Source organism: Metarhizium brunneum, chromosome 3, assembly GCF_013426205.1.
Source record: "Metarhizium brunneum chromosome 3, complete sequence".
In the NCBI taxonomy this organism is placed as follows: Eukaryota; Fungi; Ascomycota; class Sordariomycetes; order Hypocreales; family Clavicipitaceae; genus Metarhizium; species Metarhizium brunneum.
The window spans coordinates 1,825,109-2,247,924 of record NC_089424.1 but is presented as its reverse complement, the minus strand read 5'-3'; the positions used below and the strand labels follow the sequence as shown (position 1 = coordinate 2,247,924).

The window sequence follows — 422,816 nt, the reverse complement described above, 5'->3', positions numbered from 1 at the left end:
CCAGAGTTCCAGCTACCGCGCCAATCACAGCTCAATGACAGCTCCGATGCAAACCAAAGGGAAAAGATCATTCGTCACGTCTTGACCGGTTGCAGGACACGGGCGCGACCCGGCCGTCACGAGACCCCTTTTCCTGCTTCTCGAGGAAACCGTGCCGCATATCGCAGTCGGAGAGGAAGCTGTCGTGGAAACAACGGCAGTTCAGCCATGTTGTGCAACAAGCCACGACAGGTCGACAGGTTTGGAACAACATCCGGCGAGACCCCATCCATCCCGTCGTTCGAATTGGGCCTATCTGCAGGACCGGTCGACAGGGAACGCATGGGGAAATGGGGTAGTGTCCGCTTGAGCACAAATTCTGCGTCTTTTGCAATGGAACCTCTGGCACTTTTTCGGAACAGGCAGCATGATTCGCATTCATCTATATTGATAAATTCCCAGCTCTTGGGATATGGACCTCTTTATATCGTTATAGCCGCTCCAATGGGATATTCTACCGCCGCGCCTCCAGGCGTTGCATAGTAGGACTGCGGGGATAGATGCACCCGATCGAAGGGTCCAACAGCCTGTCCATTGGACCAAAACTAGCCGGGATCGGAAGAGTCGTAAGGGTCCATCATACATGTGACGAGAAAGGTTGAACCAGCGTGCAGATGCAGTCAGATGACACGAAGAGTTGTGTCCAATCTTGCAAGCCCATAGGCGCGGTTATATACCTCTTCTACGCTCAATGCCTGCCAGCAAATCATACAGGACACATCTTCCGGCAAAATACGCTTGCCGTTGCTAAATATATGCAAGCACGGTCCTTTGTTTTGGAATACTGCGCACGATATACTATTGCTTTGTTGCGTAGTCTTGGACCTCCTGATCAATGCATCCGGAGTAGATGGCAAAACCCAAGTACTTAACCATGACCGAAGTGGTGCCTGACACATCAAAGAGTTTGTGGTGAGTCTTCCTAGATTACAATGTATCATCAGCTAATGTGTCAAGGTGTAAAAGTAGGAGTAGGGTGCATAGACTATACTTGGCATCGATGCGGTCTTGCCAGCCTGGTGTACATAGACATAAACGCATGTGGGACGGACTCTGCAGGCTAGGCAGCACTCCATACTGCGGTGCGGTACTCTGTATAAATGATATGGAATGACTCACAGATCTTCATTGAACTTGGGAGCGATGCTTTTGTCGAGTATAACATCTGATAGGCCGCGTTGCATATAGCAGCCACGAATGGGGATGTCGATATAGTCACATCCTTAGGTGGCCATGGATAATCGTCATTTTACACCTATATAGGCCACAACCCCTAGTGGCCGAGACGATACAGCACATTTTTGCTGGAAAAGGTGTATACCCTCGATTCCGAGTTCCACGACCTCCGCAACCGCTGTCTCTGGTCAGCTAGCAATATTCGACACGACAAAGTAAGGAATTTTCTATTCTTGCACAGGATGAAAGAGGAGAGACTGTACTGTCCATGGATGTGCTGAAGTGCCGCGCTCATCGAGCCGTATATCTTTTTTTCGTAAAGCGTTAACTCAAGCCTTATGAACTGGAACATAGTAGCTGCTCTTGTTGGCGTTGAGCAAGACTACCGTGGTGATGCGACGGATGCCTTTGGTCATTGCTGCCGAGATTTGAAGATAACCCAGATGCTCGACTGCTCTTTACAGATCAAGTTCCTCGCGGTTCCTTTAGTCCAGAAAAAAGAAGGCTTCTGATACAGGCAATTTCCCAGCTACGCTACAAATCTGGGCAAATACTGGTCCTGCTCTGCGCATCGCATACAGGAACACTTTCTTGCCCGGGTAACAAGCGAATAATCTCTTCTTGCACTCGCAGGGAGATCTGGTATTGATTGTGAGTCACGAGAACCAGAGGGAGGAGATGCTAGGCCTACTGACGCGAGTACCCTAAGGCTTGATAAATTTGTGAAGGCCTGTAAGAGAACCCTGGTCTTGAGACAAGCAAATGTAACCATTCATTTGCAGCCCTCGAGAGCTGGACAGTTGCGAGGATAGCACAAGACGCCTTCTACTTGACCTGGATATATGCCGACTGCACACTGATACAGTGTCTTGTTGACGATTGGATGGCCCATCATGCCTATTGTGAAAAGAGCCAAGCAGTCAAGTTGCCAGTGAGACTCATCGGCGAAGAGCCCAGCTTGTCCATCGCAACGGCTAGCTTGAACAGTATGTGACGCTGAGCTGGAGTTGGGGAGATTCTATCCGTCGATGACGCGGATGTGCAAGGTGGACTACTTACTCAATATTACGAGTAGGAGTATTTAAGGCTGCAAACTATTATACCGAGAGGGGAATCCTTAAGTGCCTGGTTTGACAGAGCTGGGATCGAAATCGTGTTTCGATGTCCAGTTTGGGCCGCTTTGGTCACATTTACAAGAAGCCTGTATCGGCCAAGTACCTACTTACCTGAGGCACACAATCATGTAAAAGGCGTACGTACATGTAGGGAATACGAGCGGCTCACCCAACGAAACGGCAGGACTTGGTCTCGTCGTGGCCATTGCCGTTTAGCTACGGGTGACTAGTACGTTGGTTATTCTAACCTAGAGAGAGATCCATCACACCAGTACCTATTTCGCCTTCGAGGGCACTTACTACTCACATACAGTACTCCGTACATGTCGCAATTCGCAAAGCGGGCAGCACACGGGATGGAAACAGATATCAACCACTTGCTTATTAATTCCGAGTTCGGGCAAATTCACCTCACCTACAAAGCCAGTCAGTCCATGGGCACCTTGTTCCCTTGAGTCCCCTCCCCTCCCTTCTGCCTTGGCACCAGCCCAGCCGCCCAGCCAACACCACCCACCACACTCGGCAACGCCCGAACCAAGCCAAGCCAACTCGCACCCAGCCATCATCCGTATAACACCCCCGGCCAACCGAGATCAATAATCGCATTCCTATCCGCACAATCCCATCCTCTGGGAAACCTCCAAGCCCGTCAGCCGTGGGCCGGGCGCCTCCCGAAGCTGACCGTTGAGGGAAAACGAGGCCGTATTTCAACCCACACGGTGATGTCCACTCTCCCGCCGTGTCATCCAGCTGAGCATGGCAGAGAATGAATGCCTCCACATCCAGGGGAACGCTTCTCCCACCGGCTACAAAGCAAAAGGCATGGGTCCCATTACGTGTCGGCACAGTCCACAATCCATCTTCCTGCTCGGTGCTCTCGATGCATTCAATAATTCCAACTCAGAATATACCCTTTTCCGCATTCTCGACCAGGGGGCAGGCCTCGGATACGCTTTGCCATTGCTACTGTCTGTTTGTGTGCCGTTCCTGTCAGATCGTATTCGGTGCCGCCAACGCGCATCACCGACGGACGGGAGTCCGCCAAGACCAATGACCTCATTCTTGTACAATCTCCATCGCTGGATAAAAAGCCGCTAATATAGTGCTACTATTCCTCCTGATACAACCTGATAGCACTAGTACATATTACGAACGAGTCGTCTTGTGCAGGGATCTCTAACCCGTTTGCGAAATGGCCCCGATGCTGGGCCAGAGGTGGAGAGACTAGAGACTACTGGGCTAAACAGGCATGTTCCGAATTTTGGATGGGTACCAACCAATGTGCAAAGCTTAGCTGGAGTCACGGAGAGGGCCCAAGATATGCCAGAGTTTCGTGTTGACAGTTCGTATTCAACGAGTCCGTTCGATTCATAGAACGACCGCCCTTTGATTCTACCTAATGACCAGGTCAACTCGCTGCGAGTTGATCTCAGTCCTGAAACTATTGCCTCTTGTAGGTGATGCTTATAGAGCTCATTGAAGAGCAGCCCAGTGTAGCCTGTGACCTTTATTCATAACATTCGTAAAATTGCAGATATTCTGCACCAATGCATACCCCAGGTTTCCGTACAGTGAAAGAAACTAAAACACAAAAAAATAGACGGGTCCTCTGTCAGTCCTGTTCCGTAGCCGGTGGCTGAGTCCAACCGAGTCGTCCAGTTGCTCCAATTCCAGAAAAAAAAGTCAAGGTTTTTTGTATCAAACGCCGGTGAATGCTAAAAACGATAAAGAGAATTCGAGTGTCTGCTCGGTGCCGTCGACGGTTTTGACTGATTTTGGTTTGTAGTACCTACTCCCCGACGGAGATGACCACATCGCCCTTGCATATTCCATATGAACAACATTCCTCAGGTTTCATTCGGCCGTTGAGAATAGCATCAATCTTTGACTGGAGAACGCATTAGGAAACTAAGTTCAACCGGAGGAAAGTATTGACCTAGGTACTTACGTCTGGGCATGGACCCAAAGGACCAACGGGGGCTGCAATGGCAATCATAACAGGCGAGGACATAATGGTAGCTGCTAGAAGAGATTGAAACCTCATGGTTGCTGATATGTAGAGAAGAATGATTTGTCGATGAAATGTGAAATGCGTCAAAAGATGCAGTGTCTGATATGCAAAAAGTTTTTTTTTTGGCGGCGCGCTTTTTTGCTAGAGGGAACCGAGTTTCGAAGTGAGGGCTCAAAGGAACCGGATATAAAGATGGGCAGGCAGAGTTGCCAGACAAACAATGGAAAATGTACCCAAAGTCGGGGGAACGACTGTGCAACCGAGGAGGTCAAAGCGAGGAAGGAGTGAGTGTCGATCTTTCTGAACAAGCTTGCGGGGTGAGAGCCGCGAGCCTGGGAGGATCCGATCGTACATACTTATGTGCAGACACTTGGACAACTTGGAGCAGCGGACGGGAGGCCGAGCGGCCAAGGCAAAACCCAGCTGGTGGTGCAGATAGTACTATTTGGACCGGGGTCGCTGCGTCCTTCGCATGCAGCGCCGGCAGGCGAGGATCCACGATGTGCTCTCTCGCGATGGAGGCTGTCGAGTGAAAAGCTCGGACAAGGACGGGGATTGCGGGGCTTTGCGTTCCACGCAGACGACTAGACGGCAGGGTTGCGCACTTCGCAAGGCACAATGAAGCACAGAAAATACAAGTGCTTCGTGAGTCGTGAGAGGGCAGTGCTGCCGGGGCGCCAACCTGGAGATGATGTGACGACTGAATCTCGCGCAAACGGACGTGCGAAGTACTTACAGTAGGTTGTACACACATGCTAGCCTGGGCTGCAAATGGATTGGCGCGCGGGGGAGGATTGGAATGTTGGTCCGCTGAGATCGGGTGGTTGGCCGCCAGGCACACTCAGCATGGCAAGCAGGGCGCGCAGGGCAGGCAGGGGTCGATGGTGCCGGGGCCCGCTCCTTCCAGAGATGTGGCTTGGCCTCTGTGCATGTGCTGTGAATTGTGCTGTGCTGGGCTAGCGCGGAAATTTGCCCACCAATGACGGCGTCTTGTCCGAAACCGCATTGTTTTCTGCGCCTTGGCAGGAACCGTGACTGACTCCTTCATCAGACAAACCATCTTCCCGTTATGTACTCCGTATCCCTTTGACTATTAAGGTGCCGTTGCTGCAGCGGCCCTACTCTTTTATAATACTACTTAGGTAAGCACTTTTTCATCATATGAAATTTAATTAAAAGAAATACAATGCCCTTTTTAAATTTACAAGTTATTTTTATTCCCACAACATTTTTTTATAAAAGGGTTTTTATTAAGGGATGAGAGTCGTGGCTTCCCGTTTCCGCCACCTCCAGTCCTGTCATTGATGCGCTGCAGATCCGCAGATCCCTCTGGCATAGAGTCATGCATGGAAGGCTTTGCCGATACCAGGAACCTCAGGGTGTCATGTTTCATGTTAAGACGTACCGAATATCCAAATTCCAATGACTCAAGCCGTCAGCAGAGTCTGCTTCCGTTGCTCCCAAGCCAGCCATTTCGGCTACCAGCTCGTATAGCCACAACAAAGCCTCTTTGATAGTGGTACTTGTACTCTGTGACGTGTATCCTTGTCCACATCGACTACCTGCCTACTGCCTTACTGTCTAGGTACGGAGTACTTGAGTAGGTATCTGGTAGCTTGTAGGCACGCAAGTATCTGCTTTCAACCGACAGAGCCAACTTGGCCATTGGAGCTTCTACTCGAGCATGGCGAGCCCCCGAAATCACGCAACCACGGGCTGGTACATTGTCCTTGCAAACTCTTTTTTGAATCTGGTACAACTTGGGTCGTGTGTAGTGTCTGGGACATGTGATGTGACTTCACTCTCGCTTACGTTCTTGTTGCCGTCATACAAGGCGGTTGCCTCTCGAACTGTCCAAGACATTTATCTCTAATCCGTATGGGAGCTTTGTATTCGGGTTTGCCGCCATTCGCTTTAGAACCCTCATGTACTCCGTGTATCGCCGAGACTTACGGCCTGCTCCTCCCGTTACGCACGGAGGATGGATGGCCATCAACGGCAACAACGTCAAGTCGGCCAATCACCACGGCATAACTCATCACTTTAATGGCTGCCACTTAATCTTCACCCTGTCTCAGATGTCGTTCACTGCACAACACTCCATGCCTCGACTCCAATCCCGCCCAGGATCACCTGCCGTGAGCTCCCTTGATCGACAACCGCAACATCACCGGGATCTGCCACGCCGCTGCTGATGCAACTCGCCAGTGTAACCATTTGCGGATTGCTCTTCGCGATGCGCCAAATCTTGATACGCTGGTCGTTGCTGACGCTTACGGCGAGGCCGTCTCTGCCGTCATCTTGACCCTGTGCCAGCAGTGCAACACCGTTGACTGATGCCGCGTGAGCGCCGCGAACGATTCCACGACCAGCAAACCGGTACTCCGTATGACCAGCATCGTCCCGGACCTCGGCAACTTCTGTGAATCCAAGGCCGTTATCATCACCTCCCGTTAGTATATGAAAGATGCCGTTCTGTCTGACCATATCAAGGCTTTTGATGCTACTCTGGTGTACTTGAGCAGCAGCCTGCAGCGTGAGGCTGCCCAAGGCAGACGATGCTGCTCTGGTCTTCCACAAGGCCATGTGCCCATCCGTAGACGCCGTCAACACCCAAAGTTGTTCATCCATCTGGCCAAGATGCCTCAATTGCGTGATACATGCGCCGGTATAGAGCCCAGTCGCGAACAACTTGAAGCTACCATCTGCGCCATACTCATACGTCTTGAGCGTTGAATTAGAAAAGGCCAGCGTAATGGCCATCCTCTGTCCATCCACCGCCCTCGAAACATCGAAACCCATGATGCGCAAATCCCTGGTCGGACTCTTGTCCGCAAAACTCCCCTCGCAGACAACAGCAAGGCCCGCATACGCAGAATCCAGGGTCCGAACGCGCCACACGAAAAACTCCTCATTCCCAGCACTACTAAGAAGATAGTCGTCTTCAAACCAGTGCAGTTTCTGGATCCCCGTGATATGGGCCTTTAAACATGCCAAATACCGCATCGCTGCGCCTCTTTCTTTCTTCTCATCCGCAGCAACGTACTCCCATATCCTGATCGAGGTATCTTCTGCCCCAGATGCAATATACCGCTTGTTCGAGCTCAGCGCGCGAATCTCACGGCCGTGCGTGCCGGACTTTACCGTACGATGCGGCACGCGAGTCTGTGAGTAGATGGATAGCTTGGATGTCCGGGTATACGCGAATCTGTATAGTTCCGGTTGCTCCGCGCTGTAGTCGAGACGAAATGTGCGGTGGGCGCCGCCGCAGTTGATCGAGGCGACTTCTTCCCTCGTAGATTCGTTCCATATTACAAAGTCTCTACTTCTGAATCCGTAGAGAAGAAGTTCCGGGGTGGGTGTGTTTGAGAACCACGCCCCTTCTATCATGGGCCCAAAGGGGGGGCTCGTCTCGTGTACAAGGGCAAGGGCAGCATTGGCGGCGTCGGTCCGTCGGATTTGGTATATTCTGTATTTGCCGTCGCGGCTGGTGACGAGGATGTGTCGTGAGTCTGACGAGGGGTTCCGGCTAGGCGGGAGGGGAACGATGGATGTGATTGCGTCGCGGCTGCGTGTTGCTAGATCCAGAATCGGGTGCCATGTGTCGTCTCTTTGAACGAGGATAGACATCCATCCGTGGCGGGAGCCGACTAGGAGCAGATCATCCAATCTCGTGGCGGAGATGGCGACGAACCGGGCGTCTAAACCTGCGATTTGGTGCTCTGAAAGAAGGTCTCCTGCGGGCGAGAGGGTCAAGTACCGCGATGCCGGGGACCCGTGGAGGTGAACCAGCAGCTCGATGGTGTCGGCAGTGCTTGCGAGGTGGTTGATTTCCACGATTCGCCCCGGAACGCTCCCCACCGGCCTGACTTGGCGAGTCTGGAAGAAGAAAATCCTGCCACTGGTGGTTCCTATTACCGCTGCGCCGTGGCCGATTTTCCGCAGGACATAGCACGACTTCAGGTCTGGCGCGACATCTTGACCGACACTGACCTCTTCCCACGTTTGGGTTCCAGACAATGAACCCAAAAACAATCTACCGGCATTGGTGATGGCGAGCATGGTGTCGTCGAGAATAAAGTCGTACCGACTTATCATTTCACGAGCACTAGCCGAATCCGACGGCGACTGTAACAGATGCGGTACATCTATCGTAGTCAGCTGGGCGCCGGCCTCTTCAACAGCGGCCGCATCCTCAATGAAGCTGATTCTGCCATCTGCACCGCCGGTAACAATGCGAATCCATCCATTCCGGATATCCAGCGCCCGCGCCCAGAGATGTTTGCCGTCGTGAAGCGAATGCGTCTGCCGGTGGGAAATCGTGCCCGACAGTGACGGGCCGAGAGACAATTCCCACCGCTGGGCGGTAGAGTCCTCCCCAAAGGAATACATGGGCAGCCGACCATCCCGGACGACGTGTCCCTCGTCGACGCCGAACTTGACGCCCCAGATGCGCGAGGCGTGGCCCATTGCCACCGCAACAGGGACGACTTGTCCGTCTACACAGGCGGCCTGCACCTCGTCGTAGCGCTCGGCAGCTTTGAAGCCGGTTTCCGTAACACAGTCCAGCGTAGATTCATGCGGTCCCTCATGGTTGCTTATATCCCACACTCTGATTGTCCTGTCATCGCTGCAGCTGGCGAGGAGACGAGCCGTCGATCCATTCGGCAGCGCCAGCTCTGGCGAAATGTCTACCCCGTAGATGGATCCCTCGTGGCCACGGAGCACAAAGAGCATGGTGTGAGAGGCAGTTTCCGCGTGGTACTTCCACACGATGACGTTGCCGAATACCGTTCCAGCTGCCACCAGGACGCCCGTGGGCGATATCCATCGTAGATGGGAGGCGTAGAGCATCGGTCTCGAGGGGGAGGTTACGTCGCCCGTGGTGAGGGCGCGGGCGTCAGGGTGGTACGTCATTGGAACGACTTCATTGTGAGCGGTCGCCAGAGCCGCAATGGACGAGTCCCACGGGGATATGGCTGCGTCGTAGATCCAGTCTGGTGCAGAGGTGGTTGCCAGAAGAAGAGGCTGGTTCCCGTCGTCGAGGGGCGTCCCGTCGAGGAGACCGACGTATGAAGCTCCCCAGAGGAGAATTGCGACAGCGGAGGACGTTTCATCCTTGTGAACGCGGATACCGTGAATGGGCTGGTCTTCAAACACACATATCCGATGGATGGGTTCCTCTGTGTCGGTGGGAGGGCCATCATACACAGTCAAATCACCATCCTCGCCAGCTATTATGTATACTTTGCCCGATAGTGTGGTGTATAAACCAACGGAAGTGATGGGCACTTGAGAGACCTCCCGCTTGAGCTTGATAGATCTATTGGACTGTATCCCGGTCAGTATCAAGTGGTAAGAAACCTAGGCAATGGCGGGGGGGCGGAGGCAGGTACGGTAGATGACGCTTGAGCCATTGCGATCAATTGCGTGAATTAGGAAGCCATAGGAAGTAAATGCAAGTCTAAATCAAGATATTTCCTCATGAGTGCATCAAAGTAGTTGGTTGCCGGATTGAAGAATACGGTGATATGCTACGGCGAATGAAGGCGGTGGGCCAAAAATTTTGAGGGTTTGGTTGGTGCGCGATACCATTGTGTGGGCTTAGCATTCGTCACGAACAAAAACATTGTGTAAATGAGTACAACAGAAAAAACACTCGGCGCCAGGCATATTTAGACATGTAACTTAAACTGAAGCGTTTATTCATAATCTTATCCCTTACTATTCTATACCATATGTCCTAGGGACTAATTCGGGGGCGCCTCTGATCAGACTACAGCCAAAAGCCCCCATCGTAGACAATCCAAACGCCGGGAACAATGCCTAACCTCAGAATATGACCACACAAATAATTCTTCGCTCCAGCTCGTTTCAAAACAAAAGGAAAAGACAAATTTCTCATATCTATTGTAACTTAGGCCCGATGAGAGTATGGTTCATAGGCGAGATCAGTTCGGCCGTGGCCAGAAGGATGCCGGGGACCAGATGAGTATCCACCTTGGTTCTGGTTGGGGTTGTAGTAGCCGCCATTGTTGTGACCGCTGGTCATCTCGTAGTTGTGGGAAAGAGGGCGATAGGCACCACCATTGGGAATGAGCTTCTCGTCATCAGAATCCAGATTTCGCTTGCCACCACTGCGACGGCGCTCGGGTTTGCAGCAGCAGATGGTGAAAATCCAGAAGAAGCCGGCGCCGAGGGCGAAAGCCGTGGCGATCCAAACGGTGGCGAGGAATCGGGTGCCAATGTCGGCTTTGATGCCGTAGAGTTTGTTGGAGCCCTTGATAGCGCCGACAACGATGGAAGCCGTGGCAGTGGAAAGACCGGCAGCAACGCCAACCAGGATGGAGGTGAGGCCGGAAACAAGCCAGGTCAGGCATGACGCAACGCGGGAACACATGGCGAAGATGCCAACCGCCAACTGGATACCGAGTGCGAGGAGTGCAACGATGAAAGCAACCTCGGTCCATTTGGCGACAGTGCGGAAAGTTTTCAAAGCGCCCTTGACCTCGTCTGGAAGTTTGAAACCCTGGACGCCCGCAGACTTGCCTAGGTTCTCGATATATGTAGTGTTGAGAGCACTGTTGGCCCAGTCAAACTGGGCTTTTGTGCACTGGCGCTTGTTGTCGTTGTCGGTATAGCAGTAGCCCCAGAGATCGATTTCGTATACGTTGGCCAGGCCAAGGTCAGCAGCGGTAATGTTGCCAGTCTTGTCGGCGCGAGGGTTGATGCCAAGTGAGTTTGTAATGCTGACAAGGTCGGCTGGGCTGATGCTCATATCTTTAACATCCACGCGGAACATCCATAATTGATTGTGAGCGACACCGGAGAGGGTGGCAATGAGAAGAGCGACAATAGAGGCGATTGTCAGAGCCAGCGGCAAGCCGACGCAAATGAATCGACCAACGCCCATAGTTGTTGTGGTGTTGGGCGTGCGTGTGTGCGGGTATTTCTGACGGTCCTGTGGAATACTCGATCGACGCCCGTGATGTCACACCTGGCAGGCGGGCGGATGATGAATGTTGAGAGCCGTCGACGTGTAAAATATGCTTGAGCGACGCTAGCGAAGGGTTGGAAATACCAGACGTAACGGACGCAAAATACGGCAAGATGATGAAAAGTACAAGGTGGGCAGTCTGTTGCCGGACCAGTGGTGTTTATATAAACGAGTCGTGGCTATCCGAGCTGCCTGGCGCCGGTGCTGACATGGCGGCGCAAGGTTGGGCCCGTCGACCCTACGAAACGTGGAGTGGCGCAGACTGACAAGCAACAAAAAAAGAACAGCAGGACGGAGTATGCCAGAGTCCATACAGAGCGAAAAGAGCGGAGCAGCGGGTGGCCTCGAATTAATGCTGTGCTGCCCACCACATTCGGGCGCAGCAACCACACAGCATCACGCCAGCATGGTTCCAAGCCCGATATGCGGGTCGGTGAGGTTTTCGCCATTCATGGCTGATGCCAAAGACCAGGGAGGCCCTGGAGCTGTGTTCAAACTTGTTGCACTCTGCGCCTTGAGGCAGGGCCGAGGAGTGGCGCCATGATGAGTCGCTCATAACACGGAGAGACGCTACTCCTCACCTACCCATGTTAACGAGGGAAATTCCGAACCAGTGTCCCACCGCAGAGCTGTCCTCACGGACCAGGTAAGGCAGCTTTTCACTCGGCGTGCTGCTGCGTTTCGCGAGGAGAGCAGTATGTATGTAGTTGACTTCAGCCTCCTCCAATTATCGATGATTCCGAATCGGGGTAAATTTGATCATGGAGATGCTGCGGCATGTTCCTCCGAGATGGTTCTTGAGTTTGTTACGCATGACTCCCCGCGACGTGAATCTACAACTACCAGGCGTCAGCAGAAAAGTCCAGCAAGAGGGACGATCGCCGAACGAGTTTCTTCTCCCTTTCCACAAAAACAGAATAAAACACGAGGGCGCAACGTTGTTTGCCCAGCCACGCATGGTGGAATCCTTGCTGTGTGGATGACGACGCGCAACACGTCTGTGGCCATCCAGGAGCAGGGTGGACGAACATTGGACCATATGCACTGATCAGCCTCGATCAGCAGCACTCCATCTCTGTGTCAGTGTTTCGAAGTGCTTGGCAGATGTGTAGTCGGAGCACAGTCGCTGTGACAACGGACGAATGCTGCATTACAAGAACTCCGACTTCATGTTTATCAGTCGCAGTAAGAAGAAATCCAGCCATTCAGAATTGGCCATATCAGCTGCATGCTGTGTTGCTCGAGCAGTCACTCACCGTGATCAAAGAGGGTTCATTGCTCATGCCGCTTCTGTCCTCCGGATATGTAGATGGCATTGCCGGTGTCGCACGGAGCAAAGCAGTGCTTGCGAGACCATGGCAAACGGCCCAAGAGCGAATCAGTGTGTGCCTGGTGCGTCTCTTGCCAGTAAATCCCGCTTTTTGCCAAAACAATTCATTGGGATTGCTAATAAGAAGGCTGGCTGCTGGCTGCTGGCTGCATGTGTTGCGAAGGTTCGGGCACAGCCTCCACTAGTTTGGGCAGAATCCCAAATTTAGAAGTCGTTGCCACCATGAGGCTCTGAGACAAATCCTGTGGCTGCCACCACAGCAGGCCAGGCGTGCGACACAAGTCTGGTGGCAGACGGTACGGTACGGGTGCCCCAGGCCACAACTTCGTGCACGTACAGTGTATGTGCACATGAGGTCACTTGGCAGGTGCGAAATCGACGGAGGCTGCTGACTGATCAAGTAGCCCTCCTCCCACCGACCAGTCCAGTCCAGTCGGCTTTGAGGACACCATCGCGGGGCCAGATGACACAACGTGCAACACCAGGACCGTTGCGAGCTAATAGCGCCAAGCTTCCCCAGACAGGAACCGCCTGATGACGCTTGTCGCTGCCAAGAAAGAGTCAATACTTTTCAAGCTCCAAACTAGCTTTGTCAGATCATGATGCATAAAGACTTGCGACGCAAATTGCGGAGTGCTCTACGCGTTCACCGAAACACCATCTGGTGTCCGGTACTCGGCCACAATCCAGAGTCTTGGCGACAGCGAGAGCCTCGTCATGGCCCTTCGATCTAGGGAGTACAGATTTACAAAGCATAGTCACGAAGGGCCAGCTAGGCCAAGTAACTCAAAGGCGTGTGACCCTTCACCATCAACATGATGGCGCTGTATGCGCCATGAATTTGCCTCTGGATATCCAGGACTCGCCAGTGTTTTTCTTCCAGGCTCGCGAGATGTTTCGATTGCTGCGCCACTGATGAGAGTTCTTGGCATCGCAAAATTGCCTAGGTTACCTGGGTGCAGCGATTACTTCTGAGAGAATCAGACCGCCTCCGTCTAGGGACATGAAGAGACCCTTGCTTGAACTGTGCGACATGCACATACGATGCCTCACCAAGCATGCTCTTGTCGCCAAAATACCCGGTGTCGTGGACAGACAGTTGCACGAGAAGTTTCAACGAATGCAAGGCCTGGTCTAGTTGGGGTGAAATCCGTTACGAAAAAAAAAAGGCGTTCGGCATCCCTCTGGTGAGCACGTCCCTTGATGACCCCGGCATTTTTCTTTCAACAATCCTTAAACCAACAACCCTCCCGTGTGTGATTCTGTATCGACTCGTCCTTTACTACATAATGAGGAATCTGAATTTCTTCAGGGGATCTTGTGTCTTAGACCGGAAAAGCTTGGCACCAAGAAAAAAACGGTGTCGCAGTCCGTCATTGAGCCTGCGGGGGGTGTGAGCACATATCGAATACTTTGTCGCAGATTCGATTGCCGTATTCTGGTGTTTCTCAAACATGTTTATGAAAATAAGGTCGTGCGGCACGGGACGCGAATCTTGGGTCTTTGCTGGGCATCATCTCCCATTTTGCGCGACCTGGTCCTTCACCGTCATTTTGCTACGACTGCCGAGTGCACCGTGTCCTTCGTTTGACTCGACCGATTCAAGCTTGTCCGAATAGCTGTTTACATCTTCTTCCTACGGTTCTTGACAGAGTACGCACAGTGAGTGCCTTGGTCCGTGATCGCACGACAGATGTTGTTGCCAACTATTCCGACTATCCCAGCTTTAGACATGAGCCGCTTTGGAGATATCACCTGGCTTCTCAACGAATTCCGGACACATCAGGATCACAATGACAGAATTTATCGTTGCATTGGATGTGACCGTGTTATTGTTTGTGTGGGACATGGCGATATCAGTGCCCTGTAGCAATTAGTACAAGGGACCAGGAGCATCCAAGACATTTAGAAACAAAAAGCTTCCCAACCTAGGCTATCGGAGGCGACGGCAAACACGGCATGCTATGGTGCTGCCGGGCACTATCATAACATGTCAGAGAACGCTGTCAGAAAAGAAAGATTCAGACTATGAATTCGGGATAGTTTTTTCGGCTGACATTGTATTCCGTTCTTCGGTGTTTGTCGTACGAAAAGCAAGGTGTCTCCCTAGGATTTGTATTTGGCGTCGCTTGGACGTATAGACCGGCTCGATAGCATCGTGCACGATGCTACGGTGGTCTTATTCAGTGCAGGTAACACAAGCACTTAAAGTTGAAGTGTCTGCATCCTCAGGCTTGTGAGTGGACAGCAGGGGGGGCCTTGCCGGCGAAGCAATCCAGCCAACAACGGAAGTTGGAAAAAAGCCACCGTCAGATACAACCCTCATCGGGGCCGGTGTGGGGGCCGTGATGGCTCATACCCGGAGGTGCGAAAACACAACGTGGGAAAAGAGCTCAGGAAGAGATAACAATGTTGTCCTCACTCCGTTTGTTTCCCGTTGAGCCCCGAGGGCAAGGTCGGTGTCGATTCTCCTAAACCAGTCAGATGTGATGATGGGCTAAGTAGCGATGATGGAGAGGTTGACGCGGGATCCAAACCCTGGTTTTCGAGTCTATACATATGCGTGGCACACCAATCTACAGGGTTGCTACAATCATAATATGAATAACTCCGTATTGGGGGGCAGGTGATGAAAAGAAGCGTCAACCCAACAACCCCACCGACCTTGGGTGTTCATATTGGAGCCCAACAGGTATCTAATCTTAATACCTGAGTAACCGCCGAACAAACTGGATTTTTATATTTCGGCTGGCTCATTTCGGACCAAAAACGGAAGGAGACGGGTAAGAAAGAAGCAGAAATAGACCAGTCGCTTTATTTCAACGAGAACCGGAAATGGCATGTGACTATTGTGTGCTCAAGTCTGCAAGTGTCTGTTTGTGGCGTTGATGTCGGCTTCAACCTCGAGCAGAAACAGGCGTTTAAATGCGACTAGTTTGAATCAATGCTTGTCCCGTTGGCCATTTTCCTGCCAACAGGATGAGGTTTGGATGACTGGACCACGGGAGCAACGGAAAGTATCGGTGACAGGGACGGCGAGACTGCAGGCGGACAAGGTGCACATTGTACTCGGCACGCATTGTGTGTTCGGTGTGGCGGGTGGAGGCGGCGAGAGCTGCCGTGAGATGCTGTGCGGGCGGAGGCGCAGGTCATGGTGCAGGGAACATGGAATATTGAAACGATGCCGAAGCTGGGGAGAGGCTGCGCTGCATGCTTAGCATTCGAGGGTTGTCGATGGACTGCTACGCACGGAGCAGATCTGGTAAGGGGTGGTAAGATGTTGGTGATGGTTCCATTGCCGACGTAGGATGTTGGACCTGGGATGAAGAATTATTGGTACTTAGTATATACTCCGTACCGTTAAGGTGCTTAGAATTACTAGTAGTACTTGATGTCAACTGGTCCCTAAAGTACTAAAAGTAGTATAGGTACGGAGTACTTTGGTTGATTCAATGTTCAAAGCACTGGGAAGGAGCACTCAGTGCTGAAAACCTTAATTTCAAGAACCAGACCAGCCAACCAACCAATACTCTGTAGACTGGCCTGCAGCCAACACCCAGTTAGTTATGAGGTACATACATGTCTGGTACTCAAATCAGCCTGGGTCTGCAGAGATCAATGATGGCTTCAGATGCTCAAGCATGGCAGGCAAAGCGCCAGGTTGTATTTACATGGGGCTTTATTACAGTGCTTCGCGAGACGATCCTTCAATGTCCCGGATGCCAGGCCGCCGCCAGACATACCCATACCCGGCTTCCCGTTCGGGTCCAACTTGGGTCCAATTTGGGTCCCTGTTGGAGGGTCCACGAGTTCAGCTTGAGATGTCGGCCCAGAATCTACATTTTAGTCTACAATCTGGCGGGGAAGTCTTGTTCTCTTCATTCTGCGTCTCCCCTCCTCCCTATATTTAACATCTTGTCGGAGTATCTGTCCAAAAAAAAAAAAAAAGACTCTTCAAAAAGAGGTTCCCCCTCTTAAGGGTTCAAAATCCCAATTCATCTCCGCTAGCCATTTTGTGTAATTTGGCCTCTCATCTTATCCGCGCCACTAGCTTCCTCTCTGGGTCGTCCTTGATCAGCTGAGCACCTCAATCCGCAGACCGGCGTGGTTGGAGTTGTGCAGTCGGTCCAACGAGCTTCACGCAGGCCAGGCCAATCCCGGCCAAGAGATTTCCTCCAGAGCATATCCCTACCCTTTTTGCTGCAGGTAAGCAACTCTATCGCGTTGGGGAGTTGAGGCGCCGGGTCGCAACAGCCAACACCTTTTCCCGCAAAGCCTCGAGCGTCGAGATTGGCAGATAGTATATATCGCCGGCGTGTCGGCGCACCCACCCACCAAACGGCTACGCATTGTGCTCGTCATTGACTCTTGCTTTTCTGTGTCCTGCTCTCATCCGTCGGCTGTAGCTGTCTTGAAATACAAGGGGCCGTCTTTCGCTCTTGAGTACTAGTAGTAGCTCCATTCCGGCTCCGGCCAGAAGAAGCACGCCAGCACGCAACCACCACCCACCTCCCTGGTCACCTCGGCTCACCTTGGCTCACCTTGGCTCCATCAAGAGTCAAGACCAATCAATAGCACACTAACATCCGCAACCGCAGCCGCAAGCAACTCTGAAACTCGCTGGTGCACACTGCGCGCCAATACGCAACGAGCCAAGCCTAGCGCCAATTCTGATCGGGCTGGGGTAACGAGGCGCCAAGATAGATAACTCTGAAAAAGCTCCAGCGGAAAGCTTGGCTCGAGTCGCCGCCAACGGACTTGCCCGGCCACTCGAGAGCATCGACATCTCGAAGCAGCGCTCCCACCACTGAACTCGCCACGCTCTTGGGGGCTTGTAAGATCCTCGCATCCATCTGGTCTTGGCGACCCCGTTCGAGGTCCAGACACACACACCAGACTCGGAGCCTGGGGCGACATTCTCTCGCTCGCAATTGTATCAAGTCGGGGAAAAGAAGAACAGGAAAAGGCCAGCCATCGCCCTCCACCGCTGCCCGTCATTGTCATCACCGTTGGACACACCAGCGCAAGCAGACCTTTTTTTTTTTTTTTTGACTTGTCCGAGACACTCTCATCCGTTTCTGGATCTGCGGGTAAGGCCCTTTTTCCTCATCTCGTCATGCTGTCCCCTCGGTGCTCGTTGCATTTCTAGCCTGTCTCTGCCGCTCGTCTCCTCGGGCGACTTTGTCGCGACTTGGACTCGGACGCCTTGGACGCTCGAGCAGGTAACATTGAAGATTGAATCAATCCGATGTCATCTGTGCCCTGCATTTGCGCCTGCAGCCTCCATAGCTTGCTGCCCTGGCTCTGGCATGCGCCTGCGGTGCCAGTCGCTCTCGGCCTTGTCTCGCCCAGCGCACCTCCATACACATATGTTCTGCATCTTGATTCACCCTGTCTCTCCTTGCCATCGTCGTCGCTCTGCCAGTTCATGCAAAGCACTGGAACTGGCGCAGTCGGCAAGGACCACTCTGCATGCGATATCCGAGTGTCCGCCGCCTCCGCCCTGGCCGTTGAATGTTGGCTCTGGAGCTCCCTGCTCTGTGTGGCCTGGCGCGTCTGGTTCGATTTTAAGGCGATTTTAAGGCCGTATCGCCGACACCGTCTGGAGGGCGAGGGCAAAGGCGCAGCCGGCTGCGGCTCCAGTTCTGCATCAGCATCAGCATCAGCATCAGCATCAGCATTGGCACCAGCATCGGCACCAGCACCAGCATCTGCATCTGCATCTCCATCTTCTCCTCCCGCCGCGTCCAACATTGCCGATTTGGAACCCGTTGCTAATAATACTATCGTGGCCAGGCCTCGAAGCTGTGTTCCCTCCCACCGGCGCCGTCCACTGCATCTGTAGACCCGTTCGTTGGCCCTGGCAGGGAATTGACGCCTCAATCCTCGCCAAACACCACTGACCGACGTCATCACGCCCGACACTCCGCGCCCGGGTTTTTCGGTCACTCGTCTCGCCATTCATCATAACCGCCGAGGCCTTCGCCTGGAAACTGCTTCAAGACGGAGGCATTCACCATTCCTCCATCTGCCGTCTTCTCTGTTCTTGGACGACTGTTCCACCCCCCCTAGGCTCAGTCACCCAACCCCAGAGAAGTTGGGGGCAAAAAAAAAATTTCATACAGACATTCATACGCCATTGCTTCCCTAGCATCCATTCTTCCAAACCTATCCCGCACCAACTCTCCCCGTGCACGAGCGACATACCGTGCGCCTCAATACAACCTTTCAAGCATTCAGAACCCGCATCGGTTCCAGACTCAAAACGGTCGGCAACTGAGACTAGGCGCACCAGCCTGACCCCACGCTGCCACGCGACACTTGAGACACCAGACTCGTCACCGCAACCGTAGCTGCGACCGGCTCATCCCAGCTGGAGACCCTCTCGACATCTCGACATCTCGACATCTCGAGCAATCGCCGCCTCAGCATCCTCAACGACTCCGTCGCCAAACCACCCCCCGCGCGATGGGTAACCAGGCCTCCAAAGAAGGCAACGGTTCCTCCACGGGCAAGGGCTCCGGCTCTGATGGCCCTCTACAGTCTTATCCCTCCATGAGCAGGTCCGATACCAAGGAATCGTCTCGATCCTTCCGCTCGCTCCGATCCAAGATTCCGGGCAGCAGCAGCAGCAAGTCGGTAAACAACACCGACAGCCCCAGGAATTCCGCTTTGCTTCCCAACGGCGAGTCCAATAGCGAAAAGGCGCTTGATGCTGCGTCAGTTCGGTCCGGCCGCAGCGGTCGTTCCAGCGCTTCTAGAAACAGCCGCGGCGACCTGCCCAGCTTGAAGCACAACTCTACAGATTTGTCGTCGGCTGACCCGGCCATCTTTGAGCATCAGCCGCCCCCGTCTCCCGTATTGTCGAGCGCAAAGGGCGCTGCTCACGACGTCGCTGCCGCTCAGGCCTCGGGCGAAGTCGACCATGTATCCGACCAGCCTCCCACTGCAAGCAACGCCAGTGCCACTGCGCACATGCTATCACCGGGGCAGCCGATTCTAGTGAAGCGAGACAGCACGGTCAACAACATTCAGAACTCACCTTCCATGGACTCTACGACCAAGGTTGAATCTAACGGCAACATGGCCATGTCGGAGATTAAGGATATGGACCTTGACGACTACATTAAGCGGCTTCTGGACGCAGGCTACGCCGGCAAGGTGACCAAGAGCGCGTGTCTGAAGAATGCAGAAATTGTGGCCATTTGCCAGCGGGCTCGGGAAGTTTTTCTTTCGCAACCAGCATTACTGGAACTCGATGCGCCGGTCAAGATTGTTGGAGATGTCCACGGCCAATATACGGATCTCATCCGCATGTTTGAAATGTGTGGCTTTCCGCCCATGGCAAACTACCTCTTCCTGGGAGACTACGTCGACCGCGGCAAGATGTCACTAGAGACCATCCTGCTGCTGCTCTGCTACAAGCTCAAGTTCCCCGAAAACTTCTTTTTGCTCCGCGGAAACCACGAGTGCGCCAATGTGACACGAGTGTATGGGTTCTATGATGAGTGTAAACGGCGGTGCAATGTCAAGATTTGGAAGACCTTTATCGACTGCTTCAACACGCTGCCCATCGCGGCCATTGTAGCGGGCAAAATTTTCTGCGTGCATGGTGGGCTTTCACCCGCTCTCAGTCACATGGACGACATTCGAAATATTGCTCGGCCGACCGATGTTCCCGACTACGGCTTGCTCAACGATTTGCTGTGGTCTGACCCCGCAGACATGGAACAGGATTGGGAAGCAAATGAGAGAGGCGTGAGTTATTGTTTCGGCAAACGAGTCATTACTGAGTTTTTGGCCGTACACGATTTTGACCTCATATGCCGAGCACACATGGTTGTTGAAGACGGCTATGAATTTTTCAATGACAGGGTCTTGGTTACCGTGTTTAGCGCGCCAAATGTGAGTTGGCACTTTTGGCTTTGCATGTGTATCGTTGGCGATGTACTAACTAGATTCTGCAGTACTGTGGTGAATTTGATAATTGGGGAGCAGTCATGTCTGTATCTTCTGAGCTACTTTGCAGTTTTGAGCTCCTGAAACCGCTGGATTCAAGCGCTCTCAAGAGCCACATCAAAAAGGGACGTAACAAGCGACAGCAGATGCTCAACAGTCCTGTAAGTTTTTGTTTATCCCTCTCCCTCCTTTTTTTCAACGAGAAAAGCATTCGGCTAATTCTTCAACAGCCCGCCAGCGTACAGCCTCAAAGTGTGTAGTCGTCCCTTGACCATGGACGTAAAATCAATGTGTGCCATTGTGCCTTGCATATTTCAACAAAGGGGATGGGCTGCTTCACAGACATTGGCGCATTAGTTGGGTGTCCAGTATCCTGCTGTGTTCTGAGATTGACACACAGTTACCAACGGCCCGACAACCGCATGAGAAACGGTCGTAAAATTGAGTCGACAAGAGAAGCGGGCTATCCTTATATGTGGGAGTAATATCCATACAGTGGGCGGCGTCCACTTGCCTCTATTCTGGCGTTTGATAATAAGGCTTTGGGCCTCGGATCTGGAACGGTCCGGGATTTTTTTGCCTTGATTTTGTCAGCCTCCGTGTTTATTTTCGACAACGATCCTGAGGGAGCACGAGCTGGGTCCCCCGGCTTTTGAAGTGTGCGATTGATACGAGAACCGAATGAATGGAGATGGGGTCCAGACTTTGACCATGACAATTAGACCACTGTTTATATTTTTTTCCGGGATGGTGGAAGAACAGGAGGCCCTGCAATCCGGCCCTTTGTTGTACGATTTTTATCCATTTGGTATTTGCCTGACGATGGGACAGGCAATGGTCGCATTTATACGAAAGAGGTGGAGTCCACGGTGGTTGGCCTTTGCAAGAAGCGCTGCTCGCAGTGAGGAGTTTGGAGTTGGACGTTGCTCAAGTCTCACATGATGTTTGTAATTAGATGATCCAACAGCAGCCTCATAATATACATGGATATGAATTCACATAAATTTGCCTGCTTCGCCCGCGTTGATGAAAACAAAGATTCACTCATGAACAGCTACCCTATTGCGTCTAGAGGTATGAGCACACTTGACCGCTTACCTAATCGGGCAACCTCGCAGAAAATTGTCCCTGAGCATCAAGCTCCCTCTCTCCATGACCACCTCCAAGACAGCACCCTCCTCATAACGCAAACACACCCAAGCAACCATGAACCCCGTAGCCCTCCGCTCGGTGTGCGCCCGAGCAAGGCCAGAGGTCCAGCGAACCGGGTACGCACTGAAAAACTACTTTCGCGACTTTTCCACATCCCAATCGCTCGCGGCAGACGAAGCCTCCCCGCCGACTCCCCCATCACAGCCGTCGGTCCGCCAACGAACGAGAGACGCCACCAGCGAAATCAGTTCCCTCGTGAAAAGGGGCCGCGGAGGATCAAGGGGTAGCTCCAGAGGCGGCAGCCTTTCTGGCCAGCGACAGTCTGCTCAACCGCCGGCCGGATCTGCCCCCAAGGTCATTGACGTCAAGAGCCTGCCCAAGGGCCTGTCGCGAGGACGCGGCGGCTTCCGCGGGAGAGGAGGAGGAGGAAGGGGGGGGCAGGTCGGCGCCGTGCCGTCGCAGGGGCAGCCGCATCGCGCGCAGCCGCCCGCCGGGAACAGGTTCTCCCGGCCCTCTGGCGGGAGGGGATCTGCCCTCCGCGGCGGGCGAGGCGGGCGCGAGCGAGGAGCGGCCAGGGGCGCGGCCAGGGGCCGGGACGACGACAAGGACAAGCAGAAGAGGCTCGGCAGGCGCCAGGACCCGTTTGAGACCATGGACCCGTACGAGGAGCAGTTCGACAGGGACATGCGGTTCGGGGCGGCAACGGCGTACGCGCCGCGCCTGACGATGGGGTCGCTGGCGCCCTTTGCGCCGGCCACGCCCTCGAGCGCCGCGGGGAGGCGGGCCACCGTGCTGGGGAACCTGAGCGCGCTGGGGACGGCGGACCCCGTGGGCGTGCCGCAGGACCTGCAGGCCCGTAGCTACGCGGAGGACTTGGAGAGCGAGGGGCTGCGGTTCTTTGCCGACGCCAAGGCGAGGGAGGCTGCGGAGCGCTATCTCCAGGAGAAGAGGGCCGAGGGCGAGGGCGAGGGCGAGGGCGAGATTATCCGCGATGCGGGGGAGAGTGTGCGGAGCGTCGTCTTGGACAAGGCTGTGCGCGGCGAGCATGAGAAGATGGTGTTTAGGGAAGGGCCCGTGGGCGTCGCGAGGAATTGGCATTTGAGGGCCGAGACGTACACGGGCAAGGATGTGGAGAGCTTTGAGAACAAGTTGAACTCGCTGGTGGGCAAGGGCGCTGGCAAGAAGGGGGAGAAGAAGGCCGCGACCACGGCGTGAGCTGAATTCCCATCTCGACTGTACATCAGTGTATTATAAATCATTGGGCTGGAAGGATTTTTACCAGCTGCCCCGCGTAGATTAATACGGCTTCTCATCACAAAACTGCAAGGTTTCCACAATCGTCCACATCTATATGTATACAGTAGGAGTACATACAATCGTACACGTCCCGCCCGTCGGGCTCCTAGTTCCGGTCCAGCCCCTTGATGGCAGCATTCTCCTCGCCGTCAATCTCCTTCATCTTGCCGTCCTGCAGCTTCTGCAGCTCCCTCTCGGCCCTCCGCACGACGTCCTTGAGCACGGTCCCGTCCTTCTGCCACCCCTTGAGCACCTTGTCGTGCCTGGTCCTCGCCTGGCGCACCTTGTCCCTCCACGCGTGCGTCGTCTCCTTGACGCGCCGCACCAGCTCCTCCCTCCTCTCCAGCTCCACCCTGAGCAGCAGCTCGAGGTCGTTATCGTCGGACCGCTGCGGCTGCTGGTTGAACTCGCGGCTGGACTGGACCGCGCTCATGATGGGCTTGATGTACTCCCTGTCGTTGACGAGGAGCGAGATGGTGCGGTTGGTCCGCGGCACCACCTGCGCCAGCTCGCGGAGCGGGAACGTCGACGCCTCGCCCGAGGCGGACTTGATTGTGATGGGGAGCGCGCCCAGCGCCGACGGGTTGAACCGTCCGCCGTGGAGGATCGTCTGGAGCGCCGACTTGTAGTGCGTGTCTTGGGGGGCGAGCGAGGCCACGAGCGAGGAGAAGTCGAGCGGGTCTTCGGAGTTCGGAGACGTCGACGAAGGGGAGGGTGAAGGCGGAGCTTGCGCGCGTGGGGGCGAGTTGCTTGCTGCTGCGATTTTGCGCTTCTTCAGCACCGGCACCGAGGCGTGGAATGGGCGTCTCGTCAGGATGGGTTTTCTGGCGGCGTTGTATGTTAGGGGCGTTGTCGTTTGGGAAGGAGGGAGGCTTACGCTTCAATTGAGACTGTGAGGCGGACTGCTCGTCGGAGGAGCAGCTGAGCCGAGCTTGGGAGCGCCATCATGAGTTATAGTGAGGTTGTGGTTGCTTGTGGTGTTGACGAGGGATGGAGCTGGGGTTGGTGTTTTGCGATAAGATAAGCGGAGTTGCCAGCGGAGCTCTGGTAACTTCCGGTTTATGTACATGTTCCGGGGCGCAATGCTTTTGCATGTGCCAGACGGTATGACGCTGGAATGACCGGTTCTTGTGACATGTAATCATGTTGGGAAGGTGCGTTGCACTTCGATCCTCCCGAATGCGCACAAACTGTTGTGCAGTTGCTGGGTGCAGTCGCCAGACAGACTTGTTTAGCCGCCAATTCGCAAACCGGCGCAACCTCCCCTTCTCCTTCCACCCCTCCTCCTTGTATTTATACCTAAATATGCAGAAGGTATAAAATCAAATAGGATGCTTCCCATTCATTTTTATTAAACGTCTTTTAAAACTGAATTACAAGTCGAGGCTTGTTGAAGCACTATAAAAGTTGTGCTAACCCGATTAGTATAATTAAAACCAGGCCTCGCTATACTTGCCTACATACCAGGTAGGCCGTTGCTTTCCTATGGACATACGCATGCCGACTTGACTTGTCAACACTGAAAACCAGTCTAAACACGCAGCAAAAAGAAAGATAGAGCGCTCAAGGCTTGATAGCAAAAATGAAAAACAATGTCCACACCAGGGATCGAACCTGGGACCTCTTGTGTCCTATAATATCGAAATATTTGTAAGACAAGCGTGATAAACCACTACACTATACGGACGAAAGGATGGCAGAGGGAATTTTATTTACTATTATATACGTGTAGTTCTTGGCAGCCAGGAGAGGTAAAGGAACTTTGAGACAATAGCCTAGGTCTTTTAGCGGCTTTATATACTAATAAGTTACAGATTATTATTATCGAATACTTGGTCAAATAACCCACTTTTTCTAGCATATTAGCCCCTTTTTTATATCCAGAAACAGAGGTGTAGGAAGAGGCAGGCCTCAATAAGGATAAAGGAGTCGCTGAGCCCATGGGTACGACTTGAGACTGTTTTGTTTCAAGGATGTTGAATTTGACGTGAATTTTGGCATTTCAGTCCGCTGACATTCCCAGCCTCTTTATGGCTGATACCCGGTTGTCCCTTCTTAGCCCCCTTCAGCAACGTCTGGTTCAACCCGCCCGCCGTGATACCAGGCTACCTTGATATTTACTCGATTCGGGCTATTTGCAAACTCTTCTATATCCTAGGTACCTAGAGGTAGGCATCAATCAGCTTGCCATTCTTCATTTCCCCTTTCACCAGTTATATCTTATTCTTGGCGATGCATTTGTTCATTGCAACCCGAGTTCTTGTGTTGTCTCAGCTCTCGCCTTCTCGATCACGGCCTCTCACATTTTGGTCCCCACTGTACATCTTATACAAGGCCTGCATTGACGTATGGCAATTCATAAATCTCAATGACGTGGATCTTTTGGTTAGGCTAACTTTTTCACCGACAGCATCGTGTTGAGTTACCATAGAATGCTACACATTCATCAACTACCACGTAATTCACAGCTCCATATTTTCTCGTGCTTAGCGATTCTTTGGCCGTCGGAGGCATTTTACATTTTGGCCAATCTTTTCCGCGCTTCACTCACTCCATCTAACTCTGTAACGGCGATCCCATTCCTCCAAAGGTAATCATCTTGGTAACCTGGTACTCAGCAATACCATACTTGGAGCCCTCACGACCGAAACCACTCTCCTTGACACCGCCAAATGGAGACGCAGGATCGGAGATGATGCCCGTGTTGACGCCAACCATGCCGACTTCCAGCGCCTCGGCTATCCGGTAGACGCGGTGAAGGTCCCGTGAGAAGAAATATCCAGCAAGACCAACCTCGACCTTGTTCGCCATCTCGACAACCTCGGCTTCCGTCTTGAATGGGAACAGTCCAGCGACGGGGCCAAAAGTCTCCTCTGTAGCCATGGCCATGTCGGGTGTCATGTCACGGATAACAGTTGGCTGGAAGAAGTTGGCCCCCAGATCGGGCATTTTTTGACCGCCAGCGACAACCTTGCCACCTTTGGACTGGGCGTCCTTGATGTGAGCCTCGACCTTGCTGACGGCGCGGTCGTGGATGAGGGGTCCGTGGGTTGTGCCGGCTTCGAAACCATTTCCGACCTTGAAAGCATTCACCTTTTCCGTAAACTTCTTGACGAATTCGTCGTAGACGCCCTCCTGGACGTAGATTCGGTTGGCGCAAACACAGGTTTGGCCGCTGCCGCGGAACTTGGAAGCAATGGCGCCGGCGACGGCGGTGTCGAGGTCAGCGTCGTCAAAAACGATGAAGGGGGCGTTGCCACCGAGCTCCATAGATAGCTTCTTGAGGGTGCCAGACGACTGCTTCATGAGGAGCTTGCCCACACCTGTAGAGCCGGTGAATGACACCTTCTTGACGGCGGGGTCAGTGGTGAGAACCTCGCCGATTTCTGGGGTGTTGGAGAGGGTGGTGACGACGTTGACGACGCCCTTGGGGATACCTGCCCGGTGACCAAGTTCAGCGACAGCCAGTGCAGTGTAGGGAGTCTCGCCGGGAGCTTTGCAAACGACTGTGCAGCCAGCAGCCAGTGCAGGGGCGACCTTTCGAGTGATCATGGCAGCAGGAAAATTCCATCTATTCCACTCGTCATTACAGAGCAGCAAAAACCAGCACGCAGGGGGTTCTTACGGAGTAATCAGCCCACACACGCCAACAGGTTCCTTAACCGTCCATACCCTGTTGCCAGGTACAGTGGCAGGAATAGTATCGCCATAGGTCCGGGGAGCTTCCTCGCTGAACCACTCGAAAAAGTTGGCAGCATAGGCAGCCTCGCCTTTGGCCTCGGCAACGGGCTTTCCGTTCTCCCAGGTGATGAGCTTGGCGATATCATCAGCATTCTCCACCATCAAGTCGTACCACTTGCGAAGCATCTTGGCACGCTCACGGCCCGTCAGGCTGCGAAAGGCAGGGAAAGCGTCGGCAGCAGCCTTGATGGCCAGCTTGGTGTCTTGCGCGTCGCACTCGGCGCAGGTACCAATCAAGGTGCCCGTGGACGGATCTACATACATGGGCATCATCAGAAACTCGGTTACTCGCACAACAGCGCAAAAAGGGGCATGAAGAAATGCATACCATTGACCTTGAATGTCTCGCCAGACGTGGCAGCCCTCCATTCGCCATTGATATAAGCAACATTCTGCTTCAGCAACGACGGATCTCTCAACTGCACGGCACGGTTACTATACAGGGTTTCCGTTACGTCATAGCCGCCAACAATGTATTCGTACCTGAGGAGGCATCGTAGACGCCCGCCTAGCAAGAATCAATGAAATACTCGGGGAAAAGCGCAACTTGGAGGTCGGAGCCGCGATTCTCTGCAGCAACGCCATTGGGGGGGACCGGCCACGAATGAGCTCCGTCTGTCTGTCAGGAACTCACAAGCTTCCAACAGCAGCAGCAGAGAAGAAAGTCCACGAGGCCCGGTATAGCTTTTGGTCGCCGAGTCTGTGTCCTGCCCAAGCCGTAGGCCCTTGAAGCGCTTAGTATTTTGATCAAGCGTAATTGTAAGTGTAAGTGTAAGTGTAAGTGTAGAAGAAAGAAAAGCCAATGACGGTGGGAAACCAGTTGGGGACGCGATGTGAGCAGGGGCGTGGAAATTACTGGTTCTGTCGGGCCGGGGTCGACACACTGTGAATATGCGGGGAAAGCTGGGGGAATATCAATCAGGTACTTGAGTACCTAGGTACCTTACTTACTACTTAAGTACTTAAAGTAGGTAAGTACCTGCAGTACTAGTAATTGCATGTCAAGACTCAACAGGCGCTACTGGGCCAACATTGAATGCACAAAAATGACCAAGCGGCGTCAATCCAGCCAGCATTCCGCAGTACCCAAGTAGATGGTCTTTGTCTCACGGCACAGTGCACAGTGCCGTGCTGGCCCTTCAACGTTCGGACCGGCTCACCCGAAGTCGGAGCCGCCATGGCTCGCGGTCCACGGACGCCGGTGGAGTCGGTGCCGCGGAGGTGCGGTCACGATGCCGTTGGTGGCGCTGGGGGAAGCTGTTACGTACATACATGTACGTACATACTTTTTGGTGGTGGGTTGATTGATCCGGGGGAGCATCGGAGACTGGTGGTTGGTGATGCAAGTTGGGTTAAGCCTCGAGTCCCATTTTGCGCAGTCAAGTTACCACACCACTTACCACATGGTTTAGCCCTGTCGAGATAGGCAGGGCCAACACGGCCTTTCTGCCGCCGCCATGCGTCACGAATTGGCGATGGCGAGGAGAAACAATACTCCGTACTGCCTGTTAACTCGCAGCTTGAGGCAAGAGTAACAACGAATGCAATCCTTGATTGGCAACTAATCATCCAACAGCTCCGTGTCCTACGGGCCTACACAATGATTCACGAACAAAAGATATGCCCCTGCATCCAGTGGATTTAAAAAGACTGCGTGCTGTCGTCACTTAAAGACGAAAAGTGTCCACGACTCGAAAAAATTGCCATGGTAGAAAAACACATCCAAGCTGTCCGAATATTATGTCCTTTGCGCCAATTATCCCAAACACATCCCTATCAATTAGCTACGTTTTCATGCCTCGCTCAGTCTTTATCTCCCCGAGACTTCCTCTCTCGCTAGTCTTTAAGCATATTGTTGACCTTGCTTCTGCTGTCGCAGTGGAAGCTGCCTGTCCAGAGTATGGAAGGCCTGTGTCCTTGGAGTAAATGGCGACTCGCGCATAGACACCGGCGATTTCATGCTCTGCATCTCCCAGGTACTGCGTTCCTTGGGATCAGAACTAGTCGACTCTCGATCTTCGTCGTCCTCGTCCACGTCATTCATTGGATTAGGCCACATGGCATACAAGGCGAAGCCCAAGTTTAAGACATAAACGACACTGCAAAATATGGTTAGGTTTCTGTCTGTTATCGAAGAACCTGCAACTGTAACTGCGGCACACACACTTACAGTATGAAGAGTGTGATGAACAACGACCCCTGAGCAACCTGGCAAGCTCTGTACTTGCCATACCTCTGGGCGAGTCCGCATCCCTGCCGAAAATACCACGCTGCCGGCGAAGGATATCGCGCATCGGCGTAATCTGGTCCAATCTGACCGTATGTGCTGACAGTATAAAGTGCAACAAGAGCCAAGTTAATAAAAACGGCCACAATGGGGTACCACAACTTCATTATGTGCGAAATGAGCTTAGAAAGGAGGAAGAAGAGTGAGATGACGGAAATCGCGACATTGAAGTCGGTAAGTCTGATAGAAAGATTTGACTTGTTAGCGTTTTTTTTAAACCTTGGTTCACCTACTGGCCACCACGAGGGAATCTCGACATGTTACGTACGTTTGTGACCAAATGAGCGGAACGGTAGGTAATGGTCTGTAGTTGGCATATGCATACAGAATCATATTGGGGTTGGAGTTGAGCTTATTCTCGAATCCAATCCGCCACATGTCTGTTCTGTACATGTCTGGCTGCGCAATGCCAAAAATGACGAGTATCGGTACCAGGCCGATGAGCTCAATAGGCATGAGCCATGATGTAGCTTTTCTAGCCACTGGGGGCCATACTCGGCGTAAAATTTGATATGAGTGCGGCTTTCGCGACGTGAACGCCGTTAGCTTCATTCTGGATCATGCAGTATGTCGACGTCTTTCGTGTCCAAGAGTTTGATCTTTGGAGTTTTTTTCAGCGCGAGAATTGAAATTGGAGGGGTCTCGGGGACGCTTCCTCAGCGGGTTATCTCGATGTTGGCGCGACACAGTCCGGCGGGATTGAGCAACTGCGAGCCGGCCGCATCCGCAAGACGAGATGGTCAACGGTTTGTTTCGATTTATTTCGTCCCTTCCCTTTGTCTTGTTTGCCGTCGTCAAGAAGGCATTGAACAGGTCGGAGCCCCTCTACGCCAAAGACCGAGCATTCAGACTGGGGGCCAACCCGTTTAAAGGCCTCAGGCCTTCTCACTGACCACCATCAAGCGACCCTCTAGCGACCTGTCAGGGACCCGGCGAGAGATGTTGGTGATTCGATGGTGAGCTTCTGTGCGAGGAGCCATGCACCCAGCATCACATCTATCGTGGCCAATGAAGTGGCGCAAGCCCAGGGCCCAGGGGTCTCTAAGCGCCCGCAACTGCATGTCGTTGACGATTGGCTCTGTGGGCTGTTGGTGATGTGTGCGTCAGCCAATGGGGTGTCGGGAGATGCCGCCGACACAGATCCGGGTGTGCTGGCGCGTGAGGGGCTCCAATGTTTGTGGGAGACGGCACATGTCGAGGGTTTTGGGCCATCTTAGCGGCAGAATGCTCTTTATCGTTGGACGAGTCGAGTGCCTTGCTCGCCACCTCGTCTGATGAATGCGGTGACGTGCAGAACAAAATTGTGATGTGGCATCTGTCTGGTGTCTTCCAGTCTCGTATGGATGGAAAGGGCAATCTGTTCGGTTGGTCCTGCCGACAGCTAAAAAAGCGGGGGCGAAAGAAGAATGGCTGGTTTGACAACCTGACGACATGTCGAGAGCCAAAAACTCGTAGCTATCGCTGCGCTGGATAAGCTCAACTATCCATGGGTTTCCAGGTAGCGGGTCGCCAAGATGTTGCTTGAAAGGCAACCGTGGTCATGATTTACCAATAGATTAATATATATATTAGCCCTTTGACCGGACCCTATAAAACAATCAACAACTATGACCTGCTGGTGGAGGCTGGTTTTCAGATTTTTAAACCTACTCGGAGAACTCCTCGTTTCGCGTATCAGACAAGTCGCAATATAACTGCTCTGAACCAAGGTGTAGCCATCGGCATTGCTGAGAAACTGGAGTGGAATAATGAGTTACAGGACTGGCCACTTTGTGAGGAATGACGTAGTGGCATAAGTGAGTGACTCGATTCAGTCTCGACTGTAATGACAAACGCGGGCTGGAACTACGGAGTACATACTACGTACTCCGTACATTTTGTGGTTTTCTGCCTACCCAGGTATTATACTCCGTATGACTACAGAGGAACCGGTCAGTGGTCGCAATTTTGCAAATGCTGCGACATGATCGGGCTGCATCACATCATGTTGATCTACTGGTTGGCATTGTCGGTCTGACATCGACAGTTCCGTCACTATCATTCCGCCATCAACAAACGCAAAACATGAACTTCTTGCGGGACACTGCAGATGCCCCATGTCGCAGCGGTCAATCTGCAAAGGGTCTGGACTGTTCTACGGACAGCAGCAGTGGAGACAACATCCTAACACGTTTCGGTGGGATGTGTGTGCCGTGGCCATGACGCCGGCAGCAGGGTTGACGGCCAGGGGATCTTGGCGTCACAAGAGCCAGACAGTGTCGACAGGTGACACACTGCGAATCACTGCGAATGCGTGGACGTTGTGAACACGACCCGCTATAGCGTAACTTGTGTAGCTCTTCCATTATTCGTGCATAACCGTCAAGATTAAATACAGAGTGGCTGAAGGTGTCATTGAAACTCCATGCCCTGGACTTTGTGATACCGTGAATCAATTGTCCGGACGAGGCTCAAATTGCGTTGTACTAGTTGCAGGTGAAAGCAGACGCGGCTTGTGTCACCACCCTGAAACCCGCAACTCGATACCTTGGCGATATGTAAAGCTCAGACGAGAACGCTCAGAATGAAAGCGACACTCCGTACGGCGAGCGCAATATCAATCGCCATGTGCTTTGATGCGGCTGCCGTGCCAAGCCTACTTGGGTAAGGTTCGCGGACGGCAAAGGTCAAGGGCAGGAATTTAGAAGAGTCGGGTGAATCGCGCGTTACTGTGCAGGATCGTACTTTTCCCAGGCGGTGCCGTTGGCGGGGCACGGCGAAGTAGCCAGCGTTGCTCTTGCAAAGTTGGAGTCCTCGTGTCGACGGGTTGATGTGCATGTAATGACTTGGATGTTTTGTCGTGCCGACGGAGCAAAGATCTGAGATACGAAACACCAAAGCCGCAAACCCACGTACACCACCTACCCAAGTGGGTAATTCGGTCGGCAGTGCCTTCCATAGGAGTGCCTTCGTTTTATGTCCCGTCCCGATGCGCCGTACCTGTCTCAAGGATGGCAATACTAGTACTATGCTCAAGCATAAGTGTCCCGAGGCCGCGTTGCCCTGGAACATCGAGATCAATCTTGATCTAGTACTCGGTGCGGAGTGACTGAACATCGGCTCTTTCTGTCATCAACATCCGCCGTCCCATTTGCAGGCGCCATCTTTCGACTCTAAATTACGCCGTTTGGCACACACGGTCACTGGGTAAAAGGTACCTAGGTCTAGGTAGTCTCCCGTCCCACCTCAGGTCGGACTTGTAACAGATGCATGTGGCCACCTGGCACACAGGGTCCGGAATTGAGGGTGTTGCTGTCTTTACCCATGATGCTCTTTGCTCCTTCCTGCCTTCTAACTTGCACCACATTTCCCTCCCTCTGCTATATCCTTCTCATTGATTCCAACAAAATACAATTTCACCGATTATCAGGTTCAGAAGGAGTCGCAAGGCCATTATCAAGCACACGGCGCCATCCGCAGCTGGCTATTGACACACTGCCCATGCTCGGCAATCGTTGAATCTCATAATCTCGTCCATGCTTTGTGTTGGTGTTGGTGGTTAGTACTTGCCAGTCGTCCACCTCACACTAGTCTTCTTCTCGGTCCATGTCTCGTGCCTAATCAACCCGTCACATCGATTCTCCGGTTCCATGTGAAAGCTGTTTACTTATATTTCCTCGACGGTGCGTCAGCTTGGGTTGTAGCGGCATCACATTTGCTTGCTGTCAAGTTCCAAGCTACGCCAACCCGTTGCGGTTCCCTGGTCATTATCCACCTCTCTGATCCGAATCCACTCTTCTCGAATCTCGATCTTCACCAAGCTACGAAGCAGCCCAGGTTTTGCATCTTGTCCAAAGTCGAGCAAAGGCCCAGGCCTTGGCCCAGGCCCAGGCCCTACAGGCCACACCAGCGAAGCAAGGTGCTGGTCTTCGATATCCACTGTCCTCGCAGCCGAGACGGTGGTCCCTGGGTCGTCGTCGGCCAACCCATCAACGCCGGATCTACATATACCTTGCCAGTTACGTCTTGTCTTGTATTTCTGCTCGCACATTCTGGCTCTCTTACCGAGTGCCTACTGAATTCCCACCCGGTTGCCCGTGTCGGAAGTACCTCCGGCGCCTTGATGCAGGAGAGAGAAGACGCTTCCGTGTCCTGCCCAGGCGCAGTTTCTCCATCTTCACTTGACTCTACCTCTGACACTTATCCATCGTCTCCATGCGACACTTCAGTGAGAGACTCGCGCCTCACTGACAATCCGCCCGTTCTGGGAGCCTCTCACTTCGCTTCATCTTCTCCCGAGGCTCGTTACGGCCACCTAGATCATCCAAGGCGGCACTCATCAAGAATCTCCAGATCATGGGGACGGCCTGCTGAGCGTCACGGCCGCTCTGCGCCACCGGCCAACCTCCATAGATCCAATACAACAACAGGTTCATGGCTAGCCAAGGCTTCACTTGCCTTAAGCTACCAATATCAAAGCTCCGTCAATCCAGCGTCTGGTGCTGAGTATTTACGCTCAGACCCTGCTGGAAAGCGTCACTCTTTTGATTCCCAAGAGCAAGACGCCGCAATGGAACCCGCATCTTTCAAAAAGCCTCGGACTGGCGCCTCACCTCCTAGGCGGTTTGAAATACCTCCCGCCGCGTCTCGTCCTGCTGTGCCTATGACAAATCGTGACGGCCCATTTTCTCCCCTCTTCTTCTCACATACCCCGTCAAGACGACTGGGACGGCCGACGGGCTCATCACCTGATGTTAGTGCCAGTATGCTTTCGAGAACTAGGGAAGAGCCATCGAGCGCCGTCACAACCGTGAAGCTACCTCATGCGAATGTTAAACCGGTGACATCGGCCATGCCTGGCAGTACGCCGCCTAGTCTGGGCTCGTCAGTCGACATGTCGGCCCCGGCTTTGAGCCCAGAGCTTCGAATTGCATCACCAAACTTGCAGCTTATCCAAAGCATCGGGGCCATGGAACTAGTAGAACAGGATAGCAGGCCAACATTTCTCATCGACACGCTAACCCCAGCCAACACCCCTCCTAACCAACCCTCTCTACATATTTTATACGGCAACGCCTCGTTACGTTCATCTCGAGATATAGCTGAACTTGTCGGTATGGAACCTGCTGAAACCGTGGACGTGGCCAACTTTGAGCGGTTTGCATCCTGGGCGACATCGTCACCCAGCAGCCGAGCCAGTCAGGAACCAACGTCGATATTTCACGTGTATGGCGGTATTAATTGGACTTATGTTACCGTTCGCCAACGATTTCGCTTCGTCAGCGGCAATGTCACTCGTGCTGGCCACTCAACTACTAGGCCGAGTTCTGCCGCACCGATTTCAAACGATTCCATCCCCATTCCGACGAACACTTCTATTGTCTCCCAACCTATGCCGGTCACGCCTGTGGTTGGCTCTGTTGGCTCTGTTGGCCCTCCAGACTACTTCGGTGATGCTGTTCCTGGTGCTCAAGGAGATGAACAACTCATGGATGCTATCCAGACAAAACTAGATGACGCCGCAGCACCCTTGAATCATCCGGATGAATTCACTAATCAGGTTCTGCAACAAGTGCAACCAACCAAGCCGTCCTTTGACTGGACTGTGATACCACTGCATGACAATCTTCCCGATCATATCAAATTTGCGAAAACACGAGATTGGACTTCCACCGCCCTCGGGTCCATGACTTACTGGTCACCTGATCTTAGAACGATGTCTAGTCTGGTCATGGCCAGCCCACACCCTGCAGCCATGTACTGGGGCTCGGATATGGTGATAATATACAATGAAGCCTACATTTCCTTGGCCGGGAAGAAGCATCCGGATTTGATGGGAATGAATTTTGCCGATGGATGGCCTGAAATTTGGGGGGAAATGGAGCCCATCTTTGATAATGCCTGGAAGTCAGGACAGTCGACAATGAAACACGATAATCGGTTATTCATTAAACGTAATAGGTTCCTCGAGGAAACGTTCTTTTCCTGGGCACTTATCCCGCTAATTGGCAATGATGGCGAAGTGGTTGGGTTGTATAGCCCTTGTTTCGAAAACACCCGTCGAACAATCAACGAGAGACGCATGCTCACGCTCCGTGAGATGGGTGAAAGGGTAGCCACAGCCACGACTGTGACAGGGTTTTGGCCCCAGGTGCAGCTCGGCTTAGAGTATAATGAGTTCGACATACCGTTTAGCATCATCTACTCGGTACGAGAGGAATATGAGGGTGAAGTATCCTCGCTTCACTCGGGCAGTCTGTTACCGCCGTCGCAACTCGCATTAGAAGGGTCTCCCGGTGTCCCCGATGGACACGTGGCTGCACCGCCATCCTTGGATCTCAAGTCATCTGATGAAGGCTTTGCCCCCTATATGCGTCAATGTATGGCGATGGGCGGGGCGCCGGTCGTTCTTTCCGAGGAAGCTGGAAATCTGCCGAAACGTCTGCTCGATGGGCTTCAATGCCGAGGTTTTCCTGATCCATGCTCAACGGTTGTTGTCTTACCTGTTGTGCCTACCACTACAAAAGCCATCGCCGGGTTCATTGTTATGGGAACAAATCCCAGGCGGCCATACGACGAAGACTACAAACTTTTTGTGGACCTTCTCTCCAGACAGCTCGCAACATCCATGGCGTCAGTGGTATTGTTCGAGGAAGAAATTAAACGAGGTCAACGCGCAGCACGCCTTGCAGCTCTCGACAGGCAAGAACTTTCAAAACAGCTGATTCAAAGAACGCAGGAGGCAAACGAAAGCGAGTATCGATTCACTCGCATGGCTGAGTTCGCCCCAGTCGGTATGTTTATTGCTGATGCCGTTGGGTCCATCAACTATTGCAACGACATGTGGTGGCAGATTTCTCGACACACCCGCTTGCAAGACGCCGAGAGCGGTTGGATGGATAGTGTTCGAGACGAAGACAGACCTGCTCTGGAAGCTGCATGGTCTCAACTGGTTAAGGAGAAAGTGACCATTTCCCTCGAGTTTCGATTTAAGTGCTCACAGCAAAGTGGCTGCAACACAATCGACACATGGGTATTGATGAGTGCATTTCCGGAGAAGACACTAGATGGAGCATTGAAGTCTATTTTCGGCTGTATTACGGATATCTCGTCACAGAAATGGGCAGAAAAGGTTCAGAACGAGCGGAGAGAAGAGGCCGTGGAGCTAAAGAGACAACAAGAAAACTTCATCGATATTACGAGTCACGAAATGCGGAATCCATTGTCAGCTATTCTCCAATGCGCCGATCAAATTGCAAATAATATTTCTGCTTTTACAGTACATAAAGACAAGAATGAGCTTGAGAATTTGCTAGAGGGCTGCTTAGATGCGGCCAACACCATCAATCTCTGTGCTAGTCACCAGAAGCGCATCGTGGATGACGTCTTGACCCTTTCGAAGCTGGATTCCAAATTGCTGGCCGTTGCTCCTGCGGACGTGCAACCCATCAAACTCGTACAATCAACACTGAAAATGTTTGAGCCTGAATTGGTCGCTCATGATATCGAGTTTGAATTCAATGTTGATGACAACTTCGAACGCCATAATGTTGCGTGGGCAAAGTTGGATCCTTCCAGGTTAAACCAGGTTTTGATTAATCTCATGACTAATGCAATCAAATTTACACAAGGCCGTGAGCGCCGCTGTATAATTGTAAAGGTTAGCGCATCCAGAGACATATCAGAGGTCACCAGTACTGGGGTATCGTACTTCAGCCGAATTAACAATCAACGAGCTCCAAGTATGGATATCACCAACGAAGCAGAATGGGGCACAGGCGACGTGATCCATATACACTGCTCTGTGGAAGATACTGGGCCAGGCTTGGCGGAAGAGGAAATGAAGCTCTTGTTCCAGCGGTTCCAGCAGGCGACACCACGAACTCACGTTCAATATGGCGGATCTGGACTTGGACTCTTCATTTCCAGGATACTGACTGAGATGCAAGGGGGCCAGATCGGTGTCTCGTCAAAGGCAGGCGTGGGCAGCAAGTTCAACTTCTACGTTCAATGTCGAAAATGTGTTCATCCTCCCGCTAAGCACGATCGCATCTCGCCATTCAAAATTGGACGCAAGGTTATTGTTCCTCCTCCTGCTTCGCCTCTACCAGTTCCAGAGACTGCACCAAAGCTCAACGATCGCTCTCTCCTCCGAAGCAGTTCCGCTTCGGGGAACCGATCTCCTTTTGATGTTCTTATTGTCGAAGACAATATCGTAAATCAAAAAGTCTTGCAAAGACAACTGCGACATTGTGGAAATAATACGTTTGTCGCAAATCATGGCTTTGAAGCTCTGCAGACTCTCCAGAAATCCAGGTTCTGGGCAGGACAGGAACAAGATGGAGTCGACATTTCTGTAATTCTTATGGATTTGGAAATGCCGGTAATGGATGGAATGACGTGTGCAAGGAAGATTCGTGAACTAGAGAGAGAGGGCACTATCGTTGCACATATTCCAATCATAGCAGTTACGGCTTATGCACGACCTGAGCAAATTGAGAGCGCTAAAGCCGCTGGCATTGTGAGTTACGATCAAAACTCAAGATTGACCTTATTTTTTATGCTAATCAAATAAAAGGATGACGTTATATCTAAGCCTTTCCGCATCCCGGAGCTTCTTCCAAAGATTGAGGAGCTCGTCAGCAAGTACAAGAATCTTTCGTTCAGCAGCGATGCATAATTGGAGCCAGAATATGCGAGTCAGCAGCCTATGGACGTGGCTCATCCTATTCCATACATGGTCCAACCAGCGATCAAACACGGCATATCAAAACTTTGTCACTCTGCTATTGTTGCGGGCATGTTACGAGGCAACATTTAGACCTGGTGTCTATTTTCTTGACTGATTTCCGGCCTATTTCTAGTAAAATGTTGGATAATATTTGCTTTCCTTCTACTTTCGAAAATAGCATTGAGATGTTCAGCGACCAGTTAACAACGGGAATAAGAGCGACGGACACGATCTAGACCAGGTGGGTTTGGAGAAGCATCGATGGGCCAAGGCAAACAAAGCAGCCAACATTTCTGTTAGTATCTTGTTCATCTTTACAAGTCCCACCATACCTTACGTACGGGGATACATGGGTTTCTTTGTGGGGTTTCCTTTCGATTCAGGGACTTGGCAACATTCGGCACGACGGCAAGTAGAATAAAGGACATGGATGAGAGATTGGGTCATTGCATATACACGGGCAGGCTTGCATTGTTGGCGAACATGGTTGTAGCGTTGATTTTGTTGATAGTTTTGGAAAATGATGGTTGATAAGCACACATTTGCACAGACGACAACATGCGTATGCATGCATCGTTTGACGAACTGAATATACCCCATTTGACCCTAAGCACCTAGCCACATGCGTGATACTCATGTACGTAGCCATCAAAGTTGAAGGCGTTGATCGCATCGATACAGGTATGGCAAGTGTGGTTGCGAATCGTGTAATTTACCAGCTACCAGTAGACACGGTCCTAGGAAGTGCTCCTGTACTGAATATCTGACATGAATCTACAAAATGCAACACGACCATATTGCACGGCTAGGACATAAACCTAAAAGAGGTTGTCATGATAATGTTTAGACACCGACTCTTCGTGGATGCCTGTAACAATTGTGATTAAGACAATGGACAGTAGCCAAAAATCAACTTAATCTCAGTATTTCAAGATATGAGACCATTTCACACGTGGGCATCAGGAAGACTAAGATATACACAAATCAACATACAACCGTTGTATTATTAGTATTACTATCTCTCCTCCCCGGGTATCGAACGAAACAGCGAATGCAGTATACTAAGTAAGTTAGAGCCTTGATGTCATGTTTTTCTTCTTTTTTTCTGACGAACATCGTCGGATTTGCCCATAGACAATAAAACAAACAATATGGAAAGTGGTATCAACGAAAGCAGTCTTGACAGGGTATCTTTGGTATCTTGTGAAGAAATGCGGAAACCTTCCATTCCCACCCTTTCATAAGAGAAAAGTTGTTTTTTTGCTCATTTCCTTCAAGGTTTCTTCAAGTCGTAACCATCACGTCCGCATGCCCTCTAGGCAGCAGCAGTGACAGCGGGGGTGGCAGTGGCGACATTCTCAGGTTTACTCTCAGCTTCGGGCTCACCAGCCTTGGCGGGCTCAGCAGCGGAGGTGGCGACGGGCTCTTCAGTGGTAGCCGCAGCCTCAGCAGTAGTGGCCTCTTCCTTGACCGCCTCCTCAGCAGGCTTCTCCTCAGTCTTTGCACCAGACTTGCCCTTGATGGTGGCGCGGAGCTTGGAGAAAGCACTGATGCCGCTCTTTTCGGCCTTTTCCTCACCCTCGGCAGGCGAAGGAGACTTTTCACGCTTGCCAAAGTTGAAAGGAAGAGAAGACTTTCGCTTCTCCTTGAAATCCTTCTTGGCAGTTTCGGCACCGTTGGTAGCGGCAGCCTCTGTGTTTTCGACTGCGGCGTTAGACTCTTGGAAAAGAGGAGCATTAGATGCCACAGGAGGAATCACTGGAGCGGCAGTATCAGCGGCAGGCTCGTTGTCTTGTTGAACAGCACTCTCAGCAGGCTTATCGGCGACCTTCTTTTCTTTCTTTCCGAAGACGTTGCCAAAGATACTGTTGCGTTTAGAAATAGCTGGCTTTTCTTCTGTAGCACCGGCGGCCTCGCCCTCAACAGCTGGGGTTTCTTCTGTCTTGGGAGCATCGGCCTCAACGGCGGCCCCAGCGGCCTCAGGGGTAACGACCTCTTCAGCCTTTGACTCTTCCTTCTTCTCCTTTGTAGATTCCTTCTTCCCGAATCCAAAGATGGAAGCGCGCTTGCGGCTAGCAGAGCGACGCTTGGGCTCTTCGGCAGGCTTGTCCTCGGTGGCGGCGACAGCTTCACCCTCAGCGGGGGAAGCTTCTTCGGGCTTTGCGGCTTCCTCGGCCTTGGCTCCCTCCTCGGGCTTCTCCTCCTTGGGAGCAGCGGCCTTTGGCTTGAAGCTCTCAAGCGCATTCTTGTAAACCTCAGATTCGGTTACAGAAGCAACCAGCTCCTTGGCCTCGGCGATCTTGGCTTTGAGTTGGGCAACCCAATTGTCACGCTCGGCTGTAGTGACAGCCTTGAAGCTGTGCTTATTGCCCTTGTGGGTGAAGTGGAATTTGTTGGAGCCATCAGTTTCAGGTTCAGTGGTGTCAGCCTGGTCTCCGGGTTAGCATTCTGGGGGGCGCTTCGTCCATTCTCATCAAATCACATACCAAATTGATGATATTAGATGGCGCCTTCTTATCACCAATGAACAAGAGACCTTTACCAGTGTGGGAAGCCCAAGAAATGTTGTGGTGAGCGTGCTCGATGTTCTTCTCGCCCTTCAAATAGGAAGACAGGGCCTTGGGCTCGAAAGAGTCAGACCCGAAAAAGAAAAACTCCTTGGTCGGAATAAGGTTTCTAAACAATGTTAGAACGGGTTTTCTCCCTAGGCTCACTCAAACAGAGCTTCACACGGGCTCTGCAACTTACTTCGGGAAGCTGGCACCCTGAGCCTTGTGTCCCAGGTGTCCTTCCTCAACAGGCTTCACCTCCTCGGCAGGCTTGTCGTCCGTCTTGACCCCCGTCTCTTCGGCGGGCTTAGTTTCTTCGGCGGGCTTATCCTCGACAACAGCAGCGGGAGCAGCCTCGGCGGTTTCAATAGCAGGGGCGGGAGCGGTCTCCTCCTTGGGGAGCTCGACAACGGGCTTCTGTTCCTCGGCCATTCTGGATGATTAAAAAAAAAAGGGGGTATCTCAAGTGGATGGGTATCACAACAAACAAAGACGAGATGGTATAAAAGGAAAATGGATCCAGAAAGCGGCTTTTGGGGTACAGCAGTTGATGGAGCACAAGCTGAGATGTGGCAGAAGAAAGAGAAGAAGAGAGGGCAAATTTGGACGAGGGACAGGTTGGGGTACTTATTTGGTCGAGAAAGTCAGGTCAAAGAAGGTCGAGGAGTCAACCGTGAAGGGAAGGGGGCGTGCGCAAAAGAGGGCCGAGAGGGCTGAGGTACGTGAGGGACGCGAAAAGGTGGGTTGAAGGGGTCCCGGTTTTGCTCAGTTCACGGCGAGGGTGAGAACAATAAGAAACAAGTGGAACCGATGCTTCCCGGGCGAGCTTGAAGGAGGCGTCCAACATCTCAAGAGCTCCAGAACGCTGGCACAAACGAGACATTGATACTTGCAGAGGTTTCCCAGCGGTCATTCGAGGCACCGGTACGCCGTACACACTCTACCAATCCAGTCCTATTTATTGTCAGTGCTTCATTGTTCAAGTATTTGCCGCCTTGGGTGCCTGCCTGCCCGTTGATGCACATACAGTGGCATCGACTCTCGACTTGAGGATTTGATAACGAGGCGAAATGACAAGAGGCCCCGGCCAAGCCTCTGTTGGCGCAGTTCGGGGGGCGATGATCGAGGGGCGAACCACGCTGATATTGGCGTGATGCTACGGAGTACGTACTCCATACTTGGTGCTTGATTTTGATCATGGTGGCCCATGATGGCCCATGGCTGATCAGCTTCATTCAACCACCCTTCCGTCATTCGTCGCCATCCGCCACTCACCACCCGCTCAGACAGCCAGTCCAATGCACATCCAATCCACTCGAGCAGGGCAAAACCATGGGCGATATGTATTTCCATTTACAAGGAGCCCAGAATAGGAGTGCTATCTAGTGAGTACCAAACACTGATGAGGCGGTCAGACATGGGCCATGGGCGTTGCTTCACCCCAGAGCCGCTGGCTGATCATCAAGGGATTCGCGCTTCATTACCGACTCCCAGCCAAAGCAATTCACTGTGACTACTTGCGACTTACGACCTATTGGATGTCCAGCAAACCCTTTTTACCACCTCTAGCACTTGCAGCCTTTTGTCGCCCCAGCATGGCGTTGCGGCCGACGATGCAAATTGTACGTTTGAGTCACTATGTACATGATTTCGGCTCCTCCCCACTCGCAATATAATTGTTGCATACAGTACAATACGGAGCACGGAGTAGGAAGGCCTTGCTTCTTTACAACAGCGGACGTGGCAATGAACCCGGCAGTCCCTGGTAATTGGCTACGTGCCTAATGGGCTTAATACTACCATTCTCACGAAGCGAATCGACGAGCATGCCATGCTATAATTATTACAAGCGTTGGAGTGTGCACCAAATTTCTGTTGCAACTCCATGGGCAGCTCATCTCGGTCAGCCTTTGGCTATGGATCAAGCAAATTTCGCCCACTAAACCAGGGCGTGTATCAGGCAAGGCAAGCCATGCCAATTGAGCAAACACCAGGCGGCTTCCCGGAGAACGGAGTACTACTAATAATACTGGCTGCACAAAGGGCTTCCGTATCAGAACCGGTGCACGCATGCTCTGCAAGGACACCGACATTGTCTGCAGAGTGCCTGTCGTGGACGCACGGCGCACGTTTTTGAACTGCAGGCTCTCAAACGCCCTCCCTTTTTTCCATTCCAGCTACGGAGTAGTACTCCGTACGAAGCACAGCGTACATGCGGAGAGCAGAATAATGGCACGGGAGTACTCCGTACGGAGGAACCCTTGCCGTATCGCAGTTTATGGCTTCTCGTCTAGTTCCTGGCGTACGGAGTACATACAGTACGAAATAGCTTGCGTCGCGTCGACGTGCGGATGCTCTTGCCTGCCCTTGAATTGGGCCTGGGAACCCCCACCCGTTTGAGCATGCGCAATGTTGTTTTTGGTGCTAAATTTCCCTTTTACATGGTCATCTCAAGGTTTCCCGTCCAACTGCTCGCCCATCAGTCCATTTGCTCTCTCTCGTTCGACGTGCCAGGTGCATCGGCCCCGTCAGGCCCATCCGGTCCATCCCTTCCAACAAAGCTCAGTGCCAAGCTTCAGTAGCCCAGAGTCTTGAGCTTGACTTTGGCCCGAACGGAGTGTACCGGCGGCCGGTGTGCAAGTGCCTATGTACAATGTACACATGTACACATTACTTAAGTACTTAGTAATTGATCGTGCATGGCCAAGTGCTCCGTACCTTGCCATCGTGTTATTACTTAGGCTGTCAGGGTGTTAGGGTATCGGGGTGTCAGGTCCCTGTGCCCGCCCCGTGCTTTAAGCGAAGTGGGACGAAATTGCGGGTCCATCGACACACCTGCGCTAGACCACCAGTTCAGGTGGCCAAAAATGCTGCACCACCAGTCGACAACCGGGCAGTTGGCGTTTGTGAGAAAGCGATGGAACAGTCACCAGCCAAAAATGGATGCCATCTCGTAAGTGATTACATTTTCTCTTCACCATGTTGAACCTGAGCGAATGCGCTGACTTACCGTGCGGACAACACGCAACATCGCAACCCGGCGTAGCGGCCGGACTTTCCTCTAGGCTGACGAAGCAAAAAAATCAAAAATGTCCGCCACCATCATGAATAGTCTCGGATATCATTCACCGATACCAGGAGCCTCTGAGCCGAGCCGCTCCTGTGGCCCAGCGCAGAGCAGAGCAGAGCAGAGCTTTCAATCTACTACTCCGTATTACAACGCCATTCCAACAGCGCCTGTGGCCTGTCAATACGCCGTACAACAGGCCTAAGAGTCAGCTGCCGGTTCCAGACACCGACTTGACCCTTCTCACCAGCGTTGCAACATTCACACACAACCCCCCTTGCCATGAAACACCAAGCCAGGTCAAGGGCGAACGGCTTCGAGATGGCTTTTGCCCAACTGAACCACACCGTCCGGAGATTTGGCTCTGACCGCCATGCTGTCTGTACCTGATTTAATGAATTGGTGCCGCTCGTCACGTCTACATAACTTGATTACACTCCTTTGCCATGGCACAAATCCTTCGTCGCTGCCGGGGCATTAGCAACACGTCTTTTGAATACAGAGTAGCGCTCCTCCGTTCTCAGCCAGGCTCACAACAGCCAACGGCACCTTGTGTTTCATACAATATACTATGCACGTACATAGATACGAAACACAGTCTTGCCGGTATTTTTTTGTCAAGGCATCAAGGCCATCTGCACATTGTACTCCGTACAATCTAGCGTGCAGGGGCCCCTGACTCCACGTCCTGGCAACCAAGCCGCAGAAATGGCCCATCGAATTTCAACCTGGATCTCCTTGTGGATCATCCATTTAAGTTGTATTAGGACCGTCAAAGAAGGAAAGAAATTTTTGCGATTACGCGATCCAGGGGAAATGCCAGCGAGGCCGACATTCGGTACTACTAGTAGTATTACTTGGCTTCCCCTCGTGTTGAAACGGTGGTCAGGGGGGAACCGTATGCATTCATGAATCCTCCCGTCTTGCCGCCTTATTTGTGGTAGGACAGGACCTCAGTTGGACGGCCGAAGACGTGCGTTGCCCTGACGTTGACGCTCATCAAACTTGTCACGGGTCATGCTGCAGCGGGAACGTCATATCCACACCTGCAAACACGAGATGGTGGTCGTACCCACTCAAACCACTCCCACTGCTGCATTACCAGGTCTCTTCATACTTTCTCATGCAGCAGTGTAGGTTACCGCGGCGGCCAATTATGGAATCCCACAGCACTGGCGCTTCAGTCAACCACCTTGGCATCCACTCAAGTACCGACCTTCTTTGATGCCGACCAAGCCGTTCTCGGCCTGCAGAGCTCCCTGGCATCGACAAGGCGCCATCACACTTGCCGGCATGTTACAGAGGTATAATGCGTTGGCGACAAGTCGCCCACCAGTCTGTCAAGTGCCATGTTGCGCAATGCTCTGCTCCACCCTTTGTAACAACATGATGGTGGTTCCTGGTGACGGTGGGCTCATATCTGCATGGAATGACGTTCCTCTGTCTGTTATATGTCTATGATGGCTCGACCCGAATAGTAGAACCCATATCCATAGGCTTCGATTCGAGGATTGGATAACACCTGAGAGACGGTGCTTCTGTTCAGCGGATAGTTGAGGCGCTTTCTTTGGCTACAAGTAATGAGCCAGCGACGCCATGATCTGCCTGCTCACACCACCAGTTGCAGACATGAAGCCCAGATTGCAGGAGAACAACTAGGCGGCCAAGCCCACTCGCATTGTCGGTCACCAGAGCCCATGTGACTCAACCCGTTTAGTACTTCATTTACGTGCGACCTGGCGGAACCCAAATACCAAAAAGACGGGCGACAACTACTATCGGCCGGCGCTCAGACACAGCGTGTCAAGGGGAGACGCATCCTAATGCTTCTCTCCCCGAGACAGTTGGCGCGAATGCCGCTGCCATTTATTACGTCGACCCCTTCGGGCTTCCACTTATCACGTATCTGGTGCCTTGGTTTGCGGGCATACGGAGCGTCTCATGCGACATGCATCCCTTGATCCAGGTTACCGCCAAAGCACAAAAATTAGAAGATCCAGCTCCGCTACTTTCCTCTTCCTGCTTGTTTGTATTCCTTGCATGATTTCGACGCCACGAGATAGAGGTCGGCTGGATAATGTACCCATATCCTCGCATAAATTCTTGGTTAAAGATCTCATGATGACCTCTCAGACAGTGCTAGAGCAACGCATGCTTCACCAATGAGGATAGACCGCCCCAAAGTCCAGACACAGCGTCCCCCGAACAGCCCAAAAGGTAATTCAGGCTGTGCCTTGCTCAATGTGGAGTGGGGAGCATCAGTTATGTATGTCGGGGCTGTGAGCGTGGCTACCCGCCACCTTTCGAGTCAACATCGAACATGGAATTTTTATTGTGAAGATAGGCCATCGACCTGGATGAGCAGGGCTGTTGCTGTTCCCTTTTCTGGCTTCAATTTGGCTTCTGAAGCATGGTGTATCCCTTTCTTAGGGGTCTGTACTGAGACATTATAACTCATGTTAAAGAATCATGGATTATTCGCAGTATTCCAGCGGCCGAAATTCCGCCAGACGCTTAAAGGAATCCAATACCGGAATATAACGTTTCGTGCTTGCTTCAACACGTGTGCGGCTACGGATCGTTTGGAAAGTGGGAATGATACCAGCATACGCCTTCATGACAAGTTCGACCTTTGGCACCACCAGACTTGATCTCATCCTGCCAAAGCACGCCGCTCAGTTACAGGCAATGAACGATCATCGTTGATACACCGGACTGCATTTGTGTATTGGCAGCGCGGGCAGTCCCTGATGATGCCGCCCCCAAACCGCGACACCATACACGATTATATAAGGCACCAGAACGCGCTTGTATAGGACGCCTTCCATGGCAAGATGTGCGCTATCGGCCAAGTACAGCGGGCGAAGCTTATCAATGGGAATAGGCAAGGATACAAAAGACATGGCCTTCAGGGTATGCGATATTGGCAATATTATGACCTTTTTGGGCTTGGTGTCGAGGTGTTGCGACAGAGTTGCTGGGGATCGAGCGATGATGCACAGTTTGTCATGTCACAGGAACACTTGAACCTTGTCAAACACACCACCAAGAGCATCCAAATTGGCGCGCCACACACACACACAGCCTTACCCACCACTACCGATGCTTCAGAGTGGAGGGCCAGACGAGAATAATACCAAAAAGCGACAAAACGACTATTACTCGGACTGGTTTGCGTGATTCGTTGCTCCGTACCCGTAATGGTAAGGCGACCGCCGTTTGGGCGATTGGTTGCTAGGAAAACGACGTCATACTAGGCCAGCAAGGATATCACCTGCATGTATGCATGTGTACATACAAGCATCTCAGGTCACAACACTCCAATCACTCCAATCATGACTCTTGACCCTAGCCTCCCTATCGGTCTTCGTTTGACGGCGGCGGGGAAAACGTGGCAGAGACGTCTTGATTTTTCCAAGTCGGTGCCAGAGGAAGGAATGCTTACTGTGTTTTAGGGTGCTTCTACGACACGTGGCTAGCCTCGAATTGCATGACTAAGTCACGGAAAGGCGCAAGACCCGAAAGCAAAGAACAAAGGGCCGTCCTCTGTGTCATTGGGAAGATTAGCACAAAGTCGCCATCGATTAGTAGTTGGTTACGCCGAAAACTGTCCGGCCTCTTGTGTTGATGTCATGGCTGAACTCGGGCAATCCGCACGGGCTTGTGGAGGCGGTCACACCTCGTGGATGAGATCTTTTCATCTGAGACAAATGTGCTATTCCAAAGTGAGAAGGTTTTCATTGGGTACCGAATTGCCGAGAGGAACGACATTACACCATGACCTTTTCCTCATGGCCATTCATCTATGGTTAGGGTATCGACGGTGCAGTGGCGGGAATAGTATAGGGTAGCTTCCGTGTAAAGGAAGTTGAATTGTACTGAATGCAAAAGTTTTTTTTTAGTTTTTTTTTTTAAACAAAAATGAAAAGGAAATAGCGTGGTCTTGTGTTGCTGAATAGATCAATCTCATTATTTCATGCTCTTCGGATGGCTATACATATTCCATCCGCAGTACCAATGACTTCCCGCAGCTATCAGAGGGGTTGCTAACAAGATGTATATGCCCGACCTTGCCACGTGCCTTCGACACGAGCTCACATAACAGAGCCATTCTAAATGAATATGACTTCATTGTTCTCAAAGTGGGCAGGTGCGAACATGAGACGAACCCATGCCAGCTGGCAATCTCTTAGCTTCTCGGCTCTGTCGACTACCGATGCTTTTGAACACGCTTCGGCACCTGTAGTGCTCGCAACCAATGCACCACTGCCTCCAGGAAGTTTTTTAAATCTATATTGGAAGACGAATTTGAATGCAGTTGTACTTTTCAGTCCTCATCTAGCCACGGGCATAAATGCAACATGCATATTCTTCTAATAGGGATGGTTGCTGGCCAAAACATAGACACGACGTGAGGCGTCGCAGTCAACCCATCGTCTACACACTATCACGACGAATTAAAATAGCTTGCACCCGTATTGTGGATATGACCGTCAAGGCTGGCAGTGACGGTCCTCTTTACAGTGGTTTGGGACGCCGTCTTGGGAATCCTGCACAAGTGACTGGAGTAGAAGCACCGAATACATGCGTGACCTTTTCTCACATCAAGTCGGACTATCTATGTACTCGGCTCCTTATTCAAGGTGAGAGACCAAGTTGATGGTTATGTTTCTCAGAAGCCACGAAACCGTCCTCCTCCTAGCCTCCTCCTAGATGCAAACTAGACCTGGCAAGACTTGCTCGAGCAGAACCACTGCTGGCTAATTAGTATCTAGTCTCCGTACGGCCTCGTGGCAGCCTGGCATCTAAAAAAAACCTTCCAACTTCCTTTGTAGGCATCCGTAGTCGTGAGTGACTCACAGCCGGCCTAATCTTTAATTTTGGACGGAGGGTTAAGCACTCTGCTTGCAAGCGCATTTAATAGTCCCTTCCTCCACGACACAACCTCACCCTTTTGTCTTCTTTAACATTCTACATTCCTAAATCCATCTTTAATCATTCCGCCCTTTCTCTTCAACATTTTACATTCCAAATACATCTTTAAGCATCCGAGTTGATCTTGTCGGTTCTTTGTGTTGCGGTTAGCTTCCAGAAAACCCCCGAAGCGAGTCTAGCTTTCTTAAGGAGCAACACCTCGACATAATTCAGGGAAGGCAAGACCCTCGACAGTACAAGACGCAGCTGTAACAACAGGTAGGTGTTTTTCTGTTCTTTCTGCCCAAAAGTTCTCTTCCTCTTTGCCTCTATTTGGGTCTTGGCATACTACTGCCATCGAATCTCATCTCACACATCAACTTTCTCGGCGTCTTTACCTCTCGTCTGTGAGACACAGAGGCGGCAACTCGTTGAACGTTTTGAATTCCCCCCTGGCCTTTATTTCGTGTCATCATGGCGAAGAGACCAAAGAAAATAAAAATAGCCGAGTCGCTCACCAACATGCACAGTACTGGCTCGGCTCCTCAGAGTACAAAAGATCCCTCCGACTTGCCCACCCGTATCTCTTGAAACCTTGGACCAGGTTGTAACAGAAAACACCAGTTAAGATACAACAAAGGCGAAAAAGCACCATGGGGAGAAATAAGAACAAAAACAAAAACAAAAACAAAAACAAGAGGGTGGATCCTTTTCCAGACATTAATGACGGTATGTTCCCCGAGTTGAGAGTGAAATAACACAGGGAACACTAACATAAGATAGTCCCGGAAGACTACGACATGGAGAAATCTCAACAGAGACTTCTGAAAGAAGGTTTGCACCCCTCAGTGACGTCTAAAACACCAGAGGAGGTTGAAAAGGCATGGATTGCTAGAGCTCAGCAACTCATCAAAAGGCCGACCCGCGAGGAATTCATGGGGAAAATGGGAGACTTCTACAACAGCTCTTTTACCACTCCTCGATACTTAACTACGGTGAGATGGCACAGCCCGAATCTTTGTATCGTGCTAACATTGTCTTAGGCGATGCTTTTATTGCGCTACGAGTCCAAATATGTTCGTGCAGCAAAGAAGCCCGCCGACACGGGCGATAATCTGCTAGCTACTATGCTGAACACCATTGATGTTGGTGGAGAAATCGCAAACATTCTATTTCAGCAGGGGTGGAAGTCGGTATTGGATACCGCCATCACTTCGTCGACCACGTGGAAGGCAGTTGCAAATAGTGCCGTAAGTAGTTCTCGCTGGTAGGTCACGAAGCTTATTAACCATTCCGACAGAAAATTTGGGACTTCAATGCAGCCTCCTTGAGAACAGATGGCAGCTCTGGAGTATTGCTTGTTGTCACCCCAGAGTGTACAATCGGAGAATTAAACATGTCCAATGACCTTGATCCCTACGGCATTGATACGTCAAACAGCCTCTCTAGCTGGTGTAGAGAAGCTATGAAGTACGAAAGACAGATTTACTTCTCAACCTATTTGATTCACGGCCACATTAAAGGCACAATCTACCGCAGCAAGGCAGACAAGCAGAAGCGAGAAGGCCGCAAGATTATACCGGATTTTATGGCTGACGACATCGTGTCCGCCGTTGAACGTATCCGAGAAACCAGAGATGTATGGGGCAGTAGCCAGTTCGTCTCGAACCCCCAAAACCAGTTATTTCAACCACCAGTAATATTCTCTGCAAGCCGATTGAGAAAAATGCGTAAGGATTATCCTCCCCACTGTTAACTTTGCTATTCTCACTTCTTACATGCGTACAGTGATGCATATATCCGAGCAAAAGACTGCACTGCAAGTCTTGTACTTCGAAAAGATCCCTCTCTTGGACCGACGTATGATTGCTGTCATTCTACGAGAATGTCCAAATGTACGCATGGTCGGTATCTATGACTGCCCACTTATTCACTTCGGTGATGTTTTGTGCCTCATAGACCTAATCTACGAGATCAATTATAAACGCCGAGAAGCTGGATTGCCCGAGATTGCGGCCCTTGACTTTTATCCTCGATACAACCACGGCACACCCTTCCAGTCTGCCAATTCGGCCACTTATGGCTTGACCTGGGGTCCGCATAAACTGGACGTCGTACAGCGAGGCTTCTTTAACATTATCCTCAAGGCTTTCATGAAAGCAAAGAGGATGAAGCTTGGCCTTTTGTTTGACGACGATAAGGCATTTTGCGAGTATCTTCGCCGTGTTCCGGGCCCTCCCCTCGCAGTTCCCACATTCCTGGACGCTCTTCACCGGTATATGGAGGTGAAGGACGAACGATCAAAGAAAAGGGTGATTTATGATCTTCTGAAGCCGGTGCGACTTGGCTTATGCCGTCGCATGGAGTCCGACCGGCAGGAAGGTTACATGTCCATCATGGCAAAGAATCTAGTGTTCTGCTCATCGTGTGGCTATGAAACTTTGGAGGAGTTCTACTCGACTACGGCTAGACAAATGCTGCCTCATTCACGAGTCTGCGCCGGCTGCAATTTGCAGAGATGGCTTGACGAGGAGGAGGACCACCTCAGGGGCCATAAAAAACAAGCTTTGAATACGCTGTATCCCAATTGGAATGGTTTGAACTTCAACCACGATGCGCCCATGCCACAAACTGCAAAGGGTATTATAAAGCTACAATCAACTATATCGGTACGACCCGACACCAATCATACGACGGTGGACAGGGAAGGCGTCATGTACACGCGCCAGGTGATGTTGGACCTGATACGAGACAACAAAATACACTGGGACTCGCTGGCAAACTTGCCCACCCTAGCCGATCTCCTGAATAATAGACAGGCTTGGAGACGCTTTTCCACTAATTGCAACAACCTCGATGTTTATTGCAGGGCCGTTCGATGCGTTGCGGAACAAGATGAAGAAGGCAAGGGGAAGAATTCCTTTTTGAGGTCAAGGTTTGATGGCGGCATGCCAGACACCGCTGAGGAGCTACAGCCATCTGGTGATACGGTGGCAGGCATACCGAGCTATGACATTAAGTCTGCGATAATGTTTCATGTGGGCCTGACAATGAAAGGCTGGGGAGCCGTGGAGAAGCCAGCCGGGAAACAATGCAACCTCACTGAGCGTGATGATGCGTTTTGGTAAGGCCTTTTTATCAAGCTTGGGATGGTCACACAGCATTGAAGGATCAGGGACTATTAGAGTCTGTGTGCGTTGAGATGGATCATAAAACATGGTGTTAGCTGGCAGAGACGATGACCTATTACGAGAACAGGCTATGGAGGGAGACAATTGCGACAGACCTGGAAAGAGCAAGTGGCATGAACAAAGACTATTTAATACAATGGATAGCTGAGCGGGAAGCTCATTCAACTGGCTCCTAGATAGGTACACATTAAGACGAAATACACGATGTTGCTTTGCAAGCATGTTTTGCCCTGGTTCCCAGTCACGTGACACCTGACTTTTGGAAGAGCTGCGGAACGTCGTCCCGGTTGCAACTCTCAAACTGCAATTCAGCATTCAAACAGCCACAATGGCCTTCTTACTGCGCACCTTTGCGCTTTCGGCACGAACGATTACCTCGAGGCCGTCTGTGCCGGCTGTTATCGGCAATCTCTGCAGCGCGACGACATGGGCGCCAGCGTTCGGGGCAAGTTTGGGCAGGATAGGTGGTGGAAGGGCGTTGCAGCAAGTACAACAGACGAGGGGGATGAAGGTTCACAGCTCGGTGAAGAAGCGCTGCGAGCATTGCAAGGTCAGAATTCTCGTGTGGCTCGTCTGGTCTTTTTGAGGGACGGGATCGAGACCAAGATACTGACGGGTTACAACACGCAGGTTGTTCGACGCAAGGCCGGCAAGAGACATAACGGGTACTTGTACATAATCTGCAAGGCGAACCCGCGACACAAGCAGCGGCAGAGTTGAGCTTGACCGAGAGAGGGAGCGAGCGAGCGTTGGGCCTACGTGAAGAATTGAGAATTGGGGCGACGAAGGGGCCTGGGTACTTGGCTACCTACCCTCCTCTGTGTGTATATTGCTTTAATGAGACGTGGGGAAGGGGGGAGACGGCAGAAGGTGAGGATTTTGTACATTACTGGCGGGGGGGAATGGGTTCGGAATAGAATACACCGGCGGCATGGCAGCTCTTGGACTTGTACTTTACACTTTACACTGTACGCTTTACACTTGACACCTCTACATACCCCCTATATATCTCTCCATACTCTCCCACTCTGTCTTGCCTGTTGATAGGAGATATCGTATATGCGACTGCATGGTTAGTACTCGCCCGCATTGGGGGAGGAACAAGAGGAATACGCGGGAACTTACAATGTCTGTGACGCCGCGGTGTCTTTCGAATTCGTCGCGCACGAATTTCCTTGTCTCGCTTTTGGTGCGCGGGTCCTGGATCTGGCGTGTGCCGCGGAGGATCGTCCTGTAGAAGGAGAGGACTCTTGCTCTTTGGAGGAACTTTGCGGTGCGTGTCAGCGCTGTTCTTTTTCGTGGAGCTTGTGTTTTGGGAGAGTGAGTAGACGTCATGGGGGGGATCATACGTGATCGAGGCTCAGGGCGTTGAGCTTGCCCCGGCGGCGGGTGGCATAGCCGCGGATGCGTAGGAACGCGGGGTATTTCATTGGCTATCTCATGGGGATGAAATCGCGGATTGTGTTTGCGCTTTGGGGGATTGGGGGAGGTTGTGTAGGTCTGATGCTGCGCTTGGTGTGGTTTTGCAGGCAACGGGAGAACCTCGGCTGGCGCGTAGCTTGACATGGGCGGGATTACGCTGCCCAATTCGAGCATTCTCGCAACCGCATGCGAGTTTCTGATGAACGGGAAATAGCTGCCCGGGGGAACCGTCCTCGGTTTCTTGTTGAAGGAAACATGCCCCGACTCGAGGCAAACGGCGATACACCGGCACGGAATGCTGGCGAATCCGCCGACCCTGTGGAGGCGGCCAACGCGAAGCCGGACGACGTCTTTGTCAAGGATTATGTGCCATTACTGTATTTTACATCCAGCCGAATGCACCACGATGAGAATTTACGAAGCTAAGATTTTTCTGCTTTTTCGTCTTTGCCTACCAGACCTTGTGAATGGACGCACCCCGTGTCCAAAACCAGATATGCCATATCCCTCTTTCAGGCGGCGCGGCTGACAGAGGCCCAAGTCGACAGGTGCTTTGGCATCGTGGACCAAACGAGCGGCCGGGACTATCGCCTGTCGCTGCAGGGCTGGCACCCGTCTGCCAAAAAGGAGGAGATGAGGTCCCCTGATCTGCGGTACATTCTGGTCCGGCGCGGGGAGGAGATTTGCGGATTCACGTCGCTCATGCCGACATGGGAGAATGGCGAGCCGGTGGTGTATTGCTATGAGATTCATCTGATGGATGAAGTAAAAGGGTGCGTATGCTACAATGAGTGCAATATGTGGTGGCGACAAGTGAGCTAATTTGTTTGACCTTGAACAATATAGGACGGGTTTGGGCAGCCAGTTGATGGGATACTTGACAGAGGTGGCTGAGCGGGCAGAAGGCATTGACAAGGTCATGCTGACGTGCTTTGTGAGGAACGAGCGTGCCAGGCGGTTCTACGAACGGCTTGGGTTCGACGTGGATGAGAATTCGCCGAGGGAGAGGAGGTTGAGGGGGAAGCTGATCGCGGCGGATTACGTGATTATGAGTCGGAGGGTGAAGAGGGGGAGGAGGAAGAAGCCTGTGGCAGGTGGTGATGGATGAGATATGATTGTGGTGTTGTTGCACTGAGTCTGCTCAGTGACATCTTTTGGTCACGCAGGGCCCCGATGGTGTTTGTCGACAAGAGGAGACGGACCGTGTATGAATGAACTTGTTCCAGACTTGGGCCATGCTACACGAGCACCCGGCTTTTTGCTGGCGATTGATTGCATCTTGTCAATGTATCAGCCGCGAGGCCCACGACTCGACGACGGACGCGGCAGCTCCATGGCCTCCTCATGAACGACCGGCAAAGTCTGACTGTCATTTGGCAACTGCTGCTAATTGAGGTACCGAGGACAAGAAAGTAAACTTCCACATGAACTATTGCATAAACTCGGTCTGCCGCAACAAACAAAAGAGGCAGCCACGTTCGCAGGGCCGCATTCCAACACCTGCCGTCTCCGCGGCTTCCCATCAAATGCAGGAAACTCGAACCAGCTGCTCACCTTCAATATATACCTGGTTGGGCTGGTTCGGGCGTGCTCTACATTCTATGACTGAAAGAACAACCGGCTAGACGAGATGCGTTTGAATAACCGTAATGCAATAATATTATAAAAGAGGTAGAAGAAGAAAAAACCCGTTCTTCTCGCTGCGACATGTATACATACGTACATACTTTTACACACGACAATCGCAGTTGCAAATTACACCCATCAACATCATTATTTAGTACCGTTTGAGCATCAACATGGAGCCAAAGCAGCATCACACCCAACAGCAGCAACAATCTGCACCGCAACACCCTCACCAACACCAGAATAATGCACACCTCGACCCCCACAGCTCACAGTGGCAGTTCGACCTGTTCGACTGCTGCGGCGACATGAAAGCGTGCCTGCTAGGCTGCTGCTTGCCATGCGTGCGTACGTGAGAACCTCACCGGCCCGCGGAATAAAACCAAGAAAAGAACTAACGGCGCAGTGAACTAGTCCACGGGAAGACGATGCAACGTATGCAGGACCCGTCGCTGCAGTCTCACAAGCTTCTGAACCACGAGTGCATGGTCTGGTGCTGCATCCCGTGCGAATGGCTGTAAGTCCCATCACCATCCATGGTCACTGCCGCACTGCCCTTTTCACCATGACCCAAGGGGGAGAAGGGGGCAAATACTGACGTGCGTAATTAAGCTACAACACGGCCACGCGTACCCGGATTCGTGAGAAATACGGCATCGAGGGCGATGCCTCGTCTGACTTCAAGACGTCCTACTTCTGCACGTGCTGCGCGCTCATCCAGCAAGACCGCGAAGTCGCCCTGCGAGCTGGCCACTACCCCCCCGACCCCCAGGGATACCAGGGTCAGAAGCAGGGCATGCAGATGCCTAAGCATAGCGGTGTCCAGGACGCCCAAGAGCATAAGGGGCATCGGCATCATAGGCAGGAACGGTAAGGGGGAAGGAGACGGCGAGACAAATGGATTGGAATGAAGCATGAAAGCTCGGTCGAAGTAGCTTTGGGTTGGCTCATACTGACTTATAGTCGTTCTTTCGTATTGCTTGGAGTGCGTTCGTCTGGTTTCTTTTACACATGTATTCAATACCCTGCGCTCTTTGTTAGCTGCGCCCAGTTTCCCTAATCTAAGCATAATTTTCTGCATCGCTCGTCTAGAACCATCTGGCATGACTCGTCACCGTAGTGCAGCATCAGATTTAGGGGGAATCAAAAAATTATTGACATTTATGCTGGTTCCGAGAAATCATATCCGACAGGACAACTACTCAATTAGCCGCCTGTCAGGTTCTACCAATGCTACTCCGTATCCAAAAAAAGCTCAAACTCCTATAAATCATTTGAAGCGGAATTCGACACCCAATTGACTTCTTTTGTTTGCCCGTCCCATCACTATTCAATAATCATGTCTCTTTAAACTCATATCCGTTTAAGCATAAAGCTTCTTTTCATACGCCTCCATGTTCACATTACCCTCCAACTGCGCACTGGAAGTGCGGAGCTCGAAGCGAACAGTGCCGTTGGCAGCACCTTGGTGGAGCTCTGCCAGGCTCTTCATGCCGCAATCCTGCATGGAGTGCTTGAGACCGGCGGCCAGGTAGGGAACAAATTTGTTGATAGAACTATTGGAGACGTCAGTTAGCATGTTCTAATAGGGACAACGGGGTGAGTATGGCAACGAACCCTCTGTGAGCAACGGATCCCGAAACGCCCTGGGCAACCAGCACGCTGTCACCCTCGGAGAAATATCGCGCAGTACCAGCGTTGCTCTTCTGGCTGTCCTTACCGCCGCCGCCAGCCTTCTTGTCCTGCATAGCATCGATGCTGCCCATGCCGCGGTAAGCCTTGACAAGCTTACCCTCGCGAGAGACAAACGAGGTACCGGGAGACTCAGTGGTACCAGCCAAGAGACCTCCCATCATGACAGTTGAAGCACCGAGGGCAAGGCCCTTGACGATGTGTCCAACGTTCTGAACCCCACCATCAGCAATGCAAGGCACGCCGAAGCGGGCAGCAAAGCTGCTGACAGAGTAGACGGCCGCGGCCTGAGGTCGACCGACAGCCATGACCTCCTGGGTAATGCAGGCAGAGCCACTGCCCATACCAATTCGGAGGCCATCAGCACCAGCAGCAATGAGAGAGGCAGCCTGCTCGCGAGTAACAACGTTGCCACCAATGACATCGAGGCCAGGGAACTCCTTCTTGCACCACTTGATCATTTCAATTTGGTACATGCTGTTGCCCTGAGAGCTGTCCAGAATGACAACGTCAAGACCAGCTTCGACAAGCTTCTGCAAGCGGATCTTGTCTTCAGGACGAGTACCAATAGCAGCGGCGCAAAGAAGCTGCTTGCTGTCGGGCAGCTTAGATGCCAAAGGGAAGTGCTGATTCTTGGTCAAATCGGATCGGGAAATCATAGAGACAAAATTGAAGTCCTTGTCAACGATGGGCAGCTTGCCCTTCTTTGACTTGGCCAGAATCTTGTTGGCCTCGACCAGAGTGACGCCGTTGGGGGCAGTCACCAGGTCAGTCACCATGACATTAGCGACGGTAGCATCGGTTTCGTCCTCGAACTGAAGGTCTCGGTTGGTAACAATACCGAGGAGCTTGGAGCCAAGCTTGCCGTCCTCTGTGCCCAATGATGTTAGCCACTGGTCCTAAGCACATGGTTCATCATAACGGGCAATAAAATGTGTGCAGTCATAGTATTCTTCTCCCCATGACGTGAAGTCTTTGCGGTGGAACGAAAGTTATAAATTGATTGGGTAATAATCATGTTGCAGTGTAATGGCGTATTGGGTGACAAGCAAGCGGTGGAATGTAGATTATCAACTTACCAGTGACAGGGAAGCCGCCGAATCCCCACTTCTCTTTGAGGGCCTTTGCTTCGCCAACAGTCGTGTTGCGGCCGATGACTACAGGGTCCAGGATGAAGCCATTTTCATATCGCTTCACCTTACGGACCATGTCGGCCTGAGCATCGGGAGAGCAGTTGTGGTGAATGACACCCAGACCTCCCTGGAGAGCCATGTGGATAGCCATCTCGTGCTCCGTGACAGTGTCCATGGGGGAAGACACGAAGGGAGTTTTGAGAGTGATGCGCTTGGTGACGGCGGAGTCGAGTGTTACCTCGGAGGCAGGGAAGCCAATGTAGCCAGGCATCAGCAGGAAGTCATTGTACGTAAGACCGCCGTGCTTGGTAGTATCCATGAGCTCGTGGATATCGAGACCATCGGCAGTCTTGTATTCCTTGAGCACATCGAGGGCGGTGGTGTGGTCAAGCACCTTGCCGGTGCCGAAGGCGTCGAGGGCAGCCATTGCGAATGCAACACACAAATGGCTGGGGGCAAGAAAAGAACGAGGTCGAAGACGTAAGAGTCGAAGTAGAAGAACTGGCGAGGATCTACTGAATCGACTGGTTGAGGTTGATACGGCGCTTCTTCCCGTAGGAAAGAAGAAGGCCAAAGAGAGAGAAATGAGGTAGGCCGAAATTTTTTTTCTTATACTTTTTGGTGTAGGGACCCTGCAGGAGCGGAGCTTTCCCAGGTGGCTAAGCACACTGGACCGCACATTTGGTGCGTGGATGGATGCGCCAGAACCTTTTTTTTTCCTGAAGCGGGGCAGTTGCTGGCAGGTGGGGTGCCCCTTCCTGATGTCACTCCCGACTTTGACGCGACCTTGACACACAAACACACACCGTGTTTCTTGGCGGCGACCAGCTCTATTACGCCTGGTTTATTACATGAAGTTGGACGAGGAACGACCGGTTCACGTCTGCTTTTGCGCAGAATCCTCCGTGACACTCCAGTATTCATTTATATGATTGCCACTTAGTGCCCCATTTCCAATTCTCGCCCTTCTTGACATCAACACCTCGAAACAAGCCGCCACCAAATCAAGGCTGGAAGCTCACTTTAATCTGCACTTCACCTCGTTGCATAGTGCTCACCGCGACCTCTTCCCAAGCTCTTTCAACATCGATTTCAAAAATTCGCTCATCATCTTCACTTCTACTTACCGTCTCGAACCGAACAGGCTGGTCCTCGATTGCTACCATGAAGTCGTCTTCAATGTTCAAGTGCGGAAGCGTAGAAATGTACACACCTACTCAGCCATATCAGCATATGCGATTTACTCCGAAATGGAGGGCTATAACTCACCTAGGGTACCCAACGCTTTCAAGTTGCAGGTCACGATGACTGTGCCAGAATCCCGTTGAACTACACCGCTGTATGTCATTGCAGCACATCCAGTCATCTTGCCAACCAAGCCAACGGCACCAGCGTATCCATTGCCATATCGACCACTCTTAAATTGTGCCAGCGGGAAAGCGCATAAAATCTCATATCCTGCCTCATTTATCGATGCAGCAATTACTGAGTCTGGGGCGCCCGTTGTCATCGGCGCCGAAGTCTGTCCTGTTGTATGTGATCGAACGGCGTATTTTCCTCCTTGAAACACCCCAGGAAAAAGCCCCAGAGGAATAATTTCGGTGAGATGCCTTGTTGAAACATTGAAAATGCCAAGAATGCCAGTGCCCGTCTGGGATGCCCCTGTTCATCATCAGCGCATAGTGGACAGTTTGTACAGATCTGGAGACTTACCATTGTAGCTGCCAATTTTCAGAAGCAAACCGTCCTCATATCCGGCATAGGCACACATTGATTTGCCCAGGACACTCGGTCTAAGAACCACCGTCTGACCAAGTGGCGTAGTAGCAGTCATTTGCTTGATCAGATGCATGTTGTGCATGCCTGGGATATCTGTGATGTAAATTGGGCTGCCACTTACACATCGTGCTGCGGCATGAAACTCTGCGTAGCTGTGCACAGTTTGGAACATGTCCCAATCCGGAACCGCGTTCAGAAACTGAGTGACGATGGCATTGTGTGCGTTGGCCCAGATATGCCACGGATGTGACCGTGGAACATCTGGGAAGAAATCATCCGAGTTTCTGACAGAAAACTCTCCTCTACTTCGGGGTAATTGAGAGCGGAAGATAGAGTATGGAAATTGGGACATACATGATATGGTTTTGCCACCAAAATACTCTTCCGAGGTCTTGGACCAGACGTCGAGGTAGGTAGATATCAGATCTCGACGATCTGGTGCATCTTTCAACATGTCGATCATGACTTGCGCATCAGCTTTGACGCCATCAATTCCCGACTCAGCCAAGAATCTGTAAAAGTCGTTGTATAACCGCGATACATCCGGTTTGCCAACAATGGTCAGCGGATGGCTGTTTTCACCCTCTTGGGCTACCTTGATTGTGCTGTAAGTCTTCGCAATAAGCCCATTGGGTGAGATGCCGCCCCAGTATCCCAGCATGGCATGCCATACGATGATATTCTGAAGAGCTGGGTGCAAGTTTCGAATTTGTGCTACCACGCTTCTCAGGCCGCTGGGGAAAGCGTTGCGGTCTGCTTCAAACTCAGACCATCCATACTGTGATTGATCACTTCCAGTGCGATCCAGAGACTGCCAGTTGTCATCGATAATGAGATTCGTTATTTGAATCTTGTTCCTGGCAAGCTCTTCTATCGCATTGAGAACTTTTGTCTCAGAAAGCTGCTGTCCCAAAGAATTCCAAGTGCCGGTTTGTGGGTTAGCGTGGGAGGACGCATTCTATACGACGGGGACAACATACAGAATCCTAAACCATCTTGCCATTCCGGCTTCCACCCAGTTATAGCTTTTGAATCCCATTTTGCTCGACTATTGTTATGGTTTTGTGACACGCCATGTGTCTCTGATACCATCGTTCTTGCATGGTACATGACGGAGGCAACCGCGTGGTCGAAATCGATCCCTTCCGAGATCAGAACCACAGTTGTTTCCGACGACGCAGAATCGTTTCTGGCCTGCAACCATTAATCATAATACCAAAGATAACGAAAGCGGGCCCCTGCATACGTGAACAGCGACCACACCGTGGCCATTATCCCGAATAGTGGCTGTTACACTGCCTACGCCACTCACGGCGAGTATTGCCATGGTCTTGCCATGATGGCTTAAAAAACAACCCAAGATTGAGTCCTGATCTGGAGAGAAACGAGATCTGCCATGTCGAGGGCCCAGCCAGGCTGCCTTGTGACGTACGAGAGAAAACCATCTACATCTTATTAGCAACATCGACACCATCAATGTACAGTTGTGATTCTACAAGTGCTAAAACCTTCCCAGTATACGGCTCGACTTCATACTGCCTCGCAAATGGAAATTGCCTACCTTATAAATGAGCCCCACGGCGTACCGATGGTAATATCTCTAAATGTCGAGTTCTTCCCTACAGAGGCAGGCAAGGAACAACTAAGTGACCATAGTTGCGTGCCAGGGGACTGACTAACGCGAGATGAGATGTTCCATTCCGTGTCCAAGTCCGGGATACATGGCCTTAAATCGTCGGGAGGCGAGGTGGGAGATGTCGATAGAATGATGATACCATCATTCGACCCCTCCTCTTCACGAACCCATTTCCACGATTCGTCACTTGCTCGTCGGAACTTAATGGTGAAATTTGCAAATTCGTGAAGCGAAAATGAACAACGGAAAAATAGGAACGAGGACGACTGTGGCTTTTTGCTGAGCACAGGTGGTTCAGCACCATGCCCCAGCCTGGTCAGACGTATCTCACTCCAGCGCCCGCCGTCTACAGAAATCCAAAGCGCGACATCCCACTCTTCTTCTGCTCGGCTGTTGGATATTTCCAATACCGATGTTAGCACGACTGTGCAGTCCTGGACGACGGTGACTTGGCCGAGGGGGGGATAACTTTGAACCAGGGCCTTCATAATTGTTGCTGGGCTAAAAAAAAATTGACAAGTTCCTAACAGCTTGCATGTATGTTTTTATACAACATATAATGACCTATCGTTTTCTGTACGGTACGACGCAATCAATGTGTGGGTAGAGTCCTTCTGGTGGTCACTGGTGACGACTAATAATTGATGGATATCCCCGCTAGCAAATGCTCCAGGGCCAATGTTGCGGTGGGGGTGCAGAAAGAGTCAACCAGAGAAGGTACCTGAGTATCGCACGATGTACTAAGATATACTACGGCATGTTAGCGTACTTACTTAAGTAGATATACACCCACTGTATGTCCTTCGATTGCCATCGTCAGGCGTTGGGCCGGTTTTGCCGCAATTTGGGCAACACATATGACAATCTCATTGTTCCTGTTCAGTGACTTCGGAAACAGTGAAGGAAGTAAAGGCCGGTTCTGCCGCAATTAAATTTTTGGATTGGAAATATAATCTAGAGGCTGGAATATGTTGTGGGAATGATGTTACAAGTTCCCTCCCACCTGGCACACATTTGACATTTGACGGAAGTAGTGCACGCCTGGGAAGGGGACTCGAAGGTAAGGATGAGAGATCAAGGGTATAAAAGCAGGGGGGAGGGGCGCGGCATAATGTATTGAAGCTATGATCAAGATGCAATGCAATCATAAGCATAGCTGGCTAAGGATGCCTTGTATTGATGATCTTCAACACATGCTTGACGCAACTGTTGGAGGAACATGGCCCTGGTCGAAAAGGGATGGGGACTAGGTTACTAATGCGGCGGTTTGATTGGCCCCGTGTCCTCTCCTTGACCATGGGGCTAAGCCTCGGAGCTGGTCGGAATGCAAATGGACGCCTGGTGCTTCAGGCCACAAATTATCTCAGGAAAGCTTCTAGCCGAGCGAGATCGAAAGATTTCATCAAACCACTCAAACCACCTCCGAGCCACCCAATCCTCCCCCATGGCGTCTCGCAGACTAGCTTTGAACCTCTCGCAGGGCCTGCGAAGCCGTGCTGGTCTGTCGGCCGCCGGTTCTCTTCGTCGCGGCTTCGCGACTCCTTCCAGCGTCGGCAAAACTCAAACGACAACACTCAAGAACGGCCTGACCGTGCGTACCATTCACCCGGGCTCAATTGGCCGCGATTTGCCTTGCATGGCCTTACTACTGACACGGGAACACTAGGTCGCTACTGAGCACTCGCCATGGGCCCAGACCTCGACTGTTGGTGTCTGGATTGACGCCGGTTCCCGCGCCGAGACTGACGAGAACAACGGCACCGCACACTTCCTCGAACATCTGGCTTTCAAGGTACACCAGCAACAATCACCGTCGAGGCGCAATTGGCCGTCAAAAATATTAACTACGTGTCTAGGGCACTGCCAAGCGATCGCAGCAGCAATTGGAGCTCGAGATTGAGAATATGGGCGGCCACCTCAACGCCTACACCTCTGTACGTGGATGCAACCTCTACAAGGAGACGCCGGAATGCCGGACAACTAACACGACCAATAGCGTGAGAACACCGTCTACTTTGCCAAGGCCTTCAACTCCGATGTTCCTCAGTGCGTCGACATCCTGTCCGATATTCTGCAGAACTCGAAGCTCGAGGAGTCTGCCATCGAGCGCGAGCGTGATGTCATCCTTCGTGAGTCCGAGGAAGTTGAGAAGCAGGTTGAAGAGGTCGTCTTCGACCACTTGCATGCCACTGCTTTCCAGCACCAGCCACTGGGCCGCACCATCCTTGGCCCTCGCCAGAACATCCGCGACATCACCCGAACCGAGCTCACCAGCTACATCAAGAACAACTACACCGCCGACCGTATGGTCCTCGTCGGTGCTGGTGGCATTCCCCACGAGCAGCTCGTTGAGTTGGCCGAGAAGCACTTCGCCGGCCTCCCCGCCAAGAGCCCTGAGAACCAGGCCTACCTTCTTTCTAAGCAGAAGGCCGACTTCATTGGCTCAGATGTTCGTGTCCGTGATGATACCATGGGCACTGCCAACGTTGCCTTGGCTGTTGAAGGTGTTAGCTGGAGCTCTGACGACTACTTCACTGCTCTGGTCACCCAGGCTATTGTCGGCAATTATGACAAGGCCATGGGTAACGCTCCCAACCAGGGTAGCAAGCTCAGTGGTCTCGTCCACCGACACGAGCTGGCTAACAACTTCATGAGCTTCTCCACCAGCTACAGTGATACTGGGTAAGATTGAGTGCCCCTTCAAGCAGGGTTGGGCAGAATTGTAGCTAACAAGAATGGTTTAGTCTGTGGGGTATCTATCTGACCACCGACAACATCACCCGCCTCGACGATCTCGTCCACTTCACCATGCGTGAGTGGATGCGCCTGTGCACCAACGTCGGCGAGGCTGAGGTTGAGCGCGCCAAGGCTCAGCTTAAGGCCTCCATACTCCTATCACTCGACGGCACCACGGCCGTTGCCGAGGACATTGGCCGCCAGCTCATCACCACTGGCCGCCGCATGATGCCCGGGGAGATTGAGCGCAGAATCGATGCCATCACGGAGAAAGAGGTCATGGACTTTGCCAACCGCAAGTTGTGGGACAAGGACATTGCCATCAGCGCCGTTGGAAACATTGAAGCATTGTTTGACTACCAGAGACTACGGAACACTATGAAGCCAAAGTTTTAAGGTAGTGTCGGGCCGGCAGGGTTGGCAAAAGCGAGACTCGGGTATAGAGTGTAAGAGATACCGTTTTCACCAAAGGCCTAGTGTACCATAAAGTTATCTACTTGTTCACATATCGTAGTTGTCAGAATCGGGGGTACTAAAATCCGGTGTTTTATTTGTCTTGTAAACATGTTCCAGTACTGCAACTATTTTCACCTTACTTCGCTCTCAGGTGCTCCCTCCTCTTCAGGAAGCTACGCAAACGCTGCTGTCGGAGTAATTTTCATTGCTTGGAATGTATTTGTAAATTTCTGTGTGTAGGTGATATGTATTGACTTGCATCACAATCATGTTTATGTGTGACAAGGTCAATCCTGCACCACACCCTGCTATTTCGCCCCATGGACTGTGAATACACAAGGAAGAACGTGAAATCAATACTTCACGTATCGAGATGAACAAAGTCTGTGCAGACGAGACTTTCTATTCCAAAACTCCTCGAGAGTGTTGCTTCTGTACAAGTACCCCAGTCACATACCGAACTCCAACCTCACATTGTACTCTGGAGTTACTTGAGTCCAACCCAAGAGACAAGCAGGTATCCACTTCGTCTACAGTAGAATTGGGAATAATCAGGGAGTTGAGATGCTGAAGAGTAGGGAACTGTTGTATCCGCTCCTAGCGATTGTTCTTAAACAAGGCTGTTTGGCGGGGACAGAAATAGTGCTATATCGACGATATCGACCTCCCAGTGGTATTGTTGTAGTTTGAATGCTCGCTTAGAAGACATAACTGTCATGTTTAGTGAAAGTCAGTGAACAATGCCAGGCGCTGCATTATGTCAGTAACAGGTTCCCTGCTGGTGTTTCGATAGCAAGCAGAGAAAAAAAATTCACGCATTGGACCAGGATATATGGAACGGAACCACAGCGCCGAATATCATACACCATGGGCGAGTATTGGTATTCCGCGGCCAAGGTCCATGATGCCCCTTCGCTTTCCGATAAATATCCGACTCAGCATCGATTATTACGCATAAGAGTTGATTTCCCCATGTCAAGGTCATCAAATTTGCCCATAGACAAGGAATAGGTAGAAGTAAGTTTCATTCGGCCCATATTGGTTCCCTAGCAGTCTACGAAACAGAAATAGTCAAGATGCACCAACGATATTTCGGGTTAAAGAAGTTGTATTTCCCACTCGACAGACTTATGCTAGCCGGTGAGCTCTAATCCATCGCCAAACGCCGCAAACGCCACCAACCACAGCCCAGCTACCAATGCAAATAGGTATAGACCACTAAACAGGGCCAAAACATCAATGGATATGGCACCAGAAACGGTGTTTACTCGGCCATCTCTTGATCGACATCATCTCCAAAGACATCATCAACAGTACCGCCCTCGACTCCATCGCCACCAACATCTTCCGGCTCCGGTGCCTCAATCCCTTCCATGGCGTCGCCGCCCTGTTCCTCTTCCTCGTCATCATCCCCGGCCTCATCCCACATGTCTTTGAGGCCCCAGCTCGTCCCACTAAGAACAAACCGCTCGCTCGGTAGTCGAACACCCCATTCGTTGGGGACTATTCTTGGCAAGGCAACTTTGTTCCGTTCTCTGGCCAGTTCCTGCATGTAATCTTTGCTGATGCCGCCTCCGCTGCTTCCTCCGCGGAATTGGTACCCTAGGCGGGCACCGATAGCGAGCTTAACGCCATTTGCTGTGATGGGCGCATCCCCTGCAGCAAGCGCTGATGCGCCCGAGGCCGCGGAAGGTTTCGACCCAGCTTGGGTGACGTACGGGTCGCCAGAGAGGTGCAACGCGTCGCTAAGAATGGAGGATGTGTGGCGATATGCAAAGTCGAGGAGGAGTAGCGGAACGCGTTGTTCGTATGCGGTTACTCCTTGCGAGGTGAGGAGGAGTTCGATCAATCGCGCATCGCGAGGTCGGGGGTCCGAGGCACCAGGAGGTTGAGCTGGAGTTTGCGGAGCGCCAGCAGGCGCAGCTGTGGTGGATTGTGTGTTTGGCGCGGTTTGTGATGATGTATTGGCCGGGGCCGTGACTCCGTTGGTCTGAGGTTGGCTGGAAGCCATGGCGAGGTATTCGGACGTCCGGTTGACGTAGAAGTAGAAGGTGGTGCGCTTCGGCTTGCAACGCTGAGTTGCGCAGCAAGTGCCGCAGGGTGAGGACACGGCGATGCTATGGATGGCGCATACAAGAGGATATACCAAATTGTGGCCTGCGGTGCGCGAGATGCGTTCAGTCTTGGGCCACAGCGACTGAATGCAGAAGCTGCAACTAATGATGCAACTCGTGAGAGTTTCGAATTGGAGAGCGCGAGGCACGCCAGAGACGGTGGTTGCTGTTGAGAGCTGCCAGTCGGTTACTTGTTAATCCGGGGTGGCACGAGGGCCAATGACGCCGAGGTCAATGGCGTGGTCAGCGGGTAGCCATTGGTGACCTCAGCAGCTTAGAGTGTTGTGCGCCAGCGTCTTCAGGGGCGGGAGGAACGGCCTGGCCATTTGTCAAACTGCAGGTGCACCCAGCGTCTCACAACGATGCTGCTGCCACTTTTTTTTCGTCAATCCAATTCCGTCGCCAACTAATGGAGGGGCAAAAAGTCGCAGTGTAGCCCAGCCCCACCATGATCTTTTTGGGGATCCTCCATGTTGAGTCACTTGCGCTTGCGATCTTTCATTCTCCCAATTGAATTCTATATTTCTTGGCGACCTGTTTGGAACTACATTCCACCAGTTCCCCATTGATCCAGGAATCGCATTTCGCAATGGAGACGGAGCTGCCCTTGCCGTTCCTCGTCAGCGTTGCCGTCCCGCCGGGCCTGGCCAACCTCGACGGGTTGACCCGCGAGGAAGTGTCGCTCTTGGGCAATCCCTTCCTGCAGGCAACGCCAAAGATTCAAGATAAGCTCTTACGCTTCTTCAATCGTCACAGTTACGAATTCCATGCTCATCTGGACGCTACTTCTCTGGAATCACAAGACGATGTCATCGCCCTACTGGATCGCGGGGCGCGCAAAGTATTCGTCGCTCCAGATGCCTTGTCTCATTACACCGAGTTCGGAGACAGAGTGCTTCCGGTCGTTAGCAAGCCGGACATCTCTTCAGCTTCAGAACACGGATTACTGGTCAGGAACTTTGATCTCTCAACTCCCGAGTCGGAGAAATTCCTCGAGGCAGCTCAATCTGCCAAGGTCAAGAACCTCTACCTGCTTCCCACCGATGGAGCACCTCTCGAGAAGTTCATCGAGGCCGCACAGAAGGCCAATGCCATTCCTATTCTCCCTTCTACCGGTCTGACGACGGATAAGTCTGCCGCAGGAAAGCTCTTAGTCTCCAAGGTTATCGCGAAATACTGGAAATCTGACCGCCAGGATGGCCTCATTCCTACTGTCGTCACCGATGAGGCTGGTGTAGCTCTTGGTCTTGCTTATACCAGCGAAGAGAGCATTCTTGAAGCACTGAAAACGCAGACCGGCGTTTACCAAAGCCGCAAGAGAGGGCTCTGGGTCAAGGGTGCCACTTCAGGAGACACTCAGGATCTCGTCCGAGTAGGGTTGGACTGCGACAATGACACCTTGAAGTTTGTTGTCAAGCAGACTGGCCGATTCTGCCACCTCCAGCAGTTTGGGTGTTTTGGAAACCTGAATGGCATCCCTGCCCTGGAGCAGACGCTCATTTCAAGAAAGAAGTCTGCCCCCGAAGGGTCCTACACCGCCCGTCTCTTCTCTGATGAGAAGCTGCTTCGGGCCAAGATCATGGAAGAGGCTGAGGAGCTATGTGATGCCAAGACTCCACAAGATGTTGCTTTCGAGGCTGCTGATCTTATATACTTTGCTTTGACCAAGGCCATTGGCGCCGGTGCCACCTTGGCTGACATTGAGGCCAACTTGGACGCGAAGAGTCTCAAGGTTACCAGACGACCGGGCAATGCCAAAGGCAAATGGGCAGAGAAGGAGGGCATCAAGACCGAAGCTGCTGTGCCCAAGGCTGCCCTGGCTGAGAAGTCTGCCGACGGTAGAATCACCATGCAGCGAATCAACTCTGCCACGGTTTCAGAGGCCGAGCTGCTCAAGGCGCTCCAGCGTCCATCTCAGAAATCCCCCGAGGCTATCCTCAAAATTGTCACTCCCATCATCGACGATGTTCGCAAGAATGGTGACAAGGCCTTGCTATCGTACACTCACAGGTTTGAGAAGGCCACTTCTCTCACCTCGCCAGTTATCAAAGCTCCATTCCCCCCGGAACTCATGAAGCTCGATCCGGAGACCATCAAGGCCATCGACACCTCTTACGAGAACATCAAGAAGTTTCACGCTGCTCAAAAGGAAGATAAGCCTCTCCAAGTCGAGACCATGCCCGGCGTCGTCTGTGGTCGCTTCTCTCGCCCCATCGAACGGGTCGGCCTCTACATCCCCGGCGGCACGGCCGTCCTCCCCAGCACCGCTCTTATGCTCGGCGTTCCCGCTAAGGTCGCCGGTTGCAAGAAGCTCGTCTTGGCCTCACCGCCACGCGCAGACGGCAGCATCACCCCTGAGATTGTCTACGTCGCGCACAAAGTCGGCGCCGAGAGCATCGTCCTCGCTGGCGGAGCTCAAGCCGTGGCCGCCATGGCCTACGGCACCGAGAGCGTCAGCAAAGTCGACAAGATCCTTGGCCCTGGTAACCAGTTCGTCACAGCTGCCAAGATGCACGTCAGCAATGACACAAACGCCGGCGTGAGCATCGACATGCCTGCTGGTCCGTCTGAAGTTCTCGTCATTGCTGACAAGGACGCCAATCCCGCGTTTGTCGCGTCTGACCTGCTCTCCCAAGCGGAACATGGCGTCGACAGCCAGGTCATTCTCATTGCCGTTGACCTGAACGAGCAGCAGCTCAAGGCCATTGACGACGAGGTCCACAATCAGGCCACTGCCCTCCCTCGCGTCGACATTGTCCGTGGCTCCATTGCCCACTCTGTCACAGTGCAAGTCAACACCATCCAGGAAGCCATGCGCATCAGCAACGAATACGCCCCCGAACATCTAATTCTACAGATCAACGATGCTGCAAAGTCCGTAGACCAGGTCATGAATGCCGGCAGTGTCTTTATCGGCGAATGGACCCCTGAAAGCGTCGGCGACTACTCAGCCGGTGTGAACCACTCTCTGCGTAAGTTTCCCTCTTCCCTTGGACATACAAGGCTTTAAAATCCCACTGACATGAATTAGCCACCTATGGCTTCGCCAAGCAATACTCCGGCGTAAACCTCGCCTCCTTCATGAAACACATCACTTGCTCTAACCTCACCGCCGAGGGTCTCAAGAACGTCGGCTCAGCCGTCATGCAGCTAGCCAAGGTGGAAGAGTTGGAAGCTCACAGGAGGGCAGTCGAGATTCGCATCAAGCACATGAATGGACAGTGAATCATGAAACATTAAGCGTTGAAAAAAGTATGCTATATAGGATGTGGTTTCTTTGTGTACACGGGCAGGTATTAGATAAGCTAAATGGACAATGAGGATCAGGGTGAAGGGGGTGAATTTATCAGGGCAACCTGCAAACTACAAATGACGTTCATGCGATAAGTGAAAATGATGCTTTGCTATTCATGCTACAATTCAAACTTTCTATTCGCAACACCAAACAATGTCATCCTCAACGCCCGCGCTATGCCATGCGTCCACTCCAATGCCATCAATGAATATTCAGCGTACCTCCTAACAGAATGCGCCTTATGATCGCCCCTTCTCCCCCCTTACCCGCCGCAGGTACTTTCGGAGATACAAAAGACTCGTTATGCTAGAGTATACTTCACCGCGGAAAAAAAATGCTTCCTCCTAATATGCTCGCTCAGGTGTGGGTGTAGGTGTGGGCCGAATCTCGACGGGCTCTTCAACGTATACTTCCTGTGATTCGATCGCAACGCCGTTGCCGCTCAACTACTCCCATTTTTAGCCTCAAGTTTTATCCTGTTATGTCTTTTTCTCTTGAGATAAGTGACCAACCCCCGTGATTAGTTCCGCGCCGATGTCCTCTTCGACGCCCTTGCTGGAAATCATGGACCTGGCCATGTGATCAACAAGCTGGGCTTCATCGTCAGACCCAGCGTCGTCTTCTTCGTATTCGCCCTCTTCATCGTCCTCATCGTACTCCTCGTCATTTTCGACATTATCGTCATCCACGCTTTCGTCTATCGACTCGCGTGAGATGTAGCTGTCGACAAGGCCGTCGCCAATCTCTTCGTCGTCGTCGACGGTGTATGTGCTTTCATTGTCTCCAGGCACATCTAGTTCTTCGCTGTCGCTAGCCGAGAATTCGTCAAGCTCAAGGGGCTCGTCGCGCCAATATTTAAAGTCGGTGTAGTCTTCTCCGCCACCCTTCACTAGTGTAGCGACGGGAGGGAAGTAGTGGTCGACAACCTCGTTAATGTTGACATAGCTCATCTTCAGCTTATTGAGGCTTAAAAGATCCAGAGACACCTCAGAGTTGGAATTGATAGTAAAAATTCTGGTTCTGGGTACATTTACAGTTCGGTAAGAAATCTGATCCGTCAGACGGTTGCCGAACCCAGCGTAAAACGGATTATGATCTGGTCCGTATAGGCTGCTGATGTCTCGAAGAGTAGCCATTTTGAATACGTGCGGCTGGCGCAAATAAACTTCTCGCCGCAGAGCTGCCATAGTGCGATCCGGCGACAAGATTGTAGGGCCATGGGGCATCCTGCATCCGTCTTGAACGATGCCATTGACATACGCTCTAGTTGTATCAGACTGTCCAACGGACCGACTTGTCAAATACATGATATTGTATCCGTTTTGAGCAATATCGCTATACAGCTTGGCAATACCCGTGTGTGTCCAGTCGCGGCCAATCATGTTTAGCACATGACCGAGGGCATCTGACTTGGTGATGGTTCCATCAATGTCGGAGATGACGACTGGAGTTTCATGATTCCACAAGTACATGCTTGCGGCGCAAGTTGCGCGATTGACAGTGAAGCTCATAGAGTTCTCCCCTGGCTTCAGGTCCAGTGCCTTCAGTTGATCGCTAGTCAAGCGCAGAGTCTTGGCGTAGTTGACATTTGGGTTTGAAGCATATCCAGGAGGGGTCCGAGGAGGGGTCTGCAATCCTGATGGACCAGCGTCGGACTCTGATCGTCGGTGTGATGGGACATGGGGGCTCGTCGTAACATCGCTGCCGTCGCTGTGATATCCTGGATCAGAGACGGCATCGGCGGCCGTGTTATGGCGATGGGCCTTGAGCGACGACTCAATCGTTTTATTCATGGCCGCCTGCTTCGCCTCTTCACTGCTGTAGATCCACAAATTGCCTTCCTCGTCAAAGCCGAAAAGAGAGCCAATATCGTAGTTGCCCTCAAGCTCCTCAGAAAGAATCTTCCTAGCGAGGATCTCTGCCTGGAGCATGTCCTCTTCGCTGCTCTTGAAACCAGTCATATCGAGCATGAGGTCTCCGGTTTCGGTGACGCGGCTAGGTATGTTTACAGCAGACAGCTCCTTGGCTAGAGTTCTAGCCCGCTCCATTCCCATAGGTGGAGGGCTGTGTGATCTTTCGGATTCGTTGGGATCTCTAGACTCGTCTTCATCATCACGATTGACAGCTCTTGCAGACTGCCTGAGAACGTCGTCACTGTGCGGCCGGGTCAAGGACGAGGTCCAATCACCAGACATCGGACGCGGCTTTGACATATTTGGTGAGGCCGATAGCGGAGTCATCATGCCTAATTTCACACTTAGCAACTTGCAAACACTACAGGGGAATGTCATATTGAGAGCAAAACAGGAAAGCTAACCATTTTCGTCAGGCTGAGTTTGCAGTACAGCGGCTGGTGGCCGAGTTGAGTTGCTCAGTTCTTGATCAAGTTCAAGAATATCGGGATCATTGAGTCCGGCAGGCGCTTCCTCAGGACCCAGTCCGGGACTGCTGACCGGAGAAACGAGCGGAGACGTTTGGAGCGATGCAGGGACGTTTTCAGTAGTCTCAAAGACAAAAAAGGCCTCGCCGCCTTCCCCGAGCTTCATGGAGTACTCCTGTTTGATGCCATTGACCTTGAACTCGACTTTCTTCTCAGACGGTCGCAGTAGCGAAAACTTGCCGAATCGCACGTGAAAGGGCGAGCAGGTGAGAGAGCCATCTTCATGCTGGACAACGATGACATCAATAGCACCGCTAAGCGTGGCAGGGTTGATGGAGTTCCATGCTGTCGAGACTGAGTCGCTGAGATTTCGAACGTATTGCATGGTTCCCGGCTGCGGCCTGGTCACGCCTTGAATACCTAGCGGCGTGTTGTGCGTCGATGCCAACCGCTGGCCTGGGAAGAAGTCGGGTCAAGTTTGGTGAGAGAGGGGCCCAACGTTGGTGGGAAAGGTGATCTCAGGAGCGGGCGCAACGACAGAACCAAGGCGCGCGAATGGACTTTCCGCAATTATGATGCGTTTTTTGGCCACGACCACTGCGGTTTGGGTTGGGAAGCTGTTGACAACGGTGTTTTGGTATTTGTGTTGGGCCGGCCGGGTTCGAGCTTGGGGAGAGCAGGCGATGACGCTAACGAGCGAGTGACATTGGGTGGCGGGAGCAGCTGATAGGGAAGGCTTATCGTCGAGCCAGAGATGCAGGGGAGCAAATACGATGCGAATCAGAGAGGACTATGCGCTGACGGGATAGAGAAGTTGAAGCAATAGACGACCAGGGAACAGGTAGACGAGCAGATTGTAAAACGAAGGATTGGATGGCGAGTCGGTGGTTGTTGGGCAGTTTGGCCGAATCTGTTCAACAAAGAAAGACAGACCCGTTGGCTTTCCCATCAACGCCAAGCCAGAGCCGGGTCGCGGCGGCCGGAGGTGGATAGTGGATGTCAACTGGTTAGTCGGAGTAATGACTTGGTTGGTACGTTCAACGGATTGTGCTCGTGCGGGCTCCTCCGTCATTGTATCATGTGCTTGCCACCCTGGTACCAAGGTACCTCCCAAGTATTCCGTCCGGAGCGCCAGTGCTGGATTATAGTCACTCCGTTGTGCTGCAGGACTCTGCTTCGGCGCTGGAATCAGTTCGCGCTGCCGCCAAACTCTTCCCAGCACCATCAATTGAGGCCTATGCCATGCGTCATGGCTCCCATCGTGAACCAGTCAGGCCGACAACCACTACTACGAGTTTTCAATGCGACCAGGTTGTCCTTGCCGAGTCCAGAAGGCTGCTCCGGCCGCTATAGCCCCGTAAAGCAATTTGCCCCAGCTCTTTTTTTTTCCTGTCCTCGGGACGGCCTTTTTGCTAAGCTACTCCGTAAATGGTCATTAATACGTGGACATGGCGCGGGATGGCCACAATCCCCATCAAGTGACAACGACTTGGCATTGCGCACGACGCCGAGCCGCGGCATGCAGTACACCGTCATGTGCTCCCGTTGTCGACCTGGGCCCAAGGCAGGGACATTGAAAATCCCCAATGCCTCGGTGGCGCCTGAGTCGGTTGCATGGATTCCATCCTCCAGGGTGGCTGGCAACAGGGCTGTCTTTCTGATTGATCTCGACAAGGGAGCGGAAAGCCAAGGCGACGCTAATGTGAGGTCGATCTGCAGCAGAGATCAGGCCATCGGCCAACAACGTTGGCTCAATGTTTAGCGTCGTTGCTGTTGTTTATTCACTGCAACCGAGGGACAGTATTGACATTCTCGACAATTAGCTGCGGCCATGCCCATGTCTTGGTCTGAGGTTGCGACGGAGTGCCTGCCGTGGCAAACCCTGCGGCCATGTCAATTGATGCCAGAATAGCTGCAAGCCAGCCACATGGCCCTGTTGCCCGAGTTCGTCTGGGCAAGCTGGATAGTAGTAACTTGCCTGCGAAAACCTCGTGCACACACAGATGCACCAGGCATTTTTTAGTCGAGCCACTGCCGAGCATGGCTGCTAGCCAATCACTTCCGCCGATTAGTACGTGAAGGGCCTACCTAAAATACTTAAGGTACCTAGTACTTATCCTACTTAGCAGCAAGTATTGACTTCAATGTTATTAGGTACTTAAGTACTGAAGTACTTAGGTACCAGGCATTGCTGCGAGGGCACCTGGTTGCCCGCTGCCGTTACATGTAAAACGGTCCAGTAAGGAGTACTTGACCGTTCCCAGCGCGCATGCATGTTTGGCAAGGTGCAGGGCAGTCTTGGGTCAAGTGCCACAGTGGCCGGCTCAACGTCCTCACATATGCCCCCCCGGCTTCAATGCTCAATGTGCCCCAATCATTTGGCCTGCCCGCCAAACCCGCTTACCAGACTTTACTACAGGTAAGAGCACTTGTACGTACTTTCGCAACAGGCTGCACCTCGCTGTCCAGTCATAGTCAATTGCCACTCTCTAGCTCCTTCCGCCACAGGTCAACTGCTGCTCCAAACACTGCATCGCTCTCCACATCATGGGCCTTGTCTTGTCCAAGTCATACGTCCTTTACCGACGACGATTTTCCTTTTTTGCCCTCCACCTTTATTCCCCAACTGCCGGCCGCCTCACCACCACACCCTCGGCCAGGTATTAATTCTTAGTCTTTGCGATCTGGATTTTCTCGCCTCCTCTCAGCAGAGCTAGGAGGGCTGAGAATATGACATGGGAGCCCTTGTCCTTGATCACGCTCTTGGTCACCTTCCTCACACTTGGCTTGTGTCGTAGATACCTGTCCGGCTCCAGAACCCTTCTCTACGCAATCGTCACCGCTCTCCTTCTACGCCTCGATGGCCGCGCCGTAATGTATCGCATTTATTTTTTTGCTCACGATGCTGTCATCAATGCCTCGCCGGCTGCGCGCTTCAAGATGGGGCTGACTCTAGGGGCTGTCATCTGGTGAGTTGAAAAAGCCCTTCCCCCGGCCTTGTTTGCTATGCCGATTCGCGACCACCTGGCCAGACCAGGTCCGCCACCGACAGCCAAATCGCTTTGTGTCGTAGCTGTACCCTTCTCGTGTTCAAAAGGGCTAACGGCTTTTCCTCTCCCATCTGCTAGGCTGGTTCATCGCGCTTTTCAGACACTTTGGAAACCCATTCCCGAGCTCGTCAATATTCTCGGCCTTGACATCCCGCCACCCCCAGATGTCTGCCTTGCTGGAATTCGATCCGACTCGGCATATTTGACGTGGGATGCACGAACTGCCTCCCAGCGCCCGGTTCAGAAACTCTTAATACAGGTCAATGGCGTTGATGGTGGGAAAACCTCATTCACCCCCAACACTGCTTGGTGGAACACGCCGTGTCCATCCATTCAAAGATGCTAACCGAGACTTGAGTAGTGGATGAAGTAGCCGGTAATGAGAAGGCAATAACAATTACCGGCCTGAGACCCAATCATTTTTACAACATCAGGGTTATAGCGGTTAGTCCAAACAACTTTCGATCCAACAGTACTATCATCAGGCTACGAACTTTTGGTAAAGATGGTCGACCTCAATTGGGAAACTCTCGATTGCCTACCAGTTTCGTGGATCCTGGCCTCTCACGTGCGAACACCGACGATACCGATGATTCCGATGGGCCTGGATTCCCCTATCCGACCGTCGAGGCTACACCCGTGAATGACGGGGTCACGGGCTCCTCCAGAGATCTTGCGGCAGGGGTTTCTGGCCAGCGGCGAAACACCCTTAATAGACGACATTCTCCGTCGGTAGCAAGCACAGACCAGGCACAAGCCAAGCCTACAGCATCGAACGAGCCAGAAATGTCACTGGCCGAGCTAAATGAGAAGTTCGAAGCCATTCGAAAGGAAATAGACGATATTGTCCAATTAGCCGCCAAGGAACAGGCCGAGGCTTTGCAACAAGAAGATGAACTGAAAAGGGAGAGGGACAGGAAGAGACAAGCCCTCAGGGAGAAGGAGGAGTGCACCACGCAGCTTAAAGCCATGATGCGGACAACCATGGAGCAAATGAGAGCCGCAGAAAAGGAGCGAGCGAAGATGGAGCAGCAGTTGAAAGAAAAAGAAACGAAAAAATCAAAAGTTAAGGACAGCATTTCCAAGTTCGAGAAAGAAGTGGAGAGAATGAGGAAGGAGCGCGAAGGGTTTAAAACGCAGAAAATGGAATTAGAACAAAAACGGGATCATGATGTCAAAGGTCTCGATGCCCAAGTGGCGTCACTACAAGAAAAGTGCGCCGGTCTTGAGGCCGAGCTCGCTCAAAAGGGCAAACAGCTACAGGATCTCAAAGCAACCCGAGAGCAGCTTCCAGACGCCAACGACGAACAATGGAAGGAGGAGGATGAGCGGATCAAGACAGAGTGGGAGATGAAGAGGCAAGATCTACATAACCGTCTTGTTGCTGGGACTAAGCTCGGGCACACTCTAGACCAGCAAATTCGGGCTCTCGCCGACCAGCTGGCTTTTCAGCAACAACAGGCTGGTCTGAATTTCTATACTCAATCACCGCCCACGGCGATGGATTACGACCCAGCTATGGCATCTCAAGGTGCCAAGCGCCTGAGCTTTCCGGGACCTGGCTTGGGTGGTACCCCGGTATCATCACCTCCTTTGGCCCACGCTGAACCACATCTTCAAGGCAATGCATCGTTTGGTGCTCCCACATTTGGACCTGGCCTTTTCATGGACATGTCGGGGAACAATCAGATCGAGGTGCAATCAGAAGCCGAGCTCAAGGCTGCTACTGGTCCGCTGAGTCCGTCGGCCCAGACTCTTCTGCCGTCAAACATCTTTGACGACGCTGAGGAGTCTGAGGATGTCAAGGAATCTCATAATCGTCTTCTGCCTCAATCTATTGTGGTCGAAGAGGAGGGCCCGCAATCACCAGTCTCTTCGGCACCGTCTTTTCATGTCTTCTCAAGTCCCCATGGATCTGCGAATAATTTGCCTTACCCTCATTATGTGGACTCGGGTGATCGAATTTCATTAAACATGCCTCAATCACCTCCAGCGCCAGCACCCGCCAGCAGTCACCGACTCTCAGCCTTCTTTTCGCCTTTTGCTCTAAGAAGTAAGGCCCCAAAGACGTCTGACGAAGAAGGGCCCCCAATTGGCAGTCTCAAGATAGGCCAGAGTCAATCATTTCCTCGCGGCACGGAGGATGGCGAGACCTTGGACTTTCGCCGGAGGTTGTGGCCCTGGAGTGTTAACAACAACAACAACAGAAATTCTGCTGGCCAAGACAATGCATCGGGAAGCTTAAACTACTTCTCTGCCCGCCGGGTCAATTCCTTGAAGGGGTCTCGAATTTCCGCCATCTCGGACCGAGAGCAAGACCTTTCTAGGCCACCTTCTATTACTTCCGTCGATCATCCTCGCCCTTCTACTGACAGCGCATCCATTTGGGGAGCCCCTGGAGACGCAGCCACCAGCTTGAAGAACAGTAGGTTTTGGTCGCCGAGTCGAGGCGGGTCAAGAAGGCCTTCTTTGCACGGTTCAACTACTGCTCTCACGACTACGTTGGCGTCTGCAGACGACGAGATCTTGGAGGAGAGTGACCTGCGAGATCCCCACACATCACCCAGCCAAGTTGGTGTAATCGGATCCCGTCCACCTGCAGCATCGTCCAAGTCTCTCATGAGCCAGCGTTTGAACCCCACAGCTCCCACATTCATGGGCAACATCTTCCGTAAGGATAAGGACAAGGACGGAGGCAAAGACAAGTCCAGGGAAGACAAGGGCAAAGGCAAAGAGCTCACAACACTATTCACTGACTTCCCCGAGAGTCACGATGACTCGCCCTCTGATTCTCGGATTTCCAGGGACACATACTCTTTTCACACGGGCACGTCGGTCTCGGAGTCTCACGAATCGTTGCAACTAGACCTGACGCAGTCCAACACACCGTCAGATATGAACTCTGTGTCAACATCAAATGCGAAAGATTCAGATAATGTAGTTCGGAAATTATTCCGCAAAGGTAGCTCTAGCAAGTTCAGTCTTTCCTCTAGGCTTGGCAAAGAGTCTGGGCTTTTTAAGAAAGGCCCGGGAAGCACGTCCAACTCGGACAGGAATGCATCCGCCGAACAACGGATGAGCATCGGCAACGTAGATGACCTTGGCGAAGACGGCACGCCCTTGGGGCGCAGTTTTGACAGTATGACCAGCAGCCCATCTCTTGGTCCATCAAAGTCGAAAGACAGCAAGGAGGGACGAATGAGCTCCTGGCGCTTCTCTATGCGTAAGAAGGGTAAGGACGCCCCGGCTAAGGACAAGGAGAGCTTGGAAATAGAACGGGCCCCCGAAGAGGACTGGCGATAGTCAAAAGCGGATTATGATTATACTCTGGATTAGCGGGTTACATTGAATACAAAGTAGCATTGGCATGATGAGATGAATGCTGGTTTCAATCTTCTTTCGTGATGTGCCTAGTGCCAGCCATGCCTAGGTTCGGACAATAGCACAAGAGGCGCACTACTCAAGTGCGAGGGAGTAAGTATAGTACAGCCCAGGCCAGAAAGAACGAAACCCAAGACGCATATTACGAGAGGACGGGACTGAATGTTGACGAGTCTGGTGCGATGTGAATAGTAGTACTACCAAGAACTCCGTAGTAGTTACTTGGTACGGCGCACAGAAAAGCCCCTGGCTGTGCCGGCGGTCAGACCCGCTTTTCGATGTCGCTGACACGGACACGGACATGCGATGAGGTTGCAACATCTCCAAGCTGCCCGAGTGACGACTTGACCTGTGGAGAATGCCAGCTTGCAGAACGCGGGATAGGTCTTGACCTCCAGTCTGTATTTCCGAATTGCTACACCTGCTCATCTGACCAAGCAAGCACTATGCCAGTCCCGTTGAATAAAAGCACATCTGGAGCTCCGGCTCTGGGTGCGGGTAAGGAGCTCCCCATTTCTATCGCAAACAATGCTCAGTCAATTCCACCAAGCTAACCACGGCCACGATTTTTCTTTGTTTAAAAAAAGCAGTGGACTACGATCCAATGGAACATCTGAATATGCTGTTCTCACACCCGTCTACCGTATCATCAATAAGTCAAGTTTCACAAACTCTCAAAGCCCACCAAAACGCATTGTCCAGCGAAATCAACAGCCTCGAACTCGAACAAGCGTACAAGCCGGACTCAAGTCTGGAGCGGATGCAGTCGGCGCAGACAGAGCTGGCGGAGCTTTTCCGGAAAATAGAAACGGTGCGATCACGAGCGATTGAGACGGAGCAGAACATTACGTCCATGACGGCGGAAATCAAGCGTCTTGACGGCACGAAGCGTAACCTGACGCTTAGTATGACAGCACTCAAACGCTTGCAGATGCTCACGACGGCGTACGAACAACTTCGCGGGCTTGCTAAAACGCGGCAATATCGAGAGTGCGCTGGTCTTTTGCAGGCCGTGATTCAGTTGATGAAGCACTTTAACAGTTACAGAAGCATAGAGCAAATTGCCACGTTGAGCCGCGAAGTATCCGAGCTCCAGAGGGAACTGCTCGAGCAGGTGTGCGAGGACTTTGAAATGACTTTTGTCAAGGGAGAAGTGGCAACGAAGAGGAGCATGCTTGTCGAAGCCTGCTTGGTCATAGATGCGTTGGGAGACTCGGCCAAGTCGAGAATCATCACCTGGTACGTGAACACGGAGCTGAGAGAGTATCGGCAGGTTTTCCGTGGGAACGACGAGGCCGGGAATCTGGATAACATTGGGCGGAGATATGCGTGGTTTAAGCGCATGGTGAAGACGTACGAGGATGAGCACGCTGCTATTTTCCCGTCACACTGGCATGTGGGGGAGTTGCTAACAACGGCCTTTTGCGACGGTACACGGGATGACTTCAAGGGCATTTTGGAGAGAAGCATGCGACGTGGGGACGGGGGCAAGGTTGACGTCAACTTGCTGCTGAGATGCCTGCAGGAAACTCTAGACTTCGAGCAGAGTCTTGAGAAGAAGTTCTCGGATGGGCCGAGGGCGAGCATTGACACTCTGAGCTCGACCGAGGAAAAGACGCACAACTTCAACGGGCTCGTCTCTGTCGCTTTCGAACCGTACCTGAGCTTGTGGGTTGACTCGCAGGATAAGCAGCTGGCGTCCTTGATGCCAAAGTACCGCAACCAACCGCTTATTCCTGCCGATGAGGAGTTTTCTCCTCAGGGGATTATCCCGTCCGCCATTGAGCTTTTCCACTTCTACAAGCTGACTCTGTCGCAATGTGCCAAGTTGTCGACTAGTGATAGACTACTAGACCTGTCCAAAGTCTTGTCCAAGTACTTGGATGAATACGCGCAGCAAGTCCTGCTGCATATCCTTCAAGCCGGGGGATCTCACGGTCCGTCACTCCACAATGCTATTCTGGTGCTCAACACTGCCGACTTTTGGTACATCAACACGGGCCAGCTGGAGGAGAATATAAAGAAGCGCATCGATAACGACCTCGTGCCAAAGGTGGATCTTTCGTCGCAAGCTGATGCTTTCCTGGGAGTTGCTAGCGCGGCTGTGTTGGCATTGGTACATCTTGTTGAGTTGGAATGCGAGGGGACGTGGCGTGAGATGAAGAATACAAACTGGAGTACAATGGACACGGCAGGCGATCAGAGCACGTATGTGGGCGAGTTGGTGAAGCACGTCAACACAAAGACGGAAGAGATACTGGGCCTGGTGGGCAAGCAGCAGTACGCAAGGGCGTTTTGCGATAACCTGGTCGAGCACATGGCCTCGGCTTACATCAACAACATTGTGGTATGCCGGCCTATTTCAGAGGTTGGCGCGCAACAGGTAGGCTTCGCGGACGGCAGCAAGGGAACAAGCACACAGTCACTAACGTCCGCCAGATGCTCGTAGACAAGTACGCACTCACCAAATCCTTCGGCAGCCTCCTCTCCCACCACAACCCCTCGTCACCAACGCAGCAAGCACCCCCCTCGAGCTTCGTCCGGCGCGTCGAACACTCCATGAACCGCATGGACCCTCTCCTCAAAACCCTCCAAGTCCGCCCTTCGCCCCCCGAGGGCCTTGTCCAAGCCTACCTCATCCACATCGGCGACCGCTCCGACACAAACTTTAAAAAGATACTCGACCTCAAGGGCATCCGGAAGCAAGACCAGTCCCACCTCATCGAGCTATTTGGCATCCACCGCGACGGCAGTTCCAATGAGAAGCTCGTCCAGAGCTCCCCTCTGCTAACACCCCTCATGACGACGGCAGGCATGGGAAGTGGCGCTGGCATTGCCGGGATGAATCCCGGGGCGGCACTGACCGCTGCCTCTGGGGCAAGGTTCGACGCGGGCTTTTTAGGGGAAAGGCTTCTGAGTGCGGCCAGGGATATCGGAAACACTACGCAGAGTACGGAGAAGGCCACTATTAATGAGAACCTGAGGAATTTTGGAAAGTTCTTCAAGAGGGATATTGGAGGATTGGGGGCGAGGTTTGGGAAGGGGAGTGCTGACGATGGGGGAAGGTAGTTTCCGGTCTAGACGGGAGGCGTGTAGATAAAGACGAGCACCGTTGTCTTTTCCTGGGTCAGATGCGGGAGTCGGATGGGGCACGGAGCAGTTTTCTCGGCATTGAAGGACGTGGTGAGCTGTGTCGTCACCGCGGCCTGGATAGGAAAGGAGATACGAATTCGTTATTCGGAGCATCGGTGTTAATGAACAGTGGGAACAAAAGCCTGGATACAAGCACCCATATACGTAAAGTGCGGAACGGTGTACGTGGTTGCCGGGCTTGTTGTGACTGTGGACTTGTATTGTCACCTGGTACCACCTCGGATTGCCATCGCCTTGAATAATCCTGCCGTTAGTGAATACTTAGGCCGATGTAGGTGGTGATGCAGGAAACATGGCAGAAGCAATGTCCTTGCCGTGTGGCCGAAAGGAGTATTCCAGGCTCCAAGAATGGCGAAATGAATAAAAGCACAACCATGTACTCGTCGTCTTCGAGATGACTGGTATTTTCTTTAATGTCAAGTGTGTCCTATCCGGGTTCACAGCGGCTTATCTAATCGTCACGCCACTTGACTCCAGCTGGCGACTTCCGATGACGCCAGGGGCCGAAGAAGCATTTGGAATTTCGCCCAGCGCCCGCCGCCCACAAGGTCCCCTGATTCCACCACCACGCGCCACCTCGTCCCGCAAAAAGTCAGTCACTTATTGGAATCAACACCTGCCAAACGCCGAAGGACAGAAATACCCACTCAACCACTCTGTAAGTCTCTGCGCGATGCTCCAAACCAAACGCCGATTCACATCATTGATGCCTAATCCCAGCTGGTCCTTCCTAGCCAACGCCGGAGCCCCTCTCGTGCTTGATTCTCGCAACCATCGACACCCCACCACGAATCGCGACATTTCCGACAACTAGGAGCATAGCGTGCAGGCTTCGGGTGTTGTTGCACTTATAAAACGCTCAATCTCCCCATCAATACCGCCAAACTGTTCGCCTCAACTTTCCGGCGGACTTTGCGCTCCAGTGCTGGGCTATCGATTGCGGCAGCCGCAGCGTTTCAACAAACTCGTTCTGGGGCCCAGGAAGTAGGCGTTCGCAAGATGCACAGCAAGGTTGTCAGTACGTGTGATTTCCTACCATAAAGTTGCGAGATTATACTTGATTCACGACGAGTGCTGACGAGAGAATAAAAAAATAGTTATTGGCTCGGGGCCAGCGGCCCATACTGCCGCCGTCTATCTGGGCAGAGCAGAGCTAAAGCGTGAGTTGGACCGTCTCTCTGTCCCGACACGGGAAAACCACAGACTAAATTGGCTGCAGCCGTTCTCTACGAGGGCTTCATGGCCAACGGCATCGCGGCAGGCGGCCAATTGACGACCACGACCGAGATTGAAAACTTCCCCGGCTTCCCCAAGGGCATCATGGGCCAGGAGCTAATGGTACGTCCAAACGTCCCCAATCTTGTGTTGCATGTGAAAACACTGTCACAGCAGAAGACAAAAGACGCCTAACCTTCGGTCCCAGGACAACATGCGCGCGCAATCCGAACGCTTCGGCACCGAAATCGTCACCGACACCGTCACAAAGCTAGACCTCAGCAGCCGCCCGTTCAAGTACAGCACCGAGTTCTCGCCCGACGAGACGCACACGGCCGACGCCGTCATCATCGCCACCGGCGCCTCGGCGCGCCGCATGAACCTCCCCGGCGAGCAGACATACTGGCAAAACGGCATCTCGGCGTGTGCCGTGTGCGACGGCGCCCTCCCGCTCTTCCGCAACAAGCAGCTGTACGTGATCGGCGGAGGTGACTCGGCCGCCGAGGAGGCCACCTTCCTCACAAAGTACGGCAGCCACGTCACCGTCCTCGTGCGCCGCGACGTCCTGCGCGCCAGCAAGGCCATGGCCACGCGCCTGCTCAAGAACGAAAAGGTCACGGTGCGCTTCAACACGGTGGCCACCGAGGTCCGCGGCGGCGCCGACAAGCTCATGAGCCACCTCGTCGTCCGGGACACCGTCACCGGCAAGGAGGAGGTCGTCGAGGCCAACGGTCTGTTCTACGCCATTGGCCACGATCCCGCCACCGCCCTGGTCAAGGGCCAGGTGGACATGGACACCGACGGCTACATCATCACCAAGCCCGGGACCACCATGACCAGCATCGAGGGCGTCTATGCTGCCGGCGATGTGCAGGACAAGAGATATAGACAGGCTATTACTAGCGCAGGTGAGCTTTCCCTCTTTCCTTCATTTCTTGGCCCTTTTGGTGTCACGGGCGGGCGGCTAAATTTGGTTCTAGGTACCGGGTGCATGGCTGCCCTCGAGGCCGAAAAGTTTATTAGCGAGCAGGACTAGATTTCGGGCATAGAGTATAGAGTACATGTTAGAAAACCCGTTAGAAGTGTGCATAATATCAAATATATAAAACCTCTGCCTCTCCCAATATCAAGAGCCCTGTTGCAACTGTAAGTTGACGTCGACGAACCAACGACACTACTCGCAATTCATTTTGCAGTGGCGACGACCTGCGAGTGGTTGCGTTGGTTCGCTAATGTTAACGTGCAGTTGTAACAGGGCTCTTGATATCACAAGAGATAGAGGTGATGGAGAGAGACAAATAAATAGAGGTGTCACTGGCGTGCCGCGATAAGTCACTAATCTTATTAGTGCTTAACACATCGTGATATCGTTTATGGTGTATTAGTACGTGGTTTATTGCGGGTCCCTGGCCCAGGTACGGCTAATACATCGTTACCTGATGTGCTGCTTGCGTGATTATTTATATTCATTAAAAGATTGAAAAAAAAAATACTAAAAACTTGATAAACTAGGCATGTAGAACCTTGCGCTTAGCTGGCAAGTCAAAAACTGGGAGACATTGCAGAGCCATCCCTGCAACTTTGATCATGGCACACATGGAGAATAATGCATATAGCAACGGCATTCACGTTGTGTACATGAATTGTATTGCGCAACAAGCACAGTAGCCATTACGACGCGCCAAGAGGTAATTACTTCGCTTCCAACATATTATATCCTTGTATGCATACACTAATGCGTCCCTGCATGGAACTATGCAACCCTGTGTAAATCCCTGTTTCAATATCCGTTTCTCATCTACTACTAGTGTGACCCTCACAATAAACGCCCTCGCAATCCACGCCAAACCCATTTCCTTGTCTTGTCCCAAACAAAAACACTTTTATTCTCGCTCCAGCACGGCAGGAGCAGTAATAGTGGTGCCGCTGAGCTTCTCGAGACCTTCGCCACCCTGCCAAGGTGTTGTTAGCATATGCATTCACACGGCCCGGGGACGAGACAACGTGGTTGACTTACGTAGCTGATTAAAGGCGAGATCTCAACGCCGCCGTCGGCCACAACAGTAGCTCCAGCAGCAGCCACCCACCGCTGACCTTGGCCCATAATATCGGCCTTGCTGGTGTCGGGGTCGTCTTGACCCGTTCCGCGGGCATTCTTCAACGGCGAGAATTCGTCCTCACGGCGGACCTCCATGCACGCAAACTTATTCAGAGGCAGCATAGGGAAGACATCAAAAACAAACTGCTCAAGCTTGATGCCGTTGGGGGTCTCAGGCTTGACGGTCTCGCCCGACTTGGTGTCTGCGTGAGGAATCTTCTTTCGAGCAATGTGGTGAGGCAGCTTGTGAGCCCACTGGGGAATGGATTCGAGGAAGCGGAAAGAATAGTAGTGATTAACAATGTTGGCAGCTCGGAACTTGAGGACGCCAGGGTGCTTGGGATCCTCTGCTGCAGCGGTAGCCTTGTCAATCTCGGAATACTCAACAACGTCGGGCTTGCCATTCTTGGAGAGAATGAGACCGACAGACTCGGTAGCGTCGCGCTTACGAACGACCTTGGTGGCGATGTCGACGTTCAGGGAGGATGAGAAGCCGATGAAGACGGGATCAGCCACTTTGACAAGACAGTTGTCGACGCAATAAGCATGAATGTGCTCAATGCCGCGCTTTCGCATGTCGTCAAGAACGCCAGAGACAATCAAGGCCTGGTAGATACCGCCGTTGCCATCGGGGGCTACAGCAACCTTGCCCTTGCTCTCAAGAAGAATCTTGCCCTCGTTGGAAATGCAGGGCAGGACTCCTTGGTCAAAGATCTTGACGTTGGCGGCATCTAGGCCAAAGTACTTGTTCTCCTCGAAGAAGGCCTCGGTTGGCTTGTGGGTTGGGCCGCTGGTCATGACGTACCAGGGAACAACGACGGACCCAGTGCCGGCATTCTTGGCAGCAAGCTCCTGAATCTTGCGGATTCTCTCAGCCTGGATCTGGAACAAGCTCTTGTGCGAGGGTAGCCCAATGTCGTAGCAACCCTTGGGCGCTGAGCTGCCCAATCGAGTTCCCTGGCCACCAGCCATGAGAACCACAGCCACCTTGTTCTTGCCAATGAGGCCCAAGCCGGAGCTGTACCACTTGTTGATGTCATCGGCACTCGAATCGAGGATACTGGCTTGAGCGGATTCGGGGAGGGGCTCGAGGGTATCGGGGGTGTCTGATTTGGTCTCACCAAGGGCTCGTTTGGTGATTTCGTTGATGTAGGCAGGGTTGAAGCCCGATAGCTGGTTGTACAAAGCAGCCTTGTCTTCGGTGCTCAGAGAGTCGTAGAAGGTGAAAACATGGTCCTGACCGGCTTTGGTGTACTCGGCCTTGAGCTGGGCATAGGCCTCTGAGGAGGGTTCTGCTGGCTTGGCGGCATCGGCCTCGAAGCCAACGTTGAGCATTTTCTTGACCTTGTCCATGGTGGAGGATGTGGATGGAGGAATTGAGTTCTAACGGTGCGTCGTTGGGTCAATGTTTTGAAGAAACAAGACAAGAATGGCTCCAGCAAAAGATGAGAGTGGTGGGTGAGATTAAAGGGAGCGAGGGAGGGAGGGAGGTAGGAGGGGTCTCGTATCTCAATGGCGTTGAGTCCGGGGGGCAAGGAGAAGAAAAGGCAGGGACAACACACGTCAAGGAGGGCGGAGAGAGGGCGGTGATTATAAGTAAATATTTTTGAAACTCAACAATAGAGAGGTTTTGAAAAGGGTAGGACACAGCTTTGGTCGGTAAACACTCCAGAGGCATGTGTGTTGATCCAGTCTGGACAGTCAACGGGCAACGGGCGACGGACAGCGGTTAAGCGGGCTGACGTCGACTACAAGGGCTCCTCCGCTGATACGTCCGGAGTGGGTCTAGGTTGTGCATGTGCAGTAGTGCGCAACGTCCCAGCCAAGGCATTTGGGAGCTTGCACCAGCTGGCCCTTGGCAAGGGTTTTCAGGCCAGTGGCGGGGCAGCAACTGTCCGGCCTGGTCCAATTTGTTGCAGGTGCAGGCTGCAGATCCAGATGCCGCCATTGGTGCCTGCCGTGGTGCCCAAACTATTTGTACCGAGTATTACGGAGCACAAGAGCAGTTGACGATTGAGAGGCTTTGGAATTCCAAACAACGGCCACGAGCCCGTGTCTGTCTTCGGATTCATTCAAACGTGTTGTACAGCATTGACCACCAGACTGTTTGATGGCCCGGCAGCAACAATCGAAGCACCCCGTTGCCCAGTGCTTCTCGTATCCAGCAGTCCCTACTGACGTCGTGCAGTACTAGTCCGAGCTGCGAATTGCGTACGGGGCGACGGGGTGATCGGCTCCAGGGGAGTTCAGGGACCTGAGAGCTCGGTGGAGCCACAACCAACCAGACTTTACTTTGGATTACTGTGCTGTCAAGGTCTGTGCAGCCATCAGGAGGCTGTGAGGCTCGTTGTTTTCAAGGAGGCGCAGCTGCCCCCGTCAGGAACGATGCTGAAAATAGCTTTGTATGCTCAAGCCCATCGGCCGTCATACCTTGACATTTTCTCATCGGCCCGCACCACCCTTCCACAGATGCGCAGCCTGGTCCCATCTTCGTATTGGTTCTTGGGGCATACCAAGGGGCGGCATCTTTCATGCACACTCTCATAAAGGCCCAGTGACGTCTCAAGTGTGGGAAGAGCTGAAAGAGCTCCTCCGCTAGCCGACTGACGATATCATTTAGTCTGGTCAGGGTGCTCAAGTGGATTAGGGACCGGTCTAGTAAATGTAAATCATGTAAACATGAATTAAGGTACACTTATCCCCTTATTATTTGTTGAATTCAAAAAAAATTGTACGTAATTTATAATAAACCATACTTTTATCTATTCAAGCATTCTTATAAAACATAAACCCACCTTTTACGTGTATTGGTTAACTCCTTAGATGACTAAGAAATATGTAAACCGTAAATAAGGCTGAATTCTGAACGACGGGATTTGTAAGTTGATAGATTCTCAGATTACCGGCCTCAATCTGCCACTTGGCACTCACTCACTATTACTCATCTAAACAGCTAGCTACCCACGTCCCCTGTACACTCCCCTCCTTTCAAGACTCCAGCTTAAAAAGTAGAGCCTACAAGCAGCAGAAAATGCTTGATGCAAAATCTGGCAGTCTCGAGGATAACAAGGGCCATTGAGTTTGAGGCAGATATATTGTCGTGTCGGGAACATCTACTTCAGCCGCACGGCCAGGCATCCATGGCGTCTCACTCAGCCATGGGTGATGAAACATGGCGAAAGCTGTAGAAATGCACCAGAGATTTCTTGAATGCGTAAAATTGATTTAATATATTCAAAGATGAATACATAATCAAATAGTAGCAATTAATACGATAAAGGAACTACGCACAAAATTAACACGGAGACATGGTTGTAAAACTTCATCGAGAGCCACACACTCTATCCGCCACCTTATCACGGATTCACTGCGTCTCACCTCCCCTCCCCTCGAAAACGCAACACCAGCAAACATTTATATACTCGCCCAACACCAGCCATGACGGACGATCAAGGCCGCAAGCCAGCGACCTTCCAAGGTCGCCTCCAACTAGACGCCTTCAAATACACCGCCGCCGAACCAACGCGCCGCAACCCTCCTCGCGCGGCCTCAACCCCCCTCCAAACCAAAGCCCAAGATGAATCCCAAACCCCGTCCCCATCCCCACGGAAGCGCACGTCATCATCGCCGCCAAAATCATCGCCAGCGAAGAAGAAACGCGCCCGGCAAGCAACAGGCTACGCACCGCCCTCAACATACGCCCACCTCCCGCTGCTCCCAGACGCCATCGCCCACAACCTCCTCGTGCTCTTCGTCGGCCTCAACCCGGGCATACGGACCGCCATGACCGGCCACGCATATAACCACCCATCCAACCTCTTCTGGAAGCTCATGTACTCCAGCGGCGTCACGCCGCGGCGGTGCTACGCCGAGGAGGACCGGGACATGCCGGCCCTGTACTCGCTTGGGCTGACCAACATCGTGGCTCGACCTACGCGCAACGGCTCGGAGCTCAGCAAGGCCGAGATGGACGACGGGGTGGCCCTGCTGGAGGAGAAGGCGAGGACGTACCGGCCCGAGAGCATGTGCGTCGTGGGGAAGAGCATATGGGAGAGCATATGGCGGGTGCGGCACGGGTCGAACGTAGGCAAGCAGTTCAGGTACGGGTGGCAGGATGAGGGGGAGAACATGGGCGCCGTGGAGGGGTCATGGGCCGGCGCGAGGATGTTTGTTGCGTCGAGCACGAGCGGTTTGGCGGCGACCTTGGCGCCGGCCGAGAAGGAGAGGATATGGGGTGAGCTGGGGGCGTGGGTGAGGATGAGGAGGGCTGAGAGGGAGGCTGCCGAGAGCAAGGAGGAAGAGGAGGAGGAAGAGGAGGAGCCCGAGCCATGTGGTGACTTGGTATAAAGTAGGGTGACTGGTGAGAGGGGATACAAGTTATACAGTAGAGTGTTTATGATGCTGAGCGTAGACGGGAGAAGTTGGATTCACGACCATCATGGACAGGATGAGTGGCATATTCAAATCATTGCGACTCGCCTACATACTACACTTGAGTCAAATCCTCGAAGGTCAGGGACCTTCCCAATCGTCCCGTTACAAAAAAAAAGCGCACCTTCCTCTTGACTCCGTACGCCAAATTGAATACTCTATCGCCAACGCCGCCGTTGGTTCTTCACCTTTCCAAGCCTCTTTTTTTTTGTCTACTTGCACCGTTTCTCAACGACACCAGCACCGTTCTCCTCATACTCCTTTCTCGAGATCCACATTTGGTGGAAAGTTCCCAAACTGGCCAAAATACTGCCGCCAATCCAGGCACCGAATCGTCGCTCGCTCGAAAGACCGGCGGCGTGGATCTTCACCTTCAGTCCGGGGTACATGGCTGTTAGTTCGTTGCTCAGGCGATCGTTGAAGCCGTTGATTAAGCTGGTGCTGCCGGTGACGACAACGTTGGCGAGTAGATTGCCGCGCAGGTCGACATCCACAGCACCCAGGGAGGCGCGGATGAGTTCGGGGATCGTTTGGGCCTTGGTGAGCCGTTCTGCCTCCGGAACAGGGTATCCGGCATTCTCATCCCAAAGGCCTTCGGTGACCTTGAAGCGCTGCTCGCGCCACATTTGATTGTAGCCGTCGGGCATTTCGAAGACACGACCTGGCTGTGTCTTGATGTAGTCCTCGTTATTTGGGGCGCTGTATCGGCCTGGCCCCCGCCAGACCTCAACAACAGACTCCTTGAACTCGGTAAGGACCCGTTCTTCTTCGTAGGCGCGGAAAGAATCGGTAATCTGAAAGGGAAATTCCCGTAATCGAGCTTGGGCAGGTGCTAAGGCGTCGACGGGGGACTTGTTCTCGACCATGTATGTCGGTGTCAGTTGGACCTTGGGCTCAGAGGTTTCCCACATGTTGCGAATCTGAGATGACAGCCAAAGGCCACCCGCTGGAGAACGCTGGATGGATCGCTTCAGAACCATGCCATCGTGAATCGCGGTGACGGAGGTGTTGGCACCACCCACATCGATGACCAGGGCAGTAGCCTTGCCAGCCGCGAAGGCAGACAGCACCGGGGTGCGGCTCAGCCAGAAGGCAGGGCACCCCCAGTTCTCCATGATGATCTCGATGGCCTTTTCCCGCGATTTGGGCGTGTTCCATGGTGCCTCAGTCATCAAAATGGGATTCTCCTGAAGAGGCTTTTCTTGGTTTTCAGCTTCATCCATGGCTATATCTCCCTCGCCATCCTGCTCCTTGACGTCGTCGTTCAATCCGTTTTTCGAGGGCAGCGTTTGGTGCTCCGGTTGCAAGCGCTTGATGAGCATGTTCTCCCAGATCTTAGGCGCAACATCCCAGTCTTCTACGACGCTGTCTCGGTTCATGTAATTGCGGATCTCAAAATCGGCGCGGGGGATGATGCATTCGTCACCAAAGAGGTCGCGTTGAGGTTCGCCAGTGACGTGACCGTAGAACGAGGGCAGGACGGATTTGGGCACATCTTCGCCGGCGAAGCCTGCGCGAGTGTTGCAGTAGCCGGGGTCGAGAACGAGGGCAGATACCTCATCTGCACGATTTCTATGTTAGCATTTGCATTCGCAGGATGGTTCGCGACGCACTATCGCGAGGAAGACGGTTGAACGGTTTTCTGCGTACCTCCACCGTAAATGTCGGTGGGGACTGCCGACGTGGACAAGGGCTGCTGGGCCATGATTCTATCTTTGTGCTTGTCGCGAAAATGCAGCAGGATGGCCAATGGGTTGGGATGGTGCGCGTGGCCTGGGAGAGGATGCGAGATGGAGGATGTACGCGGAGGATGGTTAAAAGTTGCAGGCTCTGGACTCAATTGGCTTGAGCTCGGTGGTGCCAAACGCAAGGCTCTGCGCTGCGGTGCCTGGTCCGTCTTCTAGCTTGCTCCAGCAAGCTAGCCTCTGACTGGCGGGGCTGTTGCTTACTTAAGTAAACGCCAACAGGGGAGAGTCCGACATCCAAAATAAAAATTGGACAGCAACCGCAATCCATTTTCCCAATTTTCTCTTCGTGCAGTTTTACGAGCTCCCACTACTGGGGCAATTGTTCCAAGCGATCGCTATGACTGTAAGTATGCACTCCGGTCTCTGCACTCTGGAATCCAATCCCTTTTTTCTTCATGATGAATTCGCAATTTCGCTTCAGAACCGCTGCGATTGACATGGCTTCGGCCGTGCGTGATTATACAATGCCATCACCTGACAAGACAAACTTCTCGTGGCCTGCTCTATTTTTGACCAATTGACGCGACTATTGGAAGCTAACATCTTAATCAACAGGCACGATGAGACCATCTGCGTGCCTCCGACTGGCTCGCCGGTCGTCTGCCATCTCGCAGCGATGTTCTGCAACGAGCACCAGTCCGTCGATTCGGATAAGTTGCTCTTTATCTTTGGAGACGACACACTTCCGAGCAGGAGCCCGCAGGCTCTTCTCAGAGTCGGTTAAGAAGGCATCAAGGTTTACGGGTGCTCAGGATAGTAGCGAAAGCTTGTCGCCATTCAAGCAGCACCGGCGAGATGGGCTTCGCGAAGACCAACAGAGTGAGGATCCACTGTACCCTGATCCGTATCCTCGACTAGAATCTTCCACAACTCGGAAGAGTGTGCCAGAGTTTCTTGAGGACTTCGATGAGCAAGCGCCCAGTGAAGAAGTGACGTTATCAGGTCGTGTCCGTTCAAAGCGTGTAGTCGGCAAATCCCTCATCTTCCTCGACATCGTGAACGAATTCCAGAAAGTGCAAATCATGATCAACAAGAATAAATGTGTGTCAGAGAAGCATGGCCGCATACAAAAGTTTTCCCTGTTTAAAAACTTGATCCAAGTTGGCGATCACATCTGTAGGAGTCCCATTGTACCAATCCTTGACCTCCCACTTTTGGCTGACAAGGTCTGTAGCGGTAACTGGTAATGCAACTCGTACAAAGGCTGGAGAGCCGACCCTCCAAGCTATCCAGCTCCCAGAGCTTCTGTCTCCGTCGATGGAGCAGATACCTGAAAAGCTCACCGACCCCAAGGCGAGAATGGCAGACCGTCACGTCGACATGCTCGTGAACAGAGAAGTGGTTGACGTGCTGAGGTTGCGAGCCGAAATCACAAAGTTCATGAGAGACCACTTCCATTCAAAACGCTTCTTGGAATTCCAAACCCCAATTTTGGCTGAAAATGCTGGGGGGGCGGTTGCTCGGCCTTTCGTCACCCAGGCCACTGAATTTCGGAAAAAGGATCTGGCTTTACGTATTGCACCAGAACTTTGGCTGAAGCGTCTTGTTGTCGGGGGTGTTGACAAGGTGTTTGAGATTGGTCCCGCCTTTCGCAACGAAGGCGTCGATGCCACGCACAACCCAGAGTTTACGATGTGCGAGTTCTACAGCGCCTACACAAACTTGGCGGACCTCATAAAAGAGACAGAAGAACTCTTGTACGGACTCGCCAAACATACGCAGGAACTCATTTCGACCCAGCTAACCACACTCCCACCAACCGACTTGAGCCGATTCGTCCGACCCTTTAGGCAGATTGAATTCATCCCCGGCCTCGAGGAAGCTATGGGAATCCGCTTCCCTAAGCTGTCCAGTGACGATGCGCTACCAGAGCTTCTCGCTGTCCTGAAACTTGCTGGAATTACCGTCCCCGGCGAAGTACCCAACTCCCTCCCCAAACTCCTCGACCGCCTCGCAGCCGTATATTTAGAACCCATGTCATTCCACGAACCCATCTTCATAACCAACCACCCGGCCTGCATGTCACCACTGGCCAAAGGCTTTCTATGCCCAAAAACGTACCAACTGGTGTCTGCCCGCGCAGAGCTTTTCGTCGGCGGCCGTGAGCTGGCAAACATGTACGAAGAAGAAAATGATCCCGAAGAGCAGAAGCGCAAACTTGCCTTTCACCGTACCCTCGTGAATAAGCCCAATGGCGAAGTCGGATTCGAAGAAGCAGCTGGGGAGCAGGAACCTACACCCGCAGAAGAAGCGGAGGTGGATGAATGGGAAGGGTCCCCGCTAGATCAGAGTTACGTGAAGGCCTTGGACTTTGGTTTGCCGCCCACGGGGGGATGGGGATGTGGTGTTGAGCGGTTGGTGATGTTGTTTTCAGGAGCAAATCGGATTAGCGATTGTCTGAGTTTTGGGACGTTGCGAAATGTAGTTGGCTTGTCGACAGATGAGAAGGCTACTGATAGGAGTGTATAGGACTTGTACCACGTATGAAAAACCTGGGTCCTATTTGTATTACTATTTCTGTACAATATTTGATAGAAAAGCAAGGCCGCGTTGTGCCGATCCGCATTTCATATAGACCCCCTGTGTTGAGCGGTTTTGCAAGGGTCACGTCGGTGTGTGCAATGCCTAGATTCAGCAAGCCAAATTGACAGATTGAATGATGTACAAGAACAGAAAGATTACGCTGGCCTTTCCCACCTCCTGAGCGCTACCCGAGAACGGATGTTTCCAAAAAAAAAAAAAGAAAAGAAAAAAGGTCACATCTAGCTATATTCAAAAAAGAAACTGCTCTTCTGTCCTACAAGAATTTCCCGCATATCCGCCACCATTTCACTCAGCTCGACAGCTGGAACAAGCTGCTCAGCTTGAGCGCCTTGTCATCCGTCGGCCTGTTCAACCACGACAGCACAGTCTCGTCATCCAGGCCCTTTGCAAAGTCCACATCGTCCGACAGCTTCTTGATCGATACACTGGCCGTCTCTTCGTGGAAAACGGTAGCCACCTTGATGTACTCGTCCGTCGGCCTCTTGAAGTAATCCGAGCTGCCCGCGCCGTTGGCCATGTGGAAGGTGCTCTTGCACTTGGAGTCCCCGGGGGCCAGGACCTCGTAGATGTCGAGCTCGCCGCAGCCGGTGCCCCAGCACGAGCACCCCTTGTACTGGGCGGCGCGGGGGATGGCGGCGTTGAGGGCCCAGACGGCGGGCATGTCGGGGTTCGCGCAGCCGGGGGACCCGGGCCGCGTGCCGGCCGGGCAGCGCGTCCCGTCCGAGGGCATCTTAAACTCGAAGAGGAAGACCTTGTTGGCGCCGCCGAAGCCCTTGTAGGCAATCGAGGGGACGCGCGAGAAGCCGCAGCTGCCGTTGCACTCTTCCTTCGAGAAGATGGAGAATTCCGTGTTGGAGGGGATCCGGATGTTTTCGAGGATTTCGGGCGACGAGGCGCCGCCGGTGCCGGTGGAGTTGAGGTACGAGAGGGAAAGGCCCCAGACACTAGAAGTTTATAATTAGTAGGTTTTCCGGGACGGTTATCAAAAGGGGAAGTCGTGTATGGGGTGGATGAGAGGCTTGGTGTCAAGAGTGGTCAACGTACGTGTCGAAAACCCCGGAACCCTGGCCGCCGTGGTTGCCCATGAAGACGATGTTCTCGGAAACTTGCTTCACAGCGTTGTAATAAGCCACACGATCCCAGTCAGATCCCGAGGGGGCAGGCTTGCCACTGGGCTTCTTGTCGGTGGGCTTCTTGTCAGCAGGCTTCTTGCTCGTAGTAGCAGTGGTATCGGCATCAGCATCCTTATCCTTCACAGCAGCAGCGCCTGCGCCGGCCTGGACCTTGGGAGCCGGGGCCGGGACAGGGTTGGGTGTGGCAGTAGGTAAGTAGTCGTTCTCCCATGTCACAACCTTGCCGTCGATGGTAGCAGTTACGATGTCACCTCGCTTGTCCCGCTGAGCACGGTGTAGAAACCGGTGGCCGTGTCTATGTCGTGCCGAGATCTTGGATGTCTCAGGGCCAGCCTCGATCTCGCCTCCTTGCACCCGGGCATCGGTGCCAGATTTGCCAGCGCCGACTTCAAGATCGATCTGGTTGCGCTTCTGGTTTGAAGCGAGGTTGTAGACGGCGAATTGCCTGAGTTCAAGAGGTCCTCGGAAATGGACAGAGAGCTTTGAAGTGTTAGAATGTTCCTGTTGAATGCAACTTGTGTGCCGGGTCTTGAAGAGAAGTCGACAATGAGGTGATGGGACTTACATCTTGGTCCAATGGAGCCAATGGTCCGCGGTAGGACTGATCTTTTTGAAGGCATTCTCCGGCATCGCTCATTTTGGTTACTGCCTTGAAACTGCCATTGCCTTGGATCCCTTCGTAGAGGATCTGGTCCACGGCACCACAGAACCAGTTGCCGCCCTCATCGACGGCCTCGCGACTGCTGCATTGCTGAATGAGGGCAGTGGCTAAGCCTGCAGAGGCCAGCAGCACAGAAGCAGTGTACTTCATTTTACCTGGAAGCTATCAGTGTTTATGAGCGTGCCATCCAATTTGAGACGAACAATACCTTTGATGTCTTATATGTAATGGGAAATTCAAAGGGTCTCACTAGCTGAATTCCAGAACAATCATTCTAGAACACGTCTGAATAAATGGACTCAGTCTAGTATGAAGAGAATTGAGGGGATTCGCCAAGGGATAATAAAAAAAAAAAAAAAAAAAGGAGTGGCAGGTGAAGATTGTGAATGTGCCCTCTCACCAAAAGGGCAAAACTGAATGGATTGACAAGAATTCCAGAAAAGACGAAAATATCACCAGGAACATACGGGAGGAGAAGACGAGGGCAAGGGATCTTGTGAGTTTTACATGCTACACTCCAGCCCCTGTTTTATCAACCACCAGGCCGTGACCTGACGAGGAAGCCGTGAACAGGGGTTCAACTCCAATTTGCGGTATTCGTTATGCAACCCTGTGGAAGAATTGCCAAAAAAAGAGGGAATTTCATGCCCCCATCGTTCTACTACCATCCTTTCAGTTTATTGGTTGTATGCACCCCTGCTTTATACCGGGCGGCTCATAAAACAGTGGTTGGGATATAACTGCCCCTTGTCACCTGAGGGTCTACAGTGGGAGGCAAAAATTCTGGTATTGAACCAGGTCAGGTAACTGGCTAACACGCTCTATATCACAATATACTGTAGTATATTAGTGCACTTGGGATCCCGCCACAGACGGCAGGGCCATTGATGACCATCCACCGGGAGGAATGTATGCTTGATAAACGCTCCACAGCCGCCAAGAAGAAGGCCGGTTTGCACAGGCCCGACCCAAGCCCCTAAGTGCTAGTACTAGTACGTACTATTACTACCTAGGTAGTTCGTCTGGGCGAGGGAAAGGGGGCTGACAGCTCGTGCCTGCTTCCAATTCCCGAGGCGAGAGGCCAGAGTCTTGAGGACGTTGGCGAGTTGGTTGGTTGGCAAGCAACTTGGCAGATATTTCCCGTTGGGGTTGAAATCCGAGTTTCTGATTAGCAGAAAACTTGTGCTAGCACCAGTTCCCTCTCGCTAAGCGAACCCGCTTGGGGTAAGTCTAGTGAGGTGAGGAGACGATCAGGTCAGCCTCTTATCAATTTAGTCGCCTGGTTGTTGGACACAACATTGTTGCGCCCGTGGTTGAAGCCCAGCGATTCGATCGTCTTGAGAACCAAATTCGACAGCCTGCTACCAGTGTCAATGACGGTTTTGGCCAGCCAAGAGCCCAGCCCACCACACTTTAAGAGCAGTATCAACAGGACCAGGTTATTCAACGTGCTCGCCATCACAAGCCTGCTGTTCAAATCCAAACCCGAAATGAAAAATGCCCAAATTCAGCCGCGGCAGACTCCCGGTGCTGATGGAGTGCGTTAAAATTGAGTTGCTCGTTTGCCATTACAGTAAAGTAGAAAGGATGCGATCAAGGCGGTGATGGTGATGTGATGATGCTGAAGGGGTGCGGTTATCGCGTGCAGCGTGCAGCGTGCAGCTTTCAAAGAGCACGTGTTGGTGTGGTTTCGGGTTTCTGTGTTCAAGTCAAGACAAGGCAGGTTATGTCATGTCATGTCATGTCATGTGGGCAGGAGCGAACGAAAGAGCCAAAGGCCCCCAACCAAAGGAATGCATCCCGTGGGAGGCAAAAAGTAAACCAGATCAAGTGCCTGTCTATCGTGCTTTATATTATGGTATACCACACACAGTATGCTAGCGTATACCTCTCAGCGGGCAGATATATTCTACCATAGACCGTACTTCAGGTGGCTGGGAGTGCGGCCAGGTATGTGTTGTTTTCTCTCGACCGTCCCGTGGAGTCTAACATGAATTCAGCCCTCATCACGTTGCCAACGCCGTCTATCCTTTACTAAGTTGGGTTCGAGCCGAGCCGACACATGTATGTACAGCCGTTGGTCCGCCACATGGAGATTGGCTATGTGGCTGTGGGCAGAGCCGCCCTCAATGCTTAAGCGCTCAGACCTGTCACCATCAAACTGGAAGACTTCCCGTTTTACCCTTGTGGAAGGTGTGGATCGTTGTTCTTCAACCACATGCAGGCCAGCATGCGTTGTCTAGGGCTGAGCGGCACAAGCCCAACCAGCAGCCAATGTTTCAATTTTCCATCTTGTGTTGCCTTACGGCCATCGCACTCGGCCATCAGTCATTACCTAAATGCCTGGGGGGAGGAGGCGCTATGCGCGGGTGTTTGACCGCGCCGAACTAGACCCTGGGGTTCGTCCGACCAGGCATGTCAGCACATCAACGGTGATGTATATTCAAACCTCCCAGTTAATTTTCCCGCTTGCTACCGCTACGTCTATGAGGTCACGGAAACACCGAACTGTAGGCGCATCTTGTTCTCAACATGACGGCCTCCATGTCTAGGCCACACTGGCTGGTGCCAAGCCTGATGATCGGGAGTCTCATATGTGGCATAGCCTTTGCCCTCGGCCATCACTTTTTCTACGCCTCCTTGGATTCCCGGATTGTTCAAAGCAGCACCCAACAGGAATGGAACATTCGCATTGGAACTGGCATGGCATTTCTAGTGAAAGCGTTCCTGACGGCAGCTGTGGGATTTGCGTACACGCAATTTCTTTGGACAACGTTGGCATCACGCAATTCCACGTTAGAAGGGATAGATGCCATGTTTGGCGTTGCCACCAATGCTTGGGACTTTCTCAGTTTGGAGCTGTGGCGAAAGGGACTTGGATTGGTTGCGGTTGCTAGTGTCTTATGGTAGGTTCTACGACGAGATATATCTCTTTCAACTCGTCTCTAGCTACCCTTGATACATGGCGCGCTCGTTAGCCGTTGAGACATTCTTCGATTTACTAATAATGGACTCGAATGCTCCAGGGCTTTACCCATTGTTGCCGTATTCACCCCAGCAGCACTTACGGTTCAACCGTCCTCAGAGTCCAACAAAACAATACATCGCCTTCATCTACCCACCTTGAACTTTAGCGACCCGCAGACCTTTTCTATATGGGGAGGGGACGGCATGGCTGGATACGAAGCCCCTTCGATCGCTGTCTCCCGATTGGTGTCATCAGTCGCTTCCCAGGGCTCAATTATTCCCATGAAAGCACCCTATCCAAATAGCTCATTTTCTACCAGTTTTCACGCTCCTTCGTTATCTTGCCGGCCAATGGGGGGAGGCCCCGAGTTTCACGCTGCATTTGACAAACTCTTCCTGAATCTTACCGAGCCAAATTTTGGAGCGGGTAGCACGGAGAAATCTTTCTTTAGCTTCGTCCCTCAGCATCCGCTGGTTTTAAGAAAAAACGAAACAGACGACTGGAAACTCAGAACTCTTCTCGGTTTGCAAGCAATCCTCGATAAGGCTGGGTCTGCCATGTTGGCCACTGTTGACAGTCTTGAAGACCCTAGATCTCCTTGCTGGTTTTATGTCGGGTTTCCGATAATCCAGGGATACGCGAATCGGACGATTCAATGTGGACTATATAACTCATCCTACGATGTGGAGTGGAAATTCAGTAACGGTCAACAAACCGCCACAGTTCGCAACATGACGAGACTTAATCCTGTCAGCACAGCCAATGCAGACAACAAGCTAATGTATTACGCCAACGGAACGCCTGATGTTCCCTACGTAGCTGTTATGGATGCGTTGGATGCCTTACTGATGGGATGGATACAATCATCACGTTTCGGCGTTATGTGGCCGTCACGAACGCAAATTCTGTCCACCGTCCTTACCCAGACTTACGAAATGCAACACTTGCGACACTCGGCTCTGAAACTTGTCCCAATAGAACCACAATCGCCACACAAGACAAATCTTACTATGGTGGAGGCCATGGAACAACTTGTAACCAACATCAGCTTGAGCCTTTTCAGTGTTGGAGACTTCCTGTAAGTTCTTAGTAGAATGAACTCCCCGCCTCGAGACGACATTGTGCTAAGCATCAGCGGCGAAATGCAGAAATGATGAAACGGGTAGCCCAATCGGGAACATTACCTCCGAGTCTCCCCTAAATGAGTACTCATACAATCCCCGCAATCTTTACGCCGCATACGGGACCGGTATTTTTGTAACATTAGTCGTTGTGATAATCGGTCTTGTTTGTATCGCGGCGGCGTCCAGATCGTACAAGTCGAATTTCTCCACAATTCTGCGCACCACACGAAATGAGGAACTAGACGCTGTGGTAACTAGGGGAGAGACAACAGGGGCGGAGCCGCTTTCAACACACCTTGGCAAAACGAAGCTCAGATTTCGGTACAACCCAGCTGAAGACAGTCCATCCAGAGGCTCAGCGTTTTCTGTCGTTTCGGGCGGGAAAGCTAGTAGTTATGAGCCTGTGAGCGCAATGCCGCGTGACTCCTCACCCTCCCAATCAGAGCGCGATAGCACCTGATGGTAGTAAGTGCCAGTAACAGAGGCAAGCCTGAGTATATGAAGGCCGTCTGATGCCGAGATCCTAGCCAACGGGTCTGCTCGGCTCCCTGAGAACAATATCCAAGACCGCAAAGGAGAACCTCATGAACGAGGCCACCGATGAGACCAATGGAGAAACTAAAGTAGTCTGCTTCTTGGCGGCGGATACAATGGCAGATAGCCTAGAGGGAAATCAGTACGAACATCTCGCCTGGGGCCAACAGTAGGAGAAGACATGGACAAGGCATGGGCAAACCTTGGCAAAAAGTTAGAGGGCCAGTGTATCGAGACCAAGAATATCACTTTAAGTGCATATACTGACTGAAAACGAAAAGTCAGCATGACTCTTATGAACAGTCTCTGTCACTGACAAAAAGTTGAGACTTACGACAGGCTGTTTAGGAAGCACAATGCCAAGTTGACAAATGCTAATGCGCTGTCATAAAATAGATTTGTGCCATGGCTCCATTGGACAGGAGACTATTAGACACGGCATTCAGCGGACATGCAGATCAGTGAAAGGTTATTGATAGCCGACAGTATAATGGCCCGAGACAGTGGATTCAACGGCGTAGACGGAGCATATGAGGCAGTGGTGAATGAAACATCAAGACTCCTAGCGTGGATATTCATGGACGTATACTGCGGCCAAAGCGCTTGGTGAACTACGAAGGGGTGAAACTTGTGCGAATTTGAAGTCTAGTAGATAACGCAAGGAGAATTCCACTTTAGCATCGACGCAAGCCAAATCACTCAGGGCCGATGCCCAACTTGGCTTTCCCCCGACGAATTCTAGTTATATTGGCTCGTTATTAAATGCCATGGCGTTTCTGACCCTCCGCCTCTTTCACGGCCAAGAGCTCTGCCAAGTCTCGTCACTTTTAAAACCCCCAATCTCATCTCCCTCGGAAAGAGATCGTCAAGCTCAAGGTGGACCTGCCAAGAGCATCGGGGTAATGAATGCCTCCTCCTGTTAATATTGCGCGGCGCAGCGTAATTACGTGCCAGCCACACCGGTCCGCTATTGTGCTCATAACGGGCCTGTTTTATTTTACAAGGAATGCACAGGGCAGCACTGTAAGAGGTATCAAATATGGGTATATTACTATCGTACCAGACCAGGGCCAATAGTTTGCAGGCCGATATGAAATGGACCGGAACATAGCCGTACGTAGGACTGACTAGGTGACATGTGGTGGGCGATTAGTGCTTGGTACGGAGAAAACATGATATTATCACGGCTGCTATTCGGAGCTTGTTGCTTGTCGGTGCGAGTTGAACACATGCCTCTTGATAGACTTGCAGATGCAACACACGCTCATCCCGCAACGGTCGTGTCGCGAAGCACAATCTAATCCCCGAGCCCGTCCCATTCAGCGTCGTCTCGAGCACCGCCGTCCACGCGCCGCCTCTTATTCGCATCCATCGCCCCCCGTCTGTTATGCTCTTTCCTCCGCTCATAGCCGCTTTTCGAGGTAATCTTGGCCTTGCTCCCGCTCCCACTCCTCCGCGACTCGACGCCCCTCTGCTTGAGCTTCTTTCTGTCGTCCTTGCCCACATTCGGCAGCGCGTCCAGCAGCCATTTCTGCACGCCTGCCTGGTCGCCCGTCCTGCCAGCCTGCTTGTCGCTCACGGCGATGACGTTGGCCACCGTCTTGACGAACGGGATGTCTTCCTTCGTGTAGAGCGTTACGGCGATGCCGCCCGCGCGACCAGCCCGTCCGGTTCGTCCGGCACGGTGGACGTAGGCGGCTGCCGAGCCGGGGACGTCGTAGTTGACCACGCCGTTGACGCCGGCAAAGTCCACACCGCGGGCCAGGACGTCGGTGGTGATGAGGACCCAGATTTCCCCCGCGCGGAACTTGCGCATGATGGATGACCGGGCCGAGTCGGCGAGGGCGCTGTGTAGGGCTGCGATTCTGGACGGGCCGCCGGCTTCCAGGGGGATGTCGTACTTGAGTTCTTCGTGGAGGGCCATGGCTCTGTCGATTGTTTGCGTGAAGACCAGGAATGGAGGCCGTAGTGGCTGGTCGGAGCCGTCGCTGCCCGCTGGGTGTAGAAGTTGCCGCAGGGCAAGGAGCTTGCCCTGCTCACTGGCCGCGTACGTGAGCTTGTGCACGACATTTGGCACAGCGGTGTCCTTCAAGCCCACTACGAGACGGATAAAGGGCTTTGGTGAAATACCCAGGGCTTCTGTCCTGTCCTTCAACTTTTCGGTGACTAGAGCTTCAATGTTTGAGCCCATCGTCGCAGACCAGAATGACAGTCGAAGTCCGGAGTTGGTGCAAGCCGTCCACAGACTCAGCGTTTTCTCTCTGAACAACGGGTCCAGGAGAACGTCTGCCTCGTCAAGAACAAGCTCCCTGACTGTCGGCAAAACCTTTTGCGCGCCGCTAGGTCCAGCCGTCAAAAAGTTTAGTAGCAATGCTGGCGTTGTAACCAAGATGTCAGTCTTTGTAAGAGGATGGGGTTTGGATCTTCCCGTCCTGTGCTTCTTATCATCGTCGGACTCTGACTCCTCGTCGTCTTCCCCATCGAGCTCGTCATCCGAGCTATCGTCTGCCAGGACCTGCTCCTCTGCAGAGAGTTGTGTAGTCTTCCTCATAGCCACAATCTTAACACGGGTTCCTTGCACAAGCTTTCTTCCCTCATTGACAATCTGATGAACCAACTCTCTTGTCGGTGCGACAATTACAGCCTCGAGCTCATGGACACCCTGTATGTCTGCTTGCGCTCGTCTCCGTATGATGCTGTTGATTGTGGGGATGAGAAAGCTGACTGTCTTGCCGCTACCCGTGGGCGCAACGGCCAGGAAATCAACACCATGATCCAAGTTCTCCTCGTTGCCGAGGGCAACTTCGGGGCGAAGGAGTAATGGGAGACTACCCATTTGCACTTCTGTAGGAAGACGATAGCTCTGCTGAACAAGATTCTCCGCAATTTGACGGGATATCCCATATGTAGTGCGAAGGTGGCCAAAGGACTCCAGGGGCTGAGGAAATAACTGCTTCTTGTCGTCCTTTTTTCCCTCGATGACCGTCTTCTTCTTCTTCTTCTTCTTTGACTTCTTCACCTTGTTCTGCTCTTCGTGCTTTGAGAGCAGTGTAATCTTGAGGCGATGCGATCGCAAAAGTTGTCGGCATTCGTCCTCGGTCAATGTTTTGGCAGCCACAGGCGGCGGACTAGGTTCTCGCCGGCTCTTTTTGGTTTCAGCCTTTTGATTCTCTGTGGCTTCTGGCTTGGGCGCGAAGAAGTCGACAACAGGAAGTTCTGCAGGCACCGGGTTCTCGGCCTGCACGACGCCACGTTTCCTTTTTTTCATGCCACGGATTTCATCGTGGTATAGCTGAGGGTTGGTCTTGGTGCCCGCAGAGGGGAGCTGAGCGTTGCCGGCATTGAGCCCGGAGCCCTTGGAAGTCTTTTTAGTCCCGCGGGACGAGGTTTTGAGGATATCCATGGCGGCTGTGCACCCGAGCGAGAAATATGGCTCAATGAGCGGTGGTGGTGCGACAAAATGCGTGGATGGCCTTTTGAGGTCAAGTGTACGAACTTTTTTGGAGTTGAGCACGAAATTTTGTGACTGCATATTTATAGCCTTGCTGCAAGGCTGTGGTGGGGTGTGGGTCCAGACTCCAGAGGTCACCACTTGGCTGGCAATTGAGGCCATGAGCACTCCGTGTAAGAACTATTCGTCAGCGACTACATAGTTGCCAACGAGTAGACATTTTGGTAATTTCCCTCGGCCCCAGAGTTTGTGTCTGCACGAGTATTATCACGACGCCTATGCTATCATTGCGCCTCAAGCCATATGATTCGTAGAGTAGTGTGCAGTCCGCTATTCTCCAGAGCCGCAGCCATTCTCAAAACACCCAAACGCCAGAGCAAACGTCACCGGTGGCCTCATATCCGCTCCCAATGCAAAACCAATCAATCAATGCTCTTGATCAAAATCCTCCCTCCCCTCGCCGTATAAAATCTCGCACACACCCGCCAGCGGGATATCCATCACCGCATCCGTCCCCTCATTCCAAATCTCCCTCCACCTCAACCTCCCGCTGGCATCACACTTCCTCTCCCTCTTGCCGCTCCCCCTGATCCTGCCCTTGGAATCAATCACCGCCGGCTTGCCCGCGCCGTCGACAATCGTCTCCACGCTGCTCATGGGCACCGTCAGAATCTCCGTATTGTACGCCGCCAGCGCCACGTATATGTATCCCAGCGTCATGACCAGGAAGGCCGGCACCGCCAGCGCCCACCACCGGTCGGGGTAGTACTTGATCCCCAGGGCGTGCAGGAACGGCGCGGGAACGTACGCCCAGAGCAGGTACATGAGGAACGTGAGGCTGCTGAAGAGGTACAGGACGAAGCCGTAGTATTCGTACGTGGGGACCTTGGGCGCCGCCCGGGGCACGGGCGCAATGTTTTCATCGTCGGACGGGTCCGGAGTCGTTGGCCGGGACGGCCTGAGGAGGGACGTGAGTGATGGCGAGGGAGGCAGAGGCGTTGGCGGCCGGCCGTAGAAGGGGGGAGCAAAGTAGATTTGGGAGAGAGGCCGGGGGGGAGAGTCGCGGTCGGAGCTGGAGCCGGATGAGAGGCCGTCGGAAAGGTAATCTTCGTCTTCGCCGGATGAGATGGACATGGCCATGGCGGGCCTAGTTGGCGCAACTGGCGCAACTGCGCCGTGCTGCGTGTGTTTTGTTTCTGTCGAGGAGGGTGCCGTGGTCGAGGCGCTGCATCGATGTTTGCAAGTCGAAGAATGTGGGGAATGAATCTTGGATTCGTCCGTCGAGTTGGCCAAGTCACTCGGTTGCCCAAGAGCAACTCGCTCACATACACAGAGGCATTCATAATCAGTGAGAAAACAAACATTATTGATAAAATATAATTGTGCCGCAAAGTTTCATCCAAAATGGTCAGCAAATGCATCGCTACGTCGCCGTCATGCATCTATGTTACATTCATGATTCTTCACCCGTCAATGGGACACTTGTACTCGCGCTCCCGTCCACCAACTCCATTCTCCTGCTTCTCCTGCAATGCTTCCAGACAGCTCTGGTGATAGATGTGCCGGCAGGCTAGAACAACAAGCCGTCCAAGGGGAGCCTCTTTGCCTGCCACCGCTGTGTCCGACTCGATGAGCATGCTGGATGGCCGGACTGCCAGACTCTTTCCCTTGTCCTTGCCATCCGACTCGCCCACTTTGCCTTTGGCCTTCTCTGCAATACGTATCTTTCTCTGCTTTCGTAAATCATCTTCCACTGCCTGATTGTCCTCCCAAGCCTCGAAAACAGAGCCGCCGGCCACCCCAGGACCCCAAACTCGGCGGCCGCAAGCTTCGCACGTTGAGCCTCGAGGTCGCCACCCGCGCTGTCTCAACTGTACCGACTGGTTCACGTTTACAAACAGGTTTCGCTCCAGGAGCCTGTTCGACAGCCGTAAAATTGACTCTTCATATGCATACGCTGCAAAAATTGATGACAACACACTCCGAAGATCCGCTAGGTTTGGTGATGATGCTGCTGCATTAGCAAGGAACGCCCTCAGTATTTTTAAAAAAGAGAGATTATTGCCTGCATTCGACAACAAATTCGACCCGGTTTGAACGCGGATTGGACTAGAGGTCGCTGTGAGCAGTGACGTGAACGTGTGTTGAACCAGCGAACGAAGAAGCGCCAACGCCTTGTCATCCTTCAAAACTGAGCTCTGAGCCTGCTCAAGAATAATCGGAGACAGTCGTTTCGTGATTTGTACACATGCGTCAATCAAACCAAGCCACAATGCTTCATCTTCAGATAAGCTGTCTTTGGCAAGAGTCTTTCCCTTTTTGACGGCATTCACTTTCTTTGATGTCTTTGTCTGGCCTTGACAGAGCCAAATACCAACATGGACATACTTTTGCAAACTTCCAAGCATCTCCACTGTTGACGTGTCAACATCCACATCATCCGCGGAGTCATTGGCTTCGGTCAGAAGGCCCTGTAGTGCTGATTCCAACGTGAATAAGTGCTTGATCAGCCGATCCATTGCTTGATTAACTTGGCCATCGCGAGCCATCAGAACGACTGCTGCGTCAACAACACCGTTTTCCTCCATAGTTGGAAGCAGTTTCTCGAGACGCAGATCGGTTGGACGCATGGCTTCAACAAAATCAGAAACGTGCGATGGGTTGAATTTACACATGAGCTGTACATAACGCTCGGTAAGCTCCTGGTCCTTGATGTCGCCTTCATCATCGCCTGATTTTCTTGGCTCTATGAGTGCTCTCAAATATGCATGCTGCAATGCTGCATCGTCTGCGACAGAATCAATTATATGCCTGTGGACCGCGGTTGGTTGTCTCGCAAGCGTCTGGGCGGTTTGCTCGGGACTAATTTCAAGCAAGTCTCTCGCGTGCTGCTCGATAACTTGCTGTACCTCCTCTGCCTGTCGAACGTCGAGTCCCTTCTGCGGGCGAAGACATTGTGCAATGCATTCAAATACAGACTCTCGGTCGTCGTGGTCCTCAAAATAGGTGGCAATCAACTTCCCATACTGTTTCTCCGTACGAAACACGCGCTTGAGAATTCGGTAAAAGCCGGCCTTCTTGAACTGGAGCATGAACGATGGCATATCTGGCGGTTGATAAACAGAAAGCAGATATTCGGCGCTCAGCTGTGCATCCTCTGCAAGATCGTCGCCGGGATAAGCACAAAGCCCTGTGAGGACTTTTGAAAGGGTAGAGCCAGAGAACAGTAGATACTGTTGAAATTTTGGCAGATTTCGAGCGATGAACATGTCGAGATAGATGGTATCTTCCGGAGCGAACTCATCTGGGTTCATCACATCAAGCAGAATCGACACCACGTACTGACGATTGATTGTCGTACCGAAAATCTGCTCCTCAGGCATATCCATGCGTGATCCACCGTTAACTTGATTCTCTGGAGAATCGTTCAAGAAGGAGTCCTCAAAGGCTTCATTGAGGGCGCTAAGAAAGCTTGGCGCGTCAAATTTGAGAATCATTCTCAGGTAAGGGAAAGCAGGCTCCGACTCGTCACCAGGTCGTGTGATGAATTCTTTCTTACTTCCTCTGGGCCATTCGATTGTTGTGCCAGAAAAGAAAAACCAATAAATTTCTGCCTTGGCTTTGTCCGCCGTTTCCTCATCCATCAATTCCCCATTAGGATACACTCTGCCCGTGAGTGTATATGAGAGATATGGAAATATTTTCAGAGCATTGACGCTGAAATAATCGTCTTCGATTATGCCATTGTTTGTTCCATTCGTCACTAGCGGCACTAAGAGGCCCAGTAGGTCGATCATTGGCGTGATGTAATCATTGAGCGCTTGGTTCCAAACATAAGTCAAGGCATCATACAGACCGTGCTGCTTACACAGCACTGTGATCTGATCAAGGTCCAAAGTTGCCGTTTGCATATGGCATATCATTTCTTCGAGTCGGCCTTCCCACCCCTTGGTAACGTAATGACTAACCATATCTTTAACAACCGTCGGCGGAACGACCGTGATTGTTCCCTCCAAGATGTAGGGTTCAAGTGTCTCCAGGAAGATTCCGCCAACATCCCCGTCGCTGTACCATTCGTACATGTCTTCAAATAAGAAATCTGAAGCCTCAATAGCTTGAGACGCTGCGAAACACGTCTCTGCCAGCTCTCTCAAATGATCTGCATCGTCATCTTGCTTACCCTGTGTTTGCCGTTGGGCGAAGACGTATTTCAGGGAAGCTGACATTATCTCCATTATCTTGTCTTGGACCATCACATGTCGCAGTGCTGCGTCCTCTGGAAGGCCAACCGTAAGTTTATCGGCGTCACCAGTATAATAAGAAGTCGCCAACTTGATTGCGCCGATGTAGTCTCCATTCTCCATCATGGCAATGAGACGGTCGGCCCAGTTCGACAGAGCCCCTATAGAAACTTCGTTGAAGCCAAGCACAAACATCCGCCCCTTGTAGGCTTTGAAGCTCATATAAAAGGCATCAGCCACCACTCCATGCATAGTTGTATCCTCCTCATCCAGTTGTTCCACAAGAGTGTGAAGTTGTTTCGAAAAAAGATCCTTATGATATATGTGTTTCTGTAACAAGTCAAACGCCTCGGTCATGCGCATGCTCCTGTCCTCCAGTATGATGAGACGTTGGGAGATGGTCAGCACAGCCAAAACAGATCGACCTAGCCACTGCACCGCGGCGATGGCCTCTTCACACTTCCATCTGCTTCGTGCCTTGAACTTTAGCGAAGGAGGCTGATCTGCATCCTCTCCGTACATCTCTTCAACATCAAGAATAGTCAATACGTTTGACCAACAGTAGACAAGTTTTACCCTGGAAATATCGCTCCGAGTGTGGGTATCGGGAGTTTTTAGCTTTACAGCAGGGAACCATGCAAGGCAGCCGGCCATGGCGCTATGTGCTGGAACATCCTTTGGTCGAGCTGACTTGTGTTGCGTCTGGGCAACAGGGGTAGTCGAAACAACCACGAGAAGGTATGGCGTAAGTATAGCCGTAAGTCCCATGCTATCTGTCGCTTGCTCGACGTTTCCAAGAGGCAAGGGAGCAAAACCGAGCACGGTACTGGGCTTGATCGATTTCCCGGCAGGTGCAGGGGCATTCGGATAGCGGCCCAAGATTCGGGTAGTTTTCACTGTTCGGCCGAGCGCGCCGGTGCCTCGGGTTGCGAGATGCGAGAAGGCCATTCCACGGTCATCCGCTGACACGAGAGCTGTGTGCCTTGTACCAAGAAAGCCAAGGTGTACCACGGCTGCATTGGGAACGTGTCCGTCAGTTGTCCTGTTTTCCGCTTGTGTCTCATCCAAGTGTGGGATGGAGAGAAACGGCCGTGATGCTCTTCCGGTATCCCAGGTAAAGATATTTCCATTAGCATGCCCTCCAGCAACAGTGGTGTGATCCGCTGATATCGCGATAGCCGTGATTGCCCCAGACTCGACAGCTAGTTGTTATCAGAGATGTGACGTCAATATTGAGCAACGCAAAGAAGAGCGTACCTTTGGTTCCCGGCCCTATTATCATTTTAAGATTTTGATTAAAATCAAATATTAGTATTATACCCTTAGAGGTGCCCAAAACTATGGACGCGGATACCGCCAGTGAAGTCGGGGATCCAAAGTTCCGACGACCAGCCTCTGAGAATGCTTGGGCATTCATTTTCCGTAATCTGGTCCATCGTACAACTTCCCACGGCGGCGACGGCGTATCGGTTTCGTTTTGATCTAGGAAAAAGTTGGAGCTAAGAGAGGCGTTTCGACTGTGCGGTGATAGGAAGGCAGGCGACAATGGGCGTGGTGTGTTGGACGAGGACGAGGATATGCGGGATTGAAATCGACGATCGAACGGCCTGAATGATGGCGATGGGCTACTCAGGCCGGCTCTTGAAGCTACTGAAGGTAGAACACTACTGCCTGGTGACGACATAAACGAGCCCTTTTACAATGTTAGCCAAGTGCTAAATGAAGGATCAAAACTATGCAGCTTCGCGTACCTGGATGGAACCTCTCCGACCGGAGGTAACAGAGTCGACGGGACTGCCAGCTCGCCGTGGCAGCGAGTCTACCAAACTCGCATCAATCGAGCTCACCTCGGAAGCATTTGCCTCACTCTCCAGCAGGTCTCGGCGGTGGTCGACATGGTGCAACTCGGTGCCATTGCCCATCTCCTGCTCCTCGAGGTGGGGGGTATCAGAGTCTACATCGTGCCCAGGCGCTGTTTCCTGCTCGCCACTGGAGTTGCTGTCTCCAAGGGGAGATGTGACTTCTGGATCGGACATTGTAGTGTGGTTTCCATCACATGGTTTGGGTTTGCGACAGGCTGGAGCTTTACTCTTAGGATCGGAGATCGGTGCGGACTGCTTCGCGGGGCAGTAATTTGGTTCGCAGAGCACGGGTGAAGCTGCAATAGAGAATTCCAGAGTGGCAGGTCAGGGTGTCAGGTCGTGCCGTGTCTGCTTTGCAACTGAATGTGTATGTACGAGAGGCATGGCGTTGTGTTGCTGATGGCAGCTCCAGTCTCCAGCCTCCAGCCTTGGAGACATGTGGGCGGGACGTAACTGGCGGGCGGTTGGGTCACTTGGGAGCTTCAGGGGGCCCCCAGCGGGCCGGGGATTTCCCGGCGCAAGCGTGCAGCCAACGGCCGCCTGGACCTTGCATCGAATAACGTTTCAAATGTTCCGTTGGTGGTTCCTGCCGCTGTGTCATGTCAACGTTATGCACGGCCAACACCCCCCGCATGCGTTCACAAGTGCAGCGGTGGTCGCAAACGACAAGATTCCATTTTCCACTCTTTGGCCTCTTGTTTCTTTGTCCTGTTTCCCAACGCTCATCAGAGTCTGACTACTTCCTTAGTAGGTCCGCCAATGTCATCATGGCTGCTTTGATGGTAGACGGGCTGAATTCTCGTGATATTGCGTCATACACCATGAACGCATCACGATGCGTCAGAAGCTAGCAAGATTGGTGGTTCGAAAAAAAGAGCAGCAAAAAGAATGAACACGGTCTGCTAGCTTTTCGTCATTGTGGAGTGATATACTGATCTATAAGTAGTATTTTGCTTAGCATATATTATACAATAATCGGCGCATTTCGCTTGCAGGTTCAAAGTCAGGATAACAGCATGACCCTAAGCTGCGGCATTACATGCATAAATTTTCCAACGCCAAAACTAATTCCCGCCATTGATGTTTGGTTCTGCAACATCGGGACCATAAGGGCATACTTGGAAGCTGGGTATCGGGGCATTCGTCAAGGGCGGCTATTGCTGCGTCTATTTGCTCCGTGGCTCAACGGTTCAATCCAATACCCGTCGTGACATGGGGCTGTAGGTATTTATCCGTCAGGGCTAGCCATGTCCATGAAGAAGCACTCCCTACCCAACTTTCTCTGCGGTTTTGACCTCTGCGCTTGTACCCGGCTCGAGCAACTTGATAGCGAACTGGGAATAGCTGCACGGTTCTGGCTTCAGGCTAGGGATAATGATGAAGCCCACGGGGGGTCGATCGTTGATTTATCAGGCATCGATTGCATGAATGCAACTCAGTACCCCTCCCCGAAGTTTGAACAAAATGGCAGCTTTTTCTCAAGTAGGACTCAATTCTTCGCCAGCTACGGGGTACTCCGTAAACGGTCAGCATAGTGAGTTATATTACTCCGTACAAATGGACGAACACGTCTCTATTCATATTAGGCCATATGCCTTCAAACTTTCTATAAATGACAGGCACCACTGTCTTGGGGTTGTACTGAAGTTTCGGTCCTGGCCTATCCAGCCAGAGTGGTATTGACTCATCGGTCCCATCTCCTCTTCACATACCGAGACAGACAACTAAAAGCCGGCACAATGTGATGGAAATTGTGTCGAAGAATGGTATCAAGGTATTCAGGGGATTAAACCGACAGAAGGCGAATAAGATTGGTCTCAATTGAAACAAGATGTTACAATAAGCGGCAGGAGGCCCGCCAACTCCCCCGAATTTCAGAGACATGGACCGGCATACAGCCAATACTCTGAGATAGTGGCTTTTCATTCTGCTAGTCACGGCTACAAGGACACTCGGCAGAGACAGTGTCTCATAAACTTCTCCATAAGCCGTGTACCCGTTGGCAACCAAGTGGATTTCTTTTCCACTTGATGTTTTTTAACTTAAGGATGAGGGCCGGATAGCCGTTGAAGGCGGCGGGCTAGGGTGCTTAGAGTGCCTTTGCTAGACGGGTATTTTGCTGGGAATTACGGAGTGAGGAATCAATTATGGATTGATAGTTCACTCGCATGTGGAAACGCTCATCCCCCAAAGCCTATAGTGAGTTTTTCAAGGGGTTGTATTGTAAATTTGTAAGGATAAGACGTCAGTTTGACCTGGAACCTGGATGCCAACGGCTAACGCAATATTATAGACTGTACATAGTATACTAGAATCCTAGCTCTCGGTGCTCCGTGGAGACGTTGTTATATCCTTATCGAGCCTTCCATAGCTGGAGTGAAACATGCATGTGTCTTGGAGCAATGCAACCTAGACGGTGATTCGCGAGCCCATGATTTCTCTCGTTAATAATACGCATGTTCTATGCCGAGCTTCCTACTAGTATGCATTTCCAAGTCCCGACGGCAAGAGTGCTGCCTACTCCGTATTGTAATGCGGTATCGGCTGGACGACATCGCCCAATTGGCCGCACTTATCTGACCGGCGAGAATCCAGCCCGAGACAAGGGTAGTATCTAGGCAAAAACAAAACCTCATGTGATACTCCTCAAATTATGTCGTCTTGGCTCAATGTGGATAAGCCAAACCGCCCCGTGGCGTGATTATCCCGCGGCTCATTGTCAAGTAATAGATGAAGATAGGGAATATAGACTACAGAATATACTTGACGTATTTGGATACGCTAAACTGTTAGTTCAAGGAAAGTCCACAGCTTTTTACTATAAAGTTTGCGTAACTAATACTAACTAGCAAGTCTATGTCTGATACTGCTAGGTATCAATATTTCAACTTGATAACATGGTTGAATCAAGACAAATTATTTGCCAGAGGGCCGAGACTCTGAGACAAAATTGAGCGTCTCAGCCTTTTCTGCAACGAACAGGCCATGTGAGAGTGGCTTGGGAAGCGGCAAACAAAGAAATGGACTGCTGTGATGGCAGCGGTTCATTTGACTCACTCTCTTGCATGGCTTTGACCGGCTTTCTCATCTGGCAAAGCACTCCAAGTCAGAGAACAAATACTCTGGGTAACAACGGCTAAACCAACGTAAAGTGAGGAGCAGTAGCTAGTCCGTCATTGAGACAAAACAACGAGCAGTGCCTTCCTTAGAGGTTCAAGCTGGCTGTACGCATCGTATTTTACGTATATCTAACTGTGCGACTAGTGGTTCTAACTAATACGTTAAAGCTCAATCAACGGAGGAGTCCAAATAAGCATCACGATTTCGTCCCCTCCATCATGTGTCACTTCATGTGTTGTACGACTCGCGTTACCAGCACCTCTTGTACCGAACGGCCTAGAACAAAATATGCCGACACATTTATAGGCTAACAGAGCCTATTGCCAACTACGTACGTCCTGTGGTGGCTTGTTTTCCCGCCCAGCATGCGGTGTCTGAAACAAACAGCAAGTAAGACAGTCATGCGACGACGTCTATGCGAGGCACTATGGGCACATATGACAAGGAGATCATCAAGTCATCAAGTTCAGCTCTGTGTACTCAACCAGAACTTGGGGTAATTTCAGAAATATAAAAGAGCTCAAACTTCCCGTACGTATGAGTCTTTATCCAATCTTTCTATAACACAACTATACACTCGTACCAAAACACATACAACACGCACCAACTCCATTTCCGCAATATGCAGCTCAAGCTACTATGCCTCGTCACTCTTGCGGCTTCCGTCTTCGCGGCTGACCGATTGGCAGCTTCTCTGAATATCATTGCGCACGACTACGACAAGCTCAATCAAGGCATTACAGCTTGGCCAGGTGATTATGAGAGCTGCGTACCCCTCGTCTCCGAGGCGGATGCCATTACCAAAGCACTTACTACTGTTAAACCCCCCGTCACGATCAGCCCCCCCGACGCCGCTACAGTCAAAGAGAGACAGCAAGCAGCTCAAGCTCTTTGTAAGATCATAGATGCATATCTCAAAATCGCTATTGAAGTCAAGCACAAAGTTTACATGTCTCAACCATCTGTCAAGCCAATGGTCGTTGCTGCGATAGAGGAGCTTAAGGCCGCCTTTTTGGCATTAAGCACGGCATGTCTCCCTGTGATGACGGATACCCAGAGTCGAGATGCTTTTGACAGTATCAACAAGGACATGCTCTTGGTCGAAAAGCTTTATAAGGAGGCTTGCTAGAGATGGCTGGAATTTTGGCTCTGATCAGGCATCCGAATGGATAGCTACAGCCAACACGAGTTGAGGAATCACGAGGGTAGCTAGTTGTGAGCCGAATTTAACAATGGAGGACGGTACTTGATTGAGGATATGTTCACATGGTTATGAAGCTGTGGGCTCGTTGAATTGGAATGGAGGCTGTTGAAACATTGATGTTGACACTCGTGCAGCTTAGATTGAAACTAGAGATGCCAGCTGTTATAAAACCGGAATCACGATGCTTTGCACCGCCGCTCAGTGAGCTCACTTGCGGCTCCAACTAAGTTGCCCTGAGTTCTCTATTCGTGTACGGCCCGAATTTGGACCATGCCTTCAGGTTTGTTTGTTGGGCGTATGTATTGGCAGGCCTTGGCCTTCCAACCACAATAAGATTGATCATATATATGCAAGTCAATATTTCACTTGGTCACTTACATTCACAGCTGTCAACCGCACATGACCATTTTCCTGCTTATTCACGGATCCCATACTGTGTTCACGCTCGACTGCGCTCATGTCATTTAAAACCTCACTTGAAGAGGCATATTGCGGAGTCCAGCATTTTTTGGGAATGCTTGAACAAGCAGGCTGGTCGTTCGGGAAACAGCGGCTCAATAACCGAGACCGTACCTTGTCATCCCATCCGGCCTCTCCGGCTTTGATATTTTAAAACACTTCATGGCCAGGAATAATAAAGTATAATAGGTGGTGAAGAAATGAAGTGAATGAATGCTCCCTCGAGGGGCACTAGTCCGCCCACACGTTCAAGATCCAGTCCCCAGCCCTGGTCCGCACTTGACTGATTGGCCCACTGTGCTGGGGCTACGCGACGAAAGCAACATTGAAAGCTCGCCATTGTATGGAGTACTCCGTAGGCGTTGTTAATTGGTCGCTCGGTGCGACTATGCTTCTCGGCGTGGGATTTGGACACCTTCCTCTTAATTAACCACCACAGGGTTCATGACAAAATATAAAGTCAGGTCTGGTAGCTCATTCATGTTACTCACTTAAAGTTTATAGTTCTCCTTCATACGGAGTACTCGCGGCTTATAATAGGTCCTGGGGATCCACAGACCCACAACTCTATTCAGCAACCTCAACCTCATACAACCTCTACTTACAACTTACAACTCCATCACCACCGAACCTACATCTCCCCCAACTCAAACCTCCCGCCCATAAAAATGCCCTCCATAGGCCCCCAACTACCTACCTCACCACCCAAGCGCAAACGGTCCTCCTCACCGCCCAAGCACACCTCATTGCCACCCGCAAAACAAGCCCGCGCCAGCAACAACGCCGACGAGATCGACCTCTCCGACTCCGACTCCGACTTGTCCTTCGGCCCCCCCGCGCCGCCATCAACAACCACAGCCCCAACCAAGCCCTGCCCTCCCGCAAAACCAGACTCGACCTCCCTCCCCGCAGACTCAGACTCCTCCGACTCAGACTCCTACGGCCCAAGCCTCCCAACAGCAACCTCCAAACGGCCAACCATCGGCCCCAGCCTGCCGGCAACAGACCCAGCCCCCCAAAGAGACTCATGGATGCTCGCGCCCCCCTCCTCAAGTGGCTACACGGAGCGCGACCCGACGCGCATGCGCAACCGCAAATTCACATCCAAGCCAGCAACCACATCCTCGGGCCCGTCATCAATATGGACAGAGACGCCAGAGGAGAAGCTCAAGCGCCAAAGAGACGCGCTGCTAGGCCGCACAGCGGAAGCAAGCGCCGACGGAGGCAGTGCCTCCCAGCGCACCAAGCACCAGGAGGAGCGTGACCGCAAAATCGCCGCGACGATAGATGCCCACCGCGGCAAGAGCCTGTACGACGAGCACTCGCGCAAAAGAAGGGATGACGGCGCTAAGAACGGCCGAGCGGCGCACGACAACGACGACGACGACGACCCCAGCAAGAGGGCGTTTGATCGGGAAAAGGACATGGCTGTCGGGGGCAAGATAGGCGAGAAGGCGAGGAGGGAGTTGATAAACAAGAGTGCCAATTTCGGGGGCAGGTTTCAAAAGGGTTCCTTTTTATAATATTCAGCTGTATTTATACAAATGGGTTACGGGACCGACGACACGACGTGCTGGATACTATTTGACGAGTTACATGAGCCGGGAACAATGTACACTGACTGGGTCAGTGGCGGAAACCGCCAGAATAGCCAATCCTGAGGGATTGATGAGTACTTCACCCAAGATACATTACAGACCCAAAAAAAAAAGTATACTCTAACATTTACTGCTATTGACCATGTACAGCCACCAAATATGCCATATATAACCGACCAACTCCGCCGCTCCAATAAACAATTAAATAAAGAGTCCATGTGATCCCAGCGCCGTCATGCAACAAGATACGGCCATCTCTCTCAACCAGTCGAGACATTCCACCATCGTTCATCTCAACGAAAAATACTGCGTCACATCATTGGAGGCTCGTCCATGAAATTCTTCCCAAACTCCCCCTCGCGTAGCTAACAAAGCTAGTAGTCAGTTTCCCGGAAGAGGCTACAAAAGAAAACCGTATACACAGTTAGGAACAGGTCGCCGCGGCTTGCGTAGTATGGTACGCAGTATTGTGGAACCATACGAAATACCAAACAACATTGCTTTGAAAGCCGTAATTATCAATTTGTCCCAAGGGCGCCAAATGTGATATATGTGTAATCGGGGTGGCCAATTTTTCCTAATCGTGTGGGCACGAAATGCTCCATGTTAGTAAACCCAGTATGACACCCAGTAAGACACCCAGTCCGCATCACTAGCTAGCAGCTTGACGAGTGCCAGATTCTAGTTGCGCCGGTGTTACATTTGTGGTGGTTGCGGGAGATGTCGCAGACTGCTGATTCCTTTGCCGACCAAATGGCAAGGCCGAGCGGATGGATGATAATATGCCGCCACGGTTAGATTCGGCGGGCGTTGTGGTGGTTGTGCCGCGCTCCTGCGGGCTCGATTGTGTCCGGGATGATCTGCCCCGTGATCTGCCGTCACGGCCGCCACGCATAAAAGAAGTGTCTCGAGATGATCCAGTACTGCTGCGGAACCAAGCCGACCGCAGACCGCTTGGCAGGTTGAGGCGGGTGTTGTTTCGAGGATCTAGGCCATTGCCATTGTTGGCACTGGCATCGCCTTCCTGATTGGGGCGAGGCTTCGGCGTGTAATAATCAGCCTTGCAAAGAGGGCAGCAGGCTCGCCTGCTGGTCAGCCAAGGATCGACACAAACAGCATGGAAAGCGTGGCCACAAGTAAGCCCTCTGACGTCGTCATCGTCTTCCAGAGTATCAATACAAATAGCACATGAATCACCAGGCGCCGTCAGACATTCAGGCGGTAAGGCAGCGTCAATGTGCTCGTCATCGTCTTCTTCAGTAGACATTCTACGAAGCGGAACAGGCCCGTCTTCTTGTGCGCTGGAGGTCTGTGCCGTCTCGCCAGCCTGTTCTGACTCGGGTTTGGCCTTCTTCTCGTCGTCTCGCTTGTTCACGTCGGCGGCTGTAGCAAATTCAGACTCATCAATAGTATGAGCTTCGGTCGAGACGTGGCTTTTAACAATTGCGACATCGGGGAGAACACCGTCGGCATCACGGATACTATTTGCTCGGCTTGGCGGGACAGAGACACCTCCGGCAGTCGGCAAACCCTCCCTGGCCCGTTCTGATACCCAGGTTTTGTACTTCATCATGGGGAATTTCTCGTTTACTTCGTCCATAGTCATCAGTTTCTTCTCGCGACGTCTGCGCGGCCGGTGGACGGTCTCGAGAGTGATGGGTTCTCCCTCTTCGTTGGTCACTCTGGCTCGGTTGCGAGCGTTGTATCGGAAGCAATACTTGACACCAACGATGATCCTGAGGTAATGTAAGCACAGGCCATCTTGTAAGACGCTCCAGCGTTACCCAGACAGAGTGTGAATTGGTAGCAAGGAAACAAAAAAAAACGACAGATATTGTACGCCATTTCGCCAGCTCCGGAAACTTCTTACCAAAGATTTGTAAAGACCACACCAAAGCCAAGGGCAACGAAGAAGAGGAGGGGCGAACTAGATCCTCCATTACCTGAATTGTCGTTCTTGGCAGGCGAAGTGGTAGCTGGAGGGGTAACGCTGGACGTTGGTGATTCGGTCGGTGACGGTGTTGCGGTTGGAACATCCGACACTTGTCTTGCAACGAGGAGCGCAGCCTCGCCCAGTATCTGGTCGATGACAGCCATGGTGACGATTGAGCGAAGAGTCGGCCGAGGGCAATCTCGAACGTCTGCGCAAAGGGACGGGATTCTAGTGCGGCATGGAGTATATAAGCCGACAAACAAGGCCAACCGAGGGGTTTCCTTCAAGGCACCCCAGGTCCTATTTCCGGCGGTTGCAAGAAGCGGGCGAATCCCAAGGTTTAGTCCGGCGTCTGCGGCGTACACCAGACGAGAGGAGAAACGGCACCTGGTAGTGCGGCCAGGAGAGACGGGGTCCAGTCGCCCGCTCTACGAGTGAGGGAAAACGAGGGGATCAATCAATCGCACGGCAGGCGAGGTGAGGGACGGCAAGCATCCAACGGTTTAACGTCGCGACGTTGCGGATGCAGACGTGCAACGGCGATGGTTGATGGGGCGTATGAGAGAGTGAAAAGAGAGGCTTTGGAGTTTCAATGTCGGGACTGAGCCGGGAGTGCAAGTGGGTATATGGGCAAAGACAGGAGGAGAGGCGAAGCGGAGGCAAAAGCCAAGGGCTGGCACACCCTGCGTCCAGGCAGTTGGCAGGCTGGGGGAGGCCCCAATGTCAACTGGTGCAGCGCGGTAGCGCGGGTACTCGGACCAGTAGACCAGTAGGCCGTAGTCGCCTGTTGCAAAAACGGCTTCGGGCGAGTCAGCCGGTGTGTGTCTCTGCGACGGAACATCGATTGAGCCGCGCCAGCCAGTCCGGTCTCTTCCAACCAGACACGTTCACTTTGCGTATCCAACTAATATACATATGGCCTGCGGGTATACGACAGTGTGCGGGTCGGGCGTGAGGGATATGAGGGATCAATGACGGCCTCGGATGGGGTTCACCGGCCAGCACTGAACCCAGCTGGCCCAGTCTCAACGTCTCAAAATTAAACCAGACCGGACTTGCAAGTGATGTTGCAGGGGGCCGCCGGCCGGCTGGACTGGGCTCAAGTGCATGTGCACTGCGGCGCTGCACATGTGTTGCGTCTGGGGCACCATCTGGGCACAGAGAGTGGACGGGTCGACACACTGTGATGGCACTGTGGCCCCGGGGGTACCGCACCTCCAAGATGAGGCACGCCAGTCCACGGCAGGTACATTCGCACGCTGGGCCGGGTACATGACTGAAACAACCCCTCACGCCTGGGCCGTCGGCTGCCGCCCTCTCCTCTGTGAAAGAAGGCAAGTACCGCCCGTTCCAAAGACATGTATCACCCTCGTGGGTCCTGGGAGAAGGTCAAGTACGTACATACAAGTAGTACTCCGCACTCGAGTTGTGAGTACGGGGTGATTGGCATGCACCTCCGGTCCGGTTGGGTACAGCCAGTGACAGGGAGCGTCCTGGCAGCCGGCACGTTTGATTGGCCGCTGCGACTCGCGCACCTCAGGTGCACCCTGGAGCGCTCGTCTATCACCTCATCCCTTGTCTTGGAGGGGGGCAAAGGCAAGCTGCATGCATGAGCCCAGCTGTGCTGGTATTTGGCGTATTACGAAAATATCAATGTTTCAACTGTCAAGTCTCGAGGTGGTGCGTTATTCAGTAAGCCGGACTGCATCTGACCGGCTTATAAGGACGGACGTGAATCACCGTTCCAAGACGGGGAATAACGAATGTCACTGGTATTCTAGAATCATCCCGGTCGGTCGGCGAGGCCTTCGAGACGGCTTGGCACTAGCCTCACGATATACTAATAGAGGCGAGGTGTTGGTGTTCTGCACGAACGTTGAAGGCGCCGACGGGGTTTCACATAGTACTATGCGAGCAGCTGGCAAGCAATTTACCTCATGATGTAATGACTGCACGCGGAGATCCCCTGCGTCTATCGAAACATACTTGAGGCGGCTATCTTCACACGAGGACACAGTGATGAAACGAAGCCGCGTTCCGCTCCAAGGCCAGCGAGTTGCCTCCATCCTCAGATCCATCACAGCCTGACGTAACATCTGGGGTATCAATCCAAGTACCCACGTACCTGCTCAAGCGTGTGGAGGCACTCTACGGAGTAGCATCGTCAGATTTCGTCAGCGTCCGAGAGCAGACCCATGACTCGGACTGGCCACCAGATTGCCCTCCTCCGACGGCTATTACCAACGATACGTCAATGCATCAATTCTGCCATCGTCCATGCACATCGTGAAAGGCAGACCTTCTCTCAACTTGCTTGGCCACTTAGGTACACCAAGTCAATCCACCTACAATCTCTAACCCCCAAGTTACTCTTTCCCAAACGAGTACCGAGTAAGTGGCTAATCCACTTAGTTGCCAACGGGCAACTACTAGTAGTTCGTTCTTGCCAAAATGATAGTCGCCGCCTGCACCGTCTTGCCCCCATCGCACCACGGCAAATGGGCGCCAGAGTCAATTGACGCATCCGCCTTTCCGAAGTAGCCGTGATCTTTGCCTTGTCCTTATCTTAAGCACTTGAGTTTGTATCGTCATAGACTCCAAGGGAGCCATTTTCGTCAATTGCCCCGTCCTTTTTATTGTCTATTTTTTTTTTCTAATTCAACCTTGTCGTCAAATTCTAATCAACTCCTGTTACATCGCAATCGGCCACGGCAAACTCAAATTTTCTGCCCCAACCGTCTGATCTTCCCGAGGTCCCTGTTTTCCCCCTTCAAGCTTCGCAATGCCTAACACCTCAGTTCCGGGCAGGCCGGATTCTGGAAAAAGTGGCTGGATCTCACGCCAGGGCGGCTCAAAACGCTAGGGCTTTTCTCACTGGCTATGGCCCTGTGGTTGACGAGCCTGTTGTGTTTTCCCGCGGTCCCTGCTTTTAGGACAAAACTTTGATCTACTTGCCGTTTAGGTGAGACATGGTCTACAACACAGCTTGTCCTCTCACGAGCGGAACGGCTGAGGTGAAGCTGAGAGCAGTGCGCGTTCCAGTGCAATGGGCTGGGGGTTCGGTTGTTTCCAGATGCTGTCATGTCCGCCACAATATCGAATGGGCACAGGCTCCTGATTCCGGGAACCCACAAGACGCACTGCATCGCATCGCATCGCATCGCAATCTGCATCCTGTCTTTGAGGCCGGACCGCCCGCCCGCGAGCCATGGATCAAATGCCCCAACTGTTTGCCTGTTCCGCTGTCCGCGTTGTACATACTAGAACGATGAGCTTGAACCACATCGCTATCCGCCACTACTGCAGCTGGGCTTTGACCTGTCTCAGAATCTCACGAGTGTCACAGCTCGGCCCTCGACCCTTGTCACTTGAGAGGGAAGCGAACAGCTGGAGCAAGGTTTCGGACGCAAGCGCACAAACAGGAACACGGTTGTGTGCTGGTTGTCGTGGCTTCAAATTTGTGGACCTCGCTCATCAGGGACACTCTATTACAACGTTTTGGCTGCATCGTGGCCCTGACGCTTGCATAATAGTGGATGCCAACTCGCCTTGTGAGCGTGGCTTAGCCAACATTCGTTCACTCCAGGCTCTCGACTTCAGCAAACAAGTCAAGTTGAAGACTGCTTCTACGGAGTACACACCCCACAGTGTCTTTCCTCAAGCCGCCTACTGTCCCGAGCATCGATATCGAAGTGGCCATTTATCATGTCCCCGTCGCCCCGTTCGAGTTCGGCGGTTGGCCATGCGGCTGAGCACATCTGACAATCAAATGACGACGACGGGCTATGCACAGGCTAGTTGGCTCAATAGCCTGATGTGGCATTAAATATTCCAAATGTCCATTCGAAACGGCAAGCGCTGTTCCAAATGTCCCGCGACAGTGTAATTCAACGCGCTCCGACCGACGACTTCCCAGTCCAAAGTCTCAGACTCAATGCCAGTTTGTTTGTGGCGCTGCCGCTGCCGCCGGAGTTGCCCCGATGAAAGCTTCCATGGGCATTGTACGAGCAGGAAAGGCAGAGAAGTTAATTAAACATTTCGACTATTTGCCGTTGTGCAGACTGACTGGCTCGACAACTGTTGTGTGACGACGTTTTTTTGCATGCCGGGATACCGATTGACACGGACACATGTTCCGTACAGATTACTACCTTTTGGCACCGGGTTCGGAACCGGGTGTGGGATGTCTGGTTCATCTTTTGAGGACGACAAACGTGGCAGTCGTATACAAGGCCCAGCTGACTGTGTATCAAGCGAATGCGGATTGTGCCCAGCCGCATGTATAAGCCGCGAGACCAAAGGTTGTGCTGTGGTACAAAGGTAAGATCAAGACATAAAGTCGACAAGTCAAGGCGTACAATTGCGAAACGCCTTAGAATTGAGCCGCAGAGGCGTCAACGAATACACACCGATGCCCGAATTCCAGTCATCAGAGCCTTGTATCGAGCGCATCGGACATTGGACATTTGCGTATTCAGCCTTTGACACACAACCTCAAGCATAGCCTCCCCGAGCACGGCATGAGTGCACACCAAGTTCTCAACCCTCTCAAGCTTCGTTATCAATTCATCACCATTTGTGATATGGCACATCAAAGCCCGCCTTACCCAACCAGTCGCTTCGTCCCCGCTTCTTCCCATCACATCCCCTCATGGCTGTGTAGAAACCTTGATTCTACCTACACGACTCCTCACCATCTGACCGTTTCCAATCTTGGCATTTGCGCCAGCTACTTGGCATCTATCTACCAAGGTAGATGTCTATTCAAGTCGCAAAACTATCCACTGCACAGCCCTGTTCAACAAAAGCCCTCACTGTACGGAGTAGAAAACAGTCGTATCATTGTCATCAGGAACCTGCGCCTCAGCCACACTTGTTCCAAGCTTTGCCGTGTAAGCCGTGGAAACAGCAGACAATGAGTAACAACCTTGTTTCTTTTCGCAAACCACCAAGGGCATGGAATATGAAGAATCTTTCTCTGAACCCCTAAAGGGATAGACTTTAGCCGAGACGCGTCATGACGTTTCAAGCAAACGCACCTCTTATCAGTTTTACTACGCCGTGCGACTTACACCATTGCTAAACCCATCTGTTTGATGTGCCGCCAAGTGCGGAGGGTCATCATCGCCCTCGCGTCCTGCTCGAATAGACTTCTATCTGTAATTTGTCCTCGGCAGAATCGGCAGTGCACTCTGAGGGCTCGCTCACAAAATGTATAACGCCACCCTTGCCATCTCACGACACCACATGCATCCATACCAAAGCCATACTCCACGTGACTGGCGCTGCGGAACACCAGGAAGGAAGGTAGCACAGTCGTTTTGGATAGTGGCCGGGGTGATGAACGGTGATTGAACCTGTTGTTCATGTTGATTGAGTTTGCGGCATGGCCAATCCGGGTAGCGAGGTGGGAGTTGCTCTTTATGCTGGTGTACCAGTGCAACATGGATTTTGTAAACATGACTTCTCCACTACATTTGAAACAATAGAATGGATGAAATTCGTTATCGAGTGCTTTGGGGGGCAAGTTCAACTGTAAACGTGGGCATAGTCTTGGGGGCATGAGTTGCTGTTAATTTGGGAATGGGTTATATGTGTAGGGTGATCCAGATGCCTCGCTACTTGTAGGTCCAATTGAACCTCTTAAGACTCATGCTTGTCTTGGATGGAATGTAGCAACTAAGCTTCTAGCACTCATTTGCAATCATCTCTCGTTCGTAGAAATGGTGGGTGGTGAAGCTTAGCTATATGTGTCGATTGAGTCTGCTTACAGATCCCTTCGTCGAAGACTCAACCCCCCCTAGAGAGTATACAGCAACTCAGCATCTGATTTGGTTTCCATAACCTCTTCACAGAGATGGCAATGCAGCTTTCAAGTCTTGCTACTTGCCAGATTCAGTCAGCCTCGCTGCCTGCTCGGGTCGGTGCCGAGCATGGGACTAATCAGGGCTGCGATATGAATGTAGTGGACAACATTCTGTACAATAAGCTGATGACTCGGGATGTTGGGATGGATGCCTTGTTGCTGATATGATCAAGTTGAACCCGCTCAACACTCAATCCCGACCCCATCAATCGAGAGACTGCCATGCCAAGGACAATGATGTTACTATTCCATCATGGTCATTGTACGTAGGCATTGTCAATCAGTGCAGTGTCAGTTGTCCAAGAGAGTCGTATGATGTATACTCCCCCAGCGTCAAGTTTGAACAAGAAAATCACGGCATACAGCTATGCCTCGGCTCTAGCTTGGAACTTTGACCCTTTGTTAGTTTAAGGTATCTAATGCACAAATATTCGTATCTGCTAGCCAACAGCTTCGTTTACTAGTACTTCTACTCCAGGACATGACTGCAAACTAACAATCTCTGGCAGGATAAGTCGGAAAACTGTCTCGCGGGGCCTCATAAATCCTCTTCTAGCCGCAGCAGCATCACCTAGATGAGCAATTTATTGGGTTCAAAATGCACACACAACCAATCAGGGGTCACTTGATCTTCTTCAACATCCAATTTGACCTATTTGTCAAGTCATAGTTGAGCCAGCAAGAGATATAAGCTGGATAGACCCCTATCTGTCTAGTCCGTCTACGAAGGATTACTGTCTTCACAACTCTGGTTGAGTCGGAATCAACGAGGCAGTCATTTTAGAAGTTGGAAGAGAGTTGACTCACCGCCTGCCGGTACTCTTGGTCCCCATGATGGGAGTTCGGTTCCTGCAGAAATAGCCGGCTCGCTGGCCAAATTAATCCTCTGATCTGAACCAGGTTAGGCATAAGCAAGGCTTCTCCTGTACCTACAAGTTCTCGTGATGCCAGAAATAAAAGACTCAGGCGGTGGGTTGAACGACATGACCACCCGGCGGTTCAACGCCTCGTTTTCCAAGGTTTAGCTGATAGGTATTGGCTTCAACTGTCTCCGAGCCTGCAAGGCCTTGGGGTAGCTCAGGGGTTTGCTCACACCAGCGGGTGACTTGGTCTAGTATTCAACCGGGCATATCTCCTGCAAGTCTAAGGCGACATATCGATGTCCCTGCAGAGTGGAACTGCATCGAGTGAGCGAGCGTTATTGCCTTTCTGGTGCAAAGGAAGCAATGTGACACCGATAAGACGGGAGAGTTTTGTTCTTGGTGCTGCATCAGATGGCTCTTCTTCCCGTCTCGGGATCAAGGAGGATTCCCTCTTGCGACTCGGGCAGACAGAAACACTGCTTTGCAGACAAAATGGCCTGCTTTTGTGTGCAATAGTTTACCGGGAAAATACGAAACCATTCAATTACCTCGGTCTCAGACAGTTGAGACGGCGATGGCGCCACTCCGTCAGAATCACTTGAGCTTCAGGACTACCCGGGACCTTGGGAGAGGCGGAACTATTGGAGATATAGGGAGGTATTTGGCATACAGCTTATAGGGAACGTGCAACGATATGGTAGATTTGGTGGGCGAGTTGAAAGATGTCTTGAGCAAGGGACTTGGGTCAGGTTCAGATGCAGGAAACAACAAGAAGCCATCCCTCGATCGCGGTTGGATTCTTCTGGATAGACGAGTGTCCAAACGAGACTCAAGAAAACCAACTTGGATAAGAATCTGGACAGAATTGTGAAAGGCAAAGGCTTTATCCAGGCCTTGATCCCTTTATTGACAAACCTCTTCCGGCAAGTGTCTGACAGGTCCCTCGATTGCAACTCCAGGTCCTGCTAACGTGGCACATAATTCGGATATTTGATCTTGCCACTGTTTTGAATTATCCTTTATGAAACAAATTTGTCTCCAGTTCAATGTTCCACATGGTTGTGAGCTTTGGAAAAGCACTCGTCGCTGCCACCCTGTCTCGGGATGTAAGTCGCAGTTTGCTATACAGAGGCAGCATCCTGTTCTTCTAGAAACCAATTACATTCTTGATGGAACTCATGGAGCTATTTGAGAGTCTTTCAGGAGCGTGCAAGCTACGATTCTCAGAAGATTCAAATATTTTAGCATCTCCATCCGACTCTTCAAGAAGACCTGTGACGCTGACACGGGTAGACTCATGACGGGTTCCGTTCCCAACATGGTTGTCACTATTTACTCTCACAGGCTTCAACGTCCTGACTGGCCACAACGTGTAACAGGCCATTGTCGCTGCTTCGATTCTCCGGAGACGCAGCCAACTTTGGCTTATGAGAGCAACTTCACCCGCACATGGTCTCTAGCCAGATGTGTTCTCTCCATGTCAGAGTATACGCCCTACATGGACCCTCATTTTACCTCGCAGGGCGCACGACATGTAGTCATGACCGTCGAGTTGGAATCCCTCTTCGCCTCCACCCGTACAATCCATACGGAGTAGCCAGAGCCGACTAAGAAATGCAAGACGCCACGCGAGCCTCACACACTACCACTTCAAGAAACAATCCCTAGCTCCGATCGGGGCCAGAAGTAGCAAGGCCATTCTGACATGCTGTCATGGTATTGTCGAAAATGGCTTAGAGTTACTTTGCCCCGCCGCCTCAGCGCTGCGAATGCGTACCGTTGCCGACAGATGTGCCCATCACTTGGGGCTAGACTGCTCCTGGACCTGGCTGTATCTTGTTCGGACGACATGGCTGACGAGCTGGAAACCACCACGTCCCATTCAGGCTGCCCCCGATCCGGGCTATCATTTCTGACGATGTGCTCGATGGATGCATCGATCGTGGGAGGCACCCTTTGAGAAGGGGGGGTGTGGCCTTGTCATGAGCTCAACGCCACGCAGGCGTAAGCAGACAACGCACGTCTCAACACATCATTTTGCCAAGAACCTCGGAGATGTACAGTTGCAAAAAGTCCAGAGTGATTTGTAAACACTATTACTATACAAGATTGGTGGACCAACTATCAAGTTGGCAGACAAAGTTGATCCCAGTGTGGGTTCTAGAAGATTATCTCCATGTCCGCAAAAGAACGGCCGGCGCTTCGACGCTAGTCCGCTTTAGTCCAACCTCAGAAACCCCAGCGCCGCTTCACAAACGACATGGAGCCTCACCAGCGGTACTCCGTACTCACGCCTCACCAGTCACAGCATCTACTGACAGGCAAAGCGGCCGACAGCCATGCCGCCGACACAGCTACCCGCCTCAGGGAACCCCCTGTAAGTACCTGGGAAGCCCTTCAGTCGCAGCGCGTAAAAGCCTCCTGAATCTGAACTGACCGCAGCAAGGGTCTTCTTTGACATGACGCTGGGAGGTGAGTATCCCGGAATAAAGGGCCATCATTCTCCAAGATGAAATCCGAGAGCCGTCCTGTCATCTAGCGACACGCAAGTGAAGGCGCGGCACCTCACGCATATCCATCCTCCAACGCTGTTTGCCCACCAGACAGCCCATCATACTAAAGCACCCGGCAGGCGAGCCCCTCGGCCGCATCACATTCGAGCTCTTCAAAGACGTGGTGCCCAAAACGGCCGAGAACTTTCGCCAGTTCTGCACCGGCGAGTCCAAAGACGCCCAGGGCAAACCCCAGGGCTACAAGGGCTCCAAGTTCCACCGCATCGTACGTCTCTCCCCTTCCCGCAGTATTTTTTTAGCTCCTCCACACGAGCGTACTGGCTAACTCGCCAGATCCCCAACTTCATGTGCCAAGGCGGCGATTTCCTCAAAGGCGACGGCACGGGATCAACATGTATATGGGGCCTAAAGGCATTCGAGGACGAGAACTTCAAGCTGCGCCATGACCAGCCTGGCCTCTTGTCCATGGCTGTACGTACACTTCCCCCTTTTCTTTTGTCCCCAAATACGTCTTGAAAAGAACATCCCCGTGTGATATACGTGCTTGTTTTGTTTTGATGTCGTCGGTTCTATCTTCTCGCACAAGCATCCGTCTGACTCGCGCTGTGCCGCAGAATGCCGGCCCCAACTCCAACGGGTCCCAGTTCTTCATCACCACGGTGCCCACGCCGTTTCTCGACGGCAAACACGTCGTGTTTGGCAAGGTCGTCGATGGCATCGAGGTCGTCCGGAAGATGGAGCACACCAAGACGGGGTACAAGGGCAAGGACGTGCCGAACATGGACGTGGTGATTGCCCAGTGTGGAGAGATGTAAGAGTTGCTGGACTTGGGACTGTGTAGGCGCTGTATATCATCCATTGCAATGTGTGTGTTTTTTTAAGGCAAAAGGTACTAGTTGAACAAAGTGTACGTTTGGGCTTCGTTGCTGGGAAATAGGCATCTGGGATTCGTTTTACCATCATCTACATTGGATGTACAACGTCAAGATGACGAGCAGGACACACATTTCTCAACCGACTGTATTTCAGATCGCATCCCTATCTATCGCTGACTGGGCCCAGCCCCGACACGTCTCCTCCATCTCCCTAACTTCGTGTTGTCAACGATATGTAAAAAAAAAAAAAAAGGTACCAATATATACAAGCGAACTTGCAATGTACCACCCAGTCAATGTAATCTACCCATAGCCTTGTATCCTTACCCAAGCCAAGATTTGTAGGGACCCCTTTAGGCTTAGAACCATCTGGCTCGGCGCCGGTCATACGGCGCTGCCGAGGACACTTGCTTAGCGGCAGAATGCTGGTCTGGAGTGTCTGTCGGAGAGGCAGTGGTGAAAGGGGCTTCATCGGTTCCGTGATTCGTAAGCCTGAGCATCGATTGCTCCGGGGCCGGCTCAGATCGGCGGACCTTTTTGTAGCCACCACCGACAGTCTTGAAGACGGTGGTGATGAGCGTGGTAGGAGGCACAGTGACATATTGCGTGACGGTAGCAACGCCGCCAGCGTCGGAACTCGCAGCAGGTGAACTACCGGTCGGGGCGGGAGCAGAGGCGGGAGCAGAAGCAGGCGCAGAAGCAGGCGCAGAAGTGGGTGCAGAGCCCGTGCCGCTATTCTCAAGACCATCAACATTGACCTGGAAGTTGTTGGCCATCTGATCCTGGACACCCATGGAGTAAACATTCTGCTTAGACACCCACGCCTCCTTTCCGGCATCCTTGCCCGCAAACCCCTTTGGTTTCTCGACAATCTTGATATCAATCACACTACTGTAGCTCTCATTGCGGGCAATGGTATCCATGGTCCACCCATTGGGAACCTTGTCGCCGCGCATAAACGACCCGGCCCATGGAAAACGTCCATCCGCAGTCTTGTCCATGTTAATCTTGGCTGGGTTCAGGGCCGGCCAGTCCCAGTACCAGTAGATGGTGTAAAAGCTGCCGGGCTTCAAGTTGTCGGGAAGCTTCAAATCAGAGTGGCACAACAACTCCTGTGAGTTCTGGGCCCCGTCGTCTTTCCACTCGGCGACGCGCTGGTTCGTAATGTCCGCAGTGTTAGGCTGGAAGCACCGACCATCGTCGTAGTTTCTAGTTGCAAGAAGGACTCCTTTCTGATTACCACCAGTGCCATCCTTGTTCCAGAGGAGATGGACGTCAAACAGTTTCTCGTTTTCACTGGGCTCGCTGGTGCCGTAAAGGTAGATGGTGCCTCGGTTCTTAGGCTTGTTGGCCTGAGTCTGGGGCAAGGTAACATGCCCGTTTTCGAGGTGCAGGAGGGCGATATGGTCTCCGGGGGCGGCTTCAAGCACAGGCTGCTTGGGATTCTGTTCAAAGGGGTACTTGTTCAAGATTTCTTCCCCGGTGTAAAATGCCGTTCCATTTTCAGGGAGTATCCACTGGGGGATTTTGTCGGTCCAGCCAGACGTACTACGAGGCTGGTATCCTCGGGGGTAGCCAATGTTTCCGACCATTGTACCATTGGGGGCAAGTACGTAGGCGTACTCGATCCATGAATGGGCAGATGTCAAGCAGGCGAGGGCCAGCAAGGAACCGAGACGGAACGGGTTGCCGCGAAGAGACTTGAGGCTTCTCATCGTGGTTGACGCGGCGGGACGTGGCGGGACGTAACGAGACGTAACGGGGTATATCCTGAATTTGGTGTCTTTCTATAAGTCTGGCGTGAGCCAAGATGTGTTTTCTTTCCAAGTAGATGCAACTCTAGATACAAATGAGAGTCTGCCTGTCTGGGGCTAAACTGTTGAAATGCTCGCAAAGGTATATTTTCTCGCCGGGAGAAAATCGAGAATCGAAAATTTTCAAGAAACAGAGGCAGAATAGTCGACCAAAAAAACAAAATGTTATTTTCCTGGCGGTAAGAATCGAAAATGGTGTGGTATAAATCGATCAAAATGATGGGAGGTTGTCGAAAGTAATCAAGAGGTCCCGCGGCCGGCAAGAAGTACTTGAGCGCTCACGGTCATGGGCGGCTTTGTTGATTGTGCGCTCTGAACACAGGATGAAGAAGAGTTGAAGAAAAAAAGCAAGTGGCCAGACAAACAAGAAGAAGAATAAAGAACAAGACTCAGAGCTGGGTGTTTTTGTCAAAACATTGAAGTGAACAGCAGGCCGTTGACAGTTGGCAGATCCACCAGCCAGCTGGTGTGCCCGGTGTGTGCAAGGCCCAAGCAGCAATGTGAATAAACGGGAGACTTGGTCGTGGTATGGTCTATTGGGACTGACGAATGGTGCAGGTTTGTTTGTTGAATCAATGGTCGAGGAGAATGAGTAATTGCAATCGCTGTGCCTGAACTGGGCGGGAACACTGAATGAGAAGCCAAAGACCAAACAAAGAGTCAAAGTGCAAAGCCGCAAGAAAATCCTCAGCCACCGGACCAGAACACAAGGAGACTAGGAGAAAGAAGAAGAAGAGCTCGGTGAGTTGGCCATTCACCATTGATGCGTACGGCTTGGGCTTTTTACCGAGCCATGGCGACTATTGTATACCAAGTCAAGCGGTGTTGGTTCACGACAGACAATGACCGGGGGAGCCATGGCCTGACGGGAGAGTCGGCAGGTCGGACAGCATCTTGGCACAGAACAAGAGAAAATAGACACAGGTTTCATGGGAAGAGAGGCTGTTTTCTGCATGCAGGTTCGGCCGTTAGATGCGAACAGGCCGAGCCATCGCCATTGCGCCAGAGTCTGCCGGGCGGATGGTGGTTCTAAACAGTCGAGGCAGCACGGTGGCCTATCGTTGCCTGGGAGGACAGCAAATACCGCACGCCGCAGACCGTCCAGGCCGCGGCCAGGTCGCGGTCAAAGGTCAAAGGTCAAAGGGGGCATGAAGAGCAAGGCTAGAGTTCTGCAATCTGCAAGACGCACGCACCCGAAGGCTGCACATGTTTCAAGGCGATGCCTGCACCACCAGCTGCCTCGCTCCTGCCCAAACAACCCGCTGGCCAATCCAATGGTGCCGCCCAACCCCAACACCGCCCCACCACGCGCCTAACGCTGCACTCGTGGGCCGTTCACCGTTGCGAACCGGCGCCTCTGCCGGCCCACGACTGGCTGTCATTCGTCCATCGTCCGAGGCCTTGCGCTTGATCGTGAAACTGGCCCTCATGGAGTCATGCCTGCCATGCCGTTTCTCTCTCCCATCTTCGTCCCCTGCTCCCGGTATTCATCAAACATCCCATATCCCAGGCCGTGCTGTCAAAGGGTCGCATGCCTGCGACCTTCTCTTTCGCCCATTGTTTCCCTTTCACAAAACATGCGCCCTTGTCACAACATGCACGACACAAACCGCTTGCTCTCGCTCACACACAATTCTTTGTGCAAATCCTTGTGTAAGAGCAAGCGCCGGCCGTACCTTTGACCAACGTCACTTTGTGTTTTCTTTTCCCTCTTCATGCGACATGCTGCAGGAGAGTCATCTGAAACGGCAGCATCCGTGTTCCTGAAGACGATATCTTGTGCGGTGCGGATAGATGTGCAACGCAACAATGGTGACCTTTGTCATTACGGAGCAACAATCAAGCACCGCCTTTTGAAATATCCGGTCCTTTTCTCCCTCTGGTAGTCACAGGTCAAACACACTTCTTTCACAAAGACGAAGCTCCTTCGATAGGCTAACTGGACAATATGCGAGAACACAATGACAGCTAACCCAGACGCGACGCCGACAAAACCCGCAGCTCTGTGCCTAACCAGCATACTTATAAGGGAGGTCATGGCTATGCATGAAGCTGCAGATGACTGGAATTCGCCAGAGGAGCCATGATGAATAAGGGTTCTTCCTCGAGTGTAGCCATGTCACCCGACTGCTCGCCACCAGTCCGTCAACACAGGATTCAAACAAACTGCGTTCAAGCCCTGCCTTTATTAGAGGTGGGAATAATCCATATATCCAACCCGCCCAATTTCCGCGCATACCTGCTCCGAAGCGACAACCCCAGTGCCACGCTGGAAATCAACACAACAAGCAGCCAAACAAGGCCGTAATAACTAAACACGAAGGATGATGAACCCGTTTGTCGTCTTCATATCGGACCTCCATACGATAACCACACATCGCCTTCTCTCACCAAACACCCCGTCCCCTCGCAGCGTCGAGGTTGTATCGGCAGGGCCACTTACATACCTCGAATTAGCAGAACATGCCATGTACCCGTTCGACCCGGCCCGTAAACACCAAGCATTGCCACCAACGAAAAAATAAACAACAAACAAACAATTCCATTTTTCCAATATACTCCTTCTCGAGGAAACATGCGCCCTGAAATGCAAGCAACTGCAGCTCACAGCCCTTTGCCCGCCCTGAAGTCCAATAGTCGGCTGCACTCGCAGCCCCCTTTTCGCCGCCCTCGCGCGCGCCCACGACGTCGGCAGCCCAGCATTCCTCAGCGTCGCCCCCATCAACACAATGCCCATCTACGCACAAAGAATGCAAAATTTCCAACGGGCCGTATTTCTGCCCGAACCCAGAATTCCAGTCGTCATTGTTGCTTCCTGCCGCATTCCCCTTGCCTTTTGGCCACAAACCCACCAACGGTCCGTTGTTTGCTGCTAGTACTAGCGCCATTGTCCACTGCATCATGTTGTTGTATTTTCCTGAAATCCATGTACTACAAAAATATTGGCAGACCTCACCAATCGTTTTACATGGGCAGAGCCGCTCGTGTTAGTTAGTCAAAGTGCTTAATTAAAGTGCTTGCATGTGGCGGCGCGTTTCGCGTCACGCCTACTGCACGACATGTCTCGCCCTCTCTCTCCGCACTGCGGCTCATCAGCCCTCTCCATCCCTCCCTTGACGGGCCCCAGGGGCTTCCTTTGTCTGTGCGGGTTCCTGGTTCCTGCGTCCGCTCCACCTGTTGAAGAATACAAAAGTAAACCAAAATAGTCTCTCCTCGAGGGTGCCCTTGTCTAGGAGGGCGTGGAGATAAGGCAGGGGTTCCGAATATTGGATTGAACTTGTCCTATGCTCCCCCGCCAAGCTGGCTAGTTGGCAACTCCCGAGTTTCGTAATACGTCACAGGCCCGGCGGGGGTTTGGTTGTCTTGATGACCGCGAAACAAACACTCGCATCAAGCAGCATATGGGTGGGCAAGTACTATCATGAAAAAAAATGATGAAAAAAAAACAGACTTGTTTCAAAATTGTTCATAGCTCAAAGGTCTAAGTATGTGGTATTATTATCATCATCCCATCAAAATAATTAGTAGAGAAACAAGACCATATCCTATCGTAAGAATACGCCTCCAGCGCCCATGACGAAATTGTTCCACCCAACACCAGAATTAATACACATTTCCATACAAATTTCACCACGTCTTGTGACACATGCGTCCCTATGCCAGATAGGGCGCCTACATTAGTTTCACATCAATCGTCGTCACCATCCAGCAGTGACGGGCACATGAACGTCCATAGTCTCTCTCCGTCTCTTGAGGGGTCGAGGGCTCGCACCTCGCTCGTGGGAGCTGGGCGCTGCTCCTGCAGATAGGGGCCAATGGGGAGGAGCCCACATGGCACCGTGATGATCTCCCGCATGGGATTCAACCTTGGTATTTGGTCCCCATTCTGCCGTGGCGCTGCCTGGTGCCGAAGCTGCTGCAGACCAGCCGTCTAGGGCAGACATGTCCCATCCTTGCATGTTGCTGGCATCCACGCCAGAGTTGTCGTAGACGAGCTGGTTGGGGAGTTCGAGCGAGGTGCTGGCCGTCATGTAAGAGTTGACCGCTGTGTTGATTGGCTTCACCTCGGAGAAGGACTGCTGTCCGTCGAAGAAAGGCTGGTTGTTGTTGCCAAGGGCTGTTGGCTGGCGCTCGTGTTGCGGTGGCGGACCGGTCGTTGGGAGGAATGCTACTCCATTGTTCGGCCCCAGGTTGCCATCAAACGAACCACTTCTGGTATCAAAGCTGGCACTACGAGCATCAAAACTCCCGCTTCGGCTGTCAAAATTTCCCGTGGGATATGCCGGGGGCAGAGTTGCCGTTGGTGGTGGCGTGGCTAGTCCGTTGGAGAATGAATCAAAAAGCCCGATGCTGTTGTTGGGGGTTTGCAGAGGCGGAACATGTGGCACGTGAGGCGCGCTGCTGCCTTGGTCCCAAGAGTTGAAAGTCTCATTCATTGCTGCTGTCAAGTGTTGGTGGATGGTGGGAGTTGGCGACATGAGAGCATCTCTAGAGACGTTTGCCGTTGGATAGACCAGCGCCTTTTGCTGATGGTACCGGGACATTGGGTCATTGATAGTCAGCCATCGCCAGGTAGTCCCAGCAGGCTTGAAGACCGGGTTGTACTTGTGCCACTGATTGGTCGTGTTGAATCTCCAAAAGATGATTGCCTGGCGAGTCCACTGCGTAGAATCGGGCGCGCAAGACCAGAGCTCCTGGTACATGGCCACCTTGCAAATCAAGTCGCTGCCAGTCAGTTCTCGGCGAGTCCACGAGGCAGCGTCGCCTTCATCCTCGGAGCGCTTGCGCTTGCTGCCAGCTCTCTCGAGTTCCTTCTTGCCGTCGCCATCGGCATACTTGCGTCGCTTCTCCTTCAGGCGCTGGTGCTCAACGTCGGGATATTGCACCGCCATGCTAAGAATGCTGGCCCACTCCACTGCAGGGAAAGGAACGTGAATATCCTGACGAGGGCGGGTGTGGCACTCGCACTCCGCCTTGGAATCGCTGCATCCACGGCGGTGGATTCCGCTGTCATTTGTGTAAACACCATGCTTGCCCTCATCGCTGTGGAGCTCTGCGGGTCTCGTAAGGCGTGTGATGCACTTCCACCGATGGTTCTGCAGAGCAGGCTGCGTAATAGCAACCTCGACAAACCCCGTGAGCTCCGATCCAGACGGGAACTTGGCATGTTCGTGCAATTCCAGAGTGGCGCACATCTCTAGCAGCAAGCACTCCTCGTCTCTAGAGGGAAGCTCGAGAGTCTCAAACATGGCAGGGGCATCATTCTGCCATCGCCGGGTCACAGACTTGGCGCAGGCGGACGTGGTTCGGTCAAGAGATCGAGTGTACTCGTGCAAAAGGACATCCTTGCCAAGGACGTTGGGACTGTCGTCACAGTTGGTGTACTTATTCAAGTGAGGGAAGGACGCTTGGTCCAGGGGGGTATCATGAGCATCGTAGGCAACATCATCCCGAATCTTGATATCAGAAGACGAGACAAAAATCTCACACGTCTTCGGTCGTGTGCAGATGGATGACTGCAAGGCCAGAAGCTGGGAGAAGTACTCATAGTTGGGTTTGACGTCGGGAACTCGGCCCTCTGCCAGAGCTGTAAGAACAGGGTTCGACTTGAATGACTCCTGCTCTTCTTCGTCATAGCCGTCATCCGAGTTTGTCGAGCCGGGCTCCTTCTTTTCCTCTGACGGGAACAAAAAGTGGACTGCGACGACTGGGTTAGTATCCCTCATCTCCCATAGGCAGGCACAGTTTGCAAAGAATGTATGCCAAGACGCTCAACTTACAGCAACGAAGATCTTCGAAAAACTTCTTCACCACTTGCATATGGCTGGAGACTTGTTTGCGTCCCATCTGTTCGATGCTTTCATTACTATTGTCGATTCGGAAAATCTCCTTGCTCCCCAAGAGAGCAATGCAAATCACAAAGATGTACTCGCTGATCAGCATGTTGCGGCCGTGGAGTTTGCCTCCCATGGAGAACTTGCGGCGGCCCATGTGAGGCATGAGCAGTACAGCTGACGACGGCTATTAGCGGACTGAATTAAAAAGTCTGCATCAAGCAGCAGGGCAACCACTTACAGTCGACGAAGGCATCTTCAAGCTCCGGTCGACGCCAGACGCCACCCTTGTCCTTTTGGGTATCTTTGTGAGCCTGCCTGTTACGATACTGGCGGAAAGCTGGCCAGAAGTAGAGGGGATTGACGGAAGTCTTGGGCCTCCTCTGAAAACGAGCCTGTTGACGAGGAGTCGGAACTCTGTAAAGGCAATCGAGGGATTGTGAAGGAACCATGGGAGCAGGAATAGTGGTTTGCATAGATGGTGCTAAGGCCACCTGATTCTGATAACAAGAGACTAAGCCATTAAAGCTGTGGGATTGAGCATTGCCAGTGGACTCTCGAAGAGGTAGTCTGCCATTATGGATACTACGTCTGGTATCAACATAGTCTGGTGACTGTGAGTAACGCTGTGATGACAGCACTGGTCTTGGCTGAAAGAGTGAAGACATTGTAACTGCAAAGGCAAAAGAGAGTGAGTGGCACAAGGAATGTCGATGAGACGCAACGAACGAGAACCAAGCCCGCTGAAGCTGCAAAAATGCCTCGCACAATGGCAACCAAAGTTGGAGTGGGAAGAGGAAGAGCGAGTTGGAGAGGACAAGATATGTAGAGAGGAATTTTGGGATGTGGAATGGTGGTCTAAATGTATGATCTGAGGAGAGTGATGGGTTCGACTGGAACGAAGCTCTATTTCCCGGGAGGATCTAAGACTGTATAAATCCAAGACCTATAGGTGGAGGACAACAAGCTCCAGCGGATCATATTGACAAAGGGTTGACAGAGCTACCCATCCTTTTCTCGCCCCTCAACCTAAATATCAAGATCTATCTACACAGCGCCCAGCAAGGCAGGGGGGGGATGGGATGGAGGAGGCGCCTGGGGTGTCCAGGCAGTGGGGGATGGGTCCTGGACAGTTCGTCACTAGTCGGCACCCATGTCTGCGACCGAAAGAGACGAGAGCTCCGGCCAATGAAGGTCTCGTCGTAAAACCCAACGGGCACATGGTAGCTAAAGTGTCTGCAGCGGCCTGCATCGAGGGCGTTGGGACGCAAGGGAGGGTTGAGCGGGTCCAGCACACCAAGGCCCGTCATGGCCTCTTGGAGAGACACACCTTCAGAGAGGTGTTGTCCAGGCGGCCGCAGGTATGCGAAAGAGATTGCCATCAGACAAACAGACAATTTCACAGCCGTCCGCTCCGAAAATCGAATTCTTGGTTTCTCCGAGTCGGCTCATCACAACACGCCATGTTTGTTGTCGGCCAGGCTCGCGACTTCGGGCGTCTAGGCGGCTCGTCGAAGCGCACACTGCCCCTTCCCAAGGGAGACCACCCAGAAAGCCTGGGCTAGTGACGATAGGGCAGAAAATTGATCAACTATAGGCGCTGTACTGTCCGGTGCTGCATCCGCAGGCGGCAGCCAAATAGTTATTGCTCTGCCTCCTTGTTACACTAAGTGTCGAATTCCTCTTCGTCGTTGCCAATAGTGACCCTTTTCCTCCCTCCGCCTGTAAGTCGCTGAAGGGCTACTTTATTGACTTGGCCCCCTACTTTGCGCTGCATCTTCTCGATTTCTTCCTCAGCATCAACCGCCTCGGCCTCTGCAAAATCTAGTACTAGGCGGCGCCCGAGAAGATGAGTATCCTTGAGCGCATTTAGCGCGTTCTCCGCTTCTCGAGGAGTAACAAAGTCGGCAAATGCAAAGCCTCTTGCGGTAAAGTCAGCCTTTTTCGGAACGCGGACAGATCTAAGCTGGCCGTACGTCCCGAACAGTGACCGGACATCTTTTTTTGTGGCTTGGAAAGGCAAGTTCTTAATGACGATCTTGGTCCTCTGGGCCGCCGCCTTCTTCGCTCGATCTTCTCGCCGTCGTTCTTCGGCCGCATCTTGGCCCTTATGTGACGCTTTCACGCCCAGAGTGTGACCATCCAGTACGTGCCCATCCATTGCCTTGAGAGCTGCCTGAGCCTGGGTCTTAGATCGAAACTCAGCAAAACCAAACCCCATGCTAAGCGTTTGGCCTGGTTTCTTGGGATCCATTTTCGTCTTGACTCTTGCTGACACGAATCCGTCGAGAGACTCGAAAGCCTCAGCCAGCCTGCTAGTGGTTGTGGCAAAGTTTAAATTGCGGATAAACAGAGACGTCGTTTCCACCTCTTCCGCCTTATCACCGCTTGACAGCAAGTCACTGACGGTAAACTTTTGCACCCCTGTTGCCTGCTGCCGGCTAGTCTGCTCCGAGATATCTCCTCTGAGCAAATGCTTGGGCGCCTTCTCCAGGAAAAGTACACTATCCTTGATTCGTCTGTATGCAAGCTTACCGAAAGCGGCCTTTGCATGGTTTGCTTGTGCGAACTGGACAATAGCAATAGTGCCCGTTGGGGGCATGAGAACTCTAAGGACTTGGCCATGCTCCTCAAACATTTTGCGAAGCTCCTCCATCGTAGTCCCGAATGGAAAGTTCTTTACCAAGATGGTGCTATCACCCCGCCTCTGCGACTTGAAGGCGTCCAGATCGACCCCATTGGCCGCAAAATAAGCCTTTGTCTCTTGGATGACTGTAGTCTCTGCAATGGCCTGCTTGATGGCGGCATCAGCCGATGTAGGATCAAGCAGCTCGGATTTTGAGACACCCAGTCGGCTGGCAATAGAGGCGTTGACAGCATCCTGGCTCATGTAAAGGGAGTTCCAGTTGAAGCTGCTGGAAGCTGCCTCTGCTTTCTTACGTATCATGTTTTGTTTCTTCAGAGGCATCTTAGATATGCCAAACTCATCCAACCCCTGCTCCCGCTTTGCATCGGCTGGAATGATGTGGAGGATACGCCCTTGAAAGGTCACCCCATCCAGTGCCTGGAATGCCCGGACCGCGTCAGATGAATTTGTAAAAAGCACCATAGCAAAGCCCTTTGTTGCCCCGGCAGCAGTCAATGGCAAATGAACCTGGACCAAGAATAAGATTAGTTTTCATGTGTGTCGTGGGGACAAAAATAACCAAAGGCTCCATCCAACATGGCTGTGTGTAATCAAAATATAGGCTCAGAAATCGAAGCATCTACTAAAATATTCGCCCAGGTTCACATCATATACCGAGGTATAAGCTGTCCCTATCATGGGGTTCATCATTGCGCCTTTTCGGGGAGGAAGTCATGGCGGGTGGAGTGGATCGGATTTGATTTACCCACGTACCTCTTGGAGTGTCCCGAACTTATCAAATGTCTCCCGTATATCATCTTCAGTGGCGCTGTAAGGAAGGTTCCGGACGAAAAGCCGAGACGTGCGAGAGATGGCGCTAACAGCATCTTCCGTCGCAGTCTCCTTGCTCGTCGCCACCTCAGTTGCTGTGCCAGGTGTCACCTCATCGGAGGAATGCGACGATAATCTGTCATTCTCCATGTCTTGCTCTGTGGTAGCATCCACCGGGCTTAGCACTGCTCCAGAGGCAAGGTCATCAGGATCAACTAGATCCAGCAGTCTATTAGTCCGAGATCGCAACCAATCGTCGTCAGTTGCGCCAGTTGCCGATGGACCTTGATCAGTCATCTCTGAATCAATTCCTTCAGCCTTGTTCTCACCAGCCTCCTCGATATCATCTTTGGGAGTCTTCTCAACCCTTGGTGGCGGTTGTCGAGCAACGTTGTCTGACTTGTCCTGGCGTGGCTCTATCCTTCTTGATTTCTCTCCTCTCGACGGGATTTGCTCATACTCGTCATCACTTTCCCCCTCTGGAACAGTGACGTCTCCGTGACTGAACGCATGATCTGCTCCAACGGCAGCATTCGAGTCATCGGCAACGGCGCCTTCTCGACCAGACTTCATGACCTGGAGAAACTCCCGCAGCCTTGGATCAGAAGTTTCCTGTTCCTCTCGCTTCCGCTTCTTCGTGTTTACATCATGATCAGAAGCTGACCTCGGAGCAGTATGACCTTCGGGAGCACCGAGGTTACGGGAACCACTGTGTCCTTTTCTCGAGGCTGGGTCTGAGATCTAACATTCCATCAGCGACCATCGTAATGGATGGTAGGCAGCACGAGACATAGGGGGACTTACGGGTCGTGCAGTCTCGACTGTTATCTTAGACATGCGAATGTAGGATCGGTTGAAGTATTTGACAGCGCCAGCCGCGTCATGCACACTCTTGTAGCCCACATATCCTATCCGACGCTGGGGGATTAATTTGACGTCTGTGATCTCTCGATTTCCGGTGGAGAAATGTTTACGGAACTCGGCCTCCGTGATGTTGGGGGGCAGGCCCTTGATAAAAATTCGGGAAGTAGACATGATTGTGATTATGAGGAGGAGAATGTCGTTAGGTAGGCTGAGTATCAAGTCATGTTGTTGGTGTCCGCCCGCAGACAGCCTGATGATGGTGAGGAGGAATAGACGAAGCAGCGGGTCAAAAAAAAAAAAGTTTCCTTCTTATCGTGGTCGGGTATCGGTGCTGCCCCTTGGTCCGTGCATGCTGATGTCCTACATACATGTGCACTCTACTCTAACCTACCCTAGGACCTGCTTTTTTCGAAAATTTAAAGGATGGGCATCGCTTCGTGACAAAGAGCGTGTCTACGCGTGTTCGTGGGTAGTCAAATTGTAGTATAAAGCGGCTTTATTGTCTCTCTCTCGGATTTAATATCCTTAAATAGCCTTGTGGATGTTCTGGAACAGCGGATAGATTTGTCTGTAAAACGCATATTCCATTGAGATTTTATCCCTTTGATATACTACCATCCAGATGAATTGCTACACCCAAACGCTGACTAAAACGAGAAAAATATAGAGCAAAAAGCTATTTCTCTATTAATATCCTAAGGAGGAAATAATCCAGAATATAATACTTTTTAGTGCACAATTACCGGATTCTATAATATTGTTCGACAAACAAGTCGGCTAATTTACCATGGGCAGGGATGGCTCATAATATTGAATAACGTTAGAGAAGTCATCAATCGCATGCGGTGAGATGGCCGAGTTGGTTATGGCGTCAGGTTAAGGTTACCTTAACACCAGCTTCCTGATGGAGCAATCCTCCTGGGTTCGAGTCCCAGTCTCATCATTTATTTTTCCACTCGGATGGTTTTTTTTTATACCGTTTTGCTACTTGCCCTATCAGTAGGTATATACCAGCAATATTTATTTTTGACAGTGTATGTTATTTAGGACGTGAAAATACCTATTGGCCATATATTTCAAGTGTCGCTATACATGAAGCTATTTGTAAATCACCATCACAGTCGTAACTTGCTACTTCTGAGCGATTTTTGCCATAAATTACTAAACATGCCGGCAGAAAGTCTAGTCACATATTTTGACCACTATGATAATAAAATACATAACTTCTGGTGAATTAATACAGCATTACACCTTGTACTCACTAGGCAGGCATTCATCCACTTGCAGATTATTCTTTGGTGCTGGCTGGAAGCGTGGTTTTTTTTTCTGGCTCCGATATCACGACCCAGTCAATATCGACTATGGAATGGGTAGCAATAGGGCAGCGACCCCACAAATGGCCGGCGCCTCCTTCCAATGTGGCGCCCTGCGCTTTTTTTTTGCTGGTTGTGCGCTTGGGCTCTGTATGAGAATGGATAAGAAGCCCCGTCGCCAACAACAACATCGGGTGAGATGGCCGAGTTGGTTATGGCGTCAGGTTAAGGTCACCTTAATAACTACCAGTTTCCTGATGGAGCAATCCTCCTGGGTTCGAGTCCCAGTCTCATCAAGGAGTTTCTTTTTGTCCCTTGAAGTTCCTTCATATTTTTTTTGTGCGGCAATTACCTCAACCGTGAGGCGGTTTATGAATGACCATCGTGCTTTCCCCCTTCTTTATGCGACCTTGATTTTTTTACACTGCATACTTAATGAATACTTGCCAATATCGTCCCGTCAATCCCGTTGACACTTCGGCAGCAGTTGCTTACCTTGTGCTTTTCGACATTACACGGACAGTGTTGGAGTATACAGAGACTGATAGATTTTTATGAGTGCTGTCGTGTTTCTTCCGGCTGTTCGTGGTTTGACCTTGGGTATTCCTAGTCCAAGGTTGACACTTGCAGTGATATGGTGGTCCTGACGCAAGTTCAAAGGACAGTTGACCGTTTGACCGAATACCCAACGCTGCGGCTTTGGTATACTAATTTCATGAAACGCGTTCCATATGCTGCTGCAGACACAAGGCTGTGTCTCTCGCTGCGGGAGGCTATCCCACTCGTCATGCCGGATCGTAGATGACAACGGCCGCCATACTCACCTTCAATACGGCTGGATCAAAGTGCGAAATTTCCTTCTAACCTGAATGTATTATGTGGAACACCTAGTCGCTGATGGGTAGTTATACATGAACTTGATTATCGGCGTTGGGATGCGCCCAACGTCCAACGTCGGCCTCGACATGGGCTTTTGCCATATATATGTATATGTGAATATATATCACATCACCCCGTAGGATTAAAGTAAGCAACCAAGAGAGCCTCGGGAAGTCCTGGTTTTCAACGCCTACAGCGCTCTTCCAATCGTATTGTCCTGTACCTGAGCGGTGGCAGCAAGTGGTGAGAACACCGAGTCAACCCTGGCAATCATGGAGTCAAAGATCCGCAGTGACGGTTCGTAATATCTGAGGTTGTACAGGCAATATTAACGGTGCTTGGACTCGGCGTTGGCGACATTAAGAGCGCTACAGAAGATGGCAGTTTTGTCTAGCTGGACAGCAACTATCTGGCCGCGATCCTCGTTGCTGCGGAGTGCCAGAGGGGTGACATCTCTATCTTGGCGACTGTTTCTATGACCGCCGTCGCTGAACGACGCTGTCGTTAATTCTTAGAGTTCTGCCCTGTTTCTCTCTATGAAGAGGGAGAACAGTCTCTGTCAGTGGATAACAGCCGCACCGACTTGCAATCCAGAGTTCCCCTGAACATGATCGTTTGAGACCAGTGCCGACTACAAGTCTTCTCTCTACTGCCCATTTTCCCGAAGAGGATAAATGCAATGTTTGGTCTATTGTTGATATCGGAGTGAACTGCCTTCTGCAAGGTGATGAGGAGAGGCTATTGGTACCTATTATCGTACGCGTCCTTATGCCACAAGAGATGGAGCAGACTATCCGACAATATCGTTCGCCCATATGATCTCTCCCACATATGCATCATGTCGAGGTCCACTGGCTAGCCCAAGGCCGAGGAGCAATGTACTCGCAAGGGCCTGGTCTCCTTTCAGAAGAACCTGATGTGTGGGGAAAAAGAACTCTTTTCTCTTCAACATGGATGGCCCGACGGAAGCGACATTCGGCGCAGCAATCAAACAACTGGCAGTGAACGAGGATGTCAGACTTGGCCAGGCAAACCCGCCTAGCAGGTTATATACACTCGATCGCAGTCATTGTCTGCTATCGCCAGGCGCAGTGGGGGAACTCTGTCTGGCCGGTATCCGAGTATCAAATGGATAGATCGATCAGCCCATGGAGAACACAAACCGATGACTCGCCGACTCCGTCTTGCGTATTCCGACCAGGAGAATGTACAAGACGGGCGACTATGCTAACTGGGATAGCGCCTTTAGAGAGACCAGCATTAACCGCAAAGATCAGCAAATCAAGCTGCACAGCTTCCGGTTTAACCTCGACGACTTGGAAGCGCGAAGTCTCAAAGCCATCCCTGAATGTGGAGGTGCTGCTATGCTCTTTCGTGACGACCATCTACTGGCAGAGTACCATATACCCAGCACGTCAAGAAGTGCATTAGACGAGTTAGATATCAAGACATTCGTTGGCGATGCTCTTATCCCCTCACGCAAGGCCCCGGAGAATCCTTGTGCTGCCGGAAATCTCTCTTACGGCGGCAGACAAACTGGATTATAAAAAGCTTGAGCGGATGGAATATGCCAGGGCTGAGAGGTGGTAGCCTCAACGGAAGAGCATGACGGTGACTGAGATTAAAATTGAGTGCTGTCCGCGATCTGATGGCTTGACTCGAGAATACCCATAGACCGAGCTCCAGGCTTTATGGTGCTGGGCGGACATTCTATCATGCAGTTACGGCTTGCGAGGTGAATCTCTTCCCTCATCCAAGCGATATTTTTGCGTCAGAAGGGTCATCAACAACCCCGTCACCTCGGACTTGGCGTCCTCGGTGGACGAGTTAACGGAGGAAGAGACGGCTAGGGATCAAGTAGTCGGTGTGGCCATCGCGTCCTGACCACAAGGGAATAGGAGTTGCTTTGGAAGGGGTTATCACTCCTATATTGCCACGCTCAAAGAATCAAAGCATCACCACCGGCTCCTCCTGAGTCGACGCCGACCAAATCACAGCCGGGTTCTGGCAGTCTTGCCTCCCAGGTATCGGTGTGAAGAATATATATTATATGTCTCCTTACATGAAGAAAGGTCGAGCTTCGCACCATACAATGCATCAAATCGCGCTGGGCATCGTTTCTATGGTTTTACAGGCCGAGGGCCCGACCGAGCAAGATTTGATCCCGGGAAGCCCCTACCTCGGAAGACAAGAGGAGGATATGAGCACCGTCAAGGCTCTGTTCCCGTAACCTTTGTCAATGCACGTTCCGAGGCGGTCGACAATGGATGACGAAAGAGTAGCCAAGGGCACCAAACCACTCGCTGGGCAGTTTACAGACATCAAGTTGAACCAAACACGATTTGTTTAAATATGAAACCGGGTTAGCGTAGGAGATAGATAACTCTGCCTTATTTCCACCAACCATGTTCAACTCCGTCTTCAACTCGAGTCTCTAACGTTGATATACTGACAACCCTCGGCCGATGAAACGATCGGCATGGACCATGTCATGGTAGTTCCGGTAATTTTGGTGTGTTTGCATATGGACGAGGCTGACAAGCTTCACTGCATTGTTGCCGCGTACACCACTCCGTGCAAAGGTTTTTGGCGTTCTTTAGCTCAAGGTCTATTCTTAGATGACCGGAGTAACTGGCTGCAAATGTTTCCCTAATTCCGTGACGGCACTCGCGCCCTTGGAAAAGGCCGCTGCTATGGCTGCTGAACTCTATTCCTGCAAAAGTCAAGATGGGTATTTAACCTGGCAACCGCCACTGCTCCAACGCTGATGCAACGTTTATACCTACCCAAAGGACAGACACAAGATTCCAGCAAAATCATCATCAACTTCGCTTGGCATTAGGCCCTCCCTCAATCATCAATATACACACAATGAGCAAGCTCCTCGTGGTATTCGGGGCCACAGGTAACCAGGGCGGATCGGTCATCAACTCGGTCCTCGACGATGCGACTCTTCGCCAGGAATACAAGATCCGAGCAGTAACCCGCGACGCATCCACGGCGGCAGCACAGCATCTGCTGCAAAAGGACATCGAGGTCGTCACAGGCAACGCCGACGACACACCATCGGTCGAGAAAGCCCTCCAAGGCGCACACACAGTATACTTTCTCACCGCCACCATCTACGACAGCATGCTGCAAGAGCGAGAGATTTCACAGGGTCGGCGTATCGCCGATGCCGCCGTGGCCGTGGGCGCAGAGTATCTCATCTTCAGCACGCTGCCCTCCATCAAGGAGAACTCGGGCGGCAGGTATAGCAAGGGAGGGCATTTCGACTGCAAAACCCAGGTCGAGAAGTACATACGGACACTGCCGGTCAAGAGCGCCTTCTTCGCGCCGGGCTCCTTCATGCAGAATTTCGCAACAAACCTGCGGCCCAACGCCACCGACGATGGCACCTACGTACTCGCCACCGTTGCTTCTCCCGCCACAAAGCTGCCGCTCATAGACATCACCGAGACGGGCAAGTACGTCTCTGCCATCTTGGCGAACCCGGACGCGTATCAAGGCAAAACTCTCTGTGCGGCCACGGGGCTGTACACAATGGAGGAAATCGTGGGCATTATCAGCAGGAGTACCGGCAAGACTGTTGCTTACAGGCAGCTGCCGGAAGACGCGTTTCGGAAGTTCTTGCCTCCAGCGATGGGGGATTACATTGTGCATATGCTGTTGAATATACAGGACTTTGGATACTATGGCAAGAATACGGAGGAGCTGGTGGCTTGGGCGGCGGGCCAGGCTCGGGGGAAGCTGCACAGTTTGGAGGACTACCTCGCAGAAAACCCGTTGGAGCTGAACTAGGGGGCGTTGTGTACGGAGTACTCTGTAATGAGAAGGAGTTGCTGAGAATTGAAGGGGAGAAGAAAATAGAAAAAAGAAAAAAAATCAATAGCGGTGATGCCCATACAAGCCATCAGTGATCAGACTCCATCCCAGTTCCCGTGTGGAGACGCCGGGCGGGAGTTGCCAGGATTAATGTTCCATGTCCTCAATGTTCGGCTGTTCGTCCCACATGGCTCAAGCCAACTTGGAGCTTTGTTTACTCGCGCCGTCCAGCTCGAGACCTTGCCATCTCCAACCAGACACAACAGCGTTGAATACAACAACCGACATCCCGCCTGTGACTGAACGATCCAGCATCCAACGCCATCCCGCCCCGACCATCGCCGCCGCCGACCAGTGCGTGTGTCCCCTTTATTGCAGCTCCGTAACGCATCTGCCTATTGCACAAATAGGGGTCAGTCCTTGGTCCAATGTCCCCAAACCTCAAACCTGGCCTATGCATCACGCCTCCCTGATGGCAAGACTTCAACCGCCCGAATCAGGGGGCACGCACACTTTCCGAAGGGCCATTTAGTGCTGAGACTCTAGCACAGGAACACGACGCGCAAGAAGAAGAAACACGCGACGCGACATATCCCCCCACCTTGCGGCGAAATGGCGGACAAGCAGGCAGAAACTCCCGCTCCCCGGGAGAAGCTTGAAGGTGCGACGAGCCCGTCCCCCGTCATGGCACCCTTGGATTCCCCGTGACGCCGGGCGCTGGAAACCCTTGCTAACACTCGATGTCAGCCCAGATCAAGTCGGCCGACATGGTGAGGAGCGGGCGAGCGACGACAAGAGGCCGAACGGCGAGCTGACGGGTGCCAAACAGACCGAGGACATGCAGCAAGAGTCGATCGAAGTCGGTACGTCGGGCACGTCGCAACAAGGCACTCTGGCACGGGATACTGACGACGCGTAGCCCAGGAGGCCATGTCCAAGTTCACCATTGAAAAAGTATAGGCAACCGAGCAAGGTCCATCACCCCCGGGGCGCATCTTTGTTAATACGTACAAACACCACAGGACATTGCCCAACACATCAAGCGCACAGTTGGTCCAACCCCCCTGAATCCCGCATCGCCGCGCTACCTACCTACCCGGCCGTTGCTAACGATGCACAGTTTGACGAGCGAAAGGGCCCGACTTGGCACTGCATTGTTGGCCGCAATTTTGGCAGCTTCGTGACCCACGGTTCGTCATGACGGCCCCCCTGAAGCGAAATCAACTGACGTGTGGCAGAAACCAAACACTTCATCTACTTCTACCTCGGCCACTGTGCCATCCTCCTCTTCAAGACGCAATAATGACGACAGTGAACGCGACGACGACGACGACGACGACGACGACGATTACTACTAGCCAGACGGACGTCTTTAGTACCACCACCTCCGCCGAGCGTCTACGATGAATAGGGAACCATGGGGTTTTCGGGAAATTTGCCAAGCGACCACGGTGGGAAATCTTGTGTGTTTGTGTCGGGAGCGGGACTTGTCGAACCGGTGCGGGCAGTGATTAATTCGCCAGGATAGTACTATGAAGAGGGGGTAAAAAAAAATCCATTTGCCTTGTCCCTATTCATCGGCCATCATGTTGCTTTTTTGTCGGGGCTGTGTTTTTATTTTGAGGGAAATGGTGAATCAGCCGTGCGCGGTTCTGCTGATTCTGCCAGGTGCCTGATTTCCAGACACGGTTCGATGCCAGATCCAAAGCTATGACGATGCTGCTACGCAGAGAAACAAACATGTCCAAAGATGAGCCACGGAGATGGATTGTACAAGAGGGCCGTGAATCGAAGCTGTGGATTTGTTGCTAGTCTGGCTAATTTTTGCCATGCTCTTGCAAAATACACCCGTCTTGGTAGTATACACTGCGGGCTTGTTTTGCAAATGGCCCTGTGGTTGTCTGGTGTTGATGCCCGACGTACTACGCAACACGATACGCCCATCTGTCCTGTCCGTCTTGTCGTGCTCGCTCTGTTCCTTGTGTACGAGTCGGCATCTTTCTTTGTGGTCTGCATCGTGTCTTGTCTCAATTACAAGACGGGATAACGGGCTGCGACGCCCACGTGAATATGAATGTCAAGCCGAGTTCCACCGGTTCCCCCCAACACCACGTACAGGAACAACAGCGTGTATCCGTTCGCCAACTCTGAATGAATTGTACGTGTCCGGCATCTTTCATCTCGCTTTACACTTGGATGCCCGGCAGCGCCGTCCTTCCTTCACCACAGTATTGCCTGTCCCCAACGCAACACCACGCCGTTGATGGCAAACATGAGCATGAGCATGACCATGCGCGCGTGGGAATGTGCTCGACAGATTCATACATGGTATTTTATGTAACTCCATGGATCCGCACTGCAACCCGCTCCACCAGCGCCGCACACACCTCGGCGTACATACAGATCTCAGATGCACCCCTAGCTAACCGCACATGCACAACATTTTCAACCGCAACCTCCGTGGCAGCCATCTCGTCCTCGACAATCGCGTGACTTTTTGCTTGGCGGCCTTCTCGTACCGACCGATGCTGCTGTTTTTGCATTTTGCATCACCGCGCCGTGCCACGCCGTATATCCGCGCGAATACGGAGTACGCCCGTCATGCGAGTATTAGCGGGCCGGGACGTCGACGAAATATCGATACGTAAAGTCTGGTAGTATCCGCAACCGGGAAACACCGCTCCCGCGACACAACGCCAGAATCTGAATACTGCCTGTATGTACCTAGGTATGTATTTCGCCACCGGCGGAGAAATACCCTCATGGCTGTACATATACGGAGTACACAATGGATATACTCTGTATGCATGTCGGGCGGACCCGGTACGGAATGGGTTGACGCAGGTGGATATCGATACAACGCCTTTGTCCATTATCCAGGTGTAAGACAAGGAAACGTGATGAATCACTTTTTTTTTGAAAAGAAAAAAAAAAGAACAGCCATGGAAACCGAAACCTGTTATCCCCGCTTCCACCCCACGTCTTGCCCAGGTGTAGCCGTGGAACAAGTAAACTGTCCCCGGGCGATATAACATGTTCACAATGTTGCTCCTAGCGTGGGTGAGCCTCTTCAACGAGCAAGGTCGATCTTTTATTTTATTTTATCAATCTTTGCTCCACCGGGAACGACAGGCATGGGAATGGTTCAAGGTTCACGTACATACATACATGTTCATTGGGAGGCCATCAGCCTTCCAGATTGCATCGACAATTAACGTCTTTCCATGGCACGCTCCAAGAAGACTACATAACTCTCTGCATGGCCAACTTTGTGCAGCCCCCCGCCCTTGAAGCTTCTGGGGTGGTGGTACAGGGAGAAACCAGACCTCAACACCAATAGCCGAATGCGGCATGGCGCCATCAAATCTTGCCAACTACCTAAGTACCTAGGGTACCCAACTGCATACATGTACATATGTACCCATCTGGCGATGAAGGCCTGCGGCGGGATAGGCTGGTCGACCACCTTCCTGTCGGGAGAAAGTGGCCGACAATTGATGGGTGCGAGAAAGCAACCAAGGCCATCTGAGGAGGCCTTTATCTGTTGACAAGCGTGTGGCTTGCCATGATGATATTGGTGGCGGACTAGAACATGCCACTCCTCTGCATTCGAAACACCCTGGTCAGTATTGAATTGGTGGCCAAAGTGACCCACGAGAATGGGCAAATGGTTGCGTGGTACTCGGTATTATGAGTGGTTTTGTGTGGGTTATATATTCCCCCGGTTTAGAGACACAATGAAGCGGTTCATTCCATGTTGCCTTTTCACCACCAGCTTCACCCGGGCAGGCGTTCAGAGTACTCGTCTGTCAGAGAGTGTTCCCTGTGATGAATACATGGGGATATAAGAGTATTCACGGTGAGCCGCAAGCAAGCACAGCGGTACGTGTTCCGCACTGTTGGAACCAAGGAACGCGCCCCAAGCGACGAAAAAGGAATTCCGAAAAAGCAATATATGCGGAGGCGAGGTAACCTTTGGCTTCCAGCCATCCACAGTTGTATGTACAATGTACATACAGTCAGTGTCCTAACATGCACCCGACTCCGACACCTGCATGCAGTCAACAAAAGACGTCAGATTTGTTTCTGTTGCAGACATGGACAACTTCCTGTCCGTACTTACGTCAGACACTGACATGGACTGGACAGTTGCTAATGCCCAGCCACAGCGGAGCCACCAGACGCTTGTTACATGGGAGGATTGAACGGTTATCAGTCAGGGTGATAGTAGTAGATCATGCTCCGTACTCGGTAGGTTGGCAGGGAAAATGGGATTGGATGCGATGCTCCTGGTGTGCGGCGTGGTGCGGAATGTGACCAAATGAAAGGCAACAATCGTCCCTCCAACCCAGCTGAAACACCTCTTGTTCTCTGCTTCTTGTTTCAGGCACGCAGGGCAATGGAAGATTGTAGGACCCTTGATTTCTTGGCGGGCAGCACCCCCTTCACTGTCACTAGTTTTCGTGGGCAAGACTCTGTTATAAAAAGGTAATGGGGAATAACTTCACCTTGTTCAAAATGAGCTCAAATGACCTGCTAATGAGGTTTCCACGGGATATAGGACGGCGGTGTCGTCCCATCATTGTATCGTATGTACGGAGTATGTATGTATGCTGACCGAGAAGATACCCGGCTCCAACTAGAGGTGTGGCTGGCCAGACTCCAGAGTAATTGGTTGGTACTCCGTACTCCGCAGTTAGGTAGGCTTACCATGCGAACCAAGAGCCAGGTTGCCAGGAAATCGTCTTGGTGTTGCGGGCACACCATGCCCCACGCGGACACCATCAATTGAAGATGCAAAAGGTACCCCAGTGGTACATACTTTATGTGAGGTGTGGTCCCAAGGCATTGTAAGTCGTCACGTTGTAGCACAAGCGGTCATGGAGCGTGTCGCAAAGTGGTTCAGTTACCAGCAACGCGTGCGGCGCACAAAGTAAAAATGACAAGTAATAAACTGGTCGAGTTCCGACTTGTTCGGCTGGTCAAGATGGGCCGTCGGGCAGGCGGGCTATCGGGAGACTTGTCGACCATGTAGAAGACCATTGCACCTGGTAGATGAGTTTGCCTTGGCGCCAACTTGAACGAAGTGAGTCCGAAACAGCGCTGCTTTTACCCTGAGCAGGATTACCGATGGGGCGTTGTGCTTCCTGAGCGGTGTACATTTTCAGCCACCCTGCATAGCATAACTTTTAGCTTTTTATACTATCTACCGTCTTGTGGTGCAATCGACCTCCTTGAGGCTCGGAAATACTCTCTCAATAATATCTACCGTGTTGGCCTTTGTGGTTGACCTGTGCATTTAAACTTTACGATTGACCTTTGTGATGAAAGTGATGGTCTACCTATTTTAGCTAGACCTGACCTAGAACGTCTATTGTTGCCGGATTCTCTGCTGGGTAAAGCTGTTGTGATGCGAATTTCTACGTTCGAGGTTCGGTTTCTCTCTCTCAATGATATCTACCGTTTCGTATTTACAGAAAACGGAGCAGCTACCGTTCTACGTCTTGACTTTATTTGAAGGTTTGCATGTCTCTTGATGGTCGCCTATTATTCGCAGCGCGCTACCAATGCTTGATAGCACTTTAGCTACCCTCGCTGCATTCTAATTGCTTATCTGCTGAAGTCTTGACCTCAAGTTGCTAGGACAGCTGCGCAAGGCCAACGCGTATTGAACGAGTTCCTACGTCTCGTAGCACCATGGCGGGTTGCGGCCAGAGAAGCTGTAGCACTACGATCAATTGATATCTCGTAGTGCTACAGTGGGGTATCCACGGGTGCTTCACCTACTTACCCTTTAGCGTGCATTGGGTCTGGTGCACTCGACCGCCCCCCGCCCCTCATTGAGGGATGTGTACGGGGTACCTAGTATCTCTTCAGCTGCCAAATGGCTCGTGGGGCCTCCTCTGCCATGCAATTTTCCTAGGTAAGTGAGTCTCCACGAGCCAGTTGGTAGCTAAAGAGCTATATAGGTACTAAGGTGGGGTAGGGGAATTGAGTCACTCTACTGGCAAGAAAAGCAAGAAAATTTAAAGCGCCTATCTTCCCCCTTCAACTCTCTCCTACTGCCACATTCTCCTGCTGCTATCGTCTCTCTGCGCTTCTAATCCACGCCGTGCAAGATGTCTGACAATAAACGAGTCTGCCTGTAAGAGATATAATGTTTGATTTTATGGCGCAACTTGAGCTGAGCTGACCTGTTCCAGTGCCTACTCTGGAGGTGCGCGCTACCCTCGCTGATCTCCACCCACCACACTCTCCGAAGTCTGCTCTCCGACCTCGAATCTTTTGACGAATTTTAATACATCACAGGCCTAGACACATCCGTCATACTCCGGTATCTTCGCCTTGAGGTCGGTTTGTTTCGAGACTTGTTAACTTGACGATAGCCTCACTTTTTGTCTTCTTCAACTCTGCTTCATATGGCTATTTTCCCTCTCTCCATCATCACCCTATACTACATCGTTCTTCCTATCATTATACTGCTTTTTACAAGTGTTTTTGGCTGCGAAGCATAGCAACGCTCTTGTCGGCTGTTTTTTCTCTCTGTCTTATCACCCTGTACTGCACCAGTCTTTCCATTATTACAACTTGACGAAGGATACAGGAAAACTCTGGAAACCATGTCGCTAATGTATTCTGTTTATAGGGCTACACCGTGGTTGCTTATCTCGGCAACGTCGGCCAGGATGAGGACTGGGCCGCCGTCGAGGAGAAGGCTCTGGCTCTCGGTGCCGAGCGCATGGTGATCGAAGACCTTCAGCAGGAGTTCCTTGAGGAACTTGTTTTCCGTGGCATCCAATGCAATGCCATTTACGAGGACCGATATCTTCTCGGAACTAGTCTTGCCCGGCCAGTATTGGCACGCGCCCTCGTCCGCACCGCCCAGAAGTACAACTGCCAGATTCTCAGCCACGGTTGCACTGGCAAGGGGGTGAGTCGAATCTACCTCCCAAATCTTTACCGGATCTCTACTAATTGCGAGTAGAATGAGTATGTTCTTGCAAAAACCATGGCCCTAGGTAGATGGCCACCCCATTTTTATATTTGGTCCCCTTGATGGTATGGCTGTACTAGGCTAGGGGCAGAGCTGCTGGTCGGGAGCAGTACTGGCATTTGGTCAAGGTCCACAGCTAGCAGGTCAGCCTGACCTCTGCCAGCGGCCTTGGCAATCTTTCATCGGCAGCTGCGATCCTGACCTTCGTATTCAGCAATGATGAACCTTCCCGGGCCAGCGATCCTGATTCGCAGCCAGCAATGATGGAGTTTCGGCCTTTGCCGTTGCTGCGGTCGGTCTGACCTTCGCAGCTAACAATGATGACCTTCCGGGATCGGCTTCACTCCCGTCTCTGAAGGTTTCCGGGACCCACACGGCGCCCGGGTTTCTCAACTCCATCAAGTGGTCAAAATACACAAATGGGATGACCATCTACTCAAGGTCAAACATCACTATTGTACGGAAGCTAATGTTCATCAAGCCAGGTTCGGTTCGAATTAGCTTGGCGAGCACTCGATCCTACTATGTCTATCATCGCCCCGTGGCGCATGCCGAAGTTCTTCAACCGCTTCCAGGGCCGACAAGACCTCCTGAAGTTTGCGGCCGAGAACAACATCCCAGTTTCGTCCTCTCCCAAGTCTCCCTGGAGTCTCGATGCCAACCTGGCGTAAGTAGTCTTTCAAACTAGAAAGGGAGTTCTCGAGGCTTGTCAACTTGACGATAGCCTCCCTTTTTGTCTTCCTCAACTATACTGCCTTTTACGGCTATCTCTTCTCTCCTTCATTATCCTCTACTTCACCTTTCTTCCCTTTCGCCATGAGGGAGTTCAAGTAAAACTAACAAGTATACAAGACATACCTCAGCCGAATCGGGCATCCTCGAAAAGCCCGAGGTGGTTGCACCCAAGGATGTCTGGACCAAATCTGTTGGTATGTAATATACTGCACTGGCTCCGGTTCACCGCGGTAGACTCCCGAGCTGATTCTTGCGCTACCCAGATCCGCTCGATGCGCCCGATGTCCCGACTAAGTTCTCTGTCACCTTCAAGGCCGGCATCCCTGTCAAGCTTGATGTGGAAGGCGGTGAAACCTACACCAACTCAGTCGCACTCTTCAAGAAGCTCAATGAGATTGCAGGCGCCAACGGCGTCGGTCGAACCGATCTCGTCGAATCTCGGTATTTTACCATCCCCGCCGCTACCATCAGCCCCCCTCCCCCCAAGACCCGAACTTGTACTGACAATATCGCAAGCTTCATCGGATTGAAGAGCCGAGGTTGCTACGATGCCCCAGCCCATACGGTGCTGCGTCTAGGTAAGTGAGAATTCTACCCCTCAATCGATGATGCTAATAATCCAAAGCCCACGTTGATCTCGAAGGTATGACCGTGGACTCCAAGGTTCGCGGAATTATGGCCTGGATCGGAAACGAGTGGTCCCAGTGCCTCTACAATGGTATATCTTCCTTGGCTGATCTTGACGGTCCTGTCTTACAAATGTCTTAGGCATGTACTTCTCCCCCGAGCGTGAGCTCCTCGAAAACTCCATCATCTACAGCCAGAAGCATGTGAATGGCACAGTCAACATGATGGTATACAAGGGAGCAGCTCATGTCCTTTCCCGCTCTGCGCCGGACAGCAACCTATACAGTGAGGAACAGGCTAGTATGGATACTCTCGAGGGATTCAGCCCAGAGGATACCAGTGGCTTCATTGCCATCCAGGCGATTCGCCTGGAGAAGTATGGCGCGGCCAAGATCCAACATGGCGAACCCCTCGTTTAGGGCGCACAGAGGAGCTGCTGCCTTGGCCTCTCTCTACCTTGATGAACGGGGAGGAGGTTTATAGAGTGCAAAAAGGAGTGCTATGACTTGGGTGCAATTATCCTAATTCAGGGATACAGATGCAGTCAGAATTTATATAGCGGGAACTTCAAATTGGTGTATGCAGTCATGAATTACTGAATACATGCGCGCACGCACTCGCTACATCGTAGTCGGGGGATCATATACTACATGTGTAGGTAAGAATCCATCCATCTATGTTGCCGACAATCTGTGTGGATGGCTCGGAGAAGAGGCCTGTCTCCGGAGCCGCTGTCGCCGGCTTGGGCAGGCTACTGCTCAGGGGATCGGACTCAGTGATGCGTCCTTGTTACTTGTGAGCTTTGCCATGCCGTTGCAGGAGCAAGTGGCAATTCATGACCCTACTAGGTAGTCAGAATATAAACTCCCCGGGGAGCTATTCTGAAGAGAGGGTTGGACCTGAATGATGGTGACGCAAGCCTCGTAAGAACGTTCGAGTGGCGATAGCTTCAACTACACTCATTTCTATTTTTCGCAAGGGAAAAGATTGACTCCACAACACAGAAAGACCACCACAAACGAACACCCACTCCGCACAATTGCTCCCTAGCAGAAAACTAACCTAAGCCACTAAGATCTTCCTCCTAAGACTACCTGAACAAGGAAACGAGAAATCAACCGTGAATGGTCCTGTGCTGCTTGGTGCCTTTGCAAGTGGTGTATACCTGTGACCTATTCCTCAGCAGCATCCTCCGCCTTCACCAACCTGCCCCGCGCAGCACAGATTGACCAGTCAGATCGACCATCTCCAAACTTCCGTCTAAAATGGGGTATGATTTCGGCTTGCCGCATACCGCTATCCAGACATTCCTGCACAAAACTGGCTTCTTCCGGAGTCCATCGGCTGTTTGATACTCGCAATGAGGGGTCTGCTTCTTTTTTTTTTTTCATCCTTGCTGAAAGTCTTCGTGCAAGCGAAACCCCAGTTATGCGCTTGCCAAACCTTTCCCAGAACCTTTCGTACATCTTCTTCCCTTTGAAACCGGACTCTGCCAGTTCATCGAAGTAGTCTTTTTCAGCCTTGGTGAATAATTGATGAGTTCTGAGATGATCAATGTTGAGACCGAGTTTTTTGACTCTAGACCTTGTCGCCGGGGCAGACTTATTGGCTTGGAACTTCTCTGCGAACCGTGCTAGGACTTCGTCCCAAGTCTTTGATCTAGAGACCACCTCTGTCAGATAGGCGGTCCGGGTGTCTGTCCAGAAGGGCTCTGTCCAAGCAGGTTTCCAACCTTTGACTTGTGCGCGGTGCCTGAGTGGCCATTCAGTGACCGCCAATCCGAACTTTTGGTTGAAATTCGACAGCCCCTGACCAGCTCGTTCCTATATCGAGAAGATGTCTGAAATAGGCGAGTTGCTCGTTAGTCCAGTCATGGGGTTCTGTTAACCCAGCACGAGCATCACCTTCCTCTTCCCCGTCCACAGGCGCACAAACGAGCGACTGGCCATCATTCGCGGGTTCCTCTGTGTGAGGCTTTGAAGACATCTTATTTGTGGATGGTGAAAATGCGTTGAGCACGGGCTGGCTGTCATGCATAACAGCTTCATGCGAAAGAGGAGTGGGATTCGGCATGCCCTGTGAGGACATTGCGTCTTCCTAAATATCCGCAATAAGTATACCACCAAAGGAGTAACAGAACCCTTTGATGGCAAACCCATCCATATGTTCCCGGATGCTTGCTTCGATGGTGGTGGGCACAGCATCGTTTGCTGTTAGAAATGGGCTTGCACAAACTTGCATAAAGCAGCGCGCCAAGTCAGCAATAGCGGCGAAAACACTAAGCCGAATATGGTCGGCTCCCACACCTCCGAGTAACCTGTCACCTGACGCAACAAGAGCCGACGAAGAGAGTACAGATGCTGGAGGGTGGTGATGAGAGCGGGGCAGGCACTGAATCTATCGCAGGATAGGATTAATAACAGACAGGCATGCCAAGGTGGCCAATGGGTGCTTGCTTTCTCAATGTGTTTCAAACCCCGAGGCGCGTTGCTCGACATCTCCCTCAGGCAATCAGGCTAACTACTACTAGCTCCAATTGGCGTGCCAAGGAGGTTTCCTCCAAGAGTTGGTGCAGAGTCGGGTGAAGGGATCATTACTCGGATTTGTAAAGTATGTTTCGCACGTGTGGAAAGACGTGGTGGCTGTGACGGAAAAAAGAACTAAAAAGGCGATTGGATGAATAAATACTCCGTACATTTTAGAATACAGAACAATACGGCCAGTGATGGCTACGACCAAGGGCACAAAGGTTGGCCCTGGCTCGAAGCTCCTGCAAGGGGTCAGATGGCCAGTCGGCAACGACTTCAGGATCTGAGTGGAGATTGGCCCTGTATGTACATTGTATTCGATGGTCAATACAACTGTATGGGTAGCGTGCATTCTGGGCAACTACGCAGCAATCGTTCCTGCTTTTCCTTTGTCAGACCAGCAGCAATTTCTGGCCTTCTATGCACACATACCGCTGTATCGACATTGTTTGCTTGTGCATGTGCAATTGGATCGTCTCCAACATGAACGTGGCCGGCCAGTGCTAGTGCCCGGCGACACCGCCAATTAGCCGCAACCACGTTCGGATGCGAGGCCCGGCCAGGGACGTCCTTGTAGTACTCCGTACGGAGTACATTCATGTAGTAGGTACTAATCTGTATGACACCAGTTCTATGGCGAGGCCGTCCCACTCGACTGATGGGCTCTCCCCACGGCCTGGCTGCAGCGTAGCCACCTGGCTCATGTTGAAGACGAAGAGCACCCCGCCAGTTGTGCCGCAATTCAGACCATCCGCAATAGTTTCAACCGCTGCATTTACAACAAAGTATCGAGCTGGGGCATCGACCGGGTGGATGAAGTACTATTGCACCGGGCATGGGCTAGTGGTGAGATATGGCCTCTAGTCATTACTGCGGTCGTCTGCTCGGACTGTCCTGCCCTCTGTCCGGCCATGAACAGTACAAGGCTTGTACTCCGCACTTGTTGACATATATTAGGTACCTACCTGGGTATATCGTACTCCGTACAATATTAGATCAGCCGAAGCGAGTCCTTGATAATAAATTTGACCTCAGTGCCTTGTGGATCCACGGCTTGAGCCCAAAATAGGCCCAAGCCTGGCCGTATCGCCGGTCTGGGTGGCCAAGGCTTATTCACGCCGAGGACAAACTCGGGCTTGTGCCAGGCTTTGTGTTTGTCTTTCCGAGCAAGAAAGGAAGCAAAGTTCGTCCTTTATCCTATTATATGCATCGTGGCATAATCATAATCGCCCATGATTGCATCCGGGTTGCCGCAGCGAAAAACATGTATCCACCCTCGTCAAGCATAGTCCATGAGAACATGCTGGCGAAGCGATTAAGCATCTGGCAATAGAAAACAAGCTCTGGCTGAACGTGCAGCCAGGCACCCCCCCAGCTGGTTAGCATAAGGTACAATACCATCATCTCAACTCGGCATATCTCTTTTTGTTTCATCTAGCGGCGGCATTGTCGGGTTATTAGTGACATACGTCAATTGGTGTGATGCTTGGGCCCAACCCGACACACTCGCATCGCAAACATATCCCTGCTCAGACGTGGTCTCCAAAGACTTGCGGAAAAGACATAAGCTTCTGTTGACTTTCTTTTTGCACCTGCCTGGGTTGTTAGCATGACTGGGCTCGACGGCATCATCATGATCTATTCAGGTCTGGCACTTCAAGATTGACTATTCTTGTCCCTTGAGTCATTGTTCTATGGCCCGTCAGTACCCCTGTTCACCTCACCACTGCCTGGGACTCAGCCTGCCCTGAACTCTGACGAATGTTGAAGGTGCTGCGGGATGTACCGCGGATGTACATCCATCCATTCCTGCTCCTCTCACCCACACCCGAACCCACATGCGCCTTGGGGTGATGAACTAACTTAATAATACAATAATAGTCGGCTCGGCCTCCCTTGTTGTGGACTGACTGGCAACGGCGGGCAATGGCGGGTGGTTCGGCCACCCTCCACTCATCATCAGGACTTGGCGGCCATTGAACTCGGAGGACGGACAGTGTTTCTCTTGTTGCTGGGCCATGGGCCAATGGTGGTGACGGGGAACTGAGGTTTCCGGTTTTGAGTTTGTCAGCCCAGGCGAACACGGACTAGACAATTGCGAACCTGGCACTTTCATGGCGAAGGCAATCCGTACAAAGGCCTCATTCGCAGCATTGTACACACATTCACTCCAGCCGGTGACGCCACAGCAGCACCCAAAAAGCGTAGTGGTGTGTCTTCTGGACTCGGAAGGCTGGCTGGACGGCCTATTTGGGATGGTAGTCTCGCTTTGTCGTGTTGATGACTGGACCGGAAAGGATGACTTGTCTCACGGTGTGGATGACGGATGACGGATGATAAGTCCTGGGTGACGGGGAGCGGGCTCCATTGCTGGTACAACCTCGTGCCAGGTTGGGATGGTGATGCAACATTGGATATCGGCGTGCGCATTTGTGTGCGCTGCACGACCCAGGCAGGCAAGCCAGTCTTTCTTACACCGTGAATCTGCAGCGAGCTGTTGAGTATAGGCTGACTGAGGAGGTTATTTGGAGCATTTGAAGTGGTTTCAGGGTTGGCACGCACACGGACGAGTATGTGACTCGGGGCTAATTGGGCCGACCATGCAAACAACATAGTATGGCTTGGATGGTGTTGATACGAACTGCCTTGTCAGCAGCTCCAACATGAATGAATGGGTGGGTACTTTTTTTTGGACCAGAGATCAGTTCTACTCCGTACTGAGTACTCGGTGCTGGATTGAAGAGTTGCACAGGATCAAGAGAGTACGAGGCGTCTTTTCCCAATACCAAGCACGCAGGCCGGAGGTGTGTCGTTTGACGATGTTGTGCTGCCTTGTGCCTTGTGCCTTACGAAAGGGGGGGCTTCGGCCTCGCCTTGCCATGCGATGCCAGGGTAATGACATTCGACATGCCCTTGTATGGCATCGCTTCACGTTATAATGGCATAATGAGCATGAGTTCGTTGTGAAGCCGTCCAGCCCGGTGCAAGGAGCCCGACTCGACGTCTTCCTTGTACCTTGCTTCCCTTCGGCGAGATGATGCGACGCCACGCCATGTCAGACTGGGTTGCCCTGGAGGGCTCTCTTGCGTGGGCTTGCCGTACTCCGTATGCCGTCCTCCGTGCCCCGAGCGTGCAAAGCATGCTGGGCGCCGTTCCATGTCTGCATCTGCGTATCTGCGTCTGCGTGTCTGCGTGAGGGCTGCGTATTCTGGTCTGCGTGTGGCCTTGGTGTGGCCTTGGTGTGGCCTGCGGCGGCTTCGTCTTGGGCTTGGTCTGCATCCGCGTCCCACCAGACAGAGATGTCTCGCTCACGCCTTTTGTCGACGGCCACGCCCATGCCCACCTGGCCAGCCCACATGTCGTCGACCGGCATGTACCTCGAGACTTCAGTACAACACCCATTACGCATGTGTCCGCGTGTACTCCGTACCCAGGTCACTATGTCCCTTGCCACACGCCGTGGGTCGCCCTCGCCCTCTGCGGCTCCTCCGCCCCCAGCAGTGTTCAAGCCTGGTGCTTCAATGTTCAGTTCTGCCATCGGCCACCCGAAGGGCACCAGTTGACGGCACCATGCTTCAATGGTGAGTCGCTGACCTCCAGGTACTGACACAGGTACCTCCAAGTCGGCACCGGGTCACTCATGTTGCATGTATCAGGTACCTTTGTTGCCCGCTCAGGTGGTTATGCCCGTCTGGTACTCCGTCCTTCTGATAGGGACATAGCATGGCAGGAGTGCCCCCCCTCGCTCGCCTTCTGCCGGATGGCTCAACATCGATCCATCCAGGTGGTTCAAGCTCTCGCCAGCCCAGGCCACCAGCTCAAGTTGCTCTCCCCAGTCCAGTCCACTGTCCAGAGATCCCCAGTCCACGATCCACAGTCCCCCGTCCCCGTCAGCCCGTCCCCCCGTCCCTAGCTTCAAATGTTCAATGATGGTGCTGCTAGCCAACTAGCCCACCTGAGGGACCACCTGAGCACCAGCTGTTCCTGTCCTCCCCAACTTCCAGCCCTAACCCAATCCAGCTGCCCGTGCCCGCCCGTCACCTAAAGCCCGTGCCAGTGTCAGTGTCAGCGCCGCCCAGTGCCAGCGTCCACCCAGCCTTCGCCTCATCCTTCCTCTTCTTCCCGCCTCGAACCGCCATCTGGATAACCTCTCTTCTTCTCCTCACTTCCCTCTGTTGGTGTTGCCTCATGAGCCCTGCGCGGTTGTTGGATACATCACTTTTGTTTTGGCTTTTGTCGTTCCGAACCACTCGCATTGTGTCCATCCCACTCATTGCTGTCCCTTTGGGGACGCCGGCAGTGAATTGCCTCTGTCAGCCGCCTGATTCCGTCTCGGCTGCCCGAACGTCTGATATTCACGACCATTTACGATCACGAGAGAAACAGAACGTGCCGAGTGAATCATATCATGTAACTGACTATTACGCCGCCAACAATCATACTTTCAAGCTTCATTGCAGGAAGCTTTACGCCAAACCTGCCTAACCTCTTTATACTTTGCTTCGGCATCAATCGACTTGGAACCCTCGAACCTGCGCCTCACATCCCACCACGACTAGCAGCCTAGCGCCGCTTGACCAGGGCACAGTCTGTCCGACGTCTTACGAAATCAACATAAAAATCAAAAACCCTTCCCTTCGGATTTGGTTGTTGATCTACCACATTCGACAACAATGAATTCTCTCAAGGTTCCCGACGGCGGGTGGATGCTGGCAGGCTCCGCCGACCAGGACTCTTCGCTGCTACCACAAGCATTCGTCGTCAACTTGTCTGATCATGTTGTGGAGCAGATGATCAGGAGTGCACGCACGGGGGATGACCTTGAATTGGAGTTGGGAAAACGACCGGTATGTTTTCTTCCTCTCAAAGCTCATCTTGTGTGTGCCTTGGAGCATCGTCCAATGTCCGTTCTTGGCAAGTGCCAGGAAGGACTATTGTATGACAAGGTCATCTTTGAGACTTCGTACTCAAAGTTTGCCACTGGATTATATTCATATTTGATGCTAATAGACTTGATGTAGATGTTACACTACGGACCTAATACGCACCGAATACCGGCCCCCGAGGAGGAAGTTCCCTTTGACCTCTACCTGACCAAGCCTTTTGAGTCCACTCGTCGTGCTGAGCGATTGCCACATGCGGGATCCGTCTTTAGGAAGCCAAAGTCACCTCGTGTCTCTGAAAAGCAGGCTGTGTCGAGCACGAAAGAAACGGACGTCGGCAAGAAACCTTTGTCTAGTAAAGGCTCAGCGTCTTCCGGGCTTGATTCAGATATTGAAGCCCTGCAAAACAGGCTGGCAGCCCATGATGCCGCCCGCGACCGGTAAGTTACATGGCTCTAATGCCTTCTCAATGATGCCTTGGTGACCAGGCGCTGACGGGGATTGAAGCGCTCGCGTTGTCGAAAAGCTGCCTACGGGCAAGGGTGCTGCCAAGGCCAAGTCCAAGGTCAAGCCCTTGGCCAATTATACATCTACCCCGAAATCAATAACAACTTCACCAGCGCTAAATGCCACCCGCTCGCCGAACCTCACTCCGCAAGTGTCAGCCTCCCAGCAAGTCATGGAACGAAAAAGAGAGCAAAGAGTCACACTGGTTCACGAATTGGCGGTAATGGATCGAACGACCGACTATTTAAAGAATAAGTGGACTGGCAAGGAAGAAGATTTCCGGCCAACGTTGGAAAAGATGGCTGATTTGAACGACTCTAAAAAATGGACTATGAAAAAGTCATGCTGGAAGGAGCTCGATGTTTGGAAGTACGATTACGATTCCCAAGACGACCGTCAAACAGCAATTGACAACGCCGTTCGACAATATGACAAGCAGCGACTATCATCTTCTGAAGTAGAGTGGCAACGATTATTGCCCAAGGAAGAACGAGGGAAGGGGAAGTGCTTGAGTCGCTTGCAAGCCAACCTTGCAAAGGGCCCCGCTCAAGCAGCACCAAAGATTAAAGTTGACGGTTCTGGCCCAAAGGATGACACGGACGGTGCTGAGAATGATAAGCCCAAGAATGGGGGCGAAAGCATGTCTCGTTCAAACTCGACTTCGTCGCGAACCAAGTCAAACAAGCCCTCGGCCCAGGAGGCCCAGACTAAGAGGCTATTGGGAAATTCGAAATCTACGGCAGCCGCACCAAAGCCATCTCCTACCAAGGCCAAACCAGCACGCAAGACTGAGAAGCGTGAGCTTTCCGCAGCCATCATTGAGAACTCCGACTCGTCTGGGGATGAGCCACCAATAATGAAGCCAAAGCCTGTCCCAGCTAAAGCAAATAAAGCCAAGGACACAGTCATTGTGAACACCAGACCATCGGCACCGGCAAGGGAACCTGTCAAGAAGCCACCTGTGAAGCGACCGAGGGAAGAATCCGACTCGAGCTCCAGCTCCGGCACGCCACTGTCAAAGCGGATTAAGCCAAAGCAACCGTTGCCTGCCCCCGGCTCTAGGCCGCTTGCCACAAAGAGCAGCCAGCAATCGCAAGCCCGTGCTGCATCGACCTCGTTCCGAAGCAAAAACACGAACAATACGTCTCCAACAAAGTCGTCACCGCTTGCTTCGTCTCCACCCACCAACGCATCAGACTTGGATGAGGAGCCACCGATGCCCAAGAAGCGAAAGGCAGATAAAGAGGACAAGCCCATGTCGGTGAAGCGCCGGGCTGTGCCTTCGGATGTCTTGAACAAAGCACACAAGTTCAAGACATACTATCAGCAATATGAGACGTTGCACTACGAGATTACGGCGCTGGACAACCCACCCCACGAGAAACTTGCTAGCCTGCTAGATTTGCGAGACCGACTGCAAAACATGAAGCGGGAGATCTACAAGCAGTACTCTCCAGATCGAGAGTGAGGAAGATTTGCTGCTATTGTATTAGTGTTTTTGAATGCCTCTTAGGTTTCGACTTGTTTTTTTCTTCTTTTTATCATGACATTGCATGTTGGGCCTGGGAAGGGAGCGATATCTTTTTATTCTCTTTTGACATATTTGCTTTTATTATTTGGACCGACAAAAACGGCGTACACAGGATAGCGGAACTAGCATTTGCATCAAGGACCAAGGACCAGGGACCAGGACCTTTTGCACGTATACACAGAGGACAGTGGCGGAAGCAGTGATGGAGACAGGAATGTGGAAGTCTACCAAAGATGACGAGAGAGGAGTGAACAAGACCTCGTATGGGCCATGCCTATCTAGGCAGAGGGTTTTAGTTTTTTGATACCACAGCCTGACACAGGCATGATGAATACAAAAAGTATACTCAAATTGACTATGAGTCTGTGACCACCTCTAGGTGCTGTGAGCGGCTGGATGGCGGTTGGACCCATATACCGCAATGAGCCAAGTGCTCACACGACTGTTTCACGAGTTTATTGAGGCTGTTGGGGTTCTGCGGCCTGGATTCGACACTGAGGCCAACTGCGTGGTGTCGACTGCAATTGTTTCGGAAGCTCGGTTCCGCGCCGATACGGAGTCGCAGGACCTGGGTGGGCCAACACTCGTCCTTTTAAAAGGTTCTACATAGTATATGTACACGTCCTCCGTACTCGGAAATGCCATACATATGAGCATAATAGTAGCCCCCCCCCCCGGAAAAAAAAATAATAAATAAAGAAAAGAAACAAAGGTCATTTCGCTTGTATTGCCAGTTTATGCCATGAATGTTGCCCGACGGGCCATTCATTGTTGTACGATTATTTTTAAACTACGGGGTACGTACCTCGGCGCATGGGTGGCTGGCCCCCGGTCCTCGGTACCCGAGACAGCAGAGACAAAAAGAGACGACAAGACGGCCAGCATGGTTCTAGAGTCTTCAGAGCGCGGAACTCTCCAGAGAACAAACCACCGCCACAATTGCACCACCGCAGGGCGGCGAGCTTCCTGGGCGGCCGGGCTCGCGGGCTCTGCTGCGTCAGTGCAAGGCCAGGCTGCCAGCCTGAGCGCCAAAAGCCGCCACGCCAGGGTCCCCAGTGGGACGTTGGGGCGGCTGGGCCGTTTGGGAGCCGCACACGCCCGTTGGCTGGCGGGGTGGGGGGTGAGAGAGGGGGAGGGGGAGGGGGCGTGGGAACATCCGCTTTTATGAGAATCCAGGGTCCTGGGCGAAGCAAAGAACCTACCTTTCTCTGCTGCCGCTTCTTTTCTTTGCGGGCGAGTTTATGTTTTTTTTAAACACGCTCGCTGGCGTGTAAAGTTTCTGGGTATACATATTTGAATCGAACTCTGCGGCAACAATGGCTGTGTTCTGAGCGTCCTCGCCTCGCGAGAGACGAGCACAGACGGACCAGAAAAAAACCAAGAAAAAACCGAAAATGGCCTCATATGACCTGCCCCAGGTCTATGAGAAGCCCGCCTACGAAACACTCCTCGCTGTCCTCGAAGGGCTTCGTCTCCAACCGCCTGTATGGAACCGCCGGGCGGGACGCGCCGCCGCCGTCCAGGAGCACGAGTCGGCTGGTGCGCTGCGCAAGGCCGACGTGACGCGGTACATATCGACGATTGTGTCGTCGCCGCTGGGCTGGATCGCCGACGAGCAGCAGAGGGAGACGCTGTGGGATCTGGCGGCCCGGCGCATGTCAGAGCGGTGCGGCCGCGCAGCCATGGGCGACATTGTGCGCAGGTGGCCGTTTGAGGCGGCCGACGGCAGCGTGGGCGCGTACGAGCCCTTTGAGCTGGTGATCCGGGAGCCTGCGCTGACGGGGGACTCGCTGGGCCTCAAGACGTGGGGGGCGTCGTATCTTCTCGCGCAGCAGCTGCCCGGGCTGGCTGCCACGTCGCTGTTCAGGCTGTTTGACGAGTCGTTGGGCCACGAGGCGCCGGCCGTGCTGGAGTTGGGATCCGGCACAGGGCTGTTGGGCCTGGCGGCCGCCGTGCTGTGGAAGGCCCACGTCTGCGTGAGCGATTTGCCGGCCATCACGGGGAACCTGAAGGGCAATGTCGATGGGAATAGGGCCGTCGTGGAGGCGAGGGGGGGAGCGGTGAAGGTCGGCACGCTGACCTGGGGTGGTGGCGAGGACGAGGTTGATCAGGAGCTGTTTGGGAGGGAGAACCAGTTCAAGGTATGGTTTGACGCTGGGTGTGACGACGTTGGGGAACCGTGAGGAAGAAGAATGTAACTGACGGACTTTGTAGATTGTCCTGGCCGCAGACCCCATGTATGACGACAATCACCCGGCGCTGCTGGCATCTGCCATCGGCCAACATCTGGCGCTGGGCACGGAATCGCGAGCCGTCGTCATGGTCCCCAAGCGCGACAGCACGACGGTCAGGCTTCTGGAGGCGTTCAGACAGGCCATGCTCGATCTTGATGTTCCCCTGTTTTGCGTCGAGGAAGACGAGTTGGCCGGCCAGGATGATTGGGTCGGCGACGATGAAGGGGGCCATGTCCGATGTTGGTTGGGTGTGTTTTCACGCGGCGGCTCACCCGTGTCTGTTTAATGCCTGCGCTGGTGTGAAGTTGGACCTTTGTGAATAGACGGCATATACACTACACAAGCGCCCAATACACCGGCCTCATAGCCGTGCGTTTCCCAAGAAACTCCCTGAGTAATTATGGGGTGATGACGACGGGCCTCAGTAACAAGTGAGCCGTGTGCAGAGTATAGCTTCACATCAAAGGAATGATTCAATGGGATGCAAGCCCAACTGAGCAAATTTGTTAGTGAGCATCAAGCAATCATAAAGGCCTGGCCTTGGGCTCACTGGGCCACCTCATAGCCTGAATCAAGTGCAACATTGTGCGGATGAAGCAACTATGCGAAAAACAGCGCGCTCATAAAGACAACGAATACTTCCATAGACTGAACAACAGACTGACCGTGCGCGTGAGCGGACGTATCGTCTTTTGTGAATCAAGGGGCAAAGGCCACAACCCGGCCGCAATCTTCTTACAATGCTTGTTCTTGGTTCCTCTCACGTCCTCCCTTTGACCTCATGATTTTGCCACGGTACCTGTGATAGGCATCTTGCGGGCATATTCACATGTATGTGAAGCACGGAAATGGAACTGCGTGCCATGTGCAACGGCTGAAACAACTGCGATGAATACCGTCCTCCGAGTTCCCGCATGTCGTAATTTCGCCGCCATCAAGTCCCTAAGCTCCATCCATTTATTTTTGCCCCCTGAATGTGACGTTTGCATGGAAACAGCATGATGCGTCATGAGCCAGTTCTGGGCAATGGCTCTAGGCATGAAAGCCAGTAGCATACTTTGGTCCGACCGATCATTATCATGATGAGCCAAGAGCTGCCGCTATGATATCTGCCTCCATTGAGATTTTGTCATTGCAGACTACTAGGAATACACCTAAATCGCTCTGGCTTGCTCGTCGGGTATCCACAAAGTCACAAATCGTTGTCTACAAAATCTTGGTGGACTAGGCAATTTGGCTCGCTAGACTGCATAGCCTAGGTGCCCACGATTTCCTGAGGGCCAAGGCTTGTATTATCTTCAGTGACGTCTGTCAACTGCTGTCAGTCGAATTTATAACGTTGTCGTATTATAGGAATTTGAGCAAGTAAGCAAATACTTTATCCCCTAGCACGCAAATGTTTCTCCATCTTCCCTCGCTCACGGGGCAAGCCTGGTTGTACAGAATTGCCCTTCATATATCTCTTTATTTTTCTTACTCATCGAGAGGATTCTAAGCATTGACTTTTCGTCTTTGACACTATTTATACTAAAGTGAGCATGATTGCCCCGCCGGCTTGGTGTTTAGCCAAGAATACACTAGATCAAGAGAACATACTTTTTCATCCCTTGAAGACCTACACATTGACTGTTCTGTCTGTACTATTGATCGGTGTTTTCGGGCTGTCCAGCGAGGACGTGGACTACTGCTGGTGATGATTGGAAATGTGAGATCGTCAAGGCCATTTCCATGCAAATCGTCATAACAATTGTATCTATCTCACCTGTCTTCATGAAAAGACCTCAGGGAGAAAGAGGGCCAGACCTAGGGCTTTCAAGCGTCTTTTTGGTAGCGATACCCAGCTCGATGATAGCCGCGGTCCTATTCTAGCTCATGTCAAAGTGAGCCTTCTCGACTTTGTTGGATTTACTCTGCCGACGCGGCTTGGGTAACACAGTCATTTCGAGACTTTAATATGTTTGCTCGCTTATTTTTGGTTGAGTTATTGACCTGGAAATTATATCGACAAGATTTATCTCACCTTCCGTCAGTACAAGGGCTATTTTCCTTGTCGAATATGGCTGCGACACCGTTAGACCTGTTGACAAGAGTTCTGTATTTCGGACAGTGCCGCCTTAGAGACGCCAAATACTTACCTTCTTAACGTCACAGGTATCTAGATAGCCGGGAATCAAAGGAAGGTGTGTTGGCTACTTTGTCCAAACCCAATAGGACGTTCTGCAAGGACAGAGCCAGAACAGAGAGTGTCCCGATATCCACGACAATGCCGGGCTAGTGAATGGAAAGGCCGCTGATGTCTTTCTCAACGTTTCTTCTCACTTTTGCATGGATTTTGACTGCGGTAAGTGCATCCATGCTCTGTTGAAGATGTAGTCAAATTTGGTAAGTACCGCAAGTTCTAGGACTCGTCGCTTCGAAGTGGAGAGAAACGAGAATACGTCGTGCTCGTGTTCGGACGATTCACTCATCTAGTCCAATTAACATCATCATAAGTATCGTGCTTTGGAATCACTGCTTGATCCTTTGTGTCGAACATTTTGGTGACTCTGGGAACACATTGAAGCCTAGGTAGGCTAAGCCATGATGCGTCTTCGTTGAAAGGATCGAAATTCACAAGACAACCCTGCCACTGGAACAAAGATATGAAGCATGAAAATCTTCAAGAAAATCAAAGAGGAGCATGGATTAATCTACCTCTTGTTGCATTTGTGATGAAATAGTGGGCGCATCGTTGCTAGACGTTCAAGTTTGCGGTACGGTGTAGTGCAGAGGAGAAGAAGTTGTCTGTGGTGGCCGGCTCTGCCTTGTACAATGAAACGAGATGCTTGGCGGTTCAGGGAGGGAAGGAGCAATCGAGCTATTCAGTGCTATCTATAGAAGGCCACGGATGCAACAACTTCCTCTCCACGGCCTACATTTGGCTGCGCATACAAGAGGAGGGCTCTGAGTGTCAGGCGAGCAGGGCATTTGGAGGACTTGTACAAAGCTAAGAGCTCGAATACGTGCACAGTAAGCACTAGCTGCTTCTTATTATGCTTTACTAGGCTTCACTTCCTGTGAAGGCCCCCTACAGAATCGAGAGCACATGGCAATGGCATCAGGTGCTGATACATGAAGCCGGCGGAGGACACGGGCAACATTGGACGAAAAATGGCCAAACACAAAATATAAAGACACTGAACGACGATTGTAGTCCCGTATGACTCGTCCAAGTCACTGGATTACGCAGCAGTGACAAAGGGGAGCCGTCCAAGCTTTGCCAGCCGGTGTCATCTGCCGTACGCCTGGCTCTATGCTGCGCTTGTCTCGTCCAGGAACTGTCTGGTTCTCTGGATTGGGCAATATACTAAGTAAGCTTGAGTCGTATGGTGTTAGGCTTGTCATATTGACTGTTTGTCTCTTCAATGTTTCTCCTCCTCGCCCCGGCGCCTTTTCACCGTCCCCACCTGATCTTTACCTTTCTCTCTCCCAACTTCTCTCGTCTTCCTTCCACGCCCCTTTGCTTTCTTCTCCCCTGAATTCTGCCGTCTCTCATCTGCAGCTCATCCGACTTTCCGCCATTAAACCACCAAGCAACGGCGCCGTTCTGCTCTAAAATACCTCGACTTGGTTGGGTCTCGTGCCACATGTCGGATCATCGTCGACCTGTCGCCCGCTTTACCATACACTGATTATTCGCGCCGAACCAAACCAAAGAGATATGCTCATCTTCTCATCTGCTCGACCTGCTCTCCCTCTTCACTCACTTTTGGTCGTTCTTGCAAGAGCCTTCCCGAACCAGCAACGCCCGGCACAACCAGCGTCTATCCCTTTCAACGACAGCAGCAGTACCCAGGCTCATCCTTATCATCGTCTGGGGTTGGCTTCAAGTGGTCTCTGATGGCATCCGATCCCAAGTGAGTCTGCGTGTTTCCATAGGGCATGCATGCAAACAAGTCATCTTTCCATGACGCCACCTGGCCGACCTATATAATTTCTCCATCCCTCTCCCTTCCAGAGGCGCTTGTGTCTCTAACGATTCCGCAAGAAATCATCCTATGAAATAGCCTTGCTATTCCCTATTATATACTATACCCCGTATTCTTTCTCCGTTGTGCTTTCAAAAGGCTTGCGTTTGCTTTATTTTTTCCTCTGTGCCAGATCGCTTGTGCGCCTCGCCGCATCAACATCTCGATCTCTTGTTTCCCCCTTTGCGTCAACCGTGATCCATCTACCTGATATCGAGATGGTGGGCTCTCAACAATACAAAGACCTCGAGATACTCTACGTTCTCAAGGCTATTCACATGGGAATGCCACCCCCCTGGGTTCGCATGAGGTTCGAGCAGCGCTTCAAGCGCAAGCTGAGTGCGAATCAACTTCGTTATTTGAAGAATAAATATGGCAGAGATCCCCGGTTCGGGTAAGCTCTATTTCACTTGGCAGTATTGTGTCCATTGCAATTTCTGGTGCAGTTATTGTTGCAGAGCGATGGATCACGTATTCAACAGCTGCACTCGTTGGTCTCATTCTTGAACTCCCCCTTGAAGCTAACTATTCCCTTGCATAGCACTCCTGTTGCCAACAGCACCTCCACCTTTGGAACACCGAACCCGCGGATTGGATCAGATAACTGGCCACTTGATGACGTCCTGGCTATCGACTACCAAGCTTTTGTAGACGTCGCCGATCCAAACCTCCTTGTTGCTGCCGCTACTAACAGCATCATGACCCCAACACCTCCAATCGTGGCTCCTCATCTCCCCGTTGTTCGGTCTGGAGGCCCTGGTGGCAGTGACCTAGCTGGAGCCCCCAGCCCCCGTACTACCTCCGTGGCCGGCCAGAAGCGTGCGCGTGGCAAGGACGAAGAGGAAGAGGTTGAAGGCTTGACCGAAAAGTGTGTTGGTCTGCCCTAATGCCTTGGAGCACCGAGACTAACCTTGAGCCTTCCCCCAGTCGTCCTTCAAACCTCTACAAGACATCCCGCGTCGATTCCTCTGCAAGCTATACCGATCATTTTTCTCGACCGGAATACTCTGCGGCCTTTCCAAGCCCACTTCCTATATATGGAAATGGTACAATGCTCTCGAGCGACGGGGCTTTCACTCCTACTCCTGTTGGACCAGTTCTTCCAGCATGCCCTCCGGTTGCGCGAACTCCCACATTCTGCTCGAGTGGTCCAGTTCATACCTATGCACTTGGACAGGTAAACCAGTTACCGGTGAACTCCTTCCACTTCACACAGCTAAGCCCCATGGCACAGGGCGTAGCCAGTAACATGTACACTGACACCCTCACTTTCCAAGACGATCCATACGCTGATGGGTCGGGTGTCACAAGACGCGGCGTCCCAGGCAATATAAACACGGTTCCATTTTATCACCCGAGTACTAACTTTTCCTTCAATGGTGGTTTTGGGCACCATGCTGCTAGCGAGCTGGACATCCCCAGCCTCAGTTACCAGCATGGCCCAACAGGTTGTTTCGATGGCTATGGCCAGAGCTCCGCATTGCCAAATCCATGGGACGTCAGCAGCACCTTGGTTCATCCGTCCATGGACCTTTTGAACTCGACACCCGGTTTCCTTGGACTTAATAACACCTCAGCTACAGGCACACAAAATTACACACCGCACCAAATGCCTGCGAACCACTCGCCCTTTACGCCCGCCTCGAATATGATACAGCTGGCGGTATCGCTCCAACCAGTCAACAATCAAGTTGCCCGGCAGATATCGCTTGGCTGTGCAGCCGTCCCAGAGACGAATGCTTGCGGCAGGCTAAAGACGGAACTCAGCAACGACGTACTCGATAATGCGACATCCAAAGAATGCAGAGAAAGATTGAACAGAGAGTTAATAGAGAGTTTATCTGTCCATGGCTCTGATACTAATAACCTGCATCTTTTTTCTCACTTCCCTCCCCCACCTAGGGGCGGCTTTCACCAGGCTCTCGAAATCGCACACCCGGCTACAAATATGAATGCCCCTACAGCCAAAACTGCCTCTTCAGATGAAGTATATGAGACTGATATTTGTGATCATGATCGCCCTACGACGGCCTCAACCGTCTGTACTCGTGCAACTTCGGTTTCTCAGCTCAGCGAGCCTGTCCATAAAGGGAAAGCACGCAACGAGAACAGGCTCGAGATTGAACGCCCCGAGGATGGTTTCATCACGACCAGCGCAGCCCGGGCTGTTCCTGGCGTTTCTCGACGAACAGAAGAGAAGTAAACGGGCTTGAACGGGTTCGAATTGGTGCATTTCGGTATGCGGCGGGGATTATGAAGCGTGCCGCACTTGGTAAAAAATGGGGTTTGGCGCGTGCGACTTTCACCCTTTGAGATATTCGTTGACCTTTGTTTCTTGATTCATTTTTGTTGTCTCAACTTTGGACCATGGCCGCTGGAGGATCACAATACTTTGGCAACGACTGAAGAATGGATACTCTGTGTTTTAAAGAAGCGATTTTTTCTTTCGTTTTTCCTCTTTATGATATCTTTGCGAAACAGTGAAATGGAGTTTCTTAGATAATGTTTGGTGAGAATTTTGATGAATTGGGCGAGATGCGCGAGAACGGATATGGCCCCAGCATGATCGGAGGAACTCTGCTACAAGTAAAGGGAACTTGAATAAGTTCCGAATTCGGACGCGGTTAGATATTGAACTTGAGACCAATACAGAACACTGTATGTCCGAAAATGATGATAAAGAGGTTGATTGAAGTAAAGTAAATTGATCGTCATAAGCCTATACAGCGATAACTCCCATACCCATCCGGCGTGACAGAGTCAAAAGAGTTGAAAGCAAAGGAGTTAAAATAAAAAAAGGGTAGAAGTAAGGGGGTATCTAGTGCGATGTGACAAGTTCAGCTGAGCGCCACATCTCGCTCTTTTGTAGCGCTATTCCGCTTGGACAAAGATTCAGTGCCAATGAGAAAAGAAATAACACAAGGATGTAATCTCCAATGAAATATAGTCATAAAAAGTTTAAAGTTCCTAACTCGTAGCCCAAATTCTAGATGGCGATGCTGACGTTTCTTCGTGATTCAGCTTCATCGACGCCAAATTGAAAGACAAACTTGAAAAGGTCGCGGAGGTAGGCATATCGTGGAGAACTATTGCTCATGGCCAGGACACTCTTCGCCATGTCCTGAGCTATCACCCTTTTTCCACGAACGGGCAAGGCGTGGTTCCGTGGAAGGAATTTGTCTGATAGAACAGAGCTTTTATATTGCTGCAGGAGCGTGGCATGACTAGATAGGGAGCCGAAGGAGCCTGCAGGTAAACCTTGAACAAACTTGTGCAGCACTGTGGACTCGGACATAGGATCTTGGATAGCGTCCCGATTAAATCCTATGTTCATGGCCGCTCGGAGAACAAGCAGCTTTGATCTTGAAATATTAGGATCTTCTGTTGCAGTAGTTGTGGTTGCTGTGCTCGAAGTTCGATTACTACCCCGCGAATAGCTGGATATGTTGGATGTGTTGCTCGACCATCTCCCCCCAAGACCCGTATCGCTGGGGGTACCGAGCACCATAATGTTGGGCATCTGGGGAGATCGACTTTCTGGAGAGATAGGAGTGTCTTCAAACTCGGTCACAGGAGTTTCTGGAACTGGTGGCGGTTCGCGTGGCCGCTCCTCCTGATGGCTGCTTTTAACACTTTCCCTTTTTGAGTGCAACGATGAGCGATTTGACTGTCGGCTTTCTCTGCCTGATTGCTCTATAGGTTGTTGAGGGAAAAAGCTTGTCTGACTTGGCCTTGGGGTATTTCTGTCAGGGCGAATCTGGGTCCAACCATCTCTGAAAATGTCGCAAAGATCCCAGCATGCCTGGACAGCGGACCCAAGTAATTCCTCATCTACCGGATTTCCATCTCGCTTATTTTGGCGAAGACTAAACAGCATTTCAGCCAGGGTCCAGCACGCGCTTAGGAGATGATCTGTCTCTTCTGCTAATTCACTACGCTGTTTCATCAGGCGATGGCAAAGTGTGATGTAAAAGTCGAGAGTTCTCTCCCTGAACGGTTCTGGTAGCTTCCTACTATCCTGAGCGCTGTAAAGGCTGCATTTCTCTTGTCAGCTATAGCATTTGTTGTGGTCTGTCACAAGGTCCTTACTGATTGTTAAGCTCAAAGCTCACGCGAAGCACCGAGTCCGAAGTCTCATCTTTCTTTTGGCGGACATCAAAAAGAGCTTGACAAAAGTCTCGACATAGTTCCAAGTTCATTCTCACATTGTGAGAAGCCAGGTCTTCATCTTGGTTGTCGTAAAGACGCTGGCAAAGCTTCCAGCAAGTTTTCCAAGCCTTCTCGTGAGCGTCGGGTGTCCCAGAACTGTAGAACACTCGTGCTCTGTGGATTGCACTAAGGCTAGCCAGTGTGTTGCAGAGTGTCCAACACTCCTTGAGCGCTGCCCTAAGAGCTGTAATTTCATCGTCAGCAGGCCGCAAGAATGGAGTAGCGGAATAGTCATCGTTGCCGTCGTCGTCCTCTTCGGCCTCAGTTTGTTCATCGATCTCTACCAGTCTGTCAGCCACAGAATCTCAACGGAAAGAGCCTGAGTACATACTTTCGAGGCTACTAGTACTACTGGATCTCAACCGGCTCCCATCACCTAACATATCTTGAAGGTCCTGAGCTCGGGGAGTTGCGCTTTCAATACTGTATCGAACTGGCTTTACATCCGTCGAGATAGGGGGCCGAGGGGGCTGTGATATGGGCTACAGAAAGCAAAGAGTTAGCTGTCCGTCTAACAACATATATTGCACACGTCGACTTGCCTTTTGCATAGGACTACTAAGTGCAGCCGAGTTTTCCTCCTCTCTCCCGGAGAAGGACCGATCGCTAGGCTGGCTTTGTTGAGCCGTGGACTCTGTGGAGGTCTGGTAGATGTTAAAAAAACCAAGATATTAACAATGGAAACATCTCAACCGTGGAAAATGAAACACCCACCCAACTAGCAAAGCTCTCAGGTGCATGAATGACTGAGACAGCCTCATCACCACTTGCCTGCCGAAAATTCTCCGGCAAATTTGTGGAGAGCATGAGAAGCTATCCAGAAGTTAAAAAGGGCTTCGATGCTCGATTTGCAGGGTGACATACTTCGGAGCTCTGCGACATATCTCCATAGTGTGTTTGTTCGACATCTTCTAAAGCGTCGTCTTCAATCTCAGTGGTTTCTGTCCCATTAGAAGTCACAGGGGACGGTCCTACAATGTCGCTTGGGCTTAGAATGTTCATCGAGTTTGAAGATACGCGATTAACGGAATTTGGCCGCAACATAGCCGAGTCTGTTACAGGCGGAGGAGAAGAGCTAATATAGTAAGTCAAAAGTCGTCATCCACAACTGTTCGGGAAGTAACTCACACGGTTCTGTATGATGACCGCAGCCCATCAGCTTCTGCTGAGATAGACATGTTGCCCTCTTTATTAAAAGGAAATTGCAAGTTTCCAGCTGATGATCTGAGAGGTACCTCAAGAGCCATGATCGGATGGCAATAAATGCGCGATGGTTGGCAGGAAACTCAAAAGTGGTGTAGGCTATCAAATATAAATATAATTAAGTGGTGCAGTGATAGTTACGCAGGCCTGCGGTGCACCTTTAACATGCCCGGGCAAGCTACGAGTCCAGCCAGTTCCAAGCAGACACTGTGATCACCACAGCGGAGCTATAATCGAAGCGAGGTATGCCTGGCCGAATTGTGTTAGACCGGTGCATCAATGGTGGTTGAGACGAGGTGATCCACGAGGTCGCAATAGTTGGCCTACCTCATTAGCAGACTTCCAGAATCGAAGCGACGACAGGACGTTCGAAACAATATTCCTCCAGATGGAGGGCTGGGAGGATCAGGGTCGGGAGTAACGGGCGGGCGGCTGTGGTTTAAAGAGGCTCCGCGCAATGAGTGGTTACGGTCAGGTTGGTTGATAGACAAGGGTGATTGGACCCCATATGTATGCGTCCAACTAGGCTGCAGTAGGCTGAAATGCACCCCTGTGAGATTCTGTGTTATAGCAACTCACAGCAGCAGATGGCCGTTGCTTTTTGGAAGCGCCAGGCTGTCTGTTCAGTCCGTGCAATGGGCAGGTAAACCAGGTGTGAGGTGGAAGCAAGTGTCAGCAGCCTCAAAGTTGTGGGAGATCCTGAGCAATCTCCAAGGACCGCCGGAATTAATAAAGTGGCCAGCGAAAGAGTAGGTTGAAAAGGGTGTCTTGGTGATGCTCAGGTGCAGCCATCCAACCAGACTCAGACATGAGGGGTTTGGGGCCTTGTGTTGGAAGCTGTTATCCTGGTGATAATGTTGGCTTATTTGATGACGAACTGAGCTGCCTCGGGCCGGACGATCTGGCCGGCGGGTTTCCGTCTCTCAATGAGCCACGTCGTAGGCTCTGTTCGGTAAATCAAAGCTGTCAGCACCAGGAAGGCATTGCAAACTTTTGCTCCGGGGCGTTATGGGGAGAGAAATACGAAGCAAGAGTCGTAGCTAGTGGCAGACAATCCAGCTTGGCCGAACAACCAACAACTCGAAAAAGCTGTTGGTTCATGTGAATCGCAACACCAGGAAGGGCGAAAGGCGTACTCAAGTTGCATGCGCTATCCCCTAAATGGGTGTGAGCTTCTTGTTTCCACAACCAACGCGTGACGAAAACCAAAGTTTCCCAACCGGCAGGAAAGCAATCGGGTTGTCCCATCAAGAACAGAGAGAGCAGCTGGGCCCTTCTCGATCCAATCTAGCGCACCATCCTCGTCAGCCAGGTCCGCGCTCTCATCGCCATTGTCCCCTCTTGCCGCAACGGCCCAGAGCTCTTTGTTCCAGCCAGTCACATATCGCGTTACTCGTCGTGGTGGAGGGGGAGGACGAGCCCCGATGCGGCCAACGCGCGGGGCTGCATGAAGGGCAGCAGGCCTCGGCGCTTAACTCTGGCGAGTGGGTTGGCGGCTCGCTTCCGGCGACAGGTCGCAATTCGTTGATACGTAGATACTCTTCCATCCTCCCAGAAAGGGTGTGCGTGGCAACTGACTCCATCGTCTCGCATGTTTTTGCCCGCCTTTGGCCAGCTGATGGGAAAGACATTCAGGAACAGCGCGCGCATGCCTCAGGTATCCCCAGGTATCCCCAGGTATCCCTGCTATACCGTGAAGGATTCGAGACGCAAATCCTCTGGTAGTGTGTACTGGCAGGCGGTTTGGGAGGCGTGTTTGAGCTGAAATCGATCAACTTGATTCGTAACTAGTGAGCACGCTCTTGCTTACCTACATGGCTGTTTTGCAGAGTGCACGCCAAGACCCTGGTCAGGATTGTATGATATCTTCACCAGTGAAGACCTTCCTTCAAGCTTCCAGCATCAGGTAGCAGCTCTCACAAGGCTTGTGCAACCAACCCAACACCACCGTCGCTTGGTCTGAACGCGCATTTTGATCGGTAGTTTTGACCTTGGCCGCTCCGCTTGAACCATGTCTTAGCATCGGCCTTTAAAAAGCACATAAATAGTAGTCAAAGGCGCAATGGTAGATAAGTTACTGCATACCGTCGTGGACGAATCCCAATGGCGGTTTGGTCCCGAAGATCTGGTCACGGCGGCTTCAACATCAAATCAGGCCTGGCAGGTGGAGCCCGACACCTGCACGACTGGGGGGCTGCCTAGACTTTGGCAGCAATATCTTCTCAGCAAACGACAAAGTCAAAGGGCGTTGGCTTGAAATTTGTGTGCAGGTGAGTGAATTGAAAAGAGGCTTTTCACACTCAGAATTTAGACTGTGGAGCGCAGCAGGGGGGGATATTTGAAATTGCTCTAGGGAAGGAGCAGCCTCCGTGGAATCGCTTTCGGCTTGGTACGTACGTCTCTCCCAGGTAGGATCTTTTGTCTACGACGTTTTCTGTTGATATAGAAGTATTGTTTTCTCCAAAATGACGAGATGCTTGTGTAACGGCTACTTGGGGCCTCAAGGTCTTCGCCCAGATTTCCCACCAACGCTTGCTTGAAGAGCTCGCTTGGATGCCACATCCTGGCAAGCCATGTGCTGTGCATCCAGCTCCAATTCTTCGCAGCTGACTGGAGTGAATGCAGTTCTTGACAACACCTACAGGCGGCCAGCGCACCGTAATCCGTGGCGGTATGCATTGGTTGCACGACAGCCAGCTCTAGAGACCCAAGCCTGCCCGAGTGGGGAGCTATTGGCCAACATAGCCGCGATATGGCCGCCCATGGTAGAATTTGAACTCTCAAATCCTGCCCGACACTACTGGCGACCTGATAACCGGTTTCAGGTATATCGGCAAGCCACTTCGAAAGCATTGACGCTTTGTTTAGCGCCAGAAGCCTACCTTTATACAGCTCCGATTTAAATTTAGCATCTTCTAAGCAGCTACGCGAGGCACCCTGGATCTGAGATTGAAAGAGGGCATAAGCATGTTTTGGAACGGTTATTGAGGTTCGGAAACACGGCGTTTTCGTCGTACACCGTCTTCGACGGGCTATGGATGCTCTAGATTCCCGGAGTTGGCTAGGTAGACAAAGATTTGGTGTGCTACCGGAAGCTGAGGAGCTGATACCAGGTTACATTAGCTGCAATAGACAGCCGCTTTGCTCAGCGCATGCCATCAGTGTACAGGAGTGAGATCTGTTGGTGGATTATGCTATTTCAAATACTTTGGGCCATAGGACGGTATCAATTCATGTCTTGACTTTGCCCGACCTAGGGTACTCTGCTACAACTCGTGTCTAGAGCTAACATGAAACGAGAACGTGCAAAACAGGCAGTCGCATGGCTCCCTTCATTTAGGTGTAGATAACATCCCTAGGCGGGGAACGAGCCATCTTAGGCCACAGGTCACATCTATGCCATCATTCGACAACGTTGTTAGGTAGAATCAGTTTTTGAATAAACTTGTGAACTTGATTCTCTCGAAGAGGAAAGGGGCTGAGATCAGACCACTAGCATTTAATCTCCTAAACAGAATGTCTAAAGAGGCAAAGTTCTTTTGGGTATGCCATAACCTGGCCTCCTCCAGCGCCAAATCTGTTATCAAACCAACATAGAAAAAGAAACGACCCAAGAAACGCCGACCCATGCACTCATTGACAGCGAATGATCCAGCCTCATGCCAGTTCATTGAGCCGTTGCTTCTTCTCGTTTCGACCGTCTGGTGTATATCTAGGGCAATTCAGTTAGCAACTGCGATGTTGAAGGAGCCCAGCTAGTTTGGCTTACTTGAGCAGTTTCTCGATGAGGTCGACGTGGGTCATGATCATGCGACGACAGCAATAACGCTTCAACCCAAGTTCGTCCATGGCATCACTGTTAAGTAGCGTCAGAGAATTCCTGTTTTCAGCAGTGATTTGCCCGGTATGTGCTTACCCATCAGTTTTTCTCGGATCCGCGATGAGTTGGAGATACCGCTCCCAAAGGTCCCCCGTGACCTGCAAACATTAGTGGTGGACTGCAATATCGAGTTTGCGCATGCGCGTACCTTTCCGCAGGAGAAGCAACGTATAGGAATAATCATGATGAATTTTTTCTTTGAGAGCTGATGACAGATCAAAGTGTGTCTGGAGATAGATGGATAGAAAGGTGCGATCGTGACGAGATTGGCTTTGTGAGGCGACTAGAAAATAGAGCCTGGGCCGGGGTTTTGCCGGAAGCCTTATCTTATCAGCAAAAAGTTCAATGGCGGGACCAAAATTTCTGAGCCAGCGCAGGCCTGAAGCCGACCTTGTCGACGGCCAAAAATTGCCCATTGCGACAAAGCTTTTTTTTCTTCGTCTGCGATTTGCACGCACGTTCCATATCTGTCGGATAGAGAACATCTGTGACAATGACTGGAACTAAGGGCCCTCGGCCTAAAGATGACAAAACAAAAAAAAGAAAGAGGGGCATAACTGAAAGCGAGACGACGTCGAAGAGACACAGACAGCAGAATCGAGAAAGCAAAGCTAATGGCAACAACACGCCAACGCCTCAAAAGTCAAAGCAGGGAGAATCAAACCATGAGGTCCTGGCAGGAGAACTGAGCTCTTTTCGTCCTCAACATGTCATTCGGCAGTCTGACGACGGAGAGGCTGGCTGGCGAGTTTCAAAGCCAATGGGCGGCCGGATGCTAGACATTGATCCCATTCTTACAAAAGACGAACAGTGAGATGCCTTTCAAATCACACCCCAACCTGCTCTAACACTTTGACAGATATCTCATCCTAACGTACAACACCTCAATTCAAATATATAACGCCAACGACTCCCTGCTTATTCGACGTATTCCAATTAGCACTCTCGATACATCAGCCTCGAAGGGTTCAATTCCTGCTCACATTGTTGGAACCCGTTTGTCAAAAAACAACCCTCAGTTAGTGTGGGTGGCATGCTCTGATGGACACATTTATTGTGTTAATTGGTCTCAAGGAGACGCCCCGTCCCCTGCGTTTCAAACGTCTTCCAAAACTGCGAAAGCCTTGGCAGTTGTGCCAGTTGCTTTTGCTGAGGACAAAGAGATCCTCTTGGTTGCGGAGTCAGAAAAATCGAACCGTATGGAAGTCATTGCATACCAACTAGTCAACGGTGGCAAGCGCAAGTCGAACAGCGTCTTGTCTCTCCAGAAGCCCGGATATGGCCTTCAAATCCTCGAGACCAGTGAAGACGGTCAGGTCATCGTGGGAGCATTCCAGGATAGCTTATTCCTAGGCACTGCCTCTGCAACCGCTGAGAGCCTTGACCAATTGCAGTACGAAATTTTCTCCTTCGACTCTCCTGACCTCATCACATCCATCGACCTGAGACTACATGCACGATTTTCGGGGAGCAGAAAAAGCCAAGCGGGGGCGGATACAGCTGTCGATGTCATTATTGGAGGCGCTAGAGGAGGCATTTATGTTTATCATGATGCTTTGACCCATGTCAGGGCTGTTGGGAAAGCCCAGCTTGTGAAAGATGGCATTCAAGTACAGAAGTATCACTGGCACCGTAAAGCTGTCCATGCAGTCAAGTGGTCAACAGACGGTACATAAATCCTTCCCTGATCGCAATTTGGGTTCGATTGCTAACTCGTTTCAGGAAACTATTTTATATCTGGAGGTTCCGAGAATGTTCTTGTTGTGTGGCAGGTTGACACGTCTAGAAAGGACTTCCTACCACACCTGTCTGGGAGCATTGAGAACATTGTGGTCTCGCAAACTGGCTCTTCCTACGTTCTCCATCTAGATGATAACTCAGCCATGATTTTATCTACTGCTGAAATGAAACCCACTGCTTACATTGCCGGAATCCAATCAGCAGCAATCGATGTGTCAGAACCGAAGGATTTACTTGTCCGACGCGTGTGGAACGTATCGGAACACGTACGACAACCGATCCCGGCTTCTATCAGACCTTCGGATCCCTCAAAACTCTACGTTTGTGTCAGCAATGGCCGCCAGGAGACTTTGTCAGGAAATCTCTCTATGCCGTTGTTGCAGTCTTTTGATTTGGAATCATTTACTAGTGTCTCGAAGCAAGCGCTGGCGCGAACACAACCCACAGATGTTAACCTCAGCAGCAAAGGACACCCAATTGATGAACCTGTCGTCACAAACATCAACTTCTCTGGAGATGGCAAGTGGCTCGCTAGCGTTGATGAGTGGAAACCTGCACCCAGAGATGTGGAAAACATCTCCCAAGACCTGAGGCATCAGTTTATGCGCGAGAGGCATGAGGTTTACCTAAAATTCTGGGAAGTTAGGGAAGGGGCCGAGTCATTAGAATTGGTGTCAAGAATCAACGCGCCTCATTCCACCACTTGCCCAGAATCAGTTCTAGACTTGGCGTCTGATCCTACATCAAGCTGCTTTGCAAGCATTGGATCTGATGGAGTCGTACGACTGTGGAGACCGAGGCATCGCCAGCAAAATGGGGTTTCGGTCAAGGACGCAAACGGCCGGGATGCTGTGTCTTGGGGCTGCACTCAAGCTATCGGTGTTGGTGACGGCACTGGAATCGAAAATGGCACGGACCTTATCAACCCGACGCGGCATATCGAGGTTCAGGGCAGAGTTGTCTTTTCAGAAGATGGCTCTACATTGTTTGCCGCTTTTGGGGCTGTTGATCCCGGGGTTGTATACGTTATTGACGTGGCCTCTGGGCAAATCGTCAAGACTCTTGAGGGGCTGTGGGATGGCAAGCTTCAATCTATCCAGGCCCTGGGCTCTTTCATTATCGTCTTATCCAGCGACTTGAGAGTGTATAACGTGGTTGCCGACGAGCTAGAATATGGCATCGTTGTCCCCAAACTTTACGGGGTTACCGAGCTGCATCAACTTGCCGTTGACCATACTTCGGGCCACTTCGCTGTCACTCTCCCTATCGGCGGTGTATCGAGCATTGGTATCTTCGACCCGGAAGACCCAGAGCCTTTACTAGTTAGGAGCACGCCGCATAGGATTGTGAGCCTTGTGTCAGCACCGGGGGCAAGTGGTTTCATTGCTCTCGATGACGCAGCCCAGGTCTGGGTGATTGCCGAAGGCTCTGACCCGTCGTCTATTGCAACTCTTCAGCCGCTACATGATCTCCAACTAGATGGCCTCTCCGGAGCCGTCGATGCGGGCCCGACCACTGGGGAGGTACTGGCCACGGACGAAATGGACGTTGCCAGCGAGGATGATATGGCCGATGCAAAGGAAGTGGATGAGGATGTTGACATGGGTGACGACGACGACGACGACGACGATGCTTACGGCAGTGTGATACCTCAGCAGTTCTTGACGGAAATCTTCGATGCAACGCCCGCGTTTGCCGCGCCGTCTATCGAGGACATGTTCTACAAGGTGACAGGACTTTTGGCCACAAAGCCCCATGCCGAGCAGTGAAGGGGGGGATCACTGGCTGCAAGTTTCAAGATGTATATACAACGGCGGTAGATGTACACGGCGCATTTTTGGAAGAGCCAGCTTTGGGTATTACTACAGCAATACAACATTGTAATTTTAACCGGGGGTCAATGCAAAGTGAGTTTTAAGGTTGCGTGAAGTGATACAATTTAGCCTGCGAGAAACCGAACCGAACTCGGCATCGGCAGTCCATGCTTGCATGTGGCCCCAATCCGACAGCGGCGCCCAAAAAGTGGCACCTGGGGGACGCGGAACTCCACGGACCACGGACGACTTGGCGGGTCTCCCGGCCGTCTCTCAGAGGGGTCTGGTCGTCTGGTGCGATTACGCCATTCTTGGAGGGGCTTGGGGGACGTCAAGAGAGGGCGATCGAGTGTTGTACATGCATGTGTTGAACTTGCTGCTCCATTGCTCTCGATCTACCTGTCTGGGTATAAAAAGGAGCCGGGAGGAATACAGGAACGTCAGAGTTGGACGATACCCATCTGTCGGGACCACGTCCAAAGCAGCATAGGCCACAATGTCATTTACTTCGATTCCCATTCTGGACCTGCAACTCGCCCGGGACCCGGCCACCAAGCCCGAGTTCCTGGAACAGCTGCGCTACGCTCTCCTAGAAGTGGGATTCTTGTATCTCAAGAACGTAGGCATCCCAGAGGACCTCTTCCAAGATGTCATCAAGAAGGGCAAGGGGTTCTTTGACCTGCCTCTAGAAGAGAAGTACGTGCTCACCAATCGCCCCCAGCCTCCATATACAGAAACCCGGCTCAACAAAGCATACCCCATTTGCTTCCCGTTCAAAAGCGCAGCCGCCGTGGCCCCGGGCTAACAAACTTGCCAGGCTCAAAATCGAGATGAAGAACGCAAACTCCTTCCTCGGGTACTCTCAGCTCTCTGCGGAAATCACCGCCGGCGAAATCGACCGCCGCGAGCAGATCGACTTGTCCACCGAGCACCCTGTCCCATCTCCAGGCGCTCCTCTGTACCACAACCTCCTGGCGCCGAACCAGTGGCCGGCTGAAGACTACGCGCCCGGCTTCCGGGCCACGTACACGGACTACATGAAGCGCATGGGCGACGTCTCCCTCTACTTTACGTCTCTCATCGCCGAGGCCATCAAGCTCCCCGGCGACGCCTTCAACAAGTACTTTGACGAGGACCAGCAGCACAAGCTCAAGATCGTAAAGTACCCCGACATGGCGGAGCTGGGGCAAGAGGGCGGCCAAGGCCAGGGAGTCGGGCCACACAAGGACAGCATGCTGACGAGCTACCTGCTCCAGGCCACGTCCCACCGGGGCCTGCAGGTGCAAAACGTCCAGGGGGAGTGGATCGACTGCCCGCCGATTGACGGCACGCTGGTCGTGGCGATAGGGCAGGGGATGGAGGCCTTGACACAGGGCGTCTGCGTGAGCACCACGCATCGCGTGCTGTCGCCGGCTGCGGGGTCCGGGGCCAGGTACTCCATTCCCTTCTTCCAGGGGGTGAAGCTGGATGCCGAGTTTGACGACCTGGAGACGGTGGGTGTCGGGAGGGTGCCCGACGATGTGAGGGCGCAGAGGAGCAAGGTGATGGAGCGGACGGGCGGGAGGATTGACGACGTCGAGTTTACGTTTAGGGCGGGGGCCGTGGCCAAGACGTTGGGCGAGGCCGCGCTGAGGAACAGGGTCAAGAGCCATCCGGACGTTGGGGAGCGGTGGTATCCCGATATTCTGAGGGCCATCAGGGAGGAGCAGGCTGCGGCGGCGGCGGCGGCGGCGGCCAAGAAGAGTGCTGCCGGACCGGGGCCCGCTGCTGGTGTTGCTCCAAAGGCGGTTGAGGCTCATTGATCGCATGTGTAGAAGATGCAGAATGTCAATATCGTATAACAAATTCATCACGAATCGTCACAGTGTCTACAACTCAGCGCTACGTCCTCTCCATCTCCCCTAATGCTGACGCCGGTGCTAAATGAATACTGTCAAGTCTAACTTTTCGCTCATGCCCTCTGGCCCCCCCTACTCCTACCCAACTTGTACAACGTTGACGCAAAAACTTGGGCTCAAGACCGCCCAACATGGGCGACTATAGGGTCTTTCCGGGGAAGCAGTCGCCAATCTCCTTACTATGCTTGTTGGTAGCATGTTCCTGCAGTCTGTGCATGAAGAAAATGGAAAGATTAGTCCAACGCTACTTGAAGGGTATAGGAATCAACACAGCGTCGAAGGCAAGAGAGAGTGTCGGTACGTACGCAGGGCCCTTGGTGGTGGAGAGAAACGTGGCCTTGCAGATCTGGCATTGAATGTTCATGGCCTGCTGGTTCTAGAGGGAGGGAACACGGGCGTTAGCAAAGAGGCATGTTTACACTGCCAAGGCAACGAAAAGGCGCAATACAATGACATACAACTTTGAGCTGCGACTTGGCGACTTTGCCGTCCTTGGCGTTGCGCTCGCGCTTCTGTTGTGCCTTGGCTCCCTATGCGTCATGTGTTAGTACGCCTGCTGTTGGGGGCCCGAAGCACTTGGGTATTTGTCATACGTTGCCCATTTTTGCGAGGATACCTTGGTAGGTCGAGGCGGAAGGAGTGTAGGAGTGCGAATCGGGTCTGGGACCGAGTATGCCACGACCACGCGGAGTATCGGGATTCGATGAGGAATTGAACAGGTACGAGGCTTTACGTCTAGTGTGGCGAGTGCCAGCGAGGTCGGTGATAGGGTGGGAGATGGCGGGCTGGTGTGGAATTCTGGATTGCGTGCTTGATGAGATGGGCCAGCAGAATATAGTCGGATCGAGAAGTTGTCGACGAAATACGAAATAGAAATGCGCAGGAGGAGAAGGGCCTGGGTGGGCGCAAGTGGGATGGAGATGGCTGCTAGCTGATAGGCGATAAGGCCAACATTGAAGGGATGTGGGAAAATTTGCTCCGCCCTTCCATGTCCGCCCTTTTCGGCCACCCATTGAGCTGCTGGTTTCTCAAGTGCCACCTCCACACATCTGCATCACAGATTGACGGTCAGAGTCGACAGCCAGTACGGAGTACTACTACAACAGCTGGAGACTCCACGAATCCACTCGTGCCGTCGTCGGGTCTTCTCGTGAACCAGCAGTACCGACACTTATTATTTTAACCCCGGCAGAGGGTTGCAGTGCATTACGCTCTACCGGGCATCGTCATCCTCCGTCGCCCTGCGGATATATTTTGCGAGACCCAACATTGAGGCTCCCTTTCTAGCGCCCCGTCAACGCAACTGGTTTCATCTCCAGCATATTAGTCAACATGTATCTCCCTGGATGGCTTGTCAGTCACGAACATTATTTTTCCGTCTTGTCAGTTGCAGCCGGTGGAGCGCGGAGATCCGGGAGGAAGATCTACGGTTTGCAGAAATGAAGTCTTGGACCACTTCGAAGGGGTCGAGTGCTCATGGCTCCCCCTGCAAGGTATAAATCTGGGAGAATAAATTAACATTCTCATATTCTCTCGCCAAGTCTATTTCGCAATTATTGCTTCGCCACGAAGCTGGCCCAGCGAGATATGCTAATCACGGCAAGACTAAACCTTAAAGTATTGCCACACAGCATCGGGTTGATCCATCGTCTTGAGCCATCTCTACAAACATCTACTACAGAGCGGATCCGATTCGGAGGGTGAGCCGTCTGCAATCTCACCGTTCTGTCACGAGGTCAAATCAGCCTGGCCGACTAGACAGAGCTAGACAACTTGACAACCATGCCGTACCGAAATAGTAACTAGTTGTTCGTGAAACATGTCTCATGTCGCAGATCGATCAGGGGCATCAAGGCTGAACTAACTGGTTATGGGGCACGACATGGCGTTACATCGATGTAAAGACATACCCGATCAAACGAATCTGTCTGCGCCTCTCTTTCCTTGCGTTCTCTTGATTACGCGGATTCTTGAGAATCGAGAACAAACCGCGATGTTTCAGAGACTTGTGGTGATACCTTAGATACGAATGACATGCCTAGAAATGGACAAGAACCCAACGCCGGGACAGACTTCATTATCAGCTCCCCAGGGAGGGGAACATTGTGGAATGCCTTTACTTCGAGTTTGATCTGGAGACTATCATGTATTACGAAAAAAAGCCTTTGTACTCATGATTTTCCGTTAAAGACGTGAGGAGTTTGAGGTTCTGGCTAGCCCAACTGTTCCAGCACACCGTAACAAATATGAGAATGACCCGAATACAGAATAAGTACACAAAGAATCACGATCCCAACATCTTGTATTATATCCTCGTCGTTGCTTTTCCCCAGAGATTTTTTCACGTCAGTATATTCTGACCACGACAGACGACATGATTTTCTTGAAGGCCGCCGTCCCCAGCAATATCTAGTCAATCTGGAAGAGGCATGCAAAACGCTACCTCCAAAGTTGCTGGTGCCGGTTTTAATTTCTGGCATGGCAACTTGGACCACTCTGGGAACGCCCGCGGTTACGCCCCGGATCTCGGGAATGATTACTCTTACGATATCTTCAAATCTGTGAATGCTGGCGATGGAGGAGCAATCTTATATGCTATTAACAGCAACAATGGCAAACAGCGACGGTTTAATTAGTTGGTGGGCTTCTCAGCCAAGAATGCGTACTTGGGAGTAGGGGAAGTACTCCTTACTAGTTTTGGATTCATGAGACTGATACAGTATACGACTCGGGCCGTATACCCCCCCCCCGGGGACACATGAGACTGGCTCGCAAATTCAGCTTCACGTTGGAGCTATTGTAATGGGAGATGCCACCAATTCAAGGTAATATTGTCATTGTGGTAGAAACGATCTTTTCCGGCGGACTTCCCTTGACTTCTATCAGCTCCCTACTATCAAGGCGTCTAAAAGGTTGGCGAGGGGAGCAAATGCTCGTTAATAGTGCGTCTGTCTAAATCACCCAGCCGGGGAAATAGTCGACTGACACATTGATACTTGTTCTTACTAGTCTTAGATCCGCGCACTGAGGTGCCTGACGATGGCAAGCTGCATGGCGGGCTTTCATTTACAGTTGGCTTGAAGAAGGTGATTTTTGACACTACAACATTGATGGAAGTCAGTCTACTTAAATCTGGCAGCAGGCGCACCAGGAAATGGCCTATAAGAACTTTGATTTTTTCTAAAACACCCGTGGCATGCGCATTAGGGGAGGAAACGTCGTCACCATTACCGGCTCGACCTTTGAAACCGTGTGTGAGGCTGAATTGAGTCTGGTGTACGGAAAATTGTAAAACGGCCTAATCCAGATTATGGCCGTTTCCTTCTATCCAACGAGCACATAGTTTTTCTCAAAGGCTTTTTGTTCCCAGGAAGTGCTCAGTGATCACAGGCAGACAGGAGCATTCGCCAACATGGAACATGACCCTATACGCATGATGATGCCATGCATGCAAGCTGACCGTTGGCCTCACTCGTTGGCTTATATATACGATTAAATTTCTGTCTGCCGCGGCCATTAGAGCAGCATCACGTTGCGTACAGTACTACAGACCTCCTACGTCGCATTAAGTCGCAAATTGTACGACATGATGTCTACGCAACAGACGTCTACCGATCCGTTCAGCCCCCTGTGTCTTTCTACGGGCACTTCCACCTGTTCTATATATATGGCACGGCGTTTAAAGAAGACTAAACTGGCGAGTTGAAGGCCTTGGCTCTCAAAAAGGGCTTCAGGGGTGTCGACTCAGCCAACTATCTTTCTGCATATGAAGAGCCCTCCGCCGGGATTGCCATCGAAGGGGCGTTAAAGTCGGGCGTCAAGAGGGAAGGCCCATTTATACTATAACACCAAGAAAAACCTGTTACATCTCGTGGAAGCAACATTGACAAATGGGGAAAATTACAGCATCCAGGTACAAACCAAGTTTGCTCCCATGTGGGCGCACGCCGAGTCAAAGCTTCACTACAATGCCGACCAGCCTTTGGAGGATCAGGTGCGCGAGTCGATCGAGCAATCCTTCCAGAACCTTAAAATCGACTACATCGACGCACTTCTTCTACATGTGCCGTTCGAGGATGAACAGGATGACACGGTCGCCTGGCATGTCATGGAGAGCTTCGTCCCGTTGCGGGTTGGCGTGTTGGGCGTATCCAACTCTAGTCGTGCTGCTCTCGAGAAGCTTTACGCAGCTGCCACCGTCAAGCCAGAAATTGTACAGAGCTGATTCCAGGAGGAGAACGAATACGATGCCAATATTCGCGAGTACCTGGACAAGACGGGCATCGTCTACCAAGCATTCAGTCTGCTGCAGGCCAACCAAGAGATTCGCAGCTCGGAGCTGGTGGCTCGTGTCGCTGAGCGCTTCTACACCAAGAGGGAGATTGCTTTCTGCATGCTAGTCCTGGGCTTAGGCAAGGTGTCTATTGTGAATGGAACCACGAGCGAGGCGCGGGAGATGGACCTGGCCAGGATTGCAGAGCTTCTGGGAGGCCAACAGGCCATGGCCGACCTCACAGAGCACTTGGCAGAAATTAAGCAGCTTCTACGCACCAAGTAATCTGTTATCAGACGGGGTAGAAGAGGGGGTAGTTGTCGAGGAGTAGGGCTATTTCCAGATAACAATGCCACCTCTTGCCGCTGTGCAAGCTTACATGATTCTGTCATGCCTCGTGACAGAGTGTGTGTCTCATGAGATGAATGAGATAAATCTACAGCAATATCATGTGGCTGTGTATTTAAGTCCCTTCAGCCTCTTGTCCGCCAAGTTCAGACTTGGTGAATCTTCACTGTACAACCACTTGATTCCTTTGTTCTGTTACTGGCCATTTTGCTTGTTTTAATTTATTAATGAGTATACGCCCTGGGGTGGAGAGAGTGTGAGAGGAGGAATAAGAAGAAGGGGGGAAAAGAGAGAGAGAGAGAGCACACGGTTAAAAGACTAGGCTGGTAAAACTTTGTTTTATTTATTACTAAAATCTTCAATTACTTATTAGCCTCGCTTATCCCCTTTACTTTTCATATTTTTTTACTTTATTTTTACGCTTACCCTTTATAAATGCACGTATCTGGGCAATGTTTAAACTCTGCTCCAAGAACCATGACACGCTCGATTTCCATTGACAAAAAATGGCGGCCCTCGGCGAGCAACCGCCGTACCAGCTGGAGCGCGTGCTCGCAGTCTGAGACTGGAAAGGGACTTTATTCTCAAGGGGTGGTCGAGGGACCGGCAATGGTTCAAGACCAGCTTGTTGGCGCCGTTGTTTGCCGATGAGGCGGGCAACGTCGCGGCTTAGGCTTCTTTGGTTGTCGGAGCTTGGAGACCGGTCTCATCATCTCATGTCTCTCCCCGGCCCCGGCCCCCGGGAATAGCAGCCGCAATCTGCGAACCACGGGTCCACGGGCGTCCGCGCCAAGACGGCCTGGGCCGGGCATTGTCGAATCGGAAGCTGCACCGGTCGGCAGACGGGGTGGAGGGCTCGTACACGGAACGGGTAAAACGCCACTGGGCGAATCCACAATGACGGCACTCGCCACTGATCTTGTGAGATCTCGGAGGTTTCTTGTGATGCGAAGAAGAAAAGGAAAGGGGGAGCATGGGTGATGGAAAAGACGCTGCACAAGAAGCTTGGAAAGCAAAGACAAGGCCCTCGATGAAAAATCAATACCCGCGACACTTCCCCAGCCCCAGCATGACAAGCTTATTCCCATGCCCACGAATCCCAATATTTCCTCTGGACGTGGGGGATATTCTAGAAATGCATCACCATATCGCGTTGCGCCGAGGCAGATTTTGCTTGGTTCACTTGACTTGAGTATACTTGGCTACAACTGGTCATACTTCTTTTGGTATTGCAACTACAGTCATCCACTGCTAATATCTGCGGTAAAAGCAATGAAGAAGATCTACTATAACAAGACCTCTTCTTGTAGGAGGCCTTCACTTTTGGTAGAGTCCTTGAAACAATATCCCCCTCGGACCATCTATTCCTTCTTGACTTGTAAAAATGTAGGTTGCCTGATTTCTATAGTACTACTCGGAACAAGAAGTTGTTATATAGTACCTTGCATGAAGTGAAGAGTCCTGCCCAATACTTCCAACGGGTCATGTGTTCAGTCTATATAACCCCGAGGTCCTTTGTCGGCTATGCCTCTTTGTTAGGCTTTGTTGCTGGGTCCTAACCGTGTAACAGCCGCAAAGACTGCCGAAAAACATCTCTTCTTCAACACTCAAAGCGACACCCGGGCCACGCCCTCATTGACCCGCTTGAGGACGGTGACTCTGCTTAGGGCCATTGACATGTCCTGGTTGGAAATATGTGGTTGAGGTTCGGTTTTTTGTATACAGCGGCCAGCGCCGAGGCGGTCTCGAGGGTTTTGGTGAGTCGAATATCAGGTATCAGGTATCAGGTATCCAAGATTGAAGGTGTAGAATTCAGTCGTACGCCGTTATCGAGACATGGAGCACAGCCGCGGTGAGGGCGGCCAGACTCTTGAATGCCTCCAGAGCTCATCTTTGCGCCAGTGGAAGATGTTTCATCGAGGCGCAAGTGGTGGCTACGCGTCGTCCATCTTCAGTCTCTTCGGGGTGCCCCTGCAGTAGGGATGCCTTAATTGGTGATTAATCGTGTGAATTTTGGTTTGTGGACAGTGCCCAAAAGCCAAGAACGTGCGGCACATCTGCTTGTGGGGAGACACATCTATTAGCATCCTGTGACCGCATTTGTCGCAATAGCTATCGTTGTAGGTTATTTCTCACATGTTGATTGTCGCGGCGGCTGCTGGGATTCGAACCGTAGTATATTCTCTTGATCGGAAATGCCGTCGTGGGAGTGAGTCGCCGGTGTGCTCGACGGTCGAGGTGAGGGCTTGACGAACCGCCGGGGACTTGTGCAAAAAGGGCGGCAAGTGGGCTATTTATATTTGAAAAGCTATGAGTAAACCAGACTGGTCACCGAATCGTGGGCTGTTCAGCTGGTGATCTCTTTGTGAACAAAGGACATGTCGCAGTCTTCACACGTGTCCTCGAAGAGATGAGCGGAACTTGGTTGGTCCGACTGTGAGTACAAAGCGGGCATGTTTTCAGGATGAGCAGTGATTGCAGCGGTTTAAAGAATTATCACAAGTCAGGTGTTGGATACAACGTCGATTTTACAACATGCATACTCGATCCGTCACAATCAGGGACGCTAGACACAACAAGAAGAACCAGCATCTCTGTAAACGAATGACAGTACTAAAACCCAAGGGGGAAAACGAAACAATCCAACTAAAAAAACAAGACACACTCGTTCTGGACTGACAACATGGCCCAAAATCAACAAATAACATCCCTCAACAAAACAGTAACACACTCAAGTCCAAAAAGTCCAAATCATAAACCATGTGCCAGCACGCCCGTTCACCCATCCGAGTATCCATCACCATATTTCCCTTCTGTCCGTCATTCCTCACCGAACCGTCTGGCTCCTCAAGAGTTTGCGTACAGAGTCGTGCCCCAACCATGATTTCCTTTGTCTGTCGCATAGCCCTTGCGCGTTTTTGCCGCTTCGTGGCAGTTGAAGCAAAATGTCATGGTGTGTTGTCGTTTGAGTCGTGGGTCTGTATATATGACGTTTGCTCAACAGCAAGACGTCCAACAGCTTGAGTAGGGCTGTGGGTGTCTGTATATGGTTGGGAAATGGAGGATAGAATTAGTCCACCACATTGTAGGTGCCATCGTCCACGATCATATTCGCCTCGCAACCCGCACAAGTCATCCAGTTGAATGTTATGTACGATGTGAAAGTTGCGCAACTTCGACGCCGGCCTTTTTTTCTGCGGGCTACCCTGCAAAACTCAGTCCTGGTAGACACCGGCGGTTGGAAAACTGTTCTGCACCATGTGCACTGATCCGAGAGGGTGAAGACCTCGCACATGGTTGTTTCTTGTTCGTAGTGGTTGTAGTGGGAGAAATAGAATCGGGCTTTAGTGGAGTATGATATCGGGCCGTAGTAGTGTATGATGTTGGGTTGTAAATGTGACTTTGGTCGATAGCAGGGCTTTCCCGAGAGGTCGGGTAGGGGGGAAGGGTGTCTTTATATAGCCAGGAGATGAAGAGAAGAAGGGGAGAAGAAGGGGCCGCCTGTCGAGATGCACACTAGAGGCCATTGAAGCTGCTACTGTTCCTATTACACCGCCAGCTGACGACGCGTCCCTGGAATAAAGACCCGATTATCTCAGTACACCAGCTGTTCGGTTGCCTATCTGTAGCAGTTTTTGTGCTGTTTCAGGGGCAGAGCTGGGGTTGAAGTGAGGAGGATGCATTGCGCTGTCCAGCCACAATGACTGCCTGGATACAGACGCAAGGACACCTTGGCCGTTCTCCCATTGCGGGAACAAAGATGGTCATAGCCAGGGACCTCTGAAGCACCTTTGTTGGTCTGTGACGCTGTGATTCCATTCAACATTGCGAGTCCATGATGTGTGAAGACGAGGTGTCGTCGATGCATTGTGGATACAAAGTAGCCGCCACACTTTTTTCGTGCGCCAGTGACTTGTTCATGCAGCTCATCGAGGCGCGCAGCACCATTGGTCATCCCAGTCCGGCGCATGAGCGAACATACATACTCCGTACGTAAGTACATATCCGCGACATGAGCAACTTCAAAATAGAAATAATAATCCAGCTGACCTATTCTCTCGTCCCCGTTACGCACGGATGCAGCGCCGTCAGCAATCGGCAAAACACAATCCAAGCGCTGACAGCTCACTTTCCCCAAGCCGCCTGAAGACTGAACAGTGGACACACAGCTTCACCATCTCGAGATTCACCACCCACAGCAGCCCATCGCAGCAATGTCGCCCTCTGCAGAAACGATATCCAGGCCCGAATTTGACGCCCTCCTAGCCGAATACCCGGCCTTGATAGATGCCATGTCCACAGCCAAAAGCAGCACGTACCTGCCCAGCCCGCACGCCCGCCCAGCCAGCTAACCAACACCTCATTACCAGCTCAAAAACCTGGCCAAAAGACCCTCAAAGACCTAGACGCCTACCGCTACGACAAGGCGCCCCTCCTGTTCGGCAAGCAGGGCCAGGAAATGACGCTCCCAGACGTCCAAAGCCTCGTTGAGTGGAAACTGTCTGTCGTCCCGCGCCTTGTCCTGTCCACGTCTTGCTTCACATCTTGCGCACATCATCCATCGTCACATCCCAACTGCCTGCGTCTTCACATCTTGTTCACACCATCCATCTTCACATCCCAACTGCCTGCGTCTTCACATCTTGCGCACATCATCCATCTTCACATCCCAACTGCCTACGTCTTCACATCTTGTTCACATCATCCATCTTCACACCTCGCCGTTCCTCCAAACCAACTAACCACCTCCCCCCCCCAGACGCCACGGCAAATTCCGCCCAACCCTCATGTCCCTCGTCTCCTCCAACCCGGCCCCCCTCGCCCAGCAGACCATATCATCCGCCGTCGCGCAGTACAGGACCAGCCCGTCGACGCACGCCCAAGCGGCCCTCGACGCGCTCACCAAGCTCAGGGGCGTGGGCCCCGCCACCGCGTCCCTCCTGCTCAACGTCCACGACCCCGGAAACGTAGTCTTCTTCTCCGACGAGGCGTACTACTGGCTCTGCCGCGGCGGGAACAAGGACGCGCCCATCAGGTACACGCCCAGCGAGTACGCGCAGCTGCGGCAGCGCGCGGGCGAGCTAGCGCGCAGGCTGGGCGTCGGCATGGTCGACGTGGAAAAGGTCGCGTACGTGGTGGTAAAGGGCAAGTCGGGGACAAACATCCAGGGGCTCGCCGCCGCCGGCAAAGCTGGGAAGAGGGCCGCCGCCGCCGCAGGCAAGGACAAGAAGAAAGCCGTCGGCAGGGACGCCGCGGAAACGAAGCAGAGCGCGCCGAAACGACGGACGGACGGCGGCGGCGATGAGACGGGGTTGCGGCGATCAAAGAGGCACAGGGCCTGAGGCCTGAGTGACGGTGATTATATTGCCATGGTCGGCGTGTGCTGGGTTTGGCAACGGGAGCGTACGTGTGCATGTAGCTTGTCAATTTCGGTTAGTTGCGAAGCGTGAAATGAGCCTTTCTGTATAACTCGTAAACAAATCACATCCATGCGCCGCTTCTGCATCACACAACGTGTGCGAAACTCGAGTAGGTTGGACTTGGACAGCACTTCGGGACAGGCTTGTTACGAGACGGTAAACAACAAGCAAAGTAGCAGTTAAATTATCAATAAATTGACGCCGCATCTTTTTTTTCATCTGCATCACACCAGCCTCGTATCCCTCCACCCCGGCACAACTTCACCATTCACACTGGGCCCAAACATGATAACCACCCCCTCCCTCCCCTTTTCTCCTCCCTCTTTGCAGTTGACAACCTCGTCACTCGTCCTTTATTTCCCCTTCTTCCCCTCGTCAACCTGCGTAGCCGCGTACTTGTCGCTCAGCTCGTCATAGCTCCTGTGCAGCCCCTCACTCTGCTTCTTGAGCGTCTGCAAATCCTGCTCCTTCATGGCCAGCCGCTTCTGCAGCTCGGCAACCTCACTCGACTTGTTCTCCTTGTAGTTCTTGTTGCTCTCAAACGCCTGGACCTTGTCCTCCAGCTTGATGTTGTCAATGATCATGACGTAGGTGCGGTTCAAGATGAGCGACAGGAACAGGGTAAAGCCGCAGAGGTACATGTTTCGCTGGGAGTAGAATTTACGCGCCTGGACTTCGAGGCGTTCGTGGCCCAGAATAGCACTGTTTGTGGAGTCACGTTAGCCTGTTTGTTTGTTTGGTTTGCAAAGCGGTTATGCGCTCATTAGCTGAAAGCCCCTCTCGAGGTGTGTCAAAAAGTCAAGCAACGTGGTATACGTACGCTCCCTTGGACGCCTGTTCTCCCGCGGCGACCACTTCCAGTTGCACGCGGTACACGCGGTTCACGCTGTCGATGAACAGGATGAGGATGAAGACAAAGGTGATTTTGAGCCAGTACATGACCTTGGAGATGATGGGGTTTTCGGAGATGAAGCTGCGGGCGAGGTCAGCGGATGCTCTGCAATTTCAAGTGGAACAAACGTACGTAAAGACCTTGCGCTTGGCCGTGTGCGGGAGAGGGATTAGGAGGAGCATAAAGAGCACCATCTCCAGGACGAGGAGGAAGAAGACCTATCCGCGTGTCAGCTGGAGCCAAGAATGCGTGCGCGGCAACGTCGGACGTACGAGAGAGTAGTAGAGCGTCATGATGGGCGTGTTATCTGCTGCGATTCTGGGGCGTAATGGGGGCACTCAGGTGCGTGCAGGCAGGCAGGCAAGAGACGGGATTGAAGAAGAATTGCAATAGAGGTGGTGGTGTCTGCAGTTCGCGGGTATTTATGGCGTCGGAATGACGGTAAGGCTGTAAAGTGGCCAGTTTGCCGCCGGATGGAGGAGCAAGGTCAAGCAGGCGCTTGCCGTGGGTGATGGTGGAGGTGCGGCCTGGAGTCCTGGACATGGAACTAGCTAGACATGTGCCAGGGACAACGTCATCGCCTCGTTGCTGGGGCCAATGGATGGCCGGGGGAATCGGACAGAAGCCACAGAACCTGGCAGCCTGCATGTGCATGTGGGTTCAATGTTCAATCAATTGATGTTTTGCTGGCCCGAGGACCCACCGGAGCTTCAGCTCGGTCCGCCCCAATTGCCCAGGTTACACCTTCAATGTTCATGTTGAAACATGGTGACAAGGCAAAGTTTTGCTTCCATGATCACGGTGGCTGAGGCTATCGCGAGATGGCCTTGGCTAGCGGGCCGCGGCGCGGCACCAATTACGCTGGTACATTTAACCCTTCACGATGCTTAAACAGTCTACTTTTCTGGGCTCTTACTATTCTTGGCCTGGTACAGCCTACTACTGTGTTATTAGATGTTACGCTGACACGATACTCGCATCATGCTTGTAATATGTATCACTTTGACTACAGAGCGAAACAATTCACACTTTAATAACAACACACTCCCGCCATTGCATCAACCGCCACATCAAGTCTTGTAGACTTGTTTTTTTTATTTTCACATCGACTCCTCCCACAATCACCTAGCTTTCAGATAAAATGTCTTCATCATGGTACAAATGCGCCACGTCGCCTCCCAGCCACCAACTGCCAATGTACAAAACGCCGCCCGTCCTTCCATGAACCCGGTTCCGTAGCTCAGTTCCAAATATCATCATCTCTAAACTTGGCTGGCGGCCGTCTGGTCCTCGACGCTCTATCGCTTCGCTGCCGAATCACCACGTCTTGATCGTCGTCGTCTTCCCGCGCCGCACTCACATCCGTCGTCTTCGCTCCACTGCTCCTCAACGCCGCGGTTGACATGTTATCCTCGCTATCCGCAATCTCCATGTCCATCTTTTCTGAATGCCTGGTGATCCGCTTTGGTTCCGGTGTATTCGCATGCCTCAACGATACCGGAGCTGATACGGACACGGATGCGGATGCCGGTGTTGCATCATCCTCTGCGCCTGGACTGGGAGCAGCATCGCCAGCTACAGTCGATCCATCGTCACCCCTGGACTGCGAGGCCGCTGCTGGCTTAGGCACTGGTCGTGGGTGTTTTCTGGGCCTTCCACTACCTGGCCGTGCTCCGCCTCTCTTGCCTCGTGTCTTTTTCGGCGGCTCAGTCCGCTTTGTTGGTGTTTCCGTGCTCGTCCGGGCCCTTCTGCGTAATCTTGATGCCGAACCTGGCTCCTCCGACTCGCGTCCGCCTCTGCCTCCGTCCCCATTCGCTGTTTTCACGGAGACTACCCCGTCATAGTCGTCCTCATCGCTATCATCTTGCAGTCGCCGCTTGCGTTTGCGTGATTGAGGCCCCGGCGCCGTGTCCGTATCCACTGCCTCGAGCGCGAAGCCAGGAGGTAAGTCTCGCTTCACTCGCGGTCGGCCCGGCCGTCGCTTGGTGTCATCAGCCTTTGTGGCCTTGCGGGCAATCGTCTCAGGATTCTCGGGTCGGCGCGACTTTGCCGCTTTGCTTTTCGTTTCTGGCTTGCCTGCCGCCTTGTGGTCTAGCAGCTTCTTCGTCAGATTGGGGAAGTTCTCGCCGTAGTTGAAGAACAGCTCCTCTCCTGCCTCGATGTCTCTCATGGCGGTAAACTTGATCCGATACTCCCCGTTCACGTAAAGAATCCGCGGCGTAATATTGCACCCCCGGTTGTCATGTTCTGACGCGTGGTTAATGTAGCGACTCAAGTTGCCGTATATCGCGGCGTCAACCCAGATGCCTTCGTTTTCTAGAAGCGTAAAGACATACGACACATTGGACTCCTCGTCAAACACATCGCCTCGGCGGGCCTCACGTCGTACGCCTTCGTCATGTGTAATCAGCTCGCCAACGTACTCAATGATGAACTCATCCTGAGCAATGTCCTCCGCCGTAAACAGACCATACCCAACGCCATCAAGCTGGCTCCGGCCCAACAGCAGCGATTTTCCAACCCCCCTCTGCAAATCGCAGTTTTGGCAACCAGTTGCATGAAGTTCCGCGTCATCCGCGTTGAGAGGGTCAGCACGCTCCAGGGCACCACAGGAGCCACACAGTTGAGGATCGCATTCACGATTCAACTGCACACATATGCAGGGCTTGTCCTTCTTGCTATCTAAACAGGTCTTGCCTTGGGAATGGCAAGCACACCCAGTAAATTTGTATGCGCAATTTTCCACCGTGCACCCGCAAAACTTTTCGCAAAGGACATTGGCATCTACACAGGTACACACTCCTGGCACACATGGGCCTTCGTGAGAACAGGGTTCCAGATTTTCCCGACGTTGGTGGGCATGGCTAGTTGTGTGATCTTGCCAGTCTCCCAACAGGGCCTTTCGTCGTCGGTCGTACCATGACAGATTCTTTATCCTCGGTGCTTCGGGAGGTTCCGGTTGAGGCAGCGAGATGCCCATTGATTTGAACTCGGTGTACACTTCATCGCAATGCCGGTTCAAAAATTCAGCCGCCAGACAGATAGGGTCCCCCATGTAGGTGCTGTGGCTGGCGGTTGTAAAAATTGATCGTAGAACGATTCTCTCATCTTCTAGCCACGGGCGAGGATGTAAATGCATGCGTACATGGTCACCAGCTCTCTGGTAACACTGTCGCCGACACGGTTTGATGGGCGACGGACGGTCACGTTCCATGCCGTTGCGTCTCCGCTTCAGGGCGTCAGAGAGGTGTGAGCATGATGATATGGAAAATGTGCGCTTCATATTTTTGTTGTCGTACTCGCCATGGTCACATGAATGACTGAAACATATTAGGCAGCCCAAAATGCAATACGTAGCCAAGTTAGACTCGGCCAACTCGTCTTCATCCTCGTCGTGAAGCTGTGGGCTGGTGGCGTCCTTTGCAATCGGCTTCGAATCCATGATGTTGTCCACAGCCTCATCCATCATTAACACTCTTCGGAGCTCTATTTGTTTTGATGCCGGCTGTGTGTTTTTGAATACCTGATGAAAGGCATCGGTGAACATTTGCGCTGCCTTGTTGGCACCCGGAACGACATTTTCAATTTTGCGGTGAGAATTCAAAATGTCAGACTTTTGTTGAGGTGTGATGGCGTAATCCGGTTCTCGGGCGGCCATATAGCTGATCAATGCCGACTTGTCGCAGCCAGGGATGGCCATGTTTTCTAGCCAAGTATCCAAATACAGCGACACAGTTGCGGCCCTCTCGCCCTGGATAGTCAGCTGCTGCTTGTCTTCACGGTTCATAGGTTTGAACCCAGACTTGAGGTCAATGTCCTCCAGCTCCTTGAGCCAAAGATTATACTTGGTTTCTTCAGAACTTTCCAAGTCTCGCAGATGTGGCACAAATGTCAGCATCGTGTTGGGAGTGAGGACGTTCTTTTTGATTTCGACGTGGTGGAATCGGTAAGGCGGGACACGGTCCTTGTTCGTTTTGGTGCATGTCGGGGTATAGTGTCCTTCTCGCTGGTCTCGCTTTCCCTTGAGATGTTGCTATGACGGGTTAGGTCAGTACACGTCCGTCCGAGGATGGCAGGCAAAAAAAAATACGAGGCCTGTTACCTTGGATTTGATTCGCATGGTGGTGCTTTTCTTCTCCGTAAGCACAGGAGTGCGAACATTTGCAAAAAGGTCGCGCCCATGGCGAATCCTGCGTTCAGTAACCTTGGTAGACTCCAAGATGTACCCGGTGAGCTTCGCATGGCCTTCTTTAACATCTTGTCGGCAGGTGTTGAGCTGGCTTATGATTTTTGGTGTCGTCCAATCTGCAATGGAGTCTGTTTGGGCCTTTGGGGTCGTGCCATTGATGGCAGGCGCTTCTGATGAGAGATGCGACGACGGCGGCGGCGGCAGAGGGGGTGTGGTATGTCGCGCCATGCTCAAGGCAGTCTCTAAGAAATCATCACCCAAAGGGTTGTCACACACGCCGTTCAAGGCCGAAGACGCTGAGTCACGTCCAAACGACGTCGGAAGAGGTTGTGTGCGATGAGAATGGCCTGGGGCCGCGTCGGGCAGTCGTCGTAGTGGCGGCGGGCTGATCGCGGCTCTGCCGAAGTTCGATTGGCGGTGACTCGGTCTTCGATTGCCAAAGGCTTCGAGACGGGACGACAGGGCTGCGGCTCCCACAAATTCGGGACGATCCGACTCGAGTGGCAGTTGTCCATTGATGTCGCGAAGAATGTGCATGTCCGACCAGCCCGTGGGTGACATGTCGGCCAGCGTAGGATTTGGCGCCCGGCGATGACTAAAGATGTCGCGGCAACTGCTGGTGTGTGCCTGCCCGTTTAGACCAGCGCTTTGTTTCAAGCACCAGAAGACGGAATTCCTGCCAAGAGGAAGCACACCGTTTGTTCAGCACGTCCAAGTACGGCGCCGACGACCCCATGCCATCAACGACAGAGCCGGCCAACCCTGACGCGCCGCGACTCGCAAGACCCTCGGCAAGTCCCTCGCAGAGATAACGGCATGCGAGGTTGCTCGTGCCAGGTCTGCAGCAACAGGCCAATTGCCAACCAAAGACAAAGGGCTGGTCTCCTGGTTGAGATCCGTACGACGTGTGGCTACAGTGATGGTGACGGACACGCGAATCGTGACGAAGATCGCGTCAACTTTTTCTCCAGGAGCTCCGTAGGCAATGCGCTGAGACGGGGATTGAACCAAAGAGGCTTGACCAGGCTGGAGCACGCCGGACAGGGGCCCAAAATTGACGCGCGCGCGGTTTTGGCACGGAGGAAAGTACGTACGGAGTACTGTAATAAAGAATGCCGGTAACGTGGCCTATCAGAGCAGCCGCTATCGTAAAGCCTAGCCTGGGCAGTTGGGCAGTTCTTACTGTCTGGCCCGGTGAAGACCCCTAGGCCATTGGCCGGCACAAGCTTCTGGCAGTCAACTGGTGGGGGCATCTAACGCAACGCCTGACTCCATTCACCTACCTAGGTACTTACTTAAGTACGGAGTTGATCTGTTGTGACAATGACAAGGCCACGAAAAGTCGAGCCTGGGACAAGCGGGCTGGAATAAACTACTTAGTACTTAAGTATGTACGCAACCAAGCTACGAGAAAACAGCCGTTTACAACATGCGCAATCCAACCTGCACTGCTTAGACGCAGGCGGCGCATTACTTACCTTTGGTTGATAATACTTGTGTATTTTGATACTCAAGCTGGGATTTCTGCCTTGATCCAAACTTCCTGGCTGTCGTGTGATTATACATAAGGTACCTAGCACAGACTCTGGGAGTTGTGATGACGTATGATGCTTGAAAAATGATTTATGCCTGCTGTCGATGGTGGGGCTGCTGCTCATCAGCTCAAAGTCAGGTCGATAATTCTGCATCACCTTACGGAGTACTTCTTACTCAAGTACTTAAGTACCTGGGTACTTTACCTACAGACTACTAAGTTTAAGTACCTAGGTTAAGTACTTAAGTACAGTACATAGATGCCTGGCCAGGCGGTGCCCTGGTCTACGCAGGCTGTTCTCTTTAACCCTAGAATCTACTTAAGTAGGCTATCCACGGACGGTAGCGGCAGGACCGGAAGTTTATTTGAGTCTTTCAGCCCCGTTGGACAGAACCCATGTACATAGCCAGGCGAGCTAGAACGCCTAAAACGGGCTGCCAGGGCCAAGGGCGGTTTGCAAGCCAAAGGCACGAGGAAATTGAAACAGACAGGACGGGAGATTTGCTTCGCGCATCATGTCGAAAGCTCCGTCATGGAACCACGACGCGCAGACTGAAGCGTGGAGATCCAAGCGTTTGGAGGGTGGTTAGTTTTACTCTTCCGCATCCGGAATGGGACGACGACGATGATGATGATGATGATGCTGATGGGGCCGGTCGCCATGTCTCGGGTCTTTCAGCCACAGAGGCATTGAAAGTTGGAGATCCCAAAACTGGGTTCTTGGCAGCCAACAGCTGGTTCAATGCCGAGCCCAACGAGGGATCCAAGGCCTGAGACATGCCTGCACCGCCCAATGTAGCGAAATGCGACATGGAGGCTTTGCGTCCGGGAACCCCTGGCTCAGCGTTTCCCTTTGGTTTCGGGGGCTCCCTTGGTGTCTGGTGCGATGGATGCTACTCACTAATCCTGGTGCAGCGCAAGACAATTGACCTGCTCGACTAAAGTAGTTACAGGCAGCCGGCAACTAACCGAGGGCACCTGGGTCACTCCGTACGGTAGTCGATAGTTGGGTACTAGTAGTTGGAGCAGCAGCCAGCCGTCTGATCCAGGACAAATCAATTAATGCCAAAACGGGGCCAATCGTGACACTAGTAGCACCCAGAGTTCGCAGACCGTCGACACCAGTTGGCCTTGATACCCGCCCTGCCGCCTCAGTCCGCTCCAGTCTGCTGGTGCCCCACTTGACCGCCGAGCCCATCCAGGCGATGACGTCGCCAACGAAACCACAGCTCCCTGCTTCCACCCTGCCTGCTTCGGTCTCCCCCCCAATGACGATCTCTCTCTCGTGCTCTCCGCAAAAAAACACCACATGCATTTGGCCACCACCTCAGGCTCCATATAACCCATCGCCATCTCGCCCTCCACATCTTGGCTCCCATTTGATACCTTTCCATCTCTTGACTTATATCGTCCTCTGATTTTGCTTGTATTCGCTTAGCTGCAGCACTCCGAACCGCATCTGAGCCCGACTAATTCACTCTTGGTCACCCGAAACGCCCTTCCGCCTCGCCCGCCGAAATGCATCGCACCTATTCTATGCGCACCACCCGTGCGCCCACTGCATCCCAGCTGCAGGTACGCTGATCTGTCCATGACAATCGCCCCCCCCAATGTGCCTCGATACTTACATCTAGAATCAATTGCTAACTTCTTGCTCTGTAGAGTCCGCCTCCGCCTCCCTCATCCACCAAATCCGGTCGCTTCTTTGGAAAGGGTAATCTGGGTACGTGCAATACGACAGAAGCCGTGGTAGTTTCACGCATTCCTTCGACGAGACCAACCATACTGATCGCTCGAATGCAGGTCATGCCCTGCGCCGCAATGCAGGTGGCGCCTTTGGCCCCGATCTGGCCAAGAAGCTGGCGCAGCTCGTCAAGATGGAGAAGAATGTGATGCGAAGCTTGGAGACTGTCGCCAAGGAGCGCATGGAGGTTGCTGTAAGTCCTTATCCACTCCTATTCTCAACTCTGAGCAGCGTTGACAAGCTGCGTCCAGCAACAACTGTCCATCTGGGGAGAGGGCGGCGATGAAGACGTTTCCGACGTTACCGACAAGCTTGGAGTATTGCTATACGAGATTGGCGAGCTGGAGGATCAGTACGTCGACCGCTATGACCAGTATCGTATTACCATGAAGAGCATCCGCAACATTGAGGCTTCCGTTCAGCCTAGTCGAGACCGTAAGCAGGACCGCGTTCCTTGACTTTTCTGCCAAAAACAAAATGCCCGTCGCTAACCCCTCCCAGGCAAGCAGAAGATCACCGACCAGATTGCTCAGCTGAAGTACAAGGAGCCCAATTCACCCAAGATTGTCGTCTTGGAGCAGGAGCTTGTCCGTGCCGAGGCCGAGTCGCTCGTCGCCGAGGCTCAGCTCTCCAACATTACTCGCGAGAAGGTCAAGGCTGCCTATACGTACCAGTTCGATGCTCTCCGTGAGCATTGCGAAAAAGTTGCCATCATTGCCGGCTACGGCAAGCACCTCCTTGAGCTCATTGACGACACCCCGGTCACTCCCGGCGAGACCAGGCAGGCATACGACGGATATGAAGCTAGTAGGGCCATCATTCAGGACTGTGAGGATGCCCTCACTAATTGGGTTACGGCCAACGCCGCCATCTCCTCCAAGCTCTCCACCCGCTCCCGCACTCTGTCCCAGCGCCGCCGCAACAACATTCGGACCAGAAATGAGGGCGGCCACGATCTGTCTGCACAGGACGCTCCTCTGAATGATGGTGGCTCTTGGGTGGGACGCCACGGCGAGGAAAGCGAGGAGGAAGAGGAGGAGGAGGAGGTTGGCAGCGATATCAACGCTGAGGCTCGCGGCCGTACCAAGGAAGCTCTCGCCGCTTAAGCAGCACCGCCATGTCAACAAAATCAACACGAAACGCAAAATAGGAACTCAATCAATTACGGAACAATTCTTTGGGAGTCACCACAATTCGGTAATAGCTGGAAAAGACGCCAAGATTGTAGTGATAATGACGGTAATAATTTTAGGGTAGGCTGTGGCTCCAAGGACGGAGTTTGTGGCAAGTTTGGATGACGGAGTGACTGCTTGTTAGATGGCTTGGATATCCTACGGGAAAGTTTCTATTATTAGTGTACTCTTAATACCATGTGTTTGTCATTATCAAATGTCCCAGTGTTGAGTTTATGCGCACGTTGTCATGTGAACAGACTCTGATTGTCTTTGCTGCGATGGGATGTATATTGGGGGACATGCGTGTGCAGCACGGGGTATCATTCTATACATTGAGCTCAAATAACCTGGCGCCCGCTGACCTGGCTCGCAAACTCCTCCAGCTCCATCCTGACTATGTGGTGCCCCGGGACGACGACGAGTCCCAGATAGCGCGACGTCCTGTCCTCCGTGGTGGTGCCGTCCGGACCTTCCACCAGCCGGGGGCGGCTGGGCTGGCGGTACTCGTACGTGTTTGCTAGCACGATGTTTTTGTCCTGGCGTAGATTTGGTCAGTTTTGCTCTTGAGCGAAGAAGACATTGCAGCTGCGGTGCGCAAACGGCGCTCCCTGGATGGATGCCGTGGGCACGGGTTCGTGGTGTGGCGGCAGACGTACCGGGTCGGTGCATTTGAAGGCGCCCCAGAAGAGGCGGCCGTCTGTGGTGTGCACGCGGAGGTTTTGGTTGAGGAGCGAGGAGAGGTATTCCTGCGCTTGGGACTTATCCATTGTGGTTTTATCTATATTTTGTTGCTTTCTTAGGCCGGTGTTGAGGGAGTTGGTGGGGAAGGGCGTCTGGTGTTGAGGTGGGCACTGTGCTTTCCGGCTGAATAAGCTGTTTGGTGTTGGGCTGATGGGCTTTAGGGTATTGTGTGGTGATTGATGATTGTGTAGACTAGGTGTTTCTGAGACGTGCGATTGGCGGCGATATTTATATTGGGTGAATGCGCTTGGTGGGTGATGGTGTCGGGGATGGATCTCTTGGAAGCGTACGGTGTTGTGCATGTGGCTGGCAGATGGTGTGGCGAGCATCTATAAACCTCCGGCCTAGGGCTGCGGCATCTCCAAAACGAATATCATTCTCGATAATAAAATTTGTAATATTTTATTCAATTTTGCTTTAATTTTTTTTGGCCGATGCTTTTCTGAGCCTTCGAATGGTCATGAGGCATCGTGGAAGGCGGTTGACGTCGACATCTGGACTCTGGAAGAGGCTAAAGAGCCGTAGAGCCGCAAGGAGTCGAGGACCCACAAGTCGACTCAAGTGCGTCACAGTCTCAAGAATCACACCCAGGGCCGAGTCATCGTGAATTCCGTTAACCCTTCATTTCAACAACGCAGACATGCCTCTCGTGCCCACGTTTCCCTCGTAGCCATGGAAGCTGGCTGTTTCAAAATCAAAAATCATGCAATCAATACGCCGAGGTTAGTCGAGACAACCATTGCTAGCAGAGGCCTGCCGCCATGGGTGTGAACGGTCTCTGGACCGTTGTGCAGCCATGTGCGCGTCCAACCAATCTCGCAACACTCAATCGCAAGCGCCTCGCTGTCGATGCCTCCATCTGGATCTACCAGTTCCTCAAAGCTGTCCGAGACAAAGAAGGCAATGCCCTGCGCAACTCCCACGTAGTCGGCTTCTTCCGCCGCATTTGCAAGCTGCTGTGGTTTGGCATCCAGCCTGTGTTCGTCTTTGACGGCGGCGCACCAGCGCTCAAGAGAGCAACCATCCAAAGGAGACAAAGAAGGCGTGAGGGCCGAAGGGAAGATGCCGTTAGAACTGCCGGAAAGCTTCTCGCTGTGCAGATGCAGCGCATCGCCGTCGAGGAAGAGGAGAGGCGAAAGAGAGTCGACGACGGCGACTTTGCAGCCAGAGAGGAGGAAGCACTACGCGAAGAAGTCCCCGATGCCAGTAACATCGCGTACGTTGATGAGATTGGTATGACGCACAAGGAAAAGATTCAATCTCGACGATTTCATAAACAGGATGCCTATCATCTTCCCGAGCTTGAAGGTGGCATCACACCCATGGGCAAATCAGATGACCCGCGAATCATGAGCATTGAGGAGTTGGAAGAGTATGCGCGGCAATTTCACAATGGCGAAGACATCAACCTCTATGACTTCAGCAAGATTGACTTTAATGGCGATTTTTTCAAGAGCCTGCCGCCTCCTGATCGTTACAATATCTTGAATGCAGCGAGATTGAGAAGCAGGCTGAGAATGGGCCTTAGCAAGGACCAGTTGGATGACATGTTCCCAGATCGCATGGCATTCTCGAGGTTTCAGATTGAACGTGTCAAGGAGAGAAATCATCTTACCCAAAGGCTGATGTATGAGGTTGGCATGGTTGGCACAGATTTGACACTAGGCGTCAACGCTCGTGTTGCTGGAGAAAAGGACCGCGAGTACATTCTGGTCAAGAATGAGGGTGTCGAGGGCGGATGGGCACTCGGCGTCGTCAGCAAGGAGAAGGACATTGGCGAGGCGCATAAGCCAATCGATGTGGATGCTATTCAGGTTCATTACCAAACAAAAAACGAGCAAGATGCAGAGGAGGAGGATGACGCCGATTTCGAGGACGTCCCCATCGAGGGATTAAATCGACTACCAAAGCCAAGGCCGGATTTCACAGCTGCAGGCCTACAAACTGCGCAAGAGATTGCTGAACGGCGGCAGCAATATTATGGTAACCGAAATGGCAAGCTTGCAGAAGACCAGGAGACGGAAGGCTCGCTATTTGTTGGAGAGAATAACGACCAAAACATCCCCATTCTCGAGGCGACCGCACAAGACCGGCTGCATCCTGAGGAAGAAGATGATTTGAATCGTGCAATTGCCATGTCCCTCAAAAACCAGCATGAGCTGGATAATGAGTCTGGGAATGATGACCTTTTCGAAGATGTGCCCATAGATCAACCTGAATGGACACAAAAAGCCGTCGACGCACCAAGGCCCATTATCGGCAAGGGAGGCTCCATGATTGCCCACATTGTGAACAATAGAGCAAATGCCTCTGTTCCCAAGCGCAATGAGGCAAAGAATACTACCGACAGTGATAGCGAGGATGATATGGAGGCTTTGCTGGTCAAGTCACGAATGGCCAAACGGGCTCAACCGAAACCAGTCATTGAGAATAAGAAGAACCCATTTGACGGACCACTTCCATTCCCAAAGCTAGATTGGGGCTCATCGCTGTTTTCAAAGCCGCCCGCTCAGAAGGACACAAACAAAGTTGTTGAAGCTAGCGTTGCACATGAGAACAATGCTGAAGATGACATGGCTGGCGGGTTTGAAGTAGAGAAACAAGTCGGAGATGAGCCGGCACCATTGCCACCATGGCTAGTTGACGACACAGATATTAGAGATTCGTTGAAGAAGCAGCAGGATGCAGAGCGGGAGATAAATGCCGAGGATAAATTAGAGGCAGAAGAGGAAGAGCGCCTTCGACGGAAGGAGATACAGGACCGCATGATTGAGATTGATTCATCGTCAGATGACGGGAGCGATATTCAGATTGTAGAGATTCCTCCTTCGCCGACACCAGTAGCGGATGAGGCAGATGGAAAACAGGTGCCAGCCGAAGAATCACAGGCGCAAACGTCCCCAAGCAAGCGGAATAGCCCAGCAGAATCCCCAGATTCAACCTTTGAGGATGTAAAATCTCCTCCGGCCGCCGAAACTTCCGTTTCAACGGAACTTGGAAACAAATCCGAGTCCCCAGAACCAATGTTTGAGGATGTGCTCCCCGCAGAGCCAACCATCACTACTCCCGGCAAACCAACAGAGAACGACTCGTCATCTCCCCTGTTTGAAGACGTCCCGCCAGTACGTCCCCCAGCCTCAAGCACTGCCAATCCCGCCACAGAGGCAGACGACCCCTTTGCCGACGTTGAATACGAAGAATTCAGCGACCCCGAAGATGAAGAGCTCATGGCCCAAATGGCCGAAGAAGCCGAGGAACACGCTCGCTTCGCCAGCGAGCTCAACAACAAATCGGCCCAACAAAATCGTGAAGACTACGAAAAAGAGCTCCGGCAGCTCCGTAACCAACAAAAGAAGGACCGCCGCGACGCAGACGAAGTCACACAGGTCATGGTTACGGAATGCCAAGCCCTCCTCCGACTCTTTGGTATCCCCTACATCACGGCTCCCATGGAGGCAGAGGCCCAGTGCGCAGAGCTCGTCAAGCTAGGCATTGTGGATGGCATCGTGACGGATGACTCCGACACGTTCCTGTTTGGGGGCACGAGAGTGTACAAGAACATGTTCAACAGTAACAAGTTTGTAGAGTGCTACATCGGCAAGGATCTGGAAAAGGAACTGTCTCTTTCCCGAGACCAACTCATTTCACTCGCGCAGCTCCTCGGATCCGATTACACGGAGGGTCTGCCGGGCGTGGGACCCGTCACGGCCGTCGAGATCCTGTCGGAATTTCCTGGAAAGTCGGGCCTGGAGAACTTCCGCGAGTGGTGGACTTCTGTGCAGTCGCAGTCTCGCCCAAAGGAGGCAGACGCCGCATCGCCGTTCCGCAAGAAGTTCCGCAAGACGCAGGCCACGAAGCTGTTCCTGCCGCCGGGCTTCCCCAACCCAGCCGTGCACGAGGCGTATCTGCACCCCGAGGTGGACGACTCTGCTGAATCGTTCCAGTGGGGCGTGCCTGATCTAGAGGGACTGCGAAGGTTTCTCATGGCGACCATCGGGTGGAGCAAGGAGCGGACGGATGAGGTGCTGGTCCCCGTGATAAGGGACATGAACAAGCGCGATGTGGAGGGGACGCAGAGCAACATCACGAGGTTCTTTGGCGGTGGCGTGGGTGCTGGCGCGAGGGAGGCGTTTGCGCCGAGGGCGAACAAGGTCAAGGGGAGCAAGAGGATGGCGGCGGCGGTCGAGAAGCTGAGGGCGAATATGGGAGATGCAGCGGGTGAGGGGACGAGTAAGAGGAGGAGAAGGGACGTTGTTGACGACGATGAATGATGTCTGGCTTGTTATGTCGTATAGGCACCTGGTACGCACCCAACGGCGTGAAGTAGGAGTCCAAGAGTACTTTGCTGGGTGATGTACGTGCGTATGCCGTGCTGTGCAGGGGGAGATCATGAGCGGATACTTGGCTATAGAGGAACACATAGATGGAGGAGCTATCTTGATCAGCCGGATTCAACAACGCGGCATGTTGAGGCCGAGATGAGGTGAGTCCTGTTAATAGTTATACGTACGTATCAATCCCGTAGTATCCTGTTCCGCGCTTGAGGTACTTGAAAACCCAAGAGGGTATTACTAATTGATTAGATATTGGTGTATTAACCAACACTCTTTAGATTTCATACTTTATATTTCTGTAAAGACTGTTTCGGGGAACTGTGCGAAGACGTTGTCTACTCAAATGTCTCCCAACTCCCACCTCCCACCTCCGCCGCCCATCGTCCAGCTAGTAGTCAACTTTCAAGGCGCTAAATGGATTCCAGTTGGGATTGAGTTTGCGTGCCAGTTTTTTAACATGCAAACACTTCGAAGGCGGCGGCGACTGCTTCGATTCCTTGGCGAGACTCCTAAAAAGCGACTCCAATCCGTCTGCTTGAGCTTCCCAAACCGGGGCAGCCAATTCGATCAGCAATTTGCCCCGGTCTTCAAGCAACTCGGACACAGCTTGAACCTCCTCGTCGACAGGTTCCGCGCTCCCGTCTGCTGCCGCAGCTTCTTCCAACGTATTCTTCCACTTCTGTCTCCATGTCTCAATCGCCACAGCAGCGTTTTCGCTCCGAGTCTGAACCTTCTTGGCAACCAAGTAGAATGATGAAGCTGTCTGATACCAAAGGCGATGTTTATATAAGCTGACTTCCGAAAACCTCCAAATCGAATCCAGCAGCAAAAATGTGTGTGCATCGTCTGCCTTGCGCATCAACACAACAATAGTTCCATTCTCCCGCAGATGCTTCATGGCGATGACGAGCTGGGCCATCAGGATGCGAATATACTTGGGGGAGTTGCTCCAGATTTGTCTTTCACCGGGCATCTTTCTATTCTTCCTGGGTCGATTTTTGCCCTTCTTGCGCGTTTCTTTGGTTCTCGGCTCTCCCACCGGTTGTTCCTGGCAGAATATGAGGTCGTATTCTTCGCCGGCCGGGAGAACTCTCTCCATGGTCAAGGATGTTTCCATCTGGTGCGTGTCGGGGATGTCGGACACTCCCACGTCCCCGGCTAGTGTGCCGACATTCTTGAGCACCGAGTGCACGTTGTCGCTTTCAAAGCCAACCGGGCACCCTCCCTCCTCGCCTGGGATCGAGATGCCTGTGATCCTGGCGTGGGGGTAGCGGTCGAGGACGTGCTGTGAGAAACCGCCGACTGCCATGCCCGTTTCCAACACGGAGGGCTGGGGAGTTTCTTCGAGGATTGATAAGATTTTTCGTTCTTGATCTAGTTCCTCGGACATCTCGCACCGCATTTTGAGGTAAGGGTCCTGCCCTTGTTTGCATGAGTTGTCGTCTGGCATGTCCCATAGCTTGTGCTTGGTCAGAGCACATTTCAGTTTGTAGTATTCGTCTACATCTGGATTATTCCATCCCTATCTGCGGTTAGCCGGGGAAAAGGGGGTTGTATACGACATGAGGATAAATTTGTATCTTACTTGTTGACGAATCTTGTGGAGCCTTGTATACTGGGGACTATACTTAAGAAAAAAGTCTGTGTACATCGCTTGGGCTGGATGCTCCAATTTCAACGTTGAAAATGATGAGGCAGTCATTTCGGTTGCTGTTGGAGTATGCTGGAGCTCTTGATAGAGTAGAGGTGCTTAACTTGTGTCTGCTTGTATGCTGATAGCTTGTAAACTGGTATGAGCGTCTTGTGTCTGTGGATGGTTGAAGAGTAAACATGGTTGAAAGGAGACAGGCTTGGATCTATATATGGTACTGATACGGCTTGACCGTCGAGGTTGGCCGGTTGAGAACACTTTCTGAACATGTCTGATATTCCCAGGCGATGGGGAAAATGGAGGGATTGCTGCAGCAGACGTAACCACGGGACAACACAGGCTTGTGTGTGAGCGAGGAGAAGGCAGCCTGTTCATTCAACCTTGGTATGCGAGCCTCAAACTGCACGTTTCAGGAGTTTTGTTTAAGCTGTATCCCGTGACTCTCGGAGGCTTCTTTGTGTGTGTGTGTGTGTGTTTGTGCGTGCGCTTGCTCTTTCACTTACACGCGTTGCTCATGAGCTGAACTAGGAAGGTACATGCTCCCGGGTAGCCCCACAGCCCGCGAACAACATCGGTAGCGACCGGCTAAACGTCGGCCGCGTCAACGGCGTAACGGATTGACGCAACTGGCCGGGCAAGGGAAGGGGGTGGCACCGGGGCGAAGGAGGGCGAAGAGGGCGAAGGAGGGTCAAGACATCACACACAGTCCCTGAATCTCACGCGATCAAACGCCGAAGACATTTGTTCCCACCCCACGGCACCATCTGCCAAACTCCGGTCGCGAGCAAAGCCACCTTTGAGCCTAAGAAACCTAACGACCACGTTGCGACCACACACAGCTCCCCGCCGCGCATTGCCATTGCCCATCGTCGTAGTCGCCATGGATCAACGAGAGCTCGAGTCGCGTGTAAAAGCGCTGACCAAGTCGGTTGCTGCCAACGAACCGCCCGAGAACGCCATCAAGTTGCTGGAATCGCTTAAGAAGGATGCCAAGCCTACCGAGGAGATGCTGAGGGTACGTTTTCAGCGCTTTCTTGCTTTGCGAGTTGGAGACCGTGGAGGATGCACATGTCGTGGGATGACTTTTCAAGACGTCATGCCTTGTTGACATCACACCTCATACACCACGGGAGCTTCGTGCGCGCGCATCACATCATCTTGTCCAACATTGTCCCGCCGCCCTGTGGCCGTCCTCAAAACCCCTTTTCTATCTAGATCTCTAACGTCGCTTTCAACAGGCTACAAAGGCCGGTGTTTTCGTCGCAAAGCTTCGAGCAAACCCCAACAAGGAAATCGCACGATCAGCCGCCGAACTCGTCATCAAGTGGAAGAAGCTCGTCGAACAAGAGAAGGCCTCAAGGGCGCAGCGGCCAAAGATGGGCTCACCCGCCGCGGCGCCGGCCTCATCCCCAGTCCCCCAGGCAGGCTCTGCCACCGGTGCCAAGAAGGCCTTCACGGGCGACCCCGAGAAGCGTAGCTTTACTGCTGACGGCGTTGAGCTTAAGCGAACCAGCTCGGGCGTCCGAGACAGGTGCATTGGCCTCATCTACAATGGTCTCGCGTATAGGTCGACCGAGTCTCCAGACGATGTCATCGCCAGGGCTGTTGCTGTGGAACACGCCGTCTTTATCGAATTCAAGGAAGACGAAGGTGAGGGATACAAGAAGAAGATACGGTCTCTCTTTGCGAATCTCAAGACAAAGTCCAACAAGGACCTCGGCAAACGTGTCATGGCGGGAGACATATCGCCCGAAAAATTCGCCAAGATGACCGACGAAGAACTCAAGAGCGAAGACCAGCGCAAGAAGGAGATTGAGCTGGAGAAGGAGAACATGAAGAGGGCCCAGGTCCCCATGGCCGAGAAGAGCATCAGCGATAGTTTGGAATGTGGCCGTTGCAAGATGAAGAAGGTCAGCTACACGCAGGCTCAGACCAGAAGCGCGGATGAACCGATGACGACGTTTTGCGAGTGCATGAATTGCGGCCACAGGTGGAAGGTATGTCGAGCTGCAGATCAAGCTCCCAGTCAGGTTCGTCTGTGTGCTGACATTTTGCGACTAGTTCTCTTAAATACAAACCATGGAAAAAGAAAACCGTACTTTGGCTGTACAACATTTACTATTCTACCAGGGGACGCAAAGCACGTGAGGCGACAACGGGTTAGGAGAGGCCAGCGTTTATATCGTTCTACAGTTTTCCGGGTGTTGGTTTGCATTTAGGAGTGCGGGTTGGGCTGTCTGCAAGACGACGATATAATTAGGACGGGAGTTACAGGTTTGCTATACACCAGTTCAGACGTAATTTTTTTCCTTCTCCCTCTTTAACATTTTTCTTTGTACATGGCGGAGCGGGCGGGCCTAGATTCAACAGTCTGGTGAGGATAGTCCAGAGAAGTCGGAGAAACAGCCCGGACCAGGCACCTGTGAGCATGGAGAGTTGCTCTTGCTAAGAGGATACAATCAGTGCGTAGATTATACAACTGCCTAGCTGTGCTACAAGGCGGCCGTTGCCGAATCTACCGTGACACCGACGGCATTATTCAAGTCGGGTTCCTGGTATCATGTTATGAATAAAGATGTCGTCTTCTCACTCCTCCTGCCTTGCTATACCCAGCTCGCCAAACAGATCCGAAGCCTCCTCATCCTCCAGCCCCATTTCCTTGATCCTCTTCCAAAACTTACTTAAATGCCTCGTGCCCGAATCGCAAAGCACCGTAACAACCTTACTGCCCTCCGGTAGCCCCATGGCCGTAACAACCGCCGCCACACAGTTCACGCTGCTGCTGCTCCCGACAAATATGCCGTCGTTCTCAACCAGCCACCTCGCCATACGGCAGGCCTGCTCGTCCGTCACCTTGACCGCGTCGTCGATCAGATCCCTCCCCGCTTCAAAGTTCTCCGTCACGCGGTTGATGCCGATCCCCTCCACCATGGAGTCGACCTGTTGCCGCCGGCGGGTGCCCTCCTTCTCCGTGTTGGAGTACATGACGCCGTGCTTGACCTTGTTGAACAGGCCGCTGCCCTGGGGGTCCGCCAGCACGATTTTCACGGCGCTCGCCTTGGCACCGAGCCTCAAGTAGCGAGCCACGCCGGTTATGGTGCCTCCCGTGCCGGCGCCGGCAACAAACGCGTCGAGGTCGCCGCCCGTCTGGCTCCAGATCTCGGGCCCCGTCGTGTTGAGGTGTGCGTGCCAGTTGGCCTCGCTCTCAAACTGGTTCGCGAAGAAGCCCCTGCTCCCGTCGGCGGAGCTGGCCGTGTGAGCGTCCGCCCGCCGGCGAGCAAGGTTGACAAAGTGGTCTGGGCTGGTGATGGGCGCGACGGCGACGCGCTCGACGGCGGCGCCGAGGTGGTGAAGCAGGTCCGACTTCTCGAGCGCCTGGTCATCGGGCATGCAGATGTGTGCCTTGTAGCCCCTCGCGCGGGCCAGCGTGGCCAGCGAGATGCCCGTGCTGCCGACTGTGCCCTCGTAGATGGTGTCGCCGCGGTGAGGCACGAGCAGGCCGGCCTTCTCGGCCTCCTGGATCATGTTCAGCGCCACGCGGTCCTTGGGGCTGTTCCCGGCCCCGTTGAGGAACTCGGCCTTGGCGAGGATGACGCGCCCGGTCGCTCTCGACAGCGACTCGATTTCAATGAGCGGCGTGTTGCCGATACATGATGCGATGCCGGTCCCGGCGCCGGGATCCCCGCGGCTCGGTGACGGTGGTTGCGACTCGTGGTCTTCTAGTTTGAGGGGCTGGCCCCAAAACAGGCTGCTTCGTCGGCGGTCGCCGGGACGGGCTTGTGAGCGGCGGCGCGTGTGCTGGTAGCGGTATTCGAGATCGGGGTATAAGTCTTTGAAGCCGAGTGTGACGAGGATGCCTGCCCCGAAGGCTAATGCAACGGCTGCGGAGCCGTAGGCCTTGGGGTGATCACTTAATGACATGGCTGGAAGGTCATGAAGTCATTTCAAATATATGGGAATGCGCCCTGGACTTGACTTAAGTCGAGAGGTTGCTTTTCTATGAATTTTTTCTGTGTGTGCTTGAACAAATCTGATGTCATGAGAATTGGCATGAGAAGGTTTGTGAGTTCCGTGGGAAGGCAACAGTGCAGCCACTCAGATGCTGGAACACGGCGCTCAGCCCCACTTAATCTTGGAGCTCTCCTCGCGGCCAGAGACGAACGAATATTGACAAACCCTGGAAAACCTCACGAGAGCATCACGAGAGCTCAACCTGCATCTCGCCAGCCATGGACTCCCCCATCGTGGCCCAGCTCTTCCGGCAGCTGTTTCGCAATCGTTCTGCAGGATGCCAAGCGCGGGTGCAGCAATTGCGCCGTGGATTCCCTGCGGCCACCACAAGCAGCTACCGGCATCAACATCACCACCAGCAGGCGAGTTCGTACGCTACGCGAGCCTCCCGAGACCGTGGCATGAAGTCAAATGAAAGTCGCTGGCAGCAGAGAACAAACCTTTTACCCGAAGACAGACGGGAGGAGTTTGCGCAGTACCCGTACATTTCCATGTCGGAGCTGAAGAAGCGCAAGGAGCGGCCGAGAAAAGTCAAGATGCTTCTCCGTGACTTTATCGACGGTAAGCACGCGTTGTATTTTCCCGTCGCAACTTGACATATACGTACGTTGCTAACAGCTCTGAATCAGACAGCTTATACAACCCTTCATACGGGTACTTTTCCAAACAAGCCGTCATCTTCTCCCCGGGTGAACCTTTCGACTTTACCACTCTCCGCGACGACCTTGCCTTCCAGTCCGAGCTCGGCCGCCGCTACACCTCCTTCGAAGACCATCTCGACGACGTCGAAGGCGAGAACCCAACCCGCCAGCTGTGGCACACGCCCACGGAGCTCTTCCGCCCATACTACGGCGAGGCCATTGCCCGCTACCTCGTCACCAACTACCGCCTAACAACCTATCCCTACGACGACCTGCTCATCTACGAAATGGGCGCCGGCAGAGGCACCCTCATGCTCAACATCCTCGACTACATCCGCGAAGTAGACCCCCAAGTGTACGCCCGCACGCGGTACAACATCATTGAGATTTCCACCAACCTCGCCTCCCTCCAGAACAAGCACCTCCTCTCGACGGCCGAGTCGCGCGGCCACAGGGACAAGGTGGACATTGTGAACCGCTCCATCTTCGAATGGGACCAGTACGTCCCTTCGCCGTGCTTCTTCCTCGCCATGGAAGTCTTTGACAACTTCTCCCACGACTGCATCCGGTACGACGTCGCCACGGAGGAGCCGCTCCAGGGACACGTGCTCATCGACGGCGACGGCGACTTCTACGAGTTCTACGTCCACGACCTGGACCCCGTGGCCGCGCGCTTCTTCCGCGTCCGCCACGCCGCCACGGGAGGCAACTATCCGCGTCCGTACCCCACGAACCCTGCGCTCAAGTGGCTGTCCACCAAGATGCCCTTTGCCGCGAACCTCTCCGAGGCCGAGTACATTCCCACCCGCCTGATGCAGTTCTTCGACGTGCTGGAAAAGCACTTTCCGGCCCACAAGCTGCTCACCTCTGACTTTGACTGGCTGCCCCAGGCCGTGAAGGGGTTGAACGCCCCCGTTGTGCAGACGAGGTACCATCGGAAAATGGTGCCCGTCACAACGCCGCTGGTACGTACAACCGCCCAGTGCCATCATTCCAAAGCAGGACCCATCCCGTGCCGTGTGCTGACAATGTCGTAGGTTCACCAAGGCTACTTTGACATCTTGTTCCCCACCGACTTTCGCATCACCGAGGCCATGTACCGCGCCGTCACGGGCAAGCTCACGCGCGTCATGACCCACGGCGATTTCATGCGTCGCTGGGCATACGTGGAGGACACGGAGACGAGGAGCGGCGAGAATCCCCTGTTGACCTATTACAAGAATGCTAGTGTTCTTGTTACTGTCTAGTTTGAATAGACTGCTGTATATATGTATCATAGACCGAGACGTATACCCGACACGTACGCAAGGCAAATATAACCTATTCTATCGTTTCGAATGGTGCCCATTGAAACATGATAAAAAAAAAATTCACATAAATCTTGATTGGTATTTACCATGTCCCTGTACCAAGTCACCCATCCATCCATGCCGTTGTTAAATACATAGGCTCCCATGGTTCCCATAAACAACTACACCAACAACACCTACATACAATGCTTTAAAGTTTTTCCTCGAGCCATTTCCTCGCGACTTCGACCGCATCATCAATGTTTTCGGGTTTCGTGCCCTGGCCCTGGCGCGTGGGCTCCTTACCGCCTGACCGGCCGCCTACGACGTCTGATACCACCGACGCCCATTGCTCGGCGGTGACACCCTTGGATGCAAGGCCCTGTGGGAAAGAAAAAAGTCAATCATGAAATTCATCTGGTGAATGAGTAAGAGAACTTACGGATCCGACGTAGACACCGTGCACGACGGCACCTTCTTCCTGACTACCTCCGAATATATACACGGACTTGGTCTTGTCCTTGGCCTGGAAGTGCTTGAACACTTCTGTCAGAGCCTTGGCGTTGGCACTAATGGGGAGACGGCCGACGAAATAGTCGACGTCCTTCTTCTCCTCAAAGTGCTTGACGACGCAGCCTACAGCCGCGCCGGCCTCGGCCTTCTGGCGCTTCTTCTGCTCGGCGATGACAGACGTCGCAATCTTCTGGAAGCGCGTGTTGAGCTCGTCCTTGGTGAGGGTGGAAATGACGAGCTGGCTGAGCTCCTGCGAAACAACCTTGGTTTGGGCATCCTTTGCGGGTCCAAAGGGCATGGCTTCAAGGATATCTAGCTTCTTGGAGAACTCGGCCGCCTCGCGCTGTACTTGATGTGCCGCCTCGCCAGTGTACGCAATAATACGGCGGATTCCCTTGGCAATGCCACTCTCTTCAACCAGAATAAGGTCCTTAATCAGGCCGGTTTGCTCAACGTGGGTACCGCCGCAGAATTCAACACTGTATGAACGCCACTCCTGCTTCTTGGGGTCCTTGAGCATGGTGTCAACGTCCATGCCAATGGAGACGACTCTCACAGGGTTGGGGTACGTTTCGCCAAAGACGGCACGGACTCCCTCGATCTGGCGCGCGAGATCTAGATCCACGTCTTTAGAAAAGATCTTTGAGTTGCGGCGGATGTATTCGTTACTGAGGGTTTCAATCTTGCGAAGCTCCTCAATCTTGACCTGGCTCTTGTGTGAGAAGTCGAAACGAAGCTTCTCATTGTCCACCAAGGAACCTTTCTGGTTGATGTCGTCGCCGAGAACCTCTCGCAGGGAGTGATTCAGCACGTGCGTTCCAGTGTGGTTGTTGCGGATGGGAGAACGGCGAAGTTCGTCATACTCGCAAATAACCTCATCCCCTGACGACAACGCACCGTACTCGATGTAACCGCTGTGTAGAATGAAGCCACCATAGTTTTGGACATCCATGACCTTGAATTCAACAACGTCGTCAATCACAATTCGGCCCGTGTCGGCGACTTGACCACCAGATTCAGCATAGAAATTGGTCTTGTCCAGCAGGATACCGATGGCGGTCTTTTCTGGCAACTCTTTGGTAGAGTTGTGGAAGGTCTTTCCATCAAAGATAAGTTGAACCTTGCCCTTGCTGTCACCCTTCACGAACTTTGCATCGTCGTCTGTTCGAGCAACTTTTTGCTGGTCAAGCTGGGCGATCTGGTGAACATCAAGTTTGGCAAAGGTGTCAACGGACGCCTTGACAGCCTTGCTCGCTTCGCGGGCCTTCTCCTTGGCAACGCTGACTTCACTCTCATCAATCTCAAGGCCACGCTCCTCAGCCATAATCTGGGTCAAATCAACGGGGAAACCAAAGGTATCGTACAAGCGCCAGACAACATCACCATCAAGCTTCTTAACACCGGCCTTGGCCGCCTTTGCTGCATACTTTTCAAACTGGGCCTCGCCACGGTCCAGTGTCCGTGCGAAAGCCTCCTCTTCCTCATCAAGAATTTCCTTAATATCCAGCTGCTTCTTAACGAGCTCGGGGAACTGATCTCCCATGTGAGAAACGAGAGCAGGAAGGATTTTGGAAAAGAAGCTGCCAATTTCGGCATTAAGGTACTTGCGCGCATATCGCACACCTCTTCTGAGAATTCGTCGGATAACGTAGCCGCGGCCGTCGCTGTTGGGAACGGCACCGTCCGTAATCGCAAAGGAAAGAGTTCGGATGTGATCCGCAATCACTCGGTAGGCGGTGTCAATACCATCAGCATCGTCCTTGCCGTACTTATCTGAGTACGGTCTTACGCCAGTGACTTCTTGAATCTGTTTGAATAGAGGGGTGAAACAGTCGGTGGCATAGTTAGAGTCGGTCTCCTGGAGCGCGGAAACCACTCGCTCAAAACCCATACCCGTGTCAATGTGCTTCGCGGGTAGAGGCTTCAGGCTGCCATCCTTCTGGCGATCAAACTGCATGAAAACGAGGTTCCAAATCTCCACGACCATGGGGTCATCCTGGTTGACAAGATGCGCCGCATTTCGCCCGCCGATTTTGTCGTAATGAATCTCACTGGAAGGACCGCAAGGACCCTGGTCACCCATTTCCCAAAAGTTGTCCTTCATATCTCCAGGAACGATCTGATCCTCGGGCATGCCGATATCCAACCATAACTGCTTCGCCTCGTCGTCCGGGGGCAGGCCAAGCTCCTTATCACCCTCGAAGTAGGTCGCATATAGTCGTTTGGGGTCGAGTCCATAGACCTTTGTAAGAATCTCCCAGGCCATCTCAATAGCCTCCTTCTTGAAGTAGTCGCCAAAGGACCAGTTGCCCAACATCTCGAAGAAGGTGTGGTGGTAGCTGTCCTTGCCGACATCGTCGAGATCGTTGTGCTTACCGCCCGCACGAATGACTTTTTGAGTATCGGCAGCACGCTTGAGGTTGGCCATGGGATCGGACTGGTTAATGGTGCCGAGGAAGATGGGCTTGAACTGGTTCATGCCCGCGTTGGTGAAGAGCAAGGTGGGGTCATCGTAGGGAACGACAGAACCAGAAGGCACTGCATGGCGTTGGTTAGCATGGGGCTTTTTCGAGTGACATCGTCATATGAGTGAAGTGTTCAAAGGTAGTCAAAAAATGCCTCGACACGATTCCTTGTTCGCCTTGGCTGGCACTTGACCGTGTGGCAAACCCTCGTCGACGATGGCCGTCTGGGCCAGGTTCATCATGAAGGAGGGGCAATTTTGCATACCTATTGTATGACCCCGCTGCTGCATATAGTCAAAAAAGGCCTTGCGCACCAGCGCAGACGGCCATTTGAGCTCGCTCATGTTGGACGAAGATGATAATCGGCGCTGGTCCTGGTCAGAAATTGCAACGGCGGGAGGTTGCAGTGATGCCGAGCGTGTCGCGCGTAACGTGTGGAATCTCAAAGTGCGGACTCGGCAGAGCGGCGGGTGGGTTTTGTAGAAACTTCTACAAGAATGAGTCAAGGCGGATGCGGAAGGAGCGAAGGGTACAAAGGGACCAGCAGCGCCTGCACCCGCCGCCGTCGCAGTCGCTGTCACAGTCACCATCCGTCCAACAGCTCGAGTCCCGCAGCCACCACCAAGGCCGAAGCCGCAGCTCCCACGCGCGCGCATCTGCCCGATCAGTCAATCAATCAATCAACCAGTCAGTCAGTCAGTCAGTTATCGAGGCGATCCAAAGACGCAGGCAGCGCGACGCTGGTCCGCTCACGACAAGCCCAATTCCTCAGACCCGACGCTCCCCAGCCCCCGTCACCCTCGGTATCGTCCCAATCCAGACGACTTTCCCGCAACCCATCCAGCAACGTCGTAAACGTACCGAGTAAAACTCGCCCAGTTCACCAAGGCGCAACCTGCCACAGCACCCTGCCTGTTGCTGCTTGCACGTCCCCGAGAACCAGATTCCACATCGGCTGGCCGACCGAGAGCGTGCGCGTGGTTTAGATGCAAATCTGACTCTGCGACGCGGCGCCGCGCTTGCGTAGGAGGAGGTGAAGAAATCGCAAAGTCGTTTTCGAGCTCCAACAGTCGAGGCAGCACTTGAGATCAGGATGATGGTTCAGGGGGGCCCAGCATCTCACCTGCTCCCAGGCCCGCCCCAGTTCGCCGTGTCCACCGAAGCCCACCTGGCCCCAGGCGCCAACCGCACTGCAGGCTCGCTGCCTCAGGGCGACGGCGTCGGCACTCCAGCGCCCGCCAGCGACACCACCATGCATGTGCAACCCCCCTCGGCCCTAGGCAAGAGGAAAGCAGAGACGCAGGACAATGAACGGCTTTCGAAGCGCTTAAGTCTACTTAATTTAGGTATGCGCGCAATGTCAACTCCCTCTATTCTTCGTTCCTGCTCTATCTGACATGGGCCATCTCACAGAACAATCCGGCAACAAGCTCTATGTTCCCGTCGAAACACCCCATCCACCCAGCGCAACATGCGCGACACAAGCTACCTCCCAGCCCTGCGAACACATGGAACTAGACGATTCTAAACATAAAGTATACATCTACAACTTAGACGACGAGCTCTCTTCCGAAAGCGAGGACGAGGAAGGAAAACTCGTCTTCCTTCCCGACATCGAGAAACACCTTCGCGAGACTCGTATACCCAAACACGTCCTGGCAAATAACGACGGAGAGCTCGCGGGCATGCAGCTAGTCCTGTACAAGGATCCTACGTCGTTGTCGGTGCCGCAAGAGGAAGATAGCGTACGCCGGGCTGTTCTAGAGGCGAGGCAGCGAATGAGAGAGAAGCAGAAACTCGAGCAGATGGGTGTCGCAAGCACTACTGCCACCGATGCCGGCGACGGTGAAGACGATGAAGCCATGGACATGGATTGATACCGGCCTATCTTTTTCCCTTTTTTTGTTAATATCGGATACCACGTGTTTTGGTGCTCATACTATTTGTGTACAATATATTCTTAGTAACGATTAATGTTAGCGTGCAGTTCAGAAATTCAACCCAAAGTCTAGCCAATATCAATGCCGAGTATGCCAATCCGCTGATGCCAAAAGCATAGAAATCAAACGCTACACCCAGCATATTCAATCTACCAGCATTCCTCTTTCCAAGTCTGCCATAGAGCTGGCATTATGAAGGGGTGAATTGTTTCGCTCATTAGTCAAGTGAAATTACAAGCATAATACAAGTATCGTGCAAGCGTAAAATCTGATAACACGGTATTGGGCTGTACCAGACCAAGGACAGTAAGAGACCGTCTACGCATCGTGACGCGTCAGACATACCAACAGCTGGCATTATTACCCAGCAGTAGCCACAATAAAAACAACAAGTCGTATGTCAAGTCCGGCGAAAAGCCAAACTACCGAGCAGGAGGCGCCCCAGTAGGAGGCGCATACTCGGGCGCAGGGTTATCCTCCGTCATCCTATGCGTCGACGCCCTATTCTGCGAGGGATCGACCTTGGAACCTCCCGGCGGACCAGAGTACATGGGCGGACGGTTGGGATCATACGCCGGCAGAGGCATGTCGTTCATGGGGTAGACGTTTTGCTGGCCGTTTTGCTGGGGCGGGTAGTGGCTGTATTGATACTGCGGCCACTGCTCCTGGTAGGTCGGTTGGTAGGAACGACGACTAACAAGACACTGCGACCGGGTCAGTACTACTGTCCTTTTCGTCTTCTGCGCATGTCATGTTACGGCGAGGGGTGCGTACTCTGTGATAAGCCAGTGGCTGGAGACCCTTTCGAATGCGCGCCTTGGCGTGGTAATATCCTCCTATGAGGTAGCCCATGACGAGCGCGAAGAAGACTAGGAAAATCACCCATCGCACAATGACGCCGGTCTGTACATATAGGGAATCAGCATGATGCGACAAGTCGCTGGGCTCTGGTGACGGGAAGTCTTACCTTGGTATGCCACCACGGGACGTAGAAATAGTCCCCATTTGCGTAAACCACATCTCTCGCAGCCACCGCCATGGTCGTCGCTTCGTCCATGTGTCCAACTACGGATGCTGCGTCCCGCGCGAGAAGAAGAGAATATAGTCGTTGAATCAAGGGAGCCGGGGTTTTCGTCAGTGGAGGTGCGGCGTAGATAAACGGTTTCGACGCAAGGGGCCAGACGAAATGGCAAAAGGGGAAAGAAAAGTGATGGACAGGTTCCGTTTAAGACAGAGCGGAGGGATTGTAATGGCCACCGGGAGCACAACAACGCCGTGGTGGCTGTGTGGGCTCTTGTCCGTCTCTTGCGTCCTGCGGCACTCCAAGTCACAGAGGTGTGAGGTGTCGTGTTTCACCCTTGGCAACAGCAGAATTGGGGCGGGCCGCAATTCAGGTCGTGGCTGCCGTGCCAAATGCAGAGACATCCGGGGGGCATCGGGCCACTTGGGGGTCCCAGATTTTGACGCATCATCAGCGGGCGGCCGCCCATTGGCCCCTTGGAACACGGAAGCGTGGAGTGCTGACGTACACGTGCCTGTGTGGTCAACGTGGTACTTGGCAGGTACCAGTCGTATTACTGCAGGGTGACCGCGGACGACGGGGAGCTTTGGAATCAGTTGATGACACGTCGAGGTTCAATCCGAGCTTCAGCACATTACATCTTGTTTTGCATTATAATTACAGACTGTCACGGATTGCAGCAAATGGAAGCAGCCTATCCAAGGCGCCTCGCATAACGCGAGTCCATAATTGCCAACACCATGGCCTATTCGCGTGGCTTGTCACTCCCCTGACGCCATCAATTTAATGTCATCACCATCTCGGCCAGCCCTGACTGTCGCCGTCCATCGATTTGGGAAGAATGAATGCGCTTCACTCAACATGTCCCGTTACACGCATACCCAGAATGTTTGGTGTCTTACGGGGTAGTGACGATCAATTGATCTATCCGCCACTCGACTTGGCATCCGTCCGCCAAGGTGAAACGAAGATTGAACCTTCGGCAAAGTCGGCAGCTACTGTCATTATCATCCGTCATCACAGGACCTACCAATGCTGAGCTGCGAGACCAAGTATGTTCCTATTTCAGCATGCTTATACGTTTCACTCCCAAAATGGCAAAAGTCTGTACGACGGCTCGTGGCCATCCAATGAATTCTCTACGAATGTCATCGAATCATCGCTGAAATGCTGCCCAAACGCCCGCCCCAGTCATAATCTATATACACGTGTCCAAAGTATTTATAAGCCCATGCCCCCAGCAGCCCACCCGCCAAACCCATCAAACCGGTTCGCGGGATTCCCAGCAGGCCCTGGAATCGGTTGTTGCGCTTGCGCTTGCTGGCCCTGGCCCTGGCCTTGGCCTTGACCCTGTCGCCTCGCTTCCTCCGCCTGTGCGTAAGCTTGCTGCATCCTCTGTCGATACCATAGAAGCAATACCAGAGAAAAGGTGATGCCAACAACGAGGATGCTTTCTACAACACCGCCCGCGTCAAGATAGTCATCATCCCCGACATCCAGAGTATCATCATCCATGTAATCCCCATACAGTGCTTCGTCGTCATAGTATTGGTCGTCTTTCATAAAGTTGGCAATCCACTCTGCTAGTGACCAGTCTTTGCTTTTGCCTGCAGACACATGTTAGCCCCAACAGAAGACGGAGATTGCGGGACAATATTTATACTTACTGGGTTCGTCCTGGATGGAATGAACCTCGCCATGTGTAATCGTGTTCCAGGCACTTCGAATTCGAAGCTTCAAGAGGCTCAGCGTTACAGGGAGGTATGCCTCCTCATTCACCTCCAGTGCCTGGTCATAGAATCTCTTGGCCAAGTGGAAGTCTTGCTCAAGGCCAACACCGTTTTCGTGCATCCATCCGAGATTGAACAGGGCTTGGGCACTTTGCGAGTACTCCGACGCTCCGGTATAGCACTGCACGGCCTTGCCGACATCAGCTTTGGTGCCGATACCATAGAAGTAATAGTCACCCATCTTGACCAACGAGTCGATGTTGGCCTGCTTCGACGATCGTGTCCAGTGGATAAGAGCCAGACTTGGGTTATTGAGGAGAGTTCCTTCGGTCTGTGACTTGCCCAGCCACAACGATTTTTTCTCCGACTCGGTCATGTCCAACATGTAAGCCACATTGTTTTGTGCTCTCTCATAGCCCTGTTCAGCTGCCATTAGATATTCAAGGAAGGCAACTTCATAGTCCCCAGCATCATAGGCATCATTCGCATCTGCCCACGACGAGACCAGGGGCTCTGCCTTCTCTGCAACATTTTTGTAGTAGCCCAAGGCCATATTGCAAGCCTTTTCGCGCCCTACGCCATTATATATCATCTCCGCCAGATAGTAATGGGCTTCGATGTTTCCATATCTAGCCGCAAGTTCGAAGAAGTTGCTTGCCACTCGCAGGTCCTCAGCTTCGCCCTGATCAAGGTACAGTCGCCCAATCTCAACCTGGGCTGGGGCATAGTCTGCCGCTGCTGCAAGTTGGAAAAGCTCCGAGGCCCGCTTAACGTTCTCCTTGACACCTAGGCCGTTTAGTAATATCAAACCCATTCCATACTGCGACTGGGCGTCGTTGAGCTTCGTCCCTCGCTCAAACCATACTTTAGCTCTCTCAAAGTTTTGTGGCAGGCCCTCTCCTCGTAGGTACATGCGACCGATGAAGCCCGCAGCTTTGGCAGCGATTTTATCGGTGCCCGGCTTTGCGTTATCCACAAGCGTACCGTCTCTTTTCCAGTATCTAGAGGCAACCAAAAAGAAATATTTCTTTGCAAGGCCATAGTCGTGATCGAGACCCCTCTGTCCGTCATAAAATATTCTCCCCAAATTCAGAGAGGCTTTGACGTCGCCTTTCTGCGACATGAGGTCCAGGTATTCGATGACATCGCTAATGGCAGCGTTCGCATCAGAGTGTACGCTCACTTTGCGTGCGTTCAGTCCAGAGCTTGCCGCACTAGCGCCCTCACCATAAACACCACCGTCGTCGTCCGCAATTCGCCATCCCTGGTAAATCCAGGTCACGCCGCCGGGAGGGCCAGATCGATGCCATTGAATTGCCTTGTCGGCTACGCGCTTGTAATATTTAACCGCTACTTCACAGCTCTTTGAAGCCCCAATACCAATGTGATGCCTGAAAGCGGTAGCCATGGCGGCGCGAGTATCGCCGCGGAGAGCTGCAAATGTGTAGTAAAGCAAGGCCTTGGCCTGATCTCGCGGGACTACGTCACCAAGACCCGTTGAATGAAAGAGCCCCAACATGTATTGCGCAGTCGTGTTGCCATAAGAGCTGGCCAGGTGGTTGTAGTAATTATACGCGGCGTGAAGATCTCTGGCATGGCTGTGGTTCCCAAAGAAATTCAATTCTGCTAGTAGATATAGGGCATCGGAATTATTCTGGTTCGCGGCTTTTTCTAACAAATCAACAGCATTTGCGAGAGGACCAGTTGCGGCGGACTTTGATTGCTGTTGCTGCTCCTGTGAGGGGGCCGTCGCAGGTCCTGTAGGTAGGGTGTTTAGGATGTATCGGACAACGGTTCCGACTATGCCGGATGACTGCTGTCTTCGGTGTTGCGATGATCGCGACGCTTTATTCAGTTGCGATAGCGCAGCGTCGACGAATTCGGCTCCTACGCTGAGTCAATTACTGGAACAGTCGTCGGCATAAGTGTGTCAGGGATTCATGGACCAACCTGGTTGCCGAACCGGCGGCTGGACATGCTCCGTCTCAACATCTGTATTGGGACCAAGTCCATGGTTCTTCGGTTCCTTCCAGAGCGTATTTTCCGCATGATTATCTTTATAATATTGCGCGTTCGTACCCAGAACAAAAGCGGCCTGCGGAAGCACTGCCAATGAGACATGTGAGCAAACTGGTGGCAAGTGCAGTACCGGACACAATGGCAGAGCGACTTACGGAGAAGCCATATGGCTGAACTCCTCATGTTGGGCAAATGCTATGGGCCAGAAATCGATGATCGGGTGCAAAGCATAGCGAGTCCAACACGGGCTTGGGGAAGGTGGCGATGTGATGATGGTTGACGTTGGCAAAAGGTGGCCTTGAAGCTGTCGGCCCAGAGCTAATACAAGCTGTCCACTTCTCTCGTAGTACACCAGTCTCCGTCCTCGAATCAGATCGAAGGGTGACGGGGGGTCTTGCCGGCTCGCAGCGGAGGCGGGGTGTTGTTTTAAAGGCTGACTAACACGGTTTGGTCGATCGCGTGCCTCAACTTTGTGGCTAGATTCTAGGCTGACTGTTCCATGCTGGCCAAGTGCTGCCAAGGTGTAAGCTCTGCATATTGAATAGAAGATTTATTAGTTAGTTTGCTGGCAAATGTTTTAGCGATTTGCGGGGCAGAGTACGGATTAGTTGGTTATTATTTTGACCGGCAACAGATGGTGCTTGTGTTTCGCGCAACACCGGGGTGTAACTTACATAATACATAGTCTGACCTGCCACCAGAATGGGACACGATCGCGGACACTGAGCGATGAGCAAATGCACCTAACCCGAATACCCAGGCATTTAAGAATGATTAAGCCTTCTTGTTTAATTCAAAGAATGGGAAACGATACGCATGCACAACTGGACGTCGCAATCTCAACAGGTTTATGTGCAACCATGCTGTCGCCTCTAGTCCCGCCAGTCACAAACCCCATCAACTGCGAGACAGTAAGCTACATGTACATCTCTTTTCCATATGTACGGAGTACCCTCATTCAAAGATAGTACTACTCCATACTAATATTATCGAAAACCCGCCAGTTATTTCAACGTCACATGTGAGAAAGTGCCGCCGTTCAACAAAAGCTCAAGTCCACGCCCCCACAAAGCCATTCACAACTTCACAATCCAAGCCAGTGATGCCCCGTTACGTTAGCGCCACATCAATTCTCCTACGGAACAAAACGCGGGAAGAAGCATGGCACGCAATTAAACTCATCACTCGACCTAAAACCTAGGCAACAAGACAGGCGTATTAAAATCTTCACACAGCACGGCGAGGCCCTTGGGCCCCAGGCACATCATTGATCCCGGCGTCACCCATTGGCCAACTCCCATCTCCACACTCTCAGCACCTCAACCCCCCTGTGGCGGTGGCTGCAACCGCCTGCCTTAAAATGGTCCCAACGGTCTCAGTCGCGTAAACCGGCACTTCGAGCCCTGAAAATCCGCGTCTCCCACGCGCCTGGCAGCAAGAAACTCCGTCCCGATATGTCAAATGCAGCATCCATCCATCCAACTCCTCCAAAGCTACAAATATAACGCGGGGCTGCGTCTCTGCTACTCCAAGCCGTATTGTATTTTACTTGTACCCCAAAACTAAGCCGAAAACGACTCTCATAATCGCCCTGCGTCGTCACCTCCAAGCCCGAGCCCTTCCAGCTCGCCGGCTCCTCACACATCTTCAGACCATGTCCACGCTCAAGCGCAAAGGCGAGTCCCTGACAAATGGAGGCGACGGCAAGAAACCCAAGGCCAACGGCTCCATCGCCTCCTTCTTCAGCGCACCAAAGCCCGCCAGGGGGGCTGCCTCTGCTCCCGCCTCCCCAGCCGTCAAGTTCGACAAGCAAAAATGGCTGGCTGGCCTGACGGCTGAGCAGAAGCAGCTTCTAAAGCTGGAGATTGACACGCTACACGACAGCTGGCTGGCGCTTCTCAAGGATGACATTACGAGCAAGGAGTTTCTGGAGCTGAAGAAGTTTTTGGATCGGGAGACGAATGCTGGGAGGAAGTGGTTCCCCCCAAAGGAGGACGTATATTCCTGGTATGTGTGTGTGTGTGCTTGGCTTCCATCTTTGCAACTATGAGCTAAACGTCTTGTACAAAGGTCGAGACACACACCCTTTCACAACGTCAAGGTCGTCATCGTCGGCCAAGATCCTTACCACAACGATAGGCAGGCACACGGCTTGGCCTTCTCCGTGCGACCTCCCACACCTGCACCGCCCTCCCTCAAGAACATGTATATTGCGCTAAAGAAGGACTACCCTACGTTTGTTCCGCCTCCCAATCGGGGCGGTCTGCTTACACCGTGGGCTGACCGTGGCGTACTGATGCTGAATACCTGCTTGACGGTGCGAGCTCACGAGGCGAACTCGCATTCGAACCGTGGCTGGGAGCGCTTCACACAAAAGATCATTGATCTCGTGGCTCAAAAACGTACCCGGGGAGTCGTGTTCATGGCATGGGGCACGCCGGCTGGCAAGAGGGTACAGAAAATCGACAGGCAGCGACATTTGATTCTACAGAGCGTCCACCCGAGTCCACTGAGCGCATCTAGGGGGTTCTTTGACTGTGGTCACTTCAAGATGGCGAATGAGTGGCTTATCAAGCGGTATGGCGATGAGGGCGAAATCGACTGGGCGTTGACGCCAGGCGTCACGACCAAGGCTGTTGCAGCCACGGTCGCTGGTGCATCTGTCAACGGGACCAAGTCGGTCAAGGTGGAAGTCAAGGAGGAAATCAAATCCGAGGTGAAGGAAATGAATGGATCTACTGCAGTTAAGGTTACCAAGAAAACAGAAGAGGATGTGGATTCGGAGGACGAGGCCGCGCTAGAGGAAGCTCTTCGATTAGCGGAGGAAGAGGTAAAGAAGGCAGAGTAGACAAGACAACGCTGATGAGATGGGGGGCATGGACAGCTGAGTGGCCTGGCTGGTTGCTGGGGATGTGTCTTCCATGGCCGATTCTGTTCAAACTCGTTCCCAGGCATTTCCAACTCTTTGTAGGATATTATGTATTAAGTACCCATAGCTTTAACTTTTCGAGCGGATGGAAATCAAATAATTGTTCCACACATGCCTAACGGTCCATCAAGACCGTCAGAGATGATCCTTTCAGATGCCCATTGGACTCTACAAGAGGCAGATGGGCCAGGCTTTTCCACAGTGCAACAGACAAGCATTCGCTCGTTAAAAACACCAAACCACGATGCGTATCATTATGATGCCATTTTTTTAAAAAATTCAACGTATCCGAGGGCGGCATCGCGTCACTTGAATGTCACTCCGTCTTTCTCATCATTTACACACAGACTTACAACCAAAAGTGTCCAAGCAATAGATTATCACCAGCCAAGAAGTCACTTTATGCACACCTGCAGCCGAAACCGTAGCCTAATGCGCGGCAGTGCCTAGTCCGCATGGCTTGGCCAATCAAACGCAGATCAAGAGGGCTGCATGAAGTGCGTTGGCATCTTCAACGTCTTGCGAGCAACACGAGAGCGACTAGTCTCATGACAGGACGCGCTGTTGCAAACGGCTCGATGTCGGGTTGGGCATCGTCGATGCCGAAATGCGCCGTAGCTTCGTCCAGAGATGTTGACTTATGCTATTCCGGTGTCTGGTCGTCCTGGCGTCACATGCGTGTAGCTGCACGTCATCAGTCAAGTCAACTGCGTCCGGACGCGATGAGATGCGCAGTTCCAAACTGATGGCTCGCTTCTATTGCAATGAACAGTCTGGTCGCAAATACATTCGGCTACTTGAGCACCTGGCAGGCCGTCAAGCGCATGAAGCGGCACACAGGGCAAGACGGAGCTGACACGTTCAAGGCGTTATCGACCCTGTTCGACATTTGAATGTTTGGCCGTCAAAGATGATCTCCGGTTTAGCCTGCAGTCAGGGGTCAAAGACGCCAAACTGGCTAGACCTGAATTGGACAAGCTCCGTCTCCACCAATGCCATGCCGGCACGCTGGAGCGAAAGTAGTTTTTGCCAAATTTTGAGACATTGGACGGCTCACACCGCCATCGCCCTGGGCGCCCGCCTATCATTGGTAAAACTTGCTACTCAGGCGGCAGACATCATCTAAGGAAATGCCACGGAATAATGAAATATTACTGAGTACACCGGGCACATGGCGGCGAGGCGGCAGAAACGGTGGTGGACGGGAGTCTGGTTCAGAAGGCAGCGGTACGACACAACCACGCGGTGAACGCTGGCAGGATTTATCGACAATGGCATTGATGGGTTTTGAGGCACCGTGAGCAAGATGGTTTTGGTAAAAGCAGATGACGTACAGTCCTGGACGGCCGTTGATAGATGCAGCAATGGCCTCTCCGCGTGTGTAGGGCAGAGCGCGGCGATGGACTATTTATATGATAGAGAGGCTCCACGATCATGTTGGGTATTGTGTCATGGCAGAGATATGACAAACGGCAGAATCGGAGTCTGAAACGGGGACAGATTCCGGCCAGATTCAGCGCATATCACTCGGTATGCCAGCAATACTCCGTACATACTCCGTACTTTACGGAATATATCGTACTACTACCCGTCAGCGACGAAGTGGAACAGCCACTTGTAGTGGTACGCATTAATTGCAAAGAGCGGCTGGCTCCCGGTTCAGCCAAGGCTAGTCATCAGAATCGGCCTTGCGCATTGACAGCCACCTCTAGATTCTCTAATTCTCCTCGCAAGCCAAAGAAGCAATGCCCAATACTCCGTACAGATCCCATAAAGGGGAAGTGGGCCTAATCGATGACGGCGTCAAGGCGTTCGCTCAGCGAGCGTCGGGCAACCACCAGAGATGCTGTATCAACTGTCCAATGTTATGTTTGTGTGTATCATATTGTATATACTCATCATGGAGTGAAGCGTCGCTCCTAGATCCCACGTCGGGGGATGTCGCTGGCCGTGACGAATGGGGATGGAGGCGAAATGCAACGTCGACATTCGACATCATGATTAAACGTGATGGACGCACGGGGACTGCTAAAATTGGCGGACACACTCGCAGCCGGACGCAGATGAGATGACGCAGGCAACCTTTGGCGCATAATACGGAGTAGTATGTACGTACAATAAATAGTATCACCGCCGCACGAGGTCTGAGCCCTCGAGAAGAAAGAAGTCCGGTCTGCTGCTGGTTGAACTCTGCCGCTGCAGATGGTGGGGGTGCGCCTCTTCATCTGGTCTGGTCTCTCGCCAGACAGACACTCGCACAAGTCGACATGAAGTTCTCCGTAATGCTGCTTCGCTTCGTCCGCCACTGCATTGCGCCCCGCAGGTACCCGCTGCCACACCCAGCGAGGCCCTGAGCCACCTGAGCCACCTGAGCCACTTGAGCTCAACTGTAATTTACTTTTCGGTCCCCCCATTGTCCTTAAAGGGGCCGTGGGCCAATCCGAGGTGGGGATCAACTGGACCCCTGGTCGCGTCAACCGTGCTGCCGTGCTCAGTGGCGATGCACGTCTATTAGTGCTTGATCTTGGGACAGCAGGCGACAGGGCGCCGAGAAGACATGGACCGAGACGGCCATCATCATCTCGCGTCTCCCCAGTGCCTCTCTGGCCCCTGAGCTGCCATGGTCCATGGTCCATGGTCCAACCCGGCTCAAATGTCATATCTGGTCCAGCAGCCAACCCACCACTTGACACCACGTCGTCGCCGCCCGTCTTTCACCCCGTCCAGTCTCATGTCGTCTCGACCTGAGTCTGCCTGTCCTGCTGCTCGCCTTTTCCTCTCTTTTTCCCTTCAATGTTCCCTTTCTTGCCGTCTAGCCACTTTAGATGCCTTGCGTTTGGGGGCACTGCCTTGATTCTCTTTTGTGCTTCTTCCTTGTTTAGTTCACTTCCCTCTGCAGACTTGTTCTAGTCATTGGGCTGCAGACCATCCTCATCTCGAGTCCCATTCGTCTTTCCACACACACCCCTCCCCCCCCTTTAACTTTCTCGACGCTCTTGCCGTCTCCAGTCCCCGCATCACCACTTACACGTCGCAGCGCGAGTTGAACTACCTTTTCGACCACACCTGGACCACCGTCCATCTGTCTGTTTCATCATTAGGCCTCGTCTCTATTTCGGCCGGGCTTGCTTTTTATTTTTTGTTATCCAGCACTGCACTAAGCAAACCCACACTACCTATCTCCGCCATTGCGCTCAAGTGTGGTCGAGAGCGTTTTCTGATTTCCACCAGCTCTCAGCCTTCGCAGCCCCTGATCGCAACAGTTTCTCGCCGTTGTGCATGATTCCTGCATCCTACATTGCAGCACAGCACAGTCTGGTTTGAACGAGGTAAATCGAGGCGGCACACCACATATCCTTCTCGCCGCCGTTGAAATTATATACCCCCTCGTTCGGGAATCCCCCTTTCATTTGCCCGACATGCCAGGGTTTCTCTCTCGCCTCAAAGGCCGTGAGGTTCTACGAAAGAAGAGGAATAACGTGCAAGGGTTTACCGACTCTCTTCCACAGAAACCAAAATGGGATGACGCCTACACACGGCCGTCAGTTGAGCCAGAGGAAATTCACGAGCTGTTGCATATTTGCACGGCAGAGCTTAAAGCGCGGGGTATGTGTATTCGACTCGGAGTCTTGCTATGCGATGATGGTTATCATTTTTTGTGGCTTGGGAATTTCGGTTGCCTTTATTTGGTTCCATATTCCTTGACACAGACAAAATAGCACATGGGCAATTGGCTAATTCAATCTTCAATTCAAAAACAGGCCTCGACATCCCGTTTCTACTCCTCCCCTACCGGCCAACCTCCGATCCCAGCGCCGTCCGCACTTTCATGAGACGCTTCTTCGACGACGGCTATGGCTTAAAGGGGGACATCTTGGCACAGGAGCTGCGCATGACCGAGCCAATGGTCAGTTGAGCATAGGATTGTGCCCCATGCCACATATAGATATAGCTAACAGCTGCACCAGGTCATCTCGGGTGTCCTAAAGTGGTGCTGGAGTCGCATTTCAGGTGGCGTTGTTGGCTGGGACGCCTACGAATTATTCAAGATAGGCGAAGGTGGTAAGTACAAATTCTTGTGGGCAAGTTATCTATTCCGTTCACAAATGTAACCGGGTCCAACAGATTCACGTATGGCCAGAGATTCTTTCAAGACATTTATACCCCTGAGCGTGGAAAGCGGAGCTCGCCAACGCATCATTTTCGATTTCTTCGAGTTGACAGCAGCCATTGCCGCCCACGGCAAAACCAATGGTTTTGGTGGACGTCAGTTGCCTCGAATGGCTGCGTGGTGGGCATTTGAGCAGAAAGATACGGGCAGTGGTTTTGATGGTGGCTACAAGGCCTGGCAGAAGTAAGTGCCCTGCTCATGTCGGAGGCGAAGCTCGTGTGCAGACAACAGGAGGCTCCGAAAGCTAACACAGTTTCCTCAGGGCCGCCGATGCCACCACTCATCTCTTCTTCTCCTATCTGCGGTCTCTTACGCCGGAAGAAGGTCTCACCGGAATCACTCTGCTTCCTAGATCACTGGAGAAGTTGCTCAACGAAACCGAATACCCACCGATTACTCCGCCGACACTTGTCTCAAAGACTAACAAGCTGGTCATGTTGGTCGACACTGTCTCGCCGACGCCTTTTGCCCTGCTCCGCCGTGCTGGCCATTTCCAGTACCGCGACTCTGATCCAGCCCTGCAACAATTCTCCGACTATAACGATCCGGTACAGGCATTGACTGAAGAGTGTCTTCGAGTATTGCGCGCTATTTCTGCTGCAAACGAATCTCAGGTATCCAGCGTCAAGCACTCAACCAGCCTGCGTGATGCATCATGGTCACGGTTCGAAGACATAGGCTTCGCAGGCACTGTTGAGGAAGAGCCTCAAATTGAGGATAGCCGCCTCCCAACTCAGAACAGGCAAATACAAGGGCTTCGAAGCACACCTGCGTCCGGGTCCGACTTTGGCCGCCCCACGACTCCATCCTGGGCTGACTTCCTGTCATCGGGCTTCATTGATGAGAACCAGGCTCCTTCGAGCGTCCTCCTCCCGCCTGACAAGGTTCTGCCTCCCATTGAAACTCAAATCAGACAGCATAGCTCACAGTCGCACCGTCCAAGATTGGAGAATACCACCACTCTTCAACCCGGAGAGCTTGCCAGCATTACCTTGATGGACCTTGACAACGCCTTCTGGTGGGTATGGATGAGCAGCTTGGCTCCTGAGGAAACGTCTGAGCGCAAGTCCGCTTTTGGCCGTTGCGCCATTATTGAAACAAAGATCGCTGGCGGTAGATGGCTTGTTATGGAGGAAATGATTGCAGGCGCTGCTCCAGAGCCGGACGAAGGGGCCTATATTGCGGAAAAGAAAGGTCTGTTTAGCTGGACCAAGCGCGGCAGGAATATGGCTCGCCGTAAGTCGGTGGGGAAGCATGCTCTCGGTCGTGGTGATAAGAACGCCCCGAGTTTTGGAAGCAGCAAAACCAACGTCGGCCCGGAGACCCATGCCAAAATCCAAGCCAAGGCAGCCCAGATGCGTGCCGTCAAGGAGAATGAGCAGTTGGCTGCATCACGACGTGGCAGAACAGATGGATCAGTGCCAGAGAAGACTACGAGTGTGCTTTCGCTGCAACCCAACCTTGCTCCTGAAGCTATTTCTGCCATCAGATGGGCCACAAAGTACGACAAGGGCAACATTAAGGACGCGTACATGGCTAACAATAGTGCCGGACGTGGAGTCGCGGTATCGTCACCAATCACACAACGGACCAACGGTGCCGCGGCCACAAACGGCAACGGTCATACTGTCGAGAAGAAACCAGATTTGCCGACCAAGGATGACACGCCTGTCGCGATGGTGTCTACTCCCCTGCCCGAGCCTGATGTCAAGCAAACCGACCCTCAAGTCACGGAACCGGCGGTCGAGAAGCGTGACACCCCATCCCCACCCCCCAAGGACATTGATACGCCAATCACTCCTGTGACACCTTCGGTCCCGGGTGTTGAGAGTCTTTCACCTGAAATGGGTGTTCAAAAGGGCGCACTGCAGGCAAACAGGGAGAAGTCGGGCTTGAGAAAACTATTTAAGCGCAAAAACCGATCATCCAAGATCCCTGACGGTGCTTCTGCCGACCTGGAACGTATGCTGCAGAAGGAACATGCCGTTGCCGAGGAGTCAGCTCGCACATCAGACATTGACAAGTCCCCCGTACCAGAGGAGGCAACCCCTGTTGTAACTCCTATTCAGGAATCTCCTTTTGACACTGCTGTGCCTTCTCATGTTGCCGAGGTGACAACAGAGGCTCCCCCTGCTGTTGAGAACATTGAGCCAACCTACGACCCTTCAGCCAGCAAGGACCTATCGCCCATTGATGCACACGACGCGGCTGAGGCCAAAGATGAATTCGCTCGATTCGACCAAGGCCCCCTCACCGACCAGCCTGCCTTTGTTCCCGACGAGGACGATGCTACTCCACCGCCAATAGCTCGCCACTCAAATCCCCGAGAAGACAGCGGCAACAAGACTCAAACTGAAGGGCCGGCTGAGACGCTGAGCCAAAGTGCCGGCCCCGGTGTCCAAGACCGCTGGGCTCAGATTCGCAAGAATGCTGCGCAGAGAGCTGCCACTCGCCCTAAGGAGGACAATTCCCGAGCCAACAAGAACTCGGGTGATGATGACGACACCAGCGTAGAAGAGAGTAAGTCATACATGACGCATACGCCCAGCGATGGTAAACTAATAAAATCCATAGCTATCGAGTCTCGCGTTGCCCGAATCAAGGCCCGCGTTGCGGAGCTCACTGGCAACATGGAAACTGGTAACGGTCCTCAGTTGCCAGTAGCTGGAAGATCTTAGAGACGATTAGCGGCCCGTTGACTGGGGGGTGATTACCATGACGTTCTCTTTAATCTACAAAACTCAACATATCGGATCTCCTATCAGTAAAATTTTGTTCCCAAAATTCCCAACCAGGCTCACATTGCGGGAAGCAAAGGCAGTCTTGGGATGAGACTTGCTCCCGCAGTCTGATGCAGTCCAACCAACTCGTTTATACTGTTTATGGAGCCAGCAGTTGATGCTTTTTTTTTCGGGGTTCTGGCTTCTTTTAATACTTTGCTTTTTTTTTTCTCTTTTTTTTTTCATTGGCGATGATACCACGGGACAATAAGGCTGTGTTACGTGTGAATGCACAAGCGATTTCGGTCATTCGGCATTCGTACTGCATTCCGCAGCGTCTTGATTTCTTTTCCCTAGCTGCCTTGTTTTTGATTTTTGATATTTATTTATTTTTCTTGTTCTTTTTTTGGACAGATCCCGAGCATGCGATTAGAGATGATCTTGGGGCAAAAATATGCTATATTGGCTTTCATAAAGACCTGATTGTCGTCAATCGGATCCATTATTGCTCTTCTACAAAATTGTTTATTGCTCAAGGTTTATTTTCTATCTTGTGACATTTCTTGTAGCGAGTAGATAAATGAGAGCGAGAAATGAGTCCCAATCGGGGTTGAAATTGATACCGTCTTTTTCTTGGCGTATCCATGTCTGCATCATGCGTGTGTACTTGTAAACTGCATGTTTCTATCGTCTTGATGAACGCTGCGCGGGTTCAGGCTAGGTGGTTATTACATGATGCCAAGATGCATCTTCTATCTAGTGCTTAGTCGGCTTGTCATGACCGTTGTCGTCGTCGTCGTCGTCATTATCCTCCATCTTGATGGCCATAAACTCCCCGTCGTCGCCATCGTTGGATTCCGGCGTCTGTTCCCGCTTCCACCTGCCGCCTCTCTCGACCAAAGGCGGGTCGTCGAAGCCCTCGTGGAGGGACCCGTGTTCCGCTCTCACCGGCGAGTCATCCGAGTCCGGCTCGTGTTCGCGCCGCCTCGGTTCTGCTGTCCCCGCAGGACGTGCCGGAAGAGGGGGCCGTTCAGACTCACCTGGCGACAGGGCCGGCGGGGAGATTGTCAAGCCCTGTAAATCATGGGCTACTCGGCTGTCCTTCCTTTGCGGTTCCCCCGCGGCGACGGCGTCAAGGTCGACGAGTTTCCCCTCGGCGTGGTCGTCCTTCATCCGAATCAGGTCGTCCTTTTCGATCTCGCCGCCGGCGTGGACGCCCGTGAACCCGCATTCCTTGAGGATTTCGCCCGTCAATGAAGGGTAGCGCAGGTGGCCGCTCACTTTCTCGCTAAGGTCTAGGTTCTGGACTCCGTGGACGCCCTCGATGGCCTGGAGGCCCGCTACGCCCAGCGCGAGGCTGTGCATGCGGTACACGAAGCCTAGCATCATGTCGTTTTCGGAATACACGTTGAAAATGGTTCCTGAGACGACGCAGCGCAGTGTTCGCCAGTGAGCTGCGTCGGAGGGGGCCGGTGTGCCGATGATGACGACGTTGTCGATGAGGCCAAAGGCCTTGCGTTCCGCGAGGGACTGTAGGCATGCGTGGATGGCGGTGGCGCCGAGTGAGTATCCGATGAGGGTCACGGGCCGCTCGCCTTGGATTTTGTTGATGAGGGCGTCGGCGAGCAGGCGGCCTGCTTTTTTGGACCGGTTGCTCGCCCGGTTGAAGGGGTTGTCGACGTTTGATGCGGCGGCGAGGACTTGGATGGGCCAGAGGGCGGCCCAGAGGGTGGCCAGAACGGTTCGTTTGATGATTTCGACTTTGAGCGTCTTCCAGGCAAAGGACTGGACGAGGTCTTGGAGGGCGGTGCCCAGGCTGAGGAGGGTCTTCATCTCATAGCGGAGCGCGAAGACCTCTGTTTCTGAAGATGGGAGCACGCGCCAGGGAGTGACAATGTCCGATTCGTCGTTGAGCCAGCCGTTTATTCCGATGGTGACGCGGAGTCTGCGGGTTTCTTTGGCAGAAGAGTTTTCATCCGGAGGGCGCTGGAAGTCGGGGCCGTATCCCGTGGTGGAGAGCGGGATGAATTTGAAGTCTTCTACTTCTTTGGCATACTTGTCCATGAGTTCACCCTGGGCGTGTTAGTGGACGGCGGTTTAAGCAATGAGAATATACAGAAAAAGAAAAGAAGCAGGGAAAGGAGACAAACAGTCATCTTGGCGCCGTATGCCCCGAACAGAGCGCCAACCAAGGCGCCGTTCATCCAGAATATCCCCAGGAAGCTGGCCACGCCTCCTAATCCCACGCCGCCCATGATGCCGCCTATCGCGCCAGCTACGAGCGGCGCAGCTAGACCGCCGGTCACACCGATAACCGCCGCGCCTGCTACGCTTGCCAGGCCGACTTTCCAGAAGCGACTGAACTTGTTCTGCTGCCTTCGCTTCTCGGCCTCGGCCTCGGCAGACATGGTTTCCTTCTTGTCCTTGTCGGCGGTGGACGACTCCATGAGCGAGTGAGCAATCTCGGCCTCCTCTTTGTTCACAAACGTCTGCGGGATCTCGAGCGCCGACGCAAGATGTAGTATCATGGTGCGGGAGTGCGCCGAGTACTTGCCCGTGGACAGAAGCAGCAGCAGCACGCAACCAAGGGCCTCTCGACGGTCCTGTGCCGGCACCGTAGTCAACCTCGTGGGTATGGGATGGTATAGTTTCTGGAGTGCCGCCACGTCCTCGGACCTGTCGACCTGCACGTCGCCGAAGCTGATGAGGTTCTCACCCTCCTCGGGCGTATCGAGCTTCTTCTTATCGAGGGCGTCTTGGCGGTTTTTGCGCTCCTCTTTGATCTTGGGCGTGTCCTCGACGCGAATGATTTCTTCTAGTTTGGGCAGGAAGCTGGCTCTCCAGTCTTGCATGTATTTCATGGCTGCTTTTTGGATATGTTCGATTTGCTGTGATGCCTTGCCAGTTGGTTTCTGGGGCGTCGCTTTTCGAGCTGGACTGGAGGATTGGGCATCCTCATCCGAGCCGGTGAGTGAGCCTAGTTCATCGGGGGGATTGACGAGCTGCAGGGCCATGAAGGCGATGATTTCTTCAATGAGATGCAGGAGAGCGGCTCGTCTCGCGGGGTTGAGGGCGATGACGATCTGCCGCGGGTCTGCACAGAGGGGCGCCATGATGGCGAAGGAAGGCTCTTTGACGGGCGCTTGAGGGTCGATTGGCTATGTGAGTGTCATTTAGGGAGTAGTTTGGGTTTTCGTGACGGGCTGTATCTGGTTGGCGTTGTGTTGGAAGTTGGATGTTGTGCCGAGATGAGGGCTGGCTGCCTGAAGCTGGGACTCGGAGGTTGGGGTTGCGTCTGACGGAGAGTTTGGTACGTCACGCACTGGCGAAGCCAGCTCTTGTTGGATCAGTCAAGTCCGTAACAGGTAATTGTCCGATGTGTTGTAAATTGAAGTGTCAATCGCACTACGGCGACCGCCTTCGATGCCTGGCATGAGTAGTCAGGTTTGGAAAGGTTGGATGTTTTGTCGCCGACGTTGCGGGAATGACGTCGCTACGAGCTTTGGTGGGCCGCTTTGTCACTCGGGACTATAAGTGGACTTTCTCGTATCAACTCCCTCCATCGCTCTAAGCTTGTCAGAAGAACAAGGCCTCATCGACCGTGACGCAGGTGGTTGTGGAATATATGCTACGTGCAAACCTGCTTGATAAGTCTTGGTTGCAACAACTTCTTAATGACATACTTGGCTCAACGGCTTACTGAACCAGTACCCCAAAATGACACCCAAAGTATACGAATGAAACTCAAGCTCTAGGGTAAAAAATGATATAAAAAATAAAGACACAATTCTCCTCAACGCCATGGGACGACAACGCCGAAATCACACAGTCCAGGTACAGGGTAGCCTGCTTTCTTCACCATGGGGCTACGGTTTACACACCCACGATAAGCCTATCGCGGCCCGCCCCACTAAAAAAATCCCAAATGCCATCTTCGCCCGCCACAAAACCAACCCCAAACCACCATCTCGAATCCCACGATACCCAACACCCACAACCCTCGTCGCGAGCTTCACAGGGACGCCATGGACGCCAGCGCCCTCCTCACCAGCCAAGGCTGGAGAGGCAAGGGTCATTCCCTCCACAAAACCGACAACTCCATCGGCCTCGCGAAGCCCCTCCTCCTCAACCGCAAAGACAACCGCAAGGGCATCGGAACCACATCACACTTCACCAGCGACCAGTGGTGGTTGAACGCCTTTGACGAACAACTCAAGGGCCTCGAGACGTCCAAAGAAGGCCAAGTCACACAGACTGTGAAGACGGGCAAACTAAACGCCATTGAGAAGGGCTCCCTGGGCAAATATTCTCTGTATACATCGTTTGTCCGCGGGGGGTTTCTAGAGGCGACCTTGCCCACGAGCGAGAGCTCAAGTGAGGATGAGAGTGGCGGCACCCCTGAGACAAGTGAGCCTGAGGCCAAGACGGATAAGAGGGCCCGAAAGGAAGAGAAGAGGCGGTTAAAGGAGGAAAAGGCGGCTAGGAGGAAAGAGAAGGAGGAGAAGAGACTGAAGAAGGAGGCCAAACGGCAGAAGGAAGAGGATCCGCTTGCAGAAGCCAGGGGAGAGCGTGCAGCGAGGAAGGAGGAGAAGAGGAGGCTGAAGGAGGACAAGGCACACCAAAAGGCCGAGAGACGGCGGACGAAAGAGGAGCGGAGGGCTAGGAAAGAAGCAAAGAGGAGGGAGCACAGTCAAGTGCAGGTTGCTTGTTGTTGACGGGTTCATTGTTTACATGGGAGAAGTTCTTGGGGCATTGCATAGCACGGCGTTTTTGGTTTGGGGTATTGTATTGGCTGGGGACTTTCGATGCCGTTGGCTCGGCCATGGCAGGGTATGCTGCTTCTCTGGAACAGGGCCTGCGTGCTCCGCCATGTTGGTAGCTATCTGTGCTCAAACTATTTTGACCATAATGTCAATAATTTGTCGCGATTTCGGTCTTATCATATTTGGCTCGATGTGTCTTACAGTTCTTTCTTTCAGGATTGGATTTGTCTATGTACGAGGGAGAAAACTCTAAGCGAGCCACAATTGACAATAGACACGAACCAGATAGGTGATGCACCTGATTCCGACCTTTGATACCCACGGTTTCTCGCGTGCATTTTTCTTGTGCGCGGAAGCTCCCGTGAGACTATTCCTCCAATTGTGCCAAGCATCTGCCATGAAAACATTCCCTTTATGAAGGAAATGTTCAAGAGACTATTACCGCTGTTTTGGCTTGACTTGATTATTATGAGGTGCTAGGCGGAAATAAGGTTGCAGAATGTCCCATATATGACGACTAAAAGTCTATCAGAGTATGGCTTGTAACTAATCAATTCGTATTATGGTCCTCACATTTTGCAATATTGCGTACGTTGAGGATCTCGAGTACCGAAGCCGTCTCTTATGGTAGAAAATGGATATCGCTTTCAAAGTCCAGAGTTGTCAAAGTTGATAATCGTCACAGTTCTCTTCATCTGGCCGTTCAAGTATTTTTGGGGTGTGCGTAGCGAAACCGTGTTGTCTATAAAGGTTCGTTTCGCTTCCATTCAATTCGATCACCGGATAGTGCTCTATGTTTCCTTTGGAGCTTTTCCTGGCTTATTCGATAATATCCACGGTCTTCTATCCCAGAAGTCATCTTTGATGATGTCCAAGTGCTGTACCACGACCCGCGCCTTAGCCCTTCTCTTTTTATCCTTTTCAGTCTGAGTTTTCGATTGTGTTACAGGCTCGGCCAAATCGTCAATCTCTGCAGCAACCGAGTGGCTACCGGGATCGACCAGTTCATACTGTCGATGTTTGTTAGCCAGAGTAGTCAAATGTAGTTGGTATAGTTGAAGAGGAAGACGAGGAATAATTTAAGTACATCTCTGAATATGACGCTGCCCTTCTTGTATATTTCCGGTTCGTTATTGTAGTTGATGTGGAATCTAGAAAATAGTATCTCGTTTTTGTCTGCTGCCAAGGTGCCCTAACATGCCATCAGACGACGTCGGCGTGCAAATAGGCAGATAACATACGGCTAGTGTTCTTTCAGCATCCTTGTTGTCAAGCCCACCAAGCTGGACGAGGGACCAGAATGTAGTGTTATACAAATTGTTTATGTGACCTAATTGGTTAGTTGATGCAAGAAGGGCATGATGATGCGTGAACATACAGTCTACTTGCCGCCAACTCAAATAGTCACGTAGATTCTGGACACTTGGGTAACATACTGCTCGGCCATCGAAAGTTGGTAGAGGGAAGGACAGTGGCGTATCGAGGAAGCATGTGGGCCAAGAAAATACGTAATTCGCTGTGAAGGTAGATACGATGGTGCTGACCAACTTGCTGCATCGACCTTAACTTTGAGCTTTGCAAACGATTGCGAAGAGCTACGTACCTCGCACGTCGCTCAAACAAGTCACAGGACTTGTGGAGGACAAAACTATTCAACGATCAGGCTTGTGAGTATTCATGTGAAAGGGACAGGTTTCCTACCTATACTCGTCACTGACACCGTATGCTATGATGATCTCGGGGATATCCGTAACAACAGCCATGGCGGCTACGTTCATGAGATCTAAAGCTCTACGATCGTTGGGTTTTTGAAACTCGTACTTTGCGCACATCCTGGCATCCGATACATCAGAATTGTTTGACCAATACGCTAGCCTCTAGGGGGTTGGTACTTTGTGAAGGCGCGTCCGTCGATACGAACCACGATCCATGTGTTTGGCAGCAACGGGTCTGGTTGCTCGAAGTTTCGAACATATTCAAATCTTGCGGGGCATCAGCAGTCTCAACGCGACAACGAAGTTCACCAATATATATAGCTTACTTGGAGTTTGCCATGCCAGCTATGTAACCGTGGGTACCAGCAGTAGTCGTGCAAGATGGACCGTTTTATTATTTTTTATGAGAGTCTGCGATGAGAAAGTTGAGCTCCCCGCGGTGGGGTCAACCGTACTGGATTGTTCCCTCCCATCAAGTTGAGAGTTCAGCGCTCTTGCTAACATTGAATGAAATGCAATGCCCCTCAGTTACCACCAAAGGGCAGGTGCAACCAGACAGCACGTTGACCCACTCCTATCGCGCCAAACGATTAGATTGAATCCTTGTGCGCGTCTGCGTTGCACTTCTGCAAAGGTGGCGGCAAGGCCCCTACAGTAATCCTACTTTTCAAGCACGTCAGTATACTGCTTGCACGCCTATTGATGACCGTATGTCTTGTCTTCCAGCCTCAGAGCCCATTTGAGATGATTTTGCGGCAATCGCGACGATGAACCTGCTGTTGTCGGACGACTACCTGCTTCAGGACTATCCTGAGAGCATCACCAACACCATACGATCCGGTCATGCCACGGTGGTTCGATTCAATCGCAAGGGTGACTACCTTGCCTCCGGCCGAGTTGATGGCGCCGTCGCTATTTGGGACTTGGAGACGATGGGAGTGGCACGGAAATTGAGAGGCCACAGTAAGAGTATAACCTTTTTGAGCTGGTCACGATGCGGAAGATACTTGCTGTCCACCTGTCAAGGGTGGAAGGCTATTTTATGGGATCTTCAGGATGGCAAGAGATTGCGCGAGGTGCGCTTTCGTGCGCCGGCGTATATGGCTGAGCTTCATCCATGGAACCAGTGAGTTCATTGCTTAAACACCTTGTGCGCAAGTGGCTAACTGAAACAGCCTGCAGTTCGTCGCGTCGCTCTTCGAAGAACAGCCGGTTTTAGTAGACATGACCGACCTTGTCGATGTCAAGCATATCCTTCCATCTGTGCCAAAGAGGACGAATTCTGAAGGAAGCGCTGCACAAAGAGAGAAACAGGCAAAGGAAGACGCCAAAGAAAAGACGACGTCGGCTATTTGGACCTCGACCGGCGACCACATCATTGCCGGTACAAGCAAGGGTAAAATCAACTTCATTGATACAAAGACTTTTGAGATCATTTATTCAGAGAAAGTTTGCTCTGGAGTTATAACCACACTGCGCATCACTGGCGCAGGTCGCGACCTGCTTGTCAACTCGCAGGACCGCATTATCCGCACGTTCAGGATACCCAATCTCTCGGTAGACGATTTGGATCTCGACACAATACAACTACCCCTCGAACACAAATTTCAAGACGTCGTCAACAAGCTGTCGTGGAATCATGTCACATTTAGTGCGACGGGCGAATATGTAGCCGCATCGACCTACAACAACCACGAACTCTATGTCTGGGAACGCAACCATGGGAGCTTGGTATGTATGCTTAAGGACCCAAAAGAAGAGCAAGGCGTCATTGAATGGCATCCGTCACGGGCGCTCCTCGCAGCCTGTGGATTGGAAACAGGTCGGATATACATCTGGTCCGTCATCAGCCCTCAAAAGTGGTCAGCGCTGGCCCCCGATTTTGCTGAAGTGGAGGAGAACGTCGAATATATTGAGAGAGAGGATGAGTTTGATATATATGCACAGGAAGAAATCCATCGACGACGACTTGATGCGGAAGACGAAGATGTGGACGTCCTCACGTTGGACCCTACCAAGTTTGATGACGATATCGACAGTTTTCGTATGCCTATTTTGTTTAACCTTGGGGAAAGTGATAGTGAGGACGAGTTCATTGCTGTATCAACCGGCACCATGAGACGTAGGAGCCCTGGCGAGGGCCAAAGCGACATCGACGGGCCCGTAGACACGGTGACCACCAAGAAGGGCGGCACTGCCAAGGGGGGCGGCCGGGGCAGGAAAAAAGTCCTCCCCTGAACGAGCCATATTATAACAGCTTTCAGGGAACCTTTCCCAGGCAGGAAGGCCAAAAGGCATCGCAAACTTGATGCCACGCGCCTCGTGATCAGTCAAAGCTTAGGCTGCACGGCGGCCCATTCCAAGTCAGATCCATTTAGTTCTGCACTGGATAATGACCAGTCTATATTCCCCAAATAGACATTGGAGATATCTTGTCGCTGGAATCATACAACCGATCGACGAACTACATCACCGAAAATTCCGATGGACCAAAGTGGCGAAGGATCAGGGACCTGGAAATATTGCTATGTGACTAAAAAGATGCAATGCACGTCATCTACGCTAGGATTATACGCAGTGGACCGTAGGGACGACATCATATAAGAGTTTTGACTTTCGTTTAGAGCAGATAGCATCAAGTTCCGCAGCATCTGCCGGTTCCTGGCAGGATAACGGGCCTGGATAGTGAATGGAATGAAAGCCATCAAAACCCAATGTTCCTTGATTGGCCATGCTTTGTTGTCGGTCTGTAGAGGTCTGTAGACGATTATGTTTGCGATTCTTCACAGCCACACAAAGGCGTTTGTTGACCACGGGTATCTTTGATACAAAATCAATGCTCATTGACGCATTAACCGTGACTAGACAAAGGATAGACGCGTGATATTAGACGAGTACACTGAATTGCACAGGCTGTGGCTAGTTGAGACTTCGGACTGTCTAGTCCGTAAAATGAATGGTGTTTGACGGTGTTTGAGTCACCGGCGATGCGCACTCTGAACCATTGGCTAAGAGGCTGTCAAAGTCGAAGCTACAAGACCTTGTCTCGGTGTGGCCGGGACTGACAAAAAAAAGTAGACATCTTGATTGACGAAATGTGTGGTATGCTCCCCCTGGGCAGATTAGTCAGTCGCATGATGAATGCCCCGCAAAGGTCCTGCTACCTCCAAAAAATGTTGCCTTAGGCATCACATTTATGGCGCAGGGGCATCTCTGCACCAAAATAGGCTTAGCGGTGTAGACGTGTGCCAGTCGCCTCATCTAGATTCTTTCCACGCTGCCCTCCGGATCTCACGCCTTCACCACGACAAAACTCTGCCTGCCAGCCAAAAGTCATCACCACGCGCGTCGGACATCGAGCGCAGCACTTTGAAGCACGTCTAAAGGTGCTATACGATACGAATATTCGCGTTTGGACGACTTGGACGACTCTACGAGCGGTGGCGACGAAGGAGAACATCTGAGGGTCTCCTGGGCCGTTGGCCAGGGCGAGCGCAGCAGTTGGGCGCCATCCGCCATTCGTGCACAAGTGTTTTTTTCATCGACTGGGAAGTTTACGGACATTATTTATCGGCTTGACTTACGTTCTCTGCGTGTTTTTCTTCGCGATTTCTCCATTTGTCGCTGCGGTTGCGTGTCGCGTATATCCAACGAAACCACCCTCGGTCAGCCCGATCGCCTGAACAATCGTTTTCTTTGACGAGCCTTTCACCAACCGCAACCATGGCGAACTACCACCCTCCATTCTCTAGCGCGCCGCTTAAGACGGTCGAGGAGATTCAGTTTGGTTTGATGTCTCCCGAAGAAATCAAGAACATGAGTGTATGCCATATTCTCTATCCTGAGACGATGGACGAGAGTCGCACCAAGCCACGCGATGGTGGGCTCAACGATCCTCTTCTTGGTTCTATCGATAGAGGGTTCAAGTGCAAAACCTGCACGCAGTCCATGAGTGACTGCCCCGGTCACTTTGGACACATCGAGTTGGCCAAGCCCGTGTACCATCCCGGTTTCATTAAGAAGGTCAAAAAGATTTTGGAGATTGTCTGCCACAACTGCAGCAAGGTGTTGGCCGATACTGTTGGTCTATCCTGACTCTCCGTAGGCTTTTTGTGAACTTCTTGGTTGCTAACACAAAAATTTCTCTCTCAGAGCGATCCCGAGTTTGTCACCGCAATCAACACGCGAGATGCTAAACTACGCTTCAATCGTGTCTGGGCAGTCTGCAAGAAGAAGCGGAGATGTGAAAACGAAGATCGTAACGAGAAGAACGACGATGAGTTTGCTCCTGGCATGAAACCAGTCGCACACAACCATGGTGGTTGCGGAAACGTGCAGCCGCAGGTCCGACAGGCGGCTTTGCAGCTCAAGGCTGCGTTCGATGTTGCGCAAGAGGACGGCCCCAAGAGGCGAGAGACGGTGCCGATCACGCCAGAGATGGCTCACGGTATTCTGAGAAGAATCTCGGAGGAGGATCTTCGGCACATGGGCCTCAACTCGGATTATGCTCGCCCAGAGTGGATGATTCTCACTGTGCTCCCTGTCCCCCCACCGCCTGTTCGTCCCAGCATTTCCATGGATGGTACTGGCACCGGCATGCGAAATGAAGACGATTTGACCTACAAACTTGGTGATATTATCCGTGCCAACGGCAATGTGAAGCAGGCTATCCGCGAAGGATCACCTCAGCACATTGCGCGCGATTTTGAGGAGTTGCTGCAGTACCATGTGGCAACATACATGGACAACGACATTGCTGGACAACCGCGTGCGTTGCAAAAGAGCGGCCGTCCAGTCAAAGCTATCAGGGCTAGGTTAAAGGGTAAAGAAGGCCGCTTGAGAGGTAACTTGATGGGCAAGCGTGTGGATTTCTCTGCGCGTACTGTCATCACTGGTGACGCCAACCTGTCTCTTCACGAAGTCGGCGTTCCTCGCAGCATTGCCAGAACCCTCACCTATCCCGAAACAGTCACACCTTATAATATTGGCAAGCTGCATCAACTCGTTGAGAACGGACCGAACGAACATCCTGGTGCCAAATACGTCATCAGAGCCGATGGTACTCGAATTGATTTGCGCCATCACCGACGGGCCGCCCAGATTTCTCTGGAGTATGGTTGGAAGGTTGAGCGGCATTTGATGGATGGTGACTATATTATTTTCAACCGACAACCCTCTCTGCACAAGGAATCCATGATGGGTCACCGAGTTCGTGTCATGCCTTACTCAACATTCCGACTGAACTTGTCTGTCACTTCGCCCTACAATGCTGATTTTGACGGTGACGAAATGAACTTGCACGTCCCGCAGACTGAAGAAACACGTGCAGAAGTCAAGGAGTTGTGCCTTGTGCCCAACAATATTGTCTCTCCTCAAAAGAACGGTCCCTTGATGGGTGTTGTGCAGGACTCTCTTGCTGGTGTTTACAAACTCTGCAGACGAGACACCTTTATCGACAAGGAAATGGTCATGAACATGATGCTCTGGGTGCCCAATTGGGACGGTGTTATTCCCCAACCAGCCATTCTCAAACCGCGGCCTCGCTGGACCGGAAAACAGCTCATCAGCATGGTCATTCCTCAGGAGATTAGTTTGCATGCCCCTGAAGGTGACTCTGATATCCCCCTCAAGGATACCGGGCTCCTCATCCAGAGCGGCGAACTTCTGTATGGTCTTCTGAAGAAGAAAAACGTGGGTGCAGCGGCTGGTGGTATTATTCATCTGTGCTACAATGAGCTTGGCCCCGAAGGTGCCATGGCTTTTCTGAATGGTGTTCAACAAGTAGTCACTTATTGGCTTCTCAACACCGGTCACAGTATCGGTATTGGAGATACTGTTCCAGACAAGCAGACCATTGAAAAGATTCAGGTTCACATTGACACGCAGAAGGCCGAGGTCGCCAAGCTCACGGCCCAGGCCACGGCAAACGAGCTCGAAGCCCTGCCAGGTATGAATGTCCGAGCTACATTCGAGAACAAAGTCTCCATGGCTCTCAACTCCGCCCGTGACCAGGCTGGTACCACGACACAGAAGAGTTTGAAGGACTCGAACAATGCTGTAACCATGTCGGAATCTGGTTCCAAGGGATCCTCAATTAACATCTCGCAAATGACAGCCCTCGTCGGCCAGCAAATTGTGGAAGGAAAGCGTATTCCGTTCGGTTTCAAGTATCGAACATTGCCCCATTTCACAAAGGATGACTATTCTCCTGAAGCACGTGGCTTTGTCGAGAACTCTTACCTTCGTGGTCTCACACCCTCTGAATTCTTCTTCCACGCCATGGCTGGTAGAGAAGGTCTCATTGATACTGCTGTCAAGACTGCAGAGACAGGTTATATTCAGCGACGACTTGTGAAGGCCCTTGAAGACTTGAGCGCTCGGTATGATGGAACTGTACGAAACTCGCTGGGTGATATCGTCCAGTTTCTCTATGGAGAAGATGGTCTCGATGCCATGTGCATTGAGAAGCAGAAGCTCGGTATCCTCAAAATTTCAGATGCTGCATTCGAGAAGAAATATCGTCTGGACTTGGCCAACCCACCTGATTGGTTCAAGAAGGATTACGAGTATGGCAACGAGTTGGCTGGTGATAAGGAATCGATGGATCTGCTCGATTCTGAATGGGAAACGCTACTGTCTGACCGACAGACTGTGCGGCTCATCAATAAGTCTAAGATGGGGGAGGAGATGATGCAGCTTCCGCTCAATATTGGCCGAATGATTGAAACTGCCAAACGAGTTTTCAATGTTCGTGCCACCGACCGTAGCAATTTGCGTCCCGCCGATGTTATTCCAAGGATACAAAACCTCCTGAGCGAACTCAGGATCGTGCGAGGATCAGATCCAATTTCGATGGAAGCGGACCTGAATGCCACCATTTTGTTTAAGGCTTTGGTTCGCTCTCGACTTGCTTTCAAGGAGATTGTCAAGGTTCACCGCCTGAACAAGCTTGCATTTGATCATGTCCTTGGCGAGCTTCAGAACCGCTGGGACCGTTCCTTCGTCTCTCCCGGTGAAATGGTTGGTGTTCTTGCTGCCCAGTCGATTGGTGAGCCTGCCACTCAGATGACACTGAACACTTTCCACTTTGCCGGTGTGTCCTCCAAGAACGTGACACTCGGCGTTCCCCGTCTCAAGGAGATTCTTAACTTGGCAAAGGATATCAAGACGCCTAGCATGGCAGTTTACTTGAACACAAAGCTGGGAACCCAGGAACAGGCCAAAAAACTTCGAAGCATGGTCGAGTACACCAACTTGCGGTCAATCACGTCCGTGACTGAGATTTACTATGATCCCGATATCCAGGGCACCACCATTGCTGAGGATATGGACATGGTCGAATCCTACTTCTTGATTCCTGACGATGGCCAGGACAATACAGATCAGCAATCGAGGTGGCTGTTGCGAATTACTCTCGATCGACAGAAGCTCCTCGATAAGGAAATCAGGATTGATGACGTGGCCCAGCGCATCAAGGAGGAATATCCCAATGATCTAGCTGTCATCTTCAGTGACAACAACGCAGATGAGCAGGTCATCCGTATTCGAACAGTTAGGCAGTCTGACGAAAAGGATGAAGATGGAGAAAAGAAGATTGAAGATGACGTCATGCTTAAGCGTTTGGAAGCCCATCTTCTTGACACGTTGACTCTGCGTGGTGTGCCAGGCATTGAGAGGGCTTTCTTGACCAAGGGTACCCGTTTGACCGTTGGCGAAGATGGATCTGAGCTTGCTATCAAGGACGATCCCCGTTGCACCCAGTGGTACTTGGATACATCGGGCTCCGCTCTTCGGGATGTCCTCGCTGTCGACGGTGTTGATGCATCGCGAACATACACAAACGACTTGTGGCAGATTGTTGAAGTTTTTGGTATTGAAGCTGCACGATCTGCATTGGTGAAGGAACTGACAAACGTCTTGGCCTTTGACGGTTCGTACGTCAATCACCGTCATATTGCGCTGCTGGTTGATGTCATGACCTACAGAGGCAGCATCTCGGCCGTCACTCGACATGGTATTAACCGGGCGGACACTGGTGCTCTGATGCGTTGTTCATTCGAGGAGACGGTCGAGATTCTCCTCGAAGCTGCTGCTACCGGCGAGCTCGACGACTGCCGCGGCATTTCTGAAAACGTCATGCTCGGACAGCTCGCACCTATGGGGACGGGTAACTTTGACGTCTTGCTCGATCCTAAGATGCTGGAAACAGTCATCTCGGACAATTCTCGTATGGGTCTCATGCCAGGCATGCCTGTCAAGGATGGCGAGGCGGAGGGTGCCGCAACGCCCTACGACACCGGCTCACCCATGTCCAACGACTCTGGCTACATGAGTATGAACTCCCCGGCCGCGGGAAACTTTTCACCCATCCAGGGTGCCGGATCAGAGACACCTGCTGGGTTCGGTACCGAGTACGGCGGTGGTGGCTTCGGCAATGTTGGATCCATGAGCCCTTACTCGCGGGGGGCGACGAGCCCATTCAGCACGTCACCTACTTCACCATTCAGCTCGGGCATGGTTGGCTACTCTCCCTCGTCGCCCAATGCTGGCTACTCCCCTACATCGCCGCTTTTGGATGGCGGTGCTGGGCGCTATGCCACCTCTCCCTCTTTCAGTCCGTCGTCGCCTTCCTTCTCGCCCACCTCGCCGATGCTGCGACCGACGAGTCCAGCCAGTCCAAACTACAGCCCGACGTCACCGAGTTACTCGCCGACCTCGCCCACCTCTCCTCGGCACTACTCGCCTACGTCGCCTGCCCAGTTCAACTCGCCCACCTCTCCCAGCTACTCGCCTGCCAGTCCCAACTACAGCCCTGCGTCGCCTAATCTCCACGGCGCGGCCGGTGCTACCTCCCCTTCGTACTCTCCAGCTTCTCCATCTTGGTCTCCCACATCTCCTGAGGCATACTCGCCCACGAGTCCAAGTTTCCAGAGAAGCCCTGGAAACCAGCAGAGCCCGACGAGCCCCAGCTACTCGCCTACGTCGCCTGCTTTCTCTCCCCGGACACCTGGTCCGGGTAATTCGGGCAATCAATAGTAAGCAACTCTTGACAAAATTCTATGCTCAAAAGTCTCGGTGAATCATTTATTGACACATGTGCTAGTTCTCCGAACTCGCCCTCTAACGATTGATTTTGCAACTGCTTAATGCATACGAGACACAGGCTGCTCTCTAGGTTTTCTTTCTTATCGTACTTTCATTCCCTGTTTGCATCTTGCTATTTTTTTCTCCTACCACACCCGTCGTGGTCTCTTTTGATTTACTGTTGTTTCCTACTCAGGAACAAGCTCAGCATTATAGATCATACACAAAAAGGGGGAATATCGGAAGGGCAAGAAAGCGAAAAACACGAATATCCACAACCCAACATCCACCAAAAAGATGCAAAGCTTAATAAAAGAAAACGGACCAGCACATTGTACCTAGGGGAGGGGGTGAAGATTATGAGAAAAAAAAAGTGTAAAAACGAATGTACATTATGATGGGTCCTTGGTAGGAGAGGGACAAGTCGTGGAGGGAGTGAGGATAGGGGTTAGTGGCATTGATATTTAGGACGAGAGAATGACGATGCAGGTTGGAATCAAGATTGCACGATTGCACTATTGGTGAGATGTGGTTGTTGGGAACGTAGCTTGGCTCTTTTCTTCTTGGTTTGGTTTTGGGCTGCGATGAAACGGGGTTGACTAATATCCTCAAGAAACAAGGTTGACAAGCGTCTTGGTTCGTCTGTTTCGCCTGTGACGGTGACCACGTGTTTTAATCACGGTAGGCACTTGGTGATATTGTAACGGAATGTAGACGCGACTGGCAGGCACGCAAGTTCATGGTGCATGTCTGCATGGGACATCTGCCTTTTTGGTAGGCATCTCTGGTGAGCATTGTGTTGTCGGCGAGAAGGTGCCAACATTCACTTTGTCCCCATGCCAAGAAACCAATACTCGTGAGTCATGATTATACAATGCATGAGATATCACCTCCGCTTGCTCGGACGTCGGGTGACTGGTCCTTGCAACTTTGAAATTTGAATTCCGCGCGTGTAATATTATGTTCCATCACATATTTATCACACTACATGACAGCCTGGTTTGTAGACTTTGCTTGGCAAGCACGTCACACGATGGCGCGTTAACAATGATCACCAGGGAACATACTGGGGTGTGAATGCAACAATCTTGTTGGTTGCGTTGGGTGGTTACGACTCACGATGCCGCCCGGCTGTTGGCTGCTCGAGCAGGCAGTTTTGTTAGGTCTGGCGCGGGCGGCTGATTGAAGGACCAACGGCCAATGATTGTCGACAAAGCCAGCGGGCGTGTAGGAACCCGCAGAGACAGAAATCTGTCTTGACTGCGGTGTTGGGCTTCGTTATGCCGAGGACTTGAAAAGGCAGGACCCAACCAACACTCGGGGCGTGTATGTTGTCTCTGGCATTGGTGCAGGGGAGCGAGGCTGAGTGCAGACGGCAAACCATGCCTCGAAGAGCTGCAGATATGCACAGCGCAAATGCTGCAACGGCATACATCAGCGTCTGATGGCCAGTAAGGCGGGCTCAAGTGCCACGGCCTCCCGGGCCCTCCGTTTGATGCTACATCGGCCAAGGTTGGGGGCGCAAATTGGACGGGAACCCCGACGATTGCGGCCCCCCCGCTGTCGTGAATGCAGGGAGCGGCTAGGATTAGCCGCCGCCGCGTGGGCTGAATAATTGAGCAACGACAGGTTGTTCTGGAAGGCTGCAGCGGCCTACTTGTGACGTCTGGTCTTTTCGTGACTTTTCCCCTCGGTGTGCGGGTTTCCCCAACGGGCCGAGTGAAGCAGACGGCACTTGATTGCAACGACGTGTCGGGCCCAAACGTGCCTGCGGTCTGTCCTGCCCACTGCTGTGTTTCGTGTCTTTCTTGTCTGGGGCACGCAGGGGAGCTGCCCAGCACTGGCCTGAAGGAAGACTGCGCAGATATCGGGTTGAGCCTGGTCATCAATAAATCCCCTGGTTAGTCCATCATTGCCTGTGGCCAATGTTGTGCAAGCCAGTTCAATTTCTGCACTCACCTGGATCCCTCAATGCTATTCAAAGCCAGTCGCATTCTGCTCGAATCTCCCGTCGGCCAAGATTGAGGCGTCATTTCGCTTCAAAATACGGCGTCAAGGCAAGACTCTGTGGCAGGCACTAGCTAGAGAGCCACGCTACGCACATGGTACCGCGGTGCTCATCAACTGCTCAAAGCTCGTTTCATGCTATTCAGAAGCAGGAGCCGAATTTTCAATGGCTCACAGCGGCATAGAAGGGGCGCATGCCGGCGAAAATTTCAATCAACCTTCAAGGAGATTGGCAACTTCAGACGTCCTTGAGCTGTTGTGTCTCGGGCGCACGCCAGCCTTGCTACGAGCTTACGTTGCCACATTCGAGGAAGGGGCAGACGCCGCTGCCGTCGGTGCTGCATCGGAAGGCAGGTGAGACAGCCATGCCTCTACAAGTACTGGGTACATAGTGCGGTGTACGGAATATGCAGTCGCCGCTGGTATCTCTTGTTGTATCGTGGGAATAGGGCTTTGGTCTTCGTTCAAAAGGGAAGGCACCGCCTGCAAGGGAAAGCAAACTGCATGTTGAAAGCCGAGGCGCGAGACCTGTATCCTGAGGCATTCAGATTGCTGCAATCAGCAGCCAATTCCCGAGTTTGGTGGCACAAGACCAGGTCAAACGAATGGTGGTTGGTTTTGGGCATTGCTGGCGCGGAGACGCACGTGACTCACGCAACTGGCCAGCCCTGTCTTTCGTTTCCCCATTTAGGTAAGTACCTAGGTGCTTTAGATAGGTATACAGTGACCAGGAATAAATCCCAGTGCAACTGCACTGAGAAATGCTTTTGTTCCGATGGACATTGGTTCTCATTACGCTGAGCGCCGAAGGTGCAATGCTGCGCACCCTCGCAGAACCGGCCGTACCTGCCCCTGCCCCCTGAGCCCTAACCCGGATAGTGAATTGCTCAGCGCGCTTACTTTTTTTACTAAGTGTACTTATTCTCTTATTAATTACTTACTTAATAAGTATTTATTATATATAAATTTTTTATATTTATTTATATAAATATTTAAATAAATTATTTATATCCCTCTGTAATAAAAGGGAAAACTATAATATAAAGCTACTTTTTATTAACTAGCTTTATAATATATTTCTTAATTTTTCCCCTTATTTTTTTTTTTTTTTTTTTTTTTAGTTATTTTATTAAGTTTTTTAATTTTTTTAATATTTTTAGCCTTTAATAATATATTTCTTTTCTTATTAATATTCTTTATAATAATAGCTTTTTATTACCTTTTTAGGCTTATTAGCTTTAATTCTTAAAGTTATAATAGGTAACTTACTTATATTAGGCTTATTACCTTTTTTAGTACTAGTTATAATTATAATTATTAACTGCTAACTAAGTCTGATATTAATAAGCTATAATACTTTAGGGAGTAATATAAAGCCAGAAACTTATAAATAGCTATATTATTTATAAAGTAATTTATTTAAATTAGGTATATAAAGGTAAAATAAAGTAATTATAAGGAAAATAATAGGCTTTATAAAAGTTAGGACTTTATTAATTTATATTATATTAGATTACTTTAAGTTTTTTAGGGTATAACTTATATAGTTATAAATTATTATTATTATTATATATATTTTTAATATATAAAGTTATAGGTTTTTACTAGTATATAAGGTTATAAATCACTTTTTAAGCTAATAAATTTAATATATTATAATATATATATTATTTTTTAAATTATATATTATTATTAAATTAGCTAGGTATAGCTATTAATTATATTACTAGTAGGTCCTGGTAATTAACTAGCTTTTTTTTTATTTTTTTATTATAATTTATAATTTAATATATTTATTTATATTAAAATATATTTATTTATATTAAAATATATTTATTTATATTAAAATATATTTATTTATATTAAAATATATTTATTTATATTAAAATATATTTATTTATATTAAAATATATTTATTTATATTAAAATATATTTATTTATATTAAAATATATTTATTTATATTAAAATATATTTATTTATTATATAATATATTATAATATAAAGCATAATAATTAAGTACCTAGTAAGGCGTGAGCGCACCTAGCAGAAATAGTAAGCCCGCTGAGCAATTCACCCCGGATACCACTTCCACCTCCCGACGTCCAAACACCCAAATCGGCGCGGTGTCACATGACGTGGCGGGAATGCGCGGGTGCATGCATGGCGCCAAAACAAGGGTCGGGAGAGAAAAATGTCGTCCGAACCAGGAGCAATTGGAGAAGTGGGCCTACCCGAACCTTCCCTTCCTAGCCGGATCCGAACTTACGTAGATTGCGTTGCTCTTGGCGTCATTTGCGGAACTAGTTTGCCTGTCATCACTTGTCCTTTTGCCGCTCCTGTTGGCGTTCTTGCGCTTTTTTCTTTTTTATCCCTGCATCTCTGCTTCCGGCCGTGTCGAGTCTGGCCTGGGCAAATACTCCTTGCCTCCTACTTCAGTTACGACTCGCACTGACCAAGTGAGCGTTCCAAGAACTTCAAGGCCGGCCACACAATTATACAGGGCTACGTTCTACGAAACTCTTCACGGTCTAACCTTGCCTCCTTAAGCATATAATATAACCGTCTTCGTTTCTATTCAGCCTCGCGAACAGATCCTTTAGAACCACGCAGTCACCTGGGGGCTGACCCTGAGCAGGAAGGCCTCATTGGTGGCAGTTCCGTGTCCAAGTCATGTCGCCACTCTCCTCTGCGGTCTGCAATTTGCATAACCATTCGGGACCCTCCAAATGCAAGTAGTATACAAGGTCTTTTAGAGCGTGTCATTGGATAACACGCACGCAGGCGATGACGGCCGCGGTGAAGGCGGCCGGGCAGTTTTGGTTGCTGGCCCTTCTCACAGGAGCATCTGACCTGAGACGGGCTCACGAGAGCACACCCGTTGCACGACTTGACCCCTGTAAAACGCCCAAGATACATGCGTATCGACCATTCTCTGCCTCTGGGGGCACAATTTGCCACCGGGCCATGCCTGAAGCATGCCCGAAGCATGCCATGCTTGGCTAGGGCATGAAGGAGTGCGCCCGGCCCCGTCGCCCCAGATGCCCAGATGCCATGTCCTGTCTCCGCCCCACATATACCCACTTTTACGGTCCCACGGGCCGCTGCCGGCCCTGTGTGACGCCAACGCCCGGCCGCAACACCGCTCGACAAGAAGCTTTGAATCTGAGCACCGCAATGCTGGTCTCCTAGTGCCATACCTGCAGCATCAATAAATGCCTCTACTTGGGCTCAACTAGGAGACAAAGAAAATTAATTTCGAACGCGGAACGTACATCTCTCGGGACATTACGGCCTCTCTACCAACCAACGGTTGGGAGAGCTGGCCTACTTGGAGCTACTACAACCCCGCGGCGGTTAGCTCATCGAAATTACAAAGATCGATCGAGCTTGTGCAAAAACGTGGACATGTCGTCCTTCAAGGGGATTTTCCAGGGCCACATGAGGAACAGTGCCATGGTGGTGTGCCGCCAAGAAACCTAGACGCCAAAGCCCTACTGCCTGCGCAGCGTGCCTACTTCGGCAACGAGCATATACGCCCAGGTCCAAGGGTTGGAATCTTGTGCTTCTACATTTTTATTTTTAAATCCGGCTCCTGCAATGAATCTTGAATCCCCTTTTTTTGTTCGGTGGCTGTGCGCTTGACATGGCCGGCTTTTGGGCCTGGGCGTACCCATGGCCGCATCTGTGGCCGCATCGTCAGTCAGGCTGTGTTCGGCACCAACTGCGATGCAATCACGGAGCCAAGCGAACACCAAGTCATCTGAAAAGCATACTGGGGTCGTTTCAAAAGAACCAATAGATGAGGGCTGAAAGAAGTCACAAACCTCGCAGTCTTGCCTCTTGAGCTTGCGGCATACACGAATCATGGACAAATCACCCGCATCCTTGTTAGCATTGCTATCATTGGAGCATAGATTTGGTTCCATTGTCTGCCTAGAGCGACTAGGTTGCTAGCTATTGTAGTACATGCCCGAATTCCTGCAAACACTACCCCCTGTTTCTCTCCTTGCGGATGACATCTTGCCTCCCCCAATGGTCGCGTGCTTGCCCAGCTTTCGAGCACTCCAAAAATAGCCCATCGTTCATCTGCCGCTAGTGTCTTGTGAAAGTCAAAGGAGCGTAGCTAGGAAAATCTGCAAAAAGCAATAGCAAAAAAATAGGTGAGACGTAGCCCGCGTGAGCAGGTTTTCGCCAGAAAACATGTTGGCCAATAGGATTAAAAGCAGCATCAACGAAAGACTGAGAATTAGAATCAAGGATGATCTACCAGTGCTCTGGAAACTGGCACATTGCTAGCGTAAGTCAAATGCAACATGTACTAGTTTGTCGAATAGAAGCTGCGAGCACCGGCAAAAAATGAAAATGAAAAACAGAAAACAAAGAAGTGTAATAAAAAGAGGGAAATGAGAAGATAGCAATGTCCATTGTGTCTAATGAATGTCCTTGTCGTGATTTGATGGCGCAAAGATCCATTACACATTGACAAGGTTGCATCCTGTTTTCCATGTTGCCAAATAGACATCTAAAGCTTGTATTGTACCTTTTCGTCCGGTTCGTGCTTGCTGAAGATGCAGCCTCAGAAATTTGTGCCGATATACCACATAGCCAGTCCTTACTTGGCCTTGGGGGGATTGGAGCAATTGGGACGATTGCAATATCCATGCCACCTTTGAGCGCCTTGGTCAATAATCTTCGAGCAACCGCAGGTTGGCTTCTGATCCATCCTCTGAGTGGCGCAACCACATGAAGTCCAGGACTCAGAGGTTACCCAGAGACACATTTTGGTAGACTTGGGGCAGACTTGGTAGTGGATATTTGACAAAGGCTAAATAGAAATGATGTAGATCTTTTGAGGAAAAGACCAAGAGATTGGTTTTCTTTGGAGTCTTTCAAGTTGAACGTCGGCCAGCAGAAAAGATATGAGGAGACGGTTGGAGCTGATTTGGTAGGAAAGTCTGGTGCTCTAGAGTGTTTATGATGAGAGTGTTTTTGAGGTGAGTAGTGAAGATAATCCAAGAAGATTTCGACGAGCACTCCAGACTTTATATACCCAGTATGATGTAAGCCAGGCTGTCCTGTTGTAACCAAAGCGGCAGCGCTATTTGTCAACTTGGAAGCAAGCCCTTGACCAGGTTTATCTTTGGGCCACCAACCAAGAGTCCAGAGGCACGAGATAGAATTTTCTACTTTACCGGAAGAGATGAAGTGTATGCGACTGTCAGTTGGGCGTCCAGGCTACTCGACATTCGCCTCTTTAGCTGGGCGATGCTGTTAGGAGTACGTGATGAAGCCGGGCAAGGGAGATGTTGCCGCGTTCTGTTAGCTGTAAGAACTCTGTGTCTCTGAGTTGTCAGTCCTGGTGAAGCGGTTGGCTGGAAACAATGCCTGTGCAGGAGAATGGGGGTGAGTAAGAGGCCGGGTGTAAGTATGTGCAACGGTATTGCATAAGTCCGGGGAAAGATATGGAGGAGAGGTGACTACAAAGATTTGGTAGGCTGGAATATCGTGTTGGTTACATGAGTTCCAATTCATCGTAAGGGGCCTGGTGATCGTGAAGGAAGAAAAGAGCAGAGTAGACGGGCGAGAGATTATGCAAGACCAACACAAGCAGCAAGTCCGTATCCATATGACCAGGGACCATGTAGTCCACGCGGGCGTGGATAATGGAACTGTAGCCAGAAGCGGCAGAACAAGAGGTGACAGTGAAAGCAGTGTGCTTCAAAAGATTGCCTGCATCAAGGGGCGTGCAATGGGTAATGAGAGGGGGCCGAATACGTCTCGTACATTCGAGATGCAAGCCAACATGTCCACGTCTGCCGAGTGGCAGCCGAGCTACATTTTTCCATTGGAAAGGGTATAGATGCAGCCCAGGGCCGACCAATTCGAGGCAGAGGCGCAAGGGTAGGCTAACGCAGAGACTTGGGGCGGACGGGCCGGGGCATTTCGAAGACAAAGATGTTCGAGGCAGAAGAGAGAATGGAGTACTCCGTAGTGTAACTTGGCCAATCTGGCGCGAAAGCACAAGCGCACATTCAGGTTCCACCGGCACACGAGCGAGTATGTACAGACAGCGGAGGTACTTTCAAACAGGTACCCGGCTGACAGCCACGGCTGGAAAGCCCAGAGCTCGAAGCTTGACGTCGACAAGACTGGCCGTGGCCGCCAACCAACCAGGCACTCAGGAGTCGGGAAACGAACTCGCATTGGCAGGCTGCAGCCATGTCGATTGCAGTCGAAATGGAGGGCCGAGCTAGGCGACGAAGGGGGGGCGTGGGACGGGCACGCGGTGCGGCCTATTGCACCAGGGGTTGGGGTTGGCTTGTTGGCGGCCAGAAAGACTGCAGAACAAACAGGCACAGACAGTTCTTGTAGCTCGGGGGGCCATGCCATGCTCGGATCGAAGGAGCATCATGGTAGTTCTTGATGGATGCGCCGGTCGAACATGTATGCGAACGTTGCACAAGCCTTTCTGCAGGGCAAGAAGCAAACAATACTGCGCGTGGTTGACGAGAGTGTCTCAGCTGCTGCTTCTGCCTTTCAGCTTGGTGCTTGTTCGTCCCAGGGCCCTGCCGGCTTGGGGCATGTTTGCGACGTATAATATCATCCTGCCATCAAATGACTTTTCTCAGCCCAACTCTTCAAGGACGACTGCAGCAAGCACCGGACTCACCGAGCTCAAGTCTCGAGTTACCAAAGCAAAGTCCCATGCTCCATGGGACAGCGTAGCACAGGAGGTCTATGTCGTGAGCGCAAGGAGATTCGATAGACCGAAGTCGAATAATAAATATAGTCACAGATTGCGTCAGAAACACGGCTGTAAATGAGACCGAGTTGAAAATACCAACATTGAAGGCTGAAGGAGCAATAAAATGCAACATTGAATGCAAAGTACTTGCTTCAGGTATTCGCCGGCATTTTCCTAGGATGAGCGCAACCGGTTGCACCTGCTACATTGTGCGCTGTGCTGTTTTCCCCAGTACCTACCCTACGCTTCTTTGCACGCGGCATCTTTATGGCGGAATGCATAAAACTGGCAATATCCAGGGAGCTGCACAACTTGCGCACAAATTGACATCAGACGGAAGCCGCAAGGGCCACAAAAATTCTTAGATGTATTGGTGTTCGCGTGTTCGGTCAAAAAGGGCGTCGAACAATGGAACTGTCAACCCATCAGCAAATTGTGAGGGGATACACAGGTCTCACTTTCGAGATGTACACGACAGCTATTTGGCCCCCCGGTCAGCGATTACCAACGCTCTCGACTATGTACAAGCCACGACCTGAGCTTCGAGAAAAAGGGTGGACGGAGAATCTTGAGCAGCATCCTTTCCTCAATTTGTACCCCCAAACACTCCTCAGAGTCCTTACCCTACTGAAGCATGCCAAATTGCCAATAGGGAGGGACCGCGCGCTGCCACGGCCATCGATTGCTATGCTATTTTCCCTAAGAGGTCGCAGTGAGGTCAGAATTTAATGGCTCTGCCACGGATCCCAGTCAAGTAGGTGAAGCAAGGGTGCCGACTATCACCATGCTCTTTTGGGCTGTTTTCGCTACTCAATGCACAGATGACAAGTGCAATCCAGCTGAGGAAGCTAGAGTGGAGACGGGCTGCGTAATATCATGAAAATCACTGGTCGTTTGATCTTTGTCAACACGCAGTTGAGGCACCCAGCTGCTTAAATGACCAGGGCTTGGGCTAGCTACGAGGTTTACGGCGATGTCGACAAGGGCTACAGCAGTTCCACGCAATGCAACAGGCAAGATACCAAGTACCAGACCCCATGAAAAGCAAGACACTGACCCGACACAAGGTACATGCTCCTGGCTGTTCTGCAGATTGACCAAATCCGCGTTTCACGCAAGGAGCAGCCCGTTTGGCTAGCTGACTCTTATCAAAAATTCGGCCAAAGAGTAATGCGCCCACCCTTTCGATAGATCTGCTTGAAAACGCGACGTAACTGAACGGCAACTCTATCGAAACTCAACTTGATCTGTTGACATATATCGCGGAAATGTGAACATCAAGGTTGGATGCAGGTGTCTAGTCTCCTCCACTACGAACATACGTATATGCAGCCCAATCACCTTCAAAAATGCGTTTCTTGGCGACAATTCAGCCTGCGGCTCGGCAAACCTGTCGATCAGACCATTCAATATGCATATGCGAAATCAGCTACATAGTCAATGTCATGACGTGTTGGCAACTTGGCAGGGCAGCTGGTGAAGCCGACATACGGGCAAATCTTTCGTCCAGTAAAGCTTGGCCCCATACAGAAAGAATGCTGGTCTTTCCTCACCGTCACCAGAATTAGGCGCCTGGTGCAACAGCTGCTGCATGTGCCACCACTATACCACATCCGCCGTAGCCACACTCAATGGTTACAAGCATAGGATGAACACGGTTTGAGACGACGGGCCTGCTATAATTGGACCAGGGTACATGTATGCAAGGCGTGTCCTAGAATGCAATAGACAAGCGCCGAGCTCAATCAACAAAACTCAGCATTATCTGGATGAAGAGCCAAACGCGACAGACGAGCACAAGCGACCTGCAGATTTGAATCATCCACAAGTCTATTGCCCCGTTGATGGACCCGTGCAACTGCAAGTAAGCGACCAAAAGAGAAGACTCCATATTACTGATTTACAGCAAGATATATGTCTGTAATCATGTCCATAGCCGGCAACTCATCAAGGCTGAACAACAGACAGGACGCGACCGAAGCATGCTGCAAAAGGACTTGCTATCTCCTCGTGGCAGTATAAATTACTCGGCGGGCTTACTCTTTTTGCTAGGTGCGCTCACGCACTACCAGGTACCTAGATATTAGGCTATATTATAATACAAGTAAATATATTATAATATAAGTAAATATATTATAATATAAGTAAATATATTATAATATAAGTAAATATATTATAATATAAGTAAATATATTATAATATAAGTAAATATATTATAATATAAGTAAATATATTATAATATAAGTAAATATATTATAATATAAGTAAATATATTTTAATATAAATAAATATATTTTAATATAAGTAAATATATTTTAATATAAATTATTTCTTAAAAATATATAAAAAAAGTTTTAATATAATATATACTTACCTAGTAAAAGGGGTGAGCACACCTAGCAAAAAGAGTAAGCCCGCCGAGCAATTCACGTGGCAGTGGTCATGGCTCTATCTGGAAAGCGGAGTTTGTTCCGTCCATGTTGGGCCTTCTTTCTCTTCGTACCTTTGGCTCACTGTCCACCTCGGTCAACTCAAATGACTTGATCAATACTTGATATCTAGACATTGGGCATACGCATCCCCACTGCCAGCGACACTTCCCGACAACGTTATGGTGTGATAAAGCTACCGTGACAAGACACAGCATATGGTATTGGGCTTGCACCACCATTTGGAGCCCAGAGGGGTTCCGTGCATATTCGACAAGTTGATGGGCGCTTACAAGCAAACTATGGCTGGCTGGCGAGCTAACATTGGCTGAGACCGCTCCTCTGCCCAGAAAACAGCATGCCGTTGGCTTTGCTCTGCTTTGAAGACAATAATGCTAATGCTAATTAATGCAGGGCCGGTCCGTCAAGCGCTCGGTGCTTCGCCTGTCACCCAAACAAACCATGACCCCAGAGTCCATCGAAAGCCGGCGCTCGGTGAATTGAGGGCATTTTCCCGGACTTGACAAGACCGAAATCGCGTCTATACCGACTAGGGCTGACGGCTATTGGCTATTGATCGTCATTCTATGTCATGCATGGAAGTGGACCAGTATAACATGGGAGCTGGTGTGACAGTCAAAGCCAAGACCGCAGCAAGATGCCCTGCATGGTGGTTCTTTCGTGGAGGCGGCCAACTCCAAATCCCAGCCTTTCGCATATTTACACAAGTCCCCGCGGCTGTGAAAGACTGTTGCTCTACTTCAGGCGCGGTGACACGGATAAACGCTTCAGTTCAACCACTCAGTAAGAACCCCGTGACGACGTAGGACGCAGCCACCCGGGCGTTGAAGAGACAGCCGCGGCGCGGCGCAGGTTTGGCGCTGCTGCTAGAAGTTCATGGCCTGGATGATCATGCGCTACATTTGTCACTGCCCAACAACACGTTATACACTTGCGTTTACATGGGAGTCTGGCAGGGATTGGGGGGTCTCCTCCCCTTACCCAACTTGGTCAATGGCCCAGTGCATTGCGCATGGATTCATGGATTGCTCGGGTGAATGTGAGATCTGAACGAAGCCAGCAAATCTGCAATCCATGCCGGTGTAGAAGGCACGCACTTTGATCCGCCTTCTCCTGAGAAAACCTTGAAAGCCTACGAAAAAAAAGTCGGGAGTATTCGTTTATTCTTCTTGCTATGGCCTTCATTATCTATAGATTGAGTGGTGCTTTGGGGTTAGAAGTTAGAACCAAACTGATTTTCTCACAACTTATTGGGGGAGGAGGGGTGATATATGAGGCCCGGACCTCGTTGAAACCCAAGACATGTCAAAGGTATAGTGGGCGCCGAATTTTGCTTATGCGGCTCAATCTTTGCATACTTGACACTTTCCCTTCCAAACATCGAGCCCGCGGGTCACGTCCGTGTTATCGACGGGTGTACATGCAGCTCCTAGCCAGACATGCGACCGCCTCTTCCCGCGCACACCATGGACACTAAAATCAAGGCACGAAATGGATGAGGGCTCAATGCGAGATATTTGGGCCGCTTCTAGCTGCAGATATGCGAACCTTCCCGAGTCCGATGGTCTTCAAGGATGGCACCTCACTTCCGAGTTCTTGGTGTAGAACATGTGTCGATCCGATGCGCTGGACTCTTGTCTGTCCAACAAGCTGACACAGGCACATTGTGCAAAAGTCAAGTGATCTCTACAGATTAACGGCATATTATCTAGGAACTCAGTATGGTGCACTGATAACTGCACATAAAGTTAAAGGCAGCAAGGCAGTTGGACAAAGGTGTAGTTCGTTACTCTCAGTTACTTATAGAACTCCCATGAAGCGGACTGAGTGCTCTGAGAGACAAATTCACCTGTCGACGTTGCCACTGCGAGACAGCTCGGCCATCTAGTTGGCGCTACATTCTTCTGTCTGGGGATGCAACTATTGATTCAGCCACGTGAGTTGGATCACCTTGGCCTACTCTTGGACCCCGCCGGTTCCAGAAAAATGGAAACGCTGGTACAATCAAGTTGTAAAAACCAAGTGATGAAGCGCGACATGCTAGGATCCCGGCATCGAAAGCGGCACCGGCGTTAGCAAGATGGATGACGGTCCACGGATGTGACGCCGGTTATGGCGCCGTGAACGAGCCAATCAAAACACACCATAAGCGCCGTTATTGCTGCACTTGGCAAGTCATGGACTCATGGTCCACTGTCTTGACTCTTCGGCGGGCTTGTAAGTTATTAGTTGACAGGGATGCTCTTTGCTTCGTCCAACAACCCATTCGGACAGCCACACGTCACGAAGCAAGGACAAAGAGCGGCTTGAACAGCGTGAATGAGGGCCAAGGGGCGTGTTGACAGGTGCCATTTGGCACACAGGCTTGCATGGCTAGCTCCAAATGGCTGATGACCTAGTTACTGCATTGACGACGCAAGCTCCGAGTCTCCGAGACATTCAACCAACACGCATCGGCCTCGAGCGTGTTTATCTAGTACGGGACAACTCGCGCAGCTGGGAGCTGATAGATGGTTCACAGAGAATAGATGCATATCATACGACCTGCAGGCCGGTCACATCAATCACCAACATTGTGGATAACTGTCTCCGGGAAAGCCAAAACCAACTGCCTCCCGTCGTGTCCATTGCCAGATCCGGGTCGCCTACATGCCTGGTAAAGGCAAGGCCTCCCGCCATAGACGAACCTGTGTGTCAGTTATTTTCAACCCAAGACAGAGTTTACTTCATTTCCCGCTCATGAACCCCGAAGGACATTATCACAGCACCAGGGCACGCATCCTGGGACTCTTGCGGCTCGAGAATATCTACCCCCAAGTTGCCCATCACCAATAGACAGTTTACCGGCTGTCTCTACTCAGTCCAGGAGATACACCAACATGTTGGGGTCAAGCAATAGACTCACTGTCTTCGGTCGAAGGATGTTGGGTGTAAAACACCATAGAGCTGCGAAGCGCGAAACACTTTCCTCGTGAGTTTTTGTGCAACCAGTACCGTGTCTAGGAAAGCAGAAGTACTAGCTAATCGTTGAAACAAGAAACACGAATCATACGGAATCTACTAGCATTGATACGCACGGATTGGTCAATGACGAGGTGCGACAATAACGCGTTTGCCACAACACGCTGTCAGACATGTTCATGGCACTGGAAAGCTTTATACTTCTGTAGCCAACTTCTTAGTTGTCCTTATAGACAATCAACCTCGCAAGCTGAACGCTGGGACAGGGGTTGCAGAACGAGTCAAGTGAGATTGAAGGTCCAAGGCTCTCCTCTTATCACCAACCCGGTACTGACCCTAACTAGAAGGTAACACTTCCAATACTTGGGATAATGGTCGCTCTGACCATTGTTTCAACGATGCAGGAAAAGATCTCATTCCATCAACATGGTTGGCTGCATACTATGCAACGGCATGTGTGTCGGCCAGAGCCTAACCAGCAAGATTGTGACAGGCGGTCTCAATGACTGACCTTCTCTTGGAGCAGCCTGCAGAACAAATTGCTGGCTGGCCATGGAATTCTTGCTATGTTGTCAGTCATCATGGCATCATTCCCTGGGAACTACTGTTTGCACATGAATGGATGCGCTCGCGGCAGTGGGCTCGATTTGCGACTCGTTGGCAGAGTTCCTTGGAGTCAAGGGCTCGGAGTATGGCCCGGCTATTCACGAAGCACGGGAGCTCAACTCCATCAGCATGCAGGCCCAGGACCCGCACGGGAAGAAGGGTTCGTGGTAAGGGGACTTGGAGATGCGAGCATGCAGAACCGACTTGCAGGATCAGGCTGTACATAGAGCCTTTTGTCGGCAAAGGGATTTGACCAGCGTATCCCCGCGGCCTCGGGAGGATGTAGCAACTCCACTTGGCACATGGCAGACGGAACGGTAGCCGGCTCCGGGAAATCCCATGGTTCGGGACCGGCACATCCAATCAGGAACACAGCAATTGCACAAGAAGGTGTTTCTGGACGGCCACAGCGAGAACCTTTTGATGAAACGACGGTCCGAGATACTCCTTGCCTGGGTGCCGAGTGTGGTAGGACTACGGGCTGATAGGCAACCACGAGGTGGTTTTGCATCTGATGGTGAGTGTCGACGGCGACGGCCCACGGATATGGAGCTGTCTGGTCGTCTGGAGCTCGGCAAGCAGCCAGTTCGCTGGCGTTCATTGTTGTCACTTGTGGCCCCCCCCTGGCCTTCGGCACCATTGACATTGACGGAAAGCCGCGGCGGTACGGAGTACTCGTACTGTTCTGTTGCCACAAATTACAATGCCCGCTCTGGCGTGAATTACTCGGCGTGCTTACTTTTTTTACTAAGTATATTTATTCTCTTATTAATTATTTACTTAATAAGTATTTATTATATATAAATTTTTTATATTTATTTATATAAATATTTAAATAAATTATTTATATTAAAATATATTTATTTATATTAAAATATATTTATTTATATTAAAATATATTTATTTATATTAAAATATATTTATTTATATTAAAATATATTTATTTATTATATAATATATTATAATATAAAGCTTAATAGCTAAGTACCTAGTAAAGTATAAGCGCACCTAGCAAAAATAGTAAGCCCGCCGAGCAATTCACGCTCTGGCCGCGCCGCGCCCATCTTTGGCTGATGCTCCTCCGTCTGGTTGCCAATCTCTTCGCTCTTCGCAGTCCGCGCTAGGTCAGCAAAGAAAATGGCACGTGCCACTAACCTCTGGCGCAAAGACAATTTCATAGATATCTGTGCATCAGCTGACCTGCTGCAGCAAATATCCTCCGGGGTCCGCACCTCCTAGTCAACAAGAGGGCCAGGGGTGTTTTTCAAAGGTTCTATCGTGGAGGTCGGGGCCTTGCCGGAATGTCCACGTCTGCGACATGCCGTCAGGATTGTGGTACATGATGTTCCGGGTGTGAGACGTTTGTGCCAACAGAGTTCAATGCCTTCCTTGGTGGCCTGCAACCCCCGAGTCCCCCGACCCTAGTTCACACCCATGGGCCATGACTCCATGAGATGGCATCTCTGCCGAACATGTATAAAGAGCAACCATCCGGCGCCCTCCTCTGGGGGAAAGAGGGCAGTCACCATCTTTTTATTCTAAATTGTACGCACAAATACCCAGTACCGACGGCTCGCCTGGCGCAAACAAGTCTTCTCTACATCACCTCGCAACATCCCCCAACCTACTACGGAATACAACGTATCCTACCGTGCCCAAAACACAACCGTTGACTCGACATTTTACCAACCATGTCTTCCAACTCTTTCTTCCTTCCTCTGGCTCCCACCACCTCTGCTTCCTACCCCCGAGCACCAGCCAGCCGTACCTCCCCTCGCGTAGTTGCGGCAGATATGGCCCCTGCTCCAGAGCCAGTTCGTCGACGATCCTCCAGCTCCAGCAGCGGCGGCTTCAGAGTCCTCAAGCTCAGCCCAGTGCATTGGGGCGAGCACCTTGATGACCACAAGGAGGACTTTCACGAGGCTACAACTGTCTAATTGCGCAATACTAGCCATTTTCTTTCTTTTTCTATTTATTTCGTTTTGGTCCGTCTGTCCCCCCGCCCCCCAGTCTGTGGGCATCGGCACCAAGGACATGACATGGGGCATGGGAGGAAGCACACAATCAAGTTTGTAATGGAGTGCCACAAAAAGGGCAGCGCAGTCAAGCAAAGCGTGAACAAGGTCTGGGAAACAAAGGATTCATCATGTACGGAGTTAAAAAACACAGCGACAACAGATAAGCAAGCAACCAATGACAAATTCATGCCTACAAACCATCTGCCAATGCACGTGTGTCTCACAGTCAATCCATGGGCCCAACCAGGTCCGGCTTGTAGAACCCTCAAGAGCACCACACAGTCACTCATGCAGTGACGGAAATGGCAGCTTCCAGCGCCACACGCACGCACTCGTTCGTATCTGCATTGTACTGAGTGGTGAAAGAGGGGAGACAAAAGAGGTCCGGCCCCCGTTTCTCGCCAGCTCATCAAAGAAGAAGTTGACGAGTTTCACGCGCAAGACGCGGGGCGGACTCGCTGTGGGCAGCAAGGGACAGAAGCAAGCGATCTGGGCCAAGAGCAAGACAGATCAGATAGCACACCTCTTTCTTTGTTGGGAGGTGGGAAGCCGGTGAACAAGAAGATGACGAGTAGTATACGTCAACGAATGCGGTCGATGCCAAAGTTACTCGTCCAGTCGATGGTGCAAGGCGGTCGGTGCGCTTTGTCGCCATAAACACCAAAACCGCAGATCCGCCCCCCCTTCCATTCATCAATCACTACGGAGCAGCTCGTCGGCAGACGACGTGGAGCCTGATTGGCAACTCCCAGAGATAAGGCCCGTCACGCCACGGCGCGCACATCAATCACACACGCCGACAAGGGAAGGGTGATCTGCTCCTGACGCCGGGAACCTGCCAGTTTGCTGCTGTCCGCGTTGGCTGGACTGGGCTTGGGCTGTCTTGCGTCTTGCGTCTTGGGGGGGCCATCTCATCTCATCTGCCAAGGCGCAAGATTGCTCCGAACCAAGCCAGGGAAAACCCTGTTCCCGGCACCACTTCTGCCACTAGTACTACCACTACCGTGCCATTTTTTTTTGTGGTTATTTTTGAACCTGCTATGTACAGACCTCGTTCTCACCTGTGTATGTACATGGTTGCGGTGTAAAACAACAAAGCTTATTTGTGTTGCCTTTCTTGTGACGTGGCATTGTTTGTGCTTCTTCTTCTTCTCTCAATCCCTCTCCTTCCCTCTCAATCTCAAACACGCCGAGGCAACGGGAAGGATCTGGGATTCTCTGGCGCCGGGGAAGCGGATAAGGTTATCATTTGAGTGAGACATTCGAGTCGCACTGGTGTTCTGGACTGAATCTTTGGGGCGGACAGATATGGTCTTTGCGGGGGCTGTGCTTGATTTTTGTGTTGAAGATCCTCCTTGGCGGTTTAAGATTATAATGGTTGACTGGTTGCACTGGCTGGACTGGGTGTCACTGTGATACGCACTCGGTGGTTTTGTGTCGCTCCGGCGGAGGTAGTAGTGGAAGGCAAGGAGATGTGGGAGTGGTGGAATGTCTGAGATTGCTTACTGACCGAGTCAGTTGGTGTTGCAGCCCTTGGCTTTTTTTTTTGTTTTCCCTGGACCACTGTCATGTTGAAAAGTTTGGACTGCTTGGTAATGGGTGATGCAAGCCAGACTCGTCCGAGGTCTGTCCAAAACCCTCCGATGTGACACCTTGCCCCCCGGGCGCTGGGTGTCGTACGGTGAGGCTGGTCACCGAGCTACGTTGGCCTTGCCACCGTCCCTCAAAACAGCCACCTGTCTCCCCTCGGGGTCGAGCTGTTTCACGATGCTGGCCCAATCAATCTGCACGAGGTCGGCCGACGCAGTCGCCGTCCGGAACGGCTCCCACGCGCCGCCAGCCGTTGCCGAGACCCACAGACGGGCGGTCCGAAGATATGGATCGGAGAGGAGGGACAAGACGCCCGCCAGCGGGGGACGTGTGAATATGCTGCTCTCCCGAGCTGCTTGTGCCCTTGTGCCGCCCGCTGCATGCCCGCCAGAGCTGTAGATCTCGACAGTCAGCTCGGCCAGGTTGCCGCGGACAATCATGTCCCGCACCAACGGCACGATCCTCGCGTCGATCCATCCCCTCAGCTTCAAAATCTTAATCTCCAGGGACCGTATCCTTCGTAGTGACCCCTCCAGCGCAAGTGCCTCTCGCCTCCGACGAATATTCACGTCGTCGTACTTGAACCCCTCTCTCCTGTCGAGCGCGTCCTCCTCGGCTTCCTCATCCAAGTATGACCTTGCATGGAGGCCGTGCTTCAGTCTGAGATCCAGAACAAACTCATTGCCTTCGTAGAAGAGCGGTGTGGCAATGGCGTAGATGGCTGGGTGGATGAGCAGGATTGGTACAGGGTTGATGCTGATGCCGTTGTCGCCGTTGCCGTCCTTGTCGCTGCTCCCTGTTGAGCCGCATGGACACAAGGGAATGGGGCCGTCCTGGATGAGGAGCGGGGCGAGGATTAGAGCGAGGATGTCGACGGGGAGGTCAAGGAAGTGAAGAGACATTTGATTCGGGGCGTGGCCAAGGTCATCATTGGGAGCGGTACGATTATGTTGGCCGTTGTGTAAACTGGAAAGGGTTCTGACTCCTGAGGCCATTATTGGTGACAGTGACCTTGGTTAGTCATCACCACTTGCCGTGAAAGAGCGTGTGCCTCGACGGCTCGACAGCCTGATGCGCATGTGCTTGAAAAAGCACTCGACTTTTCACCTAATACGTAATTCGTCCAGAATTATCAATTTGGATCTCCTGACAATTCCTACCGGGAGAGGCAAAAAAAATAAAAAATACCAGGTAGCTACCTGGCTACTAGGTATTATAGTAGGTATTTAAAAGTTTATAAGCACCTTATTTTAGGGTTATATATAAAATAATTATTATTATTAGTTTTTAATTATTTTACTTTATAAGTAAATAAAATTATATATATAATATAAGTATTATATAAATCTAAAATCTAAAATAATATTAGGTTATATTAGGCTAAAAATAATAAAAAACTAGAAAAGTAAACTATTTATACACGTATTATAACTAGAAAAAAAGGCTTTTATAAAAGCAAAACCAAAGCGCAGCTCTAAAAAGGCTATTATACTAGCTATAAAAGGGCCTAATAAGGCTAGCAAGACCAAGAGTAAAGCTACTAAATAAATATATATTAGTAGTTTTACTTTTTTTAAAATAGTTATATTATTATATAATATATTATAATATACTTAGGCGATTTATATTATGTCGGATTGCTCTGAGTTTTTCGGGGTGTAACTTATATAGTCGCGAGTTGCTATTATTATTATATATATATTTTCGCCGGCGTATAAGATTATAAATTACCTTTTAAGCTAGTAGATTCAATATATTATAATACGTGTATTATTTTTTAAATTATATATTATCCCTCTAAAAGAGGTAAAACCGCTAATATATATTTATTAGGCAGCTTTACTCTTAGTATTACTAGCCTTATTAGGCTTTTTTATAGCTAATATAATAGCTTTTTTAGAGCTATATTTTAGCTTTATATTTTTAAAGGCCTTTTTTTTTATATTTTTAATAGCCTTATTATTTTTCTTAATTTTTATTAGATTAAGATTTTTAGCTTTATGATAATTATTTTTTTTACTATAAAAAGCTTTTAATCTAATATTAGTTATATTACCCTCTAAGCTTTATTAGCTTTTAATCCCTAAAAGTTATAATAGGTAATTTACTTATATTAGGCTTCTTGGCATTTTTAGAGCCTATATTATTATTAATATATACTTTATATATAATAGTTTATAAATAGCTATAGTAAATATTAGTAAATGCTTATAGGAGATATATATATATAGGGGTAATAACTTATAATTAGTTATAATCTTAATAATAAAAGAGGTAAATAACTTAAATAAAAAGGAATAAGATTAACTTAGAATATAAGTAAGGGTAAACTATATAAATATATTATATATATAAGTATTTTAGGTTTTTAATATAACTTAATATAAATTATAAGTATAAAGTTATTATAATATATAAGGTTTACCTTTATAATAATAATAGCTAAGGCTATTATAAAATAGCCTTAACTAGTAGCTATAATATAATATTAATTACGCTAAGATAATCTACTTTTTTAGTCTTTTATTATTCTTAGCCTAGTATAGCCTAATATTATTTTAGATTTTATACTTATATAATACTTATATTATATATATAATTTTATTTAACTATAAAGCGAATTAACCACAAATTAAAATTATATATTATTATTAAATTAGCTAGGTATAGCTATTAATTGTATTACTAGTAGGTTCTAGTAATTAGCTAGCCTTTTTTTTATTTTTTTATTATAATTTAATAATATACTTAGGTATATTTATATATACTTAGGTATATTTATATATACTTAGGTATATTTATATATACTTAGGTATATTTATATATACTTAGGTATATTTATATATATTTAAGTATATTTATATATACTTAGGTATACTTATATATATTAAAATATATTTATATATACTTAGGTATATTTAATATTATATTCTTAATAATTTAATAATTTTAATTCGTATTTTCCATTCTACTGAGTTTATAATTCACAGGCTGTTTGTTCCTCGCATATTATCAGGCTATCCGGCCTTTACTGGCCCAGGGCACCCTCAACCTATACAGTATCATCACCTATCATGGGTCCTTCTAACATTGAGTACCCGATGGAACAGGAAACTTCTCGTTTGCAGAACTTTTCAAGTGCCTTTGTTATCTCCGTTATTTTGAATCTCTGTAGATCCGGGGAATGTGAAAAATTAGAAAAAACCAGAACAAAGGGAAATAATTTATAAAGTCTTCCTCCTGCTCTCGAATTCCTTATCTTCGAGACCCAGTATATCACTTCACATCCGGTGCCTTCTCCGTCCAAATCTTTTGAAGACAAAGGTGCCACCGCTCAAATACAACGCCTTGGACTTGTCCAACGTTAAATTTTTTTCGTCACACCGCCACTTCCCCTTTTCCAACGTCATGTCTGGACTAATACATTTATCGGGAAGACATGGCCTTGGTAACAAGTCGCTTAAGGGCAAGCTCCTGCTTCTTGAGGTCCTCGGCAGAACTTTCGGTGATTTCAAGAGTAGCCATGGCTTCGGAGATGGTCTGCTCAATCTTCTCCTTCTGGCCACGCTTGAGCTTGAGAGACAGAGTAGGGTCGGTAACAATCTCCTCCACACGGCCAATGTAGGACTCGAGCTGCTGCTTGGCCTCGAATCGCTTGCTGAATGCCTCATCGTTGCTCTTGAAAGCCTCGGCGTCAGAGATCATCTTTTCGATCTCACCAGTGGAGAGCTTGCCGACGGAGTTGGCAATGGTGATGTTGGCGCTGCGGCCAGAGGTCTTCTCAGTGGCGGTGACCTTCAGGATACCGTTAACATCCACTTCGAAGACACACTCGAGGACGGCCTCGCCAGCACGCATGGGAGGAATGGGAGCAAGAGTGAACTCTCCCAGAGAGGTGTTGTCCTCACAGTTGACGCGCTCACCCTGGTAGACGGGGAACTGAACGGTCTGCTGGTTGTCGGCAACGGTAGTGAAGGTTCTATTCAGGGAATTGTCAGTAACTGCTATTGATCACTGATGAAATATAAGTAACGCTCTGAAAAAGATAAGGGAATACAAAGCATGAACGAAAATAATTCATTACCTTTTCTTCAAGCAAGGCACGGTATTGCCTCTTTGGACCACCGCCGCGAAGATATTGCCCTCCATGGCGACACCAAGAGACAGAGGAACGACATCGAGAAGGAGGAGGTCAGAGGTCTCAGCGGAGGTGGCCTTGCCAGAGAGGATACCGGCCTGGACGGCAGCACCGTAGGCAACAGCCTCGTCGGGGTTGATACTCTTCTCGAGCTTCTTACCATCGAAGAACTCAGACAGGAGCTTCTGGATCTTGGGGATACGAGTAGAACCACCAACCAGAACGATCTCATCAACGGCAGACTTCTCGATGGCAGCATCCTTGAGGACCTGAGCAACGGGTTCGAGAGTGCCAGAGAAAGCCTTGGCATTGAGTTCTTCGAAACGGGCACGGGTGATAGTCATGGTGAAGTCTTCGCCATCGAAGAGAGAATCAATCTCAATGGTGGCCTGGGCACCGCTGGACAGGGTACGCTTGGCACGCTCGCAAGCAGTACGGAGTCTTCGCAGGGCACGGGCATCGCCACCAAGGTCCTTCTTGGTCTTGCGCGTGAACGCTGTGCGGCAATGATCTAATAGGTTCGTATCGAAGTCTTGACCACCAAGATGGGTGTCACCAGCGGTAGCCTTGACGGTGAAAACACCGCCCTGGATGTTAAGAAGAGAGACATCGAAAGTACCACCGCCCAAATCATAGATCAGGACATTGCGCTCCTTCTCGGACTTTCCAGAGCCCAGACCGTAGGCAATAGCGGCAGCAGTAGGCTCGTTAATGATACGAAGGACGTTGAGGCCCGAAATAGCACCGGCATCCTTGGTAGCCTGACGCTGATTGTCGTTGAAGTAGGCAGGAACAGTGATGACGGCCTTCTCGACCTTCTTACCGAGCTTGGTCTCGGCAATCTCCTTCATCTATGGGACTTGTTAGCCCAAGCTTGCCCAAGTAATCTAGCAAGAGACATAAAACCCCGCAGTCGGGCAGTGCGGAAAACGTACCTTGGTGAGAACCATGGCAGAGATCTCCTGGGCAGAGAACTCCTTCTTCTCGCCGAGGTACTCGACCTGGATCTTGGGCTGGCCAGCATCATCAATGATAGTGAAAGGCCAGGACTCAATATCCTTCTTGACGGTGGGGTCATCGAAGCGGCGACCGATCAGACGCCTGAGGGCCATGTTAGCATTTGAACAGCCATAGAAGATGGCACCGTCGGAGCATCAAGCCGGCTGCGGCATCTTTGTTATTGCATCAAAACTCACTTGGCATCGAAGACGGTGTTCTGTGGGTTCATGGCGGCATTGTTCTTGGCGGCATCACCAATCAAACGCTCCTTGTCGGTAAAGGAGACGAATGAGGGAGTGGTGAAGGAACCCTGCTCGTTGGCAATGATTTCGACATTGGTACCCTCGTAGGTGGCCACGCAAGAGTAGGTGGTACCTACATCGGATTGTTAGCACGTCGTAGTCTTTGGTTACTGATGATGAAAATTCTCATATGCACCCGCAAAGCCTTGCAGCGAAAAACGGAGCGCGACCGGTCATCAAACAAAACATCTCGGCCGCACAGCATAGGCCTGACAAGGGCCTGAAAAACAAGGTCAAGCTACGCACCCAGATCGATACCAATGGCACCGTCGTAAACTTCGTCGCCCATTTTGAAATGTGTCTGAACGGAGGAAGGAGGAGAGAAATTGTCGGGTGTCGAAAACGACTGAAGAAGATGGGAAGAAGAGAGATTGCGAGGAGGAAAGGCGAAATGTAGTGGGGTATATCGGTGTAGAAATTCTTTCTTCCCTCAGCCAAAATTTTTGTGAATTTTTTTTTCGGGCCACCCCAAGAACTTTTTCCCCCCTCGCCTTTGGCCGGGGACCCGCTTGAGATGAGCAAGTGGGGTGGGGTAGCCGAGCCAGACAACCAGAGAAGGGTCCTCGAGGCTGCGCTAGTCCTGTTTTGGTCAAGGTTATGGCCTAATATTTTAGGAACAAGCGAACAAGCAAAAGGTTCGAGCACATGTTGACTCAAGACATCACCTCGTAAGTGTCGAACTGAAGACTGATGCTTTCTACTCTTGTTATTCGCCTTCTCCTTTGCATGTATTCTTTTCTCAATGCAATGCGCCTCAGCTTCCGTTGTCGAAAGGCACAGCTCGCTGAACAGAAGCTCCGCCATCGAAGTTTTGCAACCTGGCTGAGCATAAGTTGAACAACCAGCGGCTGCTCCTAGAGTTCTAAGTACTAACTTGGCTCAGCGCCCTCATGACTTAAACATGCCCGATTCGTGGTACTAGTGGATTTGACTTAAACGGGTGGTTCTCACCTCTGTAAATGGCCTTGCGCGCCGGTTGTCATCCGCCGGCTGCCGCAGACCATGGCACCGCACGACTAGTTCTTTCGCCGATGACCCTAAGACGCTATCCGATGGCTTTTGTTTGCCGGTAAACCGTGGCCGCTGTGCTCAATGACAGTCAGTGCTATATTGTCGTCGGGAGCTGGCCTCCGAAATCACGAAACGCACGGGAAATACATTCGAGATCCACGTCGAAGTGTCGGTTGTTGAGATGCGGTCCCAGTCGGTCTGGGCAGATACTGCAATAGATTCTGCAATATACTGTGTTATGTGTGTGTATGATGTCCTAGCTCGCTCAGCTCACAGTCCATGCCGGTTAGAAGTAATGGATGTCGTGTGGCACGCGAGGGTTATCTCATATATTGTCCCATCCTCTGCTCTCTATTCCTGCTCAAACAGCATGATTTCGCGGCGTTTTACTTCCTCGCCGTCTTCTGCTAAGAATAGCTGCTCGAATCCATAAGGGAGGTCTTAATCGGCATGCAAGGGTAGTTGTCGGAGTTGGCATCCGGGGAAGAGCCATCGCGCTTGAGTGTCGAAGATACCGCGCGGCTCGTCGAAGGCTCCAGACAAGGGATGGTCAGGCTGGGCCACCATATTCATTCAACTCGGGTAGGACACGGGCCAACCCTGGAAACGTATTTGCAGGAAGCTATGGCTCTGGGTCGCGCCCTTGTTATGGGGTGAAAGCAGCCTATGATTCAAATTTGGCAATGCTCGCCTTATGGTGCCTGTAGCAAGATTTCAAAGCATATCAACCTCGATCGACGAGCACATTGAAAGTAGGGAGTTCTGTACAAGTCCTCAAGGCGTTGCTGTTACTGTATCTCAAAACTTGTGAGAACCTGTTTTGGGAGCAGCAATTCTCGCTATAGTTTTCGCTCGGGTCGTCGTATCTTTCGAGGCCTCCCGAAAAGTTGTCTTGTTAATCATGAGAGAGAGAAAACACACACAGGGCACCAGTCTGGCCGGTTGGAGTAGATGCTGCCGTAATTGATCGACTTGTACGATTTGTACCAATAGTGAAAACTATGCTCCAGTACAGTGTCCAATAGACCAAAAGTAGGAAGAAAGTGTTAAAAGTTGGTTGAAAGTTGGTTGAAAGTTGGTTGAAAGTTGGTTGAAAGTTGGTTGAAAGTTGGTTGAAAGTTGGTTGAAAGTTGGTTGAAAGTTGGTTGAAAGTTGTTGACAGTTGTTGACACCTGTCCGCTCGTCTTGCCAATTCACTTCTGACGCCACAGCTCACACGCGTGTTGTATAACTGATGCCTTGTCCCGTATCTCTCCAATTCGCGCTCGACTAGTATTCAAGCCATGGCAATACAAAGTGCTTGCTAATGCGGTGGCAAGATGCGCAATTAACAGCCCATCACATCGTTCCCGTTGCATCTCACGCATCTGTCTTGTTATTCTAGCCGGCACTTTCATGGGGTGATTAGCAGAGAGGCTCTCAAAATATCATTCCATTCCTCGATTGTTCCAATATAGACAAGTATTTCGTACAGTGTAAACATGTCAAAACATGATGGCTTGCCAGCCTCAAACCCCTTGCCCCAACCCACCTTCACATCTCCAGTTACGCAATTCCCACACTTTTGTATCCATCCTGCCATTCGCCGCTGTCCCATCATCCATGGACGGAATAATACACAACCAACGAGGTAAGCAGCCCCAGATACAACACTCCTTCGACCAAAAGCTGCTGTTTCAACGTGCTCCTCTGCTCCTGCGTCAGGCAACCTCTCTCGCCCTTGCCATACCACGCAATCGTCGCATCAAACTTTCCGTACAGTGCCAGTGCCCCAATCGGCGGGAAGAAGACAGCCATGACAAAAATCACCAAAAACACCCGCCGTTGCTGCGCGTCTTCCTCCGGGCACCGGCGGCGTCGGCACAGAATATCCTCCCTCGCGGAGTGGATGAGATCTGTTTCCGAGGAAGTGAGGAAGACGTGCTTGGGCTCGTCTCGACGCTCGCGAGTGGTTCGCGCCGAGAAGCCGCTGAGGCGGAAGAAGCGTGCGCTGAGGAGCGATGTGTTGGTCGGGAGGGAGTTGCGGAAGAATGAGCCGGAGTGGGTGTCGATGATGGCCGACGAGTTGAGCTGCCCTTGAGTTGGGTCGTATGCTTCAGGGAACAGGGTTAGACGGAACTGAGGCTTCTCACGGCATTGCATGGCGGGCACTTACGGAGAGCTCGCGCTGGGCTGTGTCGGCGAAGCGCTCGTGGTGGTCTGGGGATGCCACTTGTGCCCGGGATGCCTCCAACGGGTGTGATTGGGGTTTTGGGCCCGTACGAAGAAATAGTACTAATTGTATCGGGGCGTGCTTTGGAGTCGCACATGGAGCCGGCCGTGGTGTAGTCTGCCTCGTCTCGAGCGATGCCGTGCGACTGGCGAAGCGCTGCTTCTTGAAGACTTATAAGTGGGAACGGAAGGCTAGGAAGATTATAGTCCGCCGTGTTTCGGGGCGCGAAGTCTCGGGATTTATATATCATGCTTCCGTCCTGCGTTCCGAGACCAAGAATCTCCCGTGAGTCTTGTCTGCATCGCGGACTGGACCGATTGCTGTGTCGGGGGGTGACAACTTCCACAACAGTGTCAGGAGACACGGGAGTTGTAGTGTCGAAATTGTCCTGCTCCGGCTCGGAGTCTAGACTGCTGTAACTCATTATTGGTTTGCGCATCTGGGACAGTTTACTCGAAAACTTGGGCTTGTTCGAGGTATCGCTTGACAGACGGCTGAGATGGCTGAGATGCCGGACTGTAGCCACAGGACGAGCAGAAGACACTCGGCTATTCCTGCACGTTGGCTGCGAGAACCTATAGAAAAATGCACGGCGCGGGTTTGCGTTGGAATACACGTCCCCCCCTTGATGACTCTCACGAGAATCCTGCGAACCTGCAGTAGCCCCAAGGAAGTGATCAAACGATTCGTACTCAGATCCATCTGACACATCGGCCAGACTGCTTCCTACATCTTTATCCAACCGAAGCGTCAGCTCCAAGGCCCTGTGAGTGGTTTGTTCCGTTGTAATCGTCTGCCAATCGCTACCTGTATCTTTTTCAGCTGCTGTATTGTTCACCAGCTGGGCGAGTTCGGAGAGCGGATGCTCGTTGGTACTGGGACTGAGATTAGCGCGTTTAATAACCGGGACTTTGACCGCATCATCGACTTTCTAGGTTGATTGAATGGCGGCATTGTCATAAAACGATCCTGACTGGAACTGCCCTTGGAAAACGCGCCGTTCACTCCTTTGCGGAGTGTAGACGGGCGTGCTGTGGACTTCGCTCCAAGTTCCCGCTCCGTAGAGAGCTCTGCTGACTTCTTTCTCGGCGGATGACTGGAGAAACATGGAGTAACCTGCGCCGTCAAATTTGAAAGGGTCATTGCTCGCTCGGCTGGAGGACTTGGAGTAGCTGGCTACCAGTTCACCTTGAGCGTTCCGGTCAAACCCCAGTGTAGCCGGCCGATTCTTGGTCAGAGCGCGAGATGTTTCAGGTTGGCAGCCCTGCTGCTGGCTTTGGTCGGTGATCTTGGGGAAACCGGAATCGTCTTCATAAACGCTGGATGCTCGCAGCCACTGAGAAGCATGCTTGGGTCGGTTACTGGTGTGCATTGGCAATGTACGAGCCAAGTTACGAGACGAGCTTGTTGGCATGAGAGCAGTTCTATATTGCGCGTGCTCCGCAGCTTCACTAGCACAACCCAGGGCATTGTGAGTTGGATATGCTCTGCGGTCGATTTCCAAACGCTGTCTGAGGTGGACACTTGGTCTGAGAATGACGTCCTCATCGGGCGCGACGGTCTCCCACTCGGAGTTTGTATTGTCGTCATCTTGGAGAATGGGCTTGGGATAATGAGAGATACGACTTCCAGAATCCTGCGATGGCTTCCATGACGGGTGCTCTAAAGACTTGGCAGTATCCCGAGTTTCGAGGTTTTGGGGTTGAGGGATGTCATCTTCGCTAATGGGGTCGGAGAATGGGTTCACGCGCTCCTGCGACATTTTGTTTGTTGGCGTCTGATCCGACCCATTGATAGTTTGAGTTATGTCGGTCCACAGAACAGACTACTTCACGGTGAGTATTTCATCAGGGCGTACGTGAATTGAGAGTAAAACATACATCACCAGAGTCTGGCCTCATGCTGCTCGCAGCACTCAGCACTCTTGGATTGAGCGCCGAGAATGGTAGTCTTTTCCACAGCAGTATCGTATGCTGCTTTTCATTGATAATACCGCCAGTGACTACAGATGATGAAATGATGAGTTTCTCACTCGACTTCACAACATCTCCTCTGTGCTGCCAGGAGTGGGATCTAGACAACAAGGCAAGTTGTCTAGTGTCGTGAACGCGGCAGCCTTCCAATTGGTACTATCATTCCCCGGCTCTTGATCGCAGAATAAAAGAAACCCTGGCTTTGGGCAAAGTTTCCGTCCGTCGGTGGTGGAATGACGAAGTTGTAGATAGAAGTCGAAGGTCAGCTCAAGGTGGCAACTTTGTGGGCGGTGAAATTTTCGGTCGCACAAAAGCCAGTTCAGGTGTTTCACATAAAATAGAAACAAACGACTGAATTTATATAAATTAATCAAGGAACTTCTACTAATATATTTTTTAATCTAATTTAAATAGTATTTTATCCGTTATAGCAAGTAATAAGATAAAGTTAAGTGGTAAACCAGCTTATAAGAATATTTAATTTTATAAGTATATTATAAAGCTCCTAAAGGTAAATATTTATAATATTAAAGTATTTATAATAAAATAAACATTTTCAAAGCTTAAAAGGTCAATCCCGCGAATTCCCAATCTCTTGAATACATCACGTGCGGCTTTTCTCGTTGCCCGTTCCAAGGTTCAACTGCTCCAACACCCATGGTCGGCAGGCAGCTAATATTCATGGCTCCTTGGATGGCCATATCAACAACGTCAATCCAGAGAAAGGGCCGTTGCAGTTATTTGAATTTGCCAGTTTCTTTTCCAGACACAGCCATGAATGGCAGATGTGGAGCGGAAACTTCCGAGGTCGACGATTCATCTGTTTCTCAATGATTCTTGCAGCACGTGCAATGTACAAGTTGGCTTGCGCCACCGGGTCCGCTGTAAGTTGGGCTTGATGAAACGGATGCGTGGAGACCGCGGATGCACGACACACCATCCAAACTAATAACAAGGGCACCTTGGCCAGGAGACGTGTTAGACTGTCAGGGGAACGTGCTGCTTCAGCGATCCCCATGATAGGAAGATATTTTGTGTTTCTTCCCATGCCTTCATGTACAATGCACCAGTATTCCCAGGCGGAAGCCGCATTAGACTGCTGCCAAGTTGTTAACATCCATGCCACATCGCTCGTCTTGGCGTCTCCCATCTTCCGTACATTACACACCTGCTTAGGTACCTAGGTAGGTACTGCACTCATGCGTACTATAAAGTACTAGTCCATCGTAAGTTCGTGGGGTTTGTGGATAGGGACCCCTCCAACAAATAGCAAATGCATTCTTCAATCGAAGTCCTACGAAGCCAGTCAGATCTTTGGGTTTTGCCCGAGTGGGTAGTGGCGTGGTCAGGGAATTGTGAAAGAGTAGCTCCGTCCTTTGCACCTAATCCGACCAGATTCTCTCTTCTAGTGGGAGACAGTTTTCGCTCATGAGGAGCCACTGAGCGAGTGCTTCCGAATCAATTCGCCTGTGGCACCAACACAAGCACCAGGAATCGACCGAACCTGTAACTTGACTCGGCTCCGTAAGCAGTGGCTTAAACAGGGATTGCGTGGCACAAGGACTCGCCAATGTGTTGACAAGTCTGCATTGCTTGGCCTGGTCGAGGGACCGTTAGCGTTGCCCCCCCTGAATAGGGTGGAATCTGTGGTGGTTCAAGGTCCCTTTTCTCACAACAGTACATCAGAGGACCAGGGGCGAGAAACTTGAAATCGAACCCGACTTGATAGACTGATACACATGTATGTGAATCGCTCTTTGAACTCCAGTATGACAGGCAATGATCTCCTTCGGCCGGCAACGTCTTCAGGCCATCTTGACATGATCCCTACACGCAGACCTCAGAACCAGGTGATCCCAGATGAATGCCGCACCAAGTTTCCCGTCCCCTGCGCGGCCCGCCCTCCACGTTGGATGGCTCCGAATATAGGCACCTCTCTCAGCCCAGCTTGTCCTGCTCCACGGAGAAATATTCAAGGCTCTGAAACTGCCATTTGGAGTGGCCAAACAAGTACGTGCCGAAAGAGTGCGTGGCCTATGCTTCTAGGCCAGTCCATTGTTGGTACAATGGGGCGTCGACTCGAGGGGCCCGGATCCGAGCTTTCCATCTCCCACAGATGAGGTGGCATCGAGGTTTCTCCATCGGAATCAGCGCGCACCCATTCGTGGATATATGGTCAGCAAGCTACTGGTTCGAGAAAGCGAAGACATGATCTGCAGACGCTTGTCCTCGGTTTGCCTGGTGGTGATTCGAAGGCAAAGGGGCGGACCTTGGAAGAGCGGCGTGGCGGACTTGTTGGCCACGCGAACTGCCCATGGTCAATCGCGCCCGAGTTTAAGTTTGCCGCGACCATCCTCCTTCGCTCTTTGCTTCCCGCAACAGCTGGCCCAGTCCCGGGCAGCAGCCGACACGGGCTCGATCGCTCCTTCCCCAAGTCTCGACCGACGCCCCTTCCCTATCAGGCCTCGATGCCATCGACTTGAACACACCAACGCCGCAACACGCAACTACCGCCGTTGGAATTGTTCACCACTTGAGCTTGCATGTGTGCCTTGAACACTTGATACGTAACACTTGAAGGCTTGAGCAAGCCACATTCTTAGCCCCTCCGCCTACATCCCTGACCATTCGCACCGACTACACCAACATCCAAGCTCGTCCTGTGCTGCCCCTCGCCTGGAAGGCACCTCCGGTTTTGCTGCCACTGCAGCGGGTTGCAGGCAACCTGTCGTCTCTCCTCTCTCTCGTTCCGGAACCAGTTTATCCATCCAATATTATTCCTTGTCTTGGTATTGCCACCTCTAAGCCCGGCTTTCTCCTTTGCTCGTCACCATGTGCCATGGCTTCGTCCGGGAATCCATCGCGATGGGACGAGCTCCCGGATGAGCTGCTTCTCCAAATATTAAGCTGTAAGCTTCTGCCCCTCCCTCCTCTGCCCTCGGCCTCCAATAGCTACGCCAGCTTGGCAAGCAAGCTTTATGTTTGTTCCATACACTTTGCTTGCGCATTCCGTGCCACGATAGAACACAGACTAGCTGACCAAACATAATTGATACCATGTTACAGATCTCGAGCCCTACCATGTTACCAAGTTGCAGCTTGTATGCCGTAGGCTTCGCGAGCTCTGCCTTGATGACGAGTTGTGGAAGCTGTTGTCCTTCGAGAATTCACAGTGGTACCAATCACTCCAGAACCGCCGCAGTAGTTTCCGGCCCCTCGCAGAGCGGCATCGCGACACCTCTCATCATGACGCAATGCAAATAGATGGCGATGCTGGCTTCTCACCTACCAACGCAATATATCAAGACGACTTCTCAACGACATGCAGCCTTACCAGTCGCCCGCGGAAGCTACAGGATATGGCCAACTGGGATCCCGTATTCCCAGGCGAACGAGTATCATGGTACGACGAGTACGTGCAAAGACATGGTCCTACATGTGTTAACTGGCTGCAAACTCCGCGCTTGTATGACGGTGGGGTCGAGGCAACCATCGAAGCACGGGGCATGGCATTATACAGTCCCCACGATGGAAGCGATGGTGTCGGCACCATGTTGGCAGTTTCGCCCTTGGACGACGGGTCGGTTTGCTTATGGGATATCAACGGAACTCGGGGTCGACAGGGTGGCATTCTTGCCGCCAGCAACCCGGGCATACTCTTCAATGACGGTCCGGGTGATCAGAACAGCAAACGGTCCAAGAAGATAGACACTGGCGTTACGGAGTGTGTCAGCGTGGATAATCATGGCCACAGAGCCTTCTTTGCCGTCCAAAGTCGTAAGACTCACATCTCTGACTTCTGCAGTCCGTTTCAAGCAATCACTGATTGATATTTCCAGATCTCATCGAGGTGGATTTGAACCGTTTAGAGGTAGTAAGCCGCGAATCGTTCGAGTGGTCAATCACAACGCTATCAGCCCTCCATCAAGGGGTACCCTTAACTGTAGGGACTTCTCTGGGTGTTCACCTTCATGACTTTCGTATGAGAGCAATGGCATCTCGAGATATCGTTGAGCGACTCGACGTAATCCAGTGGGACGAATCTAACGTTTTCAAAATGATTTTCGACACTAAGCCACTTCCTCCATACGCATCGTTGTCCCAGCCTACTCCCATCAGCATCTTGCACCTTCCCCGGCCTGGCTCGCATAATCTAGTATCAGACGACATTTATGTTGCCGGCCGATTTTCCAACATACTGCACTACGATCGTCGAAAATTTCCGGCTATAGAAGGATCCATCTATTCTGGCGCATTAATAAAGAGCTTGGCAGCCCTGCCGTATCCATTCTCCGCCGTCGACACGGAAGTGCGTCGCCAGGGTGATCTGACAACTGAACAGGTAGCCCAGTTGAAATCTGAGGGCGAAGGCAGGACCTTAATCGCCGTCGGCGGCTACAATTCCAAGGGATCACTTGAGATTTACGGCCTCAGTTCGGCAGCGGGCGGCGGCGAGAGGTCCATTTTGCAGAATTCTGTTACAAAAAATCGACAGACTGTTGCGTCGTCCACCATCCTATCCGTGGCGAACCACGGCTCAAAGATTGTCTTTTCAGATGGATCAGGATTCATCAAGTGGTTTGAGCGAGACGGGTCTACTGAGTGTCGACGAATGAGAATTGGCCATAGTGATGCGGAAGAAGCGTCCTCTTTGTTTGCTTCCATGGCTGGTTCAGACGACATGGCCCGCAAGATTGTATCAACAAAATCCAACCAAGGCAACGACCGGCCCAACAACGACAATATTTTGTTGTGGACTGGAGAAAAACTAGGTCTTGTGAGCTTCACAAAGTCCCCTATATTCGACGGAAAGGATTTCGAGCTTCAGGGCCCCGAGACAAGTGTAGAAAACGAAAGGAGAAAAGAGTATACGCATAGAATGCGGCGCGCTCTGGAACGACAGGCAGACGAGGTCAAGTTCATCGGACGCCTGGGTGATCCGGCATCTTGGACACGGTAAGATTGTTTGCATATGATGGAGTCTGGTGCAGTAAGAAGACCTTTGGGTAGTTGGGCGAGATTTGATACATTACATGGGCGCCGGTCAGCTTTTAATGCTTATTAGTGCAAGATCAGCGGTTCTATGAATATCTTTTGACAAATTTGTGGCTGGTACAATGAAATTGTGTGGCTTGTTATATGGTGGTACATCCAATGGGGATTAGGCTTTCCAAGCAAAATACGTGAAGCATCGGCGATATAGCGTCATGAATTTTGTCCAGACTCTAGACTTGGGTGGTTGCAGCAGGCAGTCCATGCAAAGATAAAAGTAAAAGTGTCTCCATCAGAAGGTCAGTTCAGTTTCACATGACGCTGTACATATATCTCCTCCAGTCTCGTCACAGCAGAACTGAAAACTCGGCCAGTAGTAGCTACAGTTTCATTTAAATGGCGGCCTTTTCCCCAGGCACCACAGCCCCTTTTCGGTGTAATGCAACTCAGGTTTTCGTCAGGGCCGACCCAGCTCCAGGGTAGTGGTCACAAACTAAACACGGCCACGCTATAGCAAGATGATATATCAGTTGCAGGGCAGGACAAGCCCAATTGACGGGTAACAAGCAAGGATGTTCCCAAGTACAAATGGCAAAATTCCGATCGCAATCCAATGCAGGACACCAGTGCATGATGCGCCTCTTTTTTGCGTGCCCAAGGCAAAAAATGGATTCGCTGTATCGAGGTGGGAATGATGTCAAGCTACCTGCCTGGTTGGGCGACGTAATCGCTCGCTGCCCAATGAAGCCATGCCGTTTGCGAAGGCACATGTTACGGTACCGGCTGGCCCCTATTTTCCGATTTGGGAGTCATGGAAAACACACCTGGGAAATTCGGTGCTGACTGAAGTCATTTGTGTGAGGTCGTTGGGTGTGTTGTAAGAACAGGTATAAAAAGGGTCCAAGGACTGCTCCTATTGAGTACATATCTGCTTGTCCGCCGACGACGGTAGGGATGTCTCTAGATATCAGAATGCAGAGGCGCAAAGTCGTATTATTGCCAAGGCGTGAGGCTGAGCCAGGTCGATCAGGGCGATCGAGGCGGTTTCGGTAACTGGAGCCCAATGCGCCGGTTTTTGTATTCTGACATGGCGGACTGTCTTTTATTCGTGCTAATAGGGCTGGGCCGTCATGAGCAGCCATGGTCGGGCATGAGAACATTTAATGATGCGTTGTCTGTTTCTCTGTTCGAAGATATACCAGTACGTTAGATTATGATGTTCGGCAGATAGACCAAGAAGGAAAACAGTCGACTGCAAGGAGAATTGCATCAGCTGCTGTACAATGTCGGCCTAGGAGACCCGACTGGACAAGACGACAAGCAACCAACACGAGTGCGCCAGATGGACTGCTGGATGCTCTGCTGTGGGGCTTGATGTTGATGCAGGGTGATGAGAGATGCAGCGGAGACTGTGATTTGACGTGCACAAGGACGCATGATGCAAATTTTGGCCATGTTAACAACGTCCGTAATATGGCAATGGGGAAACGCGCTCTTTGTGACGACGATTTGTTGCTGAGGATGGCGAGGAGGACGAATGCCAGCGCTGCATGATGACATATAGGATGCAAATCTCCAACTCAGTCCATTCAATCAATGCCTGGGACTTGTCGTGAGCCTTCGTACCGTGGCTGACTCACTGTTTGCCAAGACAAAGCCTTTGCAGTGGATCGCCGGCTCGTCATGCTGGGTTTGTTCTGGTGATGCTGGCTCCATGCAGGCAGCGACGACGCGACTCCAGCTCGTTCCGTTTGTGTTCATCTTCCTACCTAACGTCGTGTTTGGCTGGGCCTGGTGGACTTGAACCCGACCTTGGACCCAGCCCTGGCTGATCTGACGGCACCTAAAGGATGCAAGTGGTGAAAGGCTCTGTCCAATATGCCGTACAGACAGGGTCAAATGCGCATGCATCTCCACGCATCCACCCTTGGAGCCAAAGTTCTGCCAGAGTTCGCGTCGTGAGCGAGGGACTGAGGACAAGTGAGGACAAGTGAGAACAAGTGAGGAACAAGTGAGGCACCAGAGACAGCAAGGCGACTCCCAAGATGTAGGCGCGGAAGGTGCATCCAGGACAGACAGCATGGCCGGCCACGACGCTCGCTCTTGCCAAATGAGAAACATGCATTGAAGCAAAGTTGACCACCTGGACAGCTTGACCGGCTTGACTAATTTCGGAAGTGTCAACTGGCCCGGCTTCTTTCCTCCTTTCTCCTCCACTTTCTTTCTCGACCCGTTTTACCAGTTGACAACCTTTTTTATCATCATCGTGGCCCCAAACTCACTGTTGCTTGCCCGACCACACTCGCTCGGCGGCGCCCACTCGTCGAACTGTCAGGTTACACAGACCCTGATCCCGGTGGCCCTGTCTCAGTGGCTTGGTCCACCATCGTCACGGCTCAGCTCCGGCAGCCGGCCTGGTCTTTCTGCATCCTGGGCCCTCTCTGTTCCCTTGCTTTCCGGGTTGAGCTTACTCACCTTCATGTTCCATGTACACCGCTCAAAAGACAGCTATCGGCCGCCAACAACCCATATCTGAAATTATCTTCTATATTTATCATTGAAACGCCTCTCACTCTTTTGGATATCTCCTCTAGTCTCTCGTCCTGTTACAACAAAATATTCTTGCCCGTATAATATTTGAAACTTGCCGAATAGCATGTCCTTTTGGGTGGTAGAAAGACATCACCGCAGCCCGCTTCTTGATGGATCATATATTGCTCCCAATGACGCCGATTGCCGAGATTTCAATATAAATGTAGGCACCCATGAAGAACAACATCTCAGTATCCATGGCAGACTCGACAATCGTCAGTGGAATACGAGTGCTTCCTACGAAAGCGGCTATCAATATGCATTCAATGAGCAGGTAGCCCAATCGGAGCCGTCGGTACCCGTACCGAAATTAGCATTTCTTGTGATTCACGAAGGTGATGACGGGCAAACATCAACTCCATCGCTCTCGCCATCGCCGAAACCACATGCTTTCGACGACGCTTGTAACGCTTTCCACAATCGAAGCGCCATTCCTGTCCCTTTAGAACGAACCGAGTCTGGTTTGTCTATATCATCTGATGCCTCGGCACACCATCACGACAGCTCGGCAGAGCATGACCGATATGGACATTTGCTGGAAGATCTTGAAGCGGCAAGACTCGTCCGCCAACACATCTCAAACTACCATCGCAGATTCCCAGACTCCCAACCGGAACGAATCTTGAAAGCTCTCATCAACCCAAAATCTCGAGGTGCAGAGTTCAGACTGGACAACGACGCTTTGCGAAGTATTTTTTCTGCATCCAACGAGCTTTTCTTTGCTAGCCGCCTTACACGCAGAGTTGCTTGGGACTGGAGCCACTCTACATCACAGCAGTACGATAATCACATAGTTGGGACCACGGCCCTTCGGCGAAGCGCGAGGCTTGGAGGATGGGAAACATTGATCGTACTTTCTTCACCTATACTCAGGGATAATCAATACAATCGGCGGCTACTCATCTCTACATTCCTGCACGAAATGATCCACAGCTTCATGTTTGTCACATGTGGACTCAAAGCCAAACAATATGGAGGTCACACGGATGGCTTCCGGGAGATTGCAGGTATTATTGATGATTGGGCCGGAAAAAATTGCCTTCACTTACGGGATATGGAGGCAGACTTATCTCGTTGGCGTGGTGATGACTTCTCTTCTGGAGACCATGCCTTTGGCTTTGACTACATCCACGATGCGGTGCAGTTTGAACAAGCGGGTCGGAATAGTGAGCGTCAGTCGCACAAGTATGCAGACTATCTGCAGCCCCCGTACCCAAGAGGACGTGAGGTGCAGGAGGAATGGAGTTGGAACACACAGGAAGGCTTTGGAGAAGGCTCACAGTATGTGGCCAATTTGCAGTATGTTCCTGGATAAGCCTATCGGAGGTAGTCTATCTGTTCTCTCCTTGACGCTCTTCCTGTGAGTGGTTCATTCTTGGGTGTATCCTCCCCCGTGGCGTCCAGCCCTGTATTTGGAAATTGGCATGAATGCGGAGTTTTGGGTTTTTGAATTGTGGTTCTCACTTTGTATGGATCAGCATCGTTTAATTTGCAGCATTTCCAGCGATGTCAGTCACACAGGCTTTGAAAGCATCTTATGAATTCAACAAATTTTTTTACTGACGTTATTGGTCAGGGTATGCAAGTCTATCCAAATTACAACTTAATATGAACGCCGTATACACAAGTCTTGACATATTGATTCGTACTGCATCGTCATCTCTGCCTCCGTAACATTGTCGCCTGCAAAATGTTTTTTGAATATAGTTGAAACAAGTGCTTTTGGTAATAAGGTTAACGACCATATATTCAACTACTTAGTCTTGGCATCCAATCTTTGCGGCCCCATAGGGTGCTCCTTTTTTAGAGTTTCCAAGCAAGGGTTCCGACTCGTGGGATTCGGCGTCAGAGTCGTCAATCGCAGATTCATCTACAAGAATGCGGCTGCTAACGGGAGTTTCATTCTCTTCGGTATCGCTGTTTTCAACAGATGCGGTCGGGCCGTTACCCTCTACAACCCAGAAGACGGGAATGGCTCCTAGAACAGCTATGACCGCCAGGAAGAAGTATGCTGTGACAACGTATCCATGCTTTGCACCCCAAGTGAAAGCCAGCCCAGTGCTGGCAGGGCCTAGAGCTCTGCCGAAGCCACTGAACATGGTAACGAAGCCATTCAAAGTACCCAAGATTCTCAGCGACTTGGCCGAATTAGTAAGCAGAATGGTGACAGAGGGGAAAGCAACGATGATCGAAAACGCCTTGAGCATCAGGACAAAGGCAAGGCCCATAAGTCGCGTTTCGGGGGTTGGGAACAAGGATGTATAGGGCGTGAGGATGTAGACCATTGGCATGATGACACCTACTGCTGTTAGTCTATTTGCCATGAGCCTGCAGATAAATGGGAGACCCTTTAACTTACAGCAGGCTTTGTAGCAGTTCAGAACACCCCATCGGGTGACCATGGGCGAAAAGAGGATAAACTGGACAAGACCACATGTGACCCCATATAGCATGAAGATGGTCCCAATCCTCCCCGACTCCAGGCCAAAGCCGCCATCGAAGTAAAAGGGGAGTCGTGTATTTTCCGGAGTGTGCTCCTTTACAGGGTAGTTTAAAAAGACTGTGACATTTTGATCATAGGCGACAGAGTGGAAGGCAAGGAAGAAGTATGCCAGCATAATCAGAACGCTTTGCTGCGTGAAGATCTCTAGGGTTCCTGGGGTTGACGAGTCGTGTACTGTCTTGTGCCGAATTTGGTTGGGTATGAGAGGGGCGGTTGCCTCGCCATCTACAAAGGATCTGCGTCTCCTGTCCTGTTTCTTGTTCCACTTCAATGCTCGGCCAAGACGTTTGCCAAATAACAGTCCCCAGTCTCGCTCATCTCGTTTCGCAGCAAGTGTTTCCTGGGGGTGAGAAGGTTACCTGAAAAGAACATGGGCTTCGCAACTGGCAAGCCGAGAACATACCTTGAGAAAAAGCGTCGCGCTAGTGACAGATATGAGGAAGAAGACGGTAGCAATCAAGTTGGGAAGAGCATATGGAAATTTCTCAAAGAACCACACACCCCCAAACACGGAAGGATACTGTTTGGCAGGGTCGGCAAAGAAGCCGCCAAATGCTGGACCGACAACTGAGCCCAATGACCAAACAAGCGGCATGATAGAAAATGCTCTTGGCTGGAGCTCTTTCTCGGGCACAAGTTCCGCCACCATGGTTCGAATAATTCCGACTGAAAAGGACTGTCAGCTACGCCCAACTTTGGATGACACGCAGTAGACCCGAATAGACGAACCATTTCCGTTACTTGCTCCCTGGATGGCACGCACGGTAATTGCCATGGGCAGGCTGGTCGACACTCCCCATACAACAAAGCAGGCCATGGTGCAAACCAAGCCAGTGATCAGACTTGGTTTCCTGCCCCATGAGTCTGCTATTTTGCCCCAAGGCACTGCAGCGAAACTCTGGAAGACTGAGAAAACGGCGGACGTAAGACCGGCCCATTTTGCGACTTCTGCTTCTTCAACGCCGAAATCGCGGACCATCTGAGGAAGATATGGATATATAGATGTTGTGGCGAGGGGTTCTGCAAATCTTGCAACAGCTATCAATGGCACCTGTTAGCAACGGAAAGGAGATGGGCTGAAAGAAAAGTGTTGCAGTTTGTGAGGTGCACCACCAGCCAGTCGAGCGTCCAAGCCGGTCTGCGGGAAGGTGCGTCGCTCGGTCCTTCCTTCTCAACATATGAAGCGAGGTAAAAGCGTGGGTTTCGACCTTACGCACAATCTACCTCGTCGTGCCTTACCTAGAATTGTCAACTGCTGCAACGGTAGCTTTGGCCTCGGTGGCGCGTGCGAGTCATCATCACTCATGTTCTTGGGTGCGAGGTGCTGGGAACCCAAGACAAGTGGCACCGCCCTTCTCGTGGCGTCGCGGCGCAGTGAGGAAGAGTCTGTTGGTAGGCGAAACTCGTGAAATTGAATCTTGATTGCCCATCAGCTAGCAGACACCGTTACGCATAATACTAATTAGCGATGACAGCACGGTTTATACACACAGCTAGTCAAATGATGCAAGGAAGCTCGAGGTCAAGGACGAAAAATCGAGAATGAAGTTGCCAACTGACGGACGAATCACTATGGGCACGCTTAATAAACCCGACGAGGACAACCCATGTCGGCTAGATTGGGCCACGAATGGTGTCTGACCTGTCGCTTGTGTCCCCCACCAAGCCCATGTCATTGAAGGGCCCGCGGCGCCAATTATAAACTTCGACCAGACTGGCGGCGCAGGACCAGCACATCCGGTTGGGTGGGATGGGAACATGACCTCGGTCACCTGCACTTGCTGAGACGAGACTTGAGTACAAAATGTACTATTATGGCTCTCGATGGACACAACTTATGATGGCATATGGTGAAAGAAGGTAAAATACACCCAATGGACAAAGGTCTTTTCTGGATATTGATTGCCCGGGGATTTGGAACTGTGAGGCCTCGGCAGGATATTTACTGACAGCTCGACGGGCAAAGAAAGTCTACTCCGCCCTCCGTCCTTGAGTAGACGGTGGTATAAAGAAGGACTAGCAGGTTTTTGCTTTGGCTTGGCTTCATGTGTATTTCGGGTTGTGTTGCTCGATGACTTGCACCTCAGCTACAGCATACGCCGAGGAACTTGACCAAGACTGGGCTCGGCAGTTTGTCAGCTGTGGCATTGGGACCCTGCGGTGATATGAAAAGTGACGGGCGGGGCTGATTCCGGCCGGCATCGGGGATGGCGGACTCGCGGCAATCAAGCCCGCATCGGGTGAGGAGCAACCGAGACGGGCAATCTCAAATGTGCCATTTCTCAGTGGAAGGGAGTGGGGATGTATTTGATGTTGTGCATGTTGATAATTAATATGGCCATGGCTGAGGGCTGTGGTTTTGTTGAAATCCTCGGCCAAGTTGGCATGGAGCGATGGTGTGTAATTCGGTAGCCGTGAGGCTGCGCCGAGATGAGAATCGACACACACACACATATGGCGGAGTGTTAGCTTGTTGGCTGAGTACTATCATAATATATCCTGCGTCGTTGGGTACGGTACCCACGCCGCAGCGACAAGATTGAGCCCAAGTGTTGGACTGGCCCGTCTGAAAGCACCAATGCGGAGTTGGCGGCGATACTCGGTTGGCACAAAACAGGCAGGAGCGACCCGGCAACTGTCGATGCATGTCGCAGAACAACCCAGTCTCAGCAACCCGAAGTCTCAAATCTCGACTCTTCTCAACCATTCATTCAATGCTTGACAACTCGCCCGTCTCAGTATTCGGGGTTGACAAAGCAACAGCCGCATTGCAGCCCTCTCTCGCCCAACCAGGGGCCGATATCTGCCGAATAACTACTAGAACCCTGCAGGTTTGCAATTCGTCATCGAAGCCGTCGAGCTCATCAGCCCTCCGCAACCGCCGCAACCCCAACAAGGCCTGCATGCAGCATCGCCAGAGGCCGTGATTTCTTCCATTGCATCTACAGCTCACTGCGAAAAATACCACTATTGGGGTCATTTGGTCAACGATGGGCAGGTTGTAAGTTCACAATTGGCCCCCAATCACCGTCTCCGCATCGTCGTGCCGCCATCCCGCGTCCCGCTCCCTTTACTGGTGGTGTTGTGGCGAACCAATCCCATGACCACCATCCAACAGTCCGCCACGCCGCACACCTCGACCACTTCAGCCTTCATTTGCTTGTATTCCATCTCATGGGCCCGCGCTGAAAGCATCATCTTGCAGATTTCCATCTGAGCCTGAAAAGATGGCCAACGAGTCGACGCCGCTGATCCAGACGGTCCGTGTTGCGCCGCCCCGGAGGAGATATCGCCATGACACTTGCCGGCGGTTCTGCACCATCGCCTGCACTTGTGTCCTCGCACTCGGATTCGCCTCATTCCTTACCCACGTTTTTCTCATCTGGCCTTACCACCATCACCATGGTCACCACAGCCACTACTCGCACTCACACCAGCAAGGCAAGCGCCTCTCTCACCAAGAGGTCCAGAAGATCCTCTTAGAGACCCCAACCGCAGACCATGCTGAAGAATGGAGCCGCTATTACACCTCTGGCCCTCATCTGGCGGGCAAGAACTTCTCACAGGTAGGGCTTCTTGACTCAACCCGCATCCCTGCTATTCATTAGCTAACCCTCTGCTAGGCCGATTGGACTAGAGAGAAGTGGCAGAGCTGGGGGGTCGATGCCAGCATCGCCGAATACGATGTGTATATTAATTACCCCCTTGACCACAGCCTCTCTCTGCTGAAGAAGTCTGAAAAGGACAATTCATGGACTGTGACATTTGATGCTTCTCTGACCGAGGCGGTCCTGGACGAGGACCCTACCACTGCACTTGATACCCGAGTTCCCACCTTTCACGGGTACTCTGCCAGCGGCAACGTTACTGGTCAGTTTGTCTACGTCAACTACGGAACCTACCAGGATTACCAAGACCTTGTTGATGCTGGCATTAATCTCAAAGGCAAGATTGCAATTGCCCGATATGGCGGCATCTTCCGAGGTCTCAAAGTGAAGCGTGCTCAAGAGCTGGGCATGGTTGGTACTGTAATTTACAGTGACCCTGGTGACGATGGCGACAAGACCGAGGCCAATGGATACGAGCAATACCCCAAAGGTCCCGCTCGACATGAGAGTAGCGTTCAGCGCGGGAGTGTCCAGTTCTTGAGCATTCGTCCCGGTGACCCGTACGTTCCTTGCTTGCACCGAGCTCTGCCGCGATTGGCCGACTGCTAACAAATTTCACGTCAGAACTACCCCAGGCTACCCGTCTAAGCCCGGCGTTCCACGAGCGCCCGCCGATGATAGCATACCATCTATCCCCTCCATTCCCATCTCATATGTTGACGCTCTTCCTATTCTCAAGGCTTTGAATGGACATGGCCCAAAAGCCTCGGATTTGAGCGACCACTGGACGAGGAACCTGGGCCTCGGATACAAGGGCATAGATTACAACGTTGGGCCTTCTCCCGCACATGTGCTCCTTAACCTGCACAACGAACAGGAGTATGTCACCACTCCTCAGTGGGATGTTATTGGTGTTGTCAATGGAACAATCCCGAACGAGGTTATTGTTGTGGGCAACCATAGGGATGCGTGGATTGCTGGTGGTGCTGGGGACCCCAACAGCGGCTCAGCCGTGTTGAACGAAGTTGTACGCAGCGTTGGCAAGGCTGTTGAGGCGGGTTGGAAGCCTCTCCGAACCATTGTGTTTGGCAGCTGGGATGGCGAAGAATACGGTCTCATCGGCAGCACCGAATGGGTTGAGGAGTATCTCCCCTGGCTCTCCGATGCCAATGTTGCTTATATCAACGTCGATGTCGCCGCATCTGGCCCATCCTTTGGAGCTTCCGCCGCTCCTCTCTTAAACCAAGTCTTGCGGGATGCGACACACAAGGTTCCCTCGCCCAACCAAACCGTTCCTGGTCAGTCTGTCGGAGACGTCTGGGATGGTAAGATTAGTACCATGGGCAGCGGCAGTGACTTTACTGCATTCCAAGACTTTGCGGGAGTCCCTTCCATTGATATGGGCTTCAAAGCCGGCTCCAATGGTCCCGTCTACCACTATCACAGCAACTACGACAGTTTCCACTGGATGCATGAATACGGCGACCCCGGCTTCAAGTATCATCTGGCCATGTCCAGAGTCCTCGGCGTCCTGCTGTCCGAGCTGGCTGATACCATTGTGATTCCCTTTGGCGCCACCGAGTACGCTGATGCCCTAGGTGCATATCTCGACCAGGTAGAAGCCAAGCTCAAAAGCAATGAGGACCCAGCCACGGACGAGGCCATGTTCGCAATGCGAGGAGCTGCGCTCTCCAAGGACGCCAAAGGCAGCGCTGATGCGTTTGAAGCCAGCCTCAGGAAGATACGTGCGTCGCTAAGCAAGCTGCGCACAAAAGCCGTCGGGCTAGACGAACGCGCTGCATGGGCAAATAAGAAGTTGAGAGATGGTATTCCGTGGTGGAATATCATCGGCAAGATCAAGCTGTGGACCACCATTGCCAAGGTCAATGTACAGTACAAGTTCTTTGAGAGGCACTTCTTGTTTGAAGGCGGTCTCGACAAGCGCAGTTGGTTCAAGCATGTAGTGTTTGCCCCTGGCCTGTGGACCGGTTACTCTGGAGGTAAGTAGTTTCTCGTGTGCAGTTTGTTAGCTGATTCGACCTGCTAATTTAATGATAGCCGTGTACCCCGGTCTGGTAGAGAGCATTGATGCCAAGGACTACATCAATGGTCTCAAGTGGGCGGGCATCATTGATCGGTGTGTTAACAAGGCCGCGGAGAGCATATAATGGCAGCTCGTGGGCGCGGGACATGAATTTGAGAATCCAATAGGAGTGGCGACCTTGGATAGCGAATAGTTTTACAAATTACATTCATGTCTACCGTGTAAACTAATAGCAGCATATATGCGGACGCCTCCGCTCCATACATGCCTGACTGGCCAGCACGTCGGGTTGCTATGATTATCTCTAAATTAAATTATTATTTGAAATTAAAATTAGGAAGAGTTGCGTTGCAACCTGTTCTTTTTTTGTTGTAACAAGCCGACATGCTTGGTACTTATTACAGCCCCCCTTTCCCTTCAATTCCAACTACCTACCTGCACATGTATTGCCCCGTCGCGCCGGTCAACTCAGTAGGTCGGGTGGCAAGGAGCCGCAAGCTGGTGAGGAGGAGGCGCGGGCGCGGGATAGACCCCGGGAGGAGGAGGCGCATGCGTCTGGACGAAGGTGTTGCCCGTATGCTGGAGCCCAATGCTGTGCCTTCGGATAGAATGTCCGCCGCTGCATCTGGAGCTGGTACGGCGCCGTCCCGGACCCGGCAGCCGCCACACGACGGGCCCGCGCGCGGCCGCCGCCCCGACGGTGCCGGTAGCTGACGACGGCATCTGTCACCCACGCGATGAAGAACAGCAGGCTACTTAAAAAAAGAGGAGGGGAGTGTCAGCAAGAACTACACGAGACCAAGGCTATGTTGCCAATACGTACAACTCGATGGCGCCGAGACGGGCGATGCCCGCGACCACGCCGCCAAAGACCTTGTAGTTGTCGCAGAAGCCGTACGAGGACCGCAGGGAGCGGCGGACCGTGTCGGCGGCAAAGATGAGGCCAGTCCAGGTGGCGCCGAGCGAGAAGGTGGTAATGTTAGCCCGAAGAGGTACAGGTAGAGGTCGAAGAAGAGGGCGGCCCAGTAGTTGTACGCGCGGGGCGAGCAGGTGTGCGCGCAGACAAGCCAGATGTTGACGACGACGGTCACGAGGGCCTAGGGGATGTGAGCAAAAAAGGTTGCGTTAGCACTTCCATTCAAAAGAGCCTGGGAAATTCCGGCGCATCGTGAAGAGGCCCAGGCCGTTGGTGACGGCCGCGGTCCGGGTTGCAGAGATGGGTGTATGCCGACGGGCCAAGAATGGCCACGGCCAACAAGAGCTGGATGAGGCGGATCGCGACGACCATCCCGAGGGATAACCGGGAATATGCTCGTCGCCCAACTCGCTCTGCTTGGAACAACGACTCAACGAGGCAGTAGGCGCAATGCCACCGGGCACAGGAATGCTGCAAATCTACCGCCGGCAGAGGCTTGGATCCAAAGTTTGCAGAGGCCAAGTGCCTCCATCGTCCGGAATAGACAGCCTCTTAGGATGTAGTCGGGAGAGACGGCCAGCATAGCTTCGTCTCTTTGCCTAGTGGGCTGCAATCTCGACAGCATCATGCAAGGAACAAGATGTCTTCACGGGCCGAATAATATGCATAGATGCCGCCAGCCAGGACGCTGCGCGACTGGATAAAAAGTCTATGTCTTGTTGCCTTGCATCTATAATTTATAATTTCCTATCGTACAGCGGGGGATGGGGCAGTTCCAGTCTCGAAGCATCCTCTTTTTAAAACTTGTAGACCTGCTCCTGGGAGTAGCCAAGATCCTTCAGAGAGCCAGAGAGCTCACCCTGGTCCTTGGGGCTGACCTTGGGGCCAGAGATGGCCTTCATCAGACCCGGGGGTCCACAGACAAACACCTTGATGTTCTCCTCCTTGGGCTCGGGCAGCACCGTCTTGAGCAACTCCTTGGAGATGTACCCAGTATTGCCTTGCCAGTCCTTGGGGGCCTTGTCCAGGACGTAAAAGGCACGGAATCGTTGGGGGTAGGTATTCTCGAGCTCGGCAAGCTCGCGGCGGAGAAGAATGTCCTCCTCGGTCACATTGCCGAAAACAAGAGTAACCTTGGTCTTGTCGTTGGAGTTGTTGAAGATGGCTCGGCAGAGCTGGTACATCGGGGTGATGCCAGTGCCGCCAGCAATGAGCGCAATGTGGTCATGCTTGTTCTCGGACCAGGAGTATTTGGGCAGAGGGCCCTTGAAGTCAAGGCGCTGACCAGGAACCAGGTCGTGGAGGTGAGTGCTCATGGGGCCGTCGGGATATTTCTTGACCAAGAGATCAATGTGGCCCTTCTCTCCTACATCAAAAAGTCAAGGGCGTTAGCATGTCATGATTGCAATGCCGGCAGAAGATGGGGCGTCTCTGTTATACCTTCGTCGCTGATGGGAGTATAAGGTCGGAGCGTGGCCTTCTCGTCGTTGGGGCCCTTGAACTTGGTCAAGATGGCACTGGCAATATGGAGACCAGAGACCATGTCACCCTCAGGGAGCTCAAAACGAAGACGCTTGGTGTTGTGGTTGACAATATCAACATCGGCCAGCTTCAGAGAAAGGAATCCCTGATCGCCGCCGGTAAAAGCAGGCTTAGCAGGAACAGCCTCCTTCACCTTGGCGGCCACGGGGGTGCTTCCGCCCAAGTAGTAGTATCCAGCTCCGGCGATAGCAGCAGCACCCGCAGCGTAGAAAAAGGCGTTGGATCCTCCCTTGGATGGTGTCTCAGTCGCATATCGGCGAGCTTGCTGAAAACTACCCGTTAGTAACCATGCCATAACCAGCCTTGCCAGCTTTGGGTGTCCTAGTGGAATCTCCGGAACCAGAAGCCAGACGCAATTTGCACACGTACAGTCTTCAGTGGCTGGGCCACGCGGAAAGCAGATCGAGCAAACATATCCGATGACGGCGTGGTTGTGTCGGTTCAATTGAGGATAATTGGTCAAAACACACACAGTCTTCGGCTCAAAGGGAAAAAAGGTAATGGATGATGCAAGAGAGGGACGCCATGCTCTGATGCGGGTGCGGGTGCGGTTGCGGCTGCAAGCCTCAGTGATGACGCCAACCACGTGACTACCCCAGCATGAGCCCACCATGCTTAAGTACGGAGTATGCCCGTTGCTGATGCTGTTGATTGATAAGCAGCATTTCTCCCAGTTCATACCCGTACGGGACAAAGTTAAAACAGCTACCTACTTAAGTAGTACGGGGCACAACACCATGGCCGAGTGTCCTCCGAGGTACCGAGTACTACCTAGGTACCTAAGTAAGTACTTAAGTATGCAACAGAAAAGAGGACTCACCAGACAAAATTATCCACGGATGTATGCTAGGCACCTAGGTAGGTACTTAGATGTATGGCCAGAGCACGTTTGCAATGTCTTGAAAACCTCAACTACGACGAGTCGCAACATCCAGAGTTCCAGCAACATGAGCCCACGCATCCATCACACGATACTTGAAGACGAATCGCAAAGGATCTAAGAGACGCCAAGTGATTGCCTTCACCAAAATAGTGACAGGCAATATGCATATTATCCTGAATCATACAAGTCCGCCCTAGGCTCGCTTTAAAGATGATTTGAAGCCTCACTGATACCCGCTATCCGCCTTTTTACCCCGTCGTCCCTTGCCAGTCTGTGGCTGCACTTGTCCCGTTTCTTTCTTCACTTCCTCATCTCCTCTCTAGATTGAAGGGTCAGGCCTCAGTTGGTCATGAGATCCAATACCAGATTATTTACCGCCGAGAGACCCAAAAGTCCTACCTACTTACATGGCTGTTGTATATAAGCATAAGCCGCCCAAGCACGTGCCTCATAATATTAAACAAAAAATGTGCAAGCATAATCTCATCAGCAATGTAGTTGCAGTCTCCGGCATTATTTTGGTGCCTTTAAAACGTTCGAGTCCCCATGCAGATATATGAAAAACGTCGCTTGAGAAACCAACTTCACCGAGCAGCTGCCTGACTAGAGGTAGCCGTTGGGTGTTCTTGTACTGGCGTAGTACCAGCTTCGCCATCGTTGGTTGAATCCTGGCTTCCCCTACGAGCCATTCCGGGCTCGTTGTGTTGGGGGATGGTGGGCGTGCTTGTCTGGCTACCACCACGTTGTCCGTGATAATGGATGACCTGTGGAGGCGTCTGCCCGGCCTGAATTCCCAGCTGCCCGGTGGGGTAGGGGTTCAAATCCTTGCTCGACGTCGAGAAAACGGATACAACCGGTTGGTGATAGCCATTGGTAGACGTGATGGATGGTTGTCGTTCTTTGCCACCATGTTCCGCTTGTGTAGGCGTCTCGGCTTCGTTCAGGGATATACAGGCATCCACAAGATGCCCAGTCAAGCTGTTCATACCGCCTTCAATGTCTCGGAGCAATCGCACGTATTCCTCGGGAACCAGTCCACTTTCCTGGGTCTTTGGGTCCTCGGCGACAAGCCAGCCTTGGCCATGTCTGTATGACACCCAAATGATCTGGCCCTCAACTAGTGGCAATTCGTTTTCATTCTCGCGCTCAAAATCGAACAAGGCCACGGCCTTACCGTGAAACTCCTCGTCGGGCGAAGTAATGGTGAACTGATAGTCACGTGAATAGCGAGATTCGTCAAGGTCATGGTATCCAGAGGACGATGGAGAACTGCAGTTCTCTGAGCCAGGCCGGCCGCAGTCGCGCTGATGACCTTGTTGAGGAAAATGGTAACCATGGCCATGGCGTGCTTGGTCAGGAGGATAGGTTACATACTCGCCTCCCGGACCATTCGCCTCGCCTCCATGGGTCACATAGTAGCGCTCGCTCCCATCTCCGCTTGTTCCAACATAATACCCCCTCTCGCTGTCGTAGTTGGTTGTGCCCATAATGTCGCCTTCCCGGCCAGCCCTCCCCCTGCTCTGACCGAGCGTTGCTGAACTTGATTTATGCTTACGGTGACGGGTGGCAACAACTGGGCTCTGCAGATCGTCGTCTTCGCTATACGGCGGTCCGTCCCCGAATTGAATTGGGGGAATGTCATGGCCGCGGCTGAAACCATCCGAGGTCCACGAGTCCCACGGCATTCGAGGCTCCCACGAAGCCGGAGGATCAGACAGTCTTCGGGTCTCGCTCGCGGGGGTGGTCAGGCCAGAAGGTGGCCGCGAAGGCTCGGGCGGCGGACCATAGTGCATCGGATGGGCGGCTGGATAGGCGAAGTCTCTCACCAAGGTGTAAGATAGGCTAGAAGGAAACAGGGGAAACATATGAGAGCCTGGGCGCGACCTCGAGGGGACGGATCCCGACGAGTACTGTGACAAGCGGCTCTTGGAGGCATGCGACATTGGCCGGGGGAGATTGCTTCGGTGCGAGGGTGTCGGTGTTGATGTGGTCAATGGCGGCAAGGCGGGTTGGTTTGCATTCGCCGCAGGGGACGAGCCTTGAGGCTGCGAAACTGGGGAGGACGAGGCATCCGTCATGGTGGCGGTCGCAGTCATTCCTCGCAACGGCAGCAGGGGGAAGGGGGCCAGCTGACGATAGCCAAGGGAGTGACGAGTGACGAGTGACGAGTGACGAGGCTCAATGAATACAATGGCCGCCCGAGTATGGGCTTAGGAGTCCCCGGTAACGTCTGGTTGAAGTATCCGTGGTCGAGGATTGCAGAGCCGCGCGAGACGAGACCCCGCAGGCGGGGCCCAAGCGACGATGTTGCACGTCTTGTGAGGACGGAGCTGCAGCAATGGTTTCGGTGCGATGGTGAAGAGTATCGCGGAGGGAGTCGGCCAGGCGGTGGGCAGAAAAGAAGCCGTCGGCGTTTGGGCGCAGGCGTTTGGCAGGCAGAGACGTGGACAAGGAGTGAGAGGCCCAGGCAGGCCTGGAGGCTCGCCGGTGTGACTGCCTAGATGGAGGTGGGCAGATTAACCAGACTATTCGAGGGAAACAACAGAGGCGCGCCGGTATTGGTCGTTTGATGGGTGTGGCGAAGAGCAAGGCGATTCCAGTAAAGCAGCGCGCGGTCGGGAAGAAGGATCGTGGGTTGGGAGATTCGAGTGTTAGGGAACCGACATGGAGAGAGGGAGTTGAGGAGGACAGCGGATCAGGAAAGAGCGACTGAAGGCGCCGACGGACTCGAAGTTAATTAATGGCAACCAGACTGGTCCCAAGCTCATTTGAGGTCTGGCGCTGGCACTGGGTGGCCCCGGGGGTTCCCAAGATTCTACAGTTGAAATGTTAGTGGCCGAATTAGTGAAGGCTGGCCAACGGGCGCCCGTCATCAGGCGCCTGAGATGCCCCAGGCGCAAGTGCCAGGCCTCCCCGGGCACGGACCAACCAGACCAGTACCAGACGCAGTGGCCAGTGCCCAGCGCCCGCCCAGGCACCGCCTCGACACTCGCACAGCAACCCAACAGGCGCCTTCAATGGTGCGCCCTCGTCTGGCCGGGCGTTTCCACCACCACAGACCACACCAGACGCTTGCTTATTCACATCTTTTTTTGGACGGCCGCATCGTGTCAGGTGCGCGCACCTATGTGTAAGTCACATACCCAAGTACCTAGGTAGGTACTCAAGTACTTAAGTAGGTATGTATGTGCCTACGTCGTCCTCTCGAGCAGGCGGCTGGCCGGCTATTGTGCAAGACCACGCTGCGGCTCCAACTTCTGTGGTGGATACGAGACCTCTGGACGCAGCTCTCCATGGCACGGATAATACTGACTGATGTATCATGTAGAGATGACGGTCCAAAGACACACAAAGGCCAACTCATCAGCTTCCAGGCAAGTGGCCATGCGACAGGCTGGATAAGCCTGGTCCTCCACTTCGGCAACCAATATTAACCAGATTTCGTCTCCATTCGCCCCGGAGCCTGCATATCTCCAAGTCCATGTCCATGTCCATCTCCGCGTCCTCTCTCATCTTGGATGCCTGTCCCTGGCTCATGACGAAATTGCAGGTAACGACTGCTTTGTGACATCCAGCTCGCGGGATCCAGGTTTCGGATCTTTCCTCAACTACGACATCTGTTGCAGATGGGAGCGCAACATCAGACACAATCCTGCGCCTGTCTTGCTTGCATGTCGAAACTTCGAAACTTGACACAATGCCCATGCTGCAAGGTCATCGGATGTGAAGACTGCCTACCCAGGTAGTTCTTCCGTCTTCTCCCACCTGATCGAGATGCCAACGATCATCCTTGCCAAGGACAACAAGACGTACATACTGTACATTACACAACAGGATCGATCTCGGGGCCCACTATGGCGGCTCCCAAGGACGTTGATGATGAAAGAATAGTCGGTTCAATAGACATTTATGCTGTCCAACAAGTGGGAATTGCCGTCCAAACTTGTCATTGGTTTGCCAACAAGACTGAAACCTTCAGCTCGCTTCATTATTCGCCACGCAGCTGAAGATCACGACATGCTGCATGCTCACCGACTGTCGATTGGAAGATCAAAGACGGAATTCTCGCCTTCCTTCAAGATGTCTCATCAAGAAATTGCCACTGGACCGGCACGAGGGCTGGCGGTGCTTACTGAAACGCCAAGCAGGGTGCAGGAGGACGCACATCCCTACAAAAATCCCTACCAAGACCACGTGAGGCAGGGTTAGGCTGACTTTCAGATTTATCGGGATGTACGGAGTATGATGTATGTACATAACACGGAGTACTCCCTGGTGCACGATGCTGAAACGCAAAATTCGCGAGATCATGGTGAACACGCTGTCCACAGGATGCCATGCATTTTTGACGAGCAGCTGCTTCAACGTTTGTTTTTTCATGTAGAGATCCAAGTACTAGCTCCGCATCGCCATGCATGCCCGTCCCTGATGCAGCCGGACCCTGGAAGTAAAAGCGTCATGCCTAGACCCCAGCACGCAGAACAACAATCAAAGCAAAACAATACTAGCCAGCACGTCTGCTTCCACAGCGGCGGGCTTACGTTGGCCTTGCATCGAAAATGAGCACTTTAGTTGTAAAAAGGAAGCTCAACTCTGGTAATCGACCGAGGCGAACCAACTCGACCGAAATGATCAGTCACAGCCTATTTTTGGACCCTGGATCATTAAGAGCGGGAGGCAATTTGCTGATTGGTCCGCATTGGGCCATCGATTTGTTTCAGGTCATGCACATGGCCGCAAGCCAATCACAGTCCTCTCCACTTATTTCACTCCTTGCTGTGAGCCGCCTGCAGTTCGTTCCAATCTTCTCCTTCCTCATTTCTCAACCAGCCAAACTGCTTAGCCCACCAATTAGCCGCCGGCGTTTAGCCGACTGGGCTTCCGGCCTTCACCCTCCACACAAACCACGCATGTAGCTTTTTCACTCCGAGCTCCAATTGTTTGGCACAAACCACCACACCGTCATCAACCACGGCGCGACTGACCACCCTAGTGCAACACTTGGAGCAGATGATGCCTATGCAGCACCTGCTAGGATTTCGGGAAACTCCTCGGCGACGCGCCAAATACGATTGCACTTGAACACCCCCGGTTTTGGCGAGGGGAAAAGCAGGCAGGTATGTCAGTTGTGAAAGTTCTAAAGCTTTGTTGGGCTGGCCTTGTTTGTGATGATTCCAAATTATTGGAGCTGTCTGAACTTTTCCATGTTGAAAGACATTTTATACGCAACTTTACATATCTGATCCTAGGCAAAAAAAAAATTTTTCTCATTGTTCTTGACGCGGTACATGATGGAGATGTGTACATGGATGCTGACGTTGATTGGCAGCAAAATCGCTCGAGGGACTGGAACATGTGCCCGAGGGTCAATTAAGCCTGATTTCTCTGCGGAACTTATTTCTTAATACCAAGTCAACATGGAAGTTGCAAATGGAGCAGCGGATGCTGTCATCCCGAATGGCTCTGGAGATCATACCGGTGGATACAAATTGAAGTTTTGTACCGTGTGTGCGAGCAACCAAAACAGGTAACAATCCCCAAATCACAGCGACTCAATTGAAGAACATGGCAGTATCTAATCAAAGCTCGCAGATCTATGGAAGCTCACCTGCGATTATCTCAAGCCGAATACCCAGTCATATCGTTTGGTACCGGATCCCTCGTGCGGCTACCAGGACCAACCATCACACAGCCCAATGTGTACCAGTTCAACAAAACCTCGTACGACAGCATGTACAAAGAGCTGGAATCAAAAGACGGACGGCTGTACAAGGCCAACGGTATTCTGAACATGCTGGATAGAAATCGTGGTGTGAAGTGGGGGCCGGAGCGCTGGCAAGATTGGGCCGTTGGTATCCCTAGACTTCAGCACTCCACCGACAAGGGCAGCGATGGGACAGAAGGCGGGGTTGTAGATGTCGTCTTTACGTGCGAAGAACGCTGCTGGGACGCCGTCATCGATGACCTTCTTAGCAGAGGGTCCCCGTTGAACCGCCCCGTTCACGTCATCAACGTGGACATCAAGGACAACCATGAAGAGGCTCACATTGGCGGTCAGGGTATTCTGGATCTAGCCAACTCCCTCAATGCGGCAGCCAGGGAAGAGAGGGAGGCAATTGGCGCCGCGGCTTTTGATAGCGGGAGTGCCTCGAGTCGAGCTAGCTTTGACGAGAGGGTGCCTGAAATACTGGGTGCCTGGCAGGAGAGATGGCCAAACTTGCCGTCAACGTGGACATTGGCCTGGTTCTAGGCGATGGAAAAGAACTTGACTGGGGGCTCAGTCTTTTGATCATTTTGAGCATAAGCAGGCTTCTCATTTGCTCGAGCCATTTGCATCTCGCGATGCGCCTTGTGGAACCGAATTCACTTATATGTCAGTGTCTGCTGGTCATCCCGCATACGAGTTTTCCACAGTTTAGCCCGAATATTGAAAGCGTACAATGTCCAAGCCGTGCCATGCTTCTGTTATGCGCACCACTTTCTGCTTCTTCAATGACGATCGATTTTTGCCATGCACGACTAAGTGACGATGACAGGTAGATGGGCGTCACGCACGAGATGTAGTCTGTAGATTCTGGCCACGCGCCCAATTACGGGACAGTGATTTTCATTCTAGGTTAAGTATGCAGACCTTTGGCCATGTGCAGCCAACCCACGGTTCAATTGGCATCATATCGACCTTTGTTGCTATTCCCGCCAATCCCGCAGCGTCAGCACTTCCCAGCACCGAGGTCCATGTCCACGAAAGCTTGATGGAAGCGGGACGCCTCCCCCTTCTGTACTTTATACTACGGCCTTGTTGCGGATGACACCGCCTCCCAACTAAGTGTACGGGGGTTACCGTCGTGCTTGCTAGGATAGCTTAATATAAAGCCTCCCAGCGGCGCCCACGGGGTCTGGAAGAGTCCACGGCGATTGCCACGGAATGCAGACGGGCCAACCTCACAGCGTACAACCATGAGGCGCCGGGCTTCTTTGAATGTTGAAAGCCCACACTCGCCGAAGGAGAACATTGAACCTTGGTGCCACGCGGCCAGGCGTGGAAATGGGACTGGCCGAAAATGGGCGCCACGCCTTGGATGGTGTATCGTGCATCGGCGTGGCATACAACTTGCGAATAGCAAGCGAGCGATATGTGCATGCCAATGTCCGCATCTAGGGATTTGGCGCATGCGGTTTCTCTAGGCGTGGCCCCCGTGGCCATATCTTGCTCCGACATCTCAGCTCTCGTGCCGACGAGGAACGGAACGGCAGCAAAACACCAGACGCATGCTACCAACGCTCGCGGGACATCCTTGACCCATGGCAAGCCCAAACCACCAGCCGAACAATCCCATCTCGTCATCTAAGAGACGGGAAGCACGCACGATTGATGATGATACGGCCCAAGAGCAGCATGCCGCCACTCCAACCATGTTGCGACGCGTGTTAGCCAGGGCCGGGCTGGATCTGCCCACCTTGATAATAATGCTCAAGTTAGAAGCCGAATGCTGCCTCTCTTCTCAAGCACTCTCATAGTTAATAATATCGCTTTCCAACAGAGGCTCTATCCCCCCTCTCGTCGGTATAGCCATGTACCAGTCGACCGCGATATCTTCCTACTTCACCACGCAGGGCTATCTCATACCCATCATATCCGTCCTCGCCGTCGCGATCCTGCCCCGAGACAAGTTCACCCAGACCTTGGTCCTAAACGTGCTCTTCATATGCATTGCATCTGCCATGTCCCTCCTGGCAGTCTGGTCTTCCGTCCAAGCGCGCCTCCATACCTCCTCTCCATCCTCTGCGCAGGGAGAGGTAAGCATGCCGCTGCCGTATAATTCATCCCAGTCGGCCGTCTGCGCCGTGTGGCTGTTCTTTAATATCTGGATCGCGAACCTCATACGGGCCAAGATGCCTTCCTTCAATCTACCCGTTGTCATCTATAGCATCTTGGTCAATACGAGCCTGACCGCAGGCCCTACCATCGGCACGACGATGGGAGCTACGCACTTTGTCAGGGAGTTGCTGTTGGCTAATTTATTTGGAATGGGGTTGGCTGCGGGAGTCTGTTTCTTCATCTTCCCTTTTGGCAGCCGCATGATTGTGATGGGCGAATTAAGACAGCTGATCGGCTTGTTGAGAAAGATGGTGCGCCTACAAGGCGACCATCTTGCCGCCTTGGCACGAACAGAGGAGCGCACCACAGAGACGATTTCGAATCATAAGGGGAAACAAGACGTCCCGCGTGAAAGGAAGAAATCGCAGTCGAGGAAAAAGGTAACGGCAAGAGGCAAAGTCGATCGCGGAGTTGCAACGACAGCCACTTGTCTGTCTGAGACGGTCGTGGAGATTCGCCGCCTGGCTGGCAAGTTATATGGCGATATGGTCTTTGCAAAGAGAGATATGGCTTGGGGAAAACTCAACGCCACTGATCTGGCGGATATATTCACTCTCATGTATAACATCACAATTCCGTTGTGAGTTTTTCCCGTGTTCCCTACTCGGAGCTTTCAAACGCAGCTCACAGCAGCAGAGTGTCGATGAGCACGAGCATGAGAATCTTGAAGGGAGATGACAAACCCAATGGGCAGAGCGAGGATAGAAGTTCAGAGACACAAGTACAGAATCAAATTGCTGAAAAAATACACACGTCTTTCCAGCTCCTCGCAGAGCCAATCGACCAGGGTCTCGAACATGCCGGTATCTGCCTGGAGATCCTCCCCAAGTCGAAGAAGTCGCAGAAGATGACACAAAGTGGAAACAGCCATGGTAATGTCGATATTGAGGGACGCGGTGGCCAGATCTACCCAGGAGACAAACGCTTTGGTGTCGTCGTCAACACCAAGATCGGCGATATATATACGCAAATAGGTAGCGGCCTCCGAACTTGGCTTTGCGAGCGGCTGTCGATGGCTGAAGACGATGCCCTTGCGAACAATCAGCCCCAGCTCTCGGCGAGTCTGTACTTGGAGCAGCTGATGCTTGCTGCAGGCGAGGCAATCCAAGGCCTCGTAGTCTTTGCCGACAAAAAGGTTGGCGATGGCACAATGAGGCACAAACAGCTGATACTTCCTTCCAGACATCTGCTGTGGAGATGGCTGAAAAGTATCGTGCGAAAAAGGGAGTCGGTTTCAACGCAGAACTCCGACGTCCTGGAAACTAATGACGACTATTACGGAGATGGCTACTGGGAAAAGAAGAATCCCGAGCGTCTTCCTCCCGCTGGAACCTGGCAGCACATTGGAGTTGGACTATGCAAGGTCTCCAACGTCCTGGGATCCAGGGAATCCGCCTTTGGATTTAGAGTCGCCTGTGCCGCCATGTCGGTAAGCATATTGGCCTTCCTGGAGAAGACCCAAAGCTTCTTCCAAGAGCAGAGATTGTTATGGGCCATGCTCACAATCACTCTGGGCATGACAATCAGTACGTCCCATATCTGCCCTCTCCGGGTTTTGAGTTTTTGAAACTTACAGCTTTCACAGCCTCTGGCCAGTCTATTTTCGGCTTCTTCTGTCGAGTGGGCGGCACATTTCTAGCTATGGTTTCGTCACTCGCCATATGGTATATTCCAGACCAAAAGACGCCCGGCATCATTGTATTCCTTTGGTTATTCATCTTTGTCGAATACTACTTCATCAAATTTCCCCGGCTTGCAGCTCCCGTCATAATCACAGTTACGACTCAGCTTGTCATTGTGGGCTATGAGCTACAGGTGAGAACGCTCGGCGAAGCTGTAGCCACTCGTTCAGGGCAGCCGTATTATCCGTAAGCTCTCCCTCGCGGTCTATGCTACTGACAATATGGCCACATGGCTAATGCAACAGTTGGTAGAATATACCTGCTAGGCCCCTACCGGCTCGCCGTCATCGCTGGAGGAAGCCTCGTTGCTTTCTTTTGGACGTTTTTCCCTTGCGCCTTGACAGACCGGACTTGGCTCAGACGGGATTTGTCAGCCGTCATGTACTTACTTGGCAATTACTTCAGTGTGCTAAGTTCGACAATGGAAGCGCAACTCGAGGAGGGAGCTGGGACAGGCGATTCAGAGACGGCAGCCGCCTGCCGCCTCGTGAAAGTTCGCCGCAAGATTTTTGGTAAAGTCATGCGTCTGAATTCCTCTATCGAATCCCATATCATGTGGCAACGATGGGAGCCCAGCATAGGCGGCAGTTTTCCAACCGATGCGTACGAAGAGATGTTTGAGCGCAACACTCGCATCACGGGATATCTGATGCTCATGAGCTACGTTTTAGCATCCGCATCATTGACAGAGCAGACCTACACCGACAATGATAGTACTGAACAACAGGCAGCGGGAGCTTCCGATGCCGAGGCCGAAGCGGCGTGTAAACATGGGAGGCAGCCAAACGTGAAAGTTCTGCAACAAATAGAACTAACACATCATATGGTCCTCTCAACACTGACTATGTTGTCAAACGCATTGCTTTCGGGTCAGAGATTGCCGCCTTTCATTCCAATGCCTCGACATTACGGGCCAGCAAAAGATCGAATGCTGCAGTCGGAAATTGGCGCCAAGGGGGCATCAAGAGGGGACGGTAACTCAATGCGCTCCCACTTGTATTCGGACAAGCACGGAAATTTGGCCTTGAGGATAATAGATCTCCGCGAACGACATGATCGCACCGTCCAGCGATACATCAGGAGTGACCGTCGATCCCGAAGAGGCGAAGTCGGCGGTGCCAGAGGCGGCAGCTTCGGCAGCTCCAGAGTAAACGACCCGATGACCACGAAACTTCGCGTCTACCTCTTAACACAAGTGTGCGGGGCGCTGGTGTGCGACGAACTCGAGGCTTTGGCGCGTGTCGTGGGTAGATTAGTAAGTATCGTGGACTTTGGCTCCTCCGTTACCTCTGGCAACGGGCACGTTGATCTCGAGGATGACACAGAGAACCTCGCCGCCGAGAAGCCAATATCAGAGCACAGTGCTGCTGCTTCGGCTACTTGAGCAACCGGCATGAGGCCAAAATAGCCACTCACCAATCGAACCTGCCTCACGTTAGATAAGTAAAGCGATACGGAGTAGTTTGCGTTGCAATTCCGACATGCAGCTCTTAATACAAACACATGATTTGCGTTCCACAAATGTCTCTAGAGTTGTGTGACCTACAGAACTCTCGGGTGCAATGTGACAATGTCACGGCATCTCGGGTGCCACATATATCTGGTTCCGACTGGATGCGATAGGAGAACAGGGTAGGAGGATCTCATGAACGCCAAGATCGTACGGGCCTCCCGTTCCGCAAAAGCTTGGCGAATAGCTTGTTTGTCTTCTACGCCACCAGTTTCTCCACGATGCCGCTCTTGGGAGTGTAAATGTTGCTTGCATATGGTTCTATGGAAATTGCCCGGCCGAGATACCAAGCACAGGGCATAGCCTTCAGAACCGCCTCGCTTTGCCATTAGTATTAGGGCAATGAAATGTCGTAGCCAATGAGCAAAAGACAATGTTGCGGTGTGTTTCTTGGGCCAGTTCATCCGGCAACAGGCTGATGGGATGTGCCTTGGTGAATGAAACCTTGCTTCGAACGGCACAGCGAGCCTGACAAGCATTTCCTGCATCCAGACGTCCTCAAGATGCTGGCATCTAAAAGACATCGAATAGCAATTCCAGGCGCTATCCGTAGCCCACGGCAACTTGGATATGAAAATGGGGATTTCCGTGGCCGGGGTCCAAATGGCATCAGCTCGAAGCAGGGATGTCCCATGGCTTCGAGCAGCTTGGTTGGGTGTCAAAATGAGCGTCGGTACGGAGTAAATTAATATTTTATCCGCAAGGGGCTTTGTGTGGCTAGAAAACCGCTCCCCTGCGAGGCCCGGCACAGCTGAAGATTGCCAAGACCAAAAGACGGGTTCCTTCAGAGCCCCTTGGCAGGCTGTGTTGTCGATGTAATGGAGCAACTAGAAAGTTTAGTTTTTCAGAGAAAGAACCGTGAGCAAACCACTTTAGACTTATGCTACATGGACCAGATGCCTATGAGACGGTGTAATGCCACCCCGTCTTTGGGAGTCTCATGTGGATCAACGTTTCGTGATGCCAACCTGTTGCCTCATTTGACAACGCGGAGTATTTCACGCCAGGCGACTCCAAAAAGCCAAAACATTCGTCCTCTGTAACGGGCTTTGATGGTAGGTATGCAACTTGAGCCCTACCGAGCTGTTCCAGGGACGTGACCACATCCCTTGCCTACCTAGGTAGACATCACATCGAATTCACGACTGGATCGATCGAGTCTTGGATGAAGATGGGACGACTTTGAGACTGATACTCTGTTTCCGAAGTCAAACACGGAGCTTAACGTATCAAGACTCTCCTGCAGACGACTGAACCAATTGGAGGCCGGCAGATGGCGAGTTTGTGCGGCACGCCAAACACAAGTCAGTAAGACGACGGGCTCTTTCACGCCGCCATTGCCCCAGATGGCAAGTTGACCAACCAAGTAGTACTCCGTATGTACCTCGAGGCGCCCTCGCTCAATGCCCAGAAGCTGTCGTCAGGGCTAGGATTGTTCGTCCAAAGGGCACCGTGGCGTACTCCGTACTGAGCGTCCCCAGGTTAGATCCCAGCGGCAAGCAGCCAAAATACTCAAACGGTGCCCCAATCAGGCCGGGAGCCTGCGCCTTCGTGTCCACCCTGGAGATTTAGCCCAAGCCCACGATCCACCTTGGCGCTCCAGCTGCCCAGTGCGGAAGAGGAGACTGGAGGTTCAGGAACAGGAAGCTACCGAAGCCGTGAGTGGTTTGGTGTTGGCCGGGGTTTTGTCAACAGTCTAGTCTAGCAGAGAGCAAACACTCACGAGGGTGACGGGAGAGCCTTAGTATGAGGAACCGAAGCAGACTCCATAGCTTCGAAGGGTCACAATTTTGGAAAAGGGAGAGAGGGATGAATATTGCACAGCAACAAAGCTGCAGAGTGATCCATGCCCTCATTGAGTGGCTGCAATCCCTTGGAGAACGGCGAGCGCCCCATGGAGAAGGACCACCAGCCGTTCCTCCCTCACAAAGAGGAACCAATCACATATTTCTATCTTGGCCGTCGTCTCTACCATCACCAGGCTCCAGGCCCAATTACTGGTGCCAGGCCGTGCGCTGCCGCCTTCATGCCCTTTATGCTGCCCGACTCTCGTCTCTCCGATTTAATACAATAGGTTCAACTTTCTCCTAATCCGAAAGGCATTGTTTCCCCCCTTCATGACTTTCTTCATCATCGATTTCTGTCGTAATCACCACCAGACAGCCGGATCACACGCTCTTCTTTTTCATTCAACATCCTCGGCTCACGTTGATTCAGCCGTCAATTCTCGAAAACCTGAACCCCCCCCCGGGCGGACCGGCATACTGTAAAATTGCCAATCGATATTAATACATGCGACTTCCTGTCAGGGAAGCAGGCTCATTTCCGGTCGGTTACCAGCCCGCCTGTTGTCGGGTTGCAAGCACGCGTTCACATTGCACCCGCCCCCTTTTTTGACTCCGTTCTGGCGCTTCCCCTGGAAGCCAAGGTTGGAGGGACTTTCAAGGCTAGGGAAACTTTAAGCACTCCATAGAGGGCTGCGAATTGGCGGTCACGACTTGGTGGTCGCCTTCATCCCTGCTTCCCGCACTGTCGTTTCAAGGCCCCAGTCACCCAGCTGCGACCGCGCATGCCCTTTGCAACAGCCAATTTACAAGCTTGTGGGTAAACTCTGTTGTCTCCGTGCTGCTGTCTCAATACAACCGTCTGGTACCATTGAGTCAACCCATTGCCGCCGACCGAGACTTTCATAGCAGTGGCAGAAGGCAGCCAGAGGAAGCCACCAACAGGCACACGCGATCTGTGTCTTGCCCTGACGGACCCTGGCGCCCCGTTCATCGACTTCCTGGTCTAGTAAAGCTCCCGGCTTCAACATTCCTCCGTGTTTTCTCTCTCCTACACTGACATCTTTATCTTGCCGGCAGCCGTGTTGTATTCGCCGTCACCAACATCTTCAGTTGACTGCGTGGAACAACCGACACCAGTCTGCTGGTGCTGCAATTATCCTGTCCGCCGTGTTCCCTTGAATAAGTTTGGTACCTCGTCGTGCGACCCCGGAAACAGGCTGCCCTGACCCGAGCAAGCAGGGGCAGTGACTGTGGGACCTGGTGTTCCAAGACGAGCCCGCTTGTGACCGGTGCTTTGCGGTGTCTCCTTTGTGTAAGACACTTTCGCAGCGCCTCCAAAATCCTGCCTCGCGCAACACCCTCCCTACCCTTCTTCTCTTGACCATGAGCCCTGTTGGCCGCAATGCGCCGCTATCTCCTATATCTGTAGGTGGAAGCGAGTGGTCACTATCCAAATACCCTTTTCGCGAAGAAGGCGGTCCTTATCCCAACGGTCGTGGTAACCTGGCGTCTCCCCCTAACTCGGGAGGCTCCATCGGAACCATGAGTATGAATGGCTTCCCTTCGGGGCCACGGAGTACAGGAGGTCCCTCACCGCCGCCATCGGTTGGCCGATCGAGCACTGGTACGAACCTCTTTGGAGGAAGCGATGGAGGCGGCAATGGTACGCGAGGCGGCGAACTGGACGAGTCCGTCCTGAGCGAACATTACATGGCCTTGAGGGCGTTTCTGAATGCCAGGGACAACAACGCGAGGCAACAACCAAACAAGGCGCGCGATAAACTACTACGCCTGTCCTCGGTACAATTCTTCGAGCTCAGTACAGATGTATTCGACGAATTGATGCGTCGGCAGGCAATGGCTAGGGCTGGTGGACCTAATGCGCCAAACGGCCCTCCGCAATTCCTTTTGCCGGAAAAGACATTTCACCCAAAGAGAAACCAAGCTCGCCAGCGACTCTCCTCGTTGGGCCCTCCACGGTTCCGAGATCTTGCCGCCGACGTATATCATGAGTTGGAGAGACGATTTCCTTCGTTCATTGCGCGGGATATTCCTCGAGGAGGCAGCTCCATGTCGATGCGCGGTGGTCCAATGAACCGAACTGGAACTCCTGCTAATGGCATGTTTCCTCCCAGAGGTCAAAGTCGCATGCGAAGGCCGTCCGATGCCAGCTCAATTCGTGGGGCGCCGTCGGCTCCAGATCTCTATAATATCCCCCCTTCACCTAACTTACCCAGTGGCGAATACGGACGGCCGATGCCAAAACAACTTAATCAAAATAATACCATTGTTCCCAACAAAAGTACCATGTTGGAGGAAGATGACGAAGCAGCGTCAGCTTCAGAGGTGAGACTTCATTCTAACGTGATGGGACCCCCAAGTATAGCTGACTTGAGATATAGGCGGACAAGAAGCTCATGGAAGACTACCAGAATCAAATCAGAGAACTCCAGGACAAATTAGCTGACATGGAAGACGCTATGAAGAAGAAAGAAGATGAGATGAATAGCGCGCTCGACAACGAGCGTTCGCGGGCTACGGCGACGAACTTGGAAAAGGAGGAGTGGGCAGATCTCAGGCTGGATCTTGAGAATAAACTTGCTGAAGCCCAGGATCTGAACAAGTCGATGAAGGAAGAATTAGACCGCATGCGAGCCGAACAGGAACAAAAAGTCCCCATCAACTCGGTTTCCGCTCTGCAGCAAGAAAACGACGAGCTACGAGAGTCATTGCGACAGCAGGAGCAAGTAAACGAGGAAGTCCGCCGAGAAGCACAAGAATTTCTCAAGGAGATGAGAGTCCTTTCACAGCAAAGTGCTGCGACTTACGATAACCAGCTCGAATTGGAAAAGGCAAACGAGGAATTAGAACGCGATGTGCGCCTTTGGAGAAATCGTTATGCTCGCTCCAAGACAATGCAAGGCGGATTGCGGGCTTCAACACATGGCATGTCCCTAGAACACGACGCTGGAAAACACGTACGGCACAAGGAATTTGTTGCCGACGATGGCGTTATCAAGGATTTTCTTGTCACCCAATTCCAAATTTCCATTGACGAACTGCTCCAAGCCGCACACCAAGAAACTCCCGAGAAGGCCCTTGATTCAATGAACAGGGTTGTGGTCAGCGTGCGTCAAATCACGAAAGCCTTGGACAAGTCAACACCTCATGATGACGACATTCAGCGACAGGGAAAGCTGAGGTCGAGAGTTGCAGCCACAGCCAATGCTCTCATAACCGCCTGCAGGAACTACGAAGCCGGAGCGGGATTATCTCCTGTATCCCTATTGGATGCCGCTGCTTCTAACCTCACCGCAGCCGTTGTTGAGCTTCTTCGCCTTGTCAAGATCAAACCGACACCTCCTGGCGAGCTTGAGGAAGAAGAAGACGGGATTATAACTCCTGTCGACTCTGCTAGCTTCTTCTCACCTGGAAGCACTACCCAGACTTCAAACCAGGAGAGCCTACCGCCGCCGCCGCCTTTTCAAGGCCTGGGTGGGGCGGGTGCCCGTGCAAGCGCTGAATCATCGGCATACAGCCCGATCAGCTCCCCAAGAGAGTCGGTTGACCCATTTCCTGTAAATGGATTGAATGGTATGGTAAACGGCGGAGGCTATATGGGCCTCGTCAAGGGTTCCAACGGATATCACGACAGTCGAGCCGATGATCTCAAGGTACACTCCTACGGCACATATGGCGGCCTGTGATTGCACATCGACGCCTCAGCTGACGGTGGTCCAGGTCTATTTAGATGACCAAACGGCTGTCCTAGTCTCGGATGTACAAAATCTTGTCAGCTACGTGCGCGGAAATGCCGAAATGGGGCAAATCACAAGTGAAGTTTTGACGATTGATGCGATTGTTGGCAAAATTCTGGGCGAAACCACGTCCTCTGGCTACGGTAGCATGACGACCAGACTGGCAGCAGTTCGCGACCGGCTTATGGAAGCCAATGAAAGAGGGCGAGACCTGGCGCAGTCCGCTGCCGGGCAGGACGACCACCCGCGGCGAACGTGGACACAAACACTGCCTCCGATTGCATTTGAGATTGCCCGTGAAACCAAGGAACTTGTTCAGAGAATTGGTGGGCTCAGTTCATCTGGAGATGTCGATGAATTTTCCTGATGCACGGCAGTGGCACGAATATTATGGTTACGTCAAAAGAATGAAACGATACATGGCCTTCAATAAATTATATAAAAGTCGAAGGCAGATGACGGGGAGGCGGGGCTACCTGGAATGTTTGGCATGATGATCAAGATTGAGCTCTGATTTGGGGCTTTGTTCGAATAGGAGATACCCCTTGGTGCATCAAGTGTAAATGTCTGATACGAGGCGACTGTTATTGTATAATGCTTGTTTATAATTATTTCCCATGGGCGTCAAATATTGATGAGAGGAGAAGGAGGAGGAGGAGGAGGAGGAGGACAAACAATGAAGCCGGTGGAAAACTAGTATCCTCGCATGGACTGTTGAGTGCGGTTAAGGGCCGGCGAGGTTGGGTATAGACAGAAAAATAACAGCAGGGTTGGTGTTGGGCCTTGGTGTGGGATGATTGCTTCGAGTAGTATGAAAGAAGAGCATTGGCTTGTGCAGGCCATGAATATATTATGAACCTGGCTTGAATGGAGAATAGGTTACGTAGCTAGCCATGCACTGACGCACGTGCACACGATGACTTCTTGCGAGGAGGCGGGCGTGGATATATGGACTGATGCTGGCATCGATGTCTTCTGTCTCGGGCGGCCAGGCTTTGTGGAATGACGGGATGTCGGAGTCGCATAAAGTTAGTCGGCACAAGAAAGGGTCTTGGGGGTGCAGCGGAATTACGTAGGTGGAGATGGATCTGAGTGTGCATGTGCTGCGAGATGGCGGATGGCTGGCAGATGGCAGGCGGACAGGGGCCAGACGAACTGACCAGGGCAGGCTCCCATGCTGTTAGGGTTGATGTGTGGGCCGGAAGCGGCATGAATCCCAGCAGGGAAGGAAGGGTCTTGGCGAGACATGCATGTAAGAGACCATTGAAGGGTGGCCAGCAACCGAACAATAAAGGCAGACGATTGAGACTTTGTTGACTTTGCCTCTGGGAAGGGGGCATTCCCCTTTTTGGCTGTGGATTCACGCAGGCAGAGAGAAAAGATTGAATGCTACCAGCCAGACATGTAGCAGAGCAGGCGGGTCAACTGCTCTTGGTAAGTACGTACATACTAAGTACTTGAGTACTTGGGTATCTGGTAGTAGTAGCAGTAGCAGCAGCAGTAGTAGTAGTACTAGTACGGAGTATGGAGAGAATTGCACATGTGTGCTCATGCAGGGGACTTGATTGATGGACGAGTCATTGCCCCGCCCCCACGTTGCAACAGAGTTTCCAACAAACTAGTAGACAGGAGAGACAGAGGAGACAGAGTGGCAGGCCTCTCAGAAGTGGCCATCTGGAAGCTTCATGTGATTCCTCTTGCGACTCGTGCGCCTCGAGAATGGCTGCGCTTGCGACACCGACTCGTACGTGTGGCAGCCGCCCACTAAGCTAGCCGAAAGTCTCCTTCGTCCCCCCTCAAGCGTCCTGGCGACTGCTGTGCCATTTTTGGCTGGCGGCGCCAATCATCGGACACTCCGACGGCCGTCTTGAATCGCTTCATGGCGACCCTCTGACTGACCCGTGCCTTGCGCAAAGCCAGACGATTATTCGCATCCCTTTGGAATTGTCATTCCGAGAACCGTCGTCTGGCATCAATTGGTCTACAAGTCATTAGACGACAGGAACACGGTCAAGACTCAAAGCTTAATCTTAACTCTTAAATCTTGACTCTTTGTTCTGGCGCTGTCTGGCGCCTTGCCCGCCCAACCTTCGCTTTTCCCTTCACCATCGGCAACTTGGCGTTTTGCCCTTTGTTGGAAGCGTCCTTTACGGTGCATACCTGTACGGTGCATACCCAGGCTGCGATACGACTGCAAGGGGAATACTAGATGGATGGCTATGGGCATCACGGTGGCGGCGCATCTGCATCGCCATCGCTGACCGTGGTGCCAGCGCCGCCTGAGGCGACGGACGTCGATAACATGCACATCCGCGGCCCTTCGGCGGTTGCGATCGGCCATGCGCATCGACAGACGACTCCTGTCGAGCAAGTCGATGACATTTTCCGTGTGCCGGGCGAGCGACCGGCCGATGCATCTCAGTCAGAAGGACCGACGACCATTCTCCAAGAACCGGCTGTTACGTCGGACGAGGTTGCGCAAGAGGCAGTGGCCCGTCCCGCATCCGACTTGGGTCGTATAATAGACAGCGAGGTCAAGTCGGGCGAGCAAGACACGATCAACAAGCTTCAAAGAAGCCCAGTAACTACCGAAAGCGTAGCTACTGGAAGCACAACTATCGACGACGCCGAGGCAGAGGCATCGGTGCCACAAATCCCTATCACCAGGGACGGTGCCGGGATGGACAACCCCAGGGACCAACCCAAAGAGCCCGACGTTGCACCGGATATCAAGCACAACTACGACCAAGTCGATGGCCATCGAATCCTGCGCCTCCAACCGACCAAAGAACAGTGGGATGACTTCCCTGCCGTCTTGGCTTATGCCAAAAGTCTTGGTGCGGAGGGAGACGGCTGCTTCAAGGTCATTATACCGGAAACACTGCAAGAGGAGCTGCCAGAGAAACCAGCCCAGAATTTGCTGGCCAATGCCTACAAGGTCAAGCTGATGAGGCGAACGTCGTTCTGGCAAGTCAGCACCGTACCCTCGGAAGGCGTATTCGCATCTTCATCCCAGTCCGGCACAGGGTTTTCCGAGCCTGTTGACGCACTTCTGAAGAACCTCAAGCATCTCTTCCGGAAGCAGCAAAACAAACAATTGCGCAACATCAGATACAGAGTCGACGTGCCCGCCTGGACCAAGACCCAAAGGCGTCTTGCAGGAGTTCCAGAGAAGAGCCCAATCTACCCACTAAAGGGCGACAAACTCGATAATACAAAGGCTGTCATTCCCGGCATCCACACCCCCTATGTGTACGAATCCGCCTCGGCCTTTGGCGCAACGTTCCAAATCCACGCCGAGGATTTCCGCCTCGCATCATTAAACCACCTCTACAAGGGCCGAAAAATCTGGATCGTCATTCCCACCACAGACGTCGATGTCGCAGAAAGGGCATTGGGCCGCGGCTTGGGCTGTTCGCAGTTTATGCGCCACCGCGCCGAGTTCTTCTTCCCCGATAAGCTGCAGAAGCTGGGCATACCATACAGGATTGTGGACCAACGGCCCGGCGAAACAATCGTCATTCTGCCCGACGCATACCACGAGGGCTTCAGCTGCGGGTACACCATTGCTGAAGCCAAGAACTACGCGGATCCAGCATGGACCACCGACTCTTACCAGCCGTGTCAGGCGAGCTGTAGGCTGGCCACCGCCATCCCTGCGGCCTTCATGAGACCTCTTGGGGAGGGCGAGCAACGACTGGATCTCTGTGCTGCCTATGGTGATGGGCTATCGATACCTGTTGTCGACTTGTCCAAGAAACGGGAACAGGGAGAAATGGATGGCGGCCAGGGGCCACTCTCGGAGGGGCTTGAAGCGCACGAGCCGAAACGAATCAAGGTGTGTGAATAGACGGGGGATTCTGGGCGTTTATTGGGCGTTACGGGTGGTTCAAGGAGGCAATTAAGGCTGACTAAATATGTATACCCCGGCGATGGAACTGTACGATGACTCGATGAGTAGCTATGATGGGTTGGTGTATTGATTATCTGGGAAGGTGCATGTATGCACGTGTGTATGAGTGTAGGTGTCGTGGGGAAAAGCTCAGTTGGCACCATTGGAGAAATGTTATCCTTTGTTTCCCGCAAAACCATCTACTAGATCTATCATGTCTAATTTGACGTCCTAACGCAAGGGCCTGGAAAAATTGAGCGGCAACGTCGCTGTGGGCCGTCCCTTGAAACTCAATCTTGAATTATCAATAAAGGAATGAACTGGCTCACTAGTACTGTACATGAGAAAAGCTAGAATACCCAAGGACCTGCGGAGTAGAAATCTTGTTGAATAAAGTAGAGAACTTGAATGCCGCCTCGGCGCCGGCTAAAAGGAAGTACCGGCGGATCCTACGGGAACGTGATGTGGAAAAGCGGGAAGGGAAAAAAAATCCGTCGCGTGTCACTGGCCAATTGCTTGTCGCGAAATGTCCGAGCCTTCCATTCCGAATTGACCCTCGACTACGACGTACTCCGTATTCAATTGACTTTTCTCTCACCTCTATTGATCACCGCCAGCTGTCCATCTTCCTCTTGCATCTCTTCCTACATCTTATACTACTTCCCTAATGCAATCGTAGACAGCACAGCGTTGAAGCCACTTTTTCTTTCATTCTTCCAGCAGGGTTCAGTCGCGCGTTTCGCGCAGCTTGCCTCCCGTCTCATCCGCAGATTCTCCCTCCCTCTACCAAAAAAAAAAAGCATCACCACCACAGTTAAAACCGCCATGCACGCGTCCGTGATTCTCGGCGCTGGCCTCGCCATCCGTGCCGCCGCTGCCGTTGCCGTCCCTACCCCCAGCGAGCCTCCCGTCCTGCGCCGCGACTACGACAATAACGACAACCTCCCTGCCGCTCCCTGGGTCACCGTCGACGACAACGGCAACCCCAGCAAGACGTTTACTCCCGTCTTCACCACCATTAGCGGCACGCCGTCGGGCATTGACCCGGCGCCTCACGACCTCACAGCCTCGGTGTACACTCTGACTAGTTTCGGGCACCTTTCCACTAGCACTGGTTTGCCGCCTAACCCGACTGCGACCAATGCCGGCACGAACCAGGGCTCCTTTTCGCGATGCTACAACAAGAACGGGCCGTATGCGCCATTCTGCCGCCCGTCGTACAATTCCAGCATTTACACTGGAAACACATATTACGGTGCGTCTTGAACCCCTTGGCCAAAAGGCAACCCCTCGAGACCAGTGCAGCTAACGAGATGCTTGTCCAAACCAGTCACCTGGGACCCGGACTACTACAACAAATCAGCAGCCACCCTCAACTCAACCTACTTTGTCAGCGTCCGCCTCGACTACCTCAACACCACCAGTAACGAGTACGTGCTCCTCGAGACGATCGACAAGAGCGTGCCTGCGAAATGGGGCTACTTCCCGCTCGCCGTGGACGGCAAATACCTCAAGGGCCAGAAGCACACCAACAACATCACCATTACCCTCATGGGCCACGACACGGAAAACAGCATCGCCTACAACAACAAGTCCATCCCGCTGCCCGTCGTTGTCTCTAACCCGCCCCTGGACCCTACGGCGCCTAGCAACGCCCCCAAGGGCAAAACCCTCACCATTGCTCTACCCGTGACCTTGGGCGTTATTGCCCTCATCCTCGTCGGCGGGTGCCTCTGGAACCGCAAGACGCGTCGCATTGAGCTCGGCAATATCATGAGCCGCTCTCGGCAAGGATACACGGGCCGCAGGACGCGGAAGCTCTTCAATCGCAGTCGCAAGGACAATGGCATCCAGCTGGATACCGCGCCGCTCTCGCCCCCGCCGTTTGACTACCGCGATACTGTTCCCGAGAGAGCTAGACGCGACAGCGACGCTCTAGGTAGCCTGACTGGAAGCCCCGTCCGTGGAACCTTTGAAGAGCCCGGCAGCACCGGGGGACGAAACACGTTCCGGGACGAGGTTCGACGGCAGGAGCGTGAGAGACGGGGCGACTTTTAGGTCGGTCAGGCCCGTGTATCTCGAGTATGAAGTGAAGGAGAGTATGAAGACGCTGGAGGACGAGGACCGCAGACGGCGCGAATGAAATGTATGCTGGCAATGTATCATGGAGAATCATATTTGGAAAGGAAGCATAGGGTCATTAGTTGGCAGTTTGATATTTAATACCTTATGTAGTGACGAAGGGCCCATAATAATACACCTCACGCTTATGAGTATAGTTGTACCATGTCGCGTAGGTAATGATTCATTTATTCGCGCCAGATGGGCATGCGTGTTGGCAATGCGGGCAATGCGGGCAATGCGATGGTAAAACAGTCATCATGTTGCGAAAACGCCTCTCGCCAGCCGTGACGTATAGAATGTATGTTGTATTAAGTTGATACGCAATCGTTACCGGCATACAATGTAGACTAGACAAAAGATGGGCCAGCATCCCCTGCACATATGCATGTCGGTTATTGCTCCTTTGCGCCTTTATCTCCGGCAGCCTTGCCCTTGCCGCCGCCTCGACCACCCGCTCCAGCAGCAGCACCAGCTCCAGCAGCACCTCCAGCAGCACCTTTTTGACCGCCGGCGCCTCCTCCTCCGCCGATGGCGTCAAAGAGCGCCGCGTGAACCGAGCGATGAGCCTCGCGGGCGGCATTGTCCTCTTCTGGCGGTATGGGGTCCTTGGCGCTCGCGGGGTTGGAGACGTACTTGACGTGGTCGGCGAGGATCGTGGCCAGGCCGCCGCCGCCGCCGCCGGCAGCGCGTTCCTGCATGCTGGCGCGCGCCGCTGCATAAATTAGTCTTGGGTCCAGTCAAGATTCAATCCAGGTGATGCATGTGTCCGGCCGGATATAAGCTTTGCACTATCTGCGTGGGGGTTCTTGGCTTACTCTGCTCGACGGGCTGTGCCCAGGCGGCGCTAGCCAGGAACACGGCCCCGGCGGCGATGCTCGGCGTGAAGAAGCGCATTGTTGACAGGGTGGGAAGAAGGGGGGGGAAAGGGTAGTATTAAAGTTTTTAGTTGGATGCGATGAGAGCTGAATGGAATGCGATGTGAGGATTTGGAAACTATTTGCACTCTCTTCTCGAGGAGGCAGACTTGTTTTATAGCTGGTCTTGTACATACGGACTCTGGAGTATACGGCGCTGCTTTGTATACTATTGGGTTTTCTTCTTCTTCCATGTCTCCCTCTTTTTTTTTTGGCATCGCCAACTACAACATTGGATGTTTGGCAGATCCACTAATCGCCGAGGCATCTGGGAAGAAGAGTGCTGTTGATGTTTGAGAATGTGTGTCACGGTCTGAGCGGCTCTGGCTCTTGTACCAGACTCATATTTCCATGTGCCGCAGACTCCAGAGCCTCGGACATGGTGACACTTCGGCTGTCGCCAGCGTGCGTGGGCGCCGCCGGCCAGTAGGCCACAAGTTGACTGGTCGATGTCGACTTGACTGGCTAAGGATAGTGCTAGGCAGCGGACAAGTTCGGGGACTTTTTGTTTGTGTTATTTTTAGCCATGGCCATGCTGGGCGGCATCATCACACACAGAGACACTTGCTTTGAAGTGCAGAGGTCCTCCTGCTCTATTCGACCCACTTCTTCCATGTTACCTGAAGTCTAGTACCTAATGATACTTGGGCCAACGAGAGCAGCTAATTATCCTTTATACCTCTCTATATACCTACTTAAGTAGGTATTTAAAGATGGTGGTACCTAGGTACTTATTATCATAAGATTTCTTAGTAAATTTACCTGTCCTCTACCCCCTAACAGCATTTGTTGTTGCCCAGAACCCTGGTCCGCTACAGCCATGAGACCTTTGCATACTTAAGTAAGTATTCAAAGGGATTGATGCGTTCAATGTTTTGAAACTCCATGGCAGTTAGTGGGGCACCGCGGGCTGAACCAACATTGAAGTGCGTGCGCTCATCACATGGGAGGAGGGGCAACAAGTCGATACTACTAACATTGAATGAGACATTCGGACTTTGGGACGAAACTCGCGCCCCTAGTCAAATGCCCCGAACACCGAACCCTTCTCAGGTCCCCTGGCGCACTTGGCCGAAATGTCGAGGTGCCTGGCCCTACTCCTCCACCGTCGCTGATGACAATAGGCAGCTGTCCATGCCCATAGTTTGTCAGAACTCGTGCCGCCAAATGCTATTCCTCTTCTTGTACCGACGGTCGAAGCTTGCACAAGGCACTTTGTCTAGTGGCGCTGGCTCTGTCCGTCCAGAATTCCAAGGATGAGCTGCGTGTTTAAATCCCAGTCACCTGCGATTCTTTGTCGGTGCAACCTGCACCCCTCAAGTCTCAAGTGCTTCCAGAGCCTGTTCGATGCCGCATCGACGCAAGTGCATGCATTTCTTGTCCAGGTACTCCGTTCTCCGTCTTGGCAGATAGTATTTCCAAATCGGGGTTAGTCGGCCCCAACACCACCCACCCGCCAAACCACCATCAGTGCATCACATTCACCCAGGCCATCATCAATGCCCTCAGTCCCGGGCCAGCACGCGGGCATCCTACGCGAGGAAAACATTGCCCTCCGCCAAATCCTAGGATACCGCCTCGAATCCCTCCTCCCTGCTCCGCCATACAACCTGCCCCCAATCAGCCACTCCCTCCCCGGAACCCACATCAAAGACGTCCTCCTCGTGGCCGTAGACGTCGACACTGGCGGGGGCTACGAAGTCATTTCCCCAGGTCAAAGCTTCCACATTGGCGTCTCCATCTTGGACACGCGCCACCTCATCACCACGCAGCTACGCCATCCCGCCGCCGCCATCTCCTCGCACCAATTCATCAACACAGACTCGCGGCCATGCAGGTGGGCCGCCCGGTCGTTCCTCTTCGGGGACACGGAGCGCATCGCGCTGCCCGACTTCACCACCAGATTCGCCCGCCTCACCGCGGGCAGGGCCTACGTGCTCGTCGCCCACGGCACGCGCGAGGAGATCAAGTTCCTGAATAACCTGGACCCCGAAATCGCTGCCCGCGCCGCCTACATCATGGACACGGTCAAGGCTGCCCAGCACCCGCTCCAGCTGTACTACCGCTACAGCATAGAGAAGCTGCTGGACGAATTCGCCATTCCCTACGCGAACCTCCATGCCGCCGGCAACGACGCACACTTTGCCCTCAAGGCCCTGCTCATGATTGCCGTGCGCGACGGCCGTATGGCGCCCGAGACTGCTGCCGCCAGCCAAGAGCTGTTCCGCACCCTCGACGCCATTGCCCACGCCCCTGTTGCGCTGCCCGTGTGGATTGACAGGCCGCCGCTGGATGCGAACCCCAACAAGACGAAGCTGGGTGTCAAGGCCAAGCGCCGCCTGAAGAAGGCGAGAAGGGAGGCGAGGCGCATCTTCCCGGAACTGCCTTACTGCGGGGATTCAGACGGACAAGATGCCGAAGTCCGTGAGGAACAGCATGCCTCCCTTCCATCATGACTTGAGACTTTGTTGGCTCAAAAGCAACACTGCCTCCATGCCTCGCTGCATTGTAGCTCTTAAGAGCAATTTCACTGCTGTCAGAGGTGACCGTGCCAGCGGACCAAATGGTTCATCGTCTAAGAAGAGGTCTGTCAAAAAATCCAGCCATCACGATTTAGACTACAGGCTCGTGATATACGGCCTATAATTGATAGAGTCTGGTTTGATTGAATTATCAAAAAAGAGCAACAAATTCAATTACAAGATGGAAGGAGAGCGCCCTCGCACTGCAACACGGCCAAGGTTAAATGAACACGCCAAATGTATCCATTGTTATTTATGGGTTGAAGCCGAAACGCCACACTTTTGACTTCCAACAGCGATCAATGGGCCGTACGATAATCATCTGAAAACTTTATCCGTTGTCGTAAAGCACAATAGCTTAAGGGTCCGAAACATCAAAGCCGCGGTCAAAAGGAAATCATTCGATCCCCCCCTCCCCGTCCCTCATAACAAGTTCCGCTTCAGCCAACGTCGAATCTCGACATTGCAGTCCAGAGCACCAATAACCTCCTATTCCCGGCCATCGCATCTGGCCACCCAGCCCACAAAGTCCCTCGGCACATAAGCTTTCTGCGCGCCGTAGTACAGCACCGTAGCGGTGATGACCTGAAACAAACAGGTCGCCGCGTGCGGGAGGCATGTGTCGATGTGCTTTGACAATGCCGGTGGGGATGCAACCGTCACCCGCGCGTGGCGCCCACGACGGATTCTCGCAATCTACCACGATGGGCCCATATATAACGGTCTGTACGATGCTCGAGAGTCAAAAGTGGGTAGCATCTAAAACGTGCCTCATTTCCGGCCACAAAGACTATAATGTAGAGTTTGCGCTCGTGGTGGGCATCACCGAAGCCTTAGAAACAAAAAAGTTACACAGAGAGCTTCTGTGCGGACAGGCCCATTATTTACCGCCGAGGAGGGAAAAACCACTACAGTCATGTGTAGCTCGACGAGGAAAGGTATATATAATTGGCCTTGTGTGTCCTGTGGCATCGTGGGAAGCAGCACCTGGTCATCATCTCAGTGATCTCACGCCCACACCAGCCTTCATCTGATACTTACTCACACTCGTTTGCAACAACAACACCAACAGCAGCCGCAGCAGCATTATTCTTTCATTATAATCAACAGTCCTAGTCGTTGAGCTTGTTTCTTACTTACTTACTTTCTTTCTTTCACCTTTCACCTCTATCACCTACCTGCTATTTACACGCAGCACAACAAGGACCAAAATGCGGCCCCAAAACGTCATCGCTCCCCTCGTCATCGTCCTCCAGGGACACGCGGCCGTGGCCGTTCCCATCTTCGGCGCCCTCGGCAACATGGTGGACAGCTTCCTATCCCCCCTGACGGGCGCAGTCGGCGGCGGCAGCGGCAGCGGCCAGGCGCCGACCAGCGAGCAGATCGACACGGCGGCGCGCGCCTGGCGCAACGACACGGGCACCGTGTCCAACTTCCTGTCCAACGCCGAGTCCATGGACCCCCAGGAGCTCCAGCGGCAGGGCAAGATTGCGCTCGACGCCGAAAACGACGAGCTGCTGCACAAGGCCGTCCTGGACCGCATGTTCCTCAACGGCACGGCGGCCGCGAGGGACGCCGGCGTCGCCGACGCCAACGACGTGCTGGTCAACCAGGACACGTTCCAGTTCATCGTCGACGGGCTGACGCTCATGTCCAAGCGGGGGTCGACCATGAAGCCCGACGAGGTCAAGACGCTGGTCAAGGCTATGAACCAGGACCGCTGCCCGCACGTGCTGCCCGCCATTGACAAGTACATGGCTGCTGCGCAGGGCGCCGTGCCCGGCGGCGACAAGTCGCTCAAGGCGTACCGGCCGACCAACTGCTAATTTCTGAGCGGACGGGAGCTCGGCGAGAACGGATGGGTGGTGGTGGAGGTTGTTGTGTAAGCGGGCGAGCAGGAGGAGGGGGACTGCTAATAGGGGCACATTTGTTTGTTTGCCAAATATCTTGATTCGAGTGTTGTGTAGGAAATTTTAATCTTGTCGAGGGCGTAATAAAGTCGATTTCTGTTTGCTTCTCGTATTGTATACCTGGCTGCATCTGTCGAGAACGTGACGACCAAGACTTGTACTTGGGCGAGCGGCATGTATACAAGGGTGAATCCTGGCCATGCGCGGCCACAACCCCGGAAGTGTGTGTTACAATTCCACGTGCGGCGCTTGACTAGTCCCTACGGTAGGTGGCCGCGGGTACCCGTGAGACAGATTCGGACACATGGTTCGGCGGCCGGAGGTGCGGGGCGGGGCCGGGGGAGACGTTTATGCACGATTTAAATAGAAACACGGGTCTAAAAAAGAAAAATAGGCAGCTGGCACATTGTGCAGAGTAGCTACGGAGGAATAAATAGTAGTAGTCATAAAAGTACATGTAACAGTATGCTCCACTGAAAAAAGACGTAATAAAAAGCGCTGTATTTCCGGCCCCCCAGGTCACAAGATAAAAATAGTCGTTGGCAGGCACAACCCAAAAAAAAAAAAGAAAAGAAAAGAAGTTCCTAATCATGCAGCGAAAACTCCCCGTCGGGCGACATCATCGGCAGCATATCCAGATACGACATTCCTGGCACGGTAACAGGGAACACGCTCTCGCTGTCGTCGTCGGTCACGATGCTCCGGTTATCCGAGCCCGAGGCCGACGCGGGGCCCGAAGACGCCGCCGCCGCCGCCGATGCCGATGCGGACCCGCCGCCCATTAGCAGCGGGCACGGACACGACGTGGGCTTATTCTTAATCTTCTCAATGGCCGCGTTGAACAGGCAGTGCGTCGCCTTGGCCGAGACGTGCGTCGTGCGCAGGTTTTCGAGGAGCACCATGCACAGGTGCAGGTTGTGCTCGCCCGCCTGCCGCGTCGGCTGGCTCGAGGACATGAGGTCGACGAGGTGCACCTGCATCGAGGGGATTATGGCAATGACGCTGCTTGCGCGCGTTAGCTCTTGTGCTTCTGCTGCTGGTGGGTATTTTGGGGAGGGGGGGAAAGGACTGTACGTGAGCATGTGGACGTGCGTGGTGAGGCCTTCGCCTATCATGACGTTGATCAGGTGCGTGATGCGGAGCGCCGAGGCGCGCATTTTCCGGAGGCACAGAGACTGGAGGGAGTCGGTGTGCTTGGCTGGGCTTTCGTACGGCAGGCTATGGTTCTGGGGGATGTACAGGATGGCTGTTGTTGCTCTGGGGCAGGGACTCGGTTAGACATGTATATACGGAGTGATACACGGCGTCGTGATGGGAGGGGAGGGAGGGATGGTTGCGTACTCGTGATACAGCCGGATCTGGTGTACGTGGATCATGACGAGCTCGCTCCTGTGGCTCCCGGCCGGGAGGTCCGCGAGGTGCGCCTCGATCTCGTGCTCCATGTAGTCGATCTGCTGGCGCGTCGGGCCCGACGACTTAGCCGTGTAAAAGGACGACAGCACGCTGCCCAGGGTCGCGCTGATCCTGACGAGGCACAGCCACAGGCGGGCCAGCTCGTTGATCTCGTAGGGCAGGTAGCGGTGGTAGATGTCGTCGGGGACCTCGACGGGGGCCGACGCGAGCTGGACGCGGGTCGGGATGGGCGTCGTCACCTCGCTGAGGAGGATGCGCACCGGCCGGCTGTAGGCGAGGCACAGCCAGACGTCGCGGCAGTAGACGCTCCAAAAGAGCTGGATCCAGAGCCGCGAGTTGCCGGCGGGCGAGTCGGGCGAGTCGGGAGGCGGCAGACGGTGAAGCCCGGCCGTGTAGGCGAGGTTGATGGCGACGCCGATCCAGTACCACGGCCCCTTGACGTCGTTGAGGCACCCGAGCCGGTAGCTCATCAGGTACGTCGACTGGATGAGCGCTATCGTTTCCCGTTCGTACTCCAAGTCGTAGAGCGCCTTTGCCCGCTCAAACGCCGCCGCCTTGACCTCGATCCTCGTCGCCCCGAGCTCGTTAGTCGGCAGCTGCTCGTCGATGAACTGCAGACACTGGTCAGCTCCGTCTCGGCTCTCGACCCCCGGGTGTGGACGCGACTCACGCTGCCTGCCGCGGCAAATATGCTCCAAAGCAGCAAGACGCTCACGTGGCCGGTCGTGTAGCGATAGACAAAGTCGGCCACGTCGATGACGGGCGCAAAGGGATGCACATAGTGAAAGTAGGCGCGGAGCAACGCGTCCTGCAGCTCGCGAGACGGCAGGCTGAAGCAGCCTCTTTGCTCCAGATACTGCCAGTCCTGCGGGGTCAGTGGCGTGCTGTTGTTAATGGGCAGGAAGGCATGTCGGGAGGATTTGAGGCCATCGTCGCGGCAAATGTTGATGGCCAAGGCTAGCGGTCCCCTTTCGTCGCCTAGAAGAATGAAACAAGAATTATGAGTCTGTCATACACTGGGAAAGGAAAAAGGGACAAGAAGAAGCAGAAGAAGAGAATAAAAGAACATGTCGTACCTAGGTAATACGGGCTGCGAGTTCCATTCATCTGGTCGTCTCGCGGAGGGCCAGGCGCAAACCCCGACACCATGCCCGCGGCGCTGGATGCCGCCTCATTCGCCTGGAGACCCGGGGGATATCGGCGGCCGGAAATGTCGTCTGCCTCATTTTCGGGGTGATCATGGCTGTGTGCCGGCGACGTCGAGTTGCCCTGCTGGCTGTCGGGCGTGGCGCGAAGCTGATCCGGGTTTCTAAATGGAGCGTACCGACGCCTGTTTTAGCCGCCGTCGGCGATGTTTTCCAATGCATTGTATATTGTATACAATTAAACGGAGGGCAGGATAGGGAATACGGTACATTCGTCTTTTCCTCTGCGCAATCTCGCATACGGCGCCGTCTGCGGCGCAATTCGCGCAGGGTATCCCCGACAGGGCGACGTTGCATCGCACCTTGCGGCCGTGGCAGGCTTTGCAAGCTACAGTAGATCGTTTATAGAACCGACGAGGTCTGGAGGGGGACCTGGATTGATCTTGGCGTGTTGTCATTTTGTCTTTTCCCTGGTATTCTTGTTTATTCAACATGCAAAGTAGCTAAAGGGGGGGGAGGGGGCGGGATGGGCGGTTGTGAAGAAGAACAAAAAAGAAAAGAATTATATAAATAAATAAATAACGACAATTTCAGATCCAATGAGCATTGATCATGTACATATTCTCGAACCTCCCTCTTAATGTAGCAGTAGCTGCCACCGGCCCGCTGTCGTGGCCAGGATGCAGGGATTTCTTCTAATTTAGTAACCGAAGCGAGAAACGAGCACAGCCCTGCGAAGCTGCGCTCGGATCCGCAGCGTGCAAATCATGCAGGGCGTTAGTTTCAGTTTGGAAAGCGCCAGGTGCTTATCAGGGATGCCGCCTCACCGTAGGGCTACGACTACGGCTAGGAAGGATGAGTGATCAAGAGTTGTGCCGACCGAAGGTGAGCGGGTGAGCGGTCCAAGTCGATCTGCCGTTGCAGCGGAACCCACGTCTGGCAATACCGATTCGATAAACGAATGCGGCCAAGGCGTGGCAGACTGGAGAAAGAAACGCCACAACCTTGTTTAGTGACGTGCTGCTGCTGGTGGCTGCTTCAATGTTGGCTTTAGCAGCCCGGATATCCGGACGGCGCCGGAAATGCTACCGATTGTCATCTGTCTAATGAGTACATATAGAGGCAAGAATCAACGCTAGGACTCGATAGACAGCACTATGCAGTTGAGCTTTGGTTTGGTGCCTTGCATTTCGGCAGATGCTGCCGACTATTCTGCATGGGCCGTTTGGCCGATCAATGATATGCCTATGCCCATGCCAGGCTCTGTACGCCAGACACACAGCGGCGTCTACATACAAGTTAGAACAAGAGCTTGCACCGGAACAGAAACGCCTTGCGATATTTTTAGACTATGAAGCCATCTCACAAGGCTAAAAAATGTCCGATCCGCAGAATCGGGCCGCGGTGAAACCCCGACAGGGAGGCTCCTCCAACTACATCACGAGGTCGACATTGAATTCCGAAAGATGGTCCAACGAGTTCGCCTATCCGCTTACTCAAAAGTGTCGCAGGTGCTTGTTCCCGGAGCACAACGTCCTTATAGCCGCAAAGAGATCAGCTCAGTATCTAGGCTCGCTGCATATCCGTGCGCCGCTCGACCATGCCTATCAAGGTCTACCGCCCAAGAAAATCACCCATTGCAGGGGCCCTTGGCTAGCTGGAGGACCCTGGAGCAAGTTGCTAGCTGTGTTGGCGTATTTGTCAGAGGCAGCATAGGCTTAAAAGTTTCGTTTCATACATAGATATATAAAGAAAGATAGCTCTGTACCGAATCGCTTAGATCGAGGATGCAAAAAAAGAAGAAAAAATGGACTCCAAGTTTCAGGTCTCTGCACAGGAACGGCGTGTAAATCAACACATCTGTCACCCACGTGTGCCGTCGGGGTAAATTCACGCCGACCCAGGTTTCCCAGTCATGGGGTAGGCGGCATCCGAAACAAACGATACCCGCGCGACCTAAATATAACATCTCGGGGGCAGCCGGTACCCGAGATACTATTTCGAGCTCGCTTCACACGACTATCGCCAAAAACATGCGACGAGAAAAGGCCAAGATGACCTAGGTTTCGGGAACTTCACGGCCCCGAAGGCAGCATGATCACGATGGTCTCATTGCATCTAAAAAAAAAGAATATGCAGGACGTGCCCAAACGGGATATTTTCGGATGCACCGCCTCCGACCCCCAAGATGTCGACCTTGCCCGCCTGCCCGTATGGTCGGGCTGGATCGCCTTGCGAAAATGAAAGTTCAATGCATCGAGATGGAAGGCGCTGGCGTTGCGACCACTGGACACCGAGGTTGTTGAAGCACGTGCAAGAGCGACGCAAAGTCTGAAGAAGGCTCACGTCTCTTCTCGAAAGAAGTCCAGGCTGATTTCTGTCTCTGAGTCGTCTTCTAGGAACCGAGAGTTGGTGTTGGCATTGTTATTGCCGTTCGTTGCATCTGCCAACTGGCGCAATGCAGCCAAGTTTCGCTCACGATGTACCTCCTTCATCCGCGTTTCCTCCTCCTCACCTCTCCACGTCCTGCCATGGAGATGTCTCAAGCACACTTGCTTGCCATCTTGGGGGTTGTAAAGCCAGGTTGCCCATTTGGCCCACTGCCCTTCCTTCATCTGGCTCCTGGCCCTCTGCCCGATCGTGTCCTCGATGAATGCCCCGCGCATCATGGCCAACCTGCTGGGGAAAACACGCCCAAGATAATGCGCCGTCGAAGCGATATGCGGCTTGTCGTGCCAAAAGAACATGGGTGTCAGCGGGACGGCGGTTGAGGAACTGCCTGGCGATATATAATCACCACTAAGGGCAATGGCGAGCTTCCGTAGCTCTGGAAACGGCATGACTTGGTCCGACGTGGCGTAGGAGGTCCTGCGGCCAGAGGGCAGACAGACGTATTTTATGGGTCTCCTGTCGTCGTCGTCCAACTCAGAGGCCGCCATGATGCCAAGGAGATGTGTGACCGGGACATGATAGATGAGAGCCCAGTCATGCTGGTGTACCCAGACGTAGGGGGTTGCCACTGCTCGGAGTGCCGTACGAACTGCCAAACCGAACCCCAGGCGCTGACCCGTGGCCTCAATGAAGGTAATGCGGCCATCCGCTGTGGAGGAAGTGGTGAAAAGAACCGGCGTGCTGGATGGTGAGCCGTACTCAGCTTCGCCGCAACATTCTGTCAGCTCTGTCCGCTCGGGGGTGCTCTGCAAGTACTCCTCTAGGAAGAGATGTTTGACGTTCTTTTTGTATGCCTCGTAGTCTTGGGCGCTCTTTTGTGTGACATAGCCTTTCTTGAGCCGGGGATGAGCGGTAATTTGTTCGCATGCGTCGAACACGACAATGACGCTGCAGTTCAACAACGGAGCGCAATGAGCGCGGAACGACGAGAGGACGGCAGAGAGAAGCTCGGTAGATGGGGCCGAGAGGGTCGGTGACGTGGTGATAATCAGCGTCAGGAGGTCCGATATTGAATTCTCAACCGAGGCGTTGGACATTTCTGACAGAAGTGGTGAGATGCCAACCGAGCGTTGAAGAAAAATTCGAACTGGGCGCGGTACACACACGCTAAACCGCGTTTAGCCCAAGACAGCAAGGCGTTGACATTCGGGGAAATGCGACAAAGGCACCTTGACTCTCAAAGGAACCAGAGGGAGTGAAAGTCTCCCAAGAGTACGGTCAATGGATTGCATCAAGCTGAATGGAGGAGTTGGCTCGTCTTTCATGGGTGCGACTGGACGTCGAGCGAGTCGTCCACCACCAGACGAGTCCTCAGTCCACAACGCCCAGATCCACAGCACCACGAGACGGCATCTTCGTTATCATGCCAGCGGCGGCTTGTTTCAATGTTCCTAATGGACTCTTTGCGGCCAGTCAATGGAAACGAAAGCTGTGCCCTGGTATCTAGATTGCAAGGTCTACGTCCTCTGCTGCGGTCCCGGGTGAGGCTAGCTGCTTTAGCTGTCCAGCCAGCAGGCGTCCCAGCGATGCTCCTCGAATCAGGAAGGAGCAGCGCAGCATTGAATTGACCCATTTCTATAATCGGAACACCAACGGCGGAGGATGACAACAAATTGTGATCGCCAGCTCTCTGCAGCAGCATCAAACGTTCATGATTGCGCCGAAAATAAGCTTATATCGAACCATTCATCATGTTTCGACAGAGATCACTTCCCAAATGGCTTCTATTTTTGGAGTAGGATGCCTGCCATAACGGCGTAGATCCCTGCCACTGCGTGCCTTCATCTTCAGCTCAACTCCACCAGCATCACAGCTGAAGGAAACGACGTTATGTTCAAACAGTAAGCAATCAACTCTGTGGTAATTTTAGTTTACATGGAAACGAGTATAAATACTAACCAAGACATCTTGGAGTTCTGTCCAACAGGCGCATCCTTTTAACAAATATCCTCATCTTATACATTACAACTAGAACATCACGCAGAACGACCAAAAAAAAACTCGCCAAAAAAATACCCTGCCAATCTCAACGCCATCATGCAGCTCAAACTCCTGGCCGTCACCCTTTCCGCGGCCCTTCCCATGGTCAGCGCATATCCAATCACGGGCACCACTGTCAACTGCCGCTCTGGCCCTTCCACCCACGACAAGGTCATCAAGACATATAGCAAGGGCAATGACATCAAGATCAGCTGCCAGGTTGCCGGAGAGACTGTCTCGGGCAATAACCTCTGGGATAAAACCCAAGACGGGTGCTACGTCTCCGACTACTATGTCAAGACTGGCTCCAACGGCATGGTCACCGGTCAATGCGGCGGCGGCGGCGGCGGAGATTCCTCGGTAGGCGGCAAGATCACCCGCAAGGAGATTATGGACCGTGGCCAATATTGGGTATCCAAGCACATCCCCTACTCTATGAATAAGCAGTATCCCGATCCGCAGGGTAGAAACTACCGCACCGACTGCTCTGGTTTCGTATCCATGGCTCTGCATGCCGCCTCTCCTGGATACAGCACTGTGACGCTAGGCCAAATTGCAAACCCAATTTCCTACAGTGATATCAAGGCGGGTGACATGGTGGGAACACTTGCTGCTGGCACTGGAGGTGCTGCCGGCCACGTCGTTCTCTTCCACTCGTGGACCGACTCCAGCCACAAGAAGTACAACACGCTCGAGTGCAAGGGGACCGATGGCTGTGTTAAATGGGTTCGCTCCGTTGGCTGGGGTGTCGGTTCTGTTACTGCGAAGCCTTATCGGTACAAGAATGTCGTCGACTAAGTAGGGATGACTGGGCTATTATGAATTTGCCTGGGCACGCCGTTTCAAGTATGGGGGAGCGATATACATCTGTTGGCTTAGTTTCGGATGTAGACAGAACAATTGATCGTCATAATTTCCATGTGTTGCAATGAGTGAATCCATTTTCTGAGGGCTCAGCATTTTCACGCCTGCTTTCCATGTTTGTGCTGTTTGCAATCCAGGACTCAGTAATGCGTATTGACTAAGCGCGATTATGCAGCGGCAAAGAAAACCCTCCATGGTCATGTCCTTACATTGTCAGATTAGCAGAAACCCCAAGATTCAACAGCCACCTGTTCTCAACATGGTGGTCTTGGAGAGGCCAGCAATCCCCACAGAGCCGCTATCCGAAAATGCCCGCACTACTTTTGGTTCTGCCTCGGCACCTGCCTGGTGCTTGCGGCTCCTCCGTGATGCCGCTGCGTACCCCCGGCTGGAAAGGAGGTCGGGTGGAAGAAAGCTGTGGCTCAGAGGGACGGTGGAGGATGGGGAAGGCGGCTTGTTTGCCGAGGCGGAAGGCCTCTGGATTGAGGTGGGAAAACAAGTGCCCAGGCTGTGAAGCAATGTGAATCAATAGTCATGGCCGCAGGGGGGAAGAATATTGGCTCGGATCCACCAGCGGCCCGGGCCGGGTGTTGGGTAGAAAGAGTGGGGCCCGGGTTGCTGCCTCGTCCTGTGAATCTGTGCAATGACATTAATACCTTGCTCGACGTTACAAAGGCCAAAGTCTTTTCGAGTGGGGCATCAGAAGTCTCAAATCATGTCGGATTCAGCGGCTTTATTATGAAGACGAACTTGCAAAGAGAAATTGGAAGCTTTCAACTAGCCATGTGCACTTGAGGGCGAAAAGCGACCAATTTGGTCATGTTGATGATAATTATACACGTCTTCCTTGAAGCCCCTGGCAATCCCGCAAATTTGACCCTTCTAATTATACCGGATCAGACTCTCTGCAAACCCTTGTATTGCGAACCCACAATTTAAACCCTAGTTTGAGCCCTAGACAAAAGAGCCATCATGACCAACAGCCTCCGAAAAGCTTTCTGGCCCAACGCCTCAGTGCGGACCTTGATTGCTCTTTATTTTCTTCGTCTTCCTTCTTGGGATGAAGAGACAAAACAATCTCCGAATAGTCTTCGTCCTCCTTCTCGGGCTGAAGAAACAACTCAGCCTCCGAATCGTCTTCGTCTTCCTTCATGGGCTGAAGAAACAACTCATCCTCCGAATTGTATTCAAACACGTATTGGCGCGAGTTTGCTGCGTAGATCAAATTCTCAGAATCTGGCTCCGGGGATGGGCCAAGAGGCAGAGGCTTTATTTCAACATGTACCTCACCCCGTTCCTTGGTCCAGCTAAGCCCGACCTTGCAAGTGCCTTGCGTCGAAAAGTTTGAGTTGCGAAATGTGGCTGTAATCCATGCTAGCTGTTGAATAATGTCCCCAACCTGCTCAAGCGGCCCGAGAATTTCCGCAGTATACTGAGCATACCGCTCGACCCAATTCAAGTCGATCTTGTAGCTCAAGTTGTCGAAGCCTGTCATAGTATACAAGTCAGTAAGTCCTTGTCATGGTATCCATTGGGTCCATCCATTGGAAGTAATGGTGGCTAGCTCTCCCTGCTTACCGAAAGAGTGCCGGTAGTCCAAAAACTCCATCAAGGCCTCCGGCACATCAGCTCCAGTCTCGGGCCAAGCTTTGGCTACGTAATCTTGGCAAGATCTATTTGGTTTCTTTGATGTTTTGCCGGTATAAGTAGTCGTCTCATCGATTCTACGGGGTGGTATGGATTCTTGGAATTGGATCCCATCCGATTCCCAGTGTACTTTCAACTTGAGTTTTATTTTACCATGCTGATCAGTCGGTGCTAGCAACAGGGCCTCCTTGATCTCCCCGGAGATCCATTTTCCCCCTGGAGTTTTTGTCGCTGGTACTGCCATTGCGGCACTAAAACTTGTGAGCAAATAGTACTTGGCCACAAGGACAAATCGGCCACTGGAACGTAAGAGAAATTAACAGTGAGGTATCTTCTTCTTTACCAAGGAAGAAAAAAGATGTTTAACCGTAGCCAAGTTGAGAAAGATCTGCGAGACGCCAAGAATGATGAGGCGCGCACACGTACTGCAGGAGTTTGGTTTTTGGAGATACTTTTGAATCCAAGTTTTAAATCAAAGGAATCAAATTGTCGCTAAGGGGGAGGCAGTTCTTGTATATCTGCCGCCTCAAAGGAAGAGTGCCGAAACGTGACACCTCTCTTTGTTCGTTTGTCGTCGGATGTGCTCGGGACAATTTGTTAAAGAAATCACAGAGAAAGCAACTTATTTGTTTAAAATTTTCTTTTTTCTAATTGTTCTTCATGAAATCAGGAGCCAGTTGTGACAAACGATGCGCAGCAAAGAAGCGGCCATCTTTTTGTATCCAAGGGTGTTTTATATACCATTGAAGCGTCTGGCTTCATTCACATTCAATGCAAACGTCCCTTTTAGATGAAAGAATCTTCCCACGCGCCGATGAATATTCATTGTATTATAGCCTCTCATCTGAATTTTAAGATGGGATTGATGTTCTGGTATTATCTCACCCGATTGAGACGCAGAGTGCCCAATATTCGGCGCCCACTTCAGTCTTCCAATCAGCAATTACAGAGCTACAACTAAAAGAGGTAGTTTGGGACAGCAATGAGGTATGGTATTTCCCAGCAGTAGAGTGTATTTAGTGTTTATTTCGCCTTGCCTGCACTGGGCTTGCCTTAGGACCTGAACCCCAATCCCAAACAGGCGCGAGAAAGCTTATCCCCATGACGTCTGCATTGATAATGCTTTTGTGGGAGATATAAAAAGCGCGTTTAGTACATAAGGATTCAAGATGTTCATGATAGTTGTAGTTTTAGACTCTTGAAGAAAGAGACACCGATCGTGATCCCTTTGGCTTCTTGTCCTGGAGTACAGACATCTTGCGTTCTGGGAAACGACCTTCCTTCACTATTCGGATAGGTCACGAATTCATTCCGTCGCGAAATCAGAGCTTATACCATCGCGATACGATACTAACTCGTATAAATTCATCGTGAAAGCGTGTAAGACAACTTAGCGCATCCCCTATGCGTTGACGTGGTGGGGAAGAAAGATACTGTGGGAATAGCCGGACATGGAGACAGAGGCAAGATGGAAAGAAAAGCAGAAAGCTGGGTAAAATTATATTGCATGTTTAAATTGGGACCGAATCTTTGAGAAAATTTGGTGGCTAGATGTCCATTGTTAAAGCCAAGGTTGTGAAACGTGAACAAAGCATGGCGACGGCTTTCCGCGACGAACAGCGTAGTCTGGAGCAAAAGTCTGCGGCGGAGCTAATGAATATCTGACAAAAGCTTGTAGTAATTTTATTTGTAATGACAGAAGCTATGTACAATAATATTTAAACTCGGTGTGCTCATCAAGTTCAAGGTCAAAGCATTACATCTTGTTCCAACATAAGTCATAACAATGCGTAACAATCATAACACAGCTCATATCCACCTGCACAAATACACATTCAGCGCATCTCTTCTAAATCACTGTCGTAGCGCGATTCATCATCGGAAATACTGACAGCTTCGTGATGACTCGCGCCACAACTGTCGATCGACCTGATCTTCTCCATCATCTCCTGCAACGACTCCTCGTCTGCCTTGCCGGGGTACCACTCCACACCATCAGCACCACGAAAGTAGCCCAGTCGGTCATAGAGTGATCTGGCTCGTACGTAAGGATCTAGTTCCCAGTAGTTGGCAGCCAAGTCTGCCACACACTGGTTTCGCCTGTCGCAAATCTCCCTCGCCTTCTCGCTCAGTTGAGCGTTCATAACCCACTCCTTTGTCAATTCCTCAAACTTCAGCGCCAGCACCATTCTTTCTCCCAGAAGCCGGTCTCGTGTCTCAGTGTCATTCATCACGGCGTTTTCATCCGGTTCTGGCTCCACGTATGTGTACTCCCAATCTTCTTCGCCTCCGAGTTCTCTTATTAGTTGATCGGGTGCTATCCATCTCCTTAGGCCCTTCTTGCCATACGTAAATTTGACCTTGCTAGTGAGTTCTTTGTTGAGCCAGACGCGAGCGAGTCTCCAGATTGCTGCGTAAATCACATTTGTTAGTTATGGCGCATCGAGTCTGTAAGAAGAAGTGCATACTTTTAAGGCCAACTGGGGCGTTATGAACCAGAACAAGTCCCAGCGAACCCGGGTAGTTCGTCTCAACTTGCTTGAAGATAAACAACAGTGGTTTAAGATCAAAGTTGGCAAATTTGAAGCCGGACAGGTCCAACAAAATGGTCTGCAATGATTATACGTCAGTCGCTGCGTTCTTCCTGCATGATATTGGGGCTTTCATTCACATACGCCTGCCTCGATCGGATGCCTAAGTGACAAGCGGGCCAGCTCGAGAAGGTATAGGGTGTATCTCTCGAGGCTCTGAACAGATTGGTCGGATGATCTGTGCAGTCGAACTCTGATGTGAGTTATCGGCCGTCCAGCTCTATCAACCCCGTGAATGAAGCTTTTGCCCCATCGAGCTTGCTTCATAAAGTCTGCGCCTAGCGCTCTTGTGATTCCCCGGTTGTTCTTCTCATCTTCCGCTGCGCCACCTTCTCCGTGCCTGAGGATGTCCTCGTCCACTCCAGCCTCAATTGTCCTCCAATAAATGGTTTTCCCCATCATAGTCGTAGCTTTGATGATATCCCAGTTGCATGCACGGAGGAATCGAAGAGCAAGCGCGTCTGGGTGCTCATGCTTGACCACCCGTAGAATAATTAACCGGTACATCTCGGGGGTCCAATTGTCCAAAGACTCAACAGCTTGCTGTGCCAACCGGTCCAAGTTCTTTTCTGTAGTGGGCAATAAAGACAATATTTCATTGACTAGCGTCGGGTACTTTTCATGAGTCTCACTTGCGCCGCGTGGCAGCCGCCTGGACTGCTTCGCCGGCGGGACATACTTCTCCTCGAGGGTCTTTTCCTTACTGGCGTCGTCGTCTGCCTCGCAAATCTCGATAAATTTGAATCCAATTGCCCACATTGCTCGCACCTTTGCTTCTTGCTCCTCGGTCAAATTACCAAAGTAACCCTCGGGAACCTTGTACGCGAATGCCGTCCCTGCCGGGTACGACACGCTTTGGCGAATCGTCTGTCTCTTCTGAATCTTGGACATGTTTGGTCGATAAGAGGCTGGTGAGTGTTGAGGCTTGTTCGAGAGCGGACAGAACGCATTGCGGCAGGGTCAGGGCAGGGCCTCAGTATATAGACCAATATGCATGTACATGTGAAGAAGAGTCAGAAGAGTCCGGCCTAACTCCACAACTCGCTACCGAGGTCGATTTTCGCACAAGTTCGTCCCAGTTTGTGGGAGTTGATGGCTGGATTGTGGGATAGTCGCAAGATGGCGTGCATTAGCGCAGTCTGGCGGATGCGGGGAAGGAACGACGAGCTTAAGACTCGAAGCCGTAACTGCCTGATTTGGTAGCGACAACTGGCAGCGACTGGCATCAATACGTGCGGGGACAATGCAAGCCTCCAGCGCGGGGTTGGGGTTTTCTTCAAAGGTCAACTGGTCTGTGCTGATCTATCCCTGCCCCCCTGCTTAAGAACACCAATCGCAACTTTTGAACTTGGCGATGAACAAACTTGGGTCTGTTCTTGCCCACCATCTATCGACATGATCCCGGTTCGAGCCGAGCAAAAAGTAGGTCAGTTGCCGCATCCCCAAGAGGACGATGCCAAGTCCGGAATCGTGTTAACACACTAATGCCTCTCAGCTACACATGTGAAGTTCAAACCCTGGCTCGCCACGCGAACCGTCGACACACATCGGATCCATGAGGTCTGAGGCAGAGCGATCACGTCATGTTACGGAGAGTCGCGAATGCCTTGTTCTCGGGAGCTGCTTATCTTGTAATGTATTGTCTGGGGAGATGTTGCTCGTTCCTTTCCAATGGATCAAGATTATGAAGATTATCTGCAGTTTTTCAACTTCAAAAAACGGTAAACGTCGCGGGTGATAGAGCAAAGCTTATCATGTCTGAACGCGATGGGCCAGAGGTAGGATGATCAGGGTGACAGATTTACTTCGCTACAGGTCCCATCGTATCGATTTGGTCCATCGTTCTTGCCTCACAAAAAACAACAAACCTTTTCTGCGGCCAAAGGCTTGAACATCTCTGCTGTGAAGACCCTGGGGTTTTTGGAATTGAATACCAACATAGTCGCAATCAGGTAGAAGACGCTCCCTGCACGGACTACTTGCAATCCTTCAGCAGCTCATGTAGGCGCCGAAGTCGGCGCAGCCTGTGCATCCCACCAAATCGACTCAAAAACGCCAGTAAGCTGCTGCCCGCGTAGGCCTGCACATAATGCGACTTTTCACAGTTGTACCATGATCATCATTCTTGTTATTATTATCATTACTCACAAATATTTTTATCAAAATGCCGGTGTCGACACCTCCGTCTCGTCCAGTATGTTTTCGATAACCACCAATTACCGGGACCGACGGCAATAAAAACAACGGCGGCGGCGAAGATGGCAGCCGTGCAGTACATCAAAGTCAACAAATGTGATACTCTCGGTACAAACAACTCGTGGTTCTTATTAGACTGCGAACCTCCCTCTGCATATGTGAAGAAGATCCATGGTGCTGATCCTGGCCGCGAGTCCATCGTGACACGAGTGAGCCGGTCTTCTTCCTCGGACAGTCCGGCGTGGTATCGCTGCCACGCATCTATTAGAAACCACTTCCCCGGCGCAAAACTTGCCGCCAGGAATGAGAGGGGGTAGTTCCGCGAGTATCGGAGTAGCGATTCAGTTACATATTTCCAAAATGGATGATTCGGCAGCGACCCCAGAACGCTATTGCTCAAAGAGCCATGGCCCCTGTCCGTAAGCCATGCTGGGTAATAAAGAAGCGGCTCCAAATTGGCCTGGCATGCCTATTAATTGATCGAATTAGTCGCCACAACTCAGGAAACTCGATAGCATGTCGCCATGGTGTCAGATATGCCCACAATGTCAAGATCGATATAAATTCCACCGTAATATCGCATCAGGAAGTATCTCAACGCATCGGCTCGCTTCTCCGGAAAGGTGTAGCCGTCATACGCCCTCAAAAACCATGGATATTCTTTCTTTACGAAGTCTCGTGACGGCTTTTCAGTCCACAACTAATTCATGACAGTCAGACCCTTTGAGATATTCTCCGATGAGGAGCGCACCAATTCAAGCTTTGTCGAATCACCTTGTACTCCCAGTCTTTGTGCAGTGAAATGCACGACTGCCGCGCTGCATCCCAAGTGGCGGGTATTGTTTCATTCGCAGCATCACGCCGGTTCAGGAAGATCTGGTGTATTATGCGAGGTATATATCGGGTTCGGGTTTCGGGTCGTGTGTTATTATACGCGAATGCTACTTGGTCCTGGGTCGTCGTCACGCCAGCATGCGGGTAGAAAATGCCCTGAGCACGAAAAGCGATGTAAAGGAGCGCTGTAATCAAGGCAGATGATGCGAGAAAAAGGAGTAGTTTGCGTGAAGCCGTCAAACACGAGCGGATGCCCATGGTGGGTCTTATTCCTGGATAACGAGCGAGGATAGAATCGAATGGCAATCGTCGGCGTCATGAGGTGCTCTGTATGCGGTTGACAAAAAGGACAGATACGGTACAGTTGGCGATAATGAAACTTTAGAAAAGAAGAAAGAAACACGGGGCGCCTGCTAGAAGAAACTGCACATCATGACGATGCAACATGGTGCGACAGATCTGTCATGGACGGAAACGAAGGAGGTCATCAGAGAGGGCGCAGCCGTGACGAGAGAGAAATTCTCGTTTGGTCGGAGTAGTACTCTGGACCCAAAGTTCCATCGAGGCAGTACTCCGTACCGTGGTTGATTTCTGACAAGAGCAATATCCCCGTCGCAAATGGAGCTTCATGAGGCTTGGAGCCAACCAGATTGCCATCGCCTGCCGCAACCATGCCTCGGAATTGGGTCTTTCGGGGCACCTGCGATTGGTGCCTTGTGTATAGAGGGACGTGATAGACATGGCATTGGTCGCGCCTTGGCCATGGTGGCGACGATTTAAATTGTTTGGTCCACCGAGATGCCGTCTGTCAGATGATAATGCATAATTTCCAAGTGTGCATTTTCAAGATGCCCGATGCGCATATCGAACCAACGCATCTCAAGAGAACTACGAAGTGGTGCGTATGTACGTCGCGAACTTGCCCCATGGTTATTGATAATAACTTAGGCTGCCACCTTCCTGAATTGAACCTCCAGGCCGCAGAGATAGGATCCTAATTGATGCCATCTGTCAGATGACAATGCACAATTCCCAAGTTTGCATTTTCAAGATGCCCGATGCGCGGGCGCTAGGATCCTATTGCAAGAACTGGTCTGCAGAACTCCAGACACAGACTCGCACGACAGAATAATGAACAGCACTTGAGCCGCGCGAGTCAGGCCTCAACATGGCCACACAAAGCCTGCATGTCTTCTGCAGCCCTCATGCGCCAGCACATTGTTAAACACCTGTTTGGAAATACAGGTATTTCAAGAACCCGTCTACAATAACTATCGGGGTTCACATAGGTCTTAATTTCCGACAATCCACACGTGACGCTGCATAGACAGATCCCGTTGCTTGACTAGACTTGTCGTATCTGTCTTCATCTTTTTCGTATTTGGACATCTGCCATCAAGCCCGTTTAGCTGCCAGAACGTCTTGGTTGTCGGAGGCCGCAATCGGCAGCGTCCACAATGGCTTCCTATCGTGATGAATCCGTCGAAAGAGATGGGTTCGCCTCTCAGTATGGGAGGTTCACGGCACATCATATTGAACGAATTGATGGCTCTGTACTGCAACGCATGTTCGTCCCCAAGGTGACGCGCGAAGGACAACGGGAATTATATCACCACGGCTCGAGCTTTATTCGCTCGCAATTGAAGCATTACGGCGTTAAATTTGACGAGGCGGAATTCTCCGGCAATGGGACAGTTTTGATGAGGAAAACCCTACTCGCAGGGCGTTGTGACAAGGTACCAGATCACATCACAGCTCTGCAGCGGCAGATGCACACGGAATGGCTAGAAACGCAAACCCCTCGGCAACTCGCAACTAAACCTTCATGGGTTATGGAGAAATACTTCTTGCGATCTGGCCAACCGGATAGCACCAAAACGGCTACAGTAGTTGGCATACCATTCGAGCCAAGTAGCAAGTACAGGTCCGATTTGGTCGAGGCTGCTAGCAAAGTACCTGGTTTGCAATGCGCAACGGGATATGGACCCAAGACGCAAGTCGTCTTCATGGGATGGACGTCTGCAGCTGTGAAGAAAGCAGCAAATGAGCACCCCGCCAAAGAGAAGAAAGAAGTGCAAGCGCTGAAGCAAGAGCATGAGGACGGGCGGACGGCAAAGCACAATGCTTATCTCGAGGCTCTGAAGGAGAAAAGAGGACCCAAGAAGTATTCCCCAGTTGGCAGTTACATGATCGACTGCGAAGAAATCACGGACAATTGGCCAGACGACGCAAAAAACATGACCTTGAATATTCGCACTACCGAGGAACGGGGAGTCTATGAGGCAAAGTTTGACTTTGGTATGTTTATAGGTGCCATGGTCATTTGTGACAACAAGGCCACCTTGGTGCAGTACTGCGCCGAGCTGGATCGAGAGGCCGAATCTCGGTTGAGTGATGGCTCCATGGGCTTTGGGGATGATGACGATGCGGATGCGGATATCGGAAACAAATCTGCTTCAAGCTCAAAAGGAAAGGCCCCCGAAGCGCCCCGTGGTCGAGGGCGCCCGCCGAAACAAGCAAAATCGGCGGAGAATCAAAAAGCCCAGCCGAGGACATTCTACCTGCGTCTGAAAGGCCAAGAAACTGGCGAAGGTCAAATCTATCCGGATGCTGAAAAGGGGGCCATCAAGTTCAAGGATGAGAGAATGGCTAGTTTCCTGGGCAAGGCATCTCTCCCTTTCGAAGGAGAGAGCATACCGTTCACAGGTCGCAAAATTTCAGATCAACCATTCCCCAAGGCAAGGGGGGGTGAATGGGAGGACTACTCGGATAGAGCAGAAGGCTATGCACGACGTCGGCGATGGGGATAACTGATGCACGACAAACAGGATCTGTTGGGACATATCCAAGATTGTAAGAAGCGATCCTCGTGTTCAATTGCTACTATACTCGGGCCGCTGTCTTGGCTATAGCGCATTGGACTACCTCTTTCAATTGGAAGACAGTGCAAACCTTTATTGCCGAAATACAATTGTTTAGCCTCACAGGCTTCGAACAAACAAGAAGAATATACCTGTTCTAGGATCGGATCGTGAACGGCCAAGCGAAAATCCCCTCGAATATCGAACACTGGCCTCATCAAACGTACGCTGGAATCGCATAGCGCGGCTTCCATGATTCGTCACTCCTCATCTTCCTCCTTCGGCGATGGCTCTCTGGTCAAAATTTCTCTCTCATTTCCCTCAATATCGACATTAACCATTCCAACTCCACCATATGAAGCCCCGAGAACCTGACCTGACACCCCTTCCAAGATGATATCTCTGTCAAAGAACACGCAGAAATGGAACCAAATGTTCTGATATCCTTTCAGCTCATCTAATGATGTCATGGAAGGATGACCTGCCGACAATATTGTCTTGGAATCATGGCGCCTAGCCCGGCAAGTAGGGAGACTGCCTTGCTTTGAGCTAGAATATGTCGAATATACTTGGCGATTTCTCGACGTCCATTCGCCAAACTCGTGGACAGTGGCGCAGAATAGGGCTTTCCCCGTATCATCTTTGCCGGAAGTTACCGCGTTTGCTGCATCCGATTCACTCAACATCGTCAACTCCATCCACTTCAATAACTTTTTCCAAGACGTTGTTTGGAGCAAGCTTGGCAAAGCCTCCAGGATCAACTTGCGTCTTTTCTTGACGAGGCCGTGCCAGAACATGGATGCGCCTTCAACGCTGACAGTCTGTTACGAATACAATGCAATACAAGTAATTCTCCGGGCACGGTCCGGCTCCGCAACATCTGCAGGGGACAGCTTTCGCGTATCTCCAAGACTCCAAGGCTGGACTAGTCGAGCATCCCCTACGGTCGCCATAGGTGGGTGAATAACTTCAATTCTCCTAGCCAGCATTTGTGGCTCATGGATATACCACCAAAGTAATTTTCCACCCCGCCCCAGCCTCACCACTGACAGATGTGGTAGGGAAGAAGCTTGTGACAGGCTGCAGCAATAAATGTAACAATGAAAGACGACATAGAGCATCTTGTTTTCCGTGACAATACAGGCACAGTACACTGTGTCTCCGCGCCATTGGGATCTCGACCATGTTCGTCTGGTGAGACGGCAGCTGAGGCTGAAATGGCTGCTCAACACCACATTCCCGGCCTGGCCGGAGTAGGCGGCTGATGAGTAGAGCGCCGTCGTGGCTTCAGCTTCAGCTGCAGCTGCAGCAAAACGGTAATGCTGTCAATGCGCTGAATCATATCCTCGATGACTAGTATGATTGGCTAGTAGTGCTGGAGACAAACTTTGTATTTGTACTCTTCCATACAGCAGACGTAGAAGGCAAACACTAAAGCTTCACGGTCATTGTGAGTCGCTGATACAGCATTCCCGAGGCTGCATTCAGACAAACTTTCGTTAGCTGGTAGATTTGTAGGGGCCGGAAAGCCTGACAAACCCATCCATTCAGTGGCCTTTCAATGCCCCTGTATTCAGACAATGTTCATGTTGGCATAATGAATCTACAATGGAAATAGCTGGACAGTTTACTTCAAATAGTAACAGAACATTGACTAAGACGTTTTTTTCCAGGTAGCTGTAAAAACTTGCAAAACTAAGCCCTTTTAGAGTTTAGAAGGAATCGATTGATGTAAACAATTAATTTGGTAGGGAAAAGGGCCAGCTTAGTTGACAATGAGTATTATAACGCAGTGGACGTGAGTTGGTTCACACCAATACTTTTCACTACCTGACAGCCTCGCCAATAATAACCACATGAAACAAATTGCATAGACGGAGCCAAGAGTACTGATGTTGTCGAACGCTAAATTTGGGACGAAGCGCGCGACATCTAGTTGCGATTTGGTGTGCCGTTTCTAAAAGATGGCAGCGGAGTGTAAGATGTACTGTGCAACTAAAGCGCGTGCCTCTTTCCAAGGATAGTTTTCCATCCCGATAATGTGACAATCGATATGATGCAGTGTGTATCTACACCGCACCCTTTGGCGAAGATGGTCAGTGAGAACAGCATGTTCAGTCTTCCAAGGGTTAGGGTTGCCACCCGATCTTGGGCCGCCCATTTCCCAGGCGAACCGGCCACAGCCGCCGCTAGTTAATATGTCTGCCAGGGAGGAAATATGAACTCAATGCACTGCAGACATACCAGGGCACGCGATTGGCCGATGTGCTCGCGCACAGTTTCTGTGGCTTTGGGATCCAGAACTTGGGAGTTGTCTTCGACTCAGCCCCCCCTCCTTGCCAAAGGAATAATTGACATGATGAGGAGGCAGTTGTTACGTTCGTAATGTAACACAACCCCCTGCTTTCATCCCAAGATGAGCGAAATATACCGAATCCTTGGCTCTGGCGCCACCGAGACCCTGTTTGTCTGGTGGCGTGTAGCTGAGATTGAGAGTACCATGTAAAACCACATTCTGGCCTGGCCTGAGGCGGCGGCCGATGAGTAGAACGCCATGATGGATTCAGCTGCAGAGAAACGGTAACGCCTCCTATGCCATGAACAGCCTTGTCGGTGCCTATTATGGATGGGTATACGCCATACGGGCCAATTTATCCCCTTTTCGAGGCAATATACCGCAGGCGCAATACCAAGCTTTTCTGATAAGCTGTATAGCTGTTTTTATAAGTCTCTCATACAGCCACCTCCAAGATGTGTTGATGTAGGCTCAAATTTAGTTGTAAATTCACGAGGGTTGGAGGTTAGAGACTAATCATTTCACTGCCCTTGCATCTGGATAACACATGAGAGATTCGGAAAACGAAAGCTTGCGAAATAATTGAAAATGAAATTTAGTTCCCTTGGGGGGGGGGTTGCTAGTCTTTGGCTGGTGGCGCCAAACACAGCTAATAGTACACACCAAGTTGGTTGTCGAGCGTGGTGCGAGTCAGATTGGTAGATGGCCGCTCATGTTGTATATCCAACTCGGTACTCCCGGGGAGATGTTATTTCGAAAGCGAGATTTCTTTGAGCCGTGGAACGAGCTAATATGTATTCAAATTTAGTTGATCATGGTGTTTTATATAAAAGATAAAGGTTTTGTTTGTGGCGTAGTAAGAGACCTTTTTATACCAGTCAGCCAGCCTAACCACATGGAATAACTCTACATGATTTTGTTCTGCTTTAATAGACTTAATATTAAGAGTATATTTATGATTTCTAGTAAAACGTGACACTTGAGCTCGAGAACTGCTCACGCCACTTGCCAAGGCATTAACTCTAACCCCGCGTCGTTTGACCTGATGCTGGGTTGGAGGCGTTTTAGAGTTCCGAGTGCCAAAAGCAACTCTTGACTCTTGACCCGTGTTAGTATTCATGTGTTAATGGCGTCAAGGATGTAGGGTACCTCCATGGCGTTTCTTTGGAAGAGGTGTTGCTCAAAGTTTACGGCGACATGAGGATGGTAGAAAAGAAGGAGACAACCTTTCAGCACTCCATGTCGAGCAGCTGAGCAACACTGCGAAAATGCAATCATACCGACAGACTGGAAGGCACCCAACACAGTGGCATGAACTCAGTACAAATGGCACACACATAATGCTCAACTAACTGGCGTAATTATGTCCAACTATTGGGAGTAACCTTAACCAGACTTGTTTGATGCCACGTATATATGTCATGGCCACCGCGACCAAACCGTTGGGTGCAGCTTCAAGACCTGGTCTATACCTAGCAGATGGTCGACACAATATCACTCTTCTTGACTTGAAAGCCTCATTCTTCGAGGTAGCTCCGAAAAGTCTAGTCATGCAATCTCTGGCTGCGCATTTCATTGCGTTGACACGGACCATGATCTGTCCGCAACCACGGCTTGGGGGACGCAAGCAGCCACTACTAGCACTGCTATTTTTATCCGCTATTCATTGGGTTACTGCTCTAGACCAAGTGCATGACTTCTGTCGCAGATACGGACATCAGACAGTGGTGATCGATGATAAGCTGTACATTGACGGCGGCTGGGTGAACTACCAGGGCTTTCCACAAAATCACCAAAATTATTCCAGTGCGTCAATCTTATGGATGCATAACGGCCATGTTCATGCCAATTTAACAGAATAATATGACACGGCTAACTCAGTATGAAAGACAAGTTGCTAGGATATCACGATCTTAATAAAACAGGGACTAATGAAACAGCGACTAGAACAGGACAGGTGGGGTGGCCGATTTTGACCACGAGTTTAAATAAGAACGACAGGCAAGTCAGCCCTTGTGTTCTGTCTCGTTTATACTTTGCAACTTGATGTCTTTCATGGAGCCGGCAGAAAAAAGATACTGACTCTCAACCTGGCAGTATCCCAGCCGTAAGTGGAGGGGTTCTATGGGGTGATAATGTCAATAAGATATTCTATCTATATGGCGGCGAATGGAATACGGATTATCCTAGCGATCCTTACCACATGTTAAGCTACGACATTCTATATGACAAGTGGTGGGATCTTGGCACGCCCAAGATGAATCCGTCGCCAGATATTGCCTCATATGGGGCTGGAGTCGGGGTATCTCAGACCGGTATGGGATACTACCTTGGAGGATGGATAAGTAATGCCTCAATGAGCGGATGGACTCAGCCACGAACAATGAGCTCAAGTTTCTACGCGTACGATTACGAGGCGGACATCTTTACCCAGAAAACTAGCCCAGGGGGCAGCAAAACAAGAGCAGAAGGTGCCATGGTATGGATCCCGGCAGGCGATCCCCTTGGCCTGCTTGTATACATGGGAGGTTTTGTCAGTAATTCCAGCAACGGGACAGTGGAACCCCAGCCGCTCGACAAGATCTTTGTGTTCGACGCCTCGGCCGACATATGGTACACTCAGACAGCAACTGGCGAGATACCGCAAAATAGACGCCAGTTCTGCATGGACGTGGCCTGGGCACCTGACAAATCAAGTTTCAACATGTAAGTCGTACATATGTACCTAGTATCCTCTTTAATAATACGACAACCAGCTGCCAGTACTGATAAATAAAAAGCTACCTCTGGGGAGGCCTGAGTGTACCGCCCCCCGTCGTCAACACCACTGCATTTAATGATGTATACATCTTGACGCTCCCGTCATTCGTCTGGATCAAGTCGGAGCCTAAAGGTCATGGGAATGACTCGTTCCCCAGAGGCCACTACAGTGCTTCCTGCAACATGGTCAAGTCAATGTCCCAGATGCTTATAATTGGTGGTACCTACCCCTACCCGGACGTTGGCTGCGATATTGACGACGGCTCATGGGCGCAACACGACTTTTGGACAGGGACGCTCCATAATGCAGGAGATGACAAAACACACTGGGCGCTGTTCCAGCCAAACTACACCGACAATGTCGTACCCAGCGATGTTTACAATACCATTGGTGGGAACAGGTACGGCACCGCAACGCAGACGAGCCCCAAAGGAGGATATGACCCTCAAAACACGGCCCTCAGGAACTTGATGGGAATGAGAGAACCGAAAGACACGCGAAGCGCAACTCGCCCTATAACTTCCCCAACCATCACACCTACGCCCACGCCCACGCCCACACCAACACCCGTCCCGAGCCAGGGTCTGTCTGGTGGTGCCATTGCCGGCATTGTTATTGGCAGTCTTGCAGGGGTAGCCCTTCTGCTGTTTGTGTGGTTCATCATGGGCAGGAAGATCGTTCGCCGTCGAAAAGAACGGCGGCAATCTGTCATGACCCAGGACGCAAGACTGTACAGCGTGAGCAGTACGGCAGCGCCACCGAGCATGACCACATCCATGGAGCCCACTGGCTACGTGGTGTCTCGATGGTCTCGTCCAGGAAGTCCGCAAGAGCCATCTGAGCTTCCCTCCCTGCAAGATGGCCGTACGCGTGATGCAGTGGGCTCTGTAAGCGAGCTGCCGCCGAGAGGGGAGAATGGCGTAAAGCCTTGAATCACTCTTGCCGGGGGAGAAGGTTGATAATTAAACAACTAAGGATAAGCGAGATTGTGTATTGGATAATCTGTGGCAAAGGACCCATCACCTCGACTAATACTACCATTATATATGGGGACTAATGAAACATATCGTATGTAGGAAGTCACAAGTACACTGTATACTTGTCATTATATCGAATATGCTCACTGTTGGGAAACTCTGTTTGTTGTAGCGTGATAATCAACAACTTAACCCCTGAGCCTTTCCCGGAAAGTAGCCTGCCTTCACCTATATTAATTGCACCATGTCTGTAAACTTGATTTATTCTAGACGTTTCATGTAACTAGTCATCTTTAGAATGCTGGAAAAGAGACATGGAGCTGATTTATACAGCAATATGCCCATGTCGCCCGCCACCTCGACTGCGTCACTGTTACCCAGAAATCGCCCAACAAGGGGGCCTCACCAACAAAGGGCTTGTTGGTTACACAGACTAAACACGTGCCCGGGCAAGAGCTCTAGACACAGGCGTTCCCTTTAGGTTCATATGATAGCTTCTGTTCCCTTCCTTCCTCTTAGAAAATAAGGATCTTTGACACCCTTCAGGATTATCTTTTGAATCTAGGCCCTTCGCTTCAAGCCTTCTGTATTGAACCCTTGTCACAGTCACCGAATATCAGACATTAGGTACAATGTTTGTATCTAAGGGCTCTTGGACATCATCCAAGAGGACGGCCTGTCCGTCGTTTACAAGGCACCTCGCCGTTTGTAAGCCCATTTCCTGCCCCTTTTAACATTGGGAACGTCCATTTTCCTCCCACGGGGCTATAATTAGCTTTCAAGAATGCAAACCCATCTTCAAACGAGACTGCATTACGTACGCATAGTTACACAGAGCCAGTCGCGGCCTGCACAGCCCACTATGAGCTGTGAATATCACCATGCACCGCGACGTAGAGCAACCCGAATTTCAAACAGCCCCTCAATCACGTCGCCAATCTTCCTTCTTCATCCATCCACCACTCCAAGGCGTTTGAATGGTATTTAATCACCATGAGTGCCAAAGTTAATCGTCCCGTCTCCTTGACGAAAGACGAGCACCAACACCAGTCCGTTGGGGACTGGCGAGCAGTCACACCCTGTCGATTCTTCCTGACGGGATCATGTACAAAGGGAACCTCGTGTCCCTTTTTGCATGATGTCAAATCATCAAATAGTTCAGATACGGACTCCCAAGAGGTACAGTAGCACACGAAAAATCGTCAGAGCATCAGCTTACCGTAAAGGATTGGACAACCCAAACAGGCCCGCGTAAAGAGCAGATACACAGTCGGCTCTGGAGATTCGAAGCCCATTTGCAAGTATTACAAGATCGGAGTTTGCAAATATGGAGCAAAATGCATATATGTCCATGCCGACGATGGACAGCTCCCCCAGAACGCGGCTGCTGAACCACCAGAGGTTAGCTAGCCTATTATCCAAACTCATACAAAGATTGTACTAAGAAAACTGAAGCAGGATGAAGACAAGAAAGACGACTTCACAAGAACCATCGGCGGTGCATTCGTCCAGTTCGACGCAGGTGCTCGCGTATCCAAGATCCGCCTGCCTGGTGACTTCTCTGCTGCTCGCATCAGCGGATTACGGCAAAATACGTCGAAAGAATCGGTTCGAGATATGCTAGCTGAAAAGGGTTTACACATCAGCGTCGACGATATTTGCACATTTCACATGGAAGGTAGTTACGGAGCAACCGTCAGATCGGACGATGCGTCGTTTTCAAAACGACTCTGCAGTCTCGTTCAACCCGGCTGCACATGGGGAGGATCGAAGATAATAGTCACGTCTATTGCCGCGCCCATGCCCTCTGGTCATAACGCTCGACGCGTAGACTGCAAAAAGGTCCATGTTTCTTGGCATAAAGCAGTCAAGATTGTCTGGTTGAACTTTGGCAACGGAGATATCGCCCGCCGTGTGAGTGACATGTTCTCAAAGGGGGCATATAGGGTCTTGGACCAGAGAGTCACTGCTGCCGCAGCTACCAGAGCCGAATCCGTCATACCCTCGCGGCCAGCCCGTGGGAACCATGTTGCCTGGACTGTTGTATTGACTGATGTCCCGGCTGCCGCACAGGAGCGCGACATTTTGCGAGCCATCACGCATGAGCGGAACAAACCTCACCATGTAGAGATGGGGGCCCCAACGTACTCAACAGACGAGGAGGAGGCTTGGGCGATGATACGTTCTCTCTTAACAAATATCGGACCCTTGGAGTATTGTGACCCCCCCTTGGAGACGAATGCAAATTCCAGGCGGGTGAAGGCAACTGCGCGCTTCCTCGATGAGGCTGACGCTCGCAGAGCTTCCCTGGAACTTGGCAAAATGGAACTCCCTTTCCATCGCAAGGCACGGTTAACTGTGCAGATGGTGTACTCGGCCAAGTTCAAGGTCGCCATCAACGTTTTCGACGCTGTGCAGTCTCGAATCGTTGCCCAGCAGACAACTTGGAAAGATAACATTTCCTTCAGGGCCTACAAGCCCACAGGCCCTCTGCAACGTTTCAGAGTTTTGAAGATTGAGGGCGAGTTGGCAGAAAATGTCGTCAATGCCAAGGCTGACCTTGAATCGATCCTTGCTGGTGTCGTCGCGACGGACAACGACGCCACCCTCTGGCATTCTTCACTCAAGACCAATGGGAAGCTTTTCCAAGCGATCAAGACACTAGAGAAAGAACTTTCGGTAACCATCCTCCGGGACAAGGTAAAATCCGAATTGCGCCTCTTCGGAGCCCAGCGGCGTTGCGAAGACGCGCAGCGTCGACTGGCTCAGCTGATACGCATGGAATCGGGGTCAAATTCCTCTAGAGTCATTGAGCTTGAACCCCAGAAATTCTTTTGGGCTTGCCACGGGGGTTTCAGAACAATTGCCGGCCAACTCGGTCAAGAAAAGGTCCTGTTTGATATCATCTCCACGCCAAAGAAAATTATTGTCTCTGGTTCCCTGGAAGACTATGATCTGGCCGTAGCAATCATGGAAGGCAGAAAACAGGTCCCAGAGCGAGTTGAGCAGGCAAAAGCCCATGACACCGCGCAGGAATGTTCGGTTTGCTGGACCGAGGCCGATACTCCTGTCAAGATAAAGTGTGGACACATTTATTGCTTGGAGTGTTTTGAAGACAGTTGCACCAAAGCAAACACCACGGCCGGGGAGTTCATGATCCTGTGCCATGGCAACCAGGGCAACTGCAGGAGCGTCATGGCAGTTGAGGACCTGCAGACATACCTCTCCTCGGCTGCACTCGAGACCGTCCTTGAGCTGTCCTTTTCGTCTCATGTAAAGCGTAACCCAAACACGTTTCGCTACTGCCCCAGTCCAGATTGCGACTTTGTATACAGGGTCTCGTCGGCTGCCAGAACGCAGAACTGCTCCAACTGCCTCCGGCCTACGTGCTCTGCGTGCCACGAGCCGCACATTGGCATGTCGTGCGCGGAGCATCAAGACCTGAAGTCGGGGGGGTTCGCAGCGTTGATGAAACTCAAGAAAAAGCTGGGAATCAAGGATTGCCCAAAGTGCGCAACTCCGCTTGAGAAGGTCTCGGGATGCAACCACATGACGTGCGCAGCCTGCAAGGCTCATATATGCTGGGTGTGCTTGATGACATTTGCAAATGGCCCGGCCGTGTACGAGCATATGGGGAAGCTCCATGGAGGCCATATCGACTTGCCGGGTGTCTGAAAGTTTTATGAACAGTCTGGGTATTTGCTTCCGTTCCATTGTTCGATGACAATTGGTTTTGTCGTTGTGGACCCGCCAAGATGCTTTCAAGTTTCAACTTCCTAAATTGGCGTTGAACATCTAGCGCGGTCCAATCAAATTCGGCATGATATCCGATATTCCGTCGGTCTAGCTACCTAAGCAGTTAATGCTTTTCCAAAGGAAGTGCGAGCAGCGCATCTGTTTCTTCAGCACATTGGTCTCATAAAAGTGCCGAGAAATCTGCTGGACCTGTTTCTCTTTTGGTTTGGAGCGATAGTGGGCGTAGGTTGATGTCAAGTTGACAGGCGTTTCGTATAAAGCACCGCTGGGCAGCAAAGAGACGATAAATCAGAGCGACAGGAAGTGGAATCGTTATTCAAGATTATACGCACTTGAAATATAGCAAGATTCGTGAATTCACGCCCTGTAGTGTCCTTGGTTTTTGTTCTTTATTAAGAGACTAACCCCGCAGAGTGAGTTGGTCTGCTTGATACTGAGCATGTCAATTTCAAAAGTCCAACGGCAATATAGTTGTGGAGGCATAGGGCTCCAAAAACGTCTGGTCTTACGCGGGCATGCCCAGTGAAGTCTAGTGTTAAGATCCAGATGATAGCATACGCCAGCTTCGTACGTTCTTGTTCATTTCCCCGACAAGACGTCGCCACGCGTAGGTAAAGTCGCGGAGGACTCGACCAAGAAGTGCCCGTGTCCGTGGAGAAATGTCCAATTTGGGCTTCCAGTAAGGTTCTGGGAGTGTCTGCTCTTCTAGTAATGGTTGTTTCGGGGAGCTTATTGGCACGAAGTCGGCTGGAGTGAGCAGTCGCTGCCGAGCAAGTTCGAGAGGTGTTGAACATAATCTTCAGGAGAAAAAGCATGTCTTTATCGAGATCGAAAGTCCAGACGCCGTTGAACGCACCCCCTCAGCGACCGCCAAAGGGGTTGACGAAACATAGACGTCCTTCCACCCTAGCTCAACACCCTTTTCCAGCGCTACAGCCAACGTACCTTTGGCTGAATTAGCGGTTGCTGTTGAGAGACTTTAAATAGATGGCACAGGACAAAGGGACGCCCATTCGAGATTCTCGAGGTGGAGGAGCCCGATGAGGAATGCTTCGAGCCCCCTCCCAAGGGCGTTTGACAGCGACCGGCCTGTACGGAGCTATGTCAACTATTTGTTGGTGAATGGGGACGTTATTCTGCCTCAGTTGGGCGATGAAGCCCACGACACGGCAGCCATTCGTATAGCGCAGAGGGCTTTTGGCGACGAGAGGAGAATTTGCCCTGTTCTCATCGAGAAGCTGACTCTTCGGGGTGGCGGTATACACTGTTGCGCTCAGGAAATCCCCATGTTGCCCTGAATGTCGGGTGCGAAAACAACAGAGTGTGCCTAGGTTTCCTTGGGTGACGACGCTTCAATGTTTTGACTGTGCCAGGAGCCCAAATTGCCGCCCATGATGGCACACGTCGTCTGGCACACTCTTGCGCAGATTCACAGCCCGGCCTGTTTTGGATTGATCGCTGTAGTAACATCTAAATCCCCCCCTCTGGTGTCGCTGATATAGTACATTTCTCTCCAAGACTTTGCTGAAACATGGTTTTCCAAGTACAATAATCCAACATGTCATGGCCCCGTGTCTGCCACCACCCACTTCAGCTGTGACGAAGCTCGCGGGCTCTTATTCCCTCTTCTGCCCGCGTTCCACCTCTTGGCGCACCTCTCTTGCCACATTCATACACTGAGCGGCGCCAATGGCCGTCAGGACGTGCCACCATCCATGAAGCTCAAACAGCCAAGCCCACGGCAGCCCAAGCTGTTGCCTAATGCTCCTGAGGGCGGCGCAGTACTCTAGGTCGATGTTCCAGAGAAAATACCCAAGCACACAGAGAAAGACTGCGTTCCAAGTCCTCTTATTCCAGTCACGGCGCTTGACTTCTGGCAGCGCCGGTTGTAGCCAGTAGAGCAAGTACTGAGCTCGCAGGATGAGTACAAATACGCATGCGACAAAGGCGATGACCTGGTAAATGATTTTCGGCGACTGCAGGTAAAAGATGGCAAAAGATGCAAAGCACACGGCAAGGCCGGTGGATACGAGGCGAGATTTTGTCCGAGACTGGCCTGTTGTGAGGGTGGCCTGGAGCATGGCCCAGGTCAGGCCGAGCATGGAGAACTCGTCGGCAAACTCGAGCGTCTGGCGGAGACTGGCGTGGAACAGGAAGGATCCAATGCCCAGGACGAAGAGAGACGCGGACATGAAGTCAATCTTGGGGGCGAGCAAGCCGGCGCTGCCTGGGCCGTACATGTATCGGAGCGCGAGATGGACTGGTCAAGGACGAGGGGAACTCTTAGCACCAGGCACCGCGTGGATGGGCATCAGCCGCTACACATGGCAGTTGAGACATACCATAGGCGAGGTTCGTCAGCGAGTTGATAAACTCGGCCACGTAGAGCGTCAAGGCGTAGTCCTCTTCGCAGAAACTGCCTGCTCGTCAGCACAGCACACTCCAACGCGGCCTCGGCTTGTTCTGGTCGCGAAGCGCGTCTCACTTTGCTCTGCTGGTTGGCGGGCTCCAGGCTCCCCCGAGGGAATGGGCATCGCCGTCAAACCGAATATTGTGGTGGCCCATCTTTGCCGTTGCGCGCGAGGTTCGAGGTCGATGGAGCTCTCTGTTGGTGTCGAGGACGTGTGGCTGATGGAAACATGATCCGATCGTCAGATGGCATCTGGATTGGCCTTAGGACCTCGAGACCTGAACCCAGCACAGCCCCTGTCACTGTCACTGTCACTGTCACTGTCAGCGAGCGGCCGGGCCCTGATTGAGCAGCCTAGCAGCCGCGGGCAACTCCGGTGGCATTGACCAGTTGACGTCTGTCAAGGACTCTAGGGTCCTGTCAGCCGCCGGCGGACGGCAGAGGCGGCCAGCCACCATCCCATCCTCTCCATGCATGTGTCCCGTGCCTGCAATGGTTCAACGGTGACTGGTTCGCTTCGGGTTGGCCTGCACTGTGGTGTTGCTGGCTACCAATCATGATGCTCGCTACTGCAGCGAAAGCTGGCGAATCCCGGCCCGGGCGGCAAGGCAGTAGACAAGTTCCCGCCTTTCGCGCTGAGAATTTCCTGGCCTCCCGGTATGAAGGATGGTGCGTATCATTGACATATTCTACCTAGGTACCTAGGTACTTTACTTAGTTATAACGCGGATAGCTGGGCGTGGCACAAGTAGTGTCGGGAGTCAGGACGGCCTTTTTGCCGCTTCCATGTGCGATTTTATGGGTCGCCTAACTAATTGGGCGCCAAGTCCCCATTTCATTGGCTCACAGCAACTTGGGTTCAGGGTAGCTCGCCGATGACTTGTTTAGAAACGAGACGGTTAGATGAGAATATTCAGAGTTTTGTACAAAATTAATTTATACACAAATTAGTGGGTGTAAGTTCGGCAGATGGCGGGAAATCTTGGCTTCCCACCGTACTGGACTATGGACTTATGACAGCCTTGTAACCGCTCTTTGGTGGCTTCCAAATGGCGTGCTTGGAGTGGCATCCTAGATAGGTAGGGTTACGCTTTTGCATGTCACAAGACGCCATTAAAGGCTGGCATGCAAAGTGATGAAACGATCTCAGCCGTGATGAGACAGTCTACCCTGCAAGGTAGGTTTTTTTCTTTTTTTTTGCCGTACTACAACATTCAGATATCTGATGAAAACTTGGTTCGCTATTTCTCGGTGCACACTAACAGATTGGAGTTGTGCGTCACGTCTCGCATATACGATTTACGAGAGTCCCAACTGCCGCATGGGTATCAATCCGCTTCCCATTGGTCTGGTTCTCTCTACCGTTCTTCTCCCGCTCTCACGGCGAGATACATCTCATAGGAGTTCAAGGAGAGCTGACAGCTGAGAGATAACACCGCACCATTTCACGCAATATTGCAAGTAAGTGGTATTATTCCTTGAGGAATCGAGAGCCTTAATGCTAATGATGGCGTCTATATTAGTAGACCCATGCTTCGTATACGTTGGACTGTCTAGCTGGGCGTCGTTGTGTAAAGATGGTACATGACAGGTCAGGTTGCACTGCATGTGAGCGACTACCAGATATACACTCCAACTCCTGTATGATTAACCACCCGTGTACACGTCAGAAATGTCGACAGTACTCTGTACTACCAAGGTCATATGGCTGAGCGCTAGGGTAATCGCAAATATAAAGTCTGTCGGCGGCATCTTCACTTCCGGCATTAAAACACTCTCCCCAAAAGCACCGACGTCTCCTAGCCTGCCAACTTCACAAAGCAAACAATGGACAGCTACGATGATAATATCACCAAACCCAACAAGAAACAACGTAATGTAGTCCATTGGATGATCAATGACGAAAAGGGCGGGTTCAATTATGACACACTACACTCCAAAGGCAGCCCCAGGCAGTTTGTTACCATAACAAAACAGGAAATGGAAAAAAACAAAGACCTTAAAGACGCGGGCTGGGAAATGGTAAGCCACTCAACCATAGACAATCAAGTGAGTTCAATTTGCCATTTGCCATGAATGGAAGTAAAGGCGACTACTAAGGCAGGATAATAGGGCAACATCAATGTGCGCATCGGCGGGAAGGATGTGATATTTGTCAATGTACAAGCCCAGATTGGCGTCCTTCCAAATCGTCCTACGTTTTCGCACGCAAATGTGGTAGCGGACAAGAAGGTCGGCAAGGGCCTCATCCAGCAGGCAATGAATGAGTCCATGGGGGATCAACAAACTCGTTGGATTGTAGAAGAACCCCCAGGCAAATATAAGATCCAGTCTAAGAGGCCGGGATAAATTGGCCAGGTTGGATTCGGGGTACAACTTTCTATTCTCACTCGTTTTCACCCGACCCCCTCATGACGACTCGATCCCTCAGACATGTCGTCTTCATTTATGCAATCAAACGAGCCGTTTTTGAAGGCCGTATTGAATGTCGAAGCTCGTCAGCATACCACCTTCATAGTGCTTATAGCTTAATTCAATACCTTCCTTGGGAGGCAATTTTCATTCCCTGATATCGTTCTCTCGCACCCCTATTTTGTAATATGAAGTAACACGGGTACTCAGTTGGCGATGACTTCAGCAAACCAGCTGCTTCTACCAAGGTCTCAGCGAAGCGGCGGCCCGAATAACCAAAAACATATTCTACTCTGCATGTTCCTAAGCGCAGCCGACTGACTACGGGACTCAATCTTCACACCATGCGCCCTAACGCTGTCATGTCTGAAATCGACCTAGCAACGAGGAGGAGCCTTGAGAACCTCTATCCAAGGGAATGGAGGCGCATCCTTACACATCTCATCCTGCGTCGAGATCTTGAACTCAGCAGAAGCCGTGTTGTTGGGAAACAGATCAATCAAGGTAGCCAGGCCCGGCACAAAGGTCGGCCATTGATACATCTTTTCAAGGCCGTGAGACGGGTCTCTGATAAAGGCACCAAACACTTGCTGCAGATAGCGAGATGCCCCGATAGTCGCTGCATGGTGCTCCCGAGTCTTGTTCTGTGCAAGCAGATTGTATGTACCCATTAGAATGGGAACATCCGCTGCTGAACGATTAGAAATTGTCCTCATGGGGCCGGTCGGGATTTCGAAAAAGGAATGCTTACATTGGTGGTATGCCCGTGCCCAAGGGAACGGCGTCACAGCAGGGAAAACGCCAGCATACCGATACCGCCATGTAGGCACGCGATGGACATATCTAAACCTTTTCTCTCAGGTTAGCCACTATCCGCGCATTGCAAAGGTCATTCGTCTAACCCTGCTTCCAGTGCCATGTTGCAATTAAAAATGAGTGCCGTTGCCAAGTCAGAAAGAGTTTTGTTCACACCGCACTTTTCAGTCCAGTTCAGGATAGAGTCGCCTTCGTTCTTGGTGTGTCCCATTAGAGTTGGCTGATTACAAAAAAGGAGTCAGCAAGGCCAGGAGGTAGATTTACTGCATTGGAAAGAGTATTCGCTTACAATCTTGGCAAACTTGCCTGCCGAGCCACGATGGACATATTCCCGCATCGTGAACAGAGTGACATTGTCCGCCATGGGAGTCCCCCCCGACGGAGCGCCAAATGCGTTCAACGTCTTGTTGGAGATGGCACGCATTAGTACCTCGGCGTTTACTGTTCTCATGCATTCTAGTTCCTGCAGCCGGTCCGCGCTGTTGGCACAGCCCACTGACGTGGCAACTCGCACAAACTCAGAGTCAACGTTCTGCGTGGCCGCCCCAATGATTTGAACAGTGCCGCTCTGAAGTATGAGTCCAGAAACAATGGGATCGTCCATGTGTGAGTAAATCATTGCACTACCGCTGTCCGCGCCGGCGGACTGGCCGCCGAGGGTGATTCTGTGTGCATCACCACCGAATGCAGCAATGTTATCGCGTAGCCATTCCAAAGCGGCTCTTTGGTCCCTCAAGCCAAGATTCTGAGCTCCCAAGGCTGGGGTGTTTGGAAAGCCAAAGATGTTCAGTCGATAGCTAGTGCCTTTTGTCAACCTCACCATGGACCCTTTCTCTGGTACAACAGTGAACTTACTTCCATGTCACCACGATAACATCTTTATTTTCCGCGACAAACTGGGTCGGGTTGAAGAGCGGCATGCTCGCGCCTCCTTCACCAAATGCGCCTCCGTATGACCAGACAAATACTGGCAATAGTCCATTCTTGCGGCGAAAGGCATGCCGGGGTACGAATACATTCAAAGTCAGGCAATCTTCGGATAGCCCAGACGTTTCAACAAGAGAGTCTCCTATGATTGTCCTGTAGTGAAACTGGTGGCAAACCGGTCCAAACTTGGTAGCGTTCAAGACGTTGGAATGTCCATCTGAGGCGCGGTTTAATGGCGGCTGGGGTGGTTCAAAACGTAGGGAACCAAGAGGAGGTTGAGCGTATGGAACCCCCAGGAATGCGTTGACCTTACTATGTACTTCAATACCGCTTAGAGGGCCTTGACGGGTATTTGCGATGAGACCTGTGCTGTTTTTTGGCTGTGCTATTACTTGGGTAATAGCGGCGATGGAAAGCGACGATAGTACAAGCGATGATTTCATTTTCGATAAGGGAACAAACAGCAACCGATAAGTCCATGTTTTGCTTTGCCGAATTTACAACCTGCGAGCGAGACTTATATAGAAGGATATCTGGATTGTGTCCCGATCATATGGGCTTGATGCACAGCCACCATGACCCTGACTGCGTACGTCTGTTGTCAGGGGAGGAACAGTTACTAAATAAAGGACAGGCGAAATATTACGCATCGCTACCTTCATCATGTATTGCCGCGCGTCATCCTTACAGGTCCGGTTTGAATCTCCTGAAGCGTTATGGAGATTCGTCAGCCGCAGCAACTACCATCGCTTCCGCGGCGGCCGGAGGCGCATTGCCCAAAGAGGAAAACGAGCCCGGCCCCCTTCTCCGTACTGGCCGTCTATGTAAGAGCACGAACACGGGCGTCGGGCGGGGCCGAGTCTGGCAGCCCAGAATCTTGACTGGGATGTGGGCTTCCGATATAACAATTCTCCACGATACTTGCTCTTGCAACCATTGGGGATGATGATAAGCGGCGCAAAGAAGCCATCCAGTTTTCCATTTGTTAAGTCTGTGACACCGAGAACCTGGCTTGTGCCTTGAACCATGATCAAGCTATCAACCGCCATTCCCATAACCGTGACGTTGGCTTCTTCCAAAACAGATGCTCTTAACTCTTGGATGAATCGACCGTGGTGGAAAGATAGCCCATGTGGTTTCTGGTCAAGGCCATGTTTCTTCGGGGTTGATGAACTGTCGAATGGATATGGAATGGTGACCGGTCGGTTATGGTAGAATACTTTGTAGCCCTTGACTAGGATGCCGTTGACGCCATCTAGAGTCTAGACAGTGTCTACGCCCGGGGCTTTCGAGGGCTTGAACGCCACTTGGCTGTAAAAGCTCTCCAACAATGCGATCTGGCCCTGGCTCTTTTAGAGAACGTTCCAGGAGGAACACTGGGCAAGATTGTCGTGCGAGTGTTATTACCATTGCAATTCCGAAAATGCTCGCCCAGCGACGACGACATCTGCATGATGGTGAGCCGTGCGGCGAAATGCGGCGGCATCTGAAGCAGATCCTTCCATGTTTGAGACTGGCCAGCGAGGAGACGGAGCAGAGCCGTCAACGAAGCATAATAGCGGCGGGAGTCGTCTGTGGACACAATCGTCCCAAGAAGACTGTTGTTCGCGTACCAGAGACCTCGATGCGGCTTCATTTCACCCGTGAATGACCCTTATTTTCTATTGCACGGAGTACAATAAAGTGACTGGAAGCACAGACTTGGTTTGGCCTGCTTCCAAGCAGCCCCATTTCCGTCTTTGCGAGTCTACATCCATGTCCACCTGCAACGACTCAAAGTGAGCTTGCTCCTTCCGTTCAAGTCATCTTCACAATAAAGAGCCGCAATTTGCAACATTGATGCGAAGCCCAATTGTAAAACCAATTTTGGAGTCCTGGGGCTTGCTGGCTAATTAGCGAAAAGGGGCACTGTCATTGCATCGTCTCTGGTGTTCTAGCGGGCAAGATGCCTCACCAAAACTGCTTGCATTAAGGCATCTTGGATCTCGAGGGCATGATGTGTGATGCACAGGTCGAAGTCTGCTATCGTCTGGTCAAATGTATGTGAAGTCACTGCAAATTCTGGTGGTCTTTCCAAGAATCTGGTCCCGCTAATGCAGCCCCGAGGAAAGTAGGCGTGGCTCAGAGCTGCATCGTACGTCGAGTTGCCCACCAGTCGCTGCCCAAAATATGACGGAGGCCGCTTTCCCCCTTCGACATCTCCATCTTCTCTTCCTCAGCGCATTAATACATCAATTATCCCGGCTGCCCATCATCTTTTGCCAAGCAGATATCTTCATCGCCATCACCTAGTCGCGAATAGCGTCATCAGCCACGACCTCATCTCGAGCCATGGAATCCTATAGATCTCTGACCGCTAGCAATAAACCGCTTCTAATGATGAGCTCTGGCCAATGCGGCTCGGTCTGGGGGATGGCGATGCTGCACAGGCACAGGCATCACAGCGTCGGCGTCGTCATCAAGCGCGAGCATGCAGGTCCCGGCAGGTATCTCAAGAACGAGGCTACGCTTCAGCGGCAAATATTCACCGCAGCATGGAGCCTAAAGCTCACCTCGGTGCCACAGTGCTTCCATCTCGTAGACCAGGAAGACGACGAAAGATGGCGCGATCTTCTGCTAATACTGCCTGCTGGCCAGGGAAAATGCACAACCATGATCGCCGAGAGAATCACTGCAGTGTCGAGACAAGCGCAGCTACTCCTCGTCAAGAAGTACAACTGGACGTCGACTCGCCACCGGCTCATGCAAACGCTCGAGTCTAATGCATACTACACCCACTGCTTAGTTCACCTCTATCTTGGCCGAAGACGATCTTGTAGTCTAGGCGTGCCCGCCACACGGCCGCAGGTCTTCACGCTCTGCAACTTTCCTCTCCACGCCGACCAGATGGAAGAGCTCCAGCTGCCTTGTCCAAAGTATGCCAAGGCCATGGCCGAATCATTAGCAATGTTGCACTGGGAGATGAGATTAAGCGGCGCTCGCGTCAAGTTTGTGCTCGGAGGACGCAGAGGAGCCATAAGGATGAGTGCAAGCACGCCTCTTGCAGAAAGCACCGTCTGGATGTTCGATTTTGACCGCCTCAGGCCTATTCAGGCAAATGTATCCGGTCTAATATCGATCGCGAGGGCCTTTTGGCGCAATAGCCCTTATTGCCCTCGGCCGGATAGCACCTTGTGGAACATCTTTGCCGATGAGTATCGACGAGTCGGCAAGGAAAAAGTCCAAGCTTATCCTCGACATGGAGAATGTGTGGAAACCTTGTGCGACTTGGTTGATGGCGCCTTGAACATGATCGCCATGGGTCAAAAGATGTGGACCATTAGAGGGCGGTTTTAGGCCATGTTTACGCTTTTACTCTGCATAGTGTACGCTGCCGCTCTCACCCAGTATGAGACATCGTTTACGATTCCAGCATTAGTTGCCTTCGGTACGCAAGGTCGAATCAAGCGGAAATTGGCTTTGCGACACGGTTGGGGCCGTCGGGAAGATTGTCGTCGTTAGTCTTATTTTACGTAGTTCCCGCGCATAGATACTAGGAACAAAAGCGATTGTACTTGATTCAAATTGTATTAGCTGCTAGTCACACTGAGGCCACCTTCTTCCCCGCAAAATACGAAATTATCAAACGTAGCGCTGGATGGATGATTGAGAGCATCAAAGGAGGGTTCAACTTACATGTCAATAACCCGCCAACTAATCCCAATATTTGAAAGCCAATTGCCAGCTGGTAAATACAAGCCAGGCCAGACTCGGGCTGGTCAATTTGGGGACCTAGCAACCACGGTGGACGAGTGTAGGGTCGAGCTTTTCGGAGCGTATCGAATGGGGATCATCAGGAACTTTCATAAACCCATTCACTTGTCTTTATCTGAGCAAATGTATTTGTTGACGGGGACACCGTCATTTCGAAGGAGTACGAGCCAGCAGGTAAAAGCGTCATCACAAGCCGAGCAAAGCGAATAGTGTGCAGAGGAATAGGATACAAATGCGATGCGTTTACTCACTTATTGGGATTCAACGGCCGTGATCCACAACTCAGAGCCAGTTTCTGGGGGGGGGCCTGGAAAGAGCACAAAAGGCTTCGAAAAGAGCAAGCAAGTACATTTGAAGGTCATTTCCGCCAAGACTCTTGTCGACGGTTTCGAGAAGACTGAAAGTGTGAGCTAGAGGATGGTTCCAGTCGACGCGGAATAACCACCCACGCTGCGTATACTTGGTTCCGAGTCGAACCGGCCACCAGCAGGATTGGTTCCCAGGTTTCAATTTCAGCTATTACCACAAATTGCCTCCATTATATGGCGCCATTCGATACACGAGCCGCCTATGTCGTTCTTGCTTGTCGTGCTGCCAACTTTGTCTCCTTGGGCACATGCGTATTATCCTTCTTCGCCTCCTCCGGTGCATTGTCATATGTCAAATCGATACAATAAACCTCTTCCCCATCAACTCTTGTCTTCTCGAGGGACACATAGACAGCTTTACACGCGTTCCTCCATATATCTCTTAGCACCAACATACGTTCCTGCTCGAATTTTCGCGAAGCAGCAACCATTTTGGTCGCATCTCCCATGTGCACCGTCAGGTTCTTGGTAGTGTCTTCTAATGACGCCAGGCTTATCCATGGTTCCGACTCGTCTGCCATTTTCCCCAGAATGAGCATGAAGCTGTGTCCCTTGTGCATGTCATCGGTAGGCTCAACGTCTTGTCGCCAATTGAAGTAGCCGTAGGCGGCGAATTCGGCCGCTCCGTCATTCATAAACATGCTCCGCTGCGAATCCCATTCGTCTTGAGGCAGCCACATCGTCACCTCAAAGGGGAAACTCCCGTCGGTGGTCCGCGTTTTGGTGTTGATTCCCTTGCGAATCATCAGTGCGTTGCTGTGGCTTCCTTGGAGTTCGCGTGACCGAGAAGGGCTGATGTGTCTGAATAGAAAGAGTAACTGCACGCTCGAGGTGTCCTCTGCTGATTCGGCCCCAAACTCGCCTGCTCGTATACGACTGTAAAGCCCACCACCGTGAGGTTTGATCCATATGCCGATTTGCTTGCTTTCATTGCCACTCGTCTCAACACACTGCAACTTGAGAAGGTAGGCCTGCTGAGATCCATGGAAAATGCTGGTATGGATTCGGAGACCCTTATTGCTTCTCAAAAACTCGGGCATAAACATGGTGCTACTAACTAATTCGACCGTTCCTGACTCACGGAAATCGGCTGGGCTGGTGGCATACACGCCATAATAAATCTGTTCGGGAAGCGACTTTCTCCATGCAAAAATGCTAAGGTCATTGGTGGAGTTTGAGATTTCTTCCTGTAGTCTTAAAAATGCACGGTCGCCTTCTCCATACAGCAGTGGCATGCTGACGTCGAAAATTCCCAGTAAGCAGTAGGCCATGTCTTCAATCCGAGTTGTTCTGCGCTCAGACACCCAAGACATCCGACGCGCTACCGACAATGTGTAGAGTGATTCGGGCGATTCGAGCACATTGCCGGGTACCTTTGTGATATCTGTTAAAAGATATTTCAAACCAGATTTCGAGCCACGAAAGTTCCAATTTGCATCGTAAAACTCTACTGCTCGAGGCGCAATCAGCTCCTGTAGAGTCCATCCACGTTTAAACCACCGGCAGCCCCTCAACGCCTCAGTATCAGGCTCTAATGAGCTGTCGGGGAGTAAGTCGGTAAGCCAAGCATAGCAAACAGTGGCTCCGCGATACCAACGAAACATGGAGTTGATAGCTTCGCTTAGCTCCGCGCTGCTAGACTTGTCTATGCAACAAGTGTCGACCCAAGCATATTTCAGACCCGATCTTTTGGCCAGTTCACAGGTTTTGAGGATTTTCGCAAACCCCTTCTTTTGACGCCTTGCCTCTTGACTCGAATGCACAAAGTCCTGGAATATGACCTCATCTTCTCCCCACGTGTGCGAAAGTATGGCGTAATGCGGTATCGCACCAACGAATTCCTCCAGGAGACCTGATTCGACATTGATGAGCTTCATGGTCTTCGGACCTGGCCTTGATGGTCGATTGCGGTATCATAAGCTGTCGCGACAGTCTGTCACGGTCGGGCCGTGGCGTGACAGACAAACAGATGCCTGATGGTACGGAATGATGGCCAAGGGACCCCAGACAAATCATGCAGACGAGGACTGGGGTGTTCAATGTTCCGATGGACCAGGGTCCGGGTCTGGTACTCAACAAGTCAATTGTCCAGGGCCTAACAATACCCAACCACAAAACACAATTGACGTTCCAGTTACAACAAAGTTGGGGAATCATGGCGAAATGAATGTCAGAATTGGCGGGAAGATGGTAGATGATGTGAATTTATACCTCATTCTAATCTCTTCCCAATGAGTCTACTTCCTGACAACAACCTGGCGGCCACATTGAGCCAAAACACGTCGAAATGTCGTCGCTTGTATGGGCATACCGCCTCAGTGTGTGTGGTAGGTTAGAAAGCCGCCATCTGAATCGCTCTTTGTCGTGAAGGCACAGAGTGTCTGTCCTGGGTGGAATTTGTGGGCAGCTCTAGCTGTGCGTTCGTAACTCAGCCATCCAGTCTGTTTATTCTGGTCCGCCCGGCCTCACCAATCACCGTACATAATTTTCATTATCCCTCGGTGCTGAAGCATTGCCCATGAGGTGTGTGGGGTTAACATCCCTGGTACGACCAACAAGGCATACATATGTACTCTTTTAGTCGATGCACGCCTGTGCCTGCATCCGTTCCGGTTCGTCGGGCCAAAAACTTGTGTCAAAATAAAGTACTGACGATCGAGCTATCCCTCAAATGCTTCAGCAATTGATGGAGACGTGGTGATGCACGGGAACCATGAATGGGCGTCAAGCCTAAGAGGGCTGCTCTGCTAGCGTGGACGATAACCAATCAACAACTGTTGACGAAGACGATTCAAGATGCCCTTTTTTCCGGCGCGCACCAACTTTAAGTACTACATAGGCAAGGAGGGGGGCCCAAGGGGAGCACGGTCATTGCCGCAGTTACGGAGATGGGAAGGCAATGGTCTGACGAACACTTCCCGGTACGGCACATGTCCAGAAGACGGCGATTACGTACCAGGAATCCATTTTAGACAAGACAACTAGCCTTGGCTCGGAACTGCATGCTACTGTGACGGCTGAAATGTTCCGTTATTGAGAGGCATCATGATAATCTGGACGACTCGCTTCTGCTAACGCGCCATCACCACCTCCCGAAATTTCGACTTGGCTAGATGTGAACATGACGATCATGAATGCAGCAATGCCTCGACAGATCGATCCTCAGCTACAGCTAGTGCAGGCCGGACACGGACAGTTCTTGGTCTCCTTTGGGCCCTTCTCACTATCGTCAGCATACACAGGGTGTCTCTCGTTGGTTTTATTCATTTTTGTTCTTCTGTCGGCTACTCGCTCGTTTCCCCAATGGCAAGCTATCGATACCTGTTGCTCGGTAAGCCTGTGAGGCGTGCGCATCCCTGAGGACGTCTTGCTAGTACTAGTACTTACCGTTCCTTGTTGCCGCCATCAGCGCTGTGGATCTGAGTGGACAAATCGTGGATCTGTGGGCAAACAACCCATTGGTCCCGGCTCATACGGGTGTTTCGTGGGGGAGCCCTGGAAGTGGCCAAGCCAGCCAGTGGCAACGCATCCCGCCCTTGAAGAACCCGCTTCGTCCACCGTATCGTGGGGGGCAAGTGGTTTGCTGCTTTGAATCGCAAATGGTGCAAAGGCTCATAGTCCAAGGACCCATGGGGGGGCCGTCGAAGACAATCTCGACGCCTGCACATGGATGGAAGGTTTTAATCTGTGTGGAGTGGATGAGGCATGGCCCAGCTCTACACTGCCAATGTGAATGGATGGCTCCTTCCTCAAGCCCACCAAACATCTTTATAACTACCTAGGTACCCGCACCCTTTCCTTTTAGACTTCATGTTCAAAACTCAAGCATACTTCATGACTTACCTCCCACCTCTCATAGCCTTCAATCTTACTGTTTCCTCAACATTTGAATCCTCTGCCCTCCTCCGCGCACCTGGATAAGTAGATACTGGTGCCAAGGCCTTTCCAGCTTCATCCATCTCCCTAAAACTGCCCCCTTCGTCATCGACTCAGAATAACTCAGAACTGTCGCAATGACTGCATCATCCTCAGCCGCCCCCCAATCGAATGGCTACCACAACAATGTCACTGGTTCTCCCGCCACTTTGGAACCTGGCATCTTCGTTCCTACCGTAGCCTTCTTCGCCTCGGACGACAGCGTTGATGAGGAGACGACCAAGAACCACGCCAAACGCCTTGCTCGCGCTGGGGTCGCGGGCCTTGTAACTCATGGCTCCAACGGCGAGGCAGTTCACCTCGATCACGCTGAGCGCAAACTTATTACACGCCTCACACGAACTGCCCTAGAAGAGGTTGGCAAGGCACATCTCCCAATTATCGTGGGTTGCGGTGCGCAGTCAACTCGAGAGACCATCCAGCTGTGCCGAGACGCTGGCGAATCCGGTGGCACCCATGCCCTTATCCTCCCGCCTTCCTACTACGGCGGTTTGTTGAACACGGATTTAATTATCGAACACTTTCGCGCGGTGGCAGACGCAAGTCCGGTCCCGCTTCTTATTTATAACTTCCCCGCCCCTTGCGGTGGACTGGATCTCAGTTCTGATACGATTCTCACCCTCGCCAAACATCCTAATATCGTTGGTGTTAAGCTGACTTGCGGCAACACTGGCAAGCTTGCTCGTGTTGTAGCCGGTACTCAAGGCACATCTTTCAGAACGTACGGCGGAAGTGCCGATTTCATCATTCAGACACTATCGGTAGGTGGCCATGGTGTCATTGCTGGACTGGCCAATATTTCTCCTGTATCTTGCAACGAGGTTGTTCGCCTCTGGAAGAATAGCGAGGTTGAGAAAGCCGTTACGATTCAGGGTATTGTTGCCCGTGGTGACTGGGCAGCCATTAAGGGGGGGTTTATTTCTGTCAAGGTTGCTCTAGAGAGTTATTACGGCTATGGGGGACTGCCCCGAAAGCCATGCGCTGTTCTTGAGGGCAAGGCCCTCAAAGCTCAAGTTGCCGAGTTCCAGGAGTTGGTAGAATTGGAGACCAAAGTCAGTGCCTCTGTATAGACCAATATTCATCTGCCGAGAGCATGTGAAGTACACAAGGATCAAAGATGTGAAGAGGAATCTAGATGTTATGTTTGACGGAAGAATAATAACCAGTGGCTTTATTTTGCATAGCAAACTAGGCGTTATGATATGAAATTGATTAACAATTGATCATAGCACAAGTTTGTATTGCTGACTGCTGAGACAATTGTATATCGATACTCAGTTGTTGTTCTTTCAGTCTTTCAGGATTGGCTTCGTATTTCCTAAGGTGTCACGATTGCCATGGTCAGTCAAACGGTTTCAATATCAACCAACGCAAAAATCCTAGTTATGTGACCACGTTTCACGGCAGCAACCAACAACTTCACCAACTCATGCGCTCCAGGATCAGCGCACGAGTTTGCCTAAACTTGCTCTTATTCGTTTTGTCGATTCGCATCCCTTGTAGGCTGTCTTTACAGTGCTTCTGAGATCAAGACACTGCATTAGTGTTACAAAAACCAGTGCCCATCTACTACTGTTCTATCACTAGGTTAGACAGCTGTGTACTTCGCAATATTTGGGACTGCGGCTTGCAGGCTCACGGCCCAGGTCTGCGGCGTCATTTCTTGCGACGAAGCTGTAGAAGAGGCTTGTAATCCGAACACAATGGCATTTGTAAAAGTAGTGTGCAACGGCCCTCGACAACCTGGGCAATAGTGCGACGGACAGGGCGTACTGTATCGGAAGGCTCAGGTGTCTAGGTAGTATACTGCAGGACGGCTTCGGCCTCGGTCTTAAAACACAAACCGCAGTCCCTGCCGCGTACAAGTATGTCGTAATTAGCGATCTGGGACCCAGAGGCGATGAGATTGTTTAGTGCACACTGGAGCATTTGGTTGCAAAACCGGTGTCGACTGGAGTGTTAGTTCGTGGGCGAGAACAACTGAATGTGAGTTGAAAGAGACGGCTTACTCGTGGAATTCCTGGATACATAATTGACATCATATCTCGCACTGATCCATTTGAGGTTATTGATAAGTGCATTACTTGATCGGAGGCTTCAACACTGATACAAGCACGGCCATAGTCGGAACGATAGAGGAGCTCCTTGAGCATGGTGCACATAAGGCTGGGGAAATCCCCCTTCACTCATTCGAAGCCATCTTCATTGCGGATGCCCATTCTGGTTTCACTTTCATCCCCGAATTCGTTGGGAACAATGTCTCGCCCAGGTACGTGGACATCGGGGCAGTGAGGTGCCGACAGCAGCTGTATTCTGAGCTGCTAGGTTGCCAATTTTGTAGACCTGTTCAAGAGAGGCTCTTGATCGTAACACAGCGTTTAGCTTTCACAACAGAGCCTACTGATTATGCTTATACTGAGCTAGAAGCTGCAGAAGTCGTTGCAATCCTTGCACCAGTACGGCCCCTGCCAGAATTCTTGGTTCAATTCTTCCTCGACGGTCCCGGCAAACGCCGTCGTTGTTGCCTATAAGAAAAGGTCGGCTCCTTTCCAAAAGCCAAAGCAAAATTCATCATGATAACCAAGATTCTTCTCCTTGGTTGCGCAGACCCTACCCCTTGAATGGCACAATAATTAGGGCCGATTTGTTGAGATTTGGGAACGTCGAAACCTACCAGACGTTATTGACTGACTCCATGGGTGCCATACGATGTCTGTTGTTTACCAGGACGGCTTTTTGCAAAAACGTCAAGCCAAAAGGTCACCAGTGATTCTGCTCGCAGCTGTGCAATATCACATCCATGTGCTTTTGGGTCAGACAAGCTAATGATGGACAGGTGAGGAAGCGTCCTACAGTCGATTTTCTTGGTTCAAGCACGTGCTCCACCTCGCACCTTCCCCCGCGGGCCCCGCCAAGACAACTCGCCGCAATGTGCAATTTGACCCCCAACTTAACCGTCATCCCTTTCAATTGAAGAAATTCATAAGACCACAGTCAGGTGCGGAACCCCCATCTAAGCCTCAAAACCTTGCTGTCTGTTTCTTGTGACCCCCCATCGAAATGCTGAGTCCTCTCGACTTCCATCAATGGCTTTCAGATTCTTGATTCAAAAAGGGGCAAACGTACGCACTGCTCTTCGTCCCAAGTTGTTCTTCAGATGAACCCATTTATGGGGTTCCAGGATTTGTCTGACTTTTGCCGACGGATCAACCTTGGCGAACAAGGGGATACTTGGCGTTTACACCATCCGTCAACAACATTGAAGGCACATCACCAGCTTTGGGCACTCGAATACCAATGTATTGACCCAGCCTCCGAAAGCGCCAACGTCCGGCACCACTGTTGAACAACTTGACTTGTCTGGTACAATCCCCGTCGACATCCCCAACATGACAGATTTCATCTGCCGCTGGACTTGATAACTCTCATGCTCCGTAACGAATGCTTTCTACTGGGCTCCCCCATAACTGAAGCCGTCCGTGGAACCCAACCGTGATATTATGAACTCTGATTACACCCTCCAAGCGAATGTTCCGTCTCTCCAGCGCACATGGCCTTGCACTTGTTGGAGTACACTTTGTTGCCAGCACAGACTGGCGCATACTCCATGGTGCAAAAGCAGTTACGTCCTGCCTCTGCGTCTTCAACTACAAATCTCAGCGGGCTTGCCTCGCTATGTCTGCCAGGAATCTGATACTTACGGGAGTCCGAAGTAACGTTTCCAGGCTCCGCGGCTACGTCGCGAACGCTAAGGGGAGTAGCGAGGCCAACCTGCAACAGGGCAGCTGTGCTGAGAAGAACGAGGAGTGGATGGAACATGTTGAAATATTGAATCGAAGTGACCTGCCCATGGACACAAGAACGACTATAGACACTGAGGCAGTATTGCGAAACGTCGGCGATTTGCGCGCAGACAAACATTGGGCTGGATGCCATGCGCACTCTTTATACACAGATACTAAAAGGACTCATGTCTCTGTCTAGTCGTAGCAATATGACAAGCTTGTACCTGGCTCACTCGGTCAATTTGCTATGAGCACAGGCCTACATGAGCTGAATGCTGCACGGTGCGTTTCCCATTGTTTGATATATCAAAATAAGCCGTGCATTTCCAAGAGAGAGACAAAAAAGTATCCGACAGTACGACATCATTGGTGAGATATTGCGAACCAACAGGGTCACAGGTAAGACATTTCGAACCAACAGCCGCAAGTCTGGCAGACAAAGGGCTTTCAATCCGACCAGTCAGCTCTGGAGCCAACCAGAAACACCGTTATAATGAAAAAAAAAATTTCTCTTTTCGTGACTAGTCGCTGATCTTTGCCGGTAGTAAAACACGCTGCCTGGAGACAATGATGGATGAGTCCTTTGTTGCCTACAAGAACTAGGGAAGGAAGTTGATTCCAAACTGTCTCGCGCAGCATTGTCATGTCTGCATAGGCATGTCCGGGGGATCTACAGGGCCCATTGAATAAACAGGCGGCTCATCCAAAAGGGTGTAAATGAGGCCTATTCAAATTACACATCTCGCATGGATGGCCCTTAAAGTCGTAGTATGCATCACAAATCGTTACAAATGCAGTTGGTCAACACACAGATTCGCATCAAGCCAACTTCAAACCGCAACTCGTCGTATCGCGGGGACAAGCCACGCCGGCAAGTATATAGTCATGCTTTTTTTATTCACCTATCAAACCGGGCACCGTCTAGTCCGTTACAAGGTCTTTGAATTCTCATCAATCGTGACGCCAAACTGGGCCGTCGCCAAGCCATAACTCGTTGCCACGGCCTCACTCCCGTATACCCTCATCTCGCGCTCATACTCGTCCGTCAAGCCCTCCCTATACCCGCCAGCCTCGCCGAGCAGCCTCCCCAGCAGCGCCGAGTCCCTGACGGCGGTATTGGCACCAATGCCCCCGGCCGGCGTCATGGAGTGGACGGCGTCGCCTATCACCGTCACGCGCGGCTCGTTCCTCCACTCGGGCACGCCAGAGGGCGTGGAGCATGTGATTTTCCAAAAGGCGGCCTCGGAATCCTGCATCTGGTCAAACAGCGGCCTCAGCCGGGGGTGCCAGTCGCGCGTGAGCTCGCGGGCGATGCGGGCGGCGGGCTCGCCGATGAGCGAGTAGTCGTCGTTGGGGGCGGCGATGACGCCCGGCTGCGCGCCCATGGTCCAGCCAAAGCTCACGTCCGGGTCGTCCATGTCGCCGGCGCGCACGTTGGTGATGACGAAGACGCGCCCGCCGGGCCGGGTCTTGTCGACGACGCGCCACACGCCCTCGCCGAGCTGCTTGAAGGCCGTCGTCGGCGCCTGGCCGTGGATGCCGCGCGCCCCCGTGTCGTACACCTTGAGCCTGCCGCCCGACAGCTGCTTCGCGACCTTGGAGTGGATGCCCTCGCCGCCGATGAGCATGGCGCCCTCGTCCGACTTGGTGCCGTCGGCGAAGACGGCCCTCACCCCGGAGCCGGTGAGCTCGTACCCCGTCACGGCGTGCGACCACTTGATGTAGGGCTCGCAGCCCTCGAGGAACAGCCGCCGCATGTCGCCGCGCGCAATGCCCACGACCTTGCCGTCGCGCGAGTGCAGCGTCTCCTTGATCTTCTGCTCGGCCTTGTCGGCGGCCTCGTTGGCGGCAGGCCGCGTGTGTGCCGTGCCGTCGGCGGGCACAACCTCACCCGTCTTGGGGTCCAGCTCCGCGAAGCCGCCGCCGCCCGTCTTCCCGCAGGCGTCCCAGAACTTCTGGAAGGCCTCGGGCGTCAGCACGGATTCGATCGCGTCCAGGCCCTCGCTTGACAGCCGCAGCCGGTAGCCCTGGGCGCGGAACGACAGGGAGCTGTCGCGCTCAAAGATTTGGAAGGGGATGTTGGACCGGAGGAGGGAGCGCCCGAGGAGCAGCGACGCCAGTCCGCCGCCTGAGATGAGGATCGGCTTGGCCATGGCTCCGTTTGGCTATGACAGTTTGGTGATGCGGTGTTGTGGTGGTGGCGGCGCGAGAGTATTGGGCGATGCGATCTGGTTCCTTCAATGTGCGCCGCTAGCCTCATTTATGTGTCCGGCACATACTATTTTCATCATGGTGGCTTTGTTTAAGCTTTGGGCTTCGTCATGCACACCCCCATGACAAATGGGCGGATCTGCTTAGTCCCAGGATTTGAAATCGCATCTATATCTGACGTTTTTATCGGCCGTATTTGCAGTTGCTGCTACGCTGACATAATAAGCGCGCGCGGCCCATATAAACCCGCCATCACCACATGTGCAGTTGCTTTTCATGCTCAGCTCACTTATGCGCCTTGGGGATGCTTTTGCGTTCCTTCTTATTCCAACGTGTCTTTATTTCGGCTGCGTGTAAAATAAAAAATAAAATAGAATAAAATCTAGCCCCAATTTTAGTTCCCCATGCGCCAATGCGATATGTACAATGCTCAACCTCGTTCTAATGGGACTTCTTGCCCTTCTTGGCTTTTTTGCTCGCCTTTTCGCCCAGGACCTCCTCGTACACTTCGGCCGCCGTCTGGCCTGCCTTGCGCTTCTGCTTTGACTTGACGCTCACGACGGGATTGGTTTTGCCGTCTTTGCTCGCGTTCCTGACTTGCTTTTCGGCATCTGCCCATGCGGGTGCGTCACCCTCAATTGCGTACCTAATCACGGTCTCGTATTAGTTGAGGAACTCATATGAATTATAACAACCGGGTGCAGCTTCTTACTGGTCGAGCGGCAGAGAGTCGATCAGCTCTCTCTGCTTTTGCCTCAAAGCTTTTAGTGCCTCATCACCGCCTTCCTCCAATTCATCATCAAGCGACGTGGTCAAAGGTACGAAGCGGTCATCAACAATCTCGTCGTCGTGGGCGCTGCTGGCATTTTCTCTAGTGACGCCCAGATTACTGGCCCTGGGCAGCTCGGCCTCGGCCGAGCTTGAGACCAAGGTACCGAAATGCGACGTCACCTTGCGGAGGATTTTGATAAACATGGCCAAAAGCTGTGAAGAAGGCATGTTGTTTAGCTCCTGAGCAAGTGTCTCGGTATTCTTATGCTGCAGGCCTATGCCCAGCAAAATGCACTGCTGGACACTGGATAAGCTGATGCTCTTTTTCAACCTCCCAGTGAAGTACAGTGTGGCGATTATGGGCATCATGTCCAGAATGACGTGGTAGTCAAGCATGCTGTTCGCGTAAGACTCCAGACGCTTCAGATCGAATGGCGAGAACTGTCTGTCCAGATCAGCCTTGACCAAGGCTTCGGCTTCGATAGAGTCCAACTTGGCCCCCATATTGGCGGACTCGTCCAAGCTGAGCGCAATCTGGGTATCAAAGGTGCGGAAGTTATACGAGAGCAGTGATAGGAATCTTTTGTGGAAATCTCTTGAGAAAGCTCCAAGCCAGCTTCGATCATTGCTGTTCTCAAGAGGTCGCAACATCACGCAAGTGTGCTCGCCAGTGAGGTCGTTCGCAGTCTGTCGCAGATACACGGGAGAAAACGAAGATCGCTTCCAGAACTTGTGGAGGGCTTTTGTCAAGCCGTAGCTGACACCGATGTAGTCAAGGGCTTCAGGCCGCTTCTCACGGAGCTTGGCGAACAAGGGAGGCATCTGTGACTGATCCCGGACAGCAATTACCTCGGATTGCAGAGAGCTCTTGGCCAGTTCCGCATCGGTAGCCCTATGGATCTTCTCATCCATGATTTGGTCGTCGTCCTCCGAGATGCTGGCAAAGCGTCCCTCATAGTAGTCTACGAGGAGCTCCAATGCCTTTGTACCGTAGCCCTTGGAGACGTACTCGGGGTTCGTCGCAATACGAACGACGCGGGCTCCAGAGAGAGACGCGAAATCCTCGTCCTGGAACTGTTGGCTAACGAGCCAGGGAATCAAATCACCATGAGGACGTTGGCCTCGGCTCAAGCTGTTCAGCACACTCTGTCTACTAATCTTGCCTTCTAACGCTACCTGAATCACACACAATGGTTCAGGCAACTTTCCAGTGGATTCGACATTAGGGGGCACCAAGACAAAAAGCTCGTGTGCCGGAGCGTCACTCATCAGTTGTAAATCATCAGGTGAGTTTTTGTAGTGACTGGCAACATAGAGAGCAACCATTTGTTGCAAGAATGCCTCTGAGACTGGGTGAAAGGAGAAGAGAGTGTCTCTGTTGACAACCAGAAGCTCACACAGATTGGGATCAGGGTAGCCCTGGATATTGGATTTCATCTTGGGTAGCGTGGCGTCGAGGCATAGCAGCTTATTCAGCCATTTTTCGACAGAATCGCCCTTGGCATATCTGATAGGCTCAGCAAGAGTAATCTCGCGAAGTTTTCTAGTGGTCTGGAAGTCCTCAGTCTTGGAAGCCTTGCCAGTAGAGCGGTCTGCAATCTCAGTCTCCCCATTCGTCGCAGCTCCAAGCCGAGACTGATCTCTTAATTGCTTGATGAGCTTCAGCGACAAAGATCGACCAGTGCCTTCGTAACCATTAATAGTAGATGCCATAAACACCAAATAGGGTCCCATGAGCTTCTTCACCAGGGGCAAGGGAATCGCAGCCGCTTCGTCAATAACTACCAGCTCAGCCTGTCCGAGAACGTGAGCATCCTGGGGCCGAATGTACTGAATAGTCTGTCGGTGTTGTCTGTGGATGTTGACACGAACGATGGCCTTGTTGAAATCAGGGTTTGTGGATTGGATGATCGAGTAGTCTGCGTGGTCCGCATAGCCCAAGGCATCGAAACCCTTGAAGACAAATTCGAACAAGGTCTTCAGGTTCTCTGGCGAAGGAGACGTGATGAAAATATTACTGTAGCCGTAGGCAACAGCGGCAGCCACAGCTACACCCATTGCCGCTGACTTTCCACGACCTCTTGCCGCAGTTAGGGTGACGGTACTTCGTAGCGTCTTCTCGGCAATGGCCTCGGTAAAGGTCAGCAATGCCTTGGCCTGGTCAACAGTCCTGGCAAGCTTGATCAAACTGCCCACGGGCTGCTTCTCCTCATTCTCATCCTTGATATGTTCCAGCTCAATCTGCTGCTCAGTCTTGGTGTCATCCAAGTCTGGGGGAGGCAGAGCCGTAACGTCCTTGCCGCCAGAAATGGGCAAAACGTTCATTTCGTCATCTATAACCAAACAAGATTCGCAACGCCCGAGCGAGAGCAAAAATCGTTCGTTGAATCGAGCAACCACGTCGTCGTGGGCCTCCGTTCGATATCTGGAGTGGACGTCCATGGACAAGTTGTACAGTTGTCGCAAACTGTTCATTCCCTTAAGCAGCATAATCACCAGACCGCCGCCCTCGACTGTCTCAATCGTCTTGGCCAGAATATTTGGTGTCAAAGCCTCAAAGTCCTGCAAAATACACATACCAAAAGTTTGACCAAGGATCTTGTCCGTCTCTTTATAGTAGGTGTATCTGATATTGTGGAGCGAAACGAAGAGTTCGAATGGGTCGCTGTCATTGACTTCTCGAATACCTCGCTTGATTTCCTTCTTTATTTTCTGCTCGCGCTTCTTTCGGTGGCTATATCATTGCAAGATTCTGTGAGCAAAGACGTTCAATTGAAAGAACTGACCCAGCAGATTCTCGTACCTAGTAAACCCAAGAAGCTTGTTCTTATAAGCCCACAGAACAGACTTGTTATGTTTAATATTGGCATTCGTCATGATATGGTGCAGATAGACAATCGTGTCTTTCGAGCGATCGCCAACCACAACGAAGAAACTTCTCTTCTTTTCCTGCATGCCATTGCTAATCAGCGCCTTGATGCGCGAATCCCTACAAATTTGGGTTAGCAACAATTTCGATATGTACAGCGTCCATAGTCAAGGCACATACAATTGCTTGCGCTCCTGCTTAGCCTCCATCTTGACTAATTCAGCCAGGGCCGTGGAATGTGAGTGAAAAGTGCACACGACTTCTTTCCTCTGCCAACGAGTAGCGGGACCATGTTTAAAATTCCAAAAGTTTGGGCGGCAGCGTGCATTCTGCCAAAGGCGGTGAGGCGAAGAAGACTGGTGGCCCACCTCCCAACTCATGCCGCTCTATTTTACATGTCGCACCAGTGGCAAGGTTTGGGAGCTAACGTTGACCTCATATTGGACATTTCGTATCTAAGATTTGTAGGCTCTAGTAATACAACAGGAAATACACTTCGGGCAAGGCCGTCTACAAGCGGCGGCCGAATCACCGAACAGGCAGGCGCGTTCTCTCGGTTCTGACAAGGGCCGTGGCAAGCATGAAGGATGCGCAAATGCAAATCATTATTGCTACCTGCGCAGTGTCTATCACAGAAGAAATGTCGATAATGCGCAAATGCCCAAACCTAGTTGACAAAACCATCAACTGCTATGCCAGACACCTCCAACGACCCACCCATTAAATGCAACACGGACAAGAAAAAAGAAAAGAAGGGTCAGACCCGTGACTATATACAGCATGAAAGCGCCTACGTCCTATCCAACTTTCGGCGGAGATTTCGAGTGCGCTTCATGAGCTTCTTATACTTCTTCTTCTTCATCTTGAGCTTTCGTTGCCTCTTGACACTTATGGCGTACATATCACGACGCCCCCGGACTCCGTCGGCTCGGAGTTGTCGCTGGGCCATGCGTGCCAAAAAGGTGCGCGGTTGCGCATCATTGACAATGCGAGGGCTGTGCGCGACAATTCGAATCTGACCGTCGGGTTCAGTAGACTCCTCAATAGTGAACATGGCCTTGTAGACGCGGTGATGCGGTTCTTCTTCCACAGCTTCGGCTTCGGCGGTAAGGCCCTCTCCCTCAGCAGCAGACTCAGCCTGGGGCAGAGGTGGGGGGCAGAACGGCAAGAAGTCGCCAGACATGGTATCAACCTGGAGGTACACGCTCGACTCGCTGCCATCTGGGTTTCGGACTTCAAGCTTGTGAAGGCCATTGCCCATTCCTTGGTCCTCATGACCACCAATCGTCAACTGCGCCACGGGACCCTCTAACTGGTCGATAGTATTAGATATCGTGGACATGGTGTCAGACGTTCTGTTTGCCTTTGTTCGGGGGGTGAAAATGGAGGCAAAATGCTCGTCGGTTACGGCTCGCGGCATGGTCTGAGTAATAGAAATGGGGCGATGTAGCGAAAAGAAGCTCGATAAGCCAAGAGCTGCAGGTCAAGCGTCAGTAAAATACCACTGGAGAAACCAGACTCTTGCCAAATACTCTTACCTTCTTGGGAGATGTGGTGAGTGCTAGGGACACTTGGGAGTTTTTTGAACGAGGCACCCTTTTCGGAGGCAACCTTGCTCTTTCGTTTCCTTTTCTCGGTGTTCGTCTTGCCTTCGTTTCGTGAGGTGCCAGAGGCCGCAACAGACTGGCCAGTAGAGATATCGCTCGAGCCATTATCGGATTTCGAGGGTTTGGAGGACGAGTAGCGGCGTTGATGGCCGCGAACAAAGACCGGAACCGTGGTGGCGGCAGCTCGAGCAGTTGAAGCCAGCGACGAGGCCAGCCCCGTCTGAGGAGCGGAGGAGACGACGCGCCGGACCGATGAGGGAAACATGGCCGTAACCAGGTGTTATGAGGGAAAAAATCGAGGAGAGGAGGGGTTTGATGCCCTTGGGCGTCAGGGTTGAGTTCCTGGTGATGTCGATTTGAGGTGTGTATCAAAGCCAGCCGCTGGCCGTCGGCCGGTAAAACACTCGCGAGGCCCGGGCAGAGTGGGCGGCCTTAGGCAGCGATAACGGATGGAATTGGTGTGATCAATTGACCGGTCTGGCTGCGGCTGCCACCTGACCGCTCCCCGACTCCAACACAACAGGCCAGGTGCTAGGCCCCACTCATGAATGATTGACACGCTTGGTCGATATCGGCTTCGTCGTTCCAGATGTCCTTCGATGCTCATCAAGCACTAGCAAGGAGGTCATAGCACACTGATAAATTAAAAAAAGCCCACTATGATGCTGCATTGTATTGCAACGCGAGAGAGAACGTACTCGTTAAGTCTTTCTCGACAGTATTCCACAACGAATTGACTCCTTGGCCAGATTCAACTGCAGACCATATGTACATATGTAGTTACGGTGTAGTGCTACCCACCAGACTTATTTGCTGTGCATCATAGCCACTGATATGTCCGCATGACGTGCTTTTTGTCTGCAAATCTGGTCCCAGAAGTCGGTTACCCCTGGGCCCCAAGACACTAACAACTCACGCAGTCCAGTCAACAAACAGATATCTGTTTCGCCAAGGAATATAGTGAGACCACTGCCCGTATTCGTGACAGAATCATACGGCAAGAATTACACAGAAGGGGCCAAATGGAGCTTCGTCTCGTGGTGCTGGAGAGAGCGTCCCCCACATGCTCTGTTATGAAGACAAAATATATATAGTCTATACGCGGTCTAGATGGTGTAGAGAGACGAAAGAGAAAGAAAAAAGGCAAATAAAGAGCCCGCGGACCATTTCTGACTCCTTGTTCCCGTCCCTTTCTATATATCTGCCATATCCAGAACGAATTTCTGCCCTCAATCGCTGGTAGAAAAAAGAACAGGGAGAATAAAAGCGACAAAATGAAGCAAATGCAGCACTATGTGGGTGGAAGCCGTTCAGACAGCATTGTGGACAAGCTCGACACCAAAACGTCCAGTCTGTATTCCCTCGCCCCGGTCCCCAACATTCTCAAGCCAGTGCTCTACTGGCTGTTGACCCAGCTGAGGTAGCTGTTCCAGCCGATGGAGACAATATTGGCAAACAAGACTCTGTGTTGGAGCGGCAGGAACGTAAAGTTGATGGTCTGAACAAACGGCCACACCATCCAGTTCGTCTTCAAGGCCGGCCACCAGGTCTTCTCGAGGCGCTCTTTGGCGCTGGCACCCTCCATGGTGGCCATACTGCTAAGGAACACACCAATCATGACGGGAGCGAACAAGCTCTGGTCACAGGCAACACGGGCAAGAGTCTCGACTCTGGGGTTTCTGAAGCGGATGTTGCGCGCCAGGAATCCAAACCAGGTGGTTGCAACGGGGCCAAAGACGCCTTGGACCCTGGATTAGTTTGACGGTCTTGCGAGCAAAAGACGGATGCGTCACGTCGATGGAGGATAAACTGGGAACTCACATCCACCGTACAGCGCCATGCGTCCCGTACGGGTAAAGTCATGGCCCTTGATGCCCTTCTTCTCGACCAACTGCTGAGCAGTGATGTCGCCAGTTGCAAATAGCACGGCCGTCGTCACACTCTGAGTGAGCAGGGGGCGAGCAGCCAATCTGGCATTGTACCTGATACCAAGGTCAGCTCCGGGGTGTGCTCAATAACGCTGGAAGAGTGAGACCATCTCATCACATCCTATATCGAGGAAGGGGGAAACTCACCACCGAAGCAGCGAAACAACCATTTTTGCGGGTGTGCAACGTCGCAATCAAGCACGCGAGATTTGGAGTATTGGGCTCAAGTTCAGGAACAAGCAAATTGTCCCGAACGCCTCCAAACTCAAATTTGCGGCAAATGGTGGTGGTTGGTGAAAAATGCCCAGTCGCCACAAAGAACTGAAGAAGAATGGGCGGTCGTGAGCGTTGTTGCGACCACGTAAGAGGATTGTAGATTGAAAAGGGGGCAGAGACGACGCAGACCTCTTGGGAATATAATGAACGAAAAACAAGAAGAAGAAGAAAATAATTGCAATTGGTATCTAGGGGCAAGAAAAAATCTTAAGAGAAGAAGGGAGCGTGGACTTGGGCAAGCAATGTTCGCGGGCTGCAAAGGAGTGGTGGCTTCTGGCACAACACGGCGCAACACTGGACACTGACCGACTGCAATGCAGCTGAGCACTGACTGGAAATGCTTGATCTGGGGCTTTTCTGGGGGTAAATTTCGCCAAAACCGGCGGCGCAGGTAGTTACAAATGTAAACTAATCGACCTGTCAATTGGAACCAGACCCCGTCGACATTTGATTGAAGCCTGGCCCCCTGGCCCTGGTGCCTGGCCACAGCCCAGCTTGAGTGCTGTCGGCCGCTACCTTTAGCCGCCACGCTGCCCGGGGGTGCACGCGGTTGGGCCCTGTGCCTGATGTTAATAAACCCCAGCCTCAAGTGCTCCGTCCAAGTGGCCATGTGACCACGCATGTTTTTTACCGCCATGAATTCCGCTCCTTTGTTCATTCCGGAGCAACACTGACTAATTAATGCTATGCACGTCAACTTCAAGGCTGCTCACTCGCATCTTTTCCTGCTGCATCAATGCCGCCAACCCAATTCTCGCTGTGCGGAGCAGTACATCTTCTCCTAGGCTTTACTTCCCAAGCGCTTTCGACAGCTTTATCAAGTGCTGGGTCGCTATAGGCAATCAATTTTTATGCTCCATCCTATTCCATGCACGAAAAGACGAGAGGCACTTTGTCGATTCAGGAAGCATCCGAACAAGGCCAGCCAGCGCATCAGCGCCATCACCCCGCAAGTAACGCGAGCCTGGATCCATGGGCCGAGAATCGTGACGAAGCCTCGTCTTGCCCCCATGTCGGTGTTCGTGAACGAATGCGGCATGTTTGTCACGTCCCAGCGCCCCATATCAAAGTAGCTCATGTAGAGAGAGCTGATGATCACCACTCCATGCCGCCAGCGTGTTGCCTGCCTGCCCGCTGCCCTAGATGCCGTCTCCTTCTCCCGAGCCATACGGCTTCTGCCTAGCTCCTTCCATTGCAAAACTCCTTCCTCCTGCGTCCAACTCGTAACATTTCGTAACCGACTTGAGGACACAACCCACACATTGTACATTATTACGCGTCCCGTCTCCAACATCGTCCCCCAACCAACACCAGCACCCTCAACCGTGTCGCACAGCACCGTTCGCATGGGGGCTACCAGCTCGTCTATTGGCCCGACCAGTATCAGCATACATACTAAGTTACTATGTACGTACTCCGTAACTTAGAAGAACTACCCCATGTCCGTACCTAAGTACCTAGGTAGGTATCTACTGGCATGGTGGTCACCTAGCAGGGGGCGTGTTATAACCATTCTCTCTGCCTGAAGGAGAGGAGTTTCATCAACGACGACGACGCATTAAAAAAGGAGTTCAAGCACCTGCCCCTCATCTCACTTCGCCGTATAAATCAAATCGCCATCCAGCACCGTCTTCTCATGCCTCAAGCGCCTACCTCATCATTTTGAACCTCACCAAAGCACAGTAGCCAAGGCGACAGACACCATGGCATCTACAACATGCTCAGCCACTAGCCCTCTGCGCATTCTCGCCGCACTTCTCTTCATCCCGGCATTTCCTCTGTGTCTCGTCCATGGCATTCTTAAGCACCATCCCGTTCCGGCTTTGGGTCTCCTGCCACAGTTCTTTTCTATTGTAGCTGCTGCTGTTGTATTAGGTTTCCATCGCAAGAGTGATGACGAAAATGGCGAGCACAGCGTTGAAGGAACCGACCAGCCCCCACGTGAGTATACCCTTCGGGATATCATTGTCCATCCGGTAGCCGTGTTCTGCTATGACGTAGCCCTAGCGTCTGGCTATATGATTGTCTTGGTGTTCACTTGGATTACGACGGAAGGCCCCTCGGGGCTCAGCATGTTGGCTGCGTATGCTACAATCCCGCTACTGGCAAGCTTGTAAGTCATTTACAATGAACTGTTGTTCTACCCCAGCGCGCTAACTCTAGACATGGAAGCCTAATCCACCTATTTCTCGCCCTCCAAGCCGTCTATCATGGACTGGCCATTCACAGCCTCGTCCAATGGGTCGCCTGGCGTGCTGTGCCTCCAAGCTGCCCCAACTGCAATGTTCGCCTGCGCACGTCATTCCCCGATTTCCCGTGGCTCAAGTACTTCCGGGCCCGTAGAGACGGGTACGCCGCCATCCCTGCTATGGAAGAGGATCGGTATCGCGACGAGGCCGACGAAGAGAACGGCATCGCTCCGCGGGAGCCTGAAGCTGTTGACATCATTTCCAAAAATCGCAAAGGGAAGGGGACGGACTTTGGGGATGACTCCACTTGGGAAGGCTAAGGGTCTTTTTTTTTAAAGGAAAAAGTATGGTGAATCGCAATTAGAAGTATTGTTGAAGTCGGGGTCGGTGTTGCAATATGGCTGTTGGTTGGTGTTTGGTGTCGGTGGTTCCCGTCATTCCATTCCTCAAGTCTGTGCTTATATTGATATAGCGTCAAGTTGTAGCTGTCTTTGACACTTTCTCCAAAATACACTCTATTCCCTCGTCCTTTTATACAAATACCTGTCCCGTGTATTCTATGTGTACCCAGCCGTTTTATACCTCCGTCTCAATACCCGGCTGCTTGCTATGATGGTCAAAGAACCCAGACACGCTCTCTTCCACCTTTCCTATCTTGTGCTTCATCCATCTCGCCGTCCTCGGAACCTACGCTCATTAGCATTGTTACGACCAAAGAGTTCACAACCTGGGGGTAGAGAGTATCATGTCTCACCTTCCACTGCATCAAGCCCCGATGCTGCCTATGGAGCGCCTTGTCCCGCCGCTTGTAATCCCTCAACTGGTCCATCAGACCCTGCTTATGCTGTGCACTCCCATCTGGCAATTCCTCCTTTACTTCATCCGACGAACTGTCGCTGTCGCTGGAAGCTTCCTCATCCACTATACCTGCTTCTCTTTCAATCTTGTCCAGGTCTAGATTGTCCCGGGCCGTGTCAATCACCTCGACCACATCGCGGGTATGTTGATTTCGACTTGCCCAGCGGGAATGAGCAATGCCCTTTGCATGGAGGGGAAAAAAGACGTTAGTGGTATTATTCGCGAGAAGCAGCAAAGAAGAAGAAAAAGAAGGGGATTAGTTTACCATTCCGGACAAGAAAGTCAGTTTAACTTTCAGAGTGCCCAGTTTTTCACCGCAGTCTCCTAAACAATTCGCTGTTGCGCGCTCGTAATCACCCTTCCAGATGGGGAGTTCGAGATCTTGTTCCTCTTCGTCGGGGATATCCTTGAGCCAGAGGACGCAGAATGCAGAGACTTTGTCCCCCAGGAAGCGCTTGTCTCGAAACTCAACGGCCATGCAGCTGCTATAGCGCTTCTTGACGGCCAAATGGAGGTCCTGCTCCTTTTTGGACGTCCATTTGCCGCTGCTTCCTATAGGTCGCATTTTGCCCATGCTAATGTCTGTCTTGAGCTTAAGTTTACACGACTTCAGCTCGGGCTGGCAATTTTCGCTGACGGCAATTGGATGTACATCAACAGTGCCATATTGCCAGCCCAAGAGGTTAGAGGGAGCTTGGAGTCGGACGCTGCGCCAGACCATGGATAGTCTGATGCGACCACGACCGACACCACCACTTAAGGGGTACCATCCCATGATTTGGGAGCGGTCCTTGAAAAGCTCCGCGAGGGGAAGATGAACAATCCCTAGAAGGGGGTTGTCTTCGTGAAGTCTTGCATCCCGGACGGAGACAAATACCTCGCTATCTCTCCAGTCTCTAATGAAACGCTCGCATCCAGCATTGAAGAAGGGCTTTGCATTTTGTGGTTTCGTTCGCGTCTTAAATGTCTTGCTGTGGTTGATGATAACGGTGCAGTAAGAGCTGGGCAGTCCATCACCCTCTTCTTCTTCATCACTCTCTTCGTCATAATCTTCAGGCTGACGCTTGTTCAGTCTTTCGACTTCAAGACCAGTGATGTTGTGGATTTGAATGCTGAACAAACCGCTGGGATAGTCATCTGGTGGAGGCGCCGAACATATCATGGCATCCGTTTGTGTCTTCATCTCCTGGATAATTTGCTGTTCTAATTCTTCCTCATCACGCACTTTGATGCCTTCTTTGATCATAAATTCGCGAAGTTTTCGCTCGCAAGTCTCGTCTACCTTTTCTTTGAGCTGTTCCATCGATCGAATTTTGGGATCATGGGTTTGCTTGTCAAACTGGCCTTGCTGAATTCGGGCCTTGGGGAAGTAGCCCACGCTCCACTCCAGCTTTCCAGGCATGTTATCGCCGGCCTTGAGAGCACGGAATCCGTCAGTTCGATGCCAAGTCTTTCCTCTCGATTCCGGGCTTTTCATAAGCTCCTTCAAGCTAACTTCAATACGTCCCAGATCATCGTCCGCCGTGAACCTGTCCGAATCCCATAGTTGAACACGGAGTCTCTCGTCAATATTCACCTCCTCCGGGGTGACGAGGACAAAGCACGTTTCGTCCCAGCAAGGTTCCATTTCACATTTCAAAATGCGCGTACTCCAGAGAACCTTGCCGAACTTGGCCCACCCAACCGACACATAAGGATCGGAACTCGCCTCTCGGATAAGGGGTATTGCCGAGTCTCCCATCTTGAAATCATATCCGCGTTTGATATGTATCATTAGAACTCCACTCGAGACCGTATCTTTCTTGAAATCATCACCCGCCAGGATATCCTTCAAGTCCAAGGTCAGGCTCTTTGGCGCGACATACTCGGCCACAGCGGCATCAATGGCACTCTGAACAAAGTTGCTAATGAGTGGAATATCCATGATATTGAGACCACGACGGCTCAATGGAACACACCGCACGTCGACTTTTGGTTGTCCCATGAAGGTAACTGTACAAAGCGAAAAGAATGGCGGATCCGGACACAGCTGTAGACGCATCCTCATTGTTCCGATAATACCAAGCAAATCTACCCAGACGGGTATCTTGATGTTTCCAGGTAAGTAGAATGCCACGTAGAGATGCATGTCCTTGGTTCTGTCCTTGAGGCTTCGCGAGCTGGACCGAGTTCGATATGCAAACGCCACTTCCAAATTGACGAAATCGCCTTCTTCACCCTCCATTCCCTCGGCGACAGCTTCAACCTTTGACAAGGTCTTGGGATCGCCAAGTTCGCCGGGTTTCTTGAAAGCCGGTGTTTGGCTGCCGTTATTCCCCTCAGAATCGTCCGGCGACGTGAGCTTGCCACTCGCAGTTACAGACTTGCTAGCGGCCCCCGTCGGCAGCCATTGAATGCCCAGTATTCGAATAGATTCACTCCCCTGGCCAATATCCTCGACGCTCACCATCCGAACCAGCTTGGGGAGCGAGGCTTGCATGACATCTTCGAGAGTATCCGACAGGCTGAGGAAAAGGTCTGGGTTTATCAGCGGCCAAACAGCACCCAACACGGAATTGAGCCATATGGTTGTCTCAGTCTCGTGCTTGCTGGTGTCTTTGGCGAGCTGCTGGCGGTGAGCGTCCCAAACCTCATCTTGGAAGATGTTGTTGATTTTGCGAGTGGTATAGTCTCGTACTCCAGCAATCACTGCTGCGGCAGCGCCGGATACTAGTAGGATAGAGAGCATCCACAACTTGTCGCTGCCACTATCAGCTTCGGAGCCAGGCGCTATTTGTTTTCGTTCATGGGAGAACGCTCCCAGAAAGAAGGCAGACAGAACGACAACCGCAAGCCCCGCAAGACCAAACGTCAGCCCTCGATTGTTGATTGCCGTAATGTTTTGATTCAATAAATCGAAATCGGGAGGTGGGAATCTGTGGTTAATTCTCTCGTGAACTTGTTGGAGGTGTCGAGTCTGACTTTGCCAGTGCTCAGCAGAGTCACGTTTTAAACTCAAATCCGTCGCAGATCGCTTCTCGGATTTAAAAGCGGCATGACCCAGGACAGTTTCCTTGAGTGCCTCGTCTGTGAAATCGTGGATAGTGACGGGGAGGTGAGTAACGGGATCCGTCACCTCCCGCTCGGCCCTTTCCTTCCGCCTGAGCTTCAACTCTTTTCTCCTTTGTTTTACATCGGTCGAGGCCGGGTCAACCTGCGAGGTATCTTCGGGGATGGCGACGTGATTGTCCTCATCTTGTTTGGCGTTGTCCTCGCGAGAGGGGCAGGGCGAATGTTCATGCTTTGCCTCATCGGCAGCCGTGACGACAGGGGGCTCTGCGGCGATATTCTCATCTGAGTCACTTCGCATGGACTCTTGTTGTCTGGCAGCCTTCTCTTCGCGGTACCTGGAGATTGTAGGCACAGGTCTGCGAGCGCTGTATGGTGCCTGGTACCGGCGGACATCATCATGTTCGTCCGTGGCCAGAGGCATCATGGCGGCGGCCCTGCGGAGTAAAGCCCTGGCGGCGCGGCTGCGGTGAGACCATGGGTATCAAATCAAGATGACAATTCTAGCAGGCCGTGAATGCGACAGCTGGCATGGACGTGGTTGAACGTTGGCAGAGTTTAGGCCCGAGCAGGTTGCATCACAAATGCCCACAGTATTGCGCGTTACGTCATGAGCTTAATTTCTTGGCACGAGGCATCCGTACCAAATCGGCAGAAGGCGCCATGGGTATTATTTGGACAGGGTCAAACTTTTGGGGGGATGGAAGATTGAGCTACCCAAACCTGCTTTGAGCTCCTTGAATTGAGTCTGTAGAGAGCTCGAGTCGGTATATTTGTCTGCAATTCCTTGAACAGCCTCGAACCCAAGGCAGTATTGATCCCAGACGCACAGTTCAATTTACGCCCGCGCCACACCCATCGTAGTACCCGTGGTGGCTGGTCGGTGCCCAAACAAACGCGAAGATATGGAAGAGAAGGAAGAAAATGAAGCGAATAAACGCCCTGGTATACCTCATCAGCATCTCTCTCCTCCGTCGTATCAAAGCACGCGAGACTCCTTCACACGGATTTTACAGGTGTAGTCGCCATTTGCCATGTCCTGCAACATCACGTCGTAAAGCCACAACCACGATGAACAAAAGTGGGTATTGTCCACTTGCCGCAGAATAACTTACATAGTACTTCCCAAACAGGCACCAAAAAAAGGGAGAAGCTTGTCATCACCTAATTATTAGGAAAAACATATAAAAAAAGACGACAGAGACAGGACTCGAACCTGCGCGGGCGAACCCATTAGATTTCTAGTCTAACTCCTTGGACCACTCGGACACTCTGCCCAATTTCTGGAATGCAGGGGTTCGGACTAATTTGAAGTATATGCCTCTCATGCTAGATTGGATTGATTGCACTACCGGCAACAGCTAGGTGCTGTTGCGGTGGCTCTTACTCATTCTGCACCTAAAAATATTGTAGCATATCTTGTTCCCAACCACCATATATCAAATATGTTTTTTACTACATGTCATGTTATGACCAGGGGTGGCTATCTGTTGCTTGGTCTTGAGTGGTATTCAATGTCAGTTTTTTCACAATTCGGCGTCGGTAGCAATGTAGCATGGAACCACGTGCCGTTCGAGGACAGTGTCCAGTGACTTGCTCAGGGTTTAACACTCTACCCCGTCCAGACGTGGGGGGCCTTTATCCTCAAACTTCACTCACGAACGAGTCTCAGAAACATGCGCTCTTAACCACGTGTTATGGTTCTTAACTTGGTAGGAATTTGCCAGTCTAGGGTAGTTGGCATATTGGCATATATCGGGTCTGGTCTGCTGGCGCTACAGTGACGAATGGGGCTAGTGAGTCAGTGATTCGTTCAACGGGAAGAACAAAAAAAGATTTTTATGCAAACTGACGATGTGGTTGCCTGCCATGTTTCAAACCCGAGACCCGACTTGTGAACGGAGGAAAGGGTTACAACATGAAGTACATTGATACTACAAGACGGCTATTGATTGGAGATGCCAGCCCCTTTGGTCGTGTTTAGCCGGGCGATGCTGTCCAAAAACTCGACTCGACAGTCGAGGCATTCAAGCTCATGATTTATCTCATGAACCTACCCATCCCCTCAAGTGTGTTAAGACTGTGTGTTAAGGCTGCAGCCTTAACACATTCGAGGGGATGCAACGCACCTGTGTTGGAACGATTGACGCTTTCCTCCTTTGGTCTACTGGCATTTTGCGCCGTATCGGCAATTGTCTCATCTCTGGTGCTTAGTTTCATCACCGTCATGATGAGACGGCTAGGGGTCCGAAGATGCCACCCCTCTGGGCAAGGTCTGGTGGCAATGAGAGCAATCAAGACAGCCGAGGGCAACCCACAGCTGAGGGCAAAAAAAAAACAAAAACTAAAAAACATATGAACTTGACAAAGTTTTTGGGGCGGATTTCCGAGAGAGCAAGGCTTGAGGTGCTAATAACAAAGTTGTAGCCAGGACTCGGTACTGGGTCTGGTGTTGTTGGAATGCCGTGGGGGTTTAAATGGGTTTAAATGGGCATGGAGGACTCTTGGTGGTCACGGCCATGATCGTACCATTCATTGATCGCCATTGAGCTGGGATGTGGACGAGGCCATCTTCATGCCTCGCTCCTTCCTTACATCGTAACTACCAGAAATCCCCGATGCGGATGCACTGACGCATGGGAAGAGCTGTGCCCCCTTGGCTGAATATTCAAATACTAAATATTGGAACATTATGTTCCCATGACCAGCCACATGATGACTTGATCGTCAACCAGGCCTCACCATTGACCCCTGCTCCGTACTTGGCTCATACGCAGCGTTGATGCGTGCAACAAACCCGTTCGTCGATACATTCACCTCTAGTCGTTCGCCTATTGTGCAGTCCTCCTGTTGCACTTGAACATTAGTCTGATGAGAAGTGCCGCAAGCGCTTGTACGACTTCGCAACACCGCGATACCGCCTTTCCGGTTTGGCTAACCGCAATAACTTTTAGGTGGACCGGCCCGACCTCAGCGACTCCAATCGTAGCGTCCAATATCGAAGCCGTTTGACCCCTGCCGCGGCCCCATTTGTCACAGACAATCCCGAGCACCTTTTGGGAGGCTTGGAGAAATCGACCTGACGATGGCGCCGTCACCTTGCAGCCATCTGGGGCCCATGTCCAACGTCTCGTTGGCTCAACCCGAATCTCTAAGCGCCCGGAACAGTGGCCCCTCTCCTAAAGAGGTTTGGTGGCCGCCGATGTCATAGTTATTCGACCATTGACGGCCTGAGTCGAGCCAACATTTGCCAGTTTCACACGAAGCCCTTGCGGTGAAAGTGCTTGCCAAGAGAAGGGGGGCTTCCGTTCGATGCGTATTCTGCAGGCGGCATGGGTTTATTGTTGCAGCAAGGCCATGGAACCGGACAGGCGCCTTGCTCGTTATTAAACGGCACCATCAACCTCACAGTTTTGTCCATCGCAGTAGAGTCTTCACTTTCACTTCGGCATTTCACTCTCAAAGGGAATGAGAGCCTTCCTCTGCGTTCCTCACCATGAACGCCTCTTGCTGACATCTGCCTCACATCACCAACCCCGTCAACCTTCGAAACACGCGAGCAGCTCTAACGACATAACGTTGGAGGTTTCGAAGCTAGCCTCACGCATTGACTGTCGCATGCCCCCGTTCCTCCCTACCGTCCCATCTACAAAGTCTCGGCCAACTGACAGGGTCATCGCGGCTTCCGAACCTCTGCAGCGCCTGATCTACGATTCTGAACCGTGCTAGGACTTCTCATACTCTAAGCCGCCTTTTTATCTCCTTCACTCGCCCCCGTTGTTGATCCTGTGAACAACGGCTAGGTATTCCATAGCAGAACCAAAAGTTTCACGATTAATGAGACGCAGCTTTCTGTACTGCTGCTCCCCGGATGCAAAAGATAGCCTGGCAACAGTTCCGCCAGTGTCAGATCCCCGGTTCACCTGTGACTCGGCTCATTCGATCCGCCACTGCCCTGGACAATTGTTCCTGCCATCTCTTGTCGGCATCATTTAACAACCTTGCGCCACTGTTTCCTTCAATACCTATCTACTTTTTTACTTTCCTTCTTGGCAGAGGCTTGGACTTCTTTCCTTTCGCTACTGCTGGTTCAGATCGCTCTCTTTTTTTTGTATTTTGTTCGCGCCTAATTGTGTCTACATTCTTTCCTCGATATTCGCCTACACTAATCGGTTCGAAGATTGGCATGCGGGTAGACTTGGTCAACCGAGAGTTGATATCAGTGTGAAATAATATTGAAGTCCACTCTTTGGACCTGGGCGATCAAGAGAGCCGTGCCTTAAGCTCCGGACGGGCCGACTAATTTTGGGGAAAGCCTGGACAAGAATACTGTATAGATATTTGGTGCTTGTGTCCAGTTCTGTCGCCGGTCGACATTGAAATTATCCTCAAGGCTCGACAAGCGGTCACATTATTCACCATGGCGGGACAATTAGGTTACCGCGAATTAATTCGCAAACAGTTCACTCCTCAAAAGATGATGTTCCACATCCTCTTTTGGACATTTCACTGGGGCATCTTTGCTTATGGATGGTAAGTAAAGAGTCATCAAATACCGATTTGACGCCTTTTCTTTATCCTCCAAAGTCGAACAGTGGTCTAATACTCTGCAATACAGGTACAAGCAAGCTGCGGATGATCGACTAGCCGGCTTGAATACCTTGAAATTCTCCGTCTGGATTTCTCGAGGTGCCGGTCTGGTGCTTAGCGTTGACGGAATGCTTATTCTTCTTCCTGTTTGCCGCACACTGATGCGCTGGCTTCGACCCAAGCTTCGATTCCTCCCTCTCGACGAGAATCTGTGGTTTCATAGACAGCTTGCCTATGCCTTGCTAGTCTTCACCGTTTTCCACGTCGCCGCCCATTACGTCAACTTTTTCAATGTCGAGCAAACACAGATCCGTCCTGTTAGCGCGCTCCAAATTCACTACGCCCAAGCAGGCGGCATTACTGGCCACGTTATGTTGCTGTGCATGCTTCTCATGTATACGACCGCTCATTCTCGTATACGTCAACAGTCGTTCGAAACTTTCTGGTATACCCACCATCTTTTTATCCCTTTTTTGCTGGCTCTGTATACACACACCGTCGGATGTTTTGTGCGTGATTCAGTCGATGCCTTTTCGCCATTTGCCGGAGAGCAATACTGGACACACTGCATCGGATACCTTGGCTGGCGTTGGGAGCTGTGGACTGGAGGCTTTTACCTGATTGAGCGTCTTTACCGAGAAATCCGAGCTCGCCGGGAGACTAAAATCACTAGGGTTGTCCGCCACCCTTACGATGTCGTCGAACTTCAGTTCAGCAAGCCATCATTCAAGTACAAGGCCGGCCAGTGGCTCTTCATTCAGGTCCCATCCATCTCGAAGTACCAGTGGCATCCATTCACCATTACCTCGTGCCCCTTCGATCCATATGTGTCTATCCACATCAGACAGGTTGGAGACTTTACTCGAGCTTTGGGCGACGCGACTGGTGCTGGTGGCGCTCAAGCCAAGCTCTATGAAGGAGTTGACCCCATGGGGATGTACGAAGTTGCTCTGCAGAACGGACAGCAGATGCCCGGCCTCCGAATCGACGGACCTTATGGAGCCCCCGCTGAAGACGTCTTCGAAAACGAAATCGCTGTATTGATTGGTACCGGTATTGGAGTCACTCCTTGGGCGGCTATTTTGAAAAACATTTGGCATCTTCGAAACTCGCCTAATCCCCCTACCCGACTTCGCCGTGTCGAATTTATCTGGGTTTGCAAGGACACCGGTTCCTTCGAATGGTTCCAGACATTGCTGTCGTCGCTAGAAGAGCAGTCCAACGAGGCTGCCCGCATCCCCGGTAGCTCAGGCGTAGAATTTCTCAAGATTCACACCTATCTCACTCAGAAGCTCGATATGGACACCACGCAAAATATTGTGCTCAACAGTGTAGGCGCCGATATGGACCCGCTTACTGAACTCAAATCAAGGACTCACTTTGGTCGCCCTAACTTTAAGAGGCTTTTCAGCACTATGCGAGATGGTATTCTTGATAGGACGTATTTAAGCGGTTTGGAGGGAAGCATGCGAACTACAGTGGGTGTCTATTTCTGCGGTCCCTCCGCAGCTGGTAAGTTGGACCTCAAACTTCATCCTAATACCAAGATCGAGCCAAATGTCTAACGTGTATTCTCAGCTCGTGATATTAAGTCGGCATGCAAGGCTGCTACTGCACGGGAGGTCAATTTCAGGTTCTGGAAGGAGCATTTCTAGATTTTATTTTGGGATTCGTTCTTCCTGGTTTAATGCAGGTGAGGTTATGTACACATCAGGAAATACAAATATGTCATGTTAGGTAGCGGATATGAATTTTTTTTATTTGAATTATGAATCGACATATGTGAGTAGGGCCACCAGTCTTGTGGCAGGGTGTCTTGAGCATTGCCACACTTCTTCCACGTCTCGGTCCGACCTTGTGCAAAAGATATATCACGGATTTGAACCCATTCCAGTCAGTAGCGTTCCCCCTCAAAACTCGTATTCGTGCATGCCACGGTTCCACAGAAGGCACGTCGTCTATCACTACTCGGGGTATGTACAATGACCCCCGAGTTTTACATTTAAACACGCTTGAACAAGAGCCATCCGCCTCCAATCATGCCATATTGGTTTAAATCCTGCGACAAGCGTTGCCTCCTTTCACCATGCATATATGTTCCTGTTCAAGATATATCCAAAGTATTAATCCCCCGAACCAAAACCACCGCCATGGTGCAAATGTCTCATAATTTTTAAATCAGTCTAGTCACTCTGAATCCAAGTATGTAGTCTTCTCTTCGCTGATGCATGTATTAAGGGTGTTTTTGCATATACGTTCATTGCGGTCGGCGTTAGCTTGATGCGTGCATGACTAACGCCTCCCATTGCGGTTACGCAACAAATTATTCTTCGTCGTTTATAAAAGGTTGATATTTCGTGTCTGTTAGCACACGGATGCATGCTTCAGTGTTTTAATGCAACCATATGGTATGCCAATGAGAGATTATTTAATGCGCCATTTGTCCGTTTGGAGCCTGAAATAGTAGATTCATGTTTTCGTTCAAGCCAGTTTGGTGGTTGGCGTGAAATTTAACATCTTCCATACCATGGTGTGTTGCTCTCCAGAATAATTACCTGTCGAGGTGGCTAGTCTCGCTCTTTAGCTTCTTCATATTCTCCTCAGTCAACGCCTCTCCAGAGCTTGGTCCCTGAAACGACGGGGTACGATAAAAGGATGGGCCACCTGCTGCATCGATCAATTTATTCTCCTGAAGCATGCTGGATAATTCTTTCTCGCCTTCCTGATGCCTCACCTGTACATTCAACCCGGGGGCAGCAGGAGAATCAAATGGCGATGGTTCGGGTTGGCCGCTTGCTGTGTTAAAAGGCCTCGGCGTCATGGGGCTGCCATGAGGTTCATCCTGGACTCTCTGCTCGGACTCGGTAGCTTGTTCTTCAACCCCAACATGAGGAATTCCTGCATTGTCGCAATGTTCGCTGATCTGAGAGCAGTCGGAGGACTCCTCAACTGTTACCGATACCTTGCGTCGCGACAGACACCACCGTATAAGCATCCTCTCGAGTATGTTCATAGTCACTGGCTTGGCCAGGTAGTCATCCATGCCGGCCTTATTGCACTTTTCCCGGTCACCATGGATGGCAGATGCCGTCATAGCCACAATTGGGACATCCTGCAGCAAAGTCTTGTATGGAGAGTGGTGACGCAAGAGGTGTGTGCACTTGTATCCGTCAATAATTGGCATCTGCACATCCATCAATATCATGTCTGGCTTCATATTTTGGCCTCGGGAAGTGGCCATCAGGTACTCCAAGGCCTCTTTGCCATTCCATGCTGCAGTGACCTGAAACCCAAGTTTCTGAATAGTCTTTATGGCAATCATTTGGTTTACGGGACTGATAGGTTTTGTCAGTAAATTTCTGAAGCCTTTTCAGTTGCATTGGTGTGGACAGAATTGGAGCTTACTTGTCTTCAACGACCAGAATATGTGTCTTAGCACGTTCAGTTCGAGGCATGTCTTGATCGACACAAGGAGGAGTGCGTACGGAAAGGCGGCGACGAGGAATTGACGAAGATATCCCGATCCCATCAGAGCCCGTAGATGTGCCCCCAACCTGCTCATACTCAGAGCTATTACATGATATACTTAGATCCGACTGCAATCGATCTGGAATAGCCCCACTCTGGACCGGGTGAGATTTTCTTGGGCCGTGAGGCTTGTTGAAGGGAATCCAAAAGGAGGCCTTCGTTCCGCTATCAACAGTTGATTCCAAAATAATCCGTCCATGCATCAAGTCCAAAAGGTTCTTGCAGATCGTGAGGCCCAGTCCGGTGCCGCCAAATCGTCGGGCCGTAGATGCATCACCTTGGCTAAAAGGCTGGAAGAGCCTCTTTCGTACGTCTTCTTGAATACCAATACCAGTATCTTCAACGACAAACTTGATGTTGATCGAGTCAGATGTTTCAGACTCTGTGGTGACCGAGAATCTCACATAGCCTTGGTTTGTAAACTTGATACTGTTCGTTAGCAGGTTTGTGATTATTTGCCGTACGCGTCCGGGGTCACCAATGACAACCATGTCATTTTCAATATCACTCCCAATGTCTGACTGAAAATCCAGATTCTTTCGTTCGACAGCAAACCGGAGCATTCGCACGACTTCCTTGACAACTAATGACAGAGAGAATTGAACTTCCTCAACGTCCAATCGGCCAGATTCCACCTTGGAAAAGTCGAGAATATCGTTGATGACTGTTAATAGAGACGTGGCTGAGCTCTGAATATTATCAATATAGTCTCTCTGTTCCTCATCTAAATCCATATGGCTGAGCAGCTCGGCCATGCCAAGAACGCCTGTAATTGGTGTCCGAATTTCGTGGGACATGTTGGCTAGAAATTGACTCTTCAATCTGTTGGCTTCCTTGGCAGCAGCCTCATTCGCCACCGCCTTTCGCTTCTCCCGCGACTGCTTCAATAAGGCCTCTTCTCGGTCGCGCAGTTCTGTAACGTCCATAATGACACCAATGACTCCTTCTATGGTACTATCACTTGTCGTTTTGCCGTCGTGAGTCTTTTTGCCGTACATAGGAAGAAAGCGAGTCCGGTACCAGCGGTCATCTAGGCCGTGTTGTTTAACATCCTCGGTAGTACGTCCTTCCAATATGTCCTCGATGGGCTGCAGAAAGTCTAGCTGCTCGCCTTCCGGAAGCTGATCCACAAGTCGATTGAAGACGGTGTGCATATTCTCTCCGATGTACCATCGACTCGGGTCGTGAACGTCCTCATATGTGTGGTTCCATATCAAGGCGCCTTCGAGCATATTTACGCGGCGGCTCGGATCTACAGTGAAGATGGTGACCTGAGAGTGAGCAATGACGCTTAGGAGCTGTTGGCGAGTTCGCTTGGCATCAAATTTGGTTTCAATGCTCTCATGAACGTCGGTGCATGTGCCTGTATGACGATGATTAGCATTGCCCCGTGCTCTCCCACCAAAAGACTTCTACAATTCGTCTTACCGAACCACTTCTCGATATGACCACTATCTTTATTTCTCACCGCCAAGGCGCGACCCAGAAACCACCTCCATTCGCCTTCTTTACTTCGACAACGGTATTCCGTTACAAACGGTTCGCCAGTCTCCAGCGACCGCTTCCATCGGGTCAGTGCTTCGTGTCTGTCGTCCGGGTGAAAGGGCATCTGCCACTCCATACCAAGACACTCTTCCGGCGTAAGGCCTGTATACGAATACCACCGAGTGTTGAAGAAGTCGTGAAGTCCATCCGGGGAAGCCGTCCAAACTAACTGCGGCATTGTATCACAAATCAGCTTGAAACGCTCGTCATCTCGCTCTTTTATTTGAGTGATTTGCTCCGTGATAACCGTTACATCTCGGCCCGTGACCACAGCTGCTAGAAATTCCCCGGTGACATCGTCCCGGATTGCTTCGCCAAGTACGTCGTGAATGAGCTTCTTCCCGTCGCGGTCTACTAATCCAACGCGCATGCTCGCAAATGGGAATTCTGTGCGAAGGAGAATAGAAATGGGGTATTCAGAAACGTCTAATTTTCTAGTAAAGCTCTCATCCCATAGCTCCCATTTCCGTAGAAGATCAAGGCCGTCGGCACAGTTATCTAAATCGGCATCCAGAGATTGCAGCTGTCTCGCGGCTTTGTTGGGAAAGATGACGCTGCCATCTTTCCATATGGCGAGGATGGGCATCTGGGTGTTGTCAAGCAAGGCGTCCTTCATGAGGGTTATCTTTTGCAGCAGGGATGGAGTGCTCGAATGCGAGGCAAGCGACGGCGGGCCCATAGGAGGGAATGGGCTTGATGACATGGTGACGATGCCTGGGCTATAAAAGGAAGGTGAATTCGAGTCGCGGCTTGACGCAACGGACGATGGGGCTGAAATAGCAATTGTCCGTCGATCAGCAGCTTCCAGGACGCTCGGCTTTGCAACAAGTTTCTTGGTATTAGGTGGTGAAGACGCCGCAGAAGTGGTATTTGTAAATGTGAGAGTGAAGAAGGTTTGCTTATTTTCAATTTCCCAAACGGTTATAATCATTTTAGCAAATGCTTGGTACTCGGAGGCCCTGGCCTTATACCGGCTGTCATAAGTCGTCTTATTCATGTCCTTCCTGCTGACTACTACCTCAATGACGGCGTCCTGGGAAGGCAGAGCCATCGGAGGACAGCGAGGCTCAGTGGCAGGGATCGGTGATGAGTCTAGCGTAGGAGTCGCATCACCAGGGTTTGCTTGAGGGACTTGAGGTTGCTGTGCATGAGACGCAGGCGGACGAACACCAACTTCCTGCACCAGACTATCCAAAAAGGACTCCCAAGTTATCCAAACCGGCCTGCCATCCTGCAACATGTCGATCCCGATTTGCGATAAAGTTTGACCCCGAAGATGTTCAAGCGCGGCGGTAGCATCATCTTGTGGCGTTGTCTCGGATGTTAGGCCCATCATGCGGCCCATGGCCTCGTTTGCTAGAACCACTGTTTTCAAGTTGTTTAAAACAATGACAGGTACGGGTAAATACTGCATCGCGGAAAATGCCAGTTGGCCGGGGGTTATCGAGGGGATAGGAAGCCGCAGAGGGCTTTGCGATTGAGATCGCCCTCCTTGGTGCGCAAGGCTGAGGGGGTCCCGGAGGAATCGCCGGCCGTCGGAAAGGCGAGGGGTTTCATCGTGATGAGTCGGCGTAGCGTACAATGCTTCCAGGGCAGGTCGCTTTGGGTCACCGTCGACGAGCGGGATGGCGTGCTCATGTTGTTGTGAGACTTGATCCGGTGCGGCAATCGGAGCGACCGACGCAGCTATGTCAGGTGAGGCAGCATTGCCCTCTACCAAATTCTCGGAAGCCATGATACCTCACACCGGCGTTAGCACATGGAAGATGCAGCGACTTTGGGACGGTCCGCGACCGCCCTCGATCGTGGGAGCAAATCTCTCGGCCACTACGGTGAAAGTATCTGCCAATTTGGTCGTATTAAAAATATGATCTTATTCGCTGGTGTAGCGGTCGAAGGATGCTTCAGATTGTCGTCGACACAATATAAACCACGCACCGAACTGAAGTCGTATATAACTCGGACAAGCGCAAGTAATTCAACAGCGATGAGATGTGTTGGCGGCTGTGTAACTATTAGAGGCGAGGGGTTGAGATTCGAAGCGTTTGGAAATGGGAATATATTGCTGGTCGAAACTTTGCAGAGCTTGGTATTCGAGGCGCAGCAGCAGCGGTAGCAATAGCAGCAGTGGTGCTTGTGGTTGTGGTTTTGTCTCGAGGTCGATGGATCGATGGCGGTACTGGAATGCCGAGTGATGTGAACTAGGGCCACCCGGGCATCTGGGCGTCTGGGGAAGGCTCAATCTCAGCCAGCCTCGTGGACGCGGACACTGACAGGATGGCAACCCGAAGAAATGTTGGCGCCGATGACGAGTGTCTGGCAATAGAGCCGGCTCGCAAGTGTCGATGGAAAGGAAAAAGGAGCAGGAACAAGTGTGGTTTCCATGCTCTGAAAGACAGGAACAATGCCCATGCGTTTTCAGACGCCAACCGAACTCTGCATGTGCACCATGGCATTCTCGACGGCATGGGAGCGAACGACCGGGATCCTGGACGGCCCTGGGGATGGCTTGTACCACCGGCGGTAGCTGAGAGCCTGAGACCATGACCAGGTGGACCGGGTGGAGGAGCAAGAGGGTGGTGGCGATGGAGGAGGGGGTGACGGCAAGGACGGCGTGGTGGTGTGTGGTGGTGTGCGAAGAAGAAAAAGAAGACGTGCATGAGATGGAGAACGGGCACAACGCGGGCTCGCAAGCGTCCCGAGCTCAAAGCTTGGCCCCTCAGTGCTAGCAGCAGCCGGGTCCCAACAACCAGGTCCCAGCAGGGCATCAACTGCCAGCCGGCCGGCCGTCGAGTCTGGTTTGGTGAAGCCGGGCTCGTTGTGTCAATTTTCTTTGGCACGGCTCTTATTACTGGCGGCGGCTGCTGCTCCTGCTGCTGCATAGCCAGGCCCGGCATCAAAGTGCTGTGACCACTTGTGCACATGCAGCAACAAGAGAACAGCCATACACAGCGCAGCCATACAGCCGGCAGCCAGCGACCAGCGACCAGCGACCAGCGACCAGCCGATGGACGTCAACGGTCAACGGCCAAACAGGCATTGGCCAAGCGCCCGGGGCAGCTGAAATGCTCAATCTGATCGGTCAACTGTGATCCGACTGGGTCTGGACTTTGACGTCCAGGAGCACGCACATTGCAAGGTCACGACAACCACCTTCAACGTCTGGCCATGATTGATATAGAGAACTCCGTTTGTACATGTACACCATCTATTGTGTGCTCCGTACGGTTGACTGAATCCCTACCTCCTCCGGCACGTGTCTCTGTGCCTTTTTTCCGCCCCGAGGAGAAAAACAAGAGAGAGAGAGCGAGGGCGTCTCTAGATAGCGCCTTTTTCTGTCTCGCCAGTACCGAGTACTACATCAACAGCATACGAACCCATCTTGTAAGCTGGCATGCTACTTTAGCCTCGTGGAAATATAGAACTACTACCTTGCGGCACCAGCTAACCCATACGCTTTCTGTTATAGTTTGAATGAACCAGACGGCCTGTCGATTTCGAGCTTCGGTTGATGGGCAGATCAACCAACGCCCTGTACACTCTTTCTTGATTGCAGAGTACTGACTGTACCACGATGAATTAATTATCTATCTACAGTACGGAATACACTTGAGCACAGAGGATAGTCCAGGCCCGGGTTCTAGGTCCCAGGTCCCAGGTTCCATGCCCCAGCTCGCCCACACAGCCCGACTTTGAAGGCTGGCTGCTGCATTTGCGCGCTAGGCCGCGCCCGATTTTTTTTATTTGTGATCAGGGCGAGTTCCGGCTTTGCCCCAGGCATGGTCCAGACAGGTCGACAAAGCTGTTACCAGGTGGCTGCATGGAGCGCTATTCCCAGTCTCCCAGCAAGTAGCCTCGTGTCGTCCGCAATTGATCCAAATCGTGACACAGGGGCCGACATGAACCACACCTCAACAGTCCAACAAGGGGAAAGGACCCTGCGAATACGGCTACATGCAGACGCTGGCGGGTGACATTTGAACCTCTCCAAGATCATGGCCATATGGAGTAGATGCCGCCAGGTCGAGATTCCATACAGGCCTACGTCCAGAGGCGGTGTGTATATCCTCACGACCATCAAGGAGTTTTTGGTATCAGCAGGTGCAGCCAAGAGTGGCCAAGCAGCCATCAGAGAAAGCACATTCTTCCTAATATTCCAATCTTGGGCGTGGCTGAAGTTAGCGCACGGAAAGCATCCGTCCGTCCACCACCCACCATTTCGACTCCTCCGCCCTGCTCGCCCTGTGGCCAGATGGAAATCAGTTCTGAAGGGTCCGCAGAAGCAACTAGCGGAGAACGGGCACCAGAGGCTAGAGCCACCGCCTTCATCACAGCAGCGTGGCCCATCTCTCGAAACCCGTAACTACGACAGGGCGTAACCACTTCCAGCCCAATGCAGTATAATAATACTTCGGACGTAGTACAGACATGCCAAGGTGAAAACAAGACTCTCTGGCTCCTGTTTGGTCTCAGACTTGAATCATGTTTTGCTTGCATTGCAATGCGGGTGATGCGGACAATGTCGTTTAAAGTTATAAACAAGACTCAGTGCCCCTCCGTCTTGCCCTCCCATGGCCCGGCGATGGATCTTCGCAACAGTTCCCATCTCTCCAAATACTATTCCCTTGAGCATGGACCTTCTGGGTCCGGAAGAGATGGATACTCCTATTTTGGCATTCCGGCGCTGTACATGGCGGGTCTCGGCGGCAGGGCAGATCTAGACTTCTCCCCAAGGCACGGAGCAAACGGGCCACGGGACATCATCTCTAGCAGATGTGGACATCAGGCCGTCGGCTCTTCTTGCACCTATTCAGTAGATCAGAAACAAGCAACGGGAGCAAAATCCACCGATTAACTGTACATGTGGCTCTTCTTTCGGTCTGATACTGCCAACCCACGCAAAAAAAAAAAAAGTTAAAAAAAAGTTGAAGTGAGCTGGGGAATTTCACCAACCAAAGTAAGTATCTAGCCAAGATCAGCCTAAAGGTCCGGACCGATTTGTACGACTCCTTGACGACATTATGGCCGCTTTCATCTAGTTGCTGCAGTTGGATGCACATGTCATTGATGTGAACTACTAGGTACCTAGGTAGGTAGTTGTACAATTCCGTGCTGGTGGCACACGATTCAACTTGACAGTAGCAATTTTTTCTCTGCTCTTATGCAGCATTGTGGAATGACTGCAACCAACTATCCGTACCGGGCCAGGCACAAACCCGCGAAGGGGACAAGCTGGCGAGTAGTAGTCTGACGACGTGCATGCAGTGTCAAGCATGGAAGAATGAGATGTCAAACAAACCATGGTCCAGAGAGGGATCTCGCGCCTTTTTTTTTTCTCTTCCGCTGGGGGCGTGGTGTTGTTGTTATTGGTCTTGCCCTACTTTGGATTGTGCCTGGCAGCAAGACTCACATATCAACTTCTCTAAAGCCACAAGCTAGTCTACAGCAAGTCAATTGGATGCAATTGGTGGACGGAGGACGCCCCGAAGTTAATCGGCCAGGCTGATACTTTATCTGGTGCTAATTGGTCCGGATTGATACTTGGGCTGGCCAACAAACAGTTGAACGCCTTAACCGGCACCCCGTAATGCTGTCAAAAAGCTACTCCGTAGACGAGGAGTCTCTCGCCTCTGGTCCTCCTCCACTTTCGCCCACACAACCCTCGATCTGCGGACGTCGGGATTTGCGTTTGAAACGATTGCCAAGCCTGTGGCCCTCTTTATCAGCCATGGCCTGCAGGGACAGGGGCCGGTCATCACATCTCCCACCAGGTCCCGACCCTTACGCCTCTGTGATCCATCAGTGTCTAGAACACGGCTCTGAGCGTTGATCAATAGGCACCCAGAGCGACACCCTGCGACCTGCAGCGCCGCAGCACGCGGCTTGACCTGACCTCAGTGTCAGACGAGTTGCAGCAGAAAGGGGAACGAATGCCCTGTCCGCAGGTCGATGAAAGTTTTTCTTGTTGCATTGCCCGTTGCGTGGTTGGGTCTGGCTGCGCCGCTGGGCACATTCGGGCAAAGTTGATGGCAGATGCGACGCACAGATGAAGACGATGCACCGTACCATACATACCGCTTGCTGCCAAACGATTCATCGCAGGAGACTAGGCAAGGGCTCCGACACGGGCCGGGCATAACTACTACTATGTACTTGACACTGCATATATATCCAGGGCATGCGTTGCATGCATGGCGGACACTCGCAGATGCAGTATTGGATGAGTCGAGTGTTTACACCAGACTCTACAGCATATTGTCGCCCAACTGCACACGGAGCTAACGCTTGGATATACTAGTACTACAGTTACATACTAAGGACATACATACATACAGAGTAGTGGTACTCCGTACGGAGTACGTAGTACTCGACATCTGGACATCTGGACATCTGGAGTCTTTAATTTGAAGCGCTCCGCTCTTTCAGGGCCTACAACACAGGTGTGACCAGTCATCTGGTCAGCCCGATGAGCCCCAAAGACTTTAATTACCCTTGCCTGTGGGTGACACGACAGGTCGTGGGCGTCCAGGGTACCCTACCAAGCCGATCTTCTCCAGTTCCAATCGGCACTTTTCCCAATCTTGCCTCAACAAAAAAGTCTTCTTGTTTCTGATGAAGCAACGTTGAAGCTTCGACTCCAGCTCGTGCGAAGAACCCCATGTATGCATGCTGAACATAAACGAGGCTTGCTAAATCTACTCCTCTCTGCCACATTGCATCAAAACACAACATGCGCAACGACTAGAGAAGGGGGCCATAGTCGTCGTACTTGACGTGATGAATAGGATTTTCAAGCTGTTATAATCTTCTCGCCAAAGTCGCTCTACCCTCATAGTATTGCAGGCATTTATCTACTAGTCTAGCTGCACGCTGAACTGTTTCACTGTATACCACAGGATTGATCATACATATATCCATCATCAAACACCCTACTTGGAGCTTTCCTTCATCTTGCCACATAGGGAGCACGCCCACCATTGTCGTTCCATAGCCGTCCCACAAAAGCTGCATATCCACACCCAAGGTGCTTCTGCGGCCAAGGAAGGTGAAGCCGTCGGGTCGCGTGTCTGCTCTTTTTTAGGTCCATCTTCCTGGTGCGTCCTCATTTTCGGCGGACTATCTCTTGTCAAGTCTATCGTGCTTGCAGCCGGCGTGGCAACCACCTTCTTTTTTGCAGGCCCATTTACGGGCTCTGGTGACCTCGTCCTCTTGCCTTGGGTCCGCTCCGACCCGCAGGCCTCACAGGAGAGATATTGTAGCGGGTTGTGCAACGTGCAAATTTCGCAGGCCCAAAAATCCGGGCCCTGACCGTTTCCGGAACCTGCTGTCCCTTGACCCCGGTCCTTCGGGTCTCGGATGGTTGAAGCTCCAGCGGCAGTGACAGAGCGCAAGGCCTGGCCCTGTGTGCCAACCGCCTCCCGAGTGAGCGGCCCGCCTGCGCCCGTCCCCTCAGGATGGTCGGGCGACGGGCGTATGTACGATTGACCATGTTTCGCTTTCTCCTCTTCCTGGACAAGTTCCCAGAGGGCCTGGGCGATGGCGACTTCATTCGCCTCGTCCTCCTCGGCCTGTGTTTTGAAGCCGTTCCTGGTGGCCGCGTCTGCGATCTCGATAATCTCTCTATCGTTGTACCGCCCGCTGCCACAGCCCTGCAGAACAGCGTTTCGCCTTTCAGCAGCGCTTGCGATGATTTGCCGAATGTCCTGGCCGGGTCGGGGCGCGGTTCCGCCCAGTCTTTGGCCGGATCCAAGGCCCTGTGATGCGCGGATGCGTCGCTTCTCGGCTGCCTCGCGGGCGAGACGACGTGCTTCCCGGTCCGGCATGCTCGCTCCCCCCAGCCGGCGTCCCTTGCCCAGGAATCCCTCGCCCGTGTATCCCTTCATCATCAAGCCCTGGCACTCGTCGCGCAGCTTGTCCCAGAGTGCGTGGAACTTTTGGTCGTGCGGTCCGTGGACAATATGCGCCAGCTCGTGCAGCATCGTGTCTAGCACATTCTCAAACGGGAGAAACTGGTTCTTGTCTCCCGGGTACCGTAATCGAAGGCATATCTTGGATCCTCTATTTACATTTAAACCTGTCCATACAATTTTCAGTCAGTTCCATGCCTGCTATAAATAGGGCTGTAATGTAGTATACCTAGCAAATTGGTTTGGTTGGGATAAAACTCTGCCAACTGGCCGACCTTCCATCCGCGAGCCCTCATGATTGGCTTCACTTGCGAAGCGACCTTTTTCAGAGTATGTAGAGCGTCACTGGCTCGCTGCTCCATTGCCAGGTGGACATAGGAGCCTACCAGGCTCTCGTGTTCTGGCATCTTTGTGAAGGACCGTCTATAGGCGCCGCACTAAATGTTTTGTGCACGTCTGGAGCGGCGGTGCAGGAGGAAAAGGTCGCGCATTTTGGAGGCAGGCGGACTCGGGCGAGCCAGATATTGATGCTCGGGACGCGTAAGGCACGATGCCTTGCTGGGGGCGACTGGTGAATTGGGCTGTGTGGTGTGAATGTGTGGTTGGTGGGTTGTGAACTTGTGAGTGGGTGGTGCGTAGCTCTGGAACTTTCGGCGCGAATGACTAATCGCGACTTACACGCAGGCTTCAACTAGCAGCCTTGGGGTTGTGAATTTGTTTGGGGCGGACGGCGGCGAATCAGTTGGCTATTATTGGCACTGTGATTTTGTGACTTTGAATGTATGGTCTTCCTTTGTTTTGATTCTTCTCAAATGGCTTTGGCTGTAGACTGGGCATGTTCAACTATACGCCATTTGTGTTTAAAAATTACCCCGTTACACACCTATATTTTCCCTTCTCTACTTCAAGGTGTGATTTGTATTAGAATCGTATGCATCTACGCATGTGCAGCAAACGGTGATTCCATGTTTCGGCTGCACAAACGGGCCTCACGCGTGAAAAGTGCAACTGGAGTATGTTGCCCACAGGAAGCATAACTCATACGTAGATGTGCAGAGTACATTTCCTTCATTACCTGGTTATATGCTGCGACATATATGCTGCGAGCTAATGTACGGAATTCTTCTACTGGCACAAAGTTGCTTATAATACAACAAAAGCGGTTGAAAAAACGGACTTCTGTACCGTTTTCATTGTCCTATCCCTATGAGAATGTTATTCAATTTGCCTCCATGAGTATTGCAATTATGTCCCCAAAAGCGTTCCATGGCTCGTTGCTATGCGCGCGGGATATACATTTGTTACCATGCTTTGCGCCGTGGGACAATGACGACGTTTGTAAAATGTAAACACCTCTAGATTGCCAAATCTAAGAATATCTAACCCTATTCATGCACATCGACAAAACCAGAGAGCCACTCCTGTCGAATTAGGCTATCAATCAACATCCAACAACTTGAACTTGTCATCGCCTAGAGCATCCTCCACACGCTCCATCAGAGCGAGAACCTTCTCTTCTTCTAATCTTCGTCCAATGACTTGAACGCCAACGGGGAGCCCATGCATTTCGTTAGCGTCATACAACTTGTAAGCACCACGGGCAATGCCATTCAGCTTCCGAATGTTGAAGCCAGCAGGCAGTTGATCCTTGGTCTTGTCTACATGTGTGACGGGGATAACGCCAGCACTGTAATCGAGCTGTTCAAGCCGTATTAGTGGGCATGTCCATTGTCCGTGGCAATATTTTACTTACCAAATTGAACATAAAAGTATAACCGCAACTACTGACAGCATCATGCATGCCGTCATGAGGAACGGCCGGAGTGGCATTGGGTGGTGCAATGATAAAGTCTAGGTTGGTGGCCTGCCAGTACTCCCACCACTTTCTCTTGTAAGCTTCTCTGCGCCCAATGAGTGCCCAGTATTCTGTAGTGGTAGTCCGGTGCCAGTCGCGAAGCAAACCAGCCCACAGTGTATCACGGCGAATGTATCGAACCCAGAGGTAGTAAAAGTACTTGATGGGGCTGGGAAGCTTTGCGTAGAATCGCATTTGAGCTACGCCTCGATCATTCCACTCGCCAGTCCTGAAGAATCCGCGGACGGTATCAAGACCATCGGCACATAAGAGACGAGAGGCCAGGTATAGGGCTTCATATGGCTCGGGCGGGTTGATCTCGATGATCTCGTGGCCAGCCCGACGTAGGGCGGCCTCAGTCATCTCCAAAGCCCGTTTGCAAGCCGGGCTAGGGTCAACAACACCGTCTGTTCGCAAAACACCAATTCGCATGGTCTTCTTCTCTTTATATTCTTTGACGACATCTGCTCTCCAAGGGATAGGATGGCAAGAGTAATCATAGTTGTAGGTGCCTTTCTCAAGGACAGCGCGAGTAAAGTAGAAGAGATCATTTAGTGTTCGGGCCATTGGACTGTATACAGCAGGAATACCGTCCTGTCCGGGCATGCTGGTGGTCATACCGAGCTTGGGCCATCGACCAGTTGAGCACTTGAGGGAGTAGATGCCAGAGAAATGCGCGGGGCATCGGACACTTCCAGCAACATCGCTTCCAATACCGATCCGGCCTCCCATGGCGAGGAGTGCGCCCTCACCACCCGTGGAACCACCTGGAGTGTACTTGCTGTTGTAAGGATTGGTAGAACGGCCCCATAGGTCGTTGGAAGACTCGAAGCTAAGGAGGGTGATGGGGATGTTGGTCTTGATGTATGGGACAGCTCCAAGCTCCTTCAACAACTTGACAGTAACACCATCTTCAGTCTTGGGTTTGTGAACATTACACGTCACACCGACGGAGCTATCATAGTCCTTTACATCAATGGTATCCTTCAGGCTGACAGGGATACCAGCAAGAGGGCCTTTGAAGTTGATGGATCCGTCCTTGATCCACTTCTCAGCATCCTCAATGAGAACTTCAGTGACACAATTGGTCTTCGCATGGGCTTTTAATGCAACCTTTCCATAGGTATGTAGGAGGTCGGCAGCTTTGCTTGGGTCCTTGTGTACTTCTTGGACAAGCTCCTCAATGGGCTTGTTGATGATCTCCCGGTCCAATGGACTGAAGGGAGCATGGTAAGCAGTCAGAGCGCGAATACGACGCACACGCTCATCCTGCTTGAACCGGCTATGAGAGAGATGAAGGCGTCAATGTGGGATCAACACCAGTTTGGGGAGAGATGGGGTGTGGTGACTCGTGAGTCGGTGACAGGGGAGGCGGGGAAGTAACGACCAGCGCTGACCAACTACCTACCAAGGTAGGTATTGTTGACAGTGATGAGGTTCATAAATGTGTGGATGGGGACAAGACGCAAGACAACACGCATAACGAGTACTTACCAGTCACGGCGGTGCTGCAAGTAATCTAGAAGCATGTTTTGAGAAGAAGTTGCGAGACTCAACAGGCTATTGGATGCTGTTCGATGCTGTTCGGTGTGATATTGAAAGAGGGAAGTCGATGGTCAAAAGGAAATGGTTGGATGTAACTGGTAGTGAACGGGCAAGTCACGAGGGTCTCCGGCATGGATTAACCAGCACGGAGAATGGAGGCGCCGTTGGGCCCGGAAGGGAAAGAGTTGTAGCACGGGCAAGGACACAGAAGGGCCAACTGAGGTTGGAGGCAGGTACGACGGTCCGGGGAGCAGTCATTAGCTATCACAGGGGCGGCGGCAGTGGAACCCGTTGATAACCGGCCAGTTCGCGACGAGGTGAGTGGTCAAAATGTGCCACCGAGTCGTCGTGTCTTGAGCCCCCGCGGGCAGCGATGTGGGGGGGCTGGGGTCTTCTCCAGCGGCAAACCTGGGGTGATGGGCAGTGGCAGGCGCACATGTACGGTGGGTGTACTCCGTCAATACTAGACTGAGTTGGCTGGTTTGGGTGTTGCAAGTCGGCCGGCTGCCCTCCGACGCCGAACATGAATGCTCCATGGCTCCTCCGATGGCGGCTCCGATGGGCCTAAATCCCCAGTCGGAAATTTAGCCATTATGTAAAAGCGCGGTACAAGCGGACGCCGCTCGCAGATTGTTGTCAACTGTCTCGCTTGTTGCGTTCCGCTTCAGTTTGTTCACATCCACCAGAATCATACATGTAGCAAGTGCTATTTATTGAAGGCATGCCATGAAAAAACCCCTTGGGAACCTTGTCATGAGGCAAAGCACCGAGTCGTCCGTCTACGTCATGCCATCACCGGGTTCAGCAGCATCATTGGAATTCTTTTGAGTTATTTCCACTGCCCCATTCGAATATCTTGATAGAGACTATATTATTGACTCTTCTTTCCTTATTACACATGCGGCCCTCGCTCCGACTCTCAAAGAGCTTCCCTCGCCCAGCCAATCACGGAGCTGCGGCCACGTTCCCCCCGCAATCCCTGCTGACGGCACTGGCGGACCGCAACAGCTTCGTCTCCACATCAACAAGCAGAGAAAGTCCAAAGATTTCGTCATGTGAACCCAACGACGCCTTGTCGTCCTCATATCAAAACACGCATACTCCATCATGTCTGCCGACGACCAGCAGTTTTTAGATGTCGTGGTAAGCTTGCCCAATCACATCATTATTAAATTAAATTCATTCTTTCCCGTGTCCTTCAGTGCTAACTGAAGCTGTCCCCGGCTGCCAACAGCTCGCGCACATCCCGCCACAGCTAAAGCAATACTCCAATGATGTTGCTGAATACATAGATCAAAACGTCGATCAAGCCGCCAGGATTGTCCGCGAGACGCTTTCACAAGCAAAATGGCTGCCTGAATACGCCAAGCCAAGCCCTCCGCTGAAACCGGCTGTCGCCGTCGTGTCCATGACGCGGTTCGAAAAGGTCCAAGGCTGGGTGTCACGGCACAAGATTCTGGCGGCTGTCATCGTCTTCACTTGTGGCACAATGATATTCAAAGGATACCAGACAAGCAGGTCGATGAGAAAAACTAGAAGAGCGAAACGGGCGAGAAATGGCGGGCGTACAGAGGTGGTTGTTATTGCAGGGTCCCCAACGCTGCCCCTGACCAAGTCTTTGTCTCTGGATATGGAAAGACGTGGCTTCATTGTCTACATTGTATGCAATGCCGCTGAGGACGAAAGTATGGTGCACGCCTTGTCCAGGCCAGACATTCGACCCCTTGGCCTCGATACAACTGATGTTAGTGCCATTGTCTCCCATGTCTGCCGTCATGACGTTTGATGCTGACTGATTCTGTTAGCCCCCTCAAGCAGGCGCTGCCATCGAACGCTTCGCGGCCTTTTTGCAATCTCCTCAGGCTCCTGGTCCTCACATCAAACCAAATAGCTTGACTCTCAAATCCGTAATTCTTATTCCCAGCCTACACTACCAAACATCACCCATCGCCACCATCCCACCTTCGAGTTTCGCCGATCTATTCAACACACATCTGCTTCAACCAATTCTCACAATCCAGGCATTCCTTCCACTGTTGGCATCGCGTCTGCAACCAATAGGCGAGAAATGGATTCCTCCCAAGGTCCTCGTTTTCACGCCCTCGATTATCTCCTCAATCAACCCACCATTCCACGCCCCCGAAGCGACTGTGTGCTCTGCCCTTTCAGCTTTTACCGAAGTTTTGACAGCCGAGCTTCGACCTCTCAATATCCCAGTGACACACATGCAGCTTGGCACTTTTGACTTTTCAAGCTTTGTGCCCTCGCGGGCAGCCATCTCTCGCCAAGGGCTGGTCTCTGCCGGGAGCCCCCAAGAACCTCTGGTTTGGCCAGATGGTGCACGACACGTCTACGGGCGCAATTTCGTCGCTCAAACTAGCTCCGCCATCTCTGGTGGACGAATCCGCGGCTTGAAAGGCAGCTCCCTGCGTCGACTGCACAACGCCGTCTTTGATGTCATGGACGGCTCCATCACGGGAGACACAGTTCGCATCGGCCTCGGCTCCAGCGTATATGGTTTCGTTGGACGGTGGGCCCCCCGCAGTCTCGTCTCCTGGATGATGGGCATTCGGAGAGTAGACGAGCTGTCGGCCTGGAAGACCAGTTCCTGCGACGGCTCAGAGCGCGAAGAAAGCGAGGACGGTGAGGCGGCGACGGCTTCCTCCAACGATTTCATTGCTGTTCCATCCGAGCGTAATGTATGGAGTGCTGACGCGACTGAAAGCAGTCTCTGGGTGCCTCCAGTGTCCAATTCTCCCCGATCGTGACGTAGAAATAGACTCGGAGACTGATATGACGTCCAATAACTTGTATTTAATGACCACTCCAATTTAAGCCGTAAAAGGAAATACAAAATACATCTACATTTATTCCAATTGGATTTGCAATCACACACATTGAACCGTTGTCAGAAAAATGATTCTATTGCTCTTCTTTTGAACCTGGGTATCAAGGTGTAAAGAAAACGCTATTTTACCAAAGTCCACATACATATCATCTACCTAGGTAGTTTTAGTAGGATCTACTAGATTTTGCGCCCATCGAGGAAATCAATGCCCTCTTCCTCTGAACCGGCCGCCCCTTCCACCTCTCCATTTCCCACCGCCTCTAAACCTGCCCCCGTGCCTACCATCGTCTCTGTCCCGATCCCGATCCCTATCCCGGTCCCTATCCCTATCGCCACGTCCCATCCCGTCTCTCGTCACCCTCTCGCTGCCATCGTCGTCGCCCCTCATCCCACTGTCCACATGGCCATCCTCCTCCTCCTCCTTCCCATCCGCCTTGACAGTCGGTTTGTCCAGATCCTTGCTCCACTTGGGATGCGCGGCTTTGCACTCCGGGCCCTCCGGGCAAAACCCGGCCAAGTAGAACACACACAGCTTCCTCCGAACATGTTTCTTGGAGCACAGCGGGCCCAGAGGGCAGAAGCCCATGTCGTAGTGCGGACAAGGCGGCAGCCTCGACGACGGGTCGACGTGCAGGTAGAGGCACTCCTCGCCGTTGGAGCAGTACCCGTTCCTCATGAAGAAGTTGCACTCGGGCATCTTGCGAAGGTTGTATTCGTGCAGGAACTCGCAGTGCTCACCCTTTTTGCAGAGCCCGCGTAGCCAGTGCTTGCACACGAGCGAATTGAGGCCACCTGTTGCCTGCGCCGTCTTGGCGTCCTGGACGTGCCGCTCTGTGCATCGCGTGCCGTTTGGACAGCTGCCGGATTGGTATGCTTTGCATATGGGCCGATCGAGCGGTAGGCCGACCTGGTATGTGGCGCGGAGGAAGGGCGAGAAGCGGAAGTTGTAGGTTTGGGAGGCGTGGTTCAGGATGGAGGAGGCTGCGGTTGCAGGTGCGGTTGCGGTCGCCATGGTGGCGTGTCGGAAGCGCTGGAAGCTTCGAAGGCGGTTTTTGCGGGGTGCAATAACGTGCTGGGGTTTGTGTGACTTGCACGAGCGCGATTTGCTCGGCGGATTGGTTTGATGTTCAAGTTTGAAGGATGGGATGCGCAATGTAAAGCTTCAAAGCTTTAGAAGTTGGTGGAGTGGCGCCGAGACGGACCTCGCTTTGTCATCTTCCACAACTCTACTCCGTAGAGCACCACTATCAACGCAGCGTCCAATGACGCCACAGGAGCGTGGTTGTCATCAACTGAGAAAAAACAGCCAGCCTTTGACGCTCACAGATTAAATTTTTGTGTGTATTCAATAGGGATTTATGTGTTTATTTCCTCGTGTCGGTCGCCGATCACTGGGTGCCCATTGCACCTTTGTCAAATATTAACGCCAACTTGGCCAGTTCCATAGAGAGCTGAGGAGCTATCAAACCAAAGGAGGCGGCCTAAGATACTTGGTACCAAACAAGATAAAATAAATAAAAAAGGCCATTCCAACGATGCCCCAGGAATAATAATAGTATTAATAATAATAATAAGGTTTATACAGCGTAAACCTCTCCTGCGTCGCCTCCTCTCAACGGAGGAGCCTGACTATCCCACCTTTCAATTCGTATGGTGAGGTGAATAATTAGACGCTTTCTGTCTCGGGCCTTATTGAAGAGGAGGCGATGCCGACTCAGAATTCTCTTTCTTCTGCCCATAACAAATGACGAACTTCATATAACGGTGTATCCTCCGGTCATTGAGGCTTCGTTTAACTTGCGTGACTAGAGCTCGGCGGTCTTCTGAAGGTATTCCAAGAGCTGCTAGTGGCTTGGCCGCGAGAGCGCCAAGCGAATCCAGTATTACCGCCCTCGTAAACATGCCAACTGTCTTCAGGTGTTTATCTCGTGGCCAAGCAGCAATGGGCACTTTCTTTGTGATAACATGGATATTTGTGAAGCCGGCGCCAACAAGTGTCTCTTCCAAGTTGAGCGCTCTCAGAGGCTCGCCACCAAAGGTTCGTAGACCCTGTGTTGAGGCGTCGAAAAATATTCGTACTGGGTCCTCTTCGCTCATGGTTCCATCGTCACATAATATTTGAGGAATGAACTCGTGAAACTCTACCCATCCACCATCTCGCACATGCCTGCCAAGCGATTAGCCATATATTCCTCGCCCAAGTGTCCGTCGAAACAAAACATACGGATAAGTTCTGTTCAACATTCTATCCAGATCTCGTAGAGTGCCTGCCATGCCGCGAAAATGCACCATGTCAAAGTTGGAGCCATGGAGCCAATCAGGCTCTTCGCAATCGTCCACATACATTCGCACGTTCACAGGTACCCATTTTGGTTGTATAGGGGATAGATCGGTTCCAACCACACTTGCACTTGGGTACTGGTCGGCCACTAGAAGAAGTTAGGGGCTGTATTGCCGAGCTACATCGTCCTGCACAAAGCAGGCTGTCGGTGTTGGTCCAGCTTACCGTCTATGGCCCATGTACCTGAGAAATATTTGTTAGCACTGTAATTGATCGAGTCAGTATACGCCCGCAACAAAAAAAAATGGCATACCAGTTCCTGTTCCAATATCAATAATTTTGTGCGGATACTTGCCAATGTCGGAGTAAAAGAGTCGTCCGCCCTGGGTGGCCATCAGTTCTCGAAATTCAATGGTTTGGCAGGAGTCAAGGAAGATGCCACGAATATTGACTCGGGTGCCGAAGAAAGCCAAAACACATACAGTAAGTTCTAGCATTAAAGCATGATTTGTTTCCTCTCTTCGCTGCTCCAAGTCATCGTTGGGCAACGGGTAGCGGCCCTTCCTGAAACCGTGGTACCGTCGGCCATATGCTACCTCATCCTCGTACGCACTTGGCGTCACTGAAGTCGAGCAACCACACGAAATTTCTGAGTTGACGCCATCGCCATCGCCAATGCCATCGCCATCAAGGGAAAACTGTTCGAAATCATCGTCGACATCGTCGTGTCCATACTCGCTAGGGGAGGTTGCGGTGTCGAGACCTGGCGACGTCGAGATTATCGAGTAGAGGCTATCGTCATCGGCGTCGCCGTTGTCGTAATCAGGGACGATTGGGAGAGACATTGGACAGCCTGGCGGGCGACAGATATCGCCATGGCATGGCCGCTGACGAAGACGATGAGAGAGCTTGCTGTAGAGAGGAACCTGGTTACGTCCTTAGTGCAGACGAGGAGTGGGACCTGGCTGGTTTCCTCCATACAGACTTGGTGTTTGAGTGCGCCGTACTCCGTAGTCTCTCCATACCAACTTCAGTACGGAGCGACTATGCTTGAATACCTACGGAGTACATAGGACTCAAGAACGAACATGCAGCACGAGAACCGACCGCGTTTGGCAGGGAGAGGAGGGAAGTCCACGGACACCATAAACAATCATCTCCAACAGTCCATCAGCACAAGGGAGGACGTTTGTCTTTGCTCAACTAGCCGGCATCAGCATCACATGACTCTGCTCGTGGTGCTTGTAATTCCTCTCGGGGTGCGCTCCATGGCCAATATGTCCAACAAAAGATCTAAAGAGCGTTAGAAAGTTGTATCGCGCGACGGGACTCGTCCCTCGATAGCCTAACTTCAGCAAAGGTGAAATCATCCTGCAGCGGCTCGCTCAAGACAGCGAGCGACCTGCCTGGCCTGGCCCCAGTTTTAAGGTATCAACACCCAGGTGCCGTCCAGGGGCACACGATTCTACCGAGGACATCTGGACCGTGCAGGCCAGGTTCATCCATAATGTTCTTGTCCGGCGTCTTCACCCGTGGCACTAACCTAGGTTCCCGTACCTCTCTCTACTCCATATAAGCCGCCTACTATGTATCTACTAGTAGGTAGTTCTGGTATATGCTTTGCCTATGAAATTAGAAAGCCAGACACCCAAAAACGCCGAGATATCTCGCCCCGCAAGTTAATACTCCCGAAACGCTGAACTTGTGGTTACATGTTGCGTCTTGGTCTCCAAGCCGTCTCCAAGATCAACATGTTGCATGCTGATCCCTTCACTAGTACTTCAAATGAACTCCCGAATTAGACCTACACAGCATGCGACGCTGCTATACCCTCTCTCTCTTTCCGATCCACGAGTGGCTTCCAGGTGAATTTCTTTGAAGTCATTGCAGGTCAAACGAACAGGTCAAGCGAGCAATGACTACAGTCACCTGAAATCGGCCGTACTATTACATGAGAGTCTGGGTGGCGGCTATTATCAATGCTCCGAGCTCTTATGCTCAGACGCACGCACGCGTACATGCATATATGCACAAATCTCTAAGCAGCCCCTGGTGTCAAGTGGTAAGCCAATCAGTGTCAGATGAGAGCACTGACACCGCCTCGTATGTACTACCATCACTCGCAAAGCCTTATATACCGTCCGAAGACGGTGGAAATGGAATGGTATAGGCTTCGGCTTGGCCAAACCTATGGTTGGTTGACCACCTATATAGTCTGACGGTCTTCGGTCGTCTAATCAACGGGTTCGGTACCTCGTAGTTCATCGAATTCATTGATCAAGTTCGGTCGGGTGAAACGACTGCAATTGGTGTTGCAGCGCAGGAAAAGGCCTCCCTTAGCTATCCTCTGGTTTGAATTTCGTGTCTCTATCTGTGATGCTTCAAAAGAGGTTGTTTGAAGATTCAAGTAAAAGAAAGAGAAGCACACGCCAGGATAGTAGGGCCGCTTTTCGATTCATTCTGTGGTCGACTGATCTAGTGCCAATTAGCTCTTGCTTGACCTATTTGCCGGCCAGTGCAGACGCATGTATGATGTCGTCATGGACGTTGTAAGTTTGGAAGTGAAGCTGGAGTCTACGCCGTGCGTGATGCAGTCTGGTTTCAAGCCAAAGACAAGTCGTTATCTTGTCGCTCTGCTATGGGTCTCGTGATTCACGTATGACTCGGATCTACAGCAGATTTTGACGCCGTAATACCAACCGAGTCATTTCAAGGCTTCCTTACCTCGAGACAGCCCGGTGGCGGCTTGTCTAGAAATGGCTGTTGATATGGCGTTTGCTGGAGAGTCCAAGCAGCACACAAATTCACGGAATCAAAAAGAGCCAACCCGAAAGAGAGGGGGAGGGGAGGGGGAGAGAGCAGCATCCCATTTTACATGACGGCTGGGAAACGGCTGGGACAGAACATCGGGTTGGGATGACAAAAGTGAAAGGGGCCAGATGCCCGGAATCAGATGGCTGCCTGACAATCCGAGTTAAAAGCGATTGGTACGAGCAGAAAAGGAAGGAGCTGTGCATCGATTCCAAATGGGGAATGAGCCCGGAAGGGACTGGGAAGGATTGAGATGGGCTGGGAAGAAACAGGAATTGCGTTCGGGCTGCTTTACACAAATACATATTACATACCATGGTAGCTGGAAGCCTCTCAAGGTATCCGTCTTGATTGTACCTAACTCATTATTCATGGCTGATCCCGATCCACATCATGAGATAACATTGTACAATTCCCCATGGCTCCTTCGCGAACAGCACGTCGTCGAGACACATCGATACCGAAACCCTTGCCTTGGTCCAATGACTCTCGCCTGCTGCTGCAGCACATTTGTTTAAAATATGAGCAATATGCAAGTGCTCCAACACTTGCAATCAACCCTCCTTGACCGAAACGGAACTCAAGCTAATTGGATGCGATGACAGCCTAAGCGGAGCCGCAGGTCGAACATCACACACCACCAACCCATTCAGGTCTATCCACGTCAATCTGTCTATATAAACAACACACAGTCTTGTCTTCCGTCATATCCTATCACATCTGACGCTCTGGCCCGCCCCGCTGCTGCTAGTCTCCAGCGTGGGGAGTTTATTTATGCCTTCGTCTCCACGGTCACACAGGCATACATACAGGCCAAAGCTAGAGCAGACAACAAAGCGAGCCAAATTAATCAGTCTTTTTTCCGGTGTCATAGCTCAGACAGATTAACCGACGTACGAGGGGTCTTATACCAGCAGCATCACGTCGAGGTTTCGACTGGCACGATGTCTTACTCAGTCTTATCCTCACATATCGCCGACCAAACCGAGTAGTCCTGCTTTTCGAATGCTTTTCCGAGTCCTCCGTGGCATACGAGAGTGTTGAGAGATCCCAGGTTCTCATGGGCTTATGGAGGCTCCCGAGTTCATACTTGCCTAAAACCCACAAAAGATCAACTTGTTCCCACCAAGGCAATTGGGATCTGTCAGAGACTCCATACCCCTTCCCACCGTCTCGTGGAGCGCCGACCGCACTCCGTAGGGCGGCGCCATGCCCGCAATCTTCCGGTACATCATCTGCGTATTTGGCGCATCAGCAAACACGGCCTCATTGGTCACTTCCAGCGCCTTGGTTTCACCACAAGAAGTTCCAGCGACGGCAGCGCGCGCCTGTGGCCCTGAATGCGATACTGCAAGATACTGCTCTGTCCCTCAGGGTCCCTTTTCATATCAATTGGAAAGCGGCGGCATTTGGGCCTCCAGCCAGCTAGGTGATGCTCAGCCGGCAGGACAAACTGCGCAAGCCGGAGGCGTCTTAACGTCTCAGCCAAATGCATTCTTCGATCAAGAGTCCAAAATGGTAATGTTTAGTGGCAGAGTCCGAGACATGAGCCCCAAGTTGGCAGTCACAGGTTGTGAAAAAGGGCGGTCGACAGCTCGAAACAAGGATCTTTTGTCATAAAACTTCCATGCAGGTGCGTCCTGTTGTCCTTGCCTACCACCCACCCTCCATGAACTTCGACCGTCTAGCTATCTAGTTGTTCGCCAAAGTCTTACTCAACCTACAAGTGCGCCAACCCTGGGCCAAGCTTGGTTTCTAAAGTCCCATGTCATCGTCAAACTGGGTGTGGACTCATCAAACAAATCGACTGCATCTGATATCACATTCTGTCTCCGGCATCCTAGGTTCATCTTGCCGGCCACTAATTCTCCTTGTACTCCCCGCAATTATGTCATGCATTGTGTCTCTCTATTTTTCAGGGTTTTGCAGGCCCTCCTCGGCAAATTTCGCCTTGGGTCATCGCAGTTCAAAACGCCCACCGCGCTCCATTCTCCACATGCGCTATGAGTTGTCTGGCACGCCTGGTTCAGCCCGTCATCCCATGATTCTTTCACCGTCTGCTGCTCCGTAAATCAGGGCTAGTATAAATACTTGTAGCTGGACCATCCAGCCAAGTCTAAACATGGCTCTAGCAGAGAGAGAGGGCATCGGCCCGGGCACCTTTGATGCCTGACTCGCTTGATCTGTGCTTCGAATTCATCATCGTCCCCGTGGCTTGCACATATCTTGGCTTCAGCCCCGGGCATCAGCATGTCGTATACATCCGGTTTCACTTCTTTTTCTTAGACAAGCCGGGTCATGGTTGTCTCCTTGATACCCTGTATATCACATCAGCTCTTCACATATGTGCCGTTTGGTAGAGGGCTGAAGACTTCTTCTTTTCTTTGCCTTTCCCATCGTCATGAGCTCCCATTCTCGTCCGCGTAAATCGCGGATTGCCACCAGCGTTGCGAGAGTGATGTATACTAATGCAGTATATTTTTCCAACAACCGGGTATACCAAGGGGACACTCCTGCCATGCTGAACTACAGTTGCGTCAACCGTGTCTACTATGCATACGCAAGCGTAGGTTCAGATGGCGGTGTGTTTGTAAGTCCTCCTCCCCCCTAAGAAGGAGTCTTTATCGCATCTAGAACCGTTTCCACTGACTCGTGTGGGCCGTGGCTCAGTTAAGCGATGAGTGGGCGGATGCCAGAGCTCCGATAGATGGGGTACAAGGTGCTTTAGGATCTTTGATGCACCTCAAACAACGACATCCTCACCTTCAAGTTGTATTGTCAATTGGGGGAGGAGCCTGCTCGAATCTTTTTCCTATGGTTGCTGGGAATGCTCATCTACGAGAAAATTTGGCCCGATCCGCCTTGGGGCTGGTGGAAGCATCTGGGCTGGATGGCATTGACAGTAAGCTACGACACGAGAAAATATTCTTGCTTATCAAGGCTTTCAGTGCTAATTAGCGGCCCCGTGCCTCCCACGGCTCGTAGTTGCATGGGAGTATCCTTGCAGTGTCGAACAAGGCAATGACTTCTTGGCTTTGTTGGCGACTATTCGATTACACTTGCCTGAGGATCGCTATATTCTGACTGCCGCTCTGCCCGCAACCAAAACTGTGCTACAATTCATTGATTTCAGTATGGCTGCCGACTATCTGGATGCCGTCAACCTCATGGCGTACGACTTCTTCGGTATGTGGACACCGAAAAGCGGCCATCATTCCCAATTGTATGCAATGTCTCGGGACGAACCTTCTGGTTCATCAGGCGTCGCCCATTTGATGTCTCATGGATTCCCTTCGGGTGGTATTCTGCTTGGTATTCCTACATATGGCCGCAGCTTCCAGCATGCCACAGGACCAGGCCAAAAGTTCAAGGGGGGTGGCGGTAATGATGGCACATTCGAATATAACCAGCTTCCCCGGAAAGGATGTAAGGAGTCGGTGGATAAACGACACATTTCGGCCCAGTGCGTGGGAGGTGATGGGGGTTTCGTGACATACGATAATCCCGATACGGTGAAGGCGAAGGCAGCATTTGCAAAGCAAAAAGGACTAGGTGTGAGTACTCTGCAGCGAGAGTCATGTCACGAATCAGAAAAAGTCAACCGTTGTTGTGCTAATAAGAGATGTTCACAGGGTCTTTTTTATTGGAATGGAACGGCCGACTCTAAAGAAACATCCAGAAGCCTGGTTGCAGCAGGCTTTCGTGCGTTACACACATCCTAAGAAAAACGAGACACCTCAAAAGCCATGCACCCAACACGACATTAAAAGGTGAGCAGCACGTTGTTGAAATTGCATTACGGTTATGGGGCTGGAGATATAAATCATCGAGAACCGTGTCGCGTAGGATTTTCCATTTATCTCGCAGGCAAGACCTTAGCATCAGAGGCGTTATTTAAATCCCCAGCATTTACATTAGTAGATTTTATTTTTCTGTTTTGTTCAACCCCCTTTTTTGGCAGCACGATATTAGCAAGGCGAACC

At 51.8% G+C, this 422,816-nt stretch overlaps 125 protein-coding genes and 4 non-coding genes across 129 annotated transcripts; 63 read left to right on the top strand and 66 right to left on the bottom strand.

The window, feature by feature from the left end:
• Window positions 1-6,426: 6,426 nt before the first annotated feature.
• Window positions 6,427-9,758, bottom strand: RTT10 (Regulator of Ty1 transposition protein 10; the record flags this gene model as incomplete). Its single annotated transcript, XM_014689026.1, has 2 exons — window positions 6,427-9,672; window positions 9,738-9,758. 2 exons carry the CDS (start codon window positions 9,756-9,758, stop codon window positions 6,427-6,429), a joined length of 3,267 nt encoding a protein of 1,088 aa, XP_014544512.1.
• Window positions 9,759-10,258: 500 nt separating this feature from the next.
• Window positions 10,259-11,254, bottom strand: G6M90_00g059400 (uncharacterized protein; the record flags this gene model as incomplete). Its single annotated transcript, XM_014689025.1, has 1 exon — window positions 10,259-11,254. One exon carries the CDS (start codon window positions 11,252-11,254, stop codon window positions 10,259-10,261), a length of 996 nt encoding a protein of 331 aa, XP_014544511.1.
• Window positions 11,255-17,813: 6,559 nt separating this feature from the next.
• G6M90_00g059390 (uncharacterized protein) lies at window positions 17,814-18,422 on the bottom strand (the record flags this gene model as incomplete). Its single annotated transcript, XM_014689024.1, has 1 exon — window positions 17,814-18,422. One exon carries the CDS (start codon window positions 18,420-18,422, stop codon window positions 17,814-17,816), a length of 609 nt encoding a protein of 202 aa, XP_014544510.1.
• Window positions 18,423-19,136: 714 nt separating this feature from the next.
• Window positions 19,137-20,887, top strand: pzh1 (Serine/threonine-protein phosphatase PP-Z; the record flags this gene model as incomplete). Its single annotated transcript, XM_014689023.1, has 3 exons — window positions 19,137-20,573; window positions 20,636-20,788; window positions 20,858-20,887. The coding sequence occupies 3 exons, from the start codon at window positions 19,137-19,139 to the stop codon at window positions 20,885-20,887; spliced, it is 1,620 nt and encodes a 539-aa protein (XP_014544509.1).
• A 946-nt stretch (window positions 20,888-21,833) lies between these two features.
• G6M90_00g059370 (uncharacterized protein) lies at window positions 21,834-22,994 on the top strand (the record flags this gene model as incomplete). Its single annotated transcript, XM_014689022.2, has 1 exon — window positions 21,834-22,994. The coding sequence occupies one exon, from the start codon at window positions 21,834-21,836 to the stop codon at window positions 22,992-22,994; it is 1,161 nt and encodes a 386-aa protein (XP_014544508.2).
• Window positions 22,995-23,181: 187 nt separating this feature from the next.
• G6M90_00g059360 (uncharacterized protein) lies at window positions 23,182-24,020 on the bottom strand (the record flags this gene model as incomplete). Its single annotated transcript, XM_014689021.1, has 2 exons — window positions 23,182-23,899; window positions 23,953-24,020. 2 exons carry the CDS (start codon window positions 24,018-24,020, stop codon window positions 23,182-23,184), a joined length of 786 nt encoding a protein of 261 aa, XP_014544507.1.
• Window positions 24,021-24,668: 648 nt separating this feature from the next.
• On the bottom strand, window positions 24,669-24,762 carry G6M90_tRNA00000062. The gene has a single exon. It is a non-coding gene; the product is annotated as a tRNA-Val (tRNA).
• Window positions 24,763-25,631: 869 nt separating this feature from the next.
• On the bottom strand, window positions 25,632-27,401 carry davD_1 (Glutarate-semialdehyde dehydrogenase; the record flags this gene model as incomplete). The annotated part of the gene is made up of 4 exons (XM_014689020.2): window positions 25,632-26,646; window positions 26,701-27,070; window positions 27,145-27,235; window positions 27,300-27,401. The coding sequence occupies 4 exons, from the start codon at window positions 27,399-27,401 to the stop codon at window positions 25,632-25,634; spliced, it is 1,578 nt and encodes a 525-aa protein (XP_014544506.2).
• Window positions 27,402-28,659: 1,258 nt separating this feature from the next.
• G6M90_00g059340 (uncharacterized protein) lies at window positions 28,660-29,655 on the bottom strand (the record flags this gene model as incomplete). The annotated part of the gene is made up of 3 exons (XM_014689019.1): window positions 28,660-28,915; window positions 28,987-29,283; window positions 29,372-29,655. The coding sequence occupies 3 exons, from the start codon at window positions 29,653-29,655 to the stop codon at window positions 28,660-28,662; spliced, it is 837 nt and encodes a 278-aa protein (XP_014544505.1).
• A 3,997-nt stretch (window positions 29,656-33,652) lies between these two features.
• dhkA (Hybrid signal transduction histidine kinase A) lies at window positions 33,653-37,762 on the top strand (the record flags this gene model as incomplete). Its single annotated transcript, XM_014689018.1, has 2 exons — window positions 33,653-37,603; window positions 37,661-37,762. 2 exons carry the CDS (start codon window positions 33,653-33,655, stop codon window positions 37,760-37,762), a joined length of 4,053 nt encoding a protein of 1,350 aa, XP_014544504.1.
• Window positions 37,763-39,128: 1,366 nt separating this feature from the next.
• G6M90_00g059320 (uncharacterized protein) lies at window positions 39,129-40,794 on the bottom strand (the record flags this gene model as incomplete). Its single annotated transcript, XM_014689017.1, has 3 exons — window positions 39,129-40,241; window positions 40,300-40,489; window positions 40,562-40,794. 3 exons carry the CDS (start codon window positions 40,792-40,794, stop codon window positions 39,129-39,131), a joined length of 1,536 nt encoding a protein of 511 aa, XP_014544503.1.
• An 8,202-nt stretch (window positions 40,795-48,996) lies between these two features.
• On the top strand, window positions 48,997-51,471 carry G6M90_00g059310 (uncharacterized protein; the record flags this gene model as incomplete). The annotated part of the gene is made up of 5 exons (XM_014689016.1): window positions 48,997-49,072; window positions 49,127-49,338; window positions 49,387-49,593; window positions 49,644-50,073; window positions 50,132-51,471. The coding sequence occupies 5 exons, from the start codon at window positions 48,997-48,999 to the stop codon at window positions 51,469-51,471; spliced, it is 2,265 nt and encodes a 754-aa protein (XP_014544502.1).
• A 489-nt stretch (window positions 51,472-51,960) lies between these two features.
• G6M90_00g059300 (uncharacterized protein) lies at window positions 51,961-52,254 on the top strand (the record flags this gene model as incomplete). The annotated part of the gene is made up of 1 exon (XM_014689015.1): window positions 51,961-52,254. One exon carries the CDS (start codon window positions 51,961-51,963, stop codon window positions 52,252-52,254), a length of 294 nt encoding a protein of 97 aa, XP_014544501.1.
• A 270-nt stretch (window positions 52,255-52,524) lies between these two features.
• Window positions 52,525-52,964, bottom strand: lyrm2 (LYR motif-containing protein 2; the record flags this gene model as incomplete). The annotated part of the gene is made up of 3 exons (XM_066130678.1): window positions 52,525-52,599; window positions 52,660-52,800; window positions 52,884-52,964. 3 exons carry the CDS (start codon window positions 52,962-52,964, stop codon window positions 52,525-52,527), a joined length of 297 nt encoding a protein of 98 aa, XP_065986695.1.
• A 247-nt stretch (window positions 52,965-53,211) lies between these two features.
• Window positions 53,212-54,064, top strand: naa40 (N-alpha-acetyltransferase 40; the record flags this gene model as incomplete). Its single annotated transcript, XM_014689014.1, has 3 exons — window positions 53,212-53,333; window positions 53,415-53,729; window positions 53,803-54,064. The coding sequence occupies 3 exons, from the start codon at window positions 53,212-53,214 to the stop codon at window positions 54,062-54,064; spliced, it is 699 nt and encodes a 232-aa protein (XP_014544500.1).
• A 691-nt stretch (window positions 54,065-54,755) lies between these two features.
• cnfn-a (Cornifelin A) lies at window positions 54,756-55,456 on the top strand (the record flags this gene model as incomplete). Its single annotated transcript, XM_014689013.1, has 3 exons — window positions 54,756-54,930; window positions 54,997-55,099; window positions 55,195-55,456. 3 exons carry the CDS (start codon window positions 54,756-54,758, stop codon window positions 55,454-55,456), a joined length of 540 nt encoding a protein of 179 aa, XP_014544499.1.
• A 489-nt stretch (window positions 55,457-55,945) lies between these two features.
• Window positions 55,946-57,834, bottom strand: IMDH (Inosine-5'-monophosphate dehydrogenase; the record flags this gene model as incomplete). Its single annotated transcript, XM_014689012.1, has 3 exons — window positions 55,946-56,138; window positions 56,200-57,145; window positions 57,354-57,834. 3 exons carry the CDS (start codon window positions 57,832-57,834, stop codon window positions 55,946-55,948), a joined length of 1,620 nt encoding a protein of 539 aa, XP_014544498.1.
• A 577-nt stretch (window positions 57,835-58,411) lies between these two features.
• G6M90_00g059250 (uncharacterized protein) lies at window positions 58,412-60,513 on the bottom strand (the record flags this gene model as incomplete). Its single annotated transcript, XM_014689011.1, has 5 exons — window positions 58,412-58,620; window positions 58,677-59,069; window positions 59,121-60,071; window positions 60,167-60,380; window positions 60,433-60,513. 5 exons carry the CDS (start codon window positions 60,511-60,513, stop codon window positions 58,412-58,414), a joined length of 1,848 nt encoding a protein of 615 aa, XP_014544497.1.
• A 230-nt stretch (window positions 60,514-60,743) lies between these two features.
• On the bottom strand, window positions 60,744-61,310 carry G6M90_00g059240 (uncharacterized protein; the record flags this gene model as incomplete). The annotated part of the gene is made up of 1 exon (XM_066130677.1): window positions 60,744-61,310. One exon carries the CDS (start codon window positions 61,308-61,310, stop codon window positions 60,744-60,746), a length of 567 nt encoding a protein of 188 aa, XP_065986771.1.
• Window positions 61,311-62,266: 956 nt separating this feature from the next.
• pep (Mitochondrial-processing peptidase subunit beta) lies at window positions 62,267-63,954 on the top strand (the record flags this gene model as incomplete). Its single annotated transcript, XM_014689010.2, has 5 exons — window positions 62,267-62,413; window positions 62,489-62,614; window positions 62,679-62,756; window positions 62,819-63,504; window positions 63,567-63,954. The coding sequence occupies 5 exons, from the start codon at window positions 62,267-62,269 to the stop codon at window positions 63,952-63,954; spliced, it is 1,425 nt and encodes a 474-aa protein (XP_014544496.2).
• Window positions 63,955-65,278: 1,324 nt separating this feature from the next.
• Window positions 65,279-66,025, bottom strand: TAF9 (Transcription initiation factor TFIID subunit 9; the record flags this gene model as incomplete). Its single annotated transcript, XM_014689009.1, has 1 exon — window positions 65,279-66,025. One exon carries the CDS (start codon window positions 66,023-66,025, stop codon window positions 65,279-65,281), a length of 747 nt encoding a protein of 248 aa, XP_014544495.1.
• Window positions 66,026-66,717: 692 nt separating this feature from the next.
• his-3 (Histidine biosynthesis trifunctional protein) lies at window positions 66,718-69,353 on the top strand (the record flags this gene model as incomplete). The annotated part of the gene is made up of 2 exons (XM_014689008.1): window positions 66,718-69,100; window positions 69,160-69,353. 2 exons carry the CDS (start codon window positions 66,718-66,720, stop codon window positions 69,351-69,353), a joined length of 2,577 nt encoding a protein of 858 aa, XP_014544494.1.
• A 414-nt stretch (window positions 69,354-69,767) lies between these two features.
• Window positions 69,768-72,188, bottom strand: ned1 (Nuclear elongation and deformation protein 1; the record flags this gene model as incomplete). Its single annotated transcript, XM_014689007.1, has 3 exons — window positions 69,768-69,869; window positions 69,936-71,668; window positions 71,741-72,188. The coding sequence occupies 3 exons, from the start codon at window positions 72,186-72,188 to the stop codon at window positions 69,768-69,770; spliced, it is 2,283 nt and encodes a 760-aa protein (XP_014544493.1).
• Window positions 72,189-74,533: 2,345 nt separating this feature from the next.
• Window positions 74,534-78,156, top strand: G6M90_00g059190 (uncharacterized protein; the record flags this gene model as incomplete). Its single annotated transcript, XM_014689006.2, has 3 exons — window positions 74,534-74,772; window positions 74,932-75,128; window positions 75,215-78,156. The coding sequence occupies 3 exons, from the start codon at window positions 74,534-74,536 to the stop codon at window positions 78,154-78,156; spliced, it is 3,378 nt and encodes a 1,125-aa protein (XP_014544492.2).
• A 682-nt stretch (window positions 78,157-78,838) lies between these two features.
• On the top strand, window positions 78,839-81,303 carry vps53 (Vacuolar protein sorting-associated protein 53; the record flags this gene model as incomplete). Its single annotated transcript, XM_014689005.2, has 2 exons — window positions 78,839-80,617; window positions 80,674-81,303. The coding sequence occupies 2 exons, from the start codon at window positions 78,839-78,841 to the stop codon at window positions 81,301-81,303; spliced, it is 2,409 nt and encodes an 802-aa protein (XP_014544491.2).
• A 1,083-nt stretch (window positions 81,304-82,386) lies between these two features.
• cys-9 (Thioredoxin reductase) lies at window positions 82,387-83,638 on the top strand (the record flags this gene model as incomplete). Its single annotated transcript, XM_014689004.1, has 5 exons — window positions 82,387-82,405; window positions 82,485-82,547; window positions 82,607-82,725; window positions 82,811-83,510; window positions 83,583-83,638. 5 exons carry the CDS (start codon window positions 82,387-82,389, stop codon window positions 83,636-83,638), a joined length of 957 nt encoding a protein of 318 aa, XP_014544490.1.
• Window positions 83,639-84,485: 847 nt separating this feature from the next.
• Window positions 84,486-86,053, bottom strand: UAP1 (UDP-N-acetylglucosamine pyrophosphorylase; the record flags this gene model as incomplete). The annotated part of the gene is made up of 2 exons (XM_014689003.1): window positions 84,486-84,554; window positions 84,620-86,053. The coding sequence occupies 2 exons, from the start codon at window positions 86,051-86,053 to the stop codon at window positions 84,486-84,488; spliced, it is 1,503 nt and encodes a 500-aa protein (XP_014544489.1).
• Window positions 86,054-88,138: 2,085 nt separating this feature from the next.
• Window positions 88,139-89,047, top strand: thp1 (G/U mismatch-specific uracil DNA glycosylase; the record flags this gene model as incomplete). The annotated part of the gene is made up of 1 exon (XM_014689002.1): window positions 88,139-89,047. The coding sequence occupies one exon, from the start codon at window positions 88,139-88,141 to the stop codon at window positions 89,045-89,047; it is 909 nt and encodes a 302-aa protein (XP_014544488.1).
• Window positions 89,048-89,343: 296 nt separating this feature from the next.
• ARP4 (Actin-related protein 4) lies at window positions 89,344-90,836 on the bottom strand (the record flags this gene model as incomplete). The annotated part of the gene is made up of 2 exons (XM_014689001.1): window positions 89,344-90,692; window positions 90,782-90,836. 2 exons carry the CDS (start codon window positions 90,834-90,836, stop codon window positions 89,344-89,346), a joined length of 1,404 nt encoding a protein of 467 aa, XP_014544487.1.
• A 603-nt stretch (window positions 90,837-91,439) lies between these two features.
• Window positions 91,440-93,348, top strand: msk1 (Lysine--tRNA ligase; the record flags this gene model as incomplete). The annotated part of the gene is made up of 2 exons (XM_014689000.1): window positions 91,440-91,995; window positions 92,054-93,348. The coding sequence occupies 2 exons, from the start codon at window positions 91,440-91,442 to the stop codon at window positions 93,346-93,348; spliced, it is 1,851 nt and encodes a 616-aa protein (XP_014544486.1).
• A 364-nt stretch (window positions 93,349-93,712) lies between these two features.
• On the bottom strand, window positions 93,713-95,367 carry TOS1 (the record flags this gene model as incomplete). The annotated part of the gene is made up of 3 exons (XM_014688999.1): window positions 93,713-94,367; window positions 94,468-95,036; window positions 95,122-95,367. 3 exons carry the CDS (start codon window positions 95,365-95,367, stop codon window positions 93,713-93,715), a joined length of 1,470 nt encoding a protein of 489 aa, XP_014544485.1.
• Window positions 95,368-97,749: 2,382 nt separating this feature from the next.
• On the top strand, window positions 97,750-100,016 carry G6M90_00g059110 (uncharacterized protein; the record flags this gene model as incomplete). The annotated part of the gene is made up of 4 exons (XM_014688998.2): window positions 97,750-98,123; window positions 98,244-99,263; window positions 99,334-99,712; window positions 99,837-100,016. The coding sequence occupies 4 exons, from the start codon at window positions 97,750-97,752 to the stop codon at window positions 100,014-100,016; spliced, it is 1,953 nt and encodes a 650-aa protein (XP_014544484.2).
• Window positions 100,017-101,140: 1,124 nt separating this feature from the next.
• On the bottom strand, window positions 101,141-103,246 carry ROK1 (ATP-dependent RNA helicase ROK1; the record flags this gene model as incomplete). The annotated part of the gene is made up of 1 exon (XM_014688997.1): window positions 101,141-103,246. The coding sequence occupies one exon, from the start codon at window positions 103,244-103,246 to the stop codon at window positions 101,141-101,143; it is 2,106 nt and encodes a 701-aa protein (XP_014544483.1).
• Window positions 103,247-103,720: 474 nt separating this feature from the next.
• mug84 (Meiotically up-regulated 84 protein) lies at window positions 103,721-104,434 on the bottom strand (the record flags this gene model as incomplete). Its single annotated transcript, XM_014688996.1, has 1 exon — window positions 103,721-104,434. One exon carries the CDS (start codon window positions 104,432-104,434, stop codon window positions 103,721-103,723), a length of 714 nt encoding a protein of 237 aa, XP_014544482.1.
• A 323-nt stretch (window positions 104,435-104,757) lies between these two features.
• On the bottom strand, window positions 104,758-109,571 carry VPS8 (Vacuolar protein sorting-associated protein 8; the record flags this gene model as incomplete). Its single annotated transcript, XM_066130676.1, has 4 exons — window positions 104,758-108,737; window positions 108,793-108,807; window positions 108,856-109,228; window positions 109,287-109,571. The coding sequence occupies 4 exons, from the start codon at window positions 109,569-109,571 to the stop codon at window positions 104,758-104,760; spliced, it is 4,653 nt and encodes a 1,550-aa protein (XP_065986705.1).
• Window positions 109,572-113,139: 3,568 nt separating this feature from the next.
• Window positions 113,140-113,646, top strand: G6M90_00g059070 (uncharacterized protein; the record flags this gene model as incomplete). Its single annotated transcript, XM_014688994.1, has 1 exon — window positions 113,140-113,646. The coding sequence occupies one exon, from the start codon at window positions 113,140-113,142 to the stop codon at window positions 113,644-113,646; it is 507 nt and encodes a 168-aa protein (XP_014544480.1).
• A 1,202-nt stretch (window positions 113,647-114,848) lies between these two features.
• G6M90_00g059060 (uncharacterized protein) lies at window positions 114,849-115,703 on the top strand (the record flags this gene model as incomplete). Its single annotated transcript, XM_014688993.1, has 1 exon — window positions 114,849-115,703. One exon carries the CDS (start codon window positions 114,849-114,851, stop codon window positions 115,701-115,703), a length of 855 nt encoding a protein of 284 aa, XP_014544479.1.
• A 727-nt stretch (window positions 115,704-116,430) lies between these two features.
• On the bottom strand, window positions 116,431-117,875 carry Rnf167 (E3 ubiquitin-protein ligase RNF167; the record flags this gene model as incomplete). Its single annotated transcript, XM_014688992.1, has 2 exons — window positions 116,431-117,514; window positions 117,649-117,875. The coding sequence occupies 2 exons, from the start codon at window positions 117,873-117,875 to the stop codon at window positions 116,431-116,433; spliced, it is 1,311 nt and encodes a 436-aa protein (XP_014544478.1).
• Window positions 117,876-126,779: 8,904 nt separating this feature from the next.
• cyp-3 (Peptidyl-prolyl cis-trans isomerase H) lies at window positions 126,780-127,768 on the top strand (the record flags this gene model as incomplete). The annotated part of the gene is made up of 5 exons (XM_014688991.1): window positions 126,780-126,817; window positions 126,887-126,912; window positions 127,073-127,218; window positions 127,287-127,424; window positions 127,568-127,768. 5 exons carry the CDS (start codon window positions 126,780-126,782, stop codon window positions 127,766-127,768), a joined length of 549 nt encoding a protein of 182 aa, XP_014544477.1.
• Window positions 127,769-128,187: 419 nt separating this feature from the next.
• Window positions 128,188-129,543, bottom strand: G6M90_00g059030 (uncharacterized protein; the record flags this gene model as incomplete). Its single annotated transcript, XM_014688990.1, has 1 exon — window positions 128,188-129,543. The coding sequence occupies one exon, from the start codon at window positions 129,541-129,543 to the stop codon at window positions 128,188-128,190; it is 1,356 nt and encodes a 451-aa protein (XP_014544476.1).
• A 3,797-nt stretch (window positions 129,544-133,340) lies between these two features.
• On the bottom strand, window positions 133,341-135,928 carry AbaA (Conidiophore development regulator abaA; the record flags this gene model as incomplete). Its single annotated transcript, XM_014688989.2, has 3 exons — window positions 133,341-135,340; window positions 135,423-135,653; window positions 135,718-135,928. 3 exons carry the CDS (start codon window positions 135,926-135,928, stop codon window positions 133,341-133,343), a joined length of 2,442 nt encoding a protein of 813 aa, XP_014544475.2.
• A 1,214-nt stretch (window positions 135,929-137,142) lies between these two features.
• Window positions 137,143-139,968, bottom strand: mrd-1 (Multiple RNA-binding domain-containing protein 1; the record flags this gene model as incomplete). Its single annotated transcript, XM_014688988.1, has 3 exons — window positions 137,143-138,630; window positions 138,877-139,674; window positions 139,738-139,968. The coding sequence occupies 3 exons, from the start codon at window positions 139,966-139,968 to the stop codon at window positions 137,143-137,145; spliced, it is 2,517 nt and encodes an 838-aa protein (XP_014544474.1).
• A 673-nt stretch (window positions 139,969-140,641) lies between these two features.
• Window positions 140,642-140,740, bottom strand: G6M90_tRNA00000073. Its single transcript has one exon. It is a non-coding gene; the product is annotated as a tRNA-Leu (tRNA).
• Window positions 140,741-141,303: 563 nt separating this feature from the next.
• G6M90_tRNA00000074 lies at window positions 141,304-141,406 on the bottom strand. The gene has a single exon. It is a non-coding gene; the product is annotated as a tRNA-Leu (tRNA).
• Window positions 141,407-143,194: 1,788 nt separating this feature from the next.
• Window positions 143,195-143,536, top strand: aclP_0 (Nonribosomal peptide synthetase aclP; the record flags this gene model as incomplete). The annotated part of the gene is made up of 1 exon (XM_014688987.1): window positions 143,195-143,536. The coding sequence occupies one exon, from the start codon at window positions 143,195-143,197 to the stop codon at window positions 143,534-143,536; it is 342 nt and encodes a 113-aa protein (XP_014544473.1).
• Window positions 143,537-144,860: 1,324 nt separating this feature from the next.
• Window positions 144,861-145,790, top strand: NMRAL1_2 (NmrA-like family domain-containing protein 1; the record flags this gene model as incomplete). Its single annotated transcript, XM_014688986.1, has 1 exon — window positions 144,861-145,790. One exon carries the CDS (start codon window positions 144,861-144,863, stop codon window positions 145,788-145,790), a length of 930 nt encoding a protein of 309 aa, XP_014544472.1.
• Window positions 145,791-146,426: 636 nt separating this feature from the next.
• nudG (Dynein light chain, cytoplasmic) lies at window positions 146,427-147,117 on the top strand (the record flags this gene model as incomplete). The annotated part of the gene is made up of 7 exons (XM_066130675.1): window positions 146,427-146,475; window positions 146,562-146,584; window positions 146,644-146,677; window positions 146,734-146,768; window positions 146,837-146,863; window positions 146,935-147,004; window positions 147,053-147,117. 7 exons carry the CDS (start codon window positions 146,427-146,429, stop codon window positions 147,115-147,117), a joined length of 303 nt encoding a protein of 100 aa, XP_065986653.1.
• A 4,816-nt stretch (window positions 147,118-151,933) lies between these two features.
• On the top strand, window positions 151,934-154,589 carry ASS1 (Argininosuccinate synthase; the record flags this gene model as incomplete). Its single annotated transcript, XM_066130674.1, has 11 exons — window positions 151,934-151,959; window positions 152,018-152,031; window positions 152,124-152,164; window positions 152,461-152,745; window positions 152,800-152,833; window positions 153,120-153,265; window positions 153,294-153,475; window positions 153,661-153,737; window positions 153,807-154,121; window positions 154,169-154,261; window positions 154,312-154,589. The coding sequence occupies 11 exons, from the start codon at window positions 151,934-151,936 to the stop codon at window positions 154,587-154,589; spliced, it is 1,491 nt and encodes a 496-aa protein (XP_065986826.1).
• Window positions 154,590-155,342: 753 nt separating this feature from the next.
• G6M90_00g058960 (uncharacterized protein) lies at window positions 155,343-156,258 on the bottom strand (the record flags this gene model as incomplete). The annotated part of the gene is made up of 2 exons (XM_066130673.1): window positions 155,343-155,922; window positions 155,984-156,258. The coding sequence occupies 2 exons, from the start codon at window positions 156,256-156,258 to the stop codon at window positions 155,343-155,345; spliced, it is 855 nt and encodes a 284-aa protein (XP_065986671.1).
• A 5,113-nt stretch (window positions 156,259-161,371) lies between these two features.
• Window positions 161,372-163,556, top strand: G6M90_00g058950 (uncharacterized protein; the record flags this gene model as incomplete). Its single annotated transcript, XM_014688983.1, has 3 exons — window positions 161,372-161,545; window positions 161,720-162,021; window positions 162,089-163,556. The coding sequence occupies 3 exons, from the start codon at window positions 161,372-161,374 to the stop codon at window positions 163,554-163,556; spliced, it is 1,944 nt and encodes a 647-aa protein (XP_014544469.1).
• Window positions 163,557-165,013: 1,457 nt separating this feature from the next.
• Window positions 165,014-166,139, top strand: EFM2_0 (Protein-lysine N-methyltransferase EFM2; the record flags this gene model as incomplete). Its single annotated transcript, XM_014688982.1, has 2 exons — window positions 165,014-165,760; window positions 165,834-166,139. The coding sequence occupies 2 exons, from the start codon at window positions 165,014-165,016 to the stop codon at window positions 166,137-166,139; spliced, it is 1,053 nt and encodes a 350-aa protein (XP_014544468.1).
• A 3,939-nt stretch (window positions 166,140-170,078) lies between these two features.
• On the top strand, window positions 170,079-172,063 carry G6M90_00g058930 (uncharacterized protein; the record flags this gene model as incomplete). Its single annotated transcript, XM_066130672.1, has 4 exons — window positions 170,079-170,254; window positions 170,402-170,728; window positions 170,788-171,684; window positions 171,763-172,063. The coding sequence occupies 4 exons, from the start codon at window positions 170,079-170,081 to the stop codon at window positions 172,061-172,063; spliced, it is 1,701 nt and encodes a 566-aa protein (XP_065986846.1).
• Window positions 172,064-172,846: 783 nt separating this feature from the next.
• G6M90_00g058920 (uncharacterized protein) lies at window positions 172,847-175,247 on the bottom strand (the record flags this gene model as incomplete). The annotated part of the gene is made up of 7 exons (XM_066130671.1): window positions 172,847-173,894; window positions 173,950-174,349; window positions 174,401-174,551; window positions 174,612-174,713; window positions 174,784-174,882; window positions 174,934-175,144; window positions 175,198-175,247. 7 exons carry the CDS (start codon window positions 175,245-175,247, stop codon window positions 172,847-172,849), a joined length of 2,061 nt encoding a protein of 686 aa, XP_065986692.1.
• Window positions 175,248-178,929: 3,682 nt separating this feature from the next.
• Window positions 178,930-179,336, bottom strand: RPB10 (DNA-directed RNA polymerases I, II, and III subunit RPABC5; the record flags this gene model as incomplete). Its single annotated transcript, XM_014688979.1, has 4 exons — window positions 178,930-178,984; window positions 179,042-179,128; window positions 179,189-179,250; window positions 179,301-179,336. 4 exons carry the CDS (start codon window positions 179,334-179,336, stop codon window positions 178,930-178,932), a joined length of 240 nt encoding a protein of 79 aa, XP_014544465.1.
• A 309-nt stretch (window positions 179,337-179,645) lies between these two features.
• utp17 (U3 small nucleolar RNA-associated protein 17) lies at window positions 179,646-182,661 on the top strand (the record flags this gene model as incomplete). The annotated part of the gene is made up of 3 exons (XM_014688978.1): window positions 179,646-179,962; window positions 180,012-180,820; window positions 180,875-182,661. 3 exons carry the CDS (start codon window positions 179,646-179,648, stop codon window positions 182,659-182,661), a joined length of 2,913 nt encoding a protein of 970 aa, XP_014544464.1.
• Window positions 182,662-183,202: 541 nt separating this feature from the next.
• Window positions 183,203-184,508, top strand: G6M90_00g058890 (uncharacterized protein; the record flags this gene model as incomplete). The annotated part of the gene is made up of 2 exons (XM_014688977.1): window positions 183,203-183,402; window positions 183,524-184,508. 2 exons carry the CDS (start codon window positions 183,203-183,205, stop codon window positions 184,506-184,508), a joined length of 1,185 nt encoding a protein of 394 aa, XP_014544463.1.
• A 340-nt stretch (window positions 184,509-184,848) lies between these two features.
• On the bottom strand, window positions 184,849-185,206 carry G6M90_00g058880 (uncharacterized protein; the record flags this gene model as incomplete). The annotated part of the gene is made up of 3 exons (XM_014688976.1): window positions 184,849-184,980; window positions 185,063-185,134; window positions 185,198-185,206. 3 exons carry the CDS (start codon window positions 185,204-185,206, stop codon window positions 184,849-184,851), a joined length of 213 nt encoding a protein of 70 aa, XP_014544462.1.
• A 3,332-nt stretch (window positions 185,207-188,538) lies between these two features.
• On the top strand, window positions 188,539-189,162 carry G6M90_00g058870 (uncharacterized protein; the record flags this gene model as incomplete). Its single annotated transcript, XM_066130670.1, is given in 2 exon segments — window positions 188,539-188,817; window positions 188,836-189,162. 2 exon segments carry the CDS (start codon window positions 188,539-188,541, stop codon window positions 189,160-189,162), a joined length of 606 nt encoding a protein of 201 aa, XP_065986850.1.
• A 4,277-nt stretch (window positions 189,163-193,439) lies between these two features.
• G6M90_00g058860 (uncharacterized protein) lies at window positions 193,440-194,567 on the top strand (the record flags this gene model as incomplete). Its single annotated transcript, XM_014688974.2, has 3 exons — window positions 193,440-193,536; window positions 193,596-193,725; window positions 193,985-194,567. 3 exons carry the CDS (start codon window positions 193,440-193,442, stop codon window positions 194,565-194,567), a joined length of 810 nt encoding a protein of 269 aa, XP_014544460.2.
• A 431-nt stretch (window positions 194,568-194,998) lies between these two features.
• On the bottom strand, window positions 194,999-195,830 carry G6M90_00g058850 (uncharacterized protein; the record flags this gene model as incomplete). The annotated part of the gene is made up of 4 exons (XM_014688973.1): window positions 194,999-195,347; window positions 195,466-195,618; window positions 195,670-195,755; window positions 195,810-195,830. 4 exons carry the CDS (start codon window positions 195,828-195,830, stop codon window positions 194,999-195,001), a joined length of 609 nt encoding a protein of 202 aa, XP_014544459.1.
• Window positions 195,831-196,777: 947 nt separating this feature from the next.
• EZH1 (Histone-lysine N-methyltransferase EZH1) lies at window positions 196,778-200,287 on the bottom strand (the record flags this gene model as incomplete). The annotated part of the gene is made up of 2 exons (XM_014688972.1): window positions 196,778-199,570; window positions 199,640-200,287. 2 exons carry the CDS (start codon window positions 200,285-200,287, stop codon window positions 196,778-196,780), a joined length of 3,441 nt encoding a protein of 1,146 aa, XP_014544458.1.
• Window positions 200,288-202,778: 2,491 nt separating this feature from the next.
• Window positions 202,779-204,110, top strand: PIL1 (Sphingolipid long chain base-responsive protein PIL1; the record flags this gene model as incomplete). Its single annotated transcript, XM_014688971.1, has 5 exons — window positions 202,779-202,835; window positions 202,923-202,983; window positions 203,064-203,197; window positions 203,256-203,439; window positions 203,506-204,110. The coding sequence occupies 5 exons, from the start codon at window positions 202,779-202,781 to the stop codon at window positions 204,108-204,110; spliced, it is 1,041 nt and encodes a 346-aa protein (XP_014544457.1).
• Window positions 204,111-204,517: 407 nt separating this feature from the next.
• On the bottom strand, window positions 204,518-204,946 carry naa38 (N-alpha-acetyltransferase 38, NatC auxiliary subunit; the record flags this gene model as incomplete). Its single annotated transcript, XM_014688970.1, has 2 exons — window positions 204,518-204,715; window positions 204,836-204,946. 2 exons carry the CDS (start codon window positions 204,944-204,946, stop codon window positions 204,518-204,520), a joined length of 309 nt encoding a protein of 102 aa, XP_014544456.1.
• Window positions 204,947-205,681: 735 nt separating this feature from the next.
• On the top strand, window positions 205,682-209,191 carry rad13 (DNA repair protein rad13; the record flags this gene model as incomplete). The annotated part of the gene is made up of 1 exon (XM_014688969.1): window positions 205,682-209,191. One exon carries the CDS (start codon window positions 205,682-205,684, stop codon window positions 209,189-209,191), a length of 3,510 nt encoding a protein of 1,169 aa, XP_014544455.1.
• Window positions 209,192-209,642: 451 nt separating this feature from the next.
• On the bottom strand, window positions 209,643-211,086 carry G6M90_00g058800 (uncharacterized protein; the record flags this gene model as incomplete). The annotated part of the gene is made up of 2 exons (XM_014688968.2): window positions 209,643-210,776; window positions 210,904-211,086. The coding sequence occupies 2 exons, from the start codon at window positions 211,084-211,086 to the stop codon at window positions 209,643-209,645; spliced, it is 1,317 nt and encodes a 438-aa protein (XP_014544454.2).
• A 699-nt stretch (window positions 211,087-211,785) lies between these two features.
• On the top strand, window positions 211,786-212,975 carry tfs1 (Transcription elongation factor S-II; the record flags this gene model as incomplete). The annotated part of the gene is made up of 3 exons (XM_014688967.1): window positions 211,786-211,920; window positions 212,144-212,902; window positions 212,967-212,975. The coding sequence occupies 3 exons, from the start codon at window positions 211,786-211,788 to the stop codon at window positions 212,973-212,975; spliced, it is 903 nt and encodes a 300-aa protein (XP_014544453.1).
• Window positions 212,976-213,491: 516 nt separating this feature from the next.
• cys-12 (Cysteine synthase 2) lies at window positions 213,492-214,826 on the bottom strand (the record flags this gene model as incomplete). Its single annotated transcript, XM_014688966.1, has 1 exon — window positions 213,492-214,826. One exon carries the CDS (start codon window positions 214,824-214,826, stop codon window positions 213,492-213,494), a length of 1,335 nt encoding a protein of 444 aa, XP_014544452.1.
• Window positions 214,827-215,134: 308 nt separating this feature from the next.
• CARM1 (Protein arginine methyltransferase) lies at window positions 215,135-216,804 on the top strand (the record flags this gene model as incomplete). The annotated part of the gene is made up of 3 exons (XM_014688965.1): window positions 215,135-215,477; window positions 215,546-216,522; window positions 216,595-216,804. 3 exons carry the CDS (start codon window positions 215,135-215,137, stop codon window positions 216,802-216,804), a joined length of 1,530 nt encoding a protein of 509 aa, XP_014544451.1.
• Window positions 216,805-217,057: 253 nt separating this feature from the next.
• On the bottom strand, window positions 217,058-220,168 carry ala1 (Alanine--tRNA ligase; the record flags this gene model as incomplete). The annotated part of the gene is made up of 3 exons (XM_014688964.1): window positions 217,058-217,228; window positions 217,289-219,897; window positions 220,030-220,168. The coding sequence occupies 3 exons, from the start codon at window positions 220,166-220,168 to the stop codon at window positions 217,058-217,060; spliced, it is 2,919 nt and encodes a 972-aa protein (XP_014544450.1).
• Window positions 220,169-220,917: 749 nt separating this feature from the next.
• Window positions 220,918-221,701, top strand: G6M90_00g058750 (uncharacterized protein; the record flags this gene model as incomplete). Its single annotated transcript, XM_014688963.1, has 2 exons — window positions 220,918-221,170; window positions 221,238-221,701. The coding sequence occupies 2 exons, from the start codon at window positions 220,918-220,920 to the stop codon at window positions 221,699-221,701; spliced, it is 717 nt and encodes a 238-aa protein (XP_014544449.1).
• Window positions 221,702-222,186: 485 nt separating this feature from the next.
• On the bottom strand, window positions 222,187-222,803 carry G6M90_00g058740 (uncharacterized protein; the record flags this gene model as incomplete). Its single annotated transcript, XM_014688962.1, has 3 exons — window positions 222,187-222,468; window positions 222,539-222,667; window positions 222,732-222,803. 3 exons carry the CDS (start codon window positions 222,801-222,803, stop codon window positions 222,187-222,189), a joined length of 483 nt encoding a protein of 160 aa, XP_014544448.1.
• Window positions 222,804-224,006: 1,203 nt separating this feature from the next.
• Window positions 224,007-226,717, bottom strand: SEL1L (Protein sel-1 1; the record flags this gene model as incomplete). The annotated part of the gene is made up of 4 exons (XM_014688961.1): window positions 224,007-224,392; window positions 224,453-226,402; window positions 226,466-226,621; window positions 226,690-226,717. The coding sequence occupies 4 exons, from the start codon at window positions 226,715-226,717 to the stop codon at window positions 224,007-224,009; spliced, it is 2,520 nt and encodes an 839-aa protein (XP_014544447.1).
• Window positions 226,718-228,188: 1,471 nt separating this feature from the next.
• Window positions 228,189-229,382, top strand: ung1 (Uracil-DNA glycosylase; the record flags this gene model as incomplete). Its single annotated transcript, XM_014688960.1, has 2 exons — window positions 228,189-228,541; window positions 228,605-229,382. 2 exons carry the CDS (start codon window positions 228,189-228,191, stop codon window positions 229,380-229,382), a joined length of 1,131 nt encoding a protein of 376 aa, XP_014544446.1.
• A 3,500-nt stretch (window positions 229,383-232,882) lies between these two features.
• MSB1 (Morphogenesis-related protein MSB1) lies at window positions 232,883-236,312 on the top strand (the record flags this gene model as incomplete). Its single annotated transcript, XM_014688959.1, has 6 exons — window positions 232,883-233,069; window positions 233,225-233,370; window positions 233,432-233,525; window positions 233,589-233,817; window positions 233,897-236,154; window positions 236,209-236,312. The coding sequence occupies 6 exons, from the start codon at window positions 232,883-232,885 to the stop codon at window positions 236,310-236,312; spliced, it is 3,018 nt and encodes a 1,005-aa protein (XP_014544445.1).
• A 798-nt stretch (window positions 236,313-237,110) lies between these two features.
• Window positions 237,111-239,467, bottom strand: G6M90_00g058700 (uncharacterized protein; the record flags this gene model as incomplete). The annotated part of the gene is made up of 2 exons (XM_014688958.1): window positions 237,111-238,427; window positions 238,505-239,467. 2 exons carry the CDS (start codon window positions 239,465-239,467, stop codon window positions 237,111-237,113), a joined length of 2,280 nt encoding a protein of 759 aa, XP_014544444.1.
• Window positions 239,468-240,379: 912 nt separating this feature from the next.
• Window positions 240,380-241,069, top strand: G6M90_00g058690 (uncharacterized protein; the record flags this gene model as incomplete). Its single annotated transcript, XM_014688957.1, has 1 exon — window positions 240,380-241,069. One exon carries the CDS (start codon window positions 240,380-240,382, stop codon window positions 241,067-241,069), a length of 690 nt encoding a protein of 229 aa, XP_014544443.1.
• Window positions 241,070-241,908: 839 nt separating this feature from the next.
• Window positions 241,909-243,172, bottom strand: rgt-1 (tRNA(His) guanylyltransferase; the record flags this gene model as incomplete). Its single annotated transcript, XM_014688956.2, has 8 exons — window positions 241,909-242,127; window positions 242,205-242,309; window positions 242,359-242,447; window positions 242,496-242,668; window positions 242,721-242,765; window positions 242,819-242,950; window positions 243,010-243,099; window positions 243,159-243,172. The coding sequence occupies 8 exons, from the start codon at window positions 243,170-243,172 to the stop codon at window positions 241,909-241,911; spliced, it is 867 nt and encodes a 288-aa protein (XP_014544442.2).
• A 427-nt stretch (window positions 243,173-243,599) lies between these two features.
• On the top strand, window positions 243,600-245,070 carry swd1 (Set1 complex component swd1; the record flags this gene model as incomplete). Its single annotated transcript, XM_014688955.1, has 3 exons — window positions 243,600-243,795; window positions 243,859-243,958; window positions 244,008-245,070. The coding sequence occupies 3 exons, from the start codon at window positions 243,600-243,602 to the stop codon at window positions 245,068-245,070; spliced, it is 1,359 nt and encodes a 452-aa protein (XP_014544441.1).
• A 1,485-nt stretch (window positions 245,071-246,555) lies between these two features.
• Window positions 246,556-251,868, top strand: rpb1 (DNA-directed RNA polymerase II subunit rpb1; the record flags this gene model as incomplete). Its single annotated transcript, XM_014688954.1, has 2 exons — window positions 246,556-246,912; window positions 246,985-251,868. The coding sequence occupies 2 exons, from the start codon at window positions 246,556-246,558 to the stop codon at window positions 251,866-251,868; spliced, it is 5,241 nt and encodes a 1,746-aa protein (XP_014544440.1).
• A 7,682-nt stretch (window positions 251,869-259,550) lies between these two features.
• Window positions 259,551-259,784, top strand: G6M90_00g058650 (uncharacterized protein; the record flags this gene model as incomplete). The annotated part of the gene is made up of 1 exon (XM_066130669.1): window positions 259,551-259,784. The coding sequence occupies one exon, from the start codon at window positions 259,551-259,553 to the stop codon at window positions 259,782-259,784; it is 234 nt and encodes a 77-aa protein (XP_065986642.1).
• Window positions 259,785-268,377: 8,593 nt separating this feature from the next.
• G6M90_00g058640 (uncharacterized protein) lies at window positions 268,378-268,623 on the top strand (the record flags this gene model as incomplete). Its single annotated transcript, XM_014688953.1, has 1 exon — window positions 268,378-268,623. One exon carries the CDS (start codon window positions 268,378-268,380, stop codon window positions 268,621-268,623), a length of 246 nt encoding a protein of 81 aa, XP_014544439.1.
• Window positions 268,624-270,395: 1,772 nt separating this feature from the next.
• On the bottom strand, window positions 270,396-271,289 carry G6M90_00g058630 (uncharacterized protein; the record flags this gene model as incomplete). The annotated part of the gene is made up of 1 exon (XM_014688952.1): window positions 270,396-271,289. One exon carries the CDS (start codon window positions 271,287-271,289, stop codon window positions 270,396-270,398), a length of 894 nt encoding a protein of 297 aa, XP_014544438.1.
• A 2,431-nt stretch (window positions 271,290-273,720) lies between these two features.
• Window positions 273,721-276,022, bottom strand: SSB1 (Ribosome-associated molecular chaperone SSB1; the record flags this gene model as incomplete). The annotated part of the gene is made up of 5 exons (XM_014688951.1): window positions 273,721-274,273; window positions 274,379-275,283; window positions 275,368-275,533; window positions 275,629-275,806; window positions 275,980-276,022. 5 exons carry the CDS (start codon window positions 276,020-276,022, stop codon window positions 273,721-273,723), a joined length of 1,845 nt encoding a protein of 614 aa, XP_014544437.1.
• A 2,318-nt stretch (window positions 276,023-278,340) lies between these two features.
• G6M90_00g058610 (uncharacterized protein) lies at window positions 278,341-280,718 on the bottom strand (the record flags this gene model as incomplete). Its single annotated transcript, XM_066130668.1, has 3 exons — window positions 278,341-278,837; window positions 278,900-279,831; window positions 279,931-280,718. 3 exons carry the CDS (start codon window positions 280,716-280,718, stop codon window positions 278,341-278,343), a joined length of 2,217 nt encoding a protein of 738 aa, XP_065986670.1.
• A 3,050-nt stretch (window positions 280,719-283,768) lies between these two features.
• On the top strand, window positions 283,769-285,889 carry G6M90_00g058600 (uncharacterized protein; the record flags this gene model as incomplete). The annotated part of the gene is made up of 3 exons (XM_014688949.2): window positions 283,769-283,838; window positions 283,996-284,706; window positions 284,769-285,889. The coding sequence occupies 3 exons, from the start codon at window positions 283,769-283,771 to the stop codon at window positions 285,887-285,889; spliced, it is 1,902 nt and encodes a 633-aa protein (XP_014544435.2).
• A 2,688-nt stretch (window positions 285,890-288,577) lies between these two features.
• On the top strand, window positions 288,578-289,828 carry G6M90_00g058590 (uncharacterized protein; the record flags this gene model as incomplete). Its single annotated transcript, XM_014688948.1, has 1 exon — window positions 288,578-289,828. One exon carries the CDS (start codon window positions 288,578-288,580, stop codon window positions 289,826-289,828), a length of 1,251 nt encoding a protein of 416 aa, XP_014544434.1.
• Window positions 289,829-290,270: 442 nt separating this feature from the next.
• Window positions 290,271-292,322, bottom strand: mfsB_3 (Major facilitator superfamily multidrug transporter mfsB; the record flags this gene model as incomplete). The annotated part of the gene is made up of 5 exons (XM_014688947.2): window positions 290,271-290,812; window positions 290,873-291,356; window positions 291,420-291,682; window positions 291,746-292,054; window positions 292,256-292,322. The coding sequence occupies 5 exons, from the start codon at window positions 292,320-292,322 to the stop codon at window positions 290,271-290,273; spliced, it is 1,665 nt and encodes a 554-aa protein (XP_014544433.2).
• Window positions 292,323-294,243: 1,921 nt separating this feature from the next.
• G6M90_00g058570 (uncharacterized protein) lies at window positions 294,244-296,792 on the top strand (the record flags this gene model as incomplete). The annotated part of the gene is made up of 4 exons (XM_014688946.1): window positions 294,244-294,582; window positions 294,640-295,184; window positions 295,249-296,624; window positions 296,683-296,792. The coding sequence occupies 4 exons, from the start codon at window positions 294,244-294,246 to the stop codon at window positions 296,790-296,792; spliced, it is 2,370 nt and encodes a 789-aa protein (XP_014544432.1).
• A 339-nt stretch (window positions 296,793-297,131) lies between these two features.
• Window positions 297,132-297,956, bottom strand: G6M90_00g058560 (uncharacterized protein; the record flags this gene model as incomplete). Its single annotated transcript, XM_066130667.1, has 3 exons — window positions 297,132-297,420; window positions 297,492-297,765; window positions 297,863-297,956. The coding sequence occupies 3 exons, from the start codon at window positions 297,954-297,956 to the stop codon at window positions 297,132-297,134; spliced, it is 657 nt and encodes a 218-aa protein (XP_065986739.1).
• Window positions 297,957-298,381: 425 nt separating this feature from the next.
• On the bottom strand, window positions 298,382-299,540 carry mcr1 (NADH-cytochrome b5 reductase 2; the record flags this gene model as incomplete). The annotated part of the gene is made up of 3 exons (XM_014688945.1): window positions 298,382-298,950; window positions 299,025-299,391; window positions 299,496-299,540. The coding sequence occupies 3 exons, from the start codon at window positions 299,538-299,540 to the stop codon at window positions 298,382-298,384; spliced, it is 981 nt and encodes a 326-aa protein (XP_014544431.1).
• A 1,053-nt stretch (window positions 299,541-300,593) lies between these two features.
• On the bottom strand, window positions 300,594-302,087 carry NBP2 (NAP1-binding protein 2; the record flags this gene model as incomplete). Its single annotated transcript, XM_014688944.1, has 1 exon — window positions 300,594-302,087. One exon carries the CDS (start codon window positions 302,085-302,087, stop codon window positions 300,594-300,596), a length of 1,494 nt encoding a protein of 497 aa, XP_014544430.1.
• Window positions 302,088-305,426: 3,339 nt separating this feature from the next.
• On the top strand, window positions 305,427-306,259 carry SSU72 (RNA polymerase II subunit A C-terminal domain phosphatase SSU72; the record flags this gene model as incomplete). The annotated part of the gene is made up of 2 exons (XM_014688943.1): window positions 305,427-305,536; window positions 305,602-306,259. The coding sequence occupies 2 exons, from the start codon at window positions 305,427-305,429 to the stop codon at window positions 306,257-306,259; spliced, it is 768 nt and encodes a 255-aa protein (XP_014544429.1).
• Window positions 306,260-307,581: 1,322 nt separating this feature from the next.
• G6M90_00g058520 (uncharacterized protein) lies at window positions 307,582-310,954 on the top strand (the record flags this gene model as incomplete). Its single annotated transcript, XM_014688942.1, has 4 exons — window positions 307,582-308,468; window positions 308,525-309,414; window positions 309,474-309,756; window positions 309,823-310,954. 4 exons carry the CDS (start codon window positions 307,582-307,584, stop codon window positions 310,952-310,954), a joined length of 3,192 nt encoding a protein of 1,063 aa, XP_014544428.1.
• A 3,296-nt stretch (window positions 310,955-314,250) lies between these two features.
• Window positions 314,251-316,992, top strand: SPA2 (the record flags this gene model as incomplete). Its single annotated transcript, XM_014688941.1, has 3 exons — window positions 314,251-315,213; window positions 315,270-316,541; window positions 316,609-316,992. 3 exons carry the CDS (start codon window positions 314,251-314,253, stop codon window positions 316,990-316,992), a joined length of 2,619 nt encoding a protein of 872 aa, XP_014544427.1.
• Window positions 316,993-318,834: 1,842 nt separating this feature from the next.
• On the top strand, window positions 318,835-320,475 carry Kdm4d (Lysine-specific demethylase 4D; the record flags this gene model as incomplete). Its single annotated transcript, XM_014688940.1, has 1 exon — window positions 318,835-320,475. One exon carries the CDS (start codon window positions 318,835-318,837, stop codon window positions 320,473-320,475), a length of 1,641 nt encoding a protein of 546 aa, XP_014544426.1.
• An 867-nt stretch (window positions 320,476-321,342) lies between these two features.
• G6M90_00g058490 (uncharacterized protein) lies at window positions 321,343-322,575 on the top strand (the record flags this gene model as incomplete). Its single annotated transcript, XM_014688939.1, has 2 exons — window positions 321,343-321,772; window positions 321,848-322,575. The coding sequence occupies 2 exons, from the start codon at window positions 321,343-321,345 to the stop codon at window positions 322,573-322,575; spliced, it is 1,158 nt and encodes a 385-aa protein (XP_014544425.1).
• A 458-nt stretch (window positions 322,576-323,033) lies between these two features.
• On the bottom strand, window positions 323,034-323,535 carry G6M90_00g058480 (uncharacterized protein; the record flags this gene model as incomplete). Its single annotated transcript, XM_014688938.1, has 2 exons — window positions 323,034-323,353; window positions 323,457-323,535. 2 exons carry the CDS (start codon window positions 323,533-323,535, stop codon window positions 323,034-323,036), a joined length of 399 nt encoding a protein of 132 aa, XP_014544424.1.
• A 1,519-nt stretch (window positions 323,536-325,054) lies between these two features.
• Window positions 325,055-326,011, top strand: G6M90_00g058470 (uncharacterized protein; the record flags this gene model as incomplete). The annotated part of the gene is made up of 1 exon (XM_014688937.1): window positions 325,055-326,011. The coding sequence occupies one exon, from the start codon at window positions 325,055-325,057 to the stop codon at window positions 326,009-326,011; it is 957 nt and encodes a 318-aa protein (XP_014544423.1).
• Window positions 326,012-327,288: 1,277 nt separating this feature from the next.
• On the top strand, window positions 327,289-327,903 carry G6M90_00g058460 (uncharacterized protein; the record flags this gene model as incomplete). The annotated part of the gene is made up of 1 exon (XM_014688936.1): window positions 327,289-327,903. One exon carries the CDS (start codon window positions 327,289-327,291, stop codon window positions 327,901-327,903), a length of 615 nt encoding a protein of 204 aa, XP_014544422.1.
• A 668-nt stretch (window positions 327,904-328,571) lies between these two features.
• On the bottom strand, window positions 328,572-331,003 carry CTF1-B_2 (Cutinase transcription factor 1 beta; the record flags this gene model as incomplete). Its single annotated transcript, XM_066130666.1, has 6 exons — window positions 328,572-328,989; window positions 329,062-329,244; window positions 329,329-330,011; window positions 330,071-330,378; window positions 330,477-330,730; window positions 330,816-331,003. The coding sequence occupies 6 exons, from the start codon at window positions 331,001-331,003 to the stop codon at window positions 328,572-328,574; spliced, it is 2,034 nt and encodes a 677-aa protein (XP_065986917.1).
• A 1,884-nt stretch (window positions 331,004-332,887) lies between these two features.
• G6M90_00g058440 (uncharacterized protein) lies at window positions 332,888-334,033 on the bottom strand (the record flags this gene model as incomplete). The annotated part of the gene is made up of 1 exon (XM_014688934.1): window positions 332,888-334,033. The coding sequence occupies one exon, from the start codon at window positions 334,031-334,033 to the stop codon at window positions 332,888-332,890; it is 1,146 nt and encodes a 381-aa protein (XP_014544420.1).
• Window positions 334,034-335,033: 1,000 nt separating this feature from the next.
• On the top strand, window positions 335,034-335,774 carry G6M90_00g058430 (uncharacterized protein; the record flags this gene model as incomplete). The annotated part of the gene is made up of 1 exon (XM_014688933.1): window positions 335,034-335,774. The coding sequence occupies one exon, from the start codon at window positions 335,034-335,036 to the stop codon at window positions 335,772-335,774; it is 741 nt and encodes a 246-aa protein (XP_014544419.1).
• A 1,036-nt stretch (window positions 335,775-336,810) lies between these two features.
• G6M90_00g058420 (uncharacterized protein) lies at window positions 336,811-337,731 on the bottom strand (the record flags this gene model as incomplete). Its single annotated transcript, XM_014688932.1, has 2 exons — window positions 336,811-337,328; window positions 337,419-337,731. The coding sequence occupies 2 exons, from the start codon at window positions 337,729-337,731 to the stop codon at window positions 336,811-336,813; spliced, it is 831 nt and encodes a 276-aa protein (XP_014544418.1).
• Window positions 337,732-339,322: 1,591 nt separating this feature from the next.
• On the bottom strand, window positions 339,323-340,969 carry YJX4 (CRAL-TRIO domain-containing protein; the record flags this gene model as incomplete). The annotated part of the gene is made up of 3 exons (XM_014688931.1): window positions 339,323-339,897; window positions 339,956-340,097; window positions 340,163-340,969. The coding sequence occupies 3 exons, from the start codon at window positions 340,967-340,969 to the stop codon at window positions 339,323-339,325; spliced, it is 1,524 nt and encodes a 507-aa protein (XP_014544417.1).
• A 3,596-nt stretch (window positions 340,970-344,565) lies between these two features.
• G6M90_00g058400 (uncharacterized protein) lies at window positions 344,566-345,918 on the top strand (the record flags this gene model as incomplete). Its single annotated transcript, XM_014688930.1, has 1 exon — window positions 344,566-345,918. The coding sequence occupies one exon, from the start codon at window positions 344,566-344,568 to the stop codon at window positions 345,916-345,918; it is 1,353 nt and encodes a 450-aa protein (XP_014544416.1).
• A 2,467-nt stretch (window positions 345,919-348,385) lies between these two features.
• On the top strand, window positions 348,386-351,958 carry G6M90_00g058390 (uncharacterized protein; the record flags this gene model as incomplete). Its single annotated transcript, XM_014688929.2, has 3 exons — window positions 348,386-348,432; window positions 350,363-350,971; window positions 351,046-351,958. The coding sequence occupies 3 exons, from the start codon at window positions 348,386-348,388 to the stop codon at window positions 351,956-351,958; spliced, it is 1,569 nt and encodes a 522-aa protein (XP_014544415.2).
• A 1,038-nt stretch (window positions 351,959-352,996) lies between these two features.
• DHX9 (ATP-dependent RNA helicase) lies at window positions 352,997-355,678 on the top strand (the record flags this gene model as incomplete). Its single annotated transcript, XM_066130665.1, has 3 exons — window positions 352,997-353,182; window positions 353,249-353,404; window positions 353,462-355,678. The coding sequence occupies 3 exons, from the start codon at window positions 352,997-352,999 to the stop codon at window positions 355,676-355,678; spliced, it is 2,559 nt and encodes an 852-aa protein (XP_065986822.1).
• Window positions 355,679-357,375: 1,697 nt separating this feature from the next.
• Window positions 357,376-358,324, bottom strand: Acer3_0 (Alkaline ceramidase 3; the record flags this gene model as incomplete). Its single annotated transcript, XM_014688927.1, has 3 exons — window positions 357,376-358,019; window positions 358,102-358,175; window positions 358,245-358,324. 3 exons carry the CDS (start codon window positions 358,322-358,324, stop codon window positions 357,376-357,378), a joined length of 798 nt encoding a protein of 265 aa, XP_014544413.1.
• Window positions 358,325-359,996: 1,672 nt separating this feature from the next.
• Window positions 359,997-360,518, top strand: G6M90_00g058360 (uncharacterized protein; the record flags this gene model as incomplete). Its single annotated transcript, XM_066130664.1, has 2 exons — window positions 359,997-360,191; window positions 360,282-360,518. The coding sequence occupies 2 exons, from the start codon at window positions 359,997-359,999 to the stop codon at window positions 360,516-360,518; spliced, it is 432 nt and encodes a 143-aa protein (XP_065986812.1).
• A 440-nt stretch (window positions 360,519-360,958) lies between these two features.
• Window positions 360,959-362,767, bottom strand: BCHE_1 (Cholinesterase; the record flags this gene model as incomplete). Its single annotated transcript, XM_014688926.1, has 5 exons — window positions 360,959-361,269; window positions 361,333-361,430; window positions 361,484-361,617; window positions 361,687-362,194; window positions 362,253-362,767. 5 exons carry the CDS (start codon window positions 362,765-362,767, stop codon window positions 360,959-360,961), a joined length of 1,566 nt encoding a protein of 521 aa, XP_014544412.1.
• Window positions 362,768-364,655: 1,888 nt separating this feature from the next.
• G6M90_00g058340 (uncharacterized protein) lies at window positions 364,656-365,660 on the top strand (the record flags this gene model as incomplete). Its single annotated transcript, XM_014688925.2, has 1 exon — window positions 364,656-365,660. One exon carries the CDS (start codon window positions 364,656-364,658, stop codon window positions 365,658-365,660), a length of 1,005 nt encoding a protein of 334 aa, XP_014544411.2.
• Window positions 365,661-366,645: 985 nt separating this feature from the next.
• HET-E1_7 (Vegetative incompatibility protein HET-E-1) lies at window positions 366,646-368,322 on the bottom strand (the record flags this gene model as incomplete). Its single annotated transcript, XM_014688924.1, has 1 exon — window positions 366,646-368,322. The coding sequence occupies one exon, from the start codon at window positions 368,320-368,322 to the stop codon at window positions 366,646-366,648; it is 1,677 nt and encodes a 558-aa protein (XP_014544410.1).
• Window positions 368,323-370,458: 2,136 nt separating this feature from the next.
• G6M90_00g058320 (uncharacterized protein) lies at window positions 370,459-371,451 on the top strand (the record flags this gene model as incomplete). Its single annotated transcript, XM_014688923.1, has 1 exon — window positions 370,459-371,451. The coding sequence occupies one exon, from the start codon at window positions 370,459-370,461 to the stop codon at window positions 371,449-371,451; it is 993 nt and encodes a 330-aa protein (XP_014544409.1).
• Window positions 371,452-375,095: 3,644 nt separating this feature from the next.
• On the bottom strand, window positions 375,096-376,319 carry CTB3 (Dual O-methyltransferase/FAD-dependent monooxygenase CTB3; the record flags this gene model as incomplete). Its single annotated transcript, XM_014688921.1, has 1 exon — window positions 375,096-376,319. One exon carries the CDS (start codon window positions 376,317-376,319, stop codon window positions 375,096-375,098), a length of 1,224 nt encoding a protein of 407 aa, XP_014544407.1.
• A 499-nt stretch (window positions 376,320-376,818) lies between these two features.
• Window positions 376,819-380,226, bottom strand: KRE33 (RNA cytidine acetyltransferase; the record flags this gene model as incomplete). The annotated part of the gene is made up of 4 exons (XM_014688920.1): window positions 376,819-377,023; window positions 377,090-379,882; window positions 379,952-380,137; window positions 380,198-380,226. The coding sequence occupies 4 exons, from the start codon at window positions 380,224-380,226 to the stop codon at window positions 376,819-376,821; spliced, it is 3,213 nt and encodes a 1,070-aa protein (XP_014544406.1).
• A 581-nt stretch (window positions 380,227-380,807) lies between these two features.
• Window positions 380,808-381,889, bottom strand: G6M90_00g058290 (mitochondrial 37S ribosomal protein mS38; the record flags this gene model as incomplete). Its single annotated transcript, XM_014688919.1, has 2 exons — window positions 380,808-381,493; window positions 381,556-381,889. The coding sequence occupies 2 exons, from the start codon at window positions 381,887-381,889 to the stop codon at window positions 380,808-380,810; spliced, it is 1,020 nt and encodes a 339-aa protein (XP_014544405.1).
• A 1,131-nt stretch (window positions 381,890-383,020) lies between these two features.
• SYM1 lies at window positions 383,021-383,722 on the bottom strand (the record flags this gene model as incomplete). Its single annotated transcript, XM_014688918.1, has 3 exons — window positions 383,021-383,364; window positions 383,446-383,606; window positions 383,700-383,722. 3 exons carry the CDS (start codon window positions 383,720-383,722, stop codon window positions 383,021-383,023), a joined length of 528 nt encoding a protein of 175 aa, XP_014544404.1.
• Window positions 383,723-385,531: 1,809 nt separating this feature from the next.
• Window positions 385,532-386,337, top strand: G6M90_00g058270 (uncharacterized protein; the record flags this gene model as incomplete). The annotated part of the gene is made up of 2 exons (XM_014688917.1): window positions 385,532-385,941; window positions 385,992-386,337. The coding sequence occupies 2 exons, from the start codon at window positions 385,532-385,534 to the stop codon at window positions 386,335-386,337; spliced, it is 756 nt and encodes a 251-aa protein (XP_014544403.1).
• A 256-nt stretch (window positions 386,338-386,593) lies between these two features.
• mug190_1 (Meiotically up-regulated 190 protein) lies at window positions 386,594-390,347 on the bottom strand (the record flags this gene model as incomplete). The annotated part of the gene is made up of 3 exons (XM_014688916.2): window positions 386,594-386,704; window positions 386,772-387,056; window positions 387,141-390,347. 3 exons carry the CDS (start codon window positions 390,345-390,347, stop codon window positions 386,594-386,596), a joined length of 3,603 nt encoding a protein of 1,200 aa, XP_014544402.2.
• A 771-nt stretch (window positions 390,348-391,118) lies between these two features.
• G6M90_tRNA00000061 lies at window positions 391,119-391,200 on the bottom strand. The gene has a single exon. It is a non-coding gene; the product is annotated as a tRNA-Ser (tRNA).
• Window positions 391,201-394,343: 3,143 nt separating this feature from the next.
• Window positions 394,344-396,078, top strand: Nox1 (NADPH oxidase 1; the record flags this gene model as incomplete). The annotated part of the gene is made up of 2 exons (XM_014688915.1): window positions 394,344-394,456; window positions 394,542-396,078. 2 exons carry the CDS (start codon window positions 394,344-394,346, stop codon window positions 396,076-396,078), a joined length of 1,650 nt encoding a protein of 549 aa, XP_014544401.1.
• A 986-nt stretch (window positions 396,079-397,064) lies between these two features.
• dhkJ (Hybrid signal transduction histidine kinase J) lies at window positions 397,065-401,321 on the bottom strand (the record flags this gene model as incomplete). The annotated part of the gene is made up of 3 exons (XM_014688914.1): window positions 397,065-397,848; window positions 397,919-399,404; window positions 399,470-401,321. The coding sequence occupies 3 exons, from the start codon at window positions 401,319-401,321 to the stop codon at window positions 397,065-397,067; spliced, it is 4,122 nt and encodes a 1,373-aa protein (XP_014544400.1).
• Window positions 401,322-406,515: 5,194 nt separating this feature from the next.
• WSS1 (DNA-dependent metalloprotease WSS1) lies at window positions 406,516-407,900 on the bottom strand (the record flags this gene model as incomplete). Its single annotated transcript, XM_014688913.1, has 2 exons — window positions 406,516-407,660; window positions 407,723-407,900. 2 exons carry the CDS (start codon window positions 407,898-407,900, stop codon window positions 406,516-406,518), a joined length of 1,323 nt encoding a protein of 440 aa, XP_014544399.1.
• Window positions 407,901-408,930: 1,030 nt separating this feature from the next.
• Window positions 408,931-410,877, bottom strand: faah-1 (Fatty acid amide hydrolase 1; the record flags this gene model as incomplete). The annotated part of the gene is made up of 3 exons (XM_066130663.1): window positions 408,931-409,191; window positions 409,247-410,564; window positions 410,843-410,877. 3 exons carry the CDS (start codon window positions 410,875-410,877, stop codon window positions 408,931-408,933), a joined length of 1,614 nt encoding a protein of 537 aa, XP_065986841.1.
• A 1,123-nt stretch (window positions 410,878-412,000) lies between these two features.
• G6M90_00g058210 (uncharacterized protein) lies at window positions 412,001-413,661 on the top strand (the record flags this gene model as incomplete). Its single annotated transcript, XM_066130662.1, has 3 exons — window positions 412,001-412,036; window positions 412,128-412,637; window positions 412,699-413,661. 3 exons carry the CDS (start codon window positions 412,001-412,003, stop codon window positions 413,659-413,661), a joined length of 1,509 nt encoding a protein of 502 aa, XP_065986694.1.
• A 282-nt stretch (window positions 413,662-413,943) lies between these two features.
• Window positions 413,944-414,753, bottom strand: YTH1 (mRNA 3'-end-processing protein YTH1; the record flags this gene model as incomplete). The annotated part of the gene is made up of 1 exon (XM_014688910.1): window positions 413,944-414,753. One exon carries the CDS (start codon window positions 414,751-414,753, stop codon window positions 413,944-413,946), a length of 810 nt encoding a protein of 269 aa, XP_014544396.1.
• Window positions 414,754-415,430: 677 nt separating this feature from the next.
• LAE1_2 (Secondary metabolism regulator LAE1) lies at window positions 415,431-416,867 on the bottom strand (the record flags this gene model as incomplete). Its single annotated transcript, XM_066130661.1, has 4 exons — window positions 415,431-415,908; window positions 415,966-416,170; window positions 416,248-416,265; window positions 416,336-416,867. The coding sequence occupies 4 exons, from the start codon at window positions 416,865-416,867 to the stop codon at window positions 415,431-415,433; spliced, it is 1,233 nt and encodes a 410-aa protein (XP_065986815.1).
• A 3,175-nt stretch (window positions 416,868-420,042) lies between these two features.
• On the top strand, window positions 420,043-420,453 carry G6M90_00g058180 (uncharacterized protein; the record flags this gene model as incomplete). The annotated part of the gene is made up of 1 exon (XM_066130660.1): window positions 420,043-420,453. One exon carries the CDS (start codon window positions 420,043-420,045, stop codon window positions 420,451-420,453), a length of 411 nt encoding a protein of 136 aa, XP_065986654.1.
• Window positions 420,454-421,967: 1,514 nt separating this feature from the next.
• On the top strand, window positions 421,968-422,555 carry chit46 (Endochitinase 46; the record flags this gene model as incomplete). Its single annotated transcript, XM_014688908.1, has 2 exons — window positions 421,968-422,387; window positions 422,466-422,555. 2 exons carry the CDS (start codon window positions 421,968-421,970, stop codon window positions 422,553-422,555), a joined length of 510 nt encoding a protein of 169 aa, XP_014544394.1.
• Between the last annotated feature and the right edge of the window lie 261 nt (window positions 422,556-422,816).